The sequence below is a fragment of the Mixophyes fleayi genome, chromosome 9 (genome assembly GCF_038048845.1).
Source record: "Mixophyes fleayi isolate aMixFle1 chromosome 9, aMixFle1.hap1, whole genome shotgun sequence".
NCBI classification, from domain to species: domain Eukaryota; kingdom Metazoa; phylum Chordata; class Amphibia; order Anura; family Limnodynastidae; genus Mixophyes; species Mixophyes fleayi.
The window spans coordinates 10,423,278-10,962,247 of record NC_134410.1 but is presented as its reverse complement, the minus strand read 5'-3'; the positions used below and the strand labels follow the sequence as shown (position 1 = coordinate 10,962,247).

The 538,970-nt window shown below is 41.5% G+C and overlaps 8 protein-coding genes, 1 long non-coding RNA gene and 155 other non-coding genes across 167 annotated transcripts; 154 read left to right on the top strand and 10 right to left on the bottom strand.

Moving 5' to 3' along the window:
- Positions 1 to 960: 960 nt before the first annotated feature.
- TRNAH-GUG (transfer RNA histidin (anticodon GUG)) lies at positions 961 to 1,032 on the bottom strand. Its single transcript has one exon. It is a non-coding gene; the product is annotated as a tRNA-His (tRNA).
- A 469-nt stretch (positions 1,033 to 1,501) lies between these two features.
- On the bottom strand, positions 1,502 to 1,573 carry TRNAH-GUG (transfer RNA histidin (anticodon GUG)). Its single transcript has one exon. It is a non-coding gene; the product is annotated as a tRNA-His (tRNA).
- A 12,151-nt stretch (positions 1,574 to 13,724) lies between these two features.
- EXO1 (exonuclease 1) lies at positions 13,725 to 27,823 on the top strand. 3 transcript variants are annotated; one of them, XM_075186366.1, is made up of 14 exons: positions 13,725 to 14,097; positions 15,640 to 15,855; positions 16,975 to 17,094; positions 17,295 to 17,418; positions 17,594 to 17,731; positions 18,239 to 18,451; positions 18,578 to 18,765; positions 20,139 to 20,235; positions 21,153 to 21,336; positions 23,252 to 23,492; positions 24,528 to 25,005; positions 25,376 to 25,477; positions 26,310 to 26,488; positions 26,596 to 27,823. In XM_075186366.1, exons 2-14 carry the CDS (start codon positions 15,695 to 15,697, stop codon positions 26,702 to 26,704), a joined length of 2,334 nt encoding a protein of 777 aa, XP_075042467.1. In that variant the 5' UTR covers positions 13,725 to 14,097; positions 15,640 to 15,694; the 3' UTR covers positions 26,705 to 27,823. The 3 variants fall into 3 exon arrangements, with proteins under 3 accessions (XP_075042467.1, XP_075042469.1, XP_075042468.1); XM_075186368.1 differs by having other exon boundaries at positions 13,726 to 14,097; positions 26,310 to 26,492; positions 26,624 to 26,712; XM_075186367.1 differs by having other exon boundaries at positions 13,728 to 14,097; positions 26,624 to 27,823.
- A 3,242-nt stretch (positions 27,824 to 31,065) lies between these two features.
- TRNAE-CUC (transfer RNA glutamic acid (anticodon CUC)) lies at positions 31,066 to 31,137 on the top strand. The gene has a single exon. It is a non-coding gene; the product is annotated as a tRNA-Glu (tRNA).
- A 109-nt stretch (positions 31,138 to 31,246) lies between these two features.
- Positions 31,247 to 31,318, top strand: TRNAE-CUC (transfer RNA glutamic acid (anticodon CUC)). The gene has a single exon. It is a non-coding gene; the product is annotated as a tRNA-Glu (tRNA).
- Positions 31,319 to 31,428: 110 nt separating this feature from the next.
- On the top strand, positions 31,429 to 31,501 carry TRNAE-CUC (transfer RNA glutamic acid (anticodon CUC)). Its single transcript has one exon. It is a non-coding gene; the product is annotated as a tRNA-Glu (tRNA).
- Positions 31,502 to 32,069: 568 nt separating this feature from the next.
- TRNAE-CUC (transfer RNA glutamic acid (anticodon CUC)) lies at positions 32,070 to 32,141 on the top strand. Its single transcript has one exon. It is a non-coding gene; the product is annotated as a tRNA-Glu (tRNA).
- A 108-nt stretch (positions 32,142 to 32,249) lies between these two features.
- Positions 32,250 to 32,321, top strand: TRNAE-CUC (transfer RNA glutamic acid (anticodon CUC)). Its single transcript has one exon. It is a non-coding gene; the product is annotated as a tRNA-Glu (tRNA).
- Positions 32,322 to 32,430: 109 nt separating this feature from the next.
- On the top strand, positions 32,431 to 32,502 carry TRNAE-CUC (transfer RNA glutamic acid (anticodon CUC)). The gene has a single exon. It is a non-coding gene; the product is annotated as a tRNA-Glu (tRNA).
- Positions 32,503 to 32,611: 109 nt separating this feature from the next.
- TRNAE-CUC (transfer RNA glutamic acid (anticodon CUC)) lies at positions 32,612 to 32,683 on the top strand. The gene has a single exon. It is a non-coding gene; the product is annotated as a tRNA-Glu (tRNA).
- A 568-nt stretch (positions 32,684 to 33,251) lies between these two features.
- On the top strand, positions 33,252 to 33,323 carry TRNAE-CUC (transfer RNA glutamic acid (anticodon CUC)). The gene has a single exon. It is a non-coding gene; the product is annotated as a tRNA-Glu (tRNA).
- A 109-nt stretch (positions 33,324 to 33,432) lies between these two features.
- Positions 33,433 to 33,504, top strand: TRNAE-CUC (transfer RNA glutamic acid (anticodon CUC)). Its single transcript has one exon. It is a non-coding gene; the product is annotated as a tRNA-Glu (tRNA).
- Positions 33,505 to 33,613: 109 nt separating this feature from the next.
- On the top strand, positions 33,614 to 33,685 carry TRNAE-CUC (transfer RNA glutamic acid (anticodon CUC)). Its single transcript has one exon. It is a non-coding gene; the product is annotated as a tRNA-Glu (tRNA).
- A 568-nt stretch (positions 33,686 to 34,253) lies between these two features.
- TRNAE-CUC (transfer RNA glutamic acid (anticodon CUC)) lies at positions 34,254 to 34,325 on the top strand. Its single transcript has one exon. It is a non-coding gene; the product is annotated as a tRNA-Glu (tRNA).
- A 109-nt stretch (positions 34,326 to 34,434) lies between these two features.
- On the top strand, positions 34,435 to 34,506 carry TRNAE-CUC (transfer RNA glutamic acid (anticodon CUC)). The gene has a single exon. It is a non-coding gene; the product is annotated as a tRNA-Glu (tRNA).
- Positions 34,507 to 34,615: 109 nt separating this feature from the next.
- TRNAE-CUC (transfer RNA glutamic acid (anticodon CUC)) lies at positions 34,616 to 34,687 on the top strand. Its single transcript has one exon. It is a non-coding gene; the product is annotated as a tRNA-Glu (tRNA).
- Positions 34,688 to 34,796: 109 nt separating this feature from the next.
- On the top strand, positions 34,797 to 34,868 carry TRNAE-CUC (transfer RNA glutamic acid (anticodon CUC)). Its single transcript has one exon. It is a non-coding gene; the product is annotated as a tRNA-Glu (tRNA).
- A 568-nt stretch (positions 34,869 to 35,436) lies between these two features.
- TRNAE-CUC (transfer RNA glutamic acid (anticodon CUC)) lies at positions 35,437 to 35,508 on the top strand. The gene has a single exon. It is a non-coding gene; the product is annotated as a tRNA-Glu (tRNA).
- Positions 35,509 to 35,617: 109 nt separating this feature from the next.
- TRNAE-CUC (transfer RNA glutamic acid (anticodon CUC)) lies at positions 35,618 to 35,689 on the top strand. Its single transcript has one exon. It is a non-coding gene; the product is annotated as a tRNA-Glu (tRNA).
- Positions 35,690 to 35,798: 109 nt separating this feature from the next.
- On the top strand, positions 35,799 to 35,870 carry TRNAE-CUC (transfer RNA glutamic acid (anticodon CUC)). Its single transcript has one exon. It is a non-coding gene; the product is annotated as a tRNA-Glu (tRNA).
- Positions 35,871 to 36,438: 568 nt separating this feature from the next.
- On the top strand, positions 36,439 to 36,510 carry TRNAE-CUC (transfer RNA glutamic acid (anticodon CUC)). Its single transcript has one exon. It is a non-coding gene; the product is annotated as a tRNA-Glu (tRNA).
- A 109-nt stretch (positions 36,511 to 36,619) lies between these two features.
- Positions 36,620 to 36,691, top strand: TRNAE-CUC (transfer RNA glutamic acid (anticodon CUC)). Its single transcript has one exon. It is a non-coding gene; the product is annotated as a tRNA-Glu (tRNA).
- Positions 36,692 to 36,800: 109 nt separating this feature from the next.
- TRNAE-CUC (transfer RNA glutamic acid (anticodon CUC)) lies at positions 36,801 to 36,872 on the top strand. The gene has a single exon. It is a non-coding gene; the product is annotated as a tRNA-Glu (tRNA).
- Positions 36,873 to 37,440: 568 nt separating this feature from the next.
- Positions 37,441 to 37,512, top strand: TRNAE-CUC (transfer RNA glutamic acid (anticodon CUC)). The gene has a single exon. It is a non-coding gene; the product is annotated as a tRNA-Glu (tRNA).
- A 109-nt stretch (positions 37,513 to 37,621) lies between these two features.
- TRNAE-CUC (transfer RNA glutamic acid (anticodon CUC)) lies at positions 37,622 to 37,693 on the top strand. Its single transcript has one exon. It is a non-coding gene; the product is annotated as a tRNA-Glu (tRNA).
- A 109-nt stretch (positions 37,694 to 37,802) lies between these two features.
- On the top strand, positions 37,803 to 37,874 carry TRNAE-CUC (transfer RNA glutamic acid (anticodon CUC)). Its single transcript has one exon. It is a non-coding gene; the product is annotated as a tRNA-Glu (tRNA).
- Positions 37,875 to 38,442: 568 nt separating this feature from the next.
- TRNAE-CUC (transfer RNA glutamic acid (anticodon CUC)) lies at positions 38,443 to 38,514 on the top strand. Its single transcript has one exon. It is a non-coding gene; the product is annotated as a tRNA-Glu (tRNA).
- A 109-nt stretch (positions 38,515 to 38,623) lies between these two features.
- TRNAE-CUC (transfer RNA glutamic acid (anticodon CUC)) lies at positions 38,624 to 38,695 on the top strand. Its single transcript has one exon. It is a non-coding gene; the product is annotated as a tRNA-Glu (tRNA).
- A 109-nt stretch (positions 38,696 to 38,804) lies between these two features.
- On the top strand, positions 38,805 to 38,876 carry TRNAE-CUC (transfer RNA glutamic acid (anticodon CUC)). Its single transcript has one exon. It is a non-coding gene; the product is annotated as a tRNA-Glu (tRNA).
- A 568-nt stretch (positions 38,877 to 39,444) lies between these two features.
- TRNAE-CUC (transfer RNA glutamic acid (anticodon CUC)) lies at positions 39,445 to 39,516 on the top strand. Its single transcript has one exon. It is a non-coding gene; the product is annotated as a tRNA-Glu (tRNA).
- Positions 39,517 to 39,625: 109 nt separating this feature from the next.
- Positions 39,626 to 39,697, top strand: TRNAE-CUC (transfer RNA glutamic acid (anticodon CUC)). Its single transcript has one exon. It is a non-coding gene; the product is annotated as a tRNA-Glu (tRNA).
- A 109-nt stretch (positions 39,698 to 39,806) lies between these two features.
- Positions 39,807 to 39,878, top strand: TRNAE-CUC (transfer RNA glutamic acid (anticodon CUC)). The gene has a single exon. It is a non-coding gene; the product is annotated as a tRNA-Glu (tRNA).
- Positions 39,879 to 40,446: 568 nt separating this feature from the next.
- Positions 40,447 to 40,518, top strand: TRNAE-CUC (transfer RNA glutamic acid (anticodon CUC)). The gene has a single exon. It is a non-coding gene; the product is annotated as a tRNA-Glu (tRNA).
- Positions 40,519 to 40,627: 109 nt separating this feature from the next.
- On the top strand, positions 40,628 to 40,699 carry TRNAE-CUC (transfer RNA glutamic acid (anticodon CUC)). The gene has a single exon. It is a non-coding gene; the product is annotated as a tRNA-Glu (tRNA).
- Positions 40,700 to 40,808: 109 nt separating this feature from the next.
- On the top strand, positions 40,809 to 40,880 carry TRNAE-CUC (transfer RNA glutamic acid (anticodon CUC)). Its single transcript has one exon. It is a non-coding gene; the product is annotated as a tRNA-Glu (tRNA).
- Positions 40,881 to 41,448: 568 nt separating this feature from the next.
- Positions 41,449 to 41,520, top strand: TRNAE-CUC (transfer RNA glutamic acid (anticodon CUC)). Its single transcript has one exon. It is a non-coding gene; the product is annotated as a tRNA-Glu (tRNA).
- A 109-nt stretch (positions 41,521 to 41,629) lies between these two features.
- On the top strand, positions 41,630 to 41,701 carry TRNAE-CUC (transfer RNA glutamic acid (anticodon CUC)). The gene has a single exon. It is a non-coding gene; the product is annotated as a tRNA-Glu (tRNA).
- Positions 41,702 to 41,810: 109 nt separating this feature from the next.
- TRNAE-CUC (transfer RNA glutamic acid (anticodon CUC)) lies at positions 41,811 to 41,882 on the top strand. The gene has a single exon. It is a non-coding gene; the product is annotated as a tRNA-Glu (tRNA).
- A 568-nt stretch (positions 41,883 to 42,450) lies between these two features.
- TRNAE-CUC (transfer RNA glutamic acid (anticodon CUC)) lies at positions 42,451 to 42,522 on the top strand. The gene has a single exon. It is a non-coding gene; the product is annotated as a tRNA-Glu (tRNA).
- Positions 42,523 to 42,631: 109 nt separating this feature from the next.
- On the top strand, positions 42,632 to 42,703 carry TRNAE-CUC (transfer RNA glutamic acid (anticodon CUC)). Its single transcript has one exon. It is a non-coding gene; the product is annotated as a tRNA-Glu (tRNA).
- A 109-nt stretch (positions 42,704 to 42,812) lies between these two features.
- Positions 42,813 to 42,884, top strand: TRNAE-CUC (transfer RNA glutamic acid (anticodon CUC)). The gene has a single exon. It is a non-coding gene; the product is annotated as a tRNA-Glu (tRNA).
- A 568-nt stretch (positions 42,885 to 43,452) lies between these two features.
- On the top strand, positions 43,453 to 43,524 carry TRNAE-CUC (transfer RNA glutamic acid (anticodon CUC)). The gene has a single exon. It is a non-coding gene; the product is annotated as a tRNA-Glu (tRNA).
- Positions 43,525 to 43,633: 109 nt separating this feature from the next.
- On the top strand, positions 43,634 to 43,705 carry TRNAE-CUC (transfer RNA glutamic acid (anticodon CUC)). The gene has a single exon. It is a non-coding gene; the product is annotated as a tRNA-Glu (tRNA).
- Positions 43,706 to 43,814: 109 nt separating this feature from the next.
- Positions 43,815 to 43,886, top strand: TRNAE-CUC (transfer RNA glutamic acid (anticodon CUC)). The gene has a single exon. It is a non-coding gene; the product is annotated as a tRNA-Glu (tRNA).
- A 568-nt stretch (positions 43,887 to 44,454) lies between these two features.
- On the top strand, positions 44,455 to 44,526 carry TRNAE-CUC (transfer RNA glutamic acid (anticodon CUC)). The gene has a single exon. It is a non-coding gene; the product is annotated as a tRNA-Glu (tRNA).
- A 109-nt stretch (positions 44,527 to 44,635) lies between these two features.
- TRNAE-CUC (transfer RNA glutamic acid (anticodon CUC)) lies at positions 44,636 to 44,707 on the top strand. The gene has a single exon. It is a non-coding gene; the product is annotated as a tRNA-Glu (tRNA).
- Positions 44,708 to 44,816: 109 nt separating this feature from the next.
- On the top strand, positions 44,817 to 44,888 carry TRNAE-CUC (transfer RNA glutamic acid (anticodon CUC)). Its single transcript has one exon. It is a non-coding gene; the product is annotated as a tRNA-Glu (tRNA).
- A 568-nt stretch (positions 44,889 to 45,456) lies between these two features.
- TRNAE-CUC (transfer RNA glutamic acid (anticodon CUC)) lies at positions 45,457 to 45,528 on the top strand. The gene has a single exon. It is a non-coding gene; the product is annotated as a tRNA-Glu (tRNA).
- A 109-nt stretch (positions 45,529 to 45,637) lies between these two features.
- TRNAE-CUC (transfer RNA glutamic acid (anticodon CUC)) lies at positions 45,638 to 45,709 on the top strand. Its single transcript has one exon. It is a non-coding gene; the product is annotated as a tRNA-Glu (tRNA).
- Positions 45,710 to 45,818: 109 nt separating this feature from the next.
- Positions 45,819 to 45,890, top strand: TRNAE-CUC (transfer RNA glutamic acid (anticodon CUC)). Its single transcript has one exon. It is a non-coding gene; the product is annotated as a tRNA-Glu (tRNA).
- A 568-nt stretch (positions 45,891 to 46,458) lies between these two features.
- TRNAE-CUC (transfer RNA glutamic acid (anticodon CUC)) lies at positions 46,459 to 46,530 on the top strand. The gene has a single exon. It is a non-coding gene; the product is annotated as a tRNA-Glu (tRNA).
- Positions 46,531 to 46,639: 109 nt separating this feature from the next.
- Positions 46,640 to 46,711, top strand: TRNAE-CUC (transfer RNA glutamic acid (anticodon CUC)). The gene has a single exon. It is a non-coding gene; the product is annotated as a tRNA-Glu (tRNA).
- Positions 46,712 to 46,820: 109 nt separating this feature from the next.
- Positions 46,821 to 46,892, top strand: TRNAE-CUC (transfer RNA glutamic acid (anticodon CUC)). The gene has a single exon. It is a non-coding gene; the product is annotated as a tRNA-Glu (tRNA).
- A 568-nt stretch (positions 46,893 to 47,460) lies between these two features.
- Positions 47,461 to 47,532, top strand: TRNAE-CUC (transfer RNA glutamic acid (anticodon CUC)). Its single transcript has one exon. It is a non-coding gene; the product is annotated as a tRNA-Glu (tRNA).
- Positions 47,533 to 47,641: 109 nt separating this feature from the next.
- Positions 47,642 to 47,713, top strand: TRNAE-CUC (transfer RNA glutamic acid (anticodon CUC)). The gene has a single exon. It is a non-coding gene; the product is annotated as a tRNA-Glu (tRNA).
- A 109-nt stretch (positions 47,714 to 47,822) lies between these two features.
- On the top strand, positions 47,823 to 47,894 carry TRNAE-CUC (transfer RNA glutamic acid (anticodon CUC)). The gene has a single exon. It is a non-coding gene; the product is annotated as a tRNA-Glu (tRNA).
- Positions 47,895 to 48,462: 568 nt separating this feature from the next.
- On the top strand, positions 48,463 to 48,534 carry TRNAE-CUC (transfer RNA glutamic acid (anticodon CUC)). The gene has a single exon. It is a non-coding gene; the product is annotated as a tRNA-Glu (tRNA).
- A 109-nt stretch (positions 48,535 to 48,643) lies between these two features.
- TRNAE-CUC (transfer RNA glutamic acid (anticodon CUC)) lies at positions 48,644 to 48,715 on the top strand. The gene has a single exon. It is a non-coding gene; the product is annotated as a tRNA-Glu (tRNA).
- Positions 48,716 to 48,824: 109 nt separating this feature from the next.
- TRNAE-CUC (transfer RNA glutamic acid (anticodon CUC)) lies at positions 48,825 to 48,896 on the top strand. Its single transcript has one exon. It is a non-coding gene; the product is annotated as a tRNA-Glu (tRNA).
- A 568-nt stretch (positions 48,897 to 49,464) lies between these two features.
- Positions 49,465 to 49,536, top strand: TRNAE-CUC (transfer RNA glutamic acid (anticodon CUC)). Its single transcript has one exon. It is a non-coding gene; the product is annotated as a tRNA-Glu (tRNA).
- A 109-nt stretch (positions 49,537 to 49,645) lies between these two features.
- On the top strand, positions 49,646 to 49,717 carry TRNAE-CUC (transfer RNA glutamic acid (anticodon CUC)). The gene has a single exon. It is a non-coding gene; the product is annotated as a tRNA-Glu (tRNA).
- A 109-nt stretch (positions 49,718 to 49,826) lies between these two features.
- On the top strand, positions 49,827 to 49,898 carry TRNAE-CUC (transfer RNA glutamic acid (anticodon CUC)). Its single transcript has one exon. It is a non-coding gene; the product is annotated as a tRNA-Glu (tRNA).
- Positions 49,899 to 50,466: 568 nt separating this feature from the next.
- On the top strand, positions 50,467 to 50,538 carry TRNAE-CUC (transfer RNA glutamic acid (anticodon CUC)). The gene has a single exon. It is a non-coding gene; the product is annotated as a tRNA-Glu (tRNA).
- Positions 50,539 to 50,647: 109 nt separating this feature from the next.
- TRNAE-CUC (transfer RNA glutamic acid (anticodon CUC)) lies at positions 50,648 to 50,719 on the top strand. Its single transcript has one exon. It is a non-coding gene; the product is annotated as a tRNA-Glu (tRNA).
- A 109-nt stretch (positions 50,720 to 50,828) lies between these two features.
- Positions 50,829 to 50,900, top strand: TRNAE-CUC (transfer RNA glutamic acid (anticodon CUC)). Its single transcript has one exon. It is a non-coding gene; the product is annotated as a tRNA-Glu (tRNA).
- Positions 50,901 to 51,468: 568 nt separating this feature from the next.
- TRNAE-CUC (transfer RNA glutamic acid (anticodon CUC)) lies at positions 51,469 to 51,540 on the top strand. The gene has a single exon. It is a non-coding gene; the product is annotated as a tRNA-Glu (tRNA).
- A 109-nt stretch (positions 51,541 to 51,649) lies between these two features.
- TRNAE-CUC (transfer RNA glutamic acid (anticodon CUC)) lies at positions 51,650 to 51,721 on the top strand. The gene has a single exon. It is a non-coding gene; the product is annotated as a tRNA-Glu (tRNA).
- Positions 51,722 to 51,830: 109 nt separating this feature from the next.
- On the top strand, positions 51,831 to 51,902 carry TRNAE-CUC (transfer RNA glutamic acid (anticodon CUC)). The gene has a single exon. It is a non-coding gene; the product is annotated as a tRNA-Glu (tRNA).
- Positions 51,903 to 52,470: 568 nt separating this feature from the next.
- TRNAE-CUC (transfer RNA glutamic acid (anticodon CUC)) lies at positions 52,471 to 52,542 on the top strand. The gene has a single exon. It is a non-coding gene; the product is annotated as a tRNA-Glu (tRNA).
- A 109-nt stretch (positions 52,543 to 52,651) lies between these two features.
- On the top strand, positions 52,652 to 52,723 carry TRNAE-CUC (transfer RNA glutamic acid (anticodon CUC)). The gene has a single exon. It is a non-coding gene; the product is annotated as a tRNA-Glu (tRNA).
- Positions 52,724 to 52,832: 109 nt separating this feature from the next.
- TRNAE-CUC (transfer RNA glutamic acid (anticodon CUC)) lies at positions 52,833 to 52,904 on the top strand. Its single transcript has one exon. It is a non-coding gene; the product is annotated as a tRNA-Glu (tRNA).
- A 568-nt stretch (positions 52,905 to 53,472) lies between these two features.
- Positions 53,473 to 53,544, top strand: TRNAE-CUC (transfer RNA glutamic acid (anticodon CUC)). Its single transcript has one exon. It is a non-coding gene; the product is annotated as a tRNA-Glu (tRNA).
- A 109-nt stretch (positions 53,545 to 53,653) lies between these two features.
- On the top strand, positions 53,654 to 53,725 carry TRNAE-CUC (transfer RNA glutamic acid (anticodon CUC)). The gene has a single exon. It is a non-coding gene; the product is annotated as a tRNA-Glu (tRNA).
- A 109-nt stretch (positions 53,726 to 53,834) lies between these two features.
- Positions 53,835 to 53,906, top strand: TRNAE-CUC (transfer RNA glutamic acid (anticodon CUC)). The gene has a single exon. It is a non-coding gene; the product is annotated as a tRNA-Glu (tRNA).
- Positions 53,907 to 54,474: 568 nt separating this feature from the next.
- On the top strand, positions 54,475 to 54,546 carry TRNAE-CUC (transfer RNA glutamic acid (anticodon CUC)). Its single transcript has one exon. It is a non-coding gene; the product is annotated as a tRNA-Glu (tRNA).
- A 109-nt stretch (positions 54,547 to 54,655) lies between these two features.
- TRNAE-CUC (transfer RNA glutamic acid (anticodon CUC)) lies at positions 54,656 to 54,727 on the top strand. Its single transcript has one exon. It is a non-coding gene; the product is annotated as a tRNA-Glu (tRNA).
- A 109-nt stretch (positions 54,728 to 54,836) lies between these two features.
- Positions 54,837 to 54,908, top strand: TRNAE-CUC (transfer RNA glutamic acid (anticodon CUC)). Its single transcript has one exon. It is a non-coding gene; the product is annotated as a tRNA-Glu (tRNA).
- Positions 54,909 to 55,017: 109 nt separating this feature from the next.
- Positions 55,018 to 55,089, top strand: TRNAE-CUC (transfer RNA glutamic acid (anticodon CUC)). The gene has a single exon. It is a non-coding gene; the product is annotated as a tRNA-Glu (tRNA).
- Positions 55,090 to 55,657: 568 nt separating this feature from the next.
- TRNAE-CUC (transfer RNA glutamic acid (anticodon CUC)) lies at positions 55,658 to 55,729 on the top strand. The gene has a single exon. It is a non-coding gene; the product is annotated as a tRNA-Glu (tRNA).
- A 109-nt stretch (positions 55,730 to 55,838) lies between these two features.
- TRNAE-CUC (transfer RNA glutamic acid (anticodon CUC)) lies at positions 55,839 to 55,910 on the top strand. Its single transcript has one exon. It is a non-coding gene; the product is annotated as a tRNA-Glu (tRNA).
- A 109-nt stretch (positions 55,911 to 56,019) lies between these two features.
- TRNAE-CUC (transfer RNA glutamic acid (anticodon CUC)) lies at positions 56,020 to 56,091 on the top strand. Its single transcript has one exon. It is a non-coding gene; the product is annotated as a tRNA-Glu (tRNA).
- Positions 56,092 to 56,840: 749 nt separating this feature from the next.
- On the top strand, positions 56,841 to 56,912 carry TRNAE-CUC (transfer RNA glutamic acid (anticodon CUC)). Its single transcript has one exon. It is a non-coding gene; the product is annotated as a tRNA-Glu (tRNA).
- Positions 56,913 to 57,021: 109 nt separating this feature from the next.
- Positions 57,022 to 57,093, top strand: TRNAE-CUC (transfer RNA glutamic acid (anticodon CUC)). The gene has a single exon. It is a non-coding gene; the product is annotated as a tRNA-Glu (tRNA).
- Positions 57,094 to 57,661: 568 nt separating this feature from the next.
- On the top strand, positions 57,662 to 57,733 carry TRNAE-CUC (transfer RNA glutamic acid (anticodon CUC)). Its single transcript has one exon. It is a non-coding gene; the product is annotated as a tRNA-Glu (tRNA).
- A 109-nt stretch (positions 57,734 to 57,842) lies between these two features.
- TRNAE-CUC (transfer RNA glutamic acid (anticodon CUC)) lies at positions 57,843 to 57,914 on the top strand. The gene has a single exon. It is a non-coding gene; the product is annotated as a tRNA-Glu (tRNA).
- A 568-nt stretch (positions 57,915 to 58,482) lies between these two features.
- On the top strand, positions 58,483 to 58,554 carry TRNAE-CUC (transfer RNA glutamic acid (anticodon CUC)). Its single transcript has one exon. It is a non-coding gene; the product is annotated as a tRNA-Glu (tRNA).
- A 109-nt stretch (positions 58,555 to 58,663) lies between these two features.
- TRNAE-CUC (transfer RNA glutamic acid (anticodon CUC)) lies at positions 58,664 to 58,735 on the top strand. The gene has a single exon. It is a non-coding gene; the product is annotated as a tRNA-Glu (tRNA).
- Positions 58,736 to 58,844: 109 nt separating this feature from the next.
- Positions 58,845 to 58,916, top strand: TRNAE-CUC (transfer RNA glutamic acid (anticodon CUC)). Its single transcript has one exon. It is a non-coding gene; the product is annotated as a tRNA-Glu (tRNA).
- A 568-nt stretch (positions 58,917 to 59,484) lies between these two features.
- On the top strand, positions 59,485 to 59,556 carry TRNAE-CUC (transfer RNA glutamic acid (anticodon CUC)). The gene has a single exon. It is a non-coding gene; the product is annotated as a tRNA-Glu (tRNA).
- Positions 59,557 to 59,665: 109 nt separating this feature from the next.
- On the top strand, positions 59,666 to 59,737 carry TRNAE-CUC (transfer RNA glutamic acid (anticodon CUC)). The gene has a single exon. It is a non-coding gene; the product is annotated as a tRNA-Glu (tRNA).
- A 109-nt stretch (positions 59,738 to 59,846) lies between these two features.
- TRNAE-CUC (transfer RNA glutamic acid (anticodon CUC)) lies at positions 59,847 to 59,918 on the top strand. The gene has a single exon. It is a non-coding gene; the product is annotated as a tRNA-Glu (tRNA).
- Positions 59,919 to 60,027: 109 nt separating this feature from the next.
- Positions 60,028 to 60,099, top strand: TRNAE-CUC (transfer RNA glutamic acid (anticodon CUC)). Its single transcript has one exon. It is a non-coding gene; the product is annotated as a tRNA-Glu (tRNA).
- A 568-nt stretch (positions 60,100 to 60,667) lies between these two features.
- TRNAE-CUC (transfer RNA glutamic acid (anticodon CUC)) lies at positions 60,668 to 60,739 on the top strand. The gene has a single exon. It is a non-coding gene; the product is annotated as a tRNA-Glu (tRNA).
- A 109-nt stretch (positions 60,740 to 60,848) lies between these two features.
- Positions 60,849 to 60,920, top strand: TRNAE-CUC (transfer RNA glutamic acid (anticodon CUC)). The gene has a single exon. It is a non-coding gene; the product is annotated as a tRNA-Glu (tRNA).
- A 568-nt stretch (positions 60,921 to 61,488) lies between these two features.
- Positions 61,489 to 61,560, top strand: TRNAE-CUC (transfer RNA glutamic acid (anticodon CUC)). Its single transcript has one exon. It is a non-coding gene; the product is annotated as a tRNA-Glu (tRNA).
- Positions 61,561 to 61,669: 109 nt separating this feature from the next.
- TRNAE-CUC (transfer RNA glutamic acid (anticodon CUC)) lies at positions 61,670 to 61,741 on the top strand. The gene has a single exon. It is a non-coding gene; the product is annotated as a tRNA-Glu (tRNA).
- Positions 61,742 to 62,309: 568 nt separating this feature from the next.
- On the top strand, positions 62,310 to 62,381 carry TRNAE-CUC (transfer RNA glutamic acid (anticodon CUC)). Its single transcript has one exon. It is a non-coding gene; the product is annotated as a tRNA-Glu (tRNA).
- A 109-nt stretch (positions 62,382 to 62,490) lies between these two features.
- Positions 62,491 to 62,562, top strand: TRNAE-CUC (transfer RNA glutamic acid (anticodon CUC)). The gene has a single exon. It is a non-coding gene; the product is annotated as a tRNA-Glu (tRNA).
- A 109-nt stretch (positions 62,563 to 62,671) lies between these two features.
- On the top strand, positions 62,672 to 62,743 carry TRNAE-CUC (transfer RNA glutamic acid (anticodon CUC)). Its single transcript has one exon. It is a non-coding gene; the product is annotated as a tRNA-Glu (tRNA).
- Positions 62,744 to 63,311: 568 nt separating this feature from the next.
- Positions 63,312 to 63,383, top strand: TRNAE-CUC (transfer RNA glutamic acid (anticodon CUC)). The gene has a single exon. It is a non-coding gene; the product is annotated as a tRNA-Glu (tRNA).
- A 109-nt stretch (positions 63,384 to 63,492) lies between these two features.
- On the top strand, positions 63,493 to 63,564 carry TRNAE-CUC (transfer RNA glutamic acid (anticodon CUC)). Its single transcript has one exon. It is a non-coding gene; the product is annotated as a tRNA-Glu (tRNA).
- Positions 63,565 to 63,673: 109 nt separating this feature from the next.
- On the top strand, positions 63,674 to 63,745 carry TRNAE-CUC (transfer RNA glutamic acid (anticodon CUC)). The gene has a single exon. It is a non-coding gene; the product is annotated as a tRNA-Glu (tRNA).
- A 568-nt stretch (positions 63,746 to 64,313) lies between these two features.
- Positions 64,314 to 64,385, top strand: TRNAE-CUC (transfer RNA glutamic acid (anticodon CUC)). Its single transcript has one exon. It is a non-coding gene; the product is annotated as a tRNA-Glu (tRNA).
- A 109-nt stretch (positions 64,386 to 64,494) lies between these two features.
- On the top strand, positions 64,495 to 64,566 carry TRNAE-CUC (transfer RNA glutamic acid (anticodon CUC)). The gene has a single exon. It is a non-coding gene; the product is annotated as a tRNA-Glu (tRNA).
- A 109-nt stretch (positions 64,567 to 64,675) lies between these two features.
- TRNAE-CUC (transfer RNA glutamic acid (anticodon CUC)) lies at positions 64,676 to 64,747 on the top strand. The gene has a single exon. It is a non-coding gene; the product is annotated as a tRNA-Glu (tRNA).
- A 109-nt stretch (positions 64,748 to 64,856) lies between these two features.
- TRNAE-CUC (transfer RNA glutamic acid (anticodon CUC)) lies at positions 64,857 to 64,928 on the top strand. Its single transcript has one exon. It is a non-coding gene; the product is annotated as a tRNA-Glu (tRNA).
- A 568-nt stretch (positions 64,929 to 65,496) lies between these two features.
- Positions 65,497 to 65,568, top strand: TRNAE-CUC (transfer RNA glutamic acid (anticodon CUC)). The gene has a single exon. It is a non-coding gene; the product is annotated as a tRNA-Glu (tRNA).
- A 468-nt stretch (positions 65,569 to 66,036) lies between these two features.
- On the top strand, positions 66,037 to 66,108 carry TRNAE-CUC (transfer RNA glutamic acid (anticodon CUC)). The gene has a single exon. It is a non-coding gene; the product is annotated as a tRNA-Glu (tRNA).
- A 110-nt stretch (positions 66,109 to 66,218) lies between these two features.
- Positions 66,219 to 66,290, top strand: TRNAE-CUC (transfer RNA glutamic acid (anticodon CUC)). Its single transcript has one exon. It is a non-coding gene; the product is annotated as a tRNA-Glu (tRNA).
- A 568-nt stretch (positions 66,291 to 66,858) lies between these two features.
- TRNAE-CUC (transfer RNA glutamic acid (anticodon CUC)) lies at positions 66,859 to 66,930 on the top strand. Its single transcript has one exon. It is a non-coding gene; the product is annotated as a tRNA-Glu (tRNA).
- Positions 66,931 to 67,039: 109 nt separating this feature from the next.
- On the top strand, positions 67,040 to 67,111 carry TRNAE-CUC (transfer RNA glutamic acid (anticodon CUC)). Its single transcript has one exon. It is a non-coding gene; the product is annotated as a tRNA-Glu (tRNA).
- Positions 67,112 to 67,220: 109 nt separating this feature from the next.
- Positions 67,221 to 67,292, top strand: TRNAE-CUC (transfer RNA glutamic acid (anticodon CUC)). Its single transcript has one exon. It is a non-coding gene; the product is annotated as a tRNA-Glu (tRNA).
- Positions 67,293 to 67,860: 568 nt separating this feature from the next.
- On the top strand, positions 67,861 to 67,932 carry TRNAE-CUC (transfer RNA glutamic acid (anticodon CUC)). Its single transcript has one exon. It is a non-coding gene; the product is annotated as a tRNA-Glu (tRNA).
- A 568-nt stretch (positions 67,933 to 68,500) lies between these two features.
- TRNAE-CUC (transfer RNA glutamic acid (anticodon CUC)) lies at positions 68,501 to 68,572 on the top strand. Its single transcript has one exon. It is a non-coding gene; the product is annotated as a tRNA-Glu (tRNA).
- Positions 68,573 to 68,681: 109 nt separating this feature from the next.
- TRNAE-CUC (transfer RNA glutamic acid (anticodon CUC)) lies at positions 68,682 to 68,753 on the top strand. The gene has a single exon. It is a non-coding gene; the product is annotated as a tRNA-Glu (tRNA).
- A 109-nt stretch (positions 68,754 to 68,862) lies between these two features.
- Positions 68,863 to 68,934, top strand: TRNAE-CUC (transfer RNA glutamic acid (anticodon CUC)). The gene has a single exon. It is a non-coding gene; the product is annotated as a tRNA-Glu (tRNA).
- A 109-nt stretch (positions 68,935 to 69,043) lies between these two features.
- On the top strand, positions 69,044 to 69,115 carry TRNAE-CUC (transfer RNA glutamic acid (anticodon CUC)). The gene has a single exon. It is a non-coding gene; the product is annotated as a tRNA-Glu (tRNA).
- Positions 69,116 to 69,683: 568 nt separating this feature from the next.
- On the top strand, positions 69,684 to 69,755 carry TRNAE-CUC (transfer RNA glutamic acid (anticodon CUC)). The gene has a single exon. It is a non-coding gene; the product is annotated as a tRNA-Glu (tRNA).
- A 109-nt stretch (positions 69,756 to 69,864) lies between these two features.
- On the top strand, positions 69,865 to 69,936 carry TRNAE-CUC (transfer RNA glutamic acid (anticodon CUC)). Its single transcript has one exon. It is a non-coding gene; the product is annotated as a tRNA-Glu (tRNA).
- A 109-nt stretch (positions 69,937 to 70,045) lies between these two features.
- Positions 70,046 to 70,117, top strand: TRNAE-CUC (transfer RNA glutamic acid (anticodon CUC)). The gene has a single exon. It is a non-coding gene; the product is annotated as a tRNA-Glu (tRNA).
- A 109-nt stretch (positions 70,118 to 70,226) lies between these two features.
- On the top strand, positions 70,227 to 70,298 carry TRNAE-CUC (transfer RNA glutamic acid (anticodon CUC)). Its single transcript has one exon. It is a non-coding gene; the product is annotated as a tRNA-Glu (tRNA).
- Positions 70,299 to 70,408: 110 nt separating this feature from the next.
- Positions 70,409 to 70,480, top strand: TRNAE-CUC (transfer RNA glutamic acid (anticodon CUC)). The gene has a single exon. It is a non-coding gene; the product is annotated as a tRNA-Glu (tRNA).
- A 110-nt stretch (positions 70,481 to 70,590) lies between these two features.
- On the top strand, positions 70,591 to 70,662 carry TRNAE-CUC (transfer RNA glutamic acid (anticodon CUC)). Its single transcript has one exon. It is a non-coding gene; the product is annotated as a tRNA-Glu (tRNA).
- A 570-nt stretch (positions 70,663 to 71,232) lies between these two features.
- Positions 71,233 to 71,304, top strand: TRNAE-CUC (transfer RNA glutamic acid (anticodon CUC)). The gene has a single exon. It is a non-coding gene; the product is annotated as a tRNA-Glu (tRNA).
- A 109-nt stretch (positions 71,305 to 71,413) lies between these two features.
- On the top strand, positions 71,414 to 71,485 carry TRNAE-CUC (transfer RNA glutamic acid (anticodon CUC)). The gene has a single exon. It is a non-coding gene; the product is annotated as a tRNA-Glu (tRNA).
- A 99-nt stretch (positions 71,486 to 71,584) lies between these two features.
- Positions 71,585 to 71,656, top strand: TRNAE-CUC (transfer RNA glutamic acid (anticodon CUC)). The gene has a single exon. It is a non-coding gene; the product is annotated as a tRNA-Glu (tRNA).
- A 109-nt stretch (positions 71,657 to 71,765) lies between these two features.
- TRNAE-CUC (transfer RNA glutamic acid (anticodon CUC)) lies at positions 71,766 to 71,837 on the top strand. The gene has a single exon. It is a non-coding gene; the product is annotated as a tRNA-Glu (tRNA).
- A 109-nt stretch (positions 71,838 to 71,946) lies between these two features.
- TRNAE-CUC (transfer RNA glutamic acid (anticodon CUC)) lies at positions 71,947 to 72,018 on the top strand. The gene has a single exon. It is a non-coding gene; the product is annotated as a tRNA-Glu (tRNA).
- Positions 72,019 to 72,127: 109 nt separating this feature from the next.
- TRNAE-CUC (transfer RNA glutamic acid (anticodon CUC)) lies at positions 72,128 to 72,199 on the top strand. Its single transcript has one exon. It is a non-coding gene; the product is annotated as a tRNA-Glu (tRNA).
- Positions 72,200 to 72,767: 568 nt separating this feature from the next.
- Positions 72,768 to 72,839, top strand: TRNAE-CUC (transfer RNA glutamic acid (anticodon CUC)). The gene has a single exon. It is a non-coding gene; the product is annotated as a tRNA-Glu (tRNA).
- Positions 72,840 to 72,948: 109 nt separating this feature from the next.
- TRNAE-CUC (transfer RNA glutamic acid (anticodon CUC)) lies at positions 72,949 to 73,020 on the top strand. The gene has a single exon. It is a non-coding gene; the product is annotated as a tRNA-Glu (tRNA).
- Positions 73,021 to 73,130: 110 nt separating this feature from the next.
- TRNAE-CUC (transfer RNA glutamic acid (anticodon CUC)) lies at positions 73,131 to 73,202 on the top strand. Its single transcript has one exon. It is a non-coding gene; the product is annotated as a tRNA-Glu (tRNA).
- A 109-nt stretch (positions 73,203 to 73,311) lies between these two features.
- TRNAE-CUC (transfer RNA glutamic acid (anticodon CUC)) lies at positions 73,312 to 73,383 on the top strand. The gene has a single exon. It is a non-coding gene; the product is annotated as a tRNA-Glu (tRNA).
- Positions 73,384 to 73,952: 569 nt separating this feature from the next.
- TRNAE-CUC (transfer RNA glutamic acid (anticodon CUC)) lies at positions 73,953 to 74,024 on the top strand. Its single transcript has one exon. It is a non-coding gene; the product is annotated as a tRNA-Glu (tRNA).
- Positions 74,025 to 74,133: 109 nt separating this feature from the next.
- TRNAE-CUC (transfer RNA glutamic acid (anticodon CUC)) lies at positions 74,134 to 74,205 on the top strand. The gene has a single exon. It is a non-coding gene; the product is annotated as a tRNA-Glu (tRNA).
- Positions 74,206 to 74,304: 99 nt separating this feature from the next.
- Positions 74,305 to 74,376, top strand: TRNAE-CUC (transfer RNA glutamic acid (anticodon CUC)). The gene has a single exon. It is a non-coding gene; the product is annotated as a tRNA-Glu (tRNA).
- Positions 74,377 to 74,485: 109 nt separating this feature from the next.
- Positions 74,486 to 74,557, top strand: TRNAE-CUC (transfer RNA glutamic acid (anticodon CUC)). Its single transcript has one exon. It is a non-coding gene; the product is annotated as a tRNA-Glu (tRNA).
- A 109-nt stretch (positions 74,558 to 74,666) lies between these two features.
- Positions 74,667 to 74,738, top strand: TRNAE-CUC (transfer RNA glutamic acid (anticodon CUC)). Its single transcript has one exon. It is a non-coding gene; the product is annotated as a tRNA-Glu (tRNA).
- Positions 74,739 to 75,306: 568 nt separating this feature from the next.
- On the top strand, positions 75,307 to 75,378 carry TRNAE-CUC (transfer RNA glutamic acid (anticodon CUC)). The gene has a single exon. It is a non-coding gene; the product is annotated as a tRNA-Glu (tRNA).
- Positions 75,379 to 75,487: 109 nt separating this feature from the next.
- TRNAE-CUC (transfer RNA glutamic acid (anticodon CUC)) lies at positions 75,488 to 75,559 on the top strand. The gene has a single exon. It is a non-coding gene; the product is annotated as a tRNA-Glu (tRNA).
- Positions 75,560 to 75,926: 367 nt separating this feature from the next.
- TRNAE-CUC (transfer RNA glutamic acid (anticodon CUC)) lies at positions 75,927 to 75,998 on the top strand. Its single transcript has one exon. It is a non-coding gene; the product is annotated as a tRNA-Glu (tRNA).
- Positions 75,999 to 76,107: 109 nt separating this feature from the next.
- On the top strand, positions 76,108 to 76,179 carry TRNAE-CUC (transfer RNA glutamic acid (anticodon CUC)). The gene has a single exon. It is a non-coding gene; the product is annotated as a tRNA-Glu (tRNA).
- A 109-nt stretch (positions 76,180 to 76,288) lies between these two features.
- TRNAE-CUC (transfer RNA glutamic acid (anticodon CUC)) lies at positions 76,289 to 76,360 on the top strand. Its single transcript has one exon. It is a non-coding gene; the product is annotated as a tRNA-Glu (tRNA).
- A 568-nt stretch (positions 76,361 to 76,928) lies between these two features.
- Positions 76,929 to 77,000, top strand: TRNAE-CUC (transfer RNA glutamic acid (anticodon CUC)). Its single transcript has one exon. It is a non-coding gene; the product is annotated as a tRNA-Glu (tRNA).
- A 749-nt stretch (positions 77,001 to 77,749) lies between these two features.
- On the top strand, positions 77,750 to 77,821 carry TRNAE-CUC (transfer RNA glutamic acid (anticodon CUC)). The gene has a single exon. It is a non-coding gene; the product is annotated as a tRNA-Glu (tRNA).
- A 568-nt stretch (positions 77,822 to 78,389) lies between these two features.
- On the top strand, positions 78,390 to 78,461 carry TRNAE-CUC (transfer RNA glutamic acid (anticodon CUC)). The gene has a single exon. It is a non-coding gene; the product is annotated as a tRNA-Glu (tRNA).
- A 109-nt stretch (positions 78,462 to 78,570) lies between these two features.
- Positions 78,571 to 78,642, top strand: TRNAE-CUC (transfer RNA glutamic acid (anticodon CUC)). Its single transcript has one exon. It is a non-coding gene; the product is annotated as a tRNA-Glu (tRNA).
- Positions 78,643 to 78,751: 109 nt separating this feature from the next.
- On the top strand, positions 78,752 to 78,823 carry TRNAE-CUC (transfer RNA glutamic acid (anticodon CUC)). Its single transcript has one exon. It is a non-coding gene; the product is annotated as a tRNA-Glu (tRNA).
- A 2,148-nt stretch (positions 78,824 to 80,971) lies between these two features.
- Positions 80,972 to 81,043, top strand: TRNAE-CUC (transfer RNA glutamic acid (anticodon CUC)). Its single transcript has one exon. It is a non-coding gene; the product is annotated as a tRNA-Glu (tRNA).
- Positions 81,044 to 81,152: 109 nt separating this feature from the next.
- On the top strand, positions 81,153 to 81,224 carry TRNAE-CUC (transfer RNA glutamic acid (anticodon CUC)). The gene has a single exon. It is a non-coding gene; the product is annotated as a tRNA-Glu (tRNA).
- A 109-nt stretch (positions 81,225 to 81,333) lies between these two features.
- On the top strand, positions 81,334 to 81,405 carry TRNAE-CUC (transfer RNA glutamic acid (anticodon CUC)). The gene has a single exon. It is a non-coding gene; the product is annotated as a tRNA-Glu (tRNA).
- Positions 81,406 to 92,684: 11,279 nt separating this feature from the next.
- On the bottom strand, positions 92,685 to 92,757 carry TRNAA-AGC (transfer RNA alanine (anticodon AGC)). The gene has a single exon. It is a non-coding gene; the product is annotated as a tRNA-Ala (tRNA).
- Positions 92,758 to 92,973: 216 nt separating this feature from the next.
- Positions 92,974 to 96,622, bottom strand: LOC142101411 (uncharacterized). Its single transcript, XR_012679006.1, has 3 exons — positions 96,462 to 96,622; positions 94,193 to 94,286; positions 92,974 to 93,065 (listed from the first exon to the last, which is right to left on the bottom strand). It is a non-coding gene; the product is annotated as an uncharacterized LOC142101411 (long non-coding RNA).
- TRNAL-UAA (transfer RNA leucine (anticodon UAA)) lies at positions 96,033 to 96,115 on the top strand. The gene has a single exon. It is a non-coding gene; the product is annotated as a tRNA-Leu (tRNA).
- An 81-nt stretch (positions 96,623 to 96,703) lies between the features above and the next one.
- LOC142101921 (uncharacterized) lies at positions 96,704 to 108,131 on the top strand. Its single transcript, XM_075186364.1, has 9 exons — positions 96,704 to 96,833; positions 98,254 to 98,344; positions 98,441 to 98,527; positions 99,359 to 99,457; positions 99,907 to 99,996; positions 102,423 to 103,388; positions 104,442 to 104,513; positions 104,695 to 104,766; positions 105,383 to 108,131. Exons 1-9 carry the CDS (start codon positions 96,759 to 96,761, stop codon positions 106,282 to 106,284), a joined length of 2,454 nt encoding a protein of 817 aa, XP_075042465.1. The 5' UTR covers positions 96,704 to 96,758; the 3' UTR covers positions 106,285 to 108,131.
- Positions 108,132 to 111,849: 3,718 nt separating this feature from the next.
- TRNAG-UCC (transfer RNA glycine (anticodon UCC)) lies at positions 111,850 to 111,921 on the top strand. Its single transcript has one exon. It is a non-coding gene; the product is annotated as a tRNA-Gly (tRNA).
- Positions 111,922 to 112,248: 327 nt separating this feature from the next.
- Positions 112,249 to 112,320, bottom strand: TRNAE-CUC (transfer RNA glutamic acid (anticodon CUC)). The gene has a single exon. It is a non-coding gene; the product is annotated as a tRNA-Glu (tRNA).
- Positions 112,321 to 124,510: 12,190 nt separating this feature from the next.
- Positions 124,511 to 191,325, bottom strand: LOC142101919 (class I histocompatibility antigen, F10 alpha chain-like). Its single transcript, XM_075186362.1, has 8 exons — positions 191,159 to 191,325; positions 184,182 to 184,442; positions 156,650 to 156,928; positions 152,933 to 153,205; positions 143,852 to 143,947; positions 139,720 to 139,749; positions 127,900 to 127,948; positions 124,511 to 127,193 (listed from the first exon to the last, which is right to left on the bottom strand). The coding sequence occupies exons 1-7, from the start codon at positions 191,211 to 191,213 to the stop codon at positions 127,902 to 127,904; spliced, it is 1,041 nt and encodes a 346-aa protein (XP_075042463.1). The 5' UTR covers positions 191,214 to 191,325; the 3' UTR covers positions 124,511 to 127,193; positions 127,900 to 127,901.
- Positions 191,326 to 221,043: 29,718 nt separating this feature from the next.
- On the bottom strand, positions 221,044 to 295,997 carry LOC142101920 (BOLA class I histocompatibility antigen, alpha chain BL3-7-like). The gene is made up of 8 exons (XM_075186363.1): positions 295,846 to 295,997; positions 280,114 to 280,374; positions 248,133 to 248,411; positions 240,448 to 240,720; positions 236,675 to 236,770; positions 234,146 to 234,175; positions 224,437 to 224,485; positions 221,044 to 222,345 (listed from the first exon to the last, which is right to left on the bottom strand). Exons 1-7 carry the CDS (start codon positions 295,898 to 295,900, stop codon positions 224,439 to 224,441), a joined length of 1,041 nt encoding a protein of 346 aa, XP_075042464.1. The 5' UTR covers positions 295,901 to 295,997; the 3' UTR covers positions 221,044 to 222,345; positions 224,437 to 224,438.
- LOC142101917 (putative HLA class I histocompatibility antigen, alpha chain H) lies at positions 221,044 to 383,189 on the bottom strand. Its single transcript, XM_075186360.1, has 8 exons — positions 383,058 to 383,189; positions 376,212 to 376,472; positions 372,339 to 372,617; positions 370,414 to 370,686; positions 365,550 to 365,648; positions 358,484 to 358,513; positions 347,725 to 347,773; positions 221,044 to 222,291 (listed from the first exon to the last, which is right to left on the bottom strand). Exons 1-8 carry the CDS (start codon positions 383,110 to 383,112, stop codon positions 222,198 to 222,200), a joined length of 1,140 nt encoding a protein of 379 aa, XP_075042461.1. The 5' UTR covers positions 383,113 to 383,189; the 3' UTR covers positions 221,044 to 222,197.
- A 9,263-nt stretch (positions 383,190 to 392,452) lies between these two features.
- LOC142101918 (class I histocompatibility antigen, Non-RT1.A alpha-1 chain-like) lies at positions 392,453 to 435,674 on the bottom strand. The gene is made up of 8 exons (XM_075186361.1): positions 435,559 to 435,674; positions 431,522 to 431,782; positions 425,174 to 425,452; positions 410,028 to 410,300; positions 406,312 to 406,404; positions 401,651 to 401,680; positions 395,363 to 395,411; positions 392,453 to 393,881 (listed from the first exon to the last, which is right to left on the bottom strand). The coding sequence occupies exons 1-7, from the start codon at positions 435,671 to 435,673 to the stop codon at positions 395,365 to 395,367; spliced, it is 1,098 nt and encodes a 365-aa protein (XP_075042462.1). The 5' UTR covers position 435,674; the 3' UTR covers positions 392,453 to 393,881; positions 395,363 to 395,364.
- A 9,518-nt stretch (positions 435,675 to 445,192) lies between these two features.
- Positions 445,193 to 460,465, bottom strand: LOC142101410 (TRPM8 channel-associated factor homolog). The gene is made up of 7 exons (XM_075185871.1): positions 459,849 to 460,465; positions 457,002 to 457,990; positions 455,165 to 455,259; positions 453,405 to 453,618; positions 452,428 to 452,667; positions 450,187 to 450,521; positions 445,193 to 445,979 (listed from the first exon to the last, which is right to left on the bottom strand). Exons 1-7 carry the CDS (start codon positions 460,463 to 460,465, stop codon positions 445,734 to 445,736), a joined length of 2,736 nt encoding a protein of 911 aa, XP_075041972.1. The 3' UTR covers positions 445,193 to 445,733.
- Positions 460,466 to 474,915: 14,450 nt separating this feature from the next.
- TRNAR-ACG (transfer RNA arginine (anticodon ACG)) lies at positions 474,916 to 474,988 on the top strand. The gene has a single exon. It is a non-coding gene; the product is annotated as a tRNA-Arg (tRNA).
- A 17,254-nt stretch (positions 474,989 to 492,242) lies between these two features.
- SYTL4 (synaptotagmin like 4) lies at positions 492,243 to 538,491 on the top strand. 2 transcript variants are annotated; one of them, XM_075186358.1, is made up of 17 exons: positions 492,243 to 492,344; positions 512,409 to 512,587; positions 516,197 to 516,412; positions 518,050 to 518,168; positions 521,603 to 521,714; positions 522,575 to 522,691; positions 524,944 to 525,067; positions 527,408 to 527,498; positions 527,585 to 527,688; positions 527,907 to 527,993; positions 528,852 to 529,030; positions 529,884 to 529,986; positions 530,140 to 530,301; positions 531,121 to 531,226; positions 532,997 to 533,096; positions 534,770 to 534,978; positions 536,537 to 538,491. In XM_075186358.1, exons 2-17 carry the CDS (start codon positions 512,469 to 512,471, stop codon positions 536,668 to 536,670), a joined length of 2,082 nt encoding a protein of 693 aa, XP_075042459.1. In that variant the 5' UTR covers positions 492,243 to 492,344; positions 512,409 to 512,468; the 3' UTR covers positions 536,671 to 538,491. The 2 variants fall into 2 exon arrangements, with proteins under 2 accessions (XP_075042459.1, XP_075042460.1); XM_075186359.1 differs by lacking the exon at positions 492,243 to 492,344 and adding an exon at positions 512,108 to 512,197.
- The last annotated feature ends 479 nt before the right edge of the window (positions 538,492 to 538,970 follow it).

Sequence of the window (538,970 nt, the reverse complement as noted above, 5' to 3'; positions counted from 1 at the left end):
AGATCTCTGTTACCGGTGGACCCAGTTGTCATTTACAAAAAGGGAATAATTAGAAAAATGTACTAGCTCCTAGCATTTTAAGGTTTAGACAATTTTCCAGCTCAGGCTCATAAGTTACTGGGCCCGCTCAGCACCACAGAGCTGTTATAACTGCAGAAAAACAAGATGTATTACATGCTATTGTATTAAATATATGGTTACAGTAATACCAGATAAAGAAAATAGTAGACAGTTTAAGATTCTTGGCTTTATTGTAAATAACACTCATTTTGTTATCTATTAGTTATATTGCAGTTGTGCCTTATTCTATATCAGTAGATCTTCAAGGCCCCTTAAATATAGATTTAATGAACATAGACGTAACATGTAAAACAGATTAATGACCCATAATGTACCTAAACATGTTGCCCTCTATCATAACGAAGACCGCAGTTGCATGACTAAACAATGACCAACAGCTTGTAGCTGCCCTTCCCTCCAACACTGAAATATTGGTGCACAAGAATTGATTTTTACATGTACATGGCGGACATATTGTCATCAGCAAACGATACATATAACGACGTGGTGGAGTATTAGCATCTGACAAGCGAGCCTAGCAGGATGCAACAGTAAATAAAAAGTTGCCCATTAAGCATAAAACTAGCCAAAATAGCCACATTTCACTTATTCTAAGCTGGTAAGAGCACCTAACATGCTTAAATCAGATTTTGGCCCTTGATGTTAATACCACCCCATATGATATAGAGATTTATTTTTTTTAGGTCTTAAACTCAGAGCCAAATGTGTCACTGACCTTTACCCTGTTAGTATGTAGATTACAGGTCCAAAATCTTGAAATAATAAATAACTGTAGCAAACTTTAAGTCATGGCACAGAATAAGGTTTTGAAAATAAACACCGCTAACATCCTATGTGGTATGAGTAAATAATAGTCTGGCAAAAGAAAAAAAAAAATCTTGCCGTGACCCGGATTCGAACCGGGGTTGCTGCGGCCACAACGCAGAGTACTAACCTCTATACGATCACGGCAGACACTGTAGCTTGTGCTGCTACTTGCCTCAATAACTGAAAAGAATCGTTTGAAGTTTTAAAAGAATCATAGGGAGTAGATGTTTTCAGATTTAGTATATTGCATGGTTCTAAGGAGCCAGTTTAGGGAATAACAGGACACAGGCTGCTCTTTTGCTCTTTTGTAGTTCATTGTGTACAGCTGAATGGCTGTGTTATCCATTATCCAACAGTCCATCTTTTATAGGGACTGTTCCAGATTTTGAAGGTTTTTCTAAGGAAATTTACTATCCTTCAGGATATCCCTGATCTTTAGTACTGCTTAATTGACAAACAAATCCCACTTTTTTGGGATACTGGATGGAATTCTCACTATCTAGTCTTCTTTCAATAAAATTGTATTACTGTCATTTTCTTCACCTAGAAAAATGTGAAATGCATAACCTCTTGTAATAAAATTATATAAACAATTATGAAGAATAAAATAACTTGCCGTGACCCGGATTCGAACCGGGGTTGCTGCGGCCACAACGCAGAGTACTAACCACTATACGATCACGGCAGACACCGCAGTCTCTTCTCTCTCTCTAGCTATGTAAAATAATCCTTTTGATGTTTGAAAAATATAATACCAAGTGACACATAAATCCAAGAGATTAAATGTGTTAGTAAAATCTTTAGTTGTGAGTTTAGTTAAGTGCTTAAGGGCAGAAGCTGCTAAGTATATATTATTGATGTATATTTTACGTCTGAGCCTGAAATGGGGTTGAAAATTATGCTATATTAGATAAACGTAATAATTAACTATATGACCTTCAGGTAGTAACTAAAATTGTCCAATGTCACGTGTTCCCCAGGCAGATAAAAATATACATTGGTGAGAAATAAGCAGTTGTTACAAGCGCCAGTGCCGCCCCCCCCCCCCCTCTCATATGGCGTTTAAGGCGCACCTGACAACACTGCCCACCTCCCACTTCTATTTATTTTTATATTGTAACAGTAAAAATACTAAGGGCACATGCCCACTGTTGTTTGAAATTAGTTTCACTTGCGTTGATGAATACGAGATGAATGCTTTGCTTTCAACTATATTTAAACAAGCCGAATAAACTGAATTAATAAAGTGTTTGTCACGGGCACTAGGAGTCTTTACCCAGGGATCACCAGATGGTAGGCTTACCAGAGCAATGTAGATGGTAATAGGGTACTCTGGTAGCTGGGTGATCACGGAACATGAAATGATGGCCGATGAGATGCTCAGGAAAGTCTATGACTAGCAACACTGGTAATAATGAGATAATAATACACAAGGAACTGTATGGACAAGGACACGTGAAGATAGTCAGTGGTCTGCGATAGCAAGTTGTACCACTGCTATAGTGAGGAGGAATGTCCAACAGAAACAAGGAGGTGATGAGAGTCAGCGGTCTGCGGGTAGCAAGTTGTACCGCTGTCTGAGTGAAAGAATGGAATCCAAGTGGAGGTATCCAGGTAGTCAGTGGTCTGCGGTAGCAAGTTGTACCACTGCTATGTGAGAGGATGATGGAACAGGTGATACCGGAAACAGGGATCAGTGGTCTGACATCAGCAAGTTGTACCACTGAATATATATGTGAGGAGGTGCACAGGGGAAGACTGCAACACAGGATATACACAGGCACCTTATACACGATCCACAGTAATATGCACAATATAGATATATATATAGATATAAATGACTGAGCAGGTCTGCAATCTAGAAAGTCTCTTGAAGTAGTCCAGCACAATGATAACACAGTCAATGATGGCAATAGACTCAGCGGATAGCAGACTCCAGAGAGAACCAAACACAGTCCAGCAAGATATGCAATACACAGCACAGTCAATGAGAAGTATGCATACCGTGGTTCAGCAGTAGCAGTCAGATGGGATTGCAGCGGTACCTGAGCGGCTGGAGGCCGACTGGATAGGAAGTCCCTGGATAGGTGAGGCAGCGGTCTAGCAGGTGCAGTGCACAGGTGAGTAGACCAACAGGGACACGAATCCACAGGAGTCAGCAACACGTGGAACTGGACTCATAGGGGACCCAGGAGAATGGAGATGATCCAGCAGAGGGTAGTAGATGAGATACAAATCCAATGCTGACAGGAGGGTAGAGACCAGTGGAACACGTGAAGGCGTGGAGAGTGGATCAGCAGGAGATGGACGATAGCGCTGACCACAGCAGCAGGACTCAGCGGCACACGGAGGTAACCAGTAGCAACCACAGGAACCAACAGCGATGGGAAACAGGAGTGCAGCGCAGGGCAGGAGCTGTTGATCACGAAGTGTAGCAGATGGTAAAGAAAGCGGCAGTCTCGAGGAAGCCACAGCAAAGATGAGATGAGACTGTAGTGCACGGAGGCAGCGGATAGTAATCAGCTGGCAGTCACGATGTTGAACACAGGCGAGTTGCAAGCAGGAGACTGTAGTGCACGGAGGCAGCGGATAGTAGTCAGCCGGCAGTCACGATGACGAACACAGGCGAGTTGCAAGCAGGAGACCGCAGTGCACGGAGGCAGCGGATAGTAGCCAGCCAGCAGTCACGATGATGAACACAGGCGAGTTGCCAGCAGGAGACTGTAGTGCACGGAGGCAGCGGACAGGAACCAGCAAACAGACCCGACGAGAAGCAGGTGAGTGAAGTAAAAGCTGGAGTGCACGGAGGCAGCGGATAGCAACGAGCAAACAGTCACATTGATATAAAATAACGTTGAAGTGGTTTAGAAGACTGTAGTGCACGGAGGCAGCGGATAGGAATCAGCAACAGTCCCAAAGATATACAATAGCGATGAAGTGGTATAGAAGACTGTAGTGCACGGAGGCAGCGGATAGGAATCAGCAAACAGTCATGATGATACAGTTGATGGTAGAAGTGGTATGGGAACCACAATAGTAGAAGTGGTTTGGAAACCACAGGAATAGAAGTGGTTTGGAAACCACAGGAATCAGCAGCGCTGAATACACGAGGAATACAGGAACACCTTCAGAGACTCATGAGGAATGAGACTCCAAGATCAGGCAACGTGGTGTTGACCACAGGTGCTTAATATAGGGAGTGTTGCCTGATCTGCCAATTGAGTTAAAGGGGTATACACTGAAGTATAGAAAAGGGCTGCGCATGCGCAGACCCTCAGGATGGTGGACGACCACGGTTCCTAAATGTCCGGGAAGAGGCACTCACGGTCCGGTGAGTGACAGTACCCCCCCTTTTAAAGGTGGGCACAGAACGCCTGGAACCGGGCTTGTCCGGATTTTTGGAGTAAAACTTCTTCAAAAGGGCAGGAGCATTAAGATCTTCAGCTTTGATCCAAGAGCGCTCCTCAGGACCAAAGCCCTTCCAATGAACGAGGAAGTGGAGGACTCCTCGCGAAATTTTTGCATCTAGTACCTCGGTAATCTCAAAATCCTCCTCCTGATGAACTTAAACTGGCTGCGGAGCTGAGGGAGGAGTTGAAAAACGGTTGATAATAAGAGGTTTGAGCAAAGATACATGGAAGGCATTAGAAATCCGAAGACTCTTAGGAAGAAGGAGTTTCACACATACTGGATTGATAACTTGAATGATCCTATATGGACCAATAAAACGAGGGGCGAATTTCATGGATGGAACCTTCAAACGAATATTTTTTGTGGATAACCAGACACGATCTCCAATTTTTAGTGGTGGAATAGCCCGCCTCTTCTTATCAGCGAAAGATTTATATTTGACAGATGTCTTCTTTAAACAGGTTCTGACCTGAGACCAGATATTTTTAAAGGTCTGACAAACAGTTTCCACCGCAGGAACTTGGGTGGGCGGGAGGGCAGGAAATTCCGGAAAAGACGGATGGTGACCGTAGACCACAAAAAATGGAGTTTTGGTACATGTTGTTATGGGCGAACTCAGCCCAAGGGAGTAACTCTACCCAGTTGTCTAGATTGGCTGATGAAAATATCCTTATAAAAGTCTCAAGATCTTGATTGACACGTTCGGTTTGTCCATTGGATTGTGGATGGTAAGAAGATGAGAGTGCTAATCGTATGCCCAAGGTTTTACAAAGGGCTCGCCAGAATCTGGACACGAATTGTACTCCTCTATCAGACACAATCTCAAATGGACATCCATGGATACGGAAGATCTCTTTAATGAAATGTTCAGCCAGGATAGACGAGGAAGGCAAACCAGACAGAGGGATGAAATGAGCCATCTTCGAAAATCTGTCCACTACCACCCAAATAGTGTTATGGTTCTTACTAGGTGGTAAGTCAGTAACGAAATCCATACTAATATGGGTCCATGGTTTGGACGGAATGGGTAGTGGTCGCAGCAACCCTGCTGGGGTTCTGCGGGAGGATTTGAATTGCGAACATAATTCACAGGAAGCAATGAACTCTTTGACGTCTCTCCTCATTGAAGGCCACCAGTAACTTCGAGAGAGGATCTCAAAAGTCTTGTGTTCACCGGCGTGTCCAGAAAAACGAGAGGCATGGAACCACGAAAGGATTTTCCTCCTTAGTATAGGAGGCACAAGGGTCTTCCCAAATGGTAGCGTTCTGGTGGATGAAGCAGCCAGTGAGATACATTTGGGGTCTAGAATGGTATGGTTGGAAACCTCTTCTATATCAGAGGACGTAACAAAGGCTCTAGATAAGGCATCAGCTTTTTTGTTCTTGGCAGCTGGTTTGAAGGTAATTATTAATTCAAAACGGGAAAAGAAAAGAGACCATCTTGCTTGACGAGGGTTCAAGCATTGGGCAGACTGGAGATATGACAAGTTCTTATGATCCGTGAAGATCGTCACCGGATGGCGAGCTCCCTCCAACAAGTATCTCCATTCCTCTAATGCGGCTTTGATAGCCAGTAATTCCTTGTCCCCGATGGTATAATTCTTCTCTGCGGGTAGGAGACCCCGAGAATAGAAGGCACAAGGGTGGAATTTTTGCTGTTCCGAGCGTTGGGAGAGAATAGCTCCTAAGCCCACATTAGAGGCATCTACTTCTAGGAAGAAGGGGAGTGTCACATCAGGCTGTCGAAGGATTGGAGCCGAAGAGAAGGACTCTTTTAATGTTTGAAAGGCTTGAATAGCCTCAGTTGACCATTGCTTAGGATTAGCCCCTTTTCGAGTCAGGGCCACAATAGGAGATGCAATGGAAGAAAAGTCTTGAATGAAGCGTCTATAGTAATTGGCAAAACCTAAAAAACGCTGGATCGCACGAAGAGTAGTTGGCTGGGGCCAATGTAGTACAGCATTTACTTTGTCAGGATCCATCTTCAGGCCAACTCCGGAAACTATATACCCCAAGAATGGAATCTGGGGTAATTCGAATGAACATTTTTCTAATTTACAGAACAATGAATTTTTCCGTAGCCTGGAGAGGACTTCTGCCACATGTTGGTGGTGAGAAGGCAGGTCCTGTGAAAAAATCAATATGTCGTCCAGGTAGACGACGACACATACATATAATAAGTCCCGAAAAATCTCATTGATGAAGCCCTGAAAAACAGCGGGGGCATTACATAGCCCGAAAGGCATTACCAGATATTCGTAATGCCCGTCTCTGGTGTTAAACGCTGTCTTCCATTCGTCACCGGAACGGATTCTGATTAAATTGTAGGCACCACGAAGATCCAACTTAGTAAAAATACGGGCTCCCTTGATGCGGTCAAATAGCTCAGTGATCAACGGAATGGGATACCGATTCTTGATAGTAATGGCATTGAGTCCACGAAAATCTATACAAGGGCGTAATGATCCATCCTTCTTTTTGACAAAGAAGAACCCAGCTCCAGCGGGCGAGGTGGAAGGTCGAATGAACCCACGCTGGAGGTTCTCCCGTATATATTCAGATGTAGCTTGAGTTTCAGGTAACGAGAGTGGATAGACCCGGCCCCTGGGAGGAGTCTTGCCAGGAAGAAGGTCAATCGGACAATCCCAAGAACGATGAGGAGGAAGACGTTCAGACTGAGCTTTATCAAAAACATCGGTAAATAAAGCATATTGAGGAGGGAGTCCCGGTGAAATAGCTGAGATGGAAGCTTGCTGTACCTTGAGAGGAATGACTTGGGAAAGGCAATGATGGTGACATTCAGGCCCCCAAGACGTGACTTGAGGGGTGCGCCAGTCAATCTGGGGAGAGTGACACTGAAGCCATGGAAGGCCTAGGACAATCGGACTTGTCGTAACAGGAAGAATTAAAAACGATATCTCTTCATGATGCAAAGCACCAATCTGAAGGGTTACTGGAGACGTACTCTGGGTGATGAGACCGTTGATGAGACGTGATCCATCGATAGCCGTCACAGTAATGGGAGTTTTTAAGGTAATCACTGGTAGAGACCATTGATTTACTAACGATTTGGAAATAAAATTTCCTGCTGCTCCGGAATCAATCAATGCCTGTGACTCAAAGGTTTTGGTAGCAAAGGAAATAGTCACATCAAAAGCGCAGACTTTAGATTTCATAGACGATGGAGAGGACTCCAGGGACCCTAACTTCACCTCTCCAGAACTAGTTAGGGCCTGGCATTTCCCGATCTCTTAGGGCAGGAGCTGAGGACATGAGTGGAATCAGCACAATAGATACAGAGTCTATTCTTGACTCTTCGTTTCCTCTCCTCAGAAGATAACTTGGAACGTCCTATCTCCATGGGAATCACAGCGGGTGACACTGGACGAAATTGAGGGTTAGAGCGAAGAGGTGCTTTAGCAGAAGTCGTTTTCTCAGCCTCTCTTTCACGAAATCTCATATCAACACGATGGCATAGAGAGATCAAATCTTCAAGTGACGAAGGAAGCTCTTGAGTAGTCAGTGCATCTTTAATTTTATCGGAAAGCCCCTGCCAGAAGGCGGCAACTAGGGCTTCAGTGTTCCACTGAAGTTCAGAGGCTAAGATCCTAAATTGAATGACGTACTGGCCTACAGTATGAGATCCTTGTCGCAGACGGAGGATGCTGGAAGCAGCGGAGGTCACACGACCTGGTTCATCGAACACACTTCGAAATGTAGAAATGAATTTGGCACTATCTTGTAATATTGGATCGTTCCTCTCCCACAGAGGGGAGGCCCAAGCCAGGGCTTGTCCTGAAAACAAAGAGATAAGATAGGCCACTCTGGAACAATGGGTAGAAAAATTTTGAGGTTGGAGCTCAAAATGGACTGAACATTGGTTAAGGAAACCCCTACAAGTTTTGGGGTCTCCATCGTACTTTGACGGAGTAGGCAGGTGAAGCGTGGAAGCTGTAGACACCTGGGATGGCAATGGGGAAACGGAGGAAAGCACAGGAGCTTCAGTAGTAGCTGTCACAGTCTGTCCAGATGTTCCTTGGGAGGTTAATGACTGATAACACTGAAGTAACAGCTGTTGGCGGGCATCCTGTTGCTCCACACGGCTAACCAGATGTTGCAGCATCTCTTTGGCGGTAGGTTCCGCATCTGGGTCTGTCATGGCCTGATCTTACTGTCACGGGCACTAGGAGTCTTTACCCAGGGATCACCAGATGGTAGGCTTACCAGAGCAATGTAGATGGTAATAGGGTACTCTGGTAGCTGGGTGATCACGGAACATGAAATGATGGCCGATGAGATGCTCAGGAAAGTCTATGACTAGCAACACTGGTAATAATGAGGTAATAATACACAAGGAACTGTATGGACAAGGACACGTGAAGGTAGTCAGTGGTCTGCGATAGCAAGTTGTACCACTGCTATAGTGAGGAGGAATGTCCAACAGAAACAAGGAGGTGATGAGAGTCAGCGGTCTGCGGGTAGCAAGTTGTACCGCTGTCTGAGTGAAGGAATGGAATCCAAGTGGAGGTATCCAGGTAGTCAGTGGTCTGCGGTAGCAAGTTGTACCACTGCTATGTGAGAGGATGATGGAACAGGTGATACCGGAAACAGGGATCAGTGGTCTGACATCAGCAAGTTGTACCACTGAATATATATGTGAGGAGGTGCACAGGGGAAGACTGCAACACAGGATATACACAGGCACCTTATACACGATCCACAGTAATATGCACAATATAGATATATATATAGATATAAATGACTGAGCAGGTCTGCAATCTAGAAAGTCTCTTGAAGTAGTCCAGCACAATGATAACACAGTCAATGATGGCAATAGACTCAGCGGATAGCAGACTCCAGAGAGAACCAAACACAGTCCAGCAAGATATGCAATACACAGCACAGTCAATGAGAAGTATGCATACCGTGGTTCAGCAGTAGCAGTCAGATGGGATTGCAGCGGTACCTGAGCGGCTGGAGGCCGACTGGATAGGAAGTCCCTGGATAGGTGAGGCAGCGGTCTAGCAGGTGCAGCGCACAGGTGAGTAGACCAACAGGGACACGAATCCACAGGAGTCAGCAACACGTGGAACTGGACTCATAGGGGACCCAGGAGAATGGAGATGATCCAGCAGAGGGTAGTAGATGAGATACAAATCCAATGCTGACAGGAGGGTAGAGACCAGTGGAACACGTGAAGGCGTGGAGAGTGGATCAGCAGGAGATGGACGATAGCGCTGACCACAGCAGCAGGACTCAGCGGCACACGGAGGTAACCAGTAGCAACCACAGGAACCAACAGCGATGGGAAACAGGAGTGCAGCGCAGGGCAGGAGCTGTTGATCACGAAGTGTAGCAGATGGTAAAGAAAGCGGCAGTCTCGAGGAAGCCACAGCAAAGATGAGATGAGACTGTAGTGCACGGAGGCAGCGGATAGTAATCAGCTGGCAGTCACGATGTTGAACACAGGCGAGTTGCAAGCAGGAGACTGTAGTGCACGGAGGCAGCGGATAGTAGTCAGCCGGCAGTCACGATGACGAACACAGGCGAGTTGCAAGCAGGAGACCGCAGTGCACGGAGGCAGCGGATAGTAGCCAGCCAGCAGTCACGATGATGAACACAGGCGAGTTGCCAGCAGGAGACTGTAGTGCACGGAGGCAGCGGACAGGAACCAGCAAACAGACCCGACGAGAAGCAGGTGAGTGAAGTAAAAGCTGGAGTGCACGGAGGCAGCGGATAGCAACGAGCAAACAGTCACATTGATATAAAATAACGTTGAAGTGGTTTAGAAGACTGTAGTGCACGGAGGCAGCGGATAGGAATCAGCAACAGTCCCAAAGATATACAATAGCGATGAAGTGGTATAGAAGACTGTAGTGCACGGAGGCAGCGGATAGGAATCAGCAAACAGTCATGATGATACAGTTGATGGTAGAAGTGGTATGGGAACCACAATAGTAGAAGTGGTTTGGAAACCACAGGAATAGAAGTGGTTTGGAAACCACAGGAATCAGCAGCGCTGAATACACGAGGAATACAGGAACACCTTCAGAGACTCATGAGGAATGAGACTCCAAGATCAGGCAACGTGGTGTTGACCACAGGTGCTTAATATAGGGAGTGTTGCCTGATCTGCCAATTGAGTTAAAGGGGTATACACTGAAGTATAGAAAAGGGCTGCGCATGCGCAGACCCTCAGGATGGTGGACGACCACGGTTCCTAAATGTCCGGGAAGAGGCACTCACGGTCCGGTGAGTGACAGTGTTGTTCAAAAAAGTGCAATCTAAGTAGCAAACATGGAATAACACAAATATGTGTCGTCTCACACGGTACAATGTTTTTAATTGTCACTTCTGCTTACCACGCAAGTAAAATGCTAATGTCAGTGGGTACGTAGCATAAGCCTGTTTACTTTAGAAAAGAGGCGCCTAAGGGGAGATATGATTACTATGTACAAATACATTAGGGGTCAATATGGAGAGCTTTCATGGGAACTTTTTACCCCAAGGACCATACACAGGACACGTGGTCATCCCCTAAGGTTAGAGGAGAGGAAATTTCACAACCAGCAAAGGAAGGGGTTCTTTACAGTAAGGGCAGTCAAGATATGGAATTCATTGCCAGGGAAGGTTGTGATGGCAGATTCAATAGATATGTTTAAGAAAGGGTTAGACAAATTTTTAGCGGAAAGGTGTATACGACCGTTAATTTAAAATAAAGGATAGTAGTGGATATAGGGTAAAAATTGGATTGCAATATTGAGTCTGGGGGGATTTTCAAAATTGAAACAGATTGGCGGTTGCTTACTATGGATTAATTTCAAATATAAGTGCAGGATCGCAGGAGATCCAAAATAGGTTGAACTTGATGGACTGGTGTCTTTTTTCAACCTCATCAACTATGTTACTATGGAAGGAGGGAAAGCTTGCAGTATGACAGTAACAAATCTGTCTATGCAGTCTCCGCTGGTTCTTCGTACACTTCATCGCTCCCTAGGACCCCTAGTCACCATAGCACTGTGCTTCCCATACACTTACTGAAGAAAGAACTCGCACTTGCAGTTGTGTATTTTAATGTTTTAGGTTTGTTGCACTACAGTGAAGAAGCAAAAAAAGCAGAAAGAAGCCAAACAAAAGGAGAAGGTGGTGGGAAGAAAAAATGACAAAAATATGTAACCTTAAACTTCATGTATCCAACTCCCATTGTCCAATTGATTGTAAGCAGGGCCTTCTCACCTCTTTGTCTGTTTTACCCAGTTCGTTTAATACTATAATTTACCAATTGTAAAGCACTACGGAATTTGCTGGCGCTATATAAATAAACAATGATGATGATGATGATGACTGCAGTCTCAGCTCTTTGACCTGTATCATATCCATCAGGGCACTATCCTAAGGATGTGGCAGAAGCTTCAGCACCTATCAGCAGACCTTGAGAAAACCATCCCAACAAACGTTTTTTTAATATTACGGCAGTAATTTGGAATTAAATATAAATGACAACTATAAAACTCAAACGAACACAGGAAATATGTGAAAGCAAAAATATATGCAATATTGATCATGGCCACTAGATGGTGCATGAAATATATGCAATATGTAATTTACTTTAGCAGTATTTCATCCCACGGTTGTGTCTAGTGACTAGACTCTAGTCACTTCATCCAATATGATGTGCATGCACATTAAAAAAAACCCAATATAGTACATGTTCTACAATTCATGTACTGTATTTAACGATGTAGGGCTTTCATGAATTTCCCACTGATACCTCAATATATTACATGATATAGGACAGTAATGTTACAGTCAGCTATTTATAAGTATTACTGTGTTATTAAATAAAGATACATAGCGTTAATAGTTTATTTCTGCTACCATTTTAGTGGATTAGAGCACTGTGCCATAAATTGTGCTATGTTACCATGGTTTGGATGATGGTGTGCTGCAATATCACAGTCACCTGAATAAGAATACTGTGCTAAGCTGGGTACACACCGCAGAAAATGTCTCCCCGATGCAATATTGCTAACGATTTAACCAAAGATCCAAAACAAGAATATCCATCCAATGATGTCCCTGAGGAGTACATGGCTAAAGTCCAAAACACAAAATTAATTTATCATAAGACCCCTGAAGACAACCATTGCACGAGGGTTTATTTAGGTGCATTTTACCAAAAGGTATAAATACTTACATAACCAATTATTGTGTTTTTATTTGTACTAACATAAGTAACTTTACAGTTGTACATCAGAGGCAAGAATTTCCTAATAAATTCATTTTTATGATATAAGAAAGTGAAATGTGATACATTTCAAATGGTGCAAATAAGGTTTATAGTCACTGTAAATATCTTTAATAAAAGTCTTCCCCTTCCACCCTGCCACAACGGGGGTTTATGGCTTCAATGATAAAATTGATATCCCTACTGCGCCTGAAAGTGAGGCTGGGTACACACTACAGAAAATTATTCTTAATGATTTTACCAACGACTGGAAGTCCCAATCAGCATGTGATTCATGTGCACACATTATACACGATGTACCCTCAGATCTGTGCTCTTCATCTGTCATAACCATCGGATGATAAGATGGGGACTCTGCACACTGCATAGAGATCTATGGACACTGTCCTGAGTACATACACACTGCAGGATTGGAACATTGTTCATAAAGATTTTTAGTCAGTTTATAAAATCAAACGATACAATGAGCTTTGGAACAATAAAACATGATATTTGCAGCACACACACCAATGCGATATCGGACCCAAGTCATTTATGGAGTGATTGGTCCGATAATCGTTGTGATAAACCTGTTGTGTGCACCCAGCCACATTCTTGTTAAACTTCTGTGTTATCATAATAAAAAGTGGTCATTTGATTTTCCTTGGTCATACATGGTAACAGTCCCAGTTACCAATGCTTTTTTTTTTTTTGCTGACAGGTAAAAATAAGACTTTATTACAGACAGTTGCACCACTGTGCCCAGCTAGGAAACCAGTATAAACAAATGTTTCAACTATGTCTTCCTTGTATTTAAAAATTGTTATTGATTATTGGGGTACATCTAAGTATCTTACTAAACAGAGTTGTAGCTATAAGCCCAGAGACTCATGGTCTGACCCTGACAGTTTCTAATTACAAATTGTCCATAGGATCTGTTTAGCTATTTCTGAAGTTTCATTCACTTTTTTTTTTACATAACATGAAATACACCCTGTACAACATGAGCACAGGTATCACTACTAGGACCTGACCCCACCACAGACGTGACTGACAGAGTTACTCTGGACAGAGTTGGCGCCAGATTCTTTTCTAATCCATTTTCGCGCCAAATCCCCTTGGTGACGTCAGCATACCTCACCTCAAGCCACTCGCGTATAGCACCACGACACTGTACTGCACACTTCATGTTATACACAGACGGTCTCTGAGTATCACATGAGGTAGCTGCACATGTTTACGTGGCACCGCCGAAAAATCAAGTCAAATAACGCAACCATGGGGCTACGCGAGCAGCTTCTCTCCGGTGCCCTTCTCCGACATGGCGGCTGTGGTTGTGAGACTCCGCCTTGCGCCTTAGCATCACGTGCGCTGCGTGTGACGTCACCCTCAGAGAGCGCGCCAAGGTTTAAAGTACCGCTGAGCCCGGATCCCGGGCTGGATTCTCGTTGGAGACAAGATCCGGGTCCTGCGGGCCGGGTGGTGACGTCACTCTTCTGGCTACTGACGTGGTGATGTCAGGTTAGGACTCTGTGTGTGAGCACCAGGGACTGGCAGTGTCATCACAGGAGGTAGGTGGGGTTCATGGGCTGCCTCTAGTTATGGTTTAATTACATTTCATTACTGAGCTACTGCAGGAGCAGCATTATCTGTCTCTTGTGGAACTACAAGTCCCAGCACGTTGTGTAGTTCACAAATGCTGGAGAGTCACAGGTTGCCCACATCTAATATAATCATTCACCAATACATGTATTGCTTCTGTTTGCCAGTGATTGAGGCATGAGATCCCTGCTCTCCATTGGTCTGTGTGATACATATATTTCCATTTATTTGTAACATCCAGACCATTGTTTGCTGGGGTCTAACAGGTTTTTGTGGATAATCTTCATTTATGTCCAAGATTTGTAATTAAAGTCACCCTAAATCTTTAGTAAATGTAATACACTTTGATGTGCTTCAATCCTAGATTCTAGACCACACCAGCAGGAGTTTGCTTTTTCCTGCCTCTAGTTTAAGTGGGGTTTGATAGTGGTCATTGTACTTACATATAAATACAGTTTAAGGATTTCTTGCACATGGGTGCATTTTTTTTTTAAATCTTTTTTTTGTAAATTGTTAATTTTCTGCTTTATTTTTGCCTGTCACCATAGATTCCAATGGGGACAGTTATTAAAAAAACCTCTTTACAGGTCGCTGGTTAGAAAAGATGGTGTTGCCTGAGGCAACCATCCATGCTGTCATTTTTCGAATCCAGTTTAGAACATGAAAACAAATGTCTTGTTTGGGTGCCAGTATCATTTGTTTGGTGACAACAGCCAATGTAATGGGAAACATTGTGGCGCCTTACAAACACCACCTTTTACAGTTCCCTAAAAACTGCTTTTATAAATGTCTCCAAAAGGAAAGCGGGCAACAAAATAGAAAATAACAAAGGATTGTAAATGAATTAAAAAGGAAAAAAAATGGACTAACATTAACTCAGTTCTTCAATTGTCAAAAGCATCACAAAAAAATTTCCGGTGGGGGGGGGGTGATAATATATAACCATGTGACCAGTACCAATAAATTGAATAGGAACAGTTGATGCTAATTTACACAGCGTGGTCAGGAAGGATCGACAGGTAGCTCTGGGAGACCGTAGTTAGCGTGCAGTCTTTAAACTACATTTGCTAGCGTACCCCCGTCACGCCCTATGATGTTGGGTGATCTTCCTGGATCACGTGCACATCGTTTAAGATGGGCAGAGCCATACATCCCAACGTTATCACCTGTGGGACAAACATGTCCTCAAGCTGGACAGAGCCCTGAATTCGGGACATTCCCACTGAATTTGGGCCATTTGGCAGGTATGCGGAGCATTGACAACCCGTTCTTGCCTGTTTTAAGTAGGGGAGCAGGTTCTTAGGGATAAATAACTACTCATTTGTGGCAAGCGGGAGACACTAGTGGATAGGTGAAAAAGTGCAAGATATAAAGAAGACAACTACGGTAAGAATTCATCTGAATATCAGTTTTAATGGTAACTTATCTTACTTGGTGGCGTTACCCTTTTAAATGTTTTACGTGTGGACAAGTGTTGGACTTTGAATAATGTCGCTCTATATATGACACAGGTTATCGGCCAGGATTGAGGCACATTTGGAGTCGCACAGGTAGAGTGACGCAGTCATGGGAATTCAAGGTCTGTTGCAGTTTCTTAAAGAAGCCTCTGAGCCCATCCATGTGAGGAAATACAAGGGGCAGACTGTGGCCGTGGACACCTACTGCTGGCTGCACAAAGGAGCTTTCGCCTGTGCGGAGAAACTGGCAAAAGGAGAACTGACCGACCAGTAAGTCTGTAGTCTGCGTGTTACAGTCTAACGAGCATCATCTACTGTGGGATTTCATTACAACCACGAAAACTTTTTTTTTTTTTTTTTTGCTCTGTATTCTAAATATAGGAAGGTTACATCCTGCAAACTGAGCACATCAGCTGTGCAGCTGTCACTTCGGGGGTCTGAATTCTTCTCAGGGACATGTGTTTGGTTGAAAGCAAGATTGAGCAAACAGCGTGGGGGGAGGGGGGCAAAATTCTCTTTCTGCACTGCTGGTAATTCAACGTAAAAGTACCATAGACCTGCAGTTTACTTCTCTTTTACAAGAGAGAGCAGATATTCAAACAATGGGTGAATTATAAGTGATTTGTTGGGGAATATATAGCAAACAATTCTTGAGGGGTGGTCTTCTTCCTTGGAAGAAATGTTAGAAGCGCTTTTAATGAATAAAAACAGTTGTTGTTCCATAAAGTTGAATTATGCTTTTTGCAGTTTTCAATAGTGATGTGCAATGGACTTTGTATCTGTTGCTACATGTGTTGCATCTTGGGTACAATATATAATACACCAGGAGATATAAACGGTAACTCAACTGAAAATTTTAAAAAAATCAAACCCTAATTTTGGCTAATTAAAATTCTTATACCACAACATTATGGAATAAATCCTGTGGTCTGCAATGGCTCTTTCTCTTGCCTGACAGTGACATGTGTTTTATAGGTTTAGGGTTTCACTTCCTGTTTTTTGTTGATGTTTCAATATGTGGAATATTTAGCTGGTAACTAGAACATGTTTATTACAAAGGGTTTTACATCTGTTCGGTATTAACAGTTCCTGTTTAGATCTATTAAAGCATGTTAAAGCCATAAATAGATAATATTTAGTGACTTCAATGACCTTTACTAGTTCAGCCTTTATTATATGGTTATGATTTGTTTACATGGTATGTTTTATGTTGTGTGTATTTTTATTATTATGAAATTGTCTAACCAATATTAATTGGATATAGATATTGGCGTAACTTTACATCTGTGTGTAGTCTAACTTAGATATATATATATATATCATTTATATTTTAATATATACCTGTCTATCTACTTCATGTGGCTTATACTCCATGGTCCTTTGTTGCAGGTATGTTGTTTACTGCATGAAGTTTGTGCATATGCTTCAGTCACATGGTGTCAGGCCCATACTGGTGTTCGATGGATGCACTTTACCTTCAAAGAAAGATGTGGAAAGGGCCAGGAGAGAGTAAGTGATCCTAATGCCAGATCCTTAGTGTTGTACATACAAATCTATTGCTACACGAACCCCAGTTCTGTGGAGAAGTGCAGCAGAAATGCTGCACAGATTGCTGTTGCTTTGTCATTTTGGTACATTTTTTATTTTTTTTTGTAAGGTATGTGAAGCTGGTGAGTCAGCGCATTAAGCCGGCTGTGTCTGTCTTGCAGGAAGCGGCAGGTAAATCTGCAAAAGGGGAAACAGCTGCTGAGAGAAGGCAAATTGTCAGAGGCCAGAGATTGTTTCTCACGCTCCATTAACATCACCTCCGACATGGCTCATGAAGTTATTAAAGTGAGTTCTGGAATCTGTATCAAGTCCTATTTATTGCTGCAATTTCCACGTCCAGCTTTGGCTAAATGAGAATGAAGTTTATGCATTACAAAATGTCCTGTTTAATGAATCATCCAGTACGGTGCACCCCCATTACCCCTATTATTGCATACCTTGTCTTTGTGTTTGGTCTCAGGCTGCTCGCGCGGAGGGTGTGGACTGTATCGTTGCCCCATATGAGGCAGACTCCCAGCTGGCGTACTTGAATAAAAACGGTTTTGCAGAAGCAATAATTACAGAAGATTCCGATCTTCTCACTTTTGGTTGTAAAAAGGTGAGAAATGACATTGTGCTGATTGTACTCTCCCTAAAGCAGTTATTCTCCTTTTATTTCTATATCGTTGTCATATTTCTCAGTGCTCAATCTGTTATGTGAGCAGATTCTCGCCAACCAGCATTACAGTGCGGATCCAAACCATGCGACATTAGACCACGGTTCTTGGTTATCTCTCAAAGCAACGTTTCGAAAGTGAATAAAGGCTGTATTACCGTAAACTTTATGTACAATTGTAAAATGTGGTGTTCTGCCCTTAGGAAACGTACCATAAAAGAAAACAATATCAATATGCAAAATCTTAATTCTATTGTTATAGAAAAAGAACTTGTAAATGTGATCCGCGATGTAATTATTGACTATAATAAAAGAGAAAAATGAAAGTAGTGCAGTTATTTTTTATTAAAGTTGTACGGGAGTTGCATTCAATTTCTGGTTGTTTTTAGGATTAACCTTCATGTAAAAAAACAGCAACTGTAACTGATGAGATTTTACCTATTTCTAAAGGTGATTTTAAAAATGGACAAACTTGGAAATGGTTTAGAAATTGACCAAGCTCGGTTTGGGATGTGTAAACACCTGGGAGATGTATTCACGGAGGAGAAATTCCGCTACATGTGCATACTGTCCGGCTGTGACTATCTTCCTTCCATCCACGGCATTGGCTTGGCCAAAGCAAGTAAACTTCTCAAAGTCGCAAATAATCCGGATATAATACAGGTAACGCTCTGTCTTGTGATTGTTTTAGTTGCCAGTTATCAGCTGAGCAAGAGCTGCAGGTCCTGACAAATAAATCTGTTCTGTGATGTCATTGACCTTCTGAATGGCTTCTTTCTTCACTTTCAGGTCATTAAGAAGATTGGGCAGTATCTGAAAGCGAATATAACGGTTCCGGATGGCTACATAGAGGGGTTTATTCGTGCTGATAATACTTTTTTGTACCAATTGGTCTTTGATCCTGTAAAACGAAAACTGGTTCCTCTGAATCCTTATGAAGATGGCATTGACCCGAAAGAATTAAATTACGCTGGGCCGTATCCTTTTTACAGTCTTGTTAATATTGTTGGAGAATTCTGTTCCAGGAATACATTATTTTATTTTTCTTAAATAAAAATTAGATCAGAGAGTTTTTCAGCTTAAGAAAAACGTACAAATAATTATCTAGTCTTACTGCGAATTAACACTTATTAGCAACTGTTTTGTGTTAAGCGCCTCAATAGTGTCTGTTTTAATGCATTGTTAGACAACAGCGGTGGTGGCCATTTTGTGGGCAACCTTTATCCATGAGAACGCAGCCTGTCAATTCATTTGGAACTAACTGCAACACTGAGATTCTTGCTACTAATCTTTTATGAGGAATGACCACTATTCGTACTGCATTCTTATATACATCAGTCCACACAGACTGAGGAGTATATATATTGTCTAAACTACAGGTTTGAAAAAGCGGTGGTGTTGCCCATAGCAACCAATCAGATTCTAGCTGTCATTTTGTAGAATGTACTAAATAAATTATAACTAGAATCTGATTGGTTGCTATAGGCAACACCTCCACCTTTTTCAAACCTGCAGTTTAGTAAATGTACCCCTGGGTGTCGGGTCAAATTTTAAGTGTCCTTGCAACAAATTATTTTTTGAATGCATTTGTAGAATGATGACAAAAAGGTATAAGTTCATAATGTTGTTAATTTCAAAGAGTTTCTTATAGGCTATGCAGTAATGAGCGAAACTCCATTGTGTTACTCTAAATTAATGCAGGTTCTGCCAATTTCTGGTGCAAACTCTTATACAGGGCGTGGCCACCATGGAAATGGGCGGGGCTAGTCTTGCATAATGTGTTTTTGGAGCCACAACAGACAATTGGGTTGTTTTGGAAAATGCACAAATGAAAGTGTAGAACATCATAAAAAGAATGCACAGAAAGTACATGTTCTTTATTGCTAAAAACAAATAATACAGCAGCGCTGTACAGAGAACTCTCTCACATGTGTCCCCGCCCCATTGGAGCATACAGTCTAAATTCCCTAACACACACGCAGACAGACGGAGAGAGACTAGGGTCAATTTGATAGCAGCCAATTAACCTACTAGTATGTTATTGGAGTGTGGGAGGAAACCGGAGCACCTGGAGGAAACCCACATTGCGCATCTCTTCAACAGATTTCTAAACGTTGTACAGCTGTTTGCGCCATTTGGACAGTAGAGGATTTCTTTCTAATACATCCATTTTGGTTAAGTGCATTCCCCACCTAATCTATAATGTATAGAAAGAACTGCACAAAGTGTAAGGAGCCTTGTTACACAATCTGTCTCTAGGAAACAGGATTCTGGTGAAGGTCTGTTCTATACCTAAGTATTCTGTAGTGATGGACAGGTCTGTTCTCGTTTTTTCCATAACTTAAAGCAGTAACGTGGGAGATTCAGTTGCTTATCAGATTGCTCTCGGAAACAAGGATGTCAACACAATGGAACAAATAGATGACTATAATCCTGATGTCCCGCAGGTAGGAAGATTCGCGGACGATGGTTACTAAGATCAATTGTTTTGCATAAAAGAACTACTAGTAACATTGAAATACGCTAAATATTAAACTAATATGAGTGACTTTTCAGAGTTAAACATACAAGATAAGATTGTTATGGAGAGCTCTGTTTACTGTGCACATATGTTTTCCTAATTTAAGGACAACTGTGAGGGCCTTCCAGAGTTTAACACGATTAATAGCAACAAAGTAGGTACAAGCAATTTAAAACAAATACAATAGAACTTTTAAATATATATTTTTGTAAACTTTACAGCAACTTTGGACATATTGCGTCAATGTTATTTTTGCTTTTATTGTCCTTTTTAACAAATGTGTAATTACACAGTTTAATTAACATAGGTGTTTAAACAAGTTTGTCTACTTTGGTACAACCAGTTCTCTAGCTCCCCTCTGGATCCTCATCCCTATGCTGTTCTCTTGCGTATAGGGGAACTGTGCGGCCTAAATCTACCAGGTTAGGAATGCGGCTCCTGATTGGACGGCCATGTCACCGCCCACTCCGGTGCCGCTTTTATAGCACAAACCCCTTTCCTAGAGGATTGAATGTCTTGAAGTCACTGTTGCTAAAATCTGCATCCTGTGCCTATTATATTGGATGATGTTGGGGATTCTAGGGGACCCCCAACTAAAAAATATGGAAGTGTGAGAGGAGGAAGAAGTAGGTAAAGAGAACATGTATCCAGGCGTGTAAAATCCCCTTAATTTTAGGATAAAATGAGAAATAATTCCAGTGGAAATCCTTTTCATGGTTACAAAACATCTTCCCCCTCTGCCGGCTAATTTATCTGGCACCTCAGTGGTGCATTGTGGGGATTGGTTTGTGGGTTTTGTGTTAATTTTCACTCTTGTTCTAAGTCACTTCTCCTGTTTCTTAGTCCTCTAAGCAGAAGAGTCACAGTTGGAACCACAAAATCTCAGAATCGGCCAGCATCTGGCAGGGAAAACACACACCCTGTCCAAATCTAAAACCTGAAGAGAGACCGAGAACGGAGGAGAAGGCCAACCGCCGAGGATTAATCCTCCCAAGTAATAAGCACCCCGTGAAAAGGCGGCAGGAAGGTAAATGCAGGTTTTCTTTTTCTGTAATGGTTTGTGGTTTTGGAATGAGTTGTTGGTTCTTTTAAAAAAACTTGGCTGTACACATAGAAAGCAGATAAAGTTCAAAACATATAATCCAGAAAAAAAAACCTGTTTGTGCACACTTAGCTGTGTCCTACGTACATGGAACCCCAAATACAGGGGACGTTTCAGAGCGCCAGGGTGTGGTATTCTCATAACGAAGGGGAAAGTCGGTATCGCCATTCGGTCATGGATTGTGCTGTATGTATGTGTGGTTGCTGATGTGATTCTGCACATATGTACACTATGGGGCTGATCCACAGTGGGATGTACACCTGATTGCGTGCCGTGAAATCGCTCTGTGCGTGCCCAGCAAGTGGGTGTGCAAATAAGCGGGATAGGGGAGGGCTGAGTACGCTAAATGTGTGTTCATGCAAACGCGGCTCATGCAGGCCTGCAGAAATACCCTTGTACGCCTGTTAGGAGGCATGTTTTATACCTGTTATGTTATGTGTATGTGTGTGTATGTATGTATATATATATATATATATATATATATATATATATATATATAACACACTGACTTATAGTAAACCAGACTCGTATGCTGCTGATGCAGAGGCATCTCGAGATGAGTACAGCTCTGCATATGGGTGGGAATACGCTCACACTTACTGATAGCGATGTCAGAGCTTTCTTTAAAATATCCCTATAGTTCTGTTTGTGAGGAACAGCAGGCTTCCTCTTGGTAATATATCTGTGGGACACATGCTATGGAAGCTACTGTTCTTCGTTATCAGTAGCTTGTATATCCATAAATGTTATTAGTAGATTTTAGGCAAAATGTGTTTAGATTTAGTGGTACCTATTAAATACATTGTTTAATCAATTCTAATAGGGCGATTAAAACTAGCCTCAGAACACTAAATATGGATCCAATCTTTTGGTTTGATACATACAAAGATGTTGATAATATGGACGCGCACTATCACCTAGTGTTTAAACCTGCAAAATAAATGACGTTATTTGCGTCCTGTGCTTCCTACATATAAATATTACACTGGTGTTGTCAAGATCATTTTAATTGTGAAATCATAAACCCTTTACCTTTTGTAGACTTTTTCAGCCTCTTAAACCCACTGAAAACAAAGCCCAATAACACCATTTGTAAAATATGCTTTTCTTTATATTCCTATCCAGTTTCAGATTGCTAATGATTAATTTTTGCAAATAATATGTCTTTTGATGTAACTTATTACACAATTCAGCACACAACAGTGCCAGGAGATTAAAATTAAAAGGTTCGGGGATTTATGTCTGAAACACAACTATTTCCCACCCTGGACGTCATAACTACAATTATAAATAGTTTATTCATATAAGCATGAATACAACACTCTGTTCCCTACTCATAGTCCGCATGTAAAGTATGTGACTGCCTCCCTAATCTACTGTAATGTGCTAACATATGATAATGTGCTATCAAATATAACAATCTAAATGAGCTGATAAGCAGGACGGGAGATTTGCATGGAAACACTGGTCTGTAGACTCATCAAATGGTTTCTAGATAGGCTAAAAATAGGGATCTGAGAAGTGTGTAGTGTCTACTCCACTAAGTCAGTGCTGGATTCTCCAGCTAGGTAAATCGGTCTTTAGATTTATGTTATATTCACCTACAAAACCAGGTAAATTGTTACAAAGTGTTCTTTTTTTTTTTTTTTTGAATTGTCAGAAAATCTATAGACTATAATTTAAATGAGTAGATGTAGCTGTCTGTCTGATTTGATCAATAATATGATCGCCTACTGATGGAATTGAACTTCTTTGAGGCCTGTATCCTTGTTTACTGAAATATGATTGCATCTAGATTTGCATTAAACAAAATTCTAAGCTTCATTTGTCTTCCTCGTAGATGGGGCTTCTGACTCTGATCTCTTCAGCCAGTATTCATTTTCTCAGAATAAGAAGCCTAGAAGAGAATATGTCAATAATTTAACACCATTAAAGGCTTCTAGCCCGAGCGTCTTACACCCACTAGATGAACGTGCCAATAACACAGACTTGCAGCCCAAAACAAGGAGTACATTTTTTACTTTTTTGCAGAGGAAAAACAAAGCGTGTGATTCGATCTCTGTCACTGGGACTCGGAGCAGGTATGTTGGTTATGCAGGAAGCGGGGCACAGTCCTGCTTTTTACCCCAATCTTTATGGTTCTAGCCACTGACTTGCAGAGTACTGGGTGTGAGTTGTAAGCCTTTCCAGCATGGTCGATAACAAAGTTCTAATTCTAAATTGGGTTTGTTTGAACTGTCGGGATATTGTCCTTGTATTTATATAGTGAGTTTGATTATGAGCTGAGTATCTTATTGTAATCAATCTTCAACTCCTCGTCCGAGATGTCCTTCGTATTGAAATGGACTAGGATAGAGTAACCTGTAGCCAATAATGTCATCACACTACTCGGTTGAATAGTAGAATAGCAGCACAGAGTATATCAGGAGATGAGTGATGTGTTAGTGAGGACAGGGCTGCATGTGACAGGGGCAGTGACGTCATGTGAGGAGGGGAATGGAGGCAGCAGGAAGCCACAGACTGAGAGTTATATAGTGGAAGGAGCAGGATACCCCAGAAGCACAGAGTATATCAGGAGATGAGTGATATGTTAGTGAGGACAGTTCTGTATGTGACAGGGGCAGTGATATGATGTGAGGATGGGAGCATGTAGTGGAGTAAGTAGGGTTTCCCAACAGAACAGAGTTGTGATGTCAGGCTTGGTTCCTACTGGATCCCAAAACAATTGTGTGAAATATACCTCTATGAAACAACATTCTTGTCTAACTTTTTAAGTTTATATCAAAAAATTGTTAGATTTAAGACATATATTTTCTCCAAATCTATTTTAGGCAGCAGACCCTTTTTGTGAGACAAACTACAAAATAAACTAGTGTAGAGGGTTCTTAATGTCTGTCTATTTATTTGGTTCTCTTTTTATGCTCATGGGTTATTTGCCATAGTTAATATACTTGAAGTAAAATCCTCTTGTGTTCTCTCCAAAAGACACATTCTAACATGACCGTAGTCTACGTGATCTTTAACGTCTAGTGGTCTACTTCACCTCGGCTATTAGTTTGGACTAGGAAATTAAATCCTAATCTAGTCACTGTTGGTAACTGTGTACTATTTCTTAGGTTCTTTTGCAAGCCTTCTGAGTCTGCCAGCTCCTCATCTGTGGATCCTACCTTTCCACCGGCTAACAAGGAAACCACAAATGGCTGTGATGCCCCCTGTGAAGTAAATCAGAAAACTGAAGAAAGCGATGATGAATGTAAACAAGAGCAGACTCCGTCTCCCGTGTCTGAACACTGCGTCGTGAAAGCTTCCTTTGCGTCTCCACTCCGAAACCTAAGAAACTGTTTTAGTTGGTCGGGGAGTTTAACCAAAGGCAGCCCAAATCCCCAGAATCTCTCTCCTTCCCTGCTGTCCCTCCGAAGGTTTCAGCGGAATAAACCTGTTCTAGAGTCAAACACTGAGAATACAAAGACTGAGCTAACAAATAAGTATCATGCCAACTGGGACCAAACATCTCTCCATAGTGACCTTGCTTTAATTCCCTCTGAAAAGACAAGTAAATTGTCGGTGTTGGAAATTGAGGACTCCAGCTCAGAAGTAAGAATAACCTGTTATTATTTCTACAATACGGATATATTATATTTGCACAACACCAGATCACAGGTTGGTCTCCCAAGTTGTCTGGCAGTGCAGGCAGGAAGTGGTTGGCTTAGTCTGGTGCTGTCACTTTGCTTTGTTTAAACAATATAAATAGCAGCCTCTGAGGTGTGTTTCAGACATGATCTGTAACCACATATTAGAACAACCTATAGACATTGCAGTCTGTTGAGTGTTTTGGATGTGCACCTGTTTTAACCATAAATTATACAATTAAACTGTTGGCCAATGATTGTAAATTATGTTAATGGTTAGATATAAAGGGATATTTCCTAGTAGACTAATAATCGTTTTGTTCTGTTTGTTTAAGGACCTTGACAACTCTTTGGAGTCTCCTTGTGAATTCAGTTTAAAAACCTCCCCTGTGCACCAGGTGGCTTTTCCAGAGAGGAGGCTCGTTCCAACGGCCAAGGTAATGCATTGTGTCATAAGTCTCGTCGCTTCTCTGTGGCTCTGTTTATAAGGCAGATGGAGATCTGATCTCTGTCCACACCAGATATTTCTACCTACAGGGCTGTTGGGTTTGTAACTGTATTTAGTATGACATCATGTCTTCACATTTCATTATGTTAAAGAAAAAAAGTGACTGACCGTAAGAGCATGGGGTGTACTCTGTAGGAGGAGAACTACCTTCAGATCATGTTCTAGGTATTTAGACTATTTTACTTCTACTCCCTCGAGGATTACTTGTGGCATCGAAAACTATATAAGAGTTAGAAACAGATTTCGGCATGAAGGTTACACAAGGTGGTGTTGAAATTATGTGATGTTTACTTAAGAGTGAAATTAGAGTAGCCTAGTGTGTCCTCTCTTGTGCTAGAATTTGTAATCGTCTGTTGACCTTGTTACTGGGTGTATTTCCCTCACATCGAGAATGAGCATCACTTTGTAAAATTGCTTGTCCCAATATTTTCATACCAATAACCCACTTTTTTTTTTTTTTTCCCAAGAGATTTTTTCTGGAATCTGAGGCAACTTTTGTATTCTTAGCAGAAGTTACAAATCGGAGGTGAAACGATTTGTAACTTTTCCCATTTCTTTCTATTTCTCCAATTTTAATTTTGAACATAAATTGCAACAGTGTAAATCAAGTGCCACGTGTGGGAGATCTTTATAAAGAGGGACATTGAATGTAAGAATACGGTATTACTCGTCTTATTAGGCAAACACAGCTGGTTGTTTAATTTTAAATAATTTGGATGAGCTTGTGGAAGTCTTTAGGATTTGGAAATTCTGAATTCCAGGTTTCTGGACTGCTTAAGCCAAAGAGTTTGGATTTGCGCTCTGGGACAAAGCTGAAGCCAATGGCTGCTTCAAAAGCCAGTGGTTTGAGTATCAGGGCAAGGACTACACGAAACAACGAGAACAAGCTAGGTCTGCAATCCACCATCAACGACCTATGGAAGAACTTCAGCTTTAAAAAGTAAGTAAGTATTTTTTCCTACATATACATCTGTGTAAGTAATTCTACATATTCTTTCATGTCTTCCTTAATCACTGTGACCTGCAAAGTGCACACATTTATTTCAGTCTCTGCCTCTTTCCCGAATCTCTGCAGACAGTAAGGCAACGTCATAGAACATGTTTGTTTACTGGAAGAGTGAAAGAAACAACTGGGACCCAACATCCTCACATCTAATTGTTCAGAGTTTTCCTTTATCGGTACTGTAATGTTTTAAACTTTTTAGATCGGACTCCAGCACTTTTTATTTGGTTAATGGCAGCTCAAGTAATTTTATTACACTCCTTTAGCTGAATGCTTTGTTCCTTAGAATGAATTTACTGCAATTAAATATGACAACCATTGAAACGGAAAAATACATTTTACACTTTTGAGGACTGGTGATCTCCACGCTGATATTAGTGAGGGAGAACAAATGAACAACGGAAGAAAATGAAAGTAACCCATTTTGGCAGTTTAACTAATCAGCTTTAATATTGAGTCCATCCCAAATTAAATTGTATGCTGCTGTGCTATCCATAAAATAGCCTGAGATCGGATTAGTGGCTGGGAACATGATCTGTAGAAATTACTGTTGGAGTCCCACAATATTTGGAGCACACAAAGTGATCGGCACATACAATAGGTTAGATCCAGGAAGAGTCTTTGGTAACAGGACTTGCTGGATACACTGGGGACTGTTATGAAAACTGGTGCATAAAAAAACTGCATTCCCTAGTATATTAGAAAATAACGGTTTCATATGGGTTATGGCATATTTTTCAGGGGCACCAGATTTTTTTTTAAAAATGTGCCAGACATTGGGTAAATAAAATACAATACTCGTTCATATTGGTGGTGTGATTTTCAGCTCTCATGAAATCAAGTGTGACCTTCTGAACAGTAGAAATTTTCTTTGGTCCTCTTCCTAGTGTTTCTTTTTGCTAAAGCACCAGCAGGTTTATGACTGTGATAGCCTTCAACCGTAATACATCGGTACTATGCCTTGGTCAACACTGCAGCTTTCGTTTGTAGGCATAGTTACGTATAAAGGCTTCACCTCTACAGTAGAGTTAGGGTACGATAGCTGTTTGAAGCAACCCCCACTTGTACATAAGATGAAAACCACACTGTGGGCAGGAAGTGGACTTTTAACTGATTTGTTCAGTTCATCATGTCCTGTTTTAGCGTCGCTCGTATGGAATGTTTGTAGAGGAACCGTCTCATCAATTTGTATAGTTTTGTACATGGACTGTAAAATATGTGGTACTACTTTTGTATACTAATATCTCCCAAGTAATAAACAATTGTACTATTGTGTGTAGTATCTTTGTGAAATGAGTTGTAACATTTAATATAGTAATGTTATAAAGGTAAGTTCTAGCACCTCATTCATTCTGCCACAGGCAGAGCCACACAATACTATAGTCTGATCACATTGGAATTAGAGGACAGACTGGGTGGAGATGGAGAGAGGAATAAAAATAGGACTGCAGAGAGATCAAAGAGATTTTAGAGAAAAGTCATAACTCTGCTACACGACCCTTTCACAGGTCCTTGTCCAGACGTTCTGCAGCAAGCAGTGCATGGCACTAGGGCACGATCTGGAGCCGGTTCATATTCTCATGTGACAGATCACACCATTATTGCTCCATCTATAATTTCACGCTTCTGTTCTAAACTTTGCTACTTCATCTGCAGGCCTGTTGCCTCAACCTTTTTGTTTATGTTGGGCTGTTTATCCTTTGCACCTGTAAGAATTAATTTTAAAAGAAATGTCTTGTTTTGCATTGTTTTAAAGAATTCATTTGTTGTGGTTTTTTTTACCATGATATTTGTAACTTGACTCTAAAATATAATTTAGACATTGCTTATGCTGCAAATGACTATTACTGCTTGGAATGACTGATTTATAACTTATTAGTCACAGGACTGCACAGCACCATTTTCAGCACCCATTATTCCAGTGTCCTAATTCTGGGATTAAATATGGACAAAACAAAACCGCTTTCTGAAGCAATACGACAGTCTATTGTTTTGAGAAATTAAGTCTTTAGTACACTACTGTTTTGAGAGGTTTGGGCAAACTGGATCTAACCAGGATATAAAAAGCTGTAGGCCGAGAAGCACAACTGCATCAGAAGGTAAGTACATCAGAGTCTGAAGGTTCAGAAACCGACGCCTTACAAGTCCTGAGTTGGCGGCTTCCTTAAATAGTACGCGACAAACATCCATGTCCTCTGCAACAGTAAAAAGATGACTCTGGGATGCCTGCCTGCCTTTTAGGCAGAGTTGCAAAGAAAAGACCTATATGAAGCTAGTGAATAAAACAATAAAGGTTAAAATGCGCAAAAGAAAACAGAAATTTTGCAGGAGGTGACAGGAAAAGAGTATTATGGATGGATGAGATTAAGTTTGAGGTGGTTTGCATAGGAGAACATCGATACCTTCTTTCTGTTTAGTAATGACTTAAAGGGATAGTAATTGAGCATAACTGCATTTGACACATAACGGAACAAGTGTAGCAAACACCAGTTTAGCTCGTGAAGTGTCTTTTTCTATTCTTCGAAAGGTAAGTTTTTAATTTAAAGCTTTTGGGCTGGCCAGTTGACATGCTTACCAAGTAAGTTTTTAGATCAGTATAGCATGCTGAGAGTAATAGGAGAAACTACACAGCACTTAGCAGTCGTGATAGAGCATTATGGAAGTGGCATGTTTCGCCTCCTTTTCTTTGATGGTCTGCCTCAGCGGAGATGTCTTTTTTTCTCTATAGACATCGCTCTCTTGTCTCACAAATTGCTCACAAACAACCATAAACTATTGCTAGGTTTGTTTTATTCACACACCTACCCTGTTTATCTCGATTAGTGTGTGTATATATAGAGTGTGTATGTGTGTGATAAATGTATCTATTACATTGCTCAAAGTAGGGGTATATATGGTGGTATGGCATACCAACACTTCTGCCTTCACTGTAAAACTATCAGACTCCATTCAAATTACATTTTTCATACCACCATTAGTACATTTCCACATTGATCTCATCATCTATTTATGTAGTGCAACTAATTTGGTATCGTTGTACAATAACTCCACTCACCTCAGTCCCTGCGCCACTGGAGCGTACAGTCTAAATACCTTAACATATACAGACCAGGAGTAATTTGTTTTACTAATAGCCAATTAACCTAACAGTACGTTTTTGAAATGTGGAAGGAAACCCACACATACAAACGCCGCAGAGATAAGGTCATTGGTGTGAATCGAACTCCTGACCCCTGTGCTGTGAGGCGAAAGTGCTAACCACTGGCCCAGTATCAGTGAGTCTCTCTCTCTCTCTCTCTCTCTCTCTCTCTCTCTCTCTCTCTCTCTCTCTCTCTCTCTCTCTCTCTCTCTCTCTCTCTCTCTCTCCTCTCTCTCTCTCTCTCTCTCTCTCTCTCTCTCTCTCTCTCTCTCTCTCTCTCTCTCTCCTCTCTCTCTCTCTCTCTCCCCTCTCTCCCCCTCTCTCCCCTCTCTCCCCTCTCTCCCCTCTCTCCCCTCTCTCCCCTCTCTCCCCTCTCTCCCCTCTCTCCCTCTCTCCCCTCTCTCCCCTCTCTCCCCTCTCTCCCCTCTCTCCCCTCTCTCCCCTCTCTCCCCTCTCTCCCCTCTCTCCCCTCTCTCCCCTCTCTCCCCTCTCTCCCCTCTCTCCCTCTCTCCCCTCTCTCCCCTCTCTCCCCTCTCTCCCCTCTCTCCCCTCTCTCCCCTCTCTCCCCTCTCTCCCCTCTCTCCCCTCTCTCCCCTCTCTCCCCTCTCTCCCTCTCTCCCCTCTCTCCCCTCTCTCCCCCTCTCTCCCCCTCTCTCCCTCCTCTCCCCTCTCTCCTCTCCCCTCTCTCTCCCCCCTCTCTCCTCCCTCTCTCCTCCCTCTCTCCTCCCTCTCTCCTCCCTCTCTCCTCCCTCTCTCCTCCCTCTCTCTCTCTCCCCCTCTCTCTCTCCCCCTCTCTCTCTCTCCCCCTTTGAGGTCTGACTGTTTTTGACTTTCAACTAGTCACCTGTATTGAGTAAGGGAGGCCATTTTACCAAGGTTTATGAAAAACATTGAAAGCGAAGAAAATGCAGAACTTTCAAAGGTAAAAAAGGCTTAAACGTCACAGCTTCATTTCTCAAATCTAAGGTCTTTGAACCAAGTAGCGAGAGGTCAGAATAGACAGTAGGAATTTATAACAAAGGGTGAGGTGTCTTACTTTGGAAGTGAATATTTTTCTGACGGCTGCTCAGTGGCTTGTGCTCTTGTCTAAAGGGTATTTTATCAGAAACATTTAGGCAATGCCTCACATTCGAGTCCTCAAAATCTTTCTTTAGCACCACCAGAACGACTTCTCATGGAGTCGGGGCCTCTGTGAAGTGAACCTTAAGACTTACGTGCATATAACATTAGCCTATAGTTTTCCTAAAAACATTTTCCTTGTCACCACAACTGTCAACCGCTCTGCTGTTTTTACATTGAAGCGCCTCAGTTTTTTCTCTGCTCTTCATTCAGAGAGCTTCCTGGTCTTTCACGAAGTGTTTACAGACCTCATCACTCCCTGGTGGTCTAGTGGTTAGGATTCGGCGCTCTCACCGCCGCGGCCCGGGTTCGATTTCCGGTCAGGGAAAGTGAGGTCTGACTGTTTTTGACTTTCAACTAAAGCGCCTCAGTTTTTTCTCTGCTCTTCATTCAGAGAGCTTCCTGGTCTTTCACGAAGTGTCCGCAGACCTCATCACTCCCTGGTGGTCTAGTGGTTAGGATTCGGCGCTCTCACCGCCGCGGCCCGGGTTCGATTCCCGGTCAGGGAAAGTGAGGTCTGACTGTTTTTGACTTTCAACTAAAGCGCCTCAGTTTTTTCTCTGCTCTTCATTCAGAGAGCTTCCTGGTCTTTCACGAAGTACCCCGCAGACCTCATCACTCCCTGGTGGTCTAGTGGTTAGGATTCGGCGCTCTCACCGCCGCGGCCCCGGGTTCGATTCCCGGTCAGGGAAAGTGAGGTCTGACTGTTTTTGACTTTCAACTAGTCACCTGTATTGAGTAAGGGAGGCCATTTTACCAAGGTTTATGAAAAACATTGAAAGCGAAGAAAATGCAGAACTTTCAAAGGTAAAAAAGGCTTAAACGTCACAGCTTCATTTCTCAAATCTAAGGTCTTTGAACCAAGTAGCGAGAGGTCAGAATAGACAGTAGGAATTTATAACAAAGGGTGAGGTGTCTTACTTTGGAAGTGAATATTTTTCTGACGGCTGCTCAGTGGCTTGTGCTCTTGTCTAAAGGGTATTTTATCAGAAACATTTAGGCAATGCCTCACATTCGAGTCCTCAAAATCTTTCTTTAGCACCACCAGAACGACTTCTCATGGAGTCGGGGCCTCTGTGAAGTGAACCTTAAGACTTACGTGCATATAACATTAGCCTATAGTTTTCCTAAAAACATTTTCCTTGTCACCACAACTGTCAACCGCTCTGCTGTTTTTACATTGAAGCGCCTCAGTTTTTTCTCTGCTCTTCATTCAGAGAGCTTCCTGGTCTTTCACGAAGTGTTTACAGACCTCATCACTCCCTGGTGGTCTAGTGGTTAGGATTCGGCGCTCTCACCGCCGCGGCCCGGGTTCGATTTCCGGTCAGGGAAAGTGAGGTCTGACTGTTTTTGACTTTCAACTAAAGCGCCTCAGTTTTTCTCTGCTCTTCATTCAGAGAGCTTCCTGGTCTTTCACGAAGTGTCCGCAGACCTCATCACTCCCTGGTGGTCTAGTGGTTAGGATTCGGCGCTCTCACCGCCGCGGCCCGGGTTCGATTCCCGGTCAGGGAAAGTGAGGTCTGACTGTTTTTGACTTTCAACTAAAGCGCCTCAGTTTTTTCTCTGCTCTTCATTCAGAGAGCTTCCTGGTCTTTCACGAAGTGTCCGCAGACCTCATCACTCCCTGGTGGTCTAGTGGTTAGGATTCGGCGCTCTCACCGCCGCGGCCCGGGTTCGATTCCCGGTCAGGGAAAGTGAGGTCTGACTGTTTTTGACTTTCAACTAAAGCGCCTCAGTTTTTTCTCTGCTCTTCATTCAGAGAGCTTCCTGGTCTTTCACGAAGTACCCGCAGACCTCATCACTCCCTGGTGGTCTAGTGGTTAGGATTCGGCGCTCTCACCGCCGCGGCCCGGGTTCGATTCCCGGTCAGGGAAAGTGAGGTCTGACTGTTTTTGACTTTCAACTAGTCACCTGTATTGAGTAAGGGAGGCCATTTTACCAAGGTTTATGAAAAACATTGAAAGCGAAGAAAATGCAGAACTTTCAAAGGTAAAAAAGGCTTAAACGTCACAGCTTCATTTCTCAAATCTAAGGTCTTTGAACCAAGTAGCGAGAGGTCAGAATAGACAGTAGGAATTTATAACAAAGGGTGAGGTGTCTTACTTTGGAAGTGAATATTTTTCTGACGGCTGCTCAGTGGCTTGTGCTCTTGTCTAAAGGGTATTTTATCAGAAACATTTAGGCAATGCCTCACATTCGAGTCCTCAAAATCTTTCTTTAGCACCACCAGAACGACTTCTCATGGAGTCGGGGCCTCTGTGAAGTGAACCTTAAGACTTACGTGCATATAACATTAGCCTATAGTTTTCCTAAAAACATTTTCCTTGTCACCACAACTGTCAACCGCTCTGCTGTTTTTACATTGAAGCGCCTCAGTTTTTTCTCTGCTCTTCATTCAGAGAGCTTCCTGGTCTTTCACGAAGTGTTTACAGACCTCATCACTCCCTGGTGGTCTAGTGGTTAGGATTCGGCGCTCTCACCGCCGCGGCCCGGGTTCGATTTCCGGTCAGGGAAAGTGAGGTCTGACTGTTTTTGACTTTCAACTAAAGCGCCTCAGTTTTTTCTCTGCTCTTCATTCAGAGAGCTTCCTGGTCTTTCACGAAGTGTCCGCAGACCTCATCACTCCCTGGTGGTCTAGTGGTTAGGATTCGGCGCTCTCACCGCCGCGGCCCGGGTTCGATTCCCGGTCAGGGAAAGTGAGGTCTGACTGTTTTTGACTTTCAACTAAAGCGCCTCAGTTTTTTCTCTGCTCTTCATTCAGAGAGCTTCCTGGTCTTTCACGAAGTACCCGCAGACCTCATCACTCCCTGGTGGTCTAGTGGTTAGGATTCGGCGCTCTCACCGCCGCGGCCCGGGTTCGATTCCCGGTCAGGGAAAGTGAGGTCTGACTGTTTTTGACTTTCAACTAGTCACCTGTATTGAGTAAGGGAGGCCATTTTACCAAGGTTTATGAAAAACATTGAAAGCGAAGAAAATGCAGAACTTTCAAAGGTAAAAAAGGCTTAAACGTCACAGCTTCATTTCTCAAATCTAAGGTCTTTGAACCAAGTAGCGAGAGGTCAGAATAGACAGTAGGAATTTATAACAAAGGGTGAGGTGTCTTACTTTGGAAGTGAATATTTTTCTGACGGCTGCTCAGTGGCTTGTGCTCTTGTCTAAAGGGTATTTTATCAGAAACATTTAGGCAATGCCTCACATTCGAGTCCTCAAAATCTTTCTTTAGCACCACCAGAACGACTTCTCATGGAGTCGGGGCCTCTGTGAAGTGAACCTTAAGACTTACGTGCATATAACATTAGCCTATAGTTTTCCTAAAAACATTTTCCTTGTCACCACAACTGTCAACCGCTCTGCTGTTTTTACATTGAAGCGCCTCAGTTTTTTCTCTGCTCTTCATTCAGAGAGCTTCCTGGTCTTTCACGAAGTGTTTACAGACCTCATCACTCCCTGGTGGTCTAGTGGTTAGGATTCGGCGCTCTCACCGCCGCGGCCCGGGTTCGATTTCCGGTCAGGGAAAGTGAGGTCTGACTGTTTTTGACTTTCAACTAAAGCGCCTCAGTTTTTTCTCTGCTCTTCATTCAGAGAGCTTCCTGGTCTTTCACGAAGTGTCCGCAGACCTCATCACTCCCTGGTGGTCTAGTGGTTAGGATTCGGCGCTCTCACCGCCGCGGCCCGGGTTCGATTCCCGGTCAGGGAAAGTGAGGTCTGACTGTTTTTGACTTTCAACTAAAGCGCCTCAGTTTTTTCTCTGCTCTTCATTCAGAGAGCTTCCTGGTCTTTCACGAAGTGTCCGCAGACCTCATCACTCCCTGGTGGTCTAGTGGTTAGGATTCGGCGCTCTCACCGCCGCGGCCCGGGTTCGATTCCCGGTCAGGGAAAGTGAGGTCTGACTGTTTTTGACTTTCAACTAAAGCGCCTCAGTTTTTTCTCTGCTCTTCATTCAGAGAGCTTCCTGGTCTTTCACGAAGTACCCGCAGACCTCATCACTCCCTGGTGGTCTAGTGGTTAGGATTCGGCGCTCTCACCGCCGCGGCCCGGGTTCGATTCCCGGTCAGGGAAAGTGAGGTCTGACTGTTTTTGACTTTCAACTAGTCACCTGTATTGAGTAAGGGAGGCCATTTTACCAAGGTTTATGAAAAACATTGAAAGCGAAGAAAATGCAGAACTTTCAAAGGTAAAAAAGGCTTAAACGTCACAGCTTCATTTCTCAAATCTAAGGTCTTTGAACCAAGTAGCGAGAGGTCAGAATAGACAGTAGGAATTTATAACAAAGGGTGAGGTGTCTTACTTTGGAAGTGAATATTTTTCTGACGGCTGCTCAGTGGCTTGTGCTCTTGTCTAAAGGGTATTTTATCAGAAACATTTAGGCAATGCCTCACATTCGAGTCCTCAAAATCTTTCTTTAGCACCACCAGAACGACTTCTCATGGAGTCGGGGCCTCTGTGAAGTGAACCTTAAGACTTACGTGCATATAACATTAGCCTATAGTTTTCCTAAAAACATTTTCCTTGTCACCACAACTGTCAACCGCTCTGCTGTTTTTACATTGAAGCGCCTCAGTTTTTTCTCTGCTCTTCATTCAGAGAGCTTCCTGGTCTTTCACGAAGTGTTTACAGACCTCATCACTCCCTGGTGGTCTAGTGGTTAGGATTCGGCGCTCTCACCGCCGCGGCCCGGGTTCGATTTCCGGTCAGGGAAAGTGAGGTCTGACTGTTTTTGACTTTCAACTAAAGCGCCTCAGTTTTTTCTCTGCTCTTCATTCAGAGAGCTTCCTGGTCTTTCACGAAGTGTCCGCAGACCTCATCACTCCCTGGTGGTCTAGTGGTTAGGATTCGGCGCTCTCACCGCCGCGGCCCGGGTTCGATTCCCGGTCAGGGAAAGTGAGGTCTGACTGTTTTTGACTTTCAACTAAAGCGCCTCAGTTTTTTCTCTGCTCTTCATTCAGAGAGCTTCCTGGTCTTTCACGAAGTACCCGCAGACCTCATCACTCCCTGGTGGTCTAGTGGTTAGGATTCGGCGCTCTCACCGCCGCGGCCCGGGTTCGATTCCCGGTCAGGGAAAGTGAGGTCTGACTGTTTTTGACTTTCAACTAGTCACCTGTATTGAGTAAGGGAGGCCATTTTACCAAGGTTTATGAAAAACATTGAAAGCGAAGAAAATGCAGAACTTTCAAAGGTAAAAAAGGCTTAAACGTCACAGCTTCATTTCTCAAATCTAAGGTCTTTGAACCAAGTAGCGAGAGGTCAGAATAGACAGTAGGAATTTATAACAAAGGGTGAGGTGTCTTACTTTGGAAGTGAATATTTTTCTGACGGCTGCTCAGTGGCTTGTGCTCTTGTCTAAAGGGTATTTTATCAGAAACATTTAGGCAATGCCTCACATTCGAGTCCTCAAAATCTTTCTTTAGCACCACCAGAACGACTTCTCATGGAGTCGGGGCCTCTGTGAAGTGAACCTTAAGACTTACGTGCATATAACATTAGCCTATAGTTTTCCTAAAAACATTTTCCTTGTCACCACAACTGTCAACCGCTCTGCTGTTTTTACATTGAAGCGCCTCAGTTTTTTCTCTGCTCTTCATTCAGAGAGCTTCCTGGTCTTTCACGAAGTGTTTACAGACCTCATCACTCCCTGGTGGTCTAGTGGTTAGGATTCGGCGCTCTCACCGCCGCGGCCCGGGTTCGATTCCCGGTCAGGGAAAGTGAGGTCTGACTGTTTTTGACTTTCAACTAAAGCGCCTCAGTTTTTTCTCTGCTCTTCATTCAGAGAGCTTCCTGGTCTTTCACGAAGTGTCCGCAGACCTCATCACTCCCTGGTGGTCTAGTGGTTAGGATTCGGCGCTCTCACCGCCGCGGCCCGGGTTCGATTCCCGGTCAGGGAAAGTGAGGTCTGACTGTTTTTGACTTTCAACTAAAGCGCCTCAGTTTTTTCTCTGCTCTTCATTCAGAGAGCTTCCTGGTCTTTCACGAAGTACCCGCAGACCTCATCACTCCCTGGTGGTCTAGTGGTTAGGATTCGGCGCTCTCACCGCCGCGGCCCGGGTTCGATTCCCGGTCAGGGAAAGTGAGGTCTGACTGTTTTTGACTTTCAACTAGTCACCTGTATTGAGTAAGGGAGGCCATTTTACCAAGGTTTATGAAAAACATTGAAAGCGAAGAAAATGCAGAACTTTCAAAGGTAAAAAAGGCTTAAACGTCACAGCTTCATTTCTCAAATCTAAGGTCTTTGAACCAAGTAGCGAGAGGTCAGAATAGACAGTAGGAATTTATAACAAAGGGTGAGGTGTCTTACTTTGGAAGTGAATATTTTTCTGACGGCTGCTCAGTGGCTTGTGCTCTTGTCTAAAGGGTATTTTATCAGAAACATTTAGGCAATGCCTCACATTCGAGTCCTCAAAATCTTTCTTTAGCACCACCAGAACGACTTCTCATGGAGTCGGGGCCTCTGTGAAGTGAACCTTAAGACTTACGTGCATATAACATTAGCCTATAGTTTTCCTAAAAACATTTTCCTTGTCACCACAACTGTCAACCGCTCTGCTGTTTTTACATTGAAGCGCCTCAGTTTTTTCTCTGCTCTTCATTCAGAGAGCTTCCTGGTCTTTCACGAAGTGTTTACAGACCTCATCACTCCCTGGTGGTCTAGTGGTTAGGATTCGGCGCTCTCACCGCCGCGGCCCGGGTTCGATTTCCGGTCAGGGAAAGTGAGGTCTGACTGTTTTTGACTTTCAACTAAAGCGCCTCAGTTTTTTCTCTGCTCTTCATTCAGAGAGCTTCCTGGTCTTTCACGAAGTGTCCGCAGACCTCATCACTCCCTGGTGGTCTAGTGGTTAGGATTCGGCGCTCTCACCGCCGCGGCCCGGGTTCGATTCCCGGTCAGGGAAAGTGAGGTCTGACTGTTTTTGACTTTCAACTAAAGCGCCTCAGTTTTTTCTCTGCTCTTCATTCAGAGAGCTTCCTGGTCTTTCACGAAGTACCCGCAGACCTCATCACTCCCTGGTGGTCTAGTGGTTAGGATTCGGCGCTCTCACCGCCGCGGCCCGGGTTCGATTCCCGGTCAGGGAAAGTGAGGTCTGACTGTTTTTGACTTTCAACTAGTCACCTGTATTGAGTAAGGGAGGCCATTTTACCAAGGTTTATGAAAAACATTGAAAGCGAAGAAAATGCAGAACTTTCAAAGGTAAAAAAGGCTTAAACGTCACAGCTTCATTTCTCAAATCTAAGGTCTTTGAACCAAGTAGCGAGAGGTCAGAATAGACAGTAGGAATTTATAACAAAGGGTGAGGTGTCTTACTTTGGAAGTGAATATTTTTCTGACGGCTGCTCAGTGGCTTGTGCTCTTGTCTAAAGGGTATTTTATCAGAAACATTTAGGCAATGCCTCACATTCGAGTCCTCAAAATCTTTCTTTAGCACCACCAGAACGACTTCTCATGGAGTCGGGGCCTCTGTGAAGTGAACCTTAAGACTTACGTGCATATAACATTAGCCTATAGTTTTCCTAAAAACATTTTCCTTGTCACCACAACTGTCAACCGCTCTGCTGTTTTTACATTGAAGCGCCTCAGTTTTTTCTCTGCTCTTCATTCAGAGAGCTTCCTGGTCTTTCACGAAGTGTTTACAGACCTCATCACTCCCTGGTGGTCTAGTGGTTAGGATTCGGCGCTCTCACCGCCGCGGCCCGGGTTCGATTTCCGGTCAGGGAAAGTGAGGTCTGACTGTTTTTGACTTTCAACTAAAGCGCCTCAGTTTTTTCTCTGCTCTTCATTCAGAGAGCTTCCTGGTCTTTCACGAAGTGTCCGCAGACCTCATCACTCCCTGGTGGTCTAGTGGTTAGGATTCGGCGCTCTCACCGCCGCGGCCCGGGTTCGATTCCCGGTCAGGGAAAGTGAGGTCTGACTGTTTTTGACTTTCAACTAAAGCGCCTCAGTTTTTTCTCTGCTCTTCATTCAGAGAGCTTCCTGGTCTTTCACGAAGTACCCGCAGACCTCATCACTCCCTGGTGGTCTAGTGGTTAGGATTCGGCGCTCTCACCGCCGCGGCCCGGGTTCGATTCCCGGTCAGGGAAAGTGAGGTCTGACTGTTTTTGACTTTCAACTAGTCACCTGTATTGAGTAAGGGAGGCCATTTTACCAAGGTTTATGAAAAACATTGAAAGCGAAGAAAATGCAGAACTTTCAAAGGTAAAAAAGGCTTAAACGTCACAGCTTCATTTCTCAAATCTAAGGTCTTTGAACCAAGTAGCGAGAGGTCAGAATAGACAGTAGGAATTTATAACAAAGGGTGAGGTGTCTTACTTTGGAAGTGAATATTTTTCTGACGGCTGCTCAGTGGCTTGTGCTCTTGTCTAAAGGGTATTTTATCAGAAACATTTAGGCAATGCCTCACATTCGAGTCCTCAAAATCTTTCTTTAGCACCACCAGAACGACTTCTCATGGAGTCGGGGCCTCTGTGAAGTGAACCTTAAGACTTACGTGCATATAACATTAGCCTATAGTTTTCCTAAAAACATTTTCCTTGTCACCACAACTGTCAACCGCTCTGCTGTTTTTACATTGAAGCGCCTCAGTTTTTTCTCTGCTCTTCATTCAGAGAGCTTCCTGGTCTTTCACGAAGTGTTTACAGACCTCATCACTCCCTGGTGGTCTAGTGGTTAGGATTCGGCGCTCTCACCGCCGCGGCCCGGGTTCGATTTCCGGTCAGGGAAAGTGAGGTCTGACTGTTTTTGACTTTCAACTAAAGCGCCTCCGTTTTTTCTCTGCTCTTCATTCAGAGAGCTTCCTGGTCTTTCACGAAGTGTCCGCAGACCTCATCACTCCCTGGTGGTCTAGTGGTTAGGATTCGGCGCTCTCACCGCCGCGGCCCGGGTTCGATTCCCGGTCAGGGAAAGTGAGGTCTGACTGTTTTTGACTTTCAACTAAAGCGCCTCAGTTTTTTCTCTGCTCTTCATTCAGAGAGCTTCCTGGTCTTTCACGAAGTACCCGCAGACCTCATCACTCCCTGGTGGTCTAGTGGTTAGGATTCGGCGCTCTCACCGCCGCGGCCCGGGTTCGATTCCCGGTCAGGGAAAGTGAGGTCTGACTGTTTTTGACTTTCAACTAGTCACCTGTATTGAGTAAGGGAGGCCATTTTACCAAGGTTTATGAAAAACATTGAAAGCGAAGAAAATGCAGAACTTTCAAAGGTAAAAAAGGCTTAAACGTCACAGCTTCATTTCTCAAATCTAAGGTCTTTGAACCAAGTAGCGAGAGGTCAGAATAGACAGTAGGAATTTATAACAAAGGGTGAGGTGTCTTACTTTGGAAGTGAATATTTTTCTGACGGCTGCTCAGTGGCTTGTGCTCTTGTCTAAAGGGTATTTTATCAGAAACATTTAGGCAATGCCTCACATTCGAGTCCTCAAAATCTTTCTTTAGCACCACCAGAACGACTTCTCATGGAGTCGGGGCCTCTGTGAAGTGAACCTTAAGACTTACGTGCATATAACATTAGCCTATAGTTTTCCTAAAAACATTTTCCTTGTCACCACAACTGTCAACCGCTCTGCTGTTTTTACATTGAAGCGCCTCAGTTTTTTCTCTGCTCTTCATTCAGAGAGCTTCCTGGTCTTTCACGAAGTGTTTACAGACCTCATCACTCCCTGGTGGTCTAGTGGTTAGGATTCGGCGCTCTCACCGCCGCGGCCCGGGTTCGATTTCCGGTCAGGGAAAGTGAGGTCTGACTGTTTTTGACTTTCAACTAAAGCGCCTCAGTTTTTTCTCTGCTCTTCATTCAGAGAGCTTCCTGGTCTTTCACGAAGTGTCCGCAGACCTCATCACTCCCTGGTGGTCTAGTGGTTAGGATTCGGCGCTCTCACCGCCGCGGCCCGGGTTCGATTCCCGGTCAGGGAAAGTGAGGTCTGACTGTTTTTGACTTTCAACTAAAGCGCCTCAGTTTTTTCTCTGCTCTTCATTCAGAGAGCTTCCTGGTCTTTCACGAAGTACCCGCAGACCTCATCACTCCCTGGTGGTCTAGTGGTTAGGATTCGGCGCTCTCACCGCCGCGGCCCGGGTTCGATTCCCGGTCAGGGAAAGTGAGGTCTGACTGTTTTTGACTTTCAACTAGTCACCTGTATTGAGTAAGGGAGGCCATTTTACCAAGGTTTATGAAAAACATTGAAAGCGAAGAAAATGCAGAACTTTCAAAGGTAAAAAAGGCTTAAACGTCACAGCTTCATTTCTCAAATCTAAGGTCTTTGAACCAAGTAGCGAGAGGTCAGAATAGACAGTAGGAATTTATAACAAAGGGTGAGGTGTCTTACTTTGGAAGTGAATATTTTTCTGACGGCTGCTCAGTGGCTTGTGCTCTTGTCTAAAGGGTATTTTATCAGAAACATTTAGGCAATGCCTCACATTCGAGTCCTCAAAATCTTTCTTTAGCACCACCAGAACGACTTCTCATGGAGTCGGGGCCTCTGTGAAGTGAACCTTAAGACTTACGTGCATATAACATTAGCCTATAGTTTTCCTAAAAACATTTTCCTTGTCACCACAACTGTCAACCGCTCTGCTGTTTTTACATTGAAGCGCCTCAGTTTTTTCTCTGCTCTTCATTCAGAGAGCTTCCTGGTCTTTCACGAAGTGTTTACAGACCTCATCACTCCCTGGTGGTCTAGTGGTTAGGATTCGGCGCTCTCACCGCCGCGGCCCGGGTTCGATTTCCGGTCAGGGAAAGTGAGGTCTGACTGTTTTTGACTTTCAACTAAAGCGCCTCAGTTTTTTCTCTGCTCTTCATTCAGAGAGCTTCCTGGTCTTTCACGAAGTGTCCGCAGACCTCATCACTCCCTGGTGGTCTAGTGGTTAGGATTCGGCGCTCTCACCGCCGCGGCCCGGGTTCGATTCCCGGTCAGGGAAAGTGAGGTCTGACTGTTTTTGACTTTCAACTAAAGCGCCTCAGTTTTTTCTCTGCTCTTCATTCAGAGAGCTTCCTGGTCTTTCACGAAGTACCCGCAGACCTCATCACTCCCTGGTGGTCTAGTGGTTAGGATTCGGCGCTCTCACCGCCGCGGCCCGGGTTCGATTCCCGGTCAGGGAAAGTGAGGTCTGACTGTTTTTGACTTTCAACTAGTCACCTGTATTGAGTAAGGGAGGCCATTTTACCAAGGTTTATGAAAAACATTGAAAGCGAAGAAAATGCAGAACTTTCAAAGGTAAAAAAGGCTTAAACGTCACAGCTTCATTTCTCAAATCTAAGGTCTTTGAACCAAGTAGCGAGAGGTCAGAATAGACAGTAGGAATTTATAACAAAGGGTGAGGTGTCTTACTTTGGAAGTGAATATTTTTCTGACGGCTGCTCAGTGGCTTGTGCTCTTGTCTAAAGGGTATTTTATCAGAAACATTTAGGCAATGCCTCACATTCGAGTCCTCAAAATCTTTCTTTAGCACCACCAGAACGACTTCTCATGGAGTCGGGGCCTCTGTGAAGTGAACCTTAAGACTTACGTGCATATAACATTAGCCTATAGTTTTCCTAAAAACATTTTCCTTGTCACCACAACTGTCAACCGCTCTGCTGTTTTTACATTGAAGCGCCTCAGTTTTTTCTCTGCTCTTCATTCAGAGAGCTTCCTGGTCTTTCACGAAGTGTTTACAGACCTCATCACTCCCTGGTGGTCTAGTGGTTAGGATTCGGCGCTCTCACCGCCGCGGCCCGGGTTCGATTTCCGGTCAGGGAAAGTGAGGTCTGACTGTTTTTGACTTTCAACTAAAGCGCCTCAGTTTTTTCTCTGCTCTTCATTCAGAGAGCTTCCTGGTCTTTCACGAAGTGTCCGCAGACCTCATCACTCCCTGGTGGTCTAGTGGTTAGGATTCGGCGCTCTCACCGCCGCGGCCCGGGTTCGATTCCCGGTCAGGGAAAGTGAGGTCTGACTGTTTTTGACTTTCAACTAAAGCGCCTCAGTTTTTTCTCTGCTCTTCATTCAGAGAGCTTCCTGGTCTTTCACGAAGTACCCGCAGACCTCATCACTCCCTGGTGGTCTAGTGGTTAGGATTCGGCGCTCTCACCGCCGCGGCCCGGGTTCGATTCCCGGTCAGGGAAAGTGAGGTCTGACTGTTTTTGACTTTCAACTAGTCACCTGTATTGAGTAAGGGAGGCCATTTTACCAAGGTTTATGAAAAACATTGAAAGCGAAGAAAATGCAGAACTTTCAAAGGTAAAAAAGGCTTAAACGTCACAGCTTCATTTCTCAAATCTAAGGTCTTTGAACCAAGTAGCGAGAGGTCAGAATAGACAGTAGGAATTTATAACAAAGGGTGAGGTGTCTTACTTTGGAAGTGAATATTTTTCTGACGGCTGCTCAGTGGCTTGTGCTCTTGTCTAAAGGGTATTTTATCAGAAACATTTAGGCAATGCCTCACATTCGAGTCCTCAAAATCTTTCTTTAGCACCACCAGAACGACTTCTCATGGAGTCGGGGCCTCTGTGAAGTGAACCTTAAGACTTACGTGCATATAACATTAGCCTATAGTTTTCCTAAAAACATTTTCCTTGTCACCACAACTGTCAACCGCTCTGCTGTTTTTACATTGAAGCGCCTCAGTTTTTTCTCTGCTCTTCATTCAGAGAGCTTCCTGGTCTTTCACGAAGTGTTTACAGACCTCATCACTCCCTGGTGGTCTAGTGGTTAGGATTCGGCGCTCTCACCGCCGCGGCCCGGGTTCGATTTCCGGTCAGGGAAAGTGAGGTCTGACTGTTTTTGACTTTCAACTAAAGCGCCTCAGTTTTTTCTCTGCTCTTCATTCAGAGAGCTTCCTGGTCTTTCACGAAGTGTCCGCAGACCTCATCACTCCCTGGTGGTCTAGTGGTTAGGATTCGGCGCTCTCACCGCCGCGGCCCGGGTTCGATTCCCGGTCAGGGAAAGTGAGGTCTGACTGTTTTTGACTTTCAACTAAAGCGCCTCAGTTTTTTCTCTGCTCTTCATTCAGAGAGCTTCCTGGTCTTTCACGAAGTACCCGCAGACCTCATCACTCCCTGGTGGTCTAGTGGTTAGGATTCGGCGCTCTCACCGCCGCGGCCCGGGTTCGATTCCCGGTCAGGGAAAGTGAGGTCTGACTGTTTTTGACTTTCAACTAGTCACCTGTATTGAGTAAGGGAGGCCATTTTACCAAGGTTTATGAAAAACATTGAAAGCGAAGAAAATGCAGAACTTTCAAAGGTAAAAAAGGCTTAAACGTCACAGCTTCATTTCTCAAATCTAAGGTCTTTGAACCAAGTAGCGAGAGGTCAGAATAGACAGTAGGAATTTATAACAAAGGGTGAGGTGTCTTACTTTGGAAGTGAATATTTTTCTGACGGCTGCTCAGTGGCTTGTGCTCTTGTCTAAAGGGTATTTTATCAGAAACATTTAGGCAATGCCTCACATTCGAGTCCTCAAAATCTTTCTTTAGCACCACCAGAACGACTTCTCATGGAGTCGGGGCCTCTGTGAAGTGAACCTTAAGACTTACGTGCATATAACATTAGCCTATAGTTTTCCTAAAAACATTTTCCTTGTCACCACAACTGTCAACCGCTCTGCTGTTTTTACATTGAAGCGCCTCAGTTTTTTCTCTGCTCTTCATTCAGAGAGCTTCCTGGTCTTTCACGAAGTGTTTACAGACCTCATCACTCCCTGGTGGTCTAGTGGTTAGGATTCGGCGCTCTCACCGCCGCGGCCCGGGTTCGATTTCCGGTCAGGGAAAGTGAGGTCTGACTGTTTTTGACTTTCAACTAAAGCGCCTCAGTTTTTTCTCTGCTCTTCATTCAGAGAGCTTCCTGGTCTTTCACGAAGTGTCCGCAGACCTCATCACTCCCTGGTGGTCTAGTGGTTAGGATTCGGCGCTCTCACCGCCGCGGCCCGGGTTCGATTCCCGGTCAGGGAAAGTGAGGTCTGACTGTTTTTGACTTTCAACTAAAGCGCCTCAGTTTTTTCTCTGCTCTTCATTCAGAGAGCTTCCTGGTCTTTCACGAAGTACCCGCAGACCTCATCACTCCCTGGTGGTCTAGTGGTTAGGATTCGGCGCTCTCACCGCCGCGGCCCGGGTTCGATTCCCGGTCAGGGAAAGTGAGGTCTGACTGTTTTTGACTTTCAACTAGTCACCTGTATTGAGTAAGGGAGGCCATTTTACCAAGGTTTATGAAAAACATTGAAAGCGAAGAAAATGCAGAACTTTCAAAGGTAAAAAAGGCTTAAACGTCACAGCTTCATTTCTCAAATCTAAGGTCTTTGAACCAAGTAGCGAGAGGTCAGAATAGACAGTAGGAATTTATAACAAAGGGTGAGGTGTCTTACTTTGGAAGTGAATATTTTTCTGACGGCTGCTCAGTGGCTTGTGCTCTTGTCTAAAGGGTATTTTATCAGAAACATTTAGGCAATGCCTCACATTCGAGTCCTCAAAATCTTTCTTTAGCACCACCAGAACGACTTCTCATGGAGTCGGGGCCTCTGTGAAGTGAACCTTAAGACTTACGTGCATATAACATTAGCCTATAGTTTTCCTAAAAACATTTTCCTTGTCACCACAACTGTCAACCGCTCTGCTGTTTTTACATTGAAGCGCCTCAGTTTTTTCTCTGCTCTTCATTCAGAGAGCTTCCTGGTCTTTCACGAAGTGTTTACAGACCTCATCACTCCCTGGTGGTCTAGTGGTTAGGATTCGGCGCTCTCACCGCCGCGGCCCGGGTTCGATTTCCGGTCAGGGCAAGTGAGGTCTGACTGTTTTTGACTTTCAACTAAAGCGCCTCAGTTTTTTCTCTGCTCTTCATTCAGAGAGCTTCCTGGTCTTTCACGAAGTGTCCGCAGACCTCATCACTCCCTGGTGGTCTAGTGGTTAGGATTCGGCGCTCTCACCGCCGCGGCCCGGGTTCGATTCCCGGTCAGGGAAAGTGAGGTCTGACTGTTTTTGACTTTCAACTAAAGCGCCTCAGTTTTTTCTCTGCTCTTCATTCAGAGAGCTTCCTGGTCTTTCACGAAGTACCCGCAGACCTCATCACTCCCTGGTGGTCTAGTGGTTAGGATTCGGCGCTCTCACCGCCGCGGCCCGGGTTCGATTCCCGGTCAGGGAAAGTGAGGTCTGACTGTTTTTGACTTTCAACTAGTCACCTGTATTGAGTAAGGGAGGCCATTTTACCAAGGTTTATGAAAAACATTGAAAGCGAAGAAAATGCAGAACTTTCAAAGGTAAAAAAGGCTTAAACGTCACAGCTTCATTTCTCAAATCTAAGGTCTTTGAACCAAGTAGCGAGAGGTCAGAATAGACAGTAGGAATTTATAACAAAGGGTGAGGTGTCTTACTTTGGAAGTGAATATTTTTCTGACGGCTGCTCAGTGGCTTGTGCTCTTGTCTAAAGGGTATTTTATCAGAAACATTTAGGCAATGCCTCACATTCGAGTCCTCAAAATCTTTCTTTAGCACCACCAGAACGACTTCTCATGGAGTCGGGGCCTCTGTGAAGTGAACCTTAAGACTTACGTGCATATAACATTAGCCTATAGTTTTCCTAAAAACATTTTCCTTGTCACCACAACTGTCAACCGCTCTGCTGTTTTTACATTGAAGCGCCTCAGTTTTTTCTCTGCTCTTCATTCAGAGAGCTTCCTGGTCTTTCACGAAGTGTTTACAGACCTCATCACTCCCTGGTGGTCTAGTGGTTAGGATTCGGCGCTCTCACCGCCGCGGCCCGAGTTCGATTTCCGGTCAGGGAAAGTGAGGTCTGACTGTTTTTGACTTTCAACTAAAGCGCCTCAGTTTTTTCTCTGCTCTTCATTCAGAGAGCTTCCTGGTCTTTCACGAAGTGTCCGCAGACCTCATCACTCCCTGGTGGTCTAGTGGTTAGGATTCGGCGCTCTCACCGCCGCGGCCCGGGTTCGATTCCCGGTCGGGGAAAGTGAGGTCTGACTGTTTTTGACTTTCAACTAAAGCGCCTCAGTTTTTTCTCTGCTCTTCATTCAGAGAGCTTCCTGGTCTTTCACGAAGTACCCGCAGACCTCATCACTCCCTGGTGGTCTAGTGGTTAGGATTCGGCGCTCTCACCGCCGCGGCCCGGGTTCGATTCCCGGTCAGGGAAAGTGAGGTCTGACTGTTTTTGACTTTCAACTAGTCACCTGTATTGAGTAAGGGAGGCCATTTTACCAAGGTTTATGAAAAACATTGAAAGCGAAGAAAATGCAGAACTTTCAAAGGTAAAAAAGGCTTAAACGTCACAGCTTCATTTCTCAAATCTAAGGTCTTTGAACCAAGTAGCGAGAGGTCAGAATAGACAGTAGGAATTTATAACAAAGGGTGAGGTGTCTTACTTTGGAAGTGAATATTTTTCTGACGGCTGCTCAGTGGCTTGTGCTCTTGTCTAAAGGGTATTTTATCAGAAACATTTAGGCAATGCCTCACATTCGAGTCCTCAAAATCTTTCTTTAGCACCACCAGAACGACTTCTCATGGAGTCGGGGCCTCTGTGAAGTGAACCTTAAGACTTACGTGCATATAACATTAGCCTATAGTTTTCCTAAAAACATTTTCCTTGTCACCACAACTGTCAACCGCTCTGCTGTTTTTACATTGAAGCGCCTCAGTTTTTTCTCTGCTCTTCATTCAGAGAGCTTCCTGGTCTTTCACGAAGTGTTTACAGACCTCATCACTCCCTGGTGGTCTAGTGGTTAGGATTCGGCGCTCTCACCGCCGCGGCCCGGGTTCGATTTCCGGTCAGGGAAAGTGAGGTCTGACTGTTTTTGACTTTCAACTAAAGCGCCTCAGTTTTTTCTCTGCTCTTCATTCAGAGAGCTTCCTGGTCTTTCACGAAGTGTCCGCAGACCTCATCACTCCCTGGTGGTCTAGTGGTTAGGATTCGGCGCTCTCACCGCCGCGGCCCGGGTTCGATTCCCGGTCAGGGAAAGTGAGGTCTGACTGTTTTTGACTTTCAACTAAAGCGCCTCAGTTTTTTCTCTGCTCTTCATTCAGAGAGCTTCCTGGTCTTTCACGAAGTACCCGCAGACCTCATCACTCCCTGGTGGTCTAGTGGTTAGGATTCGGCGCTCTCACCGCCGCGGCCCGGGTTCGATTCCCGGTCAGGGAAAGTGAGGTCTGACTGTTTTTGACTTTCAACTAGTCACCTGTATTGAGTAAGGGAGGCCATTTTACCAAGGTTTATGAAAAACATTGAAAGCGAAGAAAATGCAGAACTTTCAAAGGTAAAAAAGGCTTAAACGTCACAGCTTCATTTCTCAAATCTAAGGTCTTTGAACCAAGTAGCGAGAGGTCAGAATAGACAGTAGGAATTTATAACAAAGGGTGAGGTGTCTTACTTTGGAAGTGAATATTTTTCTGACGGCTGCTCAGTGGCTTGTGCTCTTGTCTAAAGGGTATTTTATCAGAAACATTTAGGCAATGCCTCACATTCGAGTCCTCAAAATCTTTCTTTAGCACCACCAGAACGACTTCTCATGGAGTCGGGGCCTCTGTGAAGTGAACCTTAAGACTTACGTGCATATAACATTAGCCTATAGTTTTCCTAAAAACATTTTCCTTGTCACCACAACTGTCAACCGCTCTGCTGTTTTTACATTGAAGCGCCTCAGTTTTTTCTCTGCTCTTCATTCAGAGAGCTTCCTGGTCTTTCACGAAGTGTTTACAGACCTCATCACTCCCTGGTGGTCTAGTGGTTAGGATTCGGCGCTCTCACCGCCGCGGCCCGGGTTCGATTTCCGGTCAGGGAAAGTGAGGTCTGACTGTTTTTGACTTTCAACTAAAGCGCCTCAGTTTTTTCTCTGCTCTTCATTCAGAGAGCTTCCTGGTCTTTCACGAAGTGTCCGCAGACCTCATCACTCCCTGGTGGTCTAGTGGTTAGGATTCGGCGCTCTCACCGCCGCGGCCCGGGTTCGATTCCCGGTCAGGGAAAGTGAGGTCTGACTGTTTTTGACTTTCAACTAAAGCGCCTCAGTTTTTTCTCTGCTCTTCATTCAGAGAGCTTCCTGGTCTTTCACGAAGTACCCGCAGACCTCATCACTCCCTGGTGGTCTAGTGGTTAGGATTCGGCGCTCTCACCGCCGCGGCCCGGGTTCGATTCCCGGTCAGGGAAAGTGAGGTCTGACTGTTTTTGACTTTCAACTAGTCACCTGTATTGAGTAAGGGAGGCCATTTTACCAAGGTTTATGAAAAACATTGAAAGCGAAGAAAATGCAGAACTTTCAAAGGTAAAAAAGGCTTAAACGTCACAGCTTCATTTCTCAAATCTAAGGTCTTTGAACCAAGTAGCGAGAGGTCAGAATAGACAGTAGGAATTTATAACAAAGGGTGAGGTGTCTTACTTTGGAAGTGAATATTTTTCTGACGGCTGCTCAGTGGCTTGTGCTCTTGTCTAAAGGGTATTTTATCAGAAACATTTAGGCAATGCCTCACATTCGAGTCCTCAAAATCTTTCTTTAGCACCACCAGAACGACTTCTCATGGAGTCGGGGCCTCTGTGAAGTGAACCTTAAGACTTACGTGCATATAACATTAGCCTATAGTTTTCCTAAAAACATTTTCCTTGTCACCACAACTGTCAACCGCTCTGCTGTTTTTACATTGAAGCGCCTCAGTTTTTTCTCTGCTCTTCATTCAGAGAGCTTCCTGGTCTTTCACGAAGTGTTTACAGACCTCATCACTCCCTGGTGGTCTAGTGGTTAGGATTCGGCGCTCTCACCGCCGCGGCCCGGGTTCGATTTCCGGTCAGGGAAAGTGAGGTCTGACTGTTTTTGACTTTCAACTAAAGCGCCTCAGTTTTTTCTCTGCTCTTCATTCAGAGAGCTTCCTGGTCTTTCACGAAGTGTCCGCAGACCTCATCACTCCCTGGTGGTCTAGTGGTTAGGATTCGGCGCTCTCACCGCCGCGGCCCGGGTTCGATTCCCGGTCAGGGAAAGTGAGGTCTGACTGTTTTTGACTTTCAACTAAAGCGCCTCAGTTTTTTCTCTGCTCTTCATTCAGAGAGCTTCCTGGTCTTTCACGAAGTACCCGCAGACCTCATCACTCCCTGGTGGTCTAGTGGTTAGGATTCGGCGCTCTCACCACCGCGGCCCGGGTTCGATTCCCGGTCAGGGAAAGTGAGGTCTGACTGTTTTTGACTTTCAACTAGTCACCTGTATTGAGTAAGGGAGGCCATTTTACCAAGGTTTATGAAAAACATTGAAAGCGAAGAAAATGCAGAACTTTCAAAGGTAAAAAAGGCTTAAACGTCACAGCTTCATTTCTCAAATCTAAGGTCTTTGAACCAAGTAGCGAGAGGTCAGAATAGACAGTAGGAATTTATAACAAAGGGTGAGGTGTCTTACTTTGGAAGTGAATATTTTTCTGACGGCTGCTCAGTGGCTTGTGCTCTTGTCTAAAGGGTATTTTATCAGAAACATTTAGGCAATGCCTCACATTCGAGTCCTCAAAATCTTTCTTTAGCACCACCAGAACGACTTCTCATGGAGTCGGGGCCTCTGTGAAGTGAACCTTAAGACTTACGTGCATATAACATTAGCCTATAGTTTTCCTAAAAACATTTTCCTTGTCACCACAACTGTCAACCGCTCTGCTGTTTTTACATTGAAGCGCCTCAGTTTTTTCTCTGCTCTTCATTCAGAGAGCTTCCTGGTCTTTCACGAAGTGTTTACAGACCTCATCACTCCCTGGTGGTCTAGTGGTTAGGATTCGGCGCTCTCACCGCCGCGGCCCGGGTTCGATTTCCGGTCAGGGAAAGTGAGGTCTGACTGTTTTTGACTTTCAACTAAAGCGCCTCAGTTTTTTCTCTGCTCTTCATTCAGAGAGCTTCCTGGTCTTTCACGAAGTGTCCGCAGACCTCATCACTCCCTGGTGGTCTAGTGGTTAGGATTCGGCGCTCTCACCGCCGCGGCCCGGGTTCGATTCCCGGTCAGGGAAAGTGAGGTCTGACTGTTTTTGACTTTCAACTAAAGCGCCTCAGTTTTTTCTCTGCTCTTCATTCAGAGAGCTTCCTGGTCTTTCACGAAGTACCCGCAGACCTCATCACTCCCTGGTGGTCTAGTGGTTAGGATTCGGCGCTCTCACCGCCGCGGCCCGGGTTCGATTCCCGGTCAGGGAAAGTGAGGTCTGACTGTTTTTGACTTTCAACTAGTCACCTGTATTGAGTAAGGGAGGCCATTTTACCAAGGTTTATGAAAAACATTGAAAGCGAAGAAAATGCAGAACTTTCAAAGGTAAAAAAGGCTTAAACGTCACAGCTTCATTTCTCAAATCTAAGGTCTTTGAACCAAGTAGCGAGAGGTCAGAATAGACAGTAGGAATTTATAACAAAGGGTGAGGTGTCTTACTTTGGAAGTGAATATTTTTCTGACGGCTGCTCAGTGGCTTGTGCTCTTGTCTAAAGGGTATTTTATCAGAAACATTTAGGCAATGCCTCACATTCGAGTCCTCAAAATCTTTCTTTAGCACCACCAGAACGACTTCTCATGGAGTCGGGGCCTCTGTGAAGTGAACCTTAAGACTTACGTGCATATAACATTAGCCTATAGTTTTCCTAAAAACATTTTCCTTGTCACCACAACTGTCAACCGCTCTGCTGTTTTTACATTGAAGCGCCTCAGTTTTTTCTCTGCTCTTCATTCAGAGAGCTTCCTGGTCTTTCACGAAGTGTTTACAGACCTCATCACTCCCTGGTGGTCTAGTGGTTAGGATTCGGCGCTCTCACCGCCGCGGCCCGGGTTCGATTTCCGGTCAGGGAAAGTGAGGTCTGACTGTTTTTGACTTTCAACTAAAGCGCCTCAGTTTTTTCTCTGCTCTTCATTCAGAGAGCTTCCTGGTCTTTCACGAAGTGTCCGCAGACCTCATCACTCCCTGGTGGTCTAGTGGTTAGGATTCGGCGCTCTCACCGCCGCGGCCCGGGTTCGATTCCCGGTCAGGGAAAGTGAGGTCTGACTGTTTTTGACTTTCAACTAAAGCGCCTCAGTTTTTTCTCTGCTCTTCATTCAGAGAGCTTCCTGGTCTTTCACGAAGTACCCGCAGACCTCATCACTCCCTGGTGGTCTAGTGGTTAGGATTCGGCGCTCTCACCGCCGCGGCCCGGGTTCGATTCCCGGTCAGGGAAAGTGAGGTCTGACTGTTTTTGACTTTCAACTAGTCACCTGTATTGAGTAAGGGAGGCCATTTTACCAAGGTTTATGAAAAACATTGAAAGCGAAGAAAATGCAGAACTTTCAAAGGTAAAAAAGGCTTAAACGTCACAGCTTCATTTCTCAAATCTAAGGTCTTTGAACCAAGTAGCGAGAGGTCAGAATAGACAGTAGGAATTTATAACAAAGGGTGAGGTGTCTTACTTTGGAAGTGAATATTTTTCTGACGGCTGCTCAGTGGCTTGTGCTCTTGTCTAAAGGGTATTTTATCAGAAACATTTAGGCAATGCCTCACATTCGAGTCCTCAAAATCTTTCTTTAGCACCACCAGAACGACTTCTCATGGAGTCGGGGCCTCTGTGAAGTGAACCTTAAGACTTACGTGCATATAACATTAGCCTATAGTTTTCCTAAAAACATTTTCCTTGTCACCACAACTGTCAACCGCTCTGCTGTTTTTACATTGAAGCGCCTCAGTTTTTTCTCTGCTCTTCATTCAGAGAGCTTCCTGGTCTTTCACGAAGTGTTTACAGACCTCATCACTCCCTGGTGGTCTAGTGGTTAGGATTCGGCGCTCTCACCGCCGCGGCCCGGGTTCGATTTCCGGTCAGGGAAAGTGAGGTCTGACTGTTTTTGACTTTCAACTAAAGCGCCTCAGTTTTTTCTCTGCTCTTCATTCAGAGAGCTTCCTGGTCTTTCACGAAGTGTCCGCAGACCTCATCACTCCCTGGTGGTCTAGTGGTTAGGATTCGGCGCTCTCACCGCCGCGGCCCGGGTTCGATTCCCGGTCAGGGAAAGTGAGGTCTGACTGTTTTTGACTTTCAACTAAAGCGCCTCAGTTTTTTCTCTGCTCTTCATTCAGAGAGCTTCCTGGTCTTTCACGAAGTACCCACAGACCTCATCACTCCCTGGTGGTCTAGTGGTTAGGATTCGGCGCTCTCACCGCCGCGGCCCGGGTTCGATTCCCGGTCAGGGAAAGTGAGGTCTGACTGTTTTTGACTTTCAACTAGTCACCTGTATTGAGTAAGGGAGGCCATTTTACCAAGGTTTATGAAAAACATTGAAAGCGAAGAAAATGCAGAACTTTCAAAGGTAAAAAAGGCTTAAACGTCACAGCTTCATTTCTCAAATCTAAGGTCTTTGAACCAAGTAGCGAGAGGTCAGAATAGACAGTAGGAATTTATAACAAAGGGTGAGGTGTCTTACTTTGGAAGTGAATATTTTTCTGACGGCTGCTCAGTGGCTTGTGCTCTTGTCTAAAGGGTATTTTATCAGAAACATTTAGGCAATGCCTCACATTCGAGTCCTCAAAATCTTTCTTTAGCACCACCAGAACGACTTCTCATGGAGTCGGGGCCTCTGTGAAGTGAACCTTAAGACTTACGTGCATATAACATTAGCCTATAGTTTTCCTAAAAACATTTTCCTTGTCACCACAACTGTCAACCGCTCTGCTGTTTTTACATTGAAGCGCCTCAGTTTTTTCTCTGCTCTTCATTCAGAGAGCTTCCTGGTCTTTCACGAAGTGTTTACAGACCTCATCACTCCCTGGTGGTCTAGTGGTTAGGATTCGGCGCTCTCACCGCCGCGGCCCGGGTTCGATTTCCGGTCAGGGAAAGTGAGGTCTGACTGTTTTTGACTTTCAACTAAAGCGCCTCAGTTTTTTCTCTGCTCTTCATTCAGAGAGCTTCCTGGTCTTTCACGAAGTGTCCGCAGACCTCATCACTCCCTGGTGGTCTAGTGGTTAGGATTCGGCGCTCTCACCGCCGCGGTCCGGGTTCGATTCCCGGTCAGGGAAAGTGAGGTCTGACTGTTTTTGACTTTCAACTAAAGCGCCTCAGTTTTTTCTCTGCTCTTCATTCAGAGAGCTTCCTGGTCTTTCACGAAGTACCCGCAGACCTCATCACTCCCTGGTGGTCTAGTGGTTAGGATTCGGCGCTCTCACCGCCGCGGCCCGGGTTCGATTCCCGGTCAGGGAAAGTGAGGTCTGACTGTTTTTGACTTTCAACTAGTCACCTGTATTGAGTAAGGGAGGCCATTTTACCAAGGTTTATGAAAAACATTGAAAGCGAAGAAAATGCAGAACTTTCAAAGGTAAAAAAGGCTTAAACGTCACAGCTTCATTTCTCAAATCTAAGGTCTTTGAACCAAGTAGCGAGAGGTCAGAATAGACAGTAGGAATTTATAACAAAGGGTGAGGTGTCTTACTTTGGAAGTGAATATTTTTCTGACGGCTGCTCAGTGGCTTGTGCTCTTGTCTAAAGGGTATTTTGTCAGAAACATTTAGGCAATGCCTCACATTCGAGTCCTCAAAATCTTTCTTTAGCACCACCAGAACGACTTCTCATGGAGTCGGGGCCTCTGTGAAGTGAACCTTAAGACTTACGTGCATATAACATTAGCCTATAGTTTTCCTAAAAACATTTTCCTTGTCACCACAACTGTCAACCGCTCTGCTGTTTTTACATTGAAGCGCCTCAGTTTTTTCTCTGCTCTTCATTCAGAGAGCTTCCTGGTCTTTCACGAAGTGTTTACAGACCTCATCACTCCCTGGTGGTCTAGTGGTTAGGATTCGGCGCTCTCACCGCCGCGGCCCGGGTTCGATTTCCGGTCAGGGAAAGTGAGGTCTGACTGTTTTTGACTTTCAACTAAAGCGCCTCAGTTTTTTCTCTGCTCTTCATTCAGAGAGCTTCCTGGTCTTTCACGAAGTGTCCGCAGACCTCATCACTCCCTGGTGGTCTAGTGGTTAGGATTCGGCGCTCTCACCGCCGCGGCCCGGGTTCGATTCCCGGTCAGGGAAAGTGAGGTCTGACTGTTTTTGACTTTCAACTAAAGCGCCTCAGTTTTTTCTCTGCTCTTCATTCAGAGAGCTTCCTGGTCTTTCACGAAGTGTCCGCAGACCTCATCACTCCCTGGTGGTCTAGTGGTTAGGATTCGGCGCTCTCACCGCCGCGGCCCGGGTTCGATTCCCGGTCAGGGAAAGTGAGGTCTGACTGTTTTTGACTTTCAACTAAAGCGCCTCAGTTTTTTCTCTGCTCTTCATTCAGAGAGCTTCCTGGTCTTTCACGAAGTACCCACAGACCTCATCACTCCCTGGTGGTCTAGTGGTTAGGATTCGGCGCTCTCACCGCCGCGGCCCGGGTTCGATTCCCGGTCAGGGAAAGTGAGGTCTGACTGTTTTTGACTTTCAACTAGTCACCTGTATTGAGTAAGGGAGGCCATTTTACCAAGGTTTATGAAAAACATTGAAAGCGAAGAAAATGCAGAACTTTCAAAGGTAAAAAAGGCTTAAACGTCACAGCTTCATTTCTCAAATCTAAGGTCTTTGAACCAAGTAGCGAGAGGTCAGAATAGACAGTAGGAATTTATAACAAAGGGTGAGGTGTCTTACTTTGGAAGTGAATATTTTTCTGACGGCTGCTCAGTGGCTTGTGCTCTTGTCTAAAGGGTATTTTATCAGAAACATTTAGGCAATGCCTCACATTCGAGTCCTCAAAATCTTTCTTTAGCACCACCAGAACGACTTCTCATGGAGTCGGGGCCTCTGTGAAGTGAACCTTAAGACTTACGTGCATATAACATTAGCCTATAGTTTTCCTAAAAACATTTTCCTTGTCACCACAACTGTCAACCGCTCTGCTGTTTTTACATTGAAGCGCCTCAGTTTTTTCTCTGCTCTTCATTCAGAGAGCTTCCTGGTCTTTCACGAAGTGTTTACAGACCTCATCACTCCCTGGTGGTCTAGTGGTTAGGATTCGGCGCTCTCACCGCCGCGGCCCGGGTTCGATTTCCGGTCAGGGAAAGTGAGGTCTGACTGTTTTTGACTTTCAACTAAAGCGCCTCAGTTTTTTCTCTGCTCTTCATTCAGAGAGCTTCCTGGTCTTTCACGAAGTGTCCGCAGACCTCATCACTCCCTGGTGGTCTAGTGGTTAGGATTCGGCGCTCTCACCGCCGCGGCCCGGGTTCGATTCCCGGTCAGGGAAAGTGAGGTCTGACTGTTTTTGACTTTCAACTAAAGCGCCTCAGTTTTTTCTCTGCTCTTCATTCAGAGAGCTTCCTGGTCTTTCACGAAGTACCCGCAGACCTCATCACTCCCTGGTGGTCTAGTGGTTAGGATTCGGCGCTCTCACCGCCGCGGCCCGGGTTCGATTCCCGGTCAGGGAAAGTGAGGTCTGACTGTTTTTGACTTTCAACTAGTCACCTGTATTGAGTAAGGGAGGCCATTTTACCAAGGTTTATGAAAAACATTGAAAGCGAAGAAAATGCAGAACTTTCAAAGGTAAAAAAGGCTTAAACGTCACAGCTTCATTTCTCAAATCTAAGGTCTTTGAACCAAGTAGCGAGAGGTCAGAATAGACAGTAGGAATTTATAACAAAGGGTGAGGTGTCTTACTTTGGAAGTGAATATTTTTCTGACGGCTGCTCAGTGGCTTGTGCTCTTGTCTAAAGGGTATTTTGTCAGAAACATTTAGGCAATGCCTCACATTCGAGTCCTCAAAATCTTTCTTTAGCACCACCAGAACGACTTCTCATGGAGTCGGGGCCTCTGTGAAGTGAACCTTAAGACTTACGTGCATATAACATTAGCCTATAGTTTTCCTAAAAACATTTTCCTTGTCACCACAACTGTCAACCGCTCTGCTGTTTTTACATTGAAGCGCCTCAGTTTTTTCTCTGCTCTTCATTCAGAGAGCTTCCTGGTCTTTCACGAAGTGTTTACAGACCTCATCACTCCCTGGTGGTCTAGTGGTTAGGATTCGGCGCTCTCACAGCCGCGGCCCGGGTTCGATTTCCGGTCAGGGAAAGTGAGGTCTGACTGTTTTTGACTTTCAACTAAAGCGCCTCAGTTTTTTCTCTGCTCTTCATTCAGAGAGCTTCCTGGTCTTTTACGAAGTGTCCACAGACCTCATCACTCCCTGGTGGTCTAGTGGTTAGGATTCGGCGCTCTCACCGCCGCGGCCCGGGTTCGATTCCCGGTCAGGGAAAGTGAGGTCTGACTGTTTTTGACTTTCAACTAAAGCGCCTCAGTTTTTTCTCTGCTCTTCATTCAGAGAGCTTCCTGGTCTTTCACGAAGTATCCGCAGACCTCATCACTCCCTGGTGGTCTAGTGGTTAGGATTCGGCGCTCTCACCGCCGCGGCCCGGGTTCGATTCCCGGTCAGGGAAAGTGAGGTCTGACTGTTTTTGACTTTCAACTAGTCACCTGTATTGAGTAAGGGAGGCCATTTTACCAAGGTTTATGAAAAACATTGAAAGCGAAGAAAATGCAGAACTTTCAAAGGTAAAAAAGGCTTAAACGTCACAGCTTCATTTCTCAAATCTAAGGTCTTTGAACCAAGTAGCGAGAGGTCAGAATAGACAGTAGGAATTTATAACAAAGGGTGAGGTGTCTTACTTTGGAAGTGAATATTTTTCTGACGGCTGCTCAGTGGCTTGTGCTCTTGTCTAAAGGGTATTTTATCAGAAACATTTAGGCAATGCCTCACATTCGAGTCCTCAAAATCTTTCTTTAGCACCACCAGAACGACTTCTCATGGAGTCGGGGCCTCTGTGAAGTGAACCTTAAGACTTACGTGCATATAACATTAGCCTATAGTTTTCCTAAAAACATTTTCCTTGTCACCACAACTGTCAACCGCTCTGCTGTTTTTACATTGAAGCGCCTCAGTTTTTTCTCTGCTCTTCATTCAGAGAGCTTCCTGGTCTTTCACGAAGTGTTTACAGACCTCATCACTCCCTGGTGGTCTAGTGGTTAGGATTCGGCGCTCTCACCGCCGCGGCCCGGGTTCGATTTCCGGTCAGGGAAAGTGAGGTCTGACTGTTTTTGACTTTCAACTAAAGCGCCTCAGTTTTTTCTCTGCTCTTCATTCAGAGAGCTTCCTGGTCTTTCACGAAGTGTCCGCAGACCTCATCACTCCCTGGTGGTCTAGTGGTTAGGATTCGGCGCTCTCACCGCCGCGGCCCGGGTTCGATTCCCGGTCAGGGAAAGTGAGGTCTGACTGTTTTTGACTTTCAACTAGTCACCTGTATTGAGTAAGGGAGGCCATTTTACCAAGGTTTATGAAAAACATTGAAAGCGAAGAAAATGCAGAACTTTCAAAGGTAAAAAAGGCTTAAACGTCACAGCTTCATTTCTCAAATCTAAGGTCTTTGAACCAAGTAGCGAGAGGTCAGAATAGACAGTAGGAATTTATAACAAAGGGTGAGGTGTCTTACTTTGGAAGTGAATATTTTTCTGACGGCTGCTCAGTGGCTTGTGCTCTTGTCTAAAGGGTATTTTATCAGAAACATTTAGGCAATGCCTCACATTCGAGTCCTCAAAATCTTTCTTTAGCACCACCAGAACGACTTCTCATGGAGTCGGGGCCTCTGTGAAGTGAACCTTAAGACTTACGTGCATATAACATTAGCCTATAGTTTTCCTAAAAACATTTTCCTTGTCACCACAACTGTCAACCGCTCTGCTGTTTTTACATTGAAGCGCCTCAGTTTTTTCTCTGCTCTTCATTCAGAGAGCTTCCTGGTCTTTCACGAAGTGTTTACAGACCTCATCACTCCCTGGTGGTCTAGTGGTTAGAATTCGGCGCTCTCACCGCCGCGGCCCGGGTTCGATTTCCGGTCAGGGAAAGTGAGGTCTGACTGTTTTTGACTTTCAACTAAAGCGCCTCAGTTTTTTCTCTGCTCTTCATTCAGAGAGCTTCCTGGTCTTTCACGAAGTGTCCGCAGACCTCATCACTCCCTGGTGGTCTAGTGGTTAGGATTCGGCGCTCTCACCGCCGCGGCCCGGGTTCGATTCCCGGTCAGGGAAAGTGAGGTCTGACTGTTTTTGACTTTCAACTAAAGCGCCTCAGTTTTTTCTCTGCTCTTCATTCAGAGAGCTTCCTGGTCTTTCACGAAGTATCCGCAGACCTCATCACTCCCTGGTGGTCTAGTGGTTAGGATTCGGCGCTCTCACCGCCACGGCCCGGGTTCGATTCCCGGTCAGGGAAAGTGAGGTCTGACTGTTTTTGACTTTCAACTAGTCACCTGTATTGAGTAAGGGAGGCCATTTTACCAAGGTTTATGAAAAACATTGAAAGCGAAGAAAATGCAGAACTTTCAAAGGTAAAAAAGGCTTAAACGTCACAGCTTCATTTCTCAAATCTAAGGTCTTTGAACCAAGTAGCGAGAGGTCAGAATAAACAGTAGGAATTTATAACAAAGGGTGAGGTGTCTTACTTTGGAAGTGAATATTTTTCTGACGGCTGCTCAGTGGCTTGTGCTCTTGTCTAAAGGGTATTTTATCAGAAACATTTAGGCAATGCCTCACATTCGAGTCCTCAAAATCTTTCTTTAGCACCACCAGAACGACTTCTCATGGAGTCGGGGCCTCTGTGAAGTGAACCTTAAGACTTACGTGCATATAACATTAGCCTATAGTTTTCCTAAAAACATTTTCCTTGTCACCACAACTGTCAACCGCTCTGCTGTTTTTACATTGAAGCGCCTCAGTTTTTTCTCTGCTCTTCATTCAGAGAGCTTCCTGGTCTTTCACGAAGTATCCACAGACCTCATCACTCCCTGGTGGTCTAGTGGTTAGGATTCGGCGCTCTCACCGCCGCGGCCCGGGTTCGATTTCCGGTCAGGGAAAGTGAGGTCTGACTGTTTTTGACTTTCAACTAAAGCGCCTCAGTTTTTTCTCTGCTCTTCATTCAGAGAGCTTCCTGGTCTTTCACGAAGTGTCCGCAGACCTCATCACTCCCTGGTGGTCTAGTGGTTAGGATTCGGCGCTCTCACCGCCGCGGCCCGGGTTCGATTCCCGGTCAGGGAAAGTGAGGTCTGACTGTTTTTGACTTTCAACTAAAGCGCCTCAGTTTTTTCTCTGCTCTTCATTCAGAGAGCTTCCTGGTCTTTCACGAAGTATCCACAGACCTCATCACTCCCTGGTGGTCTAGTGGTTAGGATTCGGCGCTCTCACCGCCGCGGCCCGGGTTCGATTCCCGGTCAGGGAAAGTGAGGTCTGACTGTTTTTGACTTTCAACTAAAGCGCCTCAGTTTTTTCTCTGCTCTTCATTCAGAGAGCTTCCTGGTCTTTCACGAAGTATCCGCAGACCTCATCACTCCCTGGTGGTCTAGTGGTTAGGATTCGGCGCTCTCACCGCCGCGGCCCGGGTTTGATTTCCGGTCAGGGAAAGTGAGGTCTGACTGTTTTTGACTTTCAACTAGTCACCTGTATTGAGTAAGGGAGGCCATTTTACCAAGGTTTATGAAAAACATTGAAAGCGAAGAAAATGCAGAACTTTCAAAGGTAAAAAAGGCTTAAACGTCACAGCTTCATTTCTCAAATCTAAGGTCTTTGAACCAAGTAGCGAGAGGTCAGAATAGACAGTAGGAATTTATAACAAAGGGTGAGGTGTCTTACTTTGGAAGTGAATATTTTTCTGACGGCTGCTCAGTGGCTTGTGCTCTTGTCTAAAGGGTATTTTATCAGAAACATTTAGGCAATGCCTCACATTCGAGTCCTCAAAATCTTTCTTTAGCACCACCAGAACGACTTCTCATGGAGTCGGGGCCTCTGTGAAGTGAACCTTAAGACTTACGTGCATATAACATTAGCCTATAGTTTTCCTAAAAACATTTTCCTTGTCACCACAACTGTCAACCGCTCTGCTGTTTTTACATTGAAGCGCCTCAGTTTTTTCTCTGCTCTTCATTCAGAGAGCTTCCTGGTCTTTCACGAAGTGTTTACAGACCTCATCACTCCCTGGTGGTCTAGTGGTTAGGATTCGGCGCTCTCACCGCCGCGGCCCGGGTTCGATTTCCGGTCAGGGAAAGTGAGGTCTGACTGTTTTTGACTTTCAACTAAAGCGCCTCAGTTTTTTCTCTGCTCTTCATTCAGAGAGCTTCCTGGTCTTTCACGAAGTATCCGCAGACCTCATCACTCCCTGGTGGTCTAGTGGTTAGGATTCGGCGCTCTCACCGCCGCGGCCCGGGTTCGATTCCCGGTCAGGGAAAGTGAGGTCTGACTGTTTTTGACTTTCAACTAGTCACCTGTATTGAGTAAGGGAGGCCATTTTACCAAGGTTTATGAAAAACATTGAAAGCGAAGAAAATGCAGAACTTTCAAAGGTAAAAAAGGCTTAAACGTCACAGCTTCATTTCTCAAATCTAAGGTCTTTGAACCAAGTAGCGAGAGGTCAGAATAGACAGTAGGAATTTATAACAAAGGGTGAGGTGTCTTACTTTGGAAGTGAATATTTTTCTGACGGCTGCTCAGTGGCTTGTGCTCTTGTCTAAAGGGTATTTTATCAGAAACATTTAGGCAATGCCTCACATTCGAGTCCTCAAAATCTTTCTTTAGCACCACCAGAACGACTTCTCATGGAGTCGGGGCCTCTGTGAAGTGAACCTTAAGACTTACGTGCATATAACATTAGCCTATAGTTTTCCTAAAAACATTTTCCTTGTCACCACAACTGTCAACCGCTCTGCTGTTTTTACATTGAAGCGCCTCAGTTTTTTCTCTGCTCTTCATTCAGAGAGCTTCCTGGTCTTTCACGAAGTGTTTACAGACCTCATCACTCCCTGGTGGTCTAGTGGTTAGGATTCGGCGCTCTCACCGCCGCGGCCCGGGTTCGATTTCCGGTCAGGGAAAGTGAGGTCTGACTGTTTTTGACTTTCAACTAAAGCGCCTCAGTTTTTTCTCTGCTCTTCATTCAGAGAGCTTCCTGGTCTTTCACGAAGTGTCCGCAGACCTCATCACTCCCTGGTGGTCTAGTGGTTAGGATTCGGCGCTCTCACCGCCGCGGCCCGGGTTCGATTCCCGGTCAGGGAAAGTGAGGTCTGACTGTTTTTGACTTTCAACTAGTCACCTGTATTGAGTAAGGGAGGCCATTTTACCAAGGTTTATGAAAAACATTGAAAGCGAAGAAAATGCAGAACTTTCAAAGGTAAAAAAGGCTTAAACGTCACAGCTTCATTTCTCAAATCTAAGGTCTTTGAACCAAGTAGCGAGAGGTCAGAATAGACAGTAGGAATTTATAACAAAGGGTGAGGTGTCTTACTTTGGAAGTGAATATTTTTCTGACGGCTGCTCAGTGGCTTGTGCTCTTGTCTAAAGGGTATTTTATCAGAAACATTTAGGCAATGCCTCACATTCGAGTCCTCAAAATCTTTCTTTAGCACCACCAGAACGACTTCTCATGGAGTCGGGGCCTCTGTGAAGTGAACCTTAAGACTTACGTGCATATAACATTAGCCTATAGTTTTCCTAAAAACATTTTCCTTGTCACCACAACTGTCAACCGCTCTGCTGTTTTTACATTGAAGCGCCTCAGTTTTTTCTCTGCTCTTCATTCAGAGAGCTTCCTGGTCTTTCACGAAGTGTTTACAGACCTCATCACTCCCTGGTGGTCTAGTGGTTAGGATTCGGCGCTCTCACCGCCGCGGCCCGGGTTCGATTTCCGGTCAGGGAAAGTGAGGTCTGACTGTTTTTGACTTTCAACTAAAGCGCCTCAGTTTTTTCTCTGCTCTTCATTCAGAGAGCTTCCTGGTCTTTCACGAAGTATCCGCAGACCTCATCACTCCCTGGTGGTCTAGTGGTTAGGATTCGGCGCTCTCACCGCCGCGGCCTGGGTTCGATTCCCGGTCAGGGAAAGTGAGGTCTGACTGTTTTTGACTTTCAACTAAAGCGCCTCAGTTTTTTCTCTGCTCTTCATTCAGAGAGCTTCCTGGTCTTTCACGAAGTATCCACAGACCTCATCACTCCCTGGTGGTCTAGTGGTTAGGATTCGGCGCTCTCACCGCCGCGGCCCGGGTTCGATTCCCGGTCAGGGAAAGTGAGGTCTGACTGTTTTTGACTTTCAACTAGTCACCTGTATTGAGTAAGGGAGGCCATTTTACCAAGGTTTATGAAAAACATTGAAAGCGAAGAAAATGCAGAACTTTCAAAGGTAAAAAAGGCTTAAACGTCACAGCTTCATTTCTCAAATCTAAGGTCTTTGAACCAAGTAGCGAGAGGTCAGAATAGACAGTAGGAATTTATAACAAAGGGTGAGGTGTCTTACTTTGGAAGTGAATATTTTTCTGACGGCTGCTCAGTGGCTTGTGCTCTTGTCTAAAGGGTATTTTATCAGAAACATTTAGGCAATGCCTCACATTCGAGTCCTCAAAATCTTTCTTTAGCACCACCAGAACGACTTCTCATGGAGTCGGGGCCTCTGTGAAGTGAACCTTAAGACTTACGTGCATATAACATTAGCCTATAGTTTTCCTAAAAACATTTTCCTTGTCACCACAACTGTCAACCGCTCTGCTGTTTTTACATTGAAGCGCCTCAGTTTTTTCTCTGCTCTTCATTCAGAGAGCTTCCTGGTCTTTCACGAAGTGTTTACAGACCTCATCACTCCCTGGTGGTCTAGTGGTTAGGATTCGGCGCTCTCACCGCCGCGGCCCGGGTTCGATTTCCGGTCAGGGAAAGTGAGGTCTGACTGTTTTTGACTTTCAACTAAAGCGCCTCAGTTTTTTCTCTGCTCTTCATTCAGAGAGCTTCCTGGTCTTTCACGAAGTATCCGCAGACCTCATCACTCCCTGGTGGTCTAGTGGTTAGGATTCGGCGCTCTCACCGCCGCGGCCTGGGTTCGATTCCCGGTCAGGGAAAGTGAGGTCTGACTGTTTTTGACTTTCAACTAAAGCGCCTCAGTTTTTTCTCTGCTCTTCATTCAGAGAGCTTCCTGGTCTTTCACGAAGTATCCACAGACCTCATCACTCCCTGGTGGTCTAGTGGTTAGGATTCGGCGCTCTCACCGCCGCGGCCCGGGTTCGATTCCCGGTCAGGGAAAGTGAGGTCTGACTGTTTTTGACTTTCAACTAGTCACCTGTATTGAGTAAGGGAGGCCATTTTACCAAGGTTTATGAAAAACATTGAAAGCGAAGAAAATGCAGAACTTTCAAAGGTAAAAAAGGCTTAAACGTCACAGCTTCATTTCTCAAATCTAAGGTCTTTGAACCAAGTAGCGAGAGGTCAGAATAGACAGTAGGAATTTATAACAAAGGGTGAGGTGTCTTACTTTGGAAGTGAATATTTTTCTGACGGCTGCTCAGTGGCTTGTGCTCTTGTCTAAAGGGTATTTTATCAGAAACATTTAGGCAATGCCTCACATTCGAGTCCTCAAAATCTTTCTTTAGCACCACCAGAACGACTTCTCATGGAGTCGGGGCCTCTGTGAAGTGAACCTTAAGACTTACGTGCATATAACATTAGCCTATAGTTTTCCTAAAAACATTTTCCTTGTCACCACAACTGTCAACCGCTCTGCTGTTTTTACATTGAAGCGCCTCAGTTTTTTCTCTGCTCTTCATTCAGAGAGCTTCCTGGTCTTTCACGAAGTGTTTACAGACCTCATCACTCCCTGGTGGTCTAGTGGTTAGGATTCGGCGCTCTCACCGCCGCGGCCCGAGTTCGATTTCCGGTCAGGGAAAGTGAGGTCTGACTGTTTTTGACTTTCAACTAAAGCGCCTCAGTTTTTTCTCTGCTCTTCATTCAGAGAGCTTCCTGGTCTTTCACGAAGTATCCGCAGACCTCATCACTCCCTGGTGGTCTAGTGGTTAGGATTCGGCGCTCTCACCGCCGCGGCCCGGGTTCGATTTCCGGTCAGGGAAAGTGAGGTCTGACTGTTTTTGACTTTCAACTAAAGCGCCTCAGTTTTTTCTCTGCTCTTCATTCAGAGAGCTTCCTGGTCTTTCACGAAGTGTCCGCAGACCTCATCACTCCCTGGTGGTCTAGTGGTTAGGATTCGGCGCTCTCACCGCCGCGGCCCGGGTTCGATTCCCGGTCAGGGAAAGTGAGGCCTGACTGTTTTTGACTTTCAACTAAAGCGCCTCAGTTTTTTCTCTGCTCTTCATTCAGAGAGCTTCCTGGTCTTTCACGAAGTGTCCGCAGACCTCATCACTCCCTGGTGGTCTAGTGGTTAGGATTCAGCGCTCTCACCGCCGCGGCCCGGGTTCGATTCCCGGTCAGGGAAAGTGAGGTCTGACTGTTTTTGACTTTCAACTAGTCACCTGTATTGAGTAAGGGAGGCCATTTTACCAAGGTTTATGAAAAACATTGAAAGCGAAGAAAATGCAGAACTTTCAAAGGTAAAAAAGGCTTAAACGTCACAGCTTCATTTCTCAAATCTAAGGTCTTTGAACCAAGTAGCGAGAGGTCAGAATAGACAGTAGGAATTTATAACAAAGGGTGAGGTGTCTTACTTTGGAAGTGAATATTTTTCTGACGGCTGCTCAGTGGCTTGTGCTCTTGTCTAAAGGGTATTTTATCAGAAACATTTAGGCAATGCCTCACATTCGAGTCCTCAAAATCTTTCTTTAGCACCACCAGAACGACTTCTCATGGAGTCGGGGCCTCTGTGAAGTGAACCTTAAGACTTACGTGCATATAACATTAGCCTATAGTTTTCCTAAAAACATTTTCCTTGTCACCACAACTGTCAACCGCTCTGCTGTTTTTACATTGAAGTGCCTCAGTTTTTTCTCTGCTCTTCATTCAGAGAGCTTCCTGGTCTTTCACGAAGTGTTTACAGAACTCATCACTCCCTGGTGGTCTAGTGGTTAGGATTCGGCGCTCTCACCGCTGCGGCCCGGGTTCGATTTCCGGTCAGGGAAAGTGAGGTCTGACTGTTTTTGACTTTCAACTAAAGCGCCTCAGTTTTTTCTCTGCTCTTCATTCAGAGAGCTTCCTGGTCTTTCACGAAGTGTCCGCAGAACTCATCACTCCCTGGTGGTCTAGTCTTACTTTGGAAGTGAATATTTTTCTGACGGCTGCTCAGTGGCTTGTGCTCTTGTCTAAAGGGTATTTTATCAGAAACATTTAGGCAATGCCTCACATTCGAGTCCTCAAAATCTTTCTTTAGCACCACCAGAACGACTTCTCATGGAGTCGGGGCCTCTGTGAAGTGAACCTTAAGACTTACGTGCATATAACATTAGCCTATAGTTTTCCTAAAAACATTTTCCTTGTCACCACAACTGTCAACCGCTCTGCTGTTTTTACATTGAAGCGCCTCAGTTTTTCTCTGCTCTTCATTCAGAGAGCTTCCTGGTCTTTCACGAAGTGTTTACAGACCTCATCACTCCCTGGTGGTCTAGTGGTTAGGATTCGGCGCTCTCACCGCCACGGCCCGGGTTCGATTTCCGGTCAGGGAAAGTGAGGTCTGACTGTTTTTGACTTTCAACTAAAGCGCCTCAGTTTTTTTCTCTGCTCTTCATTCAGAGAGCTTCCTGGTCTTTCACGAAGTGTCCGCAGACCTCATCACTCCCTGGTGGTCTAGTGGTTAGGATTCGGCGCTCTCACCGCCGCGGCCCGGGTTCGATTTCCGGTCAGGGAAAGTGAGGTCTGACTGTTTTTGACTTTCAACTAGTCACCTGTATTGAGTAAGGGAGGCCATTTTACCAAGGTTTATGAAAAACATTGAAAGCGAAGAAAATGCAGAACTTTCAAAGGTAAAAAAGGCTTAAACGTCACAGCTTCATTTCTCAAATCTAAGGTCTTTGAACCAAGTAGCGAGAGGTCAGAATAGACAGTAGGAATTTATAACAAAGGGTGAGGTGTCTTACTTTGGAAGTGAATATTTTTCTGACGGCTGCTCAGTGGCTTGTGCTCTTGTCTAAAGGGTATTTTATCAGAAACATTTAGGCAATGCCTCACATTCGAGTCCTCAAAATCTTTCTTTAGCACCACCAGAACGACTTCTCATGGGTTCGGGGCCTCTGTGAAGTGAACCTTAAGACTTACGTGCATATAACATTAGCCTATAGTTTTCCTAAAAACATTTTCCTTGTCACCACAACTGTCAACCGCTCTGCTGTTTTTACATTAAAGCGCCTCAGTTTTTTCTCTGCTCTTCATTCAGAGAGCTTCCTGGTCTTTCACGAAGTGTTTATAGACCTCATCACTCCCTGGTGGTCTAGTGGTTAGGATTCGGCGCTCTCACCGCCGCGGCCCGGGTTCGATTCCCGGTCAGGGAAAGTGAGGTCTGACTGTTTTTGACTTTCAACTAAAGCGCCTCAGTTTTTTCTCTGCTCTTCATTCAGAGAGCTTCTTGGTCTTTCACGAAGTGTTTAGAGACCTCATCACTCCCTGGTGGTCTAGTGGTTAGGATTCGGCGCTCTCACCGCCGCGGCCCGGGTTCGATTTCCGGTCAGGGAAAGTGAGGTCTGACTGTTTTTGACTTTCAACTAAAGCGCCTCAGTTTTTTCTCTGCTCTTCATTCAGAGAGCTTCCTGGTCTTTCACGAAGTGTCCGCAGACCTCATCACTCCCTGGTGGTCTAGTGGTTAGGATTCGGCGCTCTCACGGCCGCAGCCCGGGTTCGATTCCCGGTCAGGGAAAGTGAGGTCTGACTGTTTTTGACTTTCAACTAGTCACCTGTATTGAGTAAGGGAGGCCATTTTACCAAGGTTTATGAAAAACATTGAAAGCGAAGAAAATACAGAACTTTCAAAGGTAAAAAAGGCTTAAACGTCACAGCTTCATTTCTCAAATCTAAGGTCTTTGAACCAAGTAGCGAGAGGTCAGAATAGACAGTAGGAATTTATAACAAAGGGTGAGGTGTCTTACTTTGGAAGTGAATATTTTTCTGACGGCTGCTCAGTGGCTTGTGCTCTTGTCTAAAGGGTATTTTATCAGAAACATTTAGGCAATGCCTCACATTCGAGTCCTCAAAATCTTTCTTTAGCACCACCAGAACGACTTCTCATGGAGTCGGGGCCTCTGTGAAGTGAACCTTAAGACTTACGTGCATATAACATTAGCCTATAGTTTTCCTAAAAACATTTTCCTTGTCACCACAACTGTCAACCGCTCTGCTGTTTTTACATTGAAGCGCCTCAGTTTTTTCTCTGCTCTTCATTCAGAGAGCTTCCTGGTCTTTCACGAAGTGTTTACAGACCTCATCACTCCCTGGTGGTCTAGTGGTTAGGATTCGGCGCTCTCACCGCCGCGGCCCAGGTTCGATTCCCGGTCAGGGAAAGTGAGGTCTGACTGTTTTTGACTTTCAACTAGTCACCTGTATTGAGTAAGGGAGGCCATTTTACCAAGGTTCATGAAAAACATTGAAAGCGAAGAAAATGCAGAACTTTCAAAGGTAAAAAAGGCTTAAACGTCACAGCTTCATTTCTCAAATCTAAGGTCTTTGAACCAAGTAGCGAGAGGTCAGAATAGACAGTAGGAATTTATAACAAAGGGTGAGGTGTCTTACTTTGGAAGTGAATATTTTTCTGACGGCTGCTCAGTGGCTTGTGCTCTTGTCTAAAGGGTATTTTATCAGAAACATTTAGGCAATGCCTCACATTCGAGTCCTCAAAATCTTTCTTTAGCACCACCAGAACGACTTCTCATGGAGTCGGGGCCTCTGTGAAGTGAACCTTAAGACTTACGTGCATATAACATTAGCCTATAGTTTTCCTAAAAACATTTTCCTTGTCACCACAACTGTCAACCGCTCTGCTGTTTTTACATTGAAGCGCCTCAGTTTTTTCTCTGCTCTTCATTCAGAGAGCTTCCTGGTCTTTCACGAAGTGTTTACAGACCTCATCACTCCCTGGTGGTCTAGTGGTTAGGATTCGGCGCTCTCAATGCCGCGGCCCGGGTTCGATTTCCGGTCAGGGAAAGTGAGGTCTGACTGTTTTTGACTTTCAACTAAAGCGCCTCAGTTTTTTCTCTGCTCTTCATTCAGAGAGCTTCTTGGTCTTTCACGAAGTGTTTAGAGACCTCATCACTCCCTGGTGGTCTAGTGGTTAGGATTCGGCGCTCTCACCGCCGCGGCCCGGGTTCGATTTCCGGTCAGGGAAAGTGAGGTCTGACTGTTTTTGACTTTCAACTAAAGCGCCTCAGTTTTTTCTCTGCTCTTCATTCAGAGAGCTTCCTGGTCTTTCACGAAGTGTCCACAGACCTCATCACTCCCTGGTGGTCTAGTGGTTAGGATTCGCCGCTCTCACCGCCGCGGCCCGGGTTCGATTCCCGGTCAGGGAAAGTGAGGTCTGACTGTTTTTGACTTTCAACTAAAGCGCCTCAGTTTTTTCTCTGCTCTTCATTCAGAGAGCTTCCTGGTCTTTCACGAAGTGTCCGCAGACCTCATCACTCCCTGGTGGTCTAGTGGTTAGGATTCGGCGCTCTCACCGCCGCGGCCCAGGTTTGATTCCCGGTCAGGGAAAGTGAGGTCTGACTGTTTTTGACTTTCAACTAGTCACCTGTATTGAGTAAGGGAGGCCATTTTACCAAGGTTTATGAAAAACATTGAAAGCGAAGAAAATGCAGAACTTTCAAAGGTAAAAAAGGCTTAAACGTCACAGCTTCATTTCTCAAATCTAAGGTCTTTGAACCAAGTAGCGAGAGGTCAGAATAGACAGTAGGAATTTATAACAAAGGGTGAGGTGTCTTACTTTGGAAGTGAATATTTTTCTGACGGCTGCTCAGTGGCTTGTGCTCTTGTCTAAAGGGTATTTTATCAGAAACATTTAGGCAATGCCTCACATTCGAGTCCTCAAAATCTTTCTTTAGCACCACCAGAACGACTTCTCATGGGTTCGGGGCCTCTGTGAAGTGAACCTTAAGACTTACGTGCATATAACATTAGCCTATAGTTTTCCTAAAAACATTTTCCTTGTCACCACAACTGTCAACCGCTCTGCTGTTTTTACATTGAAGCGCCTCAGTTTTTTCTCTGCTCTTCATTCAGAGAGCTTCCTGGTCTTTCACAAAGTGTTTACAGACCTCATCACTCCCTGGTGGTCTAGTGGTTAGGATTCGGCGCTCTCACCGCCGCGGCCCGGGTTCGATTTCCGGTCAGGGAAAGTGAGGTCTGACTGTTTTTGACTTTCAACTAAAGCGCCTCAGTTTTTTCTCTGCTCTTCATTCAGAGAGCTTCCTGGTCTTTCACGAAGTGTCCGCAGACCTCATCACTCCCTGGTGGTCTAGTGGTTAGGATTCGGCGCTCTCACCGCCGCGGCCCGGGTTCGATTCCCGGTCAGGGAAAGTGAGGTCTGACTGTTTTTGACTTTCAACTAAAGCGCCTCAGTTTTTTCTCTGCTCTTCATTCAGAGAGCTTCCTGGTCTTTCACGAAGTATCCGCAGACCTCATCACTCCCTGGTGGTCTAGTGGTTAGGATTCGGCGCTCTCACCGCCGCGGCCCGGGTTCGATTTCCGGTCAGGGAAAGTGAGGTCTGACTGTTTTTGACTTTCAACTAAAGCGCCTCAGTTTTTTCTCTGCTCTTCATTCAGAGAGCTTCCTGGTCTTTCACGAAGTGTCCGCAGACCTCATCACTCCCTGGTGGTCTAGTGGTTAGGATTCGGCGCTCTCACCGCCGCGGCCCGGGTTCGATTTCCGGTCAGGGAAAGTGAGGTCTGACTGTTTTTGACTTTCAACTAAAGCGCCTCAGTTTTTTCTCTGCTCTTTCATTCAGAGAGCTTCCTGGTCTTTCACGAAGTGTCCGCAGACCTCATCACTCCCTGGTGGTCTAGTGGTTAGGATTCGGCGCTCTCACCGCCGCGGCCCGGGTTCGATTCCCGGTCAGGGAAAGTGAGGCCTGACTGTTTTGACTTTCAACTAAAGCGCCCTCAGTTTTTTCTCTGCTCTTCATTCAGAGAGCTTCCTGGTCCTTTCACGAAGTGTCCGCAGACCTCATCACTCCCTGGTGGTCTAGTGGTTAGGATTCAGCGCTCTCACCGCCGCGGCCCGGGTTCGATTCCCGGTCAGGGAAAGTGAGGTCTGACTGTTTTTGACTTTCAACTAGTCACCTGTATTGAGTAAGGGAGGCCATTTTACCAAGGTTTATGAAAAAACATTGAAAGCGAAGAAAATGCAGAACTTTCAAAGGTAAAAAAGGCTTAAACGTCACAGCTTCATTTCTCAAATCTAAGGTCTTTGAACCAAGTAGCGAGAGGTCAGAATAGACAGTAGGAATTTATAACAAAGGGTGAGGTGTCTTACTTTGGAAGTGAATATTTTTCTGACGGCTGCTCAGTGGCTTGTGCTCTTGTCTAAAGGGTATTTTATCAGAAACATTTAGGCAATGCCTCACATTCGAGTCCTCAAAATCTTTCTTTAGCACCACCAGAACGACTTCTCATGGGTTCGGGGCCTCTGTGAAGTGAAACCTTAAGACTTACGTGCATATAACATTAGCCTATAGTTTTCCTAAAAACATTTTCCTTGTCACCACAACTGTCAACCGCTCTGCTGTTTTTACATTGAAGCGCCTCAGTTTTTTCTCTGCTCTTCATTCAGAGAGCTTCCTGGTCTTTCACAAAGTGTTTACAGACCTCTTCACTCCCTGGTGGTCTAGTGGTTAGGATTCAGCGCTCTCACCGCCGCGGCCCGGGTTCGATTCCCGGTCAGGGAAAGTGAGGTCTGACTGTTTTTGACTTTCAACTAAAGCGCCTCAGTTTTTTCTCTGCTCTTCATTCAGAGAGCTTCTTGGTCTTTCACGAAGTGTTTAGAGACCTCATCACTCCCTGGTGGTCTAGTGGTTAGGATTCGGCGCTCTCACCGCCGCGGCCCGGGTTCGATTTCCGGTCAGGGAAAGTGAGGTTTGACTTTCAACTAAAGCGCCTCAGTTTTTTCTCTGCTCTTCATTCAGAGAGCTTCCTGGTCTTTCACAAAGTGTTTACAGACCTCATCACTCCCTGGTGGTCTAGTGGTTAGGATTCGGCGCTCTCACCGCCGCGGCCCGGGTTCGATTCCCGGTCAGGGAAAGTGAGGTCTGACTGTTTTTGACTTTCAACTAAAGCGCCTCAGTTTTTTCTCTGCTCTTCATTCAGAGAGCTTCTTGGTCTTTCACGAAGTGTTTAGAGACCTCATCACTCCCTGGTGGTCTAGTGGTTAGGATTCGGCGCTCTCACCGCCGCGGCCCGGGTTCAATTTCCAGTCAGGGAAAGTGAGGTCTGACTGTTTTTGACTTTCAACTAAAGCGCCTCAGTTTTTTCTCTGCTCTTCATTCAGAGAGCTTCCTGGTCTTTCACGAAGTGTCCGCAGACCTCATCACTCCCTGGTGGTCTAGTGGTTAGGATTCGGCGCTCTCACCGCCGCGGCCCGGGTTCGATTCCCGGTCAGGGAAAGTGAGGTCTGACTGTTTTTGACTTTCAACTAAAGCGCCTCAGTTTTTTCTCTGCTCTTCATTCAGAGAGCTTCCTGGTCTTTCACGAAGTGTCCGCAGACCTCATCACTCCCTGGTGGTCTAGTGGTTAGGATTCGGCGCTCTCACCGCCGCGGCCCAGGTTTGATTCCCGGTCAGGGAAAGTGAGGTCTGACTGTTTTTGACTTTCAACTAGTCACCTGTATTGAGTAAGGGAGGCCATTTTACCAAGGTTTATGAAAAACATTGAAAGCGAAGAAAATGCAGAACTTTCAAAGGTAAAAAAGGCTTAAACGTCACAGCTTCATTTCTCAAATCTAAGGTCTTTGAACCAAGTAGCGAGAGGTCAGAATAGACAGTAGGAATTTATAACAAAGGGTGAGGTGTCTTACTTTGGAAGTGAATATTTTTCTGACGGCTGCTCAGTGGCTTGTGCTCTTGTCTAAAGGGTATTTTATCAGAAACATTTAGGCAATGCCTCACATTCGAGTCCTCAAAATCTTTCTTTAGCACCACCAGAACGACTTCTCATGGGTTCGGGGCCTCTGTGAAGTGAACCTTAAGACTTACGTGCATATAACATTAGCCTATAGTTTTCCTAAAAACATTTTCCTTGTCACCACAACTGTCAACCGCTCTGCTGTTTTTACATTGAAGCGCCTCAGTTTTTTCTCTGCTCTTCATTCAGAGAGCTTCCTGGTCTTTCACAAAGTGTTTACAGACCTCATCACTCCCTGGTGGTCTAGTGGTTAGGATTCGGCGCTCTCACCGCCGCGGCCCGGGTTCGATTCCCGGTCAGGGAAAGTGAGGTCTGACTGTTTTTGACTTTCAACTAAAGCGCCTCAGTTTTTTCTCTGCTCTTCATTCAGAGAGCTTCTTGGTCTTTCACGAAGTGTTTAGAGACCTCATCACTCCCTGGTGGTCTAGTGGTTAGGATTCGGCGCTCTCACCGCCGCGGCCCGGGTTCGATTTCCGGTCAGGGAAAGTGAGGTCTGACTGTTTTTGACTTTCAACTTAAAGCGCCTCAGTTTTTTCTCTGCTCTTCATTCAGAGAGCTTCCTGGTCTTTCACGAAGTGTCCGCAGACCTCATCACTCCCTGGTGGTCTAGTGGTTAGGATTCGGCGCTCTCACCGCCGCGGCCCGGGTTCGATTCCCGGTCAGGGAAAGTGAGGTCTGACTGTTTTTGACTTTCAACTAAAGCGCCTCAGTTTTTTCTCTGCTCTTCATTCAGAGAGCTTCCTGGTCTTTCACGAAGTGTCCGCAGACCTCATCACTCCCTGGTGGTCTAGTGGTTAGGATTCGGCGCTCTCACCGCCGCGGCCCAGGTTTGATTCCCGGTCAGGGAAAGTGAGGTCTGACTGTTTTTGACTTTCAACTAGTCACCTGTATTGAGTAAGGGAGGCCATTTTACCAAGGTTTATGAAAAACATTGAAAGCGAAGAAAATGCAGAACTTTCAAAGGTAAAAAAAGGCTTAAACGTCACAGCTTCATTTCTCAAATCTAAGGTCTTTGAACCAAGTAGCGAGAGGTCAGAATAGACAGTAGGAATTTATAACAAAGGGTGAGGTGTCTTACTTTGGAAGTGAATATTTTTCTGACGGCTGCTCAGTGGCTTGTGCTCTTGTCTAAAGGGTATTTTATCAGAAACATTTAGGCAATGCCTCACATTCGAGTCCTCAAAATCTTTCTTTAGCACCACCAGAACGACTTCTCATGGGTTCGGGGCCTCTGTGAAGTGAACCTTAAGACTTACGTGCATATAACATTAGCCTATAGTTTTCCTAAAAACATTTTCCTTGTCACCACAACTGTCAACCGCTCTGCTGTTTTTACATTGAAGCGCCTCAGTTTTTTCTCTGCTCTTCATTCAGAGAGCTTCCTGGTCTTTCACAAAGTGTTTACAGACCTCTTCACTCCCTGGTGGTCTAGTGGTTAGGATTCAGCGCTCTCACCGCCGCGGCCCGGGTTCGATTCCCGGTCAGGGAAAGTGAGGTCTGACTGTTTTTGACTTTCAACTAAAGCGCCTCAGTTTTTTCTCTGCTCTTCATTCAGAGAGCTTCTTGGTCTTTCACGAAGTGTTTAGAGACCTCATCACTCCCTGGTGGTCTAGTGGTTAGGATTCGGCGCTCTCACCGCCGCGGCCCGGGTTCGATTTCCGGTCAGGGAAAGTGAGGTTTGACTTTCAACTAAAGCGCCTCAGTTTTTTCTCTGCTCTTCATTCAGAGAGCTTCCTGGTCTTTCACAAAGTGTTTACAGACCTCATCACTCCCTGGTGGTCTAGTGGTTAGGATTCGGCGCTCTCACCGCCGCGGCCCGGGTTCGATTCCCGGTCAGGGAAAGTGAGGTCTGACTGTTTTTGACTTTCAACTAAAGCGCCTCAGTTTTTTCTCTGCTCTTCATTCAGAGAGCTTCTTGGTCTTTCACGAAGTGTTTAGAGACCTCATCACTCCCTGGTGGTCTAGTGGTTAGGATTCGGCGCTCTCACCGCCGCGGCCCGGGTTCGATTTCCGGTCAGGGAAAGTGAGGTCTGACTGTTTTTGACTTTCAACTAAAGCGCCTCAGTTTTTTCTCTGCTCTTCATTCAGAGAGCTTCCTGGTCTTTCGCGAAGTGTCCGCAGACCTCATCACTCCCTGGTGGTCTAGTGGTTAGGATTCGGCGCTCTCACCGCCGCGGCCCAGGTTTGATTCCCGGTCAGGGAAAGTGAGGTCTGACTGTTTTTGACTTTCAACTAGTCACCTGTATTGAGTAAGGGAGGCCATTTTACCAAGGTTTATGAAAAACATTGAAAGCGAAGAAAATGCAGAACTTTCAAAGGTAAAAAAGGCTTAAACGTCACAGCTTCATTTCTCAAATCTAAGGTCTTTGAACCAAGTAGCGAGAGGTCAGAATAGACAGTAGGAATTTATAACAAAGGGTGAGGTGTCTTACTTTGGAAGTGAATATTTTTCTGACGGCTGCTCAGTGGCTTGTGCTCTTGTCTAAAGGGTATTTTATCAGAAACATTTAGGCAATGCCTCACATTCGAGTCCTCAAAATCTTTCTTTAGCACCACCAGAACGACTTCTCATGGGTTCGGGGCCTCTGTGAAGTGAACCTTAAGACTTACGTGCATATAACATTAGCCTATAGTTTTCCTAAAAACATTTTCCTTGTCACCACAACTGTCAACCGCTCTGCTGTTTTTACATTGAAGCGCCTCAGTTTTTTCTCTGCTCTTCATTCAGAGAGCTTCCTGGTCTTTCACGAAGTGTTTACAGACCTCATCACTCCCTGGTGGTCTAGTGGTTAGGATTCGGCGCTCTCAATGCCGCGGCCCGGGTTCGATTTCCGGTCAGGGAAAGTGAGGTCTGACTGTTTTTGACTTTCAACTAAAGCGCCTCAGTTTTTTCTCTGCTCTTCATTCAGAGAGCTTCTTGGTCTTTCACGAAGTGTTTAGAGACCTCATCACTCCCTGGTGGTCTAGTGGTTAGGATTCGGCGCTCTCACTGCCGCGGCCCGGGTTCGATTTCCGGTCAGGGAAAGTGAGGTCTGACTGTTTTTGACTTTCAACTAAAGCGCCTCAGTTTTTTCTCTGCTCTTCATTCAGAGAGCTTCCTGGTCTTTCACGAAGTGTCCGCAGACCTCATCACTCCCTGGTGGTCTAGTGGTTAGGATTCGCCGCTCTCACCGCCGCGGCCCGGCTTCTCATGGAGTCGGGGCCTCTGTGAAGTGAACCTTAAGACTTACGTGCATATAACATTAGCCTATAGTTTTCCTAAAAACATTTTCCTTGTCACCACAACTGTCAACCGCTCTGCTGTTTTTACATTGAAGCGCCTCAGTTTTTTCTCTGCTCTTCATTCAGAGAGCTTCCTGGTCTTTCACGAAGTGTTTACAGACCTCATCACTCCCTGGTGGTCTAGTGGTTAGGATTCGGCGCTCTCACCGCCGCGGCCCAGGTTCGATTCCCGGTCAGGGAAACTGAGGTCTGACTGTTTTTGACTTTCAACTAAAGCGCCTCAGTTTTTTCTCTGCTCTTCATTCAGAGAGCTTCTTGGTCTTTCACGAAGTGTTTAGAGACCTCATCACTCCCTGGTGGTCTAGTGGTTAGGATTCGGCGCTCTCACCGCCGCGGCCCGGGTTCGATTTCCGGTCAGGGAAAGTGAGGTCTGACTGTTTTTGACTTTCAACTAAAGCGCCTCAGTTTTTTCTCTGCTCTTCATTCAGAGAGCTTCCTGGTCTTTCACGAAGTGTCCGCAGACCTCATCACTCCCTGGTGGTCTAGTGGTTAGGATTCGGCGCTCTCACCGCCGCGGCCCAGGTTCGATTCCCGGTCAGGGAAACTGAGGTCTGACTGTTTTTGACTTTCAACTAGTCACCTGTATTGAGTAAGGGAGGCCATTTTACCAAGGTTTATGAAAAACATTGAAAGCGAAGAAAATGCAGAACTTTCAAAGGTAAAAAAGGCTTAAACGTCACAGCTTCATTTCTCAAATCTAAGGTCTTTGAACCAAGTAGCGAGAGGTCAGAATAGACAGTAGGAATTTATAACAAAGGGTGAGGTGTCTTACTTTGGAAGTGAATATTTTTCTGACGGCTGCTCAGTGGCTTGTGCTCTTGTCTAAAGGGTATTTTATCAGAAACATTTAGGCAATGCCTCACATTCGAGTCCTCAAAATCTTTCTTTAGCACCACCAGAACGACTTCTCATGGGTTCGGGGCCTCTGTGAAGTGAACCTTAAGACTTACGTGCATATAACATTAGCCTATAGTTTTCCTAAAAACATTTTCCTTGTCACCACAACTGTCAACCGCTCTGCTGTTTTTACATTGAAGCGCCTCAGTTTTTTCTCTGCTCTTCATTCAGAGAGCTTCCTGGTCTTTCACAAAGTGTTTACAGACCTCATCACTCCCTGGTGGTCTAGTGGTTAGGATTCGGCGCTCTCACCGCCGCGGCCCGGGTTCGATTCCCGGTCAGGGAAAGTGAGGTCTGACTGTTTTTGACTTTCAACTAAAGCGCCTCAGTTTTTTCTCTGCTCTTCATTCAGAGAGCTTCCTGGTCTTTCACGAAGTGTCCGCAGACCTCATCACTCCCTGGTGGTCTAGTGGTTAGGATTCGGCGCTCTCACAGCCACAGCCCGGGTTCGATTCCCGGTCAGGGAAAGTGAGGTCTGACTGTTTTTGACTTTCAACTAGTCACCTGTATTGAGTAAGGGAGGCCATTTTACCAAGGTTTATGAAAAACATTGAAAGCGAAGAAAATACAGAACTTTCAAAGGTAAAAAAGGCTTAAACGTCACAGCTTCATTTCTCAAATCTAAGGTCTTTGAACCAAGTAGCGAGAGGTCAGAATAGACAGTAGGAATTTATAACAAAGGGTGAGGTGTCTTACTTTGGAAGTGAATATTTTTCTGACGGCTGCTCAGTGGCTTGTGCTCTTGTCTAAAGGGTATTTTATCAGAAACATTTAGGCAATGCCTCACATTCGAGTCCTCAAAATCTTTCTTTAGCACCACCAGAACGACTTCTCATGGAGTCGGGGCCTCTGTGAAGTGAACCTTAAGACTTACGTGCATATAACATTAGCCTATAGTTTTCCTAAAAACATTTTCCTTGTCACCACAACTGTCAACCGCTCTGCTGTTTTTACATTGAAGCGCCTCAGTTTTTTCTCTGCTCTTCATTCAGAGAGCTTCCTGGTCTTTCACGAAGTGTTTACAGACCTCATCACTCCCTGGTGGTCTAGTGGTTAGGATTCGGCGCTCTCACCGCCGCGGCCCGGGTTCGATTCCCGGTCAGGGAAAGTGAGGTCTGACTGTTTTTGACTTTCAACTAGTCACCTGTATTGAGTAAGGGAGGCCATTTTACCAAGGTTTATGAAAAACATTGAAAGCGAAGAAAATACAGAACTTTCAAAGGTAAAAAAGGCTTAAACGTCACAGCTTCATTTCTCAAATCTAAGGTCTTTGAACCAAGTAGCGAGAGGTCAGAATAGACAGTAGGAATTTATAACAAAGGGTGAGGTGTCTTACTTTGGAAGTGAATATTTTTCTGACGGCTGCTCAGTGGCTTGTGCTCTTGTCTAAAGGGTATTTTATCAGAAACATTTAGGCAATGCCTCACATTCGAGTCCTCAAAATCTTTCTTTAGCACCACCAGAACGACTTCTCATGGAGTCGGGGCCTCTGTGAAGTGAACCTTAAGACTTACGTGCATATAACATTAGCCTATAGTTTTCCTAAAAACATTTTCCTTGTCACCACAACTGTCAACCGCTCTGCTGTTTTTACATTGAAGCGCCTCAGTTTTTTCTCTGCTCTTCATTCAGAGAGCTTCCTGGTCTTTCACGAAGTGTTTACAGACCTCATCACTCCCTGGTGGTCTAGTGGTTAGGATTCGGCGCTCTCAATGCCGCGGCCCGGGTTCGATTTCCGGTCAGGGAAAGTGAGGTCTGACTGTTTTTGACTTTCAACTAAAGCGCCTCAGTTTTTTCTCTGCTCTTCATTCAGAGAGCTTCTTGGTCTTTCACGAAGTGTCCGCAGACCTCATCACTCCCTGGTGGTCTAGTGGTTAGGATTCGGCGCTCTCACCGCCGCGGCCTGGGTTCGATTCCCGGTCAGGGAAAGTGAGGTCTGACTGTTTTTGACTTTCAACTAAAGCGCCTCAGTTTTTTCTCTGCTCTTCATTCAGAGAGCTTCCTGGTCTTTCACGAAGTGTCCGCAGACCTCATCACTCCCTGGTGGTCTAGTGGTTAGGATTCGGCGCTCTCACCGCCGCGGCCCGGGTTCGATTCCCGGTCAGGGAAAGTGAGATCTGACTGTTTTTGACTTTCAACTAGTCACCTGTATTGAGTAAGGGAGGCCATTTTACCAAGGTTTATGAAAAACATTGAAAGCGAAGAAAATGCAGAACTTTCAAAGGTAAAAAAGGCTTAAACGTCACAGCTTCATTTCTCAAATCTAAGGTCTTTGAACCAAGTAGCAGGTCAGAATAGACAGTAGGAATTTATAACAAAGGGTGAGTTTTACCTTGGAAGTGAATATTTTTCTGACGGCTGCTCAGTGGCTTGTGCCCTCTCACCGCCACGGCCCGGGTTCGATTCTCGGTCAGAGAAAGTGAGGTCTGACTGTTTTTGACTTTAATTGAAAACTAAAGCGCCTCAGTTTTTTCTCTGCTCTTCATTCAGAGAGCTTCCTGGTCTTTCACGAAGTGTCCACAGACCTTGTCACTCCCTGGTGGTCTAGTGGTTAGGATTCGGCGCTCTCACTGCCGCGGCCTGGGTTTAATTCCCGGTTAGGGGAAGTGAGGTCTGACTGTTTTTGACTTTCAACTCTCCATCAGTGTGCCATGCTGCCCCTTCTCTCCATCACTGTGCAATGCTGGCCCCCTCTACATCACTGTGCCATCCTCTCCACCACCGTGCCATCCTGCCTCTCCATCACTGAGCCATCCTGCCCCTACTCTCCAACACTCGGTGCCTTTCTACTGCCCCCCCCCCTTTTTTTCCACATACTGTGCCTCTCTTCTTCCTTTTTCCTCATACTGTGCCTCTCTTCTTCCTTTTTCCTCATACTGTGCCTCTCTCCCCCTCTTTTTCTTCATACTGTGCCTTTCCCTCCCCTTTTTCTTTATACTGTGCCTCTCTCCCCCTCCCTTTTTCCTTATACTGTGCCTCTCTCTCCCCCCTTTTTCCTCATACTGTGCCTCTCTCACCCTCTTTTTCCTTATACTGTGCCTCTCTCCCCCTCCCTTTTTCCTTATACTGTGCTTCTCTCTCCCCCCTTTTTCCTCATACTGTGCCTCTCCCCCCCTTTTTCCTCATACTGTCTGTGCTTCTCCCCCCTACTTTTTCCTCATGGTGTCCCCCCCCCCCCGTCCCCCCCCATTGTTCCTCACACATTGTTCTTTTTACTCACCTTTGTATTAGCTTTTTTCCTCTCTTCTCTTTTCTTCTGTCTCTCTTCTTGCTTCTTTCTTGGTCCTCTTTGCGCTGCTCCTCACTGACTGTCGGGCGTGACTTGATGACAGTCAGTGTAAACAGAGTAGAGAGGAAGGAGGAGGGAAGCCTGCGCCACGATCATGGAGCTCCAATCCGCCGGCTCCTGTTGAAAGGACTAGATACCGCTTTAATACCTGGGCTAAAGAAGGTCTACATAATATTAGATCGCTAGTGCATCATAACACTAAGAAACCACTAACATTCTCTCAATCTAATTCTAAATTTAATTTTATCCACTCTCATAACATGGTCTGTGAAAGGATGGACCCCCTATGCCACCCTGTCTGTTGTTGCTGGGAATCGGTTCCATTTCGTTATCACAAATGCGCCCTCTAACCACAGTGGGAGGGGCTTACAAATGCTGCCATCACTGGACTCCTTATCGGTATCCAGGACCGGTATCCCTCTGGCTAACAGTCACTGCTAGGGTACCCCCTTGCTGGTACACCTAGGCTGGTACCCCTGACCTCTTACTATGGATCAGAGTTGCTGTGGATGGACCCTCTCTGGCCTATCACACTGGCCAGAGCAGCTGGAAAGCTGGGTCCAAACCTCAGACAGCTGGGAACGGATTAGATTTTGGCTCTAATCTGTAGGTCACAGGAGGTGTCTTACTTTGGAAGTGAATATTTTTCTGACGGCTGCTCAGTGGCTTGTGCTCTTGTCTAAAGGGTATTTTATCAGAAACATTTAGGCAATGCCTCACATTCGAGTCCTCAAAATCTTTCTTTAGCACCACCAGAACGACTTCTCATGGAGTCGGGGCCTCTGTGAAGTGAACCTTAAGACTTACGTGCATATAACATTAGCCTATAGTTTTCCTAAAAACATTTTCCTTGTCACCACAACTGTCAACCGCTCTGCTGTTTTTACATTGAAGCGCCTCAGTTTTTTCTCTGCTCTTCATTCAGAGAGCTTCCTGGTCTTTCACGAAGTGTTTACAGACCTCATCACTCCCTGGTGGTCTAGTGGTTAGGATTCGGCGCTCTCAATGCCGCGGCCCGGGTTCGATTTCCGGTCAGGGAAAGTGAGGTCTGACTGTTTTTGACTTTCAACTAAAGCGCCTCAGTTTTTTCTCTGCTCTTCATTCAGAGAGCTTCTTGGTCTTTCACGAAGTGTCCGCAGACCTCATCACTCCCTGGTGGTCTAGTGGTTAGGATTCGGCGCTCTCACCGCCGCGGCCTGGGTTCGATTCCCGGTCAGGGAAAGTGAGGTCTGACTGTTTTTGACTTTCAACTAAAGCGCCTCAGTTTTTTCTCTGCTCTTCATTCAGAGAGCTTCCTGGTCTTTCACGAAGTGTCCGCAGACCTCATCACTCCCTGGTGGTCTAGTGGTTAGGATTCGGCGCTCTCACCGCCGCGGCCCGGGTTCGATTCCCGGTCAGGGAAAGTGAGATCTGACTGTTTTTGACTTTCAACTAGTCACCTGTATTGAGTAAGGGAGGCCATTTTACCAAGGTTTATGAAAAACATTGAAAGCGAAGAAAATGCAGAACTTTCAAAGGTAAAAAAGGCTTAAACGTCACAGCTTCATTTCTCAAATCTAAGGTCTTTGAACCAAGTAGCAGGTCAGAATAGACAGTAGGAATTTATAACAAAGGGTGAGTTTTACCTTGGAAGTGAATATTTTTCTGACGGCTGCTCAGTGGCTTGTGCCCTCTCACCGCCACGGCCCGGGTTCGATTCTCGGTCAGAGAAAGTGAGGTCTGACTGTTTTTGACTTTAATTGAAAACTAAAGCGCCTCAGTTTTTTCTCTGCTCTTCATTCAGAGAGCTTCCTGGTCTTTCACGAAGTGTCCACAGACCTTGTCACTCCCTGGTGGTCTAGTGGTTAGGATTCGGCGCTCTCACTGCCGCGGCCTGGGTTTAATTCCCGGTTAGGGGAAGTGAGGTCTGACTGTTTTTGACTTTCAACTCTCCATCAGTGTGCCATGCTGCCCCTTCTCTCCATCACTGTGCAATGCTGGCCCCCTCTACATCACTGTGCCATCCTCTCCACCACCGTGCCATCCTGCCTCTCCATCACTGAGCCATCCTGCCCCTACTCTCCAACACTCGGTGCCTTTCTACTGCCCCCCCCCCCTTTTTTTCCACATACTGTGCCTCTCTTCTTCCTTTTTCCTCATACTGTGCCTCTCTTCTTCCTTTTTCCTCATACTGTGCCTCTCTCCCCCTCTTTTTCTTCATACTGTGCCTTTCCCTCCCCTTTTTCTTTATACTGTGCCTCTCTCCCCCTCCCTTTTTCCTTATACTGTGCCTCTCTCTCCCCCCTTTTTCCTCATACTGTGCCTCTCTCACCCTCTTTTTCCTTATACTGTGCCTCTCTCCCCCTCCCTTTTTCCTTATACTGTGCTTCTCTCTCCCCCCTTTTTCCTCATACTGTGCTTCTCCCCCCTACTTTTTCCTCATGGTGTCCCCCCCCCCCCCCCCCCCATTGTTCCTCACACATTGTTCTTTTTACTCACCTTTGTATTAGCTTTTTTCCTCTCTTCTCTTTTCTTCTGTCTCTCTTCTTGCTTCTTTCTTGGTCCTCTTTGCGCTGCTCCTCACTGACTGTCGGGCGTGACTTGATGACAGTCAGTGTAAACAGAGTAGAGAGGAAGGAGGAGGGAAGCCTGCGCCACGATCATGGAGCTCCAATCCGCCGGCTCCTGTTGAAAGGACTAGATACCGCTTTAATACCTGGGCTAAAGAAGGTCTACATAATATTAGATCGCTAGTGCATCATAACACTAAGAAACCACTAACATTCTCTCAATCTAATTCTAAATTTAATTTTATCCACTCTCATAACATGGTCTGTGAAAGGATGGACCCCCTATGCCACCCTGTCTGTTGTTGCTGGGAATCGGTTCCATTTCGTTATCACAAATGCGCCCTCTAACCACAGTGGGAGGGGCTTACAAATGCTGCCATCACTGGACTCCTTATCGGTATCCAGGACCGGTATCCCTCTGGCTAACAGTCACTGCTAGGGTACCCCCTTGCTGGTACACCTAGGCTGGTACCCCTGACCTCTTACTATGGATCAGAGTTGCTGTGGATGGACCCTCTCTGGCCTATCACACTGGCCAGAGCAGCTGGAAAGCTGGGTCCAAACCTCAGACAGCTGGGAACGGATTAGATTTTGGCTCTAATCTGTAGGTCACAGGATTTTCAGCATAGAGAAGTTCTCAAGCAGGTCTTTGAAGCAAGTGATGTTTATTTGCTCTCACGCTGGTTGAAGGTACCAGTGATCAGGTCAGATGGAACAAGAATGCTAATTTCAGTACAAACCAGTGCTGTTTTATACAGTTTTGAACACAGCCTCACAGGCTAAACCAACCCCCTAAAGTCTCAGTTGTTTTTAGTATCAGGATGCAATATGTTTACCCAAACATAGATTTAAATGTAATTTATACTTAACAAACTTTACAATTTTCTGTGAAATCCTGAATCCCATTGATCAGAGATTTCCTTTTATTTTAACCAGGATATAGGCAATAGCAAATTCTGATTGGAGTAATCAAGTTGACTATGTACTTTAAAGCTCACACTAGCTCGCCTGCCACACTAGGGGGCCCATTCGAGCCGAGTGGGTACGGCCCCAGCCGGGTGGCTGGACTAGTATGGGTCTCCTTCGCCAGCCACACTAGGGGACCCATTTTGCCCCTGGGATCCGCAGAAGCTTCACCCAGGGCCAGGTATAAAAAATTTCTTGCCCAGTCAATAGGCCCAGGCAAAGAATATGGCATTGCTTAGGAGAAAGTGGTCAAAAGTGCGTGGGTGCCAACAGAATCACATTATATCTGTATTAAGGTCTCCTGACCCGTGATTTATGGCCCCCCGGATTGCCAGTCCGGATGCACATTTGTCCCAGCCTTTCAAAGCTGCATTCCAGCCCTCTAACCAAAGAGGCAAGTGCTGATCTGACACAACTGCACTTGATCTTAGCCAAAAGGCCGAAAGCCATAAAAAGAGATGTGGAGGCTGTACGGCCTTCTGTGACTGCCCTCCAAATAAGTGTGTCTTGGTCTCTTTTTGTTTTTCAAATATCTGTCCCCAAGTCTGTAGTTTAGTGTGGCCATTGTGCAAGTTTACTAGGGAAAGGAGGAACTTCCATTCATAGATCAGGCTCACAGACATGACCTAGGCTATCTCCTACCTTTGTACAGAAATGGTATTTCCCAACCAGTATTGCATTTTCCTCACCTGCAGGAAGACAAAATAATATCAGCATTTAATTATGTAATTAAACCTTTAACAGCCAGTATGTACAGAGAAATGCACAATAGAATATTCTATAATGGTTAACTTTCCGTCTCTATATGTTATTATACTGGAATACAACCCTCACCACAATGCCCAAAATGCACCTGCAGGAAGACGGTCTCTTTACCCTTGCTTATGGGATTGCATAAAGATCAAAAGATCTTTCAAAAGATGAAAATGAAACATTATGCAGTAACACATCTTTTAAATTTAATTCCCCTTTTGTCAGAATGGGCGTTGTATAGGATCATAACTGAAATTCATATGGAGCTGTTGTGCTAATCTCCGCTCCTCCATTTTCTGTTTCTGCCCTCAAAGGTTTATTTTGCATACCAATGAGAGCAGCCAGTTGTTACCGGTGTGATAAAAGTATATATATATAACCTGTGAGTTTACTGAAAATAGAACTTGTAAGATAATTTCTGATGTGAATGGTTCTGAATTCCCTATATCTGAATTCATAAACTTTCAAATGACACATGTGATTTACGTTTTAAAGTGTCCCTGTGGGTTGTACTACGTGGGGAGAGCAGCACCTTCTGTCAAGATGAGACTTAGGGAACACAGGTACATCATAAATGGCCTTCGGACACATAGTGACGGCCAAATATTCGTATTATTTATAAAGCACTGACATAATACGCTGCGCTATACACTGATGGGATCATGGTATAAATATATTACATACTATGACATGAAACACAAGGTAAATATTTCCCTGCCCAAATAAGTTTACAATCTAAGAGGTTTGGGGAACACCTGATATATATAAGGAAGTGTAGCAGCTAGACAGGAAGCTGTGCTGCTATTACAAGGCAGCATTATCAGCCCCCATAATAAATCATTCCTTGGCGGGTGGCGTTTCTGTGCAGCTACCAGTGGCCAATATGGGTAAGATGTGGAGAGACAGCGGAAGGTCAACAACCAGTCACTGTGGAAACCTTAAAATAGTCAGCTACTGTCAAGCATAAGTGTCGTTTACCAGTTACGTTTACTGAAATCCATCTTCTTCTGGTTGTGAGGGAGCTTTTGTGCTGCACGAGTTGTGATTAGCCACTTACTTGGAGCTGCTTAGCAGTGTGTAGGCTGTTGTCTTACTTTAGTATCATATGAGTTGCTGGAAACAGAGCCAGGACTCATGTACCCCATGTGTGACGTCCAGATGGTCTCAACAAGACACTAAAATTCAGTGAATGGTATCTTTAAAGAAAACATTCAACACATGGATTACAACTGAAAGCATAAAGACTTATGGGGTTATTGTAGAAGCCAGATTTCTAGGTAATTTAGTCCCCTGGAGACATTCAATTAGTGTTCTTTGTAATTATGTAGAAATTAATTGGACCACCATCAGGCCCTCCCTCTTTGTACAAAAAATACTTCTTCATCTAATTGAGACCTATAGTTTTGAAATGTGCCAAAATATGGAGATAATATATTGTGAGCAGACATGTTTTTCTAGTATACAAAACAAAAAGACAGTTGTCAGTGCATATCCTTAACACTGCATATCTGTGTGTGTCTAGCAAAATGAAAACATGAGGTATTAGTTTATTAGTTTTCAAAACAAAACCAGAGAAAAAACAAGCCCGCGCTCGGTATATCCCACATTATATATGGTACCAGCTGCTTGGCAATAAGCCCGCGCTCGGTATATCCCACATTATATATGGTACCAGCTGCTTGGCAATAAGCCCGCGCTCGGTATATCCCATATTGTATGTGGTACCAGCTGCGTGGCAATATAAATTCCCATGTATGTATACAAAACAAAAAGACAGTTGCTTTTCTAGTAGAAGGATGTGGATTCCTCACTACAGAGTTGCTAATAAGTGGAAATGACACTATGATACTATTCCTTGCTTTTAGTTTATTGGTATGAATTTACTATATCCTTATATAGACTAATAAAATAAAAAGCATGTGTTACATGCAGAGAACTGATATTCTATATTTTATATATATTTAATTTGTTTCATTGTGATTTTGTAATACTGCAGATTATGACGGCTATGATGTGGTGTTTATGAGAAGCTGCACAGGTGTGGACGCCTATGTTCCTTAGGAGAGTTATAAGATATATACTCCTTATATAAGATATATATATCCTATAACTATATAAGAGTTATAAGATATATATATATATATATATAGGTTATACTCCTCTTTCCTCTATTTAAGTTGATGGATGAGTATACTTTCCAGCTTTAAAATTCTGCAGACGAAAAACACGTCACTAGTGAGGATCCAACGGCAAACTGAGGACCTGAACGACTACTGTTCATAGCATGTAACAGAATTAATTGTCAATCTCTCTGTGCAGACTAATTAAGTGTAAGGTGGCCACCAAAGTACACACAGACAATTTGGAAGTATGGAACCTATGAAAAGTATTGTGAGTTAAATAAATTAATAACTAACACGGTTCAAAGTCTCTGCTTGTGGGTCTCATGGGATTCATTGTGGACATACTTGGGAACTGTTGTCTCCTCCTTTCTATGCAGATATCTTTGAGAAATGGTAACCTGGCAGAGAAACAACTAAAAGCATTCAAGGAAATTAACAATTGCTCAGATATTTTTTATCAGATAATCCGACAAGTTGTCCTTTGGCCAAGGGACAAATATCTTACAGCAGTACATAAACAATTACAAGAGATATATATTGCCATATAAGGCTCATATTTAACCTCACCTTCAATTTGCTCAACATCTCTCAAAATATAATTGAATGTGTCTATAAAAATGGTACAATCGACCTAACCTCCTGGAGCCGACTTATCACCTCCTGGCTGGGCAGAATCATTGCAGTTAAAATTAATATCCTTCCCAAATGGCTTTACCTCTTTAAAACTCTAACAGTAACAGTTTCCCTCTCCCTCTTCAATAACGTTCAGAAAGCCCTCATCCGTTTTAGCTGGAATAATTTCTAAATAGCAACTGTATTGGTGGCTGTTTGACTCCCATTTTTCCAGCATAATTGTGGTTTAATTTAATCCTGTCCCCTGAAAGTTTTATAATCCTTATGCATTCATTTTGGAACTGACCTAGACCACAGTGATATACTGTAGTCTAGTTTTTGCATAAGCAAACATAAAGGAACATATTTAGAAAGAATAATACTAATCAGGAGCCACTTATAAACACTCTGAGCATTTAAAAGTAATAATTACTAAATGAAAGATGGGGCAAGACTATGTAAGTGTTATTTAATCGACAATTCAATTAACCATAATAAACAGTATATATGCTATCATAGTGTCAAATCATCTACACTTTCCTATGTTGATTACCACTATAGGTCCGAGTATCCCATTACGTTCGCAGGTAAATTTGATAAACAATCGCAAAAATGTGGTAATTTATAATTGATGTAAAGCATAGTTGAGTCCTGTTAGCTTGAATCCGTCTGGTCTTTCTCCTCTGACCTCTCTCATTAACAAAGCATTTTTGCCGACAGGACCATCGCTCACTTTGTTTTGCACACCATTTTCTGTCAATTCTAGAGACTGTTGTGTGTGAAAATCCCAGAAGATCTGCAGTTCCTGAGATACTGAAACACCCACGTCTGGCATCAACAATCATTCCACGGTCAAATTCACTTAGATCACATGTCTTCCCCAGTCTGAACAACAACGGAACCCTTTGACCACGTCTGCATGCTTTTATGCACTGACTTGCTGCCACATGATTGGCTGATTAGATATTTATATCAACAAGCAGATGTGAAGGTGTACATAATAAAGTGGCCACTGAGTAGATATCGTAAACCGATTTATCTGTATTTCAAATACAGACACTTACACAAATTTTTCCAGACAGTATTTTTATTGTGAACCAGATTTAAAGTAAATCTTAAAATGTATAATTCATCATTTTTATGAACTTGTAGTTCCACACTGCTTACTGAATCTTCTACGGCCGTTACCTGTGTACTGGACTTTTACATCTGCACACTGAACTGGCTCCTGAGTTGCCTATTACATCTGCACTCATATTGATTGGCTCAACTACCTCTCTGCTCGGCTGCCTGTATTCTTTACTGAACTACAATCAAGTTACCTTGTCATCTGTGGTTCTATGTTTGGCACGGCTATTATTATTACTCTGCTAATTATTAGTTGCTGGACTGTTATTAAGAATATATTGTCAAACTAGTAGCCAGTTCCGTTATTCAAGTTATGTGCGTTCAATCTTCATGCCGTTGTTATTGGTTACCAACTGAACTTCTTTCGTGATTTCATTGTATTTTGTGAACTGCCGTGTACTCAGCTTGCTGAGTTGTACATATCGTATACTGTTGCTGTTATACCATCTATCAATATACTATATAGCAACGCTACTTACATCTTCTGTGTTTTGTTCAACCTCCACCATCCACTGCTATAACATCTAAGTAGTGGCAAAAGGGATCCATAAAATATCCATAGCCGTGACAGGTGAACTTAGTTTTCTAGCAGACTGAACCTGGGTATCTTGCAGTATCTCGCTGATTATTGCACCATCTATCCACCCTTCAATTTTAACAAGATGCCCAGTCCCCACTGAGGAAAAGCATCCCATGATTCTGCCACCCCCACACTTCATTGTTTGTATGGCGTTTCCTAAGGAAGGGTCTATGATCCATAAAAGCTGATCTTTTTAATGATTCACAGGTAGAGGCTAATAAAAGCCAATTTTTAGCGTAATAGCTTTCATCTGTGTACACTTGGATCTTCCACAGCACATGGCGTTAAATACTTATTCAGGTTTGGGGAGATTTTTTTTTGAAAAATGGCAGACAAATAATGAATTATGAGTTTGGTAAAAATGTACATTAACAACCTACTGGTTCTCAATAAAAAAATACTGTCTGGAAAAATCTGTGTGGCTGAATACTTTTGCATATTCTACCCTAAAAAACAGAACAGTGTATATGAAGTTATGAGTTATTAAGTTAATGTATAAAACATTTAAAATTCAGTCATTTAAACACAGCTTATTTACAGTGCACAATAGCTATTTTGCACTTTTATCTTTTAGATACCTCTTAACTTGTTCAAAAAGTACTTTGTAAGATCCTTAGTTCTTCCACTTTGGAAATAACTCTTTTATGTGTAAACCAAGCAGATCATAATCTATGCCTCTCACCCTTCACATACCCCATCTCCACTGGAAAATCATAAATCTAAAAAAAATAAGGGGGCGCTTCCATGATGTAATATCATAAAAACTGGTTTATTAAAAGTTACACAGGTTCAACGTACCAAAATTCAGATATGTGAGCAAAAAACAGCCAAATTTCCTCCGGATATCATCATTTGATTCTGTGCACACATATACCAGCATGTAACCACAATCATGTAACGACTGACTGTGTGCCAATATCCTCTACGCCTTTCATTGGGAGCGGTGGCTCCGTAGTATAACAAACACATTTTTATAGGACAAGTCAATTACTATGGCAGGTGTACGAACAATTTCATTCATTAATTTCACAAAATACCATCGTCTTTTGCATGAATCACAATTTGGTTGTTTCAAACATAAGAGTAGATTCCTTCAATAGTAAAACATTATAGAACGTTTATCTCTCAATATCAAATGAACACTTTATATTAGTAATGTGACCTGTCAATCAATCATATAAATCCTAACCGGCATCATCATTCTTAATCAATGTATTGCACTGCGGTTTATACCCCTTTCATTAATTACGCTATAAGAGACTATAGATCTTTTCTCCTAACAATACATTTTTATAGGGCATATCTCCCAATACCTTTCAAAAACATTGAAAATTACGATCTCCATTATTAGGCTCAATCCTGGGTAGTCGAAATTTCTCACAGCACGATCCTAACTACACAGGTGGATCACCTCATTCACATGATCTATTGTGACGTAGTTACCGTACCCATACCCCCACATAAGTGGCACACTTTACAAAACAGACACAAAGGAAGTTAAACAGACCGGCAGGATAATTAGTGAACAGACTCTAAGGGCTAGATTTACTAAACTGTGGGTTTGAAAAAGTGGAGATGTTGCCTATAGCAACCAATCAGATTCTAGTTATCATTTATTTAGTGCATTCTACAAAATATATATATATATATATCACTTTTTTTTCAAATCGCCCTGTTCAAAAAATCCTCTCTAGTTATTATACTATAACCACTTTTTGTGTTGTTTCGATGCAATATCATTTAAGCCAGGCATTGTATATCAGGGTGCCCTGACCAGGCCTGCGGTACCTGACATATACACCACTGTGACCCCAAATTGTGACCTGATTTGATAATTACACCACTATGTCAGTTAAGGGATAACAACTTATAATGGGCCAAAGAGAATAATATATAATGCCCCATTAGTAATACAAGCAAAAGTATGTAGCAGGGAGATAAGGTCCATGATGCTCCAGGACCAGGTGACTTTTATTCACTTGTCAGCATCCCTTGAAATAATAAAAAAAATCCCCCTTAACTTACCTTTTAATCGGCTTTTTCTCCTGTCCTCTTCTCTTCTTTTCTCAAATTCTGTGCTGCTGATTGTTCTTCTCGCGCTGGTGTCTCCTCTGTGCTGCGCTCCGCAATGGATGTTGGGCGTGATGACATCACGCCCAACATTCACTGTGAGCGCCGCACGGAGGAGGAGACAAGGGAGGAAGCCGGAGTACCAGCTGACGTGACCGCAAGGTAAGTAGTTTCTTTTCTTTCTTTTTTTTGCAGGATTTTTTTTTTCCATTAAGAGCGCTGCCCCCTTGCCACAACCAAAACTTCTTCTGGGCCACATTTACAGGCGTGCTGGGCCGCGGGTTGGACAACCCTGCTGTACAACATATTAAGCTAACAATAAGGATATACCTGGATTATTCTTGATACTATTCCAAATTATATTATAATTTGACAAATAGATCATATTTCTAACATCTTTCTCATTAATTACTATAAAATAATCACTTCATCAAGGCAGCACCTAATAAGATTTTGTTAAACTAACACATACTATTAATTCTAAAATATCTCAAGCACAGAGTATAATTACCAAATACCAAAGAAAATGAATATTAAATATCATAATCATATTAATACCTACAATATCATTATACTATCAATCTTATAACTGCATCTAATCCCTAACATCAATTTATTCCATAAAGGGAGTGATCTCACATCCCTAATTTAATCCTATTGGAGAAAAGGTATTTAAAGTATAAATCCAATATGTTATCTCGCTAAGCTAATCGTAAAAGACGGTCCCGTCCCCTAATTCATTATGTTCAATGGCTTTAAAACGCAATGAAGTGGGATCTGCATTATGATAATTAGTAAAATGATTTGGAATTCTGTGGTTATCAATTTAATGAAAAATATTTCTTATATGTTCAACTATCCGTACTTTTAAAACTCTTTTTGTTTTCACCACATATTTTTAAGCACAAACACAGTCTACTAAATAAATGACACGTGTTGCTTTACAATTCATGAATTAATTAATGTTCTTCGTTTTAGTTAAGGGTGAATTAGAAAATGTTTTATGGTATTTACGTACATTTTCATGCATTACAATGTCTACATGGGGAAAATAGTTTTGACAAAATTAACCAATTATTTGGATTATTTATTACATCTCTAAGATAACTAGGTGCTAAATGATTTTTTAAAGTTTTCGGTCTCTTAAAAATAGTAATATGTTTAGTAAGCAAATATTATGATAATAGGGGATCCGATGTTAACACTGACCAATGTTTTTCTAAGATTTTCTTAATTTTATATAACTAGCTATATTGTAAGTTGTAATAAAGGGGAAATAATATTTTCCTGAACTTGATTCCTATCTTTCTTTTTATAAATCAGTAGATCTGTTCTATTCAACCCCCTCACTTTATTTAGACCAGCAGAAAGAAAATTTTCAGGATACCCCCGATCCTGGAACCGTTTATAGAGAACTGCTGATTGTATCTCAAATTTTTCAGTACTCTTGCAGATCCGTGTAGGTGATAATAATCTCATTAATCATTTACCAGACGGCTTTCTTCACAGTTCCTCACTGCACACACTTACAGTGTAATTCACTAGATGTCTACTTACTGGCTCTACACCAAAGTATTCGCAGCTAGTTTCACATACTGCTAGAAAAGCTTCTATAATGGAAAAACACTCATTAATCCAGAGAGGTTGTAGACTGCTGCTGCTAGTTCACAGTAGCTTCTAACCAGACGAATAAGGAAAATACCTCACGAAATAAAGGGCAGGTTCAGGGATTCACTGGGTTGATTTTGGATGCAGGCATGTAAGAACATAAGCTATTTAGCATTTCCTTGGGGATTTAGAAAGAAATGTAAAATAAGGAAATAATGCACTCAGGCCTATTAGTTTCAGTGATATATATTACAGTAGACATTAAAAAAAACATGACTTGCAAAACACTGTCTGGAGAATGCGGGCATCGATCCCGCTACCTCTCGCATGCTAAGCGAGCGCTCTACCATCTGAGCTAATTCCCCTCCGCTGCACTAACATTTGACACCATTTGACACTGGAAAGTATCTGGAGTTCAAGAACCCTACTTGGCTGAGATGGAGCTTTCATAAGATCTCAATATGTGTCAGTCAGGGTCACACAAGTCTTAGGACACCCAGCAAGATACACACTGACCAAGCGAGAAACCAAAGGTCAACCAGAGCAGGTGTCAATACACTGAATATTTATGTTACTCATCTTACACAAAACATTTCTCTCATGTAGTCCATCTCCACTCTCACGTCATAAGGGGCTGTTAGTAGGTACGGGTCGGTGTATCTGCCGGTTTCTTCTAAAAAGGCAAAAATGTCATGTGTCAGACAGCAGCCCTTTCTCAGTGCAGCCAGTAGTGGCCATCAGACTGGCTGATATATGTCATCAATTGTGACATCACCGCCTTCCATTGTTTCCTAGGCAAATGGAACACACACCCTCTATGAAGAATTATCACTCAGTAAGGTTATAGGTAACTGCAAAACTTCAACTCATCAATTGCTGCACTTCTTATAGATCTAAGGCTGTGTATTACATGAAGTGACTGAAGAGTTTATATATAATAACTATATCCATCATACTCTCCTCCACTGCAGCAGGTCGGCATGTTGGGAGCGAGGGGCTTCTCTACCTAGACAAGCAGACAGTGACTGACAGCTAGGCAGGCTGGTGTTGCAGAAACACACAGTGATGATTGGTTTCCGGGGCCGGTGATGTCACAGCAGCTTAGTATCTGCTTTCTGACTGGTATCAGAACATTTCAGGACACCATCCTAAAGGTGTGGGAGAAGCTACAACTGTCTATAAAAGAGTGTGGGTAAAGTACTGAACATTTTAAAAGAGCTGCAGTGGAATTTCAAATTAAAGGTACAATTTTATTTAAGGTAAAATACATTGATAACTTTTAATTGTTACTTGTTAATTATACAGGCACCACACTTGGCACTCAGGATCCTGTCTTGTGTCCTGAGCTGTCCTCTGGTATTTTTAAGATTTTCCTGCAGACACAGTATCTCCCCATTCGCTCATGAAGAGGATATCTGAATCATTGAAATGAAAGGTAAGCTGTCATACTCCTCTGTTTCATGTCCAGCACCCATATAAATAACAGGTGCCATAAATACTCTTCAAGGAAATTACAAAACTGAACAATCACTATTTAAACCACTGTATGAACGGATGTTTATTTTTCTCCCCTTATGACTAAGCCAATTTCATATTTTGGCAATATTCGCGATGCACAACAAATAATTTAGTTATTTTCTATTATTCACATGTGAATTTTACATTATTTTGGGGGGCAATAATAGAGCTTCCTCTTGGAAAAATAGTGGGAAACTATCTTTTTATCTTGCGGACATTATCTAGGGGGGGGGGAATGCAAAAAGAGCAGATGTAAATACACGTGAATATAATGTTACTCACCTTACGTAAAACATTTCTCTCATGTAGTCCATCTCCACTCTCACGTCATAAGGGGCTGTTAGTAGGTACGGGTCGGTGTAACTGCCGGTTTCTTCTAAAAAGGCAAAAATGTCATGTGTCAGACAGCAGCCCTTTCTCAGTGCAGCCAGCAGTAGCCATCAGACTGGCTGATATATGTCATCAATTGTGACATCACCGCCTTCCATTGTTTCCTAGGCAAATGGAACAGACACCCTCTATGAAGAATTATTACTCAGTAAGGTTATAGGTAACTGCAAAACTTCAACTCATCAAGTGCTGTACATCTTAAAGAGTAAATAAAGCCTTTATTTGATATTAATAAATTTAAATTAATATTTATCAAATGATATGTATTACTAAGTTGAATAATACACATTAAATAACTGGAGTGTTTATGCTTAACTAAATATGTCCTCCATGCTCTCTTTCACTGCTCTGTACCAGGTTACCATGTTAGGAGGAAGGTGCTTCTCTAACACAGCAGACACAGAGTAAATGATAGACAACCAGGCAACCTTGCTGTACTGAAATGCAGTGTGGATTGGTAGATTTATATACAGGGACTACAGACTCATCTTTATGACATGCAATAGATCCCATCAGGACACTGTCTTACAGATGGGAAAGAATCTACAACTGTCTGTACTGGAGTGGGGATATAATACTTTATTTTGTTAACAGAGCTGCAATGGAATGTCAGGTGAACATTGAATTTTACCTTCATTATTCATATCTAAATTAGTTCAATTTCAGTTTAGAGGTTGTTTAATTTTGAGAGCACAAGCTCAGATCTTGACAGACCGCTAATATTAAAGTGCTCTTTACATGGTGGTTAATGATACTGATTGGTGAGAAACACATTGTCAATATGCGACATGCTCATGTTTAAGAAAAATCCAGACAAGTTTTTTTTTTGGAGTGTTTCATATAAGCACCTAATACTTCTCTCCATTCACTAAAATGAGATTGTAAGAAGGTTCGGTTCATGTGGGTGTCCTGATGGCTCAGGATGGGTATTTTTTGGATTACAAGCAGGTTTGTCACCTTCCCTGTGATTCTCCCAATGGGAGGAACAGAAGTAAATTTGATAACTAACAGTATATAAGGACTTCTTCTTTTACATAAGGTTGAGAATCCGTGGATTTAAAGATTTGAAAATGTTATGTCCCTGAAAATATCCCTATTTTATGCATTGATCAACTGCACAATAAAACTCTTTTTCTGCATGGTTTGAATCTATGTTTTACCATCTATTATTATTTAAGCTTTAGAAGTTAATGTTGATAGAAATTGAATATTTTAAATGCAAAAAAAGGACACCATCATCTTATCATCAAGTAGAGTAAATATGAATGATGGGTATTGTAGTGCTCCAAACTCCCCTGGGTGGTATGATGCATAACCAGCAGCAAAGTGTTCTGGGAAAATATTTCCAGCAACCATGTCTTAACTCTGTTCTCATATATTGGGCAATTACATGTTTATCATTCATGTGTTCAGTATACAAATTCACATTATTTTATTTTCAGTTGCAAAGCTCTAATAATAATAATAATAATAATAATAATAATAATAATATTATTATAATTGTGCCATTGCAGTCACAGCTTAATTTTTGCAGTGCAGTTTGTCGTTTGGATTAAACACAGGATTTGTGAATCCTTCTGTAGTATCTTGTGGTTACATAACTTACATTTATACTGCTGTCACTGCTTGGATGCACCCCATAGCAGTACAGGTGACATTAATCATACCCATAAATTAGAACAAGGTCACACCAACAGGCCATTACAGGACTTTCCCCCACTAGACCTCAGCTACCAGGATGGCCGAGTGGTTAAGGCGTTGGACTTAAGATCCAATGGACATATGTCCGCGTGGGTTCGAACCCCACTTCTGGTAACAGATTTTTGTTTTTAACACTATAATTTTTTTCTCCTCACACATTTCATTCACTTTAATCTAGTAGATCTCACCGACAATGACGGGGCACCGTGGAAATAGAAATATTACCATATCCGTTAAACCTAACTTAGACAACCAGTGGACCCATCCAGCTGCTGTAGGACTAAAAGTCCCAGCACGTCCTACCCTGTGCCACAACAGCTATAGACCTATAGAGGTCGTCGTTACATCGTATAATCACAGCTCCCGTGACTGACATATTAAATATAAATACACCGGAATATTAGATTTCTAATAAAACTATTAAGAATATAGGAACAGCAGATATTTTTAACCAACTTACTGGGCATATGTACCATGATCTATACTGTGCGGATAGCTGGGCACCCCCTGAGGGAACATTTTACCTCACAAACCCGTTCCTGACTTATAACGGAAAATACGCGCTCCGCTCGCGATAGAACTACAATTCCCATGATCCTTCAGCTTGTGGCTGTGCATGCCGGGAGTTACAGCTGATCAGCGCAGGTCGGGTAATCGCCGAACGCTGCGCGAATCTGCCACGGCAGAACGCAAAACCCGTTACCCACAATGCACCCGGGTGAGGAGCGCCTGTCTGGGCCGGCGGTGCGGTGTGCGCATGCTCGGTTGTGCCCGTCGTCTGGTGCTGCTGTGCACAGAGCAGCATGCTGGGAATGTCAGGGGAGAGCAGAAGGTAATGTGGCATCCTTATATCTATCGGCTATCTACTTGTTCTGTCTGGTTGTGAGTCATAGCCCAAGTTCTGTCTGATGGAGAAACAAAGCAAACTACAAATATTATATGGAGTGTAATATATATATATATATTATACACATACACACAAAAATAATATATATATATATATATATATATATATATATATATATATATATATATACAATGAAATATCATAGTTTACACTACTATGTGTAATAATATAACATCATTGGGGATGGTTATGGAAACTGGAGTGCAGGTAACGGAAATAAAAAAAAGTGCATTTAGCAACACATTTATAGTAATTGTGCAACCCGCCCTACTTTTTTCTGCACTGAGTCTTACCTGGCATATATATTTTCTTTGTCTTTTTGCCAAGATCAAATATGGTATCCGCTCTGTTGGGGTTTTGATGGGGCCCCGTATAATGGTCCAGTCCACCCTGGTTCTCTAGCAAACCGCTGGCCAGGAGGAGCTACGTGCCCCATTTGGTCTAGTTAAGCGGTGGAGCCGATACAGACAGAGGTGTAGAGGGACTTGTTGCACTTAGGAGAATGATGTAAACTGCTGGCTCACTTTTTATTGGTCTTGGCACTTTGGCCGAGTAGTAACACTCCACTTATTTATGAAAGTCAATCTCTAGCACATCTTTTCATGGCTTTTCACCTCTTAAAAAAAGAAATTGCGCTTCAGCTGGGGTGGAGTTGGACTGTATGGCGCCCCCTTATTCCTAAGTCTTGGGGAGGTCCATGAGACCATATGTCTCCCATCACCCTGAACTTGTCAGAGGCTTCCTCTCTTGAGGGGAGCTGTAGAGTTTTGTCCTGAATGACCGCTTTGGCTGACCGCAGGGAAAAGGGCCTACTGGAGGTTTGCTGGAAAGATGGGTTTGAAGCCTCTTGTCTCCTAAAGAGACCTTGTGGCTCCTGGAGTTTGGGTGTATTGGGGTCTATAGTTTAACCTGGTGGTGAAGAGGCCTAATGGCTCCAGGGTTCAAGAAATAAAGGCACCCTGCCTCTTTGGAGGAGGGCCCAATGATCCATTCCCCCAATGTACTATGTACAATGGGTAATTTGAATGCATGCACCAATTACACGTGCAGAACACAAGACCAGGAATATCTAAAATAAAAACAATTACATATAAAATCACATTAAGCTAATAATAGATCCAAATTAACATATTATAGATGTAACACATTAGCTAAAAATCTAATAACATACTCTCAGTTTTAAATATAGTATTAAACCCTCATATCCTGACTACTCTAGTATATAGTTAATTAACATCATTTGCATCAATTAACAACAAATAGAAGTTAAAGTAGCTATATGTATCTAGTAATTAACAAATATTCTCCTACCATATACTATATTGTGTATTTTATTCCATCACAGAAAACCTGTCTAACGTTGATAGAGGGACTACTGCAGAAGACCAGACATAAGGCATCTGATTCTCAAACGATGGACACCTTACAAGAGAAAGGTTTGATGCATGGATATATATCAATATTTTCTCTTATGTTCATTTAGTAATATGTGGTCGGATCTGAATTATACACAACTGATATGTATTCCTCAGGTGATCCCTTAATAAATTCATCAGCTTTTCCAAAGATTAAAGAGGAAGAAGACATGGAGTCCTCTTATACAGACAACTCTGGACAGGGTAATGAAGCGACATCTTGATAACAGGAAGGTGTTATACAGAGTTACACATACAGTACATTGTCTCTGTAACCCTACACTGAACACACAAGTCGTAACTCAGGTCTCTTCTCAGCTAGTTTACACAGTAACATTCTAAAAGTACCATAGTTTAATGGGATAACCCCCACCTACCACTTCACCCTGATTTGAAGGCCAGTAGAAGGGTCTATTATCACTGCTCCATAGCCACCCCCAAATAGTAGACTCTCAAGACATTGATGCCTGTAAAACCTTTAAAGAGCCTGGACGACCACACACTATGCTGAGTATAGCTGTACTTGGAATCCTCCCACCACTGTGTGATTACGTGGCTATTGCTTTAGTATGGGCTCTATAAAAGCCCTGAACAGAATAACAAGGGTAGTATTATAGTGCTAATGACAGGGACAGTTAGGGAGGGACTCTGCCTGTCTGCTATTAGGAAGGAGGGGGAGGGATTATACAACACCCACTATTGTTGAATTGTAAAATCCCATCTGTGAAGAAAGAACACTGTTTAGTAAGAGGGATTGAGGAGGATACTTGTATTCAAAGCTGAGAATCTAGTTCAACACATCTAGAGGTTACATCGCCATTGGACATTGTTGAAATAGTTGGTTGAATTTTACAAACTTGAACACAGCATGTTGCAAACATTTTTTTTCATTCAATAAGAGCACTGCTATTGTGTATGTATGTATGTATGTGTGTGTGTATATATATATTAGTAATAGCCCTGTAACTTATGCACAGGATAGTAATTATCTCTGGTTGCAAAAGTCTGTTTCATTCAGTATTCTGTATTTTTTAGAATTTTCCACTCAGTCCGATGTCTTTGACCACATTAAGACGGAAGATTCCAGTAATTCTTATGGATCTGTAAAGGAGGGAGGGGACTCAAACAAACAAGGTACTATATACCTTAGAACGAAGCGTAGGCAATCTGTTCTGGAACTAGAAGACCTCCCTCCCTCTCTTTCATGCTGTGCCTGAGCCCCTAGAGTTATAGTGCTTACTGTTACTTGTACTGTGCTGTTTCACCTTGTACTGTGCCATTGTTTGTCCTTGTACGGCGCTACGGATACTTTGTGGCGCCCTATAAATAAAAATTAATAATAATAATAATAATAATAGAAGACCCAGCATGTCATTCCAGATGCAGTCTGTTCTGTTCTCTACTTAATTTAGGGAGCAGAGCGCTGAATGTTCTGTTCTCGTTCTCTCTCGTTCTCCAGTGTGTGTGCGGGGGGGGGGGGGAGATTAAATAAATATTGTCACCCCTTTGTTTCTTACGCTATAATAATGATTTTGGCAAAGAAACAATTCTCTCTCTCCAATATCTGATATTGAACTCCTCAGGTGGTCTTGTGTACAACCCTGATACTTTACTCTGGATTAAGCGAGTTGATGGAGCAGAACTAACCACTGATGATGATTTGGAAGCAAAAGGTATAATGACTTTACTTTATGTACTTTTGCTTTCATCTGCAGGTATGTACCCAAATAGTTGGGACAATGTATCAAGCAAAACATCTGGGTAAATATAAAAATGCAAACTGCTATATGACAGACCTACTGGCAGCATTCAGAAATATACAGTATATTCCTGCGGTTCATGGATTAGTTTGAGATAATGTTTCCTCCATGAAGAAAAACATTTGTCTTATGCACCTTAGACTTTCCATCTGTAAGCTTTATAATACACTGCAGAGCCCAGAGGGTTAATAACAAAAAATCAGATTGCAGTTGGCTATATGACAATGTTATATACAATTTGCAATATGTCAAGTTATGTCATGGTATGGAAACGCTTCCGTTCATATTTTTTAAAATGACAATGTCATTTCAAATTCAACATATGGACTTGCAAAATGTGTCAACATTTTCTAATTATCATAGTTAATACACATTATCAACACATTTTGCAAATATATGCTCCTAAATAATACTGTACTGGAGTTTATTGCGTCACTTGTGCTGGATTAAATATGAATAGCGCACATTGGGATTATTAATATAGTGTAAATAGCCAATAACCTTTAGCAACCAATCCGATGTGCTTTCACTGTGGAAGTTTCACTAGATTAAGGAAAGCTAACTGCTCATTGGTTGATATGGATTATTATACATTCCTAATGTTGTATAATTAATATCCATCCGGCGCCATGTAAGAGGTAAAGTAGATGTATCAATTTGTGAAATATTTGTTTTCTAGTGGTTTATAGTATGAAATCATGATTTCAATCATTAATAAAGTGTACATGTTGTGTCAGGATTTGTTACTAATGAACCTCACTCACGCGGTATGACGTAAGTAGACGTTAGCGGATATAACTAAACAGACTGAACTGTAACACAGGTTGAAATAAAGAGGAGAATGCTATATTGGTAATGCATATACATGACGTGAATAACCCTTTATTCTGTTCATGGACATCCATATATTTGTGTCTCTCTATTACAACATACATCGGGGGCTCATCATCTTTAAATGAAAAACTTAAAAACCTATATTACTGTGTTTGAGGTTTGTTCATGCCATAAAGTCTATCCCAAATCTAGTAACATATTTCAATATATCCTTTAATTTGGTTGTCAGGATAAATAATGTAACGTGATTTAGAGATTTCTAATGGAAACCAGGACACTTGGAAACCCTATGAATATAGTATATGTATAATATAGTAGATTTGCAAATTATTGATAAATTACAAGAAGCTAGTGGAAGAAGCTTCTAGTATCCAAGTAAACTTTACATCCATCTCCAAATGTAACTGAGATGTACAGATAAATATTTTGTGGATCTTTTTGCAAACTTCAGTTCATATGTTTTCAGTGGAATTATCTTTTTGGGGACCTGGAAGCAGCATACGTCATATAGCAATTTCTTCTCATAAGATGTATAACAAGCTTTAGCTGTTGCTGTAGCTTAGATCAAAATAGGATCAAAGACATCTTAGATGGGTTATTCCACAAGTGGTAAAAATAGACGTACTTCCCGATTAAATTTATTACAAGATGTAAATGTTATGGATATCATTTATGTCTAATATGTGAAAAAGTAAAATGTAATCACATTCACTTATAAAAAAAAAAACCTTGTACAGAGTGAACAGAAGCCCACACACAGATTAAATGAGCAAATCAGCAAAAATTATGTTGAAAGAGGAACAAGGTGACAAAAGAAGTCTACTTACTCCACTGAAGGTGTAAAATGGAAAATAAAGTGTATTTGAACAGAACACAAACTGTTTTGAACCTTTCGGCCACTTGTGTAAGTAAAAAGGTAAAGTTAATTATTTATTTCAACATCATCATAAGAAGGCACCAATCAAGCTGGACTTACTGTACATAGTGACACGAATGCAATGCAGACCGTTGCTGGGTGCACATGTGTTTTCGATAGGTACATTAAGGGTTATTCTTGGTTTAAATGAGGGCAATATTTAAAAAACATGGCATTGCAATAATTGATCTTAAGGCAACTTCTGTTGCTTCTAAAATGTTAAACTGACATTACTAATGCGGTCAGTCAGTTATCTGTTTGTAAATATAAGTGTAAATATCACGTTCTACATTAATCCAGTATAGGTAAGCTATCTACATGGTACGTATCCACCAAAGTTCCATATTATACGTTGTATTTACAATACAACCCTGTGTGTTTGACACCATGATTCTATTCATGTCTTATGATGACGCTAAGTATTCTTTTCTTGGTCCATAATGCTTTTCTTTCCAGGGAGCTTATATTAATAATAACTCTCAACCTGAGCAGGATTAAGGTTCAGAGCAGTGGGTGTTCTGAGTTTGTGCATAAAGTGAAGGAAAGTGATTGTGAGAAATGTATTTTTATTTTGTTTTTTTGATAACAGAGCCACAAATGGACGTGCCATCTCTCAAGGAGAGACTTCTGAAATGGGGAGCAAGCAGCGGCAACATCGTTATTGAAAAGGAAGTTAAGAGACGCCCTAGATTTACAGCCGCGGAAGAATTTGTTTTAGTAACGGAATTGCTAGAGCACTATCACAAACTGTTTGGGGAAAGGGCCAGAATGACGCCATTTGCACAGAAAGTCTCGATTTGGCAGAAGGTCCTTGACAATGTGAATTCAGTAGGTGTAGTGCAGAGAGGCATAGAGGAGGCCAAGAAACATTGGCATCTTTACGAAAACAAACTACTGGAGAAATTAGTGACAATACAGAAACAGACATCTGGCTCTAGACCTGGTCGATCATTACTGGTCCAGTTGACGCCATTGGAGAGCAAGTTAGCCAATCTGTTCAAAGTGGAAAACATGCTTAGAAGTGTCCCACAACCTCCAATGGTACAACACAGCCTGGGGAGTCAGGATGGTGTGGATGTTGCTGGAAATAAGAGGAGGGGAAGTTTGTATGAGCAGAATATTGGGGATCAGGGTGTTGGTAGTTTAGGGCACGGTGATTACTCCCACATCAGAGCTGCCCGCAACATAAAATTCTCCTTTGATGAAAACTGTGCTCTGGTACATGAAGCGGTAGGTGTTTGGGACAGCATAATTGGCAGGAACGCCGCAACTACCTCGCAAGCCCGCAAGAACTTTTTGTGGTCTAGGATTGTAGAGGCTGTAAACGCGGCAGGCTCCCAGCCCAGGAGCGGTGACAACTGTAAGAAGAGACTAAGGGACATAAAAAGACGTGTAAAGGCAAAGATGGCCGACCAGTGCAACTATTCTCAACAGAATGGCAGTGGCCCCGGGCTGGAGTTACAGTACTTGTCATATGAAGAAGAACTGATGCACATCATTGGCCCAGACACCGTTCGGCCAATAGATGGACATGTGGACACAGATCGGGAACCGCGTAAGTCAAAGTTATTAAGGTTCATGTTTCCGCTGCTAGCAATCTTTGACCACACTACTTATTTCTCCACGTTTCAAGGTGCACGCCTATCTTCCAGTCCTTGAAACTGCTCCCAGAAATTCACTTTGTGTTAAGTTTTGGAAGTTTTAGGAACAATCTCAAAATGTGCATGATGAAACGTTACTACAAAGTCCAACCTACTACCACGTCCAGCCTAAAACCACCCTCTTCATTGTTTTGTTGTTTTCTCCTAAAATACTTCCTGGTTTCACTTTAGTCATGGTACTGAGGGGACATCAGGAGTGTCTGTATTAGATGTGGCATTTTGTGTGTTTTTTTTATTACATTGGTCAGCAAAAATGGAACTGGAAGGTGCAATATGATCCCATTGAAGATATAGGACCAATTTTCCCCACATCAGGAAAAAAGGGTGGACTCCTTCCCAAAATGTACCTTTTCCACCTCTTATCTTATCTAAGCAATCTTGTCCCGCAAAATAAAAACTCGATCCTCGATCTGCAGATCTCCTCCATCAGATTCATGTCACATAACAGCATTTGCAGTTTTTGTGTATTCATAAATAAGCTTCATTGAGTTAAATGGTGATAATCAGCCTTCTACAATAAAACACCCCACATTTTAACTCCTAACTCACTTTCAGAAACATTTTTGCAGATTTAGAGTCGCTGTCAAATAATTAATGTTACAAAATAAACCTTGTGTGATCGAATACCTGGTCCCCTATCTGTCTTGTTCATCTGAGCTCTGTTATACCCTCACGACCTGGGACATCTGCATTTGTGAGGTTGTGATTTAAAAACAAAGAACAGAAACCAAATAAATCAAATGGTGTAATAGACAAAATAATGGACATACTAGATGGGCCAGTCTTATTTTTCTAATTCCATATTTTAATGGTTTCACATTGTCATGGAATATATTCTGGGAGATCAGTAGCATACTTTTAAGAGACCCCAAAAAATTTAGCCTTTCTCTTGTATTTGGTACTTTTTTATGTTTTAATAAAATGTTTGTTTATTTAACTTTTTGTAGGTCCCAGTATTCATCCATCACCAACACTGATAGGCTTCTCATCCTGTGCAGCCATTGGCCAACAGAAGGAAGGTAGAGACACACGTAGCTCTTGCACTAGATTTGTGAATTTTTATTTTCAGCTATATTTAGAGAAAAAAGAACATTCTATTTCTTTGAAACAGAGTTTATGGACAGTCATTCAGAAAATACCTATTATATCATCCAGCCGAGTGCTTCTTACTTTGTAGAGTGTTTTTCTTGTTTTTAACAGGCAAACTTGAGCCTGAAGAAGAGGCCTATTATGAAGAAGAATATTCTCAAGATTTTTGGAACCATTCATTGTGTGAGTATTATATCCTAGGACGAAGTTTAAATATATTGGAAAACCGTGCAAGGTTGTGTGTTGACTAGTTCATCCTACTCAGCGTATGTAAACGGCAGGATGGAGTGTAGGGCTCAGTCCAGTACTGCCACTAACTGGTGAAGATGTTTTCTATATTTATCACTGGGGTCTCCCACCCAAGAACAAATCTGCATCTTTCTACCTGGTTTATAGGTGTACAGAGTATGTTACTCTGTGCAATATGAAACCCATTGTTGCCTTTGATGTAATTATCTCCTTATAGTGCTCACACAGGCAGCAATTTTTTTCATAATTATCATTAAGTCAGTGACGCACAGGATCTGAAAAAATATATCTTAATTTAAAATATCTTTTATTTATATGATTGTCCAAGTTTGACCATTTTGATCACCCAGTACTTGAAAACAATTATATCTCTACGTGAGTAGGCAGATTGAAAAATCATAATTAATCTCAATTTCTTGCATGCTCACTTCTTGTGTAAGTACAAATCCTTAAATGAAAAGTCTGTGAAAAGATCTTTCAGTTAAAATGTATAGAAGTGTTAGACGTTTGAGCATCTTACTTCTGTTAATTTTCTTACATTAACATTTAGTTGACATGGCTGAAGAGGAGGAAGACGATGACAAGGGGATGGTCCCAAAGATGGAACCCATCAACTATAGTGCAGATGTACTCTCACCGTCTGCCCAGGCCTTTCCTGGTGCCGTCCAACCCGTATCTGTGGCTACCCAGTCTTCACATCTCCATCCTGTTTCTACAAAGCCGGTTGTCTTTACTGCTAAGCCTCCGGTTGTTCTAGGAAAGCCTCCACCCGTTGGCACCAGGCCTTTTCCTGTTGTTTCCAGACCTCTTCCTATTACTAACAAACCAAATTCAGTTGCTTCAAAACCATCTCCCCTCACTAACCCGCCCTCTTCATTGACTACTCCAACACACCAGCCAAACCCAACCGATACGGGAACTATTAATAAAGTTGTTGGGACTTTTCATTCAGCACAGCGTAACTACCATCGGTCCCAAAGACACCAGATGCATGTCATACACATGGACTTGTTACACTTAGGTGTAGGTGTCCAGCAGTTGACCAGAAACATTAAAGTTCACAATCACGTTCGAGCAACTGCAAGGACGAGAGACTTTAGGTTGAAGCGAGCAGAGATCGAGGAACAGCGACAGTTTAGGGTGGAGAAGTTACGCTTGCTCAAGGAACATCATGAGGCGAAGCAGAGGATCAGACAGGAACACTATGAAAAGAAAGAGAAACTCCTACAGGAAAACAACCAGATTCTGCAGGGTATTATACATCTGTTGGCAAATCCTACAGGGTCCCTGCTGGCAAACGCATCATCTGCTACACCTGAAGAGATTGCACCCTGTGTAACTACAACACCCTCAAACTATCATGTTCCATCCCCAATTCCTCAGAACTCGGATAGGCCGCTCACAAATATAGGTGTCAGCACAACGGAAGGTAAGAGTATAGGAGGAACGTAGCTCAGATACAGTGTCCCTTATTTCATGGTGAAGCTAAATTCTATATATGGCAGCATTCCTAAAAATCCATCTACAGAAAACCTACTGGGGGAATTTATGAAAACCGGGGCACAGATAACTACAAAAATGCTGCAACACCTGGCATCCAATCAGATGTTTGCTTTCATTTTCTAAACGGTCATAGAACAATGAAAATTAGAGTGATCACCTGAGCACTCAAAGTTTAATCAGTCTGCACCTGGACAAATTCAAACTAAACTTCAATTGGGTTATTCACCCCTTTGTTTTATAAACAAAATCAGAGTATCACAAATTTACGATAGCAAATGCAAATCCCTTCTGCTTTAGTTTATAAAATAAAGAGGTGTACCCATAACCCATTTGAAGCCATATAAGGTATGTTCATTGTTTATATGAAGACAGTTAGCTGTACACCATTTTTGATAAATGACCTCATTGAATAGATAATCTCGGCCAAAACATTTTTCCTCTGTTAGCCATGAATATGTAAGATTGCAAAATACTAATAAATGTTCCATTTAGTGTAATAAACAAAAACATCCTTAAATATTTCAGAAAAAAAAATTCTGTTGTTTTGCACCAAATTTGCATTAAATACATTGGGGGACATTTATACAAAAAAAATGGTGCACATGAAGAAGGTGTAGTAACCAATCGGGTATTTGCCTTAATTGTCTGTTACATTTTGTCAGTTACATTTTGTTGCTTGTTAGAGCTGGTTTGTGGGGAGGTTAAGTATGTCCGGACTTAGGACTGCAAGAGAGGATGGGAAGCAGCTTTCTTTAATACATTGCCCATAGCTTCCCCAAAATCCGGACCTGGATTAGCCACGGTGGGTAAATTAAAAGCCTGCCCTCTGATAGTAATATTACCCCTCATTGGGTTGTCACGGCCGGATACATTGACCTCTGTTAGTATTATTGGTGATAATGCCTTGTTCCTGCAGTGATCTCTGGCAGCCACTGACAACAGGCTGGTAAAGGAGGGTAGAGTGGACCAGGTAAGTGATGGGTACTGCTTTGTACACTAGTCGCCTGGTCTGGTTTCTATCATATTGGATCAGTGTACACAGTATTGGAGCCGGCAGTGTCACATGTCACCTGGTAGTGAAGTGAAAGAACAATGGGCCTAGGGGGTAAAGATGTTAATCTGAGCCTGGTTACAGCACCTTTGTCCCATGTAACAGTTCTCATAAATGTTTCATTCTGCCATAAAATAATTCAGTTTGGACTTATGAGTTGTGAAAAATAAAAATCTCAAAACTCATTCTCAGCGGAAATCAGTTTAAATCTTTGAAAAGTTCTAAATGGTTGAAATATACGGACTTAATACAAGTCTCCACCCAGTCTGCCTGATGACCTCTGACAGTGTGCGGTGCTGTGCAGTATGAGCCTGGAAAGTGACGTGTAAGTGGAAACGCTCTGATCTTTTAATAGATGAATGATCGTAGGTGTAGGCAGGTGAAACAAGTGGAAAAGTGCTGCAGTTTATATCTCTACTAACGAGAGCGTTTGTATGATCGTACAAGTCACAGACAAGTGGGAGGAACCTCTTCATCAATATGGCGGCATTTATAAAGTGTTGCAAACTATGTCCTGATTAAAAATAGCAGCAGTTCACCAGTTGTTTAACTATATGGGTCGTAGACCCAATGTAATCATCTATTGCCTGTGCACACATTGATCACTGCATGCAAAATGCTGGAACACCAAAGTGCTTCCACATCTGAAAAATGGGGAGATCTCAGATGGTAAAAAATCAGGATTGCATCTTCCACAATATTTTATACGAACTCCTTCTAATTAGCCACGGACCAAGGTTAGAGAGGAGGGGGGGGGGGGGGGGCACTGTAGTTCTATTACTTTTCATCAAAATATATTATATATATATATATATATATATATATATATATATATATATATATATATAGTTTTAGGTTTAGCTCCACTTTAATGTTATTTTAACTTTTTTTCAAATATGATTTTAGAGACTATAAAGTTATATACAACATAGGAATACATCCTTTACATCAAGTTAAAGGTGCTGTATACAGAATATTGCAAACTGGTATTATAAATGTTCTAATTAAGCTCTTTTTTTTAATTGAATTGACTTATGAAAGAGGTACTATGGTGCCCAATTTATAAAGTTGTTTTTTTTTCATTATCCTTCTTCCTCCCACAAACTTTTTTCATCCTGCGCATCTGTCACATGGACGAAAATTTTGGATGTCTGATTTGATCCATAGGGCTAGATTTACTAAACTGCAGGTTTGAAAAAGTGGAAATGTTGCCTATAGCAACCAATCAGATTCCAGTTATCATTTATTTAGTACATTCAACAAAATGACAGCTAGAATCTGATTGGTTGCTATAGGCAATATCTACACTTTTCAAACCCACAGTTTAGTAAATATACCTTCTAGTCCCTGTTAAGTCATTTGAAGGGGAGGGAAGGATGATGAACTAACTGTACGACTTCGACTCTTAAATGGGTGATTTTATCAACAATACATCTTCTGTGGCTGAACTGGATTTTCTTAAGACAACTCCACAGTGTGTATTTCTCTAGTTAGTGCTTTTTCCACAGAGCTAGAAGTACATTAGTAAAGTCCTAACATATAGATGTTATATTTCCGTTACAGAAAATGTGCTTTATTTGGTTTTAGGAAGATGTTCTCTTTAATACATTTCTAGGTCTTATGTTACATTATACGGTATGTTTTCTATTTTGTGACCTTTGTAATTATTTCTTATAAAACAATAATAATAATAATGTATGTAGCAATCTGTTACTTGAAAATAAAATTGTTTTGAAAGTTTGTTTTACTTGTGGTCAGTATTTAAAAACAGACATCAACAGATACATAAGAGAGAGACGAAGTCTTACCACTTAAGTAGATGAAAACGTTGGAACGTCGGAGGTAGCTGGGCAAGTTCTCATTAAAGGTAACAAAAATTAGTATTAAAACTCATTCTCACCAGAAATCATTAGATATAGATAGGTAAATATAGCAACCAATCAGATTCTAGCTGTCATTTTGTAGAATGTACTAAATAAATGACAGCTAGAATCTACTTGGTTGCTGTAGGCAACATCTCCTCTTTCAAACCCGCAGGTTCGTAAATATACCCCCTTGTGGTTAGAAATATCAACAGTTGTTTATATGGGTTATAGACAGCAACAGTGCTCTTCATTACCACCAGGGGGCTCCACTCTCCCCATCCCAGATTTAGTCATGGGTTAGATACGCTCTATCAGATTATATCTAGCTAGCACCTTTTCCTGCAAATTCTCAATCTGCGGAAGACTGAATGCTGCAGTCCTTCTAAAATGCTACTATTATTTACTCCAGGGGGGGGCAACCCATGTTTCCTGTACTACAGCTATGTCTAGTTACCAGCTATCACTAATTACCTGTTACCATGGCAACCTTTGTGCGGAACAGTGCTGGAACCTGAAGCTGTCACAGTGATCTGGTACCTAGGTATAGAATGCGTCCAGTCACAAATTATTTTTACTCATCAGCTCCCTTTCTTAAACCAATAGAAATGCGGCGCTCCGGGGAAATGTGCCATTAGGGGCCAGCTGGTAAATTTGTGCCCAGGGGGCGAGACTTGACTCAGTAGCATATTAAGAATATTTTAAAGGGAAAAAAATGCAGGTAGCCCAGTGACTATGGGACCTACCTGGGGGGCAGATGCCAGCCAGCTCCTGTGTGCAATGAACCGCCCCAGTTTCGGAATACTCACCGTTGCCGTATCATTAAAGGAAGAGCAGAATGTCCTATCAAAATTTACGTCTTTATTACCAGCAGTCATTAGATGGTTAAATTGTGGACAATGACAAGAGTTGGGTGTCTTAATTTTCTCATGTTTCTCAATTTGAATCTTGTCACATTTATAGAGCAGACAACTGCCCAGTAGAGTAGTTTACACCACCCCATTACTGGGATAATGTACAACCTCTCACAAATGAAAAACTTGCCTTGAAGTCTGTCCACCTGTTTGCTCTATTAGAGAATAACTGATAAACACCTGAAGCTGGGCACACACTATAGAAAATTACTGCAGATGCCATTTCTGTAACGATTTGACCAATTACTGGAAGTCCTGATGATCACACAGATCCATGTGTACACACCTACACGATTTACCGTCAGATCTGTGCTCTTCATCTCCCATAACCATCTGCTGAAAAGATGGTGACTCTGTACACTACAGATATCTGCCTACACTGCTGGTCCTGAGTGTGTACACACTGCCACATGTGCCCGACATCGTTCCATTGTTGATAGTGATTTATAATCGGATTATAAAATCAAATCAAACAATACTCTGTGATTTGGTAAAACATGAGCGTGGCAGCGTACACACTAATGTGATGTCTGATATAACAGTCGGTTATGCTGTAATTGGTCCGATAATTGATTGAAAACCCTGTAGTGTGTTCCCAGTTTTACTTCATACTTGCCAACTTATGGCAGTCGGCGCCCGGGAGGTGGGCGTACGGGAGTCGGGGCTCAGAAAATCTCATCATTTTGGCCCTGCCCCAGTGAAGTAATGACGCAAACGCGTCATTTTACAGCAGGGGGCGGGGCCAAATGCCGTGATTCTCAGGGAATTGCAGCATTTTGGATCTAATTTTGCCCACTTCCTAGTGAAGTATGAAGGCTGCCATACTCTCCCGGGAGTCCAGGAGACCCACCCAGAATCCGGAAGTCTCTTGGACATTCAGGGAGAGTTGACAAGTATGCTTTAATTTGTTGCTTGGCACAGAATATTAACTTATCTGGATTTGACTATGGACTGCCCAATACATCCATTGCCCAGATGAAATTTATCAACAAACACAAAGCAATGCTCAAAGTTAGGTGCCCCTGTACTTTGTTTTATTGTTTACACTGTACATTACCGCTTTTTGCATGTAAATGTCTGTAAGGATATTGCACTATAGTGAGCCTTAGGAAAGTATCCAAATCATACCTCCCAATGTACAAGATTCCCCACTGACCACATTCTGACATAGATATAATAAACCAGCAGGATTCCTGGTCCCAGAGATGCTAATTTACCCCATAAAACCATTTCAGCACAAAACGTTTATATTTTCTTCTAATGAAAAATGAAACCAGTGTGGAATAAACTGCATCTCCCAACACAGGCTGGTTGTATAACATTGAGAAAATGATGGAGTAATTAAATATTTTACGTTAAACAAATATTAGATGCTGCAAATATGTTTAATATTCCAATGATTTTAGTCTTCAGTTTGGAAGCAGAGTAGACGGGCTTTGGAACACGTTGTTAGCTACCTTGTAGAACTACACGTCTCTGCATTCCCTGCAGACATTACTGGCATTGTGTGCAGACACTGCAATGTTCTATGGCACTGAGATTAGTAAAGCAATGATCTGAGTGGTGGAACTGATATCTGCTGGATTACAACTGGCTTTGCCATCATTGCATGAACTGGTTATTAGAGAATACATAGTAACTGAATAGAAACAATGAAACAGAACTTGGAACGTGGAGCTAGCAGCCAGCGTTGGTGGTATAGTGGTGAGCATAGCTGCCTTCCAAGCAGTTGACCCGGGTTCGATTCCCGGCCAACGCAGAACTGTTTTTCCTACTTATTTTAATTTTATTTTTATTTTTTCTTCTGTAAATATTAATAATGATAACTTAATTCAATTGTGCGCAACAAGTTCTACGAATGTGCTCATGCATTAATTAACTTGTGTGTTATGTAAAAGGAAGAGGATTTAATCACTAGAATCATTTCAGTGTTGTTTTTTTTCAACAAATGTCATGAAGATGCTAAGTGTGTTTGATAACCATATAGTAACCTCAAACAATGTAAAATTAACACATATGATAAATTCTGAAAGAATGGATAATAGATTATTATTTTTAAAATTACAACAATCAATATAAAATCTTATTCCCTGACCGGGAATCGAACCCGGGCCGCGGCGGTGAGAGCGCCGAATCCTAACCACTAGACCACCAGGGAAGCTGGCAGTGTGTGAGTACAAATATGTTTAAAACTGAGATGCTTGCACAGTATTTACAGGTTAATTACATATTTAGTATAAAATATGATATATACATGGGTCAGATGCAGAGTTGAAAGCAACTTTGGTGTAAATTACAACAATTGGCAGGCAAAAACAGCGGATTCCAGCTCATATGCTGAGTTTGCATTTTCACAGTATATATATTTATATTTTTGAAATTCTATTTAATTAGTTTGACTTCAAATTTTGGTTTACATATTTTAATTTCCTAAGATAATAAGAACATTCAATTTACTTCATTATAATAATTTTAATTATTTAAAAAAATGTACTCAGAGACTTGAATTCTCAAAAGACAAGCATGTAATAATCGTTAAGTATATCACAATGTAATTATTACAGTACTTTTATAATGTAATGTATGTTAGATATTAATGTTTACTCTTTAATATATATATATATATATATATATATATATATATATATATATATCTATATATATCTATATCTCTCTCTATATATATCTATATCTCTCTCTCTATATATCTATATCTATATATATATATCTATATATTTATATATATATATATATATATATATATATATATATATATATATATATATACTATATTTATAGTTGTCACACACCATATCACATATGTGGATACATACAATGAAATACCCTTTTTGGAAAAACGTTTTTCTCTGATTGCCTAATTGCCTCTCACTCCCACTCACTCTCTTCCTGGGGACTATTTAAGGCACCAGTACTGGCAATATGGTGCCAAATGTCCTGTAGCCTGGTAAGCTGCTTGATTGTTTTGGCTACAGTTTTCCTGTGTATTCCATTGTACTCCTAGTGAATCCTGGTAGTCAGTTCCTTGTGTCTTTATCCTGGTATCCTGTATCCGTTTCCATTCTGCAGATCCTGGTATCCAGCGCTATATGATTCAACGCTAATCCTGGTATCCTGTATCCGTTTCCATTCTGCAGATCTTGATATCCATCACTATATAATTCCAAGACAATCCCGGTATCCTGTACTCGTTTCTTTTCAGCAGATCCTGCTATCCAGCCATATATGCTTCCACGCTAATCCTGGTATCCCGTATTCATCTCTAATCAACAGATCTTGGTATTCAGCGCTCTACACTTCTGAGTTATCCTGGTCTCGTATTGTCGGATATGATCCTTTTCTCCTGTCAATCTCGCCTGGTACCCATCCGGAGTACCGCAACCTGCGTAATGTAAGCAGCGAAGACCAAACCACCTTGCGGGGTCCCTGGTGAAGACCTTCACCCCGTTGTACTCCAGCTGCCTCATTTAGCTCTGTGGAGGGTGGAGCTAAACCACTCCACTTATAGGTATCCAACCGTTCCTGTGAGCTTTGTGATAGCTTACTCATGGACGAGTGTGTTGTCCATTAAGAAACAGGCAGGATCTAGGGTTGGATATCTTATCTGTCTATCAAGATACTGCAAAAAGAATGTATGAGTGCATTTTGAAACTATGGTATATGAGTCATCGCACCTGGTGACATGCAGAGAGCGTCCAGATGACGTTGTCACACAAAGGTGGGCACAAAGAATTCTGGGAGTACTGGTCTGGGGCGGGCTTGATCTCCATACTGCACAATCTTTCTCTCTATAATGCTGCAATCTCTCAACGCCTACTCTTTCAATATTACACTTATATTGGTCCTCTACATTTCTCTCATGTGGCCTCTTTCTCTCTCTTTCTTTCTTTCTCTCTCTCTCTCTTTCTCTCCCTCTCCCTCTCTCTTTCTTTCTCTCCCTCTCTCTCTCTATCTTAGACTTCTGTAATGTAGTCAACTTGACTTGTGGTATAATACAACTTGTATTATACACCAATAATGTATTTGTGTTACTATTAACATTCCCTACTTCATTGGTGAGTCACAACCCAAACTGCTTTACTTGTGATCTTCAGAGGCCTAGAAGAGCTGCCATCAATTGCAGTGAACCTAATTCTGTAGTGTACTTTTTATAATGGTGAGACAAATGCTGTAACATATCTCCTCAAATAATAATTATTTTGTCAATATCTCACCCACTCGTGTTTCGGTAGATTCTCTCCACCCCAAAAGGTGTGAGGCCCCTCAGTTTGGGTTGGTATTCTTTCAAATGTCATGACACCGGAATGAGGGCTTTAAATTTAGGCTGATACAATTTGGCATTGTGTATTGAACCAATGCGCTACAACTATTTAGCAGTTTACTGGGTTGCATTTAATATTTTAACTAATCTAATAAAGTTTATACATTTTGATTCATTTTTGTATCAATGAGAGCACCAGATATAGAACATCTGCCTTTCTCTTTTTTTAAAAAATAAATAACCAACATTCAATATAAACAGTCCTTACTTTAAACATTTTGGTGGTCCGTGGTGTTCTTTACTTTTCCAGGGACCACCAATATCTTTAAGGTAAGGACTCTTTATATTGACTGTTGGTTATATTTTTTGGGATTGCTGCATCAAAGATCAAGCAAGGATTTATATGAAAGACAACTTTGCGAATAGGACATATTACTCATTACAGTCATGACACTCATTATTAGAGAAATATAAGAATTGCTTAGAAAAAGACATTGAGATTGTAGAGTTAAGTACTGAACTAGAAACTTTAAAGGAAAAAAATGGCTGTTATTGAAGGCAAGATGGCAACATTAAATTAAGTCTTGAAAGTAGAGCCCAAATCATTATGAATATAGAGAGTTTGATAACTGATTTCTGATTTCTCTAATTATATATAAAAAGTATCTACAAATACATTTTGGATAGTGTTGATACCCACATATAAAATCTGTGTATATAACAGGGAATGTGATGGCGTAGTCGAGAACCAAACAGATTTATCTTGTTATATATTACAGGACAATCCTGTAGCCACAGAAGGAAAAACATCCCCACTTTGGGTTAATAGCTAAATGCGCTAACTGGTTCCGCCACAGAGAAATTATGGAAGTATGTGGAGTCATGTTTTTTCAATATATGCAAGAATCCTACTATAATCTGGACATTTTGCCAATTCATTTATGCATTTTACTTATTCTTTTGGTAAAACCTTACTGTGAATTGACAGACGCCTTCTGTGTGCTCTCAGACTGATTACTGGTTTTCAACTTTAAAAGATCTTTCTAGCATTATCCCACATTAGCTGCAAATATAGCAAAGGTGTAGTATTGTCCTTTAAATCGAGATGATGATTATCTATTAAGGATTGCTTAAGGAGCCAGTACACCCCGACATTTACACTTTCAGCTATGAGCCATGAAGGTCAAATACATTGTTTAGTTTGAATCTGAAATTCCACTGCAGCTCTGTTAAAATGTACAGTACTTTACCCAGGGCCATCTTTTCCATTGGGCACGATGGGCAGCTGCCCGGGGGCCCTACGGGCAAGGGGGCCCCATAGTCACGGCTCTTAATGAGAATAAATAATCCTGAAAAAGAAAAAAACCTGCAAAAAAACCCTTCAAGGGTCACTGAGCAAGTACATCTATCTCTATCTCTATATATCTATATCTGTATCTGTATCTGTATACATCTATATATCTATATCTATATCTAGGGGCCCCGGTGCACTCCTTTGCCCGGGGGCCCATAATGTTGTTAAGATGGCCCTGACTTTACCTGCACTCTTTTATAGACAGCTGTAGCTCCTCCCACACCTTTAGGATGGTGTCCTGGAGGGTTCAGAAAGCCGAGGCTGAGTTGCTGTGACATCACCAGCCCCGCCCCTGGGTATAAATCAACCAATCATCACTGTGTGTTTCTGTAACACCAGCCTGCCTAGCTGTCAGTCACTGTCTGCTGGTCTAGTTAGAGAAGCCCCTCCCTCCTAACATGCCGACCTGCTGCAGTGGAGCGAGAGTATGATGGATATAGTTATTATATATAAACTCTTCAGTCACTTCATGTAATACACAGCCTCAGATCTATAAGAAGTACAGCAGTTGATGAGTTGAAGTTTTGCAGTTACCTATAACCTTACTGAGTGATAATTCTTCATAGAGGGTGTGTGTTCCATTTGTCTAGGAAACAATGAACGTCTGTGATGTCACAATTGATGACATATATCAGCCAGTCTGATGGCCACTACTGGCTGCACTGAGAAAGGGCTGCTGTCTGACACATGACATTTTTGCATTTTTAGAAGAAACCGGCAGATACACCGACCCGTACCCACTAACAGCCCCTTATGACGTGAGAGTGGAGATGGACTACATGAGAGAAATGTTTTGTGTAAGGTGAGTAACATAAATATTCAGTGTATTGACATCTGCTCTGGTTGACCTTTGGTTTCTCGTCTTGGTCAGTGTGTATCTTGCTGGGTGTCCTAAGACTTGTGTGACCCTGACTGACACATATTGAGATCTTATGAAAGCTCCATTTCAGCCAAGTAAGGTTCTTGAACTCCAGATACTTTCCAGTGTCAAATGGTGTCAAATGTTAGTGCAGCCGAGGGGAATTAGTTTAGATGGTAGAGCGCTCGCTTAGCATGCGAGAGGTAGCGGGATCGATGCCCGCATTCTCCAGACAGTGTTTTACAAGTCATGTTTCTTCAATGTCTACTGTAATATAACTGAAGCTCAAAGGCCTAAGCGCATTATTTAATTGTTTTACATTTATTTCTAAACCCCAATGAAATGCTTAGTAGCTTATGGTTCTTACATGCCTGCATCCAAAATCGACTCAGTGGATTCCTGAATCTGCCCTTTATTTCTTGAGGTATAATCCTGTTCAGCCCAGTAGCTGCTTTGAAGTTCTATGATGAAAACGCAGCTGAAGTTTGGCTTGAAGATCTAGAGAAATGATCATTGCTGGTTTTACCCGTCTTCATCTAGTGAAGTGATCTGAATTCATTTCTATATATACCTCCAGATTAAAAAATTCAAAACACTCTGATATTACTGGGTCAAAATAGGGCCACACGTGGCTCCTCCCACATCCTCAGGATCATGTCCCGTTAGCAAATCTGTTGTGTTGGACAATGACTTGGATACGGCTGCTGAGCTGCTTCTTATTGCCCCCACAGCAGAGTAAAAGGCATTTCTGGAAACACGTTATAAGATATAACTAAAGCATATTTGTTTATTGAGGTCATTTATTTGCCAAAGTTGCATTTGTCACCTTAGTAAATGAAAACATAATTTGATGGTTGTATCATTTACACTTTAACAACTTTACAAATACGACAACATATAATGGAGGCAGGTGGTAAATGAGACCAACATTAACCATCTTGAGCTGTAATAACAATAGCGAGAGGTAGAATCATGAAAAGGTCTTTTTTTTTCCAATTACCACCCATTTTATTCCCCTACATAACATTCAGAAAATAAAATGATACAATAACCACTATTCTACGAACAGAACGTTCTATTCTTACATAAACAATATTAAATTAAATTGTGTAGAATGAGAAATGGCTAAATAATTATCCGTGAATCTGTAATATTGCCAATATGTGAAAACTGGCTCAGTTATGATGGGGGAAAACCATCTATTCATAAAGTGGTTGAAAGAGTCAAGGATTGGGATTTTAGATTTTCTACAATCGCATGTAAAAATCCTAATTTAAATCTGACCCTTTTGTTTATATATTTCTTTATTTTACTTATTCTTTTGGTAAAACCTTACTGTGAATTGACAGACGCCTTCTGTGTGCTCTCTGTACTGATTACTGGTTTTCAACTTTAAAAGCTCTTTCTAGCATTATCCCACATTAGCTGCAAATCTAGTGAAGGTGCAGTTTTGTCCTTTAAATCGAGATGATGATTATCTATTAAGGATTGCTTAAGGAACCAGTACACCCCGACATTTACATTTTCAGCTATGAACCATGAAGGTCAAATACATTGTTTATTTTGAATCTGAAATTCCACTGCAGCTGTTAAATGTACAGTACTTTCCCTGCACTCTTTTATAGACAGCTGTAGCTCCTCCCACACCTTTAGGATGGTGTCCTGAAGGGTTCAGAAAGTTGAGGCTGAGTTGTTGTGACATCACCAGCCCCGCCCCTGGGTCTAAATCAACCAATCATCACTGTGTTTCTGTAACACCAGCCTGCCTAGCTGTCAGTCACTGTCTGCTTGTCTAGGTAGAGAAGCCCCTCCCTCCTAACATGCCGACCTGCTGCAGCGGATGGAGAGTATGATGGATATAGTTATTAAATATAAACTCTTTAGTTATTTTATGTAATACACAACCTTTAAGATGTTCAGCACTTGATGAGTTTTGCATTTACTTATAACCTTAGAGAGTAATAATTCTTTATAGAGGGTGTTCCGTTTGCCTAGAAAGTTGCTGATAGTTATAAAACCAGTTTGAGTCTGACAATGGCGTGATACGGCAAGAAGAATCTGATCCAAAAGAGTGAGGAAAAGAGGAGAGACATTAACACTCTAGTAGTTATTATAAGTGGTTTGACTTTTCTGTTAATATTTATCTCCTACATTCTTCTCCATTAACATTTTGCTAAAAAATCTTCAATGGTAAGACTTGGTAATGGTACTGAATTTATCAGCAGATAATTAGGTTATTATTATTATTGTTTATTTGTAAGGCGCCACATGGTTTCCGCAGCGCCCTACACAGTACAAACAGTAGACCATACAGGGCAAAACAGTACAGAACATTAAACATAAAATACCAGTACTTCATAAACTCCGGGCAGGCAAATACAGTAGAGACGGAGCGGAAGAACAGGTGGGGAGACAGGAGGAAAGAGGGCCCTGCTCATACGAGCTTACATCCTAAGGGAGGGTGGACAGAATCAGGCACAGAAGGGAGCCAGTGAGGCAAAGGGGAGAGAAAAAAGGGGGCCAGGGGAGAACCGAAGAGATGAGAGGTTAAGTGGATGGTTGGTAGGCCTTAAGGAACAGGTGAGTTTTAAGTTCCCGTTTGAAGGAGCACAGGTTGGGTGAGAGACGGATGGAGTGAGGGAGGTCATTCCAGTGCAGGGGGGCAGCACGGGAGAAGTCTTGGATTCTGGAGTGGGAAGAGGTGATCAGAGTGGAGGAGAGGCGGCGATCATTGGCTGAGCGCAGGGAGCGGGCAGGAGTGTGAATGGTGAGGAGGTTAGAGATATAAGGGGCAGTAGACTGGGAGAGCGCCTTGTATCAGTGATAATCACTGATGCAATCATTGGGAAAGTTTTTTCTCTTTGAATGAAGAGTTATCTGCCATGTGTTACAGAGATAACCAGAACTCTAACTAGGAAACAAATGAATTCCAATGCCAGAAGAATCTCCCAGAATGCTGAGCGGTGCCCCATATACCCACAGGACCAGCCCAGATGGGACCCTAGACGAATGAGCCACAAGGGTATCAAAATGATGGGCTTGTCATCATTATACCTTCTCCTTTCTCTGTAGCTGAAAAAAAGAATCAGTTCACAAAGGAACTTTCAGTGCGCTCAGAGATTAAAGCATGGTATCATTGTTACAAGAGTGCTTTTATTTGTATTAAATAAATCAATTTATATATTTTTAATTCTCTTGGTTATTTTGGTATAAACATTAAATTATGGCTCTAATAGTCTCTGTGTGACCTCACACTGTGCACTAGGAAGGAGGTGACGTACATCTGTCATCTGTGACTTCTTAATATATTACATTGTCTAAGGTGGAACTAAACATTATTGTTTTAGTTAAATATTTAAATAAATAGTTCTGCTGTATGTTTAGAACTTAAGTAACAGCAGTGATTTACAATCAGTTTTAGACATTTGCTGAACTGATTTCCTCTCCCTTCACCCAAATATATTTATCACATGACACGTCCTTTGGGCACACCCAGTACCTTGTAACCAGCGTTCTGAAGTGTCAAACAAAACTGTGCTCAGAAGGTACAGAAGATCCTTTTACTCAATACTATGGGGCACATTTATCATTAATCGGCAAAAGTGAGAAATAGTTATCAATCCTTATCGCAAGGATAAGGATTGAACTATTTCTCACATTTATTAAAAAGGGAACACAGAAACAGCAGTTCCGAAAAACTGCTGTTTCTGTGATAGAAAAAATCACACTTACCCCCCTCTTCGGATGCGCTGTCTCAGGATCTCTTCGTTCCTCTTCTTCCTTCAATTGCGCATGTGCAGTGCACATGCGCACAAAGTCCCCACTCTGTCTCTGCAACTATCGTTGCAGAGTGAGCGCGCTGAGTGACAGGGAGGGATCATGTGATCCCTCCACACATGCGCTGTCCAGCTCTGCTCTTCGTAGCAGAGCTGACAGCAGTGGATGTCTTCAACTGGCGTACATTATCAAGACAAGTTCCCGAAAAAAAATAATAATTCGGGACTTGTTAGATTGCGGCCGGGAGCAGTCACCATTCTGTTGAATGGTGACTGCTCGCAAAAACGATCAGGAGTGCAAAGCAGCAGATATCCATGATATCTGCTGCGATGCACCTTTAATAAATTTGCGGAGGGCACATCGGGACTTTAATTCCACGGTAAGTGCACAATAGTGCACTACCGTGATTTGTTAAATATGCCCCTATGTCGCCTGTCCTGCTCCGCTGAGCTCTGCACTCAGAGTGGAGGGATGTGTGCAATACATTCATTCTGCCCGAAGGCAGCTGATTGGTCCCCTCTAAGGGGACATGAATGAAAGGCTGATGATGATAGGGGCATTGATAAAGGGGTTAAGATATTGAAGGGGTGATGATGGGGTTAAAAGATGGAAGGGGATAGATAAGAAAAGCATAAGAATGAGAGGGAAGGGAAAGAGGTAAAAGGGGGACAGAATGATGGTGTTGATGAGAGGGGTAAATGATAAATATGAGTAGGAAAGAGGATGGTGATTTGGGGAAAGAGGTGAAGATGAGGAGAGCTGCACAATTGGGACTGACAGCTTTCAGTTTTATTACTTAAATGGCTATTTTATTTAAATTTAAAATAGCAGGAGAAGGGGTGTGAGAGGTGTATCAATCACAAAACGCAATGTCCGTGTACCTCCTGCAGCAATACTAAATGTAGTACCACTATATACCAAGACAGGACTCATTGGCGAATCCTGGCGAAATCCCCCTATTAAATGAGCAAAAGTCCCCTTAAAAAAAAAGAAAAAAGAGGAAGACGTGACCCTCTGTGGCTATTGCGCATGTAACACCCCCCTAGTGGTGTTTTAGTTAAACCTTTACCTCAGTGAATTCAGGAGGGGTCACCTAGAGGGTAAGATAGAAGTTTCTGGAAAGTTACATAAACAGGTTACCATGGGGATAACCCAGCCCAGCCTGGAGACTGAGGGAGAGGAAGGAGGGGCTGTCAGCAAGGGGGAAAGGAGACAGAGAGGAGACACAGGAGAGGAGAGTTGTAGCTGGGGACCTGGGGTGGAAGCTCCCAGGCTCCCCCAGCATTCCCTGGAAGTCTGAGCATGGTGACTGAGCCAGGGCAAGGAATGTGTGCACTGGATGAGGGGGAGAACTCCATGCCACTATAGAGAACCCAAGAGAGAGGGGGACACTTCGCATGGAAGAGGCCCTGGAGTGAGGGCTGCTACAAGAGGCCTGGTAGCTGTAGTGTCAGATCCTGAGGCTGAGAGTACACAGAGTGACGTGTCAGAGCACAGGAGACATCATCCCCGCAGAGGAGGGATGAGCTGCAGTTGAGAGGTACACAGAGTGTGTCAGAGCTGCATGGAGGAGAGGCTGCCTGCCTATTAGCATCCATGCATGTGCCCCTGCAGAAAGGGTGATCTGCAGTGAGTATGGAGTGCAAGAGACATGTAAATTATGTTATTTAACATCTGGATAACATTAAGAACTGTGCAGGAGGAGTGATAAGATATTTGCAACCATATTCGTATTGCTCATTAAGAACTGTGCTGGAGAGAGTAAGGAGATGTATATATTCTGCAACCATTATGATTATCGTGCTGGAGGAAGAGTGTAAATAAAAGTTCAGTTTGTTATAGAGATGGTCTGGCGCCCAAATTATTGTGACTTCTATTACACTGCACCAAAGTGACATTACCTGTGTCTCACTAACTACAAAGAAACACCTGCATGTGCAGGGACCCCCTGATCATTTACACCCGTGCCCATCAGCTAGCCAGGGCTTGAGAAGGAGGTGCACTGTGTACCCTTTGCACCCCACACTACACACAGTGACAGGGGGTTACACGCATGTGCGGCTAATGTCGCGCATTGTAATGGGACCCGGTGAGGGATCAAGACTAGGGATGGACCCCATTAAAAAGTTAAGCTAATGCCATCTTGAGACAGCGTTAGTTTTGTAAGGCTGGTGGCCTTGGGTCAGATTGCAGTCCTGAGATAGAACTATGGGGAATGCAGTAACCAGCGGAAAATAAGTTAAGACAGGAGATATCTCTGATTCCTCCTGCTTTATGTAATGAGAGAAGAGCTGCGATAGCTTTTCTCTGCATTTTTGTTTACGTGACGTTAATATTGATATTCAACTGCTCATCCGCAAACAGCATAAGAAGAAAGGTAACAAAGATTTTTACTAATGTTTCAGGATTTTCAGTTTTCAGCTTTCCTGTCAACTCCACCTGAAAAACATTGCCAGAATACACCCTTTTCTTACTCAACATTATACCAAAACTCTTATCCATTCTCTCATCATCTCCCATCTTCACTATTGTAACCTCCTGTTATCTGGCATTCCTGACACCCATATATCCACACTTCAATCCATCCTAAATGCTGCTGCAAGACTGATCCTCCTCTCTCACCGCTCCACGTCTGCTGCACTACTTTGCAAATCCCTTAACTGGCTCCCTGTGTCCTCCAGAATCAAATTCAAATTACTCACCCTTACCTACAAAGCCCTCAACACCACCCCTTCATACATCTCAAATCTCATATCAAATACTCTTCCTCCCGCCCTCTTAGATCTACCTCTGACCTGTGCATTGTCTCGTCTCTGGTAACCACCTCTCACTCCACCTACAAGACTTCTCCCGTGCTGCTCCCCACTTATGAAATTCTCTACCACACTCAATCAGACTTTCCCACAGCCTTCAAATCTATAGACACTCTGTGATAACCCATCTCTTATTAGGAGGTGACCTTATCCTCGATAATACTATTCACACTAATGCACCCTCACAACTATCCCAATCTCCACTCTGAAACACAATTATTCCTCGTTTCACTTAGAATGTAATCTCTCTAATGAGCAGGGCCCTTTATACCCTTTGTTTTCATGTCTGCGTTTATTTTGTCTACCTTGCATGTCCCTGTTCTATGTATGTCCTGTTTTCCCTACTGTATGGTGCTGTGGAGCACTGTGGCACCTTACAAATCTACAATAATGATAATTATTTAACTGTGAGGGAAAATGTGCTGGTTCCCTCCAACCCCCCCACCCCCCCCCCACCCCTTGAAATTGTGTGTTGAACAGCTTGAGTTTATTGATAAACACACATACATTCTTGCACAAGGACAGGCAGTATCTTCAACTTTGGATATTCAGGTTGAGCCTGTCCAGATGGCGCAGCTTGTTCACCAGATGTACAACCCAATGTGGGCCGGAGAGCTCGGGGTAATCCTTTTGCTTCACTTCCATGAAAGCTCGAAAGAGAAGGGTGCAGTGCAGAGATAGGTGTACAGACATCCTCTGTCTCTCACACACGTTCACTTGAGACTGTCAGTCTGTGTATAAGCTGTACTCACTCTGGTCAGTGGTAAAGGAACATGTCAGCTGTAGTGGAAATACCAAATCACAGGATGATCCCTTCCCCAGTAGATGATGCATGAGCAGCAGCCAGCATGTTTCTTTGCTAGAGCAGGCTGAACTACCCCCGACATATAGTCTCCTCTAACCATCCTCAGCATCTTCCCTGTCCTAACCAATACCTTAACTACAAATGACGGGGGCGCTCGGACAACCTCCTGACCTGGAGACACAATTATAGGCTGCAGCTCTCGGCTGTACATGTAGTGACACTGCCACAAGCCATGTCAACAAGTGCAACGAGCCGAACGCGGTTCGAGATCAACGGCTTAGCCACCAATGCTTTATATCTATGTAACAGAATATGATCAGATATTAATCTATCTAGGTGATAATAATAGATAAGAATTATGAATAATGCTACATCCACACGGACGCTTCAGGCACACAGGAGTGTGAACAGTGATGAGGACGGAATTGATCATAACAAGAAAAGGAATAATACTCAAAAGGTCCCAACAAATCTTATTTTATTGATAGTTTAAAATCACAAACAATCTTTACATCAGAGGAATACGAACATCTATTGATTTAAAACCTACATAGAAAATATATTCTTATTTTATTTTATCATCCTGCGTTCCTACATACATTCATTCATGTTATAATATGTACAGTGTAGGTCTATAGCTAGTGATTAGGCTGCTCCACCACTGCTGGCAGATCAATCATTCAGTTATTGCTCCATCTTACTTGCAGTCTCCTTGTTACCTGCAGCCGATATAGCTGCATTCTGACTGCGGATTGATGCTACATCCAAATACTTTTTCTTTGTAAAAATAGCTACCTAACAGATTTATTTCATTATCCGCATCCAGCAGTGAGGAAAGTGATGTCTGTGCTATTCTCTAGGATGTCCACAATATTTTCTAAAGACAAATGCGCCAACCATGGTGGCACAGTGGTTAGCATTGTTGCCTCTCAGCTCTGGGGTCATGGCTTTCATTCCGACCACAACCCCATCTGTGTTGAGTTTGTATGTTATCCCCATGTCTGTGTGGGTGTTTTCTCCCCCAATCCAAAGACATACCGGGGAAGATTCAATTTGGGGTGAGGTGCAGCTGCGCCTATTGCCGGCCGTTGCGGTGGAGTCTCCGCTCAGTTATCTGCGCTTCTCTATGGGGTGCGAGAAAAAATGTGCAGAGATTCCTCTAAAATCTCCAACGTGAGGCGTCTCCGGGAACGTCCACGAGACAACTCGCGCTGAATTGAAGAATCTCACGCACTGATTGGTTACGGACAAAAATTAACCCTAGTGAGTGTCCATGTGGTAGGAAAATTAAGACTGTAAGCTCCATGGGGTAAGAAAATACTCTCACGTTTATGAGCCTTCAGGGGACCTTATGGAGTTGGGGTGTAAGTCTGTGCTGCAGACTATTCCATACTGTGAGATGGCTTAATAGTCACCTGATCTGTCACTAGATCACAACTGCACCAATTCCTACATATGTGATGTACATTACATGTATGTGAGACAGCGTTATTAGAGGACTTACATTCCTCCTAAGCAACCTAAAAACATTAAATTAAAATATATATATATAACACATCTTCCATCATAAGCTACTTTATCCAGGACACAATGGTCACCTACTGATTTATGACTATGGAGTCTATTATATATTGGGAGAAAAGCATCATCACCGATAACGGGTAGTCCCCCCCCCCCCCAGCGGTGAGATTTGATGGGTCTTATGGGAAAAATAAATGGTTTTTACATATTTTTAAAAGTATATATTCTAGTCTTTTTTTTTTTTTTTTTTTTACAAATTACTTTCATTTTCTAATTCATGGAAATGAAAGTCCAAGTCTGGGCTTCCAGTTCCGCTGTGTCTGTGTGAATCGGCCAGCGGGGTCATATACTCGCACTTCCCCTCAGAGCGGCCCGGTGAAGCGGTAAGTTAACGCTTTACCTCTGGGTCAGTATCCGGCTCAGATGCCTCTGTGACATTTATTGGTAAGGTGAGGCGATAGCCAAGCTTGAAAAACAGCTCTGAATTCATTTTAATCTTGATATTACTCCTGGAGAGGATCCGCTGCTGGCAGGGTGAGTACTCCTGTACTGAGGGGGAACCTGGCACTGGATCCTACCAGCTGAGGAGGAGGACGGGTGAGTAGAACGTCCTCCGTGACTGGACATATCCGTTATTACTGAATGCAGCCCTGATTCTTCCAGATGTAATATAAGTAGGAAGAACGGCAGCAGGAACTGTGTCCTGGATGAAATAAGACATGTTGGAAGATATGGTATAAGATCACATCACAAATCATTATTACAATTGAGTTACAATTAATGAATTATAAAAGAATATAATGAAAAACTGAAAAACCAAAACCTTATTGCAGATATGAAGCAAATGTAAATCTTGAAGCGTAATCCTAGGAAATCAGTGTGTAATATAGGCTGATAATGTATAGATTCTGCACTTAGTGGAAACCTGTCCTAACAGGAATTCAATGGAAAGAGTTTATGAATTCACTACTTTGTTTTGTAGCACTATATATGGTTCTCTTTATGTGTGATGTATCCACCCCCTTTACAGGATAACTGCACTCATACCCCAAACATGTCCTCCAGCCACATATTAGACATATGAGCGTCACACATGTGGGATCCTCACTGTTACCTGAACACGTCTGCACAGCCCCCAGGGGGGGGTGAGACCCCCAGGCACAGAGGATCCTGTGTATAATACAGAGCACACAGTGCTGGTCAAAAGTTGTCAAATGAAGATTTAAGTAGAGACGTCACCTGACTGGATGACCGCAGGACCCGTCCAATGAGATCTATATTACCCAGCATCCTCTGCGTCTGGAGGACTCAGCAGCAGTAATTAGGTAACGGTGAAAGTCACAAGTGGGGAACCCCAACTGTGTAATACTTTGAGGGGGATCTCTCTGTGGGAGGAGTGATCATGTAAGGGGCGGAGTAACCTTCATATAGTGTCCAGGTTTCCATTTCAAAATCAGGACATTTGTTGTATATAAAGTGAGTATATGACAGGCTCGCTATACATTATAAAGCATTAGAAGTATTGATAACAACAAGCAGTAGACAAGTAGGGTGAAGGGTGGGAATCTGCCCGGTCTATGGCAGCGGAGGCCTCAGAATTTCTCCTCTTTGTGGATTCTGGATCTAAAATGAGAAAGAATAAAAACTCTAAATAACAAAAGACACCATAACAGTGGTCTAAATACGTCTAAAGTATAATCTAAATAACACTGATTCCTCATATGCTTAGCAATCAATTGTGAACTCGTCTGTCTGACATTTATACAGCAGAGACCAAATTGCCAATAATATATATTAGATAATATGTATCTGAATACATAGGAATAGTGGTATCTATCCGGTTATATTACAAACAGGAAAAACATAGTAAATATTACCAGAGAGGACGAGAACTGATCTACAGATATCTGCTGTCAATGGCAAATTTATTTAAGTCACATAAAGCTGATATATAAATATTTGTGGGCTCTTACAGGGAGAAAAGATGTCTCACCTAGTACCAATCTCTATTACTCTGTTCCCTCATTCTCCCTGTGACATTACAGATATAAATAGACATATACTGATCACTATCTGCTAATATATAAATCATCTACTGATTGTTCTCCAGCAGTCAGATCGGACGTCACTGATACAGAGAAAAGCTGCAGATAATAATTACACTTCAATCATATAACGACTGACTCTAATACAGCCATAGATGTGTAACACTCAATGTACTAATTACACATCTCTACCCCAATACATTACACCCACACAGTGATTTATTACTCCCTTTCATACAGTCATGTTCATGTGTGAGGATCTCACATATTATTCAGTAACTTACACTCAGGCTTTCACTGGGCTGTTGGAGGAGTCAGAGGACGTGTCTGAGGCTGTAAGAAGATCAAACTAGGTTTATCATGTATAATATTTACACTATATACATCACAGACAGAGCAGCCTCCTCACACACATTGTACAATGATTACACTATATACACATCACAGAGACAGAGCAGCCCCCTCACACACATTGTACAATGATTACACTATATGCACCACAGAGACAGAGCAGTCCCCTCACACACATTATACAATGATTACACTATATACACCACACAGACAGAGCAGTCCCCTCACACACATTGTACAATGATTACACTATATACACCACAGAGACAGAGCAGTCCCCTCACACACTGTTAGGAACCCCTCCAGCCGGCACAACACAACCCGGAGTCTACTCTGCCAGTCAGGTGTTCACTGGAGCCCCTGATGGTGGGGACAGACTGGGCTGCAGACTGACAGAGGGTCGTGAAGTGTGTACCGGCTGGGGAGAACCCAGGCAAGAAGAGTCAGGTCCACGCAGAGGTCAAAAGGTAGGCAGCAGGTAACAGAAACGATGAGCAAGCTGAGGTCAGAGGTCACAGGCAAAGTAGCAGAACGGGTAAACGAGCCAAGGATCAGGGTCACAGGAAACACAAGCGAAGTCAAATACGAAGCCAAGGGTCATACACGGGAAGTCAAAACGTAGATACAGGAACAGGAACTGGAGCAAGCAGGTCAGCAGACTGGAGCACAGAAGCTATAACCGGCAATGAGGCAGCAGACCTCATTGCCTTAAATACAACCCATAACCAATCAGAACCTGCCCCTAGACAAGGCCACACTTGTAGGCTAATTGCCAGCACCTAGCAAGACCAATCAGGGCTTAGCACTGAAATCCACACCTGCAGGCTAATGCCTGCTAATTCAGCCACAGGCTAAATCTGCCTGATTGTCCCTAGAACGCATGCGCGCCTGGCTGCCAGGACACGGCGCTGAGGAAGCGTCCGACCGTTGCCTTGGCAACGGTCGGGAGTTGGAAGGAAATGACGTCCCGGTCGTCATGGTGACGGCCGGGACGTTGGGACCTACAGGAAGCGAGCCGCGGCGGCTGTGAGTACCGCCGCGGCTCGTGACAGTACCCCCCCCTTGAGGAGGGGTTAAGGAACCCCGACATCCCGGTTTCCTTGGAAACTTTTTAAAGAACTCCTTCAACTGTTTAGGAGCATCGAGTTGTCTCCGTGGGATCCAAGACCGTTCTTCTAACCCACGATTCCTCCACTGCACTAGGAAGTGCACCTGACCTTGCACTTTTTTGGAATCCAAGATCTTCTGAACAACGTATCTTGGTGATCTGTTTGATTTTCTCTCAGGCAAATTTGAAGACTGGATTTGAGTAGGATATAATACCGGCTTCAACAGAGAACAGTGAAATGTGTTGGGAATTCTCAATGAGCCCGGAATTCTTAACCTAAATGCAACAGAATTAACCTGCTTGATGATAAGGAACGGGCCGATGAACTTGGGACCTAACTTTTTGCAAGGCTGTCTGAGTTTAATGTTTTTTGTAGACAGCCACACTCTCTGGCCCACCTTGAAGGAGCAGATGGTACGGTGGCGATCCGAAATTTTTTTTGCGACAACTGAAGCCTGTTTCAGAGATGCCTGTACTTTCCTCCAGATAACTCTGAGATCTCTTGCAGTGGAACGGATCTCCTGGACACCAACCGGGTTAAGTGAATACAGGGAGTTAGATCTGGGGTGAAAACCATAATTGCAGAAAAACGGAGAAGTTTTAGTAGATGAATGACAGGAATTGTTACAGGCGAATTCTGCCCAGGGTAACAAGGAAGACCAATTATCATGGAACTCTGACGTGTAGCATCGCAAAATTTTTTCCAAGGACTGGTTAACTCTTTCGGTCTGCCCATTGGACTGAGGGTGATATGCGGATGATAAACTAACCTTGATTCCGAGGAGGGTACAGAAAGATCTCCAGAATTGCGCTATGAACTGGGAACCCCGATCGGAAACTATGTCAGTAGGGAGTCCATGGAGCCGGAAAATATGTTGAATGAATAAGACGGCCAAATCCCGAGCTGTAGGCAGTCTGGGTAAGGGAACGAAATGGGACATCTTACTGAACCGGTCTACCACGACCCAAATGGTATTGTGTCCTGCAGAAGGTGGTAGATCCACTATAAAGTCCATGGACAAGTGGGTCCATGGTTTTGCAGGTGGTGCCAAAGGAACTAACTGGCCTATTGGGCGGATCCTAGGAACTTTGTTTCTGGCACAAACCTCACATGAGAGGATATGACTCCTGACGTCAGCAGACATAGATGGCCACCAGACTGTACGGGAAAGGATTTCTAACGTCTTGAAAATTCCAGGATGCCCTGCAACCCTACTGTTATGCGCCTCTGCAATAACCGCCTTCCTTAGATGGACTGGAACAAAGAGACGTCGCTCCGGAGTAGTATCAGGGGCTAATTTCTGGAATCTCTGAAGTGTGATACTCAGATCTTGGGTCAACCCGGCATGGATTACAGAAGGGGGAATAATCGGCTCTGGGATAGTGACTGGAATGTGGTGTGCCGAGAAACTTCTGGAAAGGGCATCTGCCCGGACATTTTTGGAGCCTGGTCGGTAGGTGATCAGGAAGTTAAACCGGGTAAAGAATAACGCCCACCGGGCCTGTCTGGGATTTAAACGTTTGGCTGACTGTATATATTGTAAATTCTTGTGATCGGTAATGACAGAGATCTGATGTGAAGCACCCTCCAACCAATGCCGCCACTCCTCGAAGGCCCATTTGATTGCCAATAGTTCTCTATTACCGACATCATAGTTGGCCTCCGCTGAAGAGAACTGACGGGAGAAATAAGCACATGGGTGCAGACGATTAGTATGAGGATCCTTCTGCGATAGGATGGCACCGGCACCGATGTCAGAGGCGTCAACCTCAAGAATAAATGTCCTAGCTGGATCCGGATGTCTGAGGACCTGAGCGGAGACAAAGGCCCTTTTCAGGCTTTCGAATGAGGCTACTGCTTGGGACGACCAATTAGTTGGATCCATTCCTTTACGGGTCAGAGCGACAATGGGAGCCACAATGTCGGCAAAGTTGTGAATGAATCTCCTATAATAATTGGAGAAGCCCAGGAACCTCTGCACCGCCTTAAGATTGTTGGGTTGCACCCAATCCAGAATAGCCTGGACCTTAGCTGGATCCATGGAGAATCCCTCAAAAGAGATTACATAGCCTAAAAAGGATACTCTCTGTACCTCGAACTCACACTTTTCCAGCTTAGCGTACAGGTGGTTCTCTCGTAATTTCTGTAGAACTTGTTTGACGTGAGTCTGATGGGCGAGCAAAGATCTGGAATAGATGAGGATATCATCTAAATAGACGACCACGAAACAACCAAGGAATTCCCGAAGAACTTCATTGATCAAGTCCTGGAACACTGCAGGTGCATTACTAAGGCCAAACGGCATGACCAGATACTCGTAGTGGCCAGAGTGCGAATTGAATGCCGTCTTCCACTCATCTCCTTCTTTGATACGGATGAGATTATATGCTCCGCGAAGGTCGATTTTAGTGAAGACAGTGGCCCCTCTTAGCTGATCAAACAAAACCGAGATGAGCGGAAGGTGATAGGTGTTCTTGACTGTGATATGATTCAATCCCCGGTAGTCAATACAAGGTCTTAACCCTCCGTTTTTTTTTTGATACAAAGAAGCATCCCGCTCCTACGGGAGACTTAGATGGCCTGATGAAGCCTCTCTCCAGGTTTTCATCGATATACTCCTGCATGGATTTTGTTTCTGGAGCAGAAAGGGAATACAAACGCCCCTTAGGTAACTTGGAACCAGGAATAAGTTCGATGGCACAGTCAAAGTCACGATGTGGCGGTAAGGTATCAGCAGCCTTCTTGGAGAACACGTCCCAGAATTCATGATACTGTGAGGGAAGCCGCTCCGGAATAGCCTGAATCATACGCAGAGACAGTGACAAACAAGACTGTGTACAATAAGTACTCCACTTGACAATCTCTCCTTTTACCCAGTCTATGACAGGGTTATGACAGGAAAGCCATGGGTGGCCCAAGATCATAGGAACCGACGAACAATCGATCAGGAAGAAGGTGATTGACTCAGAATGGAGAGCTCCGATCTTCAACTGTAGTGGCGGGGTCTCCCAGGAAATCTTGCCACCAGGCAACGGACCTCCGTCTAAGCCACAGACAGTAATGGCAGAGTTGAGTTTTACCATCGGAATTCCGGCAGAGCGGGCAAACCCAATATCAAGGAAGTTGCCTGCAGCTCCGCTATCAATGAAGGCCGACAGGTCCACAGAGCGAGCCCGGAAGGTGAGCTGTGCAGGGATTAATACAGCATTTTTCGGGGAGATAATTTGCAGACCTAGGTGAACTTTCCCCTCATTCCCTAGGCATGGTCTTTTCCCGACTTATTTGGGCAAGAACGGGAGAAGTGGCCTTTTATGCCACAGTATAGACATAGACCTTGCGAACGTCTCCTGTCTCTCTCTTCCGAAGAGAGACGATATGCTCCTAATTGCATAGGCTCCTCACCATCCTGGGAAACAGGAACGAAGGCGAATGGAGGTGATGATGCTTCCTTTTCAGTTTTCCGCTCCTTATATCTCCTGTCAATTTTAATGGAGAGGTGCATCAGATCCTCCAGAGAACTAGGAGACGGGTATTGCACCAAAGAATCTTTAATCTGTTCAGATAGGCCGAGACGGAACTGACTCCGTAAGGCAGGGTCGTTCCATCCACTATCAGGTGACCATCTACGGAATTCAGCGCAGTATTCTTCTGCCGACCGTCGGCCTTGTTTCAAGGACCGTAGATGAGCTTCCGCGGAGGCCACTCGATCCGGGTCATCATACAGTAGACCCAGTGCCTCGAAGAAGGAGTCTACGGACTGCATGGCCGGACTGGTCTGCGGCAAAGAAAACGCCCAGGACTGGGGGTCACCCTGTAGAAGGGAAATAATAATCCCAACTCTTTGCTGCTCTGAACCGGAGGAGCGAGGTCTCATCCGAAAATAGAGCTTGCAGCTCTCCCTGAAGTTCCGAAACAGGGTTCTATTTCCGGAGAACCGATCTGGTAAGTTCATTTTGGGTTCACAGATGGGACCTGGAGTCGGTTGTGAAGCTTTTGTGGCTTCTTCTTGAACAGACATACGCTCAGCCAATCCCTGCATCATCTGATACAAGGACTCAACGTGGCCTGCTAGAGTTTGTGCTGGAGACGGTGTGGATCCACTTGTATCCATCCTAATCTTGTCTCCGTGAGTGGGCCGGTTATAATGTTAGGAACCCCTCCAGCCGGCACAACACAACCCGGAGTCTACTCTGCCAGTCAGGTGTTCACTGGAGCCCCTGATGGTGGGGACAGACTGGGCTGCAGACTGACAGAGGGTCGTGAAGTGTGTACCGGCTGGGGAGAACCCAGGCAAGAAGAGTCAGGTCCACGCAGAGGTCAAAAGGTAGGCAGCAGGTAACAGAAACGATGAGCAAGCTGAGGTCAGAGGTCACAGGCAAAGTAGCAGAACGGGTAAACGAGCCAAGGATCAGGGTCACAGGAAACACAAGCGAAGTCAAATACGAAGCCAAGGGTCATACACGGGAAGTCAAAACGTAGATACAGGAACAGGAACTGGAGCAAGCAGGTCAGCAGACTGGAGCACAGAAGCTATAACCGGCAATGAGGCAGCAGACCTCATTGCCTTAAATACAACCCATAACCAATCAGAACCTGCCCCTAGACAAGGCCACACTTGTAGGCTAATTGCCAGCACCTAGCAAGACCAATCAGGGCTTAGCACTGAAATCCACACCTGCAGGCTAATGCCTGCTAATTCAGCCACAGGCTAAATCTGCCTGATTGTCCCTAGAGCGCATGCGCGCCTGGCTGCCAGGACACGGCGCTGAGGAAGCGTCCGACCGTTGCCTTGGCAACGGTCGGGAGTTGGAAGGAAATGACGTCCCGGTCGTCATGGTGACGGCCGGGACGTTGGGACCTACAGGAAGCGAGCCGCGGCGGCTGTGAGTACCGCCGCGGCTCGTGACACACACATTGTACAATGATTACACTATATACACCACAGAGACAGAGCAGTCCCCTCACACACATTGTACAATGATTACACTATATACACCACATAGACAGAGCAGCCCCCTCACACACATTGTACAATGATTACACTATATACACCACAGAGACAGAGCAGCCCCCTCACACACATTATACAATGATTACACTATATACACCACAGAGACAGAGCAGTCCCCTCACACACATTGTACAATGATTACACTATATACACCACAGACAGAGCAGCCTCCTCACACACATTGTACAATGATTACACTATATACACCACAGACAGAGCAGCCTCCTCACACACATTGTACAATGATTACACTATATACACCACAGAGACAGAGCAGCCTCCTCACACACATTATACAATGATTACACTATATACACCACAGAGACAGAGCAGCCTCCTCACACACATTGTACAATGATTACACTATATACACCACAGAGACAGAGCAGCCTCCTCACACACATTATACAATGATTACACTATATACACCACAGAGACAGAGCAGCCTCCTCACACACATTGTACAATGATTACACTATATACACCACACAGACAGAGCAGCCCCTCACACACATTGTACAATGATTACACTATATACACCACAGAGACAGAGCAGCCTCCTCACACACATTATACAATGATTACACTATATACACCACAGAGACAGAGCAGTCCCCTCACACACATTATACAATGATTACACTATATACACCACAGAGACAGAGCAGCCTCCTCACACACATTGTACAATGATTACACTATATACACCACAGACAGAGCAGCCTCCTCACACACATTGTACAATGATTACACTATATACACCACAGACAGAGCAGCCTCCTCACACACATTGTACAATGATTACACTATATACACCACAGAGACAGAGCAGCCCCCTCACACACATTGTACAATGATTACACTATATACATGACAGAGACAGAGCAGCCTCCTCACACACATTGTACAATGATTACACTATATACACCACAGAGACAGAGCAGCCCCATCACACACATTGTACAATGATTACACTATATACACCACAGAGACAGAGCAGCCTCCTCACACACATTGTACAATGATTACACTATATACACCAGAGACAGAGCAGCCTCCTCACACACATTGTACAATGATTACACTATATACACCACAGACAGAGCAGCCTCCTCACACACATTGTACAATGATTACACTATATACACCACACAGACAGAGCAGCCTCCTCACACACATTGTACAATGATTACACTATATACATGACAGAGACAGAGCAGTCCCCTCACACACATTGTACAATGATTACACTATATACACCACAGACAGAGCAGCCTCCTCACACACATTGTACAATGATTACACTATATACACCACAGACAGAGCAGCCTCCTCACACACATTGTACAATGATTACACTATATACACCACACAGACAGAGCAGCCTCCTCACACACATTGTACAATGATTACACTATATACACCACAGACAGAGCAGCCTCCTCACACACATTGTACAATGATTACACTATATACACCACACAGACAGAGCAGCCTCCTCACACACATTGTACAATGATTACACTATATACATGACAGAGACAGAGCAGTCCCCTCACACACATTGTACAATGATTACACTATATACACCACAGACAGAGCAGCCTCCTCACACACATTGTACAATGATTACACTATATACACCACAGACAGAGCAGCCCCCTCACACACATTGTACAATGATTACACTATATACACCACAGAGACAGAGCAGCCTCCTCACACACATTGTACAATGATTACACTATATACACCACAGAGACAGAGCAGCCTCCTCACACACATTGTACAATGATTACACTATATACACCACACAGACAGAGCAGCCCCCTCACACACATTGTACAATGATTACACTATATACACCACAGAGACAGAGCAGCCCCCTCACACACATTGTACAATGATTACACTATATACACCACAGAGACAGAGCAGCCCCCTCACACACATTGTACAATGATTACACTATATACACCACAGAGACAGAGCAGCCCCCTCACACACATTGTACAATGATTACACTATATACACCACAGAGACAGAGCAGCCTTCTCACACACATTGTACAATGATTACACTATATACACCACAGAGACAGAGCAGCCTCCTCACACACATTGTACAATGATTACACTATATACACCACAGAGACAGAGCAGCCTCCTCACACACATTGTACAATGATTACACTATATACACCACAGAGACAGAGCAGGCCCCTCACACACATTGTACAATGATTACACTATATACACCACAGAGACAGAGCAGCCCCCTCACACACATTGTACAATGATTACACTATATACACCACAGAGACAGAGCAGCCCCCTCACACACATTGTACAATGATTACACTATATACACCAGAGACAGAGCAGCCCCCTCACACACATTGTACAATGATTACACTATATACACCACAGAGACAGAGCAGCCTCCTCACACACATTGTACAATGATTACACTATATACACCACAGAGACATAGCAACCCCCTCACACACATTGTACAATGATTACACTATATACACCACATAGACAGAGCAGCCCCCTCACACACATTGTACAATGATTACATTATATACACCACAGAGACAGAGCAGCCTCCTCACACACATTGTACAATGATTACACTATATACACCACAGAGACAGAGCAGCCCCCTCACACACATTGTACAATGATTACACTATATACACCACAGAGACAGAGCAGCCTCCTCACACACATTGTACAATGATTACACTATATACACCACATAGACAGAGCAGCCCCCTCACACACATTGTACAATGATTACACTATATACACCACAGAGACAGAGCAACCCCCTCACACACATTGTACAATGATTACACTATATACACCACATAGACAGAGCAGCCCCCTCACACACATTGTACAATGATTACATTATATACACCACAGAGACAGAGCAGCCTCCTCACACACATTGTACAATGATTACACTATATACACCACAGAGACAGAGCAGCCTCCTCACACACATTATACAATGATTACACTATATACACCACACAGACAGAGCAGCCCCCTCACGCACATTGTACAATGATTACACTATATACACCACAGACAGAGCAGCCTCCTCACACACATTGTACAATGATTACACTATATACACCACAGAGACAGAGCAGCCCCCTCACACACATTGTACAATGATTACACTATATACACCACAGAGACAGAGCAGCCCCCTCACACACATTGTACAATAATTACACTATATACACCACAGAGACAGAGCAGCCTCCTCACACACATTGTACAATGATTACACTATATACACCACACAGACAGAGCAGCCCCCTCACGCACATTGTACAATGATTACACTATATACACCACAGAGACAGAGCAGCCTCCTCACACACATTGTACAATGATTACACTATATACACCACACAGACAGAGCAGCCCCCTCACACACATTGTACAATGATTACACTATATACACCACAGAGACAGAGCAGCCCCCTCACACACATTGTACAATGATTACACTATATACACCACAGAGACAGAGCAGCCTCCTCACACACATTGTACAATGATTACACTATATACACCACACAGACCTCCTCACACACATTGTACAATGATTACACTATATACACCACAGAGACAGAGCAGCCTCCTCACACACATTGTACAATGATTACACTATATACACCACAGAGACAGAGCAGCCCCCCTCACACACATTGTACAATGATTACACTATATACACCACAGAGACAGAGCAGCCTCCTCACACACATTGTACAATGATTACACTATATACACCACAGAGACAGAGCAGCCTCCTCACACATTGTACAATGATTACACTATATACACCACAGAGACAGAGCAGCCCCCTCACACACATTGTACAATGATTACACTATATACACCACATAGACAGAGCAGCCTCCTCACACACATTGTACAATGATTACACTATATACACCACAGAGACAGAGCAGTCCCCTCACACACATTGTACAATGATTACACTATATACACCACAGAGACAGAGCAGCCTCCTCACACACATTGTACAATGATTACACTATATACACCACAGAGACAGAGCAGCCCCCTCACACACATTGTACAATGATTACACTATATACACCACAGAGACAGAGCAGCCCCCTCACACACATTGTACAATGATTACACTATATACACAACAGAGACAGAGCAGCCTCCTCACACACATTGTACAATGATTACACTATATACACCACAGAGACAGAGCAGCCCCCTCACACACATTGTACAATGATTACACTATATACACCACAGAGACAGAGCAGTCCCCTCACACACATTGTACAATGATTACACTATATACACCACACAGACAGAGCAGCCCCCTCACACACATTGTACAATGATTACACTATATACATCACAGAGACAGAGCAGCCCCCTCACACACATTGTACAATGATTACACTATATACACCACACAGAGACAGAGCAGCCCCCTCACACACATTGTACAATGATTACACTATATACACCACAGACAGAGCAGCCTCCTCACACACATTGTACAATGATTACACTATATACACCACAGAGACAGAGCAGTCCCCTCACACACATTGTACAATGATTACACTATATACACCACAGAGACAGAGCAGCCTCCTCACACACATTGTACAATGATTACACTATATACACCACAGAGACAGAGCAGTCCCCTCACACACATTGTACAATGATTACACTGTATACACCACAGAGACAGAGCAGCCTCCTCACACACATTGTACAATGATTACACTATATACACCACAGAGACAGAGCAGCCTCCTCACACACATTGTACAATGATTACACTATATACACCACAGAGACAGAGCAGCCCCCTCACACACATTGTACAATGATTACACTATATACACCACAGAGACAGAGCAGCCTCCTCACACACATTGTACAATGATTACACTATATACACCACAGAGACAGAGCAGCCCCCTCACACACATTGTACAATGATTACACTATATACACCACAGAGACAGAGCAGTCCCCTCACACACATTGTACAATGATTACACTGTATACACCACAGAGACAGAGCAGCCTCCTCACACACATTGTACAATGATTACACTATATACACCACAGAGACAGAGCAGCCTCCTCACACACATTGTACAATGATTACACTATATACACCACAGAGACAGAGCAGCCCCCTCACACACATTGTACAATGATTACACTATATACACCACAGAGACAGAGCAGCCTCCTCACACACATTGTACAATGATTACACTATATACACCACAGAGACAGAGCAGCCCCCTCACACACATTGTACAATGATTACACTATATACACCACAGACAGAGCAGCCTCCTCACACACATTGTACAATGATTACACTATATACACCACATAGACAGAGCAGCCCCCTCACACACATTGTACAATGATTACACTATATACACCACACAGACAGAGCAGCCTCCTCACACACATTGTACAATGATTACACTATATACACCACAGAGACAGAGCAGATTCTATGTGTGATTAAAACACAGGGATTGCTGAACAGAGGAACACAGCAGCATGTAACAGAATACTTACTGCTGGTGGTCTTGTAACCAGACTTCTTTTCTGAAATAAGCAGAGGAGATGTAATTAGGAACAGGAAACCATAGATTAACTAATGGTAATTACACAGCAACAGTGAAGATAAACTGTAGGAGTGATCAGGAACTGTCTGCAGATAACTGGAGAATCAGTATAACACAGACAACAGGACGCTGGAATATCAAATGAGGACACAATATTCTGTCAATTAGGTAGAGGGGGCAACACCCTTATAAATAGTACAGGACGTGGGCTTTACTTTGGTTAACCCTTTCACAGTTACAGATCCTGAAAGGTTATAACCTCCTCCTCTCTAAACCTAGTGTCAGATCCTGCGTCATACCTTGTGTACAGTAACTCATAGCAACCAACCAGATATTAGCTGTGATCTGCCCAGTGCAGGGTCAGGCAGCCAGTGGATCTCCATCTGTTATGGGACTAACTACAAGGCCCATTATGTCCGACCAACCAGCAGCTCCCTGCAGGGAGGGACTAGCTCAGAGCTTTGTGTGGTCTTCAGGTTCAGTGTTTGATGTGAAAACCTTGTCCTATAATTGCACCTTATAGTGGGTGGGAAGCTCAGCACAGTGTGTGACTGCTGTGTGTACAGGTAGTGAGCAGATGGACACAGTGATTTTGTGCTATGATTTGCTCTGTTCATTGTTAGAAGAATTCTATGTGGTTTGTGAATTTAACTTCATTCCACAATATAATTAACTTTTTGTAGTTACATGATTTGATGATGGAAAATAAAAGGAATATTTGGTTTTGTATTTTGCCTTTAGTGGGACAGGGGACGGGTTATTAATACCTCCCTCTAGGAAGCGGGTACTGGATGACAATAGACCCAGCCTCTCCTTTATAACCCCCTATAACCCTGATCATCCACAGTTTACCAGCAGCCAAACAAGGAGAGGAAAACAGGAGCAGCTGAGAGGACACAAATACAAATACATTCCTCGGTGGGATGGTCTGAGTCCTACTACAAACATCATAGAAAAGGATTTAATGGTGAGTACAAAATCCTTTATTTTCCACCAGTTATAGGAGAGCACAGATTGTGGGATGGTTGGGACAACAAATGCCAGGAGGGAGGAATGTCTAATGCGAGACAGCTGATTGGAGGAATTCTCTGCCAAACACAACCTACACCGAAGCAGCAACATCAATGCTATAAAGCTTAGAAAATATATGAGGAGCCAAACAGGTGGTTGCTCTGCAAATCTGGTCCACCGAGCCCTCATGAAGCACAGCCCAGGAATAACCTACTGCAAGAGTCAAATAAGTCATAAGCCTGGAGGGAACAAGTTCCTCAATTGTCAAAAAGGCCTGGTGTGTTCCCCAGCTCCTTCTTGTGCCCCTTAAAAAGACATCCCCCAATGTAACTACTGCTGTATAAGAGATACACAGGTAAACAGATCACAACATCCAGAGAATGAAGCACCACCTCCTTCATGTTCCATGGATGGGGCACAGGGATGATAAGACCAACTCCTGATTAATATGTGATTCACAGACCACTATAGGCTGAAATGAGACATCGGTTGAAGTAACGCTTAATACTCATGGGAAACAAGGAAGGGACATCAATGAGAGAGCACTACCAGCTCAGAAACACATCTAACTGACACAAACAGTAAAAGAAAAGTTATCTTTCAGGTAAACAAGGAAAAGTGGGAGCACAATGTCTGCAAGAAAAGGAGGAGACGAGGGAGAATTGGAATCAATATGGCTGCAATGCTCCCACCAGTAAATGTAAGATATCCAGACCCAGTAATAAGCCCGTCTAAGAATCATCATTTCAAGCAGCTACTCAATCAAAGCTAATGGCCAGTGCCAATACTTCCAATATGATCTTCTAAATGATGCAACAAGTCAGAGGAACAGTGAAAAACCGATAGAAGAACTGTAATTGCCAGGAAACCATAAGCTCAGCTTTGAGACATGAGCGTGATCCAGAGACCTGGCAAAATGAAGAGGAATCTCGTGATTGATTCAGGATGTAAACAGATCACCGGCAACTCCAGATCATTCACTATATCTTAGAAGACTTCCAAGTGCAGCATCCAATCACCAGGATGCAGTCGATGGTGAATTACGAAGTCTACATCCTAATTCTCTACTACCGGCTTGTACATTGCCAAGATGTCATGGACAAACTGGTCTGCCCACAACTATATCAGTGCCACCTTAAAACCTTAAAATGGCTTGAGTGTTGTGAGTGCCATCTTTTCATGTACACCATCACTATAATATCCTATATTTGCATCTATTTCCAGAAATTGTAGATTGCCTTTAACTGCATGATGTTGATAGGAACGGAAAATTCCTATGGGAACGACATATTCTGCAGTAGAAAGTGAAAGTAAACTGCCCGGCCGTGGAAGCTGGAATGGTAGTGACCACCTGCCTTCCTGGAATCACAATGGTTTTCTCACCATCGGGTGAATTGGTTCCATTCACCATGGAAGAGAGACAACCAGCTTCAGAGACAACCAGATTGGGCTCAGAGATTTGTTCCACAGTCACAAGAGCTCATGCTGAAGGACATATCAAACTGGACATTAAGGACCATTTTTTTAGGGTGAACATCATTGTAATATTGGATGATGGAGCATGGGCCAGGAAGGAAAACATTAGCACCAGAAAAGCATGGCCAGCATCTGCTGAACTGTATGATAACAGAAGCCAGGAAAGATTATGGACATCAACAGCATCAGAGATCATTTCACTAGAGTTATGATATAACCATAACACTACAAAAGTTATTGTGCCCCAGATAGAGCCTTCACCATAAAGTCGTTCAGATAGTGAATGACCATGACCTTCTCGGGATACAGAATTACCGTCATCTTTGCCTTGGTGAAGCCCCTGGAGATTACAAGAGGCTGAAAGGGAGTGCCCCAAAGTAATAGTTCTCCTCACTGGAAGGTTACCAGCAGGAAGTGCAGATGATCCTCACTGATGGGTGGGATATACATGTAGTCATGCTTGATGTATGGGGTGCCAGGAGTTCTTCTGCTCCAATGGATTTAATCATTTATATGAACAATTCCATTTTGAATTTCTCCTGGAAAAGGAACCTGTTTAGAGCCTCAAGGATTAACACAGGGCCAAACATCCATCCCACTTGTGATTCCCCCGGATGATGATTTTGTGAACCCTCTGGGTTATCTGAGAACTCTGAATTTCCACGCTGGTTCACTCAAAGTGACCTTTTCTTGCTCTTAGCTGAAATGGGGTTTTACTGGAAAGAGAAGGGCAGCTAAGAATTTTTTATTTGCACTATCAGCTACCAAAAGTTTGAACCATGGGGTCTGCATCCCATAACTGCATTAGTGGAGGCCCATGCTGCCAAGATACTGGAGTTCATGATAGCGTCCTCCATGTATGTAGTTACTATTTGGATATACAGACATGAGATGCAGAAAATCCACCTTAGATGTACAGTCTGAAGACCCTCCACGAGTCGCTCAGTCCATTTAGATCTCACTTCATACAAAAAAAAAGCTGTATATCTGTCTGTGCCACAGTCGTAGACCCTAAAAACCCCTCGTTGATAACTTCATGAGGGACTGAATTAACCCTTAAGTTATTAGCAGGAGGAGAAGGAGTGACTATCTCACTTATCTCCTTAGGACACGCAGCCAGCAGAGTAAGTTCTGCAATGGATTGAGACAGTGTCTTTACCCAGGCGGGATTCACCACCTTTGGCTAAGTCGAGGCTGGTGCTGTATTACAGGAACACAATTTGCATAATACCAAAAATTAAACCAAATTTTATTCAGCAATTTCTACATTATTTCTGTATGACAAATAGATATAGGGATCAGAAGTGTTTGTGTGTTTTACATCTTATTTCAATTAATGTTGGTGTTTTACTTTTTCTTATTTTCACTGCACCACAACTGGGTTACAGGAGACAGGAGATTCTGTGGGACACGGTTAGAATAAGAGATATGTTCTGGTGACTGGAGATGAGGTGTCGGAGGTGATGGTTTTACAAGAGGAATAAAAATATAACGTGATATAAAGTAACCCAAGAAAAGTCCCATCCATAAAAAATGTAAAAAGCTTCAGAATTAATACAGTTAAAAAGTAAAAACCCTCTAATTCTGACACTTACTCTTGTATATAAGAACTCCGGCAATGACAGCTATGAGAACAACAAGACCGATGACCGCACCAATGATCACAATGAGTGAGAGGCCACTTTTAGGTTCTGAGAAGGAAAAACACAAAGGATAATATGAATATTGGTGATACTGAGAATTTCATATATCAGAGACTTTATACTTTATAAAGGTGAGAGCTACATAGTGATACATTATTCCTGCATTGCAAAGTACAGTCTGCACATCAGATGTGTGAATGTTTCTCACACATTATATCAACAATCTGCAAAACTGAGGCTATATCTCATTATAAAAACTCTTTTGCTTAAAAGGTAAACAATAAACTGCCCCGTTCCTTCTATGGTAGTCAGCATCGATATGCTGACTACCACCACTATGGACAATTTCTGTCTGCAGTGCTACTGATCTATATTGCTGCATGTGTGACACTTCCCTGACCATAGTCCTGAGGCACTGTGTGACACTACCCTGACCATAGTCCTGAGGCACTGTGTGATACTACCCTGACCATAGTCCTGAGGCACTGTGTGACACTACCCTGACTATAGTCCTGAGGCACTGTGTGACACTACCCTGACCATAGTCCTGAGGCACTGTGTGATACTACCCTGACCATAGTCCTGAGGCACTGTGTGATACTACCCTGACTATAGTCCTGAGGCACTGTGTGATACTACCCTGACCATAGTCCTGAGGCACTGTGTGATACTACCCTGACCATAGTCCTGAGGGACTGTGTGATACTACCCTGACCATAGTCCTGAGGGACTGTGTGACACTACCCTGACCATAGTCCTTAGGCACTGTGTGACACTACCCTGACCATAGCCCTGCGGCACCGTGTGACACTACCCTGACCATAGTCCTGAGGCACTGTGTGACACTACCCTGACCATAGTCCTGAGGCACTGTGTGATACTATCCTGACCATAGTACTGAGTAGAGATGGGCGGGTCCGGTTCTCCGAGAACCGAACCCACCCGAACTTTGGGTATCCGAGTACCGAGCTGAGCAGCTCGGTACTCTCCCGCCAATTCCGAATCCAAATCGAGGCCGAACGTCATTGTGACGTCGTCGGATCTCGGGACTCGGTTCTCGCGATACTTCAACTTTATAAATACACGCCTCCACAGCAATCCATCGCCATTTGACAGAGGGAGAGAGCAGGGTGTAGTCATAGGCTAATTAGAGCAGGGACAGAGAAAGAATACAATATTGTTCTTGCAATTGCTCTAACCAAAATCGCTAGTGCAGAGAGGAGGATAGAGGTTTATTATTTTTTCTTCATATTTGGCACTCCCCAGCGCTTTTGGGTTGTCCCCCATAATTGTGCATTAATATTTCTGGCTGTCAAAAGTCATATCTGTCAGCAGTATCTACTCAATAAATGTTAGCACTCCTCAGTGTTTTTGGGGTGTCCTCTCTAATTGTGCATTAATATTTCTGGCTGTCAAAAGTCATATCTGTCAGCAGTATCTACTCAATAATTTTAAGCACTCCTCAGTGTTTTTGGGGTGTCCTCTCTAATTGTGCATTAATATTTCTGGCTGTCAAAAGTCATATCTGTCAGCAGTATCTACTCAATAAATTTTAGCACTCCTCTGTGTTTTTGGGGTGTCCTCCCTAATTGTGCATTAATATTTCTGGCTGTCAAAAGTCATATCTGTCAGCAGTATCTACTCAATAAATGTTAGCACTCCTCAGTGTTTTTGGGGTGTCCTCTCTAATTGTGCATTAATATTTCTGGCTGTCAAAAGTCATATCTGTCAGCAGTATCTACTCAATAATTTTAAGCACTCCTCAGTGTTTTTGGGGTGTCCTCTCTAATTGTGCATTAATATTTCTGGCTGTCAAAAGTCATATCTGTCAGCAGTATCTACTCAATAAATTTTAGCACTCCTCAGTGTTTTTGGGGTGTCCTCCCTAATTGTGCATTAATATTTCTGGCTGTCAAAAGTCATATCTGTCAGCAGTATCTACTCAATAAATGTTAGCACTCCTCAGTGTTTTTGGGGTGTCCTCTCTAATTGTGCATTAATATTTCTGGCTGTCAAAAGTCATATCTGTCAGCAGTATCTACTCAATAAATTTTAGCACTCCTCAGTGTTTTTGGGGTGTCCTCCCTAATTGTGCATTAATATTTCTGGCTGTCAAAAGTCATATCTGTCAGCAGTATCTACTCAATAAATGTTAGCACTCCTCAGTGTTTTTGGGGTGTCCTCTCTAATTGTGCATTAATATTTCTGGCTGTCAAAAGTCATATCTGTCAGCAGTATCTACTCAATAAATTTTAGCACTCCTCAGTGTTTTTGGGGTGTCCTCCCTAATTGTGCATTAATATTTCTGGCTGTCAAAAGTCATATCTGTCAGCAGTATCTACTCAATAAATGTTAGCACTCCTCAGTGTTTTTGGGGTGTCCTCTCTAATTGTGCATTAATATTTCTGGCTGTCAAAAGTCATATCTGTCAGCAGTATCTACTCAATAAATTTTAGCACTCCTCAGTGTTTTTGGGGTGTCCTCCCTAATTGTGCATTAATATTTCTGGCTGTCAAAAGTCATATCTGTCAGCAGTATCTACTCAATAAATGTTAGCACTCCTCAGTGTTTTTGGGGTGTCCTCTCTAATTGTGCATTAATATTTCTGGCTGTCAAAAGTCATATCTGTCAGCAGTATCTACGCAATGGATTCAAAGCAGTCCACATATGATCTAAATGAGCAACCAGGTTCTGTCACCAGTCCTGATGTTAGTGTTCCCAGTACGTCATCTGGCCAAGGCGATGTCAAACAACAGAGTGTTTTCAAATTAGTGCAAAAAACAAAAACCAAAAAAAAATTTACTGTATTGAAGCGAAAAAGAAGTGTAACTGAGCAAAAGTTAAGTGACGATAAAAAAAAAATTGCAAGCATGCCATTCTACACACGCAGTGGCAAAGAGAGAATGAGGCCTTCACCTTTGGCTATTAGTGGCAGATCCCAAAAAGTTACCCAGCCTACAATTGGTGCACAACTACTGTTACGCGTCAAAGCTGAGCTGCAAGATACCAGTGAGGCATTACAGGAGAATATTTGCTCTGATTCACAAATGACAACAATCCCTGTGGAGAGTCCATCCAACAGTGGGATGTCTAATCGTGAGCATTCTGCTGATGTGTGCCTTAATAGCCCGAGTGTAGCCGGTGATACCCAAATTGAGGATGCCACTTTGGAATTAGAAGAGGATGAGGGGGAGATTTGTGTAGGCGACGAGGGCGCTAATGATGATGTTGATGATTATGATGCAGACAGATACCAAATTGCCTTTCTCAATTTCTATTTATATTCTAGATTATATAACGGCTGAATAGTTTTCTATTTTACTCCTAGTGGAGAGAGGATCTGATGCAGACAGATACCAAACTGCCTTTGTCCATTTCAATTTATATTGTACAGTCTATAATGGCTGAATTTTTTAGTATTTTATACAAGTGGAGGGGGGGCTAGAGAGACAGAAACCAAACTGGCTTTCTCCATGTCAATTAATATTGTACAGTCTATAATGGCTGAATTTTTTGGTATTTTATACAAGTGGAGGGGGGCCTAGAGAGACAGAGTGACCCCAAACTGTCTTTCTCCATGTCAATTAATATTGTACAGTCTATAATGGCTGAATTTTTTAGTATTTTATACAAGTGGAGGGGGGCCTAGAGAGACAGAAACCAAACTGGCTTTCTCCATGTCAATTAATATTGTACAGTCTATAATGGCTGAATTTTTTGCTATTTTATACAAGTGGAGGGGGGCCTTGAGAGACAGAAAGCAAACTGGCTTTTTCCATTTCTTTACATATTTAACTATAAGTGTAGGGTGTAATATACATTCAAAGACGATGGCTGCATTGCCAATATGCATAGATGGAGAGGAAGACAATCTGTTTTGTGTGTAGAATAGGCCTACCAACGAAGAATTAAACTGTTTTTTTGGATGATTTATTACCTCAACAATTAGATTACTTGTCTCTAAAACAGTTGGAGCACTAAATTGGGTTAATTTAGGCCCAAAAACATGGATTTTCCCAAAAAATAGCAAAACAAAACCAAACAAAACCAAAACCAAAACCAAAACACGCAATGGCGGTTTTGCAAAACCAAAACCAAAACCAAAACACGACGGTAATCCAGATCCAAAACCGAATCCAAAACCAAAACACGGGGGTCAGTGACCATCTCTAGTACTGAGGCACTGTGTGACACTACCCTGACCATAGTGCTGAGGCACTGTGTGACACTACCCTGACCATAATCTTGAGGCACTGTGTGACACTACCCTGACCATAGTCCTGAGGCACTGTGTGATACTATCCTGACCATAGTACTGAGGCACTGTGTGACACTACCCTGACCATAGTCCTGAGGCACTGTGTGATACTATCCTGACTATAGTCCTGAGGCACTGTGTGATGCTACCCTGACTATAGTCCTGAGGCACTGTGTGATACTATCCTGACTATAGTCCTGAGGCACTGTGTGATACTACCCTGACCATAGTCCTGAGGCACTGTGTGATACTACCCTGACCATAGTCCTGAGGCACTGTGGGATACTATCCTGACTATAGTCCTGAGGCACTGTGTGATACTATCCTGACTATAGTCCTGAGGCACTGTGTGATACTACCCTGACCATAGTCCTGAGGTACTGTGTGATACTACCCTGACTATAGTCCTGAGGCACTGTGTGATGCTACCCTGACTATAGTCCTGAGGCACTGTGTGATACTACCCTGACCATAGTCCTGAGGCACTGTGGGATACTATCCTGACTATAGTCCTGAGGCACTGTGTGATACTATCCTGACTATAGTCCTGAGGCACTGTGTGATACTACCCTGACCATAGTCCTGAGGTACTGTGTGATACTACCCTGACCATAGTCCTGAGGCACTGTGTGATACTACCCTGACTATAGTCCTGAGGCACTGTGTGATACTACCCTGACTATAGTCCTGAGGCACTGTGTGATACTACCCTGACCATAGTCCTGAGGCACTGTGTGATACTACCCTGACCATAGTCCTGAGGCACTGTGTGATACTACCCTGACCATAGTCCTGAGGCACTGTGTGATACTATCCTGACTATGGTCCTGAGGCACTGTGTGATACTACCCTGACCATAGTCCTGAGGCACTGTGTGATACTATCCTGACTATAGTCCTGAGGCACTGTGTGATACTACCCTGACTATAGTCCTGAGGCACTGTGTGATACTATCCTGACTATGGTCCTGAGGCACTGTGTGACACTACCCTGACTATAGTCCTGAGGCACTGTGTGATACTATCCTGACTATAGTCCTGAGGCACTGTGTGACACTACCCTGACCATAGTCCTGAGGCACTGTGTGATACTACCCTGACCATAGTCCTGAGGCACTGTGTGATACTACCCTGACCATAGTCCTGAGGCACTGTGTGATACTATCCTGACTATAGTCTGAGGCACTGTGTGACACTACCCTGATCATAGTCCTGAGGCACTGTGTGATACTACCCTGACCATAGTCCTGAGGCACTGTGTGATACTACCCTGACCATAGTCCTGAGGCACTGTGTGATACTATCCTGACCATAGTACTGAGGCACTGTGTGACACTACCCTGACCATAATCTTGAGGCACTGTGTGACACTACCCTGACTATAGTCCTGAGGCACTGTGTGATACTATCCTGACTATAGTCCTGAGGCACTGTGTGATGCTACCCTGACTATAGTCCTGAGGCACTGTGTGATACTATCCTGACTATAGTCCTGAGGCACTGTGTGATACTACCCTGACCATAGTCCTGAGGCACTGTGTGATACTACCCTGACCATAGTCCTGAGGCACTGTGGGATACTATCCTGACTATAGTCCTGAGGCACTGTGTGATACTATCCTGACTATAGTCCTGAGGCACTGTGTGATACTACCCTGACCATAGTCCTGAGGTACTGTGTGATACTACCCTGACTATAGTCCTGAGGCACTGTGTGATGCTACCCTGACTATAGTCCTGAGGCACTGTGTGATACTACCCTGACCATAGTCCTGAGGCACTGTGGGATACTATCCTGACTATAGTCCTGAGGCACTGTGTGATACTATCCTGACTATAGTCCTGAGGCACTGTGTGATACTACCCTGACCATAGTCCTGAGGTACTGTGTGATACTACCCTGACCATAGTCCTGAGGCACTGTGTGATACTACCCTGACTATAGTCCTGAGGCACTGTGTGATACTACCCTGACTATAGTCCTGAGGCACTGTGTGATACTACCCTGACCATAGTCCTGAGGCACTGTGTGATACTACCCTGACCATAGTCCTGAGGCACTGTGTGATACTACCCTGACCATAGTCCTGAGGCACTGTGTGATACTATCCTGACTATGGTCCTGAGGCACTGTGTGATACTACCCTGACCATAGTCCTGAGGCACTGTGTGATACTATCCTGACTATAGTCCTGAGGCACTGTGTGATACTACCCTGACTATAGTCCTGAGGCACTGTGTGATACTATCCTGACTATGGTCCTGAGGCACTGTGTGACACTACCCTGACTATAGTCCTGAGGCACTGTGTGATACTATCCTGACTATAGTCCTGAGGCACTGTGTGACACTACCCTGACCATAGTCCTGAGGCACTGTGTGATACTACCCTGACCATAGTCCTGAGGCACTGTGTGATACTACCCTGACCATAGTCCTGAGGCACTGTGTGATACTACCCTGACCATAGTCCTGAGGCACTGTGTGATACTACCCTGACTATAGTCCTGAGGCACTGTGTGATACTACCCTGACTATAGTCCTGAGGCACTGTGTGATACTACCCTGACCATAGTCCTGAGGCACTGTGTGATACTATCCTGACTATAGTCCTGAGGCACTGTGTGACACTACCCTGATCATAGTCCTGAGGCACTGTGTGATACTACCCTGACCATAGTCCTGAGGCACTGTGTGATACTACCCTGACCATAGTCCTGAGGCACTGTGTGATACTATCCTGACTATAGTCCTGAGGCACTGTGTGATACCTGCGAGAGCCTCACACTATGGGAGACACAAAGTTACAGCATCAGAGATCCTGCTGGAATTAAATAGGATGTAATACAGATACATTTATTTAGAGCTAAAAGTGTATAATTCAGGCATATAATGACCCCTCTGACATGTGATGTGTAGGCTGACACCCAGGCTCCTGGAAAGTAGCAATTAATTAAAAATAAATGTAGCTGGATGTATGAATGTAGTTTCTATAGAGGTGCGTCTGACACCACAATCTTCCTGCGTCAGTGTTACAGGAGCCGCACATCACTATTATGTGCTGCCGGAGACCCTGCTCCTTCCACCATCTAACTCTCAGTTATATAGTTACTGAATATTAACGCTCTGGAACACTGCAGACAATGTTAAAATTGATGCAAAGTGAAGTGAGCGCTTGTCACAGAGCACGTGTGCCCAGGTCCATTTACTTACATTGTATTTGGGAGTTCCACAATCAGAGAGCGCTTACTAGGCTATGTAGATGCAGATTACATGAACTGAGTGTTTGATTTTAATGTCCATGTGTACGAGGCCTCACAGTATAGTCACATCTCCCAACATATCATATGGCCAAACCGAGACACGTAAGATCGGTGTACACCAGTGCTACTCAGCCTACTTTACCAAGTACCCTCCAATGTGTCTATAGGATTACTAAGTACCTATTACATCTGTAAATAAGCAGGTACCTTGTATACTGTGTATTATGTTACTAACAGATTAACGTTGTTAAAAGAAATGTAACCAGGTGACGTACTCAAGTTTCAAATTACTGTGAATCACAGATTACTAGAAAACACCACAAACACACAGAGTAAAACACAGCATAAAGAGTATACAATGATGAGCACAGTGAGCAGAATGCTGAACCTTAGGCTGCGGCCTTATGTGACTTCTTCATAAAACCACATAATAGATGAACCGACAGACAGGGAGAAGGAGAGAGGGACCGTGATGTTCTGCTCTAAAAGATGGGCCATTCCGAGGTATAGTGTAAGAACACATAGGGGTGATGCTGAGTTGGACCTATATCTGTTTATATTAGTGTAAAACACACGTCTGTACCACACATGCCCACCATAAATGTGTACACATATGTCCGTGTGTAGATTTGGCCACATCTTACACGTCCTTACGGCTGTAGAGGGGGAACAGGGGCCGGCACACGTGTGACAGAGCTAGTCCTGGACACAGACGCACATACACCTGTCGGGAGCCGTATCTCTGTGGGTGGTAGAGCGCTGGTGTACACACACACACTGATGATAGACGCCTCTGATTGGATGATTGTGTACTGACTTCTCAGCTAATCGCACTTAGCTCATCAGTGCGGCTGTTTTATTATATGACGTTGTGGCCGTCTGTTCATCACTTATTATTATTTACATTTGGACTGTGGCAGGAAAGGATTTTTAAAGGGGAAAATAACAGATGTTTGTATTTAGCTTCATTTCACTTTATTTAATGGAAATTAATTTATATATTCATAAGTGTTTGTATTTAATTATATTTTTTACGGTAAATGCGACTTTCACATTTATTAATAGCACTGTCAGACCACATCTCTATACATCTCTACACTACACTTGTTCCTGGCGTAAACCTGACACATATGTACCTGGTGCAGAGCTGCAGTATCTGGAGATGAACATATGTGCGGAAATACGCTTGTTTTTGGTACGTCTGTCTTTAGTGTGATATATGACACATATTCACCAACTCTACATCAGCCCCATAGAGTATGAACTAATAAGTGAGATTAGATAAGGTAGTAATAAAAATCTATTATAAAAAAATGAACCTGAATGATAATAACAGCTGCATAGACCAATGCTGCACATACTGAGGGTGTGATGGGATAATATATGTTGGGGAAATCCAACTCCAAAGACTTATGCAAATAAAACATACATGTCACAATACCGGACATCATCTGAGTTCAAAGTTCTTCTCCCAGTCTCCCTATGTCACACCCCAAGTGTAGATAACACTCACCCCATTTCACACGGAGTGTCCCCTCCAGGCTGCTGTGATCCACATGACAGGAGTAACGCTCCTCCTCCCCGGCTGACACTTCCACGGTGACTCTGGTCTGATAGGTGCCGTCAGGATTGGGGAGGATCTGTTTGGCCTCATCTAATTGAACCTCATCCTGCTCGTTCTTCATCCACTTCACATCCACAGCTCGGGGGTGAAACCCGTACACCTGACATTGCAGCTTTGTGACCTCACCTGACTTGAGACCTGCGACCTTCACCTCTGGGCGAACTGAGAGGAAGAAATATAGGAAAATGTAAGTCTGACTCCACAGAGGGTTACACTGTACTGATGTGTGGTGTGTGATGACAATGTACATACAGGATCATACACAGAGGGTTACACTGTACTGATGTGTGGTGTGTGATGACAATGTACATACAGCATCATACACAGAGGGTTACACTGTACTGATGTGTGATGACAATGTACATACAGGATCATACACAGAGGGTTACACTGTACTGATGTGTGGTGTGTGATGACAATGTACATACAGGATCATACACAGAGGGTTACACTGTACTGATGTGTGGTGTGTGATGACAATGTACATACAGCATCATACACAGAGGGTTACACTGTACTGATGTGTGGTGTGTGATGACAATGTACATACAGCATCATACACAGAGGGTTACACTGTACTGATGTGTGGTGTGTGATGACAATGTACATACAGCATCATACACAAGAGTGTTACACTGTACTGATGTATGGTGTGTGATGACAATGTACATACAGCATCATACACAAGAGTGTTACACTGTACTGATGTGTGGTGTGTGATGACAATGTACATACAGCATCATACACAGAGGGTTACACTGTACTGATGTGTGGTGTGTGATGACAATGTACATACAGCATCATACACAGAGGGTTACACTGTACTGATGTGTGGTGTGTGATGACAATGTACATACAGCATCATACACAGAGGGTTACACTGTACTGATGTGTGATGTGTGATGACAATGTACATACAGCATCATACACAGAGGGTTACACTGTACTGATGTGTGGTGTGTGATGACAATGTACATACAGCATCATACACAGAGGGTTACACTGTACTGATGTGTGGTGTGTGATGACAATGTACATACTGCATCATACACAGAGGGTTACACTGTACTGATGTGTGGTGTGTGATGACAATGTACATACTGCATCATACACAGAGGGTTACACTGTACTGATGTGTGGTGTGTGATGACAATGTACATACAGCATCATACACAGAGGGTTACACTGTACTGATGTGTGGTGTGTGATGACAATGTACATACCGCATCATACATAGAGACACGCAGGACTTATTATAGGTAAAACTAAATATGTTTCTCTAATATCTCAGCATAAAATATAATATAACACATGAAATTGTGATTATTGTGATATAAAATGCTATTAATTCTTAAAATGACAGAAATGCTTGTTATGTTTATAATGATTATATGGAGATAAATCCCAAATATTCTCTTTGGATTTCAAAATACGTAAATATCTTATGATTAATCTGATCAAGTGGCAATTTCTGAGAAAGATACAATGGGGTTATATCTTATATCCCCTATATGTAATTATTTCGTATCTCTTTAGCAATGTGTCAGGTTGAATTACCCATCTAATCATAACCTTATAGAACACAATATATTGTTTTACATCCATTCATATCAGACTGATTCAGATACATCTAGGTGTATATAGTATCTTACTCTGATCCTGTTATTACTGAGTATATCCGGGGGTCCCCTGCACACGCTGCAGTGAATGTTTTACTGACGTTTCGGGCAGGACCTTGTGTATAATAATATAAATGTATTTAATGTCTGCAGAGTAAGCCCATCCAGTCACAATGTATAATTATTCACACTGGAAAACACAGCAGAGCTCCTGTTTCTCCAGCTGTTTCATCTGTCTGCAGTGGATTATCTACACAGATCTCAGATCAGGGGGATCTGCTACAAGTAATGATTTGCAGGACGTTCATAGTACATTAGATATAAAATGGTCAGTGCTGGGCTGGTGTCTCTATAAAGGGGGAGAGTGGGAGGTGTAACAAGCAGCACTGTTATAGTGTTATAATGATTGGTTGGGAGGTTAAAGTGGTTGTTGTGGTAGATTATATATGTATACAGCAAATTAATTAATTTACATGTTTTCTTCCTCTTGAAAGTTTTCACTTTGTACCTTTATTTATGGTGGAATAATAATAATAATAATAATAATAATAATATTAATAATACTACTACATGAAAGTAATTTGTCCGTGGTGCACTACAGGTCCCAGGATGGGCAGGTTTTAGTGCTACAAGCACGAGAATGATCCACGGCTGTACGGCCATTCTGTACGGCCTATAGTGCACCAAAGAAACATGTAAATACAAAACAGGCACAAATGTAAACCTCATTTTTAATGTAAAAAATTATAAATTACACATTATTGGTCACTGACATGAAGGATCAGTCATCTGTAATGTGTGATGTTTTTTTTTTTAAAAGATACAAGATACTGTGTATAATGTGTGGTGTCCCCTCTGCTCTGCAGATCATCTCTCCCATAGTTATATCACTGATTACATGACATTATAATGTAATGAGACACATAATGATCAGTATCACTGATAGGAATGTATGATGATGTGTAATATAATGTAATACAGGTATATAGATACTGTGTATAATGTGTGGTGTCACCTCTCCTCTCCAGATCATCTCTCCCATAGTTACACCACTGATTACATGACATTATAATGTAATGAGACACATAATGATCAGTATCACTGATAGGAATGTATGATGATGTGTAATATAATGTAATACAGGTATATAGATACTGTGTATAATGTGTGGTGTCACCTCTCCTCTGCAGATCATCTCTCCCATAGTTATATCACTGATTACATGACATTATAATGTAATGAGACACATAATGATCAGTATAACTGATAGGAATGTATGATGATGTGTAATATAATGTAATACAGGTATAAAGATACTGTGTATAATGTGTGGTGTCACCTCTCCTCTCCAGATCATCTCTCCCATAGTTACATCACTGATTACATGACATTATAATGTACTGAGACACATAATGATCAGTATAACTGATAGGAATGTATGATGATGTGTAATATAATGTAATACAGGTATATAGATACTGTGTATAATGTGTGGTGTCACCTCTCCTCTCCAGATCATCTCTCCCATTGTTATATCACTGATTACATGACATTATAATGTACTGAGACACATAATGATCAGTATAACTGATAGGAATGTATGATGATGTGTAATATAATGTAATACAGGTATATAGATACTGTGTATAATGTGTGGTGTCACCTCTCCTCTCCAGATCATCTCTCCCATAGTTACACCACTGATTACATGACATTATAATGTAATGAGATACATAATGATCAGTATAACTGATAGGAATGTATGATGATGTGTAATATAATGTAATACAGGTATAAAGATACTGTGTATAATGTGTGGTGTCACCTCTCCTCTGCAGATCATCTCTCCCATAGTTACATCACTGACTACATGACATTATAATGTACTGAGACACATAATGATCAGTATAACTGATAGGAATGTATGATGATGTGTAATATAATGTAATACAGGTATATAGATACTGTGTATAATGTGTGGTGTCACCTCTCCTCTCCAGATCATCTCTCCCATAGTTGATGTATTTCTTCAGTGACTCGATACAGAGATTCTCCAGATAATTCTTGGCTCTCTCCCCCTCTCGTACATCTGGACTGTTCCATCTCTGTGTAGTGATCTGAGCCTCATGTATGATGGGGATAAAAACCCCTCTCTGTGTGTCCAGGGACATGAAATCTCTCCCATCATATCCGTCCTGCTCATACCCCGCAGTGCTGCCGTCATCTCTCAGCTCACAGCCGTACATCCACTGGACGGAATGGAAACCTGCACACAGCACAGGAACATGTTACATGGGAGCAGAGTGTGTGGTGTTATGTGTAATATACAGTGCGTGTCACATGTAATATACGGTGTGTGACATCACGTGTGTAACGTGTAATATACGGTGTGTGTGTGTGACATCACGTGTGTAACATGTAATATACGGTACATGTGACATCACGTGTGTAACATGTAATATACGGTACATGTGACATCACGTGTGTAACGTGTAATATACGGTGCGTGTGACATCACGTGTGTAACGTGTAATATATGGTACATGTGACATCACGTGTGTAACGTGTAATATACACAATCAGCTGTGAAGGCCTCTGGCAGGCAGCAGATTGGTTGTTAGAAAGTGGAGGGAAACTGCAGCCAATCAGTGAGTTACAGACACTGACAGAACAAACCATTCTACAGAAGAGGGGGGATCAGTCAGTGTAGAGCTCTGTGTAATATGTAACCACTATATAAATACATTATAATAAGTCACAAATAAGGGACATAAATAAGGTAACAAGGACATTACTGTAACTGTGGTTTATAGTATCTCTATGTCCTAGTTCTCAGTGTAATATACACACAGCGGGTGACCTGTATAAATGTTGTACAATGAGATAAAACTGCTGAGAATGATGGAATTTAGGAGAAATAAATATAGAAAGACATCAGAAAATGTCAGAGCAGGTTTATACATATCCGGCATTACCCCCATTAATGTGATGTAAAATACAGCAGAGGAGAGAGAGCGCCCCCTACAGAGAGGGTAATAATGTAAATACATCTTTATTAGACTCCGATACACAGATGAGATAACACTTATAACTCACAATACAGATAATAACCAAGGAGAAGAAACATTGGAGTCTGCTGCCCAGTAAATCAGTAAAACATGGGGTTATAATATAAATACATATGTGGATTATTAACTGGAGATAATAAATTGTCAGCTACAAATTGGTTTCCAGCTCAGATCATCAGTATAATAATTACACAACATCAATTAGCAGAAAATCAGCAGCAACAGATTAGTAGTGAAGTAAAAACCTTTATTTGCTGCATAGAAAATGTCTCAGTCCAGGAAATATCTCCACATAGAGGGAAACGTCACTTTCTGCTGCTGATATTGTGGTAAATGAGGCGTCAGTAACAGGACGGGTTATCTCAATGTCACTTACTGATCAGAGCTGTGATAATATTCTGTTTATAGCCCATATTATCAGCCATACATGGTGGTATTACTGAGAGGTCACTATACTATGGGTGGTGGGAGATAATAATAGATGTAACAATACAGATTATAACAGTACAAGATATACCACCTACTGTCCCTATGGAGCGACAGTCCCACCTTCTGACCTAAATCTCTGTCCCTCTTTTCTTTCTATTTGTCCCTCCGTTAGGTGTGATGAAAGCTCTATGGATAATGACTTCCACTGACCCCATAAAGTATCTGTCCTCCTCCTAATCTGCATATTACAGGGGTCACTGTGTTTATTGCTTTATGATGTGAATAGTTGGATACAGTAATGTGATATATACAGATGTGTATATGACGGTGCAGTGAGGTGACTGAGTCTGTCTATGAGTATAAGGAAAAGTGCGTCTGTTACTGATCTGTTCTGTGTCCTCTCTGGACAATATGTGGATATAGAGAGTCATGTGACAGAACCAAATCTGATCCAACATGTAACCGCGCTGACAGATGTAGTGTTTGGGGGGGGGGAGGGGGGGGGGGGTGTCTTAGGTTATCTATAACCCGCAGTGTAACAGTAACGCTGCTCAGTATTCTACTACATGTAACAGCAGGAAGTATTTCCCTCCATACAGAAACAAATGACATCTGCACCTCTTACATCACAACATGGATTGTACAGGTGTAAATCTGCACCTCTCATACTAATGTGATATACAACAATCAGCATTTAATAGATGACAGATCCAGGAACAACAATCATACTTATAGCCCATAATAACCCATAATACAGATACTTATTACTCAGCTCCACATAAAGGTCTGTAAGTGACCTGGTGACACCGACCCCCAGTGACCTCGGCCCTGACAGAGGTTTTACAGATGTTTCCTCAGCAGCCGTGAGGACGTTACTGGGGAAGTTATTTATTGTCTTCCAGCATCATTATCAGTAGATACAGCCACGTATACCGGTCACTGACCACTCTGCACTGCAGGAGGTAACTGTACGTTCTGCTGGGCTCCGCACAGTACAGTTATATCCTGTGTTATCCAGGCCGTGCACTGCTGTAAGCGCCACTAACACAGGGACTGTCACTTATAGCACCTGGTGTACTGACCGGGATCCATAACAAGAGCTTCCCGGACGTTATATCTCCCTGTATGATGCTCTATATAGAGTCCTGTACATACAATGTGCTGTCCCAGCTTCTCTGTAACCTCAGTGACATCATCATCAGGATTCCCATAGAGGAGGGAGAGCCCCTGGGTCTAGTAACACTCACAGGATCTCTCCAAACACTGCCCCCTGGTGTTAGGGCATGTCCTATCATCATGGGTAAGTGTATTATTCCTATGTTTTACTCTCTTCACCTGTAATAATAAATAAATACAATAATAATATATTTAGTCCAATCTGTTAACAAAAGACAGTCCAATTTTTTTAAAAAACAAACACAAACATCTCAAAAATTAAAATTTGATTGCGTGAGAAAATAAATACAGGGTCATTCCATGTCAGACCAACCAGGGGTGTCCATCACCTATCTCAGATTTCTACAATTTTTTTACTTGAGAGGAGGTCAAAACAACTATTTCTGCCAAATATCTCGACTATCTGACAATTAGTTGATTAAATATTGATTTTTCAATTTATTAAATAATTTACTAATCGCGGCTTCTTTATCCAGTTTATTTGAAGTATCGCGGGTGTTTATTAAGGAATCACCATAAAATTCGGACCCCTAAGGTAATTCTGTCTCCCGAATCCAAAGATCCAAACCAAATTACTTTATCTGCCTCATGTTTTGCGTTACAGCAAAATTGCACGTTTCTCGAATAGAATTATAAACGCCATGTTCAATTGACATTAGGGATCCCATTTTTGGGGGCTGTTTATAAAAGTTATATATCACTACCACAAAAAAAAAAAAATCAGCCGGGTACTCTGTTCATAGTGGAGAAAAAAAAATAATGACGTTGATGTTCGATTACTGGTGTACAGCATACACACGAGGTATGTCTATTACATAACGAGACTCATTAAATAACTCACCTTTATTTATTATTACAAATGTAATGTTTGTCTACAACAGTGGTCGGCGAACAGGGGTAAATTACCCCAAATGGGGTAAAAATTACTTTTCCGGGGGTAACCACCGCGGCTCCAATTTGTTTTTGTTTTTTCAATAAATCACATGACCGCACGGAGGGACGGCTCCCAGCAGTCCCCTCTCCTGCTCTCTCCCACTGAATTATCACGCCCGACGCTAATTTCAGTGAGGAGCAGAGAGGAGCAGCGGCAGAAGAGGCAGAAGAAAACAAGAGTAGAAGAACAGAAAAGAAGAAAAAAGAGAGAACGTCAATAGAAAAGCAAGTTAAATAACAAAGGCATATAGGGTGAGAGAAGTGAGAGACGGGGAAAAAAAAACACGGAGGCACATAAGGTGAGGGAGGAAAGAGAAGCAGAAACAAAAGTATGGAGGCATATATATATATATATATATATATATGTATGTATATATTATAGTCAATTGCATTATTATTAGATGCTTAACTAGAGCCTTGCGCAACAATCAGGCCCCACCTGGTGCTCAATTAGAGGTGCTTTGGTGTCTTTTTCTCTCTTTGGATGGTTTTACATTGGTGCTTAAATCAATTTCCATGTGTTCATTTTGTACAGCTTTCAGCAAGTCTCATCATCATCATCATCAAGTCTACCTTTGCAAACAAGGATTTTCAACTTTAACGAACATTAAAACAAAGCAGAGAAATCGATTGGACGCTGAAGACTGTATCCAAATTGCTCTGACATCAAAATGCCCCAATATTGATGCTCTTGTATCAACAATGAAGCAACATCATTTCTCCAAAGCCTGAAGTTTTGAAGCTGAACCTGATTCCATACAGGTTTGAATTCAAATAATTAATAATATATGATTTCCTTAATTATTATTATTATCATTTCCTTAATTTCTAATCAAGGGGGTAACGTCGGCATTTCTACATATATTTTGGGGTAAAAGGTAAAAAAAGTTCCCTGACCCCTGGTCTACAATATACTCCCCATTTGCACTAATACATCGCTGTAGTCTTGTTTTCCACTGGTTGAAGTTATGGAGCAAATCAATTTCTGTCACTTGTTTGAACATATCTGCTGGTTTCTTCTTTACAGCATCAACTGACTCCCAATGTGTCCCTTTAAGCACTGATTTAACTTTTGGGAAAAGATAAAAATCGCAAGATGCTACATCGGGCGATTAATTGGAACGGACAATCACCTGAAGGTCATAGGGTGCTGCAGCTTGTCATGTAGGGTCAGACGGGTTCAGGGTTACTACGTATCAGTTATAACCGGGTCTGACTGCTTGGTTTACTAGGTGGAATCAGTCTCGTTATTTAATAGACATAACTCGTAATTTACACATTGTTAAAAACCACACCAAAAAAGTGAACTAAACTGAGGCAATGGGATAAAACTCCCATATAAGAAATTAAACAAACAGAAACTGATGGGAAGGGGATTCCCTTTAGTGACTGAACCTTTCCCATACAGGCCAACTTCTAAGATATCTCCCCCAGAAGTCATGTGACAAGGGGTAGGAGGGGGGGGGGGGGCGTGGTGATATTGTCGCGTCAAAAATGCCGAAATTCACGGCATTCAATTAGGGGGCGGGGCTTACTGACACAACTAAGTCCCACCCCTCCATTCAATGCTGTGAATTTCGGCGAATGCAGGAGCTTTGCCTACTCTTCTGGGAGTCCGTGAGGACTCCCCGAAATTCGGGAGCCTCCTGGACATTCTGGGAGAATAGGCAAGTATGACCTCTCCAGAGAAAGAGAGAGGGAGACACAGAAAGAGTCAATCATGACAGCTGCACATTTGGTAGTCTTTTAAATACGGACTGCCATATTATTATTTAGTCAAAAACCATTGGACTACATAGCTGGGACCACTTTACAGATGAAGGAAAATAACTTTTGATTTTGAGAACTGAAGTTTCAAATGCAGCAACCAATGGTCCTGGAACCTCAGTCTGCTGCCATCATGAAAAGCTTCTGCTGCTCAGATATGAAGAATGTCAGAGAACCTGCTGTAATCCTTTCTTGTCTCACAAACAAGGAGCCAGAAAAAGCTTAAAAGTTATGTCACTGAAGTGGACCAAAGAACAGGGTAACTGTCAGCTTGTTGTATATTTTAGGCAAGATGATTGTGACACTTCAAACTGTGTGAGCCTGTGCGTTATTAGCGATACCCGTGACCATGTAGCTATAACTATGAATGCCTTCATTATGGTAGTTATGAAACACTTAGCAAAACTATTGTCAAAATTGGAGCATGTTTACTACTTTAGTGATGGGGCTAGTGCACAATACAAGAACTGCAAAAACTTCAACATTCAAGCAGTATGAAATTTGTTGCCACATCTCATGGTAAGAGTCCATGTGATGGCATTGGAGGGACAGTTAAACGTCCAGCCACACGCACCAGTCTGCAAGCAGTGGAAACCCATCACATCTTGACACCTTTGGACCTGGGCAAATGAAAATCTACATGGTATAAAGTTTTTTACGTGTCACAAAACGAAATACAAGACTGCAAAACCAAGCTGCATAGCCGTCTAGGAACAGCAAACACTGTGGCAGGAACACGTTCTCATCACAGATTTCGGCCTATTAGTAATGATGAGCTACACATTTATCGATTGTCATCAGACAACATAAAGACAGGAGGAACCAAAGTTAGTGTCACTATGACCACAGTCACACAAAATGTGGACAAAAGTGATCTGCAACCTGGAACATACATAGCAGCAGTGTATGATAACATCTGGTACATTTGGGTGTATCATTCAATGTAATGAGGAGGAACAAGATGTGCTCATACACTTCATGAAACTAAACCAATCAACAAATGTGCTGTCCTGGCCATTAAGAGATAAGTGTTTTGTCCCTTTTATTCACGTCCTCTGGGTAACGGAAGTGCGTACTATCCAAGGAAGTACTGGAAGGCAGTATACACTGTCTGCTGACACTTTATGGAAAATTACAGACCGTTACAAGTTCCAAACAAGGGAAAAATAATGAGATTGTTGACTCAACTTCAGTTAATGACTTAAGTTATGTTAAAGGTTTTAAATTTCATGGTTTCTTGTGTTAATTACGTATGCGATACAACAGTAATGGAGCATCAACTTCATTATTTTTTTTCTCCACTATGAAGCAGAGTACCCGGCTGATTTTGTTTGTGGTAGTAATGTATAACTTTTTAAACAGCCCCCAAAAAATGGGATCCCTAATGTCAATTGAACATGGCATTTTTAGTTCTATTCGAAAAACGTGCTTTTTTGCCGTAACGCAAAACATGAGGAAGATAAAGTAATTTGGTTTGGATTTTTGGATTTGAGAGGAAGTGTTACCTTAGGGGTCCACATTTTGTGGCGATTCCTTAATAAACATCCGTGATAGTTCAAATAAACTGGATAAAAAAGCCGCGATTAGTAAATATTTAATAAATTGAAAAATCAATATTTAATCAACTAATTGTCAGACAGTCGAGATATTTGGCAGAAATAGTTTATTTGACCTGTACTCTTAACTTATATAAAAAAAAAAAAAAATCTGAGATGGGTGGTGGACATTTCATATTTTTTGGGGTGATTTGATGTGGAATGACCCTACAAAGTTGTTATCAGTATTATAGATTCAAAAATAGAATATTTTATTCAGGTCCATAGGTTGCAAAATACAGGTATTATACTGAGAGTTACCACAAGATGGCACTATAGCATAAAAAAATTCTCAGCTCACTTTACAGATATATGAGTGTACACTAGAGGGCGCAAGGTGATAAGAGATCCATGTACTGATAGAGAAAGCTGTGGGATTGGGCAGCCAGGCAGAATAGAGCCAGAGACTGTCCAGCTCATGGTATTCAGGTGGATATTTGTAATACACACTTATCCAGAGCACAAGGACACCTGATTCTTCATTCATCAGCGCAGATTCCCCCAGTAACCACCCCTGGCTCCATGGCTGATGTCTGACAGGCTGGTACAGTCACAAAGTTGCAGTAAGGTGGAGACAGAGGTATACACACCTCCCAGCTTTCTGTGTACTCATACTATAGATATAATCATGTACAGTCATAATATAGATATACTCATGTATAGTCATACTATAGATATAATCATGTATAGTCATACTATAGATATAATCATGTATAGTCATACTATAGATATAATCAGTATAGTCATACTATAGATATAATCAGTATAGTCATACTATAGATATAATCATGTACAGTCATACTATAGATATAATCATGTATAGTCATACTATAGATATAATCATGTATAGTCATACTATAGATATAATCATGTATAGTCATACTATAGATATAATCATGTATAGTCATACTATAGATATAATCAGTATAGTCATACTATAGATATAATCAGTATAGTCATACTATAGATATAATCAGTATAGTCATACTATAGATATAATCATGTATAGTCATACTATAGATATAATCAGTATAGTCATACTATGGATATAATCGGTATAGTCATACTATAGATATAATCATGTATAGTCATACTATAGATATAATCATGTATAGTCATACTATAGATATAATCATGTATAGTCATACTATAGATATAATCATGTATAGTCATACTATAGATATAATCATGTATAGTCATACTATAGATATAATCATGTATAGTCATACTATAGATATAATCATGTATAGTCATACTATAGATATAATCATGTATAGTCATACTATGGATATAATCTGTATAGTAATACTATAGATATAATCATGTATAGTCATACTATAGATATAATCATGTATAGTCATACTATAGATATAATCATGTATAGTCATACTATAGATATAATCAGTATAGTCATACTATAGATATAATCAGTATAGTCATACTATAGATATAATCATGTATAGTCATACTATAGATATAAACATGTATAGTCATACTATAGATATAATCATGTATAGTCATACTATAGATATAATAAGTATAGTCATACTATAGATATAATCAGTATAGTCATACTATAGATATAATCATGTATAGTCATACTATAGATATAATCAGTATAGTCATACTATAGATATAATCAGTATAGTCATACTATGGATATAATCGGTATAGTCATACTATAGATATAATCATGTATAGTCATACTATAGATATAATCATGTATAGTCATACTATAGATATAATCATGTATAGTCATACTATAGATATAATCAGTATAGTCATACTATAGATATAATCAGTATAGTCATACTATAGATATAATCATGTATAGTCATACTATAGATATAATCATGTATAGTCATACTATAGATATAATCATGTATAGTCATACTATAGATATAATCATGTATAGTCATACTATAGATATAATCATACTATAGGTATAGTCATACTATAGATATAATCAGTATAGTCATACTATAGATATAATCAGTATAGTCATACTATAGATATACTCATGTATAGTCATACTATAGATATAATCATGTATAGTCATACTATAGATATAATCATGTATAGTCATACTATAGATATAATCATGTATAGTCATACTATAGATATAATCATGTATAGTCATACTATAGATATAATCATGTATAGTCATACTATAGATATAATCAGTATAGTCATACTATGGATATAATCGGTATAGTCATACTATAGATATAATCGGTATAGTCATACTATAGATATAATCGGTATAGTCATACTATAGATATAATCATGTATAATCATACTATAGATATAATCATGTATAGTCATACTATAGATATAATCAGTATAGTCATACTATAGATATAATCGGTATAGTCATACTATAGATATAATCGGTATAGTCATACTATAGATATAATCGGTATAGTCATACTATAGATATAATCATGTATAATCATACTATAGATATAATCGGTATAGTCATACTATAGATATAATCGGTATAGTCATACTATAGATATAATCATGTATAGTCATACTATAGATATAATCGGTATAGTCATACTATAGATATAATCATGTATAGTCATACTATAGATATAATCATGTATTGTCATACTATAGATATAATCATGTATAGTCATACTATAGATATAATCATGTATAGTCATACTATAGATATAATCATGTATAGTCATACTATAGATATATTCAGTATAGTCATACTATAGATATATTCAGTATAGTCATACTATAGATATAATCAGTATAGTCATACTATAGATATAATCAGTATAGTCATACTATAGATATATTCAGTATAGTCATACTATATATATATTCAGTATAGTCATACTATAGATATAATCGGTATAGTCATACTATAGATATAACCGGTATAGTCATACTATAGATATAATCATGTATAGTCATACTATAGATATAATCAGTATAGTCATACTATAGATATAATCATGTATAGTCATACTATAGATATAATCATGTATAGTCATACTATAGATATAATCATGTATAGTCATACTATAGATATAATCGGTATAGTCATACTATAGATATAATCATGTATAGTCATACTATAGATATAATCATGTATAGTCATACTATAGATATATTCAGTATAGTCATACTATAGATATATTCAGTATAGTCATACTATAGATATAATCAGTATAGTCATACTATAGATATAATCAGTATAGTCATACTATAGATATAATCAGTATAGTCATACTATAGATATATTCAGTATAGTCATACCATAGATATAATCAGTATAGTCATACTATAGATATAATCGGTATAGTCATACTATAGATATAATCGGTATAGTCATACTATAGATATAATCCTGTATAGTCATACTATAGATATAATCATGTATAGTCATACTATAGATATATTCAGTATAGTCATACTATAGATATAATCATGTATAGTCATACTATAGATATATTCAGTATAGTCATACTATAGATATAATCGGTATAGGTATACTATAGATATAATCATGTATAGTCATACTATAGATATAATCGGTATAGTCATACTATAGATATAATCGGTATAGTCATACTATAGATATAATCATGTATAGTCATACTATAGATATAATCAGTATAGTCATACTATAGATATAATCAGTATAGTCATACTATAGATATAATCAGTATAGTCATACTATAGATATAATCAGTATAGTCATACTATATATATATTCAGTATAGTCATACTATAGATATAATCGGTATAGTCATACTATAGATATAATCGGTATAGTCATACTATAGATATAATCGGTATAGTCATACTATAGATATAATCATGTATAGTCATACTATAGATATAATCAGTATAGTCATACTATAGATATAATCGGTATAGTCATACTATAGATATAACCGGTATAGTCATACTATAGATATAATCATGTATAGTCATACTATAGATATAATCAGTATAGTCATACTATAGATATAATCATGTATAGTCATACTATAGATATAATCATGTATAGTCATACTATAGATATAATCGGTATAGTCATACTATAGATATAATCATGTATAGTCATACTATAGATATAATCAGTATAGTCATACTATAGATATAATCATGTATAGTCATACTATAGATATAATCATGTATAGTCATACTATAGATATAATCGGTATAGTCATACTATAGATATAATCATGTATAGTCATACTATAGATATAATCATGTATAGTCATACTATAGATATATTCAGTATAGTCATACTATAGATATATTCAGTATAGTCATACTATAGATATAATCAGTATAGTCATACTATAGATATAATCAGTATAGTCATACTATAGATATAATCAGTATAGTCATACTATATATATATTCAGTATAGTCATACCATAGATATAATCAGTATAGTCATACTATAGATATAATCGGTATAGTCATACTATAGATATAATCGGTATAGTCATACTATAGATATAATCCTGTATAGTCATACTATAGATATAATCATGTATAGTCATACTATAGATATATTCAGTATAGTCATACTATAGATATAATAATGTATAGTCATACTATAGATATATTCAGTATAGTCATACTATAGATATAATCGGTATAGGTATACTATAGATATAATCATGTATAGTCATACTATAGATATAATCGGTATAGTCATACTATAGATATAATCGGTATAGTCATACTATAGATATAATCATGTATAGTCATACTATAGATATAATCAGTATAGTCATACTATAGATATAATCAGTATAGTCATACTATAGATATAATCAGTATAGTCATACTATATATATATTCAGTATAGTCATACTATAGATATAATCAGTATAGTCATACTATAGATATAATCGGTATAGTCATACTATAGATATAATCGGTATAGTCATACTATAGATATAATCATGTATAGTCATACTATAGATATAATCAGTATAGTCATACTATAGATATAATCGGTATAGTCATACTATAGATATAACCGGTATAGTCATACTATAGATATAATCATGTATAGTCATACTATAGATATAATCAGTATAGTCATACTATAGATATAATCATGTATAGTCATACTATAGATATAATCATGTATAGTCATACTATAGATATAATCGGTATAGTCATACTATAGATATAATCATGTATAGTCATACTATAGATATAATCAGTATAGTCATACTATAGATATAATCATGTATAGTCATACTATAGATATAATCATGTATAGTCATACTATAGATATAATCGGTATAGTCATACTATAGATATAATCATGTATAGTCATACTATAGATATAATCATGTATAGTCATACTATAGATATATTCAGTATAGTCATACTATAGATATATTCAGTATAGTCATACTATAGATATAATCAGTATAGTCATACTATAGATATAATCAGTATAGTCATACTATAGATATAATCAGTATAGTCATACTATATATATATTCAGTATAGTCATACCATAGATATAATCAGTATAGTCATACTATAGATATAATCGGTATAGTCATACTATAGATATAATCGGTATAGTCATACTATAGATATAATCCTGTATAGTCATACTATAGATATAATCATGTATAGTCATACTATAGATATATTCAGTATAGTCATACTATAGATATAATCATGTATAGTCATACTATAGATATATTCAGTATAGTCATACTATAGATATAATCGGTATAGGTATACTATAGATATAATCATGTATAGTCATACTATAGATATAATCGGTATAGTCATACTATAGATATAATCGGTATAGTCATACTATAGATATAATCATGTATAGTCATACTATAGATATAATCAGTATAGTCATACTATAGATATAATCAGTATAGTCATACTATAGATATAATCAGTATAGTCATACTATATATATATTCAGTATAGTCATACTATAGATATAATCAGTATAGTCATACTATAGATATAATCGGTATAGTCATACTATAGATATAATCGGTATAGTCATACTATAGATATAATCATGTATAGTCATACTATAGATATAATCATGTATAGTCATACTATAGATATATTCAGTATAGTCATACTATAGATATAATCAGTATAGTCATACTATAGATATATTCAGTATAGTCATACTATAGATATAATCATGTATAGTCATACTATAGATATATTCAGTATAGTCATACTATAGATATAATCGGTATAGGTATACTATAGATATAATCATGTATAGTCATACTATAGATATAATCGGTATAGTCATACTATAGATATAATCGGTATAGTCATACTATAGATATAATCATGTATAGTGATACTATAGATATAATCAGTATAGTCATACTATAGATATATTCAGTATAGTCATACTATAGATATAATCATGTATAGTCATACTATAGATATAATCATGTATAGTCATACTATAGATATAATCAGTATAGTCATACTATAGATATAATCGGTATAGTCATACTATAGATATAATCGGTATAGTCATACTATAGATATAATCATGTATAGTGATACTATAGATATAATCAGTATAGTCATACTATAGATATAATCAGTATAGTCATACTATAGATATATTCAGTATAGTCATACTATAGATATAATCATGTATAGTCATACTATAGATATAATCATGTATAGTCATACTATAGATATAATCAGTATAGTCATACTATAGATATACTCAGTATAGTCATACTATAGATATAATCAGTATAGTCATACTATAGATATAATCATGTATAGTCATACTATAGATATAATCATGTATAGTCATACTATAGATATAATCAGTATAGTCATACTATAGATATAATCAGTATAGTCATACTATAGATATAATCATGTACAGTCATACTATATATATAATCAGTATAGTCATACTATAGATATACTCAGTATAGTCATACTATAGATATAATCAGTATAGTCATACTATAGATATAATCATGTATAGTCATACTATAGATATAATCAGTATAGTCATACTATAGATATAATCAGTATAGTCATACTATAGATATAATCATGTACAGTCATACTATATATATAATCAGTATAGTCATACTATAGATATAATCAGTATAGTCATACTATAGATATAATCATGTATAGTCATACTATAGATATAATCAGTATAGTCATACTATAGATATAATCATGTATAGTCATACTATAGATATAATCATGTACAGTCATACTGTAGATATAATCAGTATAGTCATACTGTAGATATAATCATGTATAGTCATACTATAGATATACTCATGTATAGTCATACTATAGATATACTCATACTATAGATATAATCGGTATAGTCATACTATAGATATAATCTGTATAGTGATACTATAGATATAATCAGTATAGTCATACTATAGATATATTCAGTATAGTCATACTATAGATATAATCAGTATAGTCATACTATAGATATAATCATGTACAGTCATACTATATATATAATCAGTATAGTCATACTATAGATATACTCAGTATAGTCATACTATAGATATAATCAGTATAGTCATACTATAGATATAATCATGTATAGTCATACTATAGATATAATCATGTATAGTCATACTATAGATATAATCAGTATAGTCATACTATAGATATAATCATGTATAGTCATACTATAGATATAATCAGTACAGTCATACTATAGATATAATCATGTATAGTCATACTATAGATATAATCAGTACAGTCATACTATAGATATAATCATGTATAGTCATACTATAGATATAATCATGTACAGTCATACTATAGATATAATCAGTATAGTCATACTATAGATATAATCATGTATAGTCATACTATAGATATAATCAGTATAGTCATACTATAGATATAATCAGTATAGTCATACTATAGATATAATCAGTATAGTCATACTATAGATATAATCAGTATAGTCATACTATAGATATATTCAGTATAGTCATACTATAGATATAATCATGTATAGTCATACTATAGATATAATCATGTATAGTCATACTATAGATATAATCAGTATAGTCATACTATAGATATACTCAGTATAGTCATACTATAGATATACTCAGTATAGTCATACTATAGATATAATCAGTATAGTCATACTATAGATATAATCATGTATAGTCATACTATAGATATAATCATGTATAGTCATACTATAGATATAATCAGTATAGTCATACTATAGATATAATCAGTATAGTCATACTATAGATATAATCATGTACAGTCATACTATATATATAATCAGTATAGTCATACTATAGATATACTCAGTATAGTCATACTATAGATATAATCAGTATAGTCATACTATAGATATAATCATGTATAGTCATACTATAGATATAATCAGTATAGTCATACTATAGATATAATCAGTATAGTCATACTATAGATATAATCATGTACAGTCATACTATATATATAATCAGTATAGTCATACTATAGATATAATCAGTATAGTCATACTATAGATATAATCATGTATAGTCATACTATAGATATAATCAGTATAGTCATACTATAGATATAATCATGTATAGTCATACTATAGATATAATCATGTACAGTCATACTGTAGATATAATCAGTATAGTCATACTGTAGATATAATCATGTATAGTCATACTATAGATATACTCATGTATAGTCATACTATAGATATACTCATGTATAGTCATACTATAGATATAATCGGTATAGTCATACTATAGATATAATCTGTATAGTGATACTATAGATATAATCAGTATAGTCATACTATAGATATAATCAGTATAGTCATACTATAGATATAATCATGTACAGTCATACTATATATATAATCAGTATAGTCATACTATAGATATACTCAGTATAGTCATACTATAGATATAATCAGTATAGTCATACTATAGATATAATCATGTATAGTCATACTATAGATATAATCATGTATAGTCATACTATAGATATAATCAGTATAGTCATACTATAGATATAATCATGTATAGTCATACTATAGATATAATCAGTACAGTCATACTATAGATATAATCATGTATAGTCATACTATAGATATAATCAGTACAGTCATACTATAGATATAATCATGTATAGTCATACTATAGATATAATCATGTACAGTCATACTATAGATATAATCAGTATAGTCATACTATAGATATAATCATGTATAGTCATACTATAGATATAATCAGTATAGTCATACTATAGATATAATCATGTATAGTCATACTATAGATATAATCAGTATAGTCATACTATAGATATAATCAGTATAGTCATACTATAGATATAATCAGTATAGTCATACTATAGATATAATCATGTATAGTCATACTATAGATATAATCATGTATAGTCATACTATAGATATAATCAGTATAGTCATACTATAGATATAATCATGTATAGTCATACTATAGATATAATCAGTACAGTCATACTATAGATATAATCATGTATAGTCATACTATAGATATAATCATGTACAGTCATACTATAGATATAATCATGTACAGTCATACTATAGATATAATCAGTATAGTCATACTATAGATATAATCAGTATAGTCATACTATAGATATAATCATGTATAGTCATACTATAGATATAATCATGTATAGTCATACTATAGATATAATCAGTATAGTCATACTATAGATATATTCAGTATAGTCATACTATAGATATAATCAGTATAGTCATACTATAGATATAATCATGTACAGTCATACTATAGATATAATCAGTATAGTCATACTATAGATATAATCATGTATAGTCATACTATAGATATAATCAGTATAGTCATACTATAGATTTAATCAGTATAGTCATACTATAGATATAATCATGTATAGTCATACTATAGATATAATCAGTATAGTCATACTGTAGATATAATCATGTATAGTCATACTATAGATATAATCAGTATAGTCATACTATAGATATAATCAGTATAGTCATACTATAGATATAATCATGTACAGTCATACTATAGATATAATCATGTATAGTCATACTATAGATATAATCAGTATAGTCATACTATAGATATAATCATGTATAGTCATACTATAGATATAATCAGTATAGTCATACTATAGATATAATCATGTATAGTCATACTATAGATATAATCATGTATAGTCATACTATAGATATAATCAGTATAGTCATACTATAGATATAATCATGTACAGTCATACTATAGATATAATCAGTATAGTCATACTATAGATATAATCATGTATAGTCATACTATAGATTTAATCAGTATAGTCATACTATAGATATAATCATGTATAGTCATACTATAGATATAATCAGTATAGTCATACTATAGATATAATCATGTATAGTCATACTATAGATATAATCAGTATAGTCATACTATAGATATAATCAGTATAGTCATACTATAGATATAATCATGTATAGTCATACTATAGATATAATCATGTATAGTCATACTATAGATATAATCGGTATAGTCATACTATAGATATAATCATGTATAGTCATACTATAGATATAATCATGTATAGTCATACTATAGATATAATCAGTATAGTCATACTATAGATATAATCATACTATAGGTATAGTCATACTATAGATATAATCAGTATAGTCATACTATAGATATAATCATACTATAGATATAATCAGTATAGTCATACTATAGATATAATCAGTATAGTCATACTATAGATATAATCAGTATAGTCATACTATAGATATAATCATACTATAGATATAATCAGTATAGTCATACTATAGATATAATCATGTATAGTCATACTATAGATATAATCAGTATAGTCATACTATAGATATAATCAGTATAGTCATACTATAGATATAATCATGTATAGTCATACTATAGATATAATCATGTATAGTCATACTATAGATATAATCAGTATAGTCATACTATAGATATAATCATGTATAGTCATACTATAGATATAATCAGTATAGTCATACTATAGATATAATCATGTATAGTCATACTATAGATATAATCATGTATAGTCATACTATAGATATAATAATGTATATACTATAGATATAATCAGTACAGTCATACTATAGATATAATCAGTATAGTCATACTATAGATATAATCATGTATATACTATAGATATAATCATGTACAGTCATACTATAGATATAATAATGTATATACTATAGATATAATAATGTATATACTATAGATATAATCAGTACAGTCATACTATAGATATAATCAGTACAGTCATACTATAGATATAATAATGTATATACTATAGATATAATCATGTATAACCAGCCTCCAGTACCCCACAGTATATAAACCACCCCCAGTGTGTAGTCCCCCCCACCAGTATGTATAAAGCACTGACCCATAGTACTTGCCCCCTTCACCTGCCCTCATCTGAAGTTACACAGGACCGGATGCGGCTCCTCTCGTAGTTACATCTGAGTGTTAATGGACTATAGTGTTACATGTGAAAAAGAAAATTGGTATAAAAATAAACAAAAAACCCCATTTACAGCGCTCCCTCCCAGCGGCTGTCACTGTATGTAGGAGAAACCACCAAATCTCAATAGTACAACAATAAGAAATACATACATGTATCGCACAGCGGGATATATATGTGAAAGTGTCTTATAAGAGTCCCAAAGACTCCAATAGGAATTCCTTTAGGGTTATTTGTCTCGCATACTCCTCTGTCTGATCTCACAGGTTCCTTCAGCAACTTAATCTCAGTTTTCTTCCAGATGGTGATCACACGGAAGAAGGAAATAAAGAACTCATGTGCAGTACTTCAATACTGATATAATCCTTTGTTTTATACCATCACCTTATAACTACAAACGTTAAGGTGAAATGATTGAATGATACTAGTAATAACACCACGTGTTCTTAAATTCAGGTTGCGGGGCATCCGCTCCTTAAGCTACAATCGCACGATGTAAACATCTGTGCAGATGGAGGTATTGTTGCTCCTTCTCAGGGTGGTCAACACTCAACACTCAAACATATGCAACGATAAAACACGCCAGAATCTGGCATAATATCTTCCAGACAATTTAATGACAAGCAATAAAAAATAAAAACAATACATAGGTATTGTTACATTTTATTATTTTGCCAAGAATAAGAAAAAGATTTTTTTCATCAGCTGTGGTATTAATTTTAATATAATTTTTTTTGGGGGTGGGCGTTTGGTTAAACACACCAATTGGAATTAAAAGCTTAGAAAATATGGATCGTACATATGAAGACTAGATTGGTGAGTATGACGGGGTTTCATTATTTTAAGTAATGTGGTTTAAAGGAGGTGGTTTATTTAAATTTTAGATTGGTGCACTACAGGTCACAGCCAGCCCTGTGTGCTAGAGAATGCTGGCACTTGTTATTCTCCAAGTGCCAGCATGCCCTGGGTATGCTGGTGCTTGTAGTACTACAAGCACCAGCACGCCAGCCTATTAATAGCAGCCTGGGCTTGCTAGAACATGTAGTGCACCAACTCAAAATAGTGTTTATTCAAACTTTAACCATTTATTACCCCACACCCACCACCCTGGGGTGTGGGAAGAGCCCTAGTGCTGTCAGCACAGGGCTGGGTACTCCTAGGCATTTTTTTGGGCAGACCCCATCCTCCTAGGCTTAATTTTTTGGGGGGGACACGCTCTTTTATTTATTTATTTATTGCTCATTTAATATCTGTATTTTCTGAGTGTCAGGCAGATGGAAATATCGGCATTTACCCTGTCGGCAGGATAAGTGTTGGCATTTCTTCCATCGTAAATATGACCTCCACAGCAGTCAGGTTATAGACATTAAATCAACACAGGAATTATTCCACCGAACAGCAGCTGAAAACCTCCGTACAGAGAAATGTCCCAAACACCCGATGTACAGGCTGCTCCGTCACCCCCAGTGACAGCCACTTATAGAGGACATGGGAAACTGGTCCTGAGGGGGTTACTGTATAATTACAGTGATTACATCTGGATATATACAGCACAGAGGGCACAAATATAACTCTGAGCTATAATACAAAGTGTCTAGTACAATAAGTACAATAATAATAAAACAAGTATAACATATAAAGTATATATTATAGAATATAAGGATGGGAATAAATGGACAATTCAAGGTTATGTGAGGAACAGTGAGTGCACACTCACACTCCTCTCTGCTACTAGGACAACATACACAGCAGTGTTGTCACCCCTCCCCCATACATGTTCTGTATAAATCACTACTCACCACTGATCATGTGTAAGTTTAGATGGTGAATTGAAGTAAAAACCAATTTGCAGCTGACAACATATTATCTACAGATTTTAGTCCACATATTACTCATGTTATAAACCCCCCCGTTATCTCACTTAAATGTTGATGATGATGATGTAGTGTGTATGTTATGTGTGTATACAGCGTAGTGTGTATGTTATGTGTGTATACAGTGTAGTGTGTATGTTATGTGTGTATACAGTGTAGTGTGTATGTTATGTGTGTATACAGTGTAATGTGTATGTTATATGTGTGTATACAGTGTAGTGTGTATGTTATGTGTGTATACAATGTGTGTATGTATGTTATGTGTGTATACAATGTGTGTATGTATATTATGTGTGTATACAATGTGTGTATGTATGTTATGTGTGTATACAGTGTAATGTGTATGTTATATGTGTGTATACAGTGTAGTGTGTATGTTATGTGTGTATACAGTGTAGTGTGTATGTTATGTGTATATACAGTGTAGTGTGTATGTTATGTGTGTATACAGTGTAGTGTGTATGTAATGTGTGTGTATACAGTGTAGTGTTTATGTTATGTGTGTATACAGTGTAATGTGTATGTTATATGTGTATACAGTGTAATGTGTATGTTATATGTGTATACAGTGTAGTGTGTATGTTATGTGTGTATACAGTGTAGTGTGTATGTTATGTGTGTGTATACAGTGTAGTGTGTATGTTATGTGTGTGTATACAGTGTAGTGTGTATGTTATGTGTGTGTATACAGTGTAGTGTGTATGTTATATGTGTGTATACAGTGTAGTGTGTATGTTATGTGTGTATACAGTGTAGTGTGTATGTTATGTGTGTATACAGTGTAGTGTGTATGTTATGTGTGTGTATGCAGTGTAGTGTGTATGTTATATGTGTGTATACAGTGTAGTGTGTATGTTATGTGTGTATACAGTGTAGTGTGTATGTTATGTGTGTATACAGTGTAGTGTGTATGTTATGTGTGTGTATACAGTGTAGTGTGTATGTTATGTGTGTGTATACAGTGTAGTGTGTGTTATGTGTGTATACAGTGTAGTGTGTTATGTGTGTATACAGTGTAGTGTATGTTATGTGTGTATACAGTGTAGTGTGTATGTTATGTGTGTGTATACAGTGTAGTGTGTATGTTATGTGTGTATACAGTGTAGTGTGTATGTTATGTGTGTATACAGTGTAGTGTGTATGGTATGTGTGTGTATACAGTGTAGTGTGTATGGTATGTGTGTGTATACAGTGTAGTGTGTATGTTATGTGTGTGTATACAGTGTAGTGTGTATGTTATGTGTGTATACAGTGTAGTGTGTATGTTATGTGTGTATACAGTGTAGTGTGTATGTTATGTGTGTATACAGTGTAGTGTGTATGGTATGTGTGTATACAGTGTAGTGTGTATGGTATGTGTGTGTATACAGTGTAGTGTGTATGTTATGTGTGTATACAGTGTAGTGTGTATGTTATGTGTGTATACAGTGTAGTGTGTATGTTATGTGTGTATACAGTGTAGTGTGTATGTTATATGTGTATACAGTGTAGTGTGTATGTAATGTGTGTGCATACAGTGTAGTGTGTATGTTATATGTGTATACAGTGTAGTGTGTGTGTTATGTGTGTATACAGTGTAGTGTGTATGTAATGTGTGTGCATACAGTGTAGTGTGTATGTTATGTGTGTATACAGTGTAGTGTATGTTATGTGTGTATACAGTGTAGTGTGTATGTTATGTGTGTATACAGTGTAGTGTGTATGTTATGTGTGTATACAGTGTAGTGTGTATGGTATGTGTGTGTATACAGTGTAGTGTGTATGGTATGTGTGTGTATACAGTGTAGTGTGTATGTTATGTGTGTGTATACAGTGTAGTGTGTATGTTATGTGTGTATACAGTGTAGTGTGTATGTTATGTGTGTATACAGTGTAGTGTGTATGTTATGTGTGTATACAGTGTAGTGTGTATGTTATGTGTGTATACAGTGTAGTGTGTATGTTATGTGTGTATACAGTGTAGTGTGTATGTTATGTGTGTATACAGTGTAGTGTGTATGTTATGTGTGTATACAGTGTAGTGTGTATGTTATGTGTGTGTATACAGTGTAGTGTGTATGTTATGTGTGTGTATACAGTGTAGTGTGTATGTTATGTGTGTGTATACAGTGTAGTGTGTGTTATGTGTGTATACAGTGTAGTGTGTTATGTGTGTATACAGTGTAGTGTATGTTATGTGTGTATACAGTGTAGTGTGTATGTTATGTGTGTGTATACAGTGTAGTGTGTTATGTGTGTATACAGTGTAGTGTGTTATGTGTGTATACAGTGTAGTGTGTATGGTATGTGTGTATACAGTGTAGTGTGTATGGTATGTGTGTGTATACAGTGTAGTGTGTATGGTATGTGTGTGTATACAGTGTAGTGTGTATGTTATGTGTGTATACAGTGTAGTGTGTATGTTATATGTGTATACAGTGTAGTGTGTATGGTATGTGTGTATACAGTGTAGTGTGTATGTAATGTGTGTGCATACAGTGTAGTGTGTATGTTATATGTGTATACAGTGTAGTGTGTGTGTTATGTGTGTATACAGTGTAGTGTGTATGTAATGTGTGTGCATACAGTGTAGTGTGTATGTTATGTGTGTATACAGTGTAGTGTATGTTATATGTGTATACAGTGTAGTGTGTATGTTATGTGTGTATACAGTGTAGTGTGTATGTTATGTGTGTATACAGTGTAGTGTGTATGGTATGTGTGTGTATACAGTGTAGTGTGTATGGTATGTGTGTGTATACAGTGTAGTGTGTATGTTATGTGTGTGTATACAGTGTAGTGTGTATGTTATGTGTGTATACAGTGTAGTGTGTATGTTATGTGTGTATACAGTGTAGTGTGTATGTTATGTGTGTATACAGTGTAGTGTGTATGTTATGTGTGTGTATACAGTGTAGTGTGTATGTTATGTGTGTGTATACAGTGTAGTGTGTATGTTATGTGTGTGTATACAGTGTAGTGTGTGCGTTATGTGTGTGTATACAGTGTAGTGTGTGCGTTATGTGTGTGTATACAGTGTAGTGTGTGCGTTATGTGTGTGTATACAGTGTAGTGTGTGCGTTATGTGTGTGTATACAGTGTAGTGTGTGCGTTATGTGTGTGTATACAGTGTAGTGTGTGCGTTATGTGTGTGTATACAGTGTAGTGTGTATGTTATGTGTGTGTATACAGTGTAGTGTTTGTGTGTATGTGTGTATACAGTGTAGTGTGTATGTTATATGTGTATACAGTGTAGTGTGTATGTTATATGTGTAGTGTGTGTGTTAAATGTGTATAAAGTGTAGTGTGTATGTTATGTGTGTGTATACAGTGTAGTGTGTGCGTTATGTGTGTGTATACAGTGTAGTGTGTGTGTTATGTGTGTGTATACAGTGTAGTGTGTGCGTTATGTGTGTGTATACAGTGTAGTGTGTGTTATGTGTGTGTATACAGTGTAGTGTGTATGTTATGTGTGTATACAGTGTAGTGTGTATGTTATATGTGTAGTGTGTGTGTTAAATGTGTATACAGTGTAGTGTGTATGTTATGTGTGTATACAGTGTAGTGTGTATGTTATGTGTGTGTATACAGTGTAGTGTGTATGTTATATGTGTGTATACAGTGTAGTGTATGTGTGTATACAGTGTAGTGTGTATGTTATATGTGTATACAGTGTAGTGTGTATGTTATATGTGTAGTGTGTGTGTTAAATGTGCATACAGTGTAGTGTGTATGTTATGTGTGTATATAGTGTAGTGTGTATGTTATGTGTGTATATAGTGTAGTGTGTATGTTATGTGTGTGTATGTTATGTGTGTATATAGTGTAGTGTGTATGTTATGTGTGTATATAGTGTAGTGTGTATGTTATGTGTGTGTATACAGTGTAGTGTGTGTGTTATGTGTGTATATAGTGTAGTGTGTGTGTTATGTGTGTATATAGTGTAGTGTGTGTGTTATGTGTGTGTATATAGTGTAGTGTGTGTGTTATGTGTGTATACAGTGTAGTGTGCATGTTATGTGTGTATACAGTGTAGTGTGTATGTAATGTGTGTGTATACAGTGTAGTGTGTATGTAATGTGTGTGTATACAGTGTAGTGTGTATGTTATGTGTGTATACAGTGTAGTGTGTGTGCTATGTGTGTATACAGTGTAGTGTGTATGTTATGTGTGTGTATACAGTGTAGTGTGTGTGTGTTATGTGTGTATACAGTGTAGTGTGTGTGTTATGTGTGTATACAGTGTAGTGTGTGTGTTATGTGTGTGTATACAGTGTAGTGTGTGTGTTATATGTGTGTGTATACAATGTAGTGTGTATGTTATATGTGTGTATACAGGTATACAGCGTAGTGTGTATGTTATGTGTGTGTATACAGTGTAGTGTGTGTTATGTGTGTATACAGTGTAGTGTGTGCCTTGTGTGTGTATACAGTGTAGTGTGTGTGTTATATGTGTGCATACAGTGTAGTGTGTGTTATGTATGTATACAGTGTAGTGTGTATGTTATATGTGTGTATACAGTGTAGTGTGTATGTAATGTGTGTGTATACAGTGTAGTGTGTGTTATGTGTGTATACAGTGTAGTTTGTGCCTTGTGTGTGTATACAGTGTAGTGTGTGTGTTATATGTGTGCATACAGTGTAGTGTGTGTTATGTGTATGTATACAGTGTAGTGTGTATGTTATGTGTGTATACAGTGTAGTGTATGTTATGTGTGTATACAGTGTAGTGTGTATGTTATGTGTGTATACAGTGTAGTGTGTATGTTATGTGTGTATACAGTGTAGTGTGTATGTTATGTGTGTATACAGTGTAGTGTGTATGTTATGTGTGTATACAGTGTAGTGTGTATGGTATGTGTGTGTATACAGTGTAGTGTGTATGGTATGTGTGTGTATACAGTGTAGTGTGTATGGTATGTGTGTGTATACAGTGTAGTGTGTATGTTATGTGTGTATACAGTGTAGTGTGTATGTTATGTGTGTATACAGTGTAGTGTGTATGTTATGTGTGTATACAGTGTAGTGTGTATGGTATGTGTGTATACAGTGTAGTGTGTATGGTATGTGTGTGTATACAGTGTAGTGTGTATGTTATGTGTGTATACAGTGTAGTGTGTATGTTATGTGTGTATACAGTGTAGTGTGTATGTTATATGTGTATACAGTGTAGTGTGTATGGTATGTGTGTATACAGTGTAGTGTGTATGTAATGTGTGTGCATACAGTGTAGTGTGTATGTTATATGTGTATACAGTGTAGTGTGTGTGTTATGTGTGTATACAGTGTAGTGTGTATGTAATGTGTGTGCATACAGTGTAGTGTGTATGTTATGTGTGTATACAGTGTAGTGTATGTTATGTGTGTATACAGTGTAGTGTGTATGTTATGTGTGTATACAGTGTAGTGTGTATGTTATGTGTGTATACAGTGTAGTGTGTATGGTATGTGTGTGTATACAGTGTAGTGTGTATGGTATGTGTGTTTATACAGTGTAGTGTGTATGTTATGTGTGTGTATACAGTGTAGTGTGTATGTTATGTGTGTATACAGTGTAGTGTGTATGTTATGTGTGTATACAGTGTAGTGTGTATGTTATGTGTGTATACAGTGTAGTGTGTATGTTATGTGTGTGTATACAGTGTAGTGTGTATGTTATGTGTGTGTATACAGTGTAGTGTGTATGTTATGTGTGTGTATACAGTGTAGTGTGTGTTATGTGTGTATACAGTGTAGTGTGTTATGTGTGTATACAGTGTAGTGTATGTTATGTGTGTATACAGTGTAGTGTGTATGTTATGTGTGTGTATACAGTGTAGTGTATATGTTATGTGTGTATACAGTGTAGTGTGTATGTTATGTGTGTATACAGTGTAGTGTGTATGTTATGTGTGTGTATACAGTGTAGTGTGTATGTTATGTGTGTATACAGTGTAGTGTGTATGTTATGTGTGTGTATACAGTGTAGTGTGTATGTTATGTGTGTATACAGTGTAGTGTGTGTGTTATGTGTGTGTATACAGTGTAGTGTGTATGTTATGTGTGTATACAGTGTAGTGTGTATGTTATGTGTGTATACAGTGTAGTGTGTATGTTATGTGTGTATACAGTGTAGTGTGTATGGTATGTGTGTATACAGTGTAGTGTGTATGGTATGTGTGTGTATACAGTGTAGTGTGTATGTTATGTGTGTATACAGTGTAGTGTGTATGTTATGTGTGTATACAGTGTAGTGTGTATGTTATATGTGTATACAGTGTAGTGTGTATGGTATGTGTGTATACAGTGTAGTGTGTATGTAATGTGTGTGCATACAGTGTAGTGTGTATGTTATATGTGTATACAGTGTAGTGTGTGTGTTATGTGTGTATACAGTGTAGTGTGTATGTAATGTGTGTGCATACAGTGTAGTGTGTATGTTATGTGTGTATACAGTGTAGTGTATGTTATGTGTGTATACAGTGTAGTGTGTATGTTATGTGTGTATACAGTGTAGTGTGTATGTTATGTGTGTATACAGTGTAGTGTGTATGGTATGTGTGTGTATACAGTGTAGTGTGTATGGTATGTGTGTGTATACAGTGTAGTGTGTATGTTATGTGTGTGTATACAGTGTAGTGTGTATGTTATGTGTGTATACAGTGTAGTGTGTATGTTATGTGTGTATACAGTGTAGTGTGTATGTTATGTGTGTATACAGTGTAGTGTGTATGTTATGTGTGTGTATACAGTGTAGTGTGTATGTTATGTGTGTGTATACAGTGTAGTGTGTATGTTATGTGTGTGTATACAGTGTAGTGTGTGTTATGTGTGTATACAGTGTAGTGTGTTATGTGTGTATACAGTGTAGTGTATGTTATGTGTGTATACAGTGTAGTGTGTATGTTATGTGTGTGTATACAGTGTAGTGTATATGTTATGTGTGTATACAGTGTAGTGTGTATGTTATGTGTGTATACAGTGTAGTGTGTATGTTATGTGTGTGTATACAGTGTAGTGTGTATGTTATGTGTGTATACAGTGTAGTGTGTATGTTATGTGTGTGTATACAGTGTAGTGTGTATGTTATGTGTGTATACAGTGTAGTGTGTGTGTTATGTGTGTGTATACAGTGTAGTGTGTATGTTATGTGTGTATACAGTGTAGTGTGTGTCTCACCTCCAGTCTGGTTGAAGCGACTCATCAGTGTCCTCACATCGTGTTTGTATACAGCCTCATTGCCTTTACCAATCTGTGTCTGTCTCTCCCAGTACTCCGGTCCCTCTTTATCCATCCACGGAGCCACAGGACGTGTACGTCGAGAGTCACTGTTATAATTAGTAATCTGCTGATCATCCACATATCCAACTGCAGAGTACTCAGACAGCCCCGATCCTGTACCTGAGACCCCGGTGTAATAATACTGCAGAGAGTGACTGTCTGAGAGAGACATAGAGACTGTTACATATCACATTATACACAGGAGAACTGATCACATCTATATATAAACATATTAACTATAAGAACTATAGAAGGTGCTGGGTAGGCTTCCCTGACATAGTAATGCCCCCAGGGTAGCCAATCAGTGTGATGTATAATTGGGACAGATAAACCCGGTATTTTCAAAAACATATACTAGGTGATGTCAGTGTGACCTGTGTATAGTGATCAGTGTGTACCAGGTGTGTGATGTCAGTGTGACCTGTGTATAGTGATCAGTGTGTACCAGGTGTGTGATGTCAGTGTGACCTGTGTATAGTGATCAGTGTGTACCAGGTGTGTGATGTCAGTGTGACCTGTGTATAGTGATCAGTGTGTACCAGGTGTGTGATATCAGTGTGACCTGTGTATAGTGATCAGTGTGACCTGTGTATAGTGATCAGTGTGTACAAGGTGTGTGATGTCAGTGTGACCTGTGTATAGTGATCAGTGTGTACCAGGTGTGTGATGTCAGTGTGACCTGTGTATAGTGATCACTGTGTACCAGGTGTGTGATGTCAGTGTGACCTGTGTATAGTGATCACTGTGTACCAGGTGTGTGATGTCAGTGTGACCTGTGTATAGTGATCAGTGTGTACCAGGTGTGTGATATCAGTGTGACCTGTGTATAGTGATCAGTGTGTACCAGGTGTGTGATGTCAGTGTGACCTGTGTATAGTGATCACTGTGTACCAGGTGTGTGATGTCAGTGTGACCTGTGTATAGTGATCACTGTGTACCAGGTGTGTGATGTCAGTGTGACCTGTGTATAGTGATCACTGTGTACCAGGTGTGTGATATCAGTGTGACCTGTGTATAGTGATCACTGTGTACCAGGTGTGTGATGTCAGTGTGACCTGTGTATAGTGATCACTGTGTACCAGGTGTGTGATGTCAGTGTGACCTGTGTATAGTGATCACTGTGTACCAGGTGTGTGATGTCAGTGTGACCTGTGTATAGTGATCAGTGTGTACCAGGTGTGTGATATCAGTGTGACCTGTGTATAGTGATCAGTGTGTACCAGGTGTGTGATGTCAGTGTGACCTGTGTATAGTGATCAGTGTGTACCAGATGTGTGATGTCAGTGTGACCTGTGTATAGTGATCAGTGTGTAGCAGGTGTGAGATATCAGTGTGACCTGTGTATAGTGATCAGTGTGTACCAGGTGTGTGATGTCAGTGTGACCTGTGTATAGTGATCAGTGTGTACCAGGTGTGTGATATCAGTGTGACCTGTGTATAGTGATCAGTGTGACCTGTGTATAGTGATCAGTGTGACCTGTGTATAGTGATCAGTGTGTACAAGGTGTGTGATGTCAGTGTGACCTGTGTATAGTGATCAGTGTGTACCAGGTGTGTGATGTCAGTGTGACCTGTGTATAGTGATCACTGTGTACCAGGTGTGTGATGTCAGTGTGACCTGTGTATAGTGATCACTGTGTACCAGGTGTGTGATGTCAGTGTGACCTGTGTATAGTGATCAGTGTGTACCAGGTGTGTGATGTCAGTGTGACCTGTGTATAGTGATCAGTGTGTACCAGGTGTGTGATGTCAGTGTGACCTGTGTATAGTGATCAGTGTGTACCAGGTGTGTGATGTCAGTGTGACCTGTGTATAGTGATCAGTGTGTATCAGGTGTGTGATGTCAGTGTGACCTGTGTATAGTGATCAGTGTGTACCAGGTGTGTGATGTCAGTGTGACCTGTGTATAGTGATCAGTGTGTACCAGGTGTGTGATGTCAGTGTGACCTGTGTATAGTGATCAGTGTGTACCAGGTGTGTGATGTCAGTGTGACCTGTGTATAGTGATCAGTGTGTACCAGGTGTGTGATGTCAGTGTGACCTGTGTACAGTGATCAGTGTGTATCAGGTGTGTGATGTCAGTGTGACCTGTGTATAGTGATCAGTGTGTACCAGGTGTGTGATGTCAGTGTGACCTGTGTATAGTGATCAGTGTGTACCAGGTGTGTGATATCAGTGTGACCTGTGTATAGTGATCACTGTGTACCAGGTGTGTGATGTCAGTGTGACCTGTGTACAGTGATCAGTGTGTATCAGGTGTGTGATGTCAGTGTGACCTGTGTATAGTGATCAGTGTGTACCAGGTGTGTGATGTCAGTGTGACCTGTGTATAGTGATCAGTGTGTACCAGGTGTGTGATGTCAGTGTGACCTGTGTATAGTGATCAGTGTGTACCAGGTGTGTGATGTCAGTGTGACCTGTGTATAGTGATCAGTGTGTACCAGGTGTGTGATGTCAGTGTGACCTGTGTATAGTGATCAGTGTGTACCAGGTGTGTGATGTCAGTGTGACCTGTGTATAGTGATCAGTGTGTACCAGGTGTGTAATGTCAGTGTGACCTGTGTATAGTGATCAGTGTGTACCAGGTGTGTGATGTCAGTGTGACCTGTGTATAGTGATCAGTGTGTACCAGGTGTGTGATATCAGTGTGACCTGTGTATAGTGATCAGTGTGTGATATCAGTGTGATCTGTGTATAGTGATCAGTGTGACCTGTGTATAGTGATCACTGTGTACCAGGTGTGTGATGTCAGTGTGACCTGTGTATAGTGATCAGTGTGTACCAGGTGTGTGATGTCAGTGTGACCTGTGTATAGTGATCAGTGTGTACCAGGTGTGTGATGTCAGTGTGACCTGTGTATAGTGATCAGTGTGTACCAGGTGTGTGATGTCAGTGTGACCTGTGTATAGTGATCAGTGTGTACCAGGTGTGTGATGTCAGTGTGACCTGTGTATAGTGATCAGTGTGTACCAGGTGTGTGATGTCAGTGTGACCTGTGTATAGTGATCAGTGTGTACCAGGTGTGTGATGTCAGTGTGACCTGTGTATAGTGATCAGTGTGTACCAGGTGTGTGATGTCAGTGTGACCTGTGTATAGTGATCAGTGTGTACCAGGTGTGTGATGTCAGTGTGACCTGTGTATAGTGATCAGTGTGTACCAGGTGTGTGATGTCAGTGTGACCTGTGTATAGTGATCAGTGTGTACCAGGTGTGTGATGTCAGTGTGACCTGTGTATAGTGATCAGTGTGTACCAGGTGTGTAATGTCAGTGTGACCTGTGTATAGTGATCAGTGTGTACCAGGTGTGTGATGTCAGTGTGACCCGTGTATAGTGATCAGTGTGTACCAGGTGTGTGATGTCAGTGTGACCTGTGTATAGTGATCAGTGTGTACCAGGTATGTGATGTCAGTGTGACCTGTGTATAGTGATCAGTGTGTATCAGGTGTGTGATGTCACTGTGACCTGTGTATAGTGATCAGTGTGTACCAGGTGTGTGATGTCAGTGTGACCTGTGTATAGTGATCAGTGTGTACCAGGTGTGTGATGTCAGTGTGACCTGTGTATAGTGATCAGTGTGTACCAGGTGTGTGATGTCAGTGTGACCTGTGTATAGTGATCAGTGTGTACCAGGTGTGTGATGTCAGTGTGACCTGTGTATAGTGATCAGTGTGTACCAGGTGTGTGATGTCAGTGTGACCTGTGTATAGTGATCACTGTGTACCAGGTGTGTGATGTCACTGTGACCTGTGTATAGTGATCACTGTGTACCAGGTGTGTTATGTCAGTGTGACCTGTGTATAGTGATCAGTGTGTGATGTCAGTGTGACCTGTGTATAGTGATCAGTGTGTGATGTCAGTGTGACCTGTGTATAGTGATCAGTGTGTGATGTCAGTGTGACCTGTGTATAGTGATCACTGTGTACCAGGTGTGTGATTTCAGTGTGACCTGTGTACAGTGATCAGTGTGTACCAGGTGTGTGATGTCAGTGTGACCTGTGTATAGTGATCAGTGTGTACCAGGTGTGTGATGTCAGTGTGACCTGGGTATAGTGATCAGTGTGTGATGTCAGTGTGACCTGTGTATAGTGATCAGTGTGTATCAGGTGTGTGATGTCAGTGTGACCTGTGTATAGTGATCAGTGTGTATCAGGTGTGTGATGTCAGTGTGACCTGTGTATAGTGATCAGTGTGTACCAGGTGTGTGATGTCAGTGTGACCTGTGTACAGTGATCAGTGTGTACCAGGTGTGTGATGTCAGTGTGACCTGTGTATAGTGATCAGTGTGTGATGTCAGTGTGACCTGTGTATAGTGATCAGTGTGTACCAGGTGTGTGATATCAGTGTGACCTGTGTATATTGATCACTGTGTACCAGGTATGTGATTTCAGTGTGACCTGTGTACAGTGATCAGTGTGTATCAGGTGTGTGATGTCAGTGTGACCTGTGTATAGTGATCACTGTGTACCAGGTGTGTGATATCAGTGTGACCTGTGTATAGTGATCAGTGTGTACCAGGTGTGTGATGTCAGTGTGACCTGTGTATAGTGATCAGTGTGTACCAGGTGTGTGATGTCAGTGTGACCTGTGTATAGTGATCAGTGTGTACCAGGTGTGTGATGTCAGTGTGACCTGTGTATAGTGATCAGTGTGTACCAGGTGTGTGATGTCAGTGTGACCTGTGTATAGTGATCAGTGTGTACCAGGTGTGTGATGTCAGTGTGACCTGTGTATAGTGATCAGTGTGTACCAGGTGTGTGATGTCAGTGTGACCTGTGTATAGTGATCACTGTGTACCAGGTGTGTGATGTCAGTGTGACCTGTGTATAGTGATCAGTGTGTACCAGGTGTGTGATGTCAGTGTGACCTGTGTATAGTGATCAGTGTGTACCAGGTGTGTGATGTCAGTGTGACCTGTGTATAGTGATCAGTGTGTACCAGGTGTGTGATGTCACTGTGACCTGTGTATAGTGATCAGTGTGTACCAGGTGTGTAATGTCAGTGTGACCTGTGTATAGTGATCAGTGTGTACCAGGTGTGAGATATCAGTGTGACCTGTGTATAGTGATCAGTGTGTACCAGGTGTGAGATATCAGTGTGACCTGTGTATAGTGATCAGTGTGTACCAGGTGTGTGATGTCAGTGTGACCTCTGTATAGTGATCAGTGTGTACCAGGTGTGAGATATCAGTGTGACCTGTGTATAGTGATCAGTGTGTACCAGGTGTGAGATATCAGTGTGACCTGTGTATAGTGATCAGTGAGACCTGTGTATAGTGATCAGTGAGACCTGTGTATAGTGATCAGTGAGACCTGTGTATAGTGATCAGTGAGACCTGTGTATAGTGATCAGTGAGACCTGTGTATAGTGATCAGTGTGTACCAGGTGTGTGATGTCAGTGTGACCTGTGTATAGTGATCAGTGTGTACCAGGTGTGTGATGTCAGTGTGACCTGTGTATAGTGATCAGTGTGTACCAGGTGTGTGATGTCAGTGTGACCTGTGTATAGTGATCAGTGAGACCTGTGTATAGTGATCAGTACATCTGGACTGCAGGCCTGACCAGGAGGTAAGAATTATTACTTTAGAACAGACAAGTGTGTGAGGGGATTGAGAAGTGGATATTGGGGGGGGGGGGCAGTAGATTAAAGCTTTTCCTGGGGCGCAGATAAACCTCGCACCAGCCCTGTCCTAGTCCCGTCTTCCTCTCCTCATCCCGCGCGGTGCGGAGCTATTCTACATATTGGGGCTTCTCACTGATTGTCAGATGTTAGTTCTGCTCACAGCAGATATCAGTACAACATTCTGAGGTGTCCTCATCTCCAGACCACAAAATATCAGCTCAGTAACAGGATCTTATACAGTAACTTCACCAGAAGATTATCCAGGATTATTTATAAAATGTCTTCAATCAGAAGTAACTGTCTGTAGTAATGACCACGGGCTGCACCGAGAGACCGACATAAATGTGACCGAGACAACAATCTGCAAGTCGGCATTTTCATATCCCATCACTAGTCAGGGTGAGGGGACTAGAAGTCTGAAGGGAGAGATGAACAAGAGCTGATAGTATGAGGAGCAGAGGCAGAATGAGGGTGAGGTCACTACGATAGTGAAGAATGATATTGAGGAGAGATTACATTTTGCTCATCCATTTTCAATCTGTTTTTGAACAGTATTCCTGTGCATCAGTGTTATAGACTTACCCCCAGTAAGTCTATATTACTATATACATCAGTTGTGTACTGCAGTACTATCTCCTGCTCACTGGGTAATAATATACTAATATTGTCCCTCTGCTCTTACAATATACAATTGTAATAATAGCGCTTTATATTCTCAATATGCACTATAATATATATCTATAAATCTGTCTTTGGCAGCTGAAGTGATGAGACCCTACTCACTCAGTTATATACATTATATATTATATATTATATACATTATACATTATATACATTATATATTATATACATCTCTACATTTACTTTGCACTATTTTGCCCTTTTCACCATTTGCAAAATTGTAAAGTTGATAAAGCTAGATGTAGAAATATCTGATACTGTCACAGAGATAGAACAGATATAAGTATAATGACTGATCAGTGATTGTATTCTGACAATTCTACAATCATCACAAACTGAAATGTTTCATTATAATGTTCCTGGAATCAGAAGTTTTGTCCCTTTTAGAACAATCTCTGAAGTTTCTGCCTCTAAATAAAAATGCTGTATATATAGTTATATATTATACAGTGTTACTTACATACCAGGATACAACATCACATTACACAATGACAACCTACATACTGCAGATATATAACATACATAACCCACATACATATTACTGTATAACTGATCCCCTCCCCACATACTCACCAGAATACACCCCTGACACCCCCAGAATAAGCAGGAAGAGGGGGGACATCTTCATCCTCCTGTGTGTGATATATTGGGGGGACCTGGAACAATAATAACACAAACTTCCCCCAGAGAGGAACTGACAAGTGTAATAGTGTCACCCAGTGACTCTGTACACAGGGGGCGTGGCTCTCTGCTGATTGGATGGTGCCTGGGCCTCTGACCAATAGGAAAATGAGCAGAGAGATGATCAGCAGTTACCAGGCAGACAGTGAGTGAGAAGGTTAGGATTCTATGGAGGCGGCTGAGAGAGAAAGTGAAAGTGAGATGTTACAGAGATAGATCCATGTATAGAGATCAGACACTGAGGGGGGAATTTATACAAATTAAACATGAGCAAAGTTGTGTCGAGATTTTGCACAAATAAAGTGTTGCAGTGGGAGCGGCCGTGTCACAAAGTTTTGATGGTTCAATCTCCGAGTTCCGTATTTGCTTCAAGATTCCGCTAAATGGAATTTCTCACTATATTTGTATATTCGCATGTCAGTAAATTTATAGGGCCTGATTCATTAAGGAACGTAAATCCCGTTACGTGTTGTATTTTGTGTAAAATTGTTCTGCGCATGCTCAGAATGGACTATACGAGAATGGGTAGAGGGCGTGGCCACAACACGTTGGGTGTGTCACACACTTCCAAGAACTGGACCCCCCCCCCCAACTTCCTTCTAAACACCCTTTCAATGCCGCACACACCAGTGGTAGGTGTGCACGGCCCACGTTCACTGCTGCTCTGCTATACAGTGTTCAGAGCCCTGAAATCGTGACTGTGATGTCTACAACGGACAGTTGTGAGGTACAGATTACGAGGTGCTCCACACCGGACTATGTAAAAGAAGGGAAGTCATAAGGGAAACGCCGAAAATCCCGCGGTCCGCGCACTATTACTGTTACGGTAATAGTGCAAGGAAAAAACGTTACTACAGTAATTTTCTCGCTGGATTTCAGCTCGCAGCTCCCTGAGCCGTGAGCTGAAATCCAGCTAACTATTACCATAATAACGGTAGTAGTTTTTACGCGGCGGAATTTCTCAACAATTGAATACGCCCCATACTGTCTAATTATAAGATTTCTCCTTCAGGGGCTGGGCCACGATGATGCAAGTTACTGCAAATCCCTTCATCAACCACCCCCCCCCCCCCCCCGCCCCTTTACTAGTGAAGAAATTAATGGCAGCCCATACATCAAATAAAGCTGTCTGTCACAATGGGAATGGGAGGAAATTAGTTTTGGCACTTTACATAGTTTTATGTGATATCTATAATTTGATAAATTTATACTGCATTGATTTATAAAATTGGGTTTGTATCTCCAGAAAACATCTGCTACGTATAGGCATTGGGGATTAAAAAGCAAGTTGTAAAGATGATGTTGTAAAACTCGTCATCAGTCTAGCTGACCAATCACAGAACAGTCTATAAAAGACCAAGTCACCTAATAACTGGGGTCAGGCTTTTGGGAACACAATCAGATTGTAAGCTGTCCATCTTTCCAGCCAGTGACTCGTATGTAAGTTTACATTCTGAATTTCTCCTTTTATTTTGAAATTGTTTTTGCTATATATTGTATGTCATCTTTATTACTTGTTTTTTTTGTTCTGTAAGCATTGTACCCTTTTTATTCATATATTACATTCCAATTGAATAATTTGATGTCCTTATTGCTCTAAACAAATCCATAATCTGTTTAGAAGAGATAGATTGCTTGGCTGTGTTAAACCCTTTAAATGTAAGTGTTTTAGCTATCAGAACGCAGAGTGTGCGCAACTGAGTAATTAAGTTACAGGCTCCTACTGACCGCATACAGTAGATGGTGGCAGCTATAGGTGTGTATGGAAGCGAGTGTCTGTGTTGGGGAAGGATCCAGTTAGATCTGTAGCCTATGAGATAAGTGAGTGTAAGACTGAGTGCTGGAGTTCTGTGTGGCCCCGTACAGCAGCTTCCAAGTCACGAGTGCGCTGAGTGCGGTTTGTGACCTGTTATAGTCAGCGAGGAGGAGTTTCTCCACAGATTAGAGGTGATAATTTGATAGATCAGGACTCACGTGAATCTGGATTCCTGACAGTATACATGTTTCTATGATGGCCTAGATGATGAGACCCGAATCACAGATACAATCCTAATTAATCAGCTGTGTATATTTTAACTTATTTCAGTTTGTAAAAAAGTTGACTAAACTCTAGATGGAGAAATAGAAACAGATCTAACTTCAATGACTGATTTAGGGACCATATTCTGACACAGGGTCTTAATGAGGACAGTGGATCTGCTAAGGGCGAGAGGGCACCACGACCACCCGCTCTTTGTACTATGTGAACTGTTCAACTGAGCTCACACTCCGGCCCTCACAACCCGCTCCCGACTGCACATCGGTCTCCACGGTGCACAACTCTCTGATCACCTGGAGCAGCCGGTGCCCTTTCATTACCTAATGGGAGTGGTCTGGTGCAGATAGAACACGGCCTCACGGCCCAGCACAGATATGGCGCACCTGTCAGTGCCCACCAGGGGGCAGAGCTTGCTGTGTGCGCCAGCAGGATCACACCCATATCGTCACACAATTGGCTGTAAGCTGGGTATATCACTCAGGGGGAGGAGCCTCCGCATGTGTACAGAGGACATGTGACCCCATCTCTGCTCCTCCTCTACATTATGTGGCTCCTGGGCAGATTTCCTCCTGCCCCTGCTTCTCATTCATTCCTCTGCTGTCTGCATAACCCCCCACCTCCCTTCCCACCCCCGCTGTGTGTCTGTCTCCCAGGTTTTATTTTCCTCTCTGTCTCCAATTTTGTATGTGTACCCTATACCCCCCTTTGTGTGTCTGTGTATCTCTGTCTTCTCTGTGTGTGTCTGTTCCTTTTATTTACCCCACTTTGTGTCTGGCTTTATTTTTGTATGTGCTGCTCTGTCTTCACCTGTCTCTTTGTCCCCCACTTTGTGGTATCTACCCCCCTTCTTCTACCATTTGCCCCCAGCACCAACTTTCTCCATGTGCCCCTCACATCCCCCCTTCTTCTTCCTCTTCTGCCGCTGTTGATGGAGTCCTGGCTGCTGATCAGAAGAGACGATGACAATCTTGAGGACAGCGGCTAAGCACAATCTTCTGAGTATAATACTTTTTGCTGAGCTACTGAATAGGAAACGTTTTATAGGTTACGGGTCCTATTCATCAGTATAAATCCCCAGTGCACACACACTAATGGCGATTTAAGATGCTGCCAGTCAGGGATTGCTCATTGACGTTGCATTCACTAAAAGGCAGATTTATTAAAGGATAAAAATCTATATTACCGACAAATAGGGGACTGTGATGGTGGTAAAGTGTCAGCTTCCCAGGCAAATGTCACTTTAATTTCACACGTTCTATTATCGCGATAGATTAAAATCATTTAAACATGTTTTTATCTTTGAGTAAAACATTGTTATTGTATAAAGGATTTACCTATTTCTTAAAATACATTTTATCTATTTTCAAACCTGTTTTAAACACGAGGGGCCTTAGTTATTAAGGAAAGTAAGGCAAAAAAAGGAGTAAATGTTCTCTGGGACAAACCATGTTACAATGAAAGGGGTGCAAATTAATTTAATATTTCGCATGTAAGGAAAATTCTGGCTGTTTTTTCATGCAGTAAACAAATACTTGATAGCTTTATTTGTACACTGAAATTTAAAATTAATCTAGGACATGCCCTACCCCAGCTATAAATCTGTCCCCACATTTTAAATTTACTTCCTCCTCCAATGCAACATGGTTCTGCCCAGGTGCAAACTTACTCTGTTTTGCTCTCCTTAATGACTCAGGCCCAAAATCTATAGTCTGGCAGCTGACTCACATATCTGCACATCTGCAAATACTAACCTGGTAAAGGGGTAAGTGAATATAATCACTGATCAGTCATTATACTTATATCTGTTCTATCTCTGTGACAGTATCAGCTATTTCTACATCTAGTTTTGGCAACTTAACATTGTTTCAAATGGTGAAAAAGGCAAAATAGTGCAAAGTAAATGTAGAAATATATATAATATATAATGTATATAATATATAATGTATATAACTGAGTAGGGTCTCATCACTTCAGCTGCCAAAGACAGATTTATAGATATATATTATAGCGCTATTGAGAATGTAAAGCGCTATTATTACAATTGTATATTGTAAGAGCAGAGGGACAATATTAGTATATTACCCAGTGAGCAGGAGATAGTACTGCAGTACACAACTGATGTATATAGTAATATAGACTTACTGGGGGTAAGTCTATAACACTGATGCACAGAAATACCGTTCAAAAACAGATTGAAAATGGATGAGCAAAATGTAATCTCTCTTCAAAATCCTTCTTCACTATCGTAGTGACCTCACCCTCATTCTTCCTCTGCTCCTCATACTACCCGTTCATCTCTCCCTTCAGACTTCTAGTCCCCTCACCCTGACTCCCCACTTTGTGTCTCCTGTCAGTCTGCCCCTCCCCTTTAGATTGTGAGCTCCCGCGAGCAGGGCCCTCTGATCCTCGTGTCCTCCTCCTGTTACCTGTGACTTCAGCTCCCCACCATCACTTCTGCTCCTCCACACTAGGCCCTGCACTTGGTTCTCCTCCTCTCTCCTGCCTCACATCTCCATCACTGCTCTGATGCTGTCAGTCCCCCCACAGTGCTGGGCACAGGTTCAGCTGCTGTAGGTCACTCCCCACCTCTCCTCCTTCCCTGTCCTAGTTTATAAGTGTTCTAGAACTGACTTATACCTCTGCCCTGTGCTCCTGTTCTCAGCTAAGATGGGTTAAATTGTACTTTGTTCTTGTAACGCCCTGTATGCTGGTCCTATTATGTCCATGCTCTATGTACGGCGCTGCGGACCCTTTGTGGCACCATATAAATAAAAGATAATAATAATAAGTTACACCTTACCACCCCCCGCCAGTGTCGCTGCCGCCGCTGAGTATCACTGAGCTGCTCAGGCGATAATTTTTTTTATACATTATTTTTGGAGATAAGGAATTTTTTAACACCATGATCAGTGACAATACAACATCTTACATATATCACCATGAAGGGGCTGTTCATGATAAATAGTCCCCTATATCTGTGAATTGGATCAGGCAGTTTACTGTTCTGAGAATTCTGCAATTGACACAAACTAGAAAACTTTAATTCTAATATTCCTGGAATCATCAAGTTTTATCCCTATTAGAAGAATCGCTGAAGTTTTCCACCTATATTTAAAAACATTTTATAAATGTCCCCGATGTTGTATATATAGTTATATATTATACAGTGTTACTTACATACTAGGATAACACATCACATTACACAATGACATCCTACATACTGCAGATATATAACATACATAACCCACATACATATTACTATATAACTGATCCCCTCCCCACATACTCACCAGAATACACCCCTGACACCCCCAGAATAAGCAGGAAGAGGGGGGACATCTTCATCCTCCTGTGTGTGATATATTGGGGGGACCTGGAACAATAATAACACAAACTTCCCCCAGAGAACCTGACAAGTGTAATAGTGTCACCCAGTGACTCAGTAACTCTGTACTTAAGAGGTGCAGCTCTCTGCTGATTGGATAGTGTCTGGGTCTCTGACCAATAGGAAAATGAACAGACAGATGATCAGCAGTTACCAGGCAGACAGTGAGTGAGAAGGTTAGGATTCTATAGAGGCTGCTGAGACTGAGAAAGAGAAAGTGAAAGTGAGATGTTACAGATATTGATGGGAAATCTAGTTAGTTTTGGAGATTAGTTCATTATGATCTAATTCACTCAAAAGATTAGTTCAGTTCAGGGCCGGACTGGGACTAAATATCAGCCCTGGCATTTAAAGTACACAGGCCCATCTCAGTCCCAGCATGAAAAAATTGTGCACCGCCGCTGAGCGGTGGCGCCGAAAAGGGCGCGACCACATTGTGTTGTGGGTGTGGCCAACATGGGGCATTGATATATACATTATAATAAAACATTACATTCATCGCGGCTGCTGACATCCATAAGGGTGGGATCTTCCTGTAGAGTGAGCAGGGAAGGTCTTTGTCTCACGAGATTACAAAATCTTGTGATACTTAGATCTCCTCGGCTTGCTCTGTAGGCTGTGTCCTGTCCAGGAACTGAGAGCAGCTATCGGTTCCCTTCCCCTAACCAGAGCTGGATTAAGGCTCAGGCGGTTAAATTACAGGGCCCATGAACAGGAATGTGACATTTTGTGTAAAAGAGAATTATACACATATAATACTATATACAGATCAGTGGATCTCTCCCTAGCAGGACATGTTTTATGGATCTCCTTGCAGGTGTTAGAGCAATTATAGGCAACCAGATACCCTTCAAGGGCCGCAAATGAGGAAATCAAAGCTTCAAAAGGGCCACACATCACCCTTAAGCTCAGGATAAGGGCTACGGCTGCAGGTTAAGCTCAGCTAGACATAAAGTAGAGACTAACAGCTAGGACAATCAGGGCATAAAGCAGATAAAAGAATTGACAGAATGTAAGGACCCCGCAAGGAGAAATTCCTCACTGGCGACAAACTCCTGTACTTAGGAACGTACCCCAATTCGCGTGGATGACCAGGCACTGCCTCCGCCTCTGTCCCAAAGGGAAAGGATCTCCGTCCACTCGCTGGTGCTGTCCTAGGGAAGAAAACGGAGAATAAAACCCGGGCCTATCAGGGGTGGAGTGTCCGAGACCGCGGCAGTGAGCAGAGACACTCTAGTCAAGCTCGCTTGCCGCCGCCTCGCTATCCTCTTGCCGAGGGCGCAGAACCACGGGTACTTGAGACTAGGAACCACCCCGCCTCAAGTACCCCACTCACCTCTCGGTGAGGGCCTAACCGAAAGACAGAATAAGGCGTTATACTCACCGGGCACTCTAACTCCCGGTCCTGTTCCCCTGCTCCTTTCTGACACCTGTGGACGACAGGTAACACACGGCCTCCCTCTGCTCTACCAGTGAGGCTAAGATGTACACACACACACTAAACTTACTACAACAGGTGACCCGACCCTAACAACTCTCTAATGGTCGGCAACGCAACTTAACTATGTAACTATAACTAGAACTGGGTGGGGTGTACTACCGGGACCTACTCACTGTACTTTACAGGGAACACCAGCCGGTGTTCACGGACTATTCCGGAGGGCTGTTCCTAACAACCTCACCCAGGTTGCACAGAGAAGACGGACTTCTCGCTATGGGGTCATCCACGGAATTCTAAGGACCGGCTGCACAAGGCATGAAAGAGGCTCACTGGAACAGCACACCACCGGAGTGTCAACTGCCGCACGGAACCGTCAGTCGTCATTTCCGAAACCAAAACGACTGCCTCCACTCAAGCGGAACACCCGTTCCAGTCCGGAACCGCCAGAGAACCTGCCGGAACTGAGGACTGGAACACTCAACCAGAAACACGGGCCCCCCCTGGAACTCAATTGAGCTGTGCCGCACTGCCAGTGAGATACTCAATCACCTCCTCTGGAAACCAGCGTAACCCCAGGGACCTACGGAACGGGAAAACTACAGTGTGTTCTTTCCCTGGCTATGTGTAAGCTGTTAACTACACCTTGTCCCCACAGTACAGGTCAATGCAGAAGAACAGCAAGTAACAAGAGCCTACCTTTAATACGGGCCTCACACCTTGCACCTGAAAAGAAAACACAGCACAGCCCCAAACACAATGCACAAGGCAATATTCACCGCACAGGTGTAATAATACTCTGTTACACTATATGGCAGGCTGACCACGCAAGTACGCAGCTACTATCTAACCAGCCGGTTAATATAGCGCTAGCAGGAGCCTTCTGCTCTACTGTTGTTTCTCACCTAGTGTACTCACCCCACACACAGGACCGCGACCTACACTACTCAGGGCTCTCACGCCACTGACTACAACCAGGGCCTTATGCCCAGCGGACTGCCAAGCCTTGTGCTCTGACTATGGGCCTTAGCCCCCTCTCTACCTTGGGCTCTGAGCCCACTAACTAGGGCCTTGTGCCCTTCTACTTTGGCCCCTAGGCCACTTACTAGGGCTGTGTGCCTTGTTACCTAGGGGCACTAGCCCCTACCTTACTAGGCCCTGTGGCCTTCCTAACTATGGGCACTAACCCACTACCTATTTACAAGGGCCTTGTGCCCTTTATACACTATGGGCTTATAGCCCCCTAACTAACTAACTAGGGCCTTGTGCCCTTTTTACGCTTTTGGGCTTTAACTCCACTACCTATAAGGGCCTTGTGCCCAGTTCCCTGGTCCTTGTGCCCCTAACTTGTGCCCATGGGCCTAGTGGCTGACTGTGGCCACGGGCCTTGTGCCCTCAAATCAGAGTGTGTGTGCTGCGGGCGGGGGCCTTACCTGCTTCCTTGGTCTTCGGGGCTCTTTTCCTTGCTCCTTCCCCCTCGGTTGCCGCCTCTATGCTCAGCTGCCGTCTTCTTTTCTTGATCCCAGCGGTGTTCAGGTGGCAGAGGCGCTCGTAGCCCTAACAAGGGCTCTCTCCCCCCCAGGCATTATCTGGGAAGCACACAAAGCCACTATACGGGGCCATTTGATTAGCCTGTCTGCGGCCTCTAGGAAAAAGGCTGCAGAAGAGATAGCTTGCTTGGAGCGCAGGTTAGCCTCTCTTCTTCCCCAACATCAGTCTCTTCATGACCCTGCTCTACTCACTCAGATTACTTCACTGAAAGGCCAACTTAACACTCTTCTCTCCCGTAGGGCTGCTATTACTATGCAGAAACTACAACAAAGGTACTATGACAAATCTGACAAAGCAGATTCTGTGTTAGCCAGAAAGCTTCGTAAGAAGATGGCTCTTGGCCACATTGATAAAATTTACGACCCACAAAGGAGCAGAACTACATATGACCCTAAGGAGATAGTCCAGACATTTCAAGATTTTTATTTCTCCCTCTATAATTTAGCCCCCCCACCCACCCCTCTAAGAGCTCATACGGTGCCGTCTCTGGACGAATACCTAGCCGCCACCCCCCTCCCTAAGCTCACTCCACCTCACATAGAATCCCTGAATGAAGATATCACCCTGACCGAGGTTTTGGCCGCTATTAAATCCCTGAAACCCTCTTCAGCTCCAGGTCCTGACGGTTTTACCCCGCAATACTATAAAAATTTCGCTGCAGTACTAGGCCCCCACCTGACATCTTTTTTTAACGAGATCCTGGATGGTGCCACGTTTGATGCAGCCACAACCAGAGCGAATATTATTGTCATTCCAAAGCCTGGGAAGGACCCAACTCTCTGCTCTAGCTATAGACCAATTTCCCTCCTTAATGTGGACCTTAAAATTTACGCAAAAATTCTGGCCTCTAGATTGAATCCCCTCCTCCCTTCCCTCATCCACCCCGACCAGGTGGGATTTATCCCGGGACGTCAAGCCCCGGACAATACTAGGAGAACAATTGACCTGATACACACAATTCACAGGGGTAAGCTCCCCTCCCTCCTTATGTCATTAGATGCTGAGAAAGCGTTCGACCGCATCTCCTGGTCGTTTATGGTTGGGGTACTGGGAGCGATGGGTTTCTCTGGCTAATTTATGACGGCCATCTCAGCCTTGTACCGTTCTCCGTCGGCCACAGTCTCTGCAAATGGTCTATCCTCGGTCCCCTTCACTATTTCCAATGGCACACGGCAGGGCTGTCCCCTTTCTCCGCTCATTTTTGCCCTTATCATAGAACCTTTAGCAGCTAGGATCCGGGCTAACCAGCAAATTCTAGGCATCCCGGTGGGTAGCTCTTCCCATAAAATAGCATTATACGCGGATGACGTCCTGTTAACAATTGCTAATCCAATTTCCTCTGTCCCTCCTCTTGTAGACGAATTAATGCTTTACGGCCACTTCTCAGGATATAAAGTTAACGCGGACAAGACAGAAGTCTTAGACTTTTATGTCTCCTCAGCTGACAAGGTGTCTTTAGAAAGCTCCTTCCCGTTCAACTGGCGGCTTCAAAAACTCAAGTACCTTGGGGTATATCTAACTAAACAACCTCATCAGCTTTTTCAGGCCAACTTCCCCCACACTCTTGCTCAAGTTAAGCTAGACCTTGTTTCATGGTCGCAACTATACATCTCCTGGATAGGTCGTATTAATGCGGTCAAGATGAACATACTCCCTAGACTCCTCTACCTTTTTCAAACCCTCCCCATCCGAGTCCCCCCCTACGTTTTTAAATTTCTCCATTTCCATGGGCAGCACAGTGGCCTAGTGGTTATCTCTCCTGCCTCACAGCACTGGGGTCATGAGTTCGATTCCCGACCATGGCCTTATCTGTGTGGAGTTTGTATGTTCTCCCTGTGTTTGCGTGGGTTTCCTCCGGGTGCTCCGGTTTCCTCCCACACTCCAAAAACATATTGCTAGGTTAATTGGCTGCTATCAAAAATTGACCCTAGTCTCTGGCTGTCTGTCTCCCTGTCTTTGTCTGTCTGTGTCTGTGTCTGTGTGAGTGTGTGTCTATATTAGGGAATTTAGACTGTAAGCTCCAATGGGGCAGGGACTGATGTGAATGAGTTCTCTGTACAGCGCTGCGGAATTAGTGGCGCTATATAAATAAATGATGATGATGATGATGATGATTTCCATGTATCTAAATTCATTTGGGCGGGTAAGCGCCCCCGAGTCCGTTTCAAGCTTCTACAGAGAGCCCCGCGGGGAGGGGGACTGGGAATCCCTGATTTTCGACGCTATTATCTCTCCGCTCAGCTTGCTCAATGCGTTCTGTGGTGTAGCTTGTCTCCCTCCAGGGTCTGGGTCGAGATTGAGGCTGAAAGTCTGGGTATGCTATCCCCATCCACTCTCCTATGGCTTCCACGAGCTCGTCGACCAAAACGTGTCTCACTTTATCCGGTCATTACACATTCCCTAGCGGTCTGGGACTCATGCTCCCAAAAATTTGGCCTTTCCCCCCATCCTTCTCCCCTAGTTCCTTTGTTTAACTCCTCAGACTTCGCTCCAGGCCTTACCCCTAAAGCATTCTCCTCGTGGACCTCACAAGGGGTCCGTTTCTTAAACGATCTCACCTCCACAGCTGTGTTCCCCTCGTTTTCTGACATCCAATCGCAAATAAATATTCCCACTAAATTATTTTACCAATTCCTTCAGCTCCGCCACTTTCACCATACTGTCAAATCTCGCCTCTCCTCCCGCCCCCTCACCCCATTCCAACGTCTCTGTCTCCGTCAGTCTTCCACGAAAGGCCTTATTTCAACATTATATTATGAACTTGCCCCACCTTCCTCAAATACTAGAGTCTCGCACGAACTGGCCTGGGAACATGACCTGGGTGAAGTTCTTTTGAGCGAAGAATGGTCGGAGATATATGAGAATGCTGCCTCCAGCTCAATCTGCGTTAAAATAAAAGAGAATGCCTATAAGGTATTGTACCGCTGGTACTACGTTCCCTCCCGGATACATAAATTCCTCCCAGACTCTTCTGATCGCTGTTGGCGTGGGTGCTCCCATGAGGGTAACTTTATCCATATATGGTGGACTTGTCCCAAACTCTCAAACTTCTGGGCCGAGATCAAACACCTGATCCAATCGATTATTCAGGTAACGATTCCATTTGAGCCTAAATTTTTCCTCTTGCCCCTGGGAGCGCCAGCGGCAACTCGGCATGAGAATAAGTTAGCTAGGCATATCTTATCGGCAGCTACCTGCCAAATAGCAGCAGACTGGAGGCAGCAAACTCCACCTTCGCTTCAAGCCGTTATCAATAGAGTCTGGCAGGTCCACCGCCTGGAATATATGACCAGCATCATCAATAGGACATCAAGATCGTTCACTAAGGTATGGAGTCCATGGCTCTCATTTTTTCAGATTTATCCCCCTTTCACTTGACTCTTCTTTTACACATGTCCGTCCTCCTCCTGTAAACCCCTCTCTTTCTCTTTTCCTCTCTCTTTCCTTTCCTGTTCTCTACTGTACTAGTCTCTCCTTTTCTCCTCCTGCGTCATGCCACTCTCTGTTGAGGCATTTCGCCCCCTCCCTTATTTCCTTAAAAATCCTTAGTCAACTGCCACACACGCATATTGTTGCACTGATTATTTATATCTTAATACTGATTTTATGCTTTGTTACCTGTGATGTGCTTCTATTGCTTGTTTTTTTTTTCTTACTGACAGTGCATGTCGGTTCTGTTTGTTACTTGACCATTCAAAAATAAAAATTATAAAAAAAAAAAAAAAAAACAAGGGCTCTCTGCCGCCGCTGGTCATCTCCGCTGCCTTCTATTATTCTTTGCTTGATCGCGGCGGTCTCCGATGCACGTCCTCCTTCTTCTGGCTCCGCCGTCGCACTGAAAATGGCGGCGGAGACGTTGGCTTAAATAGTCGCACAATTAATTCAAACGGCCGGGAGGTGAGCCCCGATTGGCTCACCACCCCGGCCGAACGGAGACGACTGCCGCCGCCCTGAGGACGACGACAGCCCCCGGGGAAGTGCCCATCAGGTAAGTTCCCCACAAGAACATGCAACATGGATGACCTACGGCTCAGAGGGCAGCCTGTTGCTCAACACAAATGTTGGGGGGACTGATAAATCCACCTTTGGTCCAGTTAGGAGATCCACAGGCCCTGAATAGCTCATCTAGATACTCTGTCCTGACGACATGTGGCTTTAAATCTGTGATTGTAAATGGCTGGCATGCCAGGATGTCTGATAACCACTGCATGATCAGAGGTAGGGCTTACATGTCCTTACGGGGAAGCAGGGCATGAACATTTGCCAGGTTAGCAGTATAAATAAATAAATATAGAACATACCTGACACTTTTTCAAAGCTTTATAATAATCAGCTTTTAATTTTCCACCTGCTAACTCATATGCAAGATGCTTTTAACTACATTCATTGTAGCTGCAGCACACAAAAAAAAAGTAAGTGGGAAAAGCAGTTGAGAGAGTCAGGTATGTATAGACTTGTACACACTACATGGTGCCCGTGAAGCATACCTGGAGCAATTAAATATTTGACAATGCAGCATTTGCCTAATACAGCAAGAGTGGGACAACTACACGTGGTATGTAATACTTAAAAATAGCTCACCTGACTTAGAAACACACCTCTGACATGTAGCTTAGTCATTTTCAATCTTGTCCCATTGGTCCACAATGCTATATTCCTGTCCTCGCCACCCCCTCCCTCCCTTCCACCTATAGTGACCTGGCCTGCACTCATTAACTGATATCAACCCCCCCCCCCTCCCCAGTAAGAGACACACTTACCTCGTCACCTCGCTGCTCGGCGGACAGTTTCAATGTGATGTGCGGCCAGTAGTCACATGGGACGCGCACCACGTGACAGGTGCCGTTCCATGTGATTAAAATCACATAGCCGCACATCACATTGAAACTGTCCGCCGAGCAGCGTGCAGTGAGCTGTGCTGCTTGGGCGGGCATCCTGCCCCGCTGGATCGGCCCAACTAGCCATCGGCCCTTCTGGCATTTGCCAGAGGGGCCCGATGGCCAGTCTGGCCCTGGTTCAGTTAGTTCATGTAGTTCACTGGAACTGGAACACTGCTGAGAGAAGTGATTGCTAGGGGATTTAGATTGTAAGTTCCAATGGGGCAGTGACTGACATAGGCAAACCGAGGGGGGGGGGGGGGTTTCTAGTGCCTGGAATCCCCCCCCCCCCCTCAGCTTTTTTGCAGCTTGTGTGCAGATCGTTCCTGTCTACACTGTTCACAGCCATCTCTCCCCAACAAGTATTGAAAGCAGCAAGAACAGGTAGGAGAGAGCAGGACAGTCTGTCAACTGTTCTGACACACTCAGTCAGGACTTTTTCCTGATTGTAGGGACAGTTGGGAGGTAGGTCCCGCTTCACACGGCTCTGCTCGAATAGGGAGAGCTGCGTGCCCCTAACAGTAGTGTACACAGCATTGCCCATGTATATTATAGGGATAGGAAGAGTTGGAGAGCAGCCAAGCGCTGTCTAAAATTATAGTCACGCCCTGAAGCATGCTTGCCCCGCCCACTGGCGGTGTAGCATGGAAACCCCACTCTACAAATCCTGTGTTTGCCCCTGACAGATGTGAATGAGTTCTCTGTACAGCGCTGCGGAATTAGTGGCGCTATATAAATAAATAGATGATGAAACATAGATCTAGTCTATTACACATACTGCAGGCATGTCTACTACTAGCTCATTGGATGAGTTATAGTCCTGTTAAAATGATCAGATAAGTTTAATATGTCTGATCATTTTTAATATTTTAAAAAGGGCAATCACTTATACAAACACTTGTATTGACATGTTGAGCTCTGCAAAGTTAATTACATTTTCATTATTATTTTTAACTTCCATAATATGCAAATGAGATACCCAAATTCAGAGTATTATCAAGTGTCACTTTTTTTTTGCTTTAAAAATACAGCAATTACAAAAAAAAATTAACTTTTCCACTTTATCTCTCTTGAAGGTTTAAAACATCTCCCATATATATGGTGGAGTAAACAAAACTACAGTGTGTAGCACGCAGCACTCAGCTCTGTGTCTTCATCTGATAGGGAAGGTATCATCATCATCATCATCATTTATTTATATAGCGCCAGCAGATTCGTAGCGCTTTACAATTGGGAACAAGCATTAATAAAACAATACTGGGTAATACAGACAGACAGAGAGGTAAGAGAACCCTGCTCACAAGCTTACAATCTATGGGACAATGGGAGTTTGAACCACAAGGGCATGTGCTACATCATATTGTATATTGGTCCAGCTAGAATGCTAAGGTAAATAGTATTGAGTGGTCTGTGTGATCAGTCACACAGCAATGCTGGTCAGAGAGTTGTTGTCTTGTGTTAGCTGTGTAGAGGGTGTTAATAGGGTAACCTAGGGAGATTAAGATGGTGGTTAAGGAATATTATTAGCTTGTCTGAAGAGGTGGGTTTTCAGAGAACGCTTGAAGTTTTCAAGACTAGAGGAAAGTCTTATTGTGCGAGGGAGGGAATTCCACAAAGTTGGTGCAGCCCAAGAAAAGTCCTGTAACCGGGAATGGGAGGATGTGATGAGAGTGGAAGAGACGCAGATCTTGTGCAGAACGGAGTTGCCGAGTTGGGAGATATTTTGAGACCAGTGAGGAGATGTATGTTGGTGCAATTTTGTTGGTGGCCTTGTATGTAAGTAGAAGGATTTTATACTGGATTTGTTGAAAAACAGGCACCTAATGTAGAGACTGACAGAGTGGCCCAGCAGAGGAAAAACAATTTGCAAGGAAAATCAATCTAGCCGCTGAGTGCAAAATCGATACAGACTTCTATAATAATAAGTCTGATTTTTGGAAGACCAGTAAGGAGGGAATTGCAATAGTCGATGCGGGAGATGATAAGTGCATGAATTAATGTTTTTGCGGTGTCTTGTGTCAGATATGTGCGTATTCTGGAAATGTTCTTTAGATGTATGTAACATGATTTAGATATAGAGTTGATGTGGGGAATAAATGATAGTTGTGAGACAAGGATTACACCTAGGCAACGAGCTTGCGGGGTGGGATTTATGGTCATGTTATCAACAGAAATAGAAATGTCAGGCAGGAAGCTTCTTGGGTGGGAGTATTATTAGTTCAGTTTTTGAAAGATTGAATTTGATTTGGGAGAAGACATCCAAGATGAAATGGCAGAAAGACAGTCAGTAACGCGAGACAACACAGATGGTGAGAGATCAGGAGAGGATAGATAAATTTATGTATCATCCGCATAGAGATGATACTGAAATCCAAAGGAGCTTATTGATTTTCCAATAGAAGTGGTGTAGATAGAGAATAGCAGAGGACCTAGGACTGCGCCTTGTGGTCTCCAACTGATAAAGGAAGCGGAGCAGAGATGGATCCAGAGAAATTAACACTGAAAGAGCTATTAGATGATGTTCCAGGTTGAATGAGGTACTTTCGGTTTCAAGGAGTTAATGACTCATGAATGCAAGATTTATTGTAAAGTTTACCTTTATTTTTACAATAAACATAGGATAAAAGAAATAGTAAACCAAATACTTAGCTTCCAATATGTACAAGTAGCAGTCAGTTTCCAGGACTCCTCTTTCACACGAAAGCTGGAAAAACAATAGGCACCTTTCTTCATCAAGGTCCAGTCATGAGACGGGGGTCTCTCTGGCTGCTTTCCAGTTTTATACTCAGAGAACAAAGGGTCTTGGAATCAACTTACATATAAGGGTATGAATATATTTTCAGACTCTCTATTGATCCATTACTGATAAGAAAGATACATTCTTTGCAGATGTGCAGAAGCTTTTGAGACACCGCCCTGGCATAATATGTGGAGATGTCTCGGCCCAGCCTTTGATCAGATAAGCATTTTACAATACACACAGAAAAGTATAAATACAACAAGATGGAGCTCAGTGGCCATTTTGATAGGCCTGTTACAATAGGTAGGATGAGATCCAGGATAGGACAGTGCCTTCAAGACCTAGGGATTGTAGCGTCTGTATGAGGAGAGAGTGGTCAACATTGTCGAATGCAGCAGAGAGATCCAGGAGAATTAGGAGACAGTAATCACGTTTTGTTTTAGCTGTGATCAGGTCATTGACAACCTTGGTCAGCGCAGTCTCTGTGGAGTGTTGACAGTGAAAGCCTGACTGAAGAGGATCCAATAGGTTGTTTGCAGAAAGGAAACTTGTGAGGCGAGTGTAGGCAATTCGCTCGAGAGGTTTGGAGGGGCAAGGGAGCTGGGAGATGGGGCGGTAATTTGAGAAAGAGTTTGGGTCAGAATTTAGTTTTTCAAAATAGGAGGAATCACTGCATGCTTGTATAGTGATGGGAACATACCAGAAGAGAGAGATTACAGATTTGAATTAGAGGTATCTTCTGACTTGTGAACTTGTCCGCTCCCACAAAAAAAACAAAACTGGAAATAACCCGCCGGCGCCCAGTGCCCTCCTCCCCCTCCTCTCTGCTTCGTTCTCACTGATAGTGTCGGGCATGATGTCATCACGTCCTGACACTGTCAGTAAGGAGCAGTGCAGAGAGGAGCCGCACACCCAGACAGCAAGAAGAGAAGAAGTAAAGACTGAAAAGAAAAAGACAGAAGAAAATAAGAGAAGGAAAGAAGGTCATAGAAATGTAAGTAAATAACCGAGTAAACAGCAATGTGGATGAGGAGAGGGGGCAGCAATGTGGTAGAGAGAGGGACAGCGTGTGATGGAGGAGAAGGGGCAGCGTGTGATGGAGGAGAAGGGACAGCGTGTGATGGAGGAGAAGGGGCAGCGTGTGATGAAGGAGGGGGCACAAGCAAACTAATTTGCTAAATATTTAAAATCCTATTACAAAGAATACATATTCTTCATTTATATTATTCATAATATAATTTATGTTTAACTACCTACCTTATCCTCTGCCTCTCCCCCTTCTTTCCCCTTCCCTGCCTCAGTCCCTCTACTCTCCCTCTCTCCTCTGCGATTCTCCGTCTGTCCACCCCTCCCCTTAGATTGTGCGCTCCTCTGAGCAGGGCCATCTCTCCTCCTGTTTCCACCACTACTAACTCTGCTCTCCAGCTACTTTGCCCTCCTCCTCGAGGGCTCTCCTCCCCCCGTCCCCTCTGGGGGTCTCCCTGTCTTCCGCGCCCTCCTTTTGGGCCCCGTCATTTGCGGATACTCCCCCCGCCCTCACTAGCTGTGCATTGAGCCTCCTGAGTTACTGTGCTTTATGTTTACTGTACTGTGCTGTCTCACCTTGTATTGTAATTCGTTTTTGTCCCTGTACGGCGCTACGGACACCTTGTGGCGCCCTATAAATAAAAATTAATAATAATAATAAAATGTTTGCTGTTTAATTAATTTATTTGTATTACTCTATTTATTACAGTGTATTATATGATTTGTATTAAAAGAAAAAGCATTAATGAATGAACAAATCATTTATAAAAGAGGAGGGTGCAAATGTTCTATTTGCAGGGGGGCATCCGACATGCTACCCCTGCCGGGTTCACTGATTATAATTTAATCATCAAGATCGTATAACGTTTCAATAACAGATATAATGTCCCACTATATATATATATATATATATATATATATATATATATATATACACACACACACACACATATATACACGTATACATACACATATACATATGATATATGGTATCTTCAGAGGGTATATATTATTACAAACTGGTAAGGATGGTAATAGATTTCTGATTTGACATTCATTTATTACCAAATATATTATATTTGTAATATCACTCTTTTACCACTTGAGGGCAGTGTGCTTCTGAGTTAATGCCTCAAAACAGTAATATAAATATCTGTGGTAATAATAATGTAACAGTGGAAGATATTGTGAAAATTCACCTAAGTGCAGATAGAGTCTATTTATAACCATATATGCCCTTTGTAAACACACATATACACATATATATATATACACAGATATACATATATATACACATATAAGCATAGATATATATATACATATATACACATATAAGCATACATATATATATATATATACACATATAAGCATACATATATATATATATATATATATATATATATATATATATACACACATATAAGCATACATATATATATATATATATATATATATATATATATATATATATACACACAAGTTAACCCGTGCATGATACTCATGCATTCTAGTCAAATCAAGCTACTTAAGGTGTTAAAAAGGGTCTTGTCATGCATTTGGGCCTAGCCCAGGCCTCCTCAGGGGAAGAGCGTTACTTCCCGACGCAAGCGCCCTTTTTTAACGTGGTTTTGTCCACATGTCACCACCTCATCATTCTTCTCCATCACCTCATCCTTCATCTTTATCGCCACATCTATCCAGATGTCTATCCAGACACAGGGATCTCTCTCAGCGGTCCTGAGTATCACACTCCTCTCACTCTGTCACCCCCGGCAACCACCAACCACTCCCCACTGTCACCCCCGGCAACCACCAACCACTCCCAACTGTCACCCCCGGCAACCACCAACCACTCCCAACTGTCACCCCCGGCAACCACCAACCACTCCCAACTGTCACTTCTACTTCAAGAAATATATAGGTCAGTGTATAACTCTGCCCAGCAGGTGGCGCTGCAGCTTGTTTTTTTTTTTTTTTCACACACACACACAGACAGACTAACATACGCCACTAGGCATTTATATTATAGATATATACACATATAAGCATACATACATACACATATATACACATATAATCACACACATATATATATACACATATAAATCATACATACATATATATATATATATATATATATATATATATATACTGTTATTATTCCTCCTGATGAAGTCCATTTGCTAAACGGACGAAAGGCGTTGAGGATTTATTAGCTCATCTGGACATTGCGGCTTTTCATTCTGTGGACACTGGACGCCAACTGTCTTCCGGTTAAGCGGCTGTGGAATCACAGTAAGAACTTAACGCTACAATTCCACAAGATTATATGCATTTCCAGATGAATATCGTTGAAAGAAACCTTTATGTGCATTTGCCATATTGTTTTATGTAAGTGTGATACTTACTGTTTTAATAACTTTGTGATATACAGTATTACACTATTTTAGCCTTTTTCTATCATGCTCATGTTCTGAGGCCCCAGCTGCATCCGGTGATTGTCCTGTTGAGGAGCAGTCCTTATATGCCACAGCCGATCTTGAAATATCACCAGCATTTCAGTTTTGTATCCGGTACGCAGAATCTCTTACTAGTGGTGATTTCACCTGGGATTTCAATCACTGTACCCACATGTGTGTTTTTATGTCACTACCTTCAACTTGAAAGTCACTACTGTCTCTCCCAATTGGGAATTTATTATAGTAAATTTTTTAGTACTATTATTTTATCATTGTGTTTGGTAATACACTATGTGGCGCCCTGTTCTTTCTACCTTGTTTTAGATTATCCAGATTCACCATCTGATTTGGGACTGGCTGCCTCCTGTCAATTGGACTTTGGATTTACCTTTATATTAGACATTTACTTGCTTCACAGTCTTGGGTGGAGCGCCCCCTGTGTGGTATCTGTATCTTTGTTGTATGTATATATATATATATATATATATATACACACATAAACATATAACTCTGCTGACTTACATTAGAAACAACTTCCCCTATAGCTGAATTTTCCTGCCTTTGGAGCGTACCAATTAGTGGGTGGGGGGTCTCTGTTACACTCCCGCTCACTGAAGGCTTTTGCTTATTATAACTCTCCCTTTGTTTCTTTAACGTTACAGCCTTTTAATCTGTGCTCAGATTGTGGCCAGATGGAATCCAGGTCCCCCCCCCCCTCCGCATCAGCGGGAGACTTGGTGTTTCCATGAAAATGGCCGCTCCTCAGACAAAGTCCCCGCGCTCTATGCCTGAGGCAGCGCCGGACCCGTCGGGAGAATACAGTGACAGTCACATAGTGGCTGCACTGCCTGCAGGATGGGTCTGTTATATCTTCTTCTTGTTCTTATTTGCTTAATAAACAAAAACAGAACTTTATTCCGTTTAAAAACTAAATGAACCAATGTAAAAGATAACACTGATCCCCTCCTAACCTCACTGACATGTCAGTAACACTAAGAAAATAATAACAATCTAATCTAGCAGCAAGTACTGCAGAGCAATACTGACACAGCCCAACTCCTTGGGCACTTAAACAAAACTGAGGTCTGTGGGGCTGCGGAGGGGAGGAGTCAGCAGCAAACTTAGTTGTTAACTATTTAAGTGCCAACTCCATGCGCCCTCATACAACCCCCTGGTAGCAGTGTCCCCCAGAGTGGATGAAGGAGATTACATATATATATATATATATATATATATATATGGGGGCGGGGCATGGCGAATCACATCCTAAGCCCCACCCCTGCCACTTGACTACTGAAGAGCATAGGAAATGGGAGGTTGCCCTGCTCTCCTAGGCGTCCGGGAGGACTCCCAGAAATTCGGGAGTCTCATGGACATTCCTAGAGTAGGAAACTATGAGTTAAGTAATTAACTAATAGTGTTACAAAAAGTGAGTTCAAAATTGCAGATTGTCCAGCAATGGCTTTACTGTCACATTTAATTCTGTCAGTCACTTTAATTTGTATCTTTAATGATATCTCTGCTGCATTTTGAAGCTAATATTTTCACAACCTCCAATCCATGTTTTATACCATTTAGAAACAGATCATTATCAGTAACATTATCTGTTCCTCACATCATAGTGAGGAACATGTTATAAAATAAATGATTTATAGATCATCCGCTTGAGCTATTTTCTAAGGAATAATAAGCTGTTCTGTCTGCAGCTGGTTTATTATATTACTGCACAATATGCAGATTGTTATTTATTTGCTTAGTCATGAGTTCATATCCCTAACTAATGTCCAATTATTTGGGTACTATTATTTGTTATTAAATATTATCTTAGACAATTGTACCTCTGAATATGTAATATTGTATCTATTTCCTCTAAAATTACCCTGTTGTTTCCTTCACTGACTAAAAAAATAATAATCTCTTCTCTGCTTCAATTGAGATCTGTTGTTTATTTTCCCTACATAAGGTTAGGTACACAGTGGAGCATTTTCGTCCAGTAATCAGACAAATCAGCTGACATACGACCGTACGGTCAGAAGTCGGGTTAGTGTGTATAGTGACACAATGGTCCAAAGTCGTTACAAAGTGTCGATTGTCGGCTCATTTGGTTGGTCGTACTGTTTAGTATTTCCGACCAATCACTGACCGATCATGTAGTGTGTATGCACTCATCATGCTCACGATCTCCATAGAGTTTACAGAGTCGGGATCTTTTCAGCTTATGTCGGCAATGAATGTCCCGGTGAATAAAAGTAGAGAGTTCTGTAGAAGGAATAATTCATTTGTTTATTCTGAGACAGAATGTTTCATTTCAGAGTCACAGAATCTAACGAAATTCATAAGACATGTGGATGCTATAGCAAGGCATTTTAATCAGTGTGACAACGTGACAATAATAAATGAATGAATATTGTGCTGTCATTCTCTGAAGACTAGAGGACCAGATGCAGAGCACAGATCTGAAGGTAAATCGTGTCAGTGTGTATGGATGAATCATCAGACTGATGGGACCTTCAGTCGTAGGTACAATCGTTTGAGATAACACGTAGGTCAGACAATCCTCAGTGTGCACCTAACCTAAGTGTGTACAGCTCCTGACCGGCTACAATACTTGGCAGCTCTGATGCTATCAATATCTCCAATTTGACACAGTCTTTGACAGCTATTTGTTGACTTAACTAATAGGCTTTAGTGCAGTCTATGTATAGTCTCTGATAAGTACTCACTAGTTATCTGGGTGCTTGGATATTTATAGATATATATATACTTTACACAGTCTCTGACAGGCAGTAACTGGCTCTTATAACGTTGTACTGTACTGTTGGCGCAGTGGCTGATAATTGGACAGAATCTGCTCTACATATTGGCAGCTGGCTGGTATTTGTAGTCCCACTGGGGCTGCCGGGAATCGTAGTCCCGCGGGGGCTGTTGGGAATCGTAGTCCCGCAGAGGCTGCTGGCCCAGCAGTGGTTGCACACTGTACGTTGAACCACCAGAAAGCAAAACAAAGCGACACCTCGCACAGCGGGTATCACACGTGTGTAACAGGTCCATTTACTTACATTATTATATTACATAGAGAGAGCTCAGCATAGAAACAGTGACACAGCAGATACAGATGTGACAAGCATCAGAGATTACCAGAAAGAACCACTCATCCACCACAAATAAAGGAGATTTTATTTCTACAATGACATACAGAAATATAACAGCATTATAACTGCCAGACCAGATACGTGGTGTCACCAGCACCCTGGATGTAAAAGAAGTTATTGGTTTTCTTCTTCCCACAAACCACAGACGGCGCTCAGTACGTTACCACAAACCACAGACGGCGCTCGGTACGTTACCACAAACCACAGACAGTGCTCAGCACGTTACCACAAACCACAGACAGCGCTCAGTACGTTACCACAAACCACAGACAGCGCTCGGTATGTTACCACAAACCACAGACAGCGCTCGGTATGTTACCACAAACCACAGACAGCGCTCGGTACGTTACCACAAACCACAGACAGCGCTCGGTATGTTACCACAAACCACAGACAGCGCTCGGTACGTTACCACAAACCACAGACAGCGCTCGGTACGTTACCACAAACCACAGACAGCGCTCGGTACGTTACCACAAACCACAGACAGCGCTCGGTACGTTACCACAAACCACAGACAGCGCTCGGTACGTTACCACAAACCACAGACAGCGCTCGGTACGTTACCACAAACCACAGACAGCGCTCGGTACGTTACCACAAACCACAGACAGCGCTCGGTAAGTTACCACAAACCACAGACAGCGCTCGGTACGTTACCACAAACCACAGACAGCGCTCGGTATGTTACCACAAACCACAGACAGCGCTCGGTACGTTACCACAAACCACAGACAACACTCGGTATGTTACCTACACAAGGAACCACAAAGTGAGGACGAACACAAAGGAAACACGAGGAGCCCAAAGAAAGGTACTGAGACTACATACCAGACACTTCATTAGGAGCATCCAGGACCCAAACCCACTAAGACAGGTTATTCCCGCACTCACACTCACATCAGGTGAGTAGCTGCTAACACTGTTCTTTCCACAGCGAACTCTAACTAGATTTACCCCACCAGGACTTCCTAAGACAAATACCACAAGGACCAACCAGGGAATAAATCATAACTATTCCAACAATTAGAAGGACGCACCACGATGTTACAACCGACATCACCAAATAAACCCCTCATGCACCTCGGTGCTCCCAAGTGATTTGCAAAAAGGGATTGGAACCCCGACGCAGACCGTAAGGTAACAAACAACCACAACACATAACTCCCAAAAGTCCTGATTTGAGGACTGTCCCGCCATGCAGATTGGGACAGCTTTGTCCCGATTAGACCAGAATGGGGGGAGGAATGTATAAATCCATTTACATACATCCAGTGGTTAACGGATGTTGTATGAGCGCAACAATTTCATGGTCTAGCAAGGGACGGCCAAGTGATCGAGAAGCACAATAAGCGCCTGCTGGGGTGTGTCCACCCCCCCAAATGATATAACCACGCCCCTGTTGTTACATGGCCACGCCCCATCACCCTCCCTGTCCTGATTTGAACAGCCACAATATTGGGAGGTATGACATCACAATCATCCAACCATCTCCACCAGTGCAGGCGGTGTACACGTACCTCTATTATCCTTTCTAGTGTATCCATGTAATATACTGCATATGTGTGACATCACGTGTAATATAGTGTGTGACATCATGTGTGTAACGTGTAATATACAGTGTGCATGTGGCATCACATGTGTAATGTGTAACATACAGTATGTGTGACATCATGTGTGTAACGTGTAATATACAGTGTGTATGTGACATCACGTGTGTAATGTGTAACATACAGTATGTGTGACATCATGTGTGTAACGTGTAATATACAGTGTGTATGTGACATCACATGTGTAAAATGTACAGTATGTGATGTCATGTGTGTAACATACAGTATGTGTGTGTGTGTGACATCACGTATGTAGCATATTACAGCACAACATTGCAGTATTCAGTCACTATTAGTGACCAGTAACCAGGTGTAGACAACTTGTTCTTCTCCACCAGTGGGAGAACAACAACTCCCAGCATGCTCTGACACCAAGTAACAGCTGGAGAAGCAGAGGCTGCTGGGACCTGGGTAATAGAGACACCCAGCTATTGTGTACAGTAATACAGTGATGTCACAGCTCCTCCATTACTGGAAACCAGGTCATATGATGTGATCATCCAATAGAAACAGGAATAAGGGGATCAGTCACAGAGTGTAATAAACAACAGACAATTTATATTCTGTCACTGAGAAGCTGCTTATCACTGATTGGTTGCTCTAAACTGACTAACAGTTCTATCAGCCAATCAGTGTGAAGGCCTCTGGCAGGCAGTTTATTGGCTGCAGTTTCCCTCCAATTTCTAACAACCAATCAAACAGTGAGTTACAGACACTGGCAGAACAAACCATTCTACAGAAGAGGAGGGGGGATCAGTCAGTGTAGAGCTCTGTGTAATATGTAACCACTATATAAATACATTATAATAAGTCACAAATAAGGGACATAAATGAGGTAATAAGAACATTAATGTAACTGTGGTTTATAGTATCTCTATGTCCTAGTTCTCAGTGTAATATACACACAGTGTACTATGCTATTGGCTGGATCCAGTGGATTTAGTTTTACATTATGATCTCCTGACAGATCAGCTGGGATCCACAGTGATCCCATGAGCACTTGGGAGCAGTGATCCCATCACCATAACAGCGGCTCTTTACCTATTGGATTATTCCCTCACACCCTCTGCTGGGGGCGGCTGTGCCCCTGATTGTGAGGATCCATCTTGATGGTCACTATGTATCCATAGCTCCCGCTGTCATTATATCTCTCCAATCACATCTGGGACAATATGTCCTGTTCCTAAGGAAGAGATTTATGTCTATCTGACACCTTAACGTGATGCTTCTATATTATTACCCAGTATTGGAGTATTATTATACAGCTGAGAAAGGTGGAAGCTGAAACCCGTTGATGTGAGATAGAGTAAGAAGGAAACCTGAGAGCCGCAGATGACTGACAATCAGTACTGGACATTTCCTGGGATTTGTACAGCTTAAAGCGTTGTCTGCTGGACTGTGGTAGGAAACATGACTCCTGGGATTGTTGTTATGTGGATAATTATGTTATTAATGTATAATATTGGGGGAAATAAATAGTGTTTTACAATGAGGATAATGCACTATTGGGTATATAGGTTTATTTCTTTGTCCCAGTTTATTTCTTTTTCTAAGACGTGAGTGCAATAAAAAAAAGATCGGCAAAAGGACAGATTATAATACTAGAACATCACTATATAATGTTTCTTGGTTTATGAGAAATATTGATCAATAAGGAGCAAAATAATAAATATACTTTTATGAAAGTAAGACACACAGGTGAATAATTTGTGTTAAAGTGACACAATGACTGGTTGTATTATCCGTGTAACTCAGGGCTGAAGACCCCAAGAAGGAAACATTTATCTGACTATATATAAATATTTGATATATGAACACTTGATATAAGAATACTGGACACTGGATATATGAATATTTGATGTTTGAGAAGTAGGTATTTATTGGTTTTCACCAGATTTTGGTTAACAGTATAATATGTGGATAATTGGTATAGTGAAAAAAGTAGTTGCGCCAATGACCTATATATTTGTTTAATACTTAGCTCTTTAGGGCGGTGGGTGATAGCAGTAATATAGGGGGCAGCACTTACTTAGGAGCGCAGATAAAGTGGAGTTTTTATATAACAACTGGGACATACTTATTTAATGCACAGAATGATCCCTGTGTTTCATATATTGTGGTGACATTAGTAATTGTATGATTTTTTTTTTTATTAATCAATATTGATTTAATTATATTTCAACTTGTTAGTTCCTAATTACTTTGCCTTGTTCTTCATTATTAATATTCCATAATTATTCCATCCTATATATGTTATATTAGTATAACACTATTAGCGCTGCTCCTTTATCTGTGATATTGGGGGCAGCAGATTCCCTGAGCAGCGGCTGTGATATTTTATTTACACAGATCAGCGTCTGTGAGGGTCTCTTGGTTTGGGGGATAATAGTCCTCTCACGGGGGCCGACCACAGCGAACGTCTAATCCTCATGGGAGAGACCTCGACTTACAGTATTATTACACAGGATACTACAGAATCTTTTAGTTGGGTGCTGGAAAGCATTTCGGATAATGCACAATCCCAGGACATTATTACGGAATTAGATTTTATGTTTATTAAAATAATCCAAAATCATATTTTCCACCAACTCCCAAAGATATACAAAATTCCCCAGTGAGGCCGATTATTTCAGGGATCAATTAATTTACCTGACAATGATTTGAATGTTCTTCTGCAGCCATTGGTATATAAACCTCCCATCAATTTAAATTAATCGGGACACGGCCACAAAAAGGGGACGTGATTATGTCATGGTAGGAGCCTGACCACAGTGGGCGTGGCCTAATGGTAGGTAAGTGATCCTGCAAATAGGGGGTGGTCTTTAGCTGCCAAAGGGAAGGGTGCATCAGGCAATGCCTCAGTCACTTTTGCTCATCTATTATCATGTTCTGTATAATCCACAGAATATTATGAACGCTCCAGTTAAAGAGGGAAAAAATACTTACAAAATCTAAATGTGGCCCCTTTATAGCTAATGATTAAGAAATGTGCTACAATCTACAAGTATTCACGTCTCTGTACCTTGTGCTTCCGCTGTTTGCACTACTGTGCACGGCTAAAAGGTGGAAACATTTCTCCTGGTGGTTGTGTCAGTGTCAAACAGGACTGTGACCCCTCTGGAAGACCAACTTGTCCATTTCCCATCCACAAAGGTGAAAATAAATTTTTAAGCATTGGTAACCTCTGCCCTCACCCCCTCGTTACATCTATGTGACCGTCTTACTGACATGTAATCACTAGTTTGTCCTGAGACAGCCGGAGAAGAAAGGGGGCAGAGAATGTATCTACTGATGTTTCAGGATTATCAGCTTCAATCTTTTACCTGCAGTGGAAAGTTTGTGAACCCTCTAGATCTATGTAAGAGAATATGAGGTGATATTAATGTATATCATGATAATAGATAATAATATGATTAATGCTACATCCACACTGACGTGTTTGCGAAAGTCCAGAATTGTGAACAATTATGTTGCATCATTTTCCCACATTCACGCTCTAAGGTGGCAGCACAAAAACCGTCAGTGTGGAAGTAGCGTGAAAGGGGATCCGTGTGACAGAATTACACTAGTATCTCCCCCTACGTAGCAGGAAGGTGAATGTCCCCACTCTTACCTTAATATTGTCACTGGAGACCATCACTCTTACTATTGTCCTGGACAAATTACAAGAGGGGGAGGGATTGGCGGCCAGGTCACCACCCAACTTACCAACCTTCTCCACTGTTACCTGTTGGACAGTTTTCATCATTGTTCCCCATCGTTATCAGTAACCAGTGCTGGGAGAAAACTGATCATAACAAGGAATGGACAGTGCTGATAAGGTCCTGACACATCTGTGTCTGTGGGAACTATTTATTAATCATTGTTTTTCCTGTAAATTGCTGTTTTCGGGAAATAGCTGCAAAACTAAGTACCCTGCAAATTTATTATTGGTGCATCGCTGCTTTGCATTTTTTTTTCGAAATACATAGCAGTCCCCATGGATGTCTATGAGGACTGCTATGTACCGCAATTTAACAACTTTTGAAAGTGTATTTACACCTACGGTGATGAACACCAGCTTAGGCTGCCGCACATTACAGTTATTTATAGTTTTCAGCACTGTTCAGCTTTATAGCGCATGTACAGCCGTCACATGACCCAGGTCCTACGGTCAGTGCTGTTTGGATGTCTGTGCACATGCCCAAGTTTTTCAATCAGCGCATGCGCACTGGAGTGAGAAGAGGACAACGGGGATCACAATCTTCATCGCATGAGAAGAGGGAGTGAGAGGTAAGTTATTTACTTCACAGAACAGCAGTTTATCAGAACTGCTGTTCCTGTGGAGGTTTTTTTTGATAAATATGATCTATGAGATAAGGATTGAAAACTAATCTTTCATAAAATGCGGTGGTACATATTATGCCCCTATATGTCTCTGATGAAATGGCCTGGAGGCGATGGAACGCGTAAGACGCTGCAGGTGATATTTTATATTGAAGCTCATTTCCATCTCCTCCTGTGAACTTTAATGCTTTAAACTGCCATTCATATAAAGAACATCACATTAATGTACTCGGTGTGGATTGTTGAGTTCAATCCTTCATATTATCTTTGAAAGACCATAAGGGAGAGACAAGGTGAATACATCTGTGCAAGTGGGTTTGAACTGGGATCGCAGTCCTGGTCACATGGGGGTGTTTACTTCCAGCTAACCGCAGACGGAACGGTATTGAAACATCGATTGTGCGGCATTTTCTCCCTGAAACATACTCCAGCTGCCCCTTGTGGATCGATAAGTCCATGAACTGTGTGGACTCTTCATCGCACATCGCTAAACAGCTACTTGGAATACATGATACATACCGTGGGAAAGATCAGATGAACAAGCCGCACTATTACCATCTCTGTTATTAGTTAACAGATAAAACATCTCATCGTAATGGGTTATACAACGAGGACCCCCAAGATTGCAACATTGCGGGGAAAAAATGGAAAAGTCACCAATTGAGGATACCACAGAGGACCTTGTAACTACCCGGGTAGAGAAAAGACGGAATAATTTCACACTGAGAGTCCGTCTGTAAGTACTATTATATACATTTATAATCGGTTTTCTCATAGTGCTATCTCTGAAAATAGTGTTATTTTTCGATTTTCTTTCAATGAATGGAAAATGACTAATTTATAAGAAATGGACATAATCAGTGACTATTATCATATAGCCAATAGGATTAGTTTTGGACTACAGTGGAAGCTAACATATAGGTTAATGGTACTTTTAATACTATTCCCACCTATTTAGTTGCTATTATAAAGCTTATATTAATGTAACATATCTGTGTCATCCAGGTGATGTGTTTTATATGATTTAATGTTTGCATGCCTTGTATTGGATTGATTTATGAGCTCATAATAGTTGTAAACTAATTTATTGCAAGTGTTTAATAAAACATTATTATTATTATTATCTGCGGATCCCTTTTGTGGTTTACAGTGTCAGAGCGCTATTGAAATTCAACTTTTTGGAACCCGACAAATCTGTATTTATTCAAAGAATAAAAACACAAACAATCTTTACACCAAAGGTTTTAACCCCACACGGCAAATACATGTGTGTTCTTATATACATCTATGTTACAATATGTACAAATCTTCCTACCAGATTATGGACTATTTTCTTACCCCTCAACCTCCACTACCCAACCCTGCAGTTTGGGAGATATCCCCATTGGTGTCTGACAGCGATAATTATCTTATATATACAATAAGAAGAGTTATACAAAGTTGTCAGATGAGCGCTGATTGGACAGAACTGCTGCTTCTCCAGCCTCCATCTGACAACTCTCACAGTGATGTTTATATTCAAAACTGTCCAGGCTGCTGAGCCTGGTGAATCCTCAGGTGCAGGAACCAACTGGAGCGAGTATATTATTAATTAATTAATAGAATTGAGCTACAATTAATGAATTATAAAAGAATATAACTAAAAGTGTAAAACTGAAAACCCAAAACCTTATTACAGATATGTTGCGAATGTAAATCTTGAAGCGTAATCCTAGGAAATCAGTGTGTAATATAGAATGATAATGTACAGATTCTGCACATAAAGGAAACCTGTCCTAATATGAATTTAATACAAATATTTTCAAATTTCACTACTTTGTTTTGTAGCACTATATCTGGTTCTCTTTATGTGTGATGTATCCACCCCCTTTACAGGATAACTGCACTCATACCCCAAACATGTCCTCCAGCCACATATTAGACATATGAGCGTCACACATGTGGGATCCTCACTGTTACCTGAACACGTCTGCACAGCCCCCAGGGGGGGTGAGACCACCAGGCACAGAGGATCCTGTGTATAATACAGAGCACACAGTGCTGGTCAAAAGTTGTCAAATGAAGATTTAAGTAGAGACGTCACCTGATTGGATGACCACAGGGCCCGTCCAATCAGCTGCCACCTGTACTTATACATTTTGACTACATTTGAATATCACTGAGATCTATATTACCCAGCATCCTCTGCGACTGGAGGACTCAGCAGCAGTAATGAGGTAACGGTGAAAGTAACAAGTGGGAGGGGTTATCATGTAAGGGGCGGAGTAACCTTCATATAGTGTCCAGGTTTCCATTTCAGGATCAGGACACTTGTTGTATATAAACTGAGTTACTGTATATAACAGGTTCCCTGTATATTATACAGCATTAGAAGTATTAATAACAACAAGCATAGGACAAGCAGGGTGAAGGGTGGGAATCTGCCCGGTCTATGGCAGCGGAAACCTCAGAATTTCTCCTTTTTGTGGATTCTGGATCTAAAATGAAAAAGAATAAAGACTCTAAATAACAAAAGACGTCTTTATACTGGTCTAAATATTCTAAAAAAATTATCTAAATAACATTGATTCTTCATATGCTCACTAATCAATGGTGAACTCATCTGTCGTTACATTTATACAGCAGAGAACAAATCGCCAATAATATATATTGGATAATATGTATCTGAATACACAGGAAAAGCGGTATTTATCCGATCATCTAACACATAGGAAGCAACAGAGTAAATATTACCAGAGGGGACGAGAACTGATCTACAGATATACACCGATCAGCCACAACATTAAACCACCGGCCTAATATTATGTAGGTCCCCTCGTGCTGCCACAACAGCTCTGACCCGTCGAAGTATGGATGGTACAAGACCTCTGAAGGTGTCCTGTGGTACCTGGCACGCAGGGTTGGGTACGTTATCCTGAATCTGAAAAGGCCGACATGCAATAGGCCGACATAATAAGACCGAAGGTGTCATACACAATAGCGTTGTGATTGTGACAGCTAGAAAAGGAGACTTCAAACAGTTCCGACGAAAGAACATCCCGGGAGCCTACAATGACATGTAGGCTTCTGTCTCATCATGTCAGCCTATTCCATGTCAGCCTTTTCAGCATCATGATAATGATTACCACCGGGCAACAAGACGTTAGCAGCAGATCCTTTAAGTCCTGTAAGCTGCGAGGTGGGGCTTTTATGGTTCAGACTTTTTTCCAGCACATCCCACAGATGCTCGATCGGATTGAGATCTGGGGAATTTGGAGACTAAGTCAACACCTTGAACTCTTTGTCATGTTCCTCAAATCATTACTGAACAATTTCTGCAGTCTGGCATTATGGCAGCGTGCATTATCCTGCTGAAATTAGGCCACTGCCATCAGGGAATACTGCTGCCATGAAGGGGTGTACTTGGTCTACAACAATGTTTATGTAGCTGGTACGTGTCAAAGTAACATCCACATGAATGCCAGGAACCAAGGTTTACCAGAAGAACATTTCCCAGAGCAAAACAATGCCTCCGCCGGCTTGCCTTCCTCCCATAATGCACCCTGGTGCCATCTCTTCCCCAGGTAAATGACGCACACGCACCCGGCCGTCAACATGATGTAAAAGAAAACATGAATCATCAGACCAGGCCACCTTCTTCCATTGTACCATGGTCCAGTTCTGGCGCTCATTGTAAGAAATTGCAGCAGTAACAGGGATCAGCATGGACCCTCTGACCGGTCTGCAGCAACCTGCGATGCTCTGCGTGTTCTGACACCTTCCTATCATAGCCAGCATTAACTTTTTCAGCAATTTGTGCTACAGTAGCTCTTCTCTGGGATTGGACCACTGATTGTCCTTCCTTGGACCACTTTTGGTAGATACCATCCACTGCATACCGGGAACACCCCACATGATCGGATATTTTGGAGATGCTGTTTCTGACCCAGTCATCTAGCCATCACAATTTGGCCCTTATCATCAAGTTGCTCAGACCCTAAAACTTGCCCAATTTTTCCTGCTTCCAACACATCACCTTAAAAAATTGACTGTTCACTTACTATTCAATATATCTAACCCCTTCATGGGTGCCGTTGTAACAAAATAATCAATGTTATTCACTTCACTTGTCAGTGATTTTATTGTATTGGCTGATCGCTATATTCTGGCTATGGCCCTTTCATGTGAGTCACATTAAGATCATATATTAATATTTATGGGTTCTTACAGAGAGAAAAGATGTATCACCTAGTACCAATCTCTATTACTCTGTTCCCTCTCTGTCCCTGTGACATTACAGATATAAATAGAGATATACTGATCACTATCTGCTAATATATAAATCATCTACTGATTGTTCTCCAGCAGTCAGATCGGACGTCACTGATACAGAGAGAAAAGCTGCAGATAATAATTACACTTCAATCATATAACGACTGACTCTAATAATACAGCCATAGATGTGTAACACTCAATGTACTAATTATACATCTCTACCCCAATACATTACACCCACACAGTGATGTATTACTCCCTATCATTCAATCATGTTCATGTGTGAGGATCTCACATATTATTCAGTAACTTACACTCAGGCTTTCACTGGGCTGTTGGAGGAGTCAGAGGACGTGTCTGATGCTGTAAGAGGATCAAACTATGTTTATCATGTATAATATTTACACTATATACATCACAGAGACAGAGCAGCCTCCTCACACACATTGTACAATGATTACACTATATACACCACAGAGACAGAGCAGCCCCCTCACACACATTGTACAATGATTACACTATATACACCACAGAGACAGAGCAGCCTCCTCACACACATTGTACAATGATTACACTATATACACCACACAGAGACAGAGCAGCCCCCTCACACACATTATACAATGATTACACTATATACACCACAGAGACAGAGCAGCCCCCTCACACACATTGTACAATGATTACACTATATACACCACAGAGACAGAGCAGCCCCCTCACACACATTGTACAATGATTACACTATATACACCACAGAGACAGAGCAGCCCCCTCACACACATTGTACAATGATTACACTATATACACCACAGAGACAGAGCAGCCTCCTCACACACATTGTACAATGATTACACTATATACACCACAGAGACAGAGCAGCCTCCTCACACACATTGTACAATGATTACACTATATACACCACAGAGACAGAGCAGCCCCCTCACACACATTGTACAATGATTACACTATATACACCACAGAGACAGAGCAGCCTCCTCACACACATTGTACAATGATTACACTATATACACCACAGAGACAGAGCAGCCTCCTCACACACATTGTACAATGATTACACTATATACACCACAGAGACAGAGCAGCCTCCTCACACACATTGTACAATGATTACACTATATACACCACAGAGACAGAGCAGCCTCCTCACACACATTGTACAATGATTACACTATATACACCACACAGACAGAGCAGCCTCCTCACACACATTGTACAATGATTACACTATATACATCACAGAGACAGAGCAGCCTCCTCACACACATTGTACAATGATTACACTATATACACCACAGAGACAGAGCAGCCTCCTCACACACATTGTACAATGATTACACTATATACACCACACAGACAGAGCAGCCTCCTCACACACATTGTACAATGATTACACTATATACACCACAGAGACAGAGCAGCCCCCTCACACACATTGTACAATGATTACACTATATACACCACACAGACAGAGCAGCCCCCTCACACACATTGTACAATGATTACACTATATACACCACAGAGACAGAGCAGCCTCCTCACACACATTGTACAATGATTACACTATATACACCACAGAGACAGAGCAGCCTCCTCACACACATTGTACAATGATTACACTATATACACCACAGAGACAGAGCAGCCCCTCACACACATTGTACAATGAATACACTATATACACCACAGACAGAGCAGCCCCCTCACACACATTGTACAATGATTACACTATATACACCACAGAGACAGAGCAGCCTCCTCACACACATTGTACAATGATTACACTATATACACCACACAGACAGAGCAGCCCCCTCACACACATTGTACAATGAATACACTATATACACCACAGACAGAGCAGCCCCCTCACACACATTGTACAATGATTACACTATATACACCACAGAGACAGAGCAGCCCCTCACACACATTGTACAATGATTACACTATATACACCACAGAGACAGAGCAGCCCCCTCACACACATTGTACAATGATTACACTATATACACCACACAGACAGAGCAGCCTCCTCACACACATTGTACAATGATTACACTATATACACCACAGAGACAGAGCAGCCCCCTCACACACATTGTACAATGATTACACTATATACACCACAGAGACAGAGCAGCCTCCTCACACACATTGTACAATGATTACACTATATACACCACAGAGACAGAGCAGCCCCCTCACACACATTGTACAATGATTACACTATATACACCACAGAGACAGCAGCCTCCTCACACATTGTACAATGATTACACTATATACACCACAGAGACAGAGCAGCCCCCTCACACACATTGTACAATGATTACACTATATACACCACAGAGACAGAGCAGCCCCCTCACACACATTGTACAATGATTACACTATATACACCACAGAGACAGAGCAGCCCCCTCACACACATTGTACAATGATTACACTATATACACCACAGAGACAGAGCAGCCCCCTCACACACATTGTACAATGATTACACTATATACACCACACAGACAGAGCAGCCCCCTCACACACATTGTACAATGATTACACTATATACACCACACAGACAGAGCAGCCCCCTCACACACATTGTACAATGATTACACTATATACACCACAGAGACAGAGCAGCCCCCTCACACACATTGTACAATGATTACACTATATACACCACACAGAGACAGAGCAGCCCCCTCACACACATTGTACAATGATTACACTATATACACCACAGAGACAGAGCAGCCTCCTCACACACATTGTACAATGATTACACTATATACACCACAGAGACAGAGCAGCCACCTCACACACATTGTACAATGGTTACACTATATACACCACATAGACAGAGCAGCCCCCTCACACATTGTACAATGATTACACTATATACATCACAGAGACAGAGCAGCCCCCTCACACACATTGTACAATGATTACACTATATACACCACACAGACAGAGCAGCCCCATCACACACATTGTACAATGATTACACTATATACATCACAGAGACAGAGCAGCCCCCTCACACACATTGTACAATGATTACACTATATACACCACAGAGACAGAGCAGCCCCCTCACACACATTGTACAATGATTACACTATATACACCACATAGACAGAGCAGCCCCATCACACACATTGTACAATGATTACACTATATACACCACATAGACAGAGCAGCCTCCTCACACACATTGTACAATGATTACACTATATACACCACAGAGACAGAGCAGTCCCCTCACACACATTGTACAATGATTACACTATATACACCACATAGACAGAGCAGCCTCCTCACACACATTGTACAATGATTACACTATATACACCACATAGACAGAGCAGCCCCATCACACACATTGTACAATGATTACACTATATACACCACATAGACAGAGCAGCCCCATCACACACATTGTACAATGATTACACTATATACACCACATAGACAGAGCAGCCCCATCACACACATTGTACAATGATTACACTATATACACCACAGAGACAGCAGCCTCCTCACACACATTGTACAATGATTACACTATATACACCACATAGACAGAGCAGCCCCCTCACACACATTGTACAATGATTACACTATATACACCACACAGACAGAGCAGCCCCCTCACACACATTGTACAATGATTACACTATATACATCACAGAGACAGAGCAGCCCCTCACACACATTGTACAATGATTACACTATATACACCACAGAGACAGAGCAGCCTCCTCACACACATTGTACAATGATTACACTATATACACCACAGAGACAGAGCAGCCTCCTCACACACATTGTACAATGATTACACTATATACACCACACAGACAGAGCAGCCTCCTCACACACATTGTACAATGATTACACTATATACACCACAGAGACAGAGCAGCCTCCTCACACACATTGTACAATGATTACACTATATACACCACACAGACAGAGCAGCCACCTCACACACATTGTACAATGATTACACTATATACACCACAGAGACAGAGCAGCCTCTTCACACACATTGTACAATGATTACACTATATACACCACACAGACAGAGCAGCCCCCTCACACACATTGTACAATGATTACACTATATACACCACAGAGACAGAGCACCCTCCTCACACACATTGTACAATGATTACACTATATACACCACAGAGACAGAGCAGCCCCCTCACACACATTGTACAATGATTACACTATATACACCACAGAGACAGAGCAGCCTCCTCACACACATTGTACAATGATTACACTATATACACCACAGAGACAGAGCAGCCTCCTCACACACATTGTACAATGATTACACTATATACACCACACAGACAGAGCAGCCCCCTCACACACATTGTACAATGATTACACTATATACACCACAGAGACAGAGCAGCCCCCTCACACACATTGTACAATGATTACACTATATACACCACAGACACAGAGCAGCCTCCTCACACACATTGTACAATGATTACACTATATACACCACAGAGACAGAGCAGCCTCCTCAGACACATTGTACAATGATTACACTATATACACCACAGAGACAGAGCAGCCTCCTCACACACATTGTACAATGATTACACTATATACACCACAGAGACAGAGCAGCCCCATCACACACATTGTACAATGATTACACTATATACACCACAGAGACAGAGCAGCCCCCTCACACACATTGTACAATGATTACACTATATACACCACACAGACAGAGCAGCCTCCTCACACACATTGTACAATGATTACACTATATACACCATAGAGACAGAGCAGCCCCCCTCACACACATTGTACAATGATTACACTATATACACCACATAGACAGAGCAGCCCCCTCACACACATTGTACAATGATTACACTATATACACCACAGAGACAGAGCAGCCCCATCACACACATTGTACAATGATTACACTATATACACCACAGAGACAGAGCAGCCCCTCACACACATTGTACAATGATTACACTATATACACCACAGAGACAGAGCAGCCCCCTCACACACATTGTACAATGATTACACTATATACACCACAGAGACAGAGCAGCCCCCTCACACACATTGTACAATGATTACACTATATACACCACACAGAGACAGAGCAGCCCCCTCACACACATTGTACAATGATTACACTATATACACCACAGAGACAGAGCAGCCTCCTCACACACATTGTACAATGATTACACTATATACACCCCACAGAGACAGAGCAGCCCCCTCACACACATTATACAATGATTACACTATATACACCACAGAGACAGAGCAGCCTCCTCGCACACATTGTACAATGATTACACTATATACACCACACAGAGACAGAGCAGCCCCCTCACACACATTGTACAATGATTACACTATATACACCACAGAGACAGAGCAGCCTCCTCACACACATTGTACAACGATTACACTATATACACCACACAGAGACAGAGCAGCCTCCTCACACACATTGTACAATGATTACACTATATACACCACACAGAGACAGAGCAGCCCCTCACACACATTGTACAATGATTACACTATATACACCACAGAGACAGAGCAGCCCCCTCACACACATTGTACAATGATTACACTATATACACCCCACAGAGACAGAGCAGCCCCCTCACACACATTGTACAATGATTACACTATATACACCACAGAGACAGAGCAGCCTCCTCACACACATTGTACAATGATTACACTATATACACCACAGGGACAGAGCAGCCTCCTCACACACATTGTACAATGATTACACTATATACACCACAGGGACAGAGCAGCCTCCTCACACACATTGTACAATGATTACACTATATACACCAGAGACAGAGCAGCCCCTCACACACATTGTACAATGATTACACTATATACACCACAGAGACAGAGCAGTCCCCTCACACACATTGTACAATGATTACACTATATACACCACAGAGACAGAGCAGCCTCCTCACACACATTGTACAATGATTACACTATATACACCACAGAGACAGAGCAGTCCCCTCACACACATTGTACAATGATTACACTATATACACCACAGAGACAGAGCAGCCCCCTCACACACACTGTACAATGATTACACTATATACACCACACAGACAGAGCAGCCTCCTCACACACATTGTACAATGATTACACTATATACACCACAGAGACAGAGCAGTCTCCTCACACACATTGTACAATGATTACACTATATACACCACAGAGACAGAGCAGCCTCCTCACACACATTGTACAATGATTACACTATATACACCACACAGACAGAGCAGCCCCCTCACACACATTGTACAATGATTACACTATATACACCACACAGACAGAGCAGCCCCCTCACACACATTGTACAATGATTACACTATATACACCACAGAGACAGAGCAGCCCCCTCACACACATTGTACAATGATTACACTATATACACCACACAGACAGAGCAGCCTCCTCACACACATTGTACAATGATTACACTATATACACCACACAGACAGAGCAGCCTCCTCACACACATTGTATAATAATTACACTATATACACCACAGAGAGAGCAGCCCCCTCACACACATTATACAATGATTACACTATATACACCACAGAGACAGAGCAGCCCCCTCACACACATTGTACAATGATTACACTATATACACCACAGAGACAGAGCAGCCCCCTCACACACATTGTACAATGATTACACTATATACACCACACAGACAGAGCAGCCCCCTCACACACATTGTACAATGATTACACTATATACACCACACAGACAGAGCAGCCTCCTCACACACATTGTATAATAATTACACTATATACACCACAGAGAGAGCAGCCCCCTCACACACATTATACAATGATTACACTATATACACCACAGAGACAGAGCAGCCCCCTCACACACATTGTACAATGATTACACTATATACACCACAGAGACAGAGCAGTCCCCTCACATACATTGTACAATGATTACACTATATACACCACACAGAGACAGAGCAGCCCCCTCACACACATTGTACAATGATTACACTATATACACCACAGAGACAGAGCAGTCCCCTCACATACATTGTACAATGATTACACTATATACACCACACAGACAGAGCAGCCTCCTCACACACATTGTACAATGATTACACTATATACACCACAGAGACAGAGCAGCCTCCTCACACACATTGTACAATGATTACACTATATACACCACAGAGACAGAGCAGTCCCCTCACACACATTGTACAATGATTACACTATATACACCACACAGACAGAGCAGCCTCCTCACACACATTGTACAATGATTACACTATATACACCACAGAGACAGAGCAGCCCCCTCACACACATTGTACAATGATTACACTATATACACCACAGAGACAGAGCAGCCCCCTCACACACATTGTACAATGATTACACTATATACACCACAGAGACAGAGCAGCCCCCTCACACACATTGTACAATGATTACACTATATACACCACAGAGACAGAGCAGCCCCCTCACACACATTGTACAATGATTACACTATATACACCACAGAGACAGAGCAGCCCCCTCACACACATTGTACAATGATTACACTATATACACCACAGAGACAGAGCAGCCCCCTCACACACATTGTACAATGATTACACTATATACACCACAGAGACAGAGCAGCCCCCTCACACACATTGTACAATGATTACACTATATACACCACAGAGACAGAGCAGTCCCCTCACACACATTGTACAATGATTACACTATATACACCACAGAGACAGAGCAGCCTCCTCACACACATTGTACAATGATTACACTATATACACCACAGAGACAGAGCAGCCTCCTCACACACATTGTACAATGATTACACTATATACACCACAGAGACAGAGCAGCCCCCTCACACACATTGTACAATGATTACACTATATACACCACAGACAGAGCAGCCCCCTCACACACATTGTACAATGATTACACTATATACACCACAGAGACAGAGCAGCCCCCTCACACACATTGTACAATGATTACACTATATACACCACAGAGACAGAGCAGCCCCCTCACACACATTGTACAATGATTACACTATATACACCACAGAGACAGAGCAGCCCCCTCACACACATTGTACAATGATTACACTATATACACCACAGACAGAGCAGCCCCCTCACACACATTGTACAATGATTACACTATATACACCACAGAGACAGAGCAGCCCCCTCACACACATTGTACAATGATTACACTATATACACCACAGAGACAGAGCAGCCTCCTCACACACATTGTACAATGATTACACTATATACACCACAGAGACAGAGCAGCCCCCTCACACACATTGTACAATGATTACACTATATACACCACACAGACAGAGCAGCCCCCTCACACACATTATACAATGATTACACTAGATACACCACAGAGACAGAGCAGCCCCCTCACACACATTGTACAATGATTACACTATATACACCACAGAGACAGAGCAGCCCCCTCACACACATTGTACAATGATTACACTATATACACCACAGAGACAGAGCAGCCTCCTCACACACATTGTACAATGATTACACTATATACACCACAGAGACAGAGCAGCCCCCTCACACACATTGTACAATGATTACACTATATACACCACAGAGACAGAGCAGCCTCCTCACACACATTGTACAATGATTACACTATATACACCACAGAGACAGAGCAGCCTCCTCACACACATTGTACAATGATTACACTATATACACCACAGAGACAGAGCAGCCTCCTCACACACATTGTACAATGATTACACTATATACATCACAGAGACAGAGCAGCCCCCTCACACACATTGTACAATGATTACACTATATACACCACAGAGACAGAGCAGCCTCCTCACACACATTGTACAATGATTACACTATATACACCCCACAGACAGAGCAGCCCCCTCACACACATTGTACAATGATTACACTTTATACACCACAGAGACAGAGCAGCCCCCCTCACACACATTGTACAATGATTACACTATATACACCACAGAGACAGAGCAGCCCCTCACACACATTGTACAATGATTACACTATATACACCACACAGACAGAGCAGCCCCCTCACACACATTGTACAATGATTACACTATATACACCACAGAGACAGAGCAGCCCCCTCACACACATTGTACAATGATTACACTATATACATCACAAAGAGACAGAGCAGCCCCCTCACACACATTGTACAATGATTACACTATATACACCACACAGAGACAGAGCAGCCTCCTCACACACATTGTACAATGATTACACTATATACACCACACAGACAGAGCAGCCTCCTCACACACATTGTACAATGATTACACTATATACACCAGAGACAGAGCAGCCTCCTCACACACATTGTACAATGATTACACTATATACACCACACAGACAGAGCAGCCTCCTCACACACATTGTACAATGATTACACTATATACACCACAGAGACAGAGCAGCCCCCTCACACACATTGTACAATGATTACACTATATACACCACAGAGACAGAGCAGCCTCCTCACACACATTGTACAATGATTACACTATATACACCACAGAGACAGAGCAGCCCCCTCACACACATTGTACAATGATTACACTATATACACCACAGAGACAGAGCAGCCTCCTCACACACATTGTACAATGATTACACTATATACATCACAGAGACAGAGCAGCCCCGTCACACACATTGTACAATGATTACACTATATACATGGATTAGGTGTAGTAACAGTCAACCCCCTGACAAACACATCATGTCACTAAACACATATATAACATCACATATCCTGAAATGTCTACGTGTGATTATAAAACATGAATTGCTGAACAGAGGAACACAGCAGCATATAACACAATACTTACTACTGGTGGTCTTGTAGTCAGACTTCTTTTCTGAAATAAGCAGAGGAGATGGAATTAGGAACAGGAAACCGTAGAATAACTGATGGTAATTACACAGCAACAGTGAAGATAAACTGTAGGAGTGATCAGGAGACAATCAGAGATCAGGAACTGTCTGCAGATAACTGGAGAATCAGAACAGACAACAGGATGATGGAATATCAAATGAGGACACAACATTCTATCAATTAGGTAGAGAAGGCAACACCCTTATAAATGGTACAGGACGTGGGCTTTACTTTGGTTAACCCTTTCACAGTTACAGATCCTGACAGGTTATAACCTCCTTTTCTCTAAAACTAGTGTCAGATCCTGCGTCATACCTTGTGTACAGTAACTCATAGCAGCCACCCAGATATTAGCTGTGATCTGCCCAGTGCAGGGTCAGGCAGTCAGTGGTTGAATTCCAGATCATTCACTAGATCTTAGAAGACTTCCAAGTGCACATCCATTCACCTGGATGGTGTATTAAGAAGTTAGTCTCCTAATTCTCTACTACCGGCATGTACATTGCCAAGGTGTCATGGACAAACTGGTCTGCCCACAACTATATCAGTGCCACCTTAAAACCTTAAAATGGCTTGAGTGTTGTGAGTGCCATCTTTTCATGTACACCATCACTATAATATCCTATATTTGCATCTATTTCCAGAAATTGTAGATTGCCTTTAACTGCATGATGTTGATAGGAACGGAAAATTCCTATGGGGACGACATTTTCTGCAGTAGAAAGTGAAAGTAAACTGCCCGGCCGTGGAAGCGGGAATGGTAGTGACCACCTGCCTTCCTGGAATCACAATGGTTTTCTCACCATCGGGTGAATTGGTTCCATTCACCATGGAAGAGAGACAACCAGCTTCAGAGACAACCAGATTGGGCTCAGAGATTTGTTCCACAGTCACAAGAGCTCATGTTGAAGGACATATCTAACTGGACATTAAGGACCATTTCCAGGGTGAACATCATTGTAATATTGGATGATGGAGCATGGGCCAGAAAGGAAAACATTAGCACCAGAAAAGCATGGCCAGCATCTGCTGAACTGTATGATAACAGAAGCCAGGAAAGATTATGGACATCAACAGCATCAGAGATCATTTCACTAGAGTTATGATATAACCATAACACTACAAAAGTTATTGTGCCCCAGATAGAGCCTTCATCATAAAGTCGTTCAGTGAATGACCATGACCTTCTCGGGATACAGAATTACCGTCATCTTTGCCTTGGTGAAGCCCCTGGAGATTACAAGAGGCTGAAAGGGAGTGCCCCAAAGTAATAGTTCTCCTCACTGGAAGGTTACCAGCAGGAAGTGCAGATGATCCTCACTGATGGGTGGGATATACATGTAGTCATGCTTGATGTATGGGGTGCCAGGAGTTCTTCTGCTCCAATGGATTTAATCATTTATGTGAACAATTCCATTTTGAATTTCTCCTGGAAAAGGAACCTGTTTAGAGCCTCAAGGATTAACACAGGGCCAAACATCCATCCCACTTGTGATTCCCCAGGATGATGATTTTGTGAACCCTCTGGGTTATCTGAGAACTCTGAATTTCCACGCTGGTTCACCCAAAGTGACCTTTTCTTGCTCTTAGCTGAAAAGGGCTTTTACTGGAAAGAGAAGGGCAGCTAAGAATTTTTTATTTGCACTATCAGCTACCAAAAGTTTGAACCATGGGGTCTGCATCCCATAACTGCATTAGTGGAGGCCCATGCTGCCAAGATACTGGAGTCCATGATAGCGTCCTCCATGTATGTAGTTACTATTTGGATATACAGACATGAGATGCAGAAAATCCACCTTATATGTACAGTCTGAAGACCCTCCACGAGTCGCTCAGTCCATTTAGATCTCACCTCATACAAAAACCAAGCTGTATATCTGTCTGTGCCACAGTCGTAGACCCTAAAAACCCCTTGTTGATAACTTCATGAAGGACTGAATTAACCCTTAAGTTATTAGCAGGAGGAGAAGGAGTGACTATCTCACTTATCTCCTTAGGACACGCAGCCAGCAGAGTAAGTTCTGCAATGGATTGAGACAGTGTCTTTACCCAGGCGGGATTCACCACCTTTGGCTAAGTCGAGGCTGGAGCTGTATTACAGGAACACAATTTGCATAATACCAAAAATGAAACCAAATTTTATTCAGCAATTTCTACATTATTTCTGTATGACAAATAGATATAGGGATCAGAAGTGTTTGTGTGTTTTACATCTTATTTCAATTAATGTTGTTTTACTTTTTCTTATTTTCACTGCACCACAACTGGGTTACAGGAGACAGGAGATTCTGTGGGACACGGTTAGAATAAGAGATATGTTCTGGTGACTGGAGATGAGGTGTCGGAGATGATGGTTTTACAAGAGGAATAAAAATATAACGTGATATAAAGTAACCCAAGAAAAGTCCCATCCATAAAAAATGTAAAAAGCTTCAGAATTAATACAGTTAAAAAGTAAAAACCCTCTAATTCTGACACTTACTCTTGTATAGAAGAACTCCGGCAATGACAGCTATGAGAACAACAAGACCGAGGACCGCACCAATGATCACAACGAGTGAGAGGCCACTTTTAGGTTCTGAGAAGGAAAAAACACAAAAGGATAATATGGATATTGGTGATACTGAGAATTTCATATAACAGAGACTTTATACTTTATAAAGGTGAGAGCTACATAGTGATACATTATTCCTGCAGTGCAAACTACAGTCTGCACATCAGATGTGTGAATGTTTCTCACACATTATATCAAGAGTCTGCAAAACTGAGGCTATATCTCATTATAAAAACTCTTTTGCTTAAAAGGTAGACAAGAAACTGCCCCGTTCCTTCTGTGGACAATGGCTGTCTGCAGTGTTACTGATCTATATTACTGCGTGTGTGACACTACCCTGACCATAGTCCTGAGGCACTGTGTGACACTACCCTGACCATAGTCCTGAGGCACTGTGTGACACTACCCTGACCATAGTCCTGAGGCACTGTGTGATACTACCCTGAGCATAGTCCTGAGGCACTGTGTGATACTACCCTGACCATAGTCCTGAGGTACTGTGTGACAGTACCCTGACCATAGTCCTGAGGCACTGTGTGATACTACCCTGACCATAGTCCTGAGGCACTGTGTGACACTACCCTGACCATAGTCCTGAGGCACTGTGTGATACTACCCTGAGCATAGTCCTGAGGCACTGTGTGATACTACCCTGACCATAGTCCTGAGGCACTGTGTGACACTACCCTGACTATAGTCCTGAGGCACTGTGTGATACTACCCTGACTATAGTCCTGAGGCACTCTGTGATACTACCCTGACCATAGTCCTGAGGCACTGTGTGACACTACCCTGACTATAGTCCTGAGGCACTGTGTGATACTACCCTGACTATAGTCCTGAGGCACTGTGTGATACTACCCTGACCATAATCCTGAGGCACTGTGTGATACTACCCTGACCATAGTCCTGAGGCACTGTGTGATACTACCCTGACCATAGTCCTGAGGCACTGTGTGATACTACCCTGACTATAGTCCTGAGGCACTGTGTGATACTACCCTGACCATAATCCTGAGGCACTGTGTGATACTACCCTGACTATAGTCCTGAGGCACTGTGTGATACTACCCTGACTATAGTCCTGAGGCACTCTGTGATACTACCCTGACTATAGTCCTGAGGCACTGTGTGACACTACCCTGACCATAGTCCTGAGGCACTGTGTGACATTACCCTGACCATAGTACTGAGGCACTGTGTGATACTACCCTGACTATAGTCCTGAGGCACTGTGTGATACTACCCTGACTATAGTCCTGAGGCACTGTGTGATACTACCCTGACCATAGTACTGAGGCACTGTGTGATACTATCCTGACTATAGTCCTGAGGCACTGTGTGATACTATCCTGACTATAGCCCTGAGGCACTGTGTGACACTACCCTGACCATAGTCCTGAGGCACTGTGTGACACTACCCTGACCATAGTCCTGAGGCACTGTGTGATACTATCCTGACTATAGTCCTGAGGCACTGTGTGATACTATCCTGACTATAGTCCTGAGGCACTGTGTGATACTACCCTGACCATAGTCCTGAGGCACTGTGTGATACTACCCTGACCATAGTCCTGAGGCACTGTGTGATACTACCCTGACCATAGTCCTGAGGCACTGTGTGATACTATCCTGACTATAGTCCTGAGGCACTGTGTGATACTACCCTGACTATAGTCCTGAGGCACTCTGTGATACCTGCAAGAGCCTCACACTATGGGAGACACAAAGTTACAGCATCAGAGATCCTGCTGGAATTAAATAGGATGTAATACAGATAAATTTATTTAGAGCTAAAGGTGTATAATTCAGGCATATAATGACCCCTCTGACATGTGATGTGTAGGCTGATACCCAGGCTCCTGGAAAGTAGCAATTAATTAAAAATAAATGTAGCTGGATGTATGAATGTAGTTTCTATAGAGGTGCATCTGACACCACAATCTTCCTGCGTCAGTGTTACAGGAGCCTCACATCACTATTATGTGCTGCCGGAGACCCTGCTCCTTCCACCATCTAACTCTCAGTTATATAGTTACTGAATATTAACGCTCTGGAACACTGCAGACAATGTTAAAATTGATGCAAAGTGAAGTGAGCGCTTGTCACAGAGCACATGTGCCCAGGTCCATTTACTTACATTGTTTTTGGGAGTTCCACAATCAGAGAGCGCTTACTAGGCTATGTAGATGCAGATTACATGAACTGAGTGCCTGATTTTAATGTCCATGTGTACGAGGCCTCACAGTATAGTCACATCTCCCAACATATCATATGGCCAAACCGAGACACGTAAGATCGGTGTACACCAGTGTTACTCAGCCTACTTTACCAAGTACCCTCCAATGTGTCTATAGGATTACTAAGTACCTATTACATCTGTAAATAAGCAGGTACCTTGTATACTGTGTATTATGTTACTAACAGATTAACGTTGTTAATAGAAATGTAACCAGGTGACGTACTCAAGTTTCAAATTAGTGTGAATCACAGATTACTAAACAACACCACAAACACACAGAGTAAAACACAGCATAAAGAGTATACAATGATGAGCACAGTGAGCAGAATGCTGACCCTTAGGCTGCGGCCTTATGTGACCTCCTCACAAAACCACATAATAGATGAACCGACAGACAGGGAGAAGGAGAGAGGGACCGTGATGTTCTGCTCTAAAAGATGGGCCATTCCGAGGTATAGTGTAAGAACACATAGGAGTGATGCTGAGTTGGACCTATATCTGTTTATATTAGTGTAAAACACACGTCTGTACCACACATGCCCACCATAAATGTGTACACATATGTCCGTGTGTAGATTTGGTCACATCTTACACGTCCTTACGGCTGTAGAGGGGGAACAGGGGCCGGCAGACGGGTGACAGAGCTAGTCCTGGACACAGACGCACATACACCTGTCGGGAGCCGTATCTCTGTGGGTGGTAGAGCGCTGGTGTGTACACACACACTGATGATAGACGCCTCTGATTGGATGATTGTGTACTGACTTCTCAGCTAATCGCACTTAGCTCATCAGTGCGGCTGTTTTATTATACGACGTTGTGGCCGTCTGTTCATCACTTATTATTATTTACATTTGGACTGTGGCAGGAAAGGATGTTTAAAGGGGAAAATTACAGATGTTTGTATTTAGCTTCATTTCACTTCATTTAATGGAAATTAATTTATATATTCATAAGTGTTTGTATTTAATTATATTTTTTACGGTAAATGCGACTTTCACATTTATTAATAACACTGTCAGACCACATCTCTATACATCTCTACACTACACTTGTTCCTGGCGTAATACTGACACATATGTACCTGGTGCAGAGCTGCAGTATCTGGAGATGAACATATGCGCGGAAATACGCTTGTTTTTGGTACGTCTGTCTTTAGTGTGATATATGACACATATTCGCCAACTCTACATCAGCCCCATAGAGTATGAACTAATAAGTGAGATTAGATAAGGTAGTAATAAAAATCAATTATAAAAAAATGAACCTGAATGATAATAACAGCTGCATAGACCAATGCTGCACATACTGAGGGTGATGGGATAATATATGTTGGGGAAATCCAACTCCAAAGACTTATGCAAATAAAACATACATGTCACAATACCGGACATCATCTGAGTTCAAAGTTCTTCTCCCAGTCTCCCTATGTCACACCCCCAGTGTAGGTCACACTCACCCCATTTCACACTGAGTGTCCCCTCCAGGCTGCTGTGATCCACATGACAGGAGTAACGCTCCTCCTCCCCGGCTGACACTTCCACGGTGACTCTGGTCTGATAGGTGCCGTCAGGATTGGGGAGGATCTGTTTGGCCTCATCTAATTGAACCTCATCCTGCTCGTTCTTCATCCACTTCACATCCACAGCTCGGGGGTGAAACCCGTACACCTGACATTGCAGCTTTGTGACCTCACCTGACTTGAGACCTGCGACCTTCACCTCTGGGCGAACTGAGAGGAAGAAATATAGGAAAATGTAAGTCTGACTCCACAGAGGGTTACACTGTACTGATGTGTGATGACAATGTACATACAGCATCATACACAGAGGGTTACACTGTACTGATGTGTGGTGTGTGCTGACAATGTACATACAGCATCATACACAGAGGGTTACACTGTACTGATGTGTGGTGTGTGCTGACAATGTACATACAGCATCATACACAGAGGGTTACACTGTACGGATGTGTGGTGTGTGCTGACAATGTACATACAGCATCATACACAGAGGGTTACACTCTACTGATGTGTAGTGTGTGCTGACAATGTACATACAGCATCATACACAGAGGGTTACACTGTACTGATGTGTGATGACAATGTACATACAGGATCATACACAGAGGGTTACACTGTACTGATGTGTGATGACAATGTACATACAGGATCATACACAGAGGGTTACACTGTACTGATGTGAGGTGTGTGATGACAATGTACATACAGCATCATACACAGAGGGTTACACTGTACTGATGTGTGGTGTGTGATGACAATGTACATACAGCATCATACACAGAGGGTTACAGTGTACTGATGTGTGGTGTGTGATGACAATGTACATACTGCATCATACACAGAGGGTTACACTGTACTGATGTGTGATGTGTGATGACAATGTACATACAGCATCATACACAGAGGGTTACACTGTACTGATGTGTGGTGTGTGATGACAATGTACATACAGCATCATACACAGAGGGTTACACTGTACTGATGTGTGGTGTGTGATGACAATGTACATACAGCATCATACACAGAGGGTTACACTGTACTGATGTGTGGTGTGTGATGACAATGTACATACAGCATCATACACAGAGGGTTACACTGTACTGATGTGTGGTGTGAGATGACAATGTACATACAGCATCATACACAGAGGGTTACACTGTACTGATGTGTGGTGTGTGATGACAATGTACATACAGCATCATACACAGAGGGTTACACTGTACTGATGTGTGGTGTGTGATGACAATGTACATACAGCATCATACACAGAGGGTTACACTGTACTGATGTGAGGTGTGTGATGACAATGTACATACAGCATCATACACAGAGGGTTACACTGTACTGATGTGTGGTGTGTGATGACAATGTACATACAGCATCATACACAGAGGGTTACACTGTACTGATGTGTGGTGTGTGATGACAATGTACATACTGCATCATACACAGAGGGTTACACTGTACTGATGTGTGATGTGTGATGACAATGTACATACAGCATCATACACAGAGGGTTACACTGTACTGATGTGTGGTGTGTGATGACAATGTACATACAGCATCATACACAGAGGGTTACACTGTACTGATGTGTGATGACAATGTACATACAGGATCATACACAGAGGGTTACACTGTACTGATGTGTGATGACAATGTACATACAGGATCATACACAGAGGGTTACACTGTACTGATGTGTGATGACAATGTACATACAGCATCATACACAGAGGGTTACACTGTACTGATGTGCGGTGTGTGATGACAATGTACATACTGCATCATACACAGAGGGTTACACTGTACTGATGTGTGGTGTGTGATGACAATGTACATACAGCATCATACACAGAGGGTTACACTGTACTGATGTGTGGTGTGTGATGACAATGTACATACAGCATCATACACAGAGGGTTACACTGTACTGATGTGTGATGACAATGTACATACTGCATCATACACAGAGAGTTACACTGTACTGATGTGTGGTGTGTGATGACAATGTACATACAGCATCATACACAGAGGGTTACACTGTACTGATGTGTGGTGTGTGATGACAATGTACATACAGTATCATACACAGAGGGTTACACTGTACTGATGTGTGGTGTGTGATGACAATGTACATACAGTATCATACACAGAGGGTTACACTGTACTGATGTGTGGTGTGTGCTGACAATGTACATACATCATCATACACAGAGGGTTACACTGTACTGATGTGTGATGACAATGTACATACTGCATCATACACAGAGAATTACACTGTACTGATGTGCGGTGTGTGATGATAATGTACATACAGTATCATACACAGAGGGTTACACTGTACTGATGTGCGGTGTGTGATGACAATGTACATACAACATCATACACTGTACTGATGTGCGGTGTGTGCTGACAATGTACATACAGCATCATACACAGAGGGTTACACTGTACTGATGTGTGGTGTGTGATGACAATGTACATACAGCATCATACACAGAGGGTTACACTGTACTGATGTGTGGTGTGTGATGACAATGTACATACTGCATCATACACAGAGGGTTACACTGTACTGATGTGTGGTGTGTGATGACAATGTACATACAACATCATACACAGAGGGTTACACTGTACTGATGTGTGGTGTGTGATGACAATGTACATACAGCATCATACACAGAGAGTTACACTGTACTGATGTGCGGTGTGTGATGATAATGTACATACAGTATCATACACAGAGGGTTACACTGTACTGATGTGCGGTGTGTGATGACAATGTACATACTGCATCATACACAGAGGGTTACACTGTACTGATGTGTGGTGTGTGATGACAATGTACATACAGCATCATACACAGAGGGTTACACTGTACTGATGTGTGATGTGTGATGACAATGTACATACAGCATCATACACAGAGGGTTACACTGTACTGATGTGTGGTGTGTGATGACAATGTACATACAGCATCATACACAGAGGGTTACACTGTACTGATGTGTGGTGTGTGATGACAATGTACATACTGCATCATACACAGAGGGTTACACTGTACTGATGTGTGGTGTGTGATGACAATGTACATACAACATCATACACAGAGGGTTACACTGTACTGATGTGTGATGTGTGATGACAATGTACATACAGCATCATACACAGAGGGTTACACTGTACTGATGTGTGATGACAATGTACATACAGGATCATACACAGAGGGTTACACTGTACTGATGTGTGATGACAATGTACATACAGGATCATACACAGAGGGTTACACTGTACTGATGTGTGATGACAATGTACATACTGCATCATACACAGAGGGTTACACTGTACTGATGTGTGGTGTGTGATGACAATGTACATACAACATCATACACAGAGGGTTACACTGTACTGATGTGTGGTGTGTGATGACAATGTACATACAGCATCATACACAGAGAGTTACACTGTACTGATGTGCGGTGTGTGATGATAATGTACATACAGTATCATACACAGAGGGTTACACTGTACTGATGTGCGGTGTGTGATGACAATGTACATACAGCATCATACACAGAGGGTTACACTGTACTGATGTGTGATGACAATGTACATACAGCATCATACACAGAGGGTTACACTGTACTGATGTGTGGTGTGTGCTGACAATGTACATACAGCATCATACACAGAGGGTTACACTGTACTGATGTGTGGTGTGTGATGACAATGTACATACAGCATCATACACAGAGAGTTACACTGTACTGATGTGCGGTGTGTGATGATAATGTACATACAGTATCATACACAGAGGGTTACACTGTACTGATGTGCGGTGTGTGATGACAATGTACATACAGCATCATACACAGAGAGTTACACTGTACTGATGTGTGGTGTGTGATGACAATGTACATACAGCATCATACACAGAGGGTTACACTGTACTGATGTGTGGTGTGTGATGACAATGTACATACAGCATCATACACAGAGAGTTACACTGTACTGATGTGTGGTGTGTGATGACAATGTACATACAGCATCATACACAGAGGGTTACACTGTACTGATGTGTGATGTGTGATGACAATGTACATACAGTATCATACACAGAGGGTTACACTGTACTGATGTGTGATGACAATGTACATACAGCATCATACACAGAGGGTTACACTGTACTGATGTGTGGTGTGTGCTGACAATGTACATACAGCATCATACACAGAGGGTTACACTGTACTGATGTGTGGTGTGTGATGACAATGTACATACAGTATCATACACAGAGGGTTACACTGTACTGATGTGCGGTGTGTGATGACAATGTACATACAGCATCATACACAGAGGGTTACATTGTACTGATGTGTGATGACAATGTACATACAGCATCATACACAGAGGGTTACACTGTACTGATGTGTGGTGTGTGATGACAATGTACATACAGCATCATACACAGAGGGTTACACTGTACTGATGTGTGATGTGTGATGACAATGTACATACAGCATCATACACAAGAGTGTTACACTGTACTGATGTGTGATGTGTGATGACAATGTACATACAGCATCATACACAAGAGTGTTACACTGTACTGATGTGTGATGTGTGATGACAATGTACATACAGCATCATACACAAGAGTGTTACACTGTACTGATGTGTGGTGTGTGATGACAATGTACATACAGCATCATACACAAGAGTGTTACACTGTACTGATGTGTGATGACAATGTACATACCGCATCATACATAGAGACACGCAGGACTTATTATAGGTAAAACTAAATATGTTTCCCTAATATCTCAGCATAAAATATAATATAACACATGAAATTGTGATTATTGTGATATAAAATGCTATTAATTCTTAAAATGACAGAAATGCTTGTTATGTTTATAATGATTATATGGAGATAAATCCCAAATATTCTCTTTGGATTTCAAAATACGTAAATATCTTATGATTAATCTGATCAAATGACAATTTCTGAGAAAGATACAATGGGGTTATATCTTATATCCCTATATGTAATTATTCGTATTTCTTTAGCAATGTGTCAGGTTGAATTGTCCATCTAATCATAACCTCATATTACACAATATATTGTTTTACATCCATCCATATCAGACTGATTTAGATACATCTAGGTGTATATAGTATCTTACTCTGATCCTGTTATTACTGAGTATATCCAGGGGCCCTGCACATGCTGCAGGGAATGTTTTACTAACGTTTCGGGCAGCACCTTGTGTATAATAATATAAATGTATTTAATGTCTGCAGAGTAAGCCCATCCAGTCACAATGTATAATTATTCACACTGGAAAACACAGCAGAGCTTCTGTTTCTCCAGCTGTTTCATCTGTACAAGTCTGGTCTGCAGTGGATTATCTACACAGATCTCAGATCAGGGGGATCTGCTATAAGTAATGATTTGCAGGACGTTCATAGTACATTAGATATAAAATGGTCAGTGCTGGGCTGGTGTCTCTATAAAGGGGGAGAGTGGGAGGTGTAACAAGCAGCACTGTTATACTGTTATAATGATTGGTTGGGAGGTTAAAGTGGTTGTTTTGGTAGATTATATATGTATATAGTAAATTAATTAATTTACATGTTTTTTTTCCTCTTGAAAGTTTTCACTTTGTACCTTTATTTATGGTGGAATAATAATAATAATAATACTACATGAAAGTAATTTGTCCGTGGTGCACTACAGGTCCCAGGATGGGCAGGTTTTAGTGCTACAAGCACGAGAATGATCCACGGCTGTACGGCCATTCTGGGACCTATAGTGCACCAAAGAAACATGTAAATACAAAACAGGCACAAATGTAAACCTCATTTTTAATGTAAAAAATTATAAATTACACATTATTGGTCACTGACATGAAGGATCAGTCATCTGTAATGTGTAATGTTTTTTTTAAAAAAAAAAAGATACAAGATACTGTGTATAATGTGTGGTGTCACCTCTCCTCTGCAGATCATCTCTCCCATTGTTATATCACTGAATACATGACATTATAATGTAATGAGACACATGAGGAAATGATCAGTATAACTGATAGGAATGTATGATGATGTGTAATATAATGTAATACAGGTATAAAGACACTGTGTATAATGTGTGGTGTCATCTCTCTTCTCTGCAGATCATCTCTCCCATAGTTACACCATTGATTACATGACATTATAATGTAATGAGACACATAATGATCAGTATAACTGATAGGAATGTATGATGATGTGTAATATAATGTAATACAGGTATAAAGATACTGTGTATAATGTGTGGTGTCACCTCTCCTCTGCAGATCATCTCTCCCATAGTTACACCACTGATTACATGACATTATAATGTACTGAGACACATAATGATCAGTATCACTGATAGGAATGTATGATGATGTGTAATATAATGTAATACAGGTATAAAGATACTGTGTATAGTGTGTGGTGTCACCTCTCCTCTCCAGATCATCTCTCCCATAGTTACACCACTGATTACATGACATTATAATGTACTGAGACACATAATGATCAGTATAACTGATAGGAATGTATGATGATGTGTAATATAATGTAATACAGGTATAAAGATACTGTGTATAATGTGTGGTGTCACCTCTCCTCTCCAGATCATCTCTCCCATAGTTATATCACTGATTACATGACATTATAATGTACTGAGACACATAATGATCAGTATCACTGATAGGAATGTATGATGATGTGTAATATAATGTAATACAGGTATATAGATACTGTGTATAATGTGTGGTGTCACCTCTCCTCTCCAGATCATCTCTCCCATAGTTATATCACTGATTACATGACATTATAATGTACTGAGACACATAATGATCAGTATCACTGATAGGAATGTATGATGATGTGTAATATAATGTAATACAGGTATATAGATACTGTGTATAATGTGGTGTCACCTCTCCTCTGCAGATCATCTCTCCCATAGTTACACCACTGATTACATGACATTATAATGTAATGAGACACATAATGATCAGTATAACTGATAGGAATGTATGATAATGTGTAATATAATGTAATACAGGTATAAAGATACTGTGTATAATGTGTGGTGTCACCTCTCCTCTGCAGATCATCTCTCCCATTGTTACATCACTGATTACATGACATTATAATGTACTGAGACACATAATGATCAGTATCACTGATAGGAATGTATGATGATGTGTAATATAATGTAATACAGGTATAAAGATACTGTGTATAGTGTGTGGTGTCACCTCTCCTCTCCAGATCTTCTCTCCCATAGTTATATCACTGATTACATGACATTATAATGTACTGAGACACATAATGATCAGTATCACTGATAGGAATGTATGATGATGTGTAATATAATGTAATACAGGTATATAGGTACTGTGTATAATGTGTGGTGTCACCTCTCCTCTGCAGATCATCTCTCCCATAGTTATATCACTGATTACATGACATTATAATGTAATGAGACACATAATGATCAGTATAACTGATAGGAATGTATGATGATGTGTAATATAATGTAATACAGGTATAAAGATACTGTGTATAATGTGTGGTGTCACCTCTCCTCTCCAGATCATCTCTCCCATAGTTGATGTATTTCTTCAGCCACTCGATACATTCATTCTCCAGATAATTCTTGTCTCTCTCCCCAGCTCGTACATCGGGACTGTTCACTCTCTGTGTAGTGATCTGAGCCTCATGCATGACGGGGATATAAACCCCTCTCTGTGTGTCCAGGGACAGGAAATCTCTCCCATCATATCCGTCCTGCACATACCCCGCGGTGCTGCCGTCATCTCTCAGCTCACAGCCGTACATCCGCTGGACAGAATGGAAACCTGCACACAGCACAGGAACATGTTACATGGGAGCAGAGTGTGTGGTGTCATGTGTAATATACAGTGTGTGTGTGACATCACGTGTGTAACGTGTAATATACAGTGCGTGTGACATCACGTGTGTAACGTGTAATATACAGTGCGTGTGACATCACGTGTGTAATGTGTAATATACGGTGTATGTGACATCACGTGTGTAATGTGTAATATACGGTGTATGTGACATCACGTGTGTATAGTGTAATATACGGTGTATGTGACATCACGTGTGTATAGTGTAATATACGGTGTATGTGACATCACGTGTGTAACGTGTAATATACGGTGTGTGTGACATCACGTGTGTATAGTGTAATATACGGTGTATGTGACATCACGTGTGTAACGTGTAATATACAGTGTGTGTGTGACATCACGTGTGTAACGTGTAATATACAGTGCGTGTGTGACATCACGTGTGTAACGTGTAATATACAGTGCGTGTGTGACATCACGTGTGTAACGTGTAATATACGATGTGTGTGACATCACGTGTGTAACATGTAATATACAGTGCGTGTGTGACATCACGTGTGTAACATGTAATATACAGTGTGTGTGTGTGACATCACGTGTGTAACGTGTAATATACGGTACATGTGACATCACGTGTGTAACGTGTAATATACGGTACATGTGACATCACGTGTGTAACGTGTAATATACGGTGTATGTGACATCACGTGTGTAACGTGTAATATACACAATCAGGTGTGAAGGCCTCTGGCAGGCAGCAGATTGGTTGTTAGAAAGTGGAGGGAAACTGCAGCCAATGAGTGAGTTACAGACACTGACAGAACAAACCATTCTACAGAAGAGGGGGGATCAGTCTGTGTAGAGCTCTGTGTAATATGTAACCACTATATAAATACATTATAATAAGTCACAAATAAGGGATATAAATGAGGTAATGAGGACATTACTGTAACTGTGGTTTATAGTATCTCTATGTCCTAGTTCTCAGTGTAATATACACACAGCGGGTGAACTGTATAAATGTTGTACAATGAGATAAAACTGCTGAGAATGATGGAATTTAGGAGAAATAAATATAGAAAAACATCAGAAAATGTCAGGGCAGGTTTATACATATCCGGCATTACCCCCATTACTGCTCATGTGGTCTGTTCCTGCAGAGTATCGCTCTGTGACAGTGATTATACATGTCCCTGTATCTGTCAGTGTATCAGAGGGGTAACGTGGGGGCACTCAGAGGACACAAAGACTATATGAGGGGGGTAATTACCCATACTTACCAACTTTTTTAAGTTGGTATCCGGGAGACTCTCTGCAGCAGGTGGGCGTGCGGGGCGCCGAAATTGCGTCATTTTGGCCCCGCCCCCGGGACGGAATGACGCAAATCGCGTCATTTGACAGCGGGGGCGGGGCTAAACGCCGCGATTCACCGGGATTCGCGGCGTTTGGGATCTAATTCTGCCCACTTCACTAGGAAGTGGGGCACTTCCTAGTGAAGTGGGCAGAATTCAGGAGATTGCCACACTCGCCCGGGAGTCCGGGAAACTCTCGCAAAATGCGGGAGTCTCCCGGACATTCCGGGATAGTTGGCAAGTGTGTAATTACCTTCACCCCCCACCATCATATGGGGTCATATTTATATTCTTATCTATTTCTGGACTTATTGAAGGGCACAAATATGACTCATTTACCTGTCAGTAAATTTACTGACATGTGGCAGCCATATTAGTGGCACCTCTTGTACTTTTGTAGAACAAAACAGACATAAAGATGTAAAATACAGCAGAGGAGAGAGAGCGCCCCCTACAGAGAGGATAATAATGTAAATACATCTTTATTAGACTGCGATACACAGATGAGATAACACTTATAACTCACAATACAGATAATAACCAAGGAGAAGAAACATTGGAGTCTGCTGCCCAGTAAATCAGTAAAACATGGGGTTATAATATAAATACATATGTGGATTATTAACTGGAGATAATAAATTGTCAGCTACAAACTGGTTTCCAGCTCAGATCATCAGTATAATAATTACACAACATCAATTAGCAGAAAATCAGCAGCAACAGATTAGTAGTGAAGTAAAAACCTTTATTTGCCGCATAGAAAATGTCTCAGTCCAGGAAATATCTCCACATACAGGGAAACGTCACTTTCTGCTGCTGATATTGTGGTAAATGAGGCGTCAGTAACAGGACGGGTTATCTCAATGTCACTTACTGATCAGAGATGTGATAATATTCTGTTTATAGCCCATATTATCAGCCATACATGGTGGTATTACTGAGAGGTCACTATACTGTGGGTGGTGGGAGATAATAATAGATGTAACAATACAGATTATAACAGTACAAGATATATCACCTACTGTCCCTCTGGAGGGACAGTCCCACCTTCTGACCTAAATCTCTGTCCCTCTTTTCTTTCTATTTGTCCCTCCTTTAGGTGTGATGAAAGCTCTATGGATAATGACTTCCACTGACCCCATAAAGTATCTGTCCTACTCCTAATCTGCATATTACAGGGGTCACTGTGTTTATTGCTTTATGATGTGAATAGTTGGATACAGTAATGTGATTTATACAGATGTGTATATGACGGTGCAGTGAGGTGACTGAGTCTGTCTATGAGTATAAGGAAAAGTGCGTCTGTTACTGATCTGTTCTGTGTCCTCTCTGGACAATATGTGGATATAGGGAGTCATGTGACAGAACCAAATCTGATCCAACATGTAACCGCGCTGACAGATGTAGTGTTTGGAGGGGGGAGGGGCGTCTTAGGTTATCTATAACCCGCAGTGTAACAGTAACGCTGCTCAGTATTCTACTACATGTAACAGCAGGAAGTATTTCCCTCCATACAGAAACAAATGACATCTGCACCTCTTACATCACAACATGGATTGTCCAGGTGTAAATCTGCACCTCTCATACTAATGTGATATACAACAATCAGCATTTATTAGATGACAGATCCAGGAACAACAATCATACTTATAGCCCATAATAACCCATAATACAGATACTTATTACTTAGCTCCACATAAAGGTCTGTAAGTGACCTGGTGACACCGACCCCCAGTGACCTCGGCCCTGACACAGGTTTTACAGATGTTTCCTCAGCAGCCGTGAGGACGTCACTGGGGAAGTTATTTATTGTCTTCCAGCATCATTATCAGTAGATACAGCCATGTATACCGGTCACTGACCACTCTGCACTGCAGGAGGTAACTGTACGTTCTGCTGGGCTCCGCACAGTACAGTTATATCCTGTGTTATCCAGGCCGTGCACTGCTGTAAGCGCCACTAACACAGGGACTGTCACTGATAGCACCTGGTGTACTGACCGGGATCCATAACAAGAGCTTCCCGGATGTTATATCTCCCTGTATGATGCTCTATATAGAGTCCTGTACATACAATGTGCTGTCCCAGCTTCTCTGTAACCTCAGTGACATCATCATCAGGATTCCCATAGAGGAGGGAGAGCCCCTGGGTCTAGTAACACTCACAGGATCTCTCCAAACACTGCCCCCTAGTGTTAGGGCATGTCCTATCATCATGGGTAAGTGTATTATTCCTATGTTTTACTCTCTTCACCTGTAATAATAAATAAATACAATAATAATATATTTAGTCCAATCTGTTAACAAAAGACAGTCCAATTTTTTTAAAAAACAAACACAAACATCTCAAAAATTAAAATTTGATTGCGTGAGAAAATAAATACAGGGTCATTCCATGTCAGACCAACCAGGGGTGTCCATCACCTATCTCAGATTTCTACAATTTTTTTACTTGAGAGGAGGTCAAAACAACTATTTCTGCCAAATATCTCGACTGTCTGACAATTAGTTGATTAAATATTGATTTTTCAATTTATTAAATAATTTACTAATCGCGGCTTCTTTATCCAGTTTATTTGAAGTATCGCGGGTGTTTATTAAGGAATCACCATAAAATTCGGACCCCTAAGGTAATTCTGTCTCCCGAATCCAAAGATCCAAACCAAATTACTTTATCTGCCTCATGTTTTGCGTTACAGCAAAATTGCACGTTTCTCGAATAGAATTATAAACGCCATGTTCAATTGACATTAGGGATCCCATTTTTGGGGGCTGTTTATAAAAGTTATATATAACTACCACAAAAAAAAAAATCAGCCGGGTACTCTGTTCATAGTGGAGAAAAAATAATAATGACGTTGATGTTCGATTACTGGTGTACAGCATACATACGAGGTATGTCTATTACATAACGAGACTCATTAAATAACTCACCTTTATTTATTATTACAAATGTAATGTTTGTCTACAACAGTGGTCGGCGAACAGGGGTAAATTAGCCCAAATGGGGTAAAAATGACTTTTCCGGGGGTAACCACCGCGGCTCCAATTTTTTTTTTTTTTTTTCAATAAATCACATGACCGCACGGAGGGACGGCTCCCAGCAGTCCCCTCTCCTGCTCTCTCCCACTGAATTATCACGCCCGACGCTAATTTCAGTGAGGAGCAGAGAGGAGCAGCGGCAGAAGAGGCAGAAGAAAACAAGAGTAGAAGAACAGAAAAGAAGAAAAAAGAGAGAACGTCAATAGAAAAGCAAGTTAAATAACAAAGGCATATAGGGTGAGAGAAGTGAGAGACGGGAAAAAAAAACACGGAGGCACATAAGGTGAGGGAGGAAAGAGAAGGGGGAAACAAAACTATGGAGGCACATAAGGTGAGGGAGGAAAGAGAAGCAGAAACAAAAGTATGGAGGCATATATATATATATATATATATGTATGTATATATTATAGTCAATTGCATTATTATTAGATGCTTAACTAGAGCCTTGCGCAACAATCAGGCCCCACCTGGTGCTCAATTAGAGGTGCTTTGGTGTCTTTTTCTCTCTTTGGATGGTTTTACATTGGTGCTTAAATCAATTTCCATGTGTTCATTTTGTACAGCTTTCAGCAAGTCTCATCATCATCATCATCAAGTCTACCTTTGCAAACAAGGATTTTCAACTTTAACGAACATTAAAACAAAGCAGAGAAATCGATTGGACGCTGAAGACTGTATCCAAATTGCTCTGACATCAAAATGCCCCAATATTGATGCTCTTGTATCAACAATGAAGCAACATCATTTCTCCAAAGCCTGAAGTTTTGAAGCTGAACCTGATTCCATACAGGTTTGAATTCAAATAATTAATAATATATGATTTCCTTAATTATTATTATTATCATTTCCTTAATTTCTAATCAAGGGGGTAACGTCGGCATTTCTACATATATTTTGGGGTAAAAGGTAAAAAAGTTCCCTGACCCCTGGTCTACAATATACTCCCCATTTGCACTAATACATCGCTGTAGTCTTGTTTTCCACTGGTTGAAGTTATGGAGCAAATCAATCTCTGTCACTTGTTTGAACATATCTGTCGTTTTCTTCTTTACAGCATCAACTGACTCCCAATGTGTCCCTTTAAGCACTGATTTAACTTTTGGGAAAAGATAAAAATTGCAAGGTGCTACATCGGGCGATTAATTGGAACGGACAATCACCTGAAGGTCATAGGGTGTTGCAGCTTGTCATGTAGGGTCACAGGTTCAGGGTTACTACGTATCAGTTATAACCGGGTCTGACTGCTTGGTTTACTAGGTGGAATCAGTCTCGTTATTTAATAGATATACCTCGTAATTTACACATTGTTAAAAACCACACCAAAAAAGTGAACTAAACTGAGACAATAGGATAAAACTCCCATATAAGAAATTAAACAAACAGAAACTGATGGGAAGGGGATTCCCTTTAGTGACTGAACCTTTCCCATACACGCCAACTTCTAAGATATCTCCCCCAGAAGTCATGTGACAAGGGGTAGGAGGGGGGGGGGGCGTGGTGATATTGTCGCGTCAAAAATGCCGAAATTCACGGCATTCAATTAGGGGGCGGGGCCTACTAACACAACTAAGTCCCGCCCCTCCATTCAATGCCGTGAATTTCGGCGGATGCAGGAGCTTTGCCTACTCTTCTGGGAGTCCGTGAGGACTCCCCGAAATTCGGGAGCCTCCTGGACATTCTGGGAGAATAGGCAAGTATGACCTCTCCAGAGAAAGAGAGAGGGAGACACAGAAAGAGTCAATCATGACAGCTGTACATTTGGTAGTCTTTTAAATACGGACTGCCATATTATTATTTAGTCAAAAACCATTGGACTACATAGCTGGGACCACTTTACAGATGAAGAAAAATAACTTTTGATTCTGAGAACTGAAGTTTCAAATGCAGCAACCAATGATCCTGGAACCTCAGTCTGCTCCCATCATGAAAAGCTTCTGCTGCTCAGATATGAAGAATGTCAGAGAACCTGCTGTAATCCTTTCTTGTCTCACAAACAAGGAGCCAGAAAAAACTTAAAAGTTATGTCACTGAAGTGGACCAAAGAACAGGGTAACTGTCAGCTTGTTGCATATTTTAGGCAAGATGATTGTGACACTTCAAACTGTGTGAGCCTGTGCGTTATTAGCGATACCCATGACCATGTAGCTATAACTGTGCATGCCTTCATTATGGTAGTTATGAAACACTTAGCAAAACTATTGTCAAAATTGGAGCATGTTTACTACTTTAGTGATGGTGCTAGTGCACAATACAAGAACTGCAAAAACCTTTTGAACTTATGCTTCCATAAGGATGACTTCAACATTCAAGCAGTATGAAATTTGTTGCCACATCTCATGGTAAGAGTCCATGTGATGGTATTGGAGGGACAGTTAAACGTCCAGCCACACGCACCAGTCTGCAAGCAGTGGAAACCCATCACATCTTGACACCTTTGGACCTGGGCAAATGAAAATCTACATATAATAAAGTTTTTTACGTGTCACAAAACGAAATACAAGACTGCAAAACCAAGCTGCATAGCCGTCAGGGAACCAAAGTTAGTGTCACTATGACCACAGTCACACAAAATGTGGACAAAAGTGATCTGTGACCTGGAATATACATGGCAGCAGTGTATGATAACATCTGGTACATTGGGTATATCATTCAATGTAATGAGGAGGAACAAGATGTGCTCATACACTTCATGAAACAAAACCAATCAACAAATGTGCTGTCCTGGCCATTAAGAGATAAGTGTTTTGTCCCTTTTATTCACGCCCTCTGGGTAACGGAAGTGCCCACTATCCAAGAAAGTACTGGAAGGCAGTATACACTTTCTGCTGACACTTTATGGAAAATTACAGACCGTTACAAGTTCCAAACAAGGGAAAAATAATGAGATTGTTGACTCAACTTCAGTTAATGACTTAAGTTATGTTAAAGGTTTTAAATTTCATGGTTTCTTGTGTTAATTACGTATGCGGTACAACAGTAATGGAGCATCAACTTCATTATTTTTTTTCTCCCCTATGAAGCAGAGTACCCGGATGATTTTGTTTGTGGTAGTAATGTATAACTTTTTTAAACAGCCCCCAAAAAATGGGATCCCTAATGTCTATTGAACATGGCATTTTTAGTTCTATTCGAAAAACGTGCTTTTTTGCCGTAACGCAAAACATGAGGAAGATAAAGTAATTTGGTTTGGATTTTTGGATTTGAGAGGAAGAGTTACCTTAGGGGTCCACATTTTGTGGCGATTCCTTAATAAACATCCGTGATACTTCAAATAAACTGGATAAAGAAGCCGCGATTAGTAAATATTTAATAAATTGAAAAATCAATATTTAATCAACTAATTGTCAGACAGTCGAGATATTTGGCAGAAATAGTTTATTTGACCTGTACTCTTAACTTATATAAAAAAAAAACAAAACTGAGATGGGTGGTGGACATTTCATATTTTTTTGGGTGATTTGATGTGAAATGACCCTACAAAGTTGTTATCAGTATTATAGATTCAAAAATAGAATATTTTATTCAGGTCCATAGTTTGCAAATTACAGGTATTATACTGAGAGTTACCACAAGATGGCACTATAGCATAAAAAATTTCTCAGCTCACTTTACAGATATATGAGTGTACACTAGAGGGCGCAAGGTGATAAGAGCTCCATGTACTGATAGAGGAAGCTGTGGATTGGGCAGCCAGGCAGAATAGAGCCAGAGACTGTCCAGCTCATTGTATTCAGGTGGATATTTGTAATACACACTTATCCAGAGCACAAGGACACCTGATTCTTCATTCATCAGCGCAGATTCCCCCTGTAACCACCCCTGGCTCCATGGATGATGTCTGACAGGCTGGTACAGTCACAAAGTTGCAGTAAGGTGGAGACAGAGGTATACACACCTCCCAGCTGTCAGCATACTCATACTATAGATATAATCATGTACAGTCATACTATAGATATAATCATGTATAGTCATACTATAGATATAATCATGTATAGTCATACTATAGATATAATCATGTACAGTCATACTATAGATATAATCAGTATAGTCATACTATAGATATAATCATGTATAGTCATACTATAGATATAATCATGTATAGTCATACTATAGATATAATCAGTATAGTCATACTATAGATATAATCAGTATAGTCATACTATAGATATAATCATGTATAGTCATACTATAGATATAATCAGTATAGTCATACTATAGATATAATCATGTACAGTCATACTATAGATATAACCATGTACAGTCATACTATAGATATAATCATGTATAGTCATACTATAGATATAATCAGTATAGTCATACTATAGATATAATCATGTATAGTCATACTATAGATATAATCAGTATAGTCATACTATAGATATAATCATGTACAGTCATACTATAGATATAATCATGTATAGTCATACTATAGATATAATCAGTATAGTCATACTGTAGATATAATCATGTACAGTCATACTATAGATATAATCAGTATAGTCATACTATAGATATAATCATGTATAGTCATACTATAGATATAATCAGTATAGTCATACTATAGATATAATCATGTATAGTCATACTATAGATATAATCAGTATAGTCATATTATAGATATAATCAGTATAGTCATACTATAGATATAATAATGTATAGTCATACTATAGATATAATAATGTATAGTCATACTATAGATATAATCATGTATAGTCATACTATAGATATAATAATGTATATACTATAGATATAATCATGTATAGTCATACTATAGATATAATCAGTATAGTCATACTATAGATATAATCATGTACAGTCATACTATAGATATAATCAGTATAGTCATACTATAGATATAATCGGTATAGTCATACTATAGATATAATCATGTATAGTCATACTATAGATATAATCAGTATAGTCATACTATAGATATAATCGGTATAGTCATACTATAGATATAATCATGTATAGTCATACTATAGATATAATCAGTATAGTCATACTATAGATATAATCGGTATAGTCATACTATAGATATAATCATGTATAGTCATACTATAGATATAATCATGTATAGTCATACTATAGATATAATCATGTATAGTCATACTATAGATATAATCATGTATAGTCATACTATAGATATAATCAGTATAGTCATACTATAGATATAATCAGTATAATCATACTATAGATATAATCATGTACAGTCATACTATAGATATAATCATGTATAGTCATACTATAGATATAATCATGTATAGTCATACTATAGATATAATCAGTATAGTCATACTATAGATATAATCAGTATAATCATACTATAGATATAATCATGTACAGTCATACTATAGATATAATCATGTATAGTCATACTATAGATATAATCATGTATAGTCATACTATAGATATAATCATGTACAGTCATACTATAGATATAATCATGTATAGTCATACTATAGATATAATCATGTACAGTCATACTATAGATATAATCATGTATAGTCATACTATAGATATAATCATGTACAGTCATACTATAGATATAATCATGTATAGTCATACTATAGATATAATCAGTATAATCATACTATAGATATAATCATGTACAGTCATACTATAGATATAATCATGTATAGTCATACTATAGATATAATCATGTACAGTCATACTATAGATATAATCATGTATAGTCATACTATAGATATAATCAGTATAGTCATACTATAGATATACTCAGTATAGTCATACTATAGATATAATCATGTACAGTCATACTATAGATATAATCATGTATAGTCATACTATAGATATACTCAGTATAGTCATACTATAGATATAATCAGTATAGTCATACTATAGATATAATCATGTATAGTCATACTATACATATAATCATGTATAGTCATACTATAGATATAATCATGTATAGTCATACTATAGATATAATCATGTATAGTCATACTATAGATATAATCAGTATAGTCATACTATAGATATAATCATGTATAGTCATACTATAGATATAATCAGTATAGTCATACTATAGATATAATCATGTATAGTCATACTATAGATATAATCAGTATAGTCATACTATAGATATAATCAGTATAGTCATATTATAGATATAATCAGTAGAGTCATACTATAGATATAATCATGTATAGTCATACTATAGATATAATCATGTACAGTCATACTATAGATATAATCAGTATAGTCATACTATAGATATAATTAGTATAGTCATACTATAGATATAATCAGTATAGTCATACTATAGATATAACCATGTATAGTCATACTATAGATATAATCAGTATAGTCATACTATAGATATAATCAGTATAGTCATACTATAGATATAATCATGTATAGTCATACTATAGATATAATCAGTATAGTCATACTATAGATATAATCAGTATAGTCATACTATAGATATAATCAGTATAGTCATACTATAGATATAATCATGTACAGTCATACTATAGATATAATCAGTATAGTCATACTATAGATATAATCATGTATAGTCATACTATAGATATAATCATGTATAGTCATACTATAGATATAATCATGTACAGTCATACTATAGATATAATCAGTATAGTCATACTATAGATATAATTAGTATAGTCATACTATAGATATAATCAGTATAGTCATACTATAGATATAACCATGTATAGTCATACTATAGATATAATCAGTATAGTCATACTATAGATATAATCAGTATAGTCATACTATAGATATAATCATGTATAGTCATACTATAGATATAATCAGTATAGTCATACTATAGATATAATCAGTATAGTCATACTATAGATATAATCAGTATAGTCATACTATAGATATAATCAGTATAGTCATACTATAGATATAATCAGTATAGTCATACTATAGATATAATCATGTATAGTCATACTATAGATATAATCAGTATAGTCATACTATAGATATAATCAGTATAGTCATATTATAGATATAATCAGTAGAGTCATACTATAGATATAATCATGTATAGTCATACTATAGATATAATCATGTACAGTCATACTATAGATATAATCAGTATAGTCATGCTATAGATATAATTAGTATAGTCATACTATAGATATAATCAGTATAGTCATACTATAGATATAACCATGTATAGTCATACTATAGATATAATCAGTATAGTCATATTATAGATATAATCAGTATAGTCATACTATAGATATAATCATGTACAGTCATATTATAGATATAATCAGTATAGTCATACTATAGATATAATCATGTACAGTCATACTATAGATATAATCATGTACAGTCATACTATAGATATAATCATGTATAGTCATACTATAGATATAATCAGTATAGTCATACTATAGATATAATCATGTATAGTCATACTATAGATATAATCATGTATAGTCATACTATAGATATAATCAGTATAGTCATATTATAGATATAATCAGTATAGTCATACTATAGATATAATAATGTATAGTCATACTATAGATATAATAATGTATAGTCATACTATAGATATAATCATGTATAGTCATACTATAGATATAATAATGTATATACTATAGATATAATCATGTATAGTCATACTATAGATATAATCAGTATAGTCATACTATAGATATAATCATGTACAGTCATACTATAGATATAATCATGTACAGTCATACTATGGATATAATAATGTATATACTATAGATATAATCAGTACAGTCATACTATAGATATAATCATGTATATACTATAGATATAATAATGTATATACTATAGATATAATCATGTATATACTATAGATATAATAATGTATATACTATAGATATAATAATGTATAACCAGCCTCCAGTACCCCACAGTATATAAACCACCCCCAGTGTGTAGTCCCCCCCACCAGTATGTATAAAGCACTGACCCATAGTACTTGCCCCCTTCACCTGCCCTCATCTGAAGTTACACAGGACCGGATGCGGCTCCTCTCGTAGTTACATCTGAGTGTTAATGGACTATAGTGTTACATGTGGAAAAGAAAATTGGTATAAAAATAAACAAAAAACCTCTTTACAGCGCTTCCTCCCAGCGGCTGTCACTGTATGTAGGAGAAACCACCAAATCTCAATAGTACAACAATAAGAAATACATACATGTATCGCACAGCGGGATATATATGTGAAAATGTCTTATAAGAGTCCCAAAGAGTCCAATAGGAATTCCTTTAGGCTTATTTGTCTCACATACTCCTCAAGACCTGTCTGATCTCACAGGCTCCTTCAGCAACATAATCTCAGTTTTCTTCCAGATGGTGATCACACGGAAGAAGGAAATAGAGAACTCATGTGCAGTACTTCAATACTGATATAATCCTTTGTTTTATACCATCACCTTATAACTACAAACGTTAAGGTGAAATGATTGAATGATACTAGTAATAACACCACGTGTTCTTAAATTCAGGTTGCGGGGCATCCGCTCCTTAAGCTACAATCGCACGATGTAAACATCTGTGCAGATGGAGGTATTGTTGCTCCTTCTCAGGGTGGTCAACACTCAACACTCAAACATATGCAACGATAAAACACGCCAGAATCTGGCATAATATCTTCCAGACAATTTAATGACAAGCAATAAAAAATAAAAACAATACATAGGTATTGTTACATTTTATTATTTTGCCAAGAATAAGAAAAAGATTTTTTTCATCAGCTGTGGTATTAATTTTAATATAATTTTTTTTGGGGGTGGGTGTTTAGTTAAACACACCAATTGGAATTAAAAGCTTAGAAAATATGGATCGTACATATGAAGACTAGATTGGTGAGTATGACGGGGTTTCATTATTTTAAGTAATGTGGTTTAAAGGAGGTGGTTTATTTAAATTTTAGATTGACGCACTACAGGTCACAGCCAGCCCTGTGTGCTAGAGAATGCTGGTACTTGTTATTCTCCAAGTGCCAGCATGCCCTGGGTATGCTGGTGCTTGTAGTACTACAAGCACCAGCACGCCAGCCTCTTAATAGCAGCCTGGGCTTGCTAGGACATGTAGTGCACCAACTCAAAATAGTGTTTATTCAAACTTTAACCATATATTACCCCACACCCACCACCCAGGGGTGTGGGAAGAGCCCTAGTGCTGTCAGCACAGGGCTGGGTACTCCTAGGCATTTTTTTGGGCAGACCCCATCCTCCTAGGCTTAATTTTAGGGGGGACACGCTCTTTTATTTATTTATTTATTGCTCATTTAATATCTGTATTTTCTGAGTGTCAGGCAGATGGAAATGTTGGCATTTACCCTGCCGGCAGGATAAGTGTCGGCATTTCTTCCATCGTAAATATGACCGCCACAGCAGTCAGGTTATAGACATTAAATCAACACAGGAATTATTCCACCGAACAGCAGCTGAAAACCTCCGTACAGAGAAATGTCCCAAACACCCGATGTACAGGCTGCTCCGTCACCCCCAGTGACAGGCACTTATAGAGGACATGGGAAACTGGTCCTGAGGGGGTTACTGTATAATTACAGTGATTACATCTGGATATATACGGCACAGAGGGCACAAATATAACTCTGAGCTATAATACAAAGTGTCTAGTACAATAAGTACAATAATAATAAAACAAGTATAACATATAAAGTATATATTATAGAATATAAGGATGGGAATAAATGGACAATTCAAGGTTATGTGAGGAACAGTGAGTGCACACTCACACTCCTCTCTGCTACTAGGACAACATACACAGCAGTGTTGTCACCCCTCCCCCATACACATACATGTTCTGTATAAATCACTACTCACCACTGATCATGTGTAAGTTTAGATGGTGAATTGAAGTAAAAACCAATTTGAAGCTGACAACATATTATCTACATATTTTAGTCCACATATTACTCATGTTATAAACCCCCCCGTTATCTCACTTACTGGGCAGCTTCCTCCAGTCATTGTATGCAGTGTTTGTATAATTGTAACCGTGTGTAATAAATATTTATTCATATTATTACAATCTTGGTAATAGAGTTTCTTTTTGTTTTATGGTATATTTTATTCAGGTTTTGGAATTATTACCACTGAGCTCCCTGAATTATTTCTGTAACAACTTTATATTATCCAAGTATACAGAGGTATACATGGTGCTGTACATTGATGGGTACTAGAACTTGTTTTTCCTTTTAATGCTTATTTAAAGGTACTTGCCCTAAATAGAGAAAAGTTGCTGCTTTTCTCTGATATAAAAGTAATCTCCATCCCAATCAGTAAGCTGGGACATAATATATATCACTTCTAGACCATCATAAAACAAATGCACCACTTATATTTTTCCATTCGCCAACATTGAAATACAAATTTCAGCTCAAACTTCATTATAGCAAAATTTTACACATTTCCAATGGTAATATATCCATTTATTATTTCTCAGAAATGTTATCCACCATCCACCAGGGGGTGCACTAGATGGATCTGTAAATTACAATGTTACAATTAATCTAGTCACTAGGGGGCGCTCTAAACCAACGATGGGGAACCTGATACCTTCAGAACGGCCGCATATTACCCTTAAGTCAGTAATAAGGTAAAACAATACATTTAATGAAAGAAAGAGACACCTATCAGTAATAACATATCAGCAGCATGTTATACAAGTGTTACACACTATAACAAACATCTGACAATAAAGCAGGAAGGGGCTGGGGGCCACAAGTGAAGGCTCAGAGGGCCCCTTGTTGTCCATCACTGTACTAGACATTACCTGTATGGTGAAGTGAACGTCATTAGCGACAGACAGAACAGTACACGTGTTACATGTCTGGTAGTGAGAGCATAACATTGTGCAAGACACAGGATTCAGGATTGTATATTGTTTACACCAATACAAAGATAAGTATGTGTGTGTGTATACAGTGTAGTGTGTGTGTTATGTGTGTATACAGTGTAGTGTGTATGCTATGTGTGTGTACAGTGTAGTGTGTATGTTATGTGTGTGTATACAGTGTAGTGTGTATGCTATGTGTGTGTATACAGTGTAGTGTGTATGTTATGTGTGTATACAGTGTAGTGTGTATGTTATGTGTGTATACAGTGTAGTGTGTATGTAATGTGTGTGTATACAGTGTAGTGTGTATGTTATGTGTGTGTATACAGTGTAGTGTGTATGTAATGTGTGTGTATACAGTGTAGTGTGTATGTTATGTGTGTGTATACAGTGTAGTGTGTATGTAATGTGTGTGTATACAGTGTAGTGTGTATGTTATGTGTGTATATACAGTGTAGTGTGTATGTTATGTGTGTATACAGTGTAGTGTGTATGTTATGTGTGTGTACAGTGTAGTGTGTATGTTATGTGTGTGTGTATACAGTGTAGTGTGTATGTTATGTGTGTATACAGTGTAGTGTGTATGTTATGTGTGTATATACAGTGTAGTGTGTATGTTATGTGTGTATACAGTGTAGTGTGTATGTTATGTGTGTGTACAGTGTAGTGTGTATGTTATGTGTGTGTGTATACAGTGTAGTGTGTATGTTATGTGTGTATACAGTGTAGTGTGTATGTTATGTGTATATACAATGTAGTGTGTATGTTATGTGTGTATACAGTGTAGTATGTATGTTATGTGTGTATACAGTGTAGTGTGTATGCTATGTGTGTATACAGTGTAGTGTGTATGTTATGTGTGCATACAGTGTAGTGTGTATGTTATGTGTGTGTGTGTGTATACAGTGTAGTGTGTATGTTATGTGTGTATACAGTGTAGTGTGTATGTTATGTGTATATACAATGTAGTGTGTATGTTATGTGTGTGTATACAGTGTAGTGTGTGTATATACAGTGTTGTGTGTATATTATGTGTATATATACAGTGTAGTGTGTATGTTATGTGTGTATATACAGTGTAGTGTGTATGGTATGGTATGTGTGTGTATACAGTGTAGTGTGTATGTTATGTGTGTGTGTGTGTGTGTATACAGTGTAGTGTGAATGTTATGTGTGTACACAGTGTAGTGTGTATGTTATGTGTGTATACAGTGTAGTGTGTATGTTATGTGTGTATACAGTGTAGTGTGTATGTTATGTGTGTGTACACAGTGTAGTGTGTATGTTATGTGTGTATACAGTGTAGTGTGTATGTTATGTGTGTATACAGTGTAGTGTGTATGTTATGTGTGTATACAGTGTAGTGTGTATGTTATGTGTGTATACAGTGTAGTGTGTATGCTATGTGTGTATACAGTGTAGTGTGTATGCTATGTGTGTATACAGTGTAGTGTGTATGTTATGTGTGTGTGTATACAGTGTAGTGTGTATGTTATGTGTGTATACAGTGTAGTGTGTATGTTATGTGTGTGTGTATACAGTGTAGTGTGTATGTTATGTGTATATACAATGTAGTGTGTATGTTATGTGTGTGTATACAGTGTAGTGTGTGTATATACAGTGTTGTGTGTATGTTATGTGTATATATACAGTGTAGTGTGTATGTTATGTGTGTATATACAGTGTAGTGTGTATGGTATGGTATGTGTGTGTATACAGTGTAGTGTGTATGTTATGTGTGTGTGTATACAGTGTAGTGTGTATGTTATGTGTGTATACAGTGTAGTGTGTATGTTATGTGTGTATACAGTGTAGTGTGTATGTTATGTGTGTATACAGTGTAGTGTGTATGTTATGTGTGTGTATACAGTGTAGTGTGTATGTTATGTGTGTATACAGTGTAGTGTGTATGTTATGTGTGTATACAGTGTAGTGTGTATGTTATGTGTGTATACAGTGTAGTGTGTATGCTATGTGTGTATACAGTGTAGTGTGTATGCTATGTGTGTATACAGTGTAGTGTGTATGTTATGTGTGTGTGTATACAGTGTAGTGTGTATGCTATGTGTGTATACAGTGTAGTGTGTATGCTATGTGTGTATACAGTGTAGTGTGTATGTTATGTGTGTGTGTATACAGTGTAGTGTGTATGTTATGTGTGTATACAGTGTAGTGTGTATGTTATGTGTGTATACAATGTAGTGTGTATGTTATGTGTGTATACAGTGTAGTGTGTATGTTATGTGTGTATACAGTGTAGTGTGTATGCTATGTGTGTATACAGTGGAGTGTGTATGTTATGTGTGTATACAGTGTAGTGTGTATGCTATGTGTGTATACAGTGTAGTGTGTATGTTATGTGTGTATACAGTGTAGTGTGTATGTTATGTGTATATACAGTGTAGTGTGTATGTTATGTGTGTGTACAGTGTAGTGTGTGTGTAACGTGTGTGTGTATACAGTGTAGTGTGTGTGTTATGTGTGTATACAGTGTAGTGTGTATGTTATGTGTGTATACAGTGTAGTGTGTATGTTATGTGTGTATACAGTGTAGTGTGTATGTTATGTGTGTATACAGTGTAGTGTGTATGTTATGTGTATATACAGTGTAGTGTGTATGTTATGTGTGTGTACAGTGTAGTGTGTGTGTAACGTGTGTGTGTATACAGTGTAGTGTGTGTGTTATGTGTGTATACAGTGTAGTGTGTATGTTATGTGTGTATACAGTGTAGTGTGTATGTTATGTGTGTGTATACAGTGTAGTGTGTATGCTATGTGTGTATACAGTGTAGTGTGTATGTTATGTGTGTATACAGTGTAGTGTGTATGCTATGTGTGTGTATACAGTGTAGTGTGTATGCTATGTGTGTATACAGTGTAGTGTGTATGTTATGTGTATATACAGTGTAGTGTGTATGTTATGTGTGTGTACAGTGTAGTGTGTGTGTAACGTGTGTGTGTATACAGTGTAGTGTGTGTGTTATGTGTGTATACAGTGTAGTGTGTATGTTATGTGTGTATACAGTGTAGTGTGTATGTTATGTGTATATACAGTGTAGTGTGTATGTTATGTGTGTGTACAGTGTAGTGTGTGTGTAACATGTGTGTGTATACAGTGTAGTGTGTGTGTTATGTGTGTATACAGTGTAGTGTGTATGCTATGTGTGTATACAGTGTAGTGTGTATGTTATGTGTGTATACAGTGTAGTGTGTATGTTATGTGTGTGTATACAGTGTAGTGTGTATGCTATGTGTGTATACAGTGTAGTGTGTATGTTATGTGTGTATACAGTGTAGTGTGTATGTTATGTGTGTATACAGTGTAGTGTGTATGTTATGTGTGTATACAGTGTAGTGTGTATGCTATGTGTGTATACAGTGTAGTGTGTATGTTATGTGTGTATACAGTGTAGTGTGTATGCTATGTGTGTGTATACAGTGTAGTGTGTATGCTATGTGTGTATACAGTGTAGTGTGTATGTTATGTGTATATACAGTGTAGTGTGTATGTTATGTGTGTGTACAGTGTAGTGTGTGTGTAACGTGTGTGTGTATACAGTGTAGTGTGTGTGTTATGTGTGTATACAGTGTAGTGTGTATGTTATGTGTGTATACAGTGTAGTGTGTATGTTATGTGTGTATACAGTGTAGTGTGTATGTTATGTGTGTGTATACAGTGTAGTGTGTATGTTATGTGTGTGTATACAGTGTAGTGTGTATGTTATGTGTGTGTATACAGTGTAGTGTGTATGCTATGTGTGTATACAGTGTAGTGTGTATGTTATGTGTATATACAGTGTAGTGTGTATGTTATGTGTGTGTACAGTGTAGTGTGTGTGTGTATACAGTGTAGTGTGTGTGTTATGTGTGTATACAGTGTAGTGTGTGTATGTTATGTGTGTATACAGTGTAGTGTGTATGTTGTGTGTATACAGTGTAGTGTGTATGTTATGTGTATATACAGTGTAGTGTGTATGTTATGTGTGTATACAGTGTAGTGTGTATGTTATGTGTATATACAGTGTAGTGTGTATGTTATGTGTGTATACAGTGTAGTGTGTATGTTATGTGTGTGTGTGTATACAGTGTAGTGTGTATGTTATGTGTGTGTACAGTGTAGTGTGTGTGTAACGTGTGTGTGTGTATACAGTGTAGTGTGTGTGTTATGTGTGTATACAGTGTAGTGTGTATGCTATGTGTGTATACAGTGTAGTGTGTGTGTTATGTGTGTATACAGTGTAGTGTGTATGTTATGTGTATATACAGTGTAGTGTGTATGTTATGTGTGTGTACAGTGTAGTGTGTGTTATGTGTGTATACAGTGTAGTGTGTATGTTATGTGTATATACAGTGTAGTGTGTATGTTATGTGTGTGTACAGTGTAGTGTGTGTGTGTATACAGTGTAGTGTGTGTGTTATGTGTGTATACAGTGTAGTGTGTATGTTATGGGTGTATACAGTGTAGTGTGTGTGGTATGTGTGTATACAGTGTAGTGTGTATGTTATGTGTGTATACAGTGTAGTGTGTGTGTTATGTGTGTATACAGTGTAGTGTGTATGCTATGTGTGTATACAGTGTAGTGTGTATGTTATGTGTGTGTATACAGTGTAGTGTGTGTGTTATGTGTGTATACAGTGTAGTGTGTATGCTATGTGTGTATACAGTGTAGTGTGTATGTTATGTGTGTATACAGTGTAGTGTGTGTGTTATGTGTGTATACAGTGTAGTGTGTATGTAATGTGTGTGTATACAGTGTAGTGTGTATGTTATGTGTGTGTATACAGTGTAGTGTGTATGTTATGTGTGTGTATACAGTGTAGTGTGTGTGCTATGTGTGTATACAGTGTAGTTTGTATGCTATGTGTGTATACAGTGTAGTGTGTATGTTATGTGTGTATACAGTGTAGTGTGTATGTTATGTGTGTATACAGTGTAGTGTGTATGTTATGTGTGTATACAGTGTAGTGTGTATGTAATGTGTGTGTATACAGTGTAGTGTGTATGTAATGTGTGTGTATACAGTGTAGTGTGTATGTTATGTGTGTATACAGTGTAGTGTGTATGTTATGTGTGTATACAGTGTAGTGTGAATGTTATGTGTGTGTATACAGTGTAGTGTGTATGTTATGTGTGTGTATACAGTGTAGTGTGTATGTTATGTGTATATACAGTGTAGTGTGTATGTTATGTGTGTATACAGTGTAGTGTGTATGGTATGTGTGTATACAGTGTAGTGTGTATGTTATATGTATATACAGTGTAGTGTGTATGTTATGTGTGTATACAGTGTAGTGTGAATGTTATGTGTGTGTATACAGTGTAGTGTGTATGTTATGTGTGTGTATACAGTGTAGTGTGTATGTTATGTGTATATACAGTGTAGTGTGTATGTTATGTGTGTATACAGTGTAGTGTGTATGGTATGTGTGTATACAGTGTAGTGTGTTATGTTATGTGTATATACAGTGTAGTGTGTATGTTATGTGTGTGTATACAGTGTAGTGTGTGTGGTATGTGTGTATACAGTGTAGTGTGTTGTGGTATGTGTGTATACAGTGTAGTGTGTATGTAATGTGTGTGTATACAGTGTAGTGTGTGTGGTATGTGTGTATACAGTGTAGTGTGTATGTTATGTGTGTATACAGTGTAGTGTGTATGTTATGTGTATATACAGTGTAGTGTGTATGTTATGTGTGTATACAGTGTAGTGTGTATGTTATGTGTGTATACAGTGTAGTGTGTATGTTATGTGTGTATAGTGTAGTGTGTATGTTATGTGTGTGTATACAGTGTAGTGTGAATGTTATGTGTGTGTATACAGTGTAGTGTGTATGTTATGTGTGTGTATACAGTGTAGTGTGTATGTTATGTGTGTGTGTATACAGTGTAGTGTGTATGTTATGTGTATATACAGTGTAGTGTGTATGTTATGTGTGTATACAGTGTAGTGTGTATGTTATGTGTGTATACAGTGTAGTGTGTATGTTATGTGTGTATACAGTGTAGTGTGTGTGTTATGTGTGTGTACAGTGTAGTGTGTATGTTATGTGTGTATACAGTGTAGTGTGTATGTAATGTGTGTATACAGTGTAGTGTGTATGTTATGTGTATATACAGTGTAGTGTGTATGGTATGTGTGTATACAGTGTAGTGTGTATGTTATGTGTGTATACAGTGTAGTGTGTATGTTATGTGTGTATATACAGTGTAGTGTGTGTGTATACAGTGTAGTGTGTATGTTATGTGTATATACAGTGTAGTGTGTATGGTATGTGTGTGTATACAGTGTAGTGTGTATGTTATGTGTGTGTATACAGTGTAGTGTGTATGTTATGTGTATATACAGTGTAGTGTGTATGTTATGTGTGTATACAGTGTAGTGTGTATGTAATGTGTGTGTATACAGTGTAGTGTGTGTCTCACCTCCAGTCTGGTTGAAGCGACTCATCACTGTCCTCACATTGTGTTTGTATACAGTGTAGTGTGTATGCTATGTGTGTATACAGTGTAGTGTGTATGTTATGTGTATATACAGTGTAGTGTGTATGTTATGTGTGTGTACAGTGTAGTGTGTGTGTGTGTATACAGTGTAGTGTGTGTGTTATGTGTGTATACAGTGTAGTGTGTGTATGTTATGTGTGTATACAGTGTAGTGTGTATGTTGTGTGTATACAGTGTAGTGTGTATGTTATGTGTATATACAGTGTAGTGTGTATGTTATGTGTGTATACAGTGTAGTGTGTATGTTATGTGTATATACAGTGTAGTGTGTATGTTATGTGTGTATACAGTGTAGTGTGTATGTTATGTGTGTGTGTGTATACAGTGTAGTGTGTATGTTATGTGTGTGTACAGTGTAGTGTGTGTGTGTATACAGTGTAGTGTGTGTGTTATGTGTGTATACAGTGTAGTGTGTATGCTATGTGTGTATACAGTGTAGTGTGTATGTTATGTGTGTATACAGTGTAGTGTGTATGTTATGTGTGTGTATACAGTGTAGTGTGTGTGTTGTGTGTGTATACAGTGTAGTGTGTATGTTATGTGTGTATACAGTGTAGTGTGTATGTTATGTGTATATACAGTGTAGTGTGTATGTTATGTGTGTGTACAGTGTAGTGTGTGTGTAACGTGTGTGTGTATACAGTGTAGTGTGTGTGTTATGTGTGTATACAGTGTAGTGTGTATGCTATGTGTGTATACAGTGTAGTGTGTGTGTTATGTGTGTATACAGTGTAGTGTGTATGTAATGTGTATATACAGTGTAGTGTGTATGTTATGTGTGTGTACAGTGTAGTGTGTGTGTTATGTGTGTATACAGTGTAGTGTGTATGTTATGTGTATATACAGTGTAGTGTGTATGTTATGTGTGTGTACAGTGTAGTGTGTGTGTAACGTGTGTGTACAGTGTAGTGTGTGTGTAACGTGTGTGTGTATACAGTGTAGTGTGTGTGTTATGTGTGTATACAGTGTAGTGTGTATGTTATGTGTGTATACAGTGTAGTGTGTATGCTATGTGTGTATACAGTGTAGTGTGTATGTTATGTGTGTGTATACAGTGTAGTGTGTGTGTTATGTGTGTATACAGTGTAGTGTGTATGCTATGTGTGTATACAGTGTAGTGTGTATGTTATGTGTGTATACAGTGTAGTGTGTGTGTTATGTGTGTATACAGTGTAGTGTGTATGTTATGTGTGTATACAGTGTAGTGTGTATGCTATGTGTGTATACAGTGTAGTGTGTATGTTATGTGTGTGTATATAGTGTAGTATGTGTGTTATGTGTGTATACAGTGTAGTGTGTATGCTATGTGTGTATACAGTGTAGTGTGTATGTTATGTGTGTATACAGTGTAGTGTGTATGTAATGTGTGTGTATACAGTGTAGTGTGTATGTTATGTGTGTGTATACAGTGTAGTGTGTATGTTATGTGTGTGTATACAGTGTAGTGTGTGTGCTATGTGTGTATACAGTGTAGTGTGTATGCTATGTGTGTATACAGTGTAGTGTGTATGTTATGTGTGTATACAGTGTAGTGTGTATGTTATGTGTGTATACAGTGTAGTGTGTATGTAATGTGTGTGTATACAGTGTAGTGTGTATGTAATGTGTGTGTATACAGTGTAGTGTGTATGTTATGTGTGTATACAGTGTAGTGTGTATGTAATGTGTGTGTATACAGTGTAGTGTGTATGTTATGTGTGTATACAGTGTAGTGTGAATGTTATGTGTGTGTATACAGTGTAGTGTGTATGTTATGTGTGTGTATACAGTGTAGTGTGTATGTTATGTGTATATACAGTGTAGTGTGTATGTTATGTGTGTATACAGTGTAGTGTGTATGGTATGTGTGTATACAGTGTAGTGTGTATGTTATATGTATATACAGTGTAGTGTGTATTATTATGTGTGTATACAGTGTAGTGTGAATGTTATGTGTGTGTATACAGTGTAGTGTGTATGTTATGTGTGTGTATACAGTGTAGTGTGTATGTTATGTGTATATACAGTGTAGTGTGTATGTTATGTGTGTATACAGTGTAGTGTGTATGGTATGTGTGTATACAGTGTAGTGTGTATGTTATGTGTATATACAGTGTAGTGTGTATGTTATGTGTGTGTATACAGTGTAGTGTGTGTGGTATGTGTGTATACAGTGTAGTGTGTATGTTATGTGTATATACAGTGTAGTGTGTATGTAATGTGTGTGTATACAGTGTAGTGTGTGTGGTATGTGTGTATACAGTGTAGTGTGTATGTTATGTGTGTATACAGTGTAGTGTGTATGTTATGTGTATATACAGTGTAGTGTGTATGTTATGTGTGTATACAGTGTAGTGTGTATGTTATGTGTGTATACAGTGTAGTGTGTATGTTATGTGTGTATACAGTGTAGTGTGTATGTTATGTGTGTGTATACAGTGTAGTGTGAATGTTATGTGTGTGTATACAGTGTAGTGTGTATGTTATGTGTGTGTATACAGTGTAGTGTGTATGTTATGTGTGTGTGTATACAGTGTAGTGTGTATGTTATGTGTATATACAGTGTAGTGTGTATGTTATGTGTGTATACAGTGTATTGTGTATGTTATGTGTGTATACAGTGTAGTGTGTATGTTATGTGTGTATACAGTGTAGTGTGTGTGTTATGTGTGTATACAGTGTAGTGTGTATGTAATGTGTGTATACAGTGTAGTGTGTATGTTATGTGTATATACAGTGTAGTGTGTATGTAATGTGTGTATACAGTGTAGTGTGTATGTTGTGTGTATACAGTGTAGTGTGTATGTAATGTGTGTATACAGTGTAGTGTGTATGTTATGTGTGTATACAGTGTAGTGTGTATGGTATGTGTGTATACAGTGTAGTGTGTATGTTATGTGTGTATACAGTGTAGTGTGTATGTTATGTGTGTATATACAGTGTAGTGTGTGTGTGTATACAGTGTAGTGTGTATGTTATGTGTATATACAGTGTAGTGTGTATGTTATGTGTGTATACAGTGTAGTGTGTGTGTTATGTGTGTATACAGTGTAGTGTGTATGTAATGTGTGTATACAGTGTAGTGTGTATGTTATGTGTATATACAGTGTAGTGTGTATGTAATGTGTGTATACAGTGTAGTGTGTATGTTGTGTGTATACAGTGTAGTGTGTATGTAATGTGTGTATACAGTGTAGTGTGTATGTTATGTGTGTATACAGTGTAGTGTGTATGGTATGTGTGTATACAGTGTAGTGTGTATGTTATGTGTGTATACAGTGTAGTGTGTATGTTATGTGTGTATATACAGTGTAGTGTGTGTGTGTATACAGTGTAGTGTGTATGTTATGTGTATATACAGTGTAGTGTGTATGGTATGTGTGTATACAGTGTAGTGTGTATGTAATGTGTGTGTATACAGTGTAGTGTGTATGTAATGTGTGTGTATACAGTGTAGTGTGTGTCTCACCTCCAGTCTGGTTGAAGCGACTCATCACTGTCCTCACATTGTGTTTGTATACAGTGTAGTGTGTATGCTATGTGTGTATACAGTGTAGTGTGTATGTTATGTGTATATACAGTGTAGTGTGTATGTTATGTGTGTATATACAGTGTAGTGTGTGTGTGTATACAGTGTAGTGTGTATGTTATGTGTATATACAGTGAAGTGTGTATGTTATGTGTGTATACAGTGTAGTGTGTATGCTATGTGTGTATACAGTGTAGTGTGTGTGTTATGTGTGTATACAGTGTAGTGTGTATGTTATGTGTATATACAGTGTAGTGTGTATGTTATGTGTGTGTACAGTGTAGTGTGTGTTATGTGTGTATACAGTGTAGTGTGTATGTTATGTGTATATACAGTGTAGTGTGTATGTTATGTGTGTGTACAGTGTAGTGTGTGTGTGTATACAGTGTAGTGTGTGTGTTATGTGTGTATACAGTGTAGTGTGTATGTTATGGGTGTATACAGTGTAGTGTGTGTGGTATGTGTGTATACAGTGTAGTGTGTATGTTATGTGTGTATACAGTGTAGTGTGTATGTTATGTGTGTATATACAGTGTAGTGTGTGTGTGTATACAGTGTAGTGTGTATGTTATGTGTATATACAGTGTAGTGTGTATGTTATGTGTGTATACAGTGTAGTGTGTATGTAATGTGTGTATACAGTGTAGTGTGTATGTTATGTGTATATACAGTGTAGTGTGTATGTAATGTGTGTATACAGTGTAGTGTGTATGTTGTGTGTATACAGTGTAGTGTGTATGTAATGTGTGTATACAGTGTAGTGTGTATGTTATGTGTGTATACAGTGTAGTGTGTATGGTATGTGTGTATACAGTGTAGTGTGTATGTTATGTGTGTATACAGTGTAGTGTGTATGTTATGTGTGTATATACAGTGTAGTGTGTGTGTGTATACAGTGTAGTGTGTATGTTATGTGTATATACAGTGTAGTGTGTATGGTATGTGTGTATACAGTGTAGTGTGTATGTAATGTGTGTGTATACAGTGTAGTGTGTATGTAATGTGTGTGTATACAGTGTAGTGTGTGTCTCACCTCCAGTCTGGTTGAAGCGACTCATCACTGTCCTCACATTGTGTTTGTATACAGTGTAGTGTGTATGCTATGTGTGTATACAGTGTAGTGTGTATGTTATGTGTATATACAGTGTAGTGTGTATGTTATGTGTGTATATACAGTGTAGTGTGTGTGTGTATACAGTGTAGTGTGTATGTTATGTGTATATACAGTGTAGTGTGTATGGTATGTGTGTATACAGTGTAGTGTGTATGTAATGTGTGTGTATACAGTGTAGTGTGTATGTAATGTGTGTGTATACAGTGTAGTGTGTGTCTCACCTCCAGTCTGGTTGAAGCGACTCATCACTGTCCTCACATTGTGTTTGTATACAGTGTAGTGTGTATGCTATGTGTGTATACAGTGTAGTGTGTATGTTATGTGTATATACAGTGTACTGTGTATGTTATGTGTGTGTACAGTGTAGTGTGTGTGTGTATACAGTGTAGTGTGTGTGTTATGTGTGTATACAGTGTAGTGTGTGTATGTTATGTGTGTATACAGTGTAGTGTGTATGTTGTGTGTATACAGTGTAGTGTGTATGTTATGTGTATATACAGTGTAGTGTGTATGTTATGTGTGTATACAGTGTAGTGTGTATGTTATGTGTATATACAGTGTAGTGTGTATGTTATGTGTGTATACAATGTAGTGTGTATGTTATGTGTGTGTGTGTGTGTGTGTATACAGTGTAGTGTGTATGTTATGTGTGTGTACAGTGTAGTGTGTGTGTAACGTGTGTGTGTATACAGTGTAGTGTGTGTGTTATGTGTGTATACAGTGTAGTGTGTATGCTATGTGTGTATACAGTGTAGTGTGTATGTTATGTGTGTATACAGTGTAGTGTGTATGTTATGTGTGTGTATACAGTGTAGTGTGTGTGTTGTGTGTGTATACAGTGTAGTGTGTATGTTATGTGTGTATACAGTGTAGTGTGTATGTTATGTGTATATACAGTGTAGTGTGTATGTTATGTGTGTGTACAGTGTAGTGTGTGTGTAACGTGTGTGTGTATACAGTGTAGTGTGTGTGTTATGTGTGTATACAGTGTAGTGTGTATGCTATGTGTGTATACAGTGTAGTGTGTGTGTTATGTGTGTATACAGTGTAGTGTGTATGTTATGTGTATATACAGTGTAGTGTGTATGTTATGTGTGTGTACAGTGTAGTGTGTGTGTTATGTGTGTATACAGTGTAGTGTGTATGTTATGTGTATATACAGTGTAGTGTGTATGTTATGTGTGTGTACAGTGTAGTGTGTGTGTAACGTGTGTGTGTATACAGTGTAGTGTGTGTGTTATGTGTGTATAGAGTGTAGTGTGTATGTTATGTGTGTATACAGTGTAGTGTGTATGCTATGTGTGTATACAGTGTAGTGTGTATGTTATGTGTGTGTATACAGTGTAGTGTGTGTGTTATGTGTGTATACAGTGTAGTGTGTATGCTATGTGTGTATACAGTGTAGTGTGTATGTTATGTGTGTATACAGTGTAGTGTGTGTGTTGTGTGTGTATACAGTGTAGTGTGTATGTAATGTGTGTGTATACAGTGTAGTGTGTATGTTATGTGTGTGTATACAGTGTAGTGTGTATGTTATGTGTGTGTATACAGTGTAGTGTGTATGCTATGTGTGTATACAGTGTAGTGTGTATGTTATGTGTGTATACAGTGTAGTGTGTATGTTATGTGTGTATACAGTGTAGTGTGTATGTAATGTGTGTGTATACAGTGTAGTGTGTATGTAATGTGTGTGTATACAGTGTAGTGTGTATGTTATGTGTGTATACAGTGTAGTGTGTATGTAATGTGTGTGTATACAGTGTAGTGTGTATGTTATGTGTGTATATAGTGTAGTGTGAATGTTATGTGTGTGTATACAGTGTAGTGTGTATGTTATGTGTGTGTATACAGTGTAGTGTGTATGTTATGTGTATATACAGTGTAGTGTGTATGTTATGTGTGTATACACTGTAGTGTGTATGGTATGTGTGTATACAGTGTAGTGTGTATGTTATATGTATATACAGTGTAGTGTGTATGTTATGTGTGTGTATACAGTGTAGTGTGTATGTTATGTGTGTGTATACAGTGTAGTGTGTATGTTATGTGTGTGTATACAGTGTAGTGTGTATGTTATGTGTGTGTATACAGTGTAGTGTGTATGTTATGTGTGTGTATACAGTGTAGTGTGTATGTTATGTGTATATACAGTGTAGTGTGTATGTTATGTGTGTATACAGTGTAGTGTGTATGTTATGTGTGTATACAGTGTAGTGTGTGTGTTATGTGTGTATACAGTGTAGTGTGTATGTTATGTGTGTATACAGTGTAGTTTGTATGTAATGTGTGTATACAGTGTAGTGTGTATGTTATGTGTATATACAGTGTAGTGTGTATGGTATGTGTGTATACAGTGTAGTGTGTATGTTATGTGTGTATACAGTGTAGTGTGTATGTTATGTGTGTATATACAGTGTAGTGTGTGTGTATACAGTGTAGTGTGTATGTTATGTGTATATACAGTGTAGTGTGTATGGTATGTGTGTATACAGTGTAGTGTGTATGTTATGTGTGTATACAGTGTAGTGTGTATGTTATGTGTGTATATACAGTGTAGTGTGTGTGTGTATACAGTGTAGTGTGTGTGTTATGTGTGTATACAGTGTAGTGTGTGTGTTATGTGTGTATACAGTGTAGTGTGTATGTTATGTGTATATACAGTGTAGTGTGTATGTTATGTGTGTATACAGTGTAGTGTGTATGTTATGTGTGTATACAGTGTAGTGTGTATGTTATGTGTGTGTATACAGTGTAGTGTGAATGTTATGTGTGTGTATACAGTGTAGTGTGTATGTTATGTGTGTGTATACAGTGTAGTGTGTATGTTATGTGTGTGTATACAGTGTAGTGTGTATGTTATGTGTATATACAGTGTAGTGTGTATGTTATGTGTGTATACAGTGTAGTGTGTATGTTATGTGTGTATACAGTGTAGTGTGTGTGTTATGTGTGTATACAGTGTAGTGTGTGTGTTATGTGTGTATACAGTGTAGTGTGTATGTTATGTGTGTATACAGTGTAGTGTGTATGTAATGTGTGTATACAGTGTAGTGTGTATGTTATGTGTGTATACAGTGTAGTGTGTATGTTATGTGTATATACAGTGTAGTGTGTATGGTATGTGTGTATACAGTGTAGTGTGTATGTTATGTGTGTATACAGTGTAGTGTGTATGTTATGTGTGTATATACAGTGTAGTGTGTGTGTGTATACAGTGTAGTGTGTATGTTATGTGTATATACAGTGTAGTGTGTATGGTATGTGTGTATACAGTGTAGTGTGTATGTTATGTGTGTATACAGTGTAGTGTGTATGTTATGTGTGTATACAGTGTAGTGTGTATGTTATGTGTGTGTATACAGTGTAGTGTGAATGTTATGTGTGTGTATACAGTGTAGTGTGTATGTTATGTGTGTGTATACAGTGTAGTGTGTATGTTATGTGTGTGTATACAGTGTAGTGTGTATGTTATGTGTATATACAGTGTAGTGTGTATGTTATGTGTGTATACAGTGTAGTGTGTGTGTTATGTGTGTATACAGTGTAGTGTGTGTGTTATGTGTGTATACAGTGTAGTGTGTGTGTTATGTGTGTATACAGTGTAGTGTGTATGTTATGTGTGTATACAGTGTAGTGTGTATGTTATGTGTGTGTATACAGTGTAGTGTGAATGTTATGTGTGTGTATACAGTGTAGTGTGAATGTTATGTGTGTGTATACAGTGTAGTGTGTATGCTATGTGTGTGTATACAGTGTAGTGTGTATGCTATGTGTGTGTATACAGTGTAGTGTGTATGTTATGTGTGTGTATACAGTGTAGTGTGTATGTTATGTGTGTGTATACAGTGTAGTGTGTATGTTATGTGTATATACAGTGTAGTGTGTATGTTATGTGTGTATACAGTGTAGTGTGTATGTTATGTGTGTATACAGTGTAGTGTGTGTGTTATGTGTGTATACAGTGTAGTGTGTATGTTATGTGTGTATACAGTGTAGTGTGTATGTAATGTGTGTATACAGTGTAGTGTGTATGTTATGTGTATATACAGTGTAGTGTGTATGGTATGTGTGTATACAGTGTAGTGTGTATGTTATGTGTGTATACAGTGTAGTGTGTATGTTATGTGTGTATTAACAGTGTAGTGTGTGTGTGTATACAGTGTAGTGTGTATGTTATGTGTATATACAGTGTAGTGTGTATACAGTGTAGTGTGTATGTTATGTGTGTATACAGTGTAGTGTGTATGTTATGTGTGTATACAGTGTAGTGTGTATGTTATGTGTGTATACAGTGTAGTGTGTATGTTATGTGTGTATATACAGTGTAGTGTGTGTGTGTATACAGTGTAGTGTGTATGTTATGTGTGTATACAGTGTAGTGTGTATGTTATGTGTGTATACAGTGTAGTGTGTATGTTATGTGTGTATATACAGTGTAGTGTGAATGTTATGTGTGTATACAGTGTAGTGTGTATGTAATGTGTGTATATACAGTGTAGTGTGAATGTTATGTGTGTATACAGTGTAGTGTGTATGTAATGTGTGTGTATACAGTGTAGTGTGTATGTTATGTGTGTATACAGTGTAGTGTGTATGTTATGTGTGTATACTGTGTAGTGTGTATGTTATGTGTGTGTATACAGTGTAGTGTGTGTATATACAGTGTAGTGTGAATGTTATGTGTGTATATACAGTGTAGTGTGAATGTTATGTGTGTATACAGTGTAGTGTGTATGTTATGTGTGTATACAGTGTAGTGTGTATGTAATGTGTGTGTATACAGTGTAGTGTGTGTATATACAGTGTAGTGTGAATGTTATGTGTGTATACAGTGTAGTGTGTATGTTATGTGTGTGTATACAGTGTAGTGTGTATGTTATGTGTGTATATACAGTGTAGTGTGAATGTTATGTGTGTATACAGTGTAGTGTGTATGTTGTGTGTGTATACAGTGTAGTGTGTATGTTATGTGTGTATACAGTGTAGTGTGTATGTTATGTGTGTATACAGTGTAGTGTGTATGTTATGTGTGTGTATACAGTGTAGTGTGTATGTTATGTGTGTATACAGTGTAGTGTGTATGTTATGTGTGTATACAGTGTAGTGTGAATGTTATGTGTGTATACAGTGTAGTGTGTATGTTATGTGTGTATATACAGTGTAGTGTGAATGTTATGTGTGTATACAGTGTAGTGTGTATGTAATGTGTGTGTATACAGTGTAATGTGTGTTATGTGTGTATACAGTGTAGTGTGTATGTAATGTGTGTGTATACAGTGTAATGTGTGTTATGTGTGTATACAGTGTAGTGTGTGTCTCACCTCCAGTCTGGTTGAAGCGACTCATCACTGTCCTCACATTGTGTCTGAATGCAGCCTCATCACCTTTACCAAGCTGTGTCTGTCTCTCCCAGTACTCCGGTCCCTCTTTATCCATCCACGGAGCCACAGGACGGCACAGATGAGAGTCACTGTTATAATTCACAATCTGCTGATCATCCACATATCCAACTGCAGAGTACTCAGGCAGCCCCGATCCTGTACCTGAGACCCCGGTGTAATAATACTGCAGAGAGTGACTGTCTGAGAGAGACATAGAGACTGTTACATATCACACATTATACACAGGAGAACTGATCACATCTATATATAAATATATTAACTATAAGAACCCCAGGGTGGCCAATCAGTGTGAAGTATAATTGGGACAGATAAACCCGGTATCTTCACAAACATATACTAGGTGATGTCAGTGTGACCTGTGTATAGTGATCAGTGTGTACCAGGTGTGTGATGTCAGTGTGACCTGTGTATAGTGATCAGTGTGTACCAGGTGTGTGATGTCAGTGTGACCTGTGTATAGTGATCAGTGTGTATCAGGTGTGTAATGTCAGTGTGACCTGTGTATAGTGATCAGTGTGTACCAGGTGTGTGATGTCAGTGTGACCTGTGTATAGTGATCAGTGTGTACCAGGTGTGTGATGTCAGTGTGACCTGTGTATAGTGATCAGTGTGTACCAGGTGTGAGATATCAGTGTGACCTGTGTATAGTGATCAGTGTGTACAAGGTGTGTGATGTCAGTGTGACCTGTGTATAGTGATCAGTGTGTATCAGGTGTGTAATGTCAGTGTGACCTGTGTATAGTGATCAGTGTGTACCAGGTGTGTGATGTCAGTGTGACCTGTGTATAGTGATCAGTGTGTACCAGGTGTGTGATGTCAGTGTGAACTGTGTATAGTGATCAGTGTGTACCAGGTGTGTGATGTCAGTGTGACCTGTGTATAGTGATCAGTGTGTACCAGGTGTGTGATGTCAGTGTGACCTGTGTATAGTGATAGTATGTGTAATGTCAGTGTGACCTGTGTATAGTGATTGTATGTGTGATGTCAGTGTGATCTGTGTATAGTGATCAGTGTGACCTGTGTATAGTGATTGTATGTGTGATGTCAGTGTGATCTGTGTATAGTGATCAGTGTGACCTGTGTATAGTGATTGTATGTGTGATGTCAGTGTGACCTGTGTATAGTGATCAGTGTGTACCAGGTGTGTGATGTCAGTGTGACCTGTGTATAGTGATCAGTGTGTGCCAGGTGTGTGATGTCAGTGTGACCTGTGTATAGTGATCAGTGTGTACCAGGTGTGTGATGTCAGTGTGACCTGTGTATAGTGATCAGTGTGTGCCAGGTGTGTGATGTCAGTGTGACCTGTGTATAGTGATCAGTGTGTATCAGGTGTGTGATGTCAGTGTGATCTGTGTATAGTGATCAGTGTGACCTGTGTATAGTGATCAGTGTTTACCGGGTGTGTGATGTCAGTGTGACCTGTGTATAGTGATCAGTGTGTACCAGGTGTGTGATGTCAGTGTGACCTGTGTATAGTGATCAGTGTGTACCAGGTGTGTGATGTCAGTGTGACCTGTGTATAGTGATCAGTGTGTACCAGGTGTGTGATGTCAGTGTGACCTGTGTATAGTGATCACTGTGTGATGTCAGTGTGACCTGTGTATAGTGATCAGTGTGTGATGTCAGTGTGACCTGTGTATAGTGATCAGTGTGTACCAGATGTGTAATGTCAGTGTGACCTGTGTATAGTGATCAGTGTGTACCAGGTGTGAGATATCAGTGTGACCTGTGTATAGTGATCAGTGTGTACCAGGTGTGTGATGTCAGTGTGACCTGTGTATAGTGATCAGTGTGTGCCAGGTGTGTGATGTCAGTGTGACCTGTGTATAGTGATCAGTGTGTACCAGGTGTGTGATGTCAGTGTGACCTGTGTATAGTGATCAGTGTGTGCCAGGTGTGTGATGTCAGTGTGACCTGTGTATAGTGATCAGTGTGTATCAGGTGTGTGATGTCAGTGTGATCTGTGTATAGTGATCAGTGTGACCTGTGTATAGTGATCAGTGTGTACCGGGTGTGTGATGTCAGTGTGACCTGTGTATAGTGATCAGTGTGTGCCAGGTGTGTGATGTCAGTGTGACCTGTGTATAGTGATCAGTGTGTACCAGGTGTGTGATATCAGTGTGACCTGTGTATAGTGATCACTGTGTACCAGGTGTGTGATGTCAGTGTGACCTGTGTATAGTGATCAGTGTGTACCAGGTGTGTGATGTCAGTGTGACCTGTGTATAGTGATCAGTGTGTACCAGGTGTGTGATGTCAGTGTGACCTGTGTATAGTGATCAGTGTGTACCAGGTGTGTGATGTCAGTGTGACCTGTGTATAGTGATCACTGTGTGATGTCAGTGTGACCTGTGTATAGTGATCAGTGTGTGATGTCAGTGTGACCTGTGTATAGTGATCAGTGTGTACCAGATGTGTAATGTCAGTGTGACCTGTGTATAGTGATCAGTGTGTACCAGGTGTGTGATGTCAGTGTGACCTGTGTATAGTGATCAGTGTGTACCAGGTGTGTGATGTCAGTGTGACCTGTGTATAGTGATCAGTGTGTACCAGGTGTGAGATATCAGTGTGACCTGTGTATAGTGATCAGTGTGTACAAGGTGTGTGATGTCAGTGTGACCTGTGTATAGTGATCAGTGTGTATCAGGTGTGTAATGTCAGTGTGACCTGTGTATAGTGATCAGTGTGTACCAGGTGTGTGATGTCAGTGTGACCTGGGTATAGTGATCAGTGTGTACCAGGTGTGTGATGTCAGTGTGAACTGTGTATAGTGATCAGTGTGTACCAGGTGTGTGATGTCAGTGTGACCTGTGTATAGTGATCAGTGTGTACCAGGTGTGTGATGTCAGTGTGACCTGTGTATAGTGATCAGTGTGTACCAAGTGTGTGATGTCAGTGTGACCTGTGTATAGTGATAGTATGTGTAATGTCAGTGTGACCTGTGTATAGTGATTGTATGTGTGATGTCAGTGTGATCTGTGTATAGTGATCAGTGTGACCTGTGTATAGTGATTGTATGTGTGATGTCAGTGTGACCTGTGTATAGTGATCAGTGTGTACCAGGTGTGTGATGTCAGTGTGACCTGTGTATAGTGATCAGTGTGTGCCAGGTGTGTGATGTCAGTGTGACCTGTGTATAGTGATCAGTGTGTACCAGGTGTGTGATGTCAGTGTGACCTGTGTATAGTGATCAGTGTGACCTGTGTATAGTGATCAGTGTTTACCGGGTGTGTGATGTCAGTGTGACCTGTGTATAGTGATCAGTGTGTGCCAGGTGTGTGATGTCAGTGTGACCTGTGTATAGTGATCAGTGTGTACCAGGTGTGTGATATCAGTGTGACCTGTGTATAGTGATCACTGTGTACCAGGTGTGTGATGTCAGTGTGACCTGTGTATAGTGATCAGTGTGTACCAGGTGTGTGATGTCAGTGTGACCTGTGTATAGTGATCAGTGTGTACCAGGTGTGTGATGTCAGTGTGACCTGTGTATAGTGATCAGTGTGTACCAGGTGTGTGATGTCAGTGTGACCTGTGTATAGTGATCACTGTGTGATGTCAGTGTGACCTGTGTATAGTGATCAGTGTGTGATGTCAGTGTGACCTGTGTATAGTGATCAGTGTGTACCAGATGTGTAATGTCAGTGTGACCTGTGTATAGTGATCAGTGTGTACCAGGTGTGAGATATCAGTGTGACCTGTGTATAGTGATCAGTGTGTACCAGGTGTGTGATGTCAGTGTGACCTGTGTATAGTGATCAGTGTGTACCAGGTGTGTGATATCAGTGTGACCCATGTATAGTGATCAGTGTGTACCAGGTGTGTGATATCAGTGTGATCTGTGTATAGTGATCAGTGTGTACCAGGTGTGTGATGTCAGTGTGACCTGTGTATAGTGATCAGTGTGTACCAGGTGTGTGATGTCAGTGTGACCTGTGTATAGTGATCAGTGTGTACCAGATGTGTAATGTCAGTGTGACCTGTGTATAGTGATCAGTGTGTACCAGGTGTGAGATATCAGTGTGACCTGTGTATAGTGATCAGTGTGTACCAGGTGTGTGATGTCAGTGTGACCTGTGTATAGTGATCAGTGTGTACCAGGTGTGTGATATCAGTGCGACCTATGTATAGTGATCAGTGTGTACCAGGTGTGTGATATCAGTGTGACCCGTGTATAGTGATCAGTGTGCACCAGGTGTGTGATATCAGTGTGACCTGTGTATAGTGATCAGTGTGTACCAGGTGTGTGATATCAGTGTGATCTGTGTATAGTGATCAGTGTGTACCAGGTGTGTGATGTCAGTGTGACCTGTGTATAGTGATCAGTGTGTACCAGGTGTGTGATGTCAGTGTGACCTGTGTATAGTGATCACTGTGTACCAGGTGTGTGATGTCAGTGTGACCTGTGTATAGTGATCAGTGTGTACCAGGTGTGTGATGTCAGTGTGACCTGTGTATAGTGATCAGTGTGTACCAGGTGTGTGATGTCAGTGTGACCTGTGTATAGTGATCAGTGTGTACCAGGTGTGTGATGTCAGTGTGACCTGTGTATAGTGATCAGTGTGTACCAGGTGTGTGATATCAGTGTGACCTGTGTATAGTGATCAGTGTGTACCAGGTGTGTGATGTCAGTGTGACCTGTGTATAGTGATCAGTGTGTACCAGGTGTGTGATATCAGTGTGACCTGTGTATAGTGATCAGTGTGACCTGTGTATAGTGATCAGTGTGACCTGTGTATAGTGATCAGTGTGTATCAGGTGTGTGATGTCAGTGTGACCTGTGTATAGTGATCAGTGTGTACCAGGTATGTGATGTCAGTGTGACCTGTGTATAGTGATCAGTGTGTACCAGGTGTGTGATATCAGTGTGACCTGTGTATAGTGATCAGTGTGTACCAGGTGTGTGATGTCAGTGTGACCTGTGTATAGTGATCAGTGTGTACCAGGTGTGTGATATCAGTGTGACCTGTGTATAGTGATCAGTGTGTACCAGGTATGTGATGTCAGTGTGACCTGTGTATAGTGATCAGTGTGTACCAGGTGTGTGATATCAGTGTGACCTGTGTATAGTGATCAGTGTGTACCAGGTGTGAGATGTCAGTGTGACCTGTGTATAGTGATCAGTGTGTACCAGATGTGTGATGTCAGTGTGACCTGTGTATAGTGATCAGTGTGTACCAGGTGTGTGATGTCAGTGTGACCTGTGTATAGTGATCAGTGTGTGCCAGGTGTGTGATGTCAGTGTGACCTGTGTATAGTGATCAGTGTGTACCAGGTGTGTGATGTCAGTGTGACCTGTGTATAGTGATCAGTGTGTACAAGGTGTGTGATGTCAGTGTGACCTGTGTATAGTGATCAGTGTGTACCAGGTGTGTGATGTCAGTGTGACCTGTGTATAGTGATCAGTGTGTACCAGGTGTGTGATGTCAGTGTGACCTGTGTATAGTGATCAGTGTGTACCAGGTGTGTGATGTCAGTGTGACCTGTGTATAGTGATCAGTGTGTACCAGGTGTGTGATGTCAGTGTGACCTGCGTATAGTGATCAGTGTGTACCAGGTGTGTGATGTCAGTGTGACCTGTGTATAGTGATCAGTGTGTACCAGGTGTGTGATGTCAGTGTGACCTGTGTATAGTGATCAGTGTGTACCAGGTGTGTGATGTCAGTGTGACCTGTGTATAGTGATCAGTGTGTACCAGGTATGTGATGTCAGTGTGACCTGTGTATAGTGATCAGTGTGACCTGTGTATAGTGATCAGTGTGTACCAGGTGTGTGATGTCAGTGTGACCTGTGTATAGTGATCAGTGTGTACCGGGTGTGTGATGTCAGTGTGACCTATGTATAGTGATCAGTGTGTACCAGATGTGTGATGTCAGTGTGACCTGTGTATAGTGATCAGTGTGTACCGGGTGTGTGATGTCAGTGTGACCTGTGTATAGTGATCAGTGTGTACCGGGTGTGTGATGTCAGTGTGACCTGTGTATAGTGATCACTGTGTACCGGGTGTGTGATGTCAGTGTGACCTGTGTATAGTGATCAGTGTGTACCGGGTGTGTGATGTCAGTGTGACCTGTGTATAGTGATCAGTGTGTACCAGGTGTGTGATGTCAGTGTGACCTGTGTATAGTGATCAGTGTGTACCAGGTGTGTGATGTCAGTGTGACCTGTGTATAGTGATCACTGTGTACCGGGTGTGTGATGTCAGTGTGACCTGTGTATAGTGATCAGTGTGTACCAGGTATGTGATGTCAGTGTGACCTGTGTATAGTGATCAGTGTGTACCAGGTGTGTGATGTCAGTGTGACCTGTGTATAGTGATCAGTGTGACCTGTGTATAGTGATCAGTGTGTACCAGGTGTGTGATGTCAGTGTGACCTGTGTATAGTGATCAGTGTGTACCAGGTATGTGATGTCAGTGTGACCTGTGTATAGTGATCAGTGTGACCTGTGTATAGTGATCAGTGTGTACCGGGTGTGTAATGTCAGTGTGACCTGTGTATAGTGATCAGTGTGTACCAGGTGTGTGATGTCAGTGTGACCTGTGTATAGTGATCAGTGTGTACCAGGTGTGTGATGTCAGTGTGACCTGTGTATAGTGATCAGTGTGTACCAGGTGTGTGATATCAGTGTGACCTGTGTATAGTGATCAGTGTGTACCAGGTGTGTGATGTCAGTGTGACCTGTGTATAGTGATCAGTGTGTACCAGGTGTGTGATGTCAGTGTGACCTGTGTATAGTGATCAGTGTGTACCAGGTGTGTGATGTCAGTGTGACCTGTGTATAGTGATCAGTGTGTACCAGGTGTGTGATGTCAGTGTGACCTGTGTATAGTGATCAGTGTGTACCAGGTATGTGATATCAGTGTGACCTGTGTATAGTGATCAGTGTGTACCAGGTGTGTGATGTCAGTGTGACCTGTGTATAGTGATCAGTGTGTACCAGGTGTGTAATGTCAGTGTGACCTGTGTATAGTGATCAGTGTGTACCAGGTGTGTGATATCAGTGTGACCTGTGTATAGTGATCAGTGTGTACCAGGTGTGTGATGTCAGTGTGACCTGTGTATAGTGATCAGTGTGTACCAGGTGTGTGATGTCAGTGTGACCTGTGTATAGTGATCAGTGTGTACCAGGTGTGTGATGTCAGTGTGACCTGTGTATAGTGATCAGTGTGTACCAGGTGTGTGATGTCAGTGTGACCTGTGTATAGTGATCAGTGTGTACCAGGTGTGTGATGTCAGTGTGACCTGTGTATAGTGATCAGTGTGTACCAGGTGTGTGATGTCAGTGTGACCTGTGTATAGTGATCTGTGTATAAGGTGTGTGATATCAGTGTGACCTGTGTATAGTGATCAGTGTGTACCAGGTGTGTGATGTCAGTGTGACCTGTGTATAGTGATCAGTATGTGATGTCAGTGTGACCTGTGTATAGTGATCAGTGTGTACCAGGTGTGTGATGTCAGTGTGACCTGTGTATAGTGATCAGTGTGTACCAGGTGTGTGATGTCAGTGTGACCTGTGTATAGTGATCAGTGTGTATCAGGTGTGTGATGTCAGTGTGACCTGTGTATAGTGATCAGTGTGTACCAGGTGTGTGATGTCAGTGTGACCTGTGTATAGTGATCAGTGTGTACCAGGTGTGTGATGTCAGTGTGACCTGTGTAGAGTGATCAGTGTGCACCAGGTGTGTGATATCAGTGTGACCTGTGTATAGTGATCAGTGTGTAGCAGGTGTGTGATGTCAGTGTGACCTGTGTATAGTGATCAGTGTGTATCAGGTATGTGATGTCAGTGTGACCTGTGTATAGTGATCAGTGTGTACCAGGTGTGTGATGTCAGTGTGACCTGTGTATAATGATCAGTGTGTACCAGGTGTGTGATGTCAGTGTGACCTGTGTATAGTGATCAGTGTGTACCAGGTGTGTGATGTCAGTGTGACCTGTGTATAGTGATCAGTGTGTACCAGGTGTGTGATGTCAGTGTGACCTGTGTATAGTGATCAGTGTGTACCAGGTGTGTGATGTCAGTGTGACCTGTGTATAGTGATCAGTGTGTACCAGGTGTGTGATGTCAGTGTGACCTGTGTATAGTGATCACTGTGTACCAGGTGTGTGATGTCACTGTGACCTGTGTATAGTGATCAGTGTGTACCAGGTGTGTGATGTCAGTGTGACCTGTGTATAGTGATCAGTGTGTACCAGGTGTGTGATATCAGTGTGACCTGTGTATAGTGATCAGTGTGTACCAGGTGTGTGATGTCAGTGTGACCTGTGTATAGTGATCAGTGTGCACCGGGTGTGTGATGTCAGTGTGACCTGTGTATAGTGATCAGTGTGTACCAGATGTGTGATGTCAGTGTGACCTGTGTATAGTGATCAGTGTGTACCAGATGTGTGATGTCAGTGTGACCTGTGTATAGTGATCAGTGTGTACCAGGTGTGTGATGTCAGTGTGACCTGTGTATAGTGATCAGTGTTTACCAGGTGTGTAATGTCAGTGTGACCTGTGTATAGTAATCAGTGTGTACCAGATGTGTGATGTCAGTGTGACCTGTGTATAGTGATCAGTGAGACCTGTGTATAGTGATCAGTGTGTACCAGGTGTGTGATGTCAGTGAGACCTGTGTATAATGATCAGTGTGTACCAGGTGTGTGATGTCAGTGTGACCTGTGTATAGTGATCAGTGTGTACCAGGTGTGTGATGTCAGTGTGATCTGTGTATAGTGATCAGTGTGTACCAGGTATGTGATGTCGGTGTGACCTGTGTATAGTGATCAGTGTGTACCAGATGTGTGATGTCAGTGTGACCTGTGTATAGTGATCAGTGAGACCTGTGTATAGTGATCAGTGTGTGCCAGGTGTGTGATGTCAGTGTGACCTGTGTATAGTGATCAGTGTGTACCAGGTGTGTGATGTCAGTGTGACCTGTATATAGTGATCAGTGTGTACCAGGTGTGTGATGTCAGTGTGACCTGTGTATAGTGATCAGTGTGTACCAGGTGTGTGATGTCAGTGTGACCTGCGTATAGTGATCAGTGTGTACCAGGTGTGTGATGTCAGTGTGACCTGTGTATAGTGATCAGTGTGTACCAGGTGTGTGATGTCAGTGTGACCTGTGTATAGTGATCAGTGTGTACCAGGTGTGTGATGTCAGTGTGACCTGTGTATAGTGATCAGTGTGTACCAGGTATGTGATGTCAGTGTGACCTGTGTATAGTGATCAGTGTGACCTGTGTATAGTGATCAGTGTGTACCAGGTGTGTGATGTCAGTGTGACCTGTGTATAGTGATCAGTGTGTACCGGGTGTGTGATGTCAGTGTGACCTGTGTATAGTGATCAGTGTGTACCAGATGTGTGATGTCAGTGTGACCTGTGTATAGTGATCAGTGTGTACCGGGTGTGTGATGTCAGTGTGACCTGTGTATAGTGATCAGTGTGTACCGGGTGTGTGATGTCAGTGTGACCTGTGTATAGTGATCACTGTGTACCGGGTGTGTGATGTCAGTGTGACCTGTGTATAGTGATCAGTGTGTACCGGGTGTGTGATGTCAGTGTGACCTGTGTATAGTGATCAGTGTGTACCAGGTGTGTGATGTCAGTGTGACCTGTGTATAGTGATCAGTGTGTACCAGGTGTGTGATGTCAGTGTGACCTGTGTATAGTGATCACTGTGTACCGGGTGTGTGATGTCAGTGTGACCTGTGTATAGTGATCAGTGTGTACCAGGTATGTGATGTCAGTGTGACCTGTGTATAGTGATCAGTGTGTACCAGGTGTGTGATGTCAGTGTGACCTGTGTATAGTGATCAGTGTGACCTGTGTATAGTGATCAGTGTGTACCAGGTGTGTGATGTCAGTGTGACCTGTGTATAGTGATCAGTGTGTACCAGGTATGTGATGTCAGTGTGACCTGTGTATAGTGATCAGTGTGACCTGTGTATAGTGATCAGTGTGTACCAGGTGTGTGATGTCAGTGTGACCTGTGTATAGTGATCAGTGTGTACCAGGTGTGTGATGTCAGTGTGACCTGTGTATAGTGATCAGTGTGTACCAGGTGTGTGATGTCAGTGTGACCTGTGTATAGTGATCAGTGTGTACCAGGTGTGTGATGTCAGTGTGACCTGTGTATAGTGATCAGTGTGTACCAGGTGTGTGATGTCAGTGTGACCTGTGTATAGTGATCAGTGTGTACCAGGTGTGTGATGTCAGTGTGACCTGTGTATAGTGATCAGTGTGTACCAGGTGTGTGATGTCAGTGTGACCTGTGTATAGTGATCAGTGTGTACCAGGTGTGTGATGTCAGTGTGACCTGTGTATAGTGATCAGTGTGTACCAGGTATGTGATGTCAGTGTGACCTGTGTATAGTGATCAGTGTGTACCAGGTGTGTGATGTCAGTGTGACCTGTATATAGTGATCAGTGTGTACCAGGTGTGTGATGTCAGTGTGACCTGTGTATAGTGATCTGTGTATAAGGTGTGTGATATCAGTGTGACCTGTGTATAGTGATCAGTGTGTATTAAGTGTGTGATATCAGTGTGACCTGTGTATAGTGATCAGTGTGTACCAGGTGTGTGATGTCAGTGTGACCTGTGTATAGTGATCAGTATGTGATGTCAGTGTGACCTGTGTATAGTGATCAGTGTGTACCAGGTGTGTGATGTCAGTGTGACCTGTGTATAGTGATCAGTGTGTACCAGGTGTGTGATGTCAGTGTGACCTGTGTAGAGTGATCAGTGTGTATCAGGTATGTGATGTCAGTGTGACCTGTGTATAGTGATCAGTGTGTACCAGGTGTGTGATGTCAGTGTGACCTGTGTATAATGATCAGTGTGTACCAGGTGTGTGATGTCAGTGTGACCTGTGTATAGTGATCAGTGTGTACCAGGTGTGTGATGTCAGTGTGACCTGTGTATAGTGATCAGTGTGTACCAGGTGTGTGATGTCAGTGTGACCTGTGTATAGTGATCAGTGTGTACCAGGTGTGTGATGTCAGTGTGACCTGTGTATAGTGATCACTGTGTACCAGGTGTGTGATGTCACTGTGACCTGTGTATAGTGATCAGTGTGTACCAGGTGTGTGATGTCAGTGTGACCTGTGTATAGTGATCAGTGTGTACCAGGTGTGTGATATCAGTGTGACCTGTGTATAGTGATCAGTGTGTACCAGGTGTGTGATGTCAGTGTGACCTGTGTATAGTGATCAGTGTGTACCAGATGTGTGATGTCAGTGTGACCTGTGTATAGTGATCAGTGTGTACCAGATGTGTGATGTCAGTGTGACCTGTGTATAGTGATCAGTGTGTACCAGGTGTGTGATGTCAGTGTGACCTGTGTATAGTGATCAGTGTTTACCAGGTGTGTAATGTCAGTGTGACCTGTGTATAGTAATCAGTGTGTACCAGATGTGTGATGTCAGTGTGACCTGTGTATAGTGATCAGTGAGACCTGTGTATAGTGATCAGTGTGTACCAGGTGTGTGATGTCAGTGTGACCTGTGTATAGTGATCAGTGTGTACCAGGTGTGTGATGTCAGTGTGATCTGTGTATAGTGATCAGTGTGTACCAGGTATGTGATGTCAGTGTGACCTGTGTATAGTGATCAGTGTGTACCAGATGTGTGATGTCAGTGTGACCTGTGTATAGTGATCAGTGAGACCTGTGTATAGTGATCAGTGTGTACCAGGTGTGTGATGTCAGTGTGACCTGTGTATAGTGATCAGTGTGTACCAGGTGTGTGATGTCAGTGTGATCTGTGTATAGTGATCAGTGTGTACCAGGTATGTGATGTCAGTGTGACCTGTGTATAGTGATCAGTGTGTACCAGGTGTGTGATGTCAGTGTGACCTGTGTATAGTGATCAGTGTTTACCAGGTGTGTGATATCAGTGTGACCTGTGTATAGTGATCAGTGTGTACCAGGTGTGTGATGTCAGTGTGATCTGTGTATAGTGATCAGTGTGTACCAGGTATGTGATGTCAGTGTGACCTGTGTATAGTGATCAGTGTGTACCAGGTGTGTGATGTCAGTGTGACCTGTGTATAGTGATCAGTGTTTACCAGGTGTGTGATGTCAGTGTGATCTGTGTATAGTGATCAGTGTGTACCAGGTGTGTGATGTCAGTGTGATCTGTGTATAGTGATCAGTGTGTACCAGGTATGTGATGTCAGTGTGACCTGTGTATAGTGATCAGTGAGACCTGTGTATAGTGATCAGTGTGTACCAGGTGTGTGATATCAGTGTGACCTGTGTATAGTGATCAGTGTGTACCAGGTGTGTGATGTCAGTGTGATCTGTGTATAGTGATCAGTGTGTACCAGGTGTGTGATGTCAGTGTGACCTGTGTATAGTGATCAGTGTTTACCAGGTGTGTGATGTCAGTGTGACCTGTGTATAGTGATCAGTGTGTACCAGGTGTGTGATGTCAGTGTGATCTGTGTATAGTGATCAGTGTGTACCAGGTATGTGATGTCAGTGTGACCTGTGTATAGTGATCAGTGAGACCTGTGTATAGTGATCAGTGTGTACCAGGTGTGTGATATCAGTGTGACCTGTATATAGTGATCAGTGTGTACCAGGTGTGTGATGTCAGTGTGATCTGTGTATAGTGATCAGTGTGTACCAGGTATGTGATGTCAGTGTGACCTGTGTATAGTGATCAGTGTGTACCAGGTGTGTGATGTCAGTGTGACCTGTGTATAGTGATCAGTGTTTACCAGGTGTGTGATGTCAGTGTGACCTGTGTATAGTGATCAGTGTGTACCAGGTATGTGATGTCAGTGTGACCTGTGTATAGTGATCAGTGTGTACCAGGTGTGTGATGTCAGTGTGACCTGTGTATAGTGATCAGTGTTTACCAGATGTGTGATGTCAGTGTGACCTGTGTATAGTGATCAGTGAGACCTGTGTATAGTGATCAGTGTGTACCAGGTGTGTGATGTCAGTGTGACCTGTGTATAGTGATCAGTGTGTACCAGATGTGTGATGTCAGTGTGACCTGTGTATAGTGATCAGTGTGTACCAGATGTGTGATGTCAGTGTGACCTGTGTATAGTGATCAGTGAGACCTGTGTATAGTGATCAGTGAGACCTGTGTATAGTGATCAGTGCATCTGGACTGCAGCCCTGACCAGGAGGTAAGAATTATTACTTTAGAACAGACAAGTGTGTGAGGGGCTGAGAAGTGGATATTGGGGAGGGGGGTAGAATAAAGCTTTTCCTGGGGCGCAGATAAACCTCGCACCACCCCTGTCCTAGTCCCGTCTTCCTCTCCTCATCCCGCGCGGTGCGGAGCTATTCTACATATTGGGGCTTCTCACTGATTGCCAGATGTTAGTTCTGCTCACAGCAGATATCAGTACAATATTCTGAGGTGTCCTCATCTCCAGACCACAAAATATCAGCTCAGTAACAGGATCTTATACAGTAACTTCACCAGAAGATTATCCAGGATTATTTATAAAATGTCTTCAGTCAGAAGTAACTGTCTGTAGTAATGACCACGGGCTGCACCGAGAGACCGACATAAATGTGACCGAGACAACAATCTGCAAATCACTAAAACCTTCAACATAGAGCAAGTGCCCAAAACGTGTCCTATAAATAAGGAGATCACATGGCTGGAACAGGTCAGAGGAATAATGCAGAGGAGACCGTGTGATATCATGTCTGTATCTCACTTTCTCTCTATCACTATATATATATATATATATATATATAATCTACATGTCGGCATTTTCATATCCCATCACACAGGGGTGCATAATATGTATTATTCAGCCATGGCAATTAGTTCATTATTAAATATGGAGTTAGCTAATAAGGAGAGAATTTAGCCTTTATGTTTCCTAAAAACTTATTTTATTTCCTACCCTAATCAAATATATTCATTGGACTAATACGTTTTAGGTTTATAGGTCTCATAAAGGAACATTTATGACCCTTATCTGTATGAAGTCATTCACAATTACAGCGCTCAGTAGAGCTACGTGGAAATCAAGGTGTAAACAGGGGCGGGGCTTCACTGAAAAGGGGGCGGATCATTTTGGTGGGACCGGGTGCAAAAAAAGAAAAAAGAAATTGCAACAAAAAATGATGCTTGTTCTAACACCTGGGGGTAAATGTATTAATGTCCGGATTCTTCAACTCCGGCGTCTTCGGCGCTTAAATTTAAAGCGGCGCTACATTGTAAAGGGACACTTCCCTTTACAATGCAGCGCCGCTTTAAATTTAAGCGCCGAAGACGCCGAACTCGCCGGAGTTGAAGAATCCGGACATTAATACATTTACCCCCAGGTCAAATGTGCAGTAAAATAAGTGCAAGGTACCATCAGAAGCCATAACTGTCAGTGCAGTATTATATTATTATCTTTTATTTATATGGTGCCACAAAGGGTCCGCAGCGCCGTACATAGACCATGGACAATATAGGACCAGCATACAGGGCGTTACAAGAACAAAGTACAATTAAACCCATCTGAGCTGAGAACAGGAGCACAGGGCAGAGGTATAAGTCAGTTCTAGAACACTTATAAACTAGGACAGGGAAGGAAGAGAGGTGGGGAGTGACCTACAGCAGCTGAACCTGTGCCCAGCACTGTGGGGGGACTGACAGCATCAGAGCAGTGATGGAGATGTGAGGCAGGAGAGAGGAGGAGAACCAAGGGCAGAGCCTAGTGTGGAGGAGCAGAAGTGATGGTGGGGAGCTGAAGTCAGAGGTAACAGGAGGATCAGAGGGCCCTGCTCACGGGAGCTTACAATCTAAAGGGGAGGGGCAGACTGACAGGAGACACAAAGTGGGGAGTCAGGGTGAGGGGACTAGAAGTCTGAAGGGAGAGATGAACGGGTAGTATGAGGAGCAGAGGAAGAATGAGGGTGAGGTCACTACGATAGTGAAGAAGGATATTGAGGAGAGATTACATTTTGCTCATCCATTTTCAATCTGTTTTTGAACGGTATTCCTGTGCATCAGTGTTATAGACTTACCCCCAGTAAGTCTATATTACTATATACATCAGTTGTGTACTGCAGTACTATCTCCTGCTCACTGGGTAATATACTAATATTGTCCCTCTGCTCTTACAATATGCAATTGTAATAATAGCGCTTTACATTCTCAATAGCGCTATAATATATATGTATAAATCTGTCTTTCGCCGCTTAAGTGATGAGACCCTACTCACTCAGTTATATACATTATATATATTATATACATTATATACATTATATATTATATACATTATATATTATATACATCTCTACATTTACTTTGCACTATTTTGTCCTTTTCACCATTTGCAAAATTGTAAAGTTGCCAAAACTATCTGTAGAAATATCTGATACTGTCACAGAGATAGAACAGATATAAGTATAATGACTGATCAGTGATTGTATTCTGACAATTCTACAATCATCACAAACTGAAATGTTTCATTATAATGTTCCTGGAATCAGAAGTTTTGTTCCTTTTAGAACAATCTCTGAAGTTTCTGCCTCTAAATAAAAATGCTGTATATATAGTTATATATTATACAGTGTTACTTACATACCAGGATAAAACATCACATTACACAATGACAACCTACATACTGCAGATATATAACATACATAACCCACATACATATTACTGTATAACTGATCCCCTCCCCACATACTCACCAGAATACACCCCTGACACCCCCAGAATAAGCAGGAAGAGGGGGGACATCTTCATCCTCCTGTGTGTGATATATTGGGGGGACCTGGAACAATAATAACACAAACTTCCCCCAGAGAACTGACAATGGTAATAGTGTCACCCAGTGACTCTGTACACAGGGGGTGTGGCTCTCTCTGCTGATTGGATGGTGTCTGAGCCACTGACCAATAGGAAAATGAGCAGAGAGATGATCAGCAGTTACCAGGCAGACAGTGAGTGAGAAGGTTAGGATTCTATGGAGGCTGCTGAGAGAGAAAGTGAAAGTGAGATGTTACAGAGATAGATCCATGTATAGAGATCAGACACCATATGGGACATTATTAGTACATACAAATTAAACATGAGCAAAGTTGTGTCGAGATTTTGCACAAATAAAGTGTTGCAGTGGGAGCGGCCGTGTCACAAAGTTTTGATGGTTCAATCTCCGAGTTCCGTATTTGCTTCAAGATTCCGCTAAATGGAATTTCTCACTGTATTTGTATATTCGCATGTCAGTAAATTTATAGGGCCTGATTCATTAAGGAACGTAAATCCCGTTACGTGTTGTATTTTGTGTAAAATTGTTCTGCGCATGCTCAGAAGGGACTATACGAGAATGGGTAGAGGGCGTGGCCACAACACGTTGGGTGTGTCACACACCACCAAGAACTGGACCCCCCCCAACTTCCTTCAAAACACCCTTTCAATGCCACGCACACCAGTGGTAGGTGTGCACGGCCCACGTTCACCGCTGCTCTGCTATTCAGTGTTCAGAGCCCTGAAATTGTGACTGTGATGTCTACAACGGACAGTTGTGAGGTACAGATTACGAGGTGCTCCACACCGGACTATGTAAAAGAAGGGAAGTCATAAGGGAAACGCCGAAAATCCCGCGGTCCGCGCACTATTACTGTTACGGTAATAGTGCAAGGAAAAAACGTTACTACAGTAATTTTCTCGCTGGATTTCAGCTCGCAGCTCCCTGAGCCGTGAGCTGAAATCCAGCTAACTATTACCGTAATAACGGTAGTAGTTTTTACGCGGCGGAATTTCTCAACAATTGAATACGCCCCATACTGTCTAATTATAAGATTTCTCCTTCAGGGGCTGGGCCACGATGATGCAAGTTATTGCAAATCCCTTCAACTATCGTTGCAGAGACAGAGAGGGGATCTGTGTGCGCATGTCCAGTTCTTGGATCTGGACATGCGCAATTGAAGAGTGAAGAGAAGACCCGAAGACAGCGCTTCCGAAGAGGGGGGTAAGTATGATTTTTTTTTATCACTGAAACAGCAGTTTTTCGGAACTGCTGTTTCTGTGCAGGGCTGTACATAAATGTGAGAAGTAGTTCAATCCTTATCATTGCGATAAGGATTGAAAACTACTTTTCACTTTATGTGAATATTGATAAATGTGCCCCTAAGTGTTTTAGCTATCAGAACGCAGAGTGTGCGCAACTGAGTAATTAAGTTACAGGCTCCTACTGACCGCATACAGTAGATGGTGGCAGCTATAGGTGTGTATGGAAGTCAGTGTCTGTGTTAGGGAAGGATCCAGTTAGATCTGTAGCCTATGAGATAAGTGAGTGTAAGACTGAGTGCTGGAGTTCTGTGTGGCCCCGTACAGCAGCTTCCAAGTCACGAGTGCGCTGAGTGCAGTTTGTGACCTGTTATAGTCAGCGAGGAGGAGTTTCTCCACAGATTAGAGGTGATAATTTGATAGATCAGGACTCACGTGAATCTGGATTCCTGACAGTATACATGTTTCTATGATGGCCTAGATGATGAGACCCTACTCACAGATACAATCCTAATTAATCAGCTGTATATATTTTAACTTATTTCACTGTTTGTAAAAAAGTTGACTAAACTCTAGATGGAGAAATAGAAACAGATCTAAGTTCAATGACTGATTTAGGGGCCATATTCTGACACAGGGCCTTAATGAGGACAGTGGATCTGCTAAGGGCGAGAGGGCACCACGACCACCCGCTCTTTGTACTATGTGAACTGTTCAACTGAGCTCACACTCCGGCCCTCACAACCCGCTCCCGACTGCACATCGGTCCCCACGGTGCACAACTCTCTGATCACCTGGAGCAGCCGGTGCCTTTTCATTACCTAATGGGAGTGGTCTGGTGCAGATAGAACACGGCCGCACGGCCCAGCACAGATATGGCGCACCTGTCAGTGCCCACCAGGGGGCAGAGCTTGCTGTGTGCGCCAGCAGGATCACACCCATATCGTCACACAATTGGCTGTAAGCTGGGTATATCACACAGGGGGAGGAGCCTCCGCATGTGTACAGAGGACATGTGACCTCATCTCTGCTCCTCCTCTACATTATGTGGCTCCTGGGCAGATTTCCTCCTGCCCCTGCTTCTCATTCATTTCTCTGCTGTCTGCATAACCCCCCACCTCCCTTCCCCCCCCCCCCCCGCTGTGTGTCTGTCTCCCAGGTTTTATTTTCCTCTCTGTCTCCAATTTTGTATGTGTACCCTATACCCCCCTTTGTGTGTCTGTGTATCTCTGTCTTCCCTGTGTGTGTCTGTCCCTTTTATTTACCCCACTTTGTGTCTGGCTTTATTTTTGTATGTGCTGCTCTGTCTTCACCTGTCTCTTTGTCCCCCACTTTGTGGTATCTACCCCCCTTCTTCTACCATTTGCCCCCAGCACCAACTTTCTCCATGTGCCCCTCACATCCCACCTTCTTCTTCCTCTTCTGCCGCTGTTGATGGAGTCCTGGCTGCTGATCAGAAGAGACGATGACAATCTTGAGGACAGCGGCTGAGCACAATCTTCTGAGTATAATACTTTTTGCTGAGCTACTGAATAGGAAACGTTTTATAGGTTACGGGTCCTATTCATCAGTATAAATCCCCAGTGCACACACACTAATGGCGATTTAAGACGCTGCCAGTCAGGGATTGCTCATTGACGTTGCATTCACTAAAAGGCAGATTTATTAAAGGATAAAAATCTATATTACCGACAAATAGGGGACTGTGATGGTGGTAAAGTGTCAGCTTCCCAGGCAAATGTCACTTTAATTTCACACGTTCTATTATCGCGATAGATTAAAATCATTTAAACATGTTTTTTTCTTTGAGTAAAACATTGTTATTGTATAAAGGATTTACCTATTTCTTAAAATACATTTTATCTATTTTCAAACCTGTTTTAAACACGAGGGGCCTTAGTTATTAAGGAGAGTAAGGCAAAAAAAGGAGTAAATGTTCTCCGGGACAAACCATGTTACAATGAAAGGGGTGCAAATAAGTTTAATATTTTGCATGTAAGGAAAATTCTGGCTGTTTTTTCATGCAGTAAACAAATACTTGATAGCTTTATTTGTACACTGAAATTTAAAATTAATCTAGGACATGCCCTACCCCAGCTATAAATCTGTCCCCACATTTTAAATTTACTTCCTCCTCCAATGTAACATGGTTCTGCCCAGATGCAAACTTACTCTGTTTTGCTCTCCTTAATGACAGGCCCGAAATCTATAGTCTGGCAGCTGACTCACATATCTGCACATCTGCAAATACTAACCTGGTAAAGGGGGAAGTGAATATAATCACTGATCAGTCATTATACTTATATCTGTTCTATCTCTGCGACAGCTATTTGTACAGATAGTTTTGGCAACTTAACATTGTTTCAAATGGTGAAAAAGGCAAAATAGTGCAAAGTAAATGTAGAAATATATATAATATATAATGTATATAATATCTAATGTATATAACTGAGTGAGTAGGGTCTCATCACTTCAGCTGCCAAAGACAGATTTATAGATATATATTATAGCGCTATTGAGAATATAAAGCGCTATTATTACAATTGTATATTGTAAGAGCAGAGGGACAATATTAGTATATTACCCAGTGAGCAGGAGATAGTACTGCAGTACACAACTGATGTATATAGTAATATAGACTTACTGGGGGTAAGTCTATAACACTGATGCACAGAAATACCGTTCAAAAACAGATTGAAAATGGATGAGCAAAATGTAATCTCTCCTCAATATCCTTCTTCACTATCGTAGTGACCTCACCCTCATTCTTCCGCTGCTCCTCATACTACCCGTTCATCTCTCCCTTCAGACTTCTAGTCCCCTCACCCTGACTCCCCACTTTGTGTCTCCTGTCAGTCTGCCCCTCCCCTTTAGATTGTAAGCTCCCGCGAGCAGGGCCCTCTGATCCTCGTGTCCTCCTCCTGTTACCTCTGACTTCAGCTCCCCACCATCACTTCTGCACCTCCACACTAGGCTCTGCCCTTGGTTCTCCTCCTCTCTCCTGCCTCACATCTCTATCACTGCTCTGATGCTGTCAGTCCCCCCACACTGCTGGGCACAGGTTCAGCTGCTGTAGGTCACTCCCCACCTCTCCTCCTTCCCTGTCCTAGTTTATAAGTGTTCTAGATCTGACTTATACCTCTGCCCTGTGCTCCTGTTCTCAGCTCAGATGGGTTTAATTGTACTTTGTTCTTGTAACGCCCTGTATGCTGGTCCTATTATGTCCATGCTCTATGTACGGCGCTGCGGACCCTTTGTGGCACCATATAAATAAAAGATAATAATAATAAGTTACACCTTACCACCCCCGGCAGTGTCGCTGCCGCCGCTGAGTATCACTGAGCTGCTCAGGCGATAATTTTTTTTTATACATTATTTTTGGAGATAAGGAATTTTTTAACACCATGATCAGTGACAATACAACATCTTACATATCACTATGAAGGGGCTGTTCATGATAAATAGGCCCCTATATCTGAATTGGATCAGGCAGTTTACTGTTCTGATAATTCTGCAATTGACACAAACTAGAAAACTTTATTTCTAATATTCCTGGAATCATCAAGTTTTATCCCTATTAGAAGAATCGCTGAAGTTTTCCACCTATATTTAAAAACATTTCATAAATGTCCCCAAATCTGTATATATAGTTATATATTATACAGTGTTACTTACATACCAGGATAACACATCACATTACACAATGACAACCTACATATTGCAGATATATAACATACATAACCCACATACATATTACTATATAACTGATCCCCTCCCCACATACTCACCAGAATACACCCCTGACACCCCCAGAATAAGCAGGAAGAGGGGGGACATCTTCATCCTCCTGTGTGTGATATATTGGGGGGACCTGGAACAATAATAACACAAACTTCCCCCAGAGAACTGACAAGTGTAATAGTGTCACCCAGTGACTCAGGAACTGTACACAGGGGGTGTGGCTCTCACTGCTGATTGGATGGTGCCTGGGTCTCTGACCAATAGGAAAATGAACAGACAGATGATCAGCAGTTACCAGGCAGACAGTGAGTGAGAAGGTTAGGATTCTATAGAGGCTGCTGAGACTGAGAAAGTGAAAGTGAGATGTTACAGATATTGATGGGAAATCTAGTTAGTTTTGGAGATTAGTTCATTATGATCTAATTCACTCAAAAGATTAGTTCAGTTCAGGGCCGGACTGGGACTAAATATCGGCCCTGGCATTTAAAGTACACAGGCCCACTTCAGTCCAAGCATGAAAAAATTGTGCACCGCCGCTGAGCGGTGGCGCCGAAAAGGGCGTGACCACATTGTGTTGTGGGTGTGGCCAACATGGGGCATTGATATATACATTATAATAAAACATTACATTCATCGCGGCTGCTGACATCCATAAGGGTTGGATCTTCCTGTAGAGTGAGCAGGGAAGCTCTTACAAAATCTTGTGATACTTACATCTCCTCGGCTTGCTCTGTAGGCTGTGTCCTGTCCGGGAACTGAGAGCAGCTATCGGTTCCCTTCCCCTAACCAGAGCTGGATTAAAGGCTCAGGCGGTTAAATTACAGGGCCCATGAACAGGAATGTGACATTTTGTGTAAAAGAGAATTGTACACATATAATACTATATACAGATCAGTGGATCTCTCCCTAGCAGGACATGTTTTATGGATCTCCTTGCAGGTGTTAGAGCAATTATAGGCAACCGGATACCCTTCAAGGGCCGCAAATGAGGAAATCAAAGCTTCAAAAGGGCCACACATCACCCTTAAGCTCAGGATAAGGGCTACGGCTGCAGGTTAAGCTCAGCTAGACATAAAGTAGAGACTAACAGCTAGGACAATCAGGGCATAAAGCAGATAAAAGAATTGACAGAATGTAAGGACCCCGCAAGGAGAAATGCCTCACTGGCAACAAACTCCTGTACTTAGGAACGTACCCCAATTTGCGTGGATGACCGGGCACTGCCTCCGCCTCTGTCCCAAAGGGAAAGGATCTCCGTCCACTCGCTGGTGCTGTCCTAGGGAAGAAAACGGAGAATAAAACCCGGGCCTATCAGGGGTGGAGTGTCCGAGACCGCGGCAGTGAGCAGAGACACTCTAGTCAAGCTCACTTGCCGCCGCCTCGCTATCCTCTTGCCGAGGGCGCAGAACCACGGGTACTTGAGACTAGGAACCACCCCGCCCCAAGTACCCCACTCACCTCTCGGTGAGGGCCTAACCGAAAGACAGAATAAGGCGTTATACTCACCGGGCACTCTAACTCCCGGTCCTGTTCCCCTGCTCCTTTCTGACACCTGTGGACGACAGGTAACACACGGCCTCCCTCTGCTCTACCAGTGAGGCTAAGATGTACACACACACACTAAACTTACTACAACAGGCGACCCGACCCTAACAACTCTCTAGAACTGGGTGGGGTGTACTACCGGGACCTACTCACTGTACTTTACGGGGAACACCAGCCGGTGTTCACGGACTATTCCGGAGGGCTGTTCCTAACAACCTCACCCAGGTTGCACAGAGAAGACAGACTTCTCGCTATGGGGTCATCCACGGAATTCTAAGGACCGGCTGCACAAGGCATGAAAGAGGCTCACTGGAACAGCACACCACCGGAGTGTCAACTGCTACACGGAACCGTCAGTCGTCATTTCCGAAACCAAAACGACTGCCTCCACTCAAGCGGAACACCTGTTCCAGTCCGGAACCGCCAGAGAACCTGCCGGAACTGAGGACTGGAACACTCAACCAGAAACACGGGCCCCCCCTGGAACTCAATTGAGCTGTGCCGCGCTGCCAGTGAGATACTCAATCACCTCCTCTGGAAACCAGCGTAACCCCAGGGACCTACGGAACGGGAAAACTACGGTGTGTTCTTTCCCTGGCTATGTGTAAGCTGTTAACTACACCTTGTCCCCACAGTACAGGTCAATGCAGAAGAACAGCAAGTAACAAGAGCCTACCTTTAATACGGGCCTCACACCTTGCACCTGAAAAGAAAACACAGCACAGCCCCAAACACAATGCACAAGGCAATATTCACCGCACAGGTGTAATAATACTCTGTTACACTATATGGCAGGCTGACCACGCAAGTACGCAGCTACTATCTAACCAGCCGGTTAATATAGCGCTAGCAGGAGCCTTCTGCTCTACTGTTGTTTCTCACCTAGTGTACTCACCCCACACACAGGACCGCGACCTACACTACTCAGGGCTCTCACGCCACTGACTACAACCAGGGCCTTATGCCCAGCGGACTGCAGAGCCTTGTGCTCTGACTATGGGCCTTAGCCCCCTTTCTACCTTGGGCTCTGAGCCCACTAACTAGGGCCTTGTGCCCTTCTACTTTGGCCCCTAGACCACTAACTAGGGCTGTGTGCCTCGTTACCTAGGGGCACTAGCCCCTACTTTACTAGGCCCTGTGGCCTTCCTAACTATGGGCACTAACCCACTACCTATTTACAAGGGCCTTGTGCCCTTTATACACTATGGGCTTATAGCCCCCTAACTAACTAACTAGGGCCTTGTGCCCTTTTTACGCTTTTGGGCTTTAACTCCACTACCTATAAGGGCCTTGTGCCCAGTTCCCTGGTCCTTGTGCCCCTAACTTGTGCCCATGGGCCTAGTGGCTGACTGTGGCCACGGGCCTTGTGCCCTCAAATCAGAGTGTGTGTGCTGCGGGCGGGGGCCTTACCTGCTTCCTTGGTCTTCGGGGCTCTTTTCCTTGCTCCTTCCCCCTCGGTTGCCGCCTCTATGCTCAGCTGCCGTCTTCTTTTCTTGATCCCACCGGTGTTCAGGTGGCAGAGGCGCTCGTAGCCCTAACAAGGGCTCTCTCCCCCCCAGGCATTATCTGGGAAGCACACAAAGCCACTATACGGGGCCATTTGATTAGCCTGTCTGCGGCCTCTAGGAAAAAGGCTGCAGAAGAGATAGCTTGCTTGGAGCGCAGGTTAGCCTCTCTTCTTCCCCAACATCAGTCTCTTCATGACCCTGCTCTACTCACTCAGATTACTTCACTGAAAGGCCAACTTAACACTCTTCTCTCCCGTAGGGCTGCTATTACTATGCAGAAACTACAACAAAGGTACTATGACAAATCTGACAAAGCAGATTCTGTGTTAGCCAGAAAGCTTCGTAAGAAGATGGCTCTTGGCCACATTGATAAAATTTACGACCCACAAAGGAGCAGAACTACATATGACCCTAAGGAGATAGTCCAGACATTTCAAGATTTTTATTTCTCCCTCTATAATTTAGCCCCCCCACCCACCCCTCTAAGAGCTCATACGGTGCCGTCTCTGGACGAATACCTAGCCGCCACCCCCCTCCCTAAGCTCACTCCACCTCACATAGAATCCCTGAATGAAGATATCACCCTGACCGAGGTTTTGGCCGCTATTAAATCCCTGAAACCCTCTTCAGCTCCAGGTCCTGACGGTTTTACCCCGCAATACTATAAAAATTTCGCTGCAGTACTAGGCCCCCACCTGACATCTTTTTTTAACGAGATCCTGGATGGTGCCACGTTTGATGCAGCCACAACCAGAGCGAATATTATTGTCATTCCAAAGCCTGGGAAGGACCCAACTCTCTGCTCTAGCTATAGACCAATTTCCCTCCTTAATGTGGACCTTAAAATTTACGCAAAAATTCTGGCCTCTAGATTGAATCCCCTCCTCCCTTCCCTCATCCACCCCGACCAGGTGGGATTTATCCCGGGACGTCAAGCCCCGGACAATACTAGGAGAACAATTGACCTGATACACACAATTCACAGGGGTAAGCTCCCCTCCCTCCTTATGTCATTAGATGCTGAGAAAGCGTTCGACCGCATCTCCTGGTCGTTTATGGTTGGGGTACTGGGAGCGATGGGTTTCTCTGGCAAATTTATGACGGCCATCTCAGCCTTGTACCGTTCTCCGTCGGCCACAGTCTCTGCAAATGGTCTATCCTCGGTCCCCTTCACTATTTCCAATGGCACACGGCAGGGCTGTCCCCTTTCTCCGCTCATTTTTGCCCTTATCATAGAACCTTTAGCAGCTAGGATCCGGGCTAACCAGCAAATTCTAGGCATCCCGGTGGGTAGCTCTTCCCATAAAATAGCATTATACGCGGATGACGTCCTGTTAACAATTGCTAATCCAATTTCCTCTGTCCCTCCTCTTGTAGACGAATTAATGCTTTACGGCCACTTCTCAGGATATAAAGTTAACGCGGACAAGACAGAAGTCTTAGACTTTTATGTCTCCTCAGCTGACAAGGTGTCTTTAGAAAGCTCCTTCCCGTTCAACTGGCGGCTTCAAAAACTCAAGTACCTTGGGGTATATCTAACTAAACAACCTCATCAGCTTTTTCAGGCCAACTTCCCCCACACTCTTGCTCAAGTTAAGCTAGACCTTGTTTCATGGTCGCAACTATACATCTCCTGGATAGGTCGTATTAATGCGGTCAAGATGAACATACTCCCTAGACTCCTCTACCTTTTTCAAACCCTCCCCATCCGAGTCCCCCCCTACGTTTTTAAATTTCTCCATTTCCATGTATCTAAATTCATTTGGGCGGGTAAGCGCCCCCGAGTCCGTTTCAAGCTTCTACAGAGAGCCCCGCGGGGAGGGGGACTGGGAATCCCTGATTTTCGACGCTATTATCTCTCCGCTCAGCTTGCTCAATGCGTTCTGTGGTGTAGCTTGTCTCCCTCCAGGGTCTGGGTCGAGATTGAGGCTGAAAGTCTGGGTATGCTATCCCCATCCACTCTCCTATGGCTTCCACGAGCTCGTCGACCAAAACGTGTCTCACTTTATCCGGTCATTACACATTCCCTAGCGGTCTGGGACTCATGCTCCCAAAAATTTGGCCTTTCCCCCCATCCTTCTTCCCTAGTTCCTTTGTTTAACTCCTCAGACTTCGCTCCAGGCCTTACCCCTAAAGCATTCTCCTCGTGGACCTCACAAGGGGTCCGTTTCTTAAACGATCTCACCTCCACAGCTGTGTTCCCCTCGTTTTCTGACATCCAATCGCAAATAAATATTCCCACTAAATTATTTTACCAATTCCTTCAGCTCCGCCACTTTCACCATACTGTCAAATCTCGCCTCTCCTCCCGCCCCCTCACCCCATTCGAACGTCTCTGTCTCCGTCAGTCTTCCACGAAAGGCCTTATTTCAACATTATATTATGAACTTGCCCCACCTTCCTCAAATACTAGAGTCTCGCATGAACTGGCCTGGGAACATGACCTGGGTGAAGTTCTTTTGAGCGAAGAATGGTCGGAGATATATGAGAATGCTGCCTCCAGCTCAATCTGCGTTAAAATAAAAGAGAATGCCTATAAGGTATTGTACCGCTGGTACTACGTTCCCTCCCGGATACATAAATTCCTCCCAGACTCTTCTGATCGCTGTTGGCGTGGGTGCTCCCATGAGGGTAACTTTATCCATATATGGTGGACTTGTCCCAAACTCTCAAACTTCTGGGCCGAGATCAAACACCTGATCCAATCGATTATTCAGGTAACGATTCCATTTGAGCCTAAATTTTTCCTCTTGCCCCTGGGAGCGCCAGCGGCAACTCGGCATGAGAATAAGTTAGCTAGGCATATCTTATCGGCAGCTACCTGCCAAATAGCAGCAGACTGGAGGCAGCAAACTCCACCTTCGCTTCAAGCCGTTATCAATAGAGTCTGGCAGGTCCACCGCCTGGAATATATGACCAGCATCATCAATAGGACATCAAGATCGTTCACTAAGGTATGGAGTCCATGGCTCTCATTTTTTCAGATTTATCCCCCTTTCACTTGACTCTTCTTTTACACATGTCCGTCCTCCTCCTGTAAACCCCTCTCTTTCTCTTTTCCTCTCTCTTTCCTTTCCTGTTCTCTACTGTACTAGTCTCTCCTTTTCTCCTCCTGCGTCATGCCACTCTCTGTTGAGGCATTTCGCCCCCTCCCTTATTTCCTTAAAAATCCTTGGTCAACTGCCACACACGCATATTGTTGCACTGATTATTTATATCTTAATACTGATTTTATGCTTTGTTACCTGTGATGTGCTTCTATTGCTTGTTTTTTTTTTCTTACTGACAGTGCATGTCGGTTCTGTTTGTTACTTGACCATTCAAAAATAAAAATTATAAAAAAAACAAAAAAAAACAAGGGCTCTCTGCCGCCGCTGGTCATCTCCGCTGCCTTCTATTATTCTTTGCTTGATCGCGGCGGTCTCCGATGCACGTCCTCCTTCTTCTGGCTCCGCCGTCGCACTGAAAATGGCGGCGGAGACGTTGGCTTAAATAGTCGCACAATTAATTCAAACGGCCGGGAGGTGAGCCCCGATTGGCTCACCACCCCGGCCGAACGGAGACGACTGCCGCCGCCCTGAGGACGACGACAGCCCCCGGGGAAGTGCCCATCAGGTAAGTTCCCCACAAGAACATGCAACATGGATGACCTACGGCTCAGAGGGCAGCCTGTTGCTCAACACAAATGTTGGGGGGACTGATAAATCCACCTTTGGTCCAGTTAGGAGATCCACAGGCCCTGAATAGCTCATCTAGATACTCTGTCCTGACGACATGTGGCTTTAAATCTGTGATTGTAAATGGCTGGCATGCCAGGATGTCTGATAACCACTGCATGATCAGAGGTAGGGCTTACATGTCCTTACGGGGAAGCAGGGCATGAACATTTGCCAGGTTAGCAGTATAAATAAATAAATATAGAACATACCTGACACTTTTTCAAAGCTTTATAATAATCAGCTTCTAATTTTCCACCTGCTAACTCATATGCAAGATGCTTTTAACTACATTCATTGTAGCTGCAGCACACAAAAAAAAAGTAAGTGGGAAAAGCAGTTGAGAGAGTCAGGTATGTATAGACTTGTACACACTACATGGTGCCCGTGAAGCATACCTGGAGCAATTAAATATTTGACAATGCAGCATTTGCCTAATACAGCAAGAGTGGGACAACTACACGTGGTATGTAATACTTAAAAATAGCTCACCTGACTTAGAAACACACCTCTGACATGTAGCTTAGTCATTTTCAATCTTGTCCCATTGGTCCACAGTGCTATATTCCTGTCCTCGCCACCCCCTCCCTCCCTTCCACCTATAGTGACCTGGGCTGCACTCATTAACTGATATCAACCCCCCCCCCCTCCCCAGTAAGAGACACACTTACCTCGTCACCTCGCTGCTCGGCGGACAGTTTCAATGTGATGTGCGGCCAGTAGTCACATGGGACGCGCACCACGTGACAGGTGCCGTTCCATGTGATTAAAATCACATAGCCGCACATCACATTGAAACTGTCCGCCGAGCAGCGTGCAGTGAGCTGTGCTGCTTGGGCGGGCATCCTGCCCCGCTGGATCGGCCCAACTAGCCATCGGCCCTTCTGGCATTTGCCAGAGGGGCCCGATGGCCAGTCTGGCCCTGGTTCAGTTAGTTCATGTAGTTCACTGGAACTGGAACACTGCTGAGAGAAGTGATTGTTAGGGGATTTAGATTGTAAGCTCCAATGGGGCAGTGACTAACATAGGCAAACCGAGGGGGGGGGGGGGTTGCTAGTGCCTGGAATCCCCCCCCCTCAGCTTTTTTGCAGCTTATGTGCAGATCGTTCCTGTCTACACTGTTCACAGCCATCTCTCCCCAACAAGTATTGAAAACAGCAAGAACAGGTAGGAGAGAGCAGGACAGTCTGTCAACTGTTCTGACACACTCAGTCAGGACTTTTTCCTGATTGTAGGGACAGTTGGGAGGTAGGTCCCGCTTCACACGGCTCTGCTCGAATAGGGAGAGCTGCGTGCCCCTAACAGTAGTGTACACAGCATTGCCCATGTATATTATAGGGATAGGAAGAGTTGGAGAGCAGCCAAGCGCTGTCTAAAATTATAGTCACGCCCTGAAGCATGCTTGCCACGCCCACTGGCGGTGTAGCATGGAAACCCCACTCTACAAATCCTGTGTTTGCCCCTGACTGATGTGAATGAGTTCTCTGTACAGCGCTGCGGAATTAATGGCGCTATATAAATAAATAGATGATGAAACATAGATCTAGTCTATTACACATACTGCAGGCATGTCTTCTACTAGCTCATTGGATGAGTTATAGTCCTGTTTAAATGATCAGATATGTTTAATATGTCTGATAATTTTTAATATTTTAAAAAGGGCAATCACTTATACAAACACTTGTAGTGACATGTTGAACTCTGCAAAGTTAATTACATTTTCATTATTATTTTTAACTTCCATAATATGCAAATGAGATACCCAAATTCAGAGTATTATAAAGTGTCACTTTTTTTTGCTTTAAAAATACAGCAATTACAAAAAAAAATTAACTTTTCCACTTTATCTCTCTTGAAGGTTTGAAACATCTCCCATATATATGGTGGAGTAAACAAAACTACAGTGTGTAGCACGCAGCACTCAGCTCTGTGTCTTCATCTGATAGGGAAGGTATCATCATCATCATCATCATCATTTATTTATATAGCGCCAGCAGATTCGTAGCGCTTTACAATTGGGAACAAACAGTAATAAAACAATACTGGGTAATACAGACAGACAGAGAGGTAAGAGAACCCTGCTCACAAACTTACAATCTATGGCACAATGGGAGTTTGAAACACAAGGGCACGTGCTACATCATATTGTATATTGGTCCAGCTAGAATGCAAAGGTAAATAGTATTGAGTGTGCTGTGTGATCAGTCACACAGCAATGCTGGTCAGAGGGTTGTTGTCTTGTGTTAGCTGTGTAGAGGGTGTTAATAGGGTAACCTAGGGAGATTAAGATGGTGGTTGAGGAATATTATAAGCTTGTCTGAAGAGGTGGGTTTTCAGAGAACGCTTGAAGTTTTGAAGACTAGAGGAAAGTCTTACTGTGCGAGGGAGGGAATTCCACAAAGTGGGTGCAGCCCAAGAAAAGTCCTGTAACTGGGAATGGGGGGATGTGATGAGAGTGGAAGAGAGACGCGGATCTTGTGCAGAACGGAGTTGCCGAGTTGGGAGATATTTTGAGACCAGTGAGGAGATGTATGTTGGTGCAATTTTGTTGATGGCCTTGTATGTAAGTAGAAGGATTTTATACTGGATTTGTTGAAAAACAGGCACCTAATGTAGAGACTGACAGAGTGGCCCAGCAGAGGAAAAACAATTTGCAAGGAAAATCAATCTAGCCGCTGAGTGCAAAATCGATACAGACTTCTATAATAAGTCTGATTTTTGGAAGACCAGTAAGGAGGGAATTGCAATAGTCGATGCGGGAGATGATAAGTGCATGAATTAATGTTTTTGCGGTGTCTTGTGTCAGATATGTGCGTATTCTGGAAATGTTCTTTAGATGTATGTAACATGATTTAGATATAGAGTTGATGTGGGGAATAAATGATAGTTGTGAGACAAGGATTACACCTAGGCAACGAGCTTGCGGGGTGGGATTTATGGTCATGTTATCAACAGAAATAGAAATGTCAGGCAGGAAGCTTCTTGGGTGGGAGTATTATTAGTTCAGTTTTTGAAAGATTGAATTTGATTTGGGAGAAGACATCCAAGATGAAATGGCAGAAAGACAGTCAGTATTGCGAGACAACACAGATGGTGAGAGATCAGGAGAGGATAGATAAATTTATGTATCATCCGCATAGAGATGATACTGAAATCCAAAGGAGCTTATTAGTTTTCCAAGAGGTGTAGATAGAGAATAGCAGAGGACCTAGGACTGCGCCTTGTGGTCTCCAACTGATAAAGGAAGCGGAGCAGAGATGGATCCAGAGAAATTAACACTGAAAGAGCTATTAGATGATGTTCCAGGTTGAATGAGGTACTTTCGGTTTCAAGGAGTTAATGACTCATGAATGCAAGATTTATTGTAAAGTTTACCTTTATTTTTACAATAAACATAGGATAAAAGAAAAAGTAAACCAAATACTTAGCTTCCAATATGTTCAAGTAGCAGTCAGTTTCCAGGACTCCTCTTTCACACGAAAGCTGGAAAAACAATAGGCACCTTTCTTCATCAAGGTCCAGTCATGAGACGGGGGTCTCTCTGGCTGCATTCCAGTTTTATACTCAGAGAACAAAGGAATCAACTTACATATAAGGGTATGAATATATTTTCAGACTCTCTATTGCTACATTACTGATAAGAAAGATATATTCTTTGCACATGTGCAGAAGCTTTTGGGACACCGCCCTGGCATAATATGTGGAGATGTCTCGGCCCAGCCTTTGATCAGATAAGCATTTTACAATACACACAGAAAAGTATAAATACAACAAGATGGAGCTCAGTAGCCATTTTGATAGGTCTGTCACAATAGGTTGGATGAGATCCAGGATAGGACAGTGCCTTCAAGACCTAGGGATTGTAGTGTCTGTATGAGGAGAGAGTGGTCAACATTGTCGAATGCAGCAGAGAGATCCAGGAGAATTAGGAGACAGTAATGACGTTTTGTTTTAGCTGTGATCAGGTCATTGACAACCTTGGTCAGCGCAGTCTCTGTGGAGTGTTGACAGTGAAAGCCTGACTGAAGAGGATCCAATAGGTTGTTTGCAGAAAGGAAACTTGTGAGGCGAGTGTAGGCAATTCGCTCGAGAAGTTTGGAGGGGCAAGGGAGCTGAGAGACGGGGCGGTAATTTGAGAAAGAGTTTGGGTCAGAATTTAGTTTTTCAAAATAGGAGGAATCACTGCATGCTTGTATAGTGATGGGAACATACCAGGAGAGAGAGATTACAGATTTGAATTAGAGGTATCTTCTGACTTGTGAGCTTGTCCGCTCCCACAAAAAAAACAAACTGGAAATAACCCGCCGGCGCCCAGTGCCCTCCTCCCCCTCCTCTCTGCTTCGTTCTCACTGAGTGTCGGGCATGATGCCATCACGTCCTGACACTGTCAGTAAGGAGCAGTGCAGAGAGGAGCCGCACACCCAGACAGCAAGAAGAGAAGAAGAAAAGACTGAAGAGAAAAAGACAGAAGAAAATAAGAGAAGGAAAGAAGGTCGTAGAAATGTAAGTAAATAACCGAGCAAACAGCAATGTGGATGAGAGAGGGACAGCGTGTGATGGAGGAGAAGGGGCAGCGTGTGATGGAGGAGAGAGGGCAGCAATGTGGTAGAGAGAGGGACAGTGTGTAATGGAGGAGAAGGGGCAGCGTGTGATGAAGGAGAAGGGGCAGCGTGTGATGGAGGAGAAGGGGCAGCGTGTGATGGAGGAGAAGGGGCAGCGTGTGATGAAGGAGGGGGCACAAGCAAACTAATTTGCTAAATATTTAAAATCCTATTACAAAGAATACATATTCTTCATTTATATTATTCATAATATAATTCATGTTTCACTACCTACCTTATCCTCTGCCTCTCCCCCTTCTTTCCCCTTCCCTGCCTCCGTCCCTCTACTCTCCCTCTCTCCTTTGCGTTTCTCCGTCTGTCCACCCCTCCCCTTAGATTGTGCGCTCCTCTGAGCAGGGCCATCTCTCCTCCTGTTTCCACCACTTCTAACTCTGCTCTCCAGCTACTTTGCCCTCCTCCTCGAGGGCTCTCCTCCCCCCTTTGGGGGTCTCCCTGTCTTCCGCGCCCTCCTTTTGGGCCCCGTCATTTGCGGATACTCCCCCCGCTCTCACTAGCTGTGCATTGAGCCTCCTGAGTTACTGTGCTTTATGTTTACTGTACTGTGCTGTCTCACCTTGTATTGTAATTCGTTTTTGTCCCTGTACGGCGCTACGGACACCTTGTGGCGCCCTATAAATAAAAATTAATAATAATAATAAAATGTTTGCTGTTTAATGAATTTATTTGTATTACTCTATTTATTACAGTGTATTTTATGATTTGTATTAAAAGAAAAAGCATTAATGAATGAACAAATCATTTATAAAAGAGGAGGGTGCAAATTTATTATTTGCAGGGGGGCATCCGACATGCTACCCCTGCCGGGTTCACTGATTATAATTTGATCATCAAGATCGTATAACGTTTCAATAACAGATATAATGTCCCACTATATATATATATATATATATATATATATATATATATACACACACACATATATACACGTATATATACACATATACATATGATATATGGTATCTTCAGAGGGTATATATAATTAAAAACTGGTAAGGATGGTAATAGATTTCTGATTTGACATTCATTTATTACCAAATATATTATATTTGTAATATCACTCTTTTACCACTTGAGGGCAGTGTGCTTCTGAGTTAATGCCTCAAAACAGTAATATAAATATCTGTGGTAATAATAATGTAACAGTGGAAGATATTGTGAAAATTCACCTAAGTGCAGATAGAGTCTATTTATAACCATATATGCCCTTTGTAAACACACATATACACATATATATACACAGATATACATATATATACACATAAAAGCATACATATATATATACATATATACACATATAAGCATAGATATATATATATACATATATACACATATAAGCATATATATATATATATATATACACACACACATATAAGCATACATATATATATATATATATATATATATATATATATATATATATATATATATATATATATATATATATATATATATATATACACATATATATACACACAAGTTAACCCGTGCATGATACTCATGCATTCTAGTCAAATCAAGCTACTTAAGGTGTTAAAAAGGTTCTTGTCATGCATTTGGAGCTGGGCCAGGCCTCCTCAGGGGAAGAGCGTTACTTCCCGACGCAAGCGGCCTTTTTTAACGTGGTTTTGTCCACATCTATCCAGATGTCTATCCAGACACAGGGATCTCTCTCAGCGGTCCTGAGTATCACACTCCTCTCGCTCTGTCACCCCCGGCAACCACCAACCACTCCCCACTGTCACCCCCGGCAACCACCAACCACTCCCAACTGTCACCCCCGGCAACCACCAACCACTCCCAACTGTCACCCCCGGCAACCACCAACCACTCCCAACTGTCACCCCCGGCAACCACCAACCACTCCCAACTGTCACTTCTACTTCAAGAAATATATAGGTCAGTGTATAACTCTGCCCAGCAGGTGGCGCTGCAGCTTGGTTTGTTTTTTTTTCACACACACAGACACACACACACACACAGACAGACTAACACACGCCACTAGGCATTTATATTATAGATATATACACATATAAGCATACATACATACACATATATACACATATAATCACACACATATATATATATACACATATAATCATACATACATATATATATATATATATATATATACACTGTTATTATTCCTCCTGATGAAGTCCATTTGCTAAACGGACGAAAGGCGTTGAGGATTTATTAGCTCATCTGGACATTGCGGCTTTTCATTCTGTGGACACTGGACGCCAACTGTCTTCCGGTTAAGCGTCTGTGGAATCACAGTAAGAACTTAACGCTACAATTCCACAAGATTATATGCATTTCCAGATGAATATCGTTGAAAGAAACCTTTATGTGCATTTGCCATATTGTTTTATGTAAGTGTGATACTTACTGTTTTAATAACTTTGTGATATACATTATTACACTATTTTAGCCTTTTTCTATCATGCTCATGTTCTGAGGCCCCAGCTGCATCCGGTGATTGTCCTGTTGAGGAGCAGTCCTTATATGCCACAGCCGATCTTGAAATATCACCAGCATTTCAGTTTTGTATCCGGTACGCAGAATCTCTTACTAGTGGTGATTTCACCTGGGATTTAAATCACTGTACCCACATGTGTGTGTTTATGTCACTACCTTCAACTTGAAAGTCACTACTGTCTCTCCCAATTGGGAATTTATTATAGTACATTTTTTAGTACTATTATTTTATCATTGTGTTTGGTAATACACTATGTGGCGCCCTGTTCTTTCTACCTTGTTTTAGATTATCCAGATTCACCATCTGATTTGGGACTGGCTGCCTCCTGTCAATTGGACTTTGGATTTACCTTTATATTAGACATTTACTTGCTTCACAGTCTTGGGTGGAGCGCCCCCTGTGTGGTATCTGTATCTTTGTTGTATGTATATATATATATATATATATATATATATATATATATATATATATATATATATATATATATATATATATATACGTACACATAAACATATAACTCTGCTGACTTACATTAGAAACAACTTCCCCTATAGCTGAATTTTCCCGCCTTTGGAGCGTACCAATTAGTGGGTGGGGGGTCTCTGTTACACTCCCGCTCACTGAAGGCTTTTGCTTATTATAACTCTCCCTTTGTTTCTTTAACGTTACAGCCTTTCAATCTATGCTCAGATTGTGGCCAGATGGAATCCAGGTCCCCCCCCCCCCCTCCGCATCAGCGGGAGACTTGGTGTTTCCATGAAAATGGCCGCTCCTCAGACAAAGTCCCCGCGCTCTATGCCTGAGGCAGCGCCGGACCCGTCGGGAGAATACAGTGACAGTCACATAGTGGCTGCACTGCCTGCAGGATGGGTCTGTTATATCTTCTTCTTGTTCTTATTTGCTTAATAAACAAAAACAGAACTTTATTCCATTTAAAAACTAAATGAACCAATGTAAAAGATAACACTGATCCCCTCCTAACCTCACTGACATGTCAGTAACACTAAGAAAATAATAACAATCTAATCTAGCAGCAAGTACTTACATTATTATATTACATAGAGAGAGCTCAGCATAGAAACAGTGACACAGCAGATACAGATGTGACCAGCATCAGAGATTACCAGAAAGAACCACTCATCCACCACAAATAAAGGAGATTTTATTTCTACAAGGACATACAAAAATATAACAGCATTATAGCTGCCAGACCAGATACGTGGTGTCACCAGCACCCTGAATGTAAAAGAGGTTATTGGTTTTCTTCTTCCTACAAACCACAGACAGCGCTCAGTACATTACCACAAACCACAGACAGCGCTCGGTATGTTACCACAAACCACAGACAGCGCTCGGTACGTTACCACAAACCACAGACAGCGCTCAGTACATTACCACAAACCACAGACAGCGCTCGGTACGTTACCACAAACCACAGACAGCGCTCGGTATGTTACCACAAACCACAGACAGCGCTCAGTACGTTACCACAAACCACAGACAGCGCTCGGTATGTTACCTACACAAGGAACCACAAAGTGAGGACGAACACAAAGGAAACACGAGGAGCCTAAAGAAAGGTACTGAGACTACATACCATACACTTCATTAGGAGCCTCCAGGACCCAAACCCACTAGGACAGGTCATTCCCGCACTCACACTCACATCAGGTGAGTAGCTGCTAACACTGTTCTTTCCACAGCAAACTCTAACTAGATTTACCCCACCAGGACTTCCTAAGACAAATACCACAAGGACCAACCAGGGAATAAATCATATAACTTATATAAATTAACAATGCATAACAACTTATAACTTAATGTATTCATAGGGATCATAGCGACAAAATCTATGTTTCCCAAACTATTAACATCAAGACTCCGTGTAAATCCTATCCAGGATAACTTGCTTTAGACTGTTTATCTAAACTTCAGGTTAATTAACAGATGTTAAATAGAGGGAGAAACTCAATGCCAAATCTGAAGTTACCTGGTTAGAAATTGTGTTTTAAATATTAAAGATTATATTTTCTAACCACCAGTATCTTTACTGTCTCTAGTTTCAGTGAGACTCAACAAGGTAACTCCTATTTATCTATCACATTACTTAAACAAGTACCAAACATTCAAAATATTCAACTCTATTCAAGTCCTTATAACTTATCCGTAGTCTGGGCCAGTCTTTCAGAGTTCTCCTCGTCAAGATAAGCCTGTGCATCCTCAGCTGCGTTAAAGTCTCCAATATCTGTTCCTTGAAAAATCGTAATTGCGCTGGAGACAAAAGCACAAATTCCTGCCCCTCTTTAATAAGGAGCGTGCAGACCGGTGCCATTTCTTTCCTTGCTCTGGACACCTCCGTAGAGTAATCTTGAAACAGCAAGTTGTCTGCCTTGCCACAGGATTTTCCCTTTCTGTTTTGCTGCCGACCAGATCTTGACTTTGTGAATAAAATTCAAACACTTGAAGATGACTGTACAAGGTATTTTATCCAGATTTTCTCTGGTTGGGCCCAGTCGATGTGCCCTTGCAATTTCTAGACCTTTCAGGTCTTCTGAAATGTCCAGCAGAGATGGTAAATCAGACATGAGAAATTGAGTTAAGGTTTGGCCTTTAAAGGATTCCCGGAGGCCAACTAGGCGAAGGTTATTGCGGCATGATCTGGTTTCCAGATCATCGATCTTATTAAGCATTTGCCTCTGTGTCTTGCGTAGCGTAATAACCTCCTGTTGCAAAGTGGAGATGTCTTGCATGTGTTCTCCTATGCGTTGCTAATTTACTACCACTTGTTTGTTTGTGGTCGCTAACTGATCTGACATTTCTTTGATAGCATCTGCAAATTTATCCGATTGTGATTGCAACAAGGGTTCCATGGTTTCACGTATAGCTCTCACGCCTTCCGCATATGACAGAGATGAGCCTTCTGAAACCGAGAACGTTGTCTCGGCTTGCTGTGACCAGGGGCGGGCTGGCTTGGGGGGCAGCGCCCCCCCCCGGGCCGCTCGGTCAGACCACTACTCGGGCCGGGGGGGGGGTAGGCCGGCCAGCCGCCCCCCGGATGCAATATACACCACTGTCCCCCGCGGCCGCATCTGATGACATCAGATGCGGCCGCGTCAGTGCACAGGCGGCCGCATCACATGACAGGGGATGCAGCCACGTCATCAATGACGCGGCCGCATCCCTTTTCATGAGATGCGGCCGCCTGTGCGCCCCCCGGGCTTCCCTCTCCCAGCCCACGCCTGGCTGTGACTTGGCTATCGGAATTTCAATGTCAGAGTTCGCCTCATTATTGGTTACATTTGTCCCTCGCCCTGACATAATAGTGTTATTTTCACCTTTTTTCTTTTCAGTTTTAGATCGCTGCAGCTTAGCCGTGGAGGAGGGAGTATTCATATAGTTTTTCCATCTTTAGTATTTAATGAATATGATGCAGCACTGTTGAATATCGTTGTGGTAAGTGAACAAAGACCATCCCCTTCGATCTCCTATATAATTGAAAAAAATTGTCACTCAATAGATTTTATCCTCTATCAAAGAATTTGAGGGCAAAATGCCTATAAGCTTGCGAGCAGGGCCCTCTTACCTCTCTATCTGTATGTATTACCCAGTATTGTTTTATTAATGTTTGTTCCCAATTGTAAAGCGCTACGGAATTTGTTGGCGCTATATAAATAAATGTTGATCATGATGATATATATTTGAAAGCAGCAAATACAGCAGTTTACAAAATAGCCACTAGATGGTGTTATTTGCTAAAGTCTTGATGAGCTTTCAGCTTTTGCATGTAAGATAAAGGGACTTAACCCTCTATTCGCTGGAATACAGCACAGCCCAATAGCTAAGGCAGCCAGACAGATGTAAAACAGGGTATCTTCACCCCAATATACAGGTCAGACGTTTGGATGTTTGTCTCTCAATGTAATGTAATTTTGTGGCCAAGCCTACACAATAGAGTCCCCGTGGTTTATTTACAGATGAAGGGTGTAATTACTAGGGATGTGCACCGGCCACTTTTGGTGTCTCGTGTTTTGGATTCGGATTTGCTTGAGGTTTTGGGTTCGGATTTGTTTTGCAAAACACCTGACGAAAGGTTTTGGTTCGGATTTAAGGTTTTGGATTCGGATTTATTTTGAAAAAAACATAAAAAGTGTTAATCAAGTTTTTGGGGTTTATTTTCACTCCTACGCTATTATTAACCTCAATAACATTCATTAGCAATCATTTCCACTAATTCCCAGTCTATTCTGAACACCTCACAATATTGTTTTTAGTCCAAAACGTTTCACCGAGGTAGCTTTCTGGACTGCATAGTGCAGTGGTCCCGGTACACAATTTGGTACCGGGCCACAATATATCACCCTCAACTGGTCTCAATTGCACCAAAAAAGTATCTGGACTGCGTAGTGGAGTGGTCCCCACAATATAATAAAAAAACCCTCAACTGGTCTGAATTCCACCAAAAAAGTATCTGGACTGCGTAGTGGAGTGGCCCCGGTACCCAATTTGATACCGGGGCCACAATATAATAAAAAAACTCTCAACTGGTCTGAATTTTACCAAAAAAGTATCTGGACTGCGTAGTGGAGTGGTCCCCACAATATAATAAAAAAAAACCTCAACTGGTCTGAATTCCACCAAACAAGTATCTGGACTGCGTAGTGGAGTGGCCCCGGTACCCAATTTGATACCGGGGCCACAATATAATAAAAAAAAACTTCAACTGGTCTGAATTTTACCAAAAAAGTATCTGGACTGCGTACTGGAGTGGTCCCCACAATATAATAAAAAAAACCCTCAACTGGTCTGAATTCCAGGGAACAGATGGCGGACACTGGATGGACGTCTAAAACCAACATAGCAGTTAAGGGCGCAGTTCCTCTTTTTTGTGACTGCACAAACAATTAACGTAGTAATAGAAATGACAGGTTTTTTTTTTGTTTTAAATATAGAAAGAAAGAAGGTAGTAATAGAAATGGCAGTTATTCGAATCCCCAGGAGAGTCTAAGTGGGGTGAGCCACAGAGAGATTATTTCCCTCAGTTTCTCTAACAGGTTCACCTGACTCAAGCTGGCAGTGTCGGAACTAACTTCTCGTGTGGCAAGTTCAAATGGCTGCAGAACCTTGCACAACACGGAAATCATTCTCTTCTTGACTCAGGCGCATCCCCACTCCTTTTCCTATGTCGTAGGTGGCTGAGTAGGCTTGAATGGCCTTTTGATGCTCCTCCATCCTCTGCAGCATATAGAGGGTGGAGTTCTAGCACGTCACTACCTCTAGTTAATTTAGATTGCAAGGCTTGTAAATACTTTGAAGATAAAAAAAGCAGGCTGCACAGACTGTGGAGCTAGAAAGTAAAATTAAATGGACCACGTTACTTTGGTGGCTATCTATGCCCCCCCCCCACCGCCCTACACTTGTAGTTGAATATAAAAAAAGCAGCCTGCATAGACTGTAGAACTAGAAATTCAAATATACAAAGAAATGGACAAAGGCAGTTTGGTATCTGTCTGCATCAGATCCCCTCTCCACTAGGAGTAAAATAGAAAACTATTCAGCCGTTATATAATTGTCACTCACCGGACTGTGAGTGCTTCTTCCCGGACATTTAGGAACCGTGGCCGTCCGCCACCCTGAGGGTCTGCGCATGCGCAGCCCTTTCTAACCCTTCAGTGTATGTTCCTTTAACTTAATTGGCAGATCAGGCAACACTCCCTATATTAAGCACCTGTGGTCAATACCACGTTGCCTGATCTTGGAGTCTCATTCCCCATGAGTCTCTGAAGGTGTTCCTGTGTTTCCTCGTTTATTCAGCGCTGCTGATTCCTGTGGTTTCCAAACCACTTCTACCTCTGTGGTTTCCAAACCACTGCTACTACTGTGGTTCCCATACCACTTCTACCTTTCTGTGTATCATCGTGACTGTTAGCTGATTCCTATCGCTGCCTCCGTGCACTACAGCCTTCAATCCACATCCACTCACCTGTTCATCATCGTGACTGTTAGCTGATTCCTATCCACTGCCTCCGTGCACTACAGTCGTCAACCTGCAACTCATCTGTGTTTCATCGTGACTGTTTGGCTGATTCCTATCCGCTGCCTCTGTGCGCTTCAGTCTTCAGTTCATCTCAACTCTCCCGTGTTTCCTCGAGACTGCTGCCACTATTGCTATCCGCTACTCTCCGTGATCAACAGTTCCAGTTCAACTCTGCACTCCCGTGTCCCATCGTTACTGCACCTGCTGGTTGCTATTGGCTACCTCCGTGTGTCCGCAGAGACCTGCTGCTGCTACTCCTCAGCTCTACTCATCCATCTACTGCTGATCCGCTCTCCACGCTTTCCTGTGTTCCCGCTGGTCTCTACCCGCCTGTCAGCATTGGATTCGTGTCTCTCTACCTCTTACCTCTCTGCTAGACCATCGCCATTCTCCAGGGTCCTCCAGGAGTCCAGTTCCATGCTCTACTGATTCCTGTATATTTGTTTCCCTGCTGGTCTACCTACCTGTGCGCTGCACCTACTAGACCACCGCTTCACCCATCCAGGGACTTTTCATCCTGCCGGCCTCCTGCCGTTCAGGTATCTCTGCACTCCTGTCTGACTGCCTGCTTCTGAACCACGGTATGCATACTTCTCATTGACTGTGCTGGTGTATTGCATATCTTGCTGGACTGTGTTGGTTCTCCTCTGGAGTTTGCTATCCGCTGAGTCTATTGCCATCATTGACTGTGTTATCTCGTGCCGGACTACTTCAAGAGACTTTCTATTATTGCAGTGCTGTTCAGTCATATATATATTGTGCATATTACTGTGGATCAAGTTTAAGGTGCCCGTGTATATCTTGTGTTGCAGTCTCTCCCCGTGCACCTCCTCACATATATATTCAGTGGTACAACTTGCTAGTGGCAGACCACTGATCCCTGTTTCCAGTATCACCTGTTCCAGTATCCTCTCACATAGCAGTGGTACAACTTGCTAACGCAGACCACTGACTCCCCGGAAACCTCCACTTGGATTCCATTTCTTCACTCTGACAGCGGTACAACTTGCTATCCGCAGACCGCTGACTCTCATCACCTCCTCGTTTCTGTTGGACATTCCTCCTCACTATAGCAGTGGTACAACTTGCTACCGCAGACCACTGACTACCTTCACGTGTCCTTTGTCCATACAGTTCCTCGTGTATTATTACCTTCATATTGCCAGTGCTGCTAGTCATAGACTTTCCTGAGCATCTCATCATCTGCTATTTCCTGTTCCGTGATCACCCTGCTACCAGAGTACCATATTACCACCTATACTGCTCTGGTAAGCCTATCATCTGGTGATCCCTGGGTAAAGACTCCTAGTGCCCGTGACAATAATCTAGAATATAAATAGAAATTGAGAAAGGCAATTTGGTATCTGTCTGCATCATAATCATCAACATCCTCCTCAGCGCCAGCTACATCAATATCCTCCTCCCGGTGTACAACATTCACACCTTCATTAGCCAAATCTGTAACTGGACTTTGGGTGATCCTTCCAGCATATGCAGAGGGCGTGCTGCAAATGCTGGATGGAGTCACCTCTTCCCGTACAGTGATGGGAAGGTCAGGCTTCACAACCACCAACACCCTTGGACTCGCCTTGGGGATTTATGATGTCATCTGTTTAGAAGGCAGAGTTCTTTGCTGTTTTGTTGTTGTTGCTGACAGCATAACTCTCTTAAATTTTTTGTAGGGGGGGGGGGGGGAGGAGGGGGGCTTAGATCCTTGGGTGAAGCTGGACCACTAGTCATGAACACGGGCCAGGGCCTAAGCCGTTCCTTGACACTACGTGTCGTAAATGGCATATTGCCAACTTTACGTTTCTCCTCAGATGATTTTAAGTTTCTCTTTTTGCTACTTTTTGAGAACTTGGGCTTTTTGGATTTTACATGCCCTGTACTAGGAGATTGGGCATCGGGCTTGCCAGACGACGTTGATGGCATTTCATAGTCTATGTCATGACTAGTGGCAGCAGCTTCAGCATTAGGAGGAAGTGGGTCTTGATCTTTCCCTACTTTATCCTCCAAATTTTTGTTTTCCATTATATGTAGCACAAGAGAGTGTACCCCTAAGCCACACACACTCGACAAAGCCTTTAAAAATTATATGCGGCACAGGAGAGTACCACTGGACTTATACTGCTGAATCAGTGAACTTTGTAATATAGCAGTACCACTGGACTTATACTGCTGAATCAGTGAACTTTGTAATATAGCAGTACCACTGGACTTATACTGCTGAATCAGTGAACTTTGTAATATATCAGTACCACTGGACTTATACTGCTGAATCAGTGAACTTTGTAATAGCAGTACCACTGGACTTATACTGCTGAATCAGTGAACTTTGTAATATATCAGTACCACTGGACTTATACTGCAGGATTGTTTTGGGATATTTTTTTATTTTTTTTTATAATTACTTTTTTTGTAATTTTTTTTATAACTTTTTTTGAAATTTTTTATAATTTGGGAATAATGGGGAAATAACAATGCCCTTAGAAGGACAGAGCACAGGACACATCACCACTGGACTGAACAGGACCCAGCACAGGACCCAGCAGCACCACTGAACTCAGAAGGACAGAGCACAGGACACAGCACCACTGGACTGAGCAGAACACAGCACAGCACAGCACAGAACTGAACAGCACAGCACAGCACGAGATATAGCAGGACAGAGGAACACCTAACACAACCTCCCTCTACCCTGATCAATGCCCGAGTGAAGATGGCGGCGACTAGCGGGGAATTTATAGGATCCGAGTATCGCGAGATCCGACAGCGGGATTATGACTCGGAGCCTCGGTTTCAGTTTTGCAATTGGCGGGAATACCCGGATCTGTCTCGGATCCGGCTCGGATCGGCAACGTTCGGGTGGGCTCGGATTTCAGATATCCGAGCCCGCTCATCTCTAGTAATTACTGCTTTTGTGTAATGATTTCCTTACAGGAGTAGGGCCCACTACCCGACAACAGTTGTACAGTACTCACGGTTCTGTAAGTCTCCCGTGTAGTGTAGGTTTTAAGTGAATCTCCAGATCAGGTCACTATTTGTGTTTGATATATATTGTAGCTGCAGGCTATTTTTGCAGATTTACATTTACATTGAGGGGAGTAACAGATTCTCTGATATTTTCGCCGCCACTAGAGTTTGATGGCAGGTCTGTCTCATGCTAGCGGCTCTCTGGGTGCCTGCGCTGCTCTTTTCTCTCCCAGCCTGGATATTCTCAAATAAGTAGTACTCTGTCGCCCGCACTTCTCCTTCGCCGGGTACTGGACTTTATAATCAGGCTGTAAATGGTGTGTGACTGATCCGTCACTATATCCGCTTTTCGCGCCAAAAACTCTCGCGGACCTCCAGCGCTGCCACAGCTCGGTCCAAAACCTCCAGCCACACTCCGATCCAGCCACAGGGGGATCCGCCATCCAGACACACACTGCCCAGGTGTCACCACCGAGGTAAAAGTTGTTTAAACCTCTGTCTCTGTTCGCGTTCACAGGAGCGTAGTGGCGTCCACGTCCGGCCATGTTGGCTGCTAAGTAGTGATGGGTAGTTCACGAATGATTAGTTCAAATGAACTAATCTTCAAAGTGAACTAAATCATTTAGTTCATAGCTCTGGCAAAGATTAGTTCACCAGGAAGTAAAACAAGTGGGAGGAGTTAGAGATAAAGCCGAGCAGCTCCAGCAGCCGCACTCACTGTCTCATTCACACTGGATCTTTTGTTTCTATTCAGCTCTCATTTAATACTCATGAGTCAGTACCTCTAAACTGCCAAAGGTGGCGCTGCTGTGCTCAGACATTGTGTGAGACTGTGGAGCTGATCACTGACTATGAGCCATGAGTCATTCTCCTCACTCAGGAGTTCAATAGTTCATCTAGTTCATTTCACTCTTCGAATCTTTCCACTCACCGAATCATTTCACTCATTTAGATCATTTAGCTCATGAGTCACAGGATACATTCCCTTCCCTGTCAGCTCAAGACACACTGCACTGCTGAGTGCTGCATGTTATATACTGTAGTTTACTCCACCATATATACAGGGGAGATGTATTAAACCTTCAAGAGAGATAAAGTGGAAGCGTTGCCCATAGCAACTAATCAGTTTCTGACATTTTATAGACTCTGCTAGATAAATGACAGAAGCTGATTAGTCATAATTGCCAACATTATGTTGGTTACGTCTAGGAATTCCTGGAGCGGGGTATTGGCGTAGGGGGCGGGGTTTAGCGAATTGCGCCATTTTGGCCCCGTCCCCAGTGACGTGATGCCTATTTGGGGTCTTTTTACAGCTGTAAAAATTCCCCCCTAAGGTGTGATACATATCCCCTATATCCTGATTGCACTGATCTCAATTTTAAAAGCAAAAAAGTGACACTTTATAATACTCTGAATTTGGGTCTTTTTCGTTTGCATATTATGGAAATAAAAAATAAAAATGAAAATGAAATTAACTTTGCAGAGCTCAACATGTCACTACTAGTTTTTGGATAAGTGATTGCCCTTTTTAAAATGTTAAAAATGATCTGACATATTAAACTTATCTGATCATTTTAACAGGACTATAACTCATCTAATGAGATGTAGTATATATGCCTGCAGTATGTGTAATAGACTAGGGGGGTAAATGTATTAAAGTGCGGGTTTGCCAGCGTGTTTAAATGGAAATGTATCAAGCTGCGATTTTGAGACTCATGTTCAAAATCGCTGGTCATCTCTAAGCATAAATAGCGGGGGGACCTCACGCTTTTTTTTTTTTTTTTACTTTTATCTATTCTTTAATTTTTTAACACTGCCAGGGCAGTGTAACAGTGATGTGTTTCTACAACACGTTGCTATCAAGCAGCGTGTTGTATCTGGCGTGTTTAGAAGCAAACTCTCCTGAGTTTGCTAACTCGCAGCTTTATACATTGGAGACTTGTACAGCTGCAGTGCCAAACAGTGGTGAGTTTGATCTCTGGCGATTTTGCAAGTAGCGATTTTGACAGAAGCAGAACTCTGGCGATTTTGTATGAAAACTCAGCTTCATACATCGGCGAGTTTCAACTCTCCCGAGAAAATCGCTGGAGATGCAAACTCGCACTTTGATACATTTACCCCTAGATCTATGTCTCCAATCACTTCTCTCAGCAGTGTTCCAGAGCCAGTGATCTAAACTGAACTAACTGAGCTTAATGAACTAAATGAACTACTGAGTCAAATTAGTGAAATGAGTGAAATTAACTACTGAGTGAAATGAGTGAAATTAACTAATCTTTTGAACTAATCTTTTGTGTGAACTAGATCAGAATGAACTAATCTTCAAAATGAACTAGATTTCCCATCACTAGAACTAATCTTTGCCAGAGCTGTGAACTAAATGATTTAGTTCACTTTGAAGTTCATTTGAACTAATCATTCGTGAACTACCCATCACTAGTTTCAGAGACAAAATGCACTTATAGAGATCAGACACTGAGAGGTCAGATCCTGAGGAAAGTATAAGATACATATGAAATTATTAGTACCTACAATGTAGAGATGTGCAAAATTGTACACAAATTTTTTTGCACTTCTGTGAAACAGGCGGCTTTGCAGAGGTGTGAAGTTTAGTAATATAATCTTAGGGGCAGATTCAATTGGGTGCGATGTTACGCAGAACATCGCGTCCGCGCTTTATTACAGTTACTACGGAAATAGTAAGGTGTTTTGCGCTCACCTCTATGGGCGTGAGCAGAAAACAGCGTTACTTCTGTCAGATAATATCCGCACGAGGTGTCTCGCGGCCGTTTCGGAGGCACCTCTCGCAGATATTTTCTGAATTGAATCTGCCCCACAATTTCACACAATCTATAGTCTATGAATAGAGCTGGGACAACAACGGGCAATTCATCCCGCTGTGTGCTGTGGTTGGGGTAGGACTGGGAACACATAAGGCCAAATTCCACTGGTGAAACGTGAAATTTCCACCAGTCGTCAAAACTTCCCTCATCTCTGATATAAATGCATCTCTGCAGCATCTCTGTGCTATAAGTCCAGGAGAGAAGCAGAACTTACCTCCTTCTATATAGTTTGATGAGGAGTAACTCATAATGGATCACTGAACATAAAAGTTATATCATTCATTCTAACATATCAGTAATACACATACATGCAATAATTAAATTAACCAAAATGAAAAATCTGAACACATAATATACCAAATAGTAGGGGTGTGCACCGGCCACTTTTGGTGTTTTGGGTTCTGATTAGCTTGAGGTTTTGGGTTCTGATTTGTTTTGACAAAACACCCGACGAAAGGTTTTGGTTCTGATTTTGGGTTTTGGGTTCTGAATTTTTTAAAAAAAAAAGCATAAAAAGTGCTCCTACACTATTATTAACCTCAATAACATTCATTTCCACTAATTTCCAGTCTATTCTGAACACCTCACACCTCACAATATTGTTTTTCGTCCAAAAGGTTGCACAGAGGTAGCTGGATGTCTAAGCTAAGCGACACAAGTGGGCGGCACAAACACGTGGCCCATCTAGGAGTGGCAGTGCATTGGCAGACAGGATGGCAGTTTGCAAGAGTTTGCTAGAGGTGCAAGATGGAATTGTCCTTGGGCCCTCCCACCCTCCCTGATGTTGAAATAGGACATGGGCACTTTAACAAACCAATCATTTCAGCGACAGGGCCTACAAAACTGTGGCTGAAATGATTGGTTTGTTTGGACCCCCACAAAGCGAGCTGGGAAAGAAAAAAAAAAGGTGCAAGATGGAATTGTCCTTGGGCCCTCCCACCCACCCTTATGTTGTTGAAAAAGGACATGCACACTTTAACAAACCAATCACTTCAGCGACAGGGCCTACCAAACTACTGTGGCTGAAATGATTGGTTTGTTTGGGCCCCCACACCAAAAAAGCTATTCATCTCTCCCTGTACAAACTAAACTGGCTCTACTGAGGCAAGATGTCATCCTCATCCTCTGATTCCTTGACCACTTCAGTGTGTACTTCCTCATATTCACACATTATCAATTCGTCCCCGCTGGACTCCACAACCACAGGTCCCTCTGTATTCTCTGGAGGCCAGTGCTGGTCTTGATGTAAGAATTGATAATTAATTTTTATGAACATCATTTTTTCAACGTTTTTCGGAAGCAACCTCCTTCGCCGCTCACTGACCTGGTTCCCCGCTGCACTAAAAACTCTTTCCGAGTACACACTGGAGGGGGGACAACTCAGGTAAAATAGAGCCAGTTTGTACAGGGGCTTCCAAACTGCATTTTTTTCCTGCCAGTGCAAGTACGGACTGTCTGACATGTCTACTTGGATGGTGTCAGCAAAGTAATCCTCCACCATTTTTTCAATGGTGACAGCATCCAATGCAAATACAGTAGACATGTCTGCAATGGTTGGCAGGTCCTTCAGTCCGGACCAGATGTTCTCAGCATCCCCACCAGCGGGTCGTTTAGGAAAACTCAGCTTTTTCCTCGCAGCCACAGGTGTGGAAGAAAATGAAGGAGGAGCTGTTGGCATGTCACGGTCCTCTTCAGAGGACAATCTCCTGACCAGCAGGTCTTTGCACCGCTGTAGACTTGTGTCAGCCGGAAACAGAGACACAACATACGCTTTAAACCAAGGATCGAGCACGGTGGCCAGAATGTATTCCTCGGACTATAAAAGAGTGACCACCCTCGGATCCTGGCAAAGCGTACAAAGGGCTTCATCCACAAGAACTACATGCTTTGTTGAATCGCAATGCTTTACCAGCTCCTCCCTCACTTTCTCCAGCTGCTTCTGCAACAGCCTGATCAGGGGAATCACCTGACTCAAGCTGGCAGTGTCGGAACTGATTTCTCGTGTGGCAAGTTCAAACGGCTGGAGAACCTTGCACAACACGGAAATCGGTCTCCACTGCGCTTGACTCAGGCGCATCCCCACTCCTTTGCCTATGTCGTAGGTGGCTGTGTAGGCTTGAATGGCCTTTTTCTGCTCCTCCATCCTCTGCAGCATATAGAGGGTGGAGTTCCAGCGCGTCACAACCTCTTGTTTTAGGTGATGGCAGGGTAGGTTCATGCTTTTTTGATGTAGCTCGAGACTGCGGTAGGCACTGGCAGAATGCTAAAAGTGTCCAGCAATTTTGCGGGCCACTGCAAGCATCTCCTGCACACCCCTGTCACTCTTCAGGTAATGCTGCACCACCAAATTTATTGTGTGGGCAAAACATGGCACGTGCTGGAAATTGCCCATATGTAATACCCGCACAATGTTACTGGCGTTGTCTGACACCACAAATCCCCAGGAGAGTGTAAGTGGGGTAAGCCACTGCAAGATTATTTCCCTCAGTTTCTCTAACAGGTTGGCAGCGTTGTGCCTCTTACTAAACCCGGTGATACACAACGTTGCCTGCCTTGGAACGAGGCGTTTTGGAGATGCTGCTACTGATGCTGCTGCTGTTGCTGCGGAAGGCGATGCATCTACCCAGTGGGCTGTCACAGTCATATAGTCCTTAGTGTGCCCTGAACCACTTGTCCACATGTCCGTGGTTAAGTGGACAGTGGGTACAACCGCATTTTTCAGAGCACTGAGGACACTTTTTCGGACTTCTCTGTACATCCCGGGTATCGCCTGCCTAGTGAAGTGGAATTTCGACGGGATTTGGTACCGGGGAGACAATACCTCCATCAAACGTCTAAATCCCACTCCACTGATGGCGGACACCGGACGCACGTCTAACACCAACATAGCTGTTAAGGCCACAGTTATCTGCTTTGCCATAGGATGACTACTGTCGTACTTCGTGCTCATGGCAAACGACTGTTGTACGGTTAATTGTTTGGTGAAAGACGTATTGGTCTTACGACTTCCCCTCTGGGAAGATGACCGACTACCAGCAGCAACAGCAGCAGCGGCAGTAGTAGGCGTACCGCTGCAGGATCCTCCGGAAGAATCCCGGATTGAAGAGGACTCAGTCATGGCAGTGACATGGCCTGCAGGACTATCTCTGATGGAGATCGTGGAGGAAGTTGACGAGGAGGGTGTTGCTGGTGTGTATACAACAGGACCAAGGGATTTAGGTGTCCCTGGACTGCTGACGATCCTAGCCACATGTCCTGAACTAAACACTGAATTATGAAGGTTCTTCAGGTGACGTATAAGGGAGGATGTTCCTAAGTGGCCAAGATCCTTACCCCTGCTTATTTGAGCTTTACATAAGGTACATATGGCCATACATTTGTTGTCCGGATTGGGATAGAAATAATTCCAGACCGAAGAGGTGGGTTTCTTGGTCTTCTGGCCAGGCATGACAATGTGCTTTTTCATCCCATGCTCAACAACTGTTTCCCCCCCTGGTGCCTCATTTAAGATAACCACATCAGCATCCTCCTCGTCAACTTCCTCCTCAGCGCCAGCTACATCAATATCCTCCTCCCGGTGGACAACATTGACACCTTCATTAGCCAAATCTGTAACTGGACTGTGGGTGATCCTTCCAGCATATGCAGAGGGCGTGCTGCAAATGGTGGAAGGAGCCACCTCTTCCCGTACAGTGATGGGAAGGTCAGGCTTCGCAACCACCAACACCCTTGGACTCGCCTTGGGGATTTGTGATGCCATCTCTTTAGAAGGCAGAGTTGTTTGCTGTGTTGTTGATGACAGCTTAAGTCTCTTAAATTTTTTAGAGGGGGGGGAGGAGGAGGGCTTAGATCCTTGGGTGAAGCTGAACCACTAGTCATGAACACGGGCCAGGGCCTAAGCCGTTCCTTGCCACTCCGTGTCGTAAATGGCATATTGCCAACTTTACGTTTCTCCTCAGATGATTTTTAGTTTCTTTTTTTGCTAATTTTAGTGAACTTTGGCTTTTTGGATTTTACATGCCCTCTACTAGGAGATTGGGCATCGGCCTTGCCAGACGACGTTGATGGCATTTCATCGTCTATGTCATGACTAGTGGCAGCAGCTTCAGCATTAGGAGGAAGTGGGTCTTGATCTTTACCTACTTTATCGTCAAAATTTTGGTACTCCATTATATGCAGCACACGTTGTATTGCAGTACTATTTTTTTTATACTGCAGGAACAGTGAACAAATTTTTATTGATTGCAGTAGAACTTTTTTTATACTTATATTTTTTTAAATTATTTTTGTATATTTTTTTTATAATTTTTTTAAATTATTTTTTTATAATTTTTTTTATATTTTTTTTTGTATTTTTTTATAACTTTTTAATAAATTTAAAATAACAATGGCCTTAGCAGAACACAGCACAGGACACAGCACCACTGGATTCAGCAGGACAGAGCACAGGACCAAGTAACCACTGGATATTAAGCAGGACAGAGTGACAGGACACAGGACGGAGCACCACAACTACAACCTCCCTCTTCAATGATCTGAGCCCGACTGAAGATGGCGGCCGCGAACGGGGAATTTATGCAATCCGAGTCTCGCGAGATCCGACGCGAGACTTGGACGTCAGAGCCTCAATATGATTTTTTTTGCCCGCCGGAAAGACCCGAACAGTGCTCGGACTGTTCGGGTGGGCTCGGATTAGCGTAATCCAAGCCCGCTCATCTCTACCAAATAGCAGCACCATAAAAACAGCAACAGCGGACTTCCCCTGGACGAGGCATCGTGTATGGCTTCATATTACTATTATAAAGTACAAGATGTGATGTTGGGGATCAGAATACATTAATGTTGATGACCTGGGGCAGGTGGGATTATCCTAGGCAATGAGAACATGCAACCTTGTAACAGGCCTCCTCCTGGGTGCAATGGAGCAAAATATAGCTCTCCTCTAGATGACAATTTTGTGTCAGGGCCGCTGCAGAGATTCATCATCACAAAGAGGCCAGAGTCACCCCAAATCAGAGGCAGCAATAGGGGTCTGAACCAGGCAAAACGTTACTTGGCAGAGCGAAAACTTTGGCAGATTTTTAGCAAATAACATTACACGTGATGCAATAACTTCAATACAAATCTCAACATACCTACAACATACTTCACTAGAATGTGGGCAGGATGCGTGAGAATTGGCTGCTTTCCTGGGAGACCTACCTGGATTTCGAGAACTCCCGGACATTCCGGAAGAGTGGGTAAGTATGATCTAATTGATCCGTCAATCATATGTACGCTACTTACAGCTATAAAGCTGCAAAGATGTGTTTGTGATTTATTTCATAGTATTAACTTGGTGTGGCTTACAGGAAATCTATTTCCAATCATGGGTTAAAACCTGAGAGGGAGAGAATAAATTAAGTTGTTATCTCTTTGATTGTCTCTAAATTCTTCTACTCTACCCACAAGGTATTTATGGATAGAGATAACCATAGGTCAATGACATAATACAGTAATTTGTTATTACCCCCCAACAGAATCATAACCAATTGTTAACTTGACAATTTTAATACAATTTTCTACTTAATTCTTTCACTATCTTTATCTATTAAAAATTACTAATAAATATTAGAATAATAATTTTCTATTTAGTTATAGAATATTTTTAAATAATGAAATATTGAATTTTAATTTTAATTAAATATTGCGGACTTGTGGAGAGCCCCTATTACAGAGACTTTCCCTTTTTCTGATATATATCCTTAGGTGTAGCTACAGGTGAGTGCCCCATACCAATTTATAGAATGAGTTGAAAAAGCTAAAAACCTCTTGGAACCTATCTATATGTTTACAAAAATGTCCTCAGTAATATCCAAAAACAGACCCCTCACATTCCTTGTGGTTCTGTGATCTCTCAGGACATCTCAACAGGGAAACAGGAGACTAAGCAGTGTTACAATTCAATGAACTCAGGTTACCAGCTGACGTTGGCGCAGCTCTAATGGGAGACGTGGAGTCTAATGCGCCCCCGATCTTCTCTAGGAACCCCTGCCAGGAGGTATGGGTTTTGCCGCAGGAGACACCAGGTCATGGTACTTCAACTGAGCGGTCAGCGAGGTACCAGAGTGAGGGTAGTCAGATAATCCGGATCAGTAATGTGCGGGCAGCAGAGATACTCAAGGGGAATCCAAATGAATAGTCAAGGAAAGCCAGGTCGGTAACTTTCGGACAATGCAGTGCACAAGGAGAGTTCCAGGAGAGTAGTCAGACAAGCCAGGTTCAACTTAACAACACTGGAGTAACAGAAGAGAGTTCAGGAACAGCCAAAATCGTACACAGCATTGAAGCACAGGTACACTGGAGTAGGGTGACCCAATACTTTGGCACCAGCATGGTGTCAGAGACTGCCTTAAATTGTGTCAGGGAGCAATAGTGATGTCGGCGGTGTGACGCCAGAAGGCGCCGCCGGAGATCCTGAATGCGTTCCATTGCCTAGCAACAGGATGTGCAAGCCGAAAGTATCACGTCTGGTCGTCGTCCCGAAGCAGCCGAGGGACGTCGCCTGACAAGCAGCTTGGATAATTTTGAAGGAAAATAAGGACACAGGAAATATCATATTTTATTAAATATCATACTTACAGGAGTCTGTAAATTTAGGCACATTTATGATCTGTTGTGTGAAGGTAATATCATCTTGGTAGGACATTCTGGTAAGAAGTTAGGCTAGTGTAAAGAAACCCTGACTTGAAAGGTGTTGTGAATAGATGGTCGTAAAAATTTGCATTGACATAGACTTCTAGTTCTGATATCAAGAGGGCCTGTGGGCATCTAAAGCATGTTTAAAATGTCCTGTAAATCTAACAGTGTTTGTTCACTTTTGGGAGTCAATTTCTCATTGAGAAGTGTTCCATTGAATTTAAGCTCTACCAGCAAACAGAAAACTGATTATTCATGAATGTACCATTTTCTGTTGTTTATTCTTTTTTATGTTACAAGAGACTATTGTATTATATCATTGTATGCTATTTTGTTTATTGTTTTTCATCTTACGCATTGTGGATTTATTTTCCATATTAAATTAAATTTAATAAGTTCATGTCTCTGTGTTCTTATAAATTCATTTGTCAGACTTAGCTTGGTATTAGAACGCTACATAACTGAAACAGAGGAGATTATTTGATTTACAATAACTCTGGGTCATGGGAGATCATTTGGTTTAGGACAACTCTGATTAAAGTAAGTTAGTGTGTGGGATAGACAGGGAGGGTTTTAATCATTTTTAAACAGACCAGGTGGTTGTTTTTGATTAACCCTTTGTCACACACAAGTCACGCAGGCTCAGGTTTGTGCTGGATCGTGACACATTCCTTGACTTAACCTGCAATTGCTATCTAGTATCTGGCTCTCTTTCCAAGCTGTAACTTGCTTGCTGGCTTACATGCAATTTATCTCACACCTTTATAACACCGTGGTACTCACTCTTTCTAGGTACAGGTCTGTCTTTGACGGTTGATCTGCAGGGTTCAACAGTGGTACTTGCTCCTGCTGCTTGAGTTCTTTCTCACAAGCCTCACATGTACTCTTATCTGACTTGTTTGTGTCCTTCCCCGGTTTTCCATAGTAATCTTCAGTACTCTGCTCACTGCTTCACTTGTTCTCTTCTTCTTTCTCTGTTTCTTAATACCTTTTCCTGGTTTGTTTTGTTCCTCAGGCTCTCTGCTTGCTTCTGTCCAGCACTCTCACTCTTTCCACACCAGCTTCTTTCCAGTTCCAGATCTTCATCTCTTCTTCCTCTGTTCTTCCCAGACTTTTCTTTAGTCTACACAGTTGGTGAAGGCCTCATCGCTTGCGGTGGAAAATTACATTATTATTAGTTCCTGAGCTATGAGAAAGATCAATCTCCATCTGATCTACTAAGAGACGAAACAACTGAAAAAAGGCAATCCTGTGTGTGCTAATTCGCAGCTAGGATATTGACTTTCCATAAACATATAAAGAAAGGGGCACCTTTAGAGAGATATATTATACAGACTTACTTGGATATCAATACGGAAACAGCGGACTTTGAATCTAAATTTAAAAAAATTAATTAATTTATCACCTATGTAATTCATCTACTATGATATATCACAATAAAAATAATAAAATAGATTAAAAAAACACACAGATATATAATTCCACTATCTGCAATGTGTATTTGGTAATGTCCAAAAAAAAGGAAAGGGTTTATCTCCTCAGAAATGCTTAATATTGGTGAAAACCTGGTATATGTGCTCTATATAAATTGTCTCTTCAAGAAACAATACTAAGGTGAGTGGCCGGCTCACCATGTAGATCGCAATCATGTGGGTACTTCAGATATTTACAAATGCAGATAGTATCCCAATGATTTCCCAATAAGCTGACTTTTATTCCAGAGGTCCACTCCTGGGATCAAACCCAAATTGTCTACACAATTTGCATGTGTATCTTCCACACTGGGGCAGTCTGGGCTGGGTGCAGGGGTGCATCTGACCCCCGGGCCGGTCCAATAGTGGGCTACATTGGGCTGGGTCACCTGCATTTTTTTAATTTAAAATGTTCCCAATAGGCTGCTGATTGGAGCCTTGCCCCCGGGTTAAAATTTGCCAGCCCTCCCCTGCTTCCACGCCATAAAGATAAAGATATGCCCTATATTTGGAATAGATCTTACACATCAAAGTAGAATGTTTTCAATCATAGAGAACGGCAAGTAACAGTCTCACCGGATCTGGGTAGATGTCACCTGGGGAGTATTTCCACATAGAAAATTATCAACCTAAAAATAATCAACTTCACCTTACTTTTTATCTCCTTTATCTGTCTCCCCTCTTTCATACTGCGCCCTTCATCCTGCTTTTACTCCCCTTCACTTACGTTTCTAATGCCTTCTTTCTTCTCTTCTGTCTTCTTCTCTTCCTCTTGTGTTCTGTGCAAGGGGAGGAGTGCACCCCTCCAGGCTGTCACATAGGTTTTGTTTATTTATTTATTTGTTTTCATTTTATTCCTTTTGGGGCAGAGAAGCGGGGGATGGCAAAGAGCCAAAACAATTGATGTTGTGGGCCTTATACAGCCCGGAGGCCAGACGTTCCCCACCCCTGCCTTAGCGATATCGTTGAAAACCCCCAAGAGTAGAGGGTTTAATATTTACCCAAAGTTTTTATAGTAGTATATCATAAACCCATCAGGACCTTGGCTTTTGCCCATCTGTGTAGAGGGGATAGCATCCTCTAATTCTTTCAAGGAGTACGGTCCAGCACCTCTCTATCAGTCTCAGAAATTTTAGGAAAGTTACACTTCTGGAGGTAATCTTTGATCAATTCTTTTTTAGAATCAGAGATCGTTTGAGAAGTTGATCCCGAGATATTATATAATCTGGAGTAATAACTGTGAAATGGGATGCAATCTCCTGGATTAGATGGTTCTCTTTCCCACGAGCATCTCTGATGGAATGGTTGAAAGATATAGCTCACTGGGCTTGTAGTGCCCTGGCTAAAAGTTTCCCTGGTTTGTTCTCCCATTGAAAATATTTATGTTTACATATGTTAATTCTAGCCCTAATTTTATTTTGTCACTAAGCAATTTGTTGAGTTAACCCTGGCCACTGTCAGTTCCGTCAGCGTCCCCATGGCTAGGAAAGATTTGTACTTGGTTTCGAGATCTCTGATTTTAAGCAGGAGATCATCTTTAAGAGCATTTTGACAGGATGGAATTTCCTATGTCACCCTGTCTATTGTGTTGCTGGGGACCGGCTGGGCTTGCCTTGCCACTGTCACCCTTCTTTCTCCCAAATGCGCCCTTCCTGTCGCAGTAGGAGGAGCCTGCTGCCACCACTAGGATCCTACACCAGGACCTAGAACCGTGTTCTTCTGAATAACTCTCACTGGTAGTGTACTGCCTTGCTGGTATGCTGTTACGATCTTGATGCCTTAGTCAGTATTAGCACAGGCTTACCTAGGGCGCGGAGTCTAACGGCCTTCCGGTCTTCACCAAGAACCACCGCAAGGTAGTGTGGGCTTAGCTGCCGAAGAACCGCAGGTCGCGGCCCCCAGATTAGCCTACTGACGTAAGGGAGAAAGTTCTAAGTGATGGCAGGCAGACAAGAAAATAGACAATGCGGTGCAAGTACAGGCACTAACCGTGAATTCCAGGCGTAGTAGGTCTGGAACAGTAACCGGTAGATGCACGGAGGCAATGGGTGCGTGGCAGGATCCAGAGAATAGTCGGTAACACAGCCGGGTCGGTACACAGAAGGTATCAGGTATACGGTGCCAGAGGGAGATCCAGAGAATAGTCGGTAACACAGCCGGGTCGGTACACAGAAGGTATCAGGTATACGGTGCCAGAGGGAGATCCAGAGAATAGTCGGTCACAGCCAGGTAGGTACACAGGAGTAGGAGGAATAGAGGGGTAAACAGGGAGCAGGATCACAGGAGTCAGGACACAGGAACTGTAGCCAGGAACAGGAAACACATTGCTCTGACACAGGCAGCGTGTCAGAGCAGGGAAGATATAGTAGTTTGAATTCCCCGCCCAGGAGTCACATGATCAGCAGCAGAGAGAAGCAGGAAGTGCGGCAGCGCTAACAGAAGCAGCGCTGAAGATATGGACACCGCTGTCAGCTCCCGCTGACAGCGCAGCGGAACGGGGACAAGGTAAGTTCCTAACAGTACCCCCCCCTTCAGGGGTGGCCTCCGGACAACCTATAAGGCTTTAGAGGGAACTTGGTATGGAATTTCTTCAACAAACTCGGAGCATGAAGGTCTCGTGCAGGAATCCAAGAACGCTCTTCAGGACCGTAACCTTTCCAGTCAACCAGGAACTGCAAGGAACCTCTGGAAATCCGAGAATCTAGAATCTCCTTCACCTCAAATTCCTGATCTGGTGCAGAAATAGCAGCAGGAGGTCTTCTTGAAGAGAAGAATTTGTTAACAACAAGTGGTTTGAGAAGGGAAATGTGGAAGACATTGGGAACCCTCAAGGTAGGGGGTAATTTTAATCTAAAGGCCACCGGATTAATGACCTCAATGATCTTGAAGGGACCGATAAATCGGGGAGCGAATTTCCTAGAAGGAACCAACAGGCGAAGATTCTTTGTAGACAACCACACTTTGTCACCAGGAGTGAGTAGTGGAGACGGTCTTCTTCTTTTGTCAAATGCTTTTTTACTGATGGCAGAGGTGTGAAGTAGTTTGCGTTTGATAAGATCCCACCTAGACGAGAAGTCCGATAGAAGGGAATCCACTGCAGGGACCCCAGAAGCGGTTAACTCTTTGAAGGGTGGAACTTTAGGATGAAATCCCTGAAGAGCAAAAAAGGGAGAAATGGAGGTAGAGTCATGTGAATTATTATTGTGGGCGAATTCTGCCCAAGGTAATAAATCAACCCAATCATCATGTTTAGCTGAAATGAAACATCTGAGGAATTTCTCCAATTCTTGATTCGTCCTTTCCGTGAGACCATTACTTTGCGGATGATATGCAGAAGAGAAATTTAACTTAATTCCACAAAGACGAGAAAAGGCCCTCCAAAATCTTGCCACAAACTGAGTTCCTCGATCAGAAACGATAATATCTGGACAGCCGTGTAGGCGGAAAATTTCTTTAATGAAGAGTTGAGCCAGAACAGGAGCAGAAGGGAGACCTTTTAATGCCACAAAATGAGCGGGGCTCGGGAAAGGCGATCGGTGACCACCCACACTACTGAGAACCCTCTGGAGGAGGGTAAATCTGTGATAAAATCCATGGAGAGATGACTCCAAGGTCGATCCGGAATTGGCAGAGGCTGCAGCAGACCGTATGGAGCTTGACGAGGAACTTTATTCTGAGCGCAAGTGGAACACGCCGTCACAAACTGTCGAACGTCCGAACGGATAGCCGGCCACCAATAACTACGGGAGATAAATTCCAAGGTCTTCTTTATACCGGCATGACCAGAAAAACGGGAGGCATGAGCCCATTTAAGGAGTTTAGTTTGGAGATGTGGAGGAACCAAAGTCTTCCCGTGAGGAATGATCACCCGAGTAGGAGTAGTAGCCAAAATACATTCTGGATCTAGAATAGACCTAACACTCTCTTCTTCGGTATCCATAGAATCAAAGGAACGAGAGAGGGCATCAGCCTTCTTGTTCTTGGACCCTGGTCTGAAGGTAATGATCATATTGAATCGTGAAAAAAATAACGACCATCTGGCCTGACGGGGATTGAGGCAGGATGCAGTTTGTAGATAAAGCAGGTTCTTGTGATCCGTAAAAATAGTAACAGGAAATCTGGCTCCCTCCAAATGATGTCTCCAGGCCTCCAAGGCCAATTTGATAGCAAGTAGTTCTCTGTCTCCAATGCCGTAGTTTTTTTCGGTGGATGAGAATTTACGAGAAAAGAAGCCACAGGGAGAAAACTTCCCAGTAGAATTCTTCTGAGACAAAATAGCTCCTACTCCAGTGGAGGATGCGTCAACTTCGAGAAAAAAGGGGAAGGAAGAATCTGGCTGTTGAAGAATAGGTGCCGATATGAAGGCTTCTTTAAGATACTTGAAGGCCTCTACCGCCTCTGGTGGCCAGGTCTTAGCGTTGGCAGATTTCTTGGTCAGGGAAGTGATGGGTGCAATAACAGACGAAAACCCTTTGATAAAGTGGCGGTAATAATTAGAGAACCCAATAAAACGCTGGATGGCCTTAAGTCCAACCGGTTGGGGCCAATCAGAAATCGCCTTTAATTTCTCAGGGTCCATACGTAATCCGGAGCCAGAAACCACGTGACCAAGAAAAGGAAGATGCGTTTTTTCAAAGACACACTTGTCCACATTACAGTACAGATGATGCGACCGAAGGCGTTGAAGAATCAAGGAGACATGATGGCGATGAGTAATAATATCAGGTGAAAAAATAAGAATATCGTCAAGGTAGATGACAACAAATTGATACAGGAAATCCTGAAAGACTTCGTTAATAAAATTTTGAAAAACCGCAGGAGCGTTACAAAGTCCAAATGGCATGACAAGATACTCAAAATGCCCATCGTGCGTATTGAACGCCGTCTTCCATTCATCCCCTTGTTTAATACGGATAAGGTTGTAGGCCCCTTTCAAATCCAGTTTAGAAAAAATTGAAGCTCCCTTGATCCTATCAAAGAGTTCAGAGATTAATGGTAAGGGGTACCTATTCTTTTTCGTTATGGCGTTGAGGCCACGGTAGTCTATGCAAGGACGCAATCCGCCGTCCTTCTTTTTTACGAAAAAGAAACCTGCTCCTGCTGGTGACGAGGATTTCCGAATAAAACCCCTGTTTAAATTCTCCTTAATATATAGGGACATGGCCTCTGATTCGGGTAGAGATAATGGAAATACCCGTCCTCTAGGTGGTATCTTATCCGGCAACAATTCAATGGAGCAATCCCAAGGTCTATGAGGGGGTAACTTGGAAGCCTCCTTTTCAGAAAAGACATCAGAAAACGAATGATATTGAGGAGGAATACCGGAGGGTGTTGGGAGACAGCCCATAGCGGGTCTATGAATCCTGGGAAGACATCGGGAATGACACTCTGAACCCCATGCAAGAACTTCCGGTTTCTGCCAATCTAAAATGGGGGAGTGAAGTCTGAGCCAAGGTAGGCCTAAGATCAACGGGTTGATAGCCTTTGGAATGACTAAGAAGGAGATTTCCTCAGTGTGCAAGGCTCCAATGCGTAGAGACATGTTAACAGTTCTGTTCTTAATGGATCCTCCAATGATACGACTGCCATCTATAGCTGTAATGGCAATAGGTGGATCTAAGGGTTGCCTAGGCAATGATAACCGCTCTACAATGTCAGCTCGTAAAAAGTTCCCCGCTGCACCGGAGTCAATAAGCGCTGGAAGAGACAATTGTTTATCAGTATATTGCAGAATAACTTGGATAGAAAAACTAGAATCCATAGGAGAGAGAATGTTCATACCTAACTTAGTCTCTCCGTCATCAGTTAGGTCCGATCGTTTCCCGGGCGCTTCCCACATTGACTCAGGACATGACCGGGTTCCCCGCAATAAAGGCATAAACGATTCTTGAACCGCCTCTCTCTTTCCTCCTGGGATAAACGTGCACTTCCCAACTGCATAGGCTCTTCCTCCGGTGTAATAGGACTTTGGAAGCGAGGAGCCAAACGGAAAGTAGATCGACGGGAACTCTCTCTCTCCTGAGTGCGTTCACGGAAACGTATATCAATCTGGTTACAGAGAGAGATCAAAGCATCCAGGGTAGTGGGTAACTCTCGGGCTGCTAGCTCGTCCTTAATACGATCGGACAAGCCTTGCCAAAATGTGGCCACTAAAGCTTCATTGTTCCAACGAAGTTCGGCCGCCATAGTGCGAAATTGAAGGGCATACTGGCCCAGAGTAAGGGTACCCTGGCGCAGACGGAGGAGTCCAGAAGCTGCACTGGAGACTCGTCCGGGTTCATCAAAGATGCGTCTGAAGGTTTCCAAGAAAGTGGCACAATTATGGAGAATGGGGTCATCATGTTCCCAGAGAGGAGAAGCCCAGGCAAGCGCTTGACCAGACAATAAGGAAATAATATAGGCGACTTTAGTTTTCTGTGTGGGAAAGTTCCCGGGCAAAAGTTCGAATTGAATAGCACACTGGTTCAAGAAGCCTCGGCATTCCTTAGGATCCCCATTGAACTTGGGTGGGTTAGGTATGCGGAGTTGAGAGGTGGTGGGAGCAGATACAGCTGAACCGCTTGGAGCGGGGGCAGGCTGTGGGGCCGGAGCAGGTGGAGGATTAGGAGCTGCCACCTGAGCTGCTTGGAGCGTATCCAACCTGTTAGACAGAGTCTGCAAAATCTGTAATAACTGTTCTTGATTTTTCCCCTGTTCCTCAACCTGAGCCGCTAAGTTATCCAGTAGTACTCTCGCAGTGGGATTCCCTGTCGCTTCCATCAGTTAGATAAGGGGGCAGAGCAAACTGTTACGATCTTGATGCCTTAGTCAGTATTAGCACAGGCTTACCTAGGGCGCGGAGTCTAACGGCCTTCCGGTCTTCACCAAGAACCACCGCAAGGTAGTGTGGGCTTAGCTGCCGAAGAACCGCAGGTCGCGGCCCCCAGATTAGCCTACTGACGTAAGGGAGAAAGTTCTAAGTGATGGCAGGCAGACAAGAAAATAGACAATGCGGTGCAAGTACAGGCACTAACCGTGAATTCCAGGCGTAGTAGGTCTGGAACAGTAACCGGTAGATGCACGGAGGCAATGGGTGCGTGGCAGGATCCAGAGAATAGTCGGTAACACAGCCGGGTCGGTACACAGAAGGTATCAGGTATACGGTGCCAGAGGGAGATCCAGAGAATAGTCGGTAACACAGCCGGGTCGGTACACAGAAGGTATCAGGTATACGGTGCCAGAGGGAGATCCAGAGAATAGTCGGTCACAGCCAGGTAGGTACACAGGAGTAGGAGGAATAGAGGGGTAAACAGGGAGCAGGATCACAGGAGTCAGGACACAGGAACTGTAGCCAGGAACAGGAAACACATTGCTCTGACACAGGCAGCGTGTCAGAGCAGGGAAGATATAGTAGTTTGAATTACCCGCCCAGGAGTCACATGATCAGCAGCAGAGAGAAGCAGGAAGTGCGGCAGCGCTAACAGAAGCAGCGCTGAAGATATGGACACCGCTGTCAGCTCCCGCTGACAGCGCAGCGGAACGGGGACAAGGTAAGTTCCTAACATATGCCTGGGCTGGTACCCTTGACCTCTTGCCTATAGATCAGGGTTGCTGTGGATGGTTCCCCCTGGCCTATCACACGGGCCAGAGCTGCAGGTAGCGGGCAGAGCGTTGGTACTGGAATGCTGGGTCCCAACCTCAGAACAGCTGGATAATGGATTATATTGGGTCTAATCTGTAGGTCACAGGAATTACAGCAGGCATCAAAGCGGGTTCCTTGAGCAGTGATGTTTATTAATTCAGGAAGTCTTAAAAACGACCGTTACATACACTAGTTTGAGGTACTAATGATACCCAGAAAGGTACAGATGGAATAATAATATATTTCAGTGTAAAACACTAGCTTGGCAGGAGGTAATCCAGCTCCTGCCCCTTTAACCAATCCAGACTGAATATTTATAAGGGTCTCTCATATGTATCCATGGAACCAATATAAGTCTCCACCAAAGACCACAGTGACCTCCATGCGGGAGTCCAGAGAGTCTAATGTAGTAGCTAGAAAGCCGCCTGGTTTTAGTTGGGTACATAAATATTTACAAAGTTAAATTCTTGATGAAAAATCATACACTACACAAAACAGCCTAGGCCCTCTCCAAAGGAGTAGTGAGAAAGTTTGGTAACTAGTAAAGATGGTTGTGTAAGTTGTACAACAAGATCACAACAGATGCAGTAGCAGATAGAGCTGGAGAAAACTGTGACTGTGAAAATAACACTTACCGTATATACTCGTGTATAAGCCAAGTTTTTCAGCATACTTTTGTATGCTGAAAAAGGGCACTCGGCTTATACACGGGTGAACTTACCTGGTGTCCGGTCCCTCGGCTGTCAACTTCTGCATATGCGTTCCAACAACAGGAAGTTCGGCATTTGGAACGCAAACTTGCGTTCCAAATGCCGAACTTCCTGTTGTTGGAACGCATATGCGTTCCACTGTCGGGTAAGTGAAATCTCTCTCTCTCGTTTTTTTTAATTTACAGTGCAATTACATAATGAACAAACAATACAGCCACCATGTTCATACATTTATATCCCTACCCCTTATATACCCCTTTATTTAGGTTAGGTTCTACCCAATGATTTTATAATCATTTATGAATGTTCCTTGTCTTCTAGCTAAAAATGATTTCATAGATTGAACCTATCATTTTTATTTAGGTTTTTAAATTAGCGCTCTTTTCCACCCTAGGTTTATACTCGAGTCAATAAGTTTTCCCAGTTTTATGTAGTAAAATTAGGTGCCTCGGCTTATATTCGGGTCGACTTATACTCGAGTATATACGGTATATGAAAGTTTATTATTCTAATATGTGAGTGCAATAAAAAAAAGATTATTATAAGATTATAATACTAGGACTTCACTATATATATATATATATAAATATATATATTTTTTTTTGTTCTCCCATTTTGTATATGAGAAATATTGTTCAATAAAGAGGAAAATCAGAAGTATCCTTTTATGAAATTAAGACACATGGGCAAATAATTTGTTTTACACAATGACTGACTGGTTCTATTAGTGTAAAAAGCAAAGGATTTCCTAATGTGCACTCTATGGGGTAAATTGATCGAGCTGCGATTTTCCAACGGATTTCCCCTATAACAACTAGTCAGATTCTAGGGCCTGATTCATTAAGGATCTTAACTTAAGAAACTTCTTATTTCAGTCTCCTGGACAAAAAAATGTTACAATGCAAGGGGTGCAAATTAGTTTTCTGTTTTGCACATAAGTTAAATACTGACTGTTTTTTCATGTAGCACACAAATACTTGACAGCTTATTTGTACACTGAAATTTAAAGTTGATATTTGTGTGCTACATGAAAAAACAGCCAGTATTTAACTTATGTGCAAAACAGAATACTAATTTGCACCCCTTGCATTGTAACATGGTTTTGTCCAGGAGTCTTAAATAAGAAGTTTCTTAAGTTAAGACCCTTAATGAATCAGGCCCCTAGTTATCATTTATTTTGTACATTCTACAAAATGACAGCTAGAATCTGATTGGTTGCTATAGGCAACATCTCCACTTTTCAAACTCGCCGAAAGATTGCAGCTTGAAATATTTACCCCCATGTCTCTATAATTGTCACAGTTTAACCCAATTCATCCAAAATATTTCATAAAGATTGGAGGATTGCAGGGAATAGTGCATGTCCCTGACTTGCCAAAGACAATACTAGAATACCATGAAAAAACACTGTGCTGAGGATGGCCAAACTTTTAAATATTATAGTACCAACACAGTGAATATAAAATAAGTACACACTTTATAATCAATACAAATATAAATATATTAACAATCACTTTATGCTGCTTGAATATCATTATAATTATGAGCATGCTCATATACAGTAATACAATGTTTCTGGTTTTCTATTATCCGAAGTATCACATGGTTTCTCTGTGTAATGTCCTTTTATCTAAGTCTCAGCTGAATAGAGAAAAGGGGTGCGCATAGCTAGTAGTATATTTTCTATATATCTTGAAAGGGTATAATACTCAGCGGCTAGATAAGGGAGAGTCCACTCCCCAAATAGAGACACAAAATAAAGGATATCAGCGCTCGAGTAAGCAAAGGAAAAAAAATAAAAATAAAAAAAAAACGTTATAATGTAACTGAATATGGTGATGATTGTGTGGATTAGACCCTACAATTATGGAATAATGTGAACATAAGGATGGAATAATATAGGCAAATATTTTAATCTGACAAGTAAAAAGCATAAAAACACATTAAACAATAAAACAATAAATGGTGAGTCAAAGCACAGTCCGCTGACATCAACGATTGAGGTATTGATAAAAACTGCTAATGCTAATGTTGTATTGGTCACAACAGGTACATAATGTCCAAATTCCTAATTGTGAGTAATGAAACTGATTATCCGTCCTGATGGTGGCAATGGCGGGGTCCAGAAATCAAAAAACTGATCAGTAAAAAGTGAAAATGAAAAAAAAAAACCCGATACTTGCGGTTGTCCTAAGTATCAGCTGAAAATAGGGCGACATAAACGGATCAGCACCATAATTCACATATAACTTGATGTTCATTGAAAATCCGTTTTCCGGTTGATTTTAATCTTTACTTTGTGGTATGAAATAAGTCTCTCCTCAAGTCCTATGAACGAGCATAAACCATGAGATTATTTCAAGTCATAAGTCTGTACAAACAGATATGTATTCTATAGCAATGGGTATTCTTGCTTAAGTATATGTAAAATGCAGTATTGTGTTGATTAAGTTCCTTATTCCAAAGGTTAGGGCTGAAGCCTCTTGCAAGGAAAACTGAACAGTTGAAATCATCTGCCTGGCAGGGATCAGATGCAGCCTCAAGCAGCGACAGGCCCGGGTCTGTGCTGTGACCGACATCTAGGTGTAATTAGCTTCACCAATATACTCACTGGTAGCCCGTCTCGATCTTGTGAAAAAGAGGCAGTTCCAGCCAAAGGGTGAGCTGCAGAGAGGCCCCACCGTGGTTTACCTCTGATACCAGGTTATACTGCAACTGATGACAAAAGCATGGATGTCCAATTCACAATGTAAATAGCAATACAGATGTTTGACCCTTTCATAAACTCCAACAGAATGTCATAAAGATTTCCTGACCAGTTTTATAACCATCTAGGCAATATCAGCATGGTGGCGTAATGGTTAGCACTTCTGCCTTACAGCACTGGGGTCATGAGTTCAATTTCTGTCTATGGTCTTATCTGTGAGGAGTTTGCATGTTCTCCCTGTGTTTGCGTGGGTTTCCTCCAGGTGCTCCGGTTTCCTCCTACACTCCAAAAACATACTGGTAGGTGAATTGGCTGCTAACAAATTGACCGTAGTCTGTGTGTGTGTTAGGGAATTTAGACTGTAAACCCCAATGGGGCAGGGACTGATGTGAGTGAGTTCTCTGTACAGCGCTGCGGAATTAGTGGCGCTATATAAATAAATGGTGTTGATGATGATGATCCTCAGAGGATATGTGGATTGTATAGTCTCACCAAACAACAGAATGCCAAGCTGGTTCTATCAGTGTAACTGAGGGCTGAAGACCAAAAGAAGAAAAGCTTTTTTTTCGGACTATATATATTTGATATAAGAACAATGGACACTGGATATAATAACACTTCATATAAGAATGCTGGAAACTGGATATAATAACACTTCATATAAGAATGCTGCTGGACACTTCATATATGAACACTAGATATAAGAATACTGGATATAATAACACTTCATACAAAAATACTGCGCACTGGATATAATAACACTACACATAAGAATACTGGATACTGGATATAATAACACTTCATACAAGAATACTGGGCACTGAATATAATAACTAACACTACACATAAGAATACTGGACACTGGATATAATAACACTTCATACAAGAATACTGAGCACTGGATATAATAACACTACACATAAGGATAATGGATACTGGATATAATAACACTTCATACAAGAATACTGGGCACTGGATATAATAACACTACACATAAGAATACTGTATACTGGATATAATAACACTTCATACAAGAATACTGAGCATTGGATATAATAACACTACACATAAGAATACTGGATACTGGATATAATAACACTTCATACAAGAATACTGGGCACTGAATATAATAACTAACACTACACATAAGAATACTGGATACTGGATATAATAACACTTCATACAAGAATACTGAGCACTGGATATAATAACACTACACATAAGGATAATGGATACTGGATATAATAACACTTCATACAAGAATACTGGGCACTGGATATAATAACACTACACATAAGAATACTGTATACTGGATATAATAACACTTCATACAAGAATACTGAGCACTGGATATAATAACACTACACATAAGAATACTGGATACTGGATATAATAACACTTCATACAAGAATACTGGGCACTGGATAGAATAACACTACACATAAGAATACTGGACACCTGATACATGAACACGTCTGCACAGCCCCCAGGCACAGAGGATCATGTGGCTAATAGAGAGCACACAGTGCTGTTCAAAAGTAGTCAATTGAATATTTAAGCAGGGACATCACCTGACTTGATGACCGCAGGACCCGTCCAATCAGCGGCCACCTGTACTCATAAATTTTGACTACATTTGAATATCACTATGAGATCTATATTACCCAGCATCCTCTGTGACTGGAGGACTCAGCAGCAGTAATGAGGTAACGGTGAAAGTAACAAGTGGGAGGGGTTATCATGTTAGGGGCGGAGTAACCTTCATATAGTGTCCAGGTTTCCATTTAAGGATCAGGACACTTGTTATATATAAACTGAGTTACTGTATATGACAGGTTCCCTATATATTACACAGCATTCAAAGTATTAATAACAACAAGCAGAAAACCAGTAGTGTTGGGAATCTGCCCGGTCTATGGCAGCGGAGGCCTCAGTATTTCTCATCTTTGTGAATTCTGGATCTACAATGACAAAGAATATAAACTCTAAATAACAAAAGACGCTTTCACAGTGGTCTAAATACGTCTAAACTAATTATCTAAATAACATTGATTCCTCATATGCTCAACAATCAATTGTGAACTCGTCTGTCTGACATTTATACAGCAGAGAACAAATCACTAATAATATATATTAGATAATATGTATCTATTAGAATACATAGGAATAGTCAATTATTCGTTCATCTTACAAAAAGGCACAAACACAGTAAATATTAGAGAGAGGACAAGAACTGAACTACAGATATATGCTGGCTATGGCCACTTCACGTCAGTCATAAAAAGCTAATATATTAATACATGTGGGTTCTTACAGCGAGAAAAGATGGCTCACCTAATGCCAACCTCTATTACTCTGTTCCCGCACTGTCCTTGTGACATAACAGATATAAATATAGACATAATGATTAATATTTGCTATTATATAGTCAGCTACTTATTGTTCTGCAGCACAGTGAGACCAGACAAGTCACTAATAGAGAAAATCTCTCCAAATATTAGATCTGTCACATTCATGTTTGGTACTTATCTGTGTGTAATTCTGAAACCTGTTTATTTAAAACACAATTATATTTCTATGATGTATGAGATCAAAATATATTTCGGTATAAAAATGCATGAGTAAGAAATCTGGTTTGCATAGAAGTGCCATATTCCCATTGGTATACACACATACACACCCCCCCCCCCCCAAGTGACGTCACACAAAAAAAGGGGGTGTGGGGGTCGAAGGGTAAAAATGTTTTTTTATTAATTCCTGAGACTAATGCACAATGTTAATTTTACCCAGAGGCCAAGCTGTTTGGAGTATGATCCACAATTCTGCAGGGACAGTTGAAACATTTCCATGTCTGGATTTTAGCCTTTTATTTTAAAGTAGCTTGTTTTGCATTTTAATGTTGTATGTCATATTATTATTATCATCCTTTTTTACCATAAGCATTGTGGCTATTTCGCAGTATTAAATTGAATTTAATAATGTTCTGCCTTTGTGTTCTTAACAAATTCAAGTGCTGGATAGCTTGGATATTAATATAAACACTACATAACTGAAATACAGGGTATTATTTGGCTAATTATAACTATGGTTGATTAAAAGTTTAATTGTAGTTGGATATAAATTGTGATTGCATTTTGAGTAAGGGGAGCAAGTAAGATTTTCTTACAACGTGGTCTGTGATACCAAATCTTGGTGGTGGCCGTTTTGGAATTAATAGCAATTGTGTCATATCAAAAAGGAGAATTTAATCATTGCTAGTAAGACCACGTCAGACACACTTCACGCAGACTCAGATGAGTGTTCTTAGTTACAGCTTCCATCACATAACCTCTTTCATTCTAATAATGGAGACAGACATAGATGTGTAACACCACATTTACTAATTCCACATCTCTATCCCAATACATTACACCAACACTGTATTTCAATCATGTTCATGTGTGAGAATCTCAAATATTGTTCAGTAACTTACACTCAGGCTTTCTCTAGGTTGTTGGAGTCAGAGGTCTTGTCTGAGGCTGTAAGAGGATCAAACAATGTTTATCTTGTATAATAATTACAGTATATACACAACAGAGACAGAGCAGCCCCCTCACACACATTGTACAATGATTACACTATATACACCACAGAGACAGAGCAGCCCCCTCACACACATTGTACAATGATTACACTATATACACCACAGAGACAGAGCAGCCTCCTCACACACATTGTACAATGATTACACTATATACACCACAGAGACAGAGCAGCCTCCTCACACACATTGTACAATGATTACACTATATACACCACAGAGACAGAGCAGCCCCCTCACACACATTGTACAATGATTACACTATATACACCACAGAGACAGAGCAGCCCCCTCACACACATTGTACAATGATTACACTATATACACCACAGAGACAGAGCAGCCTCCTCACACACATTGTACAATGATTACACTATATACACCACACAGACAGAGCAGCCTCCTCACACACATTGTACAATGATTACACTATATACACCACAGAGACAGAGCAGCCTCCTCACACACATTGTACAATGATTACACTATATACACCACAGAGACAGAGCAGCCCCCTCACACACATTGTACAATGATTACACTATATACACCACAGAGACAGAGCAGCCTCCTCACACACATTGTACAATGATTACACTATATACACCACAGAGACAGAGCAGCCTCCTCACACACATTGTACAATGATTACACTATATACACCACAGAGACAGAGCAGCCCCCTCACACACATTGTACAATGATTACACTATATACACCACAGAGACAGAGCAGCCTCCTCACACACATTGTACAATGATTACACTATATACACCACACAGACAGAGCAGCCCCCTCACACACATTGTACAATGATTACACTATATACACCACAGAGACAGAGCAGCCCCCTCACACACATTGTACAATGATTACACTATATACACCACAGAGACAGAGCAGCCCCCTCACACACATTGTACAATGATTACACTATATACACCACAGAGACAGAGCAGCCTCCTCACACACATTGTACAATGATTACACTATATACACCACAGAGTCAGAGCAGCCTCCTCACACACATTGTACAATGATTACACTATATACACCACAGAGACAGAGCAGCCCCCTCACACACATTGTACAATGATTACACTATATACACCACAGAGACAGAGCAGCCTCCTCACACACATTGTACAATGATTACACTATATACACCACAGAGACAGAGCAGTCCCCTCACACACATTGTACAATGATTACACTATATACACCACAGAGACAGAGCAGCCCCCTCACACACATTGTACAATGATTACACTATATACACCACAGAGACAGAGCAGCCTCCTCACACACATTGTACAATGATTACACTATATACACCACAGAGACAGAGCAGCCCCCTCACACACATTGTACAATGATTACACTATATACACCACAGAGACAGAGCAGCCTCCTCACACACATTGTACAATGATTACACTATATACACCACAGAGACAGAGCAGCCCCCTCACACACATTGTACAATGATTACACTATATACACCACAGAGACAGAGCAGCCCCTCACACACATTGTACAATGATTACACTATATACACCACAGAGACAGAGCAGTCCCCTCACACACATTGTACAATGATTACACTATATACACCACACAGACAGAGCAGTCCCCTCACACACATTGTACAATGATTACACTATATACACCACAGAGACAGAGCAGTCCCCTCACACACATTGTACAATGATTACACTATATACACCACAGAGACAGAGCAGCCCCCTCACACACATTGTACAATGATTACACTATATACACCACAGACAGAGCAGCCCCCTCACACACATTGTACAATGATTACACTATATACATCACAGAGACAGAGCAGCCCTCCTCACACACATTGTACAATGATTACACTATATACACCACAGAGACAGAGCAGCCCCCTCACACACATTGTACAATGATTACACTATATACACCACAGAGACAGAGCAGCCCCCTCACACACATTGTACAATGATTACACTATATACACCACAGAGACAGAGCAGCCTCCTCACACACATTGTACAATGATTACACTATATACACCACAGAGACAGAGCAGCCTCCTCACACACATTGTACAATGATTACACTATATACACCACAGAGACAGAGCAGCCTCCTCACACACATTGTACAATGATTACACTATATACACCACAGAGACAGAGCAGCCTCCTCACACACATTGTACAATGATTACACTATATACACCACAGAGACAGAGCAGCCTCCTCACACACATTGTACAATGATTACACTATATACACCACAGAGACAGAGCAGCCTCCTCACACACATTGTACAATGATTACACTATATACACCACACAGACAGAGCAGTCCCCTCACACACATTGTACAATGATTACACTATATACACCACAGAGACAGAGCAGTCCCCTCACACACATTGTACAATGATTACACTATATACACCACAGAGACAGAGCAGCCCCCTCACACACATTGTACAATGATTACACTATATACACCACAGACAGAGCAGCCCCCTCACACACATTGTACAATGATTACACTATATACATCACAGAGACAGAGCAGCCCCCCTCACACACATTGTACAATGATTACACTATATACACCACAGAGACAGAGCAGCCTCCTCACACACATTGTACAATGATTACACTATATACACAACAGAGACAGAGCAGCCCCCTCACACACATTGTACAATGATTACACTATATACACCACAGAGACAGAGCAGCCCCCTCACACACATTGTACAATGATTACACTATATACACCACAGAGACAGAGCAGCCCCCTCACACACATTGTACAATGATTACACTATATACACCACAGAGACAGAGCAGCCCCCTCACACACATTGTACAATGATTACACTATATACACCACAGAGACAGAGCAGCCTCCTCACACACATTGTACAATGATTACACTATATACACCACAGAGACAGAGCAGCCCCCTCACACACATTGTACAATGATTACACTATATACACCACAGAGACAGAGCAGCCTCCTCACACACATTGTACAATGATTACACTATATACACCACAGAGACAGAGCAGCCTCCTCACACACATTGTACAATGATTACACTATATACACCACAGAGACAGAGCAGCCCCCTCACACACATTGTACAATGATTACACTATATACACCACAGAGACAGAGCAGCCCCCTCACACACATAGTACAATGATTACACTATATACACCACACAGAGACAGAGCAGCCTCCTCACACACATTGTACAATGATTACACTATATACACCACAGACAGAGCAGCCCCCTCACACACATTGTACAATGATTACACTATATACATCACAGAGACAGAGCAGCCCCCCTCACACACATTGTACAATGATTACACTATATACACCACAGAGACAGAGCAGCCTCCTCACACACATTGTACAATGATTACACTATATACATCACAGAGACAGAGCAGCCCCCTCACACACATTGTACAATGATTACACTATATACATCACAGAGACAGAGCAGCCCCCTCACACACATTGTACAATGATTACACTATATACACCAGAGACAGAGCAGCCTCCTCACACACATTGTACAATGATTACACTATATACACCACACAGACAGAGCAGCCTCCTCACACACATTGTACAATGATTACACTATATACACCACAGAGACAGAGCAGCCCCTCACACACATTGTACAATGATTACACTATATACACCACAGAGACAGAGCAGCCCCCTCACACACATTGTACAATGATTACACTATATACACCACAGAGACAGAGCAGCCCCCTCACACACATTGTACAATGATTACACTATATACACCACAGACAGAGCAGCCTCCTCACACACATTGTACAATGATTACACTATATACACCACAGAGACAGAGCAGCCTCCTCACACACATTGTACAATGATTACACTATATACACCACAGAGACAGAGCAGCCCCCTCACACATTGTACAATGATTACACTATATACACCACAGAGACAGAGCAGCCTCCTCACACACATTGTACAATGATTACACTATATACACCACAGAGACAGAGCAGCCCCCTCACACACATTGTACAATGATTACACTATATACACCACAGAGACAGAGCAGCCTCCTCACACACATTGTACAATGATTACACTATATACACCACAGAGACAGAGCAGCCCCCTCACACACATTGTACAATGATTACACTATATACATCACAGAGACAGAGCAGCCCCCTCACACACATTGTACAATGATTACACTATATACACCACAGAGACAGAGCAGTCCCCTCACACACACATTGTACAATGATTACACTATATACACCACAGAGACAGAGCAGCCCCCTCACACACATTGTACAATGATTACACTATATACACAACAGACAGAGCAGCCCCCTCACACACATTGTACAATGATTACACTATATACACCACAGAGACAGAGCAGCCTCCTCACACACATTGTACAATGATTACACTATATACACCACAGAGACAGAGCAGCCTCCTCACACACATTGTACAATGATTACACTATATACACCAGAGACAGAGCAGTCCCCTCACACACATTGTACAATGATTACACTATATACACCACAGAGACAGAGCAGCCCCCCTCACACACATTGTACAATGATTACACTATATACACCACAGAGACAGAGCAGCCTCCTCACACACATTGTACAATGATTACACTATATACACCACACAGACAGAGCAGCCCCCTCACACATTGTACAATGATTACACTATATACACCAAAGAGACAGAGCAGCCTCCTCACACACATTGTACAATGATTACACTATATACACCACACAGACAGAGCAGCCTCCTCACACACATTGTACAATGATTACACTATATACACCACAGAGACAGAGCAGCCTCCTCACACACATTGTACAATGATTACACTATATACACCAGAGACAGAGCAGTCCCCTCACACACATTGTACAATGATTACACTATATACACCACAGAGACAGAGCAGCCTCCTCACACACATTGTACAATGATTACACTATATACACCACAGAGACAGAGCAGCCCCCTCACACACATTGTACAATGATTACACTATATACACCACAGAGACAGAGCAGCCCCCCTCACACACATTGTACAATGATTACACTATATACACCACAGAGACAGAGCAGCCTCCTCACACACATTGTACAATGATTACACTATATACACCACAGAGACAGAGCAGCCCCCTCACACACATTGTACAATGATTACACTATATACACCACAGAGACAGAGCAGCCCCCTCACACACATTGTACAATGATTACACTATATACACCACAGAGACAGAGCAGCCTCCTCACACACATAGTACAATGATTACACTATATACACCACACAGACAGAGCAGCCCCCTCACACACATTGTACAATGATTACACTATATACACCACAGAGACAGAGCAGCCCCCCTCACACACATTGTACAATGATTACACTATATACACCACAGAGACAGAGCAGCCTCCTCACACACATTGTACAATGATTACACTATATACACCACAGAGACAGAGCAGCCCTCTCACACACATTGTACAATGATTACACTATATACACCACAGAGACAGAGCAGCCTCCTCACACACATAGTACAATGATTACACTATATACACCACAGAGACAGAGCAGCCCCCTCACACACATTTTACAATGATTACACTATATACACCACAGAGACAGAGCAGCCCCCTCACACACATTGTACAATGATTACACTATATACACCACACAGACAGAGCAGCCCCCTCATACACATTGTACAATGATTACACTATATACACCACACAGACAGAGCAGCCCCCTCACACACATTGTACAATGATTACACTATATACACCACAGAGACAGAGCAGCCTCCTCACACACATTGTACAATGATTACACTATATACATCACAGAGACAGAGCAGCCTCCTCACACACATTGTACAATGATTACACTATATACATCACAGAGACAGAGCAGCCTCCTCACACACATTGTACAATGATTACACTATATACACCACAGAGACAGAGCAGCCTCCTCACACACATTGTACAATGATTACACTATATACACCAAAGAGACAGAGCAGCCTCCTCACACACATTGTACAATGATTACACTATATACATCACAGAGACAGAGCAGCCTCCTCACACACATTGTACAATGATTACACTATATACACCACAGAGACAGAGCAGCCTCCTCACACACATTGTACAATGATTACACTATATACACCAGAGACAGAGCAGCCCCCTCACACACATTGTACAATGATTACACTATATACACCAGAGACAGAGCAGTCCCCTCACACACATTGTACAATGATTACACTATATACACCAGAGACAGAGCAGCCCCCTCACACACATTGTACAATGATTACACTATATACACCAGAGACAGAGCAGCCCCCTCACACACATTGTACAATGATTACACTATATACACCACACAGACAGAGCAGCCCCCTCACACACATTGTACAATGATTACACTATATACACCAGAGACAGAGCAGTCCCCTCACACACATTGTACAATGATTACACTATATACACCAGAGACAGAGCAGTCCCCTCACACACATTGTACAATGATTACACTATATACACCAGAGACAGAGCAGCCTCCTCACACACATTGTACAATGATTACACTATATACACCACACAGACAGAGCAGCCCCCCTCACACACATTGTACAATGATTACACTATATACACCACACAGAGACAGAGCAGCCCCCTCACACACATTGTACAATGATTACACTATATACACCAGAGACAGAGCAGTCCCCTCACACACATTGTACAATGATTACACTATATACACCACAGAGACAGAGCAGCCTCCTCACACACATTGTACAATGATTACACTATATACACCAGAGACAGAGCAGTCCCCTCACACACATTGTACAATGATTACACTATATACATCACAGAAACAGAGCAGCCCCCTCACACACATTGTACAATGATTACACTATATACATCACAGAGACAGAGCAGCCTCCTCACACACATTGTACAATGATTACACTATATACACCACAGAGACAGAGCAGCCCCCTCACACACATTGTACAATGATTACACTATATACACCACAGAGACAGAGCAGCCTCCTCACACACATTGTACAATGATTACACTATATACACCACACAGACAGAGCAGCCCCCTCACACACATTGTACAATGATTACACTATATACACCACAGAGACAGAGCAGCCTCCTCACACACATTGTACAATGATTACATTATATACACCACACAGACAGAGCAGCCTCCTCACACACATTGTACAATGATTACACTATATACACCACAGAGACAGAGCAGCCCCCTCACACACATTGTACAATGATTACAGTATATACACCACAGAGACAGAGCAGCCTCCTCACACACATTGTACAATGATTACACTATATACACCACAGAGACAGAGCAGCCCCCTCACACACATTGTACAATGATTACACTATATACACCACAGAGACAGAGCAGCCTCCTCACACACATTGTACAATGATTACACTATATACACCACAGAGACAGAGCAGCCTCCTCACACACATTGTACAATGATTACACTATATACACCACAGAGACAGAGCAGCCTCCTCACACACATTGTACAATGATTACACTATATACACCACAGAGACAGAGCAGCCTCCTCACACACATTGTACAATGATTACACTATATACACCACAGAGACAGAGCAGCCTCCTCACACACATTGTACAATGATTACACTATATACACCACAGAGCAGCCCCCTCACACACATTGTACAATGATTACACTATATACACCACAGAGACAGAGCAGCCTCCTCACACACATTGTACAATGATTACACTATATACACCACAGACAGAGCAGCCCCCTCACACACATTGTACAATGATTACACTATATACACCACAGAGACAGAGCAGCCTCCTCACACACATTGTACAATGATTACACTATATACACCACAGAGACAGAGCAGCCCCTCACACACATTGTACAATGATTACACTATATACACCACAGACAGAGCAGCCCCCTCACACACATTGTACAATGATTACACTATATACACCACAGAGACAGAGCAGCCCCCTCACACACATTGTACAATGATTACACTATATACACCACAGAGACAGAGCAGCCCCCTCACACACATTGTACAATGATTACACTATATACACCACAGAGACAGAGCAGCCCATCACACACATTGTACAATGATTACACTATATACATCACAGAGACAGAGCAGCCCCCTCACACACATTGTACAATGATTACACTATATACACCACACAGACAGAGCAGCCCCCTCACACACATTGTACAATGATTACACTATATACACCACAGAGACAGAGCAGCCCCCTCACACACATTGTACAATGATTACACTATATACATCACAGAGACAGAGCAGCCCCCTCACACACATTGTACAATGATTACACTATATACACCACACAGACAGAGCAGCCCCCTCACACACATTGTACAATGATTACACTATATACACCACAGAGACAGAGCAGCCTCCTCACACACATTGTACAATGATTACACTATATACACCACAGAGACAGAGCAGCCTCCTCACACACATTGTACAATGATTACACTATATACACCACAGAGAAAGAGCAGCCTCCTCACACACATTGTACAATGATTACACTATATACACCACAGAGACAGAGCAGCCTCCTCACACACATTGTACAATGATTACACTATATACACCACACAGACAGAGCAGCCCCCTCACACACATTGTACAATGATTACACTATATACACCACAGAGACAGAGCAGCCCCTCACACACATTGTACAATGGTTAAAGTATATAGAGGGATTAGGGGCAGCAACAGTCATCCCCAACACATGTTCACATCACATATATGACATGTCTACATGTGATTATAACACAGGGAGTGGCGAACAAGGAACACAGCAGCATATAACACAATACTTACAGCTGGTGGTCTTATAGTCAGACTTCTTTTCTGAAATAAGCAGAGGAGATGGAATTAGGAACAGGAACCAACAGAATAACTAATGGTAATTACACAGCAACAGTGAAGATAAACTGTAGGAGTGATCAGGAGACAATCAGAGATCAGGAACTGTCTGCAGATAACTGGAGAATCAGTATAACACAGACAACAGGATGCTGGAATATCTAATGAGGACACAATATTCTGGCAGCTAGGTGGAAGAGGCAACACATGATACAGAATACACCCAGGAATAACCTACTTCAAGGGTCAAATAAGCCAAAAGGCTGTAAGTAGCAGGTTCCTCAATTGTCAAAAAGGCCTTGTGTGAGCCCAGCTCCTTCTTATGCACCTTAAAAAGACATCCCCCAATATAACTGCTGCTTTTGAAGAGATCGTCAGGTAGACAGAGCACAACATCCAGAGAATGAAGCACCACCTCCTTCATGTTCCATGGATGGGGCACAGGGATGATAAGATCAACTACTGATTAATATGTAATCCACAAACTACTTGAAATGAGGCATCTGTTGCAGTACTGCTTAATAATCATGAGTAAACAGCAAGGGAGATGAATGAGCGAGCACCACCAGCTCAGAGAATCTTCTTACTGGTAAAAATGGTGAAGAAAAGTTATCTTTCAGGTAAACAAGGAAAAGTGGGATCACAATGTCTGCAAAAAAAGGAGGAGACGGGGGACAATTGGAATCAATATGGCTGCAATGCTCCCACCAATAGGTGTAAGATATCCAGACCCAGTAATAAGCCCATCTAAGAATCATCATTTCAAACAGCTACTCAATCAAAGCTAATGAACAGAGCCAATACTTCCAATATTACCTTCTAAACCAGGCCTGTCCAACCTGCGGCCCTCCAGATGTTGTGAAACTACAAGGCCCAGCATGCTTTGCCAGTAGACAACCTGTTGATAGCTGGAAGGGCATGCTGGGACTTGTAGTTTCACAACATCTGGAGGGCCGCAGGTTGGACAGGCCTGTTCTAAACGATGAGACAAGTCAGAGGAATAGTGAAAAACAGAAAGTAACTGCCAACAAGTTCAGCTTTGAGACATGGGTGCAATACAGAGACCTGGAAAAATTTAAAGGAATCTTGTAAACTGAAACAGGATGTAATCAGATCATTGGCAGCTCTATATCCTTCACTAGATCCTAGAAGACTTCCAAGTGCAGCATTCATTCACCAGGATGCAGCCGCTGGTGAATTCCCTACTACCAGCCTGTATAGTGAAAAGATGTCATGGACAAACTGAACTGCCCACAACAATATTAGTGTTGCCTTAAAATGGCTTGAGTATTGCGATTTAATATATTTGAAATAGTGAGCGTTCCCTAGTATAATGCTGCGTCTACAATCTGTTGAAGTAATAATTAACAAAAACCTATATTATCAATTACAAACTCATATATTACTACTACAGAACTAATTTAAGTTTGTGCCTGTGCTTTTAAGAGGAAAAGTACTGACCTTTTGCTCAATACAGTTAGAGGAGAACATCAAGTTAGAATGAGAAACACACTTTTTGTAAATTTACATTATCTCCCTTATTTCACAATGACCGGACAAAGCCAGGTAGATGTTGGCTCAAAGTAAGGTCAAAAAGACCCTTCCAAGAACATTTCACTTTAATGATGAAATTTCAGCTTTGAGGTGGGTCAAGAGGTTTGGTTTGGGAAGGACAAGTAATCATTTTGGCAATGATGAGTAACATTTTCTATAAAATAATGAGTTAACCAGATACAGATTGTCATTTGGCGTATGTCTGCTTCGTCCAATAATGGCTGTATATATGCATAATATCTTTTAATACAGAATAGAAATATTATATTTTAAAGATCTGCTCATCTCACTTATTATTTAAAGAGAAGATTAGAAAAAATCGTATACAAATCTAAACAAAGATTGCTATAGCACAAAATAAATAAGAAGTGAAGTTATTGGCAAGTTCGCTGATTTGCATTGGATGTAAAATGCAATTTGTGGTGAAGGTATCAAAATGGAATATGTAACATGAATTGAGATAGGTGAAAAAAAAAATATAATAATAAATAAATAGAATAATTGAAATAAATGCCAGAAAACAAAAATATAAAAAATATCTAAAATTTGTACCTTGATAAAACCAGACAATGTAAAAATAAAAGGCTTATGACACAAACAACAGAATGATCCCACTGATTACACAGTAGGTTAATGATTATAGCTCTTCTTAAATTTTATGAGTTAGATTAAAAAAACAACTCGTTGGCAGGCATGTAACAGTGGGAGCAGTTAAAAGTATAATATCCTCAATGTTACCCTATAGTGTCTTCCTCTAATGCCGCCAAAGAAGCAGAGTCTTTTCCTAGCCAGAGCCGGTAAACCCTGATGTCAGCAGTCCTAGGTGCTGTTGGACTGCACCAGAAAGGCAAATGCGGAAGTAGACGGCACCCGGCAAGGGTCAGATGTATTCAGTGTTCAGTTTCCGTTCAACCAATGTCAAACTTATCAGACTATATAAATAGGTTTTTACAACAGCTAGTTGCTACACAGCAAAGCTATTTAAAAGATACTACCAGCATCCTACAAGTACTCAACCAAACCACATGGACTAGTTCATATATATTGGGGACCTGTGACATCAAGTCATTCGAGTTGGATTATCAATTTCTCAATTTAAGTGGAAGTTTGACACCACCTTAGGCTGAAAAGATGGCTTGGTACGCAACAGCCTTGTCCTCATGACATATAATAATGGAAATCTGCATGACAAAGCTTCCAACACAGGGCCTCTACTTTCTGAGGAAACAACTACAAGGAAAAGGGTTTTCTATGTAAGGAATTTTAACTCCACAGACTCTAATGCTTCAAACGGTGGATGTTGCAAAGCTGTGAGAAATAAATTTACATCCCAAGGAGCTATTCGGGTTACATATGGAGGTTGAACGTGTAGCACACCCTGCAAAATTGTCTGAATCTCGAGTAGCACAGCCAATGTAGACTGCCAGGGCAGCAATCTAAAATTTCAGAGACCTAAGTCTCAAGCCTCTGTCAAGACCTTCTTGTAAAAAGGACAAGAGATGGCCCAATCTAAAAGAGGAGGTATGAAACCCATACCTCTCACATGATGATATATAGCAATAGCACTGTCTAACTGAATCTTTAAGGCCTTCACCCTTACAAGAGCCTTTACTAGAGTGAATAATACCGCTCTGAGCTCTAGAATATTGATAGGAAGTTTTGTCTCCTCCCAGGACCAAATTCTCTGCAGACGAAGATGCAGAGTCTCAACCCCCCATCCTCTTGTGACTATAATCCAGTCCCAAATAGAGAAGGGATGACCCCTGTTGAGATAGTCCACACCAAAGTAGTCACTTACATGTCTGAGGTGACAGCACAATGAACTGGGTGGCTATGTAGAGGTTGGACTCAGATTATCTCACTATAATCTCGATTTGGAATACCCTTGAGTGGAATCATGTAAACTGCACCAACTCAAAGGTGGACACCATTTTCTTTAGGAGCTTCATACATAACATATTTGATACCTGCTTGAATGCTAAGAAGGACTTTACTAGTTTTTTTTCTTAGCTTACGAAAATATATCTGTAGAACTCAGAGCAGAATTATATCTAGAGCTCAGAGCAGTATTAATTACTCTAGTAAAGGCTCAAAAGCATAATTTTCTGGGCAGGAGTCAAGATTTTGACAATTTATTATTCAACCATGGGATTCTAGAGTTTGGACTGTCATCAGCAAGTAGGTGTGAAGGAGGAATAAGGATCCTAGTTTTATAAGTAAAATTGGACATTGGAAGAGCGGCCATAACTGCCATGATTTTTGTAAACACCCTGTTGTTAGGCTGAAATTGAAAATGGAGAATTTTTATTTCAAATCTGAGAAGTTTTGATGCCCCTCCCAGATTTGAATATATAGATATGTATGGTTTCTGCCTATGGAGGCTAAACATTTGCTTTATCTATAAAACTCCACTATATTACGCACTGCTGAATAGAGAATATTTAATCATTCACATCAGTCCTTGCCTAATTGGAGCTTACAGTGGAAAAGGTCAAATTTGGTTTTTACACTAGGAAATGGTTGTAGTAAAAACGAACCCCCCTTTGGTATCCTTGGACGAGGACAATAACTCCGGAGGTGATCAAAAACTGAATGGTTTCTTTCTTGAGCTAATCTCTTTGCCATGTATCCCGGAAGATTGGTATAATAAAGTAATGTCAAGAGGTCTACAACATAGCCTCACTACATGATTACTTTCACACATGCGAACCATTGGTCCTGGAAAAGAGGGAGGTTCTGACGCCAGGTGCTGCATGAATGGAAACCCTGTCTTACGTTTATCAGTAGACTTGGGGGCTGGTTGCTTAAATGAGCACCTGTCACACTTCTGGTATCACAAACGGAACCCAATAGCCAGGTATTTCTGAATTCAACAGGATTTATTTCGGTATACAAATAAATCTTCAGTGTCCAACAAATAAAGTCCAAAGTCACAAGAGTATAAAGGTCTGGTGGAAGTATCAAGTACTTGTAGTCCAAATCACAAGGAGGCAAGGTTCTGTGGAAGCATCTGGTTCAGATACAAACACAATACTTGTGCAAAGGCTTCATAACAGGAAGTGCCTTTTCTAGGCCCAAACAGGAAATGGGATCCAAGATGGAATCTTCATGAGACAGTCCCGGCCATCTTGGATAAGGGCTATTGTAAGGGCAAGTTCATAACAGAGATCCAAGATGGAAACTTCATGAGGCAATCACGGCCATCTTGAATGAGGGCAAAACTAAGGGCAAGTACATAACAGCACCATTGCTTGTTTTTTGTAAACCTCCATATTGGTGGAAGGACTGCCCCCTAGTATTGAGTCCCTTTGATTTACTTTGAAAGAAGTGCAATTTCGGACCCCTGGGTCTTGGGGAGTTAACTGGAAGCCTGATTTATGATCTTGTCAATTCAGGCCCAAAAAGAACATTACCTTCAAAGGACAGAGACTCAAGAGTTTGATTTCCAGGCTCTCAGCCAAAAGGTATGCCTCACTGTGACCACCAAGGCCGAAATTCAGGACTCGATCTATCACGCATCCAGGGCTGTTTCACCCATATATTCGGATGTCTCACGGATATGGTCCATCAAGGGTAACGATTCAGACCTCGGTTTACCATAGTGTAAACACACAGCAATTTGTTCTGACCAACTCTCAATTGTCTTATTAGCCCGGGCGGATTCTAAAATGGGTCTAAGAGCAGCCCCTGCTGTCACAAATAGATTTTAAAATCACTTCACATTTTCTATCTGAGCTGTCATTGAGATGTAGCAATCAGAATAGGATGGTAATAGATTTTTAGAGATCGGCAATAGGAGCATTCTTCTTCTGGGTAGAAGACAAACATCATGAAGCCTGAGCAGCAGAGCCGTAACTTAGAATTCTAGTGCCCTGGGCGAGAAAGACAAATTCCGCCCCCCTAGCCCTCAATTTTGACCAAATTAACCTAAAATATTCCTAAATTGCGCCCCCCTTCAGCATTGCGCCCTGGGCGGTCGCCCCTGTCGCACAGCCCTAGTTACGGCCCTGCTGAGCAGAATCTGAAATATTCTACCCAGCCTGTTCCAGGCTTCACTTAAAAACCCCACCAGTTAAGATGAAGGAAATTAAGATGGCTCAATTTTCCTTTTACAAAGAGAAATGACTATTGTATGTATGAAAGTTTTTATCTTATTGCCAGTAATGCTCTGTCTGTACAATGTAGGTATAGACCGAGGCCTGATGTCCACCACCTCTGAGGATGTACATGGAAAAAGATTCTGCTGGAACATTTCCATAAATACACCCTCTGCACATCTTCATTCTCCTCTAGTTATCTTGTTCTGTAATTTCTGCATGTGGGGGTAAAATAAGGAGCACAAGTGGGTCTGTTGACAATTAAGTTATAGACGTCCCTGATTCGCCAGGAGCTCCCATAAGAACATGGAAAATATGGCACTGACCAGGTGAAAGAAGTGTAAGTTGTACACGAATTAAATAAATAATGGCGCTCACAATCTATGTGTAGCAATATCTTTATAGCAATAATATTGTCACTCTAAATACAATAGGTGAAATATGCCAACAAAATAAAGTGTTCATAATTCTGTCATATATCCATATTCTTTGACAATCCCAGTGGAATATCACATGCTCCAATCAATTGCAAAAAGATAAAATAGGACATACAGTAAATAGTACTATAATAATTTCAAAAACGTAAGCTCCAAATTTACACACTGTGTTATTCAATGTGCATCACCCGTGTTAGCACAAAAAGAACCACTGAATGACTGACATAAAAACATCCACATGTTACATAAACACATCCACATGTTACATAAACACATCCACATGTTACATAAACAAACATCGACATCAATTATGTATGTGCAGGCTTAACACGGGAGATGCACATTGAATTTAACTTATTGTATTGATGCCTCTGATATAATAGCTATACAGAAATTGGTGCACAATAGGCGGGAGCGATATATTGGTATTGTAAGGGGATAGATGGAATCCCAGACAAAGACGGGCAGCAATCATCTAGGAGCACTAAGGGAGAGTATAACACTTTTTACTGTAAGAAGTGGAAGTATAGACTGAGGCTGGTGCTGTATTACAGGAACATAATTTGCATAATACCATAAATTAAACCAATTTTATTCAGCAATTACTACATTATTTCTCTATGCCTAATAGATATATTGATCAGAAGTGTTTGTGTGTTTTACACATTATTTCTAATGTTGGTGTTTTACTTTTTCTTCTTATCACTGCACCACAACTGGGTTACAGGAGACAGGAGATTCTGTGGGACACGGTTAGAATAAGAGATATTTCTGGTGACTGGAGATGAGGTGTCGGAGATGATGGTTTTGCAGGAGGAATAAAAATATAACGTGATATAAAGTAACCCAAGAAAAGTTCCATCCATAAAAAATGTAAAAAGCTTCAGAATTAATACAGTTAAAAAGTAAAAACCCTCTAATTCTGACACTTACTCTTGTATATAAGAACTCCGGCAATGACAGCTATGAGAACAACAAGACAACCGATGACCACACCAATGATCACACCGAGTGAGAGGCCACTTTTAGGTTCTGAGAAGGACAAACACAAAATATGGATATTGGGGATACTGAGAATTTCATATATCAGACACTCACTGTAAGATACTTTATAAAGGTAAAAGCTACATAGTTATACTGTACATTAATCCTGCATTACAAAGTACAGTCTGCACATCTAATCTGTGAATGTTCATTACATGTTATAGGAATCTGCAAAACAGAGACTGACAAATCTGATTATAAAAACTTTTCTGCTTAAAAGGTAGACAGGAAAATGCCCCGTTTCTTCCATTGACAAAGGCTCTCTGTGGTGCTACTGGATCAATATTGCTGCATGTGTGACACTACCCTGACCATAGTCCTGAGGCACTGTGTGACACTACCCTGACCATAGTCCTGAGGCACTGTGTGATACTACCCTGACCATAGTCCTGAGGGACTGTGTGATACTACCCTGACCATAGTCCTGAGGGACTGTGTGACACTACCCTGACCATAGTCCTGAGGCACTGTGTGACACTACCCTGACCATAGTCCTGAGGCACTGTGTGATTGATACTACCCTGACCATAGTCCTGAGGCACTGTGTGACAATACTGTGACTGGATCACTTATCAATAACTTATGGTTTCAATTTATTTATAGGAAATAGCACAGGGCGCTTATTTATATAATTGCACATGCACTTATTTTTGATGTTGTGTATATTTTAGTAAGCGAAATCTTTAATTTCTGAGACCAGGGGGAGAAAATGTATTTTTTTCTGTTTTAACCTTTCTAGAGGAAATGTATTATTTCTTAAGGTATATATCTGATACAATAAGCCTTTGTGGATGGAAGTCTTTTGTGTATTGTGATGTGGGGAAATGGCTTGTTCGGGGTTTGTGACGTTCTGTGGGAATGTGTATTCTGAACTGTCTGAAGAAAGGCCCCATATGTTAATTAGATCTTTTGATGTATGAAGGTCCAACATTGAAGGCAGGACATCACAGCATTTCTAGAATTTCATAGATAAGTGTAAATATTGTTGGCTTTGCAATGCATGTAAATCCATGTTTTGGTAAGCAGGTTACATCCTGTTTCTAAAAATAGCTCAGACCTCGAGGGGGCTGGCTTACCCAGTGAGGCTGTGTTCAAATGTGTATAAAAAAAAGCACTGTTTTGTATTAAAAGTTGTTATTCTGATTTCTTCTGACCTGATCACTGGTACCTTTAACCAGTGAAGAGCCAATAAACATCACTTGCTTCATAGAGCTGCTTGAAAATAACTTCCATGCTATCCTGTGACCTACAGATTAGACCCAAAATCTAATCCGTTCCCGTCTGTCCTGAGGTTTGGACCCAGCTTTTGCGGTACCACTGCTCTGACTGCTACCCTGCAGCTTTGGTCAGTGTGATAGGCCAGAGGGGATCCATCCACAGCAACCCTGATCCATTGTAAGAGGTCAGGAGTACAAGCCCAGGTACACCAGCAAGGGGGTATCCCAGCAGTGACAGTTACCCATAAGAAACCTGGTACTGGATGCTGGTTAAGAAGTCCAGTGGTGGCAGCATTGTAATACCCTCCTACTGCGGCAAGAGGGCGCACTTGGGATAACGTAAGGGTCCGGTGGAAAAGTAAGCCCAGACGATTCCCAGCAACAACAGATAAGGTGGCATAGGCGGTCCATCCTGTCACAACTACCCTGACCATAGTCCTGAGGCACTGTGTGACACTACCCTGACCATAGTCCTGAGGCACTGTGTGATACTACCCTGACCATAGTCCTGAGGCACTGTGTGACACTACCCTGACCATAGCCCTGAGGCACTGTGTGATACTACCCTGACCATAGTCCTGAGGCACTGTGTGATACTACCCTGACCATAGTCCTGAGGCACTGTGTGACACTACCCTGACCATAGTCCTGAGGCACTGTGTGATACTACCCTGACCATAGTCCTGAGGCACTGTGTGACACTACCCTGACCATAGTCCTGAGGCACTGTGTGACACTACCCTGACCATAGTCCTGAGGCACTGTGTGACACTACCCTGACCATAGTCCTGAGGCACTGTGTGACACTACCCTGACCATAGTCCTGAGGCACTGTGTGACACTACCCTGACCATAGTCCTGAGGCACTGTGTGATACTACCCTGACCATAATCCTGAGGCACTGTGTGATACTACCCTGACCATAGTCCTGAGGCACTGTGTGATACTACCCTGACCATAGTCCTGAGGCACTGTGTGATACTACCCTGACCATAGTCCTGAGGCACTGTGTGATACTACCCTGACCATAGTCCTGAGGCACTGTGTGATACTACCCTGACCATAGTCCTGAGGCACTGTGTGATACTACCCTGACCATAGTCCTGAGGGACTGTGTGATACTACCCTGACCATAGTCCTGAGGCACTGTGTGATACTACCCTGACCATAGTCCTGAGGCACTGTGTGATACTACCCTGACCATAGTCCTGAGGCACTGTGTGACACTACCCTGACCATAGTCCTGAGGCACTGTGTGATACTACCCTGACCATAGTCCTGAGGCACTGTGTGACACTACCCTGACCATAGTCCTGAGGCACTGTGTGACACTACCCTGACCATAGTCCTGAGGGACTGTGTGATACTACCCTGACCATAGTCCTGAGGCACTGTGTGATACTACCCTGACCATAGTCCTGAGGCACTGTGTGACACTACCCTGACCATAGTCCTGAGGCACTGTGTGATACTATCCTGACCATAATCCTGAGGCACTGTGTGATACTATCCTGACCATAGTCCTGAGGCACTGTGTGACACTACCCTGACCATAGTCCTGAGGCACTGTGTGACACTACCCTGACCATAGTCCTGAAGCACTGTGTGATACTACCCTGACCATAGTCCTGAGGCACTGTGTGACACTACCCTGACCATAGTCCTGAAGCACTGTGTGATACTACCCTGACCATAGTCCTGAAGCACTGTGTGATACTACTCTGACCATAGTCCTGAGGCACTGCATAATACTACTCTGGCCATAGTACTGATGTACTATGTTATACTACCCTGACCATAGTCCTGAGGTACTGTGTGACACTACCCTGACCAGTCCTGAGGCACTGTGTGATACTGCCCTGACCATAGTCCTGAGGCACTGTGTGATACTACCCTGACCAGTCCTGAGGCACTGTGTGATACTACCCTGACCATAGTCCTGAGGCACTGTGTGATACTACCCTGACCATAGTCCTGAGGCACTGCATAATACTACTCTGGCCAACTGTATATATACACTTAAATGTGTATATAGGTTTATTACACAAAGCAGTTTTTCTATGTATAGTTTAATCATTTTACTAATCCATTAAAGATGAAATCCTCTGGTTTCAAATTTGTGTGAATCACAGCTTACTAAAAAGTGCACAATGTGGAATAAAGCATACACAATATACATATAATTTATCATACACAATATATATATAATTTATCATACACAATATATATATAATTTATCATACACAATATATATATAATTTATCATACACAATATAGAGCTATAAAAAAAATGTTAAGCAAAGTTAGCAGAATGCCGCCCATATAAATCCGCCACCGTAAGCTCCGGTCTTATGTGAATATTCCACAAATCTGGGACTGCTGGGAGCCAGTGACTTCTTGGCTGAAGGAACAGCCACATAATAGATGAACGGACGGACAGGAAGAAGGAGAGAGGGACCGTGATGTTCTGCTCTAAAAGATGGGCCATTCCGAGGTATAGTGTAAGAACACATAGGAGTGATGCTGAGTTGGACCTATATCTGTTTATATTAGTGTAAAACACACATGTCTGTACCACACATGCCCACCATAAATGTGTACACATATGTCCGTGTGTAGATTTTGTCACATCTTACACTTACACGTCCTTACGGCTGTAGAGGGGGAACAGGGGCCGGCACACGTGTGACAGAGCTAGTCCTGGACACAGACGCACATACACCTGTCGGGAGCCGTATCTCTGTGGGTGGTAGAGGGCTGGTGTACACACACACACACACACACACACACACTGATGATAGACGCCTCTGATTGGATGATTGTGTACTGACCTCTCAGCTGATCGTACTTAGCTCATCAGTGCGGCTGTTTTATTATATGACGTTGTGGCCGTCTGTTCATCACTTATTATTATTTACATTTGGACTGCGGCAGGAAAGGATTTTTAAAGGGGAAAATAACAGATGTTTGCATTTAACTTCATTTCACTTAATTTAATTTGTATTTTCATTTGTTTAAATTTAAATATATTTTTATGGTAAATGTGACTTTCACATTTATTAATAACACTGTCAGACCACATCTCTATACTACACTTGTTCCTGGCGTAAACCTGACACATATGTACCTTGTGCAGAGCTGGATGTATCTTGTGGCGTAAATACGCTTGTGTTCGGTGTGATATCTGACACATATTCTCCAACTCTGCATCAGTCCCACAGAGTATGAAGTAATAAGTGAGGTTATATAAGGTTGTAATAAAAAGCTATTAGTAAAATATGAAACTGAAAAATAATAACAGCTGCATAGATCAATGCTGCACATACTGAGGGTGTGACGGGATAATATATGTCGGAGGTCAGGTAACACCAGGAGATGTACGGTGAGCTCACATACAACAAAGATGGGTTTTCAGGAGTCCAAAGGTTAAAGTAATAACAATGTACATGTCACAATACTGGACATCATCTGAGTTCAAAGATAAAGTTCTTCTCCCAGTCTCCCTATGTCACACCCCCAGTGTAGGTCACACTCACCCCATTTCACACTGAGTGTCCCCTCCAGGCTGCTGAGATCCACATGACAGGAGTAACGCTCCTCCTCCCCGGCTGACACTTCCACGGTGACTCTGGTCTGATAGGTGCCGTCAGGATTGGGGAGGATCTGTTTGGCCTCATCTAATTGAACCTCATCCTGCTCGTTCTTCATCCACTTCACATCCACAGCTCGGGGGTGAAACCCGTACACCTGACATTGCAGCTTTGTGACCTCACCTGACCGGCGACCTGTGACCTTCACCTCTGGGCGAACTAAGGGGAAGAAATATAGGAAAATGTAAGTCTGACTCCACAGAGGGTTATTTCTGTATTTGTCTGAGAGGCATGTTGGTGTCAGTAGCTGAATTGCTATGTGGAGGTTTTTGGGGTATCTCCTGGTAAGTTAGCTCTCAATTTAAAAACACATATGTATGGCCCAAATATATGTGACTCTCATTGTTTAGAGTTAGGACCCCCCTATTAGCAAAAGCGCAGTGGAGTGGTGGGTGGCTTTAACATACATTTGGAAATGTGTGTAACTAAGACTTTTGCATTTTTATCTACACTAGAAATGGCAGCTCTTTTGCTGGCTATAGCAGTGTGCTGGGGATCTCTTTGTGTATTTGTTCCTTTTAGGATAACCCCACCCTTTCAAGCACCTGCTATGAGCCTATATATTGATTGAGCAACTTCCATTTCTGTATCCACAGAAGGTTACACTGTATTGATGTGTGGTGTGTGATGGCAATATACATACAGCATCATACACAGAGGGTTACACTGTACTGATGTGTGGTGTGTGCTGACAATGTACATACAGCATCATACACAGAGGGTTACACTGTACTGATGTGTGGTGTGTGCTGACAATGTACATACAGTATCATACACAGAGGGTTACACTGTACTGATGTGTGGTGTGTGATGACAATGTACATACAGCATCATACACAGAGGGTTACACTGTACTGATGTGTGGTGTGTGATGACAATGTACATACTGCATCATACACAGAGGGTTACACTGTACTGATGTGTGATGACAATGTACATACAGCATCATACACAGAGGGTTACACTGTACTGATGTGTGGTGTGTGATGACAATGTACATACAGCATCATACACAGAGGGTTACACTGTACTGATGTGTGGTGTGTGCTGACAATGTACATACAGCATCATACACAGAGGGTTACACTGTACTGATGTGTGGTGTGTGATGACAATGTACATACAGCATCATACACAGAGGGTTACACTGTACTGATGTGTGGTGTGAAATTAATAATTTCACTGAGTATAATTAATGATTTGCAGGACGCTCATAGTACATTAGATATAAAATGGTCAGTGCTTGGCTGGTGTCTATATAAAGGCGGAGAGTGGGAGGTGTAACAAGCAGCACTGTTATAGTGTTATAATGGAGACCAGCCCAGGCTGTCCAGCACTGAGACTGGCTGAGGATGTGGGGGAGGGGGCACACTAACTGTTCCTTATTATTTATTATAGACAGCTTCTGTGGTCTGAGTGGAGGTAACCGTCAATCACGACGGATGCTGCTTTATTAAGCCAGGACTCAGACATAGTAATTTGATATATAAACCACAGTAGTCATGTGCTGTGTACTTTCCTATCATCTACCAGGGATCTGACACGCCATCTGGTGGCAGAGAAATGTATTGCAGATCTTTTCAATGTACTCTGGGAAACACAACACAAATCATCTTCTTACAGTAACAGCACATTGTAGGATAACTGTATATACAATTACATCTCTCCCATAGTTACACCACTGAATACATGACATTATAATGTAATGAGACACATGAGGAAATGATCAGTATAACTGATAAGAATGTATGATGATGTGTAATATAATGTAATACAGGTATAAAGACACTGTGTATAATGTGTGGTGTCACCTCTCCTCTGCAGATCATCTCTCCCATAGATGATGAATTTCTTCAGCCACTCGATACAGATATTCTCCAGATAATACTTGTCTCTCTCCCCCTGTCGTTCCTCTGGACTGTTCCATCTCAGTGCAATGAAATGAGCCTGATGTGCAATGGGGTTATAATTCCCTGTCTCCATGTCTAAGTACATGAAATCTTTCCCTTCATATCCGAATTGATTATACCCCGCGGTGCTGCCGTCATCTCTCTGCTCACAGCCGTACATCACCTGGACGGAAACGAAACCTGCACACAGCACAGGAACATGTTACATGGGAGCAGAGTGTGTGGTGTCATGTGTAATATACGGTGCGTGTGTGACATCACGCGTGTACAGTGTAATATACGGCGTGTGTGACATCACATGTGTAACGTGTAATATACGGTGTGTGTGTGACATCACTTGTAATCCAGTGATGTCACAGCTCCCCCAAAACGGGAAACTGAGGAAACCAGGTCACATGATCTGATCATCCAATAGAAACAGGAATAAGGGGATCAGTCACATGTAGTGTAAGAAAAATAAACAATTTATATTTTATCACTGAGGAGAAGCTGCTCATCCCTGATTGGTTGCCCTAAGCTGACAAACTGTTCTATTAGCCAATCAGGTATAAAGGCCTCTGGCAGGCAGCTGATTGGCTGCAGTTTGCCTCCAATTTCTAACAATTAATCAAGCAGTGAGTTACAGACACTGACAGAACAAACCATTCTACAGAAGAGGAGGGGGGATCAGTCTGTGTAGAGCTCTGTGTAATATGTAACCACTATATAAATACATTATAATAAGTCACAAATAAGGGACATAAAATTCCCAACATGCCATTCTACACACGCAGTGGCAAAGAGAGAATGAGGCCTTCGCCTTTCTCTATTAGTGGCAGATCCAAAAATGTTACCGAGCCTACAAGTGGTGCACAACTACTGTTACGCGTCAAAGCCGAGCTGCAAGATAACAGTGAGGCATTAGAGGATAATGTTTGCTCTGAATCAGAAATGACACCAATCCCTGTGGAGAGTCCATCCACCAGTGGGATGTCTAATCGTGAGCATTCTGTTAGTGTACCCATAAAGAAGGGCCCTTTCAGCAGTTCAGCTGATGTGTGCCTGAACAGCCCTAGTGTAGCCGATGATACACCAAGTGAGGATGACACTTTGGAATTAGAAGAGGATGTGGGGGAGATTTGGGTATCCGAAGATGAGGATGCGGTTGATTGTGTAAGTCCTGCAGCAGGGTGGCACCAGTGGCAGCAGTTCTGGCACCAATATGCACTTTCCAAACACAAGCAGGGATGATGCAGGGGGCAGAGCACAACAGTTTAACATCTGGGCTGGTTTGAAAGATTTTTTTAAAAAATGTGTGACCGTGACCATAAACTATTAACATGCAAAGGATGGTGGAGGGCCTATCAGGGATTAAACTGTATTTTTACTAATTTGCACTGCTCAATTGCTTAGAGTCATTGATGAAGAGGAAGACAAGCAGGCTTGTCTATAGAATTTGCAAGACCAAGTAATTTGAATTCCAAAAGTGGTGCACAACTACTGTTACGTGTGAAAGCCGCGCTGCAAGAAAACACTAAGGGGAATCCCTGTGGAAAGTCCATCCAACAGTGGTATGTCTAATCGTGAGCATTCTGATAATGTACCCATAAAGATGGGCCCTTTCAGCAGTTCTGCTGATGTGTGCCTGAACAGCCCGAGTGTAGCCGGTGATACACAAATTGAGGATGCCACTTTGGAATTAGAAAAGAATGAGGGGGAAATTTGTGTAGGCGACGAGGGCGCTAATGATGATGTTGATGATTATGATGCAGACAGATACCAAACTGCCTTTGTCCACTTCTTTGTATATTCTAGTTCTACAGTCTATGCAGGCTGCTTTTCTTCTATTCAACTCCAAGTGGAGGGCGGGGAGTTCATAGACAGCCACCAAACTACCTTGGTCCATCTATTTTTTATATTGTTCAGTCTATCCAGGCTGCTTTTTTTCTATTCAACTACAAGTGGAGGGTGGGGGGGGGTCATAGACAGCCACCAAACTACCTTGGTCTATTTATTTTTTAGATTGCTCAGTCTATGCAGGCTGCTTCTTTTCTATTCAACTACAAGTGGAGGGGGGGGGTTATAGAGACAGAAACCAAACTGCCTTTGCCCATTTCTTTAGATATTTAACTATAAGTGTAGGGTGTAATATACACCCAAAGACGATGGCTGCATTGCCAATATGCATAGATGGAGAAGAAGACAATCTGGTTTGTGTGTAGAATTAATGAAGGCCTACCTACCAGGAGTTAAACTGTTTTTTTGATAATTTATTAGCTTTACAATTACATTACTTATCCAAGAAGCAGGTGAAGCACTAAATTTGGTTATTTTAGGACAAAAAAACATTGATTTTTCAACAAAATAGCAAAACAAAACCAACCAAAACCAAAACACGCAATGGCGGTTTTGCAAAACCAAAACCAAAACACGACGGTAATCCAGATCCAAAACCGAATACAAAACCAAAACACGGGGGTTAGTGACCATCTCTAGTGTATACAGTGTAATGTTGTAACAATCCTGCTTCGCTGTACTCTTGCTGGTAGTGGGTCACATAATTCGGGGCGGGTCATTTAAACCTGCCTCTATTTAATCTCGGCACTGACACATGCTCAGTGTCAGTGCAACTTGTTTGCTAGCCTGACTTCCGTTGAAGCTCCTGTGTATTCTTGCTGCACTGATTCGCTGTAAGCTGAACTCTGTATGCTGTCCTAGCGTTGCTGAGCACGTTGCGTCCGGGAACTTTTTGCAAATATTTACCAAGTACTGAACATAGCTATCAACCAAACACTGCTGTGTACTGAACTCTGCCTATTTACAAAGCACTGTGGTGCGCTGAACTCTGTCTATTAACCAAGTACTATTCTGGGTATCCACTGTGCTACTGCATATCTGTATAGCGGACTCTGGAGGGTTTGCTCATCTCTGTAAACTAAATTTCTCAGCATCTCTCTAGATCCAGTTACCTTGTCCTAGTAGCTTACTTTATCCTCTGACGTAGGGGTCACTTCCCAAACCTGGAGTGATTTCGTAACAAGTGTGTATGTTATGTGTGTGTACAGTGTAGTGTGTATGTAATGTGTGTGTATACAGTGTAGTGTGTATGTTATGTGTGTGTATACAGTGTAGTGTGTATGTAATGTGTGTGTATACAGTGTAGTGTGTATGTTATGTGTGTGTATACAGTGTAGTGTGTATGTAATGTGTGTGTATACAGTGTAGTGTGTATGTAATGTGTGTGTATACAGTGTAGTGTGTATGTAATGTGTGTGTATACAGTGTAGTGTGTATGTTATGTGTGTATACAGTGTAGTGTGTATGTTATGTGTGTGTATACAGTGTAGTGTGTATGTAATGTGTGTGTATACAGTGTAGTGTGTATGTTATGTGTGTGTATACAGTGTAGTGTGTATGTAATGTGTGTGTATACAGTGTAGTGTGTATGTAATGTGTGTGTATACAGTGTAGTGTGTATGTAATGTGTGTGTATACAGTGTAGTGTGTATGTAATGTGTGTGTATACAGTGTAGTGTGTATGTAATGTGTGTGTATACAGTGTAGTGTGTATGTAATGTGTGTGTATACAGTGTAGTGTGTATGTAATGTGTGTGTATACAGTGTAGTGTGTATGTAATGTGTGTGTATACAGTGTAGTGTGTATGTAATGTGTGTGTATACAGTGTAGTGTGTATGTAATGTGTGTGTATACAGTGTAGTGTGTATGTTATGTGTGTATACAGTGTAGTGTGTATGTTATGTGTGTGTGTGTATACAGTGTAGTGTGTGTCTCACCTCCAGTCCTGTTGAAGCGACTCCTCTCTGTCCTCACAGTGTGTTTGAATTCTGTTTCATGGCCTTTACACCTCTGTGTCTCTCTATCCCAGTACTCCGGTTCCACTTTATTTATCCACGGAGCCACAGGATGTGTACGATGAGAGTCACTGTTATAACTTGTAATCTGCTGATCATCAACGTATCCAACTGCAGTGAACTCAGGTACTCCCGGTCCTGCACCCGAGAGCCCGGTGTAATAATACCGCAGAGTGTGACTGTCTGAGAGAGACATAGAGACTGTTACATATCACACATTATACACAGGAGAACTGACCACATCTATATATAAAGCATTACATTACCTGTATACATACTGTGACAGAGGAACTGGGGAAGTTACATATGCCCAGGTTTCTGTCAATTGTGTTTTAAAACCCCAGGGAGAGTGTGTGTATTTGAGAAGGTTTCCAAACAGCGGTCCAGCTTTAGTAAGTGGTGCAAGGGTCCTGGGGTTATGAATGGACAGAGGAAGGCGGGCTCCATTAATTAGGTCTATTTCGGATCTTCAACTTCCCAGACAATTTTTGGCTAATTAGGAACACTGTGAACGTGCTGGCAGCTCCCAGGAAAGAACCACTTGGCTGGGGTACCTATCAGAGACACCATACGTCCGGCCAAGCCGCTTAGTCCTGAGAGGCCTGGTAGTGAGGTACAAACTGAAGTCAAAGAACTGCAGAAGGTAGAATAGTGACGGACAAAGCCAAAGTCAATGGATTGAAGAAGGTAGAATAGTGATGTAGAAAACCGAAGTCTTCTTTAAAGCACAAGCATAGAAATCCAAAACAAAAAGTTGCTTCTACAAAAGTTTGGTGGAACCGAGTAAGGTGACTAGCTAGACCACTGTTCCCATCAAAGGGCATTTAAATAATCCTTCTGTGTATGAAATGATTTGCAATTATGGTGCTCACTAGAGATATATCAAGTGTAAAAAGAGTGCTTCACTGAAAAGTGGACAGAAAATGGGATAGAAGCAATAAAAAAAAAAACGAGTGCTTCTACCAATACCAGGTGAGATCTGGGGCTAAATTTAGTAAACATTAATTTATTGGGAGGTCTACAAATCACCACATATCACCGCGGTTTATTTTTCCAAAGTGCAAAATTTACTATCCTGTGGAGGGTGAGAACTCAAAGCACCAGTGATGTGTGGTGATGTGGGGTGGTTTACAAAGTCCCAAAAAGATATGCCATGTGTATGACAGCATACATGTCACAGATAGATGTCAAAGATTGCACAGCCTATCCTGCCTCCCCACCTCTGTACTCTGCACATCAGCTGATGGTACACAGACACCTGCTTCCTCTCTGTCTACTGCAACAGTCAAAGGGCCATGTTGTTGTAAAACCAGATTATGCAGAAACCTGCAAGCAACAACTATATCTGCCACCTTTGCAGAGGGATAGAGAAGTGCACCACTGGATTTATCAAAGCACTTCAATGGTCCAAACAGGAGTAGGCTAGCCTGGGGGGTAGGGGGGCATGTGAAAAATGTGTATTTTGAACCGGTGGAGTAACCGGGCCAAGTTTCTATTGCTAGGTGGCTGGCCCCACCTCAGGGACCAGCCACCTTCTATATTGGCCGTGGATCCTCCTGATCCGTCCCTGTCCTATGTGTGGCCTATCACTGAGAGCTGTGATGTCACATGGGATGACACCTGTCACGTGGTGCATGTCCCATGTGACACAGTGAAGTGCAGCAGACGGCTCACAGCACAGATGGAATAAGGTAAGTGTTGTGGCGGATGTTAATATGGAGTGAGTGTGTGTGGGCACAGTCTGTTAATGTAGGATGTGTGTGGGTGAGCACAGTCTGTTAATGTAGGGTGTGTGTGTGTGGGCACAGTCTGTTAATGTAGGGTGTGTGGGCACAGTCTGTTAATGCAGGACGTATGTGTGTGGGCACAGTCTGTTAATGTAGCGTGTGTGTGGCACAGTCTGTTAATTTAGGGCGTGTCTGTGTGTGAGGGCACAGTATGTTAATGTAGGGAGTGTGTGTGTGTGAGGACACAGTATGTTAATGTAGAGTGTGTGTGTGTGGGCACAGTATGTTAATGTAGAGTGTGTGTGTGTGTGGGCACAGTATGTTAATGTAGAGTATGTGTGTGTGTGTGTGGGCACAGTATGTTAATGTAGAGTGTGTGTGTGTGTGGGCACAGTATGTTAATGTAGAGTGTGTGTGTGTGTGTGTGTGTGTGGGCACAGTATGTTAATGTAGAGTGTGTGTGTGTGTGTGGGCACAGTATGTTAATATGTGAGGGAAGGGGGATCTTAATATAGTGTGGGAGGTAGGCTATTTCATAGTGGAGTGCAGATGTTGACTAATTATTTAACAGGTGTTATTTTATTTGTGGGGTGATAGTGAAGTAATTTAATTTAATAGTGGGGCCTATTAATATAAGGTGAGGTGATGGGACCTTTAATTTAATGCTGGGGTGGTTTAGGGACTATAAATTGAATATGGGGCTGATTTTGTGGAGGAGGGCTATTTATTAAATGTGAATATGAATTATTTAATGCCGTGGATGGTTTTAGGAAATGGTTATATTTATTAAACGTAAATGCTATTTAATTTATTGCTGGGACTGCTTGGAGAGAGGGAAGTAGCTTTATATATTAAATCGGATATATATATCATGCATTTGCAAATATGTGTAACAGAACTCTTTTAGTAAAGTGCTAGCCACACCCCCACTTTAGGTTGGCCACAGCCACTTGGCAAATGTCACTCCCACTTCGATGGGGGCACCGGTGCCCTGTCTCGCCCATGGCACTAAAATGTCTAGTTGCGGCACTGGGGCAACCTCCCAGTTCTCGCACCCACAATAGAGAAGTGGCAAAGGGGGGCTTAAGGACACAAATATAGCGTCATCTTAGCCCTGCCCCCTGCTCTAATTGGCCAAAATTGTGACAATCGTTTAAGAGGCGTGGCCAAAATGATATGTGAGTTCAGACACTGCTAGCTTGAGTCAAGTGATTCCCTTACTTAGACTTTTGGAAAAGCAGCTTGAGAAACTGAAGGAGGAGATTAAACAAAGCAATTACGCTAAGTATGTCTGACTTGTAGATCAAGTACTTTATTCGCTTTGCCAGGATCCAAGAATTATCAAAATCTTGAAATCGGATCACTACATTTTGGCGACTGTGCTTGATCCTCGGTTTAAGAGCTATGTCTTCTCTTTGTTTCCAACAGATCTCAAGAGATGCAAGGAGCTCTTGGTGAGCAAGATGACAGCTCAAGTGTTACGTGCCAGGACAGTGTCTCCTCCTTCAGTTTCTCAACTGCTGCTAGGAAAAACTTAGCTTTCCCGAGAGACCCAGGGATGAGGCAGATAACTCAGCAGAAAATTTTGACATCTGGGGTAAATGTATTAAGCTGAGAGTTTTCTGGTGGGTTTGAAAAAACAATCAGATTCTAGCTATCATTTATTTAGTACATTCTACAAAATGACAGCTAGAATCTGATTGGTTGCTATAGGCAACATCTCCGCTTTTCAAACCCGGTGGAAAACTCTCAGCTTGATACATTTACCCCCTGGTCTGGTCTAAAAAAATTGACCAAAAAAACATGACACCTCTGCCGTAACTCCACCTGATCCTACTATCAACATCCAAAGGATGGTGGAGAATTATTTTCACAAAAGCATAGAAATAGACACATCAGACAGTCCCTTTACAAACTGGGAGGAAAAAAAAGGAATTTGGAGACCCATGTACCAAATCGCTTTACACTGCCTAAGCTGCCCACCCTCCAGTGTGTACTCGGAAAGAGTTTTCAGCACAGCCGGGAACCTTGTCAGCAATCGACGTAGGAGTTTACTTCCTCAAAATGTGGAAAAGATGATGTTCATAAAAATTAACTTCAAGTTCTACGAGGAAGGCCTTTCCCGCCAACTATATAAAAATACTGAGACTTCCGTAATGGTGGATTCCAGCGGTGATGAATTAATAATGTGTGAGGATGATGTACACACTGATGAGGGTGAGGCTGAGGATGATGACAACAACATCTTGCCACAGTAGAGTTCATTAACAGCACTGTTACCATAGGTGCCTTAAGCCCATTGTTAGCTTGTTTTGTGGGGGCCCAAACAAACCAAGCACTTCAACCACATGGAGTGGCACTTTTGTGGCTGAAGTGCTTGGTTTGTTAAAGTGTGCATGTCCTTTTTAAAATCTAACATAAGGGTGGATGGGGGGGCCCAAGGACAATTATATCTTGCGCCACTTCCTTTCAGCTACTGCTGTGTGCCAATGTTACCTACATGTGCTATATACTGTTGTGTGCTTAGCAAAAATCTTAGACACCCATTGATGATGCAGATGACTCAGCATAACATTTGGACATCTGGGGGTAAATGTATGAACATGCGGGTTCTTCAACACCCGCATGTTCAGCCTGTCCGGTGATTAAATTTCAAGCGGCGCTGCATTGAAAAGGGAAACTTCTACTGTAAAAGAATTGACCAGAATTAGTGACACCTCTGCTGTAACTCCACTTGATCCTACTATCAACTATCAACATCCAAAGAAAGGTGGAGGATTATTTTAAATTTTTTGGAACGGTATAAGGACAACAGTTTTATTACAAAAGAACAATGTTGCTTGCAGAAGTAATGTAAGCATGGATGTCTAAATAGACGTCTATATGTATTACCTTCCACTTTGCTCCTGTTTCATCAAGTGTTTGTAATCTGCACTTTACATCAAAGGTACCTAACTATATTATAATTTTGATGAACTCGATTTTTGCTGGAAATTACAATGGCTCTTTTTAGTGCATTGTCTGGCACCCTGGATTGGTGTGTGTCTGATAAAAGCAAGCATTCCGGGGGGGGAGCAGCGCTCGTTGCCCTGTATTAGCTGTAGAATTACCTCACTTATACAAGAAACAGGTGGAGCGATCAAACGAGCCATAACTGGTTTCATGATCCAAGGATAATTCCATCTTGCACCACTTTTCTTTTCTGCCACTGCTGTGTGACAATGTGTCCTAGATGTGCTAGAAACTGCTGTGAGTTTGAGTCATTGCTCTGTCGCTTACCATCCAGCCAGGTCGCTGCAGTATTTGTCCAAAAGTGTATGAGAGTAATATTGTGACCTGTGAGGTGCTCAAAATTGACTAGAAATTAGTGTTATTGAGGTTAATAATAATGTAGGAACAAAAAAAGATCAAGATTATGTGATTTTAGCAAATTTTAACAATTTCTCTAAAAAATACAGATCCAAAACCAAAACACACGAGGGTGGTTTTGCCAAAACCAAAACCAAAACACAACGTTAATCCAGATCAAAAACCAAAACCAAATCCAGAACACTGGGGTCAGTGAACATGTCTAGTTTTTACATGATAATTCTGTGTAACAGTTTTATAAACATACGCCAGTAAGTGTATTTTACTATATATATCAGTTGTGTATGTAACACCCCCCTAGTGGTGTTTTAGTTAAACCTTTACCTCAGTGAATAGAGGAGGGGTCACCTAGAGGGTAAGATAGAAGTTTCTGAAAAGTTACATAAACTGGTTACCATGGTGATAACCCAGCCCAGCCTGTGAGACTAAGTGAGAGGAAGGAGGGGCTGTGATAAAGGGGGGATAGGAACTGAGAAGGGAGACACAAGAGGAGAGTTGTAGCTGGGGACCTGGGGTGGAAGCTCCCAGGCTCCCCCAGCATTCCCTGGAAGTCTGAGCATGGTGACTGAGCCAGGGCAAGGAATGTGTGCACTGGATGAGGGGGAGAACTCCATGCCACTATAGAGAACCCAAGAGAGAGGGGGACACTTCGCATGGAAGAGGCCCTGGAGTGAGGGCTGCTACAAGAGGCCTGGTAGCTGTAGTGTCAGATCCTGAGGCTGAGAGTACACAGAGTGACGTGTCAGAGCACAGGAGATATCATCCCCGCAGAGGAGGGGTGAGCTGCAGTTGAGAGGTGCACAGAGTGTGTCAGAGCTGCATGGAGGAGAGGCTGCCTGCCTATTAGCATCCATGCATGTGCCCCTGCAGAAAGGGTGATCTGCAGTGAGTATGGAGTGTAAGAGAGACCAATGATTTATGTTACATAACATCTGGATAACATTAAGAACTGTGCAGGAGGAGTAATGAGATATATTTGCAACCATATTCGTATTGCTCATTAAGAACTGTGCTGGAGAGAGTAAGGAGCTGTACATATATTTCTTTATTGCTGCAACCATTATGATTATCGTGCTGGAGGAAGAGTGTAAATAAAGAGTTGAGTTTGTTATAGAGATGGTCTGGCGTCCAAATTATTGTGACTTCTATTACACTGCACCAAAGTGACATTACCTGTGTCCCACTAACTACAAAGAAACACCTGCATGTGCAGGGACCCCCTGATCATTTACACCCATGCCCATCAGCTAGCCAGGGCTTGAGAAGGAGGTGCACTGTGTACCCTTTGCACCCCACACTACACACAGTGACAGGGGGTTACATGTACAACAGCATTATCTCTTTGTCCAATAGAGCTATAATATATCTATGTACATTTTCAATTGATGGCCCAAATGATGAGACCCTACTCACAGATGAAATCCTAACTAGCCAATTATATATTCTTCTATATTTACTGTGTGATATTTTTTCTTTGTTCTCTGCCTGTTTTTAAAAACTGTTGATAATCTTCCCCAATATTTTATATATTGTTATATATTATATTATGTGTTACTTACATACCAGGATAACACATCACATTACACAATGACAGCCTACATACTGCAGATATATAACATACATAACCCACATACATATTACTGTATAACTGATCCCCTCCCCACATACTCACCAGAATACACCCCTGACACCCCCAGAATAAGCAGGAAGAGGGGGGACATCTTCATCCTCCTGTGTGTGATATATTGGGGGGGACCTGGAACAATAATAACACAAACTTCCCCCAAACAAACTAACACGTATAATAGTTGTCATCAGTGACTCAGTAACTGATCACAGCAGGTGTGGTTCTCTCTGCTGATTGGATGGTGTATGCGTCTCTGACCAATAGGAAAATGAACAGACAGATGATCAGCAGTTACCGAACAAAGTTTGTCGCACAAGTAAAGTCAAGAACTGCTAACTCTTTTATATAAAAAAAAAAAAAAAGATTTATCATATTCCGAAACAAAGATTAAGTTAGATTGAGGTGCAGCCAACCAGCTTCAAATAATTTAACCAACAAAGAGGACAGAAGAAATGCTGGATATAACGGTGCACAGCACAGTTCCAAGTTAATAGTCTTGTGTCCTAACATCTAGACACAATCAATCCCATTAAAACATAACTTTTATTATTACAATCAATAAAATACCAATAAAAGTAGCAAAATATAAATGTGAACAAGTGAAAATAAACATGATTTAAAATGCTGTATTGACTCCCAATCTCTTTAATAATATTACAGATTAATTAATACCTTATGTACTTATGTAATAGAAAAACGTATATGTGCCCAATATTAGAAACAAATTGCTCCTATGAGCTAGACAAATAGTGTCAAGTTTTTACAGTAGCAGACTGTATCCATTATATCTGGACTCCTAGATTATTGGTTCAATGCTAGATCAAAATTTTCCCAGTCTTTGTGTAGCGCTTGCGGGGAGCAGGACAGACGCACACAGATAACTTACCTTACAAGCGATGGCCACCTCCTGTCCGCTTCCGAGTCACCCCAGCCGCTCTCCTATTCCAGCAGACAGCAACCGAACCTCTGTCACCTCACTCCACTTCCCTCTACGGAAGAAACAGAAATTAAGGCCGTGCCTACCAGCGAAGGACTGTCCGAGACTACGGCAATGAGCAGAGACACTCAAGTCAATCTCGCTTGCCACCACCTCGAGTTGTTCTTGCCAAGGGCACGGGACTACGAGTACTCGGGACCAGGAACAGTCCCGCCCCAAATACTCCACTCTCCACCTCTCCGTGAGGGCCTAACCAGAAGTAGGAATAGAGCGTTATACTCACCGGGCACTCCGACTTCCAGTCCCTGCTCTCCTGCTCCTCTCTGACACCTGTGGAAGACAGACACAACACAGCCTCCCTCTACTCTACAAGTGAGGCTAGTATGTACGACCCACACAACTAGCACTAACAACAACAGACGGCCCAACCCTAAAACAAACTAACTAATGGTCAGGAGCGCAACTTTACTATAAACTGGGTGTAGTGTACTTCCTAAGCCTCCTCCCTCTCCCTACGGGGAACACCAGCCGGTGTTCACATTCTACTCCGGAGGCCTGATCCTAAACCCTCACCCAGGTCATACCGAGAAGACGATTTTCTCACTATGGGGTCACCCACGGAATCCCAAGGACCAGTCGCCACCTGTACGATTGAGGCTCACTGGAGCAGCGCACCACCAGAGTGGCAGCTTCCGCACGGAACCACCAGTCGTCACTACCGGAACTCAAAACGGCCGCCTTCACCCAAGCGGAACACCGCCTTAATCGGACCGCCAGGAACCCTGCCGGAACTTAGACTGGAACACCCAAATGGAATCACGGGACGCCCTCTGGAACTCAAATGGGCTGTGCTGTACTGCCAGTGAGGTACCCAATCACTGCCACAGGAACCCAGCGTAATCCCAGGGACCTACGGGACAGGAAGACTACCGTGTGTTCTTCCCTAACTGTGTGTGTGCTCCTAACTACCCCTTGTCCCCACAGACACAGGTTATCACAGGAAAACAGTAAGGAAACAAGAGCCCATCTGACCACGAAATACACACCACTGCTATCTAACCAGACGGTTAAGTATAGCATTAACAGTAGCCTTCTGCTTGACTGTTGCCTAGGACTATCACCTAGATTCGCACAACACAACTGTGGGACTGCACCCTATTCTAGATCAGGGTTATCACACGCTCTACCTACAGGGCCTGGTGCCCTCTTTACCAGGGGCCTTATGCCCTACACCATGGGCTCTCTGCCCAGCTACTAAGAGCTTTGTGCCCTGACTATGGGCCTTATGCCCCCTGTCACTAGGGCCTTATGCCCTTTACTACCTAGGGCCTTGTGCCCTATGAACTCTTGCCCACTAACTACAGGGCCTTGTGCCCTTCAGATCCCCTACCTAGGGGCTTATTGCACAAATAACTAAGGCCTTGTGCCCTTACAAGTCCCTACCTATACCTACCTGCGCCAGGGCCTTGTGCCTACTAACATTAGCTACAGCCCTACTGCCCGACAGTGCCCCCGGGCCTTGTGATGGATCTATCCACGGGGAGTATACTTACCTGCTCCACACATGATACTCTGCTTGCTCCCGATGTCTTCTCTGGGTTTCCAGACACTCCAGCCGGTGGCGCTCTTCTCTGGTTTGGTGCGGGGCTTCCGGCGATTCTCTGGGCAGGGGCACACTCTCAGCCCTTACAAGGGCTCCCTGCCGGCGTCTCTGGCGCTGTCCTGAAGCTGTCTTCTGGGCAGGGGCGCTCTTAACCCTTACAAGGGCTCCCCGCCAACGTCTCCGGTGTTTTCTTTCAGTGGCAGTGAAGCTCCTTGCCCTGACAAGGGCACCTTGCCACTTCCGCCGGCGTTTTCTGTCTTCTTTACTCCGGACGTCCCAAGTCGTCCTCTCTTGCCTCCGTCAGCGCTGATTGACTCGCCGCAGCGCCAATAATTTAAACGCCCGGAGGTGAGCCAGGATTGGCTCACTCATCCGGCCGTCGATTGGCCAGCAGGGGGAGGTGAGCCCCCCCCCTGCTGCCCGGACCTGCGGGGAAGGAAGAAGAAGCGAGATACTCACCAGCACTGGATTGCAAGAACGGTAAGTTGATTTTCTTTCCTTCTTTCTTCACCCTGTTCACGGGCAGCTGGTCCTCGGGGCACATCCTCGCCTTCTTCGTGGGCACAGTGGGGCACATCTCCACATTTGGATTAGGAAACAATCAGTGCTACAGAAATTTCAGCCCTTGTTTAAGCCAGTGTTAAATTGATGCAGTCATGAACGTATAAATCTCTCCTATAAAGTGATGGGGATGATTTGTTATCTACCTCACGAGTTGCTAACTTTGGGCAGTACAAAAACTTCTTATATGTTACAATATCGAGCAGTTCATCTGATTGTTATAGTAAATTTTAGATCAACCAAAGACAGCAACGCCGACGCTCGTTTTGCTGTTTGAGCTTTATCTGAAGGAAAGAAAAAAAAAAATGTATTATTTTGATATTATTTTTTTTAATATTTGATTTACAATAACTCTGGGTCATGGGAGATCATTTGGTTTACAATAACTCTGATTAAAGTAAGTTGTGAGAGATTACAGGGAGAACCGCAGACTTTCTAAATAAGTGTATTAGCTCTTCACAGAAAACCTTGGTGGCGGCATAATTGGTAAGACAAATTTAGTGTGTAGGATAGATGGGGAGGGTTTTAGTCATTTTTAAACAGACCAGGTGGTTGTTTTTGATTAACCCTTTGTCACACATGTCACGCAGGCTCAGGTGTGTGCTGGACACAGTCTTTGACTTAACCTACAATTGCTATCTAGTATCTGGCTCTCTTTCCAAGCTGTAACTTGCTTGCTGGCTTATATGCAATTTATCTCACTCCTTTATAACACCGTGGAACTCATTCTTTCTAGGTACAGGTCTGTCTTTGACAGGTGATCTGCAGGGTTCAATGGTACTTGCTGCTGCTTGAGTTCTTTCTCCCGAGTCTCACATTTACACTTATTTGACTTACTTGTGTTGTTTCCCGCTTTTCCGTAGTAATCTTTAGTACTCTGCTCACTGCTTCACTTATTCTCCTGTTCTTCTTTCTCTGTTTCTTAATACCTTTCCCTGGTTTGTTTTGTCCCTCAGGCTCTCTGCTTGCTTTTGTCCAGCACTCTCACTCTTTCCACACCAGCTTCTTTTCAGCTCCAGATCTTCGTTTCTTCTTCCCAGACTTCTCTTTAGTCTACATAGTTGGTGAAGACCTCATCGCTTGCAGTGGAAAAATTACATTATTATTAATTCCTAAGCTATCAGAATGTTCGATCTCCATCAAACCTACTAAGAGACTAAACAACTGAAGAAAGGCAATCCTGTGTGCTACCGCCTATCTGAAGTGGATGGAGGGGATATTTTAGACAACTGCGCTGCCCATCCACCGAATCCAGCCTTTAGGTGCAGTACTGTATTCAGGGCCTGATTAAAGACCACTTTATAGATATTATTATTTAAACAAATTAACACAAATCCTTCACCGATGCCATTCAGAGAAACATCGCATAGTACTCAATAAACTATCAAAAATAAACCACTAGCGAGAACAGCTCTGTGAGAATGCTCTAGATCAGAGGTGTCCAAACTCAGTCCTCAAGGGCTACCAACAGTTCATGTTTTTAGGATTTCTTTTAGGAACAGGTGGGATAATTACTGACCTAGCCAAATAGATTAACTCACCTATGCATGATTAAAGAAATCCTAAAAACATGAACTGTTGGTAGCCCTTGAGGATTGGGCTTGGACACCTCTGCAGCACTGAGGAGCTACAGTGCTTTCTGTATAATTAACAATTACCAAAAGAAAAAAGTAAAATGTATCGTGTGGGTTGACCACATCGGATCCAGTGGCCGCAGGCTTGAAACAAAATTGTAAAGTATTTCAGCGTAGACTACCTGACAGTCTAACTTGCCTATTCTTGAAGCGTTGTCAGTTGGCTTCTGGACACTTGGAATCTTGTATTGAAAATATTCAAAAATTGTATTATAGTGCAAAATGTTAACAAACCCTGAATGATTCAAACACAAACACAACACTCCAATAAAGTAAAATCAGCTTGTGAGCCAAAGCAACACATTTCTAATCTCAGGGACTGTACACTCACAGGCCCATCACCTGAAATTATAGTTCAGTGGGGGTGATTGGGGGCACAGATCTGCTAATTCACAGCCCGGATATTACCTTTGATCTTCACATATGTCAGTGAACATGAGAGGCTCTGGAGCCTCTTGTGCTTCCTTTTTGTCTTCTAACTATGAATTTCTTAGGGTAGGAAAAAAGGAAAGGGTGGGAGAAAATACACATTGCGCTCGGCAAGTGTTATATGTCACTTATTTCACAATAGAAGGGATTGTCCGTTGCGCTGTATTTCTTCATAAGGATAGCGTTCAGTAACGAGCATGTGGATTCCAAAGAAAAGGTTTCTTGGTTTCTGCACTGATCACAACTGGCTGTAGTACTGAGAGTTCCACAAGGTTCACACTCATTAGATGGTGTGTACAGTACAGCGGTTGAGATAGGTGTGGTAACTATAATTTTTCTGGAAGAGAAACACTTAGCTTTAATACACTTGTTAATAAGCCATAGCATCAGTTTCATTAATATATATATATATATATATATATATATATATATATAATAATTATGATTAGTAACAGGCTTTGAAATACAACATGTATAAGACCTGATACCCATCCTCCTATACCCTTGAACCAATAGGCCAGACACCAAAAACTGTGTGTCTATTGCAAGGCTGTCATTTACTTGTACATGTAAAGGCGGTGTCTTATGTAGCAATTGTATCTGTCCATCTAGCCCTGTGGCTGGCACCACTGCAGAGATTAAATTGTGTGGTACCAGTTTAGATAGCAAAACTGAAATGGCGGCCCCAGAGTCTACAAGTGCTGTGGTTTCCTCTAGTCCCCTGATTTTTAATGGTACTGTACATTGTGGACCAGAGGTGACTGAAACTGGGGAGTAGAGACTTATTCGCAGCTTAGCTAATTTAAACAAAAGGAGGGCGATGTTAAGGAGGATTCGTTTCTCATTTGTAGATGATACTATCAATCATTCTGATACTTACCTTTGATTGGCTCCCATTCGTGACATCCTTTTGACAACTCGGAACTGACAGTATATAAGAACTGTCAGTTTAATTAATATGAAAGAGTGATAGTCGGGAAAAGGAAGATCTATTTTAATTTTCATTAGTGGATAACACTGCCAATTATAGTGGAAACTCACTCATGAATGGCTCCAGTTCAGGATGTCATACAGTTGGCTCAGAACAGAGCTTATATTATATCATTCATTAGCAGTATTATGAACTTTGGCCACGTAGTATTGACTCGAATAACGTTCATAAGTGAGCGAACAAAAGACATCCGTCCGTGACAATTTGGTTAATAGTTAGAGATAAGAGATCATATTGTAAGTTTCCAATCGGTATGATCGGTTTATGAAAACGCTTTTATTCTCAATATAAATCCCGTGGGAAGTATTAGTTTAGAAACAAGAGGTCACATTGTAAGCATCCGATTAGTATGATCGGTTTATCAAAAATACTTTCATTCTCAATATTAAACCCGAGAGAAATACTATTCTGTGCAGAGACTTATTTGCAGTTTTGCTAATCCAACAAAAGGAGGGCGGTTCTAAGGAGGATTCGCTTCTCATTTTTAGATGATATAGTCAATCATTCTGATACTTACCTTTGATTGGCTCCCATTCGTGACATCATTTTGTTAACTCGGAACTGACAGTATATAAGAACTGTCAGTTCATTCTGTCGGCTTGCCTTGATTAAGCAACACACAGTGAAACGCGCGTCCACGTTAACGCTGGGTGCACTTTGATTCTTTATATGGAGGGGATTATCAATGCAAACTTACCCTTATAAACCCAGAGATAGTGTGGAAATCAGTAGGTAGTTAGCAAGTCACCACCCGTAACCTGTTTGCATATGAAGAGATTATACCTTTCAACTTTAGTTCTAGACTCTGGCTGACCTCATGCTTAACAGCTGATGGCTTATGCTAATTTATGCAGGCTTGCTTTTACCAATACAGCGTGCAGGGGCAAACGCAGGATTTGTAGAGGGGGGTTTCCACACTACGCCACCAGTGGGCGTGACCAGCATGCATGGGGGCGTGGCTATAATTTTAGACAGTGCTTGGCTGCTCTCCAACTCTTCCTATCCCCATAATATACATGGGCAATGCTGCGTGCACTACTGTTAGGTGCATGCAGCTCTCCCTTTTCAAGCAGAGCTGTGTGAAGCGGGAGCATGGTCCAGCCACCTCAATTATACAGTGCCCCAGGCTTCGAGGGGGGTATCCAGGCACTAGGAAACCCCCTCTCGGTTTGCCTATGGCGTGAGTGGAAAGCTTAGGAGATAGTCAACAGCATAGTGTCTTGTTATGCTTCCAGGGATCTTTTTCAATTAAGCATTTACCCTGGTTGAACTGCAAGCCAAGATCTGCTTTTACACAGATCAAACACTAATCCCTTGATGTTAATTTATTTCAGGTTGGTGGTTATATAATATTCTGATCAGGACTTAGAAATATATTACTATAGTCCTTACTAATCCTATTGAAGTGGTGGTTTTGATTATTCATATCAGTGGAAGATAATTGACCACTGATCCCACAATAATATATCTGCATATTTTCAATACTTATACAGACTTCTTACCATATATTCTTTGGTTTGGATATATAGGTATAGATACACAGTGCATCCAGTTGTATTTTAATTTTTATTTTATTAATTATATTGATATCATTTTATATTTCGCTTTTAATATTATATCCAATAAAAGTTATTTTTTAAAAGGATAGTTCAAGTGATAACAATTAATGATATAGGCCCATAGTGCACCTAGTTTCAAAAACTACTGTTCTTTTTCTTCTTTATCAAGTTATTCTCTAGTTTTAGGTTGCACGGCAGTTATAAAATAAGATATTATCAATACCTATAAAATCATAGAAGGGAGTGAAAGAATTATCCCTAGAGATAGATTATAAATACTGGGTCATGGCTCTAGAGTTGGTGCGGTAGTATAACTCCTTTCCCTTTAGTACTGTGCCAGGAGGTAACTATGGCAGGGCAGGTCCACCAAATGTGTAGGGGATATCCTGAACCCTAACCACATCTACAGCAAGAGAGGACTTTATATTGCGTCTTCAGCATGGAGAGACTAATGGAAGTAGCTAGAGTATATTTGGATATTTTAGTCCAATATTGGTCGTAGTTAGACCTCCCCAAATCATTATCCCACAATGGCATAGCCTGATAGGGAGGAATAAAGATTAACAATGAGCATATTATAAATACATGAAATCGTGTGTTTGGAGATGCAAAGCAAAGTCTCCTACTTGACCCCACCATAATGGCCTTAGTCTGTAAATAATGTCTAGTTTGCAAGCATAAGCAAAATTCAGATGATGGAAGGCCCAGTATTTCCTGTAAAAGAGAGACGGCGCATACTCTACCATTCACCACCACCAGCTGACTGCTCCTGATCACCTTGCCGTCAGACCTTGACCTAAATACTCCTGGTGGCAGTCCGGGAGGGAAGTCTGGGTTAGAAACCTAGGGGGTGAGAGGAGATAACGGAGAAGATATAAACTTTAGAGTGTGTAGTGTAGTAAAGCATTGAATTGTAGAGCCAATAGTGGGATGGAATTTGGGTAAGCACGGGAGTATGTTAGATGGGACCCCCATCGCATGACCCTAATATGGACCCATTGTCTAGAGTTAACAGCCCTAGTCCATTCCAATATTCTATTGAGTTGCACAGCCTGATAATATTGAGCAAATAGGGGCAGTTGTAGACCACCTTATGACTTCCGCCCATAAAGAATGTCATGACGGAATCTAGGAGGTTTTCCCATTGACATAAATTCACAAACTAGTTTTTGGAGATCAAAAAAATATTTGGGAGAAATAGGGATTGGGATTGTTTGAAGGAGGTACAAAATCTTTAGCAGAGTATTCATTTTAATGATATTTAATCTCGGCAGCCAGGAGAAACCCTGAGGCCGCCAGCTGCAGAACTTAGGAATCAAAGGGATAAAATTAGCCTTATACAAGTTGGATAGATCTTTTGTTAATATATGATATATGATGTGACTGGGGTGACAGGTGAAGGGGAAGGAATGTTGGAGTCCATCTAAAGTGTGCAATGCAATCAAAAGGTTTAGGGCCATTGATTTGGTATAATTCATTTTAAAATTTGATCACCAAACTTACTAAAGCCCAACATTAAATTGGGTAATGGGATCACAGGGTTGGGGACTATTACCAAGAGGTATTTCGCAACCTGGGCCAATTTACAATCAGGATAATACACTATTAGGTCTATAGGGTTATTTATTCTCCACTGGGTCTCTGAGAGTTTAAGATTTACAACGAGATGACGACAGTCCAGCGATCCTAGTAGTAGGTGTAGCTGGAGAAAACAGTGACTGCAATAAACATTTATATCAAAGTTTATTTATTTTTCTAAATTGTGAGTGCAATAAAAAAAGATCATAAGGTAAGATTATAATACTAGGACTTCACCATATAGATTTTCTTAGTTCTCCCACTTTGTATAAGAGAAATATTGATCAGTAATTAATTATGACACAATGGTGAATAATTCGTTTTAAGGAGAGACACAATGACTGGTTGTATTATCAGTGTAACTCAGGGCTGAAGACCAAAAGAAGAAAAACATTTTTTGGACTATATATAAATATTTGATATATGAACACTTGATATAAGAATACTGGACAATGGCAATGATAACACTTCACATAAGAATTATGGACACCTGATATATGAACAGTGGATATAAAAATACTGAAAACTTGATATATAAACACTTGATATAAATATACTGGACACTGGGTATAATAACACTTCAGATAAGAATACTGGAAACTTGATATATGAACACTTGATATAAGAATATTGGACACTGGGTATAATAACACCTCACATAAGAATTATGGACACTTGATATAAGAATAAAGGACAATTGATATAAGAACACTTGAAATAAGAATACTGAACACTTGATATGTGAACACTGTGGGTAATAGAGAGAGCAAACAGTGCTGTTCAAAATTTGTCAAATGAATATTTAAGTAGGGACATCACCTGACTGGATGACCGCAGGACCCGTCCAATCAGCTGCCACCTGTACTCATTCATTATGGGCCTGAGTCATTAAGGAGAGTAAGGCAAAAAAAGGAGTAAATCTGATCCTGGACAAACCCTGTTACAATGCAAGGGGTGCAAATTAGTTTATTATTTTGCACAAAAGTTAAATACTGGCTGTTTTTTCACAGAGCACACAAATACTTGATAGTTTTATTTTACACTGACATTTAAAGTTAATCTAGGACAGGCCCTATCCCAATTATAAATCTGTCCCCCCATTTTAAATTGACCTTCCCCCTCCAATGCAACATGGTTTTGCCCAGGTGCAAAGTTGCTAATTTTTAATGCTTTGCTCTCCTTAATGACTCAGGCCGTTTGGTTACATTTTAATATTACTATGAGATCTATATTACCCAGCATGCTCTGCACCTGGAGGACTCAGCAGCAGTAATGAGGTAGTGGTGAAAGTCACAAGTGGGGAACCTGTGTAATACTTTGAGGGGGGATCTCTCTGTGGGAGGAGTTATCATGTAAGGGGCGGAGTAACCTTCATATAGTGTCCAGGATTCCATTTCACGATCAGGACATTTGTTGTATATAAACTGAGTTACTGTATATGACAGTTTCCCTGTATATTACACAGCATTAGAAGTATTAATAACAACAAGCAGATAACAAGCAGGGTGAAGGGTGGGAATCTGCCCGGTCTATGGCAGCGGAAGCCTCTGCATTTCTCCTTTATGTGGCCTCTGGATCTACAGTGACAAAGAATAAAAACTCTCAATCACAAAATACATCTTTATAGTGATCTAAATATGCTTAAAGTATAATCTAAATAAGATCGATTCCTGATCTATTTAACAGTCAATTGTAAACTTGTCTGTCTCAAAGTTTATCTAGAACAAATCGCTAATAATACATATTAGATAATAAGTATCTACATACACAGCAATAGTGGTCATCTGTTCATCTTACAAAAAGGCACAAACAGAATAAATGTTACCAGAGAGAGGACGAGAACTGAACTATAGATATATGCTGGCTATGGCCCTTACATTTTGGTCATAAAAAGCTGATATATTAATATTTGTGGTTTCTAACAACAAGAAAAGATGTCTAACCTAGTGCTAAGCTCTATTACTCTGTTCCCTCACTGTCCTTGTAACATAATACTATGATAAATATAGATATAATGATCACTATTTGCTATAATATAAATCAGCTACGAATTGTTCTGCAGCACAGTCATATCAGACAAGTCACTGGTACAGAAAAAATCACCCCAAATATTAGATCTGTCATATTCATGTTTGGTACCTATCTGTGTGTAAATGTGTAACCTGTTTATTAAAAACACAATTATATATCTATGATGTACAGGGCCCAAATATATTACAGTATAAAAAGCCATAAGAAAGAAATGTGCTTTGAAAAGAAGTGTCATATGTCCCACTGGCATACACACACACACACACCTCCCCCAGTGACATCACAAAAAAAGGTGGGTGTTCGAGGGGTAAATATGTTTTTTTTTTTTTTAAATCCATGAGACAAAAGCACAATGTTTATTTTACCCGGCGACCAAGTTCATTGGGGTATGATCCATAATTCTGCAAGCAGTAGATAAGAAATGTTAAGATTCAATGTCTGGATTTTCTCCTTTTATCTTAAAGTACATTGATTTACATTTTAATGTTGTATGTCACATTATTATGATTTGTTGGCTATTTTGCGGTATTAAAATACATGTAATAAAGTTCTGCCTTTGTGTTCTTAACAAATTCACATGCTGGGAAGCTCAGTTATTAATATAAACACTACATAACTGAAATACAGGGTATTATTTGACTAATTACAACTCTGGTTGATTAGAAGTTTAATTGTATTGGATATAAATTGTGATTGCATTCTGAATAAAGGAAGTAAATGAGACTTCCTTACAGCGAGGTCTGTGATACCAAATCTTTGTGTTGACAGTTTTGGAATTAATGTTGTGTCATATAAAAAGGAAAATATAATCAGTGCCAGACAGACCACGTCAGACACACTTCACGCAGACTCAGGTGAGTGCTGTTTGTGACAACTTCCATCACATAACCTCTTTCATTCTAATAATAGAGACAGATGTGTAACACCACGTTTACTAATTCCACATCTCTATCCCAACACATTACATCAACACTGTATTTCAATCATGTTCATGTGCGAGGATCACAAATATTGTTCAATAACTTACACTCAGGCTTTCTCTAGGTTGTTGGAGGAGTCAGAGGACGTGTCTGAGGCTGTAAGAAGATCAAACTATATTTATCTTGTATAATAATTACAATATATACATCAGAGACAGAGCAGCCTCCTCACACACATTGTACAATGATTACACTATATACACCACAGAGACAGAGCAGCCTCCTCACACACATTGTACAATGATTACACTATATACACCACACAGACAGAGCAGCCTCCTCACACACATTGTACAATGATTACACTATATACACCACAGAGACAGAGCAGTCCCCTCACACACATTGTACAATGATTACACTATATACACCACACAGAGACAGAGCAGCCTCCTCACACACATTGTACAATGATTACACTATATACACCACACAGAGACAGAGCAGCCTCCTCACACACATTGTACAATGATTACACTATATACACCACACAGAGACAGAGCAGCCTCCTCACACACATTGTACAATGATTACACTATATACACCACACAGACAGAGCAGCCCCCTCACACACATTGTACAATGATTACACTATATACACCACAGAGACAGAGCAGCCTCCTCACACACATTGTACAATGATTACACTATATACACCACAGAGACAGAGCAGCCTCCTCACACACATTGTACAATGATTACACTATATACACCACACAGACAGAGCAGCCTCCTCACACACATTGTACAATGAATACACTATATACACCACAGAGACAGAGCAGCCTCCTCACACACATTGTACAATGATTACACTATATACACCACAGAGACAGAGCAGCCTCCTCACACATTGTACAATGATTACACTATATACACCACAGGGACAGAGCAGCCCCCTCACACACATTGTACAATGATTACACTATATACATCACAGAGACAGAGCAGCCTCCTCACACACATTGTACAATGATTACACTATATACACCACAGAGACAGAGCAGCCCCCTCACACATTGTACAATGATTACACTATATACACCACAGAGACAGAGCAGCCTCCTCACACACATTGTACAATGATTACACTATATACACCACAGAGACAGAGCAGCCTCCTCACACACATTGTACAATGATTACACTATATACACCACAGAGACAGAGCAGCCCCTCACACACATTGTACAATGATTACACTATATACACCACACAGACAGAGCAGCCTCCTCACACACATTGTACAATGATTACACTATATACACCACAGAGACAGAGCAACCTCCTCACACACATTGTACAATGATTACACTATATACACCACACAGACAGAGCAGCCCCATCACACACATTGTACAATGATTACACTATATACACCACACAGACAGAGCAGTCCCCTCACACACATTGTACAATGATTACACTATATACACCACAGAGACAGAGCAGCCCCCTCACACACATTGTACAATGATTACACTATATACACCACAGAGACAGAGCAGCCCCCTCACACACATTGTACAATGATTACACTATATACACCACAGACAGAGCAGTCCCCTCACACACATTGTACAATGATTACACTATATACACCACAGAGACAGAGCAGTCCCCTCACACACATTGTACAATGATTACACTATATACACCACAGAGACAGAGCAGTCCCCTCACACACATTGTACAATGATTACACTATATACACCACAGAGACAGAGCAGCCCCCTCACACACATTGTACAATGATTACACTATATACACCACAGAGACAGAGCAGCCCCCTCACACACATTGTACAATGATTACACTATATACACCACACAGACAGAGCAGCCCCCTCACACACATTGTACAATGATTACACTATATACACCACAGAGACAGAGCAGCCCCCTCACACACATTGTACAATGATTACACTATATACACCACACAGACAGAGCAGCCCCTCACACACATTGTACAATGATTACACTATATACACCACAGAGACAGAGCAGCCTCCTCACACACATTGTACAATGATTACACTATATACACCACAGAGACAGAGCAGCCCCCTCACACACATTGTACAATGATTACACTATATACACCACACAGACAGAGCAGCCCCCTCACACACATTGTACAATGATTACACTATATACACCACAGAGACAGAGCAGCCCCCTCACACACATTGTACAATGATTACACTATATACACCACAGAGACAGAGCAGGCCCCTCACACACATTGTACAATGATTACACTATATACACCACAGAGACAGAGCAGCCCCCTCACACACATTGTACAATGATTACACTATATACACCACAGAGACAGAGCAGTCCCCTCACACACATTGTACAATGATTACACTATATACACCACAGAGACAGAGCAGCCCCCTCACACACATTGTACAATGATTACACTATATACACCACAGGGACAGAGCAGCCTCCTCACACACATTGTACAATGATTACACTATATACACCACAGAGACAGAGCAGCCCCCTCACACACATTGTACAATGATTACACTATATACACCACAGAGACAGAGCAGCCCCCTCACACACATTGTACAATGATTACACTATATACACCACAGAGACAGAGCAGCCCCCTCACACACATTGTACAATGATTACACTATATACACCACAGAGACAGAACAGCCTCCTCACACACATTGTACAATGATTACACTATATACACCACAGAGACAGAGCAGCCCCCTCACACACATTGTACAATGATTACACTATATACACCACAGAGACAGAGCAGCCCCCTCACACACATTGTACAATGATTACACTACATACACCACAGAGACAGAGCAGCCCCCTCACACACATTGTACAATGATTACACTATATACACCACAGAGACAGAGCAGCCCCCTCACACACATTGTACAATGATTACACTATATACACCACAGAGACAGAGCAGCCCCCTCACACACATTGTACAATGATTACACTATATACACCACAGAGACAGAGCAACCCCCTCACACACTGTACAATGATTACACTATATACACCACAGAGACAGAGCAGCCCCCTCACACACATTGTACAATAATTACACTATATACACCACAGAGACAGAGCAGCCCCCTCACACACATTGTACAATGATTACACTATATACACCACAGGGACAGAGCAGCCTCCTCACACACATTGTACAATGATTACACTATATACACCACAGAGACAGAGCAGCCCCCTCACACACATTGTACAATGATTACACTATATACACCACAGAGACAGAGCAGCCCCCTCACACACATTGTACAATGATTACACTATATACACCACAGAGACAGAACAGCCTCCTCACACACATTGTACAATGATTACACTATATACACCACAGAGACAGAGCAGCCCCCTCACACACATTGTACAATGATTACACTATATACACCACAGAGACAGAGCAGCCCCCTCACACACATTGTACAATGATTACACTACATACACCACAGAGACAGAGCAGCCCCCTCACACACATTGTACAATGATTACACTATATACACCACAGAGACAGAGCAGCCCCCTCACAGACATTGTACAATGATTACACTATATACACCACAGAGACAGAGCAACCCCCTCACACACTGTACAATGATTACACTATATACACCACAGAGACAGAGCAGCCCCCTCACACACATTGTACAATGATTACACTATATACACCACAGAGACAGAGCAGCCCCCTCACACACATTGTACAATGATTACACTATATACACCACAGAGACAGAGCAGCCCCCTCACACACATTGTACAATGATTACACTATATACACCACAGAGACAGAGCAACCCCCTCACACACTGTACAATGATTACACTATATACACCACAGAGACAGAGCAGCCCCCTCACACACATTGTACAATAATTACACTATATACACCACAGAGACAGAGCAGCCCCCTCACACACATTGTACAATGATTACACTATATACACCACAGAGACAAAGCAGCCTCCTCACACACATTGTACAATGATTACACTATATACACCACACAGACAGAGCAGCCCCCTCACACATTGTACAATGATTACACTATATACACCACAGAGACAGAGCAGCCCCCTCATACACATTGTACAATGATTACACTATATACACCACAGAGACAGAGCAGCCTCCTCACACACATTGTACAATGATTACACTATATACACCACAGAGACAGAGCAGCCCCCTCACACACATTGTACAATGATTACACTATATACACCCCACAGACAGAGCAGCCCCCTCACACATATTGTACAATGATTACACTATATACACCACACAGACAGAGCAGCCCCCTCACACACATTGTACAATGATTACACTATATACACCACAGAGACAGAGCAGCCTCCTCACACACATTGTACAATGATTACACTATATACACCACACAGACAGAGCAGCCTCCTCACACACATTGTACAATGATTACACTATATACACCACAGAGACAGAGCAGCCTCCTCACACACATTGTACAATGATTACACTATATACACCAGACAGAGCAGCCCCCTCACACACATTGTACAATGATTACACTATATACACCACAGAGACAGAGCAGTCCCCTCACACACATTGTACAATGATTACACTATATACACCACACAGACCTCCTCACACACATTGTACAATGATTACACTATATACACCACAGAGACAGAGCAGCCCCCTCCCACACATTGTACAATGATTACACTATATACACCACAGAGACAGAGCAGCCCCCCTCACACACATTGTACAATGATTACACTATATACACCACAGAGACAGAGCAGCCCCCCTCACACACATTGTACAATGATTACACTATATACACAACAGAGACAGAGCAGCCCCCTCACACACATTGTACAATGATTACACTATATACACCACAGAGACAGAGCAGTCCCCTCACACACATTGTACAATGATTACACTATATACACCACAGAGACAGAGCAGCCTCCTCACACACATTGTACAATGATTACACTATATACACCACACAGACAGAGCAGCCCCTCACACACATTGTACAATGATTACACTATATACACCATAGAGACAGAGCAGTCCCCTCACACACATTGTACAATGATTACACTATATACACCACACAGACCTCCTCACACACATTGTACAATGATTACACTATATACACCACAGAGACAGAGCAGCCCCCTCACACATTGTACAATGATTACACTATATACACCACAGAGACAGAGCAGTCCCCTCACACACATTGTACAATGATTACACTATATACACCACAGAGACAGAGCAGCCCCCTCACACACATTGTACAATGATTACACTATATACACCACAGAGACAGAGCAGCCTCCTCACACACATTGTACAATGATTACACTATATACACCACACACATTGTACAATGATTACACTATATACACCACAGAGACAGAGCAGTCCCCTCACACACATTGTACAATAATTACACTATATACACCACAGAGACAGAGCAGCCCCCTCACACACATTGTACAATGATTACACTATATACACCACAGAGACAGAGCAGCCTACTCACACACATTATACAATGATTACACTATATACGACACAGAGACAGAGCAGCCCCCTCACACACATTGTACAATGATTACACTATATACACCACACAGACAAAGCAGCCTCCTCACACACATTGTACAATGATTACACTATATACACCACAGAGACAGAGCAGCCTCCTCACACACATTGTACAATGATTACACTATATACACCACAGAGACAGCAGCCTCCTCACACACATTGTACAATGATTACACTATATACACCACAGAGACAGAGCAGCCCCCTCACACACATTGTACAATGATTACACTATATACACCACACAGACCTCCTCACACACATTGTACAATGATTACACTATATACACCACAGAGACAGAGCAGCCCCCTCACACACATTGTACAATGATTACACTATATACACCACACAGACAGAGCAGCCTCCTCACACACATTGTACAATGATTACACTATATACACACCACACAGACAAAGCAGCCTCCTCACACACATTGTACAATGATTACACTATATACACCACAGAGACAGAGCAGCCTCCTCACACACATTGTACAATGATTACACTATATACACCACACAGACAGAGCAGTCCCCTCACACACATTGTACAATGATTACACTATATACACCACAGAGACAGCAGCCTCCTCACACACATTGTACAATGATTACACTATATACACCACAGAGACAGAGCACTATATAACAGAATACTTACTTCTGGTGGTCTTGTAGTCAGACTTCTTTTCTGAAATAAGCAGAGGAGATGGAATTAGGAACAGGAAACAACAGAATAACTGATGGTAATTACAGTAAAGATAAACTGTAGGAGTGATCAGGAGACAATCAGAGATCAGGAACTGTCTGCAGATAACTGGAGAATCAGTATAACACAGACAACAGGACGCTGGAATATCAAATGAGGACACAATATTCTGTCAATTAGGTAGAGGAAGCAACACCCTTATAAATGGTACACGGCTTTCACAGTTACAGATCCTAACAGGTTATAACCTCCTCCTCTCTAAACCTAGTGTCAGATCCTGCGTCATACCTTGTGTACAGTAACTCATAGCAGCCAACCAGATATTAGCTGTGATCTGCCCAGTGCAGGGTCAGGCAGTCAGTGGTTCTCCAGCTGTTATGGGACTAACTACAAGGCCCATTATGTCCGACCAACCAGCAGATCCCTGCAGGGAGAGACTAGCTCAGAGCTCTGTGTGGTCTTCAGGTTCAGTGTTTGATGTGAAAACCTTGTCCTATAATTGCACCTAATAGTGGGTGGGAAGCTCAGCACAGTGTGTGACTGCTGTGTGTACAGGTAGTGAGCAGATGGACACAGTGATTTTGTGCTATGATTTGTTCTGTTTGTTGCTAGAAGACTTGTGTGTGATTGATGAATGTAACTTTATTTTAAAATAGACCCAAATTCACTAACTTTGTTGTAGTTACATGATTTGATGATGGGAAATAAAATTAATATTTACCAGCAAATACTTTTGTCCCACAGTTGTAGAGGGACACAGGGGACGGGTTATTACCTCCCTCTAGGAAGCGGGTACTGTATGACAACAGACCCATCCTCTCCTTTATAACCTCCTATAAACCTGATCATCCAAAGTTTACCAAACAAGGAGAGGAAAACAGGAGCAGCCGAAGAGGACACAAATACAAATACATTCCTGGGTGGGATGGTCTGAGTCCCACTACAAACATTATAGAAAAGGATTTAATGGTAAGTTCAAAAATCCTTCTTGCTTTGCCAGCTGTAGGAGAACATAGATTACAGTATTGTTGGTACACTGACTACTATAATCCATAATGGGAGACAGCTGATTGGAGGAATTCTCTGCCAAACACAACCAACACTGAAACAGCAACATCAATGCTATAAAGCTTAGAAAATATATGAGGAGCCAAACAGGTGGTTGCTCTGCAAACCTGGTCCACCGAGCCCTCATGAAGCACAGCCCAGGAATAACCTACTGCAAGAGTCAAATAAGTCATAAGCCTGGAGGGAACAAGTTCTTCAATTGCCAAAAAGGCCTGGTGTGTTCCCCAGCTCCTTCTTGTGCCCCTTAAAAAGACATCCCCCAATGTAACTACTGCTTTATAAGAGATACACAGGTAAACAGATCACAACATCCAGAGAATGAAGCACCACCTCCTTAATGTTCCATGGATGGGGCACAGGGATGATAAGACAAACTCCTGATTAATATGTAATCCACAGACCACTATAGGCTGAAATGAGGCATCGGTTGAAGTAACGCTTAATACTCATGGGAAACAAGGAAGGGACATCAATGAGAGAGCACCACCAGCTCAGAAATACATCTAACTGACACAAACAGTACAAGAAAAGTTATCTTTCAGGTAAACAAGGAAAAGTGGGAGCACAATGTCTGCAAGAAAAGGAGGAAACGAGGGAGAATTGGAAGCAATATGGCTGCAATGGTCCCACCAGTAAATGTAAGATATCCAGACCCAGTAATAAGCCCATCCATCTAAAAATCATCATTTCACGAAGCTACTCAACGACCTTCTAAACGATGAGTCAAGTCAGAGGAAAAGTGAAACACAGAAACTAACTGCCAGGGAACCACAAGTTCAGTTTTGAGACATGGTTAAAATCTGGGGCCTGATTCATTAAGGAACTTAAATTAAGAAATTTCTCATTTAAGTCTCCTGGATAAAACCATGTTACAATGCAAGAGGTGCAAACTAGTTTTCGGCTTTGTACGTAAGTTAAATACTGACTGTTTGTTCATGTAGCACACAAATACTTGATAGCTTATTTGTACACTGAAATTTAAAGTTGATATTTGGGTGCTACATGAAAAAACAGGAATATTAAATAAGAAATGTCTTAATTTAAGTTCCTAATGGCGTAGTGGTTAGCACTTCTGCCTTACAGCACTGGGGTCATGAGTTAAATTCCCAACCATGGCCTTATCTGTGAGGAATTTGTATGTTCTCCCTGTGTTTGCGTTGGTTTCCTGCGGGTGCTCCGGTTTCCTCCCCCATGCCAAAAACCTACTGGTAGGTTAATTGGCTGCTAACAAATTGACCCTAGTCTGTGTGTGTGTGTGTGTGTGTGTGTCTCTCTGTCTCTGTGTGTGTTAGGGAATTTAGACTGTAAGCTCCAATGGGGCAGGTACTGATGTGAGTGAGTTCTCTGTACAGCGCTGCGGAATTAGTGGCGCTTTATAAATAAATGGTGATAATGGCAGACAGCATGTGAAAGCCTATACAGGTATATAGAAATATGAATCCAATAACAATATGCTAGCAATAGATAACACACAAATATTGGGCGCTAGGTATCGATCTTAGAAATGTAGACCAGCAGCGTCACTAATAGATTCTGGACCTATGTGAACAGACTATACCAAAAAGGGAAAAAGTAGGAGCGCTAGGTATACATTTCAAAAGGGTATTTTATTAATAACATAAACAGTGAATATGGCCATAGACACCTAATCATGAATAAATATATACAATATACAAAACTATCTCATATAAGTAGTCTAATAAAATTCAGAAAATAAAAAGTAGAAAATAACACCATGAAGGATTGTCAATATATATAAGTATGGAAATAATGCTCATTGAGGACCTAGATATATAAAGTCCAAGATTTTAGAAACGTAGAATCGTCTGAGTGTAAAAAGATTCCAACCTGTAGGATTACATCTCAAAGTCCCTTATATAGGATAGGTTCAAATATCCCAAATAGCTAATGGGAAAAGATTCCTCTCTCTCAACTGATTCTGCGGCACAACTACGTGTGCATGATCAGGAGATCGTGGTTCTCACTCAGCCTGAATAAGAGTCCCGTATATCTAATAGGAGAAATTAACCTGATGTTCTTTCGGTCCTATCAGTCCGGTGCGTGAGATTTTTTGATTTTCTAAAAACAGTCATCTGATTTTTCTTAATAAGATGGCCAATATGGTCATCAAGTTCCAAAATAGATGCATTCTTACTAACAATCTGCTTAATCTCCTTAGCGTAACAGTTGCGAAGAGGACGGTAAGTGACTTTCCAGCATAAGGATCAGAACGGACAGAAGAAAGAAGACTTTACCGGACAGAGGAATCATCTGACAGGGTAAGCGCTACTACCACTGTATAAGACGCACCCAGTTTTTAGACCCAAAATTTTGGGGGAAAAGGTGCGTCTTATACATGTGGAAATACGGTAATAAGTTGCGTCCTTGATACTCTAACGAATCCATTAGCCTGTTTAGAAGAGGCAGATTGCTCGACCAAGTTAACCCTTGGAATGCCAGTGTGTGATTTGTTGATACATTTGATTAACAAGCTGTGTGTGCTTGCATTTACATTTGTGCAACAGTCTGGAGGTGTGAAGCATTAACCCTGTGTGTGCTGGTGTGGGTCTTGTTAGTTTGTGGATAACTAGAAGCCTGTGTGCCAGTGTGGGACAGTATATTGGGGTCCTATTGCCCGTACTCAATAGGTGGTGGCAATACCTGAAGTGTCCGGGGGTGTGAGAGCGCGGTGTTGGGGGCGATTCCGTAGGTATATAACCTGTGTGATAGGTAGAGAGATACTGCGGGCTGAAATCGTGTGTGATCTCATACAGCGAACATCCCAAAGTCACGGCAGCTGGGAGCGTGTTCGTGACATACACAATTTTAAAAAAAAAAGAGACAGAATTATAATATTCAGATGACTGATGCGACAGGAATTTTCTCTCCTCAATTCCGCCTTCATTCGTTACTTGCAGCTGTGGCACGATATTAGTGTCCAATTTAGTGACGCTTCCCCGCAATTCTCTGTCTCCCCAATTAAAAAACTATTTACCATGGGTCAAATAGAAGTAATTTCCACACTTGACTCTGAACTTAATTCAGAATTTGCCCTTGATGGACTGTTCTCCTTTAAATCTAAGACTGGACTCAGGTGCTTAAGAGCCTTTGAGATGACACATCTTACATTAGATTCCAGAAAATACACTTATATATACTTCATAGGTTATACAACAAGTGGGAGTAAAGGCAGAGGTGTGTGCTGTAACACAATTTGCAATATTCCATAAATTAAACAAAATTTGATTTATTCAGCTTATTCCAGATTATTTCTGTATGCCAAATAGATATAGGGATCAGAAGAATTTACGTGTTTTACATCTTATTTCTAATAATGTTGGTGTTTTACTTTTACTTCTTATCACTACACCACAACTGGGTTACAGGAGACAGGAGATTCTGTGGGACACGGTTAGAATAAGAGATATTTCTGGTGACTGGAGATGAGGTGTCGGAGATGATGGTTTTACAGGAGGAATAAAAATAAAACGTGATATAAAGTAACCTAAGATAAAAAGTAAAAACCCTCTGACTCTGAGACTTACTCTTGTATATAAGAACTCCGACAATGACAGCTATGAGAACCACAAGACAACCGATGACCACACCAATGATCACACCGAGGCCACTTTCAGGTTCTGAGAAGGACAAAGGATAATATGGATATTGGTGATACTGAGAATTTCATATATCAGAGACTCACTGTAAGATACTGTATAAAAGGTGAGAGCTACATAGTGATACATTATTCCTGCAGTGCAAAGTACAGTCTGCACATTGGATCTGTGAATGTTTCTTACATGTTATATCAAGAATCTGCAAATATATAAATAGGAGTCCACTCTTCCTGCTACCAAAAAAGGGGTGGTACAGTTTCGTAAGAAATGGGGTTTATACCTTGACTCTAGATACAACTGTCCAAAGTAATACAGGTACTCCTCACTTAACAACCTACCCATTTAATGACCACTCGGAGTTACGACCAGGTTCTCCCTGGGTCCTCATTGTTATAAATGCTGCTGTTTGTAGAGCTTTACTGTACACATGTTTATTTTCTGTTATGCAGTGTTATGTAATGTAAAGCAAACTAACAAAATACAGTTTTCTTTAGTCTATTTCTTCATTCAGAATCAATAAAAATGATTACAATACATGTAGGTGCATATAACAGTACTGTACTCACTTAGCGACCAATTCGCTTAACGACCTAGTCGTAGGAACGGAACTCGGTCGTTAAGTGAGGAGTACCTGTATCTGGAAGCTATTTGTATCAGCTGAGTAGTACCTCCTCAGACAAATAGACTAATGTTTGACTGGCCCTTCTTCTCTACCTGTTAACATATACTTATTACAGTAGCAAATATAGAGGGGTGGCGATCTTGATAGAAAAAGGGTTACACGCTGAAATTCATCATTTGGTGATAGACAAAGAGGGACGTTATATCATTCTTAAAATTGTTTTTGCAAGCACCAAATACACTATATGTAAAATTTACGTCCCAAACGTCTATTCCAAGAATTTCTATTTAGCTTTGATTAATAAATTGTATGTTTATTCTGATTCAAATCTCATTGTTGGAGGAGATTTTAATATGGTAGCTTCCCATCATCTGGATAGAAATGGTACCTCCCTAAGTAAAACATCCCCACGCAAAATAGGAATTAATTATATTAACAGTCAACTAGGACTACTAGATTGATGGTGGTCTTGACATCCCACGGACCTGGAATACACGTGTCTCTTGGTAGCATATAACACTTTGACACGTATCGATCATGTTTTGATTTTGCATCCCCTTGTGATTAAAATATTAGCATCAGGCATTGAACCCCTAGTGTTATCTGACCATGTTTTGCAGACTTAGGGGTCATAGACGGTGGCGATTTCCTGCTAGCCTGTCTAATGCGACCAAATTTAGAAACATATTACGGGCATCATGGGATTCTTATGCGTACAATATTCAACAACACACAGATGACCCACTGCTATATTGACAAACTGCCAAAGCAGTTATATGGGGGGAAATTATTTCCTTTATGACAAAGAGTCTTTCACAAATTTTAAACAAACTTAAACTGCAACCTATATCTAAAAATAAAATTCTTTATCACCAGAAACAGGTTCATTTTGATCACGTAGTGCAGCAGCAAGGAAACAAACTGTTAGATGCCAGTAAATTTGCATTTTATAAGTTCGGTAATAAATCAGGCAGACTGCTCTCAAATTTATTAAATGGTACTAGGCCATACTCGAATATTACATCCTTGCAGGACCACAGCGGAGATTAAAAATATGGGGGGGCAGAGATTATCAATATTTTGCGTACCTTTTATAAAGACCCAATAGACTATGAGCTTAAAGTCACCTTTTGGTGTTTGATTACCCTAGCCACGCTTACAAGTTCCCAAGCAGAGTCTTTGATTTCGCCCAATTTTATAAGCTTTATAACATTCTTCGAGACCAGGTCACTACTCCTTTCACCGCTTTTTTTAATGCGACACTGTCTAATATTAAACTACCTGTACATTTCAATACGGCTCTGCTCAAAATGCTTCCCAAACCAGGGAGAGATCCTACACTCCTGGGGGCCTACAGACCAATATCACTTTTATACGTTGATTATAAACTCTTCACTAAAATAATAGCAGAGATACTAAAGGTGTTATTGCCACATCTTATACATAGAGACCAAACAGGGTTCATCTGGGGAAGACACTCCATGACAAATGTCAGGAAGGTTTCACTGTTATTCAATCTTTGGAGGTGTCTGGAACAAGTGAACCTACTTTATTACTATCCCTTGATGCTGAAAAGACCTTTGATCTTGTGACATGGGATCACTTGTTAGAGACCCTTCGAAGGTTTTGGTTCCTGACCAATATGTCAATATTTTGAAAACCCTTTACCAGTCCCCCCACTAATCAGATCTTAGCAAATGAACTCATCTCTTCTCTTCTGGAAAGGGGCATAAGACAAGGTTGACCACTTTTCCCACCGCTCTTTGCACTCACTCTGGTACTGCTGACAGTGACTCTGAGAGATAACCCAGAATTCTGCGGCATTCATCTGGGGAGATGTGACAATAAACCTGCACTCTTCGCAGATGATAGTAAGATAACAACACTCTTGGATAACTAGCAACACCTGCCTCTGTCTCATTTAAGCCATTACAATGCCATTAAAAACGTAATTTTCCCTAAGCTCCTCTATCCACTCGAGATGTTACCAATTAGCCTGTCTAAATTTGACCCCCATACTTGTACCAAAATGTTTTCTCGCATTTTATGGCCATTCAAAAACCCTACATTGCTAGAGATATATTGGTACTTGGAAAACAACAAGGGGGCATAGGCTAACAGGTCAGTCCCAATAAACAGCAGTTTACTACTAGACTTTCCAGAAATTTCCCACACTGTGATTAATGCCCAACCGATCCGTATGAAATATGATAGAGTAGGACCACGGGAGAGCCAACAAGTTTGCAAGTCCAAGAAACGCTTGTATTCCAGGATTCACGATACTCCCAGGCGTAATCCTTAGCACACATGACAGAAGCCGAGATTCTAACGTCAGTAACTTTCAGAAGCAAATGACACACGCACACAGAAGCCTCTCCTGCAGGCTTTTTTAAAGGGACAAAAGTTCCCATGCTGGAAATCCATCACTGCAGGTTTATCCACGGGTCTTAGGAAAAGGTCTCCCCTGATTGGTAGAGTTCAATGAGGGGCTGTACAAGAGAGTAGTCATGTCTCAGGGCCAAATGAGTTCCTCTCTAATGTGTTCATGAAACAATGTCTGACGCTAGGAGAGAACAATAGGATCTTGATGTAATTAATCCCTTGGTGATGGTGGGTGATATTCAGTCACTCCCTGTTTTAACCCCTTCTATTCATTTGTGGTGTCAGAGCAGCTACAGCTGCTCCCAGCTTCCTGTCCTTAATGTCTTTACAGGAAGTGACTAGCCGACAATAAAACATTAAACTTGCCCTGTTTAAGAACAATAGTTAAGCGCTCAGTCCTCTGTTCCAGGTGACTGCTGGGAAATAACAATCCTGATTATGTCCATTCTGTCACAGAGGGTGTGATGGGTTAATATATCTCGGGGAAGTCATGTAACACGAGAAGATGTATGGTGAGTTCACATAGGTGTTGAAGACTTAGGCAATTAAAATGTCACAATACTGGACATCATCTAAGTTCAAAGATAAAGTTATTTTCCCAGTCACCCAATGTTATACCCCCAGTGTAGATAACACTCACCCCATTTCACACTGAGTGTGCCCTCCAGGCTGCTGTGATCCACATGACAGGAGTAACGCTCCTCCTCCCCGGCTGGCACTTCCACTATGACTTTGGTCTGATAGGTGCCGTCAGGATTGACGAGGATCTGTTTATCCTCAGCTAAGGTAACCTCGTCTTGCTCGTTCTTCAACCACTTCACAACCACAGCTCGTGGGTGAAACCCGTACACCCAACAGTGCAGCTTTGTGACCTCACCTGACCTGCGACCTGTGACCTTCACCTCTGGGGGTACTGAGAGGAAGAAAGAGGAAAATGTAAATCTGCTGACTCCACCGAGGGTTACACTGTACTGATGTGTGGTGTGTGATGACAATGTACATACTGCATCATACACAGAGGGTTACACTGTACTGATGTGCAGTGTGTGATGACAATGTACATACAGCATCATACACAGAGGGTTACACTGTACTGATGTGCGGTGTGTGATGACAATGTACATACAGCATCATACACAGAGGGTTACACTGTACTGATGTGTGGTGTGTGATGACAATGTACATACAGCATCATACACAGAGGGTTACACTGTACTGATGTGTGGTTTGTGCTGACAATGTACATACAGCATCATACACAGAGGGTTACACTGTACTGATGTGTGATGACAATGTACATACAGCATCATACACAGAGGGTTACACTGTACTGATGTGTGGTGTGTGATGACAATGTACATACAGCATCATACACAGAGGGTTACACTGTACTGATGTGTGGTGTGTGATGACAATGTACATACTGCATCATACACCGAGGGTTACACTGTACTGATGTGTGGTGTGTGATGACAATGTACATACAGCATCATACACAGAGGGTTACACTCTACTGATGTGTGGTGTGTGCTCACAATGTACATACAGCATCATACACAGAGGGTTACACTGTACTGATGTGTGGTGTGTGATGACAATGTACATACTGCATCATACACAGAGGGTTACACTGTATTGATGTTTGGTTGTGTGTTGACAATGTACATACAGCATCATACACAGAGGGTTACACTGTACTGATGTGTGATGACAATGTACAGACCACAACAAAAGGAAAATAAATAAGGGTTCCAAATGAACTCTCATGACTTTACTACACATTGCAATGTAGTGTTATTATATTATAGGTAAAACTAAATATTTTGCCTGATATCCCAGCACAAAATAACATATGAAATTGTGATTACTGTGATATAAAATGCTATTAATTCTTAAAATTGCAGAAATGCTTGTTGTGTTTATAATGATTATATGTAGATAAATCCCAAATATTCTCTTTGGATTTCAAAATATGGAAATATTTTATGATTAATCTGATTAAGTGACAATTTCTGAGAAAGATACAATGGGGTTATATCTTATATCCCTATATGTAGTTATTCAGATCTCTTTAGCAATGTGTCAGGTTGAATTGTCCATCTAATCATAACCTCATATTACACAATATATTGTTTTATATCCATCCATATCAGACTGATTCAGATACATCTAGGTGTATATAGTATCTATACTCTGATTCTGTTATTACTGAGTATATCCGGGGTCCCTGCACACGCTGCAGGGAATGTTTTACTAACGTTTCGGGCAGCACCTTGTGTATAATAATATAAATGTATTTAATGTCTGCAGAGTAAGCCCATCCAGTAACAATGTATAATTCTTTACACTGGAAAACACAGCAGAGCTTCTGTTTCTCCAGCTGTTTCATCTGTACAAGTCTGGTCTGCAGTGGATTACCTACACAGATCTCAGATCAGGGGAATCTGTTCCACCCAAAGCTGCAATTACACTGATCAGTACTAACAATGGCTGGAGTCTGGTGATCTGAGGATATGTCAAGGATAAGTCCACCCAGAGGGTCTCTATTAGAGGGTCTCAATCATAGTGTCTCTATCAGTGGCTCTCTCTGAGGGTCTCTAGTATCTCTATTAAAAGGCCTCTGTTAGAGCGTCTCTATCAGATAATCATCTTCAGCGTCTGCAGTTTTGTATATAGCCGGGATCACAGACGCACTATTTTGCTAATCACCAGTTTGAACTGAGGAGTACAAATAACTTTTCACGCTACTCAGTTTAACCCCGGTGACGTTGGCAAAATAATGCTGTGGGTACCAGGCCAAGGATGTAGGCGGATCACTGCAAATACAGGTTTTAAAAAATTAAAGTACCAGATACAGCCTGCTTGAGAATATATATCACATTTACCACGCTCCTCCCCAGGACAAAAGGTGGACTTATCCTATAATCTCCAGCCAAACACTAGGGAACACGGAAATGTCAATATATTCATCTAAACTGGAGTGTAAATTATAAGCAGTACATTATAACCGTCACTGTATATCAACACTAAGAGTAAAGCAGACCACTATTTTTTACAAATAAATGTTAGATATACAGGATAAATTATAATTGTACATACAATTACATTACATACAGATTATGGCACACGTCATATTGTACGCTGCCATCACGTAGCCTATGTAGTACGATTTCTACACTTGCAATCTTAATGTTAAACACAAACACACGACATGATGCAGCAACAGCACATTGGAGTATAATGAAATCACACGGCATTAGAAAGAATTTGACGTATGCTACATGTTAGATATATGGGATATCGGATAACTGTACATACAATTATATCTCTCCCATTGTTACACCACTGAATACATGACATTATAATATAATGAGACACATGAGGAACTGATAGGAATTGTCAAAGGTATTTTTGGATAAAGCCAATATATTAGCATGAAATATATTTACATTGTTTTATCTTATTTTATTTTTATCATTTTATTTGATATAGTATGTTTTATTACAGTTATATAATCTGTGAGCTGAGGAAAGAGATGTGGGCAGCAGTGGAAGAGTTAACTCTAAGAACAGTTGTTCCTAATCAGTATTTTTGGACAATTCCAAATGTTTTAAAATCCCCATCACAGGCTTGGGACCTCAATGGACTACGGAATGCCTATATACACTATCTCAACCAATTGTAATATGGCATTTGAATTGTAATACAACCTACTTTTTTCTGCTGTTACAAGGAATTGCTTGGTCTCTAGAAATTTGATGATAATATTATCACAGCGCTAGCATTTATTTTGCTAATAAAACCTATTATACTTTTTTCTTCTTTGCTATAAACATTCAATTATTACTTTTGTGAAAGGATGGAACGCCTATGCCACTCTGTCTGCTGTTGCTGGGAACCGGCTGGGCTTACTTTGCCACCGTTCCCTTTTTTTATCCCAAATGCACCCTCTTGCCGCAGGAGTGGCTTACAAATGCTGCCACCACTGGACTCCTTTACCGGCATCCGGAACCGGGTTTCTTCTGGGTAACTGACGATGCAAGCGTACCCCGTTACTGGGGTACCTGGGCTGGTATCCCTGACCTCTTCCTATGGGTCAGGGTTGCTGTGGATGGATCCCCCCTGACCTATCACATTTGACAGAGCTGCTGGGTAGCGGGCAGAGCAGTGGTACCGGAAAAGCTGGGTCCAAACCTCAGAAACAGCTGGGAACGGATTCGATTTTGGGTCTAATCTGTAGGTCACAGGATTTTCAGCCTGGAAGATATTTTCAAGTAGGTCTTTAAAGCAAGTGATGTTTATTTGCAGTCAAATTGATTGGAGTTACCAGTGCTCAGGTCAGATGGAATCAAAAGAACAACTTTTAATACAAAACAGTGCTGTTTTTATACACATTTGACCACAGCCTTACTGGATAAGCCAGCCCCCTTGAGGTCTGAGCTATTTTTATAATCAGGATGCAATTTGTTTACCCAAACATGGATTTACATGCAATGCAAAGCTAACAATATTTACACTCATCTGTGATATCCTAAAACATGCTGTGATTTCCTGCATCACATGCTGTTTACAATGTTCAAACAGATTCTAACACTCTGTACAAAAGGGCACATGGTAACGACCCCCTGGTGGGCCTTTGGCCAGAGCAGGCATTTGACACTTCATCAAAATACTTATTTAGCATTTACTGCTATCAGACTCCCTCCCCATATATGCCTAATTGGAGATTTCCTCTAGCAACCTTACAAACCCAAACAATGACACTTCCATACAAAACACATCCCAATGTAACACGATAAGTGCATTTCAATTTATACATTGGTGCCTGCACCTCTGATTGAAATACACTTCTACAATAAATTATTTCCATATGATCCAGCCACATATAAGTTATCTATAAGTGATCCAGTCACAACTTTTTTTCAATTGGAGGCACTGCTGAGGTTTCTCTCACACATTTCCTAGAGGGACACTGGGCTGTTGGTCTGTCAATATAGGGTGGGAAGTGGATGTCATGTTTTGTGAAAGATGGTAAGTTATGTTTCTTTTACAAAATGTACAATACACATTGTGTTATTAACAGGCAGTGCCTGTTTTTCCACTGAAATCTGTGTTGCAGGAATATGAACTTTTATTTTATTATTACTACTTTTGTTTATAGTAACTGTTTCACAATTTAAAATTCAGGGTTTAAAGTGTTATATGTTTCTGTCTACCACCTTGCTAAACAGTATATCATATATATTTTTCTGTTATTGGAGTGTAGACAATTAATTATTTGCCTAATAATAATTATTTGAGTCAAGGTAAGCTACTTTGTGAATGGCTTATGAGTGCTGTGATAAAGTGTTGGGATTCTAAGAGATAAAAATAGAGAGTAAATAAATATACATAGGCACTGACAAACAGTGCAGAGATTAAGGTTATCTTCCCAGATGTTGGGAATAAGTGGACTTTCTGAAAAGTGGAACTGTGGAGTCGCAATTGCGGAGTGCGTGGATGCATTCTAATTGAGAAAAAATAAAATTCAGTGAATTATTGGAAAAAGATTGTCAAGAGGTTCAGAAAGAAAAGATTTCTAGGATGGAACTGCTAATTAGGTAATGTTTAATAAATATAAGGAAGAGGCTGTGCGATTTGTGAAGAGTGGATGAATATTCATTGCTATAAGCAGTTTCCAAGTGCAGGGTCCTTTGACAAAAATATTTTGGATAATGTGCAAACATAAATTGAAAAATTGAAAAATCAGAAAACAAAGTTACTTATGAAGTATTTTTTGGCATTGTGGAGGGCTGAGGCTGAACACTGGAAGACATTAGGAACTTTAAAAAGTGTTTTACAGTCACCTAAATCTGATCTAGGTGATTCTGAAACTGTTATGTCTGAACAGACACAAATGGGAACATCTCCTCCCCCATACCAAATCCTTAAGACTGTCACTTTTTGTCCATTATCAGAATTAAAACAGCTGAAGAATTATTCCAGTACAGAAAGTGAATCATATGACTTACCTACAGAAAATCAAACGGCAATAGCAATTCAGAGAATTTTACAGATGCAAGCTGTTAATCAGGGTGTGGCTGCAGTACCAGCACTTTCACTAGATGACACAGGGGATGCAGTTCAGCATGGTGCTGTGGGGGGGGGGGGGTACAATTTGGCACTAGTATATCTGATACAAGTAAAAGGCGAGGGGGGACAAAGCCGGTTCAATTGAATGACCCAGCAATAGGGCAAACATACAGTAACATATTGCAAGCAACAAAGAAAGACAGTAAGCAGAGAGCAACTAAAATATTGGATTCTGTTACATTGTTGCCTATAAGAAGAATGTAAGTCCCCAGATCTGATGCAGGTGATCCCCCAGTTTCACAACTGCCCTTAGAGGTACCTCTGCAAGTGTCATGGCCATGTTCAGAACTTCGTAATATGATTAAGGATTGCCCAAATCCAAAGACATATTTGTTAGGTTGTCAGAAATTTATTAGGAGTATTAGAAATGCACATGATCCACAGGGCGTGATTGGCGAGTGTTCCTTAGAGCATTATTGCCTGAGGGATTAGATATTGTTGCATTTTGTGATAATTCCGCGCTAGCAAATGTTAACTTGCCGTCTGCAAATGATGTTGTTAATTTACTATTAAACAGAAAGCTAATGAATCTGGAGAAGAGTATTGTATGAGGGCAGTTATTGAAATGTCAAATTATACAGGCATAGAAAATTTTGTAGAGGCAAATGTACATAAGCAAGTGGTAGTTTTGGTTGAAGGACTAGTAGAAACAATGAGAAAGAGACTTTAAATTGCAACCGCAGAATGGAGCGTTATGATTGTTGTGGAGATTAAAGCGTTAATCATTAATCATGAAGTTAATATTAGTAAGTAAAAGGAAGATTTGAAGCATAGATTATTGACTGTTCAATTAAAAACTTTAGAAAATCATACACTGCCAAGAACTTATGATACTCAGTTTGGTTGAGAATCACACTTAAAAATGGCTGGTCATTTTTTCACATGTGGACAAGCAGAGGAGAAACAGTGGAAGTGGGAGTATTATGATGATGAGGGGGTTAAGTTCTCATCCTCATCCATATCCACATTGGGAGAGTAAGCGATATGGCAAGCCACAGTTTTCTAACCCTCACCCATGCCCCAAACCTTTCACTTCTAATGTAAGGGACTTTGGGCTAGATTTACTAAACTATGGGTTTGAAAAAGTGGAGATGTTGCCTATAGAAACCAATCAAATTCTAGCTGTCATTTATTTAATGCATTCTACAAAATGACAGCTAGAATCTGATTGGTTGCCATAGACAACATCTCCACTTTTTCAAACTCGTAGTTTAGTAAATATACCCTTTTGTGTCTTCAAATTACAACCAGCATGGGAGGCTGTGAGGTTTGGAAACTCACAACTGCAGCCTTCATAAACACAATTGCAGTATCCTGATCCACAATGAAATGTTGGTCATACCATAATTTACTGACTTTGGATACTGGATGAATGTTGAATGTTGGACACAGTTCCAAATCAGTTATGGACCACAGATAGCCGAGATACAGGTTTAATGGTGAATGTAGTTCCAGTTTAGTTACTATTAAACCGGGTGCACAACCACTTAAGATTCCACAATACCCACTTAAACCAGAACGGAATTAGGATTTTTCCAGTAATTCAACATTTGGTGGAATAGAAAATATTGATAAAAATTAATAATATTTGTAACCCTCCTATATTCCCGACTAAGAAGCATGGTGAGTGGAGTTTTAGGCTCATGCTTGATCTACGAGCTATAAATAATAAAATTGGAAGTTTTGGTTCGCTCTCCCTTGTGGGTGGGTAGGGGAGGGGAAATAGGCTGCCTGGGGGACTAGGGATCGTAAGGGAAGTCCCAACCCTTAATATAGATGAATGGAAGTGTGAGTCCCCTGCCGCACAAAGCAAGTGTAACAGTGATATAGGGTATAGAAAAACCTTATGGATTTATTCAAGGTTAAAACAAACTTGAAGACTCTCAATAACAGAGAAATCACAGACATAGGTTGCAACCTTGCATTAATACAATAAACATATTTCATACATACGGGTGAAACAGGCAGTTGTATGTAAAACATACATGCACAAATTATGATGCCTTATATTGTCTATATATGCCAATATATAGACAAAAGGCGGGTGGCTTTAACATACATTTGCAAATGTGTGCAACTAAGACTTTTGCATTTTTATCTACAGTAGAAATAGCAGATTTGTTGCTGGCTATAGCAGTGTGCTGGGGGATCTCTCTGTGTGTTTGTTCCTTTTAGGATAACCCCACCCTTTCACGCACCTGCTATAGCCTATAAATTGATTGAGCAACTTCCATTTCTTTATATGCCAGTTTCTGTAAACAGAATAAATGTCCAGCAAAGGAGGTCAATAATCATCGGTATATGAGTGGTGTTGCCACAGAAGTCAAAGGTATTATGTGCATAAATAAACGTTCTGCAAGCAGGGTAAATTTACCTCAATAGGTGTGTGTGGCAGAAGTGCCGTCACAAGAGTTCAGTGAATAAGCGCCAATGTACGACGCAACACCGCTATAAATAAAGTTGTTGAGTCACAATACCCTGTAGTACCAAATCCAGCAGCCATCCTCATGCAAATCCCACCTAACGCTGCGCACTTCACTGTGATTGATTTGTTTTCAGCATTCTTTTCGATACCATTGCATCCAGATTGTCAGTATTTTTTTGCTTTTACATATAAAGGGGGCAATACACATGGACCTGACCTCCACAAGGGTTCACTGACAGTCCGAGTATCCTCTCTCAGGCGCTGCATGATTGTCTTGAAGCTTTTGTGCCAAAATGTGGTTCTGTTCTGATCCAACATATTGATGACTTACTGTTGTGTTCTGCTTCATTACAGTCATCTCTTGCAGAAACCAGTTTGCGGCTATCATTCTTGTATCACGCTGGAAACAAGATATCCAAAGAAAAGTTGCAACCTTCACAGACTCAGGTTAAGTATTTGAGCTATTGTTTGACCCAAGGACTGAGACATCTGTCACCAGAAAGAGTGTAAATTACTTTGGATGTTCCTTTGGTAAATAATCAAATACAAGTGCGTGCATGTTTGGGTATGTGTAGCTATTATCAGTGTTGGATTCCTGGCTATGCCATCTTGGCAATACCATTGCAAACCCTAAAAGGTTACAATATTCCAGATTTGTTAAACCATACAGAGGACACAGAAAATGCTTTTCATTCAATAAAGGATGCTTTGATGCAGGTCCCTGCATTAGGAATCCCAGACTATTGTAAGCCATTCACTTTATATTGCACAGTGAAATGTCTGGTTGTGCAGCAGGAGTCCTAACACAATTACATGGCGACCATCAGAGGCCTCTTGGATATTAGAGAGCCCAATTTGAGACAGTTGCACAATCATTACCATCCTGTTTGTATGCAGTGTCAGCAGCAGCCCTGTTGGTAGAAATGCTGTATCAGCTTTGATGAATTCCGCACAGACATGTTATGTCTCTACAGCTCGCGTTACAAGATGGGAGCTAGCATTAATGGCTCATCCACATCTCACCATTCATTGGTGTACTGCTCTCAATCCAGCAATTTTTCTACCAATTGTACATGGACATGCACAAATAATGGAAGATGTTGATGAGGATAATAGTGAGATTTCTGGCAAGTTAATATATAATCATGACTGTTTGAAATTCTAGACCAGACTTTTGTAGCCAAACTTGATATTAAGGACATACCACTACTAGATGTAGATCTGACCATTTAGTTGTCATAGGCAAAATGAGACTGGAGAGTTATGCACAGGATATGCAGTTGTATTAGATGAGAATACTGTTGAAGCAAATGTTTTAGATCCCCCACATTCAGCTCAAATAGCAGAATTAGTGGCACTCACAAGAGCATGCAAGCTGGAGCAAGATAAACGAGTAAAAAGTTACACAGATAGCATATATGCATTTGGCGTTGTTCGTGGCTTTGGTGCATTATGACGACTTAGAGACTTTTTGACCACAGCAGGTATCCTGGTAGAACATTCGCAGCACACAAAGAAATTTTTAGATTCTATTCAATTGCCATCACAGATTTGAACGCACATAAGCAGTTCAAATCTAGTTGTTTTAGGAAATAAAAGGGCAGATGAAGCCGCACAGATACAGCAAAAAGATCAGTGTTGACAAATATTTCTTCACCAGATACCACCTTAATGTTGTTTAAATTAATTGATGACAATAATTTAATCAAAATGCAAAAGTTTTGTAATCCACAGGAATTGGCCTCCTGGAAGTTAAAGGGAAGTGTAAAAGATACCAATGGTCTGTGGAAAACATGGTAAAGGTAGACCAGTGGCCCCAAAAGTTTATCTACCGGAACTGGCAGAAGCAGCTCATGGATTGACTCTTTTATGCAATATAGTATGTGCAGACTTGTTAAGGCCTAGTGTTAAGCACCTGGCTTCTACTCTCATGCAGTTACTCAGACTATTTCATGCTTTACTAATCCAGGAAAAACTATACCAACAGAAACATCACATATTCCTCCTACAGAGGGCCCTTTCCAGGTAACACAAACTGAGTTAATTCAAATGCCAAAATGTCGTAATCTGCAGCATTACTAGTGAGAAATGTGATTGTGCCGAGCTGAGGCCATCTTTCTACCTGTCAGCCATTTTGTCATTGTACAGTTTAAAGACAGCTTAAATGCAGCTAGTTTGAAGAAATTATTCATTATTAGCTTGTTGTTTGCAAGGAGCTGCGCCCATGACCTTGGATATGGCAGACAGGAGATAAATCACAAGGACCCCCTTGGGAGAATTCCTGTAAGAATGTAGCAAGGTTGTGTCACAGCAATTGTTTAAGACAGTTAGGGGTGTAGTTTGCTGAAGTACGTGATTCTGTATAGCCAGAGAGCTATAAGTATGTGATTTTATAACAATAAAGCAGAGCATATTGAACACTTAGAACCTGCAGTGTCTCTTATTCTCTCTGGCTGATGAGCTCATAAACTGGTAAATTGACGCTTACAGGTGAACTGACTGATTAGTACCAACAGCATTGGAGTCGTCCCCCCCCCCTCCCGCCCGAGACTGCTGACCTGAGCCAAGGACAGACAACATTGAAAGTCGCCCTGGACACAGGAATCTGACTATAACCCGGGTGAGTAGAATTTTCTACTTGCCAGGCTTTGTTTAGAGCTTCCTAATGTCCGTCTGAGGTATCAGGCACGCAGATCTGTATGTCTCAGATTTATACAGTAATTACTAACCCAATTTGTTTACTGTAATTGTATTGTTAATTAGATTTTTTAAAGATGAGTGAATTTTGAGTGCATGTGTTAATATTTTAGACACCATTCCCAGAGATATATCAAAGAAGGGAGATTCTGTAATCTGCCCAAAGTTTAGAAGAATTCCAAAGACCTTCGTCCCAGATACTGTCAAAGAAGCTATTTTACAGGACATCCTCTATAAAGAGTCCACAGAACAGGACGTCCTCTATGAGGAGTCCACAGAACAGGACGTCCTCTATGAGGAGTCCACAGAACAGGACGTCCTCTATGAGGAGTCCACAGAACAGGACGTCCTCTATGAGGAGTCCACAGAACAGGACGTCCTCTATGAGGAGTCCACAGAACAGGACGTCCTCTATGAGGAGTTCACAGAACAGGACGTCCTCTATGAGGAGTTCACAGAACAGGACGTCCTCTATGAGGAGTTCACAGAACAGGACATCCACTATAAGGAGTCCACAGAACAGGACATCCACTATAAGGAGTACACAGAACGGGACGTACACTACAAGGACAACCCATAGAAACTAAATAAGAGTCCCGATTTGGACTCAACAGAATACTATCAATATGGGAAATATAGATAGTAAACAGATAAATGACAGCAGGTCCCCCATAGGCATGATGCACAAAGATTTTAGGTAGTTGGGGAGTAGAAGGTGTGCAGGGAAATTTTCAAGAAAGCGGGGATGGCCAAAGAAGGAATTGATATATGTGGATATGCTAAATGCATCAGAAGCTGAATGATGAATGGTGAATCAACTGTTCAAAAACTGATCCAAATGATACGTGTGAGATGTAGAGAATTTGTGTAAAAGACTTTAGTGTGAAAGAAATCTTGGAGAAGGATTCTGTTTTTATTATGCCGATTAGTATGTAGTTTAATGATGGGACTTGTAGTTCCACAGCAGTAGGCTGGAAGATATCAGTTAATTTTTCTTCCTCTATAAGTTAGTTTTTGTCTCCGTCCTACTGCGTGTGTGGGAGATCCGTGATAAGGAAAAAAAAAATTACACTGTTTGTCTGTCTTGTCCATTTTTACAAGAGACATGTTTCAAGGTTAAAAAAGTTGGATATTGGTAAATGTAATGCCTGCATTGCTTAACTGTAAGCTTTTGAAGAGATGCAGAACAAGAATTAAAATCTTTGGCCCGTCACTGCACGAATCAGTGGATGGACAAAACTGTAAATAATGTACAGATAGTGTCAGAAGAAAACACTGACCTCCAGCTGGCTGGGGTCCAACAAGCCGTTTCTGCATTTGAACAAAATAATTTTGTCTGTGAATTTGAGAAAAATAGCTTTCACTTTAAGTTAAATGTGAAAGGTAGGAGTGAGCTTTTACATGCAGATATTACAAGCGGTTTTAATCTGTGTGAAGATGGCGCTGATGAATGTTCTCAGAAATCAGGGGGATTTGTTATGCTTATAAAGAAATGTTATGAGATAAAATGCAGTATGTGAGCGAGAATTGTTTAGGTGAATATATTTGTATTTTCGACACGTAAATCACAGAATCAGGAAATATGTGTGAATATTTGGTGATGGGAGATTCTGATGACAAAATGCTGAGTGATTTGCAGACATGATGCAAGGTGTCTAACGAGAGTACTCTGACGTATGAGAGGAGCAGTGTTGCATTCAAAATGACTAAATGCCTGGAAACTTTTGAGAGGGTGTTTTTGATTGAATAATTGAAAACCAGGAAGATATATCAGAGTCATTCAAGGGGGCTGTACTAGGTGATAATGAGAAAGGAGTGCATTTGAACACTCGCCCAGGTCACGTCACTTTGACATTCCCTGTTTGTGAGATTAGCGACTGCCCCTTTGTGGAAATCATATTTTCAGAACATGGAACACATTGTGTCACAGTTAAGATACACAGAGAAACACATAAACAAGTGTCTTATTAGCAGCTGTTCACTGCACAAAAAGGTTTATTGGTTACCTGATAATGGTGTACTGACAAGCGTGTTACATGCGGCAACACACACCGATTGGGAAATGTGATTTAATGACAGTTACTGTAATCAGTAATGAATAAATGTTAACCTCTATGAAAAGTTTTTTCTCTTCACAGAAGGTCTCCAGTTACAAAGCAAAAACCTTTAGGCAATCCAGATTGAATTTATGCAACTCACAATGAATAGAAGTTTACAATATGTTTTGGTCCACAGCCACAACAAACGTAAGCAGACACTGATGAAGGATTTAAATAACGTAGACTCTGACTACTGTGTTTTGGAAATATATATTAGATTTTATGGGCTATTCACATAGCAAATGCATGAACTAGGTGGTTTTTCTGTATGTCGTAGATGGTATGATTTTGATTAAAAAAAAAGGAGAAATGGACTAACAGTTGAATATGAAATGGTGTTTTGGTTTTTTTTTTAAAACAAATTTTATACTAGATAGTTTGAAAGGAAGTAATGCAATGTAATTTTTGAAAGATGAGTGAATTTTGAGTGCATGTGTTAATACTTTAGACACCATTCCCAGAGATATATCAAAGAAGGGAGATTCTGTAATCTGTCCAAAGTTTAGAAGAAATCCAAAGACCTTCATCCCAGATACTGTCAAAAAAGCTATTTTACAGGACATCCTCTATAAAGAGTCCACAGAACAGGACGTCCTCTATGAGGAGTCCACAGAACAGGACGTCCTCTATGAGGAGTCCACAGAACAGGACGTCCTCTATGAGGAGTCCACAGAACAGGACGTCCTCTATGAGGAGTCCACAGAACAGGACGTCCTCTATGAGGAGTCCACAGAACAGGACGTCCTCTATGAGGAGTCCACAGAACAGGATGTCCTCTATGAGGAGTCCACAGAACAGGACGTCCTCTATGAGGACTCCACAGAACAGGACGTCCACTATGAGGAGTCCACAGAACAGGACGTCCTCTATGAGGAGTCCACAGAACAGGACGTCCTCTATGAGGAGTCCACAGAACAGGATGGCCTCTATGAGGAGTCCACAGAACAGGACGTCCTCTATGAGGACTCCACAGAACAGGACGTCTTCTAAGTAATAAACAGTATTATACAGTGCAGTACAGTACTACAGTGCTATCGCTGAGCTAGTACAGTGATAGATGTTGCTATGATTGTTAATAGTACATGTGCCGATTGGCAGATGGATGTCTGCAGTGCTTGTGTCTGCAGTGTAGTAGCCGTAAACGTACAGTGGGAACTGTGTTCAGGGTGGTAGTGCCTATGTAACTTTCCAGGTGCGACGATGTTGTGCAATCACCTTGAGATGGTAGTGAGTGCGCTCCAAACTACCATCAAACGGAATGCATTGGATCCTATGTTAGGTCCCGGTTGTTGTTTGTAGATGCTGTGTGCGGTGTGGCTGGTTGCACGTGGACGTGTCTGATTGATATAGACTTTATACAACTTCACAAATGTTTGTGCTTTGAGAATGTGTTCGCCTGTGTTGACTTCTTTAGTCACTGGCTGGAGGCATGGCCATATAGGAAAGCAAATGCTAAAACAGTAGCCAAGAAAATTATGAGTGAGGTGATCTGTAGATAGGGGCTACTAGAGGTCATTGAAAGTGACAGAGGGACACACTTTACGTGGCAAGGATTCCAGGAACTGTTAAAAGACATGGGAATCATATCTGTCTTTCACACCCCCTACAGAAAAAAAATGGCTGAAACAGGCCTGCCATGTAACTCGTGTTTACCTATGGTCCTGCGCTCAGTCAGAAACACTCCTAGGAAAGACACAGGTAACACCATATGAGATTCTGTTTGGCACAGCACACAGAACAGGCTGTTATTTTCCACAGCAACTACAGCATGTACATGGTGATTTGTTGAACTATGTTGCCTTATTACAGAAACAACTAACTGAAATACATGGTCAAGTGTTCTCTTCCATTCCAGACCCTAATTTGATACAGGTACCCAAATACTGCAACAAGGGGACTGGGTGGTCATGAGAAAGCACGTCAGGAAGAGTCTTGAACCGAGATATGAGGGTCCTTTCCAGGTGTTATTGTGGACTCCCATGGCAGTGGAAGTACAAGGAAATGACACCTGGACACATGTTTCCCACTGCAAGATCTTCAGACAAGGGGAGTCTGAGTAAAATGTATTTTACAAGTTGCTTAAGGGTCCAAGGGACACCAGAGTGGTGTTCAATGATATTAGCAGCAGGTAAAATAATTTGGAGCCCAGTGTTGCACCATTTTCATTAATGACACAGATGATTGGTTCAAAGGTTCAAAGTTACTATTTTTTTTGCTTTACTTTCCTTAATGAATCAGGCCCATTGTGTATATTTTGTGGTGTCACCTCTCCTCTCTAGATCATCTCTTCCATTGTTACACCATTGAATACATGACATTATAATGTAATGAGACACATGAGGAAATGATCAGTATAACTGATAGGAATGTATGATGATGTGTAATATAATGTAATACAGGTATAAAGACACTGTGTATAGTGTGTGGTGTCACCTCTCCTCTCCAGATCATCTCTCCCATAGTTGATGTATTTCTTCAGTGACTCGATACAGTCATTCTCCAGATAATTCTTGTTTCTCTCCCCCACTTGTTCCTCTGGATTATTCCAGCTCTGTGTAGTGATCTGAGCCTCAGGCATGTTGGGGATATAAACCCCTCTCTCTGCATCCAGGTACATGAAATCTCTCCCGTCATATCCAATCTGAGTATACCCTGTGGTCCTGCCGTCATCTCTCACCTCACAGCCGTACATCACCTGGCCATAATGGAAACCTGCACACAGCACAGGAACATGTTACATGGGAGCAGAGTGTGTGGTGCCACGTGTACAGCAGTGTGTTACTGTAAGATTTATTGTTTGTGACATCACGTGTGTAAAAAGTACTATATGGAGTGTGTGACGTATAATATACAGTGTTTGTAACATCACGTGTGTAACAAGTAATATATGGTGTGTGTAACGTTTAATATACAGTGTTTGTGACATTACGTGTTATCCACAGTAATCCAGTGATGTCACAGCTCCACCTATACTAGAAACTGAGGAAACCAGGTCACATGATCTGATTATCAAATAGAAACAGGAATAAGGGGATCAGTCACATGTAGCGTAAGAAAAATAAATATCACAGAGGAGAAACTGCGCATCACTGATTGGCTGCACTAAGCTGTCGAACATTTCTATCGCCCAATCAGGTGTGAAGGTCTCTGTCAGGAAGCTTATTGGCTGCAGTTTCCCTCTGATTTCTAACAATCAATCAAGCAGTGAGTTGAGGACACTGGCAGAATAAACCATTCAGTCAGTGTAGAGCTCTGTTTAATATGTAACCACTGAATCGGATGATGAATTGAAATAGAAACCAATTTGCAGCTGACAATATATTATCTACATATTATAGTTTGCATGTTACTTATGGTATAAACACCCATTTTCTCACTTAGTTACTGGGCAGCATCCTCCAGTCATTGTATGCCTTGTTTGTATAATAAATATGTATTCATATTATTATAATCTTGGTAGTGAAGGTTTTTTTTCTTTTATGGTATATTTTATTCAGGTTTTGGAATTATTACCACTGAGCACCCCTGGATTATTTCTGTTATAACTTTATATTATCTGAGTATTCAGAGGTATACATGGTGCTGTACATTGATGGGTACTAGGACTTGTTTTTCCTTTTAATGCTTTTTAGAAGGTGCTTGTCCTTAACAGTTGCTGCTTATTTCTGATATAAAAGTGGGACGTAATATATACCAGTTCAAGACCATCATAAAACAAATGCACCACTTATATTTTTACATTCGCCCACATTTAAATACAAATCTCAGCTCAAATTTAATTGTACCAAATTTTACACATTTCCAATGGTAAGATAGGCATGCATTATTTCTTAGAAATGTTATCCACCAATCCACCTAGATGGATCTGTAACTTACAATGTTACAATTAATCTAGTCATTAGGGACCACACTCGATAGATCTGTACAGCAAGACATTATAATTAATCCAGTCACTAGGGGACAGGATAGACCAGTGACGGGCAACCTGATACACTTCAGGGGTCACATGGCTGGCCCCTAACCTTCATACATTGCATTGTGTATTTTATGTGTGTATACAGTGTAGTCTGTGAGTTATGTGTGTATATACAGTGTAGTGTGTATGTTATGTACCTGTGTTTCTATACTTGAGAGGACATTGACATGTTTACACTGTGGGCACTTTGGTCGTAGTGGGGGCAAAAAATCAGGTCCCCACAAAACTTGCCAACCGTTGATGCAGATGACTTTGATATTACACTCTGCATCAAAATCTGGCATGTCCCCGCTTTACACTATTATTGGAGGTGGAAGGGACAGTGTGTGCGCGAAACCACCAGATGTCAGCGTTCGACCACGTTTCGTGACGAAAGTGAAGGAGATTGCAGCTTTCCTGCCCTTTCACACATAACGTGAATAAGAGACGATCTCATCCTTCTCCTGCCGAAAGAAAAGTAGGGACAGTGAGGCATGACACAGCCCAATGGTGCCGACTTCAATTATAGCCTGGAGAGCAGCGGAAACGAGTATGTCTCTGACCCTTTATATGAGAGTGGTTCAGACACCAGCAATAGCAGCAGTGATGCACCACCATTGCGGGGCAGTGGACCAAAGCGAAGGAACACAGAGGTTCATTCCATGTACAAGGATTCTTGACTTGTCCAAACTCTTTCCCTAAAAAGCGATGTCAGCAGGACGTATAACAAAAAGCAATACTGCCTGCACTGTGAGAAGCCCCTCTCAAAAATAGAACGGCATATCCAGCATGTTCACCGTAATGGGATGGAAGTAGCCTGGGCCATGAAATTTCGTAAATACTCTAAAGAAAGATGAATGCAATTTGCACAACTTCGGAAGAGAGGCAACTTTGCCCACAATGATGAGATGATAAGGACAGGACATAGTCTTCTGATCCCATGCAAACTTCCAGACAAATAGATTGTTGCTGAAGGCTTCATGCTGTCAGAAGCACTAGGTGGAATTGATGATACCTGCCAGTAGTTGGCGCTACTGACTACTGAGGCGCGGAGTCTAACACGCCCCTGGTTTTCACCAGGAACCCCCTTAAGGAGGTATGGACTTCGCTGCAAGGGACGTGCAGGTCGCGGCCCTCAGTATCAGTATCAGTATCAGAAACGGAGAAGGAGTCACAGTTAGACGCGAACGCCCGATCCGCATGGGCTCCTCAGGTAGAATTGGTGGGTTCTGAAAAGTGGAGACCAAACGTGGACTAGCCCGGCGAGATTGTTCTCGTTCCTGATTACGCTCCAAATAACCGGATATCATCCTTGATGCATAAGGAGATCAGATCATCTAGTGTAGCTGGTAAATCCCTGGAGACCAACTCGTCCTTGATTCGATCTGTCAGCCCCTGCCAGAAGGTAGCTATAAGGGCCTCATTATTCCAGTTCAGTTCAGAGGCGAGAGTTCTGAACTGAATCGCGTACTGACCCACGGGAAGGCTTCCCTGATGTAGCTTCAAAATACTGGAGGCCGCAGAGACAACTCGACCAGACTCATCGAACACTTTTCTGAAGCTTTGTATGAAGGAGGATGGATTTTGTAACAGGGGGTCATCATGCTCCCATAGAGGAGAGGCCCAGGCAAGCGCTTGATCCGTGAGTAACGAAATAATATATGCCACCTTGGCTCGTTCTGAAGAAAAATTTCCTGGTGATAGCTCGAACTGGATAGCACATTGGTTGAGAAACCCCCTGCACTTTCTCGGATCACCACCAAATTTTTCGGGAGGTGGGATGCGAATCCCTTCAGCAGGATTAGGTGCAGCTGCAGCAGGAGAGCCGACAACGGGGGGTTCGGGAGCAACAGATACTCCGGGAGGAGTCAGGGTTCTCTGGAGGATATCCATGTGCGTAGCCAGTCCCTGAAGGCATTGCAGGAGCTGAGTCTGGTTAACCTCTTGTTGATCAACTCGGCGAGTCAGGTGCTGCAGGAGGTCAATAGCAGAGAGTTCACCGGTGCCTTCGGCTTTTGACATGGCCAGAGTATACTGTCAGAATAACTAGGTGGAATTGATGATACCTGCCAGTAGTTGGCGCTACTGAGTACTGAGGCACGGAATCTAACATGCTCCTGGTTTTCACCAGGAACCCCTGCAAGGAGGTATGGACTTCGCTGCAAGGGACGTGCAGATTACGGCCCTCAGTATCAGTCAGCTTGCGAGGTAACAATTGAGGCAGCGGTGACAGCCCACCAGCATGCAGGATGGAAGAGTAGTCAGCAAGCCGGGTCAAAACCAGAGGAACGGATATAGCTAAATCAGAAGCAGGAGAATAGTCAGGAAGCCGGGTCAATACCAAATATCAGTCTAAGCCAGAATCAGGAACCAAGGAGAAGTCAGGAACAAGGCGGGGTCAGAATCCAAATCACAGCAACACAGGAACAAACGCTGGAGCAAGGCTGAAGACCAAATACTCTGGCACTAGACATGTGTCAGAGGCTGCCTTATATGCCCTAAGGTGCCTCCTGATAGGGTTAGGGAGATTTTGGCGGTAATACATGCTGGCTGCAGACAGGTGAGCAGAGATAGCGTCCCGCTGCTAGGCAACAGGACGTGGTTGCTTGGAAGGTGCAGGCGGCCGTCTCCTGCACCAAGTGTCAGTGCGGAGACGGCGCCTGACACATGCACTGTGATGCTTGCCAAGAGCTTGTTTGCAGTAAAGTATCTGTGACGACACATGAATAGAATAAAAGCTAAACCAAAGGGGCAACAAGCCTACACCTGCAAATACAGAGTCCAGTCCCTGCTTGCCTTTTCTCAGCCTGTTCTACTTGACATCAGTGGTGGCTTTTGGAAGCTCTTGAGCGACACGACCCTATACGAAATTTTACTTGCAGTCAAAAATTATAGATGTATCATGCAGATGGGGCAGCATCTCTTCAACTGGGTTGGTTCAGATATTGTCAGGCACGAGTAGATGCATCAGCAAATTAGAGAAATGGGCAGGATACTGTTAAATGCTAGACGAGCTACCCCTTTGGAGAGTATGGAATATTTTACCATACCATCAAACTTCAAACTTTCTGCATGTAGTTGACACAGTGAAGCTGGTAGATGCCTATGACGAGAAGGTAGGTAGATTTAAGACACCCTCGTTGGCACTACAGGTTGGGGATGGCTTGAAAAAGATATTGTGCATTGTGGAGTGCAGAGTGATGATGGAGGGCTGCACTCCTGTGGTTGAAAGCGCATGCAACTTCAGGAAAATCTATGAGGCAAGATGGAACGAGTTAATCTCATCAGCTGCCTTGAAAACTCTTAAGGAGTCAAATTGGAACCTGCCTCAGCTCTTACCTTTCCCTTCTATACTTTTCACTTTTTTATCCACCGAGCCTACACTTAACTGGGCATTGCTTGCCTGGCACAGGTAATCTTGTTCAATCGAAAAAAGGAAGAGAAAGTTTCCAAGATGCTGATGACCACCTTCTCTTCAAGAGATACTTTGGTTCTTCACGAAGATGTTGTCCTAGCACTTTCTGAGCTTGAGACTAAGCTCTGCTGGCACTTCACATGGATTGAAATGTTACCATTCTTTCAAAGGTCTTCAACCTAAATGACACAGAATTAGATCAGTTCACATACTTCCTTGGGCATGATATCAAGGTGCACTGGTAGTATTACCTCCTCCCAGAAGGTACACTCCAACTTGCCAAGATCAGCAAACTTTTAATGGCTCTCGAGAGTCTTGGATGAGACATTGATTCAGACTGTAAGCTGGAAATCTTGCATCTGATGTATGTTTATGAGTTTTACCTCAGTCATTTACATATCTGGGTTTTTCTAGAGCCGGTCCAGCTACAGAATGATGAGCAATCCTCTGTAACAGGGAGACTAGTGGTCAAGCATACAGTTGACAATTCCACGTCAAAAGGGAGACGGTGTAGGGAAACCGGCAACATGAGACCAATGCATGGTATATGATACAAGTGGTCAAGCATTCGGTCAACACTTCTACGTCAGAAGGTAGTCGGTCTAGGGACCAGACAACACAGGACCAGTGCCCAGCCAAGGCTTCCACAGGTCGGTGTAGCACACAGTTTCATTAGGCAAAAGAATGTTCTTCTCTGTTTTCTGCAGATTTGTAATGGACCACTCTGCTTCCTTTCAGGGTGTAAAGAAATGCAGGGAAAAACGTGGGAGAGAGAGGAGATCCAAGCTGTGGGGAAGCACATGATGAAGTTTATCCAAACATAACGGCTGCACGGAAAGTGTGACTGTGTAGCATGCCTCATGGCTGATCCATCAGCACTGAAAGATCGGAACTGGTTAGCTGTGAAATTCTACATAAACAACCATATAACAGCTCTAAAGAGAAATAAAACTTCTTGAAACAATAGGCAGTGGTTGACCATGACTGTAACCTCCATGGCTAAGTGTCGGTGTATGCGGGCATGTGGATGGCCTCAGACGGCTGAAATACATGAAACTTCCCCTGTCAATACTTTGATAAAAGTCAAATTACATATCTCAAGTGGTACCTCTGGTGTCTAACAGCTCCAACACATACCCATATGATTGTCCTGTTGTCCCCAGACAGGGGTCCTCACGATGCAAGAAAAAGAAGTATGTGTGTTGTGTAAACAGTGTAGTGTGTATGTTATATGTGTATATATAGTGTAGAGCGTAGATTTTGTGTGTATATAGTTTAGTGTGCATGTTATGTGTGTACAGTGTACTGTGTAAGGTATGTGTGTATACAGTGTAGTGTGAATGTTATGTGTGAATATATACAGTGTAGTGTGTATGTAATGTGTGTGTATACAGTGTAGTGTGTGTCTCACCTCCAGTCTGGTTAAAGCGACTCATTACTGTCCTCATATTTTGTTTGAATACAGCCTCATGGCCTTTACACCTCTGTGTCTGTCCCTCCCAGTACTCCGGTCCCTCTTTATCCATCCATGGAGCCACAGGACGGAAGAGTCGAGAGTCACTGTTATATTTCACAATCTGCTGATCATCCACATATCCAACTGAAGTGAACTCAGGCAGCCCCGATCCTGTACTTGAGACCACCATCCTATAGTACCGCAGCGTGTGACTGCCTAGGAGACATAAAGACTGTTACATATCAGACACATTATTCACAGCGAAACTGATCACATCCATATATAAAAGCATTACATTACCTGTATACATACTGTGGCAGAAGCACTGGGGGAGTTGCAATTGAGAGATACATATGTCTCAGGTTTCTGTCGCATGTGTTTTAAAGCCCCAGGGAGAGTGTGTGTATTTGGGAAGAGGGTTTCCAAACAACAGTTCGGCTACAGTAAGTCGGTGTAAGGGTTCCTGGGGTTATGAATGGAGAGAGAAGGGCGGGCTCCATTAATTAGGCACATTTTGGGACTTCCAGCTTTTCAGACACTTGCTGGCTAATTATTAGTTGCACCTGTGAGTTGTAGAGACAAGGCTGTGAGGCTGTTTCCTCAGTCTATTACTGTCTGGGGAACAGGTCAGAGGCCTAATGAGAGACACTGCCATTGTTACTTGTAAGATCTGTTATTTTGTGTGTGTGTGTGTGTGTGTGTGTGTGTGTATGGCAGCATGGTGGCTAAGTGGTTAGCACTTCTGCCTCACAGCACTGGGGTCATGAGTTCGATTCCTGACCATGGACTTATCTGTGTGGAGTTTGTATGTTCTCCCACTGTTTGTGTGGGTTTCCTCTGGGTGCTCCGGTTTCCTCCCACACTCCAAAAACATACTGGTAGGTTTATTGGCTGCTATCAAAATTGACCCTAGTCTCTCTCTCTGTCTGTGTGTGTGTTAGGGAATTTAGACTGTAAGCTCCAATGGTGCATGGACTGATGTGAATGAGTTCTCTGTACAGCGCTGCAGAATCAGTGGCGCTATATAAATAAATGATGATGATGATGATGATGATGTGTGTGTAGGAGTTTAGGTTCTTCCACTCTAGAGAGGGAATTAGCCATTATATTAGAGCCAGAAGGCTAGGATTTATGTTTATTTTGTTTATTTTTACAATGCTAAATAAAACTAGCTGCGGCTACTTCTTCTACTTGAGGCCCTGGACTGGTGTGCTAGTACTTGGGTGTTGCATGAGAAATTCTGATGTTTACCCCCAGGAGACAGCACCACTAACCTGATCTTGCAACAATACATTGATCTTATAGTATAATAACAATAATAACACCAACATGTATACTAGTATACAGAGAGTGACAGGTGTATAATACATGTACAGTATATGATGATGGTAATAACAGGTACAGTAATGTATACTAGTATACAGAGAGTGACAAGTGTATAATACATGTACAGTATATGATGATGGTAATAACAGGTACAGTAATGTATACTAGTATACAGAGAGTGACAGGTGTATAATACATGTACAGTATATGATGATGGTAATAACAGGTACAGTAATGTATACTAGTATACAGAGAGTGACAGGTGTATAATACATGTACAGTATATGATAATGATATCATCAAGTTAGGGTAACATAGTATGTACCAGGCGTCAGCAACACTTGGTACACGTACTAAAAGATGGGTCATGAAGACAAAAGGATTTGGTGGGGCGCTACTTGTTGCCCCCATACACCACCCCCATGGTGCAGCGATCACATTAATGGCAGCATACAATGACTGTAGGGGCGTTCTTACTGCTGCTCTGTCTCTCCCAATCTCAGAGTCATGTCATGGTACACAGTGGAGGTGGCTGCTGCAAATGTTTCTGTGTATAGTGATCAGTGTGTACCAGGTGTGTGATGTCAGTGTGACCTGTGTATAGTGATCAGTGTGTACCAGATGTGTGATGTCAGTGTGACCTGTGTATAGTGATCAGTGTGTACCAGGTATGTGATGTCAGTGTGACCTGTGTATAGTGATCAGTGTGTATCAGGTGTGTGATGTCAGTGTGACCTGTGTATAGTGATCACTGTGTACCAGGTGTGTGATGTCAGTGTGACCTGTGTATAGTGATCAGTACATCTGGACTTATCAAATCTGCAAATCGCCTTGACAAAGCTACGGAGCGAAACGCGCGTTGGCGTTTGCTCCACTTGTCCTCTCAGCATAGATTATTTCAGAAAGCAGAACAGGAATCGCTCCCCAGTTTTATTTCAGGCAGGGCCTTTATCACAAAATCCCGCGATTCCTGTAGACTGCTTCTTCTATATATTGACGCCTTGATATAGGCTAAATTAGCCAGATGCATGCCAGCATTACGTAAGGATAGAATCCTGTGCTATTAATTTTAGATACATTGTATCTGTTCCTAAGCATTAGGAGATTAATTTGAGGGACATTGTTTCTATACTCAGGCAACTAATGTATTATCATTATTGCATCTTCTCCTTCTAGTGAATTATAGGCATGCACACTAATCAACAAGGTTTTTGTCCAAAAGTAATTATACTATCTCTGTAGTCTATGCAAATTAGGGCCACTATAGCAGATTTTACATTTTTTCTGTATATAGCCTGTATCGCTATAACAGCGAGGGCTACTATAGTACATTATATATTTTTATATGCAGCCCTTAGTGCTATTTATAGCTGATACGAATGAGACAAGTGGGACATTGCAAACTCAGTTTGCATTTTAATCACATATCATTTTTGCACTTATTATTTTTTCTTTTTATATTTTGCTCTAATCTTTCCATTTTTAATCAATACAAATAAAAGTTATATTTTAACGAGCATTTTGGGAGTGCCTCATACACACTGACTCTCTCCTCCCTTCCCCCCTTCCTTCTTTTTTTGTTCTCAAATCTGCAAATACTAGCCTGGTGAAGGGGTAAGTTACATCTGACCACCCCCGGCCAGTATCGTTGGGACCGCTGGGCATCACTGAGCTGCCCAGGCGATATTTCTTTGATACATAATATTGGAGAAAATGGATTTTAGTTAACACCATAATCAGTGGCAATACAACATCTTACAGATCGCCATGAAAGGTCTGTTCCTGATAAATAGGTCCCTATAGCTTTAAGTTGGGTCTCTTTCTTTTTATAGAAATAAAATGTATCAAGTTTCTTGATCAGTTTGATAATGCTGGCTTAGAGTATTGTAATTAAAATTAAGTTACAATTAAAACACAAATATTCAATTAACATTTTTTTGAATGTTGTTCTTGTGACGGGGTCTTTTTAATATAGTGAGAGACCTTAAAACATCAGACTTGTGATTACATAACCTATAACTTTGTATAGTAATACAAGCTTCCTATGTGGATGGACTCCACTCACCTGCACTGCTCCAGAGAAGCTACAGAGAAGAATCAGACAGGGCAGAATACAAGCTGCAAGGTAAGTTTGCCTATCACTATTTAGCGCTGGTTGTGCAGACCTGCTCTGTGAGAACATTCTGCTGTAAGAAACGTTTTTTCTTGTTCCGCTTTTATTTATAATATACTCTGGGCTGTAACTAGGGTGATGTGACCACACAGGGCACAATGCTGCGGAGGAGGCTCCATGGCTGCGACATCTGCTCCTTGCAAAACGCAGGGTCAGCCACCAGCGTACCTTCTCGTCCAGGGCTCTCAAATGTCTAGTTACAGACAGTTTACTATTATGACAGTTCTACAATCATCACAAACTAAAAGACATTCATTATTATGTTCCTGGAACCAGAAGATTTGTCGACAATCTCAAAACTTTTCTACGTCTATTTAAAACTATTTCATAAATGTTCAAAATGCTGTATATATAGTTATATATTATACAGTGTTACTTACATACCAGGATAACACATCACATTACACAATGACAACCTACATACTGCAGATATATAACATACATAACCCACATACATATTACTGTATAACTGATCCCCTCCCCACATACTCACCAGAATACACCCCTGACACCCCCAGAATAAGCAGGAAGAGGGGGGACATCTTCATCCTCCTATATTGGGGGGACCTGGAACAATAATAACACAAACTTCCCCCAGAGAAACTCATATAATAGTGTCACACTGTGACTCTGTACACAGGAGGTGTGGCTCTCTCTGCTGATTGGATGGTGTCTGAGCCTCTGACCAATAGGAAAATGAACAGACTGTTGATCAGCAGTTACTAGGCAGACAGTGAATGAAAGTGAAAGTGATATGTAAGAGGGGAAAAAAAAACATTTATGGAGATCAGACTCTGTAGAGCAGGGTTGTCCAGCACGCCTGTAAATGTGGCCCAGAAGGAGTTTTGGTTGTGGCAAGGGGGCAGCACTGTTAAGGGCAAAAAAAAATCCTGCAAAAAAAAAAGAAAAGAAAATACTTACCTTGCGGTCACGCGGTCACGTCAGCTGGTACTCCGGCTCCCTCCCTTGTCTCTCCTCCTCCATGCGGTGCTCGCAGTGAATGTCAGGCATGATGTCATCACGCCCAACATCCATTGCGGAGCGCAGCACAGAGGAGTCACCCGCGCGAGAACAACAATCAGCATCACAGAATTGGAGAAAAGAAGAGAAGAGGACAGGAGAACAAGCCAATTAAAAGGTAATTTAAGGGGGATTTTTTTATTATTTCAAGGGACACTGACAAGTGAATAAAAGTCACCTGGTCCTGGAGCATCATGGACCTTATCTCCCTGCTACATACTTCTACTTGTAATACTAATGGGGCATTATATATTATTCTCTTTGGCCCATTACAAGTTGTTATCCCTTAACTAACATAGTGGTGTAATTAGCAAAACAGGTCACAATTTGGGGTCACAGTGGTGTATATGTCAGGTACCGCAGGCCTGGTCAGGGCACCCCGATATACAATGCCTGGCTTAAATGCACTTTATTGATATTGCATCGAAACAATACAAAAAGTGATTATAGTTTAATAACTAGAGAGGATTTTTTGAACAGGGCGATTGAAAGGTAAGTATAGGGGGATTTGAAAAAAAAGTGAGATATATATATATATATATATATATATATATATATATATCACTTTTATTCTCATATATATATATGTTTTCTATGGTTTTTTGGATGATCAGCTATCGTTATTGTTAGTGTATCTTATGTGCGGCCCAAACCAACTCGTCGTCTTCCAATGTGGCCCAGGGAAGCTAAAAGGTTGGACACCCCTGCTCTAGAGCATATTTATTAACTAGTTGTTTTTTTTACGTGATTATTTTCATTACACCAGGAGGTGTAAACAAGTTAGGATTGTTTACTGGTGTCCTCCTGATGAGACTGCATGCTGTTTATTGTGATTTTGATTTACATAATTAATGTATGTGTGTTTTACTAGCAAGAAGTTGTTGGTGTCTGATATCTGCAGGGTGTCAGTGTCACAAGGTGTCAGAAGTGCTGCAATGAATGAAATGAATTGGAAGATTTGTTTAAAGCAAAAGAACAAGCAGTGAAAGCTCTTAAAAAGATAACAGCGGAGAATGAAGAGAGGGAAAAAGCAGAGTAAGTTCTTAAAGCGATAGCAGCGGAGAAAGACCTAGAGATTGCTGCGCTGAAAGAAGAGCTTGTCATGGTTCAGCAAGAGCTGCACACATCAATAGAGTCTGTAAAGGAACTTGTGGAATGCAATTTAGAGAGGCTTCACCTGACTGCAGAGTGTGAAAAGCTTGAACAATTGCTCCATGACTTTCTGATAAGCAGGCTGAGGAACGAGACAAAGCTGTGGTGAGGGGCCTAGTAAACACTACAGAAGAGAGTGTCCAATTGTGTAAACCTGAGGTCCCTGTACCCAAGGAGGTGTCTCTCAGTGCTGTTCAGCCGGAGGTCTCTCCCAGCACCATTCAGCCCGTAGTACCGCAGGGCGCTGTCAAACACACGGTATATACAGATGTCACAATAAGCTACATATGCAGAGAATGATAAATGGCAAACTTAATACATAGAAACAGCAGGTTCCAAGATACAAAGGGTGGACTACAGCACAGGGTAACAGGTTTACCAGGCAGCAGCGATAGTCTGCAGGCACAGATAGCACGGAGGTCGAGGTATCAGGATTTCAGGTAGCCAGGAGGCATGAGTCACTGGATGAGCCGCAGAAGGTCCAAGCAAAAGAAGGTCAGGCAAGCCAGAGGGTCAAAACCCAGAAGATCCACAAAAGTAACAGGAGATAGGCAAGAGGTGGGGTCAGGGTCAGAAGAAGCAGTGCAGAAACGTAGGGACAAGCAGGAGTCAATACCAAGGAGCAGGTCAGGAATATTCACAGGTCACCAGCAGCAGCAAGGACAATTGATGAACTGCACATGTTAAAGGGAAAGCAGTCTCTTAAAGGCCAGCCACATGTGATTAGCATCCAGGAGTTAATGATATTAACTACTGTAAGTTAGGAGAGTGGTCAGAGTACAACAGCAGCACCTCAGGTAGTAGAGTGGTACTACAGGCCAGATTCAATATAATGGCAGAGCCCTAATACCTCAAATTTAGCGTTCGGAGACAGGAGTAATTTGTCCATCATCCTATAAAATTTAATCTCCGGAACCATTCCTGGTTGGTCGGCGGGAGGGAGATTTCCAACAAACTGGGATCACTGTCTTGTTCGCCGAATAAAGGAGGCATTTTTTAAAACAGGATAACGGGGAATTGTCTTGTTAAGACGCCAAAAAACAGGGGTACCAGGCACAATGTCTCCCAATATATCTCTAGAGATATCCACAATCTGGTTCCAGAAGGGACACAACATTTCACAGTCCCATCATATATGTAGGGGAGTGCCCAGACCACAATTACAACGACATCTGGGATCCCATGGTAAATTCTAGCCAATTGGGGAGGTCATCTGTACCATATGGTGAGAACCTTGTGTCTATAATAGAAACGCTAGCTGAACAGGCGTAAGTCGTCATGAAGATAGCAGGTGAGCGGGATAACGTGGCATGGAGCATAATGATTTAAACACCGTCAGATCTCTATTGGTGTACTTACGAGGAAGGCCAGATAACAGGAAATGCTTAATCTGGATATAATGCCAGATTTCAGAGTCCGGCAAACACCTTTTGGCTTGAATATCACCGAAGGAAAACACACCTGAGGAGCACACCAGCTGGCCAACATGGTGGATCCCTGCTTCAACCCATAACCTAAAGGCAGTTGCAGGGGATCCTGGAGGGGACAATAGATTGTCAAAGTAGTGGCTTAATGAAGAAATTGGTGAGGAGATATATTTAAAAGTGCTGAGTCTAGTCCACCTGGTGATGGTAGGGCCAATAGTGGGATGGTTAACGGGGTAATCTCTGCAGCCAAGGCAAGACCACTGCCGAGGAGTGTAGGAAATCAGCGTCTAACACCAACCGTTGCTTATCTACTTTTGTGTTCGTCGATTTGGTTCCTTTTTATCCCTTTTTCGGGGAAAAATCTGAGTAAACCGATCATTTTTCTGGGCTTCAAACTTCAGAATTCCTTTGGGGGTACCCTTCACAATCGTTGGGAAAGTTGAACTTTTTCGGTGTAGCACACTATTTGTGGCCGTCTGTTTCCTAATGAGATCCGTTGTTCGTCTGCCATCATCTTGTATTTTGATTTTCAGATCAATGAAAACAATTTCTTCCTGACTTATCTCATTAGTTAACTTCAAATTCATATTGTTGTTCAATATTTCAGTATAATCTTCTTCTGTGTCCTCCCATAAAAATACAATGTCATCTATTAAGCTGAACCTTAGTGTGAGGTATTTGGTGTAATGCTCGTTTTCCTCACTAAACTATTTCTCTCGTTCCCACCATCCTAAAAAAATATTTGCATATGTCGGGGCAAAAGTCGATTCATAGCTTTGCCTCGTATTTGTAAGAACAATTTATCTTCAAAAACAAAAATACAAATTCCAAGAGTTCAAGGAGGAAGGTTCCAAAGCTAGATACCTCTTCCATATGCAGAAAACATTTCACAGCTGACAGACCTATACCGTGTTGTATACTGGTTTATAATGACTCAATGTCACAAATAATTAACCAAGAATTTAACTGACAGTCATATCATGAAGTCTGCAAAATATATCCTGTGTGTCTTTCAGATAAGAAGGTAGACAGGTCACAAATTTTCTTTGGCATGAATCTACAAAGATACTTTTTCAGTCAAACTGTTAAGCCCCGATACTATGGGTCTTCCTGGGGGTGACCATTCGTTGCTATGAATTTTTGGGATAAAATTTGCAATAATAATATTGATAGGAAAATTTCATTATATATTTATTACATGTCATTGTCATAACCGACCTGGTTATATATAGAAACTTTTGTGTGTATCAGTATAAACTGCTGAAACACATTCAAAAGCACACTGCCCTCAAGTGGTGAAAGAGGAATATTACAAAATGTCAACTCAGAAATTTTTTGTACCATCCTTACCAGTTTGTAATAATATATACCTTCAAGCTATATAAGGGGATATTATATCCTTTATTGAAATGTTATGAGAGCTTGATGACTAAATTATAATCAAGAATTAATTGAAAACAATAACCCAGTGAATACAGACCTTACTATGATTAACTCACAAGTGGAATCACATTGTTGCAAAAATGTAAAAGAGTATAACAACAGGTTAATGATATAGACTGATACAGCACTAATGTGTGTTGTTTTTAACAATTTTATTCAGAAAACAGAGAGAACAAACACTTTTCACTTACAGTACAACATTCTTATAGTTTTCGCTAACAAACTTTATTTATGGTTCAGAACATAGGAAAATATGGGTTTTAATTGATTATTTGTCCCTTCGGCAGTTTATGGATAAATTAATTCTGGGGAGCATCACCTAGTTAGTAAACAATAGATGTTAAATATACATATTGAACTTGATGTAACAGAATTTATCTTCTTTGGTTCTGTCGAAGTCAAATAATTGGATATAGTCGTGTCAAATTAATATCCATCAATCTGTTTGTCTCTGTCTGAAAATATGCGAATAGCACGCTACGGCGTGGAAGGATGTATTTAACCACAACATGTACAAACACTTTTGCACACATTTACACTTACACATTCACTTGTAAATAATTCACCTTAAAATAGTTCCAACACACGGTCGTTTATAACCAAATGTAATAGAGTTTATAGTTAAATATAATAATGTTAGAAGCACTTTATTGAGATCTAAGGTTCAGATTACAGGAAATATATCATGTTTGGTATCATTCTAATCCCCTATTTATCCTTGGAGATCTGGTCCCATCAGCTAAGAGATCGCGCCTCGCGTATGCTAGTTATGGAAAATAGGGAAATAATGATCAGAATGGTATTGTGAGTGTAATGTAAATAAACCAGTTTGAACCAGCTTTTGGCGGGAAGATTAGTATGCATCTGTTGGAGAGCTGACCCCCACCCTTGGAGGATGTCGTTTGAACTGACTTATGAACTGCATTATAATGGACTGTCCTGAAGCCTGAACCAATGGAAACATGCCAAATCATCTGTATTGTATTCAATGTAACACCAAATGTATATATATTGCGCCTGTGTATGTAATTGGCTGTACTTATTTTATTGAATTGTTATTCTTTTGCTTTTGCTATTAAATCGCATTGTGAGTTGGAACCACACTATTCGAAGTGGACATGATAGGGTGCATGGTTGGCAGCACTTAGGCAAATACAGTGCAGCCTGCTGGGCACTGGCCAATAGTGCAGAACAGCAGCCCATCTCTTAATGTGATTTAAGGTAGCATGAATATGGTGGCAGGTCCATGTTAAGTGTATTTTGTGGCTGGCTATATACAGTGTAACCTATGGCTCTTTAGCTGTTCTTGAACTACAAGTTCCAGCTTGCCCTCTGGCAGGGCATGCTTTTTAGATCCACAACACTGAAGAGCCAGAGGCACTGATAAAAGAGGAGTATCACTGAATGAAGGCCACTTACCTTGCAGCTGGTATTCTACCCTGCCTGCTTCTTCTCTGTAGCTTCTCTGGAGCAGTGCAGGTGAGCGGAGTCTATCCACGTAAGAAGCTTGTATTACTATACAAAGTAAAAATGCTATGTAATTGCAACTATGATATTTCAAGGTCTCTTAATATGCTAAAAAAAAAAAAGACACGCCACAAGGACTACATTTAAAAGAATTTCATTATTTATGTTTTTATAACAAAGTAAGTTTGATACTGTTTGTTTAAACTAGAGTTATCAAGATAGCCATGGAGCTTGATTCATTTTATTTCAGTTAAAGCAAGAGATCCAGTTCACAGAAATAAGGACCTATTTATCATGAACAGCTCTTTGTGGCGATATGTAAAAAGATGTTATTGTCGCTTATCATGGAGATAAAAATAAAATCCTTTATGGCCACAACTTATCTAAAAAATGTTGTTGGGGAGGCTCAGTGATTCTCAGCTGCCCCAGTGGTACTGGGCTGAAGCCATAACGGTTAACTTACCACTTTGCCAGTCTGTTTTTGCCAGATTCCGCTTTCATTTCCACTAAAGTGGAATTTAAAAAAAAATAAATAGATGAGTGTACCTCGTCAACCCTGCTCTACGCACGCTACGCCCATGCCTATAACCTTACTGAGTAATAATTCTTCATATAGGGTATCTTCCATTTACCTAGGAAACAATGGACATCTGTGATGTCACAAATGATTACATATATCAGCCAGTCTGATGGCTGCTATTGGCTGCACTGAGAAAGGACTGTTGTCTGGACATATGACATTTTTAGAAGACACCAGCAGTTACAACACCACGTACCCACTAAAAGAGGGCCCTATTGACGTGAGAGTGGAGATGGACTACATGAGAGAAATGTTTTACATAAGGTGAGTACCATAAGTATTCATGTATGTATTTATTTTCATATTTCCTTTTGTTGGAGCAAACTATGTTACAACTGTCAGTAAATACTATTATATGATATAATTAGTAGTAACTTGCTACTTCAACTGGTCAACCATAAGGATGAAATATTCACTACCAGCAATGCCCATTCAGGGTGTATCAGAACAAAATTTAGCAAATGAGTATGTGTAAATTGCTGGACCTGTTTCAAAAAAATGCTTAACATATGGACATTCCTATGAACAATTATAAAGGAAAGCTTCCCTGACACAACATTTAAGACAAGTGCCTGAATCCGATAGGCCTATCTCATATCTATGACACTTCTATGAGGTGAATAGTTTTCTCTACTATAAATGTTGTAAAACATCTCCCTACATGTGCTTGTGATTAAAGAAGAAAGGAAACCTCATCCTGAGTTATAGGTAGAAACATTTCTAGCCAATATAATAATCCTGATCTGATACTCAGATAGTCTATGGATTCTCAGCTTGGTCAGTGTCTATCACGTTGGGTGTCCTGAGTTGTTTGGCCTCGATTAACACGTGCTGATGTCTTATCAAAGCGCCACCTCAACCAAATGGCTTTCTTGTACTCCAGACACTTTCCTGCTTCACATCGTGTAAGTAATTAACTCAACAAAGGGGAATTAGCTCAAATGGTAGAGCGCTTGCTTAGCGTTTGAGAGGTAGCGGGATTGATGCCCACATTCTCCAGACAGTAATGTTTATTTGAAATCTACTTTACTATATTGCTGAAGCACATTGGCCTAGCCACATTATTTGTATTTATTAGGTTTCCTTCAGAAGGACTCGTAGAGAATATTGCTTATGGATGTTTTTAAAAATATTCAAAATTAACCCAGTGAGTTTTAAGTTCTAGTTTATTTTAAGTGCTTGCTGTGAATTGACAGCAGAATTCTGTACACTCTCCTGACTTCTGTTTTTCAGCTTATTAACATTTTCTAGTATTACCTGACAACGTAACCAGCCTGGGGAGGCTGTTCCCAATACCACCGAGATTTAATATGGCTATAGGAGAAAATTATTTGTATCACACTACATTTTGCATTCCCAATCATGCAACCACCAAGGTTTGTCCAAGAGCTGACACTCTTACCCAGGACGCCTTTGGTTCTCCCTGCTTTATTTCAACTAATCTCCCACCATTTACTTTAAGCAGACTTATCATAAACCAAATTATTCCCCTGTTTCAGCTATGTAGCATAATACCAAGCTAAGTCTGACATGTTCGTAGATAAGTGTAACATATATGTTAGGTATACGCTACAAAAAATTTCGACCAATTTGTTATTGCTAATGATTTTACGAATGACTGAAGTTCCCATCAGACTGCCGATTCATGTGCACACACTATACATGATTACCTTTAGATCTGTGCTCTTCATCTGTCATAACCATCGGCTATACTAGCATAGTGTCCGTGATATAACTGTGAGCATCTATCAGAGATCATGAATGGGTCATGTCACCGAACCTTGAACCAAGCACACCTATCCAGCAAGTTGTGTGCAGCAACGTGTTTATTGTGTCAGAAAGTACATACTGTGACTATGCAGTACTAGTGTGTTGTTTTTAGCCCCATTTTATTGCTGGAAATGCCTCTGATATATATCCGTCTTGTGTCTAACGTCTGTCTTGGAACCCACAGCCACAGGGATACTCAGGAGATGCCTGTAGCTCACAGGTGAACAGTCCCCCTAATGCTGCTGCCTGGAGAGAGAGTGACAGGTGATGTCAAACACCCTAAATTGTCGTTTCAATTCTGCAGAGTGCATATACACTGCAGAATTGGAACGACATTGTTCCATTGTGGAACGAGATTTTCAAGTCAGTTTGAAAATCTTGATAAACTATTTCATGTGCCTTGGCATTTATTGTTACACACTACTGTGATATCGGGCCAATCAGTCGTTTATCTCCAATTGACCCGATAATAGGCTGAAAACACTGTAGTTTGTACCTAGCCTTAGTGTGATAAAGTATAGAAGGGGAACAATGTACAAATTGTATTTAAGCATTCAGATACATTTGCTGCCATCTTAGAATACTGCTCTGTCAATCCTTGTCCGAAGTTTAAATTCTTTCCATTCTAACATATTTACCTCTAGCTTAACCATCTCTATGGCGAAGTATATTTTTGATAACACTAAAAAACTAATACTTCACAACTCAGCAAATAAACGTGCTGGTGTGGCTTCTAAAGACCAGTATGTGAGATCGTTTGTGTGTCAGATGTCATAAGTAGATGGGCAGAGGGTTCCTTAGTCTCCTTCTGGTGTTACAGATTCACTCAACATTTCCCAACGAGGGTATTACTGAATCCTGACTAAGGTGGAGGCACTGTGCATAAGATATCCGAGTGGAGTTTCCTATCTAGTGAATAAAAGTAAACACACTTCTCCCCAAAGACACTCTGGGACAAAGGGGTGTCATATATGTGTTCCCCTGCTTCCACTTTGACCACCAAATGCATACACGACAACCCTACCAGCAACCCATCCCTACTGCACCTGCCACCCAAATGCACACATACCAACCATAACTCCAAATGTAAACATACTCACTCTTCATCCCAGCCACCCCCAAAGTACAAAAATGTGACACCGAATGCAAAAAATCCTTGTTGATCACAATAGACACACAGAGGACTTCCTAATTCCAAAGCACTGGAGCGGCCTCAATTTCTCAAGAACTTTAGAGACTAAGTACAATGCAGTAAATTTTATTTTATTTCTTAAAATGTTAGTTAGTATCAACTTAGTTAAATTAGCACATCTTATTGTGTTAGTATGAACAGCTGCACAATACATCTCTGCATGTGTAACTATTCTGTATGAGGGATTACACTCCTCTTATTTTGTATCAAATGTAATCTATTCTTATTTTGTTTGTATGCATAGTACCACTTCTTTCCAAGAAGCTGCGTGCACTTCAGCCATAATAGGAGGTGCCCAGTAGATGGGTTTTTCTCTGAGACAGCAAAGGTTTTATGCCTACAGGATCCTTCATTGTTAATCCTTACAAGATGACCATAGTTACTCAAATATGCTCATGCACATATATAATAAATTACTATAATTAAATAAGAAACTGATGTTCGTTATAATTTTACTGGTTTTGGAATCGCTGAACAGTGTAATTATATATAGTACGTTGCTATCAATCAATTAAAAGACAATATGTAATAAAAGGAAGTTTATAAACGACATGGGGCACTGTGCTTGAGACTCGGGCCCTGGGTCCTTGTTGCCAAGTCCCAGAAATACCCCTAAGTTACAGAATGTATTTCTTCATTGGGTTTTCGTCCCATTCAGGAAGGGTAGAAAGCCTTTCAGCGAGTTCCTCTTCAATGGGCCATCCCCAAGTTTTAAAAAATGGGACTAAATTTTTCTGTACTTGTTGAGAGAACAATTCCGCCCAGAGATTCATCTTAAAACGGTTCTCATTCCTGATGTCCGTTAGTTTCTTGTAGTCTGAAAATAGTTTAATGTATGGATCCCAACCAAAACCTTCCTGCAGCTGTGAAAGAAACAAAAGCATTTAATGAAGGTGAAGTGTGACAGATATTAAAGGCCATAATACTTATTCTAGCAGGGTTTTTATTTGGATAGAACATAATCATCATCCATCAATATCATACAATGGAATTTATTTGTAGCATTTTGCCGATATCGGTGAGACAAGTGACCGAAATGGCGGTATAAATATTATAAAGATGTGATTGACTTGGGTCCTAGTACATTTTTGTTATAAAACAGACACAGACACCTGCATCTCCTCTTCTATATCCTTCCTGAAGGAAGTATTAGAGTGAGAGAGTTTGTTAATCTGGAGGAGAGGCACCTGCAACATTTTATAAGTGTTCAAAATGGAACCCAAGTTACCTCAGGGTTTACAAGTCTAAACTCCAGACAGCCTAGCACCTCCTCCTCGGAGGTGGGGTAAAGGTTAACGGCTATGGAAAATCTGACATACTTTTAAAAGAAGTGACCATAACGATTGGTATAAGGCAGAGCCGTAACTTAGAATTCTAGCGCCCGGGGCAGGAAAGGCAAATGCCGCCCCCCTAGCCCTCAATTTTAACCAAATGTACCTAAAATATTCCTAAATTGCGCCCTGGACAGTCGCCCCTGTCGCACAGCCCTAGTTACGGCCCTGGTATAAGGACGATAATAATAAAAAGACTACTTACTATATAATAAATAATAACTTTTGCCGAAGGTTTAAATGACTGGGCATTGTAATATCCGAATGGGCTAAACAGGTACAGTAGGAAATTACATCTGTTACCATACACAGAGTGAAAATGACGGTTTTAAAGAGGCAATACTCGGACCCCACACCTGTATGCCATTATACATGGCATGGGGTCTGGCTATTACCACTTTAAAACCGGCATTTTCACAAACAGGGCTCTAGAGGAATCTATTTTAACATTAATTATGACAGGGTTGGTCATCCCAGTACTGGCAGACCAAAAGGCAATGAGGTTCTATTTGAAGATCTGCTCAGTATAAAGGAGAGATGGATCCCTTTGGCCCACCTTGAACCTTAAGATTTGAGTGGACAGTTTTCAGATGGAATCTCTGAGATATGCAGCATGGAATTGGATGAGTTCACGGTATCCGTGGACATCCAAGATGCTTATTTGCATGTTCCAGTCTGGTAAAGCCATCAATGTCTTTGCAAATTCACAGTTCAGCTTTACCATTTTCAATTTCAGACTCTGCCGCTCATCCTTACAACAAGTCCGCGGACATTCACGCAGACCATGGCAGTCATGGCCGCTCTTCTGGGATCCAAAGGGGTGACAATCATTTCTTATATGGACTGTCTCTTAATCAAGGTGGGGTCCTGAGCTTTAATTCATGCTCATGTGTGAGAGACGGCACAAACATTAGAAACCCATGGGTGGATCATTGACTAACAGAAATCCAACCTGGTTCCTAGAAAGAGATTTGTCATCTGGATCTGCTCTTTGAAGCCCCGAGAGAGATGTCCTTTTTGCACAGACTAATAAAGTCTTTATCAGCTCTCACACAGATCTGTTTATTTGTGCATGAAAATCTTGTGGAAGATAGTCTCGACCTTCTACACCATGCAGATTGCGTAGTCTCATTCTAGAGTGTTCCAAGTCAAGCTTGTATCGAAATGAAACTAGTCTCACATTCACTTAACCAGCCATTTAATCAAACTGTCTCCAAAGAAGCGCCACTCGCTCCTTTGGCTGCTCAGAGTAGACAGCCTCATCAAGAGCCGTCCCTTAGCCATTTGGTATTCAACAATCGTACCTTGGATTCCAGCCTATGTGTCTGAGCACTGTCACTCTTTAATGTGGATTCAAGGTCTTTGGTCCCCAACAGAAACCAGGTTTCCAATTAAAAGTGCTCTAGTCAGAGTACATCTTCTGTTGCGGTGAAGTCCCATAGAGACTCAGTCAGTCACTGCCACAGTAGTGGCAAACATCAACCATTAGGAGGAACAAGGAGCTCACTTGCAATGCGTTGGGTGGAAATAAATGTTCCAGCTCTGTCAGCAGTGTCTTCCTTCAGAGCAGGGTGGCACCAGAAGTGCAGACTATTTTGCAGGGAGTTATTTTTGTACATCCTCTATGTATCCCTCCTATAGCTACGTGCAATTTGAATTTACACTTGATGGTATTACAAATCTACATGTGTATATATTTCAGGAGGATAGAACTGTACAATGGAGAAAGTTTAAGGTAGTTTCTAGGTTACATTTAAATCAGAACACTGCGATTCTGGCATTGCGCCAAGATCAATCTTCAGAGGGCAAGGGAATTCTTCTCTCATCTGGATGTTTATATAACTCTTGATTTACGGAAACTCATGATATCTCAGGGTCAAATGCAGGATTTGTAGAGGGGGGTTTTCACACCACACCGCCAGTGAGCGTGACCAACATGCATGGGGGCGTGGCTCTAATTTTAGACAGTGCTTGGATGCTCTCCAACTCTTCCTATCCCCATAATATACATGGGCAATGGGCAATGCTGCGTGCACTAATGTTAGGTGCACGCAGCTCTTCCTTTTCAAGCAGAACTGTGTGAAGCTGGAGCAGGGTCCAGCCACCTCAATTATACAGTACCCCAGGCTTGGAGGGGGGTTTCCAGGCTCTAGGAAATCCCCCCTCGGTTTGCCTATGCTAGGTTCTAATATAAAGCCCACAAGAGTGGTTGGTCTGTCTTTAAGCAAACAATTGCTAGATGGATTACTTTGGTGATCTCACATGTTTTCATTGGGACAGGGTCACTTGTTCCTCACAGCTTAGAAGCATATTCTACCAGATCTGTGAGTACTCTCTGGGCGGCACTGCATGGAGCCTCGGCTGAGCAGCTGTGTCGAGCAGACACCTGGTACTTGATTTATACATTTACTAAGTTTCATAAGTTCTATGCTTTTGCATCAAAAGATGCTAGTTTTGGGTGGAAAGTGCAATTCCTGAGTGTACCTACATGTACGGGCAGCTTTTGTGAAGTCCTGTTGTCAGTGTCCCTCACAGGATGTAAGAGAAATGTTTTTTTTGTACTTATGTTAAATCCTTTTCTCTGAATCCTTTGGGGGACACTATTGGCCCACTGTGTATGGTCTTCTAGTCCTGTAAAAAATAGTTTTTCGCCAATGTTGTTTTTCTTCCTTCATTCTACTCTCTCCTGTGGGGCTTGGTTACAAAAATAACTGAGTTCTTGGCAGGGATGGGAAATAGAAGGGGAGAGTTTGAAACTTAGTGAAGAAACTTTAAAGTGCCAAACTCCTGCCTGGGCTCTCGGTACCCCTTGTCCGTGTCCCCCCCCAGCGGATTTAGAGAACAGAATTTAACATAAGTACAAAAGTCCAGTTTTCGTGTTTTTTATCAAGCATAGAATGCAGGTTTTGCTATGTGATCTCCACATCAGTTTTCGCTTATTTTGCAGCTCTATGTTAAAATAAAGAAACATTCACTATTTTCTAGCTTTTGTTTACCCTTTCTTAAATATATTTTAAAAACTAGAAACCCAAATCATCCCCATAACACGACACGCAAACTACGAATGGCAGATGCAAAATCACTATAGCCAAGTGTAACTAGGACTAACAAGAGTTTTACATCACTGGCCACTTGTGATTGGCTGGCAGGGAAGGAAAGTTCCGGGGAATCTCAGCTCTGATCATTTCACATTGATCATTTGTGGTGGGCAGTTGGGTCGTTTTTATAGTGGTTACCGTCATAGACTGTCTAGCGTTAGGGCTGCTTGAGGATTTGGGGGGGGTGAGCACACTGCACATTATTTTTATTTCCACAGTGGACTGTACATGTTAACTGTTTGTCTCATTAAAAGTTACGCCCCTCAAAATGTGCACTCTCAGCCTCTTTAGCCCCCTTCATACTGTTGCTGCCTTTCAAACACAGGCTGACAATAACTGACCTTCCTTAGCAACATCTGTAAGCATGGAAACGTACAGTACAGCTCACTCTGTTTCTATGGTTACAGACATTGCTAAAGAAGGTCAGTTATTCACAATATATCCATCAAACTGGCAACAACAGTGTGTTATCTATTTACCAACAACCGATTTCAGGCTGAAGTCCTGTTTGAAGCATCAGGAGTTATTTCAGTAAGTAGTAGCACCTCGGTAGGGAATTTAATAATAAATCCTGTCTAAGTGGAGCAAATCATTTGATGACATATTTAATTATATTTCCTTTTACCCAGCAAAGCAGTTACCTGTAAATAGGTCTCCAAACACACCCATCCACTCCAGTTATCCAATGAGGTTCCATCTTCCAAATATTGTATTATCCGGTCCTCTCGCATTTTTGGCTGCAGTTCGCTATGTGCCTTCTCCCTTAATATCTCGAATACATTTTCATACACATAAATAGCCCATAGATTGCACAGAGCCTCATTAGTGTGGGGAGGAAATTCCCATTCCATGAACTGCTGGTTGTGTCCCAGTTCATGGATCGCTCCCCACATATCTTGCGTAATGTCCTCAACATTCAGCAGGGCCTCCACAGACTTCACATGACACATAATTGGATATCCTGAGTGCATCCAGCCTGTAACGGCAAAATGCCAACATTTCGAGATGTTTGTACACATATGTATGTTGAGCACAGCTTAAATGCACCAAAGGTCCACATAAGTGTTCACGGGCAAAAAAACCTCATATATATTTTGCATTGTTCTAATCTGCTCTCTTGAGGAGTAATAACAACATGGATGTCTTTGTTTCATATAGAGGCACTTTTCACACCTCAATCTTTGAGCTACTCTGTGCTGTTGGGGATCCTGCTACTTCTACTATCTAAGTCTTAGGGCTAGATTCACAGAGAATCGAGTTTGGTGACAGTCTGAAACCACCACCCATTGCCGGCGGTTTGGACCACTAAACTGTGGCATTTACTATAGGGCGGTTTGAGGCTGTGTTTTAAAATGAATGGCGGTGTAAGGCGGATTGAAAAGACGGATTTGTCCAAACCGCCGGTGGTTAGGTTAAAACCACCATCAAGACCTCCATCCAAAGGACAGGACAAGACAGTTTTAATAGCTGCTTCTGAATGGCTTGATAGCTCCAACATGCTGTTTGAACTATTTTGCCATTCAGAACATAAGAGAAACGCCATTGACATTTAAATTATTTGGGCAATCATTATTTATTAATTAAGGGGCAAATTTAATTTATTACTAACTTATGAGGGGGGGAAATTCATCATATTAGGGGGACAAAAATTATTTAATTATTATATTATTCAGGCACTATGTAATGTCAAAATGTGCAACATAAATAATTATATCCACCATTAGCAATCAGTTAATATTATTATATATTCACATTTCCCCTGTAATATCATGCTATAATAGTGTCCCCTTAAAAGAAAATAATAAAACCTTTGTAAGTTAATATTAAATTAATTTTGCCTCTTAATCAATAAGCCCAAATAATTTAAATGTCAATGGTGCTTACTTTTATGTTCTGAATGGCAAAATAGCTCAAACAGCAGCTGTTTGATCAATATCGCCATTCACAACCACCTCTCATTTTGGCCATTTGAATGGCTATTTTGCAGCTATTTTGAAAACCCAGCTTAGTAAATCCGGCTGTTTATATGTTCATCATTGTTAAAATCGGGACGACGGTTTGTAAGGTGGTGGTTTTGAAAAATGTCTATTCTGGCCGTTTTAACGTCGGTTTAAGCTTTAGTAAATCCGACGGTTACAAAATCGCCGGAAAAATAGCCAAAAACCGGCCAAACCACCCTTTAGTAAATCTAGTCCTAAGTCTGTGACTTCCACCCTACCTCCATTTCCATTTTCACGTTATAACACGTGGTGTCTCATGCAGACCTGTCATCACATATAGACACAAATGCAAAGGTCACTACTTCCCACAACATCTGTACACCTGTCTCCTGAAATAACCTGTGCTGCTGTGAACACACTAATAATCGGATTGGCTAGAAAATAAATCCTGGGGATATCCTGAATGAGAATATTTAATTGAAGGCTTTGCGTTTAAATGAACAGGCTGTATTATAAGAAAGGCATTTTAACACAAGAGTTACATTGGTTTTAAAAAGAATCTGATCCAAATTTGACTTCATATTGAATATTATATGGACCTTCAAATACTGGTTCAGTCTCAACACCAAGTGATTTCTGAAGACAGATCACGTGTTTTGAAGAGACATGTTTTTGGATCTCCAGTGGATGTTGAACAGATGTGAACTGGATCCATAACCAGCAGGAACCAGGAGACACAGAACTTACCTTAGACTATAACTTCACTTTATACTGTACCTGCTTCTTCACAGGGTATTGGTGGTTGAAAACCACCAATTGTTTTGGGGGCTCAACCCCTATTGGAAGCCCAGACCTTCTCCATTCAAACTCATATCTGCAAGTTTGACCTTAATAGCCGATAATAATGTGTTTACAGAAGAAAACAATTGACTTCAACTCTACCTTCAAGTAGCTGAGTGTCCACTACAATCCTCTCCTGTCTCTCGAATACAGGAGGCAACGCAGAGAGTTTCAAAATCTCCTCCATCATTCTGTCCCAGACAGTCAGGATTTTACTGGGCTTTTCCAGGGAACGGACTAAATTAGACGGGAAAGTAAAGATAATGTTCTTTGTTTCCAGTTCTGCCCAAGGGGAAGGAAAATGGCGGATGGTTTCCACCCACGAGGAGTCACTGGTTTCACCTAGGACAAGAAGTTAGATATGTTGTCAGAGGAAGTGGTCAGAGTAACATTTACTTTTTGTTATCTTCAGAGAAAGCTTCAAATCTCCACTTTTTCATGTTTACTGCTATTTATAGATATAGGGCCGCATTTATCGTTGGCAACAACGCAAATACTGGACAGCTTTATTTTTCACGCTGCAACTTAGAGTTGAGCTAGGACACCCCCCCTGCCAACTCTAAATCTGTCGGCAAAGTTTAAATTCCCCTCTTCCCTTGCAACATGGTTTTGCAAATTTGCTCATTTTGTTTTAATGAGGATGCGGCTATCAGTCATTTCTTCTGACCTCATGGTTGACCGTCCGTCAACCATGTTGTTTAAACTGGTCAAGAAATCACGTCATTTATTTTTTACCCCATTTGCATTAATTAGTAAAAATAAACTTGATATAAACTATTTCTGTTGAGGAGAAGGCGGCTGTTGCCGGGGTCACATCTGATCAGGGATTACAGCTTTTATCTCTCGGACTGTGTCTTATCTCCAGCTCCAGGCAGCGTTGCCAGGACCAGTATGTGGAAAATGCAGATAGAACAAGTCACTAGAGCGTGTTGGCAGAAGATAAAACATGTGTATAAACAAACATGTCTTCGCTGCTGTACCATCAGATTAAACTGCTGCAATCATATTCTAACACTGCTAAATAACTGCAAAAATGTTAATTATATAGTCATCAAAGTTCCCATTACAGCAATACTTGCCATTCTTGAAGTAAGGAGCCAGTACGGCGTCCTCTATGGATATCTGTATGTTTCCAAGGTCACGTTCTTCAGGAATAATTATGTAGATGAGGCCACCAAAAATTGATGACACCGGTAATGTCACTTTGTCTACAGCATACCTCTGTACCACCACTGGAGGGCGCTTTAGTTCACTAAGGTAAGTGAGGTTATCTGAATGGGAGCCAATTTGCACCTAAAATTGTCAATATAGAGGAGAAATGTTTTTTTTAAAAATTCTAAACATTAAATCAATATTGACATATTTTGAAAAATGCTTTAATGCAGGAATCTCATATACAAGTTTTTTTTCTTTAAATAGCAAGTTAGGTACCTTTTAAGCATGCATCTGATCTGTCATTCTCTTAACTACTCTCCTACAAATCATTATCTACTTTTCAAAATCTCTCCGAAGGGAAAACACAGAGCCAGGCTCACAACTCTCAAAATGTCATGTGTTGACAGAGGGTAGAGAAGGACAGGGAGGATATCACAGTGAGAACAGAGCTCAGAAGGGTGTTCCAAAACCTCTCTGCTCACTATACTGTGTAATGTGCCTGTTGTTGCCATGGTAAACAACACTGTAGAAAAACTGCAGATTTATCAAGAATTACTAGCAGTCTGAAGGAACAAACCAAAGGCAAAGGTAATTACCAAGCTTCTGCTTATAGCGCACCACAGTGATTTATGTCAAAAAATGCATCATGTTTTCATGGGATTGCTGCTTTAATATAATAATATACATATAGCTCCATTTACTTCTACATATGACTACATATAAATTCATATGTGCAGAGCCTGAATGACTTTGAAGCATTCCTAATACTACAAAATAAATATTTAAAGAGAAATGCAGCCAAACATAGTCTTAGCCAGTAACAACCCCTTACCCCAAGCTAGCAAGATGGCAGGGGCCCATTGTCAAGCGCTGATTGGACGGCTGCCACAGGCATCCAATGCGAACAAAACACTTGCTGGAATTATTTTTAAAAATTGTCTGTGGTCAAAGTTCTGGGAAGAGCTGGGTGAGAACAGAGAATGCCGGGGGGGGGGGGGGGGGGGGTTCCCAGACCACCCTACACTTATTGTTCTCCTCGTCGAGGAGAGAGGGGGCTTCTAGCTAAACTTTTTTGAGACAGGAGTTCAGTTCCATAATATAAAAATATCTTAAAGGAAAACTCCGAAAGTGTGTAGGGATTTTAATGATTTAAATGCAACATTTCATCATCATCATCATCATCAACATTTATTTATCTAGCGCCAGCAAATTCCGTAGCGCTTTGCAATTGGGACAGACATTTATAAGACAATACTGGGTAATACATACAGACAGAGAGGTAAGAGGGCCCTGCTCGCAAGCTTACAAACATTTAAAAAAATATATATATTTAGAGTCTTTTTTTAACACTAACAAGTCTGCTAATTATGATAATGATGATGATGATAATCATCTAAATCTATATTGAACAAATCTTTACTGTTCTCGTCCTACTTTAAAACACCTCTTCCTCCACCCCATTCTGATTCTTCACACGTAAGGAGGCGCAATTCAGGGATATACAAATTAGACATAGGAATAAGCATTTTTCGTACGCGTGCACAATACTATTTTACACGTAACATTGGCCTTTATTTTGAACTCTAAATAAGCCCCACTGTATCTATTGAAAAAGGACAAAACCTGATTTATTCTGCAGCGCACAAGATGCTGTACAACGTTTTAGTTACTCTTTCCCAGTTACCTGCAGGCCAACATTGATAGCGGATGTTGGAAAAATCACTGTGGCAGTTTTTCCGGGCGGAACATAAAGTCCTGTACTGCGCCAAGCTGGGTGTCCTACGATAGAAAACGTTTAAAAATAACGACATGTTACATTTAAATCTGAAGTGTTATTAACAAGGTTCGTGTTTTAGATAAATCTTAGGATTTGGCCAAATTTCAGAAAAAATTTCAGATAAGATTCATCATTGAGGCCACTTGTACTTCAAAGACAACTCCAGTTTCATTCAACAAGTTTTAAGGTTTAAGTGCGAAAAAAGTATTTTCTACCTTTTAATAAATTGTTGGATACACTCTCTAGTAGAATGCATCTAACCCTTTCCTCACCAGCAGCTTCTTCCCTCTTTTCTAGTTTTCTAGCAATAAGCACTATAACAGGCCTGTCCAACCTGCGGCCCTCCAGATGTTGTGAAACTACAAGCCCCAGCATTCTTTGCCGGTAGACAACCAGTTGATAGCTGGAAGGGCATGCTGGGACTTGTAGTTTCACAACATCTGGAGGGCCGCAGGTTGGACAGGCCTGCACTATAATTTAGACCTCATCAGTTTTAAATGCAATAATGCAAATAACTCTTTTGCATCTCTCTGTTAAAACCCCATGATATTGGCACATTTTATAACCCTCTATGAAATGTCCTCAAATGTAGACTTCACATTTTTCTTAACTTCTTATTTGGTTTGATATTTAATCAAATAATTTGTAAAAATATTGGAATTCAGATGAAATTCTAAAATATGGATCTTTATTGTCAAAATAGATGTTATTAATGATGGAGGAGGCAACAACCAATAAGCTATAAGGTCTCACAAAACAGGCCCTCCCTCCTCCTGTCTTCTTGTCTGCCCCATGTTGTCCACCTGTGCCTCCGTGTATCATGCCTATTGCATGTTCTGTATTTGTTATATACCTTGCCTATTGTGGAATATAAATTCTTAAATGAACGCACTGAAAAAAGACTGTTAAATTAATGTCACCTGTTAATAATATAGGCATTAATGTCAAAACATAATTTTTTTTTCAAAAATATATATTTTGTTTCCCATGAACTACTTTTATTAGGATGTTATGAATGTCTGCTGTACATGAAATACATTGTTACAGTTGCTTCTGATTGCAAACACATGTTCTAGCATGTATGCACAGCCGTCACCACTAGTAATTGGCACGTAGACTAGACCTGTAGCTGGAGCAAGAGATGCGGCTGAAAAACAAGTACCTGAAAGTTGCTCAGAGCCTGAATCGAATGCTGCTGCGTGCGCTCGAGATTGGCACATCCTTACTGTACATTGACTATGGGCAAATGCTGTTTCCCAGCCCTGTTCCCACCCTGAACTCGTAAGCTGTAGTGAGTGCCCTTTGCACTCACAGATGCATTGAACGTTGCCGTGTTCTGTGGCATATGAACCGGCTCTTGGCATGCGCAGATTAGTTTTGCGGATTATATCGCCATTTATGTGCCTTGATGAATTAGGCCCCATGGCTTCAGACAGAGACGTTGACTGGGGCTCATTATAAAGATATCATTATGTAATGTTATGACCTATGGTTGTGGAAGTGTCCAATAACTAAAAAGAGATACAAAGAGTGCAATCTGTAATGCATATTACAAATTTCAAGGCCTGGAAATGTGACTGGGGTTCCTCATACTATTCTTCTTGTCCAAGGTAGTAAAGCAATTTCCATGGACAAAGATACGATTTACATGCCATAACCTTGAAAGGTTTACATTAAAGAAATGACATAAACAAGTTAAGTATAAATTGCTTTCCTAAAATAAATACATTTATTTAGAGTTTACCTTTGTTTGTACAGTTGATCTCCAGGATTTGTTGAGGACTAGCCGGAAGAGACGTCATCTCCGGGAAGAGTTTTTCTACTGTGGTTTCGAAGTTTGGAGATGTATTGTAGATTCCAGCTGCTACTCTCAGCAGAAAGGAGTCCTTGCTTCCACCTTTAATTGTCTGACTGGGGCTAACGTTAGGCAATCCATGTTTTAGCAGAGCACTGATAAGTATATCTTTAAATGGATAGAAAGCCTGTTTATCTTGGTATTTTACTGCTAGGAGTGCTGCGCAGTCTTCTGACAATTTCATCATCCATGACGAGAGTGGCCCCGGGATCTCTTTGTTGCCGTCCATCAACTTCTTTAACTGGTGAAGCGCCTTGCGGAGATGATAACTCCTGGAGGGGTCTTCAATATCTACTGTTTTAAGGTTGCCTGGATGAACTTCGTCACTTAGCATACTGATGCCAAATTGGTTGATTATTTTATTTCCCGGGTAATCAGTGAGGGCATCTATGCCAGGGTTTTGAGAAGCCCAGTACCAAGCTTGCCCTCCAATGAGAAGTCCACCTCCATTAGCAACAAACTCAAGTATATTCTGAGCATCATTATCTGTGTAAGTTGTGCAGCAATAAACACTAAATGATTGGTTGAACTCTGATTGCTGACTGGTAACTCCCTCCTCAAGGCAATCCTGCAACCCATTCAATTCTCTATGTAGTCCGATCTTTCCTTTCCTCCCGGCGTCCAGCCAAGAGATGAGGTTGTTGATTAGCTGTTTTTGGCAGGGTTGGCTAATTTGGTCCTCATGAGTGGCTACAACAACCCGACCTTTCCCATAATAAGCAGCTGCAAGATAGGTTTTGTGGGATTCATCCAATGCAAGAGGGAAGGCTCTCTGACCATGAACAAGTAGATGGGACGGAGATCCACTTTCCAAGAGATGCAATTCAGTGATTCCATTCAACAATTGCTTTATATCTTCAGAAATGTCCCATTTATACCTGAAAACAGAATAACACATTTCTGCATTTTTACTTTTACGTATAGACTTAGTTCACCGTAATTTGTAGAACCATTACCACACAGGTTCTTTTTTTTCCCCGGTGAAGTCCAGTTGCTAAACCTGAATAAAATCGTTGGATCAAGAATTTCATGTACAGTTATCAGTTAATGGATACAGCTGAAAACTATCAGAATTATCAAAACTGTTCTATCAAATATTCAGCAATTTTTGTGGAAATGGCGAAACATACGTGGAATTCAAATCTTGTGTTGTCAGACTTATACACCTCTGCGAAATGGCCTATTCTACTGCAAAACTCGATTTGCATATATATTTTAAACATATCAAGATACAGCTACTAATGGGCTATAAGGCAAGTGCAGGACAAAATATTGTGGAAGTCTAAGCTTTTGGCCCCTATATCTCCCATCAGGAATCCATCCATTTATTGTCTAACCTAGCCCCAGGGTAGGAACAGAGTGACCGATGAAAGGGGGTGGGGAGGGAAAATCAACCAAGAGGACCTTGTCTCGCCCCAAACACAGAACAAAACCAGAGCGTACAATGTGTGGGTGACCATTGTTGTTCCCCAATTGACTTTGATCAAAGCACATACACTAGGGTAAATTTTATGGAAAGCCAATTAACCTACCAGTGAGTCTGGAGTGTTGATAGAGTGTGGACAGATAGAGCCCTGACTGGGAATTGAACTCATGACCACAAGCACTGTGAGGTAGCTGTTAACCACTGTACCACCGTGCCACCGTGCCCAAATATATTATTTATAGCAATGATCACTGTGGCTATGTAAAGAACTGCAAGGTAAAATGTCATATATGTGTTTATATATTTAAGACTAACATTTATCAAATGCACATACACAAACAATTACTGTAGATCCTATAAACATATAGGGTCTGATTCGATAAGGAAAGTAAAGCAAAAAAAAAGAGTAACTTTGAACCTTGGCAAAACCATTTTACATTGGAGGGGAGGTAATATTAAAATGTGGGGACAGATTTATAGTTGGGGTAGGGCATGTCTTAGATCAACTTTAAATTTCAATGTAAAAATAAAGCTATCAAGTACTTGTGTGCTACATGAAAAAGCAGCCAGTATTTATCTTATGTGCAAAATAATAAATAAGCTGCAATGGAATACAACGACGTTATCTTTTTATGTTGGGATTGAAATTTGCTTTAATCACTGACACCTTTGTCTATATATACCCCGTATCTGCAAAGAACTGCAGTTGGAAACATTTAACAAAAAATATATACTTAATATAAAGAATGGGATTGTTCAATAAATTATTTGTTACTTTTGCTGCATGAGACAGAAAAAATAATGAAGTGCATTATGGCAGAGTGACAGGCAGCTGTCTAGTTATACCAATCAATAAATCATATCCCTTTCTTCTCAACTTGGCCTTGCAGACTATTGAGCTGAACAAAATATTTTGTTTTGTCTTTACTGAGCATGAAGGTGGTCATTGCTAGTGTGCTTGTTTGTAACGTAGGCAGCAAAACTTTTTCTTGCCACTAATCTACACTTGAATGACAAATGATACATGGAGAAAGGGTTTATTGAAATGCAAAACCACTTGATGACTACCTGCATTCTGGTTGGTTCATTTAGCTCAGCATTCACATTTTGTCCTATAATATAAAATTATTGAAAATTCTAAAATGTTGGCATTTTCCAAATTAGTTTGCTCATCTCTGCATGGTAGACATTTAGATTAATGTGTTATAGAGAAAGGGTAAGCAGTCTCATGCTACAAATTACTGGTTTGAGAGGTGGAAGGACATTTATTGGTAACAGATATCATGGTCCATAAATGTTTTGGTACTTACTCAGCCATTAGTGAACTTATCGGTATTTCTGGTGTTAGATTATATATTCCCTTTTGTCCATAATTACTCAAGAAATGGATACCAGCTACACTTGTCACTTTATTTCCAGGATAATCCAGTACAACATTTTTAAGTTTATTTTTGGTTATCCAGTACCAGGCTTGACCTCCAACCAGAAGACCCATGCCTTCTTTCAAAGCCGTGATGAGTTCACTTGACTGCCTCTCTTCATAAGCATGTGTGCAGTAAACTCCAAAGCGGTTGTTGAAATCAAGGTTGGATTCAACTTCGTGGCCTTTGTCAGAGAGACTTTGTGCCATTGTAGGAAATTTCTTATGGATTCCCACTAGTGAATCGGCTGAGGGCTTCAGCCACTCTATGGCATTATCGATAAACTGGGTGAAGTGCGGACTGGTTAGGTATCCTTCATGTGCCATTACCACTATACGTCCTTTTCCGTACTGTGAAGCAGCAATTAGCACTTGACCCTTAGGATTCACCAACACTGGAAACGCTGAATCTCCGGAAAGCAGAAGATCACAGGGAACCGCATGATCAGTAAAGTTCAGGGAGTCGATATTCTTAACAAGAGCTTTGTATGACTCTACAGGATTCATGTCCTAGGACCAGAAGCAAATTATTATTTGTGATCTGTATATAACTATAGAAAATGCCATATTAGATCAATTTGACTGTGATATATAGAAACACTGGTAGGTACTACAGAGTCAGACTTATAAACATATCTGGCTCACATTCATATATGCCGAAGATTACAAGTTTAATCAGTTTAATAATGTTCAACAGGCCATCGTCATTCAGTGGAGAACTCTTGAATATAGCTATCAATTGATCACGGATATCCCAAGCAACTGGCTGAGGGTCACACTATTTTATTGAAAGCAGGACTATTTTAAAAGAGCTTTGGTAGCCCTGTCCACATCACTAATACATTCAGCCATATTGGCAAATGCCATATTTCCGGATTGACAGTCTGGATAATATCCATGTTAATGGTGCTTATCCATGGCATGCTTTTATATCCGCGCCTTGTGATATCATAACTTCTACCAGAGTGCATGATAAGAATTGTTGAAGACACTTTAGAGTTTAATGTCAAGTGTAATATAATTGATCAGTGAAAATTTACTTTTATACAATCACAGAGCTACATGGTAATTAAGCATATTTAATTTATTGATAATATTAAATATGTATACTTACTTTTTTTTTTACAAAATGTACAGAACATACTGAAACCAAACTCTCATTTGCCCATTAAAATTAAGCAGTGCTCGGTTGTTCATGCTAAGTAAAGCAAGGAGCTTTAGATTGTATTACAACACAAGATAACGTCCTTTAAAGGCATTTTGTAACTCAGGAATGCAATTTTCAGATGAACACATACATATATTCCTCCATGTCTTCAGATACACAGTGCATTTCATGCATACTCTATGATAGCACAGGTCTATAAATTAGATAAAAGGTGTGCAAATAAATTATATCACCACCAGGTCCCGTTGAACCACGCTACGCCTCTGACACCTTATGCCAAGTAGCTATGATTTACTCGTCTGTGTAGAAGTAGAAAGAGTTAGATTACAGCAAAATAATTTTTTGCTCATCATTGTGGAAATGTAATTAAGCATTAGGCTTTAAAAAGGCTCAACATGAGGGATGTGAGGAATAATTGCAGTTAAGCGTTAAGTTGAACATGATGCTAAACAAGGGATGTGTTTATAAAAATAATAGTATGATAGATTTATGTGGCTAAATAATATGTCTCTTTAACAAAGATAAGTTGCAGTGTTGACCTTGATTTACACAGAATCAAGACAATTTGATGTCATGCCAAGGCTTGTTATCGTGCGTGATATAAAACTTATCATAGATATTTTAATTGTTTGTGTGTACATAGTATGTTATCTTCATAATAGTTCATTGTGCAATTGCTTTCCTCATGTACTTACTATGCATGAGTTGCAATATATATACATACATATATATATATATATATATATATATATATATATATATGTGTGTATATATATATATATATATATATATAAACAAATACAATAGATAGTGCAGCGCGTAACTCTGAGAAGATAAACAAGTTCCAATTCAAATATTGTCCTTTGGAAGAAGTAGATATCCTATGTTCAGGAGGCTGCCAAAATTCCCACGAAGCCAGTTGGTGGACTAGAATAATCTAAAACAAAATAAGTAGGAGGGGGCGCCACATAGTATAATACTGTATTCAACAATACAGATAGGTGTACCACAAGCCAGAATTTAAATCACCAAGTGGATATAGGCACTCAGGTGTTAAGAGTGAATCAGTAAGGATAAAAACACACAAAAGAGGAAATATTTCCAAGACCACCAACACCATACCAATATGCGTACCAGATAAAAGAACTTTGAAGCTTATCTGTAGGTATAGTTGGTCCCTTCATAGATTAGAGTAACTTTGATTCCCCTTCAGGTTGGTGGAGTGTTATTACTCAACACTTACAGGATCATAAACAGGCACTTCATATATCCTCAGTGATAACCACCTGGGTATCTTTGAGCTGGAACAGGACAGCAGGATCCAGTAACTATCACGCTACCACGTTGCCAGAGATACAGATCATTGAGTCCACACACACAGACAAATGTGGAATGTCAAAAAGCAATCACTAGACACCCAAAAAACACAATCCAGGACCAAGATCTTCAACACAAAAATCTTTACCATTAGGACCTTTCAGCATAATTTTCTATCTGTATCTCACCAATACCTTTTCCCAGAACTGTGAGTCTCCCAACCAAATATATATATATTGCTTGAGCTGTAACTGTCTAAGCAGTTTGGGGACATTATGATAGATTTCTCCATAATTAATTAATATATATTTTGTGTGTCACTCTCCCACCTTGTCAGTTGCTAGTATGAATGAGGTTTGTCTGCTAGGCAACAACCTATCACGGGTGATCCCCACTGATATGACTTGGCCACCAGCCATTCATCGTCTGGGAGGGTCAACTGTGCTTCAATGTGATGTCCATCGTTGTGGGAGAGTATTACTGCCACCACCAAGTTCCTTTATGGCACTTGGAATTGCTTACACTCTTGGGTAGTGTGTATAGCTGCTGCAGCACCTCTTTACTGATTACTCTGGCTAATTCCTCCTGACCATTTACTTTGGTCTGTTGAAGGCAGACAAGGCACCGAGTCAGGGCACTGGGCTAAACAAAGGGCAGCCAAGAGATGAATATGAATTTTAGATCTCATCTGGTGGTCTCAGGAACAACGAAGGATCTTAGCAGTGAAGATGTTTGTTGCTTCATAGCACTTACGCATAGCCACACAGACACCATGGGCTACTGTCAGGTTACACTAGTATAGTATATACTACACTATTGGCTGGTTGTTCTGTCTGTGTTCTCTTCCTGCATAAGGTTATTATTCTATATTAAGAGAAGAACTAACAAAGGCAACTAAGAGTTGAATACAAATAAGCCTGAATTTATTTCCACTTGGTAGGGGGCTGTATTGCAACTTACAAATGACCAACGGTTTACATTGAAATTACTACACCAGAGGGCACTTTATTTATTGTGTTCCTCTTCAGATTTATTTTGTATCTAGAGTACAATATGTGTTCAGAAACAGGACAGGCCACTCTCATATTGTGAAGAGAGAGAGCGTTTTGGAGAACTTGTTTTTCACTAAATGGTCACAAGTGAAGGAGTTGATTTTCACCATGAACATATTTACTCTGTTTTGTTTCTAAATAGTTATATAACATATTAATGGTTGGCATCATGTAGCTCTGCACATAGAAAACAAGGGTGGCTAAGGAGACAGGGTTTTACAAATACTTTCAATAATTATATGCATCCACATAATATGGCTCCCTCTTGGGAGATACATTTGACTTCTTATTATATCAAGGGACTGTTTACAATCTATGAATGATTATGATATTATGATAATTTAGAAACGTTATGAAACATCCCCAATTGAAACATATGATACTTACTATATATGATACTTAAAGCAATATTCCCCTACATTGCAGTTGGAGTTTGTTAATACTTGAACAGTTGATTATATATGAAATAGAGACCAAAAAAAAAATACTGGATAATATTGAATTTATTTATAAATATAATGAGGCAAAGCAATTTAAAATTGCTATTTTATGTCACATTTTGTACTTTGGTCACTTCTTACTGTTTTAAAATATTTCGCTAGCAAATGGAGAATTATTAGGAATATTGAAAGCTCAAAAAAAATTTAATTCAATTTAATAACATTTTTTATACAGAATTTGATCACTGAGTCCCCCGATCAAAGCACATTTTCTTTTCTCTTTCCTGTTGGATACATTTGAACTGTAATGTGTGGTTGCACCACCCAATATTGGCAATAGTGTTTGATAAATATCCTTCGAATTACAATTTATACTCGGGTTAGTGACGACTTGGTGCGGTGGTAATTCTGGTAATGCTGACTTTCAATCTCACCATTAGGCTAAATGAATAAATAAATGAATCTCGCTCTATCTGTACATTTATGAATAACTTTTATATTATGTCAACTTGTATTTTAAAGTTAATGGCACTTGAAGTGCATCTAGGTTGTCAGCCTTTACTATAGCAAGTATCCTGTAATCTCTAAATTTTTAATGAGCGCCCCCTCTTCCTCCATGTATCTGTGTTCAGAAAAGTATTACGGTCTGACAGTATTCATTTGATTACTCCTTTATAATTCATAGTAATTTATTTTGTATAGTAAACATTATAAAGTAAATAGAGAACTGCCTGATTCCTTCCCCTCTCAATGGGTCATGCATAATAACAATGTTATTACATGCAAGACCACACTATGTGAACATAAATTTAATTTGTAAATATTTTAGTAGTATATTTATTTCATTATGAGTTACAGCCTCCACAAACATTCATTTAATTGATACATACTAATAATCACAATAGATCAGCTACATAATACACAACATTAAACAATGTAAGTTATTTTGTGATTTTTAGAATTATTTACCAATATACTACAGGTAAAGCACCAAAATCAATTATAAAGTAATCACTTTGCCTCAAGAATTACTTAGGAAAAACTTACTTTGACAATGTAGGGTCTTCAGCTATTACTGCAGTGAATCAGTCGGAGACCTTCGAAGTTTACGAAGCACAATGTACTGAGCAGGGCTAGATGTCTCTATTTATACTATATCCCGTGCATAACCTCAATTTCCCAAAAATGAAACATTGATTGCACAAGGATGTGTAATTAGAAGGATTATCAAGCTCTTTGTTAATGTGATTGGCATATATCAAGCACTCCGAATCAGTTTTCTGGAATTTACCTTAACCTCAGCCTATCCCAACCTGAAGCAAAACAAACTCTTTGGGCCTGATTCACTAAGGAAAGTAAAGCAAAAAAAAAAATGAGTAACTTTGCACCTTGGCAAATGTTGAATTGGAGGGGGGAGGTAAATTTAAAAGGGATGGCAGATTTAAAGTTGAGGTAAAGCATGTTCTAGAACAACTTTAAATTTCAGTGTACAACTAAAGCTATCAAGTATTTGTGTGCTACATAAAAAAAACAGCCAGTATTTATCTTCTGTGCAAAATAATAAACTAATGTGCACCCCTTGCATTGCAACATGGTTTTGTCCAGGAGAAAACGTATTCATTTTTTGGCTTACTTTCCTTAAAGAATCAGGCCCTTTATCTTTATTTTGCAATAAACTAGCAAAATATTATTTAGGCTTACGTAAAAAGAATAAACATGTCAACTACAATTCAAAATTATTTGACGAAAAATTGTTTCTGAAATACTTGGTTGAAAAAAATGAAATGGTCAAAAATACAATTGAAGTCAAAATTGAAATTTGCCACCAATGAGAAAATTTTAATTTCCTTTGAACAATTTTTTATTTAGTCATTTCTCATGTCAAACATTTAACTCATTGACACTTTTATAAATAAAACTTACCCACTTTAATATATGCAATAATGGACCCCTGCCCTTTAATAAGAATAGATCATTACTGGAATCAAAAGATAGATTGGACTATTCTCTGCTCTTTCCAGCAAAACAGTCTAACGTTAAAATAAATTGCATATAATGAAAAGTATTAGAAATAATTCAAAGAAAGCTATCACCAGAAAATAACTTCAATTGAGAGCTCTCAGACAGACACAACATGCCTTTTGCAAATGCTACTTCAAACAAACATAAGTGACCGCTATTTGTTCAATTATTACTTTGTAGACAGATCCAAATTCAGCAATTGTTTGATGTCTGTGTTTAAATGTCGAAATGAACTCCAAAGACAAACTGTATAACAATATATCTATTTATAGATAAGTCCTTCAAATTCGCCTACACGTGATTGCGTAATTATGAACCGTCCTCCTGTTCTTATCGCTTTATATAAAACACAACTTTAATCATGATATTCAGTATTGACTATCCTTTGCTCAGTACTTTATCATCTATAATCAGCAATCTCTAGAAGAAGTCTTAGATATAAAATTGGGTATCACTGAAGACACAATACATTTCAGATATAAACGACCTGCTGGCACCTATACACAATGTCTGTACACAAAACAATCTCGTCATTCTATTTGTTTCAGCTCTGTCCAATCTTTTTTTGCATTGGGTGACCCAATTATATGTCTGGACTATATACACAATTGTAATGTCTGGACTATATACACCATTTATACAACTATTATGTAACATTTATGCAACACTTATACAGCTATATCTTAGAGAATACTTATAAATATACATACATGCATAACAATCTCTCATACAAAGAATTCAATCAACTGTCCATCACATCTGTACATTGTGTTATTTACTGCGCTTGTTAATGTCTAGTTTTCTTTTAGAGTTCTTCAATCGCTTTAAATTATTTCACTGAATTAGTTTTCAGCACATCAGCCTCTGTATTATAACTGATTATGTTATTCCCTCCTTACTGGTCTTCCAAAAATCAAACGTGAACCCCTACAATCTATTTTGCATGCAGCAGCTAGATTGATTTTCCTTGCAAACCGTTCTTCCTCTGCTGAGCAACTCTGTCAATTTCTACATTGGTTGCCTGTGTTTCAACAAATCCAATATAAAATTCTTCTACTAACATACAAGGCCGTCAACAAAATTGCACCGATATACATCTCCTCACTTGTCTCAAGATATCTCCCAACTCAACACCTTCGCTCTGCACAAGATCCGCGTCTCTCTTCCACTCTCATCACATCCTCCCATTCTCGGTTACAGGACTTTTTCGGGCTGCACCCACTTTGTGGAATTCCCTCCCTCGCACAATAAGACTTTCCTCTAGTCTTCAAACCTTCAAGCGTTCTCTGAAAACCCACCTCTTCAGACAAGCTTATAATATTCCTCTAACACCATCTTAATCTCCCTAGGTTACCCTATTACCACCCTCTACACAGCTAACACAAGACAACAACCCTCTGACCAACATTGCTGTGTGACTGATCACACAGCCCACTCAATACTTTTTACCTTTGCATTCTAGCTAGTCCAATGTGCAATATGATGTAGCACGTGCCCTTGTGTTTCAAACTCCCATTGTCCCATAGATTGTAAGCTTGCGAGCAGGGCCCTCTTACCTCTCTGTATATATTACCCAGTATTGTTTTATTAATGTTTGTTATCAATTGTAAAGTGGTACGGAATCTGCTGGCGCTATATAAATAAATGTTGATGATGATGCAATAAAATGTTCTTACATATGATATCCAGATAACTATTTGAAGAAGCTGGACTGACAGCAGCTATAACTTTTCCAATGTTTCACAGTAGAGTGGATCTGCCAAGAGTGTGTGGTCAAAACTCCATCTTGGTATATATAGCATAACATATACAAGATTTACTATAACTAATAAATATTATAACATGTTGGCAGATGCAACAGAGAGAGGTATCCTGTACCCTTAGATATTTACCATATACTTTTGCATAAATTTTGGTCAACTGATTTGGATGGGATAAGGTGATATAGTTAATCAAAGAGCGCAATACAATTTAAAAAACTACATATTAACATTTCAAAAATAGACTTCTGTAATCTATTAGTAAATGACTCCCTTTGTTGGCTTTGAAAAGTGAATGCGATAAACATAAGTTATATATCTGGTCACTGGCTATTGGTTCATATAACCATCTAGAATAGCTACAACAAATATTTGTTCTCCATAGAAACGCATGGTAGAATAGAGTGTGTTTCCAGATATATTGTCTATTTCTAATATTTGAGATTGGATGGAATTAATAGAATTATTTTTTAGTTTTATGAGAAATCTTAGGGAAATTCCAAACCCAATTAATTTAAATCTTTCTTAATCCAAGGATAGAGATTATTTTCGTAACAGTAACAACATTTTTAAACGGTGAGGTGAGCAATTTAATCTTATAAATAGTATGTACGTAAATAAAATAGTTAAGGATGGGGATTTTATCACACAATGACATTGGAGGACTAAGTACAGAGAAATGATATAATAGGTTTGCGGAGAGACAGATGGCGATTGCGGTTTATTCACAGTTTCGATTCCCACGCAATAAGCTACGGAATTGCAACAGGAACCGAGTTATGGAAACTTGAGCTGTACAGTCAACTTCGGCATCCATTAGTAGACGGCTTCAAAATCTCAAGGCTTTGCGAGCTTTGTCTATGAGATTAGCTCTTACAAAAGCCTATGAACAAATACAGACCAAAATAAAAGTATTAAAAGGTTCAGTGGCCAAATGTAAAAAAAATATAAGGATTAAAAGTATGTGATTTGTTTTTTTTGTGATATTCCATTAGTATATTCATAGAAAATACATATTTTTAGAATGATTAGGCATTAGGTTTCTTCCATCCGTCACCAGAAGATGCAGACTGGTAACTGAACCAGATGATGTCTAAACAAGACCTGGGGGGTCCATTTATCAAGCTGCAGGTTTGAAAAAGTGGAGATGTTGCCTATAGCCACCAATCAGATTCTTGTTATCATTTATTTAGTACATTCTAAAAATGACAGCTAGAATCCGATTGGTGGCTATAGGCAACATCTCCACTTTTTCAAACCCCGCAGCTTGATAAATTTACCGCCAGGTCTGTCTTTCTGGCTGATATCGCTCCAGGATTCAGTAGTATTTTTTTAACACATTTCATCTATTGCATTTTAAGTGGTATTGTCATTTGCATTTAGATAATATGTAATATTATTCTTCAAGTATTTTGTACTTTATTGCTACTATCTAATTATCATCTTGCGTTTACATAACTGATTCTAGGGAGTAAGGTCCCAACCGAGTCAACCCCTGGTGGACTCTGCAAAGACCCACAACCTGAAGAGTAAGATCAGCTCAGGTGTAGGCACTGTGTTGATACCATCAGGAGAAGGTGACCCTAACCGGTTGCCCGTCAGTTGCCCATCTGGAAAATAGTCTGTCACTTTTGATACTAACATCCAAATAAAGTTTCCTACAACACATGAACATTGAAGAGGGGCATGTGCAATGCAATCTGTGCAAGGAGACTTGAGATCCCAAGTGTATAAGTTACAGTGAAAAACTTCTCGTTAGTGTGAACTTAGAAGAATAGGCTAAGAAAGCCATCGCAATCACATTGATGAAACTCCTCATGTTATGCCAACTCTTTGTCACACAATGCCCCAATGCATTGTGAACTATGTCATCTAATAGAGAATTGTTGTAAAATATATGCACTCTAGAGTTTTCTGAATTCTAAATTGACCCCTACTAGAGATGAGGAACATTTTTTTAAAATTGTGCTGCAAAATATACGCCTTATTCTGATCTGGTCCAAAAAGTTTTACATATTTTGCCTGAGGAATTTGCCCTAAATATTCCCAGTCCGAACTGAACCTGACCAACCAGCTGTATGAATTGACCACCACCATCCCAGCTCTAGAGTGGGATTGATGGGCAAATATAGGCTGAGTACAATACGAGCGTGTTCATGTAATTACGATTGAGCTAGACCTGGATGCAGCTACACCTGTCAGGAGACATGTCTCTCGTGGGTGCTGGAGTGCTGAGCAACAAGCAGCCATGATGATGATGGGCAGCACCATCACTAGCAAGCCGATCCCGGTTGGTTGATTGCGGATTGATCTCTCCAGCTGATAGTACGTAAGGTATGTCTGATATGTTATATGAAGATACGTCCCTCTATTCGTATTACTTATATTTAGTTTTATTAAATAGTACTTTGTTACATTTTTAATACAACGAGGGAGGAGAAACAGATGGGTGAAGTTTTGGAGCACCACATTAACACCAAAAAAAATTGAGAATACATCAGCCTTGATTAAAATGTAACTGATTTTTTTTTATATTGAAAGCCCAAGATCAGTACTTTCATAACTTTGTGCATGAAAAAAACAACACCCAGTGTTCAACAACCTTCAACCATCAACCAGTAACAACCAAGTGTTCAATAAACCCAAATTGTTTATAAATAGAATGGGTTATCTTTACCAGTCCAATTTGTAGCAAAATTATGATGTCGTGGCCAAGCTGTAGATCTGTTTCCTTGGACTATATACTGGCCACTCAGCCAAATCTCTCTACGAAGTTGGTAGGGACCTTGACACTAGTCTCCGTGCCCCAGCAGACTCACCAAGTGAATAGATCCACAAACGACTTCCGATGGAGCACAGATTCCTGGCAGTTAGATGTAGCAGCAAATATGGGTATCAGAAGCAGAGACTGGATCAAGAACCACGTTGGAGCTGGTAAGAGACAGGACTGTTAATACCAAGTTCAATAGAATCCATTGAAAGCCTAAAGTCTGTCCTGAACGCCTTTTAAAGGGCTAACATTTTCCACGCTGGAAATTCCACTTTGCAGAGTTATTCACTGGTCAGCACTGCTGGGATTTGCCGGGATGTGTTGATGGGATGGAAATGAGCAGGGACCAGGATTCTCTCCATGTGCAGTCCTCCCCTGCTGAGTTGGTGTCTCACTGTCAGAGTTCAGGGGAAAACAAAAGTGGTCTAAACTGGTCAATGAGCATCCTAATCCCAGTTAATAAAAAGCAACTCCTCATTTTAACCCCTTACTGGCATTTATGACATTGAAGGGGTTGTAGGAGCTGCTAACTTCCTGTGTCTGTTATTTATGGTGGGATGGAGGCCAGCAAATAGGAAAGTCACCACTTTGAAGTCTGATGCAATGAATGAGATGAATAGGTGTAAACCACCTGGCTTATTTAAGAAAATGGTGTCATTCCTCTGTCCATAGTCCAAAGTTGCACAAAGAATGGTAATACAACTGGAACTCAAAATAATACCTAATCAAACAGTCTATATCCACACCCTCATTTAAAAGTGACAGATGGGGAAGATGGTGCTTATCAGAACCATCTTGTCAAACCACATTTCTGTGACAGTGTTGCCACTGGCAGCAGCAGCAAAGGCACAAGGATCTCATAGGCATCTGCACAGCAATATTGCTGCTAACTAAATTGTTGATTTTGCTACATTTTGTGTGTCTGGATGATTCCAGCCCACGGTAGCTGTGGCAGCAGGAATGTCACAGACTGATTTTAGTTCTGTGCTGAAGCAGTTCATAAATGTCTCAAGCAATGTATTAATTTGTCTTTGGATGAATCCCTTTCTAAAGCTTCAATATTACAGCATTGCTCAATTTCCACATGTGATGCAACACATGGCACCCTTGTACAAATAATATAAAAATCAGAATCAATTTATGACCCTTCGCCTATGTCCATTAGTGAGTCAACTTTCAATATGTGTATGTGTATCAACTTTCAATATGTGTATCACTGAACTCAAACAGATATGACAAGAGTAAGTATCCCCAATAGCAATTTATATTCTCAACAAAGTGCCCATTCATATTAAAGTAATTTATATGGGGAGGGTGATGAAACCCCCCTTAACATTGCACTCACTTGACCACAGACATGGAAAAGCTCTGCTGTAGTCAATGTGTGTAGAATTATCTTTCTGGAACAGGAAATTACATCTTCTTTCTTCCCCTTGGACCAGCTATTATATTTCTGTTTCTCTTTAATCTGATATCTTGCACCAACCTCACTTTTGTTCTCAGAAAGAAAGACAAAAGAAAACAAAACCAGAAAAATCTGGCAAATTATCTTTTATTTTATAATGGCAATTATAGGTAATGCTTACAAGAAATGTAAAAGTTTGCGGAAATATAACCAAGAAAACAGGTGTCACCATTTTTTGCCTTGAGGTGTTTTTCCGTAATTTTGTTAAAAATTTGTGTCATATAGATGGATTCCTCATGTTACCAATATGATTTTATGAAAACAAATGATGCATTGAAACAGAATACCTGCTAGCACCTCCGAATGTACCTACGCATTTCAACTCTCTAATGCGAATGATAGATCCACCTGCCCATGCAGCCTGGAGTTTATTTTGTGTCATAGGGACTAGTGCCCACACATTCTGACCCACTTTGTAAAATTTTTCCCTAGCATTGTGATCATACCACTGCCTGCTTCATATTCTCATATATCTACCCTGTCATGTTGTGCATTTTATCTCAAAACCTCATGACTTAAGCTATTACTGAGACTTCTGGGGTAACTGATTCTCTCTCCCAGAATTCTCTTATGAGACGAGTCCTTGTACACTTATTCCAAACAGGAGCTCAAATAGCGAGCAGGTGTGAGAGGTAACGCTCCCAGATCTTCCCTGACACTCTACAAGCATCCTGAGCTTCTGAGCTAAGGTCCCATTAAAACATTCACAGAGACCATTAGTCTGTTGGTGATAGGGACTATCTACAAAATATTGCACCTGCATTTTCTTACACAGGCCCTGCCTCAAGTTGGACATGACCGGAGTCCCCTGATGCGTAATCATTTTCCTGGGTATCACTACTCAAGAAAATATAGTTAATAGGGAATCTGCCACCTTCTTGGCCCTAATGGTGGATAATGCTTCTGGGTACAGAGTAGCGTAACCTACCACCGTTAGGATGAAATGCTTTCCTGGGCTGCTGGGCTTCGCCAAATACCTGGTAACATCCACAGCGATTCTTTCAAGAGCTCATCAATTACTGGCAAAGTTAATAAAGGGGCTCTATGAATATGTCAAGACTTCAACACCCTGTGGAGGTCAGACAAGAACGGGAGTAGTTAGCTATGTCAGCCCCCATGTGAGGCCAATTAAATTTGTTGGCTAGCAAGATTTTGTTGGGCAATTGTACCCTAAACTGGTGAGATCCTATAGGCTATCATTATCTTAACCAGATCTGCTGTGGATCAGTGGGAATAGTTTTTTCTGAACAACCGCCCCGATCACAAAATATAATTTCTTTATCAAACTTATCAGATTTTTTTTCTGAAATGCTCCTCGTGTTCACTAAGCTAACATCTGAGTGTAAAGTGGTCTGAAACTCATTATTTTTTATATTGCAAATATAGGGGGCACTATTATTTGTATTAATCTTAAAGGGGGCACTTTTATTAATAATCATTTTGGGGCATTTCTTTTCATGAGGAGGCGCAATTTGTATTTGATTTCCCTGGTTAACCACTGGCCAGTTGGGGAAAGAGAGTATTTTTTTCAGTGCAATTAGTATTGGTGGCAAGCATAAAAATGGTCTCGAATATAACTTGCAGAACCAAAGAATTTATAAATTACAGCAATATTTACATAGAAGTAATTCAAGAATCAAATGTGAAATTCCAAAATGGTAAAATGATGGAACAGTGGATTCACCTCTATGTACAGCAAGGAGGCTACATTATCATTGATCAGCAGTTGCAATAATGCATAAGCATTTTTCTTTAACATAAAATCTTATTGAAGCAGAATAAATTTGGCTCAGTATTATTATGACACTCTGTACAGATCAAAACCTGCAAAGATCAATATAACAAACTCTTTAATTTTGCTGTTATTTGATTTGCAAGATATTTAATTCAGTGACACTTTCAATGCAAGCAAACACTGCTTTTATCAGTTAGACCAGTGATGGGCAAACTACGGCCCGCGGGCCAGATCTGGCCCACTTAGAGGTTCTATCCAGCCCGCCAATATTTTTAAAAATTTCATTCAAATATGCATAAAATGATTAAAATATAATTATTTGTTTTTATATTTAAATAAAAACATAGATACGAGGAACTTATAGAAATGCAGTCACAGCTTCATTCATCACATTAGTTTTATAAAAATTTGTATTATATATTTTGATATTTGAGTTTTTTTAATAAATTATATTGGCTCACTTGCCCGCTCCTGAAAAAGTTTGCCCATCACTGAGCTAGACTGTGCAGTTATTAGAAACAAGACAGTAATGCGTATTTTAGCCACTAAGTGGCTCCACATACCCTGTGTTATCTGCCTGACCGCATATGTGTGAATTACTAATTTTGTAATGTAAAAATATTGAGACATATTTTAATTCTTTTAAACAAGCAAATGAAACTAGACTAACATTTCATTCGAAACTGAAAAGTACTTGTTTGTATGTTTGACAAGTTCCAACCTGACTCCTTTTCAGAATTCATTTTCCAACTGCAAAAACAGGACGGATTGCAAAACTGGACTTAAAGGGCCTCATTTAGAGTAAGGGGGAAAGCAAAAATGGAACAAATTTTGCATTTATTATATTGACTGCTTTTGCATCTAGCAGACAAATACTGGCAGACTTATTTGTAACTGATTTAAAGTTGAGCCAGTATACGCACCAACCCCCAACTCTAAATCTTTCCACACATTCTCAATGTGCACCCTCTGCAGTGCATTCTGGTTTTGCCAAGGTGCAAAATTGCATCTTTTAATTGGGTCTACTCTTAACTAAACTAATCATTCCAATTAGGAATAATTGAGAACAGCAGAAGTAAATTATTATCCCACCGAAAAGGAGTATGTTTTTTTAAATTAAAATAACTCATAATCTTAAAGGATTTTTAAAAAATTATATTTTTTACAAGCCATTTTTAGTTCTCCCCTTTCATACATTAAAACTTCACTTGGGGGGCTACAGCATGTGGGGCCAGTGGCGCAATGGATAACGCGTCTGACTACGGATCAGAAGATTGTAGGTTCGACTCCTACCTGGCTCGATATTTTTTTTTTGCCTTAAATTAGTGTCATTTTTTTTCTTTTCTGTATTTATTGCTGTTCATTTATCCCTGTAGACAAAAATCGAAAAATTCTTTACTAATGTAAAATTAAGTTTATAGTGTAATTAGTACATAGTCTGTAAGGCTGGGTACACACAATTTCTCCCTATGCGATATGCTTAAAGATTTTACCAACAATGAGAAAGAAAAAAACCCAATCAACATGCCGATTCCTGTGTACATACTATACATGTTTCACAAGATTTAGCCTCAGATCTGTGCTCTTCATCTGTTATAACCATCGGATGAAAAGATGGTGACTCTGCACACTCCATAGAGATCTATGGACACTGCCGGTGCTGAGTGCGTACACACTGCAGAATTGGAACGACATTGTTACAACGACATTTTCAGTGTGTTTTAAAAATCATATGAAATAATATGTTGTGCTTTGGAACGATAATCGTTCATCATTGAAGCGTACACACTAATGCGTTTAAAGCAGAAGTAAATACATTAAATGGAGTGTTAGATTTACTAATGCACTTGGCTGTGTGGGTAGGGAGCATAATAAAGGCTACACCTAGTGAGACTAGAAAAATATATATATCTGATCGTAGCCATGGATCGCTTTCGGTGGCCCTGATGACTGATGTCTATGAAGATGTTATTCTCCAGTTTTTTTTCTGAAGATTAGGTGCTAGTGGTTTGTGAAGTGAGATGCTAAGATGTAAAGCTATACTTATGAGTTGTGAAAAGTGAGGGATCCGTAGTGAAGAATAGTCGAAAAGTAAAAATATATAAGGAAAAAGGTAGAGATAAAAAATCACAGTAAAATGAACAGAATGTAAAATAAAAATGGAAGTGAAATGGAAATATTAAGTAGAATGAAGAATATATTTTAGATTATATAATATATAATAAGGGGATGGGATAGCTTGTTTAGTAACATATAGTGGTGAGCTGTGTTTGGTGAGAATATGGATAAGGTGCAAGTGTGGTGTGTGAGTGGCAAGGATATATAATGTATGTGATTGGGACACGGATGTGAATAAGGAATAGGTACTGTGTGGTGAGGATAGTGGTATTAGGAGTGAAAGTGAAGATTGAAGAAAGTGGAGGTGAAGATATTGGAGCAAGAAATAATATTGTGTGTAAAGGATAATTCTAATGTGGATATATGTTAGATTGATAAATGTGGAGTTAGTAATCCAGATAAGGAGAGGAGATGTATAGGTCATGGGGGTGTAAGTGAAATGCAGGATGGGACTAGGGGTAAGTTTTAGGAGATAAAGGTGTGAATGGTTGTGTGAAGTGTTTTGTCAGAGAAGACGATAAAATAAAGTGAACAGTGTAAATGGTGAGAAAATGAAAAATAATAACAAATAAACATATAACTAAATAATTAAATAGAAGAATCAAACTTCGATTATGACCCAACGCGTTTCACAAATGTGCGCGGCTTCCTCAATGGGTTCTCTGTAAGGGTGATTAACCATGTTTAGGCGCTCAGTATTTATCAGTTTCAACCGAGTTGTCGCCAAAATTCTGCCCTGTGATTGGTTGGAAATCATATCACAAAGGGGGTGAAGTGTTTTTTGTGCCAAAATAATTGATTGTCATTGGCTGTATAGCCAGTGACATAGATGGTGTTTGATATTGTTGGTGGTATAGTGTCTGTGACGTCAGCTGGGACTTTGTTCGTGCATCCCCTATGGTAAGGAACATTGCTGTGGTGTGGGGTGTAGATAGACGCACACATCTATGGTCTGCGCGGGATGTCATAGGTTGTTTACAAGACCTGACTCAGGCGACATCCTGTCCTGAGAAACCTTATATACTAAACTTAATACATGAAAACAGACTCCCACACCAATGGAACACACACTAATCAACAAAGAACTCTACAGAGAACTAGAGAAACTACTAACAAAAGAAACAAAGAAATGGTGGGACATAAAAACACTAAAGAAATGCATTGAAATGAAACTTATACCTAGAGGCTTAGGTCTCCATAAAATACCCACATGCTATACAGAGAATAATACATTTAAGGAAGCCTTGTTCAATGACCTAGAAAGTGGCTTACTCAACTTAATGAAACTTTTAGTCGAAGAACACCAAAAGATAATAGAGTGCGTAGAAGTAGATATCAACCTACAAAAAGTCTTAATTAACACATAGGTAACTGACCCCGCACTACACGGAAATAAACAACGTAGCAAATAGACTTAACATACTAAACAAAAGTATCTTAGAGACTAAAAGGAGGAAACTAGCAAGGGGCACACATGTTTACAGAAAAGGAACAAATAGAAAACTAACCAAAGACACACAATCAAAAAAGGAGAACCACAAAGCACAAACATGACGTACCAGCAAACACAAACCATTCTATATAGACACAGACAACCCCATCCAAGACGAACACCTGGATTTACACATGCACAATAGAATCCTACCCACCCTACACTATAACAACATGAACCACCAGTTCAATCTCACAAACCCCAGAAGAACATAACACAACCGGATAATACAGGAAAAATACCACAAAAATGAAGACACACAAAATACAGACAAAGACCCAATTAAACTCACATATGCAACTATGGATCCCTACTAGCTGTAACAACACCACAACACAATGGAACATTAACCTAAACAAAATATGCATAACACACCATCTCCCATCACAGGAAAATACAACACCAACCAAAACACCATTATCACAGAACACTTTTTTAGAACAGGACACCCCAATCACAGATAGAGGAAGAATACACAAAACCCCAGCTTTAATATGAAAACAAAAAAGAAAATCAGGGGATGTAGAGGAGGAAATAAAGTTAGGGAAAAATAAAAAAAAACATGATGAATTAAACAAAAACAAACACAAATTAGGCATCTTCAATCTTAGCAGTCAAGCCCTAAACATACACCAATTAAGCCTACTTAAAAATGTACTAAGCTTTGCCCCAACAGCATACACAAGAAGCTTTGATGCATTCATAGACATATGCAAATTCTGTAGGAAACTAACACTGAAACAATACTGCACAAAAACAGCCCTAGAGGGAAAATCACAGACAAACAACCATAACCAACCAAAGACTCAATACAAACAAACCACGCTCAAACCAAAATATAAATTCTATCAATAGACACATAAGAGAAATGCAATAACACTGTTTTAGAAACTGGTCAAACAAGACATAGAAGACACAACCAAAAGAAAAACACCCTATCACATATCAAACGTAGCAAAAAAAGAGTCAAAAACGCAAAAACTGCTTCAAAAAGACACAGAAACAATAATTAAACCAGCAGATAAAGGAGGAAACATAGTCATTATGGACACCACTGAATACATAGACGAAGACTCCTGTCTGATCCCCACACATACAAGAAACTTACATATGACCCAACCAACAAAGTCATCTCAGAACTAAAAAAAATACTAGATGAAGGACTAGAATACTATTTCCTAAGCCCACAAGAATTACAATATCTACAAACCAAACAGCCACAAATTCCCACATTTAACTTCCTACCAAAAATACACAAATCCATCACTAACCCACCGGGAGACCCGTTGTTTCAGGCATAGACTTCATAACACAAAACCTATTGCATGCTATTGACACATTTCTACAATTAGATCCACCTCTCCTCTCTTCCTTTTGGTCACCTTGTGTATTTAAGGCAGGAAGGACTTGGCCTCCCTGCCGGTTATAGCATTCAGTTTCCTGGCTGCTGACCTGCTCCTGTACTCTCTTCCTGTATTTTTGGATTGACCCTTCTGTGTATGACCTCTGGCTTGTTTCTTGGACCGTGATTTTATTGCTGGTGACCCTGACCTCTGCCTGTTACTCGGATATCCTGTCTTGCTTTTGCTCTGTGACTTTGGCCTGTTCTTGACTACGCCTATCTTCTGCCATCATCCCATCGCCCGCGCTATAGTTCATCCATAAGCTTGTACTACTCTGAGTTTAAAACCTGGGTGCATCTGAGTACCCGTGAGCGTGTTAAGCTCTATAGGTGAATACCTCTACCACCTGTTCTACAAGCTTATGACAATAGCCGTTAGCCCTAATAGTGAGAACCCCTTTTTCTTTCAGCGTTTGCCACCTGACCTGTCCCAGCTCTTATTATTAATAAACTGATTACCCTATCCAAAAAGGCATTGGAATTGATTGCCGGGGCCAAACACAACAGCTGCTTCAATCCTTATAGGCAAAACACCTCCCACAGGCTCCGGAATGCGGACACAACGATTATTCAGTGAAGTAACACAATCGGGTCCCTGCGTCCCCCACCTCTGCAATGGACTGGACCCCTCAGGAGGATCTCCCCAAGTGAGCGGAAATTGAGACTGAGGCACAATCTCCTGTTGCAGTTGTATCTCCTGTCCGGAAGATTTATTCTGCATAACTGTTAATCTAATTAAATAATTTTGTAAAAAAAAATAATTTACACTAATTTCATTAATCGTCATAGGCATACAGAGGAGGAGCTTTATGTTTAGGGCTGTTAGCTCCTAGCTCCAGCATCGACCAGCCACAAGGAGTATAGGCGGCATTAACATTTACAGGAATGGATGAAAGATGAGATAATCTGCAGTGTTTTAGCAGCTACAGATAAACTAACCAGCGACACCTTACATCCTGTGCTTACTTTTCACTTACTCTATTTCTGTCTTCTATTTGTTTTTCCACTCGCTGATTCTGTAGCAGGTGTTAGTTTTACACTTCTTTATAATAATCTGTGGAATGTCTTTATAGTTCCAATGCTAGGGACAAACACGTCAATTATTGCAGCGTGTTGACCCATCCAAAATGATGAAATTCTAAACATGTTGGATTCTGGATTTGATCCAGCAGGATGGAAAATCGGGTTGGCCAATGACTCCTATCGGCGCACCAGAGGCCGCTGCCCTACAATTTCTATTGTGTTCCATTGGTGCCCTCAACTTGTGTGATCAAAATGCATAGAAATGCCTGATGTTCAGTGAACATTTGTGATTGTTTCAATTATGACTGGGTTGGTAAATAAATGTGTTCAACAACAAGAAGGACTCATTTCACCCTGTATGCAGTTATCCACGTTCAAGGGACAAGTGCAAGGGGCGTGGAAATGCAATATTGCTCATGAAGGCCCCACCCCCCAATTCTCATCATTCCACAATGGCGGCAGGCCATGAAGAAACATTTCACAGTTAATTACAGCCCTATCCCACCCTACTCCGCATGACGATCAGGGAGAATGAATGGCCTGCTCTTCCAGGAGTCCGGGAGGACACCCCCGAAATTCATGTGTCTCCTAGACATTGCAGGAGAGTAAGGAAGTACGGTGTAACCCCAAAGCAAACAGTGCTAATTCATTAAGAATTGACCGAATCATTAGCAAGATGTTGGTGCATGTGGACGGAAGATGACTGCAGATCAACACAATTGGCCTGTGCAGGCCCTAGGCGTGGTGCACATGATCCAGATCTTGTCTAATTTGTCCATAAACAGGTTTGATACTGATCCCATCGCTATGGATCTGTCTGGGCCTGGTCAGCTTTATATGTACTGTCTCTTTAAGGCAAATTCTAATCAAGGAAAATTATCAGGGAAATATATCAGATTCTTCAATAGGAAAGAAATTTTATTTTTATATGCGGACAAGTAGATTACATGTATAATCAGCAGGAAGTATGTGTTATCATGTAGCAAGCAGCATCTGAATTTTCGGCATTGTTTTGAAGACAGTGACCAAATACTGTTAGTCCCATGTCACACAGACAGGGTCTAATGACGTAGGAGGGTGCGGCTATTTGGCTGACTCTGAGCTTCTCTCAAATCTCAGCTATGCAAATAAACTAACATATCCAAGTGCATCATTGTATAACTTTTCCCATAGGACACTGCAGTACATTACTTCAAAGAGCTCAGCCAGTGTTTTGTTTTAAAGTTCAAACAAGTTCAAAAAATATTATTATATATATATATATTACATTTTTTTTCTCCATCTGTTTGAACTTTAAATCAAAACAAAGGACCCCTTTATTTTACAGTGGAATCAACTTTTTTTTCTGACTTGCATAAGTGATATATATATATATATCTCTTTCGCAAGTCAGAAAAAAAGTTAATTCCACTGTAAAATAAAGGGGTCCTCCACCCTGGTATTTAGTGATTCCCCTTCCCCTGTACTCCCTCATTAGGGGTCTCTCCTGTGCTCAACAGATTCCAGAATGTGGGCGCAGTTCTGGTGGCGCCAACAGCAGGGGCAGGCTGGACTGGGGGGCAGGAGGCCAGTCCCATAGTGGGCTTTCTTGGTCTTGGTCACTGGTCACCTGCATTTTTATTTCTTTAAAATATTCCTAATAGGCTGCCGACTTGAGTCTTGCCCCCCAGGATAAAATTTGCCAGCCCTCTCCTGGTCAACAGCAGGGATGGAGCAGAGTCTCTGCTGGATGACCCAATCTGTCTAACTATTCAGGCAGGTAAGATGAAGATAGGGAGACATAAATCCTGTGCACTCTGTAGCAGCATGATCCATAGTATTAACCTTGGCTGTACCTATGGGCTCAGGAGCTAACTTTCTCTAAGGAGTGGCCACTCTCTGTTCTCCACTGTAGCCTTCTCTCCAATGAATCACAAGCTCACAGTCCATGACTCTGCTTGGTGTCGAAGTCAGCAAATTGGATAAAGTCATTTTAATTAAAGTCGAGCAAACTTGGTTGTCTTTGTCTGAATAGATGCGTACGGTACGCTACGACGTACATGGGCACGCTACGGCGTGAAAGGGCGTACGCATCCACTACACGTGGCAGCAACACTTATTGGTCTTTTACCATACATTCGCACAAACACGCATACTAATAAAATAGTACACATTAATGGTAGTTGCAACACATAGTCAGTTATGTCGAAATATAGTAGTATTTATATGTTATATCAGAGTTACATGCATATTAATGAAATACACGGAACAGGTTGAAGGAATCACATCATGAGTGGTATCATAATGAACCTCGTTACATATCCTACTGTTTGGTTCACTCTGCGAGGGAATCGCAGAGTGCATACACAAGTTATGGATGATAGGGAATTATTAACTACTTAAGACTAAGGAATCTTGGCGGGAAGAGCAGAGCATACCCCCTGCAGAGATGACTCCCTCCTTTGAATTCCTTTGTATGAACTAGCCAATGATGACGACCCCCTTGGACCTTCCTGAGACCTGGACCAATAGATGCAAGCTATTCCATCTTCATTGTATTACTGTATGTGATTGTGTATATAAGCAGCAGCTTGTGATCCAGTGTGCAGACATCTTGTCCCCAGACTTCAGGATTGAATGACTGCACTGGATCCAGAGCGCCTGCGATAAGTAACGGCTGTATTTACTATTACTTCGCTTGAGCATATTATTCTACTTATTGCAAATAAATCTTTGTGCGTTGGAAACACAAATCGAGACTCGGCAATCGTTATTGGTTAGCGACAATACGCACATAACATTGGTCTCCTCCTTAACTGCATTTAGGGGACAGGAAAATTGAGCAGAGGTTTCCTCTGGGTGCCTCTCTAAACAACAATTATGTTCTCATACTAACTGCATCCACAACACACTGCTGTTTACCTCCTCAAAACCTCGGTCCCAACTACTGGACTGTGATCGACTCAACCTTCTCAGTTCCGGAGCATGTCTGTCGGAATTCTGGACATTCGAATAAGGGGACGCATCCAGCTGAGTCTTTACTCGGTACTTGAAACTGTCTGATAAAGCCTGAACACTCACTAGCATATGACGGCGGCTGCCCCAGGAACCCAGAACCACCTGCTTGGATCCCTCCACAATTCTTACCATGCCTCCACATGCATGACGCTAATCTCACACATCAGAATAGGCTGAGGATCAACTCTGGTGATTCTGGGGGTGTTACAAAATATATATTAAATTCCAAACTATTGATATAAATACCAATGTACAACATATAACAGTGTCACAACACTTAATAAAAAAATCAGTTTAATGTGTCGTGTTGAGGGTAGCGCTGTATTTACGGAAATATTTCATGGCGGCTCCTTGAGGCAATAATTTATGTCATGTGTTCAAGTTAAAAGAAAATGAGATGATTTATAACTTTATTTAAAGGTTATTTCTCCTTAAATCATAATTGAGTGGTATATTTCAATGACTTCACATGTAAATGGTTAAGATCATAATGTTGAGGAAGGCTCAGAAGATTAACATTACAAAGTACCCTCTCCTATAAATAGACCATTGCAGGATGCTGAAGCTAATGGGAATCTCTGGGTCTTCTTTTACCACCCACAGCGTCATGTACTGTACGCCCCACAGAGAGACTCATTGTCATAAATGTCACCCTCTGCTGTCTCCAAGGGAATATCTGCCTGTTCTGTCTCACTTCATAAACATCTGTAATTAGTCAAACACTGATTTAAAAAGCAGCTTTTTCATTTTGTATCACCCTAAGCAATGGAAAGAACTTTACATATCAATGGCCAGACCAGTTATTAGGTGTATTTGCCTATGGTCGGAGCACCAAAACTATTCCTGGTTCACCTCCTACATAGCTGTGTCTATCGCCCTGAAGCCGGCAGGGCAATAACAACTTGTAGCCTGAGAACACCTTTAAATGTGTTTGTTTTCTATGTAAGTGCATCTTTCACGTACTATTCTAACACCTTCTACTCCCAGGCTGACATGATCAGCAGGGACAGGCTATATTACAATATGTAACACAAACAGAAAGCATATGGCCAAGGAAAACTCTTTTCAAGGGACTGTCACAGTTGTTGGTCTTCAAATGTAGCCCCTGGCCCAACCTCAGTGTACCTGGAGATGGGATTTGAATAATTTCACAGGTAGGTTGATGTCCCAACGCTTCCTAAAGCTCAACATGTCCAAAACAGAGCTTATTATCTTCCCTCCTGCCAGAGTCACCACCTGCCCTCAAATCTCCCTCATTGTCAATAACACCACAATTTCCTCAGTCTCCCAAGCCCGCTGCCTCGGTGTCACACTTCACTCCGTCCTCTGCTTTATTCCTCACATCCAGACTCTCCCAGTTCTGACGACTCCACCTTAATAACATTGCCAGAATACCCCCTATTCTTACTCAACGTGCAGCCAAAACTCTTATCCATTCTCTCATCATCTCCCGTCTTGACTATTGCAATTTCCTGCTATCTGGCATTCCTGACACCCAAATATCCACACTTCAATCCATCCGAAATGCTGCTGCAAGACTGATCTTCCTCTCTCACCGCTCCACATCTGCTGCACCACTTTGTAAATCTCTACACAGGCTCAGTGTCCTCCATAATCAAATTCAAATTACTCACCCTTACTTACAAAGCCCTCAACACCACCACCCCTTCATACATCTCAAATCTCATATCAAAATACTCTCCCCCCCACCCTCTTAGATCTACCTCTGACCTGCGCCTTGTCTCGTCTCTGGTAACCACCTCTCACTCCCGCCTGTCACGAGCCGCGGCGGTACGCCGCATCCTGGCGTGATCCAGCAGCCGGGCGCGTGCTCTAATTCTATGCTCTGTTTTTGTTCTTTGGATTATCCTTGCTGCATAGATGCAGGAGGGTGTAGTGACCTCCTCCAACTCCAGGGAGAGCTCTCATATTATTTAAACTGGTTAATTTATATTTTTATACATGCTTCCTGGTTATGTTATTACTTATGCCAGTTCTTGCTAGTCATTAATTAGCAGCCTCCTGAGGCTGATTGTCAGCCCTGTTCTCCACTGTCCTGATTGGCTCTCAGTACTATTTAAGGCAGTGAGGTCTGAGCTTCACTGCCGGTTATAGCTTCCAGTTCCCTGTCTGCTAACATGCTCCTGTGCTATTTGGTGTAAACCTTCAGGATTGAACTACTGTGTATGACCTTTGCCTGTTTCTGGACCTTGAACCTCTGCTTCTGACCCCGACCTATTGCTTGAACCTGTATTTTGTACCTCTGCTTGTGACCCCGATCTTACGCCTGTCTCTGGACTCAGAACCTGTGCCTGTGGCCCCTGACCTTGGTTCGTTCCTTAGATACGTTGTCTGCTGTCTGCCATATCATTCTCTTCCTGGGTTCTCCTTGGCCAGTACACATCTCACGACCCTCTGTTTGTCTGCAGCCAAGTCTGCCCCCACCACTAGGGGCTCCAGTGAACACCAGACTTCAGAGCAGACTCCGGGTTCTGCTGTACTGGCTGGAGGGGCTCCTAACACCGCTTACAAGACTTCTCCCGTGCTGCTCCCCACTTATGGGTGTGAATGATTAAACATTTTTTGTGAGACACTGTGTAACTATGTCATTGTTATATAAACTGCTGCGAGACTCACAATAAAAGACTGTAACTGTGAAATACAAGTTGTAAAAAGACAATGTGCAAAGGATAATCATACCATTAACACAGCTGTACGACATTTAATAAAGACAGTATAATTAGCAATAACACTGATGACAAATGCTTCAGATTATAATAGAAATGATAACCAGTGTTCATCGCTTAACGCGTGATTGGTAGCTGTATATCTGACTCACAGTATGTAACCATTAGCACTTAGATGGACTGTATGTGTGCAGTATTCACATGTAGACCTACAGACACACACACACCCCAATCTGCTGAACTCCAGTAAGGACATGTAAGGAAGTCAACACGAACTCGAAAAATACAGAGAACAGAGGGATTAGAACTCAAGATGACGTAGCAGATTACCGAGTACCAGTACAATAAAAAAATTTTACCCTGAGTCCCTCTATAATAAAAGTAATAATGATAATAACTATTAATGTGAAGAAGATAAGAACAGTAGTCCCAACTAAAATACTAGATACAAATATGTGTAGAAGATAAGGGTGTCACAATACCGTTGAACATGTACTTTTTAATTTATCCTCATGTCCCCCTAGAGGGTCTCCCATGGCACACAGTATGGCTGTGTATTCTGTATGTGTGTTTTCATTTCCATAGCATGTCTGTGCTCACCCCTATACTGTGTTTGAATATTAGCTTTAAGATTGGTAATGTATGAGGTTTTCGTCCAATAATCGCCTCAACCAGCTGACATACGACCGCTCGTTCGAAAGTCGGGTCAGTGTGTGTAGTGACACTATGGTCGAAAGTCTGCCCAAATGGACGATTGTCGCCTCATTTGGTTGGTCGTACCGTTCAATATTTTCGTTCCAATCTCCTTTCTGTTGTGTAGTGTGTATAAGTTTCCGACCGATCCACGACAGTGAGTACGAAATTACAGTCATTGCTCACGACAACATGGCTGTAAAAAGTCGCTAACGGGACGGCCGCTCTTCCCTTTATCGTCTAAAACAAGGCTAGTGTGTATGCAGTCCATGGACCGAGCGATCGGACCATCGATCAGATGTAAAATCGATCGGTATAAAAAGTTGGTGGAAAATTCTGTAGTGTGTACCCAGTTTTATACTGTAGGTGAGGTATTCATGCTATTCCTAGGGTTTCCTATTGTTTACTTATGCCAACAGAGTAAGTCTATGTGTATTCTAGGTCTGCAGAAACAATACATCAATAATTACATGATCAGGTAGACCAGACAATTGTTTAACAGAAGCTATCTCTGTTTACCTAAACAACAGGAGATCTAGCTAGGGGTAGTGTCCCCTCCTCTGTTAAAATCTAGTCAGACAAGTGTTATGTTTAAAACACAATGGAGTGAACAGTCACCATTAAATTATGCTGTGACCATTTATATAGATTGTGTATATGTGTCCCTGCTATTTACATTGCTAGTTAGCCACACGTCACAGGCTAAAAATAAGCAACCGTAATATTTTGCTTTTAGCTACATCTGTAGGCAAACGAGATAACATGTAGTAGTGTATTCACAAGCCAGACTTGGTGGCTTTCTGTGTCTGATTTAAGCAGCTTAATTAGGAAACGTGTATTGTATTCCTATGCCTGAATATACTATGACACAGCAGACAGTCAACACAACCCTACAGCCTGAGGCTATTCTATGGGTATAAGGTAGAGCAGTGGAGTGTCTGGGAGGTTGATGGAGGAAAGATCAGGCTGGTGTAGGAGATATGGTTCCTGACAGTTGACGCAGGACGGAGATTGGGAGAACGACTGCGAGGACCCTTGTTCCTCTTCCTTTGGATAAGCTGCCCCAGGTCTTGGGAATCTCTGTGCTCTCCAAAAGCGAGGGGACAGTGCAGCCAGACTGCTGCTCTGCTGGCAGTCACTGGGGCTTCGCACTCCCAGGAAAGCCTAAGCCTATAGTCTGATTTCCCAAGATGGCCATAATAGGACCGGTATTGTATTGTATTGTATTGTATGTACTACTCTCGTGTCCATTGTGCATACCTGTAATTGTTACTCCTGTACATATGTTGGTTTTGTTCCTGCTGTTGCTGTTCCTTTAATAAAAGCTACCATTGGCTAAGTTGGATATCTGCCTGGGTGTAAGTATTTACCCACGTACAGGGGAACACGGTAGGTTGTTCAGCTCTGGTAGACACCGTTCCCTCACAAAGGGGAAGCGTAGTCATGACCGTTTTAGATAGTTCAAGGCCAGACCTCATGCTCCACCAGGCCGTTGTACTGGAGCTCAGTCCCCTATGGGGGATTACTGTCACATGCTTTAGGCAGAATTATCCAATTGTTTAAGATTATTTTGAAAGTGATCATAAGTATTAAGCTATTTCAATCAGTTTTTAATTAAATTGATGTGATATTAGACTCACTTTGATAAGGCTTTTATTATATTTCAATGATTCTTTAGAGACAGTTGAGAAGGATCATCATCATCATCATTTATTTATATAGCGCCAACATATTCCGTAGCGCTTTACAATTGGGACAAACATAATAAACTAATAAACAAACTGGGTAAAACAGACAAAGAGGTGAGAAGGCTGCTCGCAGGCTTACAATCTATGGGATAAAGCGCTTCTGATAAATTCCTTTATTTCTGTACTTTCCAAGAAGCAGCTTTTCCTCCTACGTCTCTCACAGATTAACTCCTGTAGCGCCTAAGCACCCATTAAAAGGTACTTAACTTGCTATTTAAAGAAGAAGAAAAAAACATTTCTACGTGGGATCGCTACTTAAACCTTTAACCCTAAATACCTTTCATTCAATTAATAGAAGAGCAGAGGTCCAGCGATTATGGATACATCCCCTCCCACTACTACCCGTATTGTTTGGTTGACATCTTAGAGAAAAGTAAATACAATCTACCAATTAGCCAGCTAGAAGCTGATTGGACAATCCGTGGCGCTGTCCGCTCTACTATGTCCCTTTCACCTGATGTTCCAGAGTCATGAATACAACAGACTAAGTGGAAGCTGAATGTAGCTCTGTTTAATGAACCTGTGCCAGAGAAGGACTCCATTCAATGTGATTTTTTTTCTCAATGCTGCCCTGTATTTATTTTATCTGTAAGTGCCCACAGTCAAATTGATTAAAGAGGAAGAAAACCTAGAGGGACAATCACCAGCAACACCTGCAAATGTGCATTTCATTACGGCCCAAACTTCCATCTCTTCATTAGCATCTAGGAAAAGAATTATCCGTAACCAGGAGATAAAAGCTTTCATCAGCGTGACTAAGAAAGTGGGCTGGTAAATTATCATACAGTAACAAAGTGAGGGCAATTCAAATGGAAAATAGTTAATCTGCACTACCTAGGAGGGGGCGTTTTCATGCTGACACTTAGGGAAGGCGAAGAAGGGGAGATCCAAACCCCTCACAAGCTAACAAGATACAGAGATAAATTTCCCAGGGCGAAAAGTGAAATAACTGAAATCTAATACACACAGAGTTAATCCTAATAATACAGTAGGAGACTGTAACTGTAATAACATTCTAATACAGTAGGAGACTGTAACTGTAATAACATTCTAATACCAAGAATGCCAACAAAAAATGACACCTAATTTTGATGTATACCTGGTGATTAAATACATACATTTTAAAATAGGCATGAAACAATGGTATAGAGAAGAGAATAAGAAGTAAAGGGATGATGACAAAGCTCGAGTTACAATTCCTCCAACCCAGGCATCCGAAGTTGAGGCTCACCACTGATCCTGAAATTGCAGTAGACGGGCCCCCACCACAGTCTTATGGTGAGTTATACCATCATGAGGAGGTCTTGTCTGAGGGCTTGCCTATGGGAACATCCCCTAGAGAAAGAAGGCCCTCTGGTGGGAGCGGTCATTGGCCATACTTGCCAACTCTCCCTGAATGTCCGGGAGACTCCCTGAAATAGGGGTGATCTCCCTCACTCCCTGAAGACTCTGGCATTCTCCCTGATGCTGAGCCAGTACAAGACGTGGTTGGCTTCGCCATCTGTGACATGATGACACAGTTCAGAAATTGTGTCCTATGTCCATGTATTGATGCCTATAGAGGTGGCCATTTTCATGGAGACCAAAATTTAATCAAAGACTGACAGGTAAGACAACATCACTTCAGAAATGGGGACAGAAATGTAAAAGACACTTCTGTCTCTAGAGATTCATTAGCTGCTTTTCTTTAACGCATAGTTGCCTAATCTCCTGGAAGGTCCAGGAGACTCCTGCATTTCTGGGAGACCTCCAGGGAGAGCAGGGCAACTTCCCGGTTCTCGCCCCCACAATAGATAAGTGGGGGGGGCTTAGCAACGCAAATATCGCGTCAATGATGCAATTCGTCAAGCCCCGCCCTGCACGCCCACCTCGGAATCTCCCTGAAGCCAACAAGGAAAAGTTGGCAAGTATGTCCTTGGTATACCAAAGGGACGAAAGGACTAAAACCTGGTTTGCCTCGGTTTAGTACTGCTGACAGGCAGAAACGAGCTCTTACCTCCCGTGGCTACCTGATTCATTCCGTCCAGTTCAGAACTAACAGAGTAATCATCAAACGGCAAAGACTCCAGCGTACACTTTGACTTGGCATCAGCTGACCAAGACAGCAGCCACAAAGAATGCATGGCTGCAAGAATAAGAGCACAAAGTCTGAAGTTAACGGAAACCTCAGCCAAAGAAGCCTGATCTAAAAAGTCAGAAGTTTCCTGAATATGCTCAGCCAATACCAACATTTCAGCCATAGGTCTATGTTCTTCCAGACCCTTAGCCAACTGTTCCACCCATGTTTGAATGGCCTTATTGACCCAGGCTGTAGACATGTTTGATCTAAACAAACTTCCTGCCACCACATATGTGGCTCTAATAAGAAAATCACAATTTTTATCAGAGCAAAACTGCACCCGGCACCAGAATAGCGGTGGTTCTGGTTAGGTGGGCAATAGGAGAACTCTCTCACTTTACAGACTCCTCCAAGGGCAAAGGGTAAAGTGATTTAAATATACCCAGTGTATGAAACTTTCTGTCAGGTTTCTGCCAGGCCACGGACACCAACTCTAAGAGGTGAGGAGAAGGCAGGAAGCAAAACATCTGTTTCTTTTGCCATTTGAAAAGCGAGAAGCCAGAAGAATCCGTAACCTCAGGCTCTGCAAACCCTAAAGTCTGTCTAACACCCCCAGGATTAAATCATCCACACAATACGATTTAGAGGTGTCCTCAACACTATAAGTGTCTTCTCCCTCAGACTCCAGTAGCAACACCCCATCTTTGTGGGACTTCCTTCCTTTAATGGCTTTCCGCATTACACACAATGATCTAACATCTGCAGCAACTGTTCTCTCCATCGGAGATCTGGTGAGCGGGTACTGCAGTAGCCGAGCTGTAATCTTAACGTTAAGAACTGCGCATTGTCAAGGGGAGTCTGGCAAGCCATCGCCATCTCCGCATGTGCTGGCAGCCACGCTGTGTACTGTGAACTCTACCCTCACCTCCGTACACTGAACAGAACATCTCTATTGCTCTAACACCCATGAGACAAGAGCGACGGCTGCTGAACATGCTGGTGTGAGGGAAGCAGAGAGGCTACTCACACCAGTACAGGGAGCCAACAGGCTATTCCCTCCCTGGCAGGCGTCACTGTACAGTAAAACATACAGTGAAAATAAAAATCCGGGGCGAGAGCTCTACAGAGCCATGCCCTACCCCAAAGGCACTTTATAAACTGAGGATGGCTCTGCATGGGAGGGGCTAGTAGGGGAGGAGCTATCCACTCAAATAGTTTGAGTTTTACAGTGTCTCTACTCTAGATCCATCTACTATACCCCATTGTCACAGTGTCCTCCAATGGCAGGAAAAGAAAAAAATAAATATTTACTTAATTAACTCTTTTTACACACTACAAAGGTCCGTGTTGATCATCAGCAGCATGGATCTTGCACCCAGGGGAGGGCTGGCAAATTTTAGCCTGGGGGCCAAGACTCGACTCAGCAGCCTATTATAAACATTTTAAAGGAAAAAAATCTGTGACCCAGCCCAAGTTAGCTCACTATGGGACCAGCCCAGGGGGGAAATGCCCCCCCTGCCCACCAACCCAGTCTGCCCCTGCTTGCGCCACGGGTCAAACACCTACAGATACGATCTGACAGGAGTGTCTGCCGCTGTTTCCACCTCTGATTGTGCTGCAAGTACATGAACACTTCCTTACTGTACTTGACCTATAGCAGTGACCCTTTGCTCTTGGGGAACTGAATGCATACATACTGCATGATATATGACATTACACCCACCCAACAGGGTATTATCACAAGTTTAAGGAATGCTAAATAATCACATTTTATACATATTAACATAGAGCATATAGAATTGAAACTGACTCTGAGAAGAATATCCAGCAACCGAAACACGGGAAGTGGTACTGAGCAATCTGTTGATATTAAATATTTCCAGTGACATTTCTTCAACTAATGGGAAGTGTGTGAAATGTACATTTATATAAACTGTTACTTATTTTCTCAGATGAAAACAACGTAATAAATATGCTTAACATATACTGATAATCGTTTATATGGTCTGGAAGAACCAAGTCTCTTGTCAGAACCTGATTGGTTCACAGGTAGGTTGGTGAATAAGAAATAAGGGTGATATCTGGGTACCAGGTAAGTGGGAAGGAAATTATTTAATATAAGAAACTAGAGATAAAAATGAAACAACTGACTTTGGCTTAATTTAAAGCTTTTTATTTCCCCTTTAGCCATTTTTGAGATGTTTGCTTCATGGTCTCTCTTGACTGTTTAACCTGTAACATGAGTCTGTCTGTGTGTTCCCTTCATTTCTGAGCGCGGGCCCTTTAAGAGTCCTCTGCCTCTCCCCTGTTCCTGCTGCAGCTGCTCCTGTGAAAGTTTGTGATCTCTCTCTCTGTCACTCTCCCTTTTCCGCCTTGTGGAGACAGGAACCTGGATAATACCCTCCACACTGTAGCCTGACTCCTTCCACCAAGAGCAGGTAAGTCCCAGCCCCCTGATTGCCACATAACAGGTGTCACCTTAATGTAACATGGGATGCAGACACCTGCACCTATTACCTGCTAATGTGCTTGGTTCTCCCTCCCTAAGGGAGAGCAGCCATCCTTAATCCTGGGCATACTAACTCTCCTTTGTGTATATCAAGCAACACATAACCCACAGTGTTGTAGTAAGACCTTGCACCAACTCTGATGAATATTTACAGTTCTTGTGCATTGAGCGGGTGAACATTATTTATCTGAAAAAGATTTGCAGAGAGAGATGAAGTGAATGCTCATTGCAGACTGGGATTATACAGTAAAGCTCCCCAGCCAGACCTCCTGTTTCTGCTGTTATGTGATGGGTTTAGAGCTGTCATTAACTGAATGAGTTCTGATGTGTGTCTGTGAAATGTCTTTGTACAACCTGTGGCTCTCCATCTGCTGATGAACTACAAGTCCCAGCAATCCTTTTAAGCCCTTGGATGTCAAGAGTGCAGTTTCACATCAGATGCGGAGCCACAGGGCTTTGCTATATAACTTGTTTAACTGGATTTTCCATGGTAAGGTCAAGCAGCCTCGGTTCCCACCCCTTAGCGGCCGTTGCTACTTTTAAATACAAAAAAGGCTGAGCTAAATGCAGTTATAGATTGGCTGTGATTACGTCTACTGTACCTGACATCTACAAGTCAGATAAAACATTCTTTGCGTTATATTTTTCTTTCTGGTATTGTTTATATGTTTTGTGTTTTTGTTGTTTCTACAACACAATCTATTTCTTTTCCCCAGTTTCTGAGCTATATGGGGCATTGCTGCTCTTTGTGAGTGATGAGCGTTCAGTTAGGAAGGGTGTGAACGTTTTGGCTGGGTGTTTTTCCTGAAATGACACACATGGGTTCATTCTACCTACACTTCCTGCTCAGTGTTACCTAGTACAAACAGAGTTATTTTCGTTACATGTTGATTATTGTGTGTTCTGGTAGTTTAGTACTAATCTGTTTCATTTATTTGGGTTGTAACTTATCATAAACAATGTAAAACATTCAAGGCATATAACCGGTCGGAGAGATATACACACATGCCTTGAAAAGTAGCAGGTTTTTAATGCGGTTTTCATGCATTGCGCTTTTACCAATAAAATCTCTTGGGCTGGTCTCGCGCTTTAACGCATGAGAAGTAGTTTGTGCCACATTCTTACATTTTATTGATGTGTTTAAAACATACTTGCCAACTCTCCCCGAATGTCCGTGAGACTCCCGCATTTCAGGTCGGAATCGCAGACTCCCGGGAGAGCTGGCAAATCTCTTGCAGCCCGTTACTGGCTTCCAAAAATAACGTGATTCGCATTTTGGCCCCGCCACCCGAGAAATAACGGCATTCCCGTTGCGGGGGTGGGGCCAAAATGATGCATTTGGCTGTGACCCGCCTCCTCCCGCCCTCCAGTCACGCCCCTCTCACGGAAATAACTTCGCAAAAGTAGGTAAGTATGGTTTAAAGTTTTAGGGGCCTATTTGTCAAGCCTTCAACAATGTGGAAGCTGCTGCTTTAGGATGGTTTAGGCAAATCTAAGTATTGGGGCTATTTATTGTCAGCCTAGCTCAGAAGATATCAGAGATGTCTCCTGCATTAGTCAAACTACCATAGAATACTGCAGTCCCCATTATTCTCATTGGGGACTGCGAAGAGGACCCATTTATCAAGCTTAACTTTTCTGGTGCCGCTAAAAGCTGATGCTATCTAAGGATGGCGCTAGCAGGTCCAGAGCCGTAACTAGGGCTGTGCGACAGGGGTGACCGCCCAGGCGCAAATCTGAAATGGGCCGCAATTTAGGAATATTTTAGGTTCATTTGGCTAAAATTGAGGGCTAGGGGGGGCGGCATTTGTCTTTCTCACCCCAGGCGCTAGAATTCTAAGTCACGGCTCTGAGCAGGTCTTCTGGCTAAAGCACCACCAGAGATCCCTCCCCAGGCTGGGCGTACCTTCCCTCCCTTCTGCCCTCCCTAGGCTAATACACCTGTAGTGCCCCCCCCCCCCCCCCCTCTGCTAATATATAGGAATATACAGGAGTATTCTCCAGCATTCAAAGTTACAGGTTGTGCATTCCCTCTTCCCTGTTCTTGCAGATCTGTTGTCCTATAGTTGGCAAGTTGGCATCTGAAAAGTCGGGGTCCTGTTTTGCAAATATGCAAAAATTGTATTAAAATGCAGAATGTTAACAAACCCTGAATGATTAGTCTCTTTTATTCAAACACAACCCTACATTATGGTCAGATAAAACTACCCCATAGCACAGGCAGTATAGGCAATATATAACATTGGTCAGAAATATAATCAGATACAAACATCTACCAGCCCCATCTGACTAGTATGTAACATTCTAGTGATCGCAGAGACCACAGAGAGCATTCGTATAACTGCCACACAATACAGAGAGCCTGTCTCTTTCCCCCCCCCCCCAAAACTGCTCTAGTTTTAAAATACCCTTTCAGCCATTTTCATTACCACCCCTCCCCCCATGCAGCTAGTTTCATTACCACCCCCCCCCACAGCCATTTTCATTACCACCCCCTCTGCAGCCATTTTCCTTAATCCGATAGCCGCTATCACCCCCCAGACTCGCTTACCTCAGTCACAGTAGTTTTCCTGTTCAGCCTGGCAGAACATACATCTGCTGTTAGCTGCCTGTCAGTGTTAGATTAGAGAGTACTTAGATCATACTTGCCAACTCTCCCAGAATGTCCGGGAGACTCCCGAATTCTAGGTAGGTCTCCAGGACTCCCAGGTGAGTAGGTCATCCTCCAGAGCTACCATGACGAGATTCTCAGGGAATCGCGTCATTTTGGCCCCGGAATTATGCCGTTTGCTAAGCCATGCCCCTCCGTCCATACTACCCATCTCCCATCCCGGAGTGAAACATCAAAAAGTCGGCAAGTATTCCTTAGACCAGTCTCGTGATAATCTTGTGAGACCAGATTACCGCGGCTGTACTGACAGGGAGCGAACAAGCTTTGGATTTCCTGTCAGGCTGTCTGTCTGTATAGTGATTTTCGGGGCCGCCCTCTTTAGACCAGGGGCTGCCCCATGTGGCCAGCCAGCCCCGGGAACGCCTAGCATCCATAATGAAAAATATTCGTACAAACACAATATTAAATGTCGGCGGCCTGGCTACATTAATAGGGGAAATATGCTATTGATGATAAATGGGCCCCTGAGGACACCATGGTGGATATGAGCCCTTAAGAAAACCTTTCATCTTATTTTTTAATGTGATTTTAAGGCGTTCGTTAGCTGCTGAAAAGCGCAGTGACAGCAGCCAGGTGTGAACGAACTCAAAGTCTATTCAACACTATATTAGAAAATCTACATAGTCTAAAGTCGTATATTTACTAAACTGTGGGTTTGAAAAAGTGGAGATGTTGCCTATAGCAACCAATCAGATTCTAGCTGTCATTTTGTAGAATGCACTAAATAAATGAAAGCTAGAATCTGATTGGTTGCTATAGGCAACATCTCCACTTTTCCAAACCCGCAGTTTAGTAAATCTAGCCCTAAAAGTCTACTCCATTTTTGTTTTTAAAGTAGGATAACCAGAACAGCCATGTCCCTCTGGACACATAACCGCACACATTACAGCAGAGGTAACTCATATGTGTGCAGTCACATGACTGTCTGGTAAGCCTACTGTAGCAGCCATATTGCTTGAGGGCAGTAAGTCTTATCTAAAAAAAAACAAAGTGCATAAAAGGAATGTTTTGATGATGCATTGTTGGTGTCTGGATAGTTCTATTTCGTAATGCGTTTTAAAACAAATATGTTAATTATATAAACTGTTTTTGTCTTGTTTCATTTGTAATATTTGTTGATTGACATATCAGATGATTTTTTTTTTTTATAAGTTTCTTTGCGTAGCTCAGTAGGAATGTTTGTTGTTGTTTTGACAAGAAAATACATCAGATGTTGGAACAAACAAGTTGGACAACACTGGAATTAGTAAATGTAGTAAACTGGTCTTTAAGGGCCGCTTACCAGAATTTAGGGATTACCTAATTATGTTCAAATGGGAATGAACATTTGTATCAGTCATTTTAGATATTGTTATACCCACTGGAAACAAAAAGGAATTCACAACCGCCAACAGGTCATGTTTTAAGGATTTCCTTACAGCAGTGGCTCACTATCAGTCGGGCCCTCGCTGCTTTGGACCCATCATGTAGAACTTTGGGGTTGTCATGTCAGAAGTCCCCACAGTTGCTTTTACTTGGCTGACGGGGTTGAGCAGTCAGCTCTTGGAATCTGTAATAAGACTGCTAGGATTGTATGTGAGGATTAAATGTAGCACCTGCTATGATTGGCTGCCGCTCCTGTCCAATTAGATGCCATGTTCACTGAACACCTCCAACCTGGGCGGGTTGAATATTCTACTCCGTTCTTCCCTCTGTGCTGACATCTCCTCTCTTCTCCCAACTGTCACATATGGGGGGGGGGGGGGGGGGTCACAGGGAATTAAATTGTGTGTGAAGTCCAATTGAAGCCATGTGTGATGCGGCTCTTTGGGATATTACAGACAGTATTATAATACCTGGTAGTGCACACAAGAGGCTTTGACAGGGCTTTGTGCACAATTTAATTCCCCTCAACCTGCTCAGTTGAGGTTGCAGTGGTGGTCCAATGGTGGAACCCATTGAAGTGCTACACGGGGGAAGCGGGGTTTACTAGTGCCTGGAAACCCCACTCAAAGCCTGGGGCACTGTATAATTGAGATGGCTGGACCCTGTCCCCGCTTCACACGGCTACCTAACAGTAGTGCACGCAGCATTGCCCGTGTATATTATGGGGATAGGAAAAGTTGGAGAGCAGCCAAGTACTGTCTACAATTATAGCTACGCCCACTGGTGGTGTGGTGTAGAAACCCTCCCTCTCTAAATCCTGCATTTGCCCCTGGGAGGGAGGACAACCGTCCAGTTGTAGCTCAGTCTCTCTCATCCCGGTGTATATGGATAAGTGAAGGAGAAACGGAAGTCCCCACACATGCAGTTGTGATAAAGATGAAAGAAGTGTAGCATCAGGAATGGAGCCTGCAGCTCAATTTGACTCAACGCGGAAACCTCACCCGGCCCGGACACAGGAAGGATTGACAGACTGAGGCAGGTAATGAGGTGGCAAACACAAATGATGGAAATACTGACACCAGGTCATCCTCTGATAATGAGTAAATTACTATCCATGACAACATAACTTTATAGACGAACACGTCATCTCTCCACAGTAGTTTTTCTTGCTCAGTGGCGGGCTGGCCCGGGGGGCATCGCCCCCCCGGGCCGCTCGGTCAGGCTGCTATTAGGGCCGGGGGGTAGGCCGCCCCCAGATGCTGCGGCATCGGATAACCGACTGGTAGGGCGTGTGTTGAATCGGCTCTGGTTAAGGTGTGTGCTTTCCAGCATTTGGGCGAACGTTAGACGAGTCAAGATCGCCAGTCGCAATTTCTGCGGCACCTTCAGAGCGGTTTGCTAATTTATGAAGCGCTGTTGGTGCGCACAATGCTTTTGTTTTAACCTGCACTCCTCTGCAAACGCCATCTTGATCTATGTATTTTGACAAAAACATAGCCAGACTTGTGAATAACTGAATAAACCCCCCACAGGCAAAATGTTCACATCAACACTGTAAAATAATACTCAAACATAATCTGCTACAACACAACCACACTAAACAATGACAGTGTTTTCATGATCAGTTCCCAGGAGACAATACAGGGAAATAACTTTGGCAGAACGAGATTCTTTCCTGTGTGATGTTTATTTGGTATTTATTCAGTCAGCTGTGCAACTTTATCTCTGCTAGAACAGTATTGTCCATGTGTAAAGTTCCTGTACAAAATGCGGGAGTCTCACGGACTCCCGGGAGAGTGTGGCAATCTCCCGGATCTGCCCACTTCCTAGTGAAGTGGACAGAATTCGGTCCAAAATGCAGCGATTCCAAAATGCCGTGATTTTCGGAGCTCCGCCTCCTGCACGCCCACCTTCCCCGGCAGGCTCCCGGATCTTACTTGCCATAAGTTGGCAAGTATGTAGTAATTCTGTTATGACCTCTGTTTGTTTTTGTTTGTTTTCTGTTTTACCTTAAATATGAAATATTTAACTATATTATACATGCCAACTCTACTGGAAAGTCCGGGAGACTCCCGAAATTCGGGTCAGTCTCCCGGGCAAGCTGGCATTTCTCCTGCATCCCAATCTCACAGAGAAAATGACGCGATTCTCGGTGAATCACGCCATTTTGGAGGGTGGGAGGGGGCGGGACGAGGCCAATTGCGTCATTTTGGCCTCGCCCCCCGCGATGTGAATTACGTTTTGCAGGGGGCGGGGCCCCCTCCCGCCCTCCAGTCACGCCCCCTCTCCCGGAAACAAGTTTCCGGGAGTTGGTAAGTATGAACTATATGCGGCCTAGTTATGATATTGGGGTGATTTTCTATGGCTGCTTATCCCGTCCTTCTACAGTGTAAGCTCTCAGTGACAGGGCCAACTCCCCCTATTGTTTCATGTCTGTCTATTGTCCGTCTTACTCGTATGTCCTTTTCATGACTTTTTCTATATTCTGTGTGAGTCCCCACAGTTTTACTGACATTCATTTATGCTACTTGGGTCATACTTGCCCACTCTCCCGGGAATGTTCGGGAGACTCTGGGAGACACCAGGGAGAGCAGGCAATTCTCCCGCAACCTGCCCACTTCAGCAGGATGAAAGCCTCCATGGCATCAGGTTGTAACTGTTTTCATGGATTTGTGATTTTGCTTACTGTATTAATAATGTCGTATCTGTATCACAATTTTCCCCAGCAAATCCCTATAAATACTAGAGATCCTCAGGTTCAGTTCCCCGAGAACCGAGCACACTCGAACTTAGCAGATCCGAGTACGAGCTCGGTACTGTCGCGCGCCCTCGGAATTGAAAACGAGGCAAAATGTCATTGTGACGTCGTTGGATCTTGCAAGTTTTTAATTCCTTTTTAAGATCCAACATAACGATGGGTGGGAGACAGGGCGGACCCCCATTAAGGGCGGACCCCCATTTATCTTTTCTGCCACTGCTGTGTGCTAATGTGTCCTAGATGTGCTAGGAACTGCCGTGTGTTTGTGTCATTGCTCTGTCGCTTACCATCCAGCCAGGTCGCTGCAGTCTTTGTCCGAAAGTGTATGAAAATAATATTGTGACCTTTTGAGGTGGTCTAAATTGACTGCAAATGACTTGAAATTAATGTTATTGAGGTTAATAATAATAATGTAGGAACAAAAAAAGAGCTAAATTATGTGATTTTAGCATATTTTAGTTTTTTTAAAAAAATATCTAAAACCAAAACCAAAACCCACGATGGCGGTTTTGCCAATACCAAAACATGAAGCTAATCCAGATCCAAAACCAAAACCAGTTCATGGGGTTGAGTGAACATCTCTAGTTACAATCAGATCGTTAAGCTGTGGACATGTGAGAGTGACATTCTTCCCAATGGTCACATTTAGGTGGCTGAATCAATTGATAATCGTATTGAAATAGGAGGAAAAATAAAATTCAATAAGCTCGGATTTGGAACAGAGAAACCGCTGTTACATGAACTCCGCCCACCTGTCATTCCAGGGATTCAGTTATCCGCGAGTGCGGAATTAAACAATACCGGAGGGCAGCGCAGGACGCTAGGCAGGATCCTTCACAGCTCATTCTCCATGTTAAGTAGTGCATTATTATTATTATTATTATTATTATTATTGTAGATTTTTAAGGCACCACAGTGCTCCGGAGCGCCGTACAGTAGGAAAGACAGGACATACATAAAATAGGACATACAAGGTAGACATGAAAACAAAGGGTATGAAGGACCCTGCTCATTAGAGAGCTTACATTCTAAGTGGGAGAGGCCACAGCTGAAACAAGAGGAGCGAGTGTGGCTCAGAGTGGAGATTGGGATAGTTGTGAGGGTGCATTAGTGTAAATGGTATCATCAGGGATAAGGTCACCTCTAAAACAGAGATGGGGTATCAGAGAGCGTCTAAAGATTTGAAGGCTGTGGGAAAGTCTGATTGAGCGTGGTAGGGAATTCCATAAGTGGGAACAGCACGGGAGAAGTCTTGTAGGCGGGAGTGAGAGGTGGTTACCAGTGCGGAGTGCGCAGGTATAATTAAAAAGTACCCGGAATTTATATGACGTATATGTACAATAACTTTGATCGTACAACTTTCCTACAATACGTACGCCCTCTAAATGCCTTTCTAATGAGCATTGAAAATTTACATTTTTATAAAATAATCATTCGTGTTTTGATTATAAACTGAATGAAAATGATTGGACTTAAAACTATGTGCGTGAATGAATTACGTGTTGGAAGTGTTTGTACATAAATCATACATATACAATGATGCGTGTGTGTGGTGTATTAATGTGATCTCAAAAAGTAAACATTTACTCCGAGGTAATAATTTAGTTAGCGCACATCTTGTGGCTTCCCGACACAAAGCAAGTAAACAAAGTGCATAGTAAACAAACGCACAATCTCGCTTTCTTTGTAATTTCATGTGTAGATATTGTTACTTGTTCTTCCTACACACAAACGAAAGTGAAGAAGATTAAAAAGTTGCAATAAACCAATGTGAGAGCCAATGTCCTGTAATTACTTAATAGTCTTAGGGGAACCTTTTTAGGGTACGACCAAAACAATGATTGTAGCTGTAACAATGTATCGGGCTGTCACCAAACCAGTTAGCAGGTCTCCGTTTAAACACACCACACCTCACCTCTCCTGTGTAGCCCGAAGCGTCAACACAAATGTATGTAAGGAACTTAAATCCGCCTCTTCTTAAGTCATTCATCCTCCTCCTCACTTCCAGCTGTCCTGGTTCCTTTACATTGTAATGTGAATAGGTTGCAGTTTAGAGGTTAGTCATGTGTGACCTTCAGCACAAAGGTTCAAATGTAATTATTCCTCAGGCCGAGAGTTAATGAGAGAAACCCGAATCCAAAGCTACAGTTCTATTCAAAGCCACTTTAATCGTTACTTATTGCAGTGATGTTTTATCATACTTGCCAACTCTCCCGGAATGTCAGGGAGACTCCCTGAAATAGGGGTGATCTCCCGCACTCCCTGAAGAGTCTGGCATTCTCCCTGATGCTGAGCCAGTACAAGACGTGGTTGGCTTCGCCATCTGTGGCATGATGACACAGTTCAGAAATTGTGTCTTATGTCCATGTATTGATGCCTATGGAGGTGGCCATTTTCATGGAGACCAAGATTTAATCAAAGACTGACAGGTAAGACAACATGGCTTCAGTAATGGAGACAGAAATGTAAAAGACACTTTAGTCTCTAGAGATTCATTAGCTGCTTTTCTTTAACACACAGTTGCCTTCTCTCCTGGAATGTCTGGGAGACTCACGCATTTCTAGGAGACCTCCTGGGCTCCCGGGTGAGCAGGGCAACCTCCCGGTTCTCGCCCCCACAATAGATAAGAGGTGGGGCTTAATGATGCAAATATTGTCATCTTAGCCCCGCTCCTGCTGTAATTGGGCAAAATTGTGACAATCATTTATGGGGCGGGGCCAAAATAACGCTATTCATCAAGCCCCGCCCCCGCACGCCCACCTCCCCCAGGATTGTCCTGAGGCCAACTAGGAAAAGTTGGTAAGTCCATGTGTTTTATACAGCCTAGGGTGTATATTGGAAGTAGGTTACAGATCCCTTCCCCACCCCAAACTGAAAAGGGAAACAAATAGTGAAAAAAACTATAAAAATATTGTACAATATTTACTACATGTTCTATAATGGTGTCTGGTCCTCCCAGACGAGTATCTACCGACAAAGGATATTGCAATAAGTTTTTGGTTTGGCTGTAGTTGCTTTGTACTTGCTGACCTTGCTGTGTGAGTTATACTCATACACTATTCATCCTCGGAGATATTATAGGTCAGACATAAAGATTACCGGCCTCCCTAGTACTAGAGGTCACATGATGTGTACATATCAGCACAGACATTACGATGAGCACAGTCATTCTTGGGTCTATTTATTACATGCTTGACCGGTCTCCCAGAATTCCAGGAGACTCCAAAATTCCGGTTTGATCTCCTGCAGTGAAGTGGATGGGATGGGGGCCTCCATCAAAAGGTTTGTTGCCTATGGCGCTACTCACAATGCCCTGCCGCCCCCCCTCCGTACTTATACTTCACCTACCCTTTGGGATCTCCCAGATGGGTTACAAAATAAGTTGGCAATTACGATTCATCAAGACTCTGATAAATTGATGAGTTTCTATTGCTGCATGGTGGCTCAGTGGTTAGCACTTCTGCCTTACAGCACTGGGGTCATGAGTTCAATTCCCAACCATGGCCTTATCTGTGAGGAGTTTGTATGTTTGCGTGTGTTTCCTCCGGGTGCTCCGGTTTCCTCCCACACTCCAAAAACATACTGGTAGGTTAAATGGCTGCTATCAAAATTGACCCTAGTCTCTCTGTCTGTGTGTGTTAGGGAATTTAGACTGTAAGCCCCAATGGGACAGGGACTGATGTGAGTGAATGAGTTCTCTCTACAGCGCTGCGGAATCAGTGGCGCTATATAAATAAATGGTAATAATAAAAAATATTAATCGCTGCCTATTGTTGTTTCAATTTTGAAGCTGTATTTACTGCTGTCTCCCAATGGAGAGCTCAGCCCAGCGTATCGGGACGGGAGACGTACTGCTCGGATGGGTACTTCCGTTTCTATCTGAACCTGTGTAGTTGGTGCTCTAGCATGCCAGTCACACGGCATTGTGGGGTAGACGGAGGACGTGATGATGGCGGTCAGAGCAGTGCGCTATTGAACTGACTGCTTCACTGGGACATCACAGCCCTTCTAGTTGAGAGCGATCACATACAGGAAAGGAAATCCATTCTGCTCATCTGATTTGTGTCCGTTAGGTAACACACTGCCGTTATTCAATGACTTTTACATACCCCAGAGCACTACTATAACAATGCGTTCTGCACACGTATAGCGTTTGATAAGTAACGCCAGTGTTTCACCGAACACCTTAAGGTTACATAAGGTTTCCGGAAAAGATGACGCTTACGGTGGCTAATTTGCAGTAAACTACTTATCTACATTTTTTTTTCTTGACTGCTCTTTCTTAGTTAAGCAACGTGCTGCTAATGTCCCTTACTCAACGGCTCTGGGGGATTATCTGTAAAACAGTAATAAGTGCACAATAGATGGCAAAACAAATCAAAAACACAGAGACAAAAAACCATCTAATCCCAGATATTTAAATCCTCCTCTCCACCCGTTGCTCTATGATACAGTGTGATGGGGGAGACTTCTTGTCTGTGGTTCCAGAGCCTCAACAACAGCAAAGTGGTTACATACCAACATATAATGACCAGAAAAGTGATGTTTACTCGTCTGTGACGGACTCCGCATGAACTAATTCATAAACCGATCATTATCATAAGGATGTGAAATGCTTTAAAATTCTTGGCAGATGGAGTAAATCTATTGATGTCAATACAGCGGTCACAAAAATGTGTTTTTGAGTCCAGAACAATTATTAATAGTATATAAAATGCACCGAACTATAAAGTTGTTCAATTGTTTCAGGTAATTTATATATTTTTATGTTTTACTTACATTTTATAATTATTTTTTTTCTTTTTGTTGCAGCATTGATGGTTTGGGGTCATTTAACCCTTTACCTCCCAACATTGATACATCCTAAATGGGGACAAAACAAGCCACGCCCACCATTCTTCCCAGAGCCCGCCCCAGATCCACTCAAAACACTTGGTTTTAGTCAAAGCTCCACCCACTTCTATGTAAGCTCCGCCCTTTTGTCGGACCACCAATATGGATGGTCCCACTGAAATCGGGACAGCTGGAAGATATGCTTGCATCTATTTGTTTGAGAGCCCAGATATACCCCAGAATGCATACAGTCACAATTGGGTGTCGATAGTGTTTTGTGACGGAACAGACTATTTCTAAGATGTGCAAAATTTTGTATAAAAAATTAGCAAGTTCCACTTTCGTGGATGATCGGGACGGGCAGCATAAGTTAAACTAATACCCCTGGTGGCTGTTCAATATATCTGTTTGGCCTGTAAAGCTGGGTACACACTACACAGTTTTCATCCAATAATCGGCTAAATCAGCCGACATACGACCTCTCGTTCAAAAGTCGGGTCAGTGTGTGCAGTGACACGATGGTCGAAAGTCTGCCCAAATGGACGATTGTCGCCTCATGTGGTTGGTCGTACCGTTTAATATTTTTGTTCCAATCTCGTTTCCGCTGTGTAGTGTGTATAAACTTCCGACCGATCCACAACAGTGAGTATGAAATAAGTCATTGCTCACGACAACATGGCTGTAAAAAGTCGCTAAAGGGACGTCCGCTCTTCCCTTTATCGTCCTAAACAAGGCTAGTGCGTATGCAGTCCATGGACTGAGCGATCGGACCATCGATCGCATGTAAAATCGCTCGGCATAAAAAGTTGGTCGGAATTTCTGTAGTGTGTACCCAGCTTAAGATTTAAGCTTCAAATGACCTTGATTTCCCAGGCACATAGTTCACATCACAAGGTGCCCAACGGAATAGCACTGAGATAAAGGATTTATATCACCTTAAAAATCCTCTCAAATGAACAACATACATCCAGATTCATCTGGTCATTCTTTACGGCTGCTTTAAAGTTTGCCCCCGTGATTCTGCAATATACAACCTGTTTATTTACCCACAATCGTAATTTTCAGACTGCATGAACGTGTTTATTGACATTCCACAGGTGTAAGACATCTGTCTTGTCAGAGCCACAAATATCCGTAAAATGTAACTGCAGATGTCAGTCTCGCGAGCCCTAGAATGTGGGGGCAGAAAGGGACCCACAGGTCCGTCTAGTCGGCCCTTTTTTTAGGGTTGTTTTTGCTGTTAATCGCATCCATGTATTTATTAATTTCATGTAGGTCTATTATGTCAGGCGCTACGGAATCTGTGGTAACATAAAAAAAGTTGTTCATTTAAATAATTATTTAATTAACGATAATCATGTTTGCTGCATTCTTGAATTCTTCTACTGTACGTTGTCCATGCTACAACTGTCGAGAGATTATTCCGTGGTTTCCGCATGCAATTCATGAAGCTTTGTTATGCACCATTTTAGTCGTCCTTTTTCTATTTTATTTGTCTCCAGTAATTGTACAAATTACTCAAGTTGAGGTCTTAACAGTGACCTTTAAAGTGGCATAATAACCCCTCTCCTCCTGCTAATACCTTTTCTGATACAACCAAGTGTCCCTGAGAAAAGACTGTATAGAACATTGTATTCCTAAAGCTGCATAAATGTATTCTTTAATGACATGTAACTATTTAAGCAAAGTTACTTGCAACAGTGATATAGAGCATTGAATATATTTTAAAAAAAAAATAGTGTTTGCTAAAAATTGTGACGAGTTTAAAAGTACTGGAGAATGCGGGCATCGATCCCGCTACCTCTCACATGCTAAGCGAGCGCTCTACCATTTGAGCTAATTCCCCATCTGTTCTCATTTCAGGAAACTAAAAGCCACTTTCGTGGTGTTTTGAATTGATCTCTGTTTTCCTCCACACTGGCCAAATTTTCTGTTGCAATTTAATGGCTTGTGTCTTACTTAACAGAGTAACAACAACTTCTGAGTTTAGTATTATGCTATTTTTGTTCGTAGAGCTTAAAATTGCTGCTACATACAGACCTTTCTGTGCTTATGGCTAAAATTCACTTTGCAACAATTTCACCTGGTTTCATGTTTCCGAAAGCTCTGTTTTTGTCAGGCCAAAGAGATGGGGCCTCATTAATGTGTGTTGAATTTTATTAATTCTGGGTGGATTGGGATCGGTTCAGACCGTCCTGAGTTTTCTTCTCCGATGTTGTGGGGTATGTGATGGTAAATACAGCGATTTACACGGCATTACTTCCCACTGTATCGGGTAACATGGTGTGAATTAATCGCAAGTTGAACTTGTACGATCGGTATTCATCGGGGCTGGTTAAATGTGTACTTCATAGACTGGTTTAACCTCATTCCTAAAGTTTTGTATGTGACCATTTTAATCAAAAACAAAACAAGAGAAATGGGGGAAGGACAGAACCCGTGTGAAAAACAGCTGATGGAAGATGCATAAAAAGTTCTTGTTAAAGCTGCAGGCATTTGTTGCACCCAGTATATTTTATAACATACTTGTCTACTCTCCCGCAATGTCCGGGAGACTTCTGAATTTCGGGGAGTCCGTCCGGTATAGTAGGTCATTATCACTATTCTGCCCACTTGCTATTAAAGTGGGTAGGATGAGGGGCTTGATGATGTTATTCACTGCATTTTGGTTCCACCCCCCACAGCGCTACGACGCGATCACTGCCGTGAGCCAAGGGGGCAGGGCCAAAATACTGACACACACACACACACACACACACACACACACACACACACACACACACACACACACACACACACACACACACGACCTCCCCTCCAGAGTGGAGTTTGCTAAAGCTGATAACCAATATACGCATATATTAATGCTAAATCATTATATAAACAGAAAAGGTGACCGGTTCTAATCTTTATAGATTTGTTGCTGGTTTGTATCGTTAAGTTGCTCATTACCTTCTTTTTCCAGCAACAAAGTGTCCTGGAAATTGTATTACAATATTATTATCCTTTATTCATATAGTGCTGTCATACCGAACAGTCATATACAATCAGGGAACCTTACTTAGGCACGTGATTGGTAACTACACCGTGTTGCTCTTGTTCATTCCTACATGGGTTGAATACAGGACATAACGCATTTACATTAAAGGAGTAGTATTGTACACAAATTACAATCTACTATACTAATATTTGGGCCAATTGAATATGTTCTTTGTTGCTGAGCTGTCAGTCAGGCTCTGGCCCCCTGACTTATATAATACCCGTCCCCGCCATACTGATTTGTAAGCACTCTCCTTCCTAAGCCTGGCACTCGTGTAGTAAGCTTGGGATAGAGCAGTCCTGTTGGTGACTGATAGAAGGACTTTCTTTGTGAACAGACAGTGTTGTATCCACAGTCTGAGATAGGAAGCAATCAGGGATTCCTGAAAAGTGGTGGGAAAAAAAAACCTAAATTGATATATATCAAACTTTTCAGTGTTTTACTCCTTCCTTCCGGGAGATCCCAGGGAGACGTAGTGAAATGCGTCATTTTGATTTACAGCGAATCGCGTTGTAGAGGCTCCTATCCAGGATGTGGGTAGTATGCGGTAGAATTACCTGCTTTCCCAGGGTCCAGGAGACCTACCCGGTATTCCAGAGTCTTCTGGATGTTCTGGAAGAATGGGCGTATTACAATAATAATTCATGAATGTAGTAATTCATTGTTTTAGATGGTTTATTATGTTATTATTCACTGAATGACTTCTGGCGCCAGGAATTTGCTCCTTTGCCGTTTCATGACGATCAGGTGGCGTCAGGTTAATCATTTTGTTATCACAAATTGATTGTGTCAGCTGTTTGTCCTTACCGTGCCAAATCTATCTTATGGGTCAAACCAATGCCTCTTATTAAATATTAACATAGAGATTATTATAGAGTCATATATCTATCTTCATACCCAGGGCCCCTGGCACGAAGGTACATAGTTCAATACTATTCCTGGGGTGAGAAATTACAGATTTTTTTATTTGAAATTAACAAAAAATTAACTTTTTATGGTGCTATTGCTATGATGAACATTAGTTTTGATTAAATATATTGTGCACAGTAATATTTCTGTTGTACGGCATCAGTAACTTTCTATACTATTCCTTTATGGTTAATACCGCCACTTGTACTCTATCTCATTAGGAGAGAAGGGTTTCGTTTGCAACAGGTGTCAGTCATTATTGCATATATTCTACAATTGGATGGACAGTTAATTGCACCTTTTCTGAATTAATTAAAAAGCTGGTTTTATAGAGCACCTGACCCAGCCGTTTTCCACATTTTGCCTGAGAAAGCCCGTTAACATACATGGGTGAAACGCGTCGGTTTAATATTCATATCAGTTTCTTTAAGGTTATATTTTTCCTACAAAGACATACAACACTGCACGACCCTAGGATACTATCCCGTTAGTACTGCTGACATTTGCAGAAGGAGAACAGCTAAGTTTAACTAGTAGAAACTACCGATTGGGATATAGAACGCTGATGCAATCCCTTCTGAGTAGACCGGCACCGCTGTACCCCGGCATCTACACAGGAGACAATACAGACTGCGGATACAGACCCTTACCAGGATTTGCAAATTAACTCCAGAGAGCCTTCTGCCTATAACTCTTTGACACCGCTGGCTAACGGGAACTCTTAATAGGTAGGGGCAAACACAGGATTTGTAGAGGGGGGTTTCCACACCACGCCACCAGTGGGCGTGACCAGCATGCAGAGGGGAGTGGCTATAATTTTAGACAGTGCTTGGCTGCTCTCCAACTCTTCCTATCCCCATAATATACATGGGCAATGCTGCATGTACTACTGTTAGGTGCACGCAGCTCTCCCTTTTCAAGCAGAGCTGTGTGAAGCAGGAGCAGGGTCCAGCCACCTCAAATATACAGTGCCCCAGGCTAAGAGGGGGGTTTCCAGGTACTATAAAAAACCCTCTTGGTTTGGTTATGAATAGGGGCACAGGAGCTTTCTCGAATCCACCTGGAGAAGTAAGACGGGGACCCACAGAGGATTAAGAGGCAATATATCGACGCCGGATACCCAGCGACAGGGTATTTTATCCTATCTTATGTAGACTGTTTCTGGATCTATTTAGTGCATTATGGGACTGAAGTTTCTTCTTTGTTTCTGAACTATCTAGTTTTACCTCCCTTCCCCCAACATTCCCACCCGCTGGACAAACCTGTGAAATCGGTACAGTTGGGCGATACGTTATGACGTTCTGCTTGATCCACTCATAAATCATTTTGCTAAGTCAATGAAACACCTCCTCCTCTAGGAGCAATTATTACACAGAGGGTGGAGGTGTTTCCTGAACAGAGGGGTCTATTTATATAAAAAGAAAAAAATAAATATTTTCCTGTAACCTCGTTGAATTTGCTAAATAATAATAATGGCACTTTGAAGAGCAGCGACTAGTTATGAAAGTGATGGAATGAATTCCTGCCGGGGACGATAAAACACCTGGATTAGAGGATACATTCCCACAACTTGCTTTGTTTCAAACTGAAACGTGAGTAATTGGGCATAATGTAGCCCGTAACATTATAAAGGGTATTAGAATCCACCTCAGCGGTGAGTGACCTGTATAATGTCACAGAGCTATTTTAATATGCTTATAATGTATGAGGCACTTTATTCCATCTATATTTCATTAGACAAATATAAGAGAAAATAAAAAAACAAATACAATTATTGGAGCTGTTGGATGCCCCTGTCGCATGGGAGAAGTGCCAACATAGAGGGAAGGGATGACGGAGAAAGCAACAGGTACTGGCAGGATCGATGTGACATTTGTTGGCTTATTGAGGCGGCTGCCGTTGCAATTATTTGTTGTACGGTTTGTGAGAAGATAAAATCCCTGCGCTCAATACGCGACAACTCCTTTCTAGTGTCAACAAAGCAGCGCTACTATGGAAACGTGATACATAGCAACGACACAAAGACTGAAGACTTGCATTTGTTTTAAACAAATCACAACCTGAACCCTGGGATTTTACAGAATCGTTCCAGATGTTGGCAGATGTTGGCAGCGCCTGCTGGCACTTGTAGTACCACAACAGCTAATGAGCCCCAAGGTTACCTATATTTGTTCTAGGGCAGGCCTGGTCAACCTGGGGCTCTCCAGGTGTTTGTGAAACTACAAGTCCCAGCATGCCATGCCAGCTATCGGCTGGCTATCTTGTAGCAATGCATGCTGGGGCTTGTAGTTTCACAACCCCTGGAGAGCCTCAGGTTGGCCAGGGCTGTTCTATAGCACTGCTTGCTGTACCTTTATAAAGCCTATTCCTGTGTACGGTGGTCCCGTCACTGTTTGGTAACTTGCATAGCGATAGTTCAGTAGAATCAGACATGAGGGTAAATGTATGAAGATCCGATTTCTGCAAGTCGCTGGAAATCGGTGACTTTGCAGGGCAAATTTAAAGCAGTGATGGCTTGTCAAGGCAAACTTGCCTTGACAAGTCATCGCCGCTTTAAATTTCCCTTGCAAAGATACTTGCAGAAATCGGACCTTGATACATTTACCCCCTGGTCTATAAAATACAGCAATACCTTAGTAGCTATAAGAGTCCTCTGTGTGTTTTGTGTTTTGCAGACCCCAATGTTTGTGAACAGATATTATAAGATACTCTGAAAATAGGCAGCGATATCGGGAAATTGACCTGATCTCACAGCATCCGCGGCCCCAAAACAACTCCCGCAGCCCAATGGTAATCCAATAAAATATTGATCAGATAATAATTGGAGACCTGTTTTAGATGTGGTCAAGAGATGACCTCTAATGACCCAGGCAGATGTTTTCCGAGCCATAGCAGTAAAATTTCGTATTGGGCTGCACTCTATCCCAGTTTGCAAGTGATGTAATATCCAAGGCATAGGCAAACCGAGTGCCTGGAAACCCCCCTCCAAGCCTGGGGCACTGTATAATTGAGGTCGCTGGACCCTGCTTCCGCTTCACACAGCTCTGCTTGAAAAGGGAGAGCTGTGTGCACCTAACAGTAGTGCACGCAGCATTGCCCATGTATATTATGGGGATAGGAAGAGTTGGAGAGCAGCCAAGCACTGTCTAAAATTATAGCCACGCCCCCATGCATGCTGGTCACGCCCACTGGCGGCGCGGTGTGGAGACCCTCCTGTACAAATCCTGCGTTTGCCCCTGCCAGGGTATCCCTCCATCACAATTCCAAATTAGTACAATATGCGCTCATTGACTAATTGTTATAGCATTAATATGTGTACATGTAATAATTATACAAACTTACTTGGCTGTGTCCTAGGAGTACGGGTGTGTTCTCTGTTGTCACCCGTATGACCCTAACAGAATTCAGTGATATCGATTTGATGATCTAATAACATTTTCTTTATTGCATGATTAAAACCAGTAACCTAAACCTTAAAAAAATCGCAAGAATAATAATGCACAATCCTTATTAAATAACACAAAAATAAATAATACCACAGATCCTGATATATCATAATAAACATTTTAGGTCACATTTCCTAACAGAAATTTTTATTAAAATACACTAACATCCACAGCTAAGACTAAAATTTAGATTAAATTAGAATACACCACCAAGCAGCAACAAACAATTCAGTTAATCACGATTATAAATCACATAAATTATTAAATAGGTAAAATAATAGACAACAAAATTAAAGTACACTGCATATTAGATTGGAAACTTCGAAACTAAAATACCAAATAAAACAAATCCTTTAGGAAGTGATCGCAATTCCACTTAAGTCAATAGTGTCACATAATCCATTAATGTTTATCATGATATATCAGGATCTCCCATCATTATATAATCGAAGGGGGCACATGAGGGGAGAGGGAGTGGTTGGGAAAGGGATATATGCATTTAATGATTAAAATTATTCTTTGTTGACAATTTGTATCCAAAAGTCTATGATGCACCTCAGGGCGTTTGATGATTAGAGTCACCAGCCCAGGACAGGAACTTGTCACACTAGTTTATTACTTTAAATATTTTTGTTCTGATATTGTGCCTTCTCTATTTATTGGTGTTGTGAGGATCTCATGAACTGGAGACATTGTATCAATAAGAGTTGAAGGTAGCGACATTTGGATCTGAGACCAGCTGTGTGACTATATCATAAAGGTGTGTGATCCTTACAGCATTATGTTGAAGCAGCTGTAACTACTTGTAACAAGCTATGTGTTTAAGAACTCCAGTAGATTATATATATATATATTGTATGACTTCTTTTTAACGCATTATGCAGCCTTCAAGGCTGGAGTCATATAATCACATTCTTCACAAAAACACAGCCCTGTTGTAAACCTTAGTTTTCTTTTTTTTTCCTCCTAAGGCTGTCATTACCTGACTGAGGGATTTGCCGCATTTTAGGGAGACAACCCGAGGATCCGGCATGACCCAAAACACAGAAGTGGTCAACCTGTCCTTTCTGTCCGAGACGGAACGAGAACTCATCATACAAGTTCTACACAGGGATGAGGAGCTCCGCAAAGCAGAAGACAGACGAGTCAGGTGAGCCAGCCATTCTGGGGTATTGTATATACAACGTCCCTTCTAATTACACTACTTACTGCACAAACTTTTCACTAGAACAAAACTATTTCTTATTATTTTTTTTATCTAAATGTAACAGTTGTGTTAACATAAGATTTAGCTGACTTTTTGTTCTTTTGCTTTGATGTGATAAATATTTTTCTCATAACCATTTCTTTCAATAATATTGGGCTTGCTTATTATTAAGCAGCAATAGGACTAGTGTTCTATTTATGCTTATTGTAATTTATCATTAAAACCTCGCTGAAGCGGGTGAGTGATACTGTCCGGCAGGAGTTAACTTTCTGCTTCACCAGACCCATGTTAAGAGATCAGCGCATACGTGACCCAGCTTGCTAGATCATGCTTGTGCAGTGAAACTGGAAGGTCGCACTTGGGTTTCTAGTTCCACTTGTTAAAAAAAAAAACAAAAAAAAAAAACTATAGGTTGGCGCTTTGGTTTGAAAAATGCTTTGTTTAAATAAATTTATCAATGATTTTTCACTTCTATCGCCACCTTTTATTAAATAGGCTTCCCAATGAGGAGCCAGGCAAACCCGTCCGTATTCATCGCAAACACCTTTCATCTGAGAACTGATGTTTCTCCCTATAGTAAATAGACCCCCAAGTAGCTGATTTTTCTGTCTGCACCTGGCAATCCTAAATCAACTATTTTGAGCTTGTTAACATACGTTGTAGTTTTTTTTGCTTTATTTTGTCTTGTGGAGCTTTTGTTTTTTGGTTTTTTTTGTATAATTGTTTACGTTTAAGTATTTTTATTGCATATGTGTATATTATCCTATTTTTATCATCATCAACACCTCTAGGTCTATTTAAATAGGGGCATATATATAAGTAGATGATTAATGGATCAATAAACCTAAAATACAAGTTGGTTTATATAAAAATAAATAACCAAGAGGTTATTTGCAATTGATGCACAGCTTACTCCTATTTACCAATTAGATGATCATATTCAATTATATTAAATTCTCAAATTCTAAAACATAACTTGTATTAATACCCATAAAACATCACCATTAATATACAACGAAATATAACAAACAAGTCTATGGGTGATAATAGTGTAGAATTAAAATTATTGGATGCCCCTATTCGTCTCTAATACTAAATAATTGACCTTTATTGACAGGATACAAAGGCTAAATGTATAACTCCCCATATATCCGGGGTAGCTACGTTTGCTTGATTCCTTCCTTGATATAGGTTCCGTTATCTGTATTTATAAATCACCACAAATTATATCTAAATACACCTTTATATGCTTGTTCCACGTTTTTATGTTTATAACGTGCAAACATAAATCATTCAATATTACAACTATTCTCCATATTATCCTAGTTCTCATCCCAAGTGTATCTAATCATAAGACAGAATGGTTACATTAAATCTTCTTACTGTATCTATCTTATAATGTCCCGTAACTGTCCATATTATGTGGTACAAAAACTGTAGTGATTATCCAATATTTACATTGTAATAAAATGGGCCTAAATCTGATCCTTAATGTTGTGTGTCCACATAAATAATTTAGACAGTCCTAATCTCACAACATCTTTTAGTAATGTTGATTACTCTGCGTTCTGTTCTAATAGAACCAGTGTAATTTCCCTATTGTTGTGTGATTAGGTACTCGGTATAGCATTAATTATGTATTTGGAGAGTGCAGAGTATCCCTGTTTTCATATATATATATATATATATTATATGGGTTTATGATGATGCACCCCTTGACATAAGGAATACAGCACATCAGCAAATTGTATAAGTATACATTCTCATGCATTAAGGGTGTTCTTACTTCCACAATTAGTGCGACCCCTCTTCCTTCTTCCTTCTTTCTTCCTTCTTTCTTCTTCTTTTTTTCTCTTTCTTTTATCTCTTCAGAATATGCTCAGTTTATTCCTGTATGCACAACACCGACCATTCAAATCAATCAGATCAATGGTGATTACATATTAACTTTGCAAGCATTTTATGACCTAAAACCACAAATTAATACGTAGATTAGAACATCATATAAGACCTTAACCAGTAATATCGCTCCACATGGCAGGACCACTCAATATCACCCCACATCCCCCCAGATACAGGCATATGTCCAAGTAGACCTTGCCACATCTTATCTGGTGTAGACTTCTAGTACCACAACTTCCCCGTTTCCCATCATGTACAATGGAGGGCACATTTCTATTTAGACAAGTTACGCTATATAAAATATTTTAGACATGTTTCCTCATATACCTTGAGCAACACTGCCCAAGAAACAGAAAAAACAACTTAATTTGTCAATATATGCCCTGTAACTTGTTAACTCTTATGCGTCCTTCTACTATTTTATACCAGCTTCAATTCAACTTCCATTTGTGTGAATTGATTATCCATATTAGCACGATTTACCTTCAGATCTGTGCTCTACATCTGTCATAACCATGGGCTGAAATCGTTACTCTGGACACTGCCGGTCCTGAGTACATACACACTGCAGAATCGGCACGCCATTGTTCCATTTTTGAACGAGATTTTAAGTCCAGTTTAAAAATCAAATGAAACGACACAATGTAATTTGGAACGATAATCGTTCATCTTTGCAGAGTACACACTATTGCGATAACGGGGCGAACGGTTGTTTATCGTGTGATTTGGCCCAATAATCGGCTGAAAACCTTCAAGTGTGTACCCAGCCTTATATTCTTGGCACAGCAAATATAAAATGTTAAATATCTCAAGATTTGTCATGGTATTGAAGCTTATATATATATATATATATATAATCTGTTAATGGTATTAATAACCACTTAATGTAAGGCATTTTTGTGTTTTGGGTTCAGCAGTCATTTAAAATTCTATTTATCTGTAATCAGTCAATTGAAATAAATGCAATTCCTGATACCTCTTGCTGAGTTTTGGAAATATTTCCAATTCAGGAAAGGGTTAATGAATGGTTGGGTTCAGGGGTCCTTTAATCAAATAACCTGACAATTCCAACAGTCTGTTCTTTACTGTTTCCTATTTTCGATGTGACATTGTAAAGAAATACTAATCGGAGAGACTAATTTTACCAAAACTACTACTACTATTTAATGTGAGCATTAAAACATGACGTCTCAAATTACAAACAAGCTCCACTAACGGCTAATTACAGGTGATGGTTTCAACCTTAGATGCAATATTTTATACGTTTCCACAAATGTGTAAACCAAAGTCCATTTTTTTACTGCAATAGGACAAAAATAATAGAGCAAACATTTAAATTTTTTTACTTTTTGTGTACAAAACGTGCTAAAAAAATAAATAATTCTAAACCTCTGTCCTTTCAGTTCAATGCAACTGTTTGTTTGTTTTTTTTCTCATTCATGCAGATTTTCCGTCACTTAATCGTAGGTAAATAGTGAATGTCGTACTGGTATAATATAATGACACAATGCTTTATCCTCTGCAACATTACCGCACAAACACTATTTCCCTAAACCATTGTCTAAGACCTATCATTATATAAGTAACCTGATTGCTGGACAGAGGAGTTGACGTTTATCGGAATTTCCACAAAATTTTGTTTCCTGATAGGAGGTTAAAGAATGAACTGCTGGATATACGGAGGAAAGGAGCGAAGAGGGGCAGTCAGCGGTACAGCGACAGAGCCTGCGCCCGCTGTCAGCAGAATATGGGGCGTATTGCTCCCAAAACCAACACCTGTCGCGGCTGTAACCATCTGGTGTGCCGAGACTGCCGCATGGAGACCTCCACCGGAGGCTGGAAGTGTAATGTCTGCATCAAGGAGGCGTGAGTATAATTTCTAAACCTTTATGCACCATCTAAACATTTTCGGAAAACCTATTCGACTGATTAACATGAGCAGTTGTCCACGTTGCGCCCGGTTAGTCATGTGATCTCATCCTGACAAGAAATAATCTCCCTCCTCCTTCTGGTTATACTGACATTAAAGCCCCAGTGTGGCATGATATATACATGTAACATGCATGTGCAGCTGTGTAATTCACAATGTCCTCTCACACACAAGCTGAGCTGTGAACCACTTCTTATAGTGTGCCAGCCTCATGCACTCATTGGGGGCGGCCATATTGTAGCCCGTAGAATGTAGCCTATCCGTTTGTTAGGAACTAGTGACATCACTGAGCCATAGGGTATTAGGTCAATGATGGGAAACCTGATATACTTTAATGAAGTTTATTACACTTAATTTTATGTAGAGATATAAAAAATACCCAAAACAACTTTGGTACCCCACGTCACTCATCCCAAAATGCACCCACATGCTCCAAAATTTTAACAAGTGCCAGTCAGACTTGCCACTTGTTCCAAAATAGCCCCCCATGCCCTCAGACCCCAACTTGTAACATAATGCCCCACGTGCCCTCAGATTATGGATGAACTCCGAAACATCTAACACATGCCACCCCTTACCCCTCAGGCCTCCCCGTATGCCCCTCAGACCTCCCCACATGACCCTCAGACCTCCCCACATGACCCTCAGACCTCCCCGTATGCCCCTCAGACCTCCCCGTATGACCCTCAGACCTCCCCACATGACCCTCAGACCTCCCCACATGACCCTCAGACCTCCCCGTATGACCCTCAGACCTCTCCGTATGACCCTCAGACTTCCCCGTATGACCCTCAGACCTCCCCGTATGACCCTCAGACCTCCCCGTATGACCCTCAGACCTCCCCGTATGACCCTCAGACCTTGTACATGTCCCTCAGACCTCTCCACAGGCTCCTCCCTTTCACTCTTATTCTATGCTTATAGCAAAACCAACAGCTGGCTGGGGGGGTCTCAGATGAAGGCTCATTGGGCTGCTGTTGCCCACCACTGTGGGCAATAGGGGGCCTCTGATTGTGGCCACTCACTCATTGTGAATTGATAATATTATATGTTGGTTCAGCCTATAGTAGGCAGCTGGCGAATGGAGGATGACACATACAGCTGTATGTGGGTACACTTGTAATTCAATTTCAAAGTATAAGGGGGGGATATTCTTTAGAAGTTGGGGGGATGGGATTTTTACCTTGAATCTTTAGAATGATTATTTTTTTTGTACTTCATTCCACAAAGACCATTTTAAGATGTGTCCATTGTTATAATATCTACCCCCCCTCTAACTCCCCCCTCCCGCTGCCTAATATAGTGTAAATATAACGTGTGATACTTTGACTAACAGACTGGTGGAAAAAGATTTCTATGAATGTTTTATTGCATTCAAAGCAACAGCAGCTCCGCTGAGCAAGCGTCATCTCACACTGTGTTATGAAGTTTTCATTTTAAAAATTAACTTGAGACCATGATAAAGGTATTTAGTGCTGATTCACACATCTACACCTTCCCAGTGTGAACAATACAGCAGTTTTCTGTGTACAGTTAGCAGAATACACACAATGTAATATTCTATTATTTACAGCGACCTGAAGAAATCAACCGGAGACTGGTTTTATGATCAAAGAGTGAATCGCTTTGCCAATCGCCTCGGCAGTGATCTGGTGAGGATCTCGCTCCGTCATAAACCTGCAGGTCTTACAGGTACAAGTCTGTTGGCTCCGGAGACTGAATTTATTGTATGCATTATTTGTTGCATTGGAAAATTCAATTTTTAAGAGCGATTTGGGGATGATCCCCCCTTCTCCCATCTAGCAGATCTGTGGGGATACCGTGCAGAGAACCCCATGAGTTCAGAGAAACTTGCCCTCAGCGGTTGCTGCATGGTATGTTTCTCCAGGGTTCACGGCCTAGAATAAAATGTTGCATATGGAGGTTGTTGGACGAACCGGGTCAACAACTCCAGGCTGTGCGCCCTGGAGATTTATGCAACTGGAGCCAGCAGAGGTGAAATGGGATTAATCCCTAAGCCCTCGGGGTCTTTCTGGATGGACCATTAATGGGCTCCTGTCTCACTCTATTAATCAAGACACTGAATAAGGATTGGCTGGTCACCTGGTGTTCCCTGTTTATTTCTCTCATTGGTTCATGTTACATACACACTTCATTGTTAGAGGTGTTGGGAAAATGTTCTCACTAGCAGGACATGGACTATATTCAAGATTTTAATATACATTTTTTGGGGTATCAGTTCTTTCATCATTCTCTTCTTTATCACACATTGAGGGTCTGATTCAAGTCGGAACGCAAAATGTGCTTTTCAGGAGTACGCACCTATTGCATTATTTCAGCCAATATTCAAAACCAAACAGTTTTTAAGATACGTTGCGATGTGGATAGCGTTGGAAATACGTTCCGTATATACCGCGCGTGCTTACGATGCAAGTGTTAGACACATATACAGGCAAAAATAGTTTTTTGGAGCAATTGTACTGCTGTTTGTTTTCTACTTGTCTATGTACAATGAATTCACATCAGAACGCACATACGTGGATATCCACAGTTACCGCCATTAGTCCAAAACCTCCTCTGCCCCCTGGTAATGATCTGATATTAACCCTTTCACTGCTTTACCTATTTCAATATGCAATGCCAATAACTACCCCTTTATCACAGCCTTTACTATCGAATACATATCATTAATAAAAATTTATATTTCAGGAAGAATACAAACACAACATTTTTTCAATGGAATCTAACGTTTATCTATTCATAAATTAAAATAAAAAAATATGTATAATTTTTTCCAATATATTTTATACTTTTTTTTCCCCATCTATTTTTTTAATTTCCTCCAGTTGTCCGTCGGGTGCGCAGGTTTTTGGCAATCATACAATTCAAATCTGAGAGGTAATGCCACGTTGGTCTTCAATATCATACGGCATTTACACCTGCCCTGTAGCAAGTGTAAAAGATATGGCAGAACACATGCGTACTTACGCTAAACATAGGACTTACATTAACCCTTAATGTACATGGCCTACGTCAGTTCGTCCCTTCCCTCCCCCGCTCCTCAAGTTGTAAGAATTTGTCCGATGCGTGCGGATATGAATTCCGTGCATCAGACCCTATATATTTAAATACATCTTATTTTCAGGATCGGTTCAGCTTTTCGATCATATCTCGAACTGAATTTCACATTAAGTTATTATATCATAAATATAATTTTTATTTGATTTCACATCATTTGACACTTAAACTCTCATGAGTGAATTAATTCCACTGATAAGTATGACCAGCATAGTCCCTCAGACATTGGGTGTCTATATACCATGTATGCCTGGGTTTACATCATGCTTGACTACCTTCCATACCACCGGTCTGGAAGATGTGAGCGTGGTAAAACGTATGATGGTGCTAAGTGCATCACCACGCCCCTTTCCAATCGGTGCTCACTAGGGTGAGCAATGTGTGTGGCATCACAGCACATACCCGGCCTCCTTGCAGACAGGTAATGCCCTTGCGTAAGAGGGAAAAAAGGTGGGTGAATAGGTTTGAGAAGTTGGCGCTGCGAGCAGGAAGATGGGATTCTTTGCAGATTTTGCAGCAGAATCTGATTACTAAAAGCTGTTGTTTGGGGGAAAGTGCACAGCTCCCTCAGCTTATAATGCAAAGATTGGTGAGACCCCACTCCCTGTACTTCGGTTTGGGGGCTCTATTGCTGTGCATAGCCCAGACTATGGAACATGGGGGGGCTCTAAAGCTGCCAATTGGCTTCATTTCCTGGGATCTCCAGGGCCTTCCTGTTGGAGCTTGCGCATGCTCAGTCAAGTCCCTTTCGGGATTCACTCTATATGTGCTGCTCCCCCATACCGTTCCGCTGATTTTGATCCTTGCTGTTAAGATCGGGCACTTGGAATACAAGAACACACATCAATTTGCCATAAAATAAACATTTTACAAAGCAGGCTGCGAAGTGCCTTCCTGACATGCATGACCGCTCCCGATATTACAGATGCCTAACAAATATGAAGAAATATATTGTTTGGGGGGGAGAGAAAAGAGAGTTGCTGTAAATTTACCTTGGGGTGACAGTCAAATCATTTCTTTATACCAAAGTATTATTTTACCATAGAAAAGGAGTAAAACCTATGAGAGGAGTTTGTTTTGTTATATATGTTCTTTGCTAAGAGCTGCCATATTTTACATAAATCTATCACCTAGGAGACCAACATGAAACCTCTTACAGAGCAATAATATTAGAGATAAATGGCATAGCATTCAACACATCAAAATATACAGTATGCATTGTTTCTAAATACCATAGATTGCAGGGAAAATAAAGGTGTTTCATTTATTGTATGAATTCATAAGTGTGGGAGAGTTCTCATATTGCTAAATTAATCGCGTCTAATGTAGAGATGCATCACATACAGCAGATTTAAGATCGTACTGTTAATATGACAATCACTCTGTTTCCTAATATGTTCTGTACAGCAATAACGTTTAAATAAGCTTTCCCTTAGCAGTGGAAACAGCTGGGTTTTGAATTGTAACAGGCAATTATCAATTACACCATTAAGTCTCTCGAGATTAATCGTTTAAAAAAAACTGTGTGATTAAATGTGGGCTTTATGTGATTAATTGCATGATTTATTGCCCAAGCAAAAGGGAAACTTCCTGCGTTCTCCCTGTGAAATGAGTATTTCCTGGCCAGAAGCACCTCACCTCCCTCAGTGTCTGTGATTAATCACCTATCCCGTTAATCTCCTGACGCTCATGCAAGATTTAATTGCAAAATTGGGCGATGGAGTAAGATCATCGCACCACATGGTGATTAACGATTGATAATGCAGCCAAACGCATTTGAAACAGATATTTATAATGCAATAGTGACCACTGTTTTAAGGTTAATCTCTTAGGATCCCATAATTAAAAGCATTTTTGCCTACTCTCGCATAACATCCTGGAGGCTACTGGGTTCTGACTGGTGGGATGGTGGGTAGTCCCCCAGAACTGGGACTGTAGGGTCTAAATCAGGACAGTTGGGAGGTATCCTTTAAGTGTATTTATTGTGCTTTTTACAACCGTATTATTTTGCAAGACTGAAATCTTAATAAATACTTTGTTATTCACAGCTAACAAGCGCGAGACCACGGCACAGACGCTGCTCGAATATTCCCAGCAGCTGAATGAACCGAAAACAAGGAAAGGACAGAGAAGTCCTCAGGACAGACAGAAGCCTTCTGGGTAAATAGAATTTAAAACGTTGCTTCCTGGAGCATAACATTACGTGATAAAGTCCAGATTCACAAATCATACATAAAGCTAAACAACGACTCCAGGCCTGATTCATCAAGGCACTCATGCTGAGTGCAATATGTGTTTGTTTCAGGATGCACGTAATTCGGGTCTGCGCACACCCCAGTTCAACGAAGAACGGATCTGAAGATACGTGCGCTGATGAATTTGGGTGTAGGTCCGCTCTGCTCTGCTACATAAGACACTGCAGGATACGTCCAATACCTATGTGCAATATAAATTTGCAAAAAATCTACTTAATTAATGTTAATAATATAGGTATTATTGAAAAAACAGGGAAGAAAAACGTATTCTTAGAATATTTTTTTCCGTATGAAATACATTTATTAGGATGTTCTTAATGTCTGCTGAACATGAAATACATTTTTCAGTTGCTCCTGATTACAAACACATGTTATAGCATGCAAGACTGTCTTTACTAGTACTCAGGACTTAGACTAGCCCTGTAGCTGGAGCTAGAGATACGGCAGAAGAACAAGTAACTTATGCCCAAAATCGTCAGATACGTCTCTTGATGAATCAGGGCCTCCATGTTTACATTAAATATTATGGTAACATTATATGTCAACCACATAAAGTCCCTTTTTTTATTATGTGAAAGTAAACTTATGGACAAACCATATATTTCTAATTAAAAAAAAACACATAAAAAGGGGCACACAATATTCATTCTAACGTGATCATTTCCTTTACATAATTTGTTAGCTTGGGACTATTGTACCATGAATGTCTCTTTCTGACCTTGTAAGCTGTGCAGTGTTTTCTATTAGACTTTAAATGTATTACAGTCGGGTTACTGGTTCTCCAGATCTGAGGGATCAGAGGAGCGACACGGAGTCCACGGAGCAGATGAGCCTCAGCAGCTATAAAACGGACTCCAAAAGAAGCACTCCGACTACGTCCAGGTGATTGTCCCCTATGTAGCTGTTTAATCGGAGTTCCTTTTATTTTGGACTATTGCAGATCATTAAATTATTAGCCTCATTAATATATCTGCAGATCAGGGATAACCCCAAACTGCAGTTATTTAAATTCTTAACTCATTTGACATCCTAGAGAGGATATCCACATTTGAGGGGAATCCCTTTCCTCAGACCAGAACACTAGTGGGGTTTGGATCAATGGGACTGTCCCTTATTGCAAAAGAAATTTCTAAATACCTTCTGGTTCAATGCAGTGGTTGAAAGGCAGCTCCTGATTGGACGCTGCAGACATCCAATGAAGAGCTTCCTCTCGGTTAAGCCATTCCATCTGATTGGAAAACTCTCCCACAGTAATCTCGCTACAAATAAGTTTGGGAGGGGGGGTGGGCATTTATTAAACAGAGAGGGGACCCACAGGTACACTGGTCAATGCGAAAAAGAGCTTTTAAATTCTCTCCATAACCTTTCTTTGTCTTTCTTTTATATGTGTTGTGTGCCACTTTTTCTGTTTTTTTTATATATATTTTTTTAATATTTTTTTTTTGTACTGTTCACAGTAAATTATGGTGTTTTAAAACCTCTCCCTCTGCGGCTTTTGCGCCTTTTTCATATTGCCATGGGACTCCACAGTAATATCTAGTATGTATATAAATTACAGTAGGGGTGAATTATCCCATAAATAAAATGTTACCAGTGAGGAGTTAGGATTAATTTTTATATAAACAATAGAAATATTCTCAGGTGAACATGTCATACTAATATAAATATTCTTAAGGTGGTGTTTCATCCCACAAAACAAATACAGAACTTTGCCTGTCTAGACAGTGCCGGCTTTGGGATTAGCAGAGGAACGGTTGTTTACAGTAAGGACAGTAAAGTTTCCAGGTTGATGACATATTGTAAATCATGTCTTGTTATGTCATACTGTGTAAGGAGAGCCTCTATCTAATCCTCTGTCAGACCCGGCCAACTATCTATCTAGAGAACAGAGAAATATTTCTATGGAGAGGATCGCGGTATGATTTTATAAAAATGTTCTTCATGCTAAATAAAATAAATGTTTTCTTTACTCCGGGACTTCAAGGGGACAAGGGTGGGGGGCCATAATGACATGATTTGTATCAAATTGCAGGATTCTAGTGTCACGAGTCACAGGGACTGAAGGCCACTGATATTTGCGCTGCTAAGCTAGGAGGCTCGGAGTCTAAACACGCCCCCGGTCTTCCCCAGGGGCCCCCACAACGGAGTTTGGAGTTTGCGGCAAGGGACGTGCAGGTCGCGGCCCTCCAAGTTAGCTATCAGCGGAGTGGATGGTGAACAGATGTGGTCGTGCAGGCAGAGGTCAAACCATACTGGCAAACATGGTATCAAGGGGTAATGCAATTTTGAGTCAGCAAGCCAAAGGTCAGATACAGAAGCAGAACCAGGGATAGCCGAGTCGGTATACAGGAGATCCGTCAGAAAGCAGGGAGACAGGCTGGAATGCTGGAGCATAGGAAGACCTAGATACTCTGGCATCTACCTAGTGTCAGAGACAGGTTTAAATAGAGGTACCCTATCCCTGATTGGTGGCAGTGGAGGAACAGCCACCAATCAGGGATAGGTCCGAACAGCTGACTGCCGAAAGAAAGTAGAGAGAAGAGTCCCGTTGCTAGGAAACATGGGACTCAAGACTGACACACATGCGCACGGCAATCCTGAGGAGAGAGGCAGCTGGACGCCGGCCTAGAAACAGACCGTGCTGCCGACAGAGGAAGGCATCCGTCCCTGGCACTGATGGTGAGTGCGGGGACGGCGTCTGACACCTAGAGAGCGGCCTACTCTGCCGAGATTCCGGGAGGACTCCCTGAAACTTGTGAGTCTTCACAAAGTGCGGAACCTCGCCAGAATCATCAGGCCTCCTGATTTGAAGCATTCTGTAGGAAGTGAAGCTCGTTTCGTTGAATGTGTTCACATGACTTGCGGGTTCAACGGCCAGGCCAGTAGGCAGCCATCGGTTACATCTCTATCTGGTGAGACTACCAAGCCAGATGGACTCTTACCAGTCCAAAATCATTATTCTTCCAGTGGTGAAAGTAGGATATGAATATTGGTAATGTGCATCTTGGAAGAGGAAGTTAAGAGAAATTAGTTAAATAAAAAAAACAAAACTATTACCTTTATTTGTTAAATGAACAATTAAGGTGAAGTTGTTAGTAGAATGTCTTACGGAGTATGTATTTTTTTTCTTCAAGGAGGAATTCTTTAGAAAAAACTTCTCAGGACGGAAGAAGAAACTATGGACCTAGCGGGGCCAAAGTGGATACCTTGACCGTTCCTGTCCGGTCCAGGGATTATCACCACTCGGATTCTGAAGGAGTAAGTTTATATATCTTATACACTATATAATGAGAATATCCAGACTTACAGAAAAAACAAACAGAGCAAAATCTCTAAAGTACATGAACCCTTTTGATTGACTTCAAACCTCAATTGATATTTTAAAAGCCGGAAACAAAGAAGAACACGTTGGGTGACAGAGCCCTATGTCCGTTCTCCTTTAGCTGGTGGTGATTTTGGGTTTCATTCGCTCTATTTCAAAGATTAAAAAAACTAACTACAAGGTCAAACAGACCAGCCTTAAAGGGGATTTTTTTTCGTGACATGATACAGTCATTTTTTAAATCCCGTCTCTTCTCTCGAATATTTTTATTCCGATCAGTAGAGCAGAGATACAAGGTGAGTGTCAAAGGTGAACAGCTGAGGTCTCGGCTATACACAAGTGCCGGGACCCTCCAACGTACAATAGCAACCAGAAATCAATCAGATCATTGTCAGACATGGCTGTAAGTGCAGTCAGAAGATGACTGAGTGCAAGGCCCCATGTTGCTAGAAGTGAAGGTTCATTATCCGCCACAAGCAGCTGTATCTAGTTCCGTTTGTCCGCCAGCATGAGAAACCAAACTAGAAGGGGATCATGGCACCCATGGCCATTCTGCAGGATCAGCCCGCGTGTTTCCATATAAGTACCTAACGCCAACCCATTCAATCCTTATTTTGGCTGAACAACAGCATAGCTTCCTTAAGACCGTGGAGACTGGAAAGTACCCCGAAATCTCCATTAGAAAACAAACCAACTCTGAGCTGCCTGTACAATACATCCATGGGACAATTGTCCCTCTTTAGGTTCAGCTACATCGTCATAGAATCTTCTGAAACTTATTATCAGCTTATTTTAACGGTTTTATTATCCCTCGCCCCCTTTATGTTATCAACAGTAAATTACATACCAAAAACATTTCTAACTTTCTTTCCCCTTAATTAATATGACTTTGTTTCACCCAATACTCATTAATTTACCTAGAATGGAAATCCACCTAATGAAACAGCCCAGGGCTGGTGCACCAGAAGCTTTTTTGTTTTGTTAATGTCACACTGTAGGGTTTCGGCTATTAATAGTTAGATGTACTTTGTGTTAATTCGTACATGAGACGAAGCGTGTACAACTAACAGTGTGATATGACTGTGCGTTTAATTACCGGAAGGGAGATGGCATATGGCTGATGTGCCAGAAATGTTTGTCTAGTCAATAAAAAAAACTCTGCATCTTACTGTACGTTGCTACTGTAGAACTGAAAGGTAAACAAATCAGATTGATAGCAGGAAAAGCTGTATGTTATGATTCATGATTAGTGGCTATAACTGGCAGAGACTTGAGCCGTATACACAATATAAAGGCAGGGGGATATGATCCGCACACCCTAATTTATCAGTTGTATTAAAGGTGCTACACCATTGTGACTATATAACATACAAAGCACCTGAAACAGCAGGACCACCTGCCGAAACACCGTTACAGCAGTGTAGTCCCTTCTATATATCTGGTAAGTTAGGATGTGTGGACCAAATTCCCCAGTCTGCATCATCATCATCATCATCATCATCATCATCATCATCATCATCATCATCATCATCAACAACATTTATTTATATAGCGCCAGCAAATTCCGTAGCGCTTTACAATTGGGAACAAACACTGATAAGACAATACTGGGTAATACATACAGACAGAGAGGTAAGATATTATCCTGAAGGTTGTGATTTTCTTAATTTAGGCACAGTTTCTCATCCATCTATCCATAGGTGTTTTTAATTAGAACAGCATATGACATGGTTCCTACCAGTATTATGCAGGAGTGCATCTGGGGGAGGGGGGGCGGGGTTGCTGGTACCTGGAAACCCCCTTCCCAGTTCCTTCTTAAAGTAATAAACCCATCTTAATGGGGTGGTCTTGTTGTGGTAGGTGGTCATCCACGATTTGATCAAAATGTGCACTAAGTGGGTGATTCAGGGTGGGATGTACGACAGTTTTGTTACGTATCTTGCGAGAAATCGCTGTGGTCATGCCCAGAAAGGGGACACACACTTATGCTCCTATGCAGGTTTGGGTGATTATGGAACTTACGCCCGTATTCTCCTGGAGAGATTTGACGGGTGAGGGGCGGGGCGTGCAAATGAGCAAGTTACTCTCATGTTAAGTCCAACTCTGCATCCGCCCCCAAGTCTTTATTCCAGAAGTTATTTTATTCAATTTACCACATAGTAATATAGCAGAGTTTATTGTACATGAGTTTTGTTATTGTGTTTAGGCTGGGAGGGGGGGTTTGTCAGTACTTGTGATTCTGTAGTATTTTCTGAGCATGTTATTTTTTACTTTAGGAGCCACGTCTGGGGAACAGGAGCGCGAGCTCTGCAGACGAGAGTGATAATATCTTTAAGAAAAATCCTCGCAGACTCTTAAAGCCGTCAGGTACGAAGGAAAAAAATTGTTAATCACAAATAGATTCATGGCTGTAAAAAATCAGTCGGTCATTATTCTCTAATGTTGTATTTCAGATTATAGTAAATCGGTCATAGATCTCCGCCCGGAAGAAAAGGCAGAAGAGGAAAATCTAATGGGCGATCGGAGCAGATCTGTTCCTGGACTTAATGCGGATATGGTATTTATCTGAACGCTGAAAATTGACTACTTACATTTTGACCGATCGTCCTAATAAATTTTTCTACCTTGAAATGAATGTCTTAATGAAACCTGTATTTACAACACAATATTCTAATACAATACAGTATAGCGTCACTTAATTTAAACTGTTAATATATTGTTGGGTTTGCAGTGAAGCCGCATGAGTATAGAATTTATTCTGCATTTTTTTCTTAGGAAGAGGAAGACGAAGATATTGATAACTTGGTCCAAATTCATCGTCTGACAACATCTAGAAGCAGCTTACGCAGTGGGACGTCCACGGTTAGTCCAAGGGGATTTTTTTAAATTAATTTTTTTACTTTTTTAAGAGTTAATGGGGCTAATTTATTGCTTACAATGCCCGGATTGTGCTTGCACAAGATGTGGGGTTCTGTGTGCGTTTCTTTTCTTCTTTTTTTTTCGGGAGGTGGGGGGGGGGGGGGTTGTTTGAGAGTTAGAAGTTGCGTGAATTACTGTATTATGGTCTCAAGAAATTAAATTTTTTAATCTTCATAGATGAATATAAATATTTTAAACGTGCAGTGAACATGCAGGAATTATTTTGTTTGATTCATGGTAATAATAAAAATATATATTGTCTGACTACAAACACAAGGTTTTTGGCCCGTGCAAGTAGTAATTGGAGCTGACGGAATCATGAAATCGTTACTCTTCTTCAGACTCCAGTTTTCCATGTCTGTCCGCAGAAGCATCTGTGTGGTTAGTGGGAGACGTAATGTATACTTGCGTTCTTCTGAGAACTTATAACCCACACGGGTATAGGACGTATCCTGCAGTGTCTTGTGTAGTAGATGAGAGCAAACTTACAACCATATCTTCAGATTCACTCCTTGTTGAATTCGGGCGTGCGTATACCCGAATTACACTTAGATACTTTGCTAGATTAGTGTCTGGTATGTAGCAATGTGATGGATGTTCCGGAACTCTGGCGTCATTGATGGATGTTCCGGAACTCTGGCGTCATTAATGGATGTTCCGGAACTCTGGCGTCATTAATGGATGTTCCGGAACTCTGGTGTCATTACCGGGTGTTCCAGAACTCTGACATCATTCTTTAAGAGCTGGACCCAGTGTTTTCCTTATCCTGACAATGGTCATGTGATTGTCTCCCTCCAACAGAGCACCCTGGGCAGTATGATGAGCATTTACAGTGAGGCCGGAGATTTTGGGAATGTGATTGTAACAGGAGAAATCATGTTCTCCCTGAAATATGATGGGAAAGCCCAGATCCTGAGCATTGTTGTAAAGCAGTGCCGGAACCTGGCGCACGGGGATGAATCGAAGCAGAGGTCCAATCCGTGAGTAACCACAGATTTCTTACTCTTTATTCAGAATACTCAGTACATGCACCAAGTTCATTGGTGGAAGCTGTGTCCTTTCATATATGTCAATGGATCTGCTGTCCCTGGATCCGGCTGTAAGTTCCGGACTGGCACTGGTAGCTTATAAAGTAAACATAGTTATTAACCTATCATGTTAATCAATAGCTCATCATTTTCTTTGTAGTCAAATGCTATTAAAAATTAATTTAAATTTGTATTATTGCCTCTTATTATGGCAATAAAAATAATCACATATCACCTGCGTTTATTAAAAAATATTACTGAGGCAGCGGAGCTTTTTTCAGCTGCTCCGTCAATACTAAGTGAGTGGACCTTTTGGATGTGTTTAGCCACCCAGTACTGCATCTGGTCACCCACCTCCCTATCGTGCTGCTTAACTCTAGTGACCCCTCTGGCTCAGTGGTTTGATGACTTTTGGCATGACTTGGACCTGTTAGTGTGGTGAGAAGATGACCTCATCTGCTATTCTCTTCCAATAACATTACCAACGTACCAGACAGTTTCAACTGACCGATTACTGGGTTTCGGTGAAGTTTTCAGGTCACACGTTATTATATTGCAGGTGGTGTGACCAGCATATGGCTCAGCATGAAGTCTGAGCGACCAGATCACATGGGACCAAGTTAGGATGGTTGACCAATGACACAATTAGCAAATATTCATCTGCTTTTTGAATTTCTTAACCTTGTGCCTCAGATCTAATAAGCGGCAAGAAATGTTGTACTAAAACCCATACTGAGCAAAAATCATCTCATTATTTGGTCTTGTAAAGCAGCATTGTTCATTCATGGTCCCTTTTTATTTCCAGATATGTAAAATCTTATCTTCTACCTGATAAATCCCGCCAAGGAAAACGCAAGACCACAATTAAACGCAACACTACAAACCCTTTGTACGGTGAAACTTTACAGGTAAATAGAACAGTTCCCTGTCTGCCTGAAGACAGATATTATTATTTTTGTTTATTAATAAAGGTCCTAGAAAATATAGGTGCTGGGTACTATGTAAAGTAGGTAAATGTTTGTGATTTCTTAATATAATACAAGTGTTCTTCTCTTCTTTAGTATATGGTCCCAGAGTCAATCCTGCTTATGAGAACCCTACAACTTTCGGTGTGGCATCACGACCGGTTTGGAAGGAACACGTTTCTCGGGGAGGTGAATCTGTCAATGGATTCCTGGAACTTTGACGACACGATTGAAGAGTGTCTTCCTCTGCATGGGAAGGTGATTCTCATCCGTCCTTTTATGTGTGCATGAGATTACAGATCATTGCGTAGCATTCATTAAGATGTCTATGACAGCAATGATTTAAGGAACTCCACCCAAACATAATATTTAACCCAAGTCACAACTAAATAAGTTGCTTTAGAACGCATAGTTCTACTTAGATGGGGTTGAGTTTTCTCCTACACCTGACACGTCTTCCAAATGCTGGAATGGTCCAGTGATACGTTCCACCTTCACACAATCACTTGCCTGACCCAAACAAGTAGTGGCATTGTCCTGATAACTCCACTGTGTGCTTCCAATTCTAGCAAAGGGGACACTAATGCGAGTAGGGGACCTGCTGGTTTGGAGGGGAGGGGGGGGGGGGGTTGCTGAATCTCCGAAATTAGAGCTATGCATTATTGAGCTCCACCTAAAACTATAATTTTACTTTTTCAGTTGAGTTACTATTTAATAGAGATTGAGATATATATATATATATATATATATATATATATATATATATATATATATTTATTTTTATTTATTATGGAACTAGCGAGCTGTGGGCCCCGGATGAGGAATCGGGGAGGAAGGATCCAGGGCCCACAGCTCGCTGGTTCTCTGTGCAGAGGGCCTCATTATCTCCATGGGCCCCGGTGCACCCCACCTGCAACACCAATGCTAGTTCCGCCACTGCCTTACACTCTTTCTATGTGTGATTTGACTCCAGGATTTATCTCCTGTCAGTAACTTGGGGACTGGGCTGCAGATCCTCTTTGTTATGTTATTGGTGGATTGTCTCCCTCTAATCACAGACTCCTGACTGTCTTACAGGGCAATGCAGACGCAGGACCCTTGTCCAGCTACAAAGGGGATTTGGTCGTGTCCTTAAAGTACATCCCACCTGCAAAGTCCTCAAGTGGAAGTGAGAGGAGAAAAAGTGGGTTGACAAACAATACTTTGATTTTTTGACGATTTAGATGTTTTTATTGATTTGTGTATAAAGAGGTAATCCAAAGCCTATAAGGGGGGTGAACCTCATCCCTGGGAGAGTCTTCTAGGCTCTCTGCTTGGGGGGCACTAATTAATTATCCTACTATCAGTCTCTCTCTCTCTTGGTCAACAAAAGCATACTCCTCTCAGAGGTAACAGGCCCGATTTAATCAGCTATATGCTAGTTACGGTAGAGACCTCTATTAAAACCCTTATATTGCCAAAATTGCACATTATTGTTACACGCATATTATTGAAATAACTGCGCCGAAAAATGAAAGTCATATTGGTGCGTATCAGTGGCGGATCCAGGTGGGGGGCAATCGGGGCATTCGCCCCCCCTAACAGCAAAAAGCTAGGTCCCAGCCGCCGATCAAAATGGGAGGGGCGGGGCTAAGCATGAGCGCGGGGGGGGGGTTTAACGCGGGCCAGCCAATCGGAGCAAAGGAGGGGCATGATTATGCAAAATCGCCCCCCCTAAACAAAAAGTCTAGATCCGCCCCTGGTGCGTATTACAACATACAGGAATAGTTTTTAACAAACCGTTTCTGTCAGAAGTCCTACTTCAAGTATCAGGAATAATTGCAGAGTTGTAGTATCCAGTATAATGATTTTAAATAGGCAACATCATATTTCAGTAGCTGAAAGAGGGAGCAAACATCAAATAAATGACATGTTGAACATTGCTTATACACACCTCTGCCCTTTAATTTGAAAGTCTTGTACATGATATACTTATCCCATAGTCCTTCCTTCATAATAAGGACAATTTTCCCATAAATTATGCCTTAATTTCATAGGACATAACTTATTTTATTTCTTACTATGCACACAAGAATTTTAATCTGATTTTTTTTTCCCATAACAGAGCTTCATTTTGGTAGAATAGTGGAATAAATATATTTTTGAGTAACAGATGTTATATATGGAAAACAGCAAAATGATGATTCCCCTAGTTAAATTTGCACAATTTTCGGGACACATATTTACCCCAAAATGTAATCGTCTAGATCTCCCGTGTGTGGAAATACCAAAAATATGTATATTTTACAAGGTACAACGCCATTCTTGGTCGAGGGACAAGGTGTGTATCTTAGTTTTTACGTTTTTTGTTTGTTTTTTACCCCTATGCTGTGCTTTTACAGTGTATGTGCAACGAATCCTTAATATGGAAGTAAGTGGTCACAGGACCGGGCTGGGAGGACAAGTGACGGAGAACTGGCACTACTTAGAAGTTTTGGGGTGACCTCCATTCTGTGTGTCTTTCCAGCTTTTTCACACACTATCAGGACCTCATTAAGGGTCACAGCCGCCCTAGGCTACTACACCAGTTGCCGCCCCCCACCCTAATAAATGGGTTTTCCACCTTCATGCAACTAATTTAGCGGCTTGTGATGCCCTCCCGCAACTTGTACTGAATGTTCTCTTCTTTGCTTTTCAGCCACGTAATTACACCATCACGCAGCTTTGAGTTTCTTTGTTTTCCTGGGATAGGACTCTGCTCCATTGTGCTCTTTTCATCCCATACAATTTTATCTAGCGAGATGGTTTGTCTCGTATTTTACAACAATAAAAAAAAACAACAACATCGGCCTGATGATAAAAACATGGCTGAAGAGCACAGATGGGAGCTAGGGAGAGAACTCTCTATTACAGGTTGTGTGCGAGCTGGATTGTAGCTGCCTTTTATAACCATCTTAATTATTTTTTTTTTAAGGTAAATCAGATGAAGTAGGAGAACTTCAAGTCTGGATTAAAGAAGCCAAAAACTTGACGGCCATTAAACCGGGAGGAACGTCTGATAGCTTTGTTAAGGGGTGAGAGACGATATTATCTAAGTGTATTATTCATCTTTAGTTTTAGTTTTTTAGATTGCAGTAGATGTAAATTCATAATTTCCTACACTCCCTGGATGTCCGGAAGACTCCCGTATTGGGGTGAGACTCCCGTACTCCCGAAAGAGCCAGCCATTCTCCCGAAAGGGGGCTTATGTGATTGGTCTTTTCACAAACCTTTTATTACATGATTCTAAAACCGCAACATAACATTCCATAAATAATTGCTCTATGTTATCCAAGTTTGACCAACTGTTAATCTAACACCGTGGGGAGAAATATGGGGCCTAATTATGAAAGGACTAAGAGACTTTTCGCCAGTGATAACAGGTGTTTACATTGACAGAAGGTTTGATCTCTCTTTGCCCTTAATACTAACAGGGTTACTGCATTTCCTGGTTTTCTATAGATGGATGAAAAGAAAAACCACTTTAGGCGCTAATCAACTAAATGTAGTTAGCAATAAAATCATTACGTGGAATTAGCTGCTGCCAGAAGAGATTCTGTGTATCTCTTAGATACTTCAAAAAAGTACAAACAATTACTATCAATGCATTTATTAAGAATATAATTTAAAGTTAGATCAATTCCATGTATAATGCACAGTCCCAGACGTTGATTTATTTACACTGGTTTCTTTTTTTTGTTACAAATTTGTTACGCTTTTATGTTTTGTTGTTTTTTTGCTTTTTAATGTAGTGTGTAATATAGCGCAGCCACTTCTTTTTTTTCTGTCTACCACTTTTGTATGAGGAGCTTATTTATCAAGTATAGCGGAGGTGCTTGGTTACAGCCACGATACCTGTTCTCTTCGTGCTATTCAAAGAGAAGCACTAAAATGAATAATTTATTGATTAAATATTATTTTTTCAATGTAGGTGACTTTAATGTAAATATGCTATTGCTGGTACTAGAACCATAGATATTACTTCTATATTATACCACCTACATTTTCATGTACAAAAATTTATTTGTGCTTTTGTGCTACAGCACAAAACTTACCCAAAAAGACTAAAAGATCTTAATATGTATACTTTGGAGCAGAGAAGGGAAAGGGGCGGACATGGTAGAAACTTTCATATATATCAAGGGTTCTAACAAGGTACAGGAGGGAAACATTCTTCAAAGGGAGAGAAGTATTAGAACACGAGGACATGCACTGACACTGGGGGGAAGTAGGTTCAGAGGAAATGTGAGGAAAAATACTTCACAGGAAGGGTAGTGGACAAGTGGAATAGCCTCCCGTCAGAGGTGGTAGAGGATAATACAGTAGAGCAATTTAAACATGCTTGGGATAGACATAAGGATATCCTTACAAAGAACTAAGGATCAAATAGGGTATTGAGGTTACTATGGGCAGGTTAGATGAGTCAAGCGGTTCTCATCTGTGTTCTAATGCTTCAGGAAATGGGGGGAGGTACACCCCTCTTTACTATAAAGGTGGAGAGCAGGGGTGAGTTAGACTAAGGAGAGTTTGTCCAAAAGTGGATAACAGCTTTTAACTTCTACAGCTCATAAACTATGATTGAGTTTCTGACTTTTATAAAATCCATTTAACGTTGTCTATGTTCTCTTGTTCCAAACCTTTGTAGACCATTTCTAAGAACCTCTCTCTCTCTCTCTCTCTCTCTCTCTCTCTATTTTGTTCCACGCAGTTACTTGCTACCAATTAAGAGCAGGAACACCAAGAGGAAGACCCCGGTGATGAAGAAGTCCCTGAACCCGCACTATAATCACACTTTCGTTTACAACGGGATCAAGCCTGAAGATCTGCAGAACATGTGCCTGGAACTGACTGTTTGGGATCGAGAACCACTGTCCAGCAATGATTTTCTGGGAGGTGTGAGGCTCGGCCCGGGGACTGGTGAGCGTCATCTCTTGTACAGAAATCCATAGTTGCTTTATAAATAGGACATGTGAATATAATCGCCGGTAACTAAATATTTAATGCAAAAGAACTAGATCATCATCAGCAGCTATTTATATAGCGCCACTAATTCCGCAGCGCTGTACAGAGAACTCACTCACATCAGTTCCTGCCCCATTGGAGCTTACAGTCTAAACTCCCTAACACACAGAGAGAGAGAGAGAGAGACGAGGGTTAATTAACCTACTTTTTTGGAGTATGGGAGGAAACTGGAGCACCCGGAGGAAACCTACACAAACACGGGAAGAACATACAAATTCCACACAGATAAGGCCATGGTCGGGAATTGAACTCATGACCCCAGTGCTGTGAGAACTAGATACATTCAGAATGGTAGATACTTGTAGGCCAAGGGGCCTGGATTGTCCTAGATTGTCCTCAAGGAGGTGAAGCTTCACTGTAGATCAGATCAAACCTGATGCCGTACAGTAGGTACGTGGACTATTTTACCCCAATTTTTCTTCATCATCATCATCATTTATTTATATAGCGCCAACATATTTCGTAGCGCTTTACAATTGGGGACAAACATAGTAAACTAATAAACAAACTGGGTAAAACAGACAAAGAGGTGGGAGGGCCCTGCTCGCAAGCTTACAATCTATGGGACAATGGGAGTTTGATACATGAGGTTAAGTCTACATTTTGCTTTTCGGTCCAGGCAGACTGCAAAGGTAAAAGTGACTCATAAGCTAAATGATCCTGTCACACAACAATGTTGGTCAGGGAGTAGTTGTCTTGTGTGTAATTGTGTAACAGGCTAAAGGTAGCGAGGTTAAGAGGGTGGCTGAGGAATATCATAAGCTTGTCTGAAGAGGTAGGTTTTCAGAGAATGCTTAAAAGTTTGTAGACCAGAGGAGAGTCTTCTTGTGCGCGGGAGAGAATTCCATAGAGTGGTACAGCCCGACAAAAGTCCTGTAACCGGGAATGGGAGGATGTAATGAGGGTGGATGAGAGACGCAGATCTTGTGCAGAGCGGAGTTGCCAAGTCGGGAGATATTTTGAGACAAGAGAGGAGATGTATGTTGGTGCAGCTTTGTTGATGGCCTTGTAGGTTAGTAAAAGTATTTTATATTGTGTTCGGTAGAAAACAGGCAACCAGTGTAGAGACTGACAGAGTGATTCAGCAGAGGAATAACGATTTGCAAGGAAAATCAATCTTGCTGCTGCATGCAAAATAGATTGTAGAGGTTTGAATCTGTTTTGGAGAAGACCAGTAAGGAGGGAATTGCAATAGTCAATGCGGGAGATAAGTACATGATTTAAGGTTTTTTGTTTTTCTCTGAAATGTTGTAATATATGAAATCCTCATCCAATTCTAATGTGGATCCACAATCAAGTTATGTTTTAAAAAGGAATTTGCTCTTATCGACTTGTTGTTCACTCTTTACCTAGTGTTCAGATGGAAGCTTCGAGCGTCAGTCACTGTGTATGCAATGTATTAATATTATATATTATTCCCTGTGTGTGTACTATATTGCTGTTTAATTCCTAGGCTTCTTCAATGGACAACCTGTGGACTGGATGGACTCTACAGGAGAAGAACTGGGCCTCTGGAAAAAGATGAGACAGTATCCCGGATCTTGGGCAGAAGGCACCATACAGCTCCGGCCCACCATGGCCAAGTGAAAATACCCCTAAATAATTCGGAAGGGAAACAAGAGGAAAGAATTGAACTGGTTTAATTTCTCTCCTTCAGTTTCCAAGAAATGTGTATTATATGAATACAAGAACTTCTACTGTATTTTTATCCAGCCAATGACAAATGTATATTTTGTTGATTATTTATTTTCAGTGCTGTTATTGATTTTAACTTATATTAACAGCAATTTGGATAAGGTATTAACACGTATGCTACGCTGTACTGGAGCTGCTATATAGACACGTACGTTGACCAGAATTGTTCTTTGGATATATTTTTTAAACTGTTCCTCTGCTGACCCAAGAACAATACATTTTAGGTGCGTTTTACCACACTTAATAAACAATTATTGTACTCGTCTGTTCCATCTCTCCGGCCGTATGAACCAAAGAGAGACCACGCCCACTCACACATGGCTCATTTTATTTTACTGCAGAGTGCAAAAGTGAATCGGTAAAGTCAAAATACACCTCAATGTGAAGATGATTTCATATTTACAGGTTAGTTGAGCTTTGCTTTATATTATTACAGGTCTATTAAAAATAGTTTAACCAACAGAGCTTATCAGTTGTCGGATACAAAGTCAATAAAATTAAATAAATCTGCCTAGACAATAGAATCTTTAGAGGGTAGAGTCCCCCTTTAAGGAAATCCTGAAAGGATATTACAGAACTTGGTATTTGGAAATGTTTGCGGTGTACAGATATTTCTGTTACTTCTCGATGCTCTGTCTTTGCCTAACTATTTATGTGTATGTGTGTACATATGTCTTGTATTCAATATAAATGTATATCTTTGGACATATCTAAAAGTGCCCACACAGGCAACAGTTTAATGGCATTTTAATAAAATGATCTTCTAAGAGTGTATTGAACAATTTGTATGCACATGGAACAATCTAAAGATGAAATATTTATGATTTTCAACATGTGCAGGAAAAGATCACTTAAAGGGTAACAGCACTCAATATAGAGATGTTAATTAGACAACATCATTTTTAAGGACTAGAACTTACTGGAATAACTTCTCATACTTAAAATAGAACTTCTAACTGAAATAGCCAGTTGACATCTCAGAAACACAGCGTTGCAGCTATTTGACAGATGAGGTGTGAATAACCAATCGTTCTTAGCAACAGCTGAAATAATCATTGTGGTCCACCTTTTGTTTCCATGGTTTCAGATGCTACTAAGGCAAGTCTGCTTTTCACACCAAATGGTAGCAACGCTGTGTTTCTGAGTTTTCAACAGACAATTTTAGGCAGAAATCCTATTTAAAGCATAGGGTTATTCCTGTAAATTGTAGTTTCAAGCATAATCATGGTCATAATGGGCCAAAATAATTTTTTGAGTGTCGTTGTATTCCACGGACGTAGCAATAATTGTAAGAGCTCTTTTTAATATTTTTTCGGGTATTAAAATTGTTGCATGTGTGTGTACCCTAAGGTCTTGGCGATGGAAATAAAATAAATATAAGTTGTGTAAGATTGTAGAGAAGGTTTACGCATGTATTGCGGATACTGCCCCAGTATATCTTAAAAGTATTTATGCACCAGCCCCTGGAATTACCAAGACGGTACCCTCAGTGCTATACAAATGACCCGCCAAGGTCACGTTCCCTCAGGGGCCACGACATGTACCAAATACTAATAAAATTTTGTTATAGGCGGAAGATAAGATAACAATGCCATGTATCCGTTATATTGTGCGCAGTGTCTGGGGAACACTTTTGAAACCTGATCAAATACTTCCCGGTCTTCAGCTGTACCTGTAGTTAGAGAAATACACAATAAATTTGTCTTCTGAAAACGTGGGATATCTGTGTTCTGATTCATGTCTAATAATTTTAGAGTTTATTACTTTGAATAGTTTTAACTACCCAGAGTTATGGTCGTTTGTATCCTCTGATTAGCTGGTGGTGGGGGTAATGTGCTTAACATATACTTTGTAGCACCCCTGGGCCAACAACCCGGCTGCAGCTCAGTCCCACGTTCTCTGGTTCTTTATTTAAAAAAAAATTAAAATCTATAAGTTTACAGATAATAAAGTGTTTGCCTTTGCTGCTAACTGGGCAGATGATTTACTAATCCGATGTCTGTGACTAGGAATGTCGTACAATCTTTCACACAAATATGGCAGCATGGCTTGAGCAACTGGTGAGTGACAATTTTAAACCCAGTTGCACAGACATACAAGGAAAGATAATCGTGTAGTTCAATGATTAGACCTTCTCTTCACCATATCAATATATATTTTTATTAAAGGTTTGGTTCCATATAAAGGGGGAT

What these genes read in the sequence shown, in the direction of transcription:
- EXO1 (XM_075186366.1), top strand. Translation starts at nt 15,695, where the DNA reads ATGGGAATTCAAGGTCTGTTGCAGTTTCTTAAAGAAGCCTCTGAGCCC. An exon ending in GTGGAAAGGGCCAGGAGAGA is followed by an intron (nt 17,095 to 17,294) that starts GTAAGTGATCCT and finishes TCTGTCTTGCAG; the next exon opens with GAAGCGGCAGGTAAATCTGC. An exon ending in TCACTTTTGGTTGTAAAAAG is followed by an intron (nt 17,732 to 18,238) that starts GTGAGAAATGAC and finishes CTATTTCTAAAG; the next exon opens with GTGATTTTAAAAATGGACAA.
- LOC142101921 (XM_075186364.1), top strand. Translation starts at nt 96,759, where the DNA reads ATGCTCGGTTGTGCCCGTCGTCTGGTGCTGCTGTGCACAGAGCAGCAT. An exon ending in ATGTCAGGGGAGAGCAGAAG is followed by an intron (nt 96,834 to 98,253) that starts GTAATGTGGCAT and finishes ATTCCATCACAG; the next exon opens with AAAACCTGTCTAACGTTGAT. An exon ending in TACAGACAACTCTGGACAGG is followed by an intron (nt 98,528 to 99,358) that starts GTAATGAAGCGA and finishes TGTATTTTTTAG; the next exon opens with AATTTTCCACTCAGTCCGAT.
- LOC142101919 (XM_075186362.1), bottom strand. Translation starts at nt 191,213, where the DNA reads ATGAAGATGTCCCCCCTCTTCCTGCTTATTCTGGGGGTGTCAGGGGTG. An exon ending in TCGCTTCAACCAGACTGGAG is followed by an intron (nt 156,929 to 184,181) that starts GTGAGACACACA and finishes TGCTGTGTGCAG; the next exon opens with GTTTCCATTCCGTCCAGTGG. An exon ending in GACACTCCGTGTGAAATGGG is followed by an intron (nt 143,948 to 152,932) that starts GTGAGTGTTATC and finishes TTTCCTTCTCAG; the next exon opens with AACCTAAAAGTGGCCTCTCA.
- LOC142101920 (XM_075186363.1), bottom strand. Translation starts at nt 295,900, where the DNA reads ATGAAGATGTCCCCCCTCTTCCTGCTTATTCTGGGGGTGTCAGGGGTG. An exon ending in CGGAGTTCTTCTATACAAGA is followed by an intron (nt 234,176 to 236,674) that starts GTAAGTGTCAGA and finishes TGCTTATTTCAG; the next exon opens with AAAAGAAGTCTGACTACAAG. An exon ending in TGACTACAAGACCACCAGTA is followed by an intron (nt 224,486 to 234,145) that starts GTAAGTATTGTG and finishes ATCCTCTTACAG; the next exon opens with CATCAGACACGTCCTCTGAC.
- LOC142101917 (XM_075186360.1), bottom strand. Translation starts at nt 383,112, where the DNA reads ATGAAGATGTCCCCCCTCTTCCTGCTTATTCTGGGGGTGTCAGGGGTG. An exon ending in GGTGTCAGGGGTGTATTCTG is followed by an intron (nt 376,473 to 383,057) that starts GTGAGTATGTGG and finishes TGTCTCTCTCAG; the next exon opens with ACAGTCACACTCTGCGGTAT. An exon ending in TCGCTTCAACAGGACTGGAG is followed by an intron (nt 372,618 to 376,211) that starts GTGAGACACACA and finishes TGCTGTGTGCAG; the next exon opens with GTTTCGTTTCCGTCCAGGTG.
- LOC142101918 (XM_075186361.1), bottom strand. Translation starts at nt 435,673, where the DNA reads ATGAGTTTCTCTGGGGGAAGTTTGTGTTATTATTGTTCCAGGTCCCCC. An exon ending in AGATGATCTGGAGAGGAGAG is followed by an intron (nt 410,301 to 425,173) that starts GTGACACCACAC and finishes TCTTCCTCTCAG; the next exon opens with TACCCCCAGAGGTGAAGGTC. An exon ending in CACACTCAGTGTGAAATGGG is followed by an intron (nt 406,405 to 410,027) that starts GTGAGTGTTATC and finishes TGTCCTTCTCAG; the next exon opens with AACCTGAAAGTGGCCTCGGT.
- LOC142101410 (XM_075185871.1), bottom strand. Translation starts at nt 460,465, where the DNA reads ATGAATCCTGTAGAGTCATACAAAGCTCTTGTTAAGAATATCGACTCC. An exon ending in GGACACTCAGCTACTTGAAG is followed by an intron (nt 450,522 to 452,427) that starts GTAGAGTTGAAG and finishes TTGCCGTTACAG; the next exon opens with GCTGGATGCACTCAGGATAT. An exon ending in GTTTGGAGACCTATTTACAG is followed by an intron (nt 445,980 to 450,186) that starts GTAACTGCTTTG and finishes TTTCTTTCACAG; the next exon opens with CTGCAGGAAGGTTTTGGTTG.
- SYTL4 (XM_075186358.1), top strand. Translation starts at nt 512,469, where the DNA reads ATGACCCAAAACACAGAAGTGGTCAACCTGTCCTTTCTGTCCGAGACG. An exon ending in ACCACTCGGATTCTGAAGGA is followed by an intron (nt 525,068 to 527,407) that starts GTAAGTTTATAT and finishes TTTTTACTTTAG; the next exon opens with GAGCCACGTCTGGGGAACAG. An exon ending in TACGCAGTGGGACGTCCACG is followed by an intron (nt 527,994 to 528,851) that starts GTTAGTCCAAGG and finishes TCCCTCCAACAG; the next exon opens with AGCACCCTGGGCAGTATGAT.